Raw genomic sequence first — 576,716 nt, forward strand, 5'->3', positions numbered from 1 at the left:
AGGGAGTATTGCCATCCCAGGGGTGGAATGACATTCAGGACACAGGCCTGCCCCATGCCAACACATCCCAGCTTAGGACCCTAATGGCAGCATAGTCTGTCACTGGGTCAGTGGAAATCCTTCTGCAACACACTGACCATGTCTCCAGTGACATGCCAGACAAAGGGTAGACTGGTTCCCCTGGGCTACTTCCTAAACTTCCACTTGTTCTTACCTATGTGCATGGGCTGCCTTCTGTTTCCTCCATACATATGCTGATTGGTAGTCCCAGCAATCTCTCTGCAACAGAAACATATCTCAGCCCAGGTACCAAGGTGGTCCCTTAGGGTAGTTGAAGTTCTCTGTGGCTTCCAGCTCCTATGACAAGATGAAGACTGGCCACAAGCCTCCAAATCCACAGCAGGCTTCAGCAGTCTCTTAACTCAGGGTCAAAGCAGCTGAGTCCTTCCAGGCTCCTCCACAGTAAGACACCCAGCTTTCCCCTGCTGTCAGTCTCTGAGGGAGGCTATACTCCTTTTCTACGGATCCCTGAAATCAAGACCGTCTAAGAACATTGAAATGCAATATGCAGTTCATCTGTATTACTTGGAAAGAAAAAACTTGTCTGAATAGCAAAAGTTGTGATGAAATGTTCTGAAACCTGCTAAACATTTCACTACACTATAATTTAAAGTGTTTAAGGGCATCACAGCATTAATGACAACAACCAATTTCTATTACACACTCTGGACCTTTGAAAGATGATGGACCTTTGAAAGAACAACATTTATGTCTCTGGATCAATACGACTATGCTTCCATCTCCACTACTGCTTTGAATGCTTAGGGTGTCAGGTTACAGCTAAAATTCACATGAATAGTGGAAATCTGGGTGCCAAAGAAATGCAGTCAGGACATTTTGAAGTAAGAACAGAAAAGTATAGTAGATCATAGATATATTTTTATAATGATAAGTAAAATAAATAGGAAGTAATCAGAGGAAGAGAGGAAAAAACCCAAGAACTGGAAAGCATTATTACATGGCAAAGAAAAAAAACCTTGTAATTTGTAAACATAAAGTTACCTACCAGTGTCTTTATTTTAATCTCAACCCAAAAGCATCTAAATATCACCAGAGCCTGATGGAGCCTCAATGGATACTTTTTCAAAGTCTTCTCCCTGTAATCATGACTACATGAGCAATTACAAAAGAAAAGATGAAAAACGTGAGTTACTTTGCCTCCATCTTCAAGGAAAAAAAAAAACCACAATAGAACAACCAGGCATCCTTGTAAGTCTAATTGCCCAATCTTGTGGCAATGGCACTCTTTATAGACTTCCTTATCAAGCTTTGCCAGAAGCTAGGACTATTAGTATGGCCTCCTTAGTTGCCATATTTCCCAACCTGCCCTACTTTCCTAGTTCTGAGAAACAGATTGGCAGGAAGACATCCAGTCTGGTCTCTTGCTTCTGAGGGAGGAAGAGACCTGGCCAGCCCTGCTTGTAGAAGTCTCACCTTGGTCGTAAAGCCAGGGTTGACAGTATGGGCTTCTTTATAAACTCCAAATTTTATCCACCAAAGTGGCAATATCCCTACTTCTACAGAAATTCTTTCAGGAATGGTCTTACAGGAGCACTCTTTACGTGTGTGTAAATATTTAACAGGTAATATCCCACAGATGGTGCTCAACATTATGGAGTATAGTTCTTGGGTTTTGTAGGACCATAAAACTTCTGTACTGCAAATGACCTCCCCCGGCTGTGCTTCACGTCAGTTTTTAACACTCGGTACCAGGCTTTACTGGCACAGCGGAATTCCTCACATAGGTCTATAAAGTTCTGTGTGCCTCGTTACAAAGTCTCACAGAACAATTTCATTGCCTTTGTCCCCCTGCTCTGCACTCCATGCAGTTGTGTGATGAAGCCAGAAAGGGGTGTACTGGGCACACTGTGCCCCAATTCTCCCCAAATCCTTCAGGAGAGTTGGTAGAGACTTGGTGCAAAGTGTGGATTCCATAAAACTTAACTTTGTCCACAGCACTCAGGTGTTACCTTTTCTACGTCACCCTTGTCATATGGCCTTGAGGGAAAAATTACAGTGAGGAACCAGCCAGACAGAACAAGTGGAGAAGCAGCCAAAACAGGAACCTTTCGACACCAAGATAAGTTTCTACAGTTTTGACTGGAATTTCCCTGCCGTGGGCTGTTTGGCTGTCCGTTGCAATCCTCACACTTCTCCTCCTCTCTCAAACTGCATTCCACAACTCACTCTTACCTTCTCCTCCCCACCTCTATCCCTCTCATGCCTTCCTCTCATTGTCCCCTTTCATTCCATCTTACCTAAACCCAGCCCAAATAAATACATTACATTTGTTACCATTGCATGATTCACTCTGTTGCTATAGCCCTCTCCCCATGCTCCGTTTGTCTTGCCTGTGTAAATGTTAAGCTCTTTGTGGGGCAGGGTCCATCTATTATTCTGTGTTTTACAGTACCTAGTATAATGGGGCCCCATTCTATATTGCTCTTTAGTTACCATCATAAAGATATGATATAATAAAATCCCTTTCATGCATGTGGGCCCTTTTTACAGGTTTTTTTACTTTAATTATTGACTCCTGGAACACTCTCTACTCCTTTGCCATTAACAGTTAATTGTCTTGTCAACAATGTCTTGGAACGTGATCAACACTCTTTACCGATGCTTAGCTTTTGATCATGTGAGTATTCTCAGTGACTTCCATGGGCTACTCACATGCTGAAAATTAAGCATGTGCTTTAGTAATCCCCCTCTTCAATTATTTTCAGGTCCTCCCTCTTTTTTTTTTTTTTTTTTTTTAAGATTGAACTGAAATCCACTGGTGCTTTTAATATTTTAGGCTTTGGTTTTGTTCCCCAGTTCTTCACTATTAACAAAGCAGTGCGTTCATCCACTTCAGGTTCCTCTCTCAGGGTCAATAAATATCCCAAATCACCATGTATAATCAAATAGAACATTCAGCTGTGCTTTCAAATAAGTTAATTTCTATTCAGAGTGAGAGAACAAACTCAATTATCATCCAATTCAGCAAACCATATTCACAGTGAAAAGTACAAACACGACTACTTATGATCACCCAGAAGTTAGTGGCTTGATGCAGGGTTTACTGAGTAAAATTCTACAGCATGTGTGATGCAGGAAGTCAGGCTAGATAACCATAATGGTTCCTTGTGGCCTGAAAAATCTAGGACTGTATGATGAAATCAGACTAATGATCAGGTGTTAATTTAAAAAAATGTAGTCCTATGGGAACTTTGATGCTAAACTAGTTGATCATTTTATATTGTTTACATAAATGTACTCAATACACCACACAATTTCATATTTCTATGCCTATCTATAGTTCCAATTTTAAATGTAGAAAAATAAAGTCATGAACTAGGCATTACAAAAACAAAACAGCAGTCCAATAGCACTTTAAAGACTAACAAAATAATTTATTAGGTGATGAGCTTTCGTGGGACAGACCTACTTCTTCAGATCATAGCTGTAACCAGAACAGACTCAATAGTTAAGGCACAGAGAACCCAAAGTAGTAATCAAGGTAAACAATTTTAATTAATTCAATTTAATTTAATTTTTATTTAATTTCAGAAAAATAATAGTTTTTCTGATTTGTCAACCTTGATTACTATTTTTGGTTCTCTATGCCTTAACTATTGAGTCTGTTCTCTTATGGCTATCAGCTGAAAAAGTGGGCCTGTCCCATGAAAGCTCATCACCCAACAAATTATTTTGTTAGTCTTTAAAGTACTATTGGACTGCTTTTCTGTCCTCATAGTATATAGACTAGCATGGCTCTCTCTCTGTTACTATTCAACAAACTAGGCATTAGTGTGAAAACGGTACCTTATAGTGCCCATCCAATCCCCTCATTATTTCAGGGTGCTTTTCAAGTAAATCATTTCATGTAACTCTTTCTAAGGGGATTTGCTGGTTATTACTTTCCATACACTTCTGAGTGGCTTGGATACTGAAAATAAAAAGTAATGACTCAGAGCTTATCTTTCATGACCCCGGAGCTGAAATAGTAAATATTTAATAAGGAAAGCTCTCCTCTCCTAACTTTTGTTCATTTTTTTGTCTTTAAAGCGTAATGAATTTTTAACCACAGTGTAGTATTGATATCACTCAAGGTTAGTAATTCTTCCACACGGACCGTGTGGGCCCAATCCTCCAAATACACGTGATAAGCTTTACTTGCAGAAGTAAGTCTCATGAAGTCAATGAGCATTTGCCAAGAAGTAAAATTACAAAAGTGCATGTTTGAAAACAAATCATATTCTGTTTAGATATTTGGATTTTTAGCCTTTGAAAAAAGGCACTATAATATTTCAGCATCTACTTGTGAATAAAGTTATAAGAAAAAATATTGAGGTACCTTGGTTTTATCCAATTATGGTAATAGGGATGTTTGCAAAACAAACCATTGCTTTTTATGTTTAGCTAAGCACTTAAGGCATTTTGACACCACCAGACGTTTGAAATTGCAATACATGCATTATGTATGTATCAAACTGTAGTTAGTGCTTCCAGTTTTGGTAGGACAGCCTAGTTTTTCAGAGCAATCTCTTGCTTTTTGATGTCACCAGCACAAACTGAATTTGTGAGGAAAGTTTAATTTATGAGTGCTACCTTCTGGTAGGTGAGATATTTTGTTTAAACAAACAAAACAAAAAATCAGTATTGTTAATCAAAAGGCATGTGTTGTTCTTAGTTCTTTTTGTCAGCAAATATAAGACTGGTAGAGTACTATGTTAATTGTTATCACACCACAGAACATTTCTCTTGTAGACCAAATGATCCAAGGAACTGCAGGAGTTATCTGCATCTTAGGCGTTTTGCATCACAGGGTCAATGCCCAAAGATTCACACCATGTAGGTAGGCTGGGCAGTACACCCACTCTCTTCAACTGTAAGAAGAATCCTAGTGGAAATAGAATTCAGGGTTTACAAAACTATTCAAAATATTTCCAACATCTTCCCTTTTTCACAGAGTAGGTCACTCTGTCTCTATCTAGGCCCCTCACCACTTTCATGAAGGGTGGTTGCCTTGCCATATATATGAACAGACTTGAACAGTAGGCTATGGTATAGCCCAAGGATAACAGGTGTGGTTCATTTTTTTTCCATCTTTCACTTTTCAAATGGCATGACATCTATTGAAACAATTAATTAATTATAGTTCTGTTGGTTTAAGGAGTACAGCTTTTTCTGGGTATAGTTGTGGGATTTTGTTTATTTTTAATTTGGATAATTCTGACACACTACCCGAGAGCAGAAAGAGAGGCCTAGCAGGAAACCAATGAGGCTCTGCATCCACATTGTCTGGCAAACACAGGCAAATAAAGGAAAATGTGCTTCTGAGATAGGAACTGGTTACACTTGCCATCTGTGTGTTGTGTTGAATGCAGAAGTTGCTCCTTGTTGGTTACCCCAGGCATGGATAAGATTATAATTCCACCCACCGCTCCATATCAGCCAGTGGAATGGGCAATTTATAAAACGCGGCATAAACTCCCTTAAAGGTGATGCAGCAACTGTTCCAGTGTGCCTCAGTACAGGTCTGTTGGCACAGTCTGGTACAGAGTTTGAGAATGTTTAGGCCCCCAGCTGTGCTACAAAGATGTTTGCAAGAGAGACCTCAGGGAAGTAGACATCAAGTCAGACAGCTGGGAGGAGTTGGCAGATGATCGCAGCAGATGGAGGCAGGAACTATACAAGGGCCTTCAGAAGGGTGAGTTGAGGATCAGACAGCTAGCAAAGGAGAAGCGAGCCCACAGAAAGCACAGCAAGGACCTGCCAGACACCCATTACATATGCAACAGATGCAGCAAGGACTGTCACTCTTGTGTGGGTCTTTAGTCACAGCTGATGCTGCAAATGAGGATGCCAAATGGAACTACGAAGGGTGCGATCCATAGTCTACATAGACTGAAGGATGCTGATGCTACTACTACTACTACTACTACTACTACTACAGAGATAGGAGAACATAAACATTCTTGATATGGGTTCTCTCAAATTTCTTGGATATTTGGATCCAATGTCTTTTGTCCCCTCCCCCCTACCCAAGCCCTGTTTTTAATCCAGATCTTTTAGTCTGTTCCCAGAAGACTCTGCAGTGTAGTGACACAAATTTCTCCACATGCTTAACTATTTGGAGCTGTGGAAAGGGTTCCCACTGTTAAGCCTCTAGACCTCTGTTTTGCTTGCTTCTCCTGTATTTAGTAATCTGAACCAAACAATTCTGTAACAAATTTATCAACAATTTGATGAAATTCTAAGTTTTATGTGTATGACACTTCCAACAGAGTTTGGGTGGGCAGAGTGGAAGAAAGCTATGATTCTGTACTGCAGACTTCCTCTGACTAGCAATTTTCATTTCACCCTAGATTTTACAAAGAGTACCAACCTATGTCATAGCCTAACATAGTGGGTGTTGTATAAAGCCTCCTCTTAGTCCAGTAAAATGCTGATAAGTTCTGTAACTTAGTCATTGTTGGTTTTTTAAAGTCCTATAACCTTCTGTAAGCAACATGACAGCAGCTTTGTTTTGCAGATATAGCTTTGTTCTAGATGCTTACATTTTGTTTCCTAAGTTTTGCTTTGTAGCAGCTGCTTGGTCTATATTAAGTATTATAAGTGAGTAAGAAATTGTTTAAGTCTTGTATAAGACCCTGGAGGTTCCTTTCATAAAATAAATTTCTCTCGCTGAAGTGAGCTCTCCTTTGTGTGAATCAGTAAAGTGTGAATGTGAGCATGTGTGCAATGGAATCATTCCCTGAAGTCAGTCTGTCTGGACAACCAACTGCCAGGAGCACCTGGATGGCCGGAGATTAACAGCAGCTGAGCCCTGAAAAAGAATCCACCCGAGAGAGGGGAAGAAGGACCATCAAGAGAAGACCGAAGTCCCCTCTTCTGTTAGCTCATGACTCACAGGCTACGTCTACACGTGCACGCTACATCGAAATAGCTTATTTCGATGTAGTGACATCAAAATAGTCTATTTCGATGAATAACGTCTACACGTCCTCCAGGCAACGTCAACGTTCAACTTCAACGTTGGGCAGCACCACATCGAAATAGGAGCTGCCAGGGAACGTCTACATGCCAAAGTAGCACACATCGAAATAAGGATGCCAGGCACAGCTGCAGACAGGGCCACAGGGCAGACTCAACAGCAAGCCGCTCCCTTAAAGGGCCCCTCCCAGACACAGTTGCACTAAACACCACAAGATCCACAGAGCCGACAACTGGTTGCAGACCCTGTGCATGCAGCATGGATCCCCAGCTGCAGCAGCAGCAGCCAGAAGCCCTGGGCTAAGGGCTGCTGCACACGGTGACCATAGAGCCCCGCAGGGGCTGGAGAGAGAGCATCTCTCAACCCCTCAGTTGATGGCCGCCGTGGCGGACCCCGCTATTTCGATGTTGCGGGACACGGATCGGCTACACGTGCCCTACTTCGACATTCAACTTTGAAGTAGGGCGCTATTCCCATCCCCTCATGGGGTTAGCGACTTCGACGTCTCGCCACCTAACATCGATTTCAACTTTGAAATAGCACCCAACACATGTAGCCGTGACGGGCGCTATTTTGAAGTTGGTGCTGCTACTTTGAAGTATCGTGCACGTGTAGACGCGGCCACAGTCATATTGAGTCCTGGGACAGTAGGGCAGGAGCAGAGCTGTTGGACTGAAACATATGAGAGTGATGCAAAGCTAGAGGAACTCCTGATTTTCTTTTCTCTTCTTACCAGCACCATGCTGCAGGAGTTAGTCTCAGCTGGGGGAATGGGGGAACAGGAGACAGTCAGGAGAAAGCCCTGTCCCTCTCACCAAGATGAATGGCATTGGCTACACCTGAGTACTCAAGCAGACAAGTGAGCAAGCTGGCAAGGGGGTCATATGATCACCTCAGGGCCCTGCATTCATAACTGCAGCCAGGCACCCTGGATATACTATGCCTTGTCTTCCTCTGCTGTTTCTGTGCACATCTTCAATTATATGAGTTCACTTGTTTAAGTGTATGAGCGCAGGAGGGTATGAGCGTGTGTGGGTGTGTGCTTGAAAGCTAGTTCCCACTTTCTTTTAATCCAATAGTGACATTTACTAAAATACATATGAGTGTAACCCTGGGTAGTCTTTCCACTGTAAAAAGAAGGTCACATTCAGGTCTTCCCTGGCTAGATATTTTATTTTTTCATTTCACTAATCTCTCCCTACAGGCAGCGATAATGTTAACACAAACCTGTTGATGCATTCGGAACATCACAATTTGTGTTATTACGTTTAGTATTTCTCTGCAAAAATGGGTAGTTTGGGAACTTAGATGCAGGAAGCAAAATGACAGGGATACTCTGAAAGGCACTAATGACTACTTTACTGTGTGTTCAGTACGGACTGCAGGAATTGAACAGAACACGATTTCTTATATTTCCTGATGGCAGACATTCGATATAACTAATCAGCTAGCTTCCATGACCTCAGTTTATACTAAGTCACATAACAACTAACTTACACATTCTACTTTAGGGGACTCATTGATTTTTTTTTTTTTTAAATGGGGCTGAGTATCTACAAAATGCTCATGATCATTGATAAAAGGCTACATTGGGGTCATTGCTCGTATACGTAACACTGCTTAAGCACATTTCATTCATTCTTCACCCCATGCTTTACAACAGAAGCTAAATAACCTTATGCCAAATTTCTTCCATTTGTATGAGAATAGAAAGGTCAAGTGCTTTGGGGAAGGTCACATAGCAAGTCCATTGCAGAGCTAGAAGCAGAAACTAAATTTCTTATTTCACTGCCCAGTTGCCTTATCTATGGGATCAGTTTGCCAACCAGCGTGACCATTGTGTGCACACTGAAATACCACTGTTTGCATTGTTTAGTCAGGAATTCAGTTTTACCACACTTACTACCAACACAAAGGCGTCATGACAATTTGACATGCATTGTGTTGATGTGCGCTATATCTCATTAAGCTCATATTTCCATAGCCAGTGCCATATGCTACTCATCTGCAGCAAAGCTCTTAAACATAATGAAAAAGGTATAATCACAAATGACAAAGAGAATGTCAACAGGCAATACTATGAGTTTTTAAGTTCTATGACATTATCCAAAGCTAAATTACACTCTTAAAACCTCTGAGATCACTCCCCCACACAACACCTTATATGAAGAATTGTTCACAGGTAAGTTAGTTTAAACATGCAGATTGCAAGAGAAAAGGGCTACCTCGTCAAAAATATGAATGCAAGTGTAAGATTATAATCTATTACAAGACTGAAAACCATGTAGGTGTTGGGGAGTGGCTAGTTCAGGGGAGCAGCAGTGAAATGATGACATCTTTCATATCTAGGGTCACTGGTTCAATTCAGTTGCCACGTTATGCTCTCAGGTACATGAGTACAGTTCCCACACAAAGGAATGGGAGTTGGAAATTTATTATCTGAAGGCAGGTTGAGCCTGGGCATGGATCCATTAGAGAAAAAAATTTAGAGCACAGTTGTGAATCATTTTCAGCTCCTCTCCTGGACTTCTCCCTCTTAGCTTTCATCCTAGGAAAGTAAGGTTGCACATTAGTGACCAGCATTTGGTTCATCCTTTGCCCGTCTTAATTAGATAACAAACAGAAGCCTTATCCTGCAAATATTCTGTGTGTGAGGACCTCTACATCCATTCAGAGATTATTGAAAACACAGGGGCCATGCGAAGTTAGAGAGATTCATCCTCAAGCAGCCAACTGCAAAATCCCAGTCTCAACCAGTGAAACACTGAAACCAGGCTCACACAGGTTAGTGACGGGCTTGGAAATTAACATTCATGTGATTTTATTAGTATTAACAGGAGATGTATTCTGAGTCTGGTCCATCTCCAATTAGATCTAAATTAAATATCACCAAGCAGAATTACCAGTGTCTAATTTTTAGGCTTTGAGATAAATCCTGATTTCTGATGCTGACTGAGTATGTACAAGAGACATACATTCAGTAAAAAACAATAATAATTTGAGGTGACTACTCTGGATCTGGTCTAGTCCTGTTTTATTAGTTCACATCTCAGGATGCATACAGTAATAGGTACCTTGGAATAGCCACCCTGATGCTGTTGTAAACATGACACACATGAGCTAGTTATAGAGACATATTGGAAACTAACGTTGCGTATCAAGGTTCTTCATAGGAGAGAGAAAACATCTATCCCAGAACATTGATTTACCTTTTTTTTATTTGATGACAACTTTCTCAAATATAGGTGTCATAGGTTTGGATAATCTCATTTTGAAGTTTTTTTTTTTTGAAAACCTAATACCTCAGACTGCGTGTCTTCCACAACTGACCCACTAAAATCATTTTTCCTCCCTCCCACCCAGTATCGTGTTTTTAATATGTTCCTTTTCTCTGGAAATAAAATTGCACTGAAATAAGTAGGCTTCTGCAGTTGCACACTAGTAAATGCTTAAGTCTTGCTCAAGCACTCTTCTTTTTATTGGATTATTTTTCTCGAGAGCTTCCAGATATGTATTCATTCCTTCTTAAACATGCACAGATTACTTGGTTTAGCTGATTTTTTTTTAAATGTTTATAATCACTTCTGAAGAACATAAGTGAGCCAAAGAAAGTTACTGGCAATTTTTTTTTTTAAAATGACGAAAAGAAGTCTTATGTACAGGTTGCTATTCATTTGTTAAACATTCTGTTCCTTGCAGATATACATGTTACATGAAGAGCAGTCAGTCACTTTGTGAATCAAGTCCTATAATTTATTGGTAGAAGAATAAATATTTTAAGTACCCCATTGATGATCACTGATAAGCCAGAATTGCAGTAAACTGGCTAACTCTGTCCTTATAAAAATGTGAAAATAGTACGATTTTCACATGGCCCAAAATTTCCAAGGGAACCAGTGATTTTGATAGGTTATCTTTTGGCATTCATCATATGAAAATCAGGCCCCGTTTTTTGGTGTGTCAAGTTGGGCGCCCAAAAGACAGACACCCCAAATTTAAGATAGTCAAAATTACTAGTTCTGTTTGGAAGTCATTACCTTGGAAAATAACAGTCCCCAAAACTAGACTCTTACATAAATGTGCAGAGCTGAAGATAATGGCTTGATAGGAGCCCTGAACAAGGACTGTACATGCACAATCAAAGGGCTTGCACTTGTAGAAAGAAGGATGTATGAGGACTTTTCCTCTCCAGCATGCCAAAAAAAGTGGAAAAGAGGCAGCACTATGTTTCTCTTCACTGCATGGGTGCACAAAATTGGCCAAGGCCATAGAAGAGGTAGACTGGATAGTCCTAAAAATACATACTATCCCTCTGTGTTGATCTTCTCTCTCTCATTCTGATCACAGTATAATTGTGGCAGCTACTAGAACTGTTTCCAAGGAAAAGCAGCATGAGAAATCTATTCTGTGCAATTTTAACTTTGTAAAATTGATTAGCATTTTCTTGTCATTGAAAAAATGGTTAATCACGCTGCCTTCTCTTTGCTCTCCTATGCTGAACTATTCTGGTCACACGCATACTGACCTGTGTAAGTCCCCAGTTCTTAGGCATGCTGCCTAGCCACCCAGTCCTCTGCTGTTTTTGGCCCTAGATATTCAATAGCACATGGCTGCTTCAACCTTTTTCTGTTGCACATCACTCTTGTGCTGGTTTCTGGCAGTGTTAGGTTATGTCTACACTAGGCAAAATAGTCAGATACTTGGATTTTTAGCTACACAAGTTGCCATAGCTAGAATTGTGTATCTGCGCTCGGCTAATCAGGCTGTCTATACTGGGGAAGGTGAATGGGACCTCCCTTATTCCTCATATCTTGTGACTGTGACCCCTGAGAGGTTGATTTTGTGTCCCCATACTAGACATATGAAATTGACCTCCAAAAAGATCGACCTTGAGAAGGTTCATCATCAGGGTAGTATAGACATAGCCTTAGCCTCACTGATAGTGATACAGCAGGGAGACAACGCCTCTCCTTATAATAGCTGTGGTCTTCTTTCCAGCTGTTTTTGCTGATATCCCATCTTTTCTTTGCAGAAAGCGTGTAGGCCCTTGTAGAAATGTCTGGAAACAAGGGAAACACCATGTCAAAAGCAAGCTCTCTGGTACCACCAGATCTCACTTCAGAACAGCTGAACTGCAGAACTAAAACATTCCACAACATATGGTACAGAAAACACAGTAAAGTAATACTTATAACATAGTAATACCTAAGAGACCCAACCAGGTTGTTTTATTTGCCTCTTGTGAGAAGGGCAAAGTAATTGCAAATATCATTCATATTGAAGTAAGAAAGCTTTGTCAAAGAACAAGGCAAACAGCATGACAAAAAGAGGTCATGAACTGAACAAACTTTATACAACATGCTGTGCTTAGGCATTTGATGAAACAGTTGGTCCCTGCAATAATAGATATTGATTTCCATACATCGTTTAGCAGCTTCAATCTTTCCCAGCACCCAGCTTAGAACACCTGTTTCTCCACCAAGATAATATTGTCACCTACTCCTTGCTGTCAGGTAGGCTGGAGCTCAAAAGCAGCATTATCTATTAACAGCAACTATTATTGAGCTTCTATGTTGATTTATATAATTAAAAAAGAAGGAAGAGTATCTCTGCTTCTCTTTGTATTGTTGCACAGAACTATTACCCAGAAAGGCTGTTATCCGTGGCAAAGAAGCTAACTGCTTAATTCTACATGTCTTTTATTATTAGTAGTAAATTGATTCTTAAGTAAAGATGCTTACATATGCCTCTTGCTCCAGATGGTGCAATTTAACTGCTTATGTTATTCATCAGTAGTTTCCTGCTTTAAACAAATATTGAACCCAGCAATGGTCTTATCAAGAAATAGCCACTTGCCATTGAAAGCTAAACAGCAGTGTTACTTTAATTCCCGCAGCAGGGAGCTTTCTATCTCACAGGCCAAAAGTAGGGAGTGGAGAAGAGAAAAAAATCTTTTAGAGTTTCCAGCACAATGATTGCTGTTTTAAAACTGCCTGGTGCTCTAATAATTATGCCCACCTGCTACCTGCAAAGACTCAGGCTGCACACACTCAATAGGCAATGGTGGAAGGCAGCAAAGTCTAGAGTCAGAGTGGGCTACAGCAATAGTGGAACAAGGCTGTTTTGCTCCACAGCTTGGCATACCCTGGACATTTGTGCACCAGACTCCACAAGAATCACCTCAGAGCAAGAAAAATGCTTCTTGGACATGGTAATTGGTTTGGTGGATGGGGGAAAATGTGATGGACATAACATGCCAGAAGTTCAGCAAAGTAGTTGGCACTGTCCCATATGACATTCTCACAAGTAAGCTGGACAAAGGCAGGCCCATTACAGCTACCATGAAGGGGATCTCTACTTGGTTGAGCAACCACAAAGAGAGTAACTTTTGATGGAAAGATATCAGATTGGAGAGAAGTTTTAAGTGGAGTTCTGCAGGGATCTGTTCTGGTCCATAGTCATTTAACAATCTGGATACAGGCAGAGAGAACATACTGATCAAGTATGCAGGTGATACAAAGCTGAGGGCTGGGGGTTCCAAAACTTTGGAAAATAGAGCTACAGTTGAAACGGATCTTGAGAAATTGGAGAACTGGGCTATGGAAAACAAAACAAAATCCAAAAAAGACAAATGTGAAGTGCTTCACATAAGGAATTTTTTATAAAAAAAGCACAAATTCAGAATGGGGCAACTGGTTTGGCAGCAGATTTGGGAGCTGTGGTGAATCACAACCTCAATGAGTCAGCAATGCAATGCTGTTGCAGAAGGAGCAAATGCAATTTTAGGTAGCATTAAAGGAGGCACCACATGCAAGTCATGGGAGGTTATAGCTTCACTGTACTTGGCTATGGTTACATGTCAGTTGTAGTACTGTGTCCTATTTTAGTTAGCAATACATGGAAAGATTCTAGAGAAACAGGAAAGGATACAGTTGTGAGTGACAAACAAGATGAAACAGATGGAATGCAAGTCATGTCAACAAAGACTGAAAGAAATGAGTATGTTTAGTCTGGAAAAAAGAGGCAAGTAAGTAGGCATTTGATAACAGCCTTCAAATGCTTGAAAGTTTTCCATAAACAAATGGAAAAAAATTGTCCTCAGTTGTAAGACAAGAGAATGAGTTCAAACCACAGCATAGCGGATTTAGATTAAATCTCAGGAAAAGTTCCTAAGCGTAAGGAGTTATTTTGACTGGAAATTGAATGTTTTTCCCCCCAACAAAAGGGCTAATTCATCTAAACTGATTTTTGTCCCCATGGGAGAGGGGTAGGTTTTAAATGGTTTGACAAAGTCAAACCATCCACATCAACCATGAGCTCAGTGCCTGTGTGTGTCTGATGCCTGCCTCTCTCTCTATTTCCTTCCATCTCTGCCTGCCCAGCATGGAGTGACTTAGTTTCTGTAGACTAGCTCCACACCAATCTACCCATTCTCTGTGGGGTCTGCTTCTCGTACTCAAACTGTCCATTATTTCAGATACCAGTGTCTTGATTTTTCATTCAGGCATATTTGCAGAATGAACAGTGAATAGCTGTAGCTTCTATTGTATACCCTTCTGCAGTAGGTTCTCTTTGACTGTATCTTCCTATATAAAGTCCTGTTTGGTGACCTTCTGCATCCATCCTATTCTCAGGATCTTTCTATAACAACTCCCCTCGAAAGCCAATATTCTTCCCTTCAAATCTTTCATTATCAACCATATCTCACATCCATACAACATGCAGCTGAATACACACATTTTCAAGATGCTCAGCTTCGTTCCTAAGCTAATTGCTTTGCTTTTCCAGATCTTATCACCTTCAAACTCACCCTTGCTTTTGCTATTCTAATTGATATTTCCTTCTTACAGTCTAGATCATGTGTTATGTTGCTCCCCAGGTATGTGAACTTCTCTATATTCTCTAGTTCAATCCCATCTACACTGATCTTCCTTCCTATTTCCTTATCTACAAACACCATTGTTTTTGTTTAAATCAGTGTTCAGAATCAGTCTGTACCACTCCTCTTCCTCAGCTAGCACCTACACCATTCTTGCTAGCTTCTCTTCATCTTACTCGATAACATCATCCATGAACCTCAAGTTAATTCTTTTCATGTGCACAGATATTCCTTCTACCTCTTCCTGGATCTTGTCTATTGCTCTCGAGGTGCACGATAAATATATTCAGCGACATTGGATCGCCTTGTCTGGGACCTCTACTCTTTCTAAACCAAACCTCCCAATTCCCTGCACATTCTCACCACTGCCTCTGCATTGCCACTCATATCCTTCAACAGCCATATGAGTCTGCTATCCACTCCATTCAACTCCACCACCACCCAGCTCACTTTCTGATTTATACTGTCAAATGCTTTCTGGAAAAAAAAAATCAGTGAAGCAAGTATAGATGTTCGTGTTCTTTCATTGAGCTTTCCTGCTATCAGACTTACTGCAAATTTCTGCTGTATGGTACTTCTATCTTTCCTGAACTCTGCTTGCTCATCCACTACATGTTCTTTTATCTGCAATCTTAGTCTCTTCATCAGTATCATCATCATCACCACCTTTCCTAGATGACTCATTAGGGCAATTGTTCTGTAGTTCTTTCACTCCAATGTATGCCCTCTCTTGTGTATTGTTACTAGCCTGGGTCTGCTGAGTGCAAGAATGATGATACAGAGATTCAAAGCAAAACCGTACAACATCTCGGTCATTCAGGTGTATGCATCCATGTCAAACAATACGGAGGAAGAGATTGAGGTATTCTATGAAGACTTGACAAAGATGCTGGAGGAGATACTGAAGAGAGACGTGTTGATCATCGAAGGAGACTGGAACCTGAAGGTTGCAACAGATCAAAGGTTGGGAGAGGGTCATGGGAAGGTTTAGATATGGAGAAAGATACAAATGAGGTGAGAAACCACTAGAGTTTGCCATGGAGCATGAGATGGTGATCTGAAACACAGGATTCCAACCAAAAGCACTGTAGGAAGCGGACATTGTGATTGAATGAAAGGATGTCTAAGAACATGATAGATATGATTTTGATAAGGTAGATAACAGTACAGCAGTGCTCAGCTTTCTAAGGAGCAGATATAGACTTGGACCACATTCTAGTGATCGCATACATCAAGATAAAACTCAAGGGAAAAGTGCAAGACAGTTTAAGAAGAGACAAGACATGGTGAGGCAGAAAAAGGGAGTGTGTACAGAACAGCACTCAGACAAGGTTAGGAACGTGGACACAGAGAAAGACCTAGATAAGAGAGTTTGAAGGGATAGCCACAGTGATAGACGAGGCAATTGAGCAGACTGTTCTTGAAGAAGTGAAGATCAATAAGAAGTGGATTATGCAGGAGACACAAAAGTTGGTTCAAGAGAGTGCTGAAGATCAGAAGGGATATTTCCAGAGGGCAGAACATCAATATAGGGTGAAATGCAATGAGGTAAGGAAAGGGGCCAGAAGGAATAAAGTGAGGGGGTTAGAGGAGCAGTGTGAAGACAGAGAGGTATTACAGTGAATGTAAGACCAGGGAGGTGTACAAGATTATTAGGAATGTTAATGGGACTGGCAGCTGAAGCAGATGGCGATCAAAGATGATAACAAGGAGGTGCTTATGAACAAGGAGAAGATTGTGCAGTGATGGACAAGATATCGCACTGATCTGTACAAAGCACAGTTGGACCTAAGCATCTCAGAAAGACTGAAGAGCTGAAAGATATAGCCACTGAGCATCAAAAGCGAGACTGATATTTCGAGGGAGGAAGTAAAAAGAGCAGTGAAAAGACCAGAGGACAACAAGAGCCCTGGAAATAAGACAACAGGGGAGAAAGGAAGATTTAGGAAGTTCACCGACTACGTAATATAGCATGGAAAGAAGGGAAGGCACTCAAGAAATTGACAAGATTCATACTAGTGACAATACACATGAAAGGAAGTGCATCAGAGTGCAAGAACTCCAGAATGATTGCCCTAACAAGTCATTTAGGCAAGGTACTGATGATACAAACCATACTGTTTCCATATTTTTATAATCAAAACATCACATTCAGCTAGAGTCTCAGTCACTGAAACAAACTTGATGTTCTAAGCCTACGTAATCATCGAAGAGTAAACCTATAGGATGAGAACTTTTTCTTACGTTGTTAAAGCCTATAGGGGACGGCTTTAAATAAACTTGTATCAATGGCAAAAAAAAAATCAATGCATTTTAACAGAGAATTTATCCCTTTTATCACAACAGCAAGTAAAATCTTTTCAGGAGCTTGATGCATATAATAACAAACATCTGAAGCTGCAGCAGAAAATCAAAGTCTTCCAAAACACAACAAGCTAATTGTTCAAATGTAACATGTGGGTGAATAAACTCCTTCCTGACCCCTTAGGTGATAAATTTATGGACAGAGGCATGGGTTTCATTACCCATATAATTATCACAGCTTGCATGCTTCTACTTGTTAATGTTGGTAATTAATTCGTCCAGATTTTCACTGAGAAATTTGCGGTATGAGACTAGCAGTGTATATCTTGATTATGGTGTTTATGCTTTGTAAAATAGTACTCAAACAGTTTGGATGACCATATCTATTGATTATGAGCTTGTACAGATTTAACATCCATTCAGTAAAAGGACATGTCCAAATGAGTATTAGAAACAGAGACCGATCAAGCACACAGCAATTGTGCCTACCAGCCTTCTTAGCTAACCTTGACCATCCTTCGTGCTTCACATAAATGCAGTATGCATTTCAAAAAAGTGATTAAGGGGAAAAACAATTTGGGATATCAAAATTATAATTTCCATGCATTCTTTCCTAATGCATTAATTCCCATTCACCCTGTAATTTGAGCAAGCCCTCCTTTAACCACAAGTGCCATTCTTGCAGATTAAAGCGATGGTACAAGATCCATATTATACAGACTACAGGACATTGTTGGCACAAGAAAAACCAGATTGTCAATCAGCCAGGAACAAAGAGACTAGAAGCTAGAAAGTTTCTTGCCATCACAGAGGTGAGTGCTTGAACAGCCTCCATGTAGGAGCTGTTGGGATAAACAAAATTTAATTCATTTTGAGAGAGAGAGAGAGAGAGAGGGACAAATTTGTTACCATTGTTGTATGACTGGGCTGTTTGAGATGTGGGGGAAAGGCATCTGCTGCCCTTGCATTCCTTCTAGTTTGTGTTGAATTTTCCTACAAATCTCATGCTTCAGGGCTTCAGCTGGTCCCCTGCAGGGGCTCAGGGAGGGATTTCACCCCCAACCCTCCAAAATGTTATTTATTTTTGTCTTTCCTCTGAGTGTCAGAAGTGGGCCCAGTCAGAGGTGGCATAATGGACAGAGTGAGCTAGTGCTCCAGGGTGGCACCAAGCATGCGGTCTCTAGGTCATTTGGCTGGCTCTTATCCCCTGAGCATGGGGACAACTGATCATATGGGTTTGGGGAGGAATTCCACCTCTCCCACCCCCACTCGGGCCACACTGGCAGTGACATTGGAGGTTTTTCCACCTCCAGAGTTCAACATGGGTCACTTGCCAGGGTCATCTGGATATACGGCCTTTAACGTATCCTTTATATCATTCAGGCCTCGGGTATTGTTTGCATTTCAGTCCATCTTCTCTCTCCCAGTGAGACACAATAGTTTAGTCCCCTGAGGGCTGTAATACTACAATTTAACTCCAGTTGTTTGGGTTGGTGCTGGTCTGTAAGAGACAGGAAATCAGAAGTAGTGAATGCTTCAGTGACTAAGTGGAGTCTGAAAACTTCAACACGAGTGCTTCTGTGAAGAAATACGAGACCTGCTTAGACAAAAAAAAAACAAAAAAAAAACCTGTCACATTCTCCCACTGCCTCCACGTAACGGAAGGGCCCTGCCATCTATCCATCTCTTCCTAAGCTTCCCACTATTCTCTACCTGCCTTCCTCCTTTCTGTTAAAAACAAAGAAACAGTTCAATGTAGTCCCAAATTATCTGATTTTGGAGGGGCACCATGGAGGGGACTACTGCACATTCCACAGGTCTCTAGGGATATGTCTGCACTATGCACTTCTTCTGACAGCAGGTGCTGTATTTATGTCCATGCTAGAAAGGCTATGCATGTAAAAGAGAAGTGTAGCCCATGAGGTATGGCTTAGATGAGTAAAGAAAAATAAAGACAACTGAAGGGCGTGGTGATATGTAACAGAACTCTTGCCCAGTACACATTCTTCTTGCCTAATTCATGTTTTCCTATCTACCCTGCTGTTTTAGCAGCATACTATTTCACTGCCTCTCTGTTGCAGTGAAAGATTCCAGCAGCAGGGAAACACTTCGGCAGCAGGGTAAGGCTGCACTTGTTCCTGGTTGCTGGAGCCTTTCCCTGCAGTCAGGGAAGACTGCAGCAGCACAGAAACACTGGTGGGTGTAAGCAGAGGATAAAGGCTCAGTCTCTGCCTACTGCTTCCCTTTTCTCCAGACCCTTTCCAAAAGCTGAGGCAGGAGGGAGCACCCCACTCTCTGCCAGAGCATTTCATCGATTTACATAGCTACACACTGCAGCATAGTTACACCCTGCTTTTCATTACAGCACTTAGCTGCACACACTTTACATGCTATTGCCCGTAGTGTATAACGTAGACAGAGGTCTGTAAGATACTCAGTATGTACTACATCAGCGTTTAAGCTATATTTCACAGAACACTGGTATTCTGTGAACAACTTGCAGCTGGGCCATGAGCTTCTGATACTTTTTGATATCATCCACTGCTGCTATATATCTTCATTAACGATTTAGATATTGACATAGAAAGTACACTTAAGTTTGCAGATGATACCAAGCTGGGAGGGTTTGCAACTTCTTTGGAGGATAGGGTCATAATTCAAAAGGATCTGGATAAACTGGAGAAATGGGCTGAGGTAAACAGGATGAAGTTTAATAAGGACAAATGCAAAGTGCTCCACTTAGGAAGAAACAATCACTGTGTCACACATACAGAATGGGAAAGGACTGCCTAGGAATGAGTACAGCAGAAAGGGATCTAGGGGTTATAGTGGACCACAAGCTAAATATGAGTCAACAGTGTGATGCTGTTGCGAAAAAGGCAAACATGATTCTAGGATGCATTAACAGGTGTGTTGTGAACAAGACACGAGAAGTCATTCTCCTGCTCTACTCTGTGCTGGTTAGGCCTCAGCTGGAGTATTGTGTCCAGTTCTGGGCACCGCAGTTCAGGAAGAAGGTGGAGAAATTGGAGAGGGTCCAGAGGAGAGCAACGAGAATGATCAAAGGTCTAGAGAACATGACCTATGAAGAAAGGCTGAAAGAATTGGGCTTGTTTAGTTTGGAAAAGAGAAGATTGAGGGGGGACATGATAGCAGTTTTCAGGTATTTAAAAAGGGTGTCATAAGGCAGAGGGAGGGAACTTGTTCTTCCTTGCCTCTGAGGATAGAGCAAGAGGCAATGGACTGAAATTGCAGCAGGGGAGGTTCAGGTTGGACATTAGGAAAAAGTTCCTAACTGTCAGGGTGATCAAACACTGGAACGAATTGCCAAGGGAGGTGGTAGAATCTCCATCACTGGAGCTATTTAAGAGGAGGTTCAATAGATGGCTTTCAGGGATGGTCTAGAAAGTGCTTGGTCCTGCCATGAGGGCAGGGGGCTGGACTCAATGGCCTCTCCAGGTCCCTTCTAGTCCTACTCTTCTATGATTCTATTTTCTGTTATTAAAGCCACACACACACTGTCACTTCATTGCTATGATACCTGAACAAGTTTCTTCAGTTTGTGTGTGCTGGATATGTTGCTGTTTGTTTGTTTGTTTTTTTGGGAGGTGGGGGGTGCGGTTTGTCACAATTTTTTGAGAAAAATTTTCATAGGTGTTTTGCATAGAAATATTATTTGGTGCTCCATGGTTTCAAACAGTTTAAGAAACACTGTACCAGGGTTGATCACAGAACGAAATTGGACAGAAAGTGTTCGAAGTTTTGACATTTGTTTTCATTCAGCTGTGGAATGGTAATTAAACCTTTGGAACACTTTTTTTAAAACATATTTGTGTTAGTGTTTAGTTTTTGGTTTGAAGCCTGAAATTTCAGATTTGGGAAGGGAATTTTTCAGACAATGTTCAGCCTGGTATTTAGGGTATGGGCTTGTGATGGTGTGAGGAGACAATGGTACTTAACATTACCTGGACTTGACATAGCTCGAGCCATCTGCTGTATTTAACCACCGTAAGGTGGGAGACTGGACACCATGTAGTCAGGAAAAATATGGCTTGCATAGGCAGATAAAAACAATTGCACAGCTGCAGTGTTAAGGAGGAGAGATAAAACAACAGATTCACGAGAATAGAAGGGAGTATGAATAGCTGACCTTGAGTCCAGGTATCTCTAAGTTTCTTGCTGTGAGTTTCTTTCTTGTAAAGTAGAAAAATGGGTTTTCTTTTTTGTTTTTATTGTTTTAGTGTTGCTAGGAGAACTGTCAGCCTGTTGGAGATTGCATGAGTTATGCACTTTGTTTCAAGTAATCTATAAAATTAGTTAAGGAGCATACTTTAGAGAAGTTTGGATGTTTTATGAACAAGGAGACAGACACTGCTATCCATCTCCCCTCTGGCCAGTAAGAAGGCTGGAAACTGGAGATCTGTTACCACCACTCACTATCACCTCCGACTTTGATTAACTATGTTTGGGTTACTTTAAATGATAACTATTTTCAACGTGTGCTTTGTACTCAGGGAAAAAAAAACAGGGGTTTTGATTAAAAGCATTGGTGTGTGTACCCGTTTCTACTGGACCATTAAGTTGCTAGAGTACTACTAATGGCCTTCATTAGCACATCCGAACAGGTTTATACTTCATATTTCTAACTTCAAATAAAGAAGTGATATATGAACTCAAATAGAATATATACATGCAGCAGACTGCAAGCTTGTCAGTGACAAGTGACATTTCATATTGTGTCAAGCATATTCAAGTTCAACATATTCCTTTCCACAACTATGTTTCCATAAAAAACGTGGAGGTGCAACATCACACCTTCCCTGATGAGCTTTCACTCATTTCAGATGAGATAAACTAGTGAGCGTAACAAACAGCAGGAGGGTAGAAGAGCAAGACTAAAGCACATTATGATGACCCATTGAGCCTTCATTCATGTAAACTGCTGAATAGGTATGGACCCCTGCACCCCCAATGAAGTCAAAGGTGCAGATGTAGCAGCACCTTCTGACCCACCCTTGGTCTAATTACAAGCATCGCTTATTAAATGGGAGGAGCCATGTTCCCATTGCTTCATGTCCAGACACCATTTGGAAAACAGACTCGTCTCTGTAGCCTCAGGTTCAGATAACCCAAACTAACAGATTTGGCAAGACAGTTACTGGAAGTTGGTGGAAATGAAGTGTACAAAAAATTATTGCAATATGGACTAGAGAGCAGGGTCTCAACCCTAATTCCTGTGTCGTAAGCTGCGATTCAGTTTACAGATATATGCAATCACTGGAGCTCAAGGTTCAGACCGATAGTCTAGCAGAGCGAGACTAAACGTCAGAAGGAAAAACTTCAGATAACACCAGGTAACAAAGCACAAAAATTCAAGTCCCTTCTCTTCCAGATTCAGTGTACCACAATGATTAGCGTGGTTTAAGAAGCTACATATAATAAAAAAGTATTTAGACATTAGGAGTTGGCATATAGGAGGCTCCAGGATGAGGAAAAATGCTCTTTAACTATAATTCAAGTGAAACATTTCATCCGAGAATAATTTTCTGCTATACATGCAAGTAGCTCTTCCATCATACTTACACTCATTTCTATCCTGTTAGATATCTGTAGCAGGACCCTGTCCCAGAAACTGCCCCGCTCTAGGCACTGCGTAGCTTTGAAAGCACCCATGCTGTATGTTCTCTTCTGGTTCTTCCAATGACATGTTCACAGTCTAGAAGGCATAAGGTAAGTTCCCCTTCCCAGGTTTCAGTTTAAGTCTTTTGGATATACAGTCTACCTCAGTTCTGGCAACCCCCTCGCCCTTCCTTTTGGGGTTTTTGATGTTGCCCTGCATTCAGGGCTTCACATTCCTTCTTCCCCATCCAGTTACTCTAACATAAAGGCTGTGGCCACACTAGGGAGTGACATCAAAACGGCTTATCCCTATCCATCATTTCAAAATAAGCGCTATGGAAGTGACTACACAGAAAACGCGGATCGATGTTGTGATCCGCTAGATCGAAAAAGAGTCCCAGTCATTTTGAAATGGAGCAGCTACACAGACAGCTTCATTTTGAAATAAGGGGCAGAAAATGGCAAGGGCAAGGTTGAATGGCTGACAAGCCCTTCCTGGAGCATGGGCCAGCTGACCCCTTAACGGACCCCTCCCAAACACATCCCCCATGCACATGCTGAGGGCCCTGGCTGCTTGCAGCACACAACCTCCAGCACAGCACTTGGCAGAGCCTTAGCCAGCCACCACACCAGTGCCTGCCATGGACCTGCAGCACTTCACTGACGGGGATGCCTTGGACATCAGGGCCACCCTGATGGCCAGCATGACATATAGGCTACATGCTGCCTGACACAGGGCCAGCCTCCTGCAAGCTCCCCCCATTGTGCATCCAGAGCACCCACTGTTGCCCCGGCAGTACCTCACCAGCAGGGAATGGTAGGACGACCTTGTCCTCGGAGAGTGGGACAACCAGTGGCTTTGCAACTTCCAGATGACTCAGGCCACCTTTATGGAGCTGTGCCATTGGCTGGCATCAGCACTTCATCACCTGGACACCCGCATGCCATCTGCACTCCTCCTGGAGGAGTGAGTAGCCATTGCTTGGTCAGCCACCAATTCGGGGTGGGGAAACCACCGTCAGTCATCCTTCTGAGGTAAGGTGCCCAGGGCCACACACCCACAGCAGTGTCTTGGGGGGTTCCAAGAAATGGGGCCCACATATGCTACCACACACTCACAGGCACCTGTGCCCTCTATCCCTATAGCTTGTCACCAACATCAACAGGATCCTCCTGCACCCCTGATCTGCCTTGGACACTGCCATGGCTGACTTCCAACAGCCGAGATTCCACAGCTACATCGGTGCATTGGACAGCACCCACATCATCATCATCTGTGCCCCCCACCCCCCACAGCCATGGATATTACATCATCCAAAAGAGCTACCACCCGATCATCCTCCAGGCCCTCGTGCATGCCCAAGGGCATTTCACAGACACCTGTGTAGGCTGGCCGGCAGGGCCCATGATGCCCGTGTCCTGTGGAACTTGTGGCTTGGCTGCAGGATGGCAGAGGGCACCTACATCCCCCGCCCCCACACAGGAGCTGCTGGTGGGGTATGTTACCATGCCCCTGTGCATTTTTGCCAATGCTGCCTACCCACTCCAGGCCTGGCTAATGTGCCCCTACACAGGATGCACTAATGAGAGCCAGGACCTCTCCAATGCCTGCCTCAACCAGGCCTGGAACACCATGGAGCAGGCAGTCAGCTGTCTAAGGGCATGTTTCAGGTGCCTCCTGATGTACCTGGAGGTAGGTCTGCCCACTGTGCACTCCACAACCTCGTGGAGAGCAAGCAGCTCATTGTGGCACTTGGGGCAGCTGAGGCCGTGCTGCACTATGAGCAGCCAGGTGTGCTCTTGTGTTGCCATGTGCACTGGGATGGGGTGTGCATGTGGGAAGCCCTCCAGGAAACCTTTGCCTGGAGGGCCCCGCTCCCATGACCGGGCCCAGCTCACTCCATGCAAGCCCCCCCTCTCCTGTTCTCACCCCTGCCCCACCAGCACCCCCCTTGATATCCCCACCCAAGGCAGGACACATAGAACTGTTAAATAAATTCAACTGCTATTTTTGGAACACAAAGCATGTGTGACTAGTTACAGGGGGGCACGCTGAACTATTCACGTGGTGAGGTGCAGGGGGGGGCCTCAATTCTTTGCTGAGTGGCTGGTCAGGAGCCACGCCAGCCCCTGGAGCCGTGACCAGCAGTCTGGGAAATCTAGGGGCTCAGACTCATGGGGAGGATGGGGGTGGGGGAAGCCACAGATGGGCAGGGCTCACCACGCCACTGCCAGCATGTCAGCTCCCACCACTTGGCTAGGATCATGTCGGCTGGGAGCAGAGCTGCAAAGGGGGGTGGGCGGAAGGGGCATGAGGGGGCTAGGGCGGGGGGGTGCTGTGGGAAGACCATCCATGGAGTGGTTGGCGATTGCCTGGGTCAGGATGTCGAGATACCCAGCCACCCCGTCCCAGGCCGCCCACTCCATGGAGAGCCATTCCTGCAGCAAGCGGTTCTGCAGGGATTGCTGTGCATTGCTCAGCCCCCTGAGGACCCTGCAGTGGAGGGGGCATTGAAGGTCCTGGCTGGGGCTCCTCACCCTGCCCCTCTGGCTCCTTTGTGTCCAGGGTCTCTTTGGGTGGTGCAGCCTCCCTGGGTCCCAGCAGCTGGTGGAGCAGGTGGCTGGTGCTGCCCCTGATTGAGTCCCTGGCTCAGGCATAGCCCTGCCACAACTCCTTCACTTTGGAGCGGACCTGGTCAGGGGTCTGGAGGGGGAGACCCATCATGGTGAGGTTGTTGGCAAGGCAGGCGAAGGCGTCCATGTTTCTCTTCCACCCCTCCATTCTGCACAGGATGTCCTCACGCCTCTGGACAGCCAGCAGGTCCTGGACTTTGGCTTCCAGGCAGAGGGTCCCCCTCCTCTTTGGGGGCTGCCCAGAGCCCCGCCACCCAGACCCCTTGGGTCCACAGGGATCCTGGGGGCCTTGGCTGCTAGCCATCTGTCTGGCCATGGAGGGGTGTTGCTTTCTGGGGGTGCTAGGGAGCATTGTCTGGCCACCTCGTGCTCCTATGTCAGCCAGCACGTTCTTTGCTTCCTGCACAGGGTTTGTGTCCCTGCTGCTTTTAGGCACCTGCAGCTGACAGCCACAGAGCTCCAGTGGCTGGAGGGAGGGGCCACCTCTGTGGAGGACTTAATTTCAAAATGGCAGCCAGGGAGCTGCTACGTACATTTAATTTTGAAATTAACATCAAAAGGAGGCATTGTTCCCAACACGGGAGTGGAAGAATGATTCCAAAATGAACACCTTTTAATTTTGAAATTAATTTCAAAATGAGCAATTACAGTGTAGTCGCTCTCTTGCTCATTTTGAAATAAGCTGCTAGTTTGACCACAGCCAGAGAGCTTGTTTTATCCCACTGTGGCTACTGATCTGTCTGAAGAGTCTTACCTTCACAAGGCTTCTGCCTGACTTCACAAACTCAACTCTAGTTTCTTGTTGTTCAGGGAGTCTAAGATCTGTCGGTGGAATATCTCATCATTCTACTAAGTGAGGCAAAGACATGCCAGGCAGTTCAGAGCTTTCTACTCTTATCTCCACCCTAGAATGTTTGATTTCAGGCACTAACCTTCCTGTCTTATTGCTTTGCTTATTTTTGACTTGGACAGGTGAGCTAAATTTGTCACAGGTAGGACAGGACACCCATCACCTTGTTTTAAGTTCCCCTTTCCTCTACTCTGGCATAAATGATCAACTCTATAAACCTGAGTTTATCGTCATCTTCTGTTCGGTAAAGCAGGCAGACAAGATTCAAGACAGCTTAATTTTACAAATCATTACACTACAATCCTCATCACTGATGCTTAAATATCAGTGCTTATGCTTTGGGGAAGATGTGCAAATGATTAACTCCCACAAGAAACAGAAGATAAATGGAGAGCATCACCAATGAGATTAAACAATGGCTAAATCAATGCTTAAATACTTCTATGAGAGACTGCATAATGCTCTAATATGTTGTTAGACTAATATGATGGGGCAAAAGAGTCCAAGAGGGCTGGATGTATTTCAAAGAAGCCTTAATGAGGGTTCAGGAACAAACCAGCCCAGTGTACAGAAACAGCAGCTTTATAGGGCAGGCAACCAGCTTGTCTTGACAGAGAATCTATGGGGAGCTCAAGCACAGAAAGGAAGCTTACAAGAAGTGGAATCTTGGACAGATGACTTAGGGGCAAGAATAAAAATATTTTTTGAACATGCAGGAGTGTAATTAAGAAGGTCAAAGAGCAAATGGAGTTGCAACTAGCAAGGGATCTGAAGGATAAGTTGTTTTCTACAGGCATATCATCATCATCATCATCAACAACAAGATGGTCATGGAAAGTGTGGGACTTTTAGTGAATGGAGAACACAACCTAGTAATAGATTATGTGGAAAAAGCTGGAGTACTCAATGCTTTTTTGCCTCAGTTTTCACAGACAGTGGAAAAAGAGCGGATATGAGTCAGTGTGCCCCTGTTGCCAAGGAGATTAATGGCCTATTGGGCCACATTAGAAGGAGCACTGCCAGAAGATTGGAGGATTATTCCCTTCTTTTTTGGCACTGGCGAGGCCACATCTAGTTTTGTATCCCACCTTTTTCCATCGTTATATACCCAGTGCCCAATTTTACCCCTCTTACCTGAAATGCGGCTTATGACAGCAAAAATTAACTCAATGTTTACATTTAACTTTGATTCAGATTCACAGAGGTTTCCCATTGTCAATAAATATTTACAGAAGAATTATCTGCTACACCCACGTGATCTTGGGTAAGTGTTTGCATTTCTCCATGCCTCTTTTCCTCATATGTAAAATGGAGGCAATAATAATTCCCTACCCCTGCACAGGAGTTGTGAAAATAAAAGCATTAAAGATTGTGAAGCACTTAACTACTGGAGTAACTGTCATGGAATGTGGGTGATGGAGTGCAGATTTCAGGAGAGATGAGGTTGAGGAAGACTCCAGGAAGCCAGTGTGTGCACACGGCTGGACTCCAAGCAGCAGTTGCACTACCTCTGCAAATAATGCTTTTAAGGAACCAATTTAGTTTTAGAAACTTGGAATCCTCATGTTACCATCTAGAATATAGTGCATGAAACCACCACCACAGAAAGGAGGGCAATATAAGTAATAAATAAATGTGAGATGTCTTACAGCTCCAGAACCCCTAATATTGTTTTCTAGAAGAATTCTACCCCAGAAGACAGGCAGATTAAAGAGGAACATTGTCTTGGACCTGCTTGGATAAAATGTACGAGTGATAACTTTAAAATAGTTGATCATCTGTAAGACAGAATAAATATTCTACAATGCAAATTAAATGAGTACATAAGCATTGGAATAACTGCAATATTCTCATCAGGATTCCATCTCTAAGGTCCAACGTAATTTTCCTGTTCCATAAAGCCAGAAGATTTGACATACTGACAATATCTTGTAAACACTGAACAAACCTTATGAAATTCAGGTAAGGTTGAGCTTAACTCAGTAAAGCTTATTGAATGAGCGTTAATATTTCTAGGGTACACTGTATTAAAAATGCAGTTGTCTCTGTTTTGTTCTGCATCATATGTACCTGCTTAAGTAGAAATGCTAATAAATTGCTTCCATTAGCCTGTAAAGTTACTCCTTTCCCATGGGGAGAAATGTATATACTAGTCCAAGCTGGATTCTTCAGAAGTCAACAAGGAAGACAGAGTGGGATAAAAGCCTGAGGTTTAACCTGATTCAGGGCCTTCTTTCTGATCTAGCCAATAGACATGACCCATGATTCCTGGAGGGCCCAATCCTTAGCGGAGGACTGCAAGAACTGGGGCTACTGAGGCTTCTTAAGACTGTGCACTTTGTTCTCAGCTGAAGCTCTGAATTTGTAACCTCACCACAAGGAATTCTCTTGGAGAGGGTTGAAGGATCTATTCTGCTAGATCCTATCTTACAGCTGAGATGAACCATGGTAAGATTATCAGCAGAGATACAGGTTTTTTATTGTTTTTCCTTGTTTTATTCAGTGTTTTTTACATTAAGAATAAAGTAAGCTTGCTTAGAAAACCATGTGGTAACTTTGTATTTGTAGCAATCTCATTGTTTTAAGTCTCTGAAGAGAAACCAAGCAGTTCTGATTAGACAGACTGTCAGTAATAGTGCAATATAGGCAGGAACCTGTACAACTTGGACATTCTAGAGTCAGAAGAGAGTGAGACATCTCCACACAAGAGAAGCAACCATTGGTGAATTGGAAGCCGAGAACATGGTTTAAGAATGTTCTTGCTGAACCACTGGGAAGAAATTAAGGTGAAGTTTCCCTGAACTGTGACAGTAGGGTCTGAAGTTTCCTAGGTAATCACTATCTACCCATAAATTGGATTGCATTAGCACATAACTCACCTGCAAGCTTATTGCTGGGAGACTAGTGTTCAGGGGATTATTAAGATGCTGACTGTCAGCCAAAGCACCTAAGGGGGTGGATATTATATACGTGCAAAACATTAAGTTTAAGATAAAAATAAAATAACTGATTTTTAAAGCAGTCTATCACAAGCCAAGTTCTCTTCTTGCATACATTCTGACTTCATTGGAGTTACTCCAGCAGAGAATCTGACCCTTGTCACTACCAAGGTATACTACAAGCACAAGGAGATAAAAAACTTAAAACTCTAAATGCCCTCATCTGCATGGAATGGACAAGAGTCTTAAGGCTCTTGAAGATTTGTTCTCTTCCTTCTTAAGAAGGAGGCTGGATAAAAAGCATGTGTGAGGGAGAGGCAGAGAATAGACTTTAAGCACAATCTTCACCTCTTCTGCTAATCATGTTCTTAGATATTCATTAGGAATGATTCTGGACACTACCAAAGGGTAATTGGGGCTACGTGAGAACACTCAGGGTATCTCTACATTAGCATTCTCTTTCAAAACATCCATGCAAATGAGGAAAATCAAAAACACAAATGAGGTACAGCTTTGAATATCTGGCACCTCATTTGCCTATTCTTTAGAAAGAGCTTCTTTCGAAAGAAAAGTAGTGTAGACACAGCTCTTTCAAAAGTAAGCTCCACCTTTGAAAGAACCCTATTTCCTAAAAAGGGAAAAAAGTGAGGGGTGAGGTGCCGGATAGGTAAATCTGCACCTCATTTGCATTTTTGTTTTCCCTTAATTGCATACCTCTTTCAAAAGAGACATGGTAACGTAGAACAGATTACCCTGAATCAAAGAAGACTTATACCACTAAAAATACTTAATTCAGCAGAATTCTATACATTCCTTCGTTCATTTCCTTCACTTTAGTGGTGTCTTATGATGCCCGGAGGCCTAAGCTCAGCAAAATACACACAAGTGCCTTTTTCTTCAGTGGAAGCCAGCATGTGCTTTGTTGAACTGGGGCCTTTTTTTCTTCTTTAGACATTTGGGTTTGTGCCTCCTTTCATACTACCCCTGCATTGGGAATAGCCTCCCATTTCTCTCTCCCCCTTTCTTCAGCTCTTTAGTTGTAATCTACTTCCAACCAAGAATTCTTCTGATATTGATTGCATGCATTAGTGCACCATCTGCTCTGTACAAAACCCTGTATGTAGTTAAGTATTAAATAATGGGTGCACTTTTTAATAAGATTAAACTAAACATTATCTTAACGCTCGTTAAATTTTAGTCACTGCACTGTGGGTGCAGTGGTGAAGTACTGTAAAATTAAGGGGCAAGTTCTCTGTTACACTGAGTAGCGCCTTACTCATCTACAAATTCCACTGAGGTCAGTTGGACAACCCATGGGAGTAAATGACTATTTAGTGTGAGTTAGGAAGTCACAACATAGCTCTGAGTAATTTATTAGTGATAAAGTAATTAAATACTTCTGCCTACTACCATATAGTTAACTAATAAGTATCTAATTGACAACCGCAGAGGAGTAACTAAATATTACTTGCTTAGTTTTCCAACAGGACTAAGCTAAAGCTGATGCAGAGAGTTATGAAATCCAGTATAATTTCATTCCTGCCTGGCGCAGAAATTTTAGCTATCAAACAGAGGTGGAATCAGCTATTTCAGACAGAAAGATGAAAAAACTCCTTTGGGCCACTTTAAAAATGGTGTAAGTATATGAAATAGCAAAGTTGTTAAATGATTACTCTGTCTCTTCAAGGGAAAGGGAGGGGAGAGATTTGCCCAGCATGAAAGATCAAGTTGTTTAGGAATGACAGAAAAGTAGCTGAGTAGTCAGCAGACAGCAGAACTGGTTGGGGAAAGAAAAAGATGCACATGAAGCAAAACAGAACTGAGTTCTGATAGCATATGCCCAGAAAAATCTTCAAAGTTTTAAATGATCATTTGATTCAAAAGAAACTGTTGAGATTTTAAGGGGCAAACAGAGCTCTATTGATTTATTTAAAAATAAGAGCACAATGGCTGCATCTACGCTGCCCCCTCCCCCCTTGTGGAAGGGACAAGGAAATGATTGCAGCGGAAGATGCAAATGAGGAGTAGATTAAAATATCATGCACCTCATTTGCATATTCCTGTGAACTCTCACTTCTGGCAGATCCCCTTCCAGAAGCAAAAGCTACTTCATAGACAGGGTTCCTTAGGAAGGAAGCAAGGGTCCTTCGGAAGGCAATCCCCCTTCCAGAAGGCCATTCTCCTGCAAATGTTCCACAAAACAAGAAGTTTGGTGGCATTTTAAAAGACTAACAGATTTATTTGGACATAAGCTTTCATGAGAAAAAAAAAAAACCACCCACTCTGTCATATACATCTGATGAAATCGGTATTTTCCCCATGAAAGCTTGGATCCAAATAAATCTGTTTGGATATGGCTACACACCAGCCTTATTTTGAAATAAGCTATTTCAGAAGAGCTATTCCAGAATAGTTTATTTTGAAATAGTTACCATTTTGTTTCATTATCTAAATAACCAAAACACACAACCCATATAATCAATTTATCTTCCAAAAAAAAAGCAGCAACCCAGCATGTCTAATATTGGCTAAGCATTCTAGCCAAAAAAGGGGTGACAATGCATTTTCTCTTCTAAAATAACCAATTCTCATAATTAGAGAACTACAAACTTTCTAGCCATACTCATGTGAGCTTGCAGGGGACAGAGGGAAGCAAATAGCTTATAGTAATGAAATATTCACCTTGGCCACCTTTGATTTTCGTAACAGAAAAATCCTTAAAATGATTAAATAAAATGGAAACTAATTGAATGTATATTGAGAATACATAAACCAAATCCCAATTTAAAATTGTTCTCTTCTCACCTATGACCCATCACAATGGGCTAACAAGCTGACCAGATACCTACACATCACAAATCATTGTTAGCATACAAAAACAGCCCCACTCAAATCTAGCATACCATAATCATGTAGCTCATATAAAGCCAGAAATCATACCCCCTGGAGCTCTTGTGCACAAGCCAATTAAAATAGCACAAGACCTATAATTAGTATCTTGTAGAAGCTAGTAAATACAATTTCACTACTGAGTAGAATGTGACCTGGAAAACAATTTAAGGTTTTTTGTGTGTACATGTCAATAGTTCTTTTAATAAGCACAGGTAAATTGGAAAGCAAGCAAATAACATGCTAGAAAACCTCTTCCTCTTGCTTTTCTTATCCTGCCTCCACTGCATACAAAAAATTAGAAAGGTATTTGAGGTAACATAAGCCAATCTATGAAATTTAATGTCCCAGCCTGCTGGAACAAGAACACAATGAGGGAAATAGTTAATTAGAAGATTTATGATCATTAAGTTATTTATATCATAGATATTTGCTGATGTTCTTTGTGAAGCTTTAAATATGTAATCTAAGAATATAATCTTTTTCTGGAAAATGACTTAGATAAGTTGTAGTAAATTAAAATGAATTCCATAGAAACCACCATATATCTGCTAAGCAACATTAAGGCAATCTTGATAGCAGAATTGCATCTAGTATTGTCAGCAGTTGAAAGACACTTTTCTCAAGGGAGCAGCATCTATTTCCTCAACTGCATATTTGGGCTATATTCAGTTACAAATGATGAACTTTCTTTCAAGATGCAGAAAAGATGTTCAGGTGAATAGAGGCTCATTTTATTAAGTGTCAGCTATTTACCTTGAAGGCAATCATAGCAGGTGAACAAAATAGAAAGCCACAGATTTTAAATATATTGTATGGGATTTGGCTGGGGTGATGGTAGTGAAGTGTTATACATCATTGCATACTTTTTTTTTTTTTTTTTTTTTTTTAAAAAAGGCACAGAGGAAGACATGGTCCTTTGCCTTGGAGAATAAAGAGGGAATTACTTGAGTTCCCAAATTAACGCTATTCTTGAGCCTGAAGTCAAAATAAGTTTAAAAGAAAGTAATTTGTCACAGGAGATCTAGTTTTCAGTTACTTGCAGCATCCATTTTACATTCTGCAGCCAGAAAAGCAACACAAGACAGGCTGCACAAAGTTCGTTACCTCAAGTCTGCTGCTTTCTTCCAAAACTGACATTGATTTGCATGAGAATCATTTTTGATGACAAAAATTTGCTCACAAATCACTAGACATTTTTTCCACAAGACTAGATTATACTATTTTGAAGATGGCATAAAAGAGTAAAGAAAAAGTTATTCAAACAATCCATTAAAGAAAAAGCTTATTCCTCCAGAGTTGAGCAAGTCAAAAATTCTCCATCAAGTTGCTCTTAATTGAATAGATTTCTTCATTATGCTTTTATTTAAAATGATTTTGACTAAATGGAAAAAATAGTGGAAGAATATCTGGTTTTGTTGAAAATTCTGGGGTTTCCTCGGGCACTCTGAGGGCCGTAAGTAGTAGAAAACAACCATCTTGCAGCGCACTCTAGCCAGAATTCAAATCTGCCCTACAGAAGGCTAGAAGTAGGGCTAGTACAGCACTAAACCCAGCTCTATACCAACTAGTTAAGTACTCTGAACAGGGCCTACCTCATATGGTGGGAGCTTTAAAGGTCTTGCTACAAAGCAGTATCTGTGTTTGTCTCACTATTTCCTGTTCTAAGTCTAGAAAGATACTTCAGTTGCTAATTGTGATTGGTGCAGGGAACACTGATATTTTGGTAGTACCTACTATACCATATACCAGGTACATTTAGCATGCTCCATGTTACAAGCACCATACATCAGATATCAATTACATCTTGAATGTCCAACTGTCACTTTTTGCTGGAAGTAAGTGGCATATTTTCAGCTTGTTACTTTAAGATGGATGTGGCAATGCCTATTAATGTCATTGATAGTTTCACATGCAAGCCCCTGTGTATTAAGGGAGAAGTGCTATCTGCCCATAAACTTGAATAAAGGTATTTGTACTACCGCTTTTCAACAGAAAACTCAGTTACATAGCTCTAGATATATAGCACGTTGCCGATGTTAGTACTGAAATAAGTAATTTGAACTAAACAATTTCAAGCTGTACATATTATATAGGGACCTGTTTGGCTTAATGTCATTTTTCTAAGGGCACATCTTCACTAAAGGGAAGATCAACACTGCTGGGGGTAGGATCTTCCAGAGGTCAGTTTAGCATGCTGAGTAGGGATGTGCCGATTCAAACTTACAGGGCACCTGCATCAGTGCCAGTACTCCTGCTCCCAATTAGGAGTAAGGGAAGTTGATGGGAAGAATACCCCCCCCCCATCAACCTACTGCTGGGTGCACAGTGGCAAAACACAGTTTTAGATAGGTTGACTCCAGCTATGCAATTGTTATAGCTAGATTTGCATATATAAAATTGATTTTTGCCTCTTAGTGTAGACCTGGCCTAAGGGGGTCTCTTTGACACCCTCTCAACAAAGCCTTAGGAGACAAAGGCTTCCTCCCCTGCACACTTCCTCAGATACTTTCCCTAGTACCTTCTTCTGAAGATCTAGCAAGACTTCTCTCTTGTAGAGCTCACCTTCAGAGACATTTCCACCTTCATAGCCTACTGTCTTTTTCCTTACCCCCAGGGGAAGCCTTTTCAAGTGCTCCACAGGTCTTGATTGGCTGCAAGTGCTTGATTAGCCCCAGGTGTTGGATTGACCTGGTGCTGCAGGCTGATCCTTGCTGGACCTCAGTCCCTGGGGAACATAAAAGCACAAACCCAACTGCCCACTAGGCTCCTATTACCTGCTGTGGGCTGTCACAATACAGATGGTATTAATGGAGATAAATATATACCATGAAATAATATTGAAGCTAATGTGTAACAGTCTTGACTGGTAGTCTCAATAATAAGTTATTAAGGACTATTTAGTGTTGGAAAATATTTGAGTACCCACACATTTCTTAATAAATTGAGTTTTATGGTTACACAAGATATTTTTCCCACAGCTGTCAAGAGCTTGTGGGTTATAAGTTATGTTGAGAAGGACCACCATATGAGGGTGAATGGGTATTCCAATTGATGCAAACTAGTATGAATGATTGGATTAAGGGGAAAATGGATAGAAAGGCACACTATTTTATCAGCAGGCATGATGATGTTGTTCCTTGCTCATCTACAATGGGACTTTTATTTTACTAATGAGTCTACAAGACAGGTTGCTTATGTAGGACCTAATTTTGCTTTCAGTTGCTTCTTTGTGAATGTAGTGACTCTGGATTTGCACAGATTTAAATGAAAGCAGAATTTGGCCCACAGCAGTAATTAGGGTTGAATTAAAAACAAAGTGCTAAAGAATCAAAATTTCCAGTACTCACTTGCAAGTATCTTCTATTTAAGATTTTTTTTCTAGTGAAGTTTGGAAACAGGTTAAAGCAGCACTGATGAACACACATTTTGCCTTCCAGCAAAGTCACAGCCATCACATTTCTAGACTTTGTTCCCTAAATGTAAATAATTTGGAATTTTCCACAATCAAAATTATGGTGCTGTGTCTCCATATTGCATATCAGTTATTCATTTGTTCCTTAGTGGTTAAAATAAATAAATAAATAAATAATTACAGCCATGAAGTTCAAAACTGAAAGATATAGAAACAGGGAAAAAACAAATGCCTATTGCAGAAATTCAAGGGTATTTCTAAAGTTCAAGAAGCTTTTCAAAAAGGTAAAATGAATGTAATCTTTAGGGGAAATGTCAATTTTACTCTGGGCAATGGCAGTCAAAACATGAGGGATTTTAGATGGAGTGGTTAAGAATGTGCACTCAGAAAACTAAAAAAAGTAAATAATAATACAGGAAAAAGGTTAACATCTTGACATTAAATTAGGGCTTTGCAAAAATTCATGGTGTGTGTGTGTGTGTATTATAATTAGGTGCCAATGACTAGTCTGACAGGTACTGAAACAATAAAGAAAAGAGTAGATTTTTTTGGTTTAGTATTGCTCTGCAGGAAATCTGAATGTGCAGCTCATTGAACTGAGTTAAATAGCTGTGTGAAATAAAACCCTATTACCTTTAAGTCACCGTGATAGGAAACATCATATGCAGACCAGCTTCTTTTGCTGCATGGTATTATATAGAAAACTGAAGACCAGGTTTCAAACACTAGCCTCTTTTTGTGCTCAGAGGCACAAATAAACGCATGTACAAAATGGATTAAGTACTGCTTTGGGATCATAATCAAGATTCATGAACCTCTAAGGAGTGGTCTACACACAGATTTTTTGCTGCTATATCAATTTCAATTAGGGTGTGGGGTTTTTTTTCCCCTAAATAATTATAACAGCACAATCCATAGTGCTGGTGACTTATAACCTTATAAGTTATTCTCCTTCTGTACATGAATATTCCTCACTGGAGATTTTTAAGAAGAGGCTTGACCACGATTTCCCAAACTGGGGTGCTCCCCCCGTGGGGGGGGAATGAGGCAACCCAGCTCCCCCCCATGATCCCCCTCACCTTCTGCTTCTGGCTCTCAGCCCCTGCCATTTTACATGGGAGACCCTGCACAGCCACTAAGAAAAGCAGGCAGCCAGCAAATACCCACATGCAAAGGTGAGTGAATGTGGGTTGTGGGGGGGGGCAGGGGGAGAAGGGGAGGATGGAGCTATACAGGGGGCTGGGGGTGCCTGGCTTAGGTAAAGGGGATGGGGTAACAGCAGGGGGCTGGTGGTGCTGGTGGTGTCTGGCTTTGTGGGAGGGGAGGGGCTGGAGCAGGGTGGCTTATGGGGCTCAGGCGGCTGGCCAGTTTGCAGGACTCACGGGACTTGGGTGGCTGGCTCTGGCATCGTAGGGCTCAGGCGGCTCAGGCTGGTGGGCAGGTGGTTGGTCCCAGCAACGTGGGGCTCGGGCAACCTGGGCTGTGTGGGGCTTAGCTGGCCCCAGTGGCGGACAGGTGGGTGGCTGGCCCCGGCGACTTGGGGCTTGGGTGGACGGCTCTAGCAGCGCAGGTCTGAGGCGGCCAGGCAGCTGTCACGGGTAGCTCTGGCAGCTGTCACAGGGCTCAGGTAGATGGCCAACTGGGGCTGCACCAGGAACCCACAAGGAGCCAAGAAAAACTATTTGTGTTTATTTTTAATTTTAAATAACATTTTTATATCACGTTTTTGTGTTTATTTTAAATTACAAACATAAATTTTTGATAAAAGGAGGGTTGGACGATGGTAAAGAAAAGGAGGAGGGCATGAGGGTTTCTCAAAAATCAAAAGGGATGCATGATGCCAGAAAAGTTTGGGAACCACTGGGCTAGACAAACCTCCATCAGGGATGATCTCCATTTATTTGCTCCTGTCTCAGTGAAGAGAGCTGAACTAGATGCCCTCTAAAGGTTCCTTCCAGACCTACATTTATATGGGTCTATGCTATGCAACTTAAGCACTTTTTTAACTGTTAAAACTGTGTCCACATACAGGGCATTGTATTACTTGAGTTCTAGTTAAAACAGTACAACTTGTGTTGGAGATAAAGCTTAAGGACCAGTTTTTCACTGTCAGAAGGCATCTTCAGACAAAACCTCTGACAACAGATCACATTCACACAGCAAAGCGGATCACTCTGTCAAGCGTCTCCATTGACAGAGAATGGCCAGACTCCTCAGCTACTCTCTAGACAGAACAGGCCCAGAACCTTGTCACACAGGGTCACGTGGCTGGCAAGCCCTTCCAGGAACTCTGGCCAGGTATGCCCTTAAAGGACTCTTCCCCAGATGACAGTTCCCTGCCCCTGCTGAGGCTTGCCTACTTCCTCTAGGGACAGCATAGTTACTGCAAGCTCTCATACTTCCAGTGAGAGTTTGCACTTTTCAGATAGCCATGGTGCCAGAGCAGCCCCAGGGTTTGTACTGAACCCACTCCCAGTTGTTTGAGCTGCTGCTCAACCTCCTCTCGGCCATCCTCCACCTCCTCTGGGGGGATGTGCACAACACCCCTGTTGAGGAACATGTGCTTGGTGCCACAGGGGCCCACCTGCGCTCACTCTCTTCTCCAGGTGATCTGGTGGTCTGAAGGCAGAGCACCAATTTAGACTGGTGGGTCCGGCTGGTCATGGGGCAGTAGGATGATGAGCAGCGGCTCCAGAGCTTCCATATGAGAAAGGAGACCTTCCCGGAGCTCCGTGCCTGGCTCACCCCAACCCTCCACAGACAGGACACCTGGCTGCTGCCCACCATCTCCCTTGAGAAGTGGGTGGCCATCACCATATGGAAGCTCACCATCCTGGACAGCTACTGCTCCACTGGGAACTGGTTCAGTGTGGGGAAGTCCACTATCAGGGCCATCCTTAGGTAGGTAAGGCAATCACAGGTTTCTGGCCTTGCACGGAGGGAGTGGGGGCTGTCCAATCCAAGGAGGACCCTTGGGAGGTAGACTCAGGGGCGAGAGAGGTGGAGTGGTGATGGTGGAAAACCCTATCTGCAGGGGACTGCGCCACCTTGTTTTCTCACATACCTGATGCTGGGAAGGTGGACAGAGAGATCCAGGGGCACGGGATAAGAGGAGGCAGAGAAGCCTCCTCCACCCCAGACCCCGTCGAGGTCCAGAGGCCCACTCCATTAGTCCCTGATGTGTGTGTCCGTCTCCCTCCCTTTCCAGGTCATGACAGCCATCGACATGCTCCTGTTCCGGAGGGTCATCCACCCCACAGGCCTGTGAGCGGTTGTGGCCAGCTTTGTCAGCCTGGGGTTCCCCCACTCCTTTGGGGCAATCAACAAGTGTCCCAGATGACAGCATGACCCAGTTCATCAACTGCAAGATATATCACCCCATTGTACTGCAGGCCCTGGTTGACCTACAGGGATGGTTGCTGAACATTTATGTCGGGTGGCTGGGCTGGGCAAAACATTTGGGTGTTCCTCAAGTCCAGTCTATGCTGAAGGATGGAGGTGGGCACCTTCATCCTACTCTGGGAGCTGGCGGTCAGGGACACGAATATGCCACTGTGCATCATGGGGGATGCCACCTACCTACTGGCCACCTGGACCCAGTCAGAAGCTGTTTAACACCTACCTAAACTAGGTATGGAACCAGGTGGAGTTTGCCTTTAGCCACCTCAAGGCACATTTTAGGCTGGATGTGGTGGAGCACAATGTCCCCCAAGTAATGGCTGCATGCTGTGCCCTTCACAACCTTGTGGAGGGAAAGTGAGAGGCCTTCCTCCAGGGATGGGAAGCAGATGCCAGCCATGCCATGGACAGTTGGGTGTAGCTCCAGTCCACAAGGCCCACAGGGATTGGGTGCAGATTCAGGAGGCCTTAAGGGAGAGCTTCTCCTGCAGTGCCCAATGACCATCTCCAAGGCACCTCCAGCAGAGGCCTCAGGCCCACAGCCTCATCCCATCTCCACCACAAACTTTCCCTTTGCCTCCTAGATCTCTCTCTGACCCTCCCCAATAAAAAAGGATGTAGGGGTAGTAATAAATCACCTTTTACTCAAACACAGATAAATGTGTTAAACAGTGACATCAAAAACTATTTACACAGTGCAATGATATTTAACAATATGGCTGGGGGGGGCCTTGAGACAGGGGTGGGAGGCATGCGATGCTGGTGATGCCTGGGACAGGGGGCTTCAGTCCAAGGGTGGGGGGGCATGACCCTGTTGGGCAGTGGGACCCTAAGGGGTATTGGCCGCTGAATCCCCTCCCGCCACAGGTTTGGGATCTCCATTGGGGCTGGGTTGGGGCTTAATCATGTGGCGATAAAGAGGCAGGTGGCCTGTATGGGGGTTGGGCTAGACAGACAGAGCATGTGGGGCCTGGGGAGCAGGGAGGCTGGGCACGTCCAGGAAGAAAAGCCCTGTGTATGTGCACTGCTTATGTAAACTTGTTATTTAAACTACTCAGAAATGATTGTTACATAAATACAGGCTGCTTTTTGAGTGAGGAAAAGATTAACTTAGTTTAGTCAAATGAATTCTTGTCCTTGCTCCATGAAAAGAAATTAAAAGATACAAGTGCCCATTATTTATTTATTTAGTGTGTACTCTGCATTGATTTGGGTGGGTGTCTAATATCAGAGCCCATTGTTTGTAACAACCATTCAGAGGCTGACATTTAAAATATCTTCCCTTGACAACTTTTTTCTTTTCATTTGAGAAAGAAAAGAGGCCACATTCTGTTTTAAATTACACCGTGACACAGCCTTGAAACTTTCTGGATTTACTTATAGCAGTGCAAAATCTGCGACATTTAATTAGTTGTCTTGTATTTCAAATGCATTTGGACAGCAGATTGTTGAATTGGGTTTGCTGAGCTGTTATTAATTGCAGAACTTTATCTATTTTGCAACCATAACTATCTTAAGAAGCACTGTTGATTCTACTGCAGTATTAAGCAGGCTTCAGCAGGCTAAATATTTATCACACAACAGCTGTAGCATATTTTTATTTTTGAAAGTGAAAGATTATACAGCACAAAAATATCTGCCAAAATGTTCATCAGGCTTATGCATTCAATATTTTTCTTCAGCTAAAGGAAAAAAAATAATTAGGGTTAGTCTGCACTGGCAGTAGTTTTTTCCTTCGTTTTACAACTTTATCCAACATCATTCTATAATTTGGACACTAAGTTGAAAGTTATAAAGTTACTTGCTTGTTTTCTGATTACCAAATCTCATTGTGAAGCAAAAATTGTGATGCTCTGCACCCAGGTACACAGTAGTGCTTAGTTAAGCACCTTCAGTGAGAAGGTCATTCACTACCAAGTGTGAACTGCTGTACTCTGTTCTGAGCTGCAGATCTCTCAAGATTTTAGCTAACTGAGCAGCTGATGTACTGGCAAGCAGCTCTTGTGAATACATTACACTCGGATGGTATTCTGCCAACTTCCAGATTGCCAGAGCTGCATGTCTTTAGCTTTGTTGAGGGTCTCTCTCTCAAAAAGAGAGCAGAATTAAATGTTGCAGCCCATCTTGGCCAGATGTATCACTCTGCTGGATTTACTGTGCTATATCTATTTTATGATTATCATGATCATTATTCTGATTCTAAATTGGAAGACACATTAATTACATTTTCAAGACATTTGTATTTTGGAAAATGATGTAATTTCAAACAACATTTCTAATAAAGTGCTGATTCTATTTACATTACACCCAGGTTAGAATTGCCTAATGGCTTTCTTCGTGTATGGGCTTTCACTGGAGCAAACCTTTAGACCATTGCCACCTTACAGAGTAATATATTTTGGAGCATCAGTTTTCATGGGCAAAGATCTGCTTCATCAGATGTCATCTGATGAAGTGGGTCTTTGCCCACAAAAGCTGATGCTCCAAAATATCTGTTAGTTTATAAGGTGCCACATGACTTCTTGTTGTTTTTGAAGATACAGACTAACTTATCTGCATCTCTGATACTTAAGACCATTGTTGCTATTCCACACATCTATGGCTATTGAATACTTTCAGTGACTGTTTTATACAATAGGGCCTCATGCTGTGCATTGTGTACTGGTGTACAGGTGATAGTGCTACTGTTTTTGCTACACTTCTCCATGATCCATACTATTCAAACCATGGGAACATATGGCCCTGTGGAATTTAGCAATTTTTATAAAGGTGCATTTGTTAAAAATATATCACAAAAGCAGAAGTTAAAAGAGGGTGAAATAACAGGGTAAAATCCTGGTCTCCTGGACATAAGGGGAGTATTTCCATTGACTTCAATGGGGCCATGATCTCAGCCAAGGAGGGAAACTTAGCCATAGTCTGAATACAATCCCACATGATCTTTTCACAAACAAACTAGGGAAATATTAACTTAGGTGGAGCTACTATACAGAGCTTGAATAACTGGTTGGATAACCATTCACAGTGAGTAGTTATCAATGGTTCATAATCATGCTGGAAAGGGATAAGGAGCGGGGTTCCACAGGGATCACTTCTGGGTCTGATTCTGTTCAGTAATTCAGTGATTTAGATAATGGCATCGTGAGTACACTTGCAAAGGTTGAGGCCGATACCAGGCTCGGAGGGGTTTCCAGTACTTTGGAGGGTAGGAATATAATTCAGAATGATCTGTGCAAACTGGAGAAATGTTTTGAAGTAAATTGGATGAATAATCAATAAGTACACACTTACCAAGGAACAATCTGTTGCACACCTACAAAATGTGAAATGACTGTCTAGGACAGAGTACTGCCAAAAGGGATCTTGGGGGCATGGTTAAGTTAAGTACTAGCCAGTGTGACACTGTTGCAGAAAAAAACCCCAAACATTATTCTGGGATGTATTTGCAGGAGTCGTGTAAGCAAGACACGAGAAATAATTTAGCTCTTTTCCATGCTGATTAGGCCTCTACTGAATTCCTGTGTTCAGTTCTGGGCACCACATTTCAGGACAGATGTGGACAAACGAAAAAATTTAGAGAAGAACAAAAAAGATTAAAGTTCTAGAAAACATGACCTATAAGCAGTGTTCACTCTTTTTTTTTTCCATCTAGGGGCAGAATATATTTTATGTACAGATGTGCACCACTAATAGAAATACATGCTGCCAGCTATGGGTAGGAGCTCTGGTAGTCAGCTGGGCAACACCTGAATCTCTCCTGGACAGCCGCCCAAGCAATCGGCTTACAGGGAACACTGCCTATGAGAGAAGACTGAAAGAACTGTGTTTGGTTAGTCTGGAAAAGAGAAAATAGAGATGGAAAAGAAAAACTGTTTCCAAGTATCTAAAATGTTGCAAGGAGGGAGAAAAAAAATATTTCCTTCAACCTTTGATAATAGAACAAGAAGCAATGGACTTAAATTGCAGCAAGGGAGGTTTAGGTTGGACATTAGGAAAAAGTTCCTAACTGTCAGCATGGTTAAGCACTAGAATAAGTTATCTGGAAAGGTTGTGGAGATCCATTATTGGAGATTTTGAAGAGCAAATTAGGCAGGCATTTGTTAGGAATGGTCTAAGTGGCACTCTGTCTAGCCATGAATTCATGGAGCTGGCTTTGATAATATCTTGAGGTTCCTTCAGTTCTGTGATTCTACATTTAAGGTGAAGAGGTTATTTTTGTAATCTTTGCATTGTTACTGAGAGAGGGTTACAGTTACACATAATCAAATCTGCACAATAAAAATAAAATATCAAAAGTTTTTAAGCTATGATGTAGATTTTTCCTTTGTATATTTTAATTCTTTGAAGAGAAGAGATTTGGTGTTTTGCAAGCAAAACAATGAACTGGATGTTTTGGGTTGTTTTTAAAATGAGGTGACTTTAAAAACCACTGAATGGATCTGTAGTTACAATGTAGTTCCATAAAAATTTCAGTGAATGACAGACTTTGTCAAATGTCACTCCTGATCAGTTTTCTGCTGATAAATTATAACTTTCCAAATGATGTCTGATAAGGGAAACAGCATAGTAACCTTAATTACAGTGCTACAAAGACAATATTTTAATAAATATTAGTATACAACCTTGATGAAAAAGCATAACAGAAAATTGTAGGCTGCCACAGGGCAAGCTCTGTCACACTGTTTCTAAAGAGAAATGCAGGATCTTCCAATATGGCCCATTAGGGTCACTTAGAAAGTGCGCAAAGTGGTAAGCCAGCCCTAGGCTACTCCCATCCTGCCGTTTTGGCTCAGACTGCAGTTAGCAACACAAATAGACAAGATTTACAAGACCGTTCCACTATTCAACAAAAAGTAAGAGGTTATTGTGTTAAACTACCATATGTAGTGTAGTAACTACCAGGTATAGCTCTGATATGACCTCTGGGATACAGGTGATTTTCATACATACAATCCTGCCAACTCAGCTAGTGCTGTTCTGCATCTTCGCCTTTAACTCAAACAGACAGATGTTTAATATATGAAATAAAAATGTGCATTCTCATATGGTTAAGTTTTTCAAAGTGCTGAGCACATTTGAGAGGCTTAAAGACACTTCTACTTCCTGTGAAGGCAATGAGACTGGAGATCTCAGCTCCTTGCAAGACAGGACCTTTAATTTGTTTTGTGGCAGTTCCCTTAAGGGATTTGAAAAGGTACATGTTTCATTATTGCCAAAATCAGACCACTGACTCTTTCCGCAGGAAATTGTCTCTCCTCTCTCTGTCATAGCTGGATACCACCAACTTCCTTTGTTACTCAGGTCTATAATCTGGCCATTATTTTTCACTGTACCTCTCCTTATACATAAATCTTCATCACAGATACATGTGTCCTTGTCATCAAAAAAGTCTCAAATACTGCAATTGCCTCCTCTTTAACCTTGACAAATGCAAACTTACCCCACCAATGTGTCTTCAAAGTATCACTGCAAACTTAATTTCCTGGCTCATTACATCAGCCACAATTCCTCTCTTTTCTTCTTTCCCATGGCCTGTTCTTCTTTATTGTGTCAAACACAAATGATTTGTGTTCACTTTTAAAACCCTACATAGCCTCTCCTCAGATCTATCAGAGGCTATTATGACACTGACCTTACCTCTGGTCTGCCAACTATACCAGCCTTTGTCATCAACCTGTTATGTATTCAAACAAACATCTTTGTGCTTTCTTTCATGTCACCCCCAAAATGGGAGGAGCTCCCCATAGACATGAACAAAACCAGAGCAGCCTCGTCCTTTTCCCTTCTTAAAATTCTCCTGTCACGATGCCTACAAAAAACTTGTCAACAGTCATCTAGTGTGCTGAGACTATTGCCTATCAAAGTGACAGTACTGTCCCATTATGGCCATGTCTACACTAGCCCAAAACTTCAAAATGGCCATGCAAATGGCCATTTTGAAGTATACTAATGAATTGCTGAAATACATATTCAGCACCTCATTAGAATGCCGGCAGCCGTGGCACTTCGAAATTGATGTGGCTCACCACCGTGTGGCTTGTCCAGATGGAGCTCCTTTTCAAAAGGACCCTGCCAACTTCAAAATCCCTTTATTACTAACAGCAGATAGGAATAAGGGGATTTCAAAGTTGCCGGTGTCCTTTTGAAAAGGAGCGCCGTCTGGACGAGCCACGCCAATTTTGAAGTGCCGTGGCCGCTGGCATTCTAATGAGGCACTGAATATGTATTTCAGTGCTTCGTTAGTAAACTTCGAATTGGCCATTTCGAAGTTTTGGGCTAGGGTAGACATAGCCTGTTTGTGCTTCCCCTGGCTGCTTGATTATATACACTTGTCTTCAACTGTAAACTACTCAGGACAGAAAAAGTCTCTGCACAATGTGTTCTTGTGCAGGGCCTAGCACAGAGGGACTCTGATGTAGGATTTGGGTGACTACTATGGTTGGGTTTACCATATTTGAACTTTCAAAAGAGACGACACCCCTGAGAGGGAATGTATCTGTACAAGTATTTACCAAATTATCATGTATTAATGTGTTATAGCATATATAGCACATTAGTACAACACGAGTTGGTAGATACTGATACAGATACACTCGCTCTCGGGGTGTCCTTTTTTGAAAGCAAATATGGTAACCCTACTACTAGAATACAAATAGTGATAATACTTACAACAATAGATATATTGAGGATTAGAAATAAGATGTACATTTTTAACACTAAGGGTCATTCACCAGGGGAATAATTAACCAAGGCCATACTGCATTCTCCATCATGGCAATTTTTAAATGAAGACTGGATTTAGTTTTTTTTTTTTTCTTAACCACGCACAGTTATGCTCTAGGAGTTATTTTAGGAAATGTCTACAGTCTATGTTATACAGGAACTCAAACTAAATGTTCCCTTCTGGCACTGGACGCTATGAAAACCGAGTAGAACATATGATATGCACTTAAAAAGCCTTCATGAAAAACAAGAGGATGCTGAGCAACAAAATTTCTACAGCTGCCTTTTAAAGTCAATGGGAGATTTATCATTGTCATTTAAGAAAGCAATCTCAGGCCCTGAAGTTGTTACCAAAAAACTAGAAAAAACAAACAAACCAGAAATGTAAGCATAAGGAGTGTCAGCAGGAATTTGCACAGCTCAGGCATAATGTGGCGTTAATGGCTGTGGAGCCAGCAGGAAAAGTTTGCTTTCCTATCAAAGTGTAGTATGTGCAAGCTACGCCATATCATACCTAGGGGTATGCTTCCCGTAGCATACTTATCTCCTCCCCCTCCATCTGGGAAAGTAACAGCAAAAAGTGCTTTTGCACGCTTTTTCACTGGGTATCTTGCAGATACCATTGCAAGGCTGGCATGGAATCTACCTAGTTTTAAACTGTTTTGGCAAGTTTTGTGAGCCCTCATGTATTGTGCTGTGATATGTGCAGAGCCTAAGCAGCCTTCAGAGCGATGAAGACTAAGAGGAGGTCAGGACATACACGAATATGAAACACTGGAGAGGAGGAACAGGGACATGCTGGCTGCACTCAGTGGAGCACTGGTCTGGTGCCACGAAACAAGCTCAGCCTGAAGGAACCACATTGTTCTGCAGGTAGGGGATGATCAGCAGCAGCAGCCACAAAACTTCCGCATCTATAAGGCCACCTTCATGGAACTTTGCAAACTGCTTTCCTCCACCCCAAAGCACGGCAATACCAAAATGTTTCTTCCCGTTTCCTTGAGGTAGTAACGAGAGATACTAACTTGCTTAGAATAACACACACTGGTAAGGAATGGATGCAGACTGAATGTGGACGGAAGGCTAGACAGTATGCTTCACGGCTCTGGGGTGCAATGACTCCAGATTACTTACTACTGGCTTGGCATAAAAAGGTGCCCTATCATGGAGGTCATAATAAGGCAGGTCTCCTTATCTCATGAGAAAGATTAAAGAGCACCTGTCTGAGACTTTTATGGAGGTGTGCGAGGAGGACTGGCGTCCTGTCTGCAGATACGTTAACAACTTGCTCTGAGAGGAGGGGGCAGGCTGCGTAGGTACAGTGCTCACCACAGATCACCCAATTGCCTTAGCCCACTTGTAGCATTATTAAAAGTGAGAACTCACCAGAGGTGCAATCCCTGCCGTAAGGGTCTGAGGGTGAAGCATCCTGAGAGGAGGGGGATAAGATCCAAAGTTAAAAGTTCCCAGGTGTCACTGAGATTCGCTGCTCTGTTCATCTGCTAACCATTGTCATCCTCTTCTTCCTCTGCGTCTTCCCTGCTGTCATCACAGGCTGCCGAGGACTCTCTTGGGAGGTATCCACAGACTCTTTGGGGACAGTGGTTGGATCCCCTCCTCAGAATCCCACGCTGCTGCTCGTAGAAGCAGCACGTTTGCAGCAATGGTCCAGAACGTCCATTGCTTTCTGGTACTTCTGCTTGAGCTCCCTTATTTGCATGTAGCACTGCTGGGAGCCCATTGGCTTCCTTTTTCCGCCATGCCCTGTGAGATCTTGGCATAGGTGCCTGCATTTCTTTTGCTGCTTTGTAGCACTGCCGGCACAGTTTCATCCCTTCTCTCCCCACCTCCCCCCGGCCTCCCCAACAGCAATAAGGTCCTGAATCTCCTTCATGCTCCATGCTGCAGCTTATCTGTAATCCTGAGAATTCACGGCCAGACGTACTGCTATTATATGCTGCCTGCTCTGCTCACCGTGCTGGTCAAATTGGAAATGAAATCCAAACTTTCTGAGGCCCTTTCCTGCACACACAGAGAGCTGAAAGTGGTGGCCAGAGTGGTCATATTGGGGCACTGTGGGACACCTTCAGGAACCCAAGAACGTCGAATTTTACAATGCTCCACTTGCATTACCCTAAAGTCAACCATGCAAGGTCAATTTTGGCTTTGTACTCCTCCTTTTCACAAGGACAAAAGTCAAGCTTAGGAGTCCTTAAAATTATTGGAATAGACCCTATAGGGTGGGCTGATCGCTTAAGCAATTGACCTAAGTCAGGTAAATTCAACCTAATCTCCTATGTAGAGCAGGCCTAGTATTGTCCTTGGCATAGTGCACCTACGTTTCGAATGCTAAAATTTTCAAAGGGCTGTAAGAGACTAAGGCGCTCATCTCCCATTGGAGTCAGTGGGGGGTTGGGTGCTAACTTCCTTATCTCCCTTTGTAAGTGGCATTTGAATTTCTTAGATTTTGTTGGCTTTCATCACAACTGTTAGGTTGTTTAGATGAAGAGATCTGTGCAGAATATTTTTATATTTGGTATCCTGTGATATAATTAATATACTAAATACCTAAAGAACTATATAGCTAGTTCATCCAGCAAACTATATCTAAGTGATTTTCTTTGGCCACCAATTGGTACTGGGGTTGAGCTCTCTCTCCTTTGCATGTTTATTCTACTCTGTTCATCTGTTTGTTTGTGACCGATGAACAGCTGAAGAAAAAAGTTTGAGCAATAAGCATATCCTGAGATCCTGAGAAACAAAGAATACATATCTTATTTTCCATAGAAATGCTATTACCCTGGTTCTTCAGAATACCTTAACTGATTGGTGCATGTTACATATATTCTAAACAGATATCAATATACAATTTATACTGCTAATAATGGAATCATCTGATTCAATACATTGTGTGATTCTGAGTGGCATGGAGAACATCATCATTATTCTTTGTATTCCCTTTTTAGAGCTAAATTAATCATTTCCACTGTTCCAGCATCAATTGTCTATTCATATTTCAAACTCACAGTGTCTGCATTTTAAAAGGTATTGTACTGTATTTGTTTTACAACATCTGCTTGGCATTATCTAAAGAGAAAAAAAATCTGCAAATAATGTAAGACATAAGGGAAGAAACTTTCGGAAACATTTGCTTCAGGCTGAAACTTGACGTAAGGGACCAAACAATTCCCTGATGTGACATTAAACTAGACTTGATAGAAAATTATAGTGGGTATTAAGATGCCCCAGATCTCAACAGAGAAACAGAAGATTTTAAGCTAAGTCTTTCTCGGAATGGAATATAGCAAGTGGGAGAAAAGATGTGGCTCATGTCTTCTGTGTAAGGTACCCTCCTTTGCTAAGGCAGGCCAAAGAAGGATTTGGAGGAGACTGTCCCATAGAATACACACTGCTGATACTCTGAGCAAAAGCAAAATATATTCCTAGCTTCTTGCCTGATAGTTCTGACTGATAAATTCTTGCACATGTGCTACATATATGGACAGAGTTCTTACTCTGTAGATATCCTTTGGGGACATGATGGATGGACAAGTGAATTATCCTGCAACCCTTCTCAGTGTTCTTACCCTTATGAGAAAGGCTGTAGTCTGCCAATTATGTATTTGTGTGTATTTAACTTTTTTGGTATATGGGGCAGAAACTCTCTTCACACCTTTCCTGTGTGCACTGCCACTTCATCACACAGGAGCTATGCTTGAATGTAGTAATGATCAGTTCTTTATGCAGAGGCAGTAGGCTCACGATAATTAAGGGGGCAGCTAAATATGTGCATCCTCTTTAAAATACCCACACACAAATCATATCAGGATGAAAACTCGTAGTTCATGTCTTGGACAAGCATAAACTTGGTGGAGGAAAGTTGAAACCAGTTAATGGAGTGGCTCCCTAAAATGAAGCATCCTAAACAGGAGCTATTTTTCAAAGCTGCCAACAATTTTCAAGTGGATCATCAGACAAAACTTGAGACACGCCTGGCAGAGCCAGGAATACAATCCAGAAGCTTGATAGTGAAGCCCACTCTAAGCTACCTCACCATGCTGCTTCTCTGAAAGAATAGGCCAAATCTTTGCTTTTGTTATGGGCTATTTCCATATACCCACAAAGCACTGACACAGGCAGATCCGTTGCATACATTGGAATATGGTGAGTACCTGTTGGAAAAGAAAGAATGAACCTGTGGGTAAGGGAGTGAATTGGGCTCTGAAAAAACCGTGTTTGTGTTTCTTTTATTACATTATTGTTCCTTTGAAAGATATATGGGACCTTAGGCATATTCAAACAGAACACTTGGTATTTTTTACTTGGCACCACACTTGAAAACAATCAGAAATAGTTCAGATAAAAGCAAAATTTTAATAAAAGTTTTTTAAAAATAAAATATTCTAGCAAGTTAAGAAAATGGAATATGTAAAATATGGCAAGAAGACTGACAGAATATGCGACAGGCTTCTTTAACCATGGAAAGGGAGGCCACAGTGAGGACAAATACCAGTTGCAAAACTGACAGGAGTAAATGGGCTTGAAATGCATAAATGAAAATTTGCATTAGTAAATAGCATATAACAATAAAGAGGATAGGCAATAGACCATGCTGCCAAGATCAAGCTAGATCAGAGAAGAGATTTTCATTGGGTGTAGAGATTAGCAAAGTGCACACTAGCAAAAGCCTGTGCTACTCTCCCACTGCCCTTTGCATTAAGCTTTTAGCAAACCCCTTTCAGTTCACTGTTATTTCCCAGACAAACTCAGACTGCACACTTCTTGCTTCCATATATCCTCAAATGCTTTTAAGCCCTTTACGAAGAGCCAGCTGGAGAGTTTTCATGAATGTGTTAATTTATTATTATTGTAGCTTTTGCTATATGAGAAGCTCTCATTGAGGATTGGGGCCCTATATTGCTATACACTATATATCACATAACAAAAAGACAATCTCCTCCCTCCTAACAAGTTCACAATATTTGCACACCACTAAGTCACAGTTAAAATCCATCCCCTCGATAGGTTGTGACTTGTGCGGTGTATAGTTACTTACCATTTGGTGGTGTATAGTTATTTTATGTGTTGTTACACTCTGTGTTGCTGTACATTTTATGAATTGTGTTATGCTTCGTGTTGGTCTAGTGTGATGTAATAGTATTTTCAAACATTTTTGTTCAAATGGCCATCTTGAATTAATTTATATTTGCTGCATGGGAGCCATTTTAATCTGCCTTTCTTTCTGGGCTTTTGATGTCGTCTGCATGACACTTTTTTCTAGTAAGGCAGGAAAGGACTGATCACAGGGCCCACTAATCAGCCCACATACCCAGAGGGTGTATAAACTCTGTTCACAGATTCTGAGGTGCTGTCCTTCCTGGTGGCAGCCACCAACCATAGATCGTTGAACAGTCTCTGAGAGGCAACACATCAGCCATCTTCTTACCTGAGGAATTCTGATCCTGGGTTAACAGCTGACAGGCCCATTTTCTTCCTGTGTATATCTCCCTCTTTTGGCACTGTAGAAGGTTTGAATCCAGTGTTTTGGAGCTGTGGCTGACAGTGAGGTGAGACAATCCCTTGTGGCTGCCATCTGTCTGTAAAATATAAACATTGTCATGTTAGCCCCTTAATATCTTACAAACCATTGAGTTGTTGTACATTCAGTTTCTCTTGCTTGCTCACTTGTAGTTAAATAGAGCTACCTTTAGTTACCTTTAATTTTGTCCCTTTTATTTTACTGAGACCAGGGATGGGCAATGAGCGGTCTGCAGTCTGGACACTGTTTGCCAGGGTCAGCCCTTGGTGGGCCACCTGCCCTTTAGCTACCTGCGTGTCCACAGGTACGGCTGCTCACAGCTCCCATTGGCTGCAGATTGCTGTCCCCAGCCAGTGGGAGATGCAGGAAATGGGTTCCAGTCCACACTGCTCCCTGCAGTTCCCATTGGCTGGGAATGGTGAGCTGTGGCCATCGAGCTGCAAGGGGCTGCACAAGTGGAAGTGCAGGTAAATAAAGTGCAGATGGCCCTCCAGGGGCTAGCCCTGGTGAATTACATCCAGCCCACAGGCTGCTTGTTGCCCGCCCTATGACAGACCCTAATTTAGGAAAAATTTGTGCTTGCGCCTCTTCAACAGTGACTCTCTAACAGTGCTCCTTTAAAACTTCCTCCTTACAGTAGGTATTAGTTAGCTTGTTGAAATGGATTAGTGGTCTGTGCCCAGCTCCTTTTTAACATGGGTCCCCAACACTACGTCTACCAGCACTACTGATTAGACTATTCACTCATCTCTGAATGATGGTATAGTAATAAAGAAATCAATCCTTTGTTATACAAGAGGACAGGCTGAATGATTCATTGCCATCTGTTCCCCAACAAAAGGGCACTATGGTGTTTTACGGCAAGGGTCCAAAACACTATCATTTACAAGACTGACACTGAAGTGCTGAGCTGCAGTTGAAAATTTTTCCAGCAGAGTATTTATTTCAGCTGAAAGCAAAACTTTCATGGGACATGTCTTTTGAAATAGAACGTAACCGAAAATAATGAAACAAAGCATTCTGACCACATCAGCACATTCTATTTCAACTTTATCAAAGTAGAACATTTCAATATGACCCCTCATTTTGAAATTTATTTCATACTATACTAGATTTGATCCAAATGGAATGCTCTGACTCACCCAAAACAGGTTTTCTGAAAATTTAGTTCCATGGGAAATGGATGTGAAAATTTCATATGGGACAGAAATTCCAAGTTCTGATCACCTATCTTGAAGAGTTTGGGGCTATTACTACAGAAAATGTATTTGCTATTTTATTTAGGGCTTTAAACTAGAATGCCTTCATCATTTAACATGCTTTCAAATGAAAAAGTAAACATTATGTGGGTTCTTCAGGTAATGGACTTATCCCTGGTATTTTTTAAGCACTGGCTTATTAATATTTGCATCTACTATATATTTAAGAGTTTGTCTGTTTGATCAAGAATTCCTCCTAAATGCTAAGAGCTAGGACCACCACATTTGGTATACAACTTAAAGAAAGGTAAGGGGTTAGCTGTGCCAGGAAAATGGGATATGACTGGAATGGGATGGCTTTACTTAAATCCAAACAGAAAAAGGACAGAATCACCAAATCAAATAACGTTCTCCAAACTGACATAACTGAGTGAATGTTGAAAGAGGGTGAACCAAGATGAGCCAGAAAAATATGATGAACCTGGAATAGGATTGCTTCTCAATAAACTTTACAGAAAAGTGATACAATGGAGAAATGTGGATATTAGTCTGTTGTGCCACAGCTACATTAATCCCTAAGATTTGAAACTAGAAGAAAATATTATAGGAAACAAATTGACTATTGCCCTTTGTTTTGTTAAAATGTAGTGAATGTAAAGTGTTTATAGGGATGAAGGAAAGTACACTTGACGGAATTCCCATTTTTAAAAGAGGTACTAAAATTTTTAACAATCCCTTTTTTTAAGAAATCCAAAATAAAACATAACTTCATAAAATAACATTGTATTTTTGAAAAATACAAGCCATTTAAATAAAACATTTGCCTATTTAAAAATAATGAGTCAGGGACCTGAGTAATTCCAGTTAAATCTGCCAATTATAACAACAACATTAGAAAGAACTGCTTTTAAAATTACAATTGCTAGCACTAGCATTTTTAAAGCATGCTGAGTAGAGCATATGGATTATACATTATATTAGTCAACAATTTATCATGAGAACAGGGGTAAGGACATATTCTCATTCAATTTCTTCTCCCTTCTGTGAGCCATTAAAAAGTTAATATGCTGGACGAGTATTTTCATTTTTTATTATGCTAAAAAGTGTACTTGGACCTTATCATCCCAAGAGTTTTCTTTCACAAAATGTTGTGAATGGCCACTAAATCATCATAATCCTTGGGATCTGGTAGATTGTAACAGCTTTTCAGGATTGCTGCAATCTGTCATGTCAACAGTCTTCCGATTAAAAGGTTTTAATCTGATTAGGAGCAGATTAAGGGTGCATTGACATGATAGAATTACAGTCAATCCTACTAAGTAGCTTTGGATTATAGGATTTGTTTGTCTTTTTCAAATAGCGTTAGAGATTAACATGAATATATTATTAAAAAAAAGTTGCTTTTCAAAATAAAGTTGTCTTGCGCTCTATTAAAACACAGCCAGTTACAAACCTCTGAAAAACTCCACTATACTAATGTTATTGTCAAAAGGAAATTATGCTGTCTGAAAAAAAGAAATTCACATAAAACTAGTTTGTTACTTTAAAAATATCCCTGAACATGGATTGATGCATAAACAGAACCACGCTATCAGTCATCCTGGAAGATAGCATGACTCAAAACGTACACTCTGTGTCACAGATCTTTTCTTGCTTCCCTTCCACACTTGAAGCGGGTTGGTGATTTACCATTAGCCTATGCAATATATGTGCAGCAGGTCTGTGCACTGTCCAATGAAAATAATGGGTTGAAGCCAATGCTTTGCCCATGAACCTCTCCCATAGCCCCACTTCCCACACATCTTCTCCACGGAGTAAACGGATACATAGTTCCTGCATCCTCCTATGTGCTATGCAGATATGCAGGGGGATGCTTTCTTGTTATCTCTTACTCCCTTGTGCAGGCACACAGTCCAAGTTACAGACTATTCCATAGAGTCCTGCATGATTCCGACCTTGCCATTTTATGTAGAATTTTGCACTGTGGTCATGTGGGAGGAAAGAGGTGCCCTCCCAAGCAGTAACAATTGAAGGGACTATGCCTGCATCAGGCTTCCATCACAATCAGTGCACTGAAGTCAGAAGACCCATGTTCCCTGGAAGGAGTTATTGAGGGGACACCAGGGAAACAGAGTTAGGCTGGAAGCATTTCAACATGGACAGAGGAGAATACAGGGCTTTAAAGTTACACTAGTAAGACACAGGGCCTAATGTTGGACTGGTTCTGATAATATCAGCGTATCTGGTCATCCTAGTTCTTTGAAGTGCAGCTGCTGGCAACATAAGCCATAGAACTTGGTCTGAAACATCTTGGAGTCCTGGGTTTTGCAGACGCAAACATAACCTATCAATAGGCTCAGTGTGAGGAGGAGTTTGAGCTGGGCTGTTATTTTATCTTATTAGGGAATAAGACAAAGTGGTCTGCAACACTCTGAAACTCACCACTGCCTCAACCCTAACAGCAGTCCTAGAAGCGCCAGGGGTCTAATGCTCCCCAAAGAAGAACAAAATTGGAGCAACACAAGTTTTCCAGTAGAGACGAGTCCAAAGGGAAAAGAGTAGATACTTATGTTACAGCTCCATGCAACAAGCTGTTACATACCATACCGGGGTTTGGGATCACTACTTGTGGGAGCAGCTGGTTCTGGAAGGCAATCTCATGCTAGTCATGGAGCATGTGGAAGCTATCTCAACAGAAAGGATGAAAGCTCTTCCCTCCCAGAATTACATGCAGTGGGTTAATAGGAAAGAGGAGAAAATTGCCAAGGTTCCACACCCATAGTGAGATATGTTTACCTGGAAGACCACTCAAGTGCTGAAGGAGCAGGCCCCCCACCCGAGGACAATGCAACAAGTTGAACCATGTTAGCCACATGGACAAGAGAAGAAGAAAAGCCCAGAAAGAATCAGGTGAATTTGCATAAGAGGGGGACAATACATTAGATAGCCGTGATACCATCGTGACTCTCTCCATGAGTCTGAGAGCATATCAGGTTCAGGTTGTTGGGACCAGACAGCAGCAAGGAACAACAACAACAACTTCCATTCATATAAGAGCATTAAAAAAAGTTTTATGTGATTTCAGCAGGACAGTGGGGCCTCCTGCAATGTGATTCATTGGAAGAATTGGACTTGAACACACCTGTTACAAAGGGCAAACACAAACTAATAATACACAATGAGATCATAATGCAGCTGGTAGGAAAATGTTATCTCATAGTAACTAACCTGAAAAAATAACAGACGATACCAACTGAAGTGTGTGGTGATGGATGGTAAGTACCACAGACCCCTCTTGAGGAATACAGACATACAAGGCATTGAACCCATTAACATGTTACACTATCTCCAAGTCTCAGCAGTGAAGCTGTTGGAAATCAAATAGGCTACAGGAAGGGACATTCAGGTATAGGCTGTCAAGAGAGTAAGATATTAGTAGCATGGCCAGAAGACAAAAAAACAAGTACCCATAGAAGCAAACTCCTATTTCCAAACTAAAGATAAGCTGAGTGTTCGTGAAATCAGTTTTTGAGGCCAGAGAGCTGTCATCTGCACATCATCATGCAAAACTACATGCATCACACTGGGTGCTGATGGCTGCTTTAGATGGACTCAAGATTATACTTACTGACTGGGAATTTATACAACTCTGCTGCTTTACAGAAGGGCATGATGCCTGCGCTTGTGTGATGCAAGCAGAAAGAGATTCTTGCCACATGAAATGCTCACCTATCATGGGAAAAGGTGGACACAAACTTATTTATTTCTAAGTAAAGCAGTGACTATGTCTACACTATGAGAAAAATCTGATTGTTAATACATTCAACTTTTTAACCTTGTTTTTATAAATTCATATTGTGTCCACAGACCTTCTTGAAATTTGACCCACCATTTTTCTGTGTTGAGTTCCACGTCCCCATTGCCCTATGTAAGTTTGACAGCCTGAACAGTGCATTATGGGTACTTATCCCACAGTACCTTAGCCACGGTTGCTTGTGAGTGTTTCATGTTAGAATCCCGGAATGCAAAGCACTGTCCCAGAATTCAGAGTTCCCAGTAACAGAATTCAGACCTTCCCCAAACCCGCCCAGGTTCCCTGTGCTGCATATCCTCTGTGGACATTGGCGTAGCAGTGGGCAGCTGTGCTTTCAGCTCTGTCCACCCACGCCTGATTCCATCAGATTGGCGTCTGCTGTGGACATTGATATAACAGTGGGTAACTGTGCCTTTAGCCCTCCCACAAACCTTCCTGGGTTCCCTGTGCCACTCATCCTCTGCGGACTTTGGTGTAGCGGCAGGCAGTTGTGTTATCATCCCTGTCCACCCCCACCCAGTTCCATCAGCCATATGTCTAGACCTTTATATTTGCAGGCCTGGGTGCTGCAGAATTCAAATTCAATTCTAATTCAATAACAAATGTGCAGGCTTCCTGTGACCTTCTTTCTGTGCATTTAGATGGAGAGGAACAGAAAAGGAAGCAACTATATATGGAGGGTCACTGCTTAGCTTTGTAGGATACACACGGGACTCTTCTGGAGGCTAATAAATTCAAAGTAGAGACATGGCGCTTCCATGCTGGCCTTTATTCAAAATTTTAAATTCAAAATTGATGCCATACCCATCCCATAAAATTGACATTTTGTTATCAGTATTAGGGCTCACTTATTTGAGCTAGTGGTATATACAGTGAAGACAGTGATGTTTTAATATTGAGCTAACTCCTTTACATTCAATTTTATCTGGTAGTGTAGATGCAGCCAGTATTAAACCTAATCTTAATCAGGATGCTACACTCCAGAAGGCCCTGGGTGACATGCCTGTTCTGTCCTACAGACAGCCTCCCAACCTCATGAGGATCCTCACTAACAGCCACAGTCTATACCCCAGGAACACCAGTCCTGGAACCTTTCCCTGCAACAAAGCCCGCTGCCAGCTTTGTCCACATATCTTCTCTGGAAATACCATCACTGGACCTAACCAGGTTACTCACAGAATCACAGGCACTTTCTCATGCTCCTCTACTAACATCATATGTGCCATCATGTGCCAACAATGCCCAGATGCTTTGTAGATTGGACAGACTTCTAACTCCCTTAGACAAAGGGTCAACGGGCACAAAACAGACATCAAAACACTCCGGATCCACAAACCAGTTAGTCAACATTTTAAAGGAATGGGGCATTCTGTCAATGACCTAAAGGTATGTGTGTTACTGAAGAGGAATTATCGCACCGTTTTGGAAAGAGAAGTGGACGAGCTGACTTTTATATTCAAATTCGGCACATTAACACATGGTTTAAATCAGGATGTGAACTTTCTGAGTCACTATAGGGGCTCGTCTGCATACTTGGCTCAATCTAATTCTTGACCTTACCCCCACCCACCCACTCTCTGATTTGCTCACCTTGATTATCTTTTTCTGATTTGTCCTCCTTGCTTACTGTTTTTGGTTCTCTGTACCTTAAATATTGAGTCTATTCTGGTCCGGCTATGGTCTGAAGAAGTGGGTCTGTCCCACGAAAGCTCACCTAATAAACTATTTTGCTCGTCTTTAAAGTGCTACTTGACTGCTTTTTGTTTTGATAGCGTATAGACTAGCACGGCTTACTCTCTGTTACTTTTGAAAAAAAGTGCGTGTAGAAAGCTCTGTGGGCCCTTTTTTTTTTGAAAGAGCAGTCCTTATGGCGCCACAGTTTTTGATCCCTGGCCCACTCTTTTGAAAGCAGGGGGGATGTGTTGATGCTCTCTATCAAAAGAGTGGATTGATTTTTTGATCTGCTTTTTTGTGTGAGGTCGCAATCTTTCGAAAGAAGTTTTTTCCCCTGGGAGAGATCTTCCGGAAGAACTTCTTTCAAATGATCACTGTAGTGTAGATACAGCCATAGAGTCTGAAAAAAAAAACCACACCCAAATCCGCTGAGTCCAATCCAACAGGAAGGGAGGAGACCTCACAGGGAGAATTTGCTAGATTTGGAGACAGATAATTTGTGTGTGATGTAACTGACATAGATCCCTCTCTTGCATATTGAAGTGTCCAGAAACAGGGTTCTTTCTACCTTGTAATTCAAAGAAAATGCCATTTCTGGCTCAGATTTGACAGGAAATTTTGTCTATAAAAATGCTTAGAAAAGTGGGAATTTTCTGAGCCTCAGGTTGTGAATTATTTAGCTCCTATATCTGGCTAAATTCAAAATAGCAGTCAGTGTGTGTCTGAATCTCTATAGTTTTTGGGGCATTTTTGTGGAGAGTTAAAATTAACTCCATTTCCACCCATCTTTTTCTTCATTGCATGTCCCCCCATCCACCAACATACAGGTAAAACAAAGCCTGTCTTTTTTTGTCAGACAACATGAACCACCATCATGATTTAAATTATTCATTTATACCAATATTCAGTGCTATTTTTTTTTTTGTGATGTTACTTGCTGGTACTGAGTGCCGGCATCTTAGCAGTCCCAGCTATGGGATTGGCTGGAAATGGGGTGAATCAGGATGGGGAGCCAGCTGAGTACCAGCCCTCCCATTTTTTTAAACAAAAAAGGCACTGTTAGTGTTTTTGTTCCTCGGGACTCTAGTCAGGGACTCCCGTTATGTTAAGTGGAATAGCAGAACAAAAAGATGGTCTCTTGCCCTAAAGAGTTTGCAAGTCTAATCATAGGTGCTAATTCTATGGGAACTCTGGTGGCTGGAGCCTCCATAGACAAAAACTGGTGGATGCTGAGCACCACTGTCAGCCCCTCATCAGTTGCCTCTCCCGCCCATAGGGCTTCCTGCCCAACAGCAGGTGATACATATCAGCACCTCCTTCTCCTACCCCACACCTCCTTCCTGATGTGATCAGCTGTTTTGCAGCATTCAGGAGGCTTTTGGTGGACGGGGCTGGTCAGGGGACGCAGTGTGCTCTGGAGAGTGGGCAGAACTGGGTGGGCAAAGATAGGGTGAAGGGGAAAAGGCAGGGCTGGGTGGGGTGGGTGTCGAGTACCTCCCCAGCATTTGAAAGTCAGAGCCAATGAGTTAAAGTAGAACATACAATCTAAGTAGTTATGATTCTCCCCCTCCTTCCGGTTCTTACTTGCTACTCTGGCATTGCCAGGGGCTGCAGACTGACTACATCTGACTGAGCATTTCCCTGGCATGGAACTGGTCCAGTTAACATGGAGCCAGCTCATCTACATCCTTGTATGCCTAGGCTGCAAAGTAAGCAGTCTGTGATGGGAGAAATTTAACCAAAACTATACTCGTATGGGACATTATCAATCAATGCTGTTTATAGCAGCTTATAGCTGTTCGCAAAAGGAATGCGGGCTATATTTTCTCGGCTGCTTGAATGTGATCATTGGTGACACTTCAAATCTGTGACCATTCTAGCTTGTCAGTCAGGCTTAAAAATATATGGCTATAGCCCCTTCATAGTAATATTCTAACATGCTATCTCCCAGACCAAGGAGTTCCAACTCACTAGAATTCAACTAATGAAATGCTCAAGCAACTCCTGAAACCACAAAAGGAGTGCCCAGACACACAGGCAAGCACAAAGTGAGCAATGTAGATATCGTTCCGACCTCTGCTCCTTCCAGTCTGATAGCCAGTTTGGTCATTCTTTGCTCCCATATGAGCTCGTCACAGTTAGAAAATGGACATTGATGCATCATCTTTCAGTTGGGCGATACTGCTGGAATGGATTAGACAGATGGCCATCCTTTGCTTCAGTAACCCTAATCCTAAAGGCCAGAAAGATAGCATTGATGTTATGTTGGCCTAAATCAAGGCTTTTAGGTTCTGCTCTCAGATGGAACTATATATGTTCACAGCACTGCTTGAGCCGCACTGGAAGAAGTAAAATTGAAACAATACTTTCCTTTGGTACAGAGATTTGTGTTCTTAGACAAAAAAATAACATTGTCCTCCAATGGCCAATTGCTAGGAAAAAGAGATGTCTGCATTAGTTTTCTGCAAGTGTCAAACGTAACTTTTCTCTCTGCAAAAGAGATAAGGAGCGAACACTTGCAGCACCGCAATCTTCATCTCCATCACAGATTCACTCCCATATCTGGAGCAAACATCCAACATAGGGTGTCAGATCCATGCATTAACAACAAGCCTTCAATAAGAGGGCCTGAGATTATAGCTGCTCAGAAGATTAAACAACAATTACACCAAATTCGTCTGACATTTTATCCCTGGAAAAAGTTCTACCTTTCATCCAAGATTCTGCAAAAACCAAAGAATACAGTTAGGCTCCCAAAGCCATAGGTACCTGTCTCATTTTCAAAACTGAGTGCTGAGCACCCAGCAGTTGCCAGCGAGCTTTTATCCATTAACAGGGTTATTCACTTCTGATATACTGGCATGCCCACTCCATATACTCTGGCTATTTGCATGTGGGAGTGAGTGTTACGAGGAAGAGAGAAGCTATTCATTAGATTTATTTAAATCAAAACAGCCTGAATAGCAATGAGGAGACAGAGAGAGAACAGAGGGTCAGGAGAGGGAATACTGTATTCAAGCACCCGAAAGATCATTGAAATATGCTCCAGCCCAGCTCCCACACTGCCCATATAGTTCTATAATGTGGACACAACAGAAATAGGGTACTGTTCCTAGAAACCCATGCCAGAACCTTGACTCTAACGCAATGAATTTAATGAGACATACAAGGGTAGATGGCCATCATATGCCTTTTTTGAAATGGGACCGAATAGTCATACTCTCTCTTGCTACTCATAAAACATGAATATCATAACAAAGAGTATGGAGGCCAGCAAAGCCATTCTACATACTCAATAAATATATGAAATAACACAGCAGTGCTCTGAAGTCCCTTAGCTAGAGCCTGAGCAGACATGGAAATAAGTGAGCTTGAGAAGGTGGTCCTTAGTCTTTGCAAGCAAGACTGTGGAATCCGTATTTGGAGAATGTGAGTCCCAGTCTTTTTGCAAAGCCGCCTCCATTAATAAATATATTACAGCTACCAGATAAGGTACTTTCTTCTTTGGTTCAAGCAGCAGAGGTCCACAGGTTGCCAAAAAAGCAGCCAGATTCAAAGCTTACCACCAACAGCCCTAGTGGGTTCAATAACAACCACAAACATTCACACTTGGATAATTAAATGGTGTGAATGTGATGACAGAAAGAAGAATTCAAAGTCTTTATGCAGTTGCCAGTAATTCTTTCTCTCTCAATCAGAAAATAATCTATTTTTTAAAGCAGAGGTTGAGGTTTTAAAACATGTAGCCAAATATAATGATCTTCCATGTCCAAAAGAGGACAGGAGAAGATTTAAAATGTCATAAAATCCCCTACAACTTCTTTTCTGCTGATATGTCTCTTTCCATAAAGTGTTCCCTATGCTGTGCCTGAAATATTCATTGCCTTAATGATTTCTTCAGGCATTGCTCCCACACACACAGATTAATTCCTGTTATCAGAGGACAGAAACAATTCCAAGGGAACAGTTTGTGCGAAAGCCCAACAGGGCCCAAATATGTTTTTAAAAAAGTTTTGCTTTTCTTCATCTGTACCTGAGGAGATAAGTTTGACCTTGTCTTTCAGCTATTTTTACCTGTGCCCTTACAACAATAATGAAAACAACTCCAATAAGTAACATTTATCTGGGATTGCCCTACCTTTCAATTTTATCCACCATCTTCCTCCTCCCATGTAGGGGCCATATACATCTGCACCAGTGCTAGGAAGACACAGAGAATCACACCATCACCTACATCCAAGTGCTTTCTCTGTAGCTCCAATGACCATCAGAATCATCACAATTCTGTCGCTTAAATGACCCCATTCCTCTCCCCTCCAACATTTTGCTAGTTCATACCACACAGTAGAAATAATTTAGCTCACTGTAACCTCTGAAATCCTGTAAAGTTTGGCGAGTACTCAGTGGTCAAATTTGCTAAGAGATAAGGTACAGAAGTTCTACTAACGTCATAGACAGCAGCCGTGGAGTGAGTATTCAGAAAGAACAGATCAATTTGAAGGGCAGGCACAGAGCTGGAGTTCAGGAGAGCTAAATTCAACTTCCTGACTTTGCCATAGACTGTCAGTGTGAATTTAGGTAAATTAATCTCCCTGGCTGTGGCCACATTTGGCCAAAATTTCAAAAGGGCCATGCTAATGGCCAAATTGGAGAATACTAATGAGGTGCTGAAATGAATATTCAGTGTCTCAGTGTGCTGCCGGCTGCGGCACTTCGAAAGTGTGGTGTTTCGATTGCGTGCGGCTCGTCTACATGGGTCCCTCTTCTAAAGGGCCCCACAGACTTCAAAATCCCCTTATTCCTCTCAGCTCCTGTGTCTCAGCTTCCAATCTGTAAAATGGGGTCATGATACCGCTTTTCATGTCTATTTGGACTTAAGCTCTTTGGTACAGGAATGTGTGTGCTTAAACAGTGCATAGGACAAAGGGATCACTTACCTCAGCTGGGGCTCTAAACATTATTGTAGAAGAGATTATTAATAATAATTGCTCACATTGGGCATATTTAGAATATTACCATAAACACTAGCATAGTCACTCGTGCTAGCTTGACATCATTTCATTAATGTAGGTACCTTCTACACTATTTTTTGCAAAATGTAGTTATTTTTATGACTTAGATATACAAGCCAAATGATTCACTAGCCTAAACTACAAGCATTCACGTGGGAATCCCAAAGAACCATTAGTGGCTAGAAATTTCTGTCAATGCTGTCCTGGGATAGTTTCATCTGGAAGACTAGAGATGAAAAGCATTATTCCATGTATCTCCAGCTACAGCCACCAAAAACAAACAAATAAATCTAGGAGATAAGGGAGCCAGAACAAAGTCTTGTAGTCGTGTTCAGAAGCACAGCAACAGAATTGTGAAAAGACAGAGGGTTGAGCCGAACCATGAATTTGACAAATATATGAAATAATATTTGTTGTTATGAAAACAAAGCAACTCTCAAAAGCCTGAGGGCCTGGGCATTGGAAGACATAGAATAAAGTGGGTCTGGCAAGGAGGTGGCCTTTCATATATTTGTCAAATTCAAATTCCTGGTGAGAATTTCCAATATTTCTCCATGGTTGTGCCTATACTGTCAGCAATCCTCTGGAGCTCCTGTTCACGGGGGTTGCTGATAGTGTTTGACAAACTCCTTTATTTCTACTAGAGTTTCCCTGAACAAGTAAAAGTACACACTGTAAGTAAAAGCCAAATAAAAACCTCAGGGTTTGCCCCACATACTAATAACACAAAGAACAGAAACTAAAAAAAAGTTCCTGATCATGGCTATGTCGACATCACAGAGATCTTTTGAAATAAACTCTTCTGAAAGATCTCTTTCAAAAGAGCTTCTTTTGAAAGTAAGTGTGTCCACACACGAAAAAGTGGATCAAAAGCATGATCTGATCTTTCAAAAGAGAGCATCCACACAGACCCCACTCTTTTGAAAGAGCAGGCCAGGGATCAAAAATGAGGACTGTTCTTTCAAAAGAAGGCCTTGCGGAGCATCTACATACATATTCTTTAGAAAGAAGCTTTCAAAAAGGAGGGCGCTCTTCTTGAAATGGGGAAAGAAGAGTGATTTTGAAAGGAGCATCACATTCTTTTGATTTACTTTTGAAAGAATGCTTTTTGTGTGTAGATGCTCCACAAGAGCCCTCTTCTTTTGAAAGATTTTTCAAAAGAACTTGCTCGTGTAGACACAGCCCATGAGAAATATTTTGGCCAGAAATAATCAGAAAACATTGTTTTTCAACAAATTGTCAAAATTTTCCTTGAAAGACATTTTCCATTCATATTTTTGTTTAGATGAAACCATGATTTTCACAGAATGTTTTTGCTCATTTTTAAAATCAGATGAAATTGCATTGTCTGGCGAGGGAGGACAGAACAAAAGCTCCCTTTGTCAACACATTTCACAGTTACTGTCTTCCCTCTCACTAAAAAGATATTTTTTAAACGAACATCATCCAACAGTAAAATGTAGTTTTGTTATCTCGTAGATAAAAATGTATAATTTAAAAAATTCTAAAGTCTTAAAAAAACACTAGTCTGAAGCGTTAAGTACTGCTATCTGCTTAGCACTATGGCCACTTACGCCGATCATGTGACACTGGCAGGGTATTTCCAGGCTATTTAATTGTCTGGTAAGCATATTAGTCTTGAGTCTGGTCTCCCACACAAAATTCTTTCACTGCAGAAGGGTCGCTCTCAATTTACTTTAGTGTAAATGACAGGAGAATTTGGCCCACAGTACTTGCATCGTCGAATGTAGCGTTTGAGACTGGGTAGCTTTTTTTTAAAAAACTTAATAAATGAAGAACCATGGAATAATTTGGTTTACAAAGGCCCTTAAGCAGGTGTGGTAGATGAGCCACCATGTAACGTCAACAACTATTTAATAACTATGTAGTTACACAGGGAGGGATTCAGAAAGCAGTTATATTGGTGTAAATATGAAAGAATGCAAGCAAAACTCATGACTGTCTGCTAAAAACTCACACACATGATTTTGGTGCAAACTAACTGGCAGTATCCTATTGAGTAATTGGGGTTGATTTGCTGGGGTTTTGCATGCCAGAAGTAAGTCCCTGGCAAAGATTCACATCACTTGTTGTATAATGACTGACGATATCCTGTAGTATTAAGACGACCTTATTATCATGAATATAACATTCACAATATAGTTCTAAGAAACAAAATTTAACCCACTTCAACTATAACCAGAAAGGAGATGTGTTGGCAATAACCTAAGATGATGTTGTATAAATGATGAGCCAACTCCTTAATAGATATAAATCAGCATGGCTTCAGTGGAGTTGACAGAGTAACTCTGATTTTACACCAGTTAAGAATCTAATCTGATAAGCATTGCTTCCAAATCTGGGGGAAAAAACTTCATAAAAGTGTGGTTAAATATTCAAAAGTTAACTTAATCCATTATCAAAGTAAGTGCATCTCTGAATATCAGAATTCGCCTCCTGCATGGGTACGTCTCGGGTGATATGAGTGTTGCTAAGGTAACACTAATTTCTACTCCAGAGTAAACAGTTACAGGAAGCTTGACAGCTTATTTCATTTTGTAAGTTAGACTTTGGGGCAGGGCATGCATTTTATTTCCTCCAGCCGTGTATTGACCCTAGTTTAGGTTGTGCTCTCCCTTGTCTGCTTAACTCAGAGGTCACCTCTACCATCTGCCAATAAAATTCTGAAGGCAACTGCCAATAAAGCCAATCCCTGAGGTCTGTCAGCTTCACATTCCCTTTGCTTTTTGTTCCATGTCAAGTTTATGAGTTAAATTTCTTGACTCACATAGTGAGGCACAGAACACTTTCTTGGCAAAATCGTGTGGTAGGCTTCAAGTAAAGCCACCTAGCTGCCACTACCTAATTTTCTCCTTTTATACGAATTCCTGCAGGAAGTGAGCCTGTTATTAAATGGTTACCTTTTCACATTTTGGTATTAAATTAGCTGAATCCCCTGTTAAAAATAATTGGCAGCTGTTACTAACTTATGGAAAATGTACATACTGCTTAAATTTTTATTGGAACCCATCTAAAAAAAAAAAATCACATATTCCTGTCATTGTTTGTGGTTAGTGAATGTTCTCAGTCCTCTCTCCTACACCTTCATTTTCTCTTACTGCCAATATGTTACGTTTGCAGAATTCTGTGTTCAACTGTGTCCCTTTGTCCCCTTACAGAGAGACTGTTCTCAGTTTTTTCCATCCATGTGCAGAATAAATATATGTATGTGCACTGAGATATATGAATGTGAACCACCAATAAAAACAGGTAACTCAGCTGTGGGCACTCTGCTATTCAGCTAGGCGGTATTTAAGTTTCTCCTGAGTAGCGGCACAAGCAGACAGCTTGGGAACGCTGACTCTACTGGACATGCCACACTTTACTCTTGCTATTGCTTTTGGGTATAGGAACTAACGGATAGAATGCAATAGGGAAAATTTGTTACTGTTGGACAGCTTCTCCTTCATTGCAAATTAGAGGTGGACTTCCTTCCTTGGATCTGTGTCAATTTACAACAGCAGAAAAATTGGGCTGATGCAAATGCATAATTACATGTATGGTCACTATCTGTATTAAAAATAAATGAACTTAAAACCTTCCCTCAGGGTATCTGGATAAAGGTGAAATGACCACTGTTTACCTCCATCAATTTATAAAATGCCTTCTGCACATGGTTGCTATGTTACTTCTTCTAAAACAGATAAATCTATCACAACATATGTAGGCGTGGGAATAAAGGGAGCAGTCGTACTGCAGCACCCTGCATTTTAGCCAAGTTTCAGCTATTACCCCTGTGCCTGGGGGTCACAGGTGCTGCCCCCCAATCAAGTCTCAATGGCTGTCTGTGGGGCTCTGACCCCAGGTTACAGATGTAAGCGTGATGGTTTTCAGCACCCCTTAATCCCTGTAAAAGTGTTTCCATGCCATTGGTATCACCAAGAAGAAAATAATCTTATCTAAGGATCACCATTATCAAGCTCTACAATTGCTATTTGCAAGTCCTTAGCATCACCACCACATTCTATTGCTAGGTAGAGGAAAATGCAATGACAGTGTTAGCTGGCAGAAGATAAAGTTTTAAAGTGTTTGCAACTAATAAAGATAAGATAATTCTCTAGACATGGAAGTGAAGGCAAAGTCAAGGGAACTGACCAAGTTCTAATGAACGTCACATCAACTTTCTGTGTGTATCGGCACACCTCTGTTATGAAAGATACTAAGGGATGGAGAGGTGTTTATTTTGTGTGCATGAGTATGGTCCATTTAACAAAAAGCAAAAAGTTGGACTACTTATTAAAATATCTCCTCCATATTCCCAGAACTGAGGTAAAGGATTTCACCAGCTGCAGAGAAACTGAGGTTCACCTACTTAGAAAGGCAGCAGCTGAAATGTGTTTTGGTTGGGGGAGCTTTCCATTAGAATCAGAAAATGTTAAGACATAATGGGGTAGGCAAGATAGTGCTCACACTGGTAACATTCTGTCATAAAAGTGACTTATTTTGGGTTTTTTCCATATATTGTATTAGTGCTCAAATGAAACTTCATGGTATTTCTGCAGAAATACCATGCACTCCCTAAAGAAAGCAGATATGAAACACCATTTAATTCATAATAGCTATGTCTGCACTAGAGAGTTTTGTCAACAAACCTCACAGAGCGTTCACACTAAAAGTGCATTCTGTCAACATACTGGGAGAAGGGGAGAGGGTGTTCTGTAATTTCTGTTGACAGACCACTGTAGTGTAGATATAGCCCTAGTGTTCAAGAGAAATGGATGTCTGAACTCCTTGACTGATTCAGACAACAGCTTCAGTAGGCATCTTGGCAGTGCAGGTTTCTTTGCAGTACCTGATGCAGTTATTAGTCCTGCCTGTTACGGTGGGAGTGTAGCCTATTGGCATTCAATCTGAGATGTTTAAACCAAGAGTACTGAAGTTTTTTATAACATGGATACATGTCCCTTATAAATTAGACTGGAATGATCAACTTCATTGACATAAATTTATGAAAAAGCTAGCAGGTGGTAATGGCCTTCCCTTTCCATGCTGGTCTTGGAATATTGAATTGTGGGGTAGAAAGACTAATATTCCACTACCAATTCCCTGAAACATCCAGTACCCTGTAAACCTTTAAAGATAAATTCTTGATCCTGTCATTAACATTCTTCCCTCAAAGACACCTAACATCTGTACAATCAGTCAAACTTATCTGCAGGCATGAGTGACTTTTGCAAAGAAATGTGAGGAATACATTTTCCTCCTTTAGTGCTAGCCATGTTATGATGGTGAACCCAACCCTTTATAAGAAAATCATTTTAGAATTAGCAGCATTTGTCTCTGTAATACGAGTATCGTAAAGATTTTACAAGACAAAAATAAAAGGCCCATTAGCTTCAGGCAGCATTTCCCAAAGTGTGGCACATGCAAGGATTCCAGGGGGCATGTGGCAGAAAAATAAATCAGAAGATAAGCATTGGGATGGCACTGGGAGAGGGGTTATGCCGTTAAGGTCTATGTCCCAAAAGGGGTACATGAGTGATTTAAGTTTGGAAAACACTGGCTGAAGGTGTTTTGGACAATGAACATTTCTCATGTACCCAACCAGACTGGTTCAGTCCATTTTATAACATTCAACAATTTTTACTATGCACTTATATTCCTAAAAAAACATTTTAACCTTCCCCCCATTAAAAAAAAAACTCTAAATGACTTAACTCAGACTTCTGTAGATTATTCAAATAAGCACACAAAACAATTAATGAACACAATAATTCATCTAACACCCCAGTACCAGGGTGCACGTAAGCAGTTAACTATACATAGTCTAACAACTTATTGCACATGTACACATCGATGTACATGCAACAGAGTCATTGATATACTGAAAAAGGAATCCCTGATTCTCATGAATGAATCTGTCTTTATTAAGAATCGTATTAAGATGATCAATTTCATCAGCATCCCAAATCTGCTTGTGCTAATGGCCCAAACTAAGAGACTTTCTAATATCTGACTGTCATAGGGTCGTAGCCCCACATCAGCCCATAAAGAGATTAAACAGACCCATGTGAAGCCTGGGGCTGGAACCCAATCAGAAAACAGATAGCGACAGACAGGCGACAGGGCCAGGAGAGGCGCTCTAAGGCGGCAGTCTATTTTGCTAGTCTTTAAAGTGCTACTTGAATGCTTTTTGTTTTGATAGTGTATAGACTAGCACAGCTTTCTCTCTGTTACTAGATGGGAGGAGTATACACTCTTGTTCCGGCTGTGGAGCAGGGAGGACTTGATTGCCTGGTAACCTAGAGAGGGTACCTGAGAGAGAGCAGTGGTAGCAAAGGGGAGGCAGAGTCAGGAGCGCTGGTCAGGCAAAGCCTCAGGCTGAGGTCTAACTTTCAATGCGCAAGGGGTACTAGGTCTGCACAGAGGCATCCCGGGCAGGAGAAAGAAGCAGAATGAACCCTTGCCAATGATGAACGGCCATTTCAGACTGCAGCTTGATGCTCGGCAGTGGGTCACCGAGGCAAAGTGGGTATAGGTGATTGGAGTTCCCTTGGAGGGGAGGACTCCAGAATGAGGGGTCACTGCTACCAGAAGTACTGCAAGAGAAGGGGCACCATGGGCAGGGAGGGACGCAGAGCCTACTGAGTGGTGGAGGCACTAGCACGATGTGGGTAATGGAACAGACCAGCAGAAGACACTGCAAGGCTGAAGAAAAGCTAATTTCCAGACTGGCCAGAAGGAGGAGCTGTGGCAGTACAACCCACTTCACAGATACTATGCCTTGCTATAGTAACGGAGAGAGCCGTGTTAATTTACATACTATCATAACAAAAAAGCAGTCCAGTAGCACTTTAAAGACTAAAACAATAATTTATTAGGTGGTGAGCTTTCATGGGATAGACCCACTTCTTCAGACCTTGCTATGTATCAGAGAGGTAGCTGTGTTAGTCTATATCTTTGAGAATAACAAGAAGTCCTGTGGCACCTTATAGACTAACAGATATTTTGGAGTATATGCTTTCTCATGCATCTGATAAAAGCACATCTTTGCCCATGAAAGCGTATACTCCAAAATATCTGTTAGTCTATAAGGTGCCACAGGACTTCTTGTTATGCCTTGCTGTGTGCATCGTATGCTTAACTAAGCTATACCAAAAATGGTGAAATCCAGCAATCTATTCAATTATATTCTGCTATTACTCATATGATGGACAGACATTGGGTACAGTCATAACCAAGTACTGCACACAATCACAATCGCCTGAAGATGGGGCTGGGTAACAACACATGGATAAAAGGTACCATGTAATCAAATCCATAACAGCATATCTTTACTGACATTCCTTTATTCCTTAAAGAATAATAGGCTTAAGGATATTCTAGGTTGGAGTCAATGCATTAGAACTTGAATTTTGTTATCAATAAAAACCTTTTTAGCACTCAAGGGTTTTTTTTCTCCCTTTCCTGTTCAAGTCCAACTGAAGATCCAGATTACACTTTGCCCACAAATCGCATAGAGGGAGGAGCCAGAGCTCTGTCCTCAATTATGTTACAATATACAGCTGAGGAACCTATAAAACACGTTTTTATAACCAGAAGTATTTTTAATACCAAACCCTAATTGAGTTTACTTGGAGCACAAGCTGTGTGTGACTATTCCCAGTCTCTGTGAAGTGAAATAAGTGTCAGGGAGGCTCTTTGTTACGCCTTCTGTAACTGTGCACCCATGAAGGGCCAGATACCCTGCAAGGGCTATCATCTGCCCTTGCTGAGTGATGGACCTGATCATCTAATAGACTTTTCCTACCTCTAACCTCTTTAATCTTATAATCCTCTCCTATTATCATTATTTTCTTCAGTGCTGTGAGGATTTCTACAATTGCTGATAAAATATAGCAATTTTGCAACTAATACCTTTTGGATCTCTGAGAGGAGCATTTTGGTTGTAGCTACTATCTGCATAATTACCCTATCTGGGGGAAGGAAGAATAGATGGATTGCTCTAACAAGCATGCTTATTCTTCTGTCTCTGCTATCATAATATATTTGTCATATATTAGTAAGCTTCTTGCCAATATCTGCCGTTCTACTCTTTGTAGCATTTCCAGATGGCCTGTGGACACTTGCAGTTTAGTAAATAAAGCCATCCCTGTTTCACCAGAATGTTTATATAACTGAGTCAAAAACTCAATTTCTCTGCATAAATCATTGTCCTTATAAGTCTTTTTACAAGTGTAGCAGAAAATGCAATACACTGTTTACTTTCAGAGTTTTCTGTCTGTGTGAAGAGGTATGCTAGTGAATGTATAAGAGGGAAAATTTTAATTTCTTGTCCAGTCAGTGCAGTCAGTTCTTGCCTCTTGTGAGGTGGGGAATAACATCTCCATATCATTCAGTCAGTCACCCAGGATCTCTTACTCTTGAAAGTGAGCCAATACTTTATGAGAGCTGTGTTGTTGATTCTCTTGGACACACTATAAAATAAATCAACATAATATATTTAACACTTAAAACTAAATTAAAAGAACATTAAGGTTGCAAAGTCAAGGACTCAGAAGTTAGAAGTGCCAGAATTAAAGTTCCCATATGGCTCCCCTTGTGCTTATGTTTTATTATGCTTTCTGTAATTACATAGTCACCTACTGCTTTTCCCGCAGGACCCCTGCTTTATTCAGTGCACTGGGACAGCACAAGACACATCCTTGACACAAATTTGTCTAATTTGCAGATACTTCTCCAAAAGATGAGGGGGATTTAGAGTATATCATAGAAGAACTTGCCAGAGTTTTTTAATATGATGGAAATAACATTTTTCCGAAGCCTTGGTCTCAAAACAGTCAAACTATCGTGTGAAATGTTTCAAAAAACATGAGCCCAAGGCAGATGACCACCCAGAAAATCTTCAGCCTGAAGGTTAAAATTGGACCAAATTACAAGGAATGTAAAACAGGTTTTTATAATGGGAAATGTTAGGATCCCTTAACAATAGATTGTGTTAGCACCTATAATATATAGACCTATAATACAGAATCATAGAACAATGGGCAGTAAAAACATATCTATACAACTATATGACTAACAACTTACTGTACAAAAACAAGCAGCACTATAGCACCGTAAAGACTAACAAATTTATTAGGTAATGAGCTTTGATGGGTAATACCCACTTCCTCAGATTATTACCCAGGAATGTTCATTACCTAATAAGTTTGTTAGGCTGGGTCGACACTTGCCCCAACTTCAAAGGGGACATGTTAATCAGGGAGATGACTAATGAAGTGCTGTGGGGAATACCCAGCACTTCATTTGGCTAATTCTCCCCTGTGGCAACTTCGAAGAGTTCAACTTCGAGGTGTTGGCATGCATGTAGCTGCAGGCACTTCAAAGTGCCTGTGCTACTTCAAAGTGCCTTTACCTTTCAAAATTCACCACAGTATTTCATTACTAATCTCCCATATCCCTGATTAACATGCCCCCTTCGAAGTTGGGGGCAAGTGTAGACATGCCCTTAGTCTTTAAGGTACTACAGGAGAGCTTATTATTTGTGAAGCTACAGACTAACACAGCTACCCCTCTGAGCCAAGGTACTGTACAACAGACATAAGTTATTCAATTTAAATGCAAATTATCTCATTAAAAGTCTCAAACCTACAATTTGGATGTAATTAGGTCCACCAGATTTGCTCTGTTGCTCTCCCTATTGGCAATTTGATTCACACTTCCTTTTTATTTTGGACAATAATAGTCTTAAAAATTTAGATTGAAATCTTTGCCTCACTAAAGTCAATGGGAGTTTGGGCACTGACTTCACTGGAAACATGATTTTGTCCCTACTCTCATCCTGTTATAGAATTTGACTGTATTCTCTTTAAGGCTTGAACATGACCCTTTCCCTTCTTTGGGAAGTGCCTAGCACATTTTGGGTGTTATTACAATACAGATAATAAAAGTAACTCCCATAACAAATGAACCATCAGTACCATAGGAGTTATACATATTAATGGATAATAGCCCTCCAGCAAACAAATGCCAGGTTCCCGTTATGAAGCAATGCACTCTGGCCGTTCTGATTCTGCCCTCTCCCCTCAACATTCCTTCCTGACCTCTTTTGGATTGGCTAACAACCTCACTCTGCACTCCTGAAACCTTTGAGGGAAGGAAAAAATCACTAGCCTGAAGTCTCCTCCTCAAGACTGCAGGAAAAACGAGGAATTATGCCTCCTCCCAGATTCACTCACACTTTCATGAGGTAAGTATTGGCTAGGTTTCCTTGCTTCCTTTTAATGTTAGTGGGAAAGCCCTTATCCATTCCTACACATGGGACTAGAACAGCTTCAACATGATGGAGTAGTTTGGGCCAACACATTATAGGAGGTTCATGAAAGTCATTTCTATTTAAGGCTGATGGTAGCTAGCGGCCAGACTAAAGTGGCACTGCTAGGAGACCTGATTGTCAAAGATAGATGGGCACCTCCAATTCATTATAGTGAGCAATAACAAATGGGGCAGAATTGTTTCCCACCCTGTTATTAAGAATTGGTTTGCATCTCAAAGACTGTCTAATTGATTTGAGGATGGTCTTTTTTCTGCCCATTGTACCGTAAATGAAAAGGGAAGAGCTGAACAGCTATCCAGGTTCCTGAAAGGGTATGAAGTGCCACTGGGACACCCAAAGACATCAAATATGAGTGAAGATGTTGGAGAGAGGGGAGTGATAGTGGGTTGGAGTCACTTGGAAGAAAAACTTAGAGCAGCAGTCTCATACTCAATTTATCTTAGGGCCAGTGCCAGTCCTCAAATCTTCCGAGTGGGGCCAATGGGCACTCCCCTCTGGAACAGCTCTGGGGAGGGAGGAGGAAAAGGTGTCTCTGTGCACTCCATCCACCCTTGTGTATCTCCCAAGCCAACCTGCTGCCATAGATGATTTAAAGTCCCCCAGGACCCTCTGTCACCACTTGAGAAATAGTTATTTCAAATCACCCATCCCTGGAAATAACAAAAATTCTATAAATTGTTTGTGACCTCCTTTTTAGTGCTCTCCCATGGAAACAGTGGAGGGTTACTGTTTTAGCTTCCTTGCTTTATCAGATATTAAGTATGTTATAGTTATATACATATCCTGAAATGCTGAAAGCTTGAGTTATGAAAGAAGTTGAAAATATGGAAGTAAAGACAATTATGAGTGTTCCTGAAAATGAAAACTAGAAGCATTTTTCCAGTTTCATCAGGCTTAAAAATTATGTAAAATTAATTTTCTAAATTTTTGGGACATTTATCTGCCAAAATCCACGTAGCACTAACATTATAGAGTGGAAATATTGGCTTATTCACAGAAGTTTCTTATTTATAAATTTGATGTGTGTCTGACATTTCCTTTCTGCTCTGAGTTTTGTTATACATCTCAACATAATTCCTCCCTGTTCTGCCTCAGAAGTTCTAGACTGTTAATGTTTTCAGTAGATTTAACATTGCAGATTTCAAGAGATCCTATGAATACAAAAACAGACTGCTTTTCAGAAACATCCCCTCTCCCCTCGATTTTATTTTATATAAGAAAAGCAAAACATAGGATTTTTGACAGCATAATGTCTTTGGACCACAGTTTTTTACAAGTGTATTTGCATTTAGTGTTGCATCTCATTGATTAAAACTAAAGCCTCTGACTCCTTGCCAAAAAAAGTACAAGCCATAAAAATGCAATATAATTACTTGTAACTACACAAAATCATTTCAGGATTGAGCTCTCCTCTAAATTTTCATATGTATATTGCACCTTCTCCTAGAGTTGCACAGATGAATTGTAATGAGTGGAGGAGCTAAACTCAAAACAGCGCTTACATTTACAAAATCAACTTATTAGTATTTAAAAAACTTCACCTCATATGACACTTTAAGTAAGGTGTTGACAAATGTAAATAGACCTTTAAGATATTTTTGCAATTTTGGACATAAATGTCTTTGAGTTCCCAGTCTTCACTAATCTTCCCTTCACATATGCTTCACCCCCATAATTCACGGTCCTCTTTTGCAATCTTTTCTTCACCATTTAAACTACATAACTGATTTTTCTGATGTATTTCTCATGAAATTTAAGAACCCACTTAAGAGTTCTGCTTGCAAAGTTACCTCATCATGCACAAACATCACTATATAAAGTGTGATGACTGGACACTGCTTCTATAAGCCATCACATCACATAAGGAAGCAAGATAACCCATACGTCCTGGATTCACCTCTATGAATAAGAATAGCATAAAGAATGTTCCATTTAGGCACCTTACTGACCCATCCAGCTTGAAGTGTACATAACTGATCTAACCAGGTATAATGCAAATTTAATACACACACTTCAGGGTTAAAATTTGGAACTCAGGTGTTTCCACAGACACCATGCAAGTAACACATGGCTCCAGTTCTAGTGGAGGGTTGGGGGCAAGCTCTTCAAGACCCAAAGACAGACAGACTTTGCATTTGGGAAAGCAAGGCTTCTGCCAATCTGCAAGGCCAATCTGCTGTTAATAGACTAACTAGTTCCTTTCCAGTTTATGGAAAAACTATGCGCCATCCTTTGAGCATGGCACTTGGTGCTTCTAAATATCCACATATCATGCAAAATTTGCACCTTTTTTTTCTTTAAACAGATATACTCAATCTTGACTCAACTCTGGGATCTGGGGACATATTTTTCCAACTCCATGGAAGGCACCAGTTTGTGATATAGATGAACTTTAAAATTGCAGGGACAGTTAGCTTAAGGCTGTACCTTCCTTTACACACTGGTGCTTTACAAACCACTAAGATACAATTGAAATCTAAAGTGTTTGTACTACTTTAGTGTTGGGTCAGTGTCTGCTGTCTCAGGGGCTTTTGTGAATTTCTTCTTTTCCACCCCCTTAAACAGAAAATCTTAGGGTCTTGTTTCTGTAAATCCTGGATGTTCAATAATCTCTTTCGTTCATTTCCAACATAACATGTCCCACTCTAAGGCTGCTGCTAGCATCTGATCACATGCTTCTGGCTTTTCGAGCTCTTCTTGACAATGTATCAGCAGTGCACCCTTATGCAGCTGGCCAGCTGTGTTTGGGGTACTCAGATTCAGCTAGCCATTCAGTGATTTGACTAATTGTCCTCCTTATGATGGAAATTAGGCAACTAAACAGTGATCTACGATATATTCTACACAAAAAAGAGTCATGTCGCACTTTAAAGACTAATAAATTATTTTGTTAATCTTTAAAATGCTACATGACTGCTTTTTTTGTTTTGATAGAATGCAGACTAACACAGCTATCTCTGTCACTATTCTACACAGAAATTGCTTTCAAAGGAAGAGCTATCACAAATACCTCGTGAACATCACAACAGTTAACAGATCTTTCTAAATAGTTAAGTACCCGCATTCAGTTTTGGTAGTGATATTTCTGAAGTTTAAAAAAAAGCAAAATAAAATAAGCAAAACCCCTCAAACTATGCTTTTCTGGTGATATATTTAAAATCACAAAATACTTATAGAAAAAGTATGAACTGGTATTGCTACTGCCAGCTAATGACTGAATAGAGATAAGAGCGTATTACTGAGAGAGGAGACTTCCCTCCAGTAACTCAGCATCTGAATGACATTATAGAAAAACATTGAACACATCATTAACATTCCTTCAGACCAAAACAACACACAGTTGATTATACCCACAGTAGAGCTGAGCAAAAATTCACTGAGCTATTGAATTATTTTGTGAATTTAAGTCAATTTTGCAGAGTGGTTTTCCAAACAAAAAACAAAACAAAAACAAAAAAGAAACAAAAAATGTTTTAACATTTTCAAAACAAAATGTTTGTTTTTTGGATTGAAGTCTTTTTTTGTGTTTCAAGATGTGTTTTAATGTTACTTTGAAATTAAAAAAGACATTTAAAATTAATCAAAATCTAAATTAAATGTTTGCTTTGACTCTTTTTCCATTTACTGAAAATATTTGTTTTTGGTCAAAGCAATTTTTTTCCACTTTTGCAAGTTGTAAAAAAAAATCTGAAAATCCTGGGTTTTTTGGGGTGGGAAGTGGGTATTGCTCTGGTTTTTGTATACTTTCACCCTCTCGTCAAACACTGAACAATCAGTCAAAAGAACTCTTTTTCTTGGTACACACAGGTCAAGGTCCAATCAGTGTAGCAATACCACCTGAACAAATGGAGTATGCAAGAAAACTCTGAACCTTGTTCTCTGATCTCACTTAAGGAATGGCTGCAGTTAACATGCTACAGTGAAGCACTACAGTGGTGTACCTGCAGACACTATGTAGGCTTATGGGAGGGCTTCTCCTGTTGGTGCAGGTAACTCATGTCCCCAAGAGGTGGTAGCTAGGTCAATGGAAGAGTTCTTCCATTGAGAGGTGTAGCTGTACAAAAGTGAATCACTAGGTAGACCAGCTGAGGGTTGTTGCTAAACTAGGTCTGCAAATAATGCTCAGTTTCCTCTCCTCCCTTACCCTCCAGAGCCAGATCTACTGGTTACAAGTTTGTCTAGAGCAGCTGCCAGGGAATTCTTCCAGTCTTACCATATGGCCACTCTCTTGCCTCCCTCCTGGAGTCTCCTTTTTAAGACCTGGCGGCCACTGTTTATACCCATCCCTTCAGAGTCCGTTCTTTGAAGCATCAGCTGTGCTGGGCACTCTTTGCAGTTGCTTATCATGTCCCAACACTTGCCATTCCCTTCCCAACCATCTCACAGGTTCGCCCCTTGACCTGAAGTTCAGACTCAGGCTTTCTGCCCCGAAGTTCCCCATCCTGATCTTGTGTCATCACACAACGCTCCCTATCAACTAAATAACTGGATTTCTTCCCCTTCTCAGATGGCCTGAAGCCTAGTCTTTCCCAGCAAAGCCACTTTATAGTAGTGTTACCCAGGAATGAGCTAGAGTGCTTGTTACATGACTTACACTATTAATAGTAACAGAGAGGTAGTTGTGTTAGTCTGTACTCCAACAGAACAAAGCAGCAGAAATGTAGCACAAAGTGTAGCACTTTGTGCTACATTTCTTCTGCTGTGTTTTAGTCTATTAATGGCATTTGGGTCACTGTGGGAGAAACATTTGTAACATATCTGTTAGTCTATAAGGTGTCACAGGACTTCTTGTTGTTCTCAAAGCTACAGACTAACATGGCAACCTCACTGATACTTATTTCCCAGACAGAAAGTCTCTGCAAGAGATTGACAATCAACTTATACCTATCACGCTACACCAAGATTAACATACACCCTACTCTGCTATTCCATGGCTCTCCAGGAGTGAAGTGGTGATCTGCAACAGATCCTCAACATCTTCAAAAGCTATTAAAAATGCACCCCAGTCAGGTTTCATCCTTGCACATGGCTTGTTCCATTAACATAGGTCAATCAGCCCTCAATATACATTCCTGCATGCCCCAAAAGGACACAGCACGCAATGGCCATGTCTACACTAGCCCCAGACTTTGAAATGGCCATGCAAATGGCCATTTCGAAGTTTACTAATGAAGCGCTGAAATACATATTCAGCGCTTCATTAGCATGCGGGCGGCCACGGCACTTCGAAATTGACGCGCTTCGCCACCGCGCGTCTCGTCCCGATGGGGCTCCTTTTTGAAAGGACCCCACCTACTTCGAAGCCCCCTTATTCCCATCTGCTCATGGGAATAAGGGGACTTTGAAGTAGGCTGGGTCCTGTCGAAAAGGAGCCCCGTCGGGACGAGACGCGCGGTGGCGAAGCGCGTCAATTTCGAAGTGCCGTGGCCGCCCGCATGCTAATGAAGCGCTGAATATGTATTTCAGCGCTTCATTAGTAAACTTTGAAATGGTCATTTGCATGGCCATTTCAAAGTTTGGGGCTAGTGTAGACACAGCCAACAAGTCACCTGCATGCAGCGGACTTAAGTGGCACTCGTAATTTTGGTCCTGCCTCACTCTCTCCTGTCTTGTCTCCCTCAAAAACACATGTGCTTTCAAGCATACCACACACAAACCTGAAAACAGGCTGTGCATTTCTGGTCCAAAGGCCATAATTACTGCCTCTTTCAGTTTCACTCTCCTGTGCTTGAGCATACAAGGTGTCTCACTGTGACCAGCTACCCTAAGAAGCATGTACCGATAAACTCTCCTGTTCCTACCCACCTCTCCCACTGTATGCGTAAAGGAATTTGTGCCTGCACAAGATTTTGAAAACATGGACATTCATTTACATTGCCTCATTGTGATTATATTCTGTACACTTTGCAAAGTTGACAAAAGGAGAAGGAAAGTAATTTTAATTCTGTCGAGACATCTAAATCAAGCAAACTACTTCTGCTGTTAATAGATTTCCAATGCTATCTCAGAAAAGTTTCCACTGACAATTTATACACCAGGAGTATCACCTGCATTGACATGTTTAATGTGATTTTCTCACAGCCATGCAACCTCAAACAGTGGTCTCATCAGATCTCATTGATGTTTGGATGCAAGACTACTAAGGAAGCTTGGATGCCAGAGAAAACTACAGCGTGAGGTGTCTGTGGGGGACAGAAGTTCTTATGCTTAAACTTCAGAAATTTGGATTGAATGCCTAGGTCTGCCACAGATATACTGAATGACCTTGGGTAAGTTACTTGATCTGTCTTTGCTTTGGTTTCTCATCTGTAGAGAATACAGTTTGTTCAGCTGTTAGCACCATGTAGTCCTGGTTTCCCAACTGGAGCACTTACGTGTCACAGGAATACAAATAATGAATGAAAATTATCATCTTCTATTATATATTCATGTTGTGCATTTAGGCTTCATTATGCTGTAAGACAGTCTTTGCTCTACATATGTTTTTATAGTGCCTAGCACAATGGGACTTAGTTCTCTGTGTCAACTGTTAGTCAGAGCTGTTACACAAAAACGACAATGGTAATTGTGATTCATTCCAGCAGGTGGCTCTCTTCCCTATGAGTCAATACCCCAAGTACAGAGATAGGGCACTGCACTACTAAAGCACTCATCCTTGGCTAAGATATCAAATGATATCTGACCTGTGGTCATTAGAAATCCCTTGGCTCTTCTTCACAACACCAGAGATTAACACCAGTATCCTGATCATATTCCAACTTGGGTAATTGCAATCTACCTACTTAATTGCCCTGGTGTGACAATTGAACATTCTTCTTCAGTTCTTGTTCTTTAAACAGTTCTGTAATACTGCTGGTTCTGTGAAGATTATGACTGCAGAACACCCCATTGGTAGAAACACTTTGGCAAGAACACCATGACCTATCCCTATGAATAGAGTGTAATTCCATAAATCACACTGGAGCATGTGAAAGGCACTATATCGAAGACAATCAGAACTGAAAATAGGGGTTATTTTTACAAGAAGGATTTTCAAAATAAATTGGTCAACCATTCTTTCAGCTCATCAACCAGAAAGTCAGGTAATACACCACATACACATTAATATGAGTCAAATGAACAAGTATAAGTTCCTCTAATAACTGGACATGTAGCTATAGATTTCTTAAAAGAGAGGCACAGCATCCTCTAGCAATCCTGCGATTATATCACAAGCTTCAGCTCTAGCATCAGAGTTTCCTTCAGTTAAATTTAAAAAAGAAAATATCAGGGGATGTCTGCAGATTCCTAGAGTTGTTTCTCTGAGTAAACTAGTAAAAAGTAAATATTTCCCTTAGGGGATTTGCTCTAGGGCTAGATTATATGTCCAAAGCTGATCATGTCAGTTCTTATTTGATGAGAAAGAACTTCCTATTAGCCCTGTCTTATTAAGTCTGTGAATAAAAACAAGTTAAAATTAAGACTAGACTTGCACCAGGGCTGTCTATAGTATTATGCAAGAGAACAGATTTCCTACCCTCACAGCTTCTGAGCTAAAGCCTACTGAAAAAATCTGGAGGGGCCTTTTCTACTGAAAACCACTGAGGGCTTTCTCCACTAATTTCATGAGTTCTCACATCTTGGAACAGCATGAACTGGGAGGATTTAGTAGTTCTGTGACCAAAATATGTAGTCACATCATACACACTATGATAATAATCTTTTAACAAAATACACATGGTAGGTATCATTGAAAAACTAACAACATGCTGGGCATCAATATTCTTGTAGCATGCATGTACAAGATGTGTATTAAGAGTTATGAACATTTGATGAACTTATGACTCGCATGTGTTTACCAGACAAGCTTGTGGAGCAGGAAAACTGGTTTCTCAAAGGTAAAGGAAAAACTGATGCCTCTTCCTGGTGTCATCAGTGTTGATGGGCAATCACTTGTCAAGTGGCTATTCTTTGGCACTGATGGGGGGAGGTACAGAATGAAGTGCATTTCAGCAGACAGCTACCTGAATAGGCACCAACTTCCCCTCTAGCTGAGGGGATATTAGACCCAGCTCCAACCTTGGACCTTGTCACCCTTTCACCAAGCCCATTTCCCACTTCTTCCTACCCCGTCCCAGACATCCCTCTCCTTCCAGGAGTTTCCTGACCACCACAAAACAGAAGGCACTGGAAGAAAGGGTCACTGGGACCACTGGTGGATGAGAGGCACTCGGGGGAGGGTGGTGGAGAGAGAGAGATTGGCTGCTGGTGGCTGTTGAGCACTTGCTATTTTTTACCATGGGTGCTCCAGCTCGTAGCATGCATGGAGTCAGCACCTATGAGTACCTGGAATCTCTTTCTCCACAAGACTTCATGTCATCATCCTCACCACTGGAATGAAATTTATCCAGTGGCAATCCTCATAAAAATGCATTTCAGAGGTTGACTAAACTGCACAAATAAGGGGCAAAGCCATAGCTGGTATTTTCTCTTTCTTTTTCACCTACAGTGGGAAAAGAACCAGGTCTTTGACTTTGCAGGAGTTCATGAACCAAGAATTTGGTCAGCCATGTTGCTAGGAAACTATAGTAAAATTTTTTACCTTGAACCAAGTCAAGCTTCCTAAGTTTTGTCTACCAGAAAACATTATCTCTTTATTTCTCTTGTAACCATTTCTGACTTTAATACCTTATACTTCTACTCATTTAAATCTCTCTCTCTACTTCAATAAATTTGTTTTAGTTATATTTCATATAAACTAATCCAGTTCTGTGTTTACAGTGAACTCTTTGGTAATTCTAGTGAAAGCAGCTAACTATTTTATTTTGACCGTTTCCAGGGCCAACAGACTTCTGATATCTGAACTGCCAAGGAGTGGGTGGACAGAGCAGAACACGTGTTTCAGGGAGACTATGGCTACGTCTACACGTGAAGCCAACATCGAAATAGCTTATTTCGATGTAGCAACATCGAAATAGGCTATTTCGATGAATAACGTCTACACGTCCTCCAGGGCTGGCAACGTCGATGTTCAACTTCGACGTTGCGCGGCACCACATCGAAATAGGCGCTGCGAGGGTATGTCTACACGCCAAAGTAGCACACATCGAAATAAGGGTGCCAGGCACAGCTGCAGACAGGGTCACAGGGCGGACTCAACAGCAAGCCGCTCCCTTAAAGGGCCCCTCCCAGACACAGTTGCACTAAACAACACGAGATCCACAGAGCCGACAACTGGTTGCAGACCCTGTGCATGCAGCATGGATCCCCAGCTGCCGCAGCAGCAGCCAGAAGCCCTGGGCTAAGGGCTGCTGCCCACGGTGACCATAGAGCCCCGCAGGGGCTGGAGAGAGAGCATCTCTCAACCCCCCAGCTGATGGCCGCCATGGAGGACCCGGCAATTTCCACGTTGCGGGACGCGGATCGTCTACACGGTCCCTACTTCGACGTTGAACGTCGAAGTAGGGCGCTATTCCGATCCCCTCATGAGGTTAGCGACTTCGACGTCTCGCCGCCTAATGTCGAAGTTAACTTCGAAATAGCGCCCGACGTGTGTAGCCGCGACGGGCGCTATTTCGAAGTTAGTGCCGCTACTTCGAAGCAGCGTGCACGTGTAGACACAGCTTATATGGGTCACTCTGCAAATAGTAAGTGAGGCTGCTGGAAGCCAAAGTGTGACTGGAGTGGCGCTGACAGGCAGTTGGGGACAGAGCTGCTGGATCAGTCAGTCATGAATTTTCCTCAGAACACTCTGCAGCATAGTTGCCCTCCCAGCCTTTTTGACAAAATTGTCATTGATCTCTTTTGCTTTTGCCAAAGCATGTTTGCCAAAGAAAGATCGGATGAGCAAGGATAGGGCTTAAAAAGGAGACTGTTCTATCCAAAATGGGACTTATGGCAACCCTAGAAATTGATATGGGATCGACACACCAGGAAATAAAACAGGATGGTCATCTAGATTCTTGAGTAAACAATGCCATTGGAAAACATAAGGGGAAGGCACAATGAAACCACTCTGTTTCCCTGCTCCTGAAAAAGTAATCAGGCAGTGTGATTACATTCATGAAAAAAAGGATCCCAAATAGTCTTGGCTGGAAACACTTGGCAAGGATAGTCTTGACAAGAAATCTTCAGGTGAGATAAGGCTGTTTTTTGGATAGATGCTTAGACTGTTACAGTTTAGTCTCTAGAAAGCATATATTGATTTTGTTTTATATGTAACATTCCTGTTTCCATTATTCTTGCTCCCCACCTCTTAAATCTTAACCTTTGATAATACATATCTGGTTGTTTTCATTATAAATGTATTTTGGTGCTGCAAATGGAAGCCAACCCTCAGTTGAATGAAAACATGCTGGTAAGTACACAGTCACCCCTGAGGATAGCAAACATGGTACTTCTGCATGCAGCCAGTGACGGAGGCCAAATATCACAGGGGAGTGCTTCAAAAGGGGCTCAGGGACTGCTGTGTACCTATTAACTTGCACCTGCAGTTTGGATAGCTATCGCACAGGTGATGACAGGGAACTGACATCTTGCTGCGGATGGGGGACGAGGCAGTAAAAAGGTGACTCGCAGTCCTGGAAACCCCAACATTTTTCTCTTGGGATCGCTCAGGAAAACCACGTAACATTCATCGTCACAATAGTCCATATTTGCCTAGAACATTTTCAGTATAGCCTTTTGAACATTGAGATCTCACGTCCGTCACATCTCCCCACGAGAAAAATTACATTTAATTCCAGTCCACAATACTACATAAATTTAACACTATTTCTTTCAAGGATATTACAGGAAACAAAGTTTTTTCATAGCTTATTCCCTTCTTACCTATTGCCCACTCACTATCGACTCCCACTTCTGCTCCAGGTATAACATTCATTTGATTGTCCATTTTGAAATTTTCCAACCTGCATCTTGTGGCTTCCTCCAGTGCACCTTGCGCCACATGGAAGAAAGCTCCCCATACAGAAATACAAAGCTACATCATTGTCCTTTAAATTGCTTCATAAAACATTCATCTGTCATGATGGCTACTAAAATGTGGCAACTATTAGGCTGATGTGTTGTGAATGTTCATCATCATACTGTTCATAGCTGTTTCACTGCTGCCATGTTTTCTTTCTGTTTCCACTAGCCATCTTACATATAGATTGGAAGGTCTGCTGGGCAGAAACTACTTTAGATATGTGTGTACACATCATCTATAAAATGAAGTCATGATCCTTTGCTGGGGTTTCTAGGTGTTCTAATCAGAACAAAGAATAATCATTCTTTTAAAGAGTGCGTATCCACTGAGCAACCAACATTTAAATTGGTGAAACAGGTAGTAGAATCTGGCTCACAACATTGATTCCAGATGGGTTGATGTAAGACTGAATCCTATCATATATTTAATTTCCATTGTACCTCAGCGCACCACTGAACCCCGTCAAAGAAGGTTAGTCGTAATGAAAATTCTTTGTGCTTCACTTAACATCCCACTGACTGCTTGAAATGACCAAGGACTAGAAAGTATGGTGGGGAAGCGTTGCTCTGATATTTTAACCAGTCATAACACAAAAGTAAAAAAATTAGTGACAATTAACGATTTATCATCAACCATCCTTGTGATCTTCTTTCTTTCAATAATGTATTACAATCAAACTTTTATACAGATATACTTCAGTGATGCTTGGGACTTTCAGTATTAAGTGATGTATTACGTGATTGCATCAGTAATCTATTTTTTAAAAAGTTGAATACATTTGTGTAAGTGCACTGTCAGACAGCTAATAAGGTATAAAAAAGTCATTAGTCTATCTTCAGAAAGATATCTTAACTAGTGAACTATAAAATTCTGAGCATCACCTAGAGTACGAGGAGACATCTTCCATCTCTCTACTTCAAAAAACTTAAATTGAATATCCTGATATACTTGAATAAGCAAGTAATGACTGCTGCTGATGCAGTTAGCTCATAGATGTGGTCACTGGAAGAGAGGGCAAAAATGAAGATGCATACAAGACTTAAAAAGATATTAATGAGATGCTAAATTCAAAGTGAGACTCCAAAGTTGCCCTATACTTAAAAGAAATTAGAACTGCAGTAACTCTTCTTTTTTATTAAAGGTCATGAAGAACGGAATAGTTTTAGGATTATGTCCAGATCTGTAATCTGATCCGCATGGCTGGACCCTTACACTTACACAGAATTCTGTTGAAGTCAAGGTGGCTCCACACAGACAGCAATATGAGGAGTTGTGTGTTAAATTAATTCAATATTGTGTATATTCCATTCCAGTTTACAGCTGACATCAAAAGCTGGTCTGTTAACCCCAGGCCTCTGTTAAACTTTAAAGTCAGGTACGTTCGCAACTGTTGCAGTTTCCAACAGCAACAAACACGCTTTCATGATAAATGGAATCCAGGGCCAGCCTCACTATACACAAACTACTCAGCTGTGTGGGGTCCTGGGGAATGTGGGGACACTGTGCAGCTGCCGGACTGGAGGGCCAGCATTCCAAGCAGCCTGAGCATCTCGCCCCTCCACAGGAACGAGTGCATGCCAAGCTGGGGCTGCTGCAGAGCGCAGCATGTGTAGGGAGCCCTCGACCGCTCCCTGCAAGCAGATCCCAGCCCCAGACTCCCCCCCCAGCATCAAGCAGCAGCCCCCTCAGATCCAGGTGATTAGGCTGGCTGCCGGCAGAGCAGCTGAATGACTCTCACTTGCACCTCCACAGCCTTCCCAAGCAGTGCACTCCAAACACTAACTTGGAAAGCAGATCCACACCCACCACTGCTCTGCTCCCCCTCAGTAGCTCCCTCACCATCACCAGTCACTGTCACCCTGTTCCTCTGCCCCTGCCTCCACTCCCTGACCTCTTCCTCCCTCCTCTGCCCCTTTCCCATCCCCCAGTTACTTCCTCCCTTGCCCCATAATTTCCCCATCCTCCTACCGGCCCTTCTCCACCCTGTTCTCCTGCTCCACCTCAACATTCCCCCTGTCCCTGGCCCCCTTCACTGCCCCCTTGCTCCCCATTCACTGCATAAGAAGGGAAGAGCAGCTGCAGCCCCCCAAGTCCCATGTCATGCAGCTGTCATGTGGTGCTGTCCAGTGGCACGAGCTGACCTGAGGGTTTCCTGCTGCTTTGGGCGCTCTGCATCCCAAGAAGTGGATTTTGGAGCTGGAGAGCTTTCCATCTATCTTCTCTACTGCAGCCATTGGACCGGCTGGCCAGGGGCATGAGCCAAGCATGAAAGCAGTTTACAGTGTTGCCATTGATCAATTTAGCGCATGAATATGTTCTTAGCAAGGGACCACTGTTATCAGATCAGAGCTGTCTTTTATGCACATTATTTTCTCTTTATATTTTTTCTAACTAGAAAATTTTTGTAGGGTTCACAATGGACCAGCGCTCCTCCTGAGGTCCCCCCCCCAGCCCCCCCACCAGCCGTGTCTTGGTAACATTTTAAATACCTCTACCAAAATCATGTGAGATTGTCATTTGAGATCTTTCTTTGCCAAGAAAAATTCTTGCTCATAATCCTGGAACGAATTTCATTTAAAAAAATTAAAACTTTAGCCAAAAATAAAAATTAAATTTACAGTTATTTATGAGAAGTTTGGTTTGCTGGAGGAAGTGGGGCAGTTTTCATCAGAGAAACCAAAAATATTGACAGGCTTCCCTATAGTCCTGTTAATGGTCAGGAGAGCATGTAGTCCCTCAGAATTATAGTATGCTCAATTTGCTTAAACTGGTTTTAATCAAGTACATGTGGCAAGTTTTCCAATACTGTAAACTTAGGTTTGTTTTGCTAAGAGCAAATCAGGAGCACCCATTTATTAATACCACACAGAGCACCAGAAATCCTAAGGATGGCCTTGATGGAATCACCTATTTTCACCAGGTGGCCTTTATTGAAGAAAATACCTGTATACTACAGACAGTCAAGTTTCCATGAGCCCCACTATCTTCTTTGTTTAAGAGGTACCATACCATGCCTGGGGCTGTAAACCATACATAGAAACCTAATGAGTGATAATATACAGCAAGATTCTAACTTGACTGTTCATAAGATCACCAGGAGATAACAATGGCTGGATATGAAAATCTAGATTAACAACATAGTTTATAATGATTAAATACTAGTCTGGTTGACCAGAATAATTCAAAATGTGTTTGTGAAATAGCATTTTATCCCAGTCTTATCTGTATTAATATTTTGCTCATGAATTTGAATTTATGCAAATTCGAAGCATCTTCCCACACAGCTTCTATTTTAGTACGATATACTTCACATCCTTGTGTGTCATGGAATGTTTCAACCGCTGTTAAGACCTTTCTCCTTCATGTCATCGTCTCTCTCCTTGACTATAACAAGCAGATACCTTTGCCATTCTCTGTCCTCTGTCATCCGTCCTCAGTTCATCATGTGTGGCATGATGCCACCTGTCATCTAATCTGTCCTGCAGAAAGAATCACAAGCACATCACCTCTGTATCCCAGATGATTCTACTCTGTCCTTGTTCTTCTAGGAATCCAGTAGTTTAACTATAGCTATATATATTAGCCTTAATGGAATTACATCAGCTTCTTTGCCATAATTAGGGTCTGGGTCACCACTGCCTTATCTTTTGTGCTTCATCATTTACACTTGCTCAAAGCAGGTATAAAACAGTCAAACCAAAATGGTAGCATTTTACATCCACTTCACAAAGATAAGAGTGAAGAATCAGGAACCAGCACTTATTTTGTGCCAGGGCTTGTCAGGCATTATCAGGGTTGTACTCTGGTACCTCTAGGCTTGGCAGTTGGTAGCCTTGGCAGCACTAGGCTTGATGCATCAGTTATGAAATTAAAAATATTGCTTGGGCCCCTAGCACCTCTTTCATTATGGATTAAGCACTCACAGGAATCATAGCTATGCATCTCTCTGCGCTTCCTGTTTGTCTAGGGCAGCGGCTCTCACCCGCTCCAAACTACTGCACTCCTTCAGAAACCTGATTTGTCTATTTACTCCCAAATTTCATCTCACTTAAAAACTACTTGTTCACAAAAAGCAGACATAAAAACACAAAAGTCATAGCAACTGTTACTTACTTTCTCGTTTTTAACCACAATTACAAAATAAATCAACTGGAATATAAATATTGTACTTATGTTTCAAGGTATAGTATATACACAAAAGCATTGTCTGTATGAAATTTTAATATGGACCAGTGCTTTTTATGTACCCTGTTGTAAAACTAGACTAATATCTGGATGATTTGGTGCACATACTGGAAGATCTCCGAGTACCACTTGACTATACCAAGCAGATATATCCTGAGATCCATATCCATAGCTGAGAACCACTGACATAGTGCTTACATCCTCTCTGCCTGACTTAACAACCTGGCCACTACTGATGTGACAGAAGCATTTCTGCCGCTCTTCTTACCCAGAACGGCATTTCTGAATCACTGCATCCATCATCAAATCTCAGACAAAACCACGGCTTTTCTTCCAGCCACCTACCCGTTTTCTCTTTCCCTGGGCTGTTATTTACCTCTATAAATGAATCATTTGAATCTGTAAAGCTCTTGGGGAGTGAAATGTTATGAAAGGTGATGTGCAGAAGAAAGCTGTATTGTATTGGGGGGGCCAGATCCTCCTTAATTGAATCACTACAAGCTATTGCAAGGAATGAAACCAAGACAATTGAAACAAACAGGAATTTTGATTTAGCAATAAAGGCATGTAAGAAAGCAAAGCTTTGCGATGATTTTTTCCCCCCTTCACAAGAAATGTGCACAGTTGTCTTAAAACTGTCCCATTAACAATTGAAAGGAACTGGAAATTTTGACCGTTATATCCTGAAATTCTATTCATCCCTCCCCCTGCTGTTTTTCATTCACATACTCCCTTTGTATTTTTCTTAAACGAAAATGATTCCTATCATTGTGTTCTGGACAGATTCCTGCAAAATACATATTCCCAAGCATCGATGAGTATAGCTGAGAAGTGTCTGGATGACACAGACAATAAGTAGTTTGACTGTATAGTTTGGGGGTAGCTGGGATGGGCATGAGATAAGCCTAATCTGACACCTCCAAAATGAAGGTGAACACTTTTTTCCAATCAAACAGTAAGAAATGTAGCTGTGCCTCCTACACTGCAGCTCCTCAAATCCCTGTAAGGAAAGTTGCACACTTTATTTCTGAACACCTCCCCTGCACCATCTCCTTCAGCGTTTAAATATCTGAGGATCAATGTACTTAATGCAGTTCTGGTATTTACTATACTTTGCCAAGCAAACATTATCAGTTCAGCTGGAAAAGCTTTTTGCTACAAAATAAGCAAAGCAAGTTTGTGTCCTAATTTATAAACAGAAGTAAATATGCTTTCTGCACCCAGGGACAGCAGCCTGCAAGCAGACACTTCAGCACCATCTCAAGCAAAATTTAAAACCTGTATACTGAAAACAGGACATGATCTGATCTTGCAATATTTCCTTTGACATTTATTTTGAGAGCTGCCTAGCCATGGAAGGGATAAAAAGAGTAAACCATATGCTCAAATGCTTAAAAATCTGATGGACTAAAATTGAGTAATGATGAGTACCATCACCCAACTTCTTCCAGTGCTAATGATCGGGGCAGCGGAGATTCTGATGCATTCATGAGAAGGCTCTGGCCTTCCACCACATGATGCATTATCTGTAGGATTTCTCTGCAGATCTCAGGACATCCAGAATGCACTGTATGAAGAAAGTCAAAGTGCGTGCCTATTTACAGGCTGTCGGCTAGTGTATAAATCCACGGACCCATGCTACACAGAACCCAGAGCACAGTTCCCACTGCCAGCTATGTGAGGTTTGCGCAAGACTTAGGCATAGAATCTGACTTTTATTTAAACATTAAGCTTTTAGAAATGTATAAGTTGTTCAGAGTCTCTCCAATCTTAGTAGTAAAAAAAATATGATCTCACATTTAGGGACAGTTACTTTATCCCTTTCTTGCTCTTCCTTCTCTACCTTCCTTTCTCTATCCCACACCACATTGCCTGTTTGCGTCACTGAATTTCAGAGTCCAAGTGACCAAAAATTGTATAACCAAAACACAATGCAAACCAGGAGGAGAGGTAACTGTGTGACTGGTGTGAGGGAGGAGAAAGTGAATTTTCTGTTACAAAACATGGAGAGCCCAAGAATATATTTCCTTAAATTATCACAATTGAGAGGACATTCCATTAAGATCTAATGAAGGACAACTGTATGTTACAGATGGCAAACACCAAGAGTGAGCTTCATGCTATACTACTACAAGACACTAAACTAGGAATGAATGGCACGTCCTGAGCAGGTATTCTGCATGCTTGACCTACTTTCCTTCCCGCCCCATTTCATGTGCAAAAAATGGGCAGCAATGGAACAGTTAACACCGATACCAAAATGTCATTGTCAGACTTTAGAAGGAACATCTCGGTGATATTAATGGTGTTGTGGGGAGAAGGAGAGGTGACCTTGTTAGAGTGATGGTTTCAGGTTGTCCGCAGAGAACTCTGCAATGTTCTGGTATTGTTTAGCAGATTTTCATAGCAACTATGAGGACTAGAAAATACATTTTATTAAAATGAAAGCAGATGAAGAAAAGAAATGTATCAAGTGGGCTGGATGTTTGACTCTCCTGACCTAAACAGTAGAAAAGCTTCCTGGACCCTCAGAGTATTGTCCAACCATGATCACTCAGGGATTGCCATGGAGGGCAAAAATACAGCAGCTTCAAAATCAGAGAGCTTGCCCACTGAACTCTGAGTTTTTTCCCATGGGCAGGAATGATCCAGCCCTGAAGTAATAACTGCCCACAGGTAAGCAACATTTGTTTAGAGAATACCAAGACCAAATTATCTGGAGGATGTAGCGATAGAGAAACAGGCAAATGTATAAAAGACAATAATATAAAATGTAGCAACAAGATTTTGAAGAAAGTTGCAGGGGAAATATGTGCAGTGTTTTTATTTATTACTAAATATTACTTTTGAATGGAATAAAAAAGCATAGTGTTCTAATGTGTTTTAAAGATCTACTTTATAGGCCTTCACTAAGTGGACTAATATGAACATCAGTCATCATAAAGACCTAGCACTGCATGAGAAATGTGTGCTTTCAACTTTGATTATTATTAGCAGAACTACCTCATGGGGATCTTTCTATTACTATTGCTTTATGTATGGACAGAACTGTCAAGCACATCAGGTCCAAAAGAGTAGATACTTCAGGATCATATCCATTATGTGCCACCCCCCTAAGAATACAGATCTCCCTTACGTGTTTGGAAGTTGTCCTCAACCTTCTTCAGTTCCTGTAAATCATGGAAGTTTGCATCATAGAATTTAGACAAGGCTGATAAACATGATCAAGTGAGAAATGTTGCCATAGAACACCCATTAGGGTATCTTAAAATTTAATTTTTTAAAATAAAATTGAGAGGAATTCTGAAATGAAATGCTTTCCCAAAACAAAATATTTCATTCAGAAATGGAGAAATGAATCCTTGAGACATTTATGACTTTCCCTCTCCTTCTCCCAGCTCCAGTCCCACTTTTATTTTGGCTGAATCAATTTGCAAAAAAGACCTAAAACTTGTGAATTGTTTGGGTCAGCCTTCATTAATTTTGTGCCGAAAAATTTCACATGAAAAATTTCACTTGACTGTGCATATGGCACATTTCCTCTTCTGTGCCTACACTCGGCACTGGGAGAAAGCTCCAGAGCCTCGAAGTGGGGCTTTCTAACAAGTACCCTTCCTTCCCTTTCAGTGGAATTGTCCTAAATGTCCTGTGTGATTGGTCTTTCCTTGGATCAGTCCCTTGCCCTCCCCTCCCCCATGCTCCACATAGTAGCTTTATGGAGGTTGGAGAGAGCTCCCTTTAGGTTTGGAAATGTTTGAGTGTAATTTCTGTACCATGGGGGAAAGGAGAATTGCCTAGTTTGGCTGTGAGATTTAGAGGTTCAGCAGAATATTAGTAGACTCAGTCAATTCTCCAACACAGCCTGAGGCAATTCTACCCACAAATCCACTGTTCCCTTTGTAACACTCTCTCTCTGCCATACTTTAAGACATACTGAAAATCCCTCTCAGCCAAACTCCCCAGGCTTCAGAGCCCCATGTCATCTGCTGAACCACAACAATAGCCCATCTGTCTATGATTATTATATTCCTTTTCTGGCTTTCCAATGCAATTGAAAAATAATCCCAGAACCACCTTTCTTAGTACCAGAAAAAAAAAAAAATCACAGGATCCATGGTGTTTGTAGTACCATCTTAGCCATGGGCAAAAAATTCAAAATATCACTGATTTAGGGATCTCCCCAATTCTGTCTGTCTATATTTCTGGTCAGGGTTGATCTTTTGGAGTTCAATTGCACATCTGGTAAAGATGTGCATAACTGAGCTCTCTGGGGTTGGCAGTTGACCCCTGTACTCCACTCTATCACAAAGAGTAAGGGAGGCTGAAGGGAGAGTACTAAAGGCTAGGTCTACACCAGGGAAGTAAGTCGATTTCTGATACATTGTTTTTAGCTATGCAAATGCCATAGCTAGAATTGAACACATGAAATCAACTTATTTCCCTAATATAGACCTAGCCTCATATACACCCACATGCACCAACCTTGCTCTTCACAACCAAGAATGTACCTATTTTCAGAGATTTTTCTGGCCTCCTCTTCCTATTTGCCCACAGTATCTGCTAAATATCTTCTTAATAGGCTTTTAGCTTTCTAATTTTTCTGTCACTATCTTGCCCTGTTGTATTTCTAAGGCCATGGACTGAGCATGGAGCCATTGGTCCCACTTCATTGAACTGCTGAATCCCTGTAGAAAGGCAGGCATGGTGCCACTGCCCACCAAGTTAGTATGCTGACGTCAGCCCTGGCTTCACACAACATCTAGATGCTCTAATATCAGTAATAAATACTAATAATGAATAAAATCTGCTCTAACATCACTTCCACTAAAAGGAAAGGTTACACAGCTATCACCCCATCCACTAATTTGCTTTATAACTGCATTGCAATAAAGCAGAGACAAAGTTACATTCAGTTAATCATGGAACTATGTAACTTTGCAATTGTAGTTCTCTTCTAGCAGAAAAACAAAATTAAAACTCCCCAGAAACCTGAAAACCAAAAGCTGAAATGAGAAACTCATAAGAAAGTTCCTATGGGCACTTCAAAAGAGAAACAAGCAGCAATTAGAGGTATCTGCATATTAAAGTACCATTTTCAGAACTAACTGTAGGTGGGTTCTAATTAGCAGCTTCTATCTACAGAATAAAATTCTTTAAAATCCCTAAGTTGCATGTCACAAAACACAACATGCTGCTTGAAAGGGATTTGAAATATAGAAATATATTTGAAGGGGTTGAAGTAAAGAGAAAGAAATTGAGAATAACACCCATTAAGCAACAAAATATCCATATTCCTCCAGGAACTGCAGATATTGTTTATATTAAATGCATACCAAGTGTTTGGCTCAATGCAACTACAGAAATAATGACTTGTTTTTTTTCCCACTTTTGCCAAATACCCAACATAAAAACAGATTTTAAAGCATTACATATCATCCTATAGTTAAAAAACCCAAGCCTAAATATCACTAAAAGTAAAGGACAGAGTAATTAAAAAGCAAAGAACTAGTAAGTTGTTTTTTGTCATTCACTCTGTTGTGTTTTGCATATAATTTAGCTTGATTTTTCTGTTAATTGCCACACCACTCAATCACAATGCCTGATTCCAAATGTCAATGCAAACATGCTTCACATTGACAAAAGGTTTATACACAAAGCAGTAGGCAGATGCGGAGTTCTAGTCAGATTTTCCTTGGGATTCCTTGACCCATTCAGTGATGCAGCTCCTTGTGTGTGACAAGTGAGGTTTTCATTTTTCATCTCTTTGTAGTCCAAGTGTTTCCAGGGCACCATAATCTTGAATCTTAATGAGGCAGCATAGGATGGGGGAGGGAAAAGCTTTCCTGCTAGAATTCCTTTCAAGATCCTACAATACACAGGAAAATGCGTTATTTAAAACGAAAACAAGATCCTGACTACGAATTCCTTCCAGCCTGAGAGGGGGAGAGACTTACACATTTATATAAACCTCTACCTCTTTCATGCTCCATGTTACTGCTCCTATACCTGCCCAGAGCATTTGGATATCTAAAAAGAAGATTGTAAGGAAAGTTTTTAAACAGTAGTTAGTTTTGCCTGCAAAAGGTATGGCCATCTTCTCCTATATATCACTGTCCAGTTCATGGGAAATTCCTTTTTTGTGCACAAGGATAGGTCAAGCAACGGGGAAATATCTGAGCCACATCTGAAGCTGAATAGTGGCCACCACTGTCCAAATATAGCAGGGGCAGGAGATAGTGGCCAGCACTGGTATACACAAGCAAGAACAGCTAGGATGACTCTGAACCCAGATGAGTGGGCAGCTGGCTTGTGGGCGAAGCATCCCTTACAGGTTTCCTATGGTGGCTGCTTCAGTAAAGAGATAATTGTGGGAAAACTTGGGCAAGTACAGTCTTAGGCAGGAGAGAACAAAGACTTGTTCTGGGGTTGCAGGAGACTGCCAGAAACAGCTGACTAGCCTTCCTGAGAGCAAAGTATACTCCACAGTATGAAAGATATATGCAGATGGAATAAGTTTAGGGCTCATATTCCTGCTGCTTTGGTGTGTGTGGAGGGAGTTCTTTCAAACTAAAATTTGCTTCTGAATTTGCTATAATGTCCTTGGCTTTTATTTACATTGCAGCTGGGTGGTAGGATTCCCATCCCTTATAAGCAGAATTGAACCAGCTCAGCTTGGGTTAATATACGACAAACAGCAATGTTGATGTTTCAGTCCTGGCAGTAGCTTGGGATAGCTGCTCGATCCTGGCAGCTGGGTGGGCTTGGACTTGGGCTAGCCTCAGTCACCTTTGCCCATGCCACTATATCTGCACTACTATTTTTAGGGTACCAGCACAAACCTGTTTGCACACATTAGGAATCACCCTGCCCACATGCACTGTAGATATACCCCTGGAGGCTTTATGGCTATCTCTACACTTCTGTTTCATAGTTTAAATTCAGGGTGCTACCCAGTTTTGTTGATCTTCTTCATGATACAGTTTAGCCCCTGTGTCTATAGCTGTTGGTGGGCAAGAAACATTCAGAAATGTGGGAGCAGAGAATGAGACCATTTCTTGGCCTCACAAGAATGGCTTAGGTTAGTGATGGTTAGATTTTTAACTTTGTACCCTGTGTTCATCGAGAGGCCAAGGTTTTCACCACTACTTTGGGTTGAGAGAGATAAGTTGGATATGCATGAATGTGGGGTGCTCCGTCCCTGTCTGTTTGTGAGCTTATGGAAAGTGAACCCCAACAAACAACCCAAATCGAAGAGAATTCAAAGATACATCAACAAAGGATCATTATTTGGTTTTTCAGTTTAACACATTGTCTGTCATTTATGTCTTCTAAGAGAGGCATACTACTTTCACACTTCATCTCTTTTCATACCTGATCAGAAATCTTGGCCCCAGTGAAGCTAGTAAAAGTTTTGCCATTGACTTAATATCACAATTTCACCCCAGGAGTGTATGGCCATGTCTACATGGAGCTGCACGCCTGGCAGCTCCACGCTAATGAGCGGTCTCACAGTTGCAAATGGCTGCATAGGTAGTTAGCATAGCTGTGCAAGATTTCACTGTCAGCAGAGGCGGGTGCTGGCTGTAAAGAGGCCGCATGGACTTGCCTCTGCCTACTGAATCCTCCTCTGCTGCCAGTCTCTTATCTCTGGAAAAAATTCACTGAAATCTCAGGTGAGACTGCTCATTAACATGGAGTTGCCAGGAGTACATATTTGTGTAGACATAGCCTCTGTTGGGGAATTTTCTGCTTCTGCTATAGAACTACTAAGGTAAGCAAAAGAAGCATAGCCTTCCTATACTGCTGCTGTCAATCCCCTGCCATCATAGTCCTGATAGTCCTGTCCTGGCCATTAGAATTTTTCCTCAACATGAATGGTTCCTAACAAACAGGACTCATTTCAATATGAATATCTTCTCAATGGGAAGACATTTGTAGACTGTATACCTACAGCATCCCTAATGGTAGCACAAGCAGCTTCAGAGAATGGAAAAGGTTTCATTCTTAAAAAGCAAAGAAAAATAGAGACTGATAAAATGGTCAAACAGGGCTTGATCACAATTTATTTCTGACCTTTTAATGCCTTCAGTTCTCAATGATTTTCTGTCATTTCTGTCTAGCCTGGACTTGAGACTGAGTCCCAGCGGTGCTTAGCTTTTTGTTGCCACTTAACTTTCAACTTCCATTTTCAGAATTGAAAGATAAGTAACTAATTGCCACTGAGGTATCCACAGGTTTATCATTCATCCAAATCTAAGAAGTTGGTATAAGCCATGAACTTGAAAACTTTTCTGTACTCAGTCTGCATAAAATATAGCTTTATGTTACATTTTTGTGTTATGGCCTACTGATGTTATTGTCATTATCTACAGCAATTATGATTAGGTGCCTGCTGCTCTGGTAGCCAGATATAAACTTCAGTTCAAATTTAACCAGATCCTTCTTCACATGAAACATACTAAATTCTTCTCAAGCTCACTGCATCAAAAATTCTGCACTACCACCATTTGGTAAGTCCATTTAGGTGTAATTTACCTTTCAGGGTGCTTATTTTATTTGAATGGATTCACCTGATGTATAATAAAATGTTAGTAAAATGTCTGGATGAAAAAATTGTTTTGCTTGTGTGTAAAATGTGTTGTACATTTAAGGAATTTTGTTTTGCTTTTTATATGTTCATTTAGCATTTGAATGTCTTGGAAGGTACATGCATTATATGCTGGAAGTAAATGCCATGAACTGTTTTAAAAACAGAGCTCTGGATATTTTGCTGTGCTTGTAAACAAGCATTTTAGAGGTACTATTAAAGATATAGCTTGACAAAAACTCCCCATTTCAAAGGGCACACAGACATATCCTCTCTCTGTAATAAGATAAGATTGTGAAAAATGTTTAAACCGTACAGCTATGTTATGGAAGTAGGAAGAAATCCACTGAGTTCTATGATTTGCATGGCTGTCCGAAACAGTTATTGCCCTTGAGTCACATTTCTAGACCTTATTGAAGAACAAGTGATACATTGTTAACGTTTAGATCAATAAACAATTATTGTTCTTTGTGAGATGCTGAAAGGGGATTTGGAGAGTTACAGGTAAGAGGCATAATTTACCAGTGGCTGTCAAACTAACAACTGCGATACATTCTCTATTTTTTATTTGTGCAGACTTCAACAGAGAGCATACCTGCTAGTAGCCACCTCTTTGCCTCATGGTGTGACATGCATAATGGGGCCAGCTGGCTCTGCTAGCTCTTTTCAACAGAAAGCATGGCACTCGCAGATATTTTGAACATTTCCATCCAAGATGCCCCAAAAGCTATTACTCATCTGAAAAATTGCTTGAGCAACTTGCACTGATTTGAGTTTTTAAATAATGTAAAGAGATTGACAGGATAACCTCTCTCCAAATGCATAAGCAGTATGATTACACAGGAAACAGGCTTTTATAACAACTTTTAAAAGTCAAGTAATTAACACTCCCTTCTGAAAGTTTGAAAAACCATGAAATGCTCAGAATCTCTTTTCTCCTATTTTAACTGTCCATGCAATACGTCCATTCCCCTCACACGTACATGACGCACTTGTCCGCTTATATTAGTACCTGTATGGAACTCTCCTGGAGTGGAAAGTTTCAGCCTTCTTTACCAACAGGCTTATTGATCAGCAGGACTTGCTAACTCAAGTGCAAGGTCATTCAGATTCATCCCCCCATTTTCTAATTTTCCTACTCTTCTGAAGAATGTCCCTTCCTCTGGCTTGTTATTGTGTTCATAATGCTTCGCTCAATCAACTATAGCAAGAATAAAATAGACACGAGAGAGGTCAGAACTATAAAAGACATAAGTCTTCCCGAGCTCAATGATAGTTTGCCACACCTGCTACTTACAGATACAGTACCATCACTCATTTGTAAAGCAAAACCAAACAAAAACCTACAAAGAATTGTATTCATTGAGCAGAAGTTGGGGTATCTGTCAACCTACTGGCATACGTTGTCCAAATACAGTTATTTTGACAAGATTGGCAGATGCTGCCTTTGGGTCAGATTCTGCTTTCCCTTGATATAGCTAGATTAACTCCACTAGATAATTAAGTTGGCTTAGTTACATTTCTCAGGGGTGTGAAAAATCCACATCTTTTGAAGGGCAAATCTAAACTAATTTAACGTCCAGCATAGACAGCCCTGGGTTGACAAGAATACTTTCCCTGATCCAGCTACCACATCTTGACAAGGTGGATTACCTTTGCCAAAGGGTAAACCTTCTGTCTGTGCAATTCAAGTGTAGACAAGCCCTCACATTCATCACCCCACAAAAGTGATCCTTCTGGGAATGATACAGAACTTTGCACTTAGTAAGTTTCATCCAAGGATCTCAAAGCACTCTATGAATAGGGGTATTTTCAATAATGTTCAGGTTTTAGGGGTGGGAATTTGGAGTTAGGTGGCCTGTGCATGGTCTCCTAGTGAAACTGTCAGAACAGGTAATAGAACCGACAGATTCAATCCTCAACCCTAAGTACTTAACAATGGTTTCTCCTAAATGGTGTAGTCACTTGATTGAGTCAAAAAGGAAAGCCTTTAGGGCCTGGCAAAGCAACATAAATTGCATGATAAAGAGAAGCGCGTGCCAGGGCCAAGGCAGAAATGCAACATAAAACAAGGACTCTAAGTGATGGACTGAGAAGGCATGAGAACTCCAGCATCTCAAAGAATCAATACAAGAAGTTTCTTCAATGCTACCAAAGCTGTTTATGGACTGAGAAACCATGGAATCAGTCCACTGAGATCAAAAGGATGGTACCCAACTCTTGGAAGACAATGAAGCCATGGCTTCTCACTGGAGGGAGCGCTATAATAGCCCTAGAACTGTCCCTCCACTATGGTTCAAGAATCTCTTGACCAAATCCCTCAACAACTCCCTAGAGATGATCATGCAACACTTCCTACCCGGAGTGAGGTCCAAGCTGCCATCAAAATGATGAAATGCAACAAGACAATGGGACTAGACAGAATTTCCACTGAAAAAGGTGAGCCAGAGCTCCACAAAAAGCCTGATTCTCAAGATCTGGGATGTGGTGCAGGTGCCACAAGATTTCAGAGACACACTGATGATCAGTTTAAGAAGAGTGACAAGTTGGACTGTGGAAACTATCATGGCATCTCCCTCCTAGCAAAAGCAGGGAAAATTTTAGCTTGAATTCTTGCAAATCCACTCCTGCCATTCTCAGAATAAATTCTTCCAGAATCCCAGAGTGGCTTCCAACTATATTGAGGAACAGCGGAGGTGATCTTCACTGCCCGGCAACTTCAAGAAAAATGTTGTGAACACAACCAAACCCTTACATAAGAGTTTCATAGACCTGACCAAAGCATTCAACTCTGTCTCATAGCGCCCTGTGAACCAGCCTCTCAAAGATCAGCTACCCCAAAAAATTCATTCGTATTTTAAGGTTGCTTCATGGCAAGATGACTGCCACGGTATTGAACAATAATGGATCCCAAGACAACCCCTTTGAGGTCAAAACAGGAGTCAAGCAAGTCTGTATTATTGCCCCATCACTGTTCTGTATCTTCCTTGCCATGATCCTTCACCCCATTCATGGCAACCTTCTGGATGGTGTGAAGATTGTCTGCAGAATGAACAGGAAGCTTTTCAACCTCAGGAGACTGAAGGCTAAAAGCAAGACCTCCACAACCTCGCTCATGGATCTCCAGTATGTGGATGACAATATGGTTGTTGCTTTTCCTCCCACTGCCCTTCAGACCATTTTAAGTGCCTTCACTGAAGCACATAATCTCACACAACATCAAGACGACCAAGGTGTTCCACCAACCTTCACCGATGGTGCAATCTCATGCACCTTCTATTAAAGTCAATGGAGAAGTGCTGAAAAATGTGCAGCACTTCCCATACCTTGGAAGTCATCTTTCTGACGAAGGTGACATTGATGTGGAAATTCAGCATCATCTGAGCCGTGTGAACTCTGCTTTTGCCCACCTGAAGCAAATGGCCTTTGAGAACTCGGACATCTATTCCAAGACAAAGCTCCTTGTATACCATGCAGTGGTTGTTTCACTGCTACTATAGGCATGTGAAACCTGGACAACATACAAGCATCACGTGAAGGCTCTTGAACAATATTGTCAATGCTGCCTCAGAAAAATCTTAAATATCTCTTGGGAGGATAGGTGCATGAACACTAGCCCTAGTCGAGTTCAACTCGTCCAGCATTGAAGCCATTACCATTCATCAACAACTTTGTTGGACTGGTCATGTGGTTTTGATGTCTGATCAGCAGCTACCAAAACTGATTCTGTTTCCAAATTATAGGAAGGACAGAGGAGTGCTGGGGGTTTCTCAGCACTGTGGAAGCGATATGAAGGCACACATGAAAAAGTGCAGCATCAGTGTCAACACTTGGGAGAACCTTGTTCAAGACAACACTCAATGGAGAGCAGTAATCTGAGGGGGTAGCACAAATTGAGGGGTCCCACTGCAGTGCAGACAAGAAGAGGTGGAAGAGAAGAAGAGTATCAAAAAACTGCCCCACATCCCTCCAACAGCTACTAACACCTGCCTCTTCTGTGATAAGATCTGTGGCTCCAGACTTGGGCTGATCAGCCATCAACAGACTCACAAATAGGAAGGTAACATGAAAAGATCCTACTTGTTATCGAGTGACCACCAACAGAGGTGGTTGAGGGTAAAATATGGTCATAAAAGATTACCATTCACATTTGATTATGAATTTCACTCATGTCTTCAAAGTGGTTCAGAACTGCACCTGTACTTCCAGGGGATAAACTTTTAAAACAGTAGCAGCAGTTGTAAGTCATCTATCATTTGGTTCTCGTTCAACCAAACAAGAAAACAAGACTTGGGGCCTTGTTTCACTTTTCTCCAGATCATTTCCACTCTGGTTAATTTCTTCTCCCTTTGTTCCTATGATAAATAGGATTAGTAGTGAATGCATGAGGATGCATGTCTGGCATTCTTTTCAGTAGGTAATTCAGAGTCTCAAGCACTTTAGGTGTGTCAAATATGACTAGACACACTAAAACAGCTTGTTTAGAAAAAGAGCAATCAGCCACTTGAAGACATTTTGCTAAACTGTAAAAAATATCTAACAACTCAAAAAAGTTAACGTCACATTTTTCCTTTGAATGATTTTTGGAGATTTAGCCTAAGTTTAAATTATTTATTAAAACAAGCTTAAAAAAGCATGCCTAGGATATTATCCTCCTCCCCTGGCTAGCCTGTCTGCCAATCACATTTAATTCCTGTTCAAACAGCGTTCCTTTGGTGCCGAGTCTTATTTTCAGTTTTAGAAAGATGTTGTTATTTTAGAAACTCAAATCCTTAATTTTGGCTTTGTTGTTACTGTGCTACTTTGTTTAGTGTTAAAGCTCTGGAACTGTTTATAACTATATTTATAGATCTATTACATGTTAAAGTAGTGTGAACAAAATGATTTGCCTGTTATTGTAATATAGCTCAGCTCCTGACTTTTGAATTTAACTCTCTGGCTCTCACTGAGTATCAAATGGACAAATTGCTCACGTTAAAACAAACTTGTCTAAAGGAGAACATTGTCAGTGAAATCCTGGTTTGATGGATTTCAGTGGAACAAATATTTTATTCTGGGATTTGAAAGATACCAGTAAAAACATTTCCACTGATCATGTGTAATCAGAATGTATTTTATACCTGTTATATACACACATTATTAGGATGTAAACACAAAAGCACATTTATCTGAGTATGAATTGCTCTTTAATTATTCCCTATCACAAAGTAGAAAAATGGGAATCAGTTCTCAGGGGAAGTTGTGGAAGATTCAAAATATTTGATTAGAAAGATCGAGAGATTGAGCAAATGACAAACCAAAGATCTTAGTTGCTCCCATTTCTTTCATCACTCAGCTTGTACTTCTGATACAGCTGCAGCTGCTCAGAGAAGCTCAACAGTACTTTAGAACTTGCTAATTCCTGCCCTGGAGGTATGTAAGCCTCCTTGTCATGACATTCCACTGTCTCTGTTGGACTAAGTCAGAAAAACCTCAAGGTCTCTCTCAACACAAACTTGTGCCTCTCCTTCAGCAGCATTTTATCACTTGTCATAATAGGGATGATGACATGTTATGACAGTGGAATGTTTGTGATAAGTCATTGCAATATGAACTGTCCACAGTAATATGTTGTTTGACAGTATGAAATCACAAATAAATATCTGCAGGGAAATGCATGTGATTAAATTATGCAATACCTCATCCTCAGTTTGTTGTGCATATTGCTTAAGCACCACCAATTTGTACAGTTATGCCGGAGAGAGAAATTCCTAATTGCGATCCACAGGATTATACCTTGGGGCTTGTGGGTGAGTTCCTTGTGTATTAATTAATTATTGTTGTTTGGATAAGGTAACTAACATAGGCTGCTGTTTTTGGAAATAGAGTCACAGATCTCTAAGACTGGAGGAGACCATGTGAGGTCATCTAGTTCAGGCCCCTGCACCCAAGGCAGGCCTAAGTGTATCTAGAGCATCCCTGCTCAGTGTGTGTGTAACCTGCTCTGAAAAATCCCCAATGGCAGAGATTACTAGACTCCCCTAAGCAATTTATTCCGGAGTTTATCTACCCTGACAGGAAGATTTTCCTAATGTCCAGCCTCAGTCATCCTTGCTTCGATTTAAGCTTCTTGTCCTGTCCTCATATCTCTACTTACCTATTTATTTTAATTTTCTTGGGCTGTGAATTCCACAGGCTACTCGTATGTTGTTCAGAAAAGAATTTCCTTTTTTTAAAAAACAAAACAAAAAAGAAAACACAAAGTGTCCAATACACCTTCCATTTGCCACATGCGACAAATGGAACACTGTGGTGTGGTGAATGGAGCTCCCTCCACCTGCCCTTTGCTCTGCACACATGCTCCACCACTTTGTGGGAAAAGCACATGGCAACAGCGGGTGGTGTGGCTCCAGCTGTGGGGCCAGCAGTTGGGGGGGCCTGGCATGTGTTTTGAGCTCTGGGGCCTGGCAGGTGGTGGGGTGGGGGGTGTGTTTCTGGCTGTGGGGCCCAGCAGGTGTCTCTGGCCATGGGAACTGGTGAGTCACCAGCAGTTGTAGGTGGGGGCTGGTGTCTGGCTCTGTGGGAGGGGAGTGGGGCTTGTAAGAACATAACAGCCATACTGGCTCAGACCCTAGGTCCATCAAGCCTAGTATCCTGTCTTCTGACAGTGGCCAATGCCAGGTGGGAGGGGAAAGGCAGCTGGTGCCTGGCTCTGTGGGGGGGTCAGGGTTTGCGATCAGGATGAATCCTATTGGACACTCCTGTTTTGAAATGTATAGCTTCATTTTCAGTGAACTCAATCACCTTTGGCTGCTATTGACTGCAGAGGGAGCAGCAGAGGCTCAGTATCTCTGAAAGTCAGTCCATTAATAACTTTCAGTTTAGTGGAACGATGCATTTTCTCATGATATGAGGCTTGGTAAATGTGTTATAGTGAAGAGCGATCAACATTTCTGGGCATAAGTGGGCAATGGGATAAGCTCACTAATGCTCCCAAAGGTTCAGCGTCAGTTCTGATCCTGGCCAATTTGATGAGAACTCTCAACCTCCACAATCTTTTCACCTGAGTACTTGAGTTTAATCACAACAAAGGAAGCTTAAAGACATTTCCCAGAGAATGCATTCATCATCCAAACTGTGCAAGACAGGTAATGAGGGGAGAGCAGAGCAGTCAGACTGTGGGATGGTGACTGCCTCACAACGCCACTAAAAACACTGAATGCTAACCTATGTGAACAAAGAGGTTGGGGTGAGGCTTATTGGACCACACAGTTGATAGAAGCTGAATAGTTCCAGTGGAAATCTCCAAGAATATAACCTGGCTAAAAGTTAAGTCGTCATTCATCTCTCCTTCTCACTATGTGGGAAATGTAGGCTGGGCTTGCAGGTCAGAGTACACCAGAGACAGGGAATGTGGTGGACTAGGGTGGCAATTCCAAATACAAAATTGGTTTTCAGCCAAATTCCTTCATTTTTTTTTTTTGACAAATTCAAAATTTCTTCAGTTTATGACTAGTGCTCATAGTGAGGCTTAATTCCTGATGTACATGCTGAGCACCCAAAAAGTGTCTATCAATGTAGTTTTCCTCACGCATAATCTATAATTCTGGTTTTATGCTGGAATTTTATCAGATACCTTTTGAGTTGCCATTTATAATTCTGGATATTTCACTGCCACAACAAATTGGTCCTTTATAGTAATGACATAAGAATTATGGCGTTGGGGACAAATTTCCTCATGGCAAAAATTCACAGACTTCAATGGATTCACATCCACTGGAAATGTCTAAATGTTTATCTCCAACACCACATGTAAAATTGGGAGGAAATATTAGAACCATATATACAAAATTTGTATCCACATCCACATTCACAATAATGAACTGCAGATGCCTACATCCCTGGATGCTGATACCTGCAGACAAAGTCGATATCAGTAAATTTGTAGGAGTCTAGATACAAAATTTGTATCTACATCCGTATCTGCAAAAAGTGAGCCATGGATACTCACATCCTCAGATGCAGATACCTGTGGATATATACAGATTTACAGGGCCCTAGAGGTGTTTCCTTTAGCATGTAATGAGATCATTTCATACATACAGCTGACAGAGGATCTGCTTCTGCAGCCTTTATGTCAGCTTAGTTCTCGCCAATTTAAATATATTGTCAAGATAGGCTTGGCCATATTCTTTTTTGTTCTGTTTATATAGCATCCAGCACAATGGGGACCTGATTTATGATTGGGATTCTTGCAACCAGTGTAATACAAATAATAAACAAATTTCAATCAGAGTTTTGCTGGTGCTGTTTTAGGTGGAGGCTCCACCCTCCATTTGTTAAACTGTTTCGCCCCAATTTGTAGAGCTGCAATGAGGACTTAAAAACATAAAATGCAATTGTTTGTTTAACATCAGGGCTGAGATTTGGAAGGACAAAGTACCCAAAGACAAAACGTCAATATAGAGATGTTGCATGAAGAAATGCTCAACGACAACAACAATATCCAGGACGAAATATCAGCCACAAGATGTTTACCATGACAAAATGATGGATGACAAGATGTCACTGCCATGAAATGTCAGCTCAGAGCTGTCACATTCATGAAACACATAGGACAAAGTGACCAGATGCCATGGAGTTATTGCACAATAATGCATGTCCTGTTGTGCTTAATTGCTTTTAAACAAAAATAAGTTGGTGCAAAACCTACTGCAGTCCACATTCTCTTTGGCCTTGTGAAATTAAAAAGCAAAAATGGTACCATTGGGAAGCAGAATGTGAAGCCTTCTAGATGGGTATTTCCTATTCAACAGTGAAGTAGGAAGCAGGTGATCGTGACAATTTGCTGACAATAGATGTAGTTAGATTACCATTGCCTGTTTCATTCAGTTGAAATACTATGTCTGTTACATAAAAAAATCTGCTATGAATTATGAGGAGGATGGAAGTTACGTGCAAAAAGCAGCCATTTTGCAGCTGGAATAAAAGGGTTCAAAATGCATTTTAAAAATCTGTGTATTCATAAAACTCTTTAAAAGAGAAACTTTAATGATATCCTAAGTCAAGCTTCTTAATTACTATAATTTGGTTTCTTTTTCATTTCTTTACGCATGAAAAAGATAGTTTTAAGATCTGTTTGTGGCTGAAGACACATTTAGTGCGACAGTCTTCTCATTCCTGAAAGAAAGAAGTCATCCTACTAGAAATAACGGCCAGGTTCACAGCGATACAGTAGAATATGAAAGTATCAACAGAAGTGGAAGCAATATTTCCCCTCTGAGATAACAAGTGCCGCAGGTTTTTCAGACTGACCATTGTATCATAAAACATACTAGCAAACAAGCAAGCAAGCAAACAAAACCCTGAAGAAAGCTGACATGGTGTCTATATGACTCACTTGAATAAAGCCTGGTAGATATGAGTCTCTTTCCACTGACCCCTGATTTTAGATCTGTCCCCACCATCACATAGGTGGGTAATGCCATCCTCTCAAGATGGATGACTGTCAACTGATAAGATGCAATAAACAATCAAGTATCTGGATTGAAATTCTTTCCCCATGCCCCCCCCACTCTTTTTTTTTTTTTTTTTTGGTTAATCACAGATTGATTGACTGATTTGTAAGCCAGGCCAGTTTCTGCCTTTGCTTTGAGTTATCTTCCCGACAACAGGGGCTCAACCATAACAGGAGGCATTCTGGATCTTCTGACCCATATTAAGATTTGAGATTCTTATATTCCTGATTCCCATAATAATGAGCTGGCTAGATACAAACAACATTAATTTTCTGTAGAGATAGATACACTCCACCCTCATTATAAAACTATTTTCAAAAGCCAAAGATATTGAATGTTATAACAGTACTGGCATCTCTCATGATTAAATCATGAGGCACATGAATTTTTCGTTTAAATTTGATGTTCTCCTGATCTCAATATTTTTCATGCAAATCTTGTTATTTCTGCATCCTTTCACACTCCAGCTTAAATTGCTTGTCAATTGCATTGCTCTTCTTGAGTACAGTGCTTCTGAGAATCACCAATATGATGTTATAAATCTATTTATAGCCATTAGCATTTTCTCTCTTAAAGACGACAATGTACATTATCCAAATTTTTCTTTAACTGAACTGAGCAACTGAGGGAAGGGTGAGAAATTCGGAACAGTTTAATAGCCAATATTTAGATTACCCCATAGTAAGGCTGCTCACATTAGAACTGATGACCACAAAAAGTCAACAAAACAGCAAATTAGACAGACAATGAATGGAAAGTTAATAACAATATCATCTCTAAAATATGCCTTGTAAAAAGAACCTTTTTAATCATTAGTATATCTGTGAGAGCAAGTATCTCTGGGGCTTAAATTAGCTGAAGCTGTACTAACTAGATTTCTCCTGCACTTTCTGAAACTTATTTTTGCCTATTGGTACATACTTTCAATTTTTGTAATGCTGAAATGCCACAATGTGCTATTCTGCTTTTACTACTACTACTACTTCTACTTCTTAACCCTTGACCTATGCTCCACACAGAGTACATCTACAAGTCTCCTCAACTTCATTCTGTCGTGGAACTTTTAAGATTCTATATTTCAAATATCATCTGTTATTCTGCATGGCTGTGTCTCCATGTGCTGCTTCTTCTGGAAGTGGCATGCTAATGAGCTATCTGGATGATGCTAATGAAGTATGGATGCAAATTTTCCATGCCTCTAACATATCACAACGTGGTTCAGAGTCTGGAAGAAGCAGACACAGCCCACCTTCTGGAAGTCCCTTCTTCCCCATCCATGTGCCAATATGTTAATGAGGCATGGAAAATTTGCATCTGTGCTTCATTAGCATCTTCCAGATAGCTCATTAGCATGCCACTTCTTCCGGAAGAAGTGGCATGAGGCAACACAGCCCATGTGTAAAGCAGGTAGGGAAAAGGCCAGAAACTGAGTTTTATGTCACCTTAGCCAGTAACACATTGGTCTGGGCTTTTCTTCAAAATACTAGTTCAAACCTTATGATACAGCTTGTCAAGCCTTTAGATCTGGTTAGTAACTGGTAATTTTCTTCCTCAGTGACTAATTATTATGACTCCTGAAACATGATCTCTCACAATTTTACCATTTGTGATAACATCAGACAAAGGTGAGTGATACTAGCATTTAAAAGAGCAGATTATTCAAGCATTGAGAACCTAGAGAAAATATGAAAACCACTAAAGCCTAAAGAGGAACATAAATTAATATGTTTCATTTCATTCTGACGAAGTGATCATTTAACTTCAAAAGTGCCTCAGAAGTTGAAGGACAGCAATTACAAGACATTAAGGAGAATCCTCCTCATAACGGAGCTGTTATAAAATCCAGACTGGTTCTGCCCTACCAGGATATTTGGGATACCCTATTATTTACAGGACAGGAGCAGGAGGAATAATTCACTGTCTTTTTTCAGAGAAAATAGGTCTAAAGTAATTAAACCATACATGAAAAGGTCTGCAAATGTAACCTAAAAAGTAGCGAGTCATGTTTATAATGCATTTATGAACAAGCAGGCAACACACAGAACAGGAAGGTTCAAGCCAAGATTAACAAGAAAAAGAGCAGCATGGTTTCCTATTCACAGGTCCTCTTACTCCCTGTGGAGGAAAAAAAAATTAGAAGCCATTGCAGACATAAGCAAAAAAATCTGCCTTAAGCAGAGAAAGCAAAACATTGTTCAGCAGAAAAAGGACATACATTAAAATGTAGCATGGCTTTCATTCACTGTGTGTCTAAAATATATGCTAAATCAGAGCTGGTTTTATTTCAAACAATATCTTCTCAAAACCAGTACTCAGAATAGCATTTATTAGTAGTATTACCACTGTGCCTAGCAGCTCCAGTCACGGAGAAAAGCCTCATTATGGTAATCTACAAGTGTAACCCTTCTGCCCGAAGCAGTCAGCAACAGCCGCCAAGGCCAGGTTCAATATCTAGGGGTTCCTTTTCATCCATGTCACACAGAAACGGCTTAAGCCCCCACCCAGTAGCCTGGAAAATTCACATACCTCTGGGGCCCTGTGGAGAAGCAATGCTTCCCCGCGCAGAAGCACAGAGCTTGAGTGTAGGAAAAAAAAAAGTCAATGGAAGAGGCTGAGAAGTCACATGTCATTAGCTTGGGAAAATACCACACCCAGAGTTCATAACCAACTGCCAAGTAATTGTTCCAGTTCAAATGGATTGAGCAGAGTTCTTTGATGCTCAGGCTCACCAGTCCTAGACTAGTAACAGAGAGGAAGCCGTGCTAGTCTATACACTATCAAAACAAAAAAAAAGCAGTCAAGTAGCACTTTAAAGACTAGCAAAATAGTTTATTAGGTGAGCTTTCATGGGACAGACCCACTTCTTCAGACCATAGCCAGACCAGAACAGACTCAATATTTAAGGCACAGAGAACCAAAAACAGTAAGCAAGGAGGACAAGTCAGAAAAAGATAATCAAGGTGAGCAAATCAGAGAGTGGAGGGGTGGGGGGGAAGGTCAAGAATTAGACTGAGCCAAGTATGCAGACGAGCCCCTACAGTGACTCAGAAAGTTCCCATCACGATTTAAACCATGTGCTAATGTGCTGAATTTGAATATAAAAGCCAGCTCAGCTGCTTCCCTTTCCAGAACAGTGCGATAATTCTTCTTCGGTAAGACACATACCTTGAGGTCATTGACAGAATGCCCCATTCCATTAAAATGTTGACTAATTGGTTTGTGGATCCGGAGTGTTTTGATGTCTGTTTTGTGCCCGTTGACCCTTTGTCTAAGGGAGTTAGAAGTCTGTCCAATCTACAAAGCATCTGGGCATTGTTGGCACATGATGGCATATATGATGTTAGTAGAGGAGCATGAGAACGTGCCCGTGATTCTGTGAGTAACCTGGTTAGGTCCAGTGATGGTATTTCCAGAGAAGATATGTGGACAAAGCTGGCAGTGGGCTTTGTTGCAGGGAAAGGTTCCAGGACTGGTGTTCCTGGGGTATAGACTGTGGATGTTAGTGAGGATCCTTATGAGGTTGGGAGGTTGTCTGTAGGAGAGAACAGGCATGTCACCCAGAGCCTTCTGGAGTGTAGCATCCTGATTAAGTATCAGAGGGGTAGCCGTGTTAGTCTGGATCTGTAGAGCAACGAAGGGTCCTGTGGCACCTTATAGACTAACAGAAAAGTTTAGAGCATGAGCTTTCGTGAGTTAACTCACTTCTTCAGATGCTTCAGCATCTGAAGAAGTGAGTTAACTCACGAAAGCTCATGCTCTAAACTTTTCTGTTAGTCTATAAGGTGCCACAGGACCCTTCGTTGCTCATCCTGATTAAGGATAGGTTGTAGGTCTTTAATGATTCGTTGCAGTGGTCTGAGTTGGGGGCTGTAAGTGATGACCAGTGGTGTTCTGTTCTTGGCTTTTTTGGGCCGATCTTGGAGTGGCTGGTCTCTGGGTATTCATCTGGCCCTGTTTTTTTTTTTTTTTTTTTTTTTTTTTTACTTCTCCTGGTGGATAATTCAGGTTAATGAATATTTGGTAAAGTTCTTGTAGTTTTTGGTCTCTGTCAGTTGGATCAGAGCAAATGCGATTGTACCTAAGAGCTTGACTGTAAACAATGGATCTAGTTATGTGTGCAAGATGGAAGCTAGAAGGGTGTAGATAAGTATAGCGATCAGTAGGTTTTCAGTACAGTGTGGTACTGATCAGGGCATCCTTGATTACTACTGTAGTGTCCAGGAAATGTATCTCTTGCATGTTGTAATCGAGGCATAAGTTGATGGTGGGGTGTAGATTGTTCAAGTCTCTGTGGAATTCTTCTAGAGCCTCTGTACCATGGGTCCAAATCATAAACATGTCATCAATGTATCTTGAGTAGGGGAGGGGTAATAGGGGATGAGAGCTGAGGAATCATTGTTCCAGGTCAGCCATAAATATATTAGCACATTGTGGAGCCATGCGGGTGCCCATAGCAGTTCCACTAATCTGGAGGTATAAATTGTCCCCAAAAAGGACATGATTGTGTGTGAGAACAAAGTTACAGAGGTCAGACACCAGATTGGCTGTAAGGGTCCCATTCACGTACCCACACTTTTTCCATATCCCACTTCAAATGCCCCACTTACAGCTATGTCCAGTCTGTGCAGGCCCTGACATGTCACCCTGACAACTTTCCTCATTAAGCCTGAGGCAATGCCACCTTTGTGCTGGTCCTGGGGCCTGCTTGCTCCTGCCAGCTGCCCTGCTGGCTGCCTGCTGCTTCTCTTAATGGCCACCCACTGGTTCCTCCTGCCAGCCACCCTGCTGTCTGCCTTCTACCGCTTTGTGGGTTTGGCTCGAGTCAAAACACTGGATTTCAGCTCTCAGTGCCTTCAGCTGCCACACAGAGATTTCATCTTTCAGTGATTTCAGCTCTGAATCTCAGTATCCCCCAGGGTGGATTCTCACACAAAAGGAATAAAAACTCCAGCATCCAACTTTTAGCTCTATCTTTAAACAGTGGTGGGGAATAGTTACTCCAGCCAGGCTTATGACCAAGACAGGTCGGCCTAAGGTTCCCAGCCAGCTGGTTCAATCAGTGACCCCTTCCCCCTGCTGCTTCACAATGCTCAGATGAGAGAAGCCCTGTGTGAGCCATATTACAGAGCAGCGATGACCACTCTATACCCCCACAATAATTTCAATCATAGGTGAGACTCCACAATTCCTACATGGGATGGTAGCATAAAGTGTGACCTTACAACAACGTGTTATTTACAATAGACGAAACCCCATAGCTTCACTTGCTGCCCATTAGGCTTTGTTTGCAAGGCATTACATACGCACAACTTTGCATTGTCATGCAAATGATCACTAAAGGATCCATTCCTCAAATCCTTCAGCAGCATTGAGCTCCTGCTGCCACATTCCTTACGCAAATATAGGTAAGCAGCTCACTGGTCCGGCATAGTTGTGAATGATAAAATTTGTGGGACCAGAGGAGGTCCAAGGTTTTTGCTGCAGGTGGCCCCTGCCTACTTCACCCCTGGGACTCTGGGTTCCCCAGGCTGTCATGGGGTTTCAGACCCTCAGCCCCATGCTGCCACAGGGCTCTGGGCCTATTCCCATGCTGCATTGGGGGTGCCACTTCCCACCCCACATTACAGCAGGGTCCCTGGGGGCTCTGGCCCCAGCTAGGCTATTGGCCATGGTTCTGGCCCCAGCCCCTACACCATGAATGCAGGTCTGTCTCCAGCCCTGGGACTCTCTGGTCCTGCAACATCCATGGTCCTGCCAGACTCTGGATGTTGCCAGATGAGCATACAGGATTTAAGGTTCATCCTGTACCTCTGTTTGCCTATAAATACTCCTTTACAATCCTCTAGAATTCTTCTCTCAAGATACAGGGACCACTACTTAGATACGGACAGCACTTTGCTATTCCTATGTTGCAAGCTCACAAAAGCAGATGTGGGCAGACATTGACAGAAATGACAGAATTACATTAACTGTCACCTTTCTTTTTAATTATCTGGATATCATCCTATGTGATCCAATAGCAGCCAGAGCACAAATTACCACCTATATAGAACAGATTCAGAACTCCAGGCAGATGCTTCCAATTCCACACAGAGCCAGTTAGACAGAACTGCAGGGCCTGATGTATGACAGATAACGGGGTAAAAGAGGGATTTAGATTTATTAGGAACTGGGGAACCTTTCAGGAAAGGGGGAGCCTATACAAAAATGATGGATGCAGATACTGAGAGCTGGTTTGTAAAATTAAATGCCATAGAATAGTTTGGGAAAGCTATAAGGCACAGAGGCTCATCCAGTGCAGACAGTGACTGCTTGGTAATAGTGAGCATAACTGTGGTGGAGTAAGTCTCATTCCTGGGCCCCAGGTCCTCTGTTTAGTCCACTGGCCCCACCATATGAACCACATTACCCTTGTTGGGGCAGGGGGCAGTCTGTGGAGGGAACCCACTCTCCACCCACTCACTCCAGGTTCCAGCCCAGGGACCCTGGACAGCCGCTACCCGTGAGGACTGATTCACTTTGCCCTGGCCCCTGCAGCTTCTCTCCCTGGGCCACTTCCCCCAGATCCTTCTCCCCGGTACCTCCTTTCTTGAGTGGTAGTCGTGGCAGCAAGTCCTCTCCTTAGTTTGGTTCCTTCAGCTGACGTGTTCCTCCAAGTCTCTGGTGAGGCTCGAGGCTCTAGGCCCCCCCCCCGGGTTGCTGAGGCTCCTCTCCTCTTACGTGGCCCCAGGTGTTTCTCTCAGTCTCCTTTCTTCTCCTTGTTCATCTCCCAACCTCTCCTTCACCACCCTCTCCTTACCCTGTGTGGAGAAGAGCTTATAAAGGTAGCCCTCAGTAGGGTCAGCTGGCCCTGCTTGATTTAGGGCAGCCTACTCCTCAGCTGTTCCTACTTTGGTTGCCAGCTCTGTCTCAGCTCTTTTTTTACTCCTGCCTCCCCTCTCCTGGCCCCACCCTGCCACATAATCTAATAAAATGTTAACATTCTCATGGGAGTTGAGGGGCGGGACACCAAACCAGCCCACCACAGTAGCATTTAATTCATGAGAGGGGAACCACACAAGAATGAAAAAGTGTCTTAAACAGAAATGAAAGTGGTACAGTGCCAAAAGTGAAAGCCCCTGCAAGCTGCATGGAAACTTTTAGAGACCCCATAATAGAAGCTCAACTTAAATGTACACCCCAAATAAAAAGCTTTGTAAAAGGATGAAAAAGTTCCATGTCTAAACAACAAACCAAAAGAAGCAGATGGGGAAAAAAAAGCACTCTTTAAAAAAAAAAAACAAAAAAAAAAACAGAAGTTAAATCATCCTGAGGAAAATAGAAAAGTGCATAAATGTTTGCAGGTGAAGTGTAAAAATGTAATTAAGGGCAAAAAATAAAATGAAGAACAACTATCCAAAGACTCAAAGTAACAGCAAAATACGTACATCAAAGGTAGTAAGCCTACAAAACAACCAGTGGTACCAGTGGAAGATGGAGATGCCAAAGAAACACTCAAGGACAATAGACCATTACAGAGAAACTAAACGACTTCTTTGCAATAGTCTTCAGGCTGAAGATATGAGGGAGATTTCCAAACCCGAGTTAGGCATTTTAGGTGACAAATCTGAGGAACCGTCACAGATGGTACTGTTGGAAGAGAAGATTTTGGAAAAACAATACATTAACTAGTTCTAAGTCACCAGGACCACAAAGTATTCACCCAAGTGTTGTGAAGGAAACTGAAATCACTGACCTATTAACTTTAGTATGTATCCTATCATTTAAATCAGCTTCTGTATCAGGTCACTGCAGGACCCCACTAATGTGATGCCTTTTTTTTTAAAAAAAGGCTCCAGAGGCAATCCCAAGAATTAAGGCTGGTGAGTCTAACATCACTACCAGATAAATTAATCAAAAGTGTAGTAAGAAGCAAAATTAAACACATAGATGAACACAATTTATTGAAGAAGAGTCAGCATGTTTTTTTTCCCCAAGGGAAATCATACCTCACAAAGCTACTAGATTCTCTGAGGGCATCAAAAAAACATGTGGACGAGGAAGATTCCATGGATATTGCATACTTAGATTGTCAGAAAGCCTTTGACGAGGTTCTTTTCCAAAGGCTTTCAAACAAAGAAAACTGTAATGGGAAAAGAGGGATGGTCAAGTTAAAAGATAGGACACAAATGAGGGAAATAGTCAGTTTTTTGAATGGAGAGAGAGATGTATAGTGGTGTCACCCATAAGTCAGTTCTGTTCAACATATTTATGAACAACAAGTGTGGCACCTTACAGACTAACAGATATTTTGGAACATAAGCTTTTGTGGGCAAAGACCTGCTTTATCAGATGCATGAGTGGGTGGGCAAGGGGGTTTAGAGGGGCATTTAAAGAGGGGGTTCCCAGTAAGAGGGAGGACCAGAGCTGACAAGGTGTATCCAATTAAGTGGGAAGTGGGTCATTATCAGTATCACCCACACACATGGCTGGAATGGACCTCAGGAGGTCATCTAGTCCAGCCCCCTGCTTCAAGCAAGATCAACCCCCGCAAGTCATCCCAGCCAGGACCTTGTCCAGCCGGGACTTAAAAACCTCAAGGGATGGAGAATCCACCACCTCTCTGGGCAACGCATTCCAGTGCTTCACCACCAGCCTGGTGAAGTAGTTTTTCCTAATATCTAACTTACACCTCTCCCTCTTCAACTGCAGACCATTACATCTTGTTCTGCCATCTGACGCCACTGAAAACAGTTTCTCACCCTCCTTTTTAGAGCTCCCCTTCAGGAAGTTGAAGGCTGCTATTAAATCACCCTAAGTCTTCTCTTCTATAAACTAAACAAGCCCAAATCCCTCAGCCTATCCTCATAGATCTTGTGCTCCAGACCCTTAATCATTTTTGTTGCCCTTTGCTGAACCTGCTCCAGCAAATCCACATCCTTTTTATACTGGGAGGCTCAAAACTGGACACAGTATTCCAGATGTGGCCTTACCAGTGCCAAATAAAGAGGAATAACTATTTCTCTAGATCTCCTCGAAATGCTGCTCCTAATGCACCCTAGTATGCTGTTAGCCTTCTTGGCTACAAGGGTACACTGTTTACTCATATCTAGCCTTTCATCCACCAAAACCCCTAGGTCCCTTTCCATCGTACTGCTGCTGAGCCAGTCGGTCCCCAGCCTGTAACAATGCTTGGGATTCTTCTGCCTCAGGTGCAGGACTCCACACTTCTCCTTATTGAACCCCATGAGATTTCTTTTGGCCCAGTCCTCCAATTTATCCAGGTCCCTCTGGATTCTCTCTCTACCCTCCAATGAATCTACTTCTCCCCCTAGTTTTGGGTGATCCGAAAACTTGCTGAGGGTGCAATCCAGTCCCTCATCCAGGTCCTTAATAAAGATGTTGAATAACACCGGCCCCAGAACCGAGCCTTGCGGCACTCTGCTTGAAACAGACCGCCATCCAGATATTGAGCCATTGACCACTACCTGTTGGGCCTGACCATCAAGCCAGCTTTCTATCCATCTTAAGACGCGTCTACACTAGCCGGCTATTTCGAAATAGCCGGGCCAACTTTGAAATAGCACCCGCCACGTCTACATGTGCTGAGCGCTATTTCAAAGTTGAAATCAACTTAAGGTGGAGAGACATCGAAATCGCTATCCTTATCAGAAGATGGGAATAGTGCCCTACTTTGACGCTGAACATCAAAGTACGGCATGTGTAGACGATCCACATCCCGCAACGTCGAAATAGCGGGGTCCTCCATGGCGGCCATCAGCTGAGGGGTTGAGAGAGATGCTCTGTCCAGCCCCTGAGCCCTCTGGTTGCCGTGTGCAGCAGCCCCTTAAAGCTCCCTGCCCCCTTATTTCCTGTGGCAGGAAGCTGAGAGCGTGCAGGCAGCAGCACAGGCACGTGCACAGCCTGCACGCCCTCCAGACACCCCGATCCACCACCCAGCACCCATGGCAGCCAGCCAGCCCCCCAAGCACCTAGAGGGCACCCCCTCAAGGGGACCCAGGGGTCCCAGCCATCCAGCCATCAGGGGAAGAGGCAGTGGTTCCCCTCCTGGTCAGACACCGAGATCCAGGACCTGCTGGGACGAGGAGGTGGTGCTCCAGGTAATGCAGAGCAAGCAGAATGCAGATGCGTTCGCCCAGCTGGCCAAGGGCCTGGCTGCCTGGAGTCACCCTGTCCGCACTCCTGACCATGTCAGGAGTAAGGTCAAGGAGCTGCGGCAGGGTTACGCCCGGGCCCGGGACATGGCCAGATGGTCTGGGCCCGCCCCCACCGCTTGCCCCTTTTACAGGGAGCTCAGGGAGATCCTGGGCCCCCGGTACACCACCTCCCCCATGGCCACCCTTGACACCTTGGCCAATGAGCCCCAGCAGGCCCCAGAGCTGGAGTGCGGCCCAGAGGCGAGCATTGCACCCCAGGGACCCTCAGAGGAGCCTACCCCTGGGACGGCAAAGGAGGAGGAGGGCTCCAGTGACTGGGGGCTCCTCATCAACCTCCCCTCCCTCAGCTCCAGCAGGGCGTCTGCTCAATGGGTGTCCTCCAGCCATGGGGGCGGACCATCAGGTATGTACCCTGGGTGCACAACCCCAGCTTAAGGGGTAGGGACAAGGGACATGACCAGGGCCCTCCACACACCCAGCCAGACCACAGCCCCATGGACAGCAGTGGCACGTCCCTCAGAGCCCGTCAGCACCTGCCCCCTAGGACAGCGCCATGTCCCATCCCTGGGGATAGCGGGGAGCAGAACCTCAGAAGGGATCCCCCTGCAGGGGGAATACCATACCCTTCATCAGCATCTCTGGGGGACAAGAGATAGGGAACCAGCAACACAGGGGTGGGGGGACATGGGTCAGGGCCCAGACTAATGGCTGTCTCCTCTCTTCCCCCCTCTGTTCCGCAGCTGCACCATCTGAGGGCCTTGACAGCACAGGCACTGTGTCTGTTGTGCTGGACAGCCCACCGGGGCCATCTCATTGGAGCAGCCCAGTGGCAGAGCAAGGACTGGCTCCAGGAGGAGCCCGACACCGCAGGAGCCATCCCTGGGTGTCCACTGACCCCCAGCTCCTTGCCACCCTCCGGCTTCAAGTGGAAGTTTCGGAGAGCTACCTGCATGTAGAGGAGCACCAGCTCCACTTGCAGGAGCGAGCACTGGCCTGGCACCAGGAGGCTTGGGGGTCCTTCATGAGGACATTCGAGCAGGTTGCTGAGCACATGGCACCCCCTGCCACTCCGGCCGCCATCTCTCTGAGCTGCCCTACACCTGCCCTGGAGCCTGCCATGGAGGGGGACTGTGGGCCTCAGGAACCAGCCCGGCCATACCTGCTGGTTCTTCTGGCCCCCACCCAGCCTTGACGGGACCTCCGGCTCAGATGTGGGTCATGCCCCCCCACACCGGGCGCTGGACAGTAGAGGGGAAGGAGGCCAAGGACTGGGCCCTCCAGACCCCCCCTTTGTAAATATTCCCCCCTACTAATTGTACATAGTTGCCTTGTCCCACCCTGCCTTTAGTAGCTGTCCCCCCCAATGTACGTAGTTCCCCATTAATGTGCTCAGTGGTGTGGGCGCGGGGGCAGGTAGTGTTTGTGTGTGTGTGTGGGGGGAGGTGGGTGGCTCACCAGCTGGCCCTGCCAGTGTTCAGCCGCAGCCTGGTCAAAATGGGCCTGCAGGGCCTCCCAGACCGGGGTCCCCTCAGGGTCAACTTGGCTACTGGGGGCGGCAGGTGGCTGGGCGTAGGCCCTGCCAGCCTCCACCGCCCAGCCCTGCACAAATGCCTCCCCCTTGCTCTCCACCAGGTTGTGGAGTGCACAGCATGTGCCCACAATCTGGGGGATGTTGGGGAGCCTTGTGTCCAGGCGGGTGAGGAGACCCCTCCAGCGGTCTTTGAGACAGCCAAAAGTCCTCTCGAGCACCTGGCGTGCATGGTTCAAATGGGTGTTGAACTGCTCCTGGCTGGCACTGAGGTGGCCCATGTAGGGGTGCATAAGCCAGGGCCGGAGGGGGTATGCCGCATCTGCAACGAGGCAGAAGGGCCACGGTGGTGTCCCCCAGAGGGATCTCCTGCTGGGGGATGTACATCCCCGCCTCCAGCTGGTGGCACAGGCCCGAGTTCCTAAACACCTGGGCGTTGTGGGTGCTGCCAGGCCAGCCAACATAAATGTCCAAGCAGCAGCCCCGGCTGTCTACCATGGCCTGGAGAACCACGAAATGGTAGCCCTTCCTATTCAGGAAGTGTCCTCCACTGTGCTCTGGGGCATGGATGGGGATGTGGGTCCCTTCCAGAGCACTGAAGCAATTAGGGAACCCCATGCTGGCAAACCCCGTGATGGCCACATCCAGGTCCCCAAGCTGCATGAGGCTGTGGAGCAGCAGGGTGTTCATTGCGCAGACCACCTGCAGGGGAAGAGCATGAAAGCACCCATGAGGGGTGTTCAGGGTGTCCCTGGACCTCCCCCAACCCCAGGTTCCCCCTGGTCTCTCCCCCTCCTCCTGGTGTCCCCTTACCTCCATGAGGACAGCCCCGACAGTGGCCTTGCCACACCGAACTGCTGTCCTATGGATTGGTAGCTGTCTGGAGTGGCCAGCTTCCAGACAGCAATGCCAGCCCATTTCTCGACACTGAGGGCATGTCGCATGGGGGTGTCCTGGTGCCGCAAGGCAGGGTTGAGCCACTGGCAGAGCCTGCTCATCCAGAAATTCCGGCACCAGCAGTCGTCGTTCCATTCCCCAAGCACCAGATGCTCCCACCAGTCTGTGCTAGTGGGATACCTCCATAGCCAGTGGTGTATCCGGCGGGGGGAGGCTGGGAGGCCTGCATGGTCTGCAGCAGCTTCTTCATCCCCCCCAGGACAGCTCATCTTCTTCTAGTAGAAGATGCTGAGCTGCCTCCTCCATGGCACCGAGCAGGGCAGCCTCTGCTCCAGGGGTGGGTGTGTGGGCCTCTGCCTGCTGCTGCTGGGGGTCCATGCTGCTTGCACAGGGTGTGAGCGCTTGTGGGCTCTGCAGACCTCGTGCTGTGCAGGCCGAGTCTGCCTGGGAGGGGCCTTTTAAGGGAGTGGCTTGCTGTTGCCCCCAAAGTGCTAGTCTACCCTGTGACACGGTCTGCAGCTTTCCTGGCATCCTTATTTTGATTGGGGCTGCTTTTGTGTGTAGACGCTCCCCTGCAGCGCCTATTTCGATGTAGTGCTGTCCTACGTTGACGGCACCAGCTCTGGAGGATGTGTGGATGCTACTCATCGAAATAGCTTTTGATTTCGCTACATCAAAATAAGCTATTTCGATGTAACGTCCCAGTGTAGACATAGCCTTATAGTCCAAGGATCCAATCCATATTTCCTTAACTTATGGACAAGAATGTTGTGAGAGACCATATCAAAAGCCTTGCTGAAGTCAAGGTATATCACATCCACTGACTTCCCCATGTCCACAGAGCTTGTTACCTCTGTGGTAGCTAATCAGATTGGTCAGGCAGGATTTGCCCCTGGTGAATCCATGTTGGCTACTTTTGATCACTTTCCCTTCTTCCAAGTGTTCCAAAATGGATTCCTTGAGGATTCCCCCCATTATTTTCCCAGGGATTGAGGTAAGGCTCACAGGTCTATAGTTCCCTGGATTGTCCTTCTTTCCTTTTTTAAGGACAGGCACTACGTTTGCCTTCTTCCAGTCATTCGGTATCTCCCCTGATCTCCAAGAGTCTTCAAGGATAATGGCCAAAGGTTCAGGAATGACCTCTGCCAATTCCCTCGGTACCCTGGGGTGCATTAAATCCAGACCCATGGACTTGTGCACATCTAGTTTTTCTAGATGGCTCAGAACTTGTTCCTTCCCCACAGATGGCTGCCCTCCACCTTCCCATACTGCATTGTCTAGGACCATCATGGAGAAGTTGAGTTTGTCCGTGAAGACTGAGGCAAAAAAGCATTGAGTACTTCAGCTTTTCCTGCATCATCTGTCACTAGGTTACCTCCCTCATCCAGTAATGGCCCCACACCTTCTCTGATAATCTGTTTATTGTTCACATGCCTGTAGAAACCCTTCTTGTTACTCTTCACATCCCTTGCCAGCTGCAGTTCCAATTGTGCTTTTGCTTTCTTGATTACTGCTTGGCCATATGATTCTCCAGCCATATGTTTATACTCCTCCTTCGTCAACTGTCCACATTTCCATTTCTTGTATGCATCCTTTTTGAATTTAAGCTGACCAAGGATTTCCCTGTTTAGCCAAGCTGGTTGCCTAACCGTGTTTGCATTTTTACTATGCAGTGGGATTGCTTGTTCCTGTGCCTTCAGTAAGGCTTCTTTAAAATACTTCCAGTTCTCTTCAACTCTTTTCCCCTTCATCTTTGTTTCCCAAGGGATCCTGCTCATCCGTTCTCTCAGGGAGAGAAAGTCTGCTCTTCTGAAATCAAGGGTCTGTATGTTACTGCTCACCTTTCTTATTTTTGTCCGGACCATGAAGCCTATGATCTCACGGTCGCTGCAGCCAAGGTTCCCTCCCACTTCTAATTCTTCTACCAGTTCTTCCCTGTTTGTGAGTAGCAGGTCAAGTTGCGCATGGCCCCTGGTCAGTTCCTTCAGCACTTGTACCAAGAAGTTATCCCCAACATTCTCCAAAAACTTCCTGGATTGTCTGTGTGCTGATATATTGGTCTCCCAACAAATGTCCGGATGATTAAGGTCCCACGAAAAGCAGGACCTGTGATTTGGAAGCTTCACTTAGCTGCCTGAAGAAAGCCTCATCTATCTCATCTCCCTGATCTGGTGGTCTATAACAGACACCAACTACAACATCACCTCTGTTACTTCCACCTCTAAGCTTAGTATGTATCAAAAGAGGAAAAACAAGTCAGATCAGACAGGGGGATGTGGCCCATTGTCTAATGTGGAGACGTTAACACCTAGGGCAGAGAAGCTGCTTTTCTAAGGGGCCAGCCACACCCAGTCTGTTTAATCCTTGGTTGATAGAGTCAAATTTGCAAATAAATTGCAGCTCAGAGATTTCTCTCTCCAAATCTCGTACGCCATTTGCATTATCTCTATCGCATTTTTGGAAGAGATTGAAAAAAAATTGAGTACAAGGTCCTTTCGACGCTGCTTTTTTTTCCCTATAAAAACAAACATTCTTTCAAAAAATTTCTTCCCCCGCCCAAAAGAGAGCCCTGTCTACACTAGTTTCTTTCAGAAAAAGTCTTTTCCAAAAACACACTTGGAAAAAATGCAAATGAAGAGTGAGAGTTGTAAATCAGTGTTTTATTTGCATTTTTGATGGGCATTCCTCTTTCTAAAGAGGAATGTAGTGTAGATGCAGCCATACTATCATGAAATCTCTTCTGTGAAAATGCAACCTACATTTGTAGAATTTTCTTCTACATAACTACATCCAAAAATACATTCATATTGAATGTTTTTGTTTTCATTTATATAGTTTAAGCTTACATCTCATGACATATCAAAAATAGTGGCCAATATGACATTCAGCCAATGATGGACCTATCCTGCATCAAATCTCACTCATTTGCATAATTTCTTCCAAGTGCATTTTCAAAAGAGTTTCATTCTGAAAGAAGCTCGTGTAGACAGGGCTTTTTTGGAAAAAAAATTTCAAAACAATTTTTGAAAAAAAAACCCCCAAAAGGTACAGGGTCCTTTCGAAAACAGTTCTTCCCTCCCCCGCCACCCAGTGAAAGAACCCTGTCTACACTTTTTTTTCCAGGAAAAAAATCGTTTCCAAAAAAGGCAAGAGGAAGAGATAATGCAAATGACATAATAGATTTGTAAATCAGCACTTACTCTGCATTTTTGATTTCCCTCATTTGCATTCCTCTTTCAAGAGAGGAATGTAGTGTAGACAGCATACTTGTATGAGATAAAAAAGATAGAAATACTATTATTTTTACAGTGCAAATATCTCCAATGAAAATATAACATGGGCTCTGTACACTTTGTATACTGTGTTACTGAAATCACATTTTAAAATTTAGAAAACACCCAAAATGTCTAAATAAATTATTTTAACAGTGCAATTAAAATTCTGATTAACCATGATTTTTTAATCTTGAGCTTTATCATGGTTATCATCCCTAGCATAGAGTTATTAATATTTTTACAGAGCCTGGAATCATCTGGTGACAGAATGTTTTGAATCATTATTTCTGTTTAGTGGACTCAATTGCTTCTTGAAAGAGTCTCTGCCCAAATTCAAGACTGCATTTAAAACCTCCTGTGCTTTCTGTATCCTAATAGAGTAAATTTTCAACTATTGATTCTTTGGGTGAATATTTGTTTTGTACATTTTCTTATATTTCAAAATAGATCCATTGGCATGTATGTATGGAGTAAATTGTTCTGAATGTAGTATGCAGTTTGGATATCTGATTTCTTAAGAAATGGTTTGGTATGCTATCACAGGAGGGAACAAAAGACAAAACTGAGAAAAATGAAGCTCATTAGTGTTCATATGTTTTTAAAATCACTTTTATATATTGGATGTTTGATTCAATATCTCAGTAGCTATGCAGACTTACTAGAAATATTACTATTATTGTAGCCTAGCAACAGAATAGGAAAAAAGGGCAATATATGATAACATTGCCGTTCTTGTTTGTTAAACTTTGAACCATAGCAAGGTTATAGATCACCGATATTATTTACATTAGTGTAACAATTCTTCCAGCAGGATAACTGGATCACATCCTGAATGCCATGTTAACTCATTCCTTATTTAGACTGTTTCCTATTAATGGGTTTCCTATTAAGTTTCCTATGAAACTTAATTGTTTCCTATTAAGTTAATGGGCAAGTCTGTGGGCTGGTCAATGCTGAATACAAACAGCAGCATTGCTACATCTCTGAGGGGTGTGAACAATCCACACATTAAAGATGTAGCTGTGCCAACCTAACCCTCAATAGAAACAGCAGTAGACACCACCTCTTGGAACGGTAGTTTGACTACAGTGATGGGAGAACCTTTCCTGTCACTGCAGGGACTGTATAGATTAAAGTGCTACCTCTGTCCCCCGAAGCATTTTAATTGTAGGCATAGCCTAAACAGACAATGCAGACTGGATCAGAACTTCAAGTTTTGGACATATGTGCAGAGCTGCTGTGCCCAGGCCCACTGCAGGAGAGGAAAGAGGTCAATTGTCCAGGGCCCCAACAACTTAAAAGGTCCTGGGAGCCTTGGTCTCTGCAGCTCTGCTGAAAATTGTCTCTTGATTGAAAGACACTTTTGATATGGCCCATTCAGGGTCCAGGGTGGGATTATTCAGCCCTGGATGCTGCTTTGGACATAACTGGGGTGACCACATTGCCCCTATGGCAAATACAAGGCACTAGCCTCTGTGGATGGGGGCGGGGGCAGCTGTTCCATGTCAGGGCTCCTCGACCATGAGGGCAGCTTCCCTACATCGAGGCACCGAGGATGGGGGCTCCACAACCTCTCAGCAGCAGGGCACCAGGCAATTAAGAGGCCGCCCTATGGGCAGAGCTCAGAAGCAATGGGGGATGCCTCTGTGGGTGTCAAGGAAGCAGGCAGCTGCCCAGCAGAGGAGTTCCCTGACAGTGGGGGCTGCCACCTCGAGACACCAGGTGCCAGGAGCCCTGCAAAATATGGGACAATTGGCCCATTTTCTTAAATAATTCTTAAAAGAAGCCTGTGATACAGCTTAAATAAGGGATTGTCCCAGGAAAAAATGGGACAAATGGTCACCTTCCATGTATCAGAAACATCTTTCCATCAAGTGGCACTGCTGTCGCTTTGCCCAGGCCAGGCAGGAGGGGGCTGGGGAAGGGAGGCATGGTGTAGCTGCCTGAGGGCCCATCCCAGGAGGTGGGGGCCTGTCTCAGGCTTGCTCTGGTAGAGGTGTGACTGTTTGGGATTCCTCCATGGTGGGAGGCAGGGGGCTTGTGATGCTGGCTGAGGGAGGTGGGAAGAGAGACCACTGATTTCTTCCCTGGGCCCAGAATTTCTGTCAGTGGGCCTGGCTGTGCCCAGATAAATGTTACTACCCACCCGCCCTTGGCCAGGAGTTTATCAATCTGGGGATACTTTTCCTGGAGCACAGGTGGCATCAGTGAACAAAGAAACCTTCCCCCCCACCATCTGCATCTAGTGAGGTAATTAAGCCCCTGTCTTTCAAAAGTGGACTTTACTATTATTATTCATACCTTTGTGATCTCCAGATGATCTGAGACGCTTCATGACCATATTTAAAGACCATTCCAAAAATACAGTAGGTTCACAATAAGGCTATCTGATTATTTGTCAGCATCAGCTGCAGAGAGCATGTTATTGGGTGGAGTTAGCTCATCCATAGTTAATCAGTAAGTGGCCTCCATTTATAATCCACTTAACAGCTGCTACTCATTTTATATGAAGGTGGAGAGAGGAGACAAACACAATGTGGGTAAGATATTGGGAAGATAAATGTGAAGGAAGAATCATGCTTGCAGGTTACAACAGATGGCTGAGGACTTAGCTAGGAATTACAGTAGTTTCTTGTTTGTGTTACTGAAATAGGCAGCTGACCAGCCTCAACTTGTTTCTCACAACATTTTTGCTTGTGGAAAATTCCAAAGTTTTTAAAGGAGGTGGGAAACCTTTTCAGTTTTTGGGGTTCAAATTCAGCAGCATACTTCCTCTGGTGTACCATGGGACTGGGCTTTCCAAAAAGAGAATCTATTTCTCACTCAGCCAGCAATGCTGAGAATAGAACTATGAGAGCCATCATCGAAATTCTCTCCATTATGCCTCTGAGAGCATTCTATTTTTTTGCTTCTTGTTAGTATGCTGATATGGCAAGTGGACAGAGCTATTCTGTGTTGACTTTAAGCCAACTCTTTACTTGTATTATTAATAAAAATCTGTTAATTTTTTTCTTTGTCTTCCTATCCTACCTGCAGGGAATTAGCTATCCTAAACCATAATTTATGGCTGATAATTTACCATCCAAAGAGAGTTTCAGGTCAAATTCTTATGCTAAGTGTTCATTTAAAATGTGTTTGCTAGAAGCAGATCATTTTCCATGTACTTTCCTTTCAAATGGTATTACAGTAGAAATTCTAAAATGATAATTAGTTTATCTTGAACTGGATTCCCAGAATCATACATAAAACATGTATGATTAATTTTTATGATAGCGCCTACCATTCCCCAGCCAAGATCAGGATCCTATTGTTCTAGGAAGTGAACATTGTAGAACGGTCCCTTTCTAGTAAATCTGATGTACAAATAGTGAAGGAAAAGGAGATAGCATCTGACTTATCTACATGATCCCAGTACTCGATGGGTGATTTGTGAAGTGCTTTAATTGCCTTACTGAGACCCATCTGGTCTACTTGATCTTGGTCCCTCATGGGGCATACCAATGGAGGCTATATGGGGGACGGTTATAGTGCAGTACACTAATATGTTTTACAACTCTCATGCTTTGGTTTGTGTTGCGGCACCCTGTCGACAAGCCTGTACTTTGTCCATACACACAGGTGGTGTCTAGACTAGCCCCCAACTTCGAAGCGGGGCATGGTAAGTAGGGTGTTGGGAGATTACAAATGAAATGCTGTGGTGCATATGCAGCACTTCATTAGGCTAAAGCTCCCCCACCGCAACTTTGAAGCATCAAACTTCGAAGTGCTGGCTTGCGTGCAGCTGCGGGTCAGCCACAGGTACTTCCAAGTGCCTGTGCTCCTTTGAAGTCCCTTTACTCCTCAGAATTTCTGAGGAAAATTTGGAGTAAGTTTTTGAGGCGTAAAGGGACTTTGAAGGTGCGCAGGCACTTCGAAGTGCCGGTATGTGTGCAGCTGCAGGTCAGCAGCAGGTACTTCAAAGTTGCCACGGGGGAAATTTAGCCTAATGAGGAGCTGCATATGCACCACAACACATCATTTGTAATCTCTCAACATTCTAAATGACCCTACCCCCTTTGAAGTTTTGGGCTAGTCTAGATAAGGGCAGAGTACTAGATTACACATAAAATTATGGTCAGATTGCCAAAATTCCACTTTACTATGTTCAACCACCATAGATACTAAAAGCCTGGTTCTTTTCTCATTTGCAAGCATTTTGAGATGGATGTTATCTTAATCTGTGACACTGACTCACAAAAATCGTGTGCACACTGCTGTTCCGAGCAGCAATTCCTCCTCACATACTAGATAACTGGGGGACGAGGGTGAGAGAGGAGAAGAAAGCTCATATGTACCTCAGTTTTCAGAGGTGAAAAAAAAAAAAAAAACCTGTCAATCCTATAGAAGCCAACAGGAGCTGCTGGGTGTAAGCCACCTTTGAGAATTACACCTTTACTATAAAAAACCCAGTATGGTTTGATTTACACATGTGCTGAGCACCTGCCAACTGAAGAAAATGAGGAACTAGAGTTGCTCAGAAAAAAAAAAATCAGGCTGTGATAGGCCTAGAACATGCAGCCATTCACACTTTTAAATAGTATAGTACATTCAGGAAATAAGGGACTGTCTTCACAGACTACATCCCCCACTCCCTCAGCATTTACTGTTATGTGAATTAACCTCAGCACTGATTTATTGATCTACAATATAAGCCTATGCACAGTCCCTGTTACACTGCACCACACCTCATAATAATGTAAAGTGTTGGTGAAAATTCTGTTACTGAGGGTATACAAGCATCTGGTAGAGTTCCTTGGAGAAAAACACAAACTTGGCACATTATTTTCCATGCCACAGAGCACAATGTATAAAAAAAAAAGTTGAGTCATGCCTGAAAAGAAGAGAGAGAAATGTTTCATTTACCAGGACATCAATATCAGAAACTACTCCTGTGTTTTGACTCCAGTACCTTCTCTAAAAGTCTCTTACCATTTCCAGTCATTCATCTGTCAAGGAGAATGTCGTCAGAACTCTCTAGCGCCCCTCTACGAGAGAAGACTAAATTACACCAGAAAGATCCTGATACTACAGCTGTTTGCCAATTATTTGAATTATTTCTAGGCACTTTGGCACATCAAGATCAAATGAAACCACTGTACCACTGAGGGATTTATTTCACAGTGCTACTATGTGTAACTTAATGAGAATAAAAGCTTCTCTACTTCGCAGATCTTACAAAAAGGTATCATAAAGCACAGAACAGAATATCCGTTTCTTCCTGAAGGAACCTACTGATTTTACAAAGGCAAGAAGAAAGGTAACATTAGGAAAAGAAAGCTGTTTTTCCTTTTTTTTTTTTTTTTTTTTTTTTTTTAAACTCTAATGGAGTGCAGCAGAGATTTTAGGATTAGAACATACACACATCTGTGGTGAGCCACAGAACCTCTAAGGTGCTTCATTATTGGCATTTAAAGAGAGTTTTATGAAACACCTGGTCTTGAGTAAGCAATGTAATCGGATAGTGTCAGCAGGGTGAACAGGTTTTAAGTGGAAGTGTATTACATATTCAAAAGCCTTTTTCAAGCTAAAAAACAGCAAAATCAACAAAACTGCAACAATAATAAAACATCCCAAAATACAATATTATTCATGCTGATGCATCGATAGACCATTCAACATCCTTTTTAACCAGTTTTTTTCAGAAAGATTTTTTTATCCAAGCTTTATTTTTATAATATTATGTAATGTTAATCCTAGTTTATTCTCTATTTTCTCTTATTTTTATTACTGCCTCTCTACAAGCGCCAGAAGAACAACACTCTGACATCACTAACTGTTGCTCAGAGTTCTCCCCTTTTTAGCATGACTCCATGGACAAAATTCCTTGCCTGAAGCATTAAGTTTTGGAGGGGAGGGAGAAGTCAGAAATCACCGCTCTTTGCTTTGCTTGCAATTCTCATTTGGACTAGTCCTTGCAGAAATTGAACTGAACTTTTTTCCCCCCCGTGTTCCTGCAGCTGCAAGGTAATTGCCCAAAGTTGCAGTAGCCAATAGAGATCGATTTTCCTTTTCGCTTTTTGCAAATGTTACAAAAGAACCTGATAAGTCAGTTATGGCTCATATACTTCTCACTCGGCACAGATGGAACTTGCACTGAGTTCATTAATAACACCTTACTTTTACATGATGACTTTCATCTGAAGATTAAAATGTGCTCGTCAGTGGTGGGCATTAACCCCATTTCACGGGTGGGAAGAATGAAGCACAGAAAGATGAATTGATTTGCCTAAGGTTGCACAGAGAATGAGGAGCAGAGCTGAGTCTAAATAAGCTTCTGTTTTATACTTGCAATTTTGTCAGCATAACTAGTGTCATTTGATGTCTAAATACCTGACAACCAGACTGAAATGACCATTATGCAGCAAGACAGGGGAGTAAGACCTCATACTTACACTTTGTGCATGATGATACCATGGTCCTAGGTAGGCAGAGGCGTGGAATAGGGACTGCACACCCAATAGTTCTTTACAGGGTTGACAGGGAATTGAGCTGCATTTTTCCCCACAGCTCATTTGCTTACTGGAGCAAGATGGGGTTGTGAGAAGCAGGGAAGCAATTGCAACTGCATTGCTTTCAGTTTACTTTTCCACAAACATTAATAAGAGCTCAATTTAACTCACATAAATGTGGATTTGTGCAAACATATAGTGAAGAACAAGCCAGCATAACCCCTGGCAAGTAATCACAGAATCATTTATATGCTTGCTTTGGGTGTGTGGGAATGTTGGTGCTGGAAGCCAGGGGAAGAGCAGGAGCTTTTAGAAACATTGGTACTCTGAAATAAAACCTAGGGCTTGTTTATACTACTTGGAAGGTTGACGCAGTCAGGGTCGATCTTCCGGAGTACTATTTCATGCATCTGGTATGGACATGCAAAATCCGTATGTCCGAGATTGACATTTGACCCTTGTATGCCTTGCTATTGTGAGGAGTAAGGAAGGTCAATGGGAGACTGCTCTGTTGACCTCCCTCAGTGAAGACAGTGTGTATCTGAAGTTTATTTATTCCCCTAGTGTAGGCCTGGTCCAAAAATTAGCATGAGCAGCATTGAGGAGGGAAGGTGAATGCTAGATTACCAGAACAAGTCCTTGCTTGGAGACAATTTGCAAATGTTCTAGTCCCAATAACACCAAGCACAGAGCCTGTGGTACGGCCAAAAACTGAAGGGGGATGTCAGAATACATGGACATTCACTTCTATGGTCTTGTAGCCAGAGGGACATCCACTATGTAACATCAAATGGCTACTGCCAGCAAGAAGGACAATCATCATAATTTTGCCATTACTAGGGAAAAGCAAAGAGCCAATAAGCATGAAAGCCAGTGAAGGAATAAGTGGGGCCACTTACGGAAGCACCCATAAGGTGCATAACATCAGTAACATGGTGTCAGTGGTTGATCATTGCTGTTTTGAGGCCTTTGATTGGAGGTGGACAAGTCATGAATGAGGCTCTCCATTGTTTTTGATTCTTTAGGCAAGTTTAAATAAAAGTCTACTGTACCTTTGTAGCAGACCACCACTCCTTGATGGAGCAGAAGTGCTGGCTTGTAAGGATGAAGCTCCTAGAAGTGCCCATTGTCTTCCACCAAATTCTCTCTTTGACGGTCACCTTTCTGCCTCCATTGAACAATACGTTAACTATCTCCAGAAATAAAAAAAGCAGTCAAGTAGCACTTTAAAGACTAACAAAATAATTTATTCAGTGAGCTTTCATGGGACAGACCCACTTCCTCAGACCATAGCCATACCAGAACATCTTCAGAAAGAATTCACTATTAAAAAAATCTTTACAATAAGGTTATATACGAGAGCAATTGTTCTCAGCCTTTCCTAAACTGTGGTCCTTCATTAAAATAGAAAAAGACATGTGGATCTGCCTCCTACGTACTTATGAAGAAAGAGAGGGTGGTTGTGACCCCCACAATTTGTCTGTCATCCCAAGACTCTCAGAATCTAGATATCAAAGAAAACTCCACTATGATAGACAAACTGTAGAGTAGATTTTTGTCAATTTTTGCTGCACTGACTCAAGCTATTTTCCCACAAACTTATTTTTCCATGCCACCATACCTCTGTCATTAATTTAGTTTAGGAAAGGTGATGAATATTGCACTGGATTTCAGTACTTGGCAAGATGACATGGCATGCTGAGAAATAAACTGTCTTTCCTGTTGGCTAGTCACTCCATCAAGCTATCCAATTTTGAGTCCTCTTCAGGCTTTAGCGTCGTTTCTTCGAATGTTGCAGAACACTCATTTCAGATGGACACCCTTTTTTGTAGATTGCTTTTGTGCCATATTTTTAGCCTTCTTAAACAGCAATTGCACCTCATTATGAATCATTTTAAACATCCATTTGAACCCCATAGGATATGCAGGCATTGCCTCTTGGAGGTGTGAGTCACAGCACAGGTAGACAGACTCATGATAATTTTACTCAAGCAAGGTTGCTAAGAATGGTAATGTGAACCTTATGGCATTGTGCGTGTCTTGGGCGAACTGCCTGACCTTGGACCCAGAAAACCAAGTGAACTTGGACTTGGGAGGGTAGCTTAAGTTGCCACCAATGTTTCATATCGATATTTTAGCACGCTAACTTGAACTGAGCTAGAGTGAGTCTGTCTACCCGTACTGTGAATCACACTTCCCAGGAGAAGTGAAAGCACACCTATAGATAGTGTTGCACTATGTTTTCTGAGCTTGATGCTTAAGGTGAACTCAGAAAATACACATTACTGTTGCGGCACACCTAACAGTTTCCTTTATGCCTGAAATGAGTAATTGTACACATAGGTATCTATTTTGATGCATGTGCATTTGTACTCCAGTCAGAGGCAAGTTTGGGCACCCATCTGAAAATCCGGTCCATTACGTCCAGGTTTCTTGGTGGCTAGTCTTTTCTCCATAAACATTCACTTTTTCTTTACCTAACAGAAATGAGCTGCACTTTTTTTATTCTTGTCATTAGTCTTTGTAAGGGGTCAGTGCTGCCTTGAAAGCCAATGAAGCAATAGTTAGTATAATGATTTGTCAGTGTGTGTTGTGTGTCACTCTGGACTCAGTACACAGAGGATGACGCTCTGTTAACAGCTCCTGAGCCAGAGAATTGTGGTCCTTAGGTCAAGCTCGAGTAACACATGCCATCAGCTTTGTAGATCTCTAGTTCTCTCCCTAGAGAGTCGGCCAAAATGGTGGGGATCACACTAGTGGCCTATTTCTGAGGTATAAGGGAAGACATTTTTCTTTTCTTGAATCTCATTTATACTAAGGCCCCTTTCTATGGCTCTGGTAAAGGCGGCATGAGGTTGGGGCATCAGCTACATGTATATGTCCTTTAGGGTCCTTTTACATTGAAAAAGAACTGCAAAACAGCCTTAGTTCAAATGTGAACCAGACTGGCTCTCCACCAGATTGGCTCTGTTTCACTAAACCATCATCTGGGTGCCCGAGATTAAAAAAATAAAAATATACAAAGGGCCTCCCTCCACCTCCATTGCCACAGTCAAGCAAAACTGCTGCACATACAATGTTTGCTCCGTGTTTTCCTTTCCACAGACCCCTAGTTTGTGACAGCTCATGGCTTGCTTCCTGTGGCCCTCCTTCCTTTCTTCTACCTGGCTGGAACAGGTGCAACAAAACAACTGCAGCATGCCAGTATCACCAGCTGTTTCTTAGAGATAATCTAAATGAACATGATTTCCATAAACCCTGAAGAAGTTCAGCAAATAAAAAAAGGCTGTCTGATCCAACATGTAGGGCACTTGCAAAATATATGTTAATTCCACCATCCTAACTGCCCACCACTTCATTGTCAATTTACTTAATTACCTCCTTTGCTGGAATTTTCTTTGGTACATCTTGATTTAATTTAAACCCTTTACTTGAGTCACACTGCCTGTTTACTGCATTTTGTTTGAAGGGTATTTAGTCACGTTTCCTAGTGATGCTACTTTTCTCTTGTTAATAAAAATCAATATATCTACCATAAGTGACCTTTAGCTAAGTTAAAAATTCTCTATTCTCTTTGTAATTTTGGGTTCCCTTTCTATCTCTTCCTTCCACTCTTTTCCTTTCTAAATAGCACACACCTTTACAATGTTTAACCACTTTGTATGTATCAAATAGGACAATTTGATGCATTAGAATTCTGGACCAGGAGAATCAATACCTTCATGCTTTATTATTAACACACTGTAGCTAGGAATGAAAGCACACAAACTGCAAGAGTCTCACTTGCAGCTCACCTGCGAAACAAGAGAGGTCTTTCGAACATATCATCCCCATGTTCAGATAACTACAATATAGTGTTTGAGGACCTACTTTGGAGCATCATAGCTCTAAATTAATTGGGCCCCAGTTATCTTAATGACCATTTCTGCATGCAGAACAAAGACCTACTATCTCAGCAGACTCATGAGAAGCAAAGCATTAGAAGGGCGGTGCCTGGCCCAGAATTGTAAAACTGGTTTTCTGGGAGCTAAGAATGATCACAAAACTTACTTGTGTTCAAAATGAAATACAAGACTTTCTCCATGCAGCTTTCCCATAACAACAAGTGATGGTGGGAATTACAACTTCAGCCTCTGCCAGTGCTGGGGAAAGAGGGACACCACTTAAGTTCAGGCTACTTGTTGAAGAGCTCTTTTGAAGGTGAAGAGAGAGCACACCAAGGAGGGCAGTACATATTCACGCATGGATAGCTGGATCCCCACTGAACATTGAAGGTTATTCATTCCCTCCCTAGAGACACGCAGAAATAAGAGCTTATAGGCGGGTGTTGGCTCACTTGCCTCCCTCTGAAGTCAGCACAAGGGAAGTGTCTATGAGCAGGTTTGTGAGGGTGAAGTGTGTATTGCTCTTAGTGGTCTGGCATTGGAATGTGAAGAAGGGGAAAGGATTGCCTCAAGCCTTAATTTTGTAGCCTTAGTGCTATATTTTCTTTGTGTGGCCATTTAAAAATGATATTGATTAGTCAGGGGGTAAGGGGTGGGCAGGAATTGTCTGAGCTATTTTGTTGTTTTGTTCTCTTCTTTAGCTAATGTCCTTTTTGGGTATGTGTGCTTTTTGCCTGTGCGACCCTTACTACTATGGAATTTTATACATTGTTTGTGTCCCGTTATGGATAAAACATGCTCCACCCCTCAAACCCATCCAGTGGAGTTCAGAGAATTATTTAATGGTCTGTTATTAAGAGTATATACTATCTCCATCTAGCTGACCTGAGGAATGAGATACGGGTTGGTGTGTCCACCTCTTGGTATATCCTATCCCTTCAGTCTCCGGCATCAGGGCAAAAGCTCTCACATCTATTGGGGATTTGGAAAAAAGAATAAATGCTCGGCTGAACTTGCTAGAGATAGAGGTTTTGACTGAAAAAAAGAAAAATGACTGGAGTCAGAGCTCCATTCAAGCTCACAATACAAAATTGAACACCAGTGGACATGAAGAAATCTGATTGTGCAAAGCCAGAACAGTGATTTTAGCTCTAATAGAGTAAAGACTGAAACCGAGATTGCAGCATTTAATCCTTGAATTGGCCTAGATGGAGTATGGAGCACAGGTTACAAGGGCAGTTTGCCCACCGCGACAGTGGGTAGCAATGTTGCTAAAAAGAGCAACCTGCTTATTCTAGGGATACTTCAGGTAATTGAGGTCATTGAATCCTAATTTCATAAAGGCAAAGGTTTAACTAGCTATCCTGTTCTGCAACCATCTTTTCTGTGACCCTTTTTGCCACTCCCTCTATTTGGTTTTCCACCTAATTAATTCCCTCCTAACAACACCATTGAAAATATGTAAACACAAGTAAAAAAAAAAATGAAAAACCCACAGACAAAAGAAATCTCAGAGCTAACGTATTCAGTCTGCCTGTCTTTTTCATTCCTTCAGACTGTAAGCTTTTCAGTTTAAATATTGTCTCTTATTCTGTTTGGCTAACCTCTAGTGCAAGAGAGTCCCTGTCCCATTTGGTCCCTAACCACTAGGTTAAGAACCATGATAAATGAACAGAGTTATCTACTTCCAGAAAGATTTAGGCAGAATGTCTTAGTTATAAAATCTAAATCTTTAATTCAGTTAAAGGGATCAATGAATAATAATTCTCAAACTTCAGAGATAAATTGGGAATTTGAATTAATGCTTTCAAAATTAGATTAAGCAATTGACTTGTACATCACAGATATTTTATGCAGCTCTGGTGGTGTAAAATAGTCTTAGCGGTATCATTAAATCTGGCTGAAAATTTTAACTTGCCCCAGAACATTTCTTCTCTTTACCTTCATGAGTCAAATGAAAATTTGAATGGGTCTTTGCCCACGAAAGCTGATGCTCCAAAATATGTTAGTCTATAGGTGCCACAGGACTTCTTGTCATTTGATACTTTAAAACTGTTAGTTTGAGAAATTTCTAAGTAAAAAAAATAGCTGAATAGTGTTTCATATAATGACCTTTAATTTGTTGCATCTAATTTAATGCAAGGAGTAGAATTCCTCATGCACTTTGGAACAAAAGGGGTCATGTGTTGATGTTCCTGTATGCGTTGCAGCATACAACTACAGCTGCCTGAAGTTCATGAGCAAAGAGGGGCTTGTATGCAGTCACAGACATGTGTTGGAGATGGGACAATGAGATTCGGTAAAGAGCTATAGTGGGCAGTGTAAGCTTTATAACATTTGGATCCAGGGAAAAGAACAATAAAGATTACAAAAAACCCTCAAAGAAAGACAGCCTAGAAGAGGTTGAAAAGTGTCCATTGAAACAGTGTACCCTCAGAAAATGCAATTTTTATTAAATCAAATGTCTCACAAATTTGAGGAAATTTCCTGTAAAAATTGGATAAAAATCTTTCAGGAAGTGATGGAAGGAGGCTATCTGACATTATCAGAACAGAAAGTTTCAAATTTTCATTTAGACTTCATCTTTCCTGGGGGGGTGGGGGGGAGCCCAACCCTTCCCTCTCTATAAAAAGCTTCAAAAGTACAAAGGGATCAGAACTGAACAGTATGTTTTGAGTGTATTTAAGTATTTTGATTGACAAAAGATATTTTTGTAATTTTGTGCATGAAACATTTTTAAGTTTTGGCTTTTTGTCACTGATTTTTTTTGAAATCTTGAACTTTTTCACAAGATGGAAAAGTCTGTTTTTCAAGGAGTTCTTTGGATTCTGCCCAAGTTAAAGATATCTTACTACAGCTCTATGTTGTTAAATCCTGTAATGGTACAGCATATCACCCCCCCTACCTCATCCATAAATCCATCTAAGAGCTTCTTATAATCACTGTGTTACATAGTATGGTTGCATTTTCACACATTAGAGCTCAACTTTTTAACCCCTTCTCCAAAAGAAGGATCCAGGAGCAACATGTCTACTCAAAGAACTACATTTGTCAAGCTCTCCTACCTTCTATTTCCATTTCTTTCTTGTCTCTGATTCCCCTTCACACTCCTCCTTCTACCCTGAGTACTCCTTCTTCTCTCCTTTTAAGCAACTTCCTTGTTAATGTTAATTGGCCCATTGACTCACTAGTTCCAATTTGTTCTGGTAATCAGACACACCTCTGTGAGTTAGACCTTGACTAGGTGTAACCTAATTAGCACTAATAGTGACCAGCATGCTGGCTCTGGTGCTATCCCTCTGTGCCCTCTGCAATAGACCCATTTTCATTGTGTTCTTACATTCATACACTGCTTACCAGTTCAGCTCAAGTTCAATAGCCCTTAAATGTTTTATTGCATCTTCGATAACTAGGGAAACTGTTTTAGCCAAAAGTCACAAACATTTAAAATGTTTCTTGATCTATATAACTAAAAAGCAGCCTGGGCAAATATTTCTTGAACTTTCCCAAGAGGGAAAAAATATTCCTTTGGCTTGAAACAAACCATGAGTATCTTCAATGACAAAGCAGTTTTACTGCAAAAGTTACAGGGTGGATGGAAATGGATTTATTCTATGAGGATAATAACAACCTTAACTGTGGTGAGGCACCAGTGTGTGTGTGTAATTACACTTACATCTAAGAAGGTGTACCACAGGCAGTAGTACTGTGCATTATTTGTGACCTTTTTTTACCCCATGATCAGGGCCATCTTTTCAAACAAACATAGGAGTATAAGCCTACCACCACCTCCCTTTCTATACTGTTGATTTCCAGAATACCAAATTTTATTACACCTAATATGGTCTAGAGGGATTTAGTATAGGGCTCTAAACCTGGAATCACTTACTCCTTGCTCTGTCATTTATTTGATAAGTGGCGTTGTGAAAGTTACTGGTTAAGGTCTTTTTGTATTTCAGCTCAGTCTGTAAAACAGGACTTTGACTCTAGTTTATAAAGGTCCAATGAGACGTAAGGCCCAAACATTCCATAGCAAACTCTCTGGCTGCGTCTACACTGGCAAGTACATTCAAAATTCAGATCGGAAGACTGAGTTCTTTTGAAAGAAGCTGGGGGACGTCTACACTGATACAGCGCTCTTTCAAAATTAATTTTGAAAAACTCCCCCATTCTTTTGAAGTCTGTTCTCAGTTCCCAGGATGGGAAGACTGCCCTCCTTCAAAAGATTATTTCAAAAGAGAGCAAGTGTAGACGTCTGCAGTGTGCTCTTTCAAAAGAGTGGGTCCTCCATGGTTGCGATCAGACAGCAGGTGGTGGCGCCACTCACAACACAAGCGGAGCTCTATGGCTCCAGCATCCGGCCGCACATAAGGACACAAGCTTCCAGAAACCCTCAGGCAGGAAGCTGAGAGCGTGCAGGCAGCAGGGACCCCACACTGCTTTTTAGCCTGCTGCCAGCTGCAACCCCCCGGGTGAAGCCTCAGCGCCACTGGCACCATGGCCAGCAGCTGGGACTCCCACCCATCCCAGGGGCCATCCAGGGACCGGGGGCAGTCCTCTGACGAGGGGAGCCAGCCCCACAAGTGCTGGGCCCCCTCCTGGACTGACGTCAAGCTGCAGGACCTCCTCGCACTGTGGGAAGACGAGAAGGTCCTGCAGCAAAGGGGGCACCAGTGCCAGAATGCAGCTGCGTTCGTGCACCTGGACAAGGGCCTCACTGTCTGGGGTCACCCCACTTGGACCCTGGACCAGGTGAGGTCGAAGGTCAAGGAGTTCTGGCAGGGATACTGCCAGGCTTGGGACATGGCTTGGCACTCAGGGGCAGCGTTCACCAGCTGCCCCTACTTTCAAGAACTCGACTGCCTCCTTGGGCCCAAGAAGGTGGGACTCCTGGCCATGTACCTGGACACCGCCGACCCCCCAGCCGAGCCAGAGGAGATGGGGACCGAGGGGGAAGACCGGCCCAGATCACAAGCCACCCACAGGTGCCTCCCCCCCAGATCCAGGCCAGCAAAGATGATGAGGGCTCAAGCACAGGGGCCTTTGTCATTGACGCCCTGTCTGGCCTATCCAGCCCTGCACCCTCTGACCACGCCTTGCCCAAGTTTTTGAAGGGACCCACAGGTAGGTACCATACACACAGGCAGCCGCAGGGCCAGGGAGAGGGAGCACACAATTCTGCATGGGGCAGCTGCAGCCCACCCACAGGGACATCAGCCCCAGGACACAGGCAGGCCAGACAGCCCCACCACCCTGGCCCCAGAGGGCTGACACGTGGCACCCAGCACTATGTGGGCCGGACAATACCATGGGCCGCCAGGCTGTGGAGGGTGGCAGAGGAGAGACAGTGCTCCTGCAACCTAGAAGGGGAACCATGGATGTGGTCCATGAAAGGTCCCCAGGAGGTGATAGGAGGAAGAGAGGGATCCCTCACTGGGACTAATGGCCCGTTCCTCTCCCCTTATGTTCCCATAGCTTCAACAGCCAGAAGCCGGACTAGCCCCACAATGTGCCCTTGGGAGCCTGACCACAGAGAATGAGGGGGAGTGGCCCAGGCCTCAGTCTGGGACAGCATGGGGCCGCCACCGGTCCCTCTACCGGCACCACCAGGCCGGGGAAGATGAGGCAGGGGACACAACCTTCACAGCCGTCCTCAGGAAGTTGATCGGTGTCGTGTGGGAGTGGCTGTGGTCAGCCACCTGGCCCCTGCCACTGCTCCATCAGAGGTCATTCCCGCACCCATGCCTCCCATTGCCCTCCCTCCACCATTGCCCATGCCCCTGTTACTTGCACATCCCCTCCCCTCCACCTCGGCGGTTCCCCCCCCACCCCAATCCCCCATCCTCCTGCCTCCCCTACAATGGCCCCCCCAAGAAGGCTGACCTCGAGGCCCTTCTCCTTTCCCACCCCTCCTCGGTCAGGTGTAGAGGCATCTAAAATGCCCCTGGAGGTGGCTGAAAGCCTGCTCAATGGTGTTCTGGGCGCAGTTCAACCGATCATTAAAAAGGTCCTGGCTTGGCTGGGTGGGCGCAGTGTATGGCTGCATCAGCCACTCCTCCCGGGGGTAGGCTGCATCCACCACAATGCAGGGTGGCATTGTAGTGTCCCGGATGGGGAACACCTGCCGAGGGATGAAGGTCCCCTTGGCCATACGACGTCCCAGCCCCGATTTCTGTCAGACCCTCGCTTCATGTGTGTGGCTGGACCAGCCCACATAGATATCCTGGAACCGGCTGTTGGCATCAACTAGGGCCTGCAGGACCACCTAGTGGCAGCCCTTGCGATTGACATAGGTCCCACGATTTTGCACTGGGGGCCGGATAGCGATGTGGGTGCCACCCAGGGCCCTGAAGCAGTTGGGGAAGCCCAGCTGCTGGAATCGCCGGATGGCATCATCTAGGTCCCCGACGCAAACCAGCTGCCTCAGGAGCACCTTGTTGATCACCTGGGTGACCTGTAGGGCATAGGGGAGCAGGCTCGTGAGCGTGGGGTTGGGCACGGCTTGCCTGCCTGTGCCTATCCCCATCTTCTGTCCCTGTTCCTGGGGTGCCCGCCCATGCCCATCCCCATCCCCACACCTGTCCCCAGGGTATCCGCCCTTCTCCTGACGGTGCCTGTAACCAGGGTGCCCCCTGCCCCCTGCATGCGGTCTAGGTGTGAGCTGGGCATGGCTTTCCTTGGTGAGGATGGCTCCAACGGTGGCTTTGCCCACCCCAAACTGGTGGCCGAAGGATCGGTATCTGTCTGGGGTGGCCAGTTTCCCTAGGGTGATGGCCACCCTTTTGTGCAGGGGGTCTATCAAACTACATGTCAGTTAAGTATTGCCGGATTCAAGGTCAACATCTATTTGTAGCATGAACTGAATGGTAATGACAAATCATGAAATCTTCAAAGAGGCTGTGTATGGGGAGAAGAGAACTAGCAGGGGAAAGCAAAATTTAGGACAATGAACCTTTAGGGAAACAACTAAAGGGTACAGTGATACACCCCCATCCTTCATCTAGGCTACGTCTACACGTGCACGCTACATCGAAATAGCTTATTTCGATGTAGCAACATCGAGGAATAACGTCTACAAGTCCTCCAGGGCTGGCAACGTCGACGTTGGGCAGCACCACATCGAAATAGGCGCTGCGAGGGAACGTCTACATGCCAAAGTAGCACACATCGAAATAAGGGTGCCAGGAACAGCTGCAGACAGGGTCACAGGGCGGACTCAACAGCAAGCCGCTCCCTTAAAGGGCCCCTCCCAGACACAGTTGCACTAAACAACACAAGATCCACAGAGCCGACAACTGGTTGCAGACCCTGTGCATGCAGCATGGATCCCCAGCTGCAGCAGCAGCAGCCAGAAGCCCTGGGCTAAGGGCTGCTGCACACGGTGACCATAGAGCCCTGCAGGAGCTGGAAAGAGAGCGTCTCTCAACCCCTCAGCTGATGGCTGCCATGGCGGACCCCGCTATTTCGATGTTGCGGGACGCGGATCGTCTACACGTGCCCTACTTCGACGTTCAACTTCAAAGTAGGGCGCTATTCCCATCCCCTCATGGGGTTAGCGACTTCGACGTCTCGCCGCCTAACGTCGATTTCAACTTCGAAATAGCACCCAACACATGTATCCATGACGGGCGCTATTTCGAAGTTGGCGCCGCTACTTCGAAGTAGCATGCACACGTAGACGCGGCCCTAAGAAGGCAAACTAGTAGGTTTGTTTTGTAGAAGAGCCAGGCTTACTTGATGTAGGGGTTTATTGTGGAAGAACTTTGTATGTGCCAGTGCAGCGGTGGTGAGGCATGCATCTCTCCCCCGCTGGCCATATCTGATCAGCCAGAGAGAGGCCTCTGAAAAGGTACTACACTTATCCCTCAGTATATGAGCACAATCAGTTCCCACATTTCTGCTCGTAGGCAAAAACTCATAAGAGGGACACTAATTTACCATTAAATTCACTTTAAGGTCTCTGGTAGGAGAACTAGGAACCAAACTCAGGGAAATAGTGGCAGCAGGTCATGCTGCTTTTGAAAGGTAATTGAACCTTGGGTTGGGGGGGTGGAGTTGGGGAGGGTTAAAGTCTGGGGGCAGTTTGGGGCCAGGAGCGGGAGGGAGGGTTAAAACCTGGTAGTGGCTCCAGCAGAAAAGGTGTCAGGAACTCATTCCTGTGGGCTATGCCAGTGGTAACTCAGGGGGTGATGTGGCAGGCCGGGGTGAGCTTGGTGGCTGGGCCAGGGTGTGTGTACAGGGAGCTGTGGGCTGGATACAAAGGGAGCTGCAGGCAGGGCTGGGGAGGTGTGCGGGGAGCTCTGGGCCAGGGGAGTGCGGGTGTAGGCTGGGCCAGGGCATGCTGGGGGCTGGGGAATGTTGGGAGTGAGCCAGGCCAGGCAGTCTGGGCTGGAGGGAGCTGCAAGCCAAGGGGGAAGGTGTTGGGAGTTGGCTGGGCCAGAGGAGCTGCAGAGTGTGGCTGGAGGCACCTGACTGCAGGGCTGTGGGCACCCCACTGCGCGGCTGGAGCTGCTTCACAGCAGGCAGCTGCCCTGCCACATTGCGGGAGCTGCTTTGACGTGCGCAGCTGGAGGTACTGGCTGCTCCTCTGGGCTGCACCAGCGGTAAGTCAGTCCTTAACTTATGGTGGGGGGCAGTGGGTTAGGAGACCAGGTGGATGGGTGGTGGGAACAGGCCAGAGAGTGGGGTGGGGGGCTGTGGGCTGGCGGGGGGTTCAGGCTGCAGAGCTGGTGGGGTGAGGTCAGGCTGTGGCAGATTGGGACTGCAGAGCCAATGGGGGGGTCAGGTTGTGGGGGGGAGTTGAGGCTGGAGCCAGTGTGTGTGTGTGTGTGTGTGTGTGTGCGTGCACGGGGGGTGTGGTTTAAGGCTGAAGCAGGTTGGAGCTGGGGAGGAGGGGGTTAGGCTCATGTTAGCAGAGGGGAGTGTTCACTCGTTTAGCGAACAAAGGTAAGTATATGTCCCTCACCTAAGTGAGTACTTATAAGTACTCATTTAACGAGGGAAGAGTGTACCTGCGATAGGCGCTGGGCAAGAGATAAGAGCAAGAGACCATACAATCTTGTATAACCAGGTGTACTGACCACGTAAAGAAAGTCAAAGGACGTGTAATACAATAATCAATAATTAATTGCTAAGCATATGTGTTGATCCATTGTAAGCAGTCTCTGGAAATTTCCAAACTGTGAAGAGAGGTTTAAAAAACAAACAAACAAAAAAAAACCCCTGTATATAAGCTGCACACAAACTATGGCAAAATGGACGTCACCAATGGGCTGTGATACCAGCACCTCAAACCAATGACCCGAACTCCCGCTCGTGCCCAGCTGACTGGGGTCCCCAGCTTCCACAAGGGATGTAAGAGATGCTTTCCTATCATGCTTTTGTTTTTAAGTTAAGGGATGTTTTGGTAAAGTTGGTCAGAACAATGAACTGCTTGTGGTTAACAGCTATCTTGTCACTGTATTTTGTGCTCGGAGAACCCAGTGTTGAACTCGAGAACTTTTGACTGCAACAGTTGAAAATGCTGGAAAGAACTTTGGGTGGGGGAAAAAAATGCTGTAGAGAGACAGGCAACTTGTGAGTCCAGTCTGAGCTCAAGAATTCATGTTATGATACTGTTTTACATATAAACCATTTGTTCTGATCTCTCACACTAGTTTTGATATGCATCTCTATCCTTTCTTAAATTTTCTTTGCTTTTAAAATTGGACTTAAGTCTTGTACATAAAACTGGGGCAGCAATCTAGGTTAAAATGGGCAAACTGTGATACATTGTTCCTAAAGGAACAGAGGAGCTCAGATTTCTGTGGGCCTCTAGCGATCAGGTGGACACCTCAAAGAGTCTCTGGCACTGGATACATCTATTGACAATCTGAGAGGCAAAGTCGTTGCTGGTATAGACCAGAGGAGAATGCCCGAGGTGATAAGATGACTCATAGCCTTGGGTGCCCTGAAAAGTGTCACAGTGGGATCAGGAAAGAACATCACTCTAAAAATTCAGAAATGGAAAGAAAAGAGATGTATAAATGTTGAAAAGGGATTTGCTGACCACCAAGAATAAAAAGACAGACACTGTTTGGTAATTTCTTAGGACAGATGAACTGGTGGTGAGTTCATGATACTTATATTTCCCCAGAAGTTCTGCAAATGGTTTTTGAAAGAAAGAGCTCTTCCAAAATATCAAGTGGAGTGTCTACAAACAAAAAGCACTCTTTAGAAATTAAATGAAAAGAACTTGGCTCTCCTTTCGAAAGCACTTTTACATTCCTGTTTCAGGAAGAGCACCTTCTTTCGAAAGCTTCTTTCAAAATAACATACGTGTAGATGCTCCTCAGGACCTTTTTTTGAAAGAGCAGTCCTCTTGGTGCCTAATTTTTTTAACCCTGGCCCATTCTTTCAAAAGAACAGGGGCTGTGTGGATGCTCTCTTTCAAAAGAGCAGATCACTCATTTGATCTGCTTTTTTGTGTGTGGACACACTCTTCTGAAAGAAATTCTTTTAGAGGAGATCTTTGGGAAGGACTTCTTTCAAAAGATCTCTTTAGTGTAGACATAGCCAAAGTCTGCATTTACACTAGCAAGTTCTTTCAGAAAATCAGGCCCTTTCACAAAAGAACACGCAGACCATCCACACACAAAATGTGCTCCTTTGGTCCAAAAATCGAAAGAATGTGGGTCTTCTTCTGGAAGCTGTCTTCCACTTCTGGATCAGGAAAAACACCTCCTTTCAAAAAATTAAAAAAGCATGTGTAGATACTCCACAGACCCTTTTTTTGAGAGGGCAGTCCTCATGGGACCAGATTTTTCAATCCTGGTCCATTCTTTTGGCAGAGCAGGGGCTGTGTGGATACTCCCTATTGAAAGAGGGGATCGATCTTTCAGTCTGCTTTTCGTGTGCGGATGCGCTCTTTTGAAAGAAATTTTTTTGGAAGAGATCTTCCAGAACAACTCCTTTCAAAAGATCTCTGTAGAGTAGACATAATCAAAATGTATTTCAAAATAGCACTCAGCTATTTTGAGATAGGCACTATGAGTCCAGACATGCTATTTCAAAATAGTGCCACTGTATACCATTGGGGCTTATTTCAAAATACTGCTATTTGGTGTCTTAAAACCACCTATTTCAACCTATTTAAAAAAAGCTTATTTTGAAATAGGCACTATTCTTCCTGCAATGAGGTTTACCAATTTCAAAATAACATACCTGTGATTTCAAGTTTATTTCAAATTCGCTTGTATTCTCATGGCTGTGGCCACACTAGCCCGCCTCCTTTGAGAGAGTTCGGCAGATGTTAGTGAGGCGCTGCTGCTTTTGAAACACACGCCGCCTATGTAGCTGGGGGCCTTTTGAAATGAATCCCTGATTTTGAAAGCTCTTTCTTCCCATTTGGTTTTGCAAAGAAGGGGCTTTCGCAATCGGGGGGGTCATTTCAAAAACCCCGGCTACATGGGCAGCAAGTGTTTTGAAAGCGGCACTTTTGAAGCATGTGCACTACCATTATGCTAATGAGGTCCTGCATATTCATGGCAGCGCCTCATTAGGAGCTGCTGAAATCCCTCATTAACATGCCCACTCCTAAAGGAGGGGCTAATGTGACCATAACCATTATGTATTCTCATTAATTTATTTCAAAATAGCAAGTGCTTCGTGTAGATGCTCACAAAGTTCTCAAAATAATGTTTATTTTGAAATCACTCTGTAGCGTAGTCATAGCTTCATAGTCCTGCCTGGAAAATGACACAGGAGTAGCCTGCTTCTCCACTCCCTTCCATTTGTGCAGCCATTGACACCCACGCAAATTATAAGTAAAAATGCTTACAGATTGTCCAGGCTGATTACAGAGTGCAAAAGAGCAAAGAATTAGACCCAAGAACTATTTTCCCAGAGGCCTACTATTAAAATGTAACATATTCAGTGGTAACAACTGGAGTGTGGGGTAGAGCACGGGATGTACAAAATTAAGAATGTTAAGATTTTATGGTTGATTGTGGTATATTGTGTATTCCCATTAATGTTTGCTTTTAAAGTTATTTGGCTACTAGTTTTCAGACAGTTTACTAGTGCTATAGGGGCTTGGTGAGGTTGACAATAGGGAGCTACTGGGGGTGGGGAATGTGTTTGTGAGAGCAAGAACAGGAGACAGAGGACGGCATGAGAGAGGAATGTGTTATGCAGGAGGGACTGGGAGGACAGCTGATGCTGACCAAAAAGAAAAGGAGGATGTTAGAAAACAATAAACTAAGAACTGGAATGGTAGGGGGGAGGGAGAATGGCAGGCCCACACTTGGCCACATGCCTTATAGGAGTGCACAGCCGGACCCCCTCTCCCGTCTTGCCCTGGGTCTTGGATGTTGACTCCACAGCAGAAAGGATCTAACTATGATAAAAACAGAGATATGAAAACTACAAGCTTTAAAAGTCAGTTGACCTAATGAGGTCATGAGCATCTCCCATCTGCCTTGAGTGTTGTGTGTGTTGGCTGGGGGTGGGGGTGGGAACAGAGGCTTTTATAGGTCACCCTCAGAAGAGACCTGGCAGTGGCTGGAGTGGTACATTGTATAGTATTGGGGAGCCACATTTTCTGAGAGCACATGACACCTCAGCTACAGTATCTGACCTGGGAACAGGCCTAGGGCTTCATTTGAGTAGGCTACAGTCCCTTGGAGAATACCTGTATCACTGCTTCTCAAGGAAAAAAAAAACAACATTGGCTTTGGAATTTTTTTTATGACATACTCTTAGTAGAATATTTAAGCAACCCATAATTAAACTGATAATTCATTTTTTAATTCTGACAGGTTATCATTATTGTTCAATATTCTCATTTACATAACCCACACTGAGTATACCTCTAATACACTGATTAGATTGCACCGCCGATCATCACTATATGTTTTCAAAAGACTTTTTACATGCAGGCAGTTCTTAATATCTCCTTGTCTCACATTCCCAAGTGATCTCTTCTTCATTTTTGGGAAGACCAGGAGGGGAAGGAAGAGCAATAACAAAAACTTTATTTAAGCCTTTACTACATTCCACCCAATGAATCCAATCTCTTCCTTTCTCCTAGTTCTTTTGGTACTTGGTCAAAACTAGTGCACACTATTCCCATTACACAGATAAGGGTTCTGTGTCTTTTTACAATCTTCAGAGTGCCCTTCATTACGACTGCTGCTTCCCAGAGACTCACATTTGCTAGGAACTCATTCAAATCCTCTCCATGTGCTGCTGTTTTCTTTACTAACAAAGGAAGACTCTACAGTGTGTAAGTTTTATTTTTTCCATACACATCTTCAGGTTTCTTTTATTAATAGTTGTTATCCGTAATAGCACCTGAATAGCATGCACATGATCCTTGCCCCTTGAAGCTTCCAGTCTAACGTTAGACTAGAACTGGGTAAAATTCTGGACAAGTTGTATAGTGACTGAAAAATGCAGTTTCAGTTGACCCAAAACTATTTGTACATTTAAGACCAATCACAAATGGCCAGAGAAGGAGATGACGGTGGGGGTATTGCTGCCTCTCACTGCCTTGCTAACCTTTAGGTTACTGGTTGGGGCAGACCAGTTCAAATCCCCATTCTGGAACAGAGCACAAATGGACATTTTTGATTAATTATAAATGAAAAATACCATATTTGGTTCTATATAAACCACTCACTATTTAATAATTGCCACTGAACCAAATATGTAGTTATTTGTCTGGTTCTACATGATCCATCACTAAAAGAAGTGAGCAACTGTACTGTAAGAGTCTAACTACAGTCAGACTGTATATCCACTCCCCCTGCTTATCTCCCTCTGGATCTTAAACTCACTGACTTTGGAAAAAAAAAGTTGGCAGTGTGGGGTGGAGACAGGGTTGGTGTGATCAGGCTGTTCACCTTGAGGTCAGTAATTCATTTTGGATTGTTAGTGACCAAAAACTAGTCAGCATCTGACAGCAGAAATGAATTACTGTCCCTGTGTAAGTCATGGTAGTTCAGATGTTCACAACACCCAAGTCATGACTAGCACTTCAATCTTCAGAAAATAAGAGCAAGAATCTGTAAATAGCTGAGTTTTCTCTTTCACAAGGAGTAAGGGAGGTCAATGAGAGAAATGACCCCTTCTTCCTTCATCAGTGAGGGCAGACCTTACAATCTACTGCAACTACATTGATTCTAGCTACGCAACTGTCATAGCTAGAACTGCATATCTGCAGTTGACTGTAAGGTCTTGTGTAGACCAAGCTGGAGGCATTTGGCAGGATAGTCTGGAAGAAGCTTGTGATTTTTACTGCAACTTGTTCTGTCAACCAAAGGAATTTATTATTCTCTTGTGCTGCTAATGTGTCAGTTGGCATCAGCAGAATTCTTAGTTCACCAAAAATGTGAAGAATAACACTTCAAAATATCTCGGATTAATAGAAGATAGGGATGGTGGATCATATTTTCCTGTATCTCCAAACTCTCGGGCCTCCTGGGCTTAAGACTGTGCACTGTTCTCCAGAGTTTCTAAGCCTGTTTCAGGAGATGCAAACCACTTTCTTTTTTTGTGAACACATTCTTTTTCTTCTGCTTTTAAATGTGAGTTACCAAAGCAAAGCCATTGCCTGAATTTGGGATGTTTCATGTGAAATCTCCTTCCAGCGTCAGTAAGCAGTCTGCTACACTTGGCACTGCTCTGCAGAGAGAGGGATGAAAAGCCAGCCCAGTGGGAGAAGAAAACCACATCCCAAGAAAACAATGACATTTATATTAAAAAGAGACAATAGCGGGAAATATTAGAAGCTCTTCTTGGACTCATTTTGCCATACGGCCAAAAAAACATGTTATAGGCTGCATTTTAGGAGGTCCAAGAGGAGAGAAATACTAAACTTATATACTACAAAGCAAAGTATTTAGGAGAAGGTGCCTACAGCTAGCAGGGAGTAGAGTTGGGGTGGGAGGGTGAAATCCAGTCTTCATATGATTCACTGCTCACATCAGTGAAATATACAAATGTCCAGCACACAGTTCCAGGTATCACTGCTGCCAACTGACATATTTGCTTTATTGATAAGGATCCTGTTATTTATGCCATTAGTGCTTGGAGGTATTGGACGAGTTAGCCCGAGTATGTCACATTGTCCTTCTCTTAGGCAGATAACCCATGCATTCATCCTGTCAGGTGTTGCACAGCTGCCGCCAGGTAACACGTTAGTATTACAGTACCTTCATTATGTTAATACATCTTAATGAACAGGGAAAAAAGAAGAAAACAAGCTGTGCACAGATACTGTTTAGAAAGTAGCACATTCATTTTCACAGACAGCAGCTTTTTCCAAATAATGCATTCGCTCGGTTGACAAGGGTGCGTCCTGTTTGTTCCACTACCGTTGCTGAGTAGGTAGTCACAGACGCCGTCCCTCTTTTAGACAAGGCAGCACACATGCTTTGCCACCTGCTGTCCTGTGCTGCCAACTGCCAAATGATGCACTTTAGCTGGCTGTGAGGGCAGCATTTGCAATGATACTGCCTGTAGAGAGGGTCTTTTCTCAAATGCGTGCTCACTGGTGTCATCCTCAGACAGATGGTACATTTTGGTGGTAATTCCATTGCCCACTATTGTCAATGACATGCAGGAGTACGATGAAGTTGTTGTTGATAGTCAAAATGTGGGGCACAGGGCGTGGAAGGAAAGCAGTAAGCATTATTGTTCATTTATTTATATAATCTAGGTGTGCTCAGATGCCATGATGGGGGCTAGGGCTTCATTGTGCTTTAGGCTGTATAAATACAGAGGCTACATCTACATTAGGACGCTACATCGAAATAGGCTACTTTGACACAAATCATCCACACATCCTCCAGGGCTGGTGCCATCGATGTACAATGTCAAAGTAGCGATGGGGAACATTGAAAGGGGCTGCCCCGGAAGGAAAAGCAGAGCGTCCACGCACACAACCATTCACCTTCAAAATAAGGGACCAAGAAAGCCTGTGGATAGGGGTTGCAGAGCAGACTAGCCTGTCCAGGGCAACAGCAAGCCGTTCCCTTAAAAGGCCCCTCCCAGACACACCCGGCCTGCACTGCATGAACCCTGTGTTGGTGACACAAGCCTCGCAGACCTTAAGGCCACAGACGTGGACATCCAGAAGCAGCTGGAAGCCCTCCAACCCACCTCCCGGGGAGCAGGCGCCCTGCTAGATGCTGCATGGGCAGCTGCCCAGCAGCTCCTGGTATCAGATCCCTCCCCAGGGGCACAAGGGGATGCCCCGGACCATCAGGCCCTCCTGCTTCCCCCCCTGCCAGGTGCCCCGCTGGCTCTGGAGCCACCCCTCCAGCACCGAGTGGTAGGAGCACCTGGTTATGGAGGAATGGGATGATGACCAGTGGCTGCAGAACTTCCGCATGAGCCGGCAGACCTTCATGGAGCTCTGCCAGTGGCTCACCCCAACCTTGAGGCACCAGGACACCCAGATGTGGCGTGCCCTCACCATTGAGAAGAGGGTCGCAATAGCAGTCTGGAAGCTGGCCGCTCCAGACAGCTACCGCTCTCGGGGCCAGCAGTTTGATGTTGGCAAGGCTACAGTCGGAGCTGTCATGATGGAGGTAAGGAGGCCTGCGCCTGAACCCACTGAGGAGGAGGGCCCGGGGAGGGGGGGCGCACTCTGCATACCCTCACAGGCACCCATGTCCCCTCCCTGCAGGTGGTGTGTGTGCTCAATGCCCTGCTGCTGCAGCGGGTCATTCGAGCTGGGGACCTGAATGCGGCAGTTGCAGGATTCACCACCATGGGATTTCCTAACTTCTTTGGGGCCCTCCATGGGACCCATATCCCCTTCTGTGCCCCGGATGACAGTGGTGGGGGTTATATAAACAGGAAGGGCTATCACTCTGTGGTCCTGCAGGCCATGGTGGACAGCCGTGGCTGCTTCCAGGATGCATACGTGGGCTGGCCCGCCTGTACCCATGATGCCCGTGTGTTACACAATGTGGGACTATGCCACTGACTGGAGGCGAGGACCTACATCCCCCACAGGGAGATCCCTCTGGGGGACATCACCGTACCCTTCTGCCTTGTGGCAGATGCAGCCTACCCCCTCCAGCCCTGGCTTATGCGCCCCTACACAGGCCACCTCAATGCCAGCCAGGAGCGCTACAACGCATGACTCAACCATGCTGGCCAATTGGTCGAGTGGGCTTTCGGGTGCCTGAAGGGCCGGTGGTGTTGCCTCCTGTCCCACCTGGACGTGGGCCTCCCAAACATCCCCCAGGTTGTGGGTGCCTGCTGCATGCTTCACAACATGGTGGAAAGCAAGGGGGAGGCCTTCATGCAGGTCTGGGTGCTGGAAGCCGGAACAGGCTACTCCCAGCCAGCCACTGCATCTAGCCACCAGGCCCACCAGGATGGGTTCTGGGTCCAGGAGGCCCTGTGGGAGTACTTTGACCAGGGGGCCTAGTGAGCATGACCAAGGCCATCCCTGGTGAGTCCCCTGCACACTGCCCCAGCACCTGCACCCCACTCTCACCAAAAGCTCACTGGACACGGGATTTTGAAAAATAAAACTGCCTCATTGTTTAAATAACCAAAAACCTCGTCTCTGTGCATATAAAACTAACAAACAGCATCATGGAAAATAGCTATATATGGGGGGGCAACCATAATAACTATATACAGGATGGGGGCAACTATATACACAGGGGAGACATGGGCAGGCCAGACATCAACCCATCATTCTGGGGTGGGCATGGAAGGGCGCAACCCCTGCCGTGTTCGGGTCACCAGTCCTCCCGTCAGCTGGGGTCACTGGTGAGGCTGGCTGGGGGCTGGGAGGATGGGGAGCTATGGTCAAGGTGGGTCCTCGGCCCAGTCATTGGCCCCATTGGGCTCCTGCCCTGAGGAGCTGGTGGGCAGGGTGGCAGGCGGGGCGGCATGGAGGACAGCGGTGGGAGGGGGGGAAGCCAGGCCACCAGCTCCTCGAATGTGGCGGTCACCTGGTTAAAGGTGGCCATAAAGTCCTGCCAGGCCTCCCGGTGCCAGGCGGCCTCCCGCTCCTCAAAGTGGAATCTCCGCTTCATGATATCTGCCTGGCACCGGAAGGCAGTGGCCACCTTGGGGTTGTGTGTGGTGCACCTCTGGCCCCAGTGGGGGTGGGCCCATCCTGGCGCAGGCAGTGACCCCAGGTGGTGGTGGTCCAGAGGTCTCGGGGGGTTGTCTGGGACCACAGATGGTGTGGCTGTGGAAACGGGAGAGGGAGCAGGAAGGGACGCTATGAGTACCCAGCCTTGACCTGTGGCCCACCCCCCATCCCTCCAAGGGCATCTGGTCCCCATCCCCCATTAGTACACGCAGTGACCCTGTGGGTGGCGCCTTCCAGTGGTCCGCCCCTCCCACCTCCACCTCCCACTGTCCATGGATGGAGGTGCTGATGGGCACTGGTGGCTGTAGCACTGTCCCTGGGCCATGGTTTGCCCAGGCCCTGGCAGGCAGGGGTCTTCTGAGGATGTGGGGGGGCCCCCGGTCAAGTGATGTCCCCACCCCATGCCCTGGGGATGTGTGCCCTGTGGGGTACGTACCTGATCATCCGCTGCTATGGTCAGGGGAGACCTGTCTGGCAGATGCCTGGCTGGAGCTGTGGGAAGGGATGTCCAGCACAAGCTCCCTCTCCTCACTGGAGCACTCCGTGACTGGGGTGGAGGGTCCCGGCTCTGGCCCTGGGGGTGCAGGGCTGGTCTCCAGATCCGACCCTGGCTCCAAGGCCTGCTGGGGCTCGTCGGCCATGGTGTCAAGGGTGGCTGGGGGGGAGGAGGTGCCCCGGGGGCTCAGGATAGCCCTGAGCACCCAGTAATAGGGGGCAAGCAGCGGGGGCAGCCCCAGACTGGCTGGCCAAGTGCTGGGCCCGGGCGTAACCCTGCCGCAACTCCTTGACCTTACTCCTGACATGGTCAGGAGTGCAGGCAGGATGACCCTGGGTGGCCAGGCCCTCGGCCAGCTGAACAAATGCCTCTTCATGCCGCCGCTTGCTCCCCATTACATGGAGCACCTCCTCCTCACCCCAGAGCCCCAGCAGGTCATGGAGCTCAGGGTCGGTCCAGGAGGGGCCCCACTTCCTGCCCCTCCAGCTGGAGGCCTGGGAGCCCTGGGATGGCCCGGGGAGGGAGCTCTGGGGGCTGGCTTGCTGCCATGGTCTCCCTCTGGGCTGTCGAGGGGCACCTTGTGGCATAGCTGCTGCCTGCACAGTGTCCGCTTCCTGCTATGGAGTTTCCAGGTCCATGCAGCTTTATGAACTGCTGGATGTAGAGATCATAGAGCCCCGCAGGGGCTGGACAGCACGTCTGCGCCGAACAGCTGATTGCTGCCATGGAGGACCTCACTATTTCAAAGTAGCAGGACATGGAACGTCTACACATTCTACGTTGATGTTAGATGTCGATGTAGGGTGCTATTCCCACCTTCTGATAGGAATAGCAATTTTGACGTCTTGCCATCTAACTTCGATTTCAACTTCAAAGTAGCGTGTGCTGTGTGTAGACACGGCGCATACTATTTCGAAGTTGGGCTTGCTACTTCGATGTTTCATTCTAGTGTAGACACACCTAGAGTGTGGTCACAGAGATCCCCTTGAGGGTATCATGTGACTGGCTGATCACACTGCCTGCTCTCTGTGGTACCATCTCCCCCTGTCCCGCTGAACCAGAACCTCTGGTCTCCCCCAGCAAAGGTGTAACTTCCCCCAGGCAGTCTTGAACGTGGGACCTTAGTACAGATGCCTCTACAGCTTGAGCTAAAGGCCACCTGCCTGTCGGGCTGTAGAGGACACTTACTCTAAGCTTTCTCTGTGAAGAGGTCTAGGTACTACTACATGGGAGTTAACCACACATATGTATGTGGGTTACATAGGCACAGAATTGGGGATCACTGTCCACAGGAGAGCAACACAGATGCTGAGAGCAGCTCAGCTCTAGGAAGGCTTTGTCACAGAGACTTAATACAGCACCCAGGTGCACCAGCCCCAGTGGGGCCAGAACCCCAAATAAATCTCTCTCACTATGCACAAATTTTATGCATCATGAAGTCATAGATTGTTTGCCCCATTTATCAATGAAAGACATGCACAGCTGTTGCACCCCTCTCCCCCACCAGAGAACAATTAATTACACTGAGAAGAAAAAGTAGGATTTAAGTGGTTACAAGTGATGGCAGACAGGTCAAAGCAAGTTACCAAGGAAAATAAAACAATACAAAATAGACTCACTTCTAATTGACTTTACTGTGCATACAGCATGAGATGTGATTGTGTGCTGTTGCTCTGTAAGGGCTGTTTATATACTGTGCCATACAGAAAAAATTCGGTTAGAAAGGAAAGGCCTGGGGCATAAGTCGCCTCTTGTCTTGCTTTCTTAATACTAGGAAAGCCTAAGAGGGATGGACACCTTTATTTGAGGTAGCAAATTAGGAACAAGGGGGTTGCTTCCACAATTAGATATTGCTTTGTACTCTGACCAGCATTGGCCCTTTTACATTTGTTTATTGTTTTGACCTTTTAAAAGTAAACCCTTCTCCTTTTTTCTCTGGCTAGGAAAACATGGGGGTAAGGTCATAAACTTACCTGTTCTGTTCGTTCTCTCTGGAGCATTGGCACCGGCCACTGTCAGAACATAGCTGGACCTATGTTCTAATCCCTTTATGGCCATTCTCATGATCTTATGATCAAAAATTCATTAAAAACAAACCCGAGCATATCATGTTAAGTGTGCTACAATATTAGGTGGCTTAAACAGTTGCTTCAATAAACTGAATTGTCCCCACAGCTCATACTACAAAAGTAAAATTAACGGATACAATAAATCACTTTGTTAAGCCATACAATCAGCTCAGATCTTTCTGTCTCTAATCTATTCCACTGTAATACAAATGAAAACATTATTTATATGGTGCCATATTGCACATTTCAAAAGAGAAGAGAGGTTTACTGGGGAAACATGACTCAGTAAATACAAGCAAGCAAACCAGCACCAGTTCAAAAGTAACAATATCATAGGGTTTCATACTGCTGTCCAACACCACAGTGTATGAGCACCTTCCATGCAAAAAACTGACCGCAAAAGCCAAATTCCTAAGTGGACTTCATGGAGTTTCTGGCTTTTTTGATTTTTCATAAATCAAAGGCTTTTTTTTTTTTTTTTTTGGGAGGAGTTTGGGGAAACAGCAGTGTTATTATTGGGGATGTCATTCTTGTGACAGTAGAAAACCAGACCCTATTGCAGCAACTAATTCTGAGTCGTATAACAATTAACTCTATAAGGCATAAATAATATTTATGCTTTTAACCAGCACTTCCAACAGTGGTAATGTTCTGTGGATCAATCAAAAGTAAAACAAAAATAACTAGAATATCAATTTTCAAGGAAAAAAAACTGACAATCATTTTCCACAGAACAAAATTCCACACAGTTTAAAAAAAAATTCAAAAACTAATAAGTGGACATTTTTGTCATTTTCAGTTTGACATGAACAAAATGGGTCAATTCAAAATGTTGCTATTGCAACCTAAGCCCAAGGGATAGCAGATGAAAAGAGCTGTGCTCGATCACCTGGAAGTGTTCCCAAACCTGCATCTCTCAGTTAATGGGAACTGTGTGGGGTTTGAAAAAAAATCAGACCAGAAGGGAAGGAGAAAACCAAGACCAAAACACCTTTAATTTGTATACTGAAATCAGAGCACAATTCCTTCTTAGCCACATGGGACTTTTCAATGTTTTCTGACTGTGTAAAGCCCTGAAAGCTCTTCTAAGCCATCAGAAAGAAGGCAAAGATCCCTTTGTGACCACATAGGTGACACAGCCTATATCTTCACTCTTTCATTATTTTCAGTTGCTTTCAATTTAGAATTCAACCAGCTTCAGTTAGTTGCTGCTTTTGTACACAGTAGCTAATGTGAAGTGTTTAAAGTGACACAAACAAAATAGGAAGAAGCGTTCTTTCAAAAACAGAGTTTGGGAACCCCAGCTACGTGGTTGTTTTAGTTTCTGGAAAAGCCACGTCCAGAAATGCGATCATTCAAGAATGTGCAAATGAGGTGCAAGATATGTAAATATGTGCTTAATTTGCATTTTTGATCTCACTCACTTGCATTCCACTTCCAAAAGCGGAATGCAGTGGAGATGTATAGAGAAATAGCTATTTCAAAATAGGTGCTATTCCTCATGCAGGGAGGTTTACCTATTTCAAAATAAGCCAACCACTATTTTGAAATCGTTTTAACTTAGTGGTTGCATTGCATAGATGCTAGCAAAGTTATTTTGAAATAACAGCTATTATTTCAAAATAATTTGGCTGTGTAGACCTACCCAAGGAGTTCAGAGGCACTTTAAAAATTAACAAATTTATTGGTGTAAGCTTTCATGAGCTACAACTCACTTTCTCAGATGCTCAAGAGGAAGCAGAAAAGGAAGGAATACAGAGATGGAGTGTGACATCTTTATTGAATATCTGAATGCACATAGCTCATCTTCAACAGAGATGATAAGGTGAGAGAACCTGAATAGGAAATTAACCTATAGATATTACAGGCTGAATCTCTTGGGACATGACCGGTACTAGCTGAGAGAATTTGCTGGACCACAGGACAGCAATATTGTCTAGCACATTACCAACACTTCCACTGCTTACTGGGCTCTTAGAAAACATTTAGGGGTAAATTACAGTTATATAACAGCACAGAACACTGAGAGCCAGGACTGGTGGTTAGAAACAAATTTTATGGGACCACAGGAAACTAGCCAAAGCCCTGGTAAGTGGTCATCCAGCTAGCTAAAATCATGCCAGACTATGGATAAGAGTTCTGAATTAGAGAGCTTCAGCCTGTACCTGTAGCTATATTTTCACATGTGCTGCTGTGTACAAGTGTTTGAAGTGACATACATGTGTCTTTCAAAGGGGTAGCTATGTTTATCTTTTCAGCAAATACAACAAGGAATCTGGTGGCACTTTAAAGTCTAACATCAGTGCTAATAAAATCTGATTTCGCTTCATCTGAGGAAGTGAGTTGTAGCTCATGAAAGCTTATGCCCGAATACCCTAATACACTGACTAGTCTTTTAAGTGCCACCAGAGTCCTTGTTGTATGTTCATGTGTGCACACACTGCCCTGCTCGGTAATTGTGTGTACCCTGGGGCACAGGAACACCTTCCCCCCCACCCCCCCAAAACAACAAGTGCTCTGGAAGGTACAGGACAGATAAGATATTAGGACAACTTCTGTCATTTCTGCTACTATGCATCCAGAGAAACACCACCAATTTCTGGAGAGCTGCTCCTTGTTTATACCTGCTTCACAGGGAATAGGATACAGCCCATTGATTTTCAGTAGGTAGTTGAAGTAGTGATAGGAGAGAGTCAGGCTTCCAAGATTCTGATCGCTCCGATAGTAGAAAGTATCTGCCGCTTGGGACTACTTGGACACCATGTCTTTTAGATACCCTCTGGTGACAGTGCAAGAACGAGGTATTGCTACCACTTGAGAATTGTAACATACTTGGTGAGAATTGTAACATTCTTAATTTTAATTGTGAGATCAAGGTTATGTCTTGGGCAGAGTCTCAGACAGCCACATCTTGCAAGCAATTAGAATCAAAGTATACATTTTTTGATAAGGAGAATAATCGGTAATTACAAGACATAGGCTGATACTGGGAAGAATCAATCATCCTGCGTTATATTTTACAGGCGAGGATGGCTTTCCTTAAAAACTTATTTAACTGTTTCATCACCTCCCAAATCCCTCAAAATTACACTATAATGCGATTCAACAGTTTCTCCAGGAAAGTTGGAAGGAATTTTGACATTTGAAAGATATGCATTTAAGCAGCTTGATAAATGTTGATATACTATAATTCATCACTCCGTGCAATATGTTCCTTGCATGTGCTACATACTCAATATTGCCATCAAATATGGTGCATCTTTAGTAGAAATAAAAGACACATGTATATGTCTTATATCCTCAGATCCATATACACAATGTTCAGAAATCAAAGGCAGTTTATAAAACCAAACAAATGCAAACACTAAAGAAGGGGAGACAGAAGAGACTGGATTGCATCTGCGGCAGGTACTTATACCACATCCCTGACCAACGCATCTCAATGTAGTCTTACAATGGAACACAGAGGCTGTGTCTGCACTAGCCAGAAACTTCGAAATGGCCATGCAAATGGCCATTTCGAAATTTACTAATGAAGCGCTGAAATACATATTCAGTGCCTCATTAGCATGCAGGTGGCCATGGCACTTCGAAATTGATGTGGCTCACTGCCATGAGGCTCGTCCAGATGGGGCTTCTTTTCACAAGGACTCCAGCTACTTCCAAGTCCCTTTATTCCCATCTGCTCATAGAAATAAGGGGAGTTCGAAGTAGCCAGGGTCCTTTTGAAAAGGAGCCCCGTTGGGATGAGCCGCGTGGCGGTGAGCCGCATCAATTTCGAGGTGCCGCGGCCACCCGCTTGCTAATGAGGCACTGAATATGTATTTCAGTGCTTCATTAGTAAACTTCGAAATGGCCATTTGCATGGCAATTTTGAAGTTTTTGTCTACTGTAGACATAGCCAGAGAAAATAATCTTACAAACAACTTCCCAGCATCTAAAGGTACCTGGCAAAATAATTAAGGATGTTTTTATTATTCTACAGTGGCCTTCTGGTCCAAAAGTTAACTAAATAAAATGGTCAGCTTATTCAACAGGCCTGCCTCCTTGTTTGTATGCAACGTAGCTGTGACCACACTCATTCCAGGACATTACAGACATGTGTGGGTGGTGAAGATGGTCCGATGTGTGTGTGTGTGTGTGAGTATTGTGACTAAGTCAGTCCTATTCCTCGGCCTCTGATTTCTATTCAGTCCATTCGGCCCACTTAAAGGCCCAGTTGCCCTTGCTGGGGTGAATGGTCTGGGGCGAACTCAGCCCTTGCCCACTCATGCCAGGGTCCAGCCCAGGGACCTTATATGGCTGCTAGTGGGAGGAGCTGACTCCCTTAGCCTTTGGCACAGCAGCTCTCCTCCCTGGGCCATTTCCCCAGACTATTCCCCCTGGTACCTTCTCCAGGCTGTAGCAGTCACAGATCCTCACTCTTGATCCCCTGAAACCCCTCTCTCTTCCTCTGTGGTCTCTGGTGTTCTTGCTGCTCTCCAACCTGCTTTCTCCCGCTACTCTGGTCTCCTCACTTCTCTCTACTTGCCTCTCACACTCTTTCCCCACCCAGCCCACTGTGAAAGGTTTTTAAAGGTCTCTTATTAGCCCAGCCATAGACTCAGCTGGCCTCAATTAGGCTGAGCCATCTCCCACCCAGCTGCCTGTGATTGTCCTGCAGGCCCTTCTGTTTGTTTGGGGCTCCCTCTGAGGGGGCCCTCCACCCTGGCCCTGCCACAGTATCTATATTTAGTAACAGTGACACAAACACATAAGCATTATTGCATTTTGCACTGGCTAGCCCTGTATAACCAACAAAACTGAATGAATGAATGACTAAATGAATAAATAAATAAAAGGAAGGAGGGAAACAACAACAGAAACATAAAAGGAAAGAATTGTGAAGAGGGGAACAGGAAAGGAATGTAAGGGAAAAGAAGTGGAAAGGAGAGCGCCATCTTTATTTCCATCTACCAGGATTCTGGAAGTTACCTGCACCACACCTGAATCAAAGATTTGTGTATATCCTGGAAATGTAAATGGTGGGAAAATGCTTTATAATAATAAAACTACTCAACTATTGATCTGTGATTGAGGTAGATTCAGTGGAAAATACCTGTTTCACAATGGTCCCCATGTGTGCCTTGCCAAAACAGATTTTGGCTGGATATGTGGGTCTGCTGGAATCACAGTGACTTCAGGGTGTTGGAACTTTTGGCTAGAAGTACATAAGAGAATTAATAGGATGAAGGATAAACCTTTAAAATTTACTTCCGAGAACTCTGTATTGGGATATAGCCTCTCATCTTAATAAACTCTCCAGCTCATGGAAAGCTTGGCTCTTTAAGTAGTGTTTATAGCTAAATGATGCCTATTGTGTAGATGAAAAAACAGACCGACTCCAGGGATAGAAGCTTGACACAGACACTTGGCAGCCAAGGAGTGGCTAACTATTATGACCAAAAAAATTGAGAAGATTTGGCCTGGATTCTATTTCTTCTTGAACATCATCAGTGGAATTATTTACTGAATTCTCTTCATTTTCACGGGTGTGATCACATAAAAAACAATGAGTTTCTGTAAGTATCATCAATGATGTGGCTATGTCTGCACTAGCATTCCTCTTTCGAAAGAGGCATGCGAATGCAGGAAATCAAAAATGCAAAGGAGGTGCAGATTTATATATCTGGCACCTCATTTGCATATTCTTCTCTCTAAAGAAAAAAAGCAGTGTAGATATGGCTCTTTTGAAAGTAATCCCCATCTTCAAAAGAACCCTTCTTCCCATTTTTTTTTAGGATGAAAGGTTCTTTTGAAGCTGAGGTTTACTTTCAAAAGAACCATATCTACACTGCTTTTCTTCTTTCGAAAGAAGCTCTTTCAAAAGAATATTGAAAAGAGATGCCATATATGTAAATGTGTGCCGCATTTGCATTTTGATCTCCTTCATTTGCATGCCTTTTTCAAAAGAGGAATGCTAGTGTGGATGTAGCCTGTAAGCTGAAGACAGTTTCCTGTCAGTGAGACTGGAAATCTATATTAAAATGATGTAAATGTGTAAGAACAAGCAGAGGCCCTAATAGGTCTACCCAACTCACTGAATTTGGTTATCACTCCCTTGTGTCCATTTGTCTGCAGCTATAGCATATAGGACGTGGATGGCATCCTCTTACATAGTTTGTGAGGCCCCCAGCTAGCAAGCATTAGATTTGTTTTATGAGCCACCACATCCCAATCAGAGAAGTTGTATGAATGTGTAGCTAGGTTTTCCATGTTGTGAGTATTCATTAAACATGGTTATGTGGATTGTAGTGTTCACACATGGTTTTGTAATGTAGCTTAAATGTGTAAGGAACATGCTACACAATAGCAGCATCCTTTCTTATGACAAGTTAGTATGACACAGTGCCATTTTTGTCATCCCTCTCCTTTCTTTCACTGTTATGCAGTTTTTCCTCTATGATTTGTGATAAGGCTTATGATTCCTGACCTTTGTATTTGGTATGTTGGAACAGCTTGTCCAAGAAAGCGCACAGTCTGCTCTGACTTTCTTTTTCTTTTTTTTTCCCCTCCCTTTTACAGTTCGGCACTCCTGTAAGTTCAATGGCAATCCAGTGGCTCTGGCAGGGAACACCTCTCAATACAAGTGAGATGTCTATAGTGGTTACTCTAGAGTTCTCTGCTTTTGACATAAATATATTTTTCTTCTCTCCCATAGAATGGTAAACGTGCGTAAATATTATCATGGTACTCATAGAATCATAGACATATGGAGTTGGAAGGGATCTTGAGAAGTCATTATGTCCAGCCCCCTGCACTGTGGGAAAGACTACGTGTTGGGTCACAATACCTTAGAGAGCTCAAATGTCAGTTGGGGCGTTCACTTCCCTGTGCTCTTTTGCATGTTTGATTCCTCCCAGCCCTCTCTTACTTTCAGTAATCCTAAAGTTGTTCTGTATGATTTCTGTTCCACTCATGCTTCCACCCTACCTCTTACAACATACCACTCTGCTATTCTGTTTAACTTAACTTTAACTTGCTTTAACAGGAACATTAGGTATTTAGATCTCTGAAAAATCTCTCCATGGGTGTTTATAGGGTCACCCCCCCGTGGAATAGCTCACTTTTTCCTTGCCCCTCATCAGTCTTAGATCTAACTGTCAGACTTCCACTATCATTAAATTATCTCTTCCGCACATGTTGTCATTATTTGGCTCATTGAGATCCTCTGGGAAAAATGTAGCTTCCTTATCCTCATCAGTTACTTGATGAGACTTAGCAGGAACTTCACCACTGTCAATATTAGTCTCACCCTCTCCGTTATGATTGTGATAAATTTGTCAGGGATGGCAGAGTTGTTCTCTGAATTGGTGGGTGCATAGTATTTTTTGGACATGGAATACTGTGCAATCCCTGTGTTAATGTTTCCATGTTTTCTCCATTTGTGGAATCAGTCAATGCATAAAGGGCAGTGTAATAACAGACATAATTATCACTTATATTAGTACCAGAGATGTCCCAAATCCCACCCCCTTTGGGAGTCACTTTACATTTTCTTTTTGCTGCCTAACATCTTTGAGTGCACCCATGCTGTGCTCTTTCCCTCTGATGCTGCTGGGTGCACCCTGTGCAGCTTTGGAAGTACAACCTCTAGCACCCACAGTTGCAGAACTTCTTCCCCTTTTCTATAGCAACTCCTATGGCCTTCAAGCAGTTTTGTTGGTGCCCTTTTCTCAGACTTGATATAGGTTAGCTTCCATCTGTCACTTGTAACCTTTCAAGGACTTGTCCTCCTGGCCTTCTCTCTCCTGGTTTTCATCTCCGTTTGACAATGTTGTTCTGATGTTGTATATTAAATCAATATGTGTGCAGTTTTTCTGGCCCAATAACTGTTCTACCCTGGATAAATATTTTAAGAGTCCTTAGTCTGAGACAGATGGAGATGGACTCTTTTGGTCCGGTGGTTAGGACACCTACCTGGGAGGCAGGAGACCCAGGGGCCAGCGGTACAATTATTTTGTCATTATTTATACAGAGTGGAATGAGTTCAAATGAAGAGGCAGAGTAAGCCCTATATGAGAATATCCCATAGGTCAAGGGTTAGAGCACTCTCCTGAGAGGTGGGAACCCCACCAGCTCAAATCCTTTCTTTCCCTGCAACAGAGGGCAGACCTGAACCTAGACATCCCACATCATTTGTGAGTTTTTTTTCTGACCACTGTTCTAAAAGCGGTAAGATGAGCCTCACCTTCTCCTTCAGCTGGAGAATGACCCCATGTGGCAGGTGATCTCTGGGCACAACCATTGGATTGGGCCCTGCTTGCAACTCAGATGGAAGAGTGTCTATCTTTCGCCCTGGGCCTCAGGCAGGAGATGGTGTTTGGATGCCTGCAGTGGAGCAGCAGTGCACACACTCAGAGGCAGAGGCATAAGTATGTAAAAAACTTTTACCCAGAAAATCTAGGTATGTACAAGGATCAGTGAGAGTTTTGTGACTCACAAGCCATGTCTACACATGCCCCAAACTTCGAAATGGCCACGCAAATGGCCATTTTGAAGTTTACTAATGAAGTGCTGAAATGCATATTCAGCTCTTCAGTAGCATGCGGGCGGCCGCGGCACTTCGAAATTGACGCGCCTCGCCGCCGCACGTCTTGTCCAGACGGGGCTACTTTTCGAAAGGACCCCACCTACTTCGAAGTCCCCTTATTCCCATGAAGCTCAGCGCTTCATTAGTAAACTTCGAAATGGCCATTTGCGTGGCCATTTCGAAGTTTGGGGAACGTGTAGATGTAGCCACAGTGGAGCAACACTAAGGCTGCTGATACACTGCCATTGTTCCATCAGAGGTGCCATGCTAATGAGACAATTCAAAGCAGGCTAATGAGGCACTAATGTATATATTCAGCACCTTATTAGCATAATGGTGGCTGTACCAACAGACTTTGAATTGTAGATTGACAGTGAAGAAGGGGGCAGCTTCGAAATAAGTGCCCCACTTTGACATTCCCTTACTCCCCCAGAACTAAATCAGAGTAAGGGAATGTTGAAGCTGGGCGCTTATCTCGAAGCTGCCCCCATTTTCACTATCAATCTGCAATTTGAAGTCTGTTTGCATGGCTGCCATTATACTAATGAGATGCTGAATATGCACATTAGCGCCTCATTAGCCTGCTTTGAATTGCCTCATTACCATGGCACCTCCAACAAGAGAATGGTAGCATAGCAGAAGCCCGAGACTACCTTTGTGCATTTGGGCCATACCTAAGCCAGTGGCCTCGAGGAGGCCCCTCTGAATTCATTCTCTACAGTTGGGTTTAATTTCTTCAGAATTTCCAGAAGATTAAAAAAAAGGGCCACCTACTCTGACACTCAACAGGAGACACAGCCCATCCTTACTTGCCACAGTTGCTGGCAGTTTCTTCATCAAAGCAGCAATAAGAATCAGAAGATTCAAGCACAAAAGACTTATTCATGGAAAACGGAAGGGCAATACAGATGATGGGGGTGATTAGGGGCTTGTCTACACCAATGGGAAATCTGACACTGTCACAGTCGATCTTCCAGGGCTCGATATAGCGCGCCTCATAGGAGCATGCTAAATCAAACCCTAATGGCACCCCCACCTCCACTCCCCCATTGACTAGGGTACTCCTGGCCATTGCAAGGAATAAGACAAGTTGTCAGGGGCTGTGCTAGAAATTGCATGTCTTAGGTTGAATTTCTTTTCTAGTATAGACCTGCTCTAATATTCACAAAGTTTTTATTTCCTGCCAAGGAAATAGACTACAAAATTAAAAAAAAGAGCAAATCAAGCATTCACTCTCTCTCTTTCACTGTCACAGAAGAAATGCACAAAGCAAATGCACTTGTATCAAAAACACACAAAAATGCAGTTTGCTATTGTTCCTGTGTTTCTGTGGATTTGGGTATTTTTAGGAGGACTAGGATAAACTGATTTTTGTTGCTGTTTTTGCTACCATAAAAACTGAAAAACTATCCCAGAAGAAAAGGGCTGACAGTTCTCTAGCACTGTCCAATTAAAAATATAAGAATATATTTTATAAACAAAGTGAATATGGTAAAACTCCATTTTTTGTGAAAGTCAATAATGTAACCCAAAGTATCCTCAGATGCACAAGTCAAATGTGAGAGCTAACAGTGTGAAAAAATATATTAAAATGTTTACCCAGATGTATCTTCTAGGAAAAGGAAAGCAAGTGTTTTTGGCATCTGGAGCTGGGCTCAATCTGCAAAAATTAGATTTGCATTTTGAAATCCCACCCTTCAGAGTCATTCACGTCTAGTATTTAAGTCCTGATCCTGCAATGAGTTCCCTGCAAGCAGACACCTACATCAGATCAGAGCTAATATTTAGAATAGATGCTGTAAGTCCCAATTGTGCAAAAATGTACACTCTTGCTTAATTTTATGTACTGGAAGTATCTCAGTGAAAGTACTTTCTGTGCATGTAACATTAAGCATGTGTCTGCATGATCAGAACCTGAGTTTATCCCATTATACAGGTTTTTTTCCAAATTTACTTCTTTAATTAGATTTAGAACCACAAAAAAAAAGAAAGAAATTAAAATGTGCATGATTTAGATTCTATTTAAGATGCAAGACTAAATTTTGAGGTGTTAATAGTGGAAATTCACAACTGGGTTTTTGTCCTAAGCTATCTCAAAGTGAAAAGATGTGTGTGTGTTTAAGCTGCAGCAAGGAACTTTTAGGTTAGCTCTTAGAAAAAAAAAGCTTGTAACTATAAGAATAGTTAAGAATTTGCTCAGAAAGGCAGCCGTGTTAGTCTGTGTCTTCTGAAGAAGTGAGTCTTCCCCCCTGAAAGCTCATCACCTGATAAATTATTTTGTTAGTCTTTAAAGAGCTACATGATTGCTTTTCTGTTTAGTTAAGAACTGGAATAGATTAACAAGGGAGGGTGTGGACTCCCCATCATTGGTGGTTTTTATACACGGAGTGTATCTTGTTAGCCTAAATTTAGCTGGTCCTACCTCAGCAGGGTGAGATAGAAGGCAGGTAGTATAGAGTAGGGAATATCTCAAAGTACATTCCATTCCACATTTCTACAGTTCCATGACTATATTACTGCAATCATTTAATGTGAAGACAGCAAGAAAAAACTGCCAAATAATGTGTAACTGACTCACCAGCCCCACAGCCCATGCAATATGTTGCTCGCACTGAAACACCAGGGGGGCAAATGAATAACATTCATGTGAGAACTGTTAAGCTTATCTTTGTAACCAATGGTATCATTGCAGTTAAGCACCCATCTAACTCTTCCTGGAACACGTACAATGCAAACTAGATGCTGAAAAAACAATTAACAGAATTGACTACAGGCTTGAAATGAAACAGGTTTCCCAGATTATGATTCAATAAGGGAGAAACACTCAAAGCCTTCTTGAGGGCTTACTGATGTGTTTCTGTTGTCGGGTTCCAACCAAAAAAAGTAACATAACTGCCTCCATTTCTATTTTACTTCTTTTTAAGAGCTAACTAAATTTAAAAAGTCTCTAAGGTCCTTTTTTGTTAATTTCCTCAATTCAAGTCTACCATTCTAGGGAACTGGTAGGTGGCACTGCATCCATAACTAAAGTGACCATCCGTCCCATTTTTGACAGGAGAGTCCTGTACTTCAGGCACCAAGAAGGTGTCCCAATTTATTTTTGAAAATGGGGCTAATTGCCCCATATTTGTGGGGGTAGCGGCTGCCACCTGGTTTCTGCTGTGCATTGGCACAGCTGCCACCTGGTTCCCAGCTCCCTGATACTTGCAGGAGCCAGACCCGCATGGCTGCTGCAGAGTTCCCAGCTCCCCACATGTTGGTGGAGCAGGGAGGAGCCACCCGCTCCCTGCTATATCTCCCTGTCCTATATTTGGGATAGAGAGACATGGTCACCCTACCCATAAGCCCACCTTACCAGCTCTCCTGCAGTCAAAGAGCTTTCTGAAGCAACCTCCAGTGTGAGGAGACAGTTCAGCAAAGCACTTACGGACATAGTTAAATTGATGGCACTTCAAGCTGAGTTTGTGCATGAACATGCTCACACTGTGTTGAATTGAGGTTCAAGGAAACAAAAGTATTTAGTTGCAGCTGTTCAGCATTTCACCTGTTACAGCTACCTACTAGCACCTTCTTAAGCCTCCTCATTATTAGCCCTGGCATCTGGGGTAAGAGTAGACAGTGTTGTTTTGGCCACTGTCCTTCCATGAATAATACATTCACAGCCCTTGCAGGGTGAGAAGGATAGGCACTGTATTGCCCCTGCACCAGGGGCCCAATGTAATCTCACATGAAGATATCAGGAAAAAAGTAACGCTCAAACAAGTATCTATCTGCAGAACCTTGTCTTTTGCCACTTATGCTCATAGTGTTGGTCAAAAGATTTCAATTTCACGACTAGAACACCCTGTTTCAAAAAGAAAACGTAAAAGTCAAATGTGAATAGAGCATTCATTTTCTATACCTTACTGACCAGATTTGCTGAATTGCTATGGTTCTTCCAGTAACTCTACTAGCTGGACTTCACTCATTGATATGGATGGGTGCCTACTGCCCTCTGACTTGGCTGGAGGCCTGGAGCTTGGCGCTGCTCAGCCAGTTATCAGACTGATTCTGCTCTGCAGCTGTTTGTCCTGAGTGCCAAAGTCTGCTAGGGAACAATGAGTGACTGGCCACCTGGCCTGAGCCATTGCACCAGCTGTCACTTCTGGTCATAGCCTATCACACAAAAACACTGTGAGGTTTCAACCTACCTGCCTGTGCCAGTAGCATTCTTAACTGGTTCTCACCGCTCCAAACTCCTGTAGCCTTTAACCAAGCCAAGCTTTACCCTTGCTTCAGTCTGCCTTTGGGTCCTCCCTCGAGGCTGCTATGCAAGCAGTGGTTGTGGTTCTACTATGAGGCAGTGAATTGTGAATGGCAGCATAGCAGCTCTGGTCTTTCCCCCTTCACTTAGGTCACCCAATTGTTGGGAATTCCAGCCAGCATCCTGTTGTACTTTTACAGCAGATTCTACATAGTTGACCTCACAATGAATTTTTACGTTCCATTTTGGATCGTTGTTGTGAGTGCTCTCGTAAGGCTCACAGGGCACCATTCTCAACTTTTTTCATTAGAGATATGGCTGTTTTTCCCCCACAGATGTTTGCCTTCACCTGCAGTAGGAACAGGGATTTGCCCTGTTCACAGCTGTACTCAGTTTTCTGCCTATTTCCTTCTTTGCTGGTGCTGCCGATCAGTAGTGGTTTAGGAGATTCACACATACAGATTGCAACTGAAGTGCTCTGGCAATTTCAAAAATATAAAGGGAAGAATCTGTCAAGCCCACAAAAATTTGTGAATTAAGGCTTATAGAATTGTTAATTCTATCTATAAGCATATCACTTTCCAAAGTTTCTACATTTTACAGGGATTTCTAAACAACTTCATAATAAGAAGAATGAACTAGGAGTAAGAAATACAATGTAACCTGTTCTAAACGGTCACTCACAGGACCAACACAATGAGCTTCAAGCAGGTATTCAGGATGCGCAAAACATGGTGGCTCCTTGATTTCTGCTGCATTTGGGAATTCAGCACTCTTTTGGAGATCCTTGCAACTTCAGCTCTCTGAGACTCTGTGCTCCATTGTGGATGTAGGAGTCAGGATTTACCATTCAGAGTCAGTCAGGTGCTTAATGTTATATGAATGGGGAAGGGCGGGTAGAGCAGAGGCTTGGGTTTAAAGCAGAATTGATTTGTCTAAAGAGGATCAGAGTTGTCAGGATCACTAACGAGCTGAAGAGTGAACTAGATAGTTTCAAAATGAAAAGTTGAGACAGGATAAAGAGGTGTAGGAATGAAGCAGGAAATCAGATAAAACAGACAAGAAGGGGTAGGGATGCTGGCCTTGAATAGTCTTTTTTCTGTTTCTATGAATTCTCATGGTCTTGCATACTAAGCCATGATCAATAGAGATTAATCAGTTGTACAGAAACCATGGTGAACTCATTGCAGGCTTTTAAACTTTAAATTTGTTTATTGAGTACAATTTGGTTAGCATCAGGTGCTGAAGTTATATACACCAGCATGAGCATAGAAATTACTTTATTAAGCTCCCAGTTGTAAGTTTCTATAGCAACTGGGCCCTATAGCAGTAAGCTGAGGTTTCTGGCATATGAATACTGCTGCTGCTAGGCATTGGTAATACAGTATTTTAGGGCACTCCACTGCTGTTTAGTTCTTTTTAAGCGGTCCTCCCCCTCCCCACCACCACATCCCCCGGGGTCTTTCTTCAGTGTGACTGTGCCTGCTTAGTCATACCTTTAGGTACAGTTTATGAATGGAACCATTCTCCTTTTGGATGCAGTACAGAGTATCTCTTCGGTCATGGTTCAATTTTCTTTAAATGGTTGGCACAACAGTGTGCGCTGCACATGCGGAAGCTTTAAATATCATGTAAGCTGTGGGGAGTGGTTATAACACTGATGCTGGGGAATGCTTGAAATAATGAGGCCCACCTAAGATCTGGTGCTCTGATCACAGCAGATGTTGTGAGAGGAAGTGGTTAAAGCCAGGCCAGCACATGGACAGACATCTCTAAGGAACCCCCATGCATGTATTGATGATTCAATGAGTGCTCCAGCTGCATGAGCCAGAATTTAATCAATGCTCCCAAATGGTATAAGGGGGCATAGCACTGCTGATAATGTTATCTTTTAGCTAAGATGTAAAACAGACCACTTGACCTCCTTAAAAAAAATCTCATGGTACTTCCTAGTTGACAAGAAGATATGAATTGGAGACTTCTGACCACAGTCCAGCCCCCACTAATTTACACTGCACCTAGATATTCTCCCTCACATGCTTCCAACTGAATGAGTTTTTATTTTCTCTAGTCCTATTCCTAAATTACTGAGCTCTTTTAGAAAGCTACTGTATTCCACATTAGTGAGCAGAAGGGTCTAACACTCTTATTTTACCTTTCACTGAGAGCTTTCTCTATTGTGATTTCTTTTAAATGCATTAATCTATTATCTTTTTCCATCATTTGCTTCTTTTGCTCTCCTTTGAAGTGCTCTCAGATGTTTTGGCTGAAGTGTTGCATAGCTGTGCAAAGCATGGTTATGACAATAGACATACAAACATGAATGTGTTTTTGGTGGCTTGAGAGTAATAGGTAAGTTCTTTAAGACTGTGGTTTCTTTTCACCATCCTAAGAGGAGAATCCAATGATTGCTCTCCAAAATAAAATGTGTCTCTTTTGTACATTTTCATTTGCAGGCAGGCTAGACAATTGATTGACCCAGATGATTTTTACACTTGAGTTAGCTAAGATGAGGACAGTACAGTGCAAAACTCTTTCTGTCCTGGTTTGATTCCTTTCAACACAAAGGAAGAAGTTACTCAACTCACCACCTCAAAATAGGATATCTCCTCTGCTATCCTGGAGTAAACTTCCCCTGGGAGAGTGCCTGTGTTGTTTTGATCAAGCCACAGACAACAAACGTATCAGTACAGAAGGTCAACATGTGTTTTACCATGACTTGGTCTGCAACACCAGACACCAGGTGGTGTGAATAACCTATCCCTTACATACCCACAAGTAGGTGGGTCCAGGGGAAAAAAAAATCTAAGGGATGCTAGAGGGGCACGATGGAAGAGCTGGGATGTTGAACAGGTCTGTGAAGGTCAGGTGTGCAACCTACCTTCACGTCAAGGGTGTCACTTCTAGACATCTTTTTCTACCCCGTCAGGCCTGGTAAGGATGTATAGGCCTTGGGAATGCCTCAGACTGAGAAAGTCACTCATCTGGGGTGGTGTGGAGCTTATCCCGTTCTTACGGTAGAATCCTCCCTCTCAGGTTTTTGATTACTGCTGAGGGGTTGCTAGCTTTATCTTGCAGGGGACTGCTCTCAGCTGAAATAGATTGTCCCTTAACTCTCTAAGAATGGGAGTTACTGACAGGGTGTGCCTTTAAATGGGAAGCACAGCTACAAATCGTATCATGACAGCATACACCACAGAAGAGACAGCCCAACTGATGAGAAGGTTGGGAGACTCGTACAAGGAAATCATTTGTTGGACCGGCTGTGAGTCTGTCAGCAGCAACATGCAGCCACAGCAGGGCCTGGTGCCACTCTCACCAAGCAGAGGACTATGTTCCAGCATCTTCTTGCAAAGCACTGCTGCAAGAAACATGGAAGCTTTGCAATTTCTTTTGTCTTGCCCTCTCAGGCTTCTGGTTTCTCTGTATGGATGCTACAAAAGGGCTTTTAAAAATGGCAGCTGGAGACAGCTGCAAAGGTCACTTTGTTGCTTCCATATTGCTGAGAACAGGAGAAAAGGTCTGAGACCCCTTCTTTGGAGCATGAAAACCCTGTAACTTGACTAAACAACAAAGAGTCCTGTGGCACATTAAAGATTAAAAGATATATTTGGGCATAAGCTTTCCGATAGTCTTTCAGATGCACTGGGATTCCTAGCTGTTTTTGCAGATATAGACTAACACAGCTCCTGCTCCAAGACTTTTAACTTAACTAGTCATCCCTCAGCATGAACTAAACAGTCGAGAATGGAAATACATGGTCTATGTGCTAGCATACAGCAACCACAGAATGAGTGAGTAAGAGAGAACATGTGTGTATTTTCACTTTGAGATAATGCATGAATCTCATTATAGGTTTCCTGAATGATCCACTGCTACTGGAATTATACTTTAACTTAATATACCAGCTAGCTGAGTATAAAAGATTGTCCCAAAAGAGAAGAGGTCATTATATCATTTCTAGGCTTTGCTTTCATGCAGAGACATTTCATTTTCTTTCATGAATCTATGCTGATTATGTTTTGCTTAATTCTGTCCATAACTCCATTTTCATCAGAAACAGAAGTGTTACCAGACAGAATATTGAACTTAATTACTACATAATTTTTAATTGTTCGGCATGTCTCCCACTAAATTGCTTCTCTCATGAATCACAAGCAGGCCGGGTGTATTATTCAGTTAACTGGCATTTCTTGTTTTGTTTTAGCTCATAGGAAAATGATCAGTGAAACAGTGAAAGGCAGGGCTTTTTCATGTGCCTCTGAGAACAGCTTCCATTTTGTGTTTTCATTTATTACTAACTCAATGCCTAACGGATTTTTAATGGAAGAGACAACCTTTGTAAAAGGCAACTTGCAGGAGATCGGTAAGGTATGATCCCATGATCCAAATAGAAAAATCTCATTTAGTTCTGGTTTTCTGTACTTCATTTCCTTGGATTATTTTGCCCTGCTTCTTTATGAACTTTCCCTCTGCACGCAAAGCCAGCCTGTGAGAGAAAGCACAAAACAGCCTGACTGCATGCTAAGGTGTATTATCTCCACAATACAACAACTTGGCTGATTAGACAAATTAAATTCTTATTTAGTGTAACAAGAATTAAAGTGCTAGAATAGTTTAAACTGTAATAAAATTCATTTGAGTAAGCTTTATATACCTCTAATGATGCTCAGTATCTGAAGGACCTTAAAATTTATAAGCACTTTACTTTGAGCCTCTACCTGAAAGCAGATGATCTTGTGACTTTATCACAAGGCTCCTTCCAATGATATCTGAAAATACTTGTTGTTACTCAAGTTTTACAGTTAGTCCAAATATTCTTTACAGCAATACTATGTTTAAAAGCAAACAGTGAGATTTTTGTTTTTGAAAATATGTTCATAACTGATCAAAAGGAAAATAACCTAATGTTGGAGGGGATTTCACATGGGAAATCCCCCGAAGTTTATCTCCAATTGACTAGCTGGAATCCAGTTTCAGCAAGTAAAGCAGCTAGGGAAAAGTTGTGAACAGCATACTATTGTACATCTTTCATCTATGGATCCCAAAGCTGTGTACAAAACTGTGCACAGAGCTATGCATATTTTACAGAGTGGGAAATTAAGTCATGTTTATATATATTAACTGTAATTCATAAAATAAGGTTATATTGCTGCTTAGCTGCATGGCTATTTAAAAACACAATAAGTCTAAATAAAATGTACACAGCGTGAGCGTATCAAAATTAAGGCATCCCCTTATGCACAGGAAGTCACGGTGCTTCCCTACATCTGGGAGCTGGCCCTCTGCAGACTCCTCCAAGTCCTGGCCTAGGGGCAGCCTCTGCGAGGTCCTGCTGGCCACATGCACTTTGCTGGCCCCCTGAGATTCTGCTGCCCACTAGCCACATGGCCTTTGCCAGCCCACTGGGCTTTGCTGGTCCTAACAGATTCCTGAAGTCCTGCTGGCCCTCTAGGTCCCACTTGCTGCTGACTCTGTGGTGCAGGCTCCACAGCCCACTGGCCCTGTGGCCTTGCCTCCAACCCAGGGCTCTGCAGCTGCTCCCAGCTGCACCTCCACCCAGGGGTGGTGAGGGTTGCCAACTTTTCTGGACTAGATGGTGTGGACTCCCTTTGCAGCAAAGGAGTCTAGTCTGTCCAGTCTGAATGAGTTGTATTGACACAAACAGTCAGGTAGGCTGTACATATTTGGGGCAGGAATCTGGGCAAAGCCAAGCAAAAACAACTAAGGTGCCTGTATACAGATGCAAGGAGAAAAATGCTAACAAAATGGAGGAAGTAGAATTACTTCTGCAGGAAGTGAAACCAGATATTGTAGGGATAGAAGAAACATAGTTTAACAGTAGTCTTCTCTGAAGTATAGATATTGCAGGGCAGGTGCTGTTCAGGAAAGACAGCAATAACAGCAAAGGTGGTGAACTGTTATTGGATAGTAATGATGTGGTAGATTGCACAGAAAATTGGAAGTGATGAAATAGATCAACCGGTTTGGGGGGTCAAAATCACTTTGTGAAAGGAAGATAACAAGGTAACCAAGGTAACAGAACCATCCTCTAAGAGACTGTCCCCTACCCGCCCCCCCAGTCCTGTCTGGATATGAATACAGGTCTTTTCAGTATTTTTAATGTAATAAACAGTACTGTGTGGTTATGGGAGAGTTTAATTTCCCAGATACAGATCAGAGGAAAAGTGCTGCTAAGCATGGTAGGGCCCACGTATCCCTGGACATGACAGCAGACAGATTTCTTCCCCAAATAGCCAGTGTACTAACAAAAAGTGTTGCCAACTTAGATTTAGTATTGGTAAATAGCAAGATATCTTAAAAGAGCTGGAAGGTGGTCATTAGTGGAGTTCTTCAAAGAACTGTCTCAGGACCTGTCAGGATTGATCCCCTCTCTGATGCTCCAAATGCAGACGATGTGGGCTCACAGGACGCCTTAAAAATACCTTGCCTCTATAGACTCCACTTAAAAAGCTTCCCAAGGTCACATTCCCTGGCCCTGGGAGGTGGTTGCCACCACCCAAGTGAGAAATTTCCCACCTTTAACACCCAGCAAGACACACTTGGGATGTCTCCCTGTGAGGTGACCCCAAGATTTTAATCATCCCTTTGGAGATAGCTTGAAAACAAAAGGAAGAAATTCAGCTGTAATTTGATAGCTGACCTTTTAGTTTTAGGCAAGGATATACATGGACACTCCTCTTGGACCCCAGAATCAAATCATTGTTTTAAAAAAGTAATTTATTAACAAAACGAGAGAAAGTATACCAAGAAAGTGATAAAGCACAGAGAATTACTTCCCTGGGATTCAGTTTGGAAGTTACTGTGTACAAAAGGGGAATTCCTCAGCCAGCCTAGGTAGTTCTGCATCAAACCCAACATAAAAAAAACAAAAACAATCACATCTTAGTAAACATTTCCTTTCTACTTACATATCTGTATGCCAAGAATGTGTTGTGGTATGAACATTTACTGGATTCATTAAACCTGCTCAGGATTAAAACACCTTGCTCTTTTTGCTCTGGCCAGACAAAAGAAAGATCTCCCTCAGCGGGCAACTGCTTCAGTTCAAAAGATCCCTCTCTCTTTCCATTAACTCATCTGACTAATTGCTAACAGACACCTCATTCTGGCTGGGTTTAACCCTTTACAGGCATTCATTCATGACAGGCCCTAAAATCTGAGAGTCTAGGAAAGTTTGGGTGCATCTGCACTACAGCTCTGTTTCGAAAGAACGTCGTTTGAAAGAGAACACTGAAAGATGCTCTTTCGAATTGAAGCATCCACACACGCCAGCGGGGACTGAAGGTTCGGTCCATCCTTTCGAAAGGCTCCCAGTGCAATTTTGAAAGAGAGCATCCACACATACCAGGGCACTCTTTTGAAAGAGCAGGAAGGGCCACAGGCAGGGTCGCATGGCGGACGAGCCCTTCTGGGGCTGCTGCCTGCCGTCACCTTAAAGGGCCACCCCCCCACAGGCCTGTCACCAGGCAGAGAAGAGGGAGACTGAGAGAGAGGGAGAGAGAGCGGGGAGCAGGCATCCCGGGCCCCCATGGATCCTGAGCAGCAGCACCCCAGCATTGAGGCCATGGCCAGTGCACTGGCCGCGGTCCTGGCCGCTGTGCTCCAGTGGCTCCAGTTGGCCACTCTGCTAGTCGCCCTCCCAAAGGCTGTCCTCAGGGTGTGATGTCACCAGCTGGTCCCCTGGGTCACCTGCTGCTTGTGGAGCTTCCTCACAAGCAGTGACAAGTGGGACCGGCTGGTGCTGGAGGACTGGGGTGATGACCGGCGTCTGCAGAACTTCCAGATGACCAAGGGCACATTCCTGGAACTGTGCCATTGGCTTGCCCCAGTCCTCCAACACTGGGACACCCATATGACGCCAGCACTTCCCCTACAGAAAAGGGTGGCTATCGCCCTTTGGAAGCTGGCCACCCCAGACAGTTATCGATCCATCGGCCACCAGTTCGGGGTGGGCAAGGCCACCGTTGGGGCCGTCCTCATTGAGGTAAGTCATGGCTGGGTCACATCCACACTGCATGAGGGGAGCAGGGAGCAGGGGGCATCTCCCGCTGGGGATAGGGGTGGGGAGTGGTGAGGGGTGGGTGTGCAGGTTGCAGCACAGGTCACACTCATGAGTGCGCCCCCTCTCTGCCCCGCAGGTCGTCCATGCCATCAACAAGGTGCTCCTGCGACAGCTGATCTGCGCTGGGGACCTGGGTGATGCCATGTGGGGCTTCCAGGAGCTGGGCTTCCCCAACTGCTTCAGGGCCCTGGATGGCACCCACATCGCCATCAGGGCGCTGGAGCTCAGTCGCAGGGTCTATGTGAATCAGAAGACATACCACTCCATGGTTCTGCAGGCATTCGTCCATACCAATGACCGGTTTCAGGACATCTGTGTGGGCTGGTCTGGCTGTGTCCATGATGCCGGGGTTTTCAGGAACTCAGGACTGGGACGCAGCATGGATGAGGGGACCTTCCTCTTCCAGTGGGAGCTTCAGGTGCGTTCACATGAGGCTGGAGGTGGGCCTGGCCAATGTCCCGGCAGCGGTCAGGGCCTGCTGCACCCTGTATAATCTTGTTGAGGCCAAGAATAAGCCCTACAAGCAGGGGTGGGCCACCCAGCCGGGGCATGGGTACGAGCAGCCCCCTGCTGCCCCATGCTGCCTGGCCCAACAGGATGGGGTGCGGATCCGGGAGGCCCTGTGCCAGGCCTTTGAGCAGGAGGCATGGTGAGCCCCTCCCACCCTGCACACACACACCACCATCCTGCATGAGCACGCGCGCGCGCACACACACACACACACCCCACCACACTGCATACTCCACCCCCACCACCACCACACATACACAGAGGACATGGGGTAGAACATAGAAATAAACATTTCAATAAAAATAACAAAGTCGAGTCTTTTTAGACAACTACGTACAGGGTGGCTGAATGGATCATGGGGGCGGGGGTAACTATTTACAGGGGTGGAGCAGCCCTGAGTGGGCTTCCAGGGAGGGGGGCAGCATTAGTCCTTCTGGATGATTGACAGGCATGATCCCCATAGCCCACACCCTGCCCATCTCCCCCATGTCTGGGGGACCCCATTGGGGCCGGGCCAGGGCTGGTGCCATGGGCAGGTAGGGGTGCACCTGGGGTGAGGCCTCTGTGGGCCGTGCAGGGTTGGCACAAGGGGAGTGGTGGGCGGGAGCCGCGGCCTCCCCCTGGCCGGCCCTCACCAGCAGCACGTGAGCCAGCTGAATGAGGTTGGCCGGGAGCACGTGGGTCGGGACCAGAGCAGCGAGGTTGGGCATTTGCGGGGGGGGGGTTCACTGGAGGTGGTGTGGTCAGAGGACGGATCGGGGAGTCAGGGGAGGTCAGAGGGGGAGGTGGGGAGATGGGCGGGTAATGGGCTGACAGGGGATGGTGGGGTGGGGGCAGGAGGGGCAGCTGCAGGAGAGGGTGGCAAGGGGGTGGCGGTCAGGGCCCAGTGTCTGGCCACAGCCTGAGTCAGGGTCTCAGGCCTGCCGCTCCATGTCCACCCACTCCCACAGCACACTGGAAAGGTCCCACAGTGCTGCGGTGTGTGCAGCCTCCCGTGTCCTCCTCCCCACCCAGGTGGTGCCAGCGGACAGCTCGGTGGCAGTCCCATGCAGGGACAGTGCGGCATCCGGGTTGCTTCCCCTTGGTGGCCTTGGTGGTGGGGCTGGTCTGGCTGCTGGATACAGGAGCTGTGGAGACAAAAGGGGAGAGTAGGGGGTTGTCATGAGTCCCAAGCACTGAACCTTGTGCCCCCCCCCCCAGCCGGGTGCCCTGTGATGGCCATGTCCCGAGATTCCCCTGTGTGGGTGCCAAGGGAACGGGCTGCCCCACACTGCCCCCCTCCGGTCCCTTCACATCCAGCTGGTCTGTGGTGCTGTCCTGCCCACATGGTGCTGAGCGCCGTTTTTCAGCCCCCTGTCTGGGTCTGGGAAATGCAGCTGTCTGGAGTCCACAGGCCCAGGGGTGGTGGGCATGTGGAGGCCTGCAGCAACCCTGGGTGTGGCTGGTGTGCAGACCACCTACCTGTGGGTCCCTCCAGAATGTTGGGGGTGGTATGGGTGGATGGGGCCTGGCTGGATGGCCCAGATGGGATGTTGATGATGAGGGCCCTCTCTCTTGAGTCCTTATCATCGCTGGTGGTGTTCAGCCTCCGTGGGCGCCTGGTGCCAGGCGCAGGTCCAGGACAGTCCTCCCCTTCTTGGGATCCTGCCCTGACACTAGTATGGTTGTGTCCATCTGCTGCATTCCTGCACCGGACCCTCGTCTGGTGCAGGACCTCCTCGTCTGCCCAGAAGGCAAGGAGGTCCTGCACCTCAGTGTCCATACAGGAGGAGTCCCGGCGCTTGGGGGGCTGGCTGTCCTCCTGGGAGGGCTCCCCATTTTCTTTGGGGGGCCCTTGGGGTAGGCAGGGGTCAGAGGCGCTGGCCATGGTGCCGAGGAGGGCACTCAGCTGGCCGGAGCATCATCACTGGGAGACAGCTGTGCGGCAGCATGGGGTCCCTGCTGCCTGCATGCTCTCAGCTTCTTGCCTGAGAATTTCCGGGAGCCTGCGTCCTGAAACGCAGCTGGACGTTGGAGCCATAGAGCTCTACTTGTGCTGGGAGTGGCGCCACCACCTGATAGCGACCATGGAGGACTGCCTCTTTCAAAAGAGCAGGCCACTGAGTGTCTACACTTTCTCTCTTTTGAAGGAGGGCGCTCTTCCGATCCCAGGGAGGGAGGACCAACTTCAAAAGAATGGGGGAGTTCTTTCAAAGTTAATTTCAAAAGAGTGCCGTGTGTGCAGACGCTCCTCAGGTTCTTTCAAAAGAGCTCAGTCTTCTGATCTGAATTTCGAATATACTTGCTAGTGTAGATGCATCCTTTGAGTTCAGTGCCACCCATTGAGAATGCCTGCACGCCAGCTCCCAGACATTTTAAATTGAAGGCGAATGGCAAGAGCAGTTCAACTGACTGCAGACACCATGAAAGGACATCAGCAGAGAGTTAGTTTCTAAAGAAAGCAGGACTGAAACTAGACATAAGGATTAGATGCAAGACCAACAGCATTAAAACTAAATTGAAAATCAATAAAGATTATGGATCCTTGGTGCAAGGAACCATTAGCAATCAAAATATGTGAGGGCTGCTACATTCTGCAGGAGCTAAAACTATTATTTAGTTATTGTTTATTAGTAGTATTTTGGAATTATTAGTTAGCTAAGTGTTACGGCACAGGCCATTTCAGACAAATTCAGTACCAGAGTTTTTGACCAACTGAAAATAAATTGCTTCAGACTTTGCACTTGTGATTACTCCACTCCTCCCTGCCTGCCAACATACTTTTCTTGTTTCTCCATTAGCAACTATTCATCTTTTACGGTTTCCTTTAGCAAATCATTTCAGCAACAGGAACACTTATAAGCCGTGTCTACACATGCACGCTACTTCGAATTAGCGGCACTAACTTCGAAACAGCGCCCGTCACGGCTACACGCGTCAGGCGCTATTTTGAAGTTAACTTCGACGTAAGGCGGAGAGACGTCAAAGTCGCTAACCCCATGAGGGGATAGGAATAGCGCCCTACTTCGACGTTCAACGTCGAAGTAGGGACTGTGTAGTCGTTGCGCGTCCCACAACGTTGAAATTTCGGGGTCCTCCATGGCGGCCATCAGCTGAGGGGTTGAGAGATGCTCTCTGCAGCCCCTCAGCTTAATGGTGGCCGCGTGGAGTGGCCCCTTAAAGGTCCCCTCCCCCTCCCTTCCTGTGCAGGAAGCTAAGGGAACGTGCAGGCGGCAGCCCAGACACGCGGCCAGCCTGCACGTTCCTCAGCCACCCAGAACAGGGCCAGCACCTGCGATGGCTGCCCGGCAGCCCCCCCAGCGCCCCCGGGGACCCCCCGCAAGGGGAGCCAGGGCAGCCAGCCCAGCCAGGCGGGCAGCCAGGCTGGCAAGCGGCAGTGGGGCCCCTCCTGGATGGAGGCCGAGCTGCGGGACCTGCTGGGGCTCTGGAGTGAGGAGGAGGTGCTCCAGGTAATGGGGAGCAAGAGGCGGAAAGCGGATGCATTCACTCGGCTGGCCAACGGCCTGGCTGCCCTGTGTCACCCTGCCCGCACTCCTGATCACGTCAGGAGTAAGGTGAAGGAGCTGCGGCAGAGTTACTCCCGGGCCTGGGATGCAGCCGGCCGATCTGGGGCCGCCCCCGTCACTTGCCCCTTTTACAGGGAGCTCAGGGACATCCTGGGCCCCCGGCACACCTCCTCCCCTCCGGCCACCCTTGATACTTTGGCCAACGAGCCCCAGCAGGCCCTTCAGCTGGAGTCCGCCCCAGAGGTAAGCCCCACACCCCGGGGCCCCCCCCTGGAGGCCACTCCCGGGACATCGCGGCAGGAGGAGGAGGAGGAGGAGGAGGAGGGGGGCTCTCCTCTGCAGAATCCAGGCTGCAGATCCTCCTTCTGCCATCCCGGAGCAGCAGCCGGGCCTCCGCCCCCCGGGGATCTCTGGACCGTGGGAGTGGACAGACAGGTATGTACCCCCCTCTGGTGTACACACCTGGGCTTGAGGGGCGGGGGGTAATAGATATGTGTCCAGGGCCCCCCACATGCTCACATGGCCATGGCCCCAAGGACAGCAGGGCCATGTCCCTCACAGCAGTGCATCAGCCCCTGCCCCCGCCACCCCGCACGACAGTGCCATGCCCCATCCCCTCCTATTGCCTATCAGCAGCAGCAGCATGTGATGGAGTGGGGGGAGTGCAAAAGGGAGACTCAGGCTAGGTATGAGCAAAAAGAGCCAAATAGCTCCCAGGGGCAAAGGATGAGCGTGGGGCTACAGCTGGCAGGTGACACCTCTGCCCTGAACAAAGAGGAGGGAGGAGCCGAGCTGGCTTTGAATCGGGGAGGGGCAGGGGCCACAGGTAGAGGCTAGGGGAAGGGAGAGCTGGAAGGCAGCCAGCCTGAGGAGGGGGAAAGCTGCATCCCAGAGGGGCACCCCTTGGGGTCTTCTCCCCAGGACGGGTTGGAAGGACTGTCTCTTCTGACAGCTGGTGCTGTCACTCCTGGGAGAAACTGGGCATCTGTGGCCTAAGAAACCTCTCCTGTCAGACCCTGTGGAGTGAAGTGAGAGTCGCTTCCACCAGGGGACGGGGTGCAGTGCAGGGGGACCCCTGAACCCCATCCATCACAGCAGCATCTCCTGGGGACGGGGATGGGGAACCTGCAGCACAGGGCTGGGGGGACAAAGGCCACGGCTCGGGGCCCACACTAACGCCTGTCTCCATTCTTCTTCCCCGCCTCCTCTCCCGTGTCCCGCACCTGCACCATCAGAAGGACCGGAATAGAGCGCCGGTGAGGCATCAGTGGTCCCGGAGACCCCTCTGGGGCCATCGCTCCAGGCAATCCCCTCGGCCGAGGACTGACCGGCCCCACAGCGGGCTAGACGGCGGACCCCGCGCCACCACCAGCCGACGGCGACGGACCCCCCAGCTGCTGGCCATCCACCGTCGGCAGCTGGAGGTCGTGGAGCAGCACCTGCAGCTGCAGGAGCGGGCGCTGGCCTGGCGCGAAGAGGCATGCGGGGCCTACATGGAGACTTTCAACCGCCTGGTGGACTACCTGGCCTCCCCATGCCGCGCCAGCCGCTGCAGCGCCCGACGTGCCTGATCCACCTGCCGCACCACCAGCTGCTCCGCACGTCGCCGTCCCGTCCGCCGTCGCCCCGCCACCCACCGCCGAGGGCTGGAGCGCCAAGGGACCCCTGGAGCCAGCTGAGACTCGCCGGGCATATCTTCCGGTCCGGCCCGCCCCCAGCCAGCCCTGGACAGGGCTGCGGCCGCGGCGGGGCTCCCGGCCGCCCACGCCCAGTGCTGGACTTTAGGGGCGAGGGGCCCGGGATGTGGCCCCCCCCCTTGTATATAGTTGGCTGCGTCTACACGTGCACGCTACTTCGAAGTAGCGGCACCAACTTCGAAATAGCGCCCGTCATGTCTACACGCGTCGGGCGCTATTTCGAAGTTAACTTCGACGTTAGGCGGTGAGACGTCGAAGTCGCTAACCTCATGAGGAGATAGGAATAGCGCCCTATTTCGACGTTCAACGTCGAAGTAGGGACCATGTAGACGATCCGTGTCCCGCAACGTCGAAATTGCTGGGTCCTCCATGGCGGCCATCAGCTGGGGGGTTGAGAGACGCTGTCTCTCCAGCCCGTGCGGGGCTCTATGGTCACCGTGTGCAGCAGCCCTTAGCCCAGGGCTTCTGGCTGCTGCTGCTGCAGCGGGGGATTCATGCTGCATGCTTAGGGTCTGCAACTCATTGTCGGCTCTGTGGATCTTGTGCTGTTTAATGCAAGTGTGTCTGGGAGGGGCCCTTTAAGGGAGCGGCTTGCTGTTGAGTCCACCCTGTGACCCTGTCTGCAGCTGTGCCTGGCACCCTTATTTCGATGTGTGCTACTGAGGCGTGTAGACGTTCCCTCGTAGCGCCTATTTCGATGTGGTGCTGCGCAACGTCAATGTTGAACATCGACGTTGCCAGCCCTGGAGGATGTGTAGACGTTATTCATCGAAATAGCCTATTTCGATGTCGCCACATCGAAATAGGCTACTTCGATGTAGGCTTCACGTGTAGACGTAGCCATTGGGACTTATTATTTTGTGCCCCCCGTTTGCCCCGTCCCCCCCATGTAAATAGTTCTCCCCTTTATCATCCCTGGTTTTCTTTTTATTACTGAACACACTTTTTTATTACTATTGTTTTATTTGTACATATTACTTTGGTTCCACACATGTTGCATCTAGTTTGTTCTTGTTTTATATTTATAGTTAAAAAAAAAAGTTCTAAAAGAAAAAGCAGTTTAAGTTCAGCCACAAGTGAGTGCTGTCATTTGTCCAGGAAAAGTGGGAGGGGTGTGCGGTTGGGTGCTCCATGGTGTGGGCGTTGGGGCAGGGAGTGTGGTGGAGGAAGGGGTGGGCAGTGGGGGGCCTGGCAGAGGTCACCCCGCGGCCTCATCATCGAAGTGGGCCCACAGGGCCTCCCGGACCTGGGTCCCTTCGGGGTCCACCTGCTGACTGGGGGCAGCGGGTGGCTGCACGTCGGCCCTGCCGGCCTCCACAGCCCAGCCCTGGAAAAAGGCCTCCCCCTTGCTCTCCACCAAATTGTGCAGGGCGGAGCAGGCACCCACAATCTGGGGGATGTTGTTGGGGCCCGCATCCAGGCGGGTCAGGAGACATCTCCAGCATCCCTTCAGGTGGCCAAATGAGCGCTCCACCACCTGGCGCGCGTGGTTCAGGTGCTGGTTGAAGCACTCCTGTCTAGCGGAGAGATGGCCCGTGTACGGGTGCATGAGCCAGGGCTGGAGGGGGTATGCCGCATCTGCGATGACGCAGAGGGGCATGGTGGTGTCCCCCAGAGGGATCTCCTGCTGGGGGATGTAGGTCCCCACCTCCAGCCGGCGGCACAGGCCTGAGTTCCGGAAAACCCGGGCGTCGTGGGTGCTGCCAGGCCAGCCCACATAAATGTCCTGGAAACGGCCCCGGCTGTCCACCAAGGCCTGGAGGACCACAGAATGGTAGCCCTTGCGATTCATGTAGCATCCTCCACTGTGATGCGGGGCGCAGATGGGGATGTGAGTCCCATCCAGAGCCCCGAAGCAATTGGGGAAGCCCAGGGTGGCAAAGGCCGCAATGGTGGCATCTGGGTCCCCCAGCCTCACGAGCCTGTGCAGGAGCATGGCATTGATGGCACGCACAGCCTGCAGGGAAAGCACATGGGACAGCACCAATGAGGGGTGAGCAGGGTGTGCGTGGCCCTCCCCTGCCCTGTCCTGCCCTCCTCTGCCCTGCCCTGCCCTCCCCTCCCCTCCCCTGCCCGGCCCTCCTCTGCCCGGGCCCCCCTCCCCTGCCCTGCCCTCCCCCCGTGGGTTCTCTTACCTCCATGAGGACAGCCCCGACGGTGGCCTTGCCGAAACCAAACTGCTGCCCCACGGATCGGTAGCTGTCTGGAGTGGCCAGCTTCCAGACAGCGATGCTGACCCGTTTCTGCACTGTGAGAGCACGCCGCATGGCGGTGTCCTGGTGCCTGAGTGTGGGGGTGAGCCACTGGCACAGCTCCATTAATGTCTGCCGGCTCATCCTGAAGTTCCTGAGCCAGCGGTTGTCGTCCCACTCCTCAAGCACCAGCCGCTCCCACCAGTCGGTGCTGGTGGGGTAGCTCCACAGCCGCCGGCGTGTGAGGGGGGGAGGGGCGGGGTGCTGCAGGGTTGGGGGTTGAGCCCTGCTGCCCTGGGGGCAGCTCCTCCTTCCTTGTAGCAAGGAGGTGCTCAGCTGCCTCCCGCATGGCATGGATCAGGGCAAGCCCTGCTCCTGCCGGGAGGGCTTGGTGGACCTCTGGCTGCTGCTGCTGGGGGTCCATGCCTGTGTCGCCCGGGGTCTGTGTGCCTATGGCTCCTCAGACCGCGTGCTGTGCAGACTGAGTGTGTCTGGGAGGGGCCCTTTAAGGGAGCGGCTAGTTGTTGCCCCGGAAGCGCTAGTCCGCCCTGTGACCCTGTCTGCAGCTGTGCCTGGCATACCTATTTCGATGTGTGCTACTCTGGCGTGTAGACGTTCCCTCGCTGCGCCTATTTCGATGTTGTGCTGCGCAACGTCGAAGTTGAACATCGACGTTGCCAGCCCTGGAGGACGTGTAGACGTTATTCATCGAAATAGCCTATTTCGATGTCGCTACATCGAAATAAGCTATTTCGATGTAGGCTTCACGTGTAGACTTAGCCATAGAGAATCAGAATGGAAGATCTTTTACTTTTCTGGATCTAAAAAAAAATTAACTCCCCCCCTGAAATGCACAAAAAGACCATTGAATATGATGCAATGAAAGAGAGAGAGAGAGAGAGAGAGAAAGGGGCTGGATTCCAAAAATATTTGATGGCTGAAGTAATAATGGGAGTGAATGAGACTGCATAAATGATTCATGGGTCTCATTTTTTTTCATCCTACTGTTACTAAAAAGAAGCTTATTATTATTAGAAGAAATGCTGGGCTGGTGATGTAATTGAAATCAGTATTTGCTATCAATGACTTTCGTTAACACAACCATTTACGCACAGATTTAGGAACATATTTCAAAACAATATAGTTTTGTAATTTCATCCCTACAGTACTCTGAGCCTTCTGAGGCCCACAGATATCTTTAATACCTGCACTTTGGCTGTTAATAAGAAGTCTTGAGGGTGCAGTAAGAGCTAAAAATACAATAGTAAATGATTCTTGTATTAACATTTCAGAGGCCACAATGGGTAGCAAAGAGATCACAAGAATGTAAAATAAACATATTGCTCTAAAGCACCAACAGGCTGTGGTTTCAGGATGATCACTCTGAGGAGATGCACGTGCTTTAAGAGCATTTTCTTAGATTGAAGGCTGTTAGAAATGTCTGAACATATGTTCTGAGGCAACGAAGTTTCAGCGGGATGTTTTTCATTTTAAAGCCCAACCCTTAAAAGACTGACTTGAAACATGAGACAGAAACAGGCGTCTGTCAAGAAAAGACTGCATATTTAGCAGGGAGATGTAGTGAATAAACGGAGCTAAACTTGGTCTTTTTGATTTTTTTTTAAACTATGTGCCATTAGAAACCAATGAAGATGATAAAAATGGGATTATCATCCATCCATCTGAGAGATTTAAATCTACATTTAAATAGTTCTGGAGGAGTTAATGTAAAACAGGGTGCTCTCTCAAATAAGCAATCAAAATAATCCATTAAAGCTGTAATCACCAGTATGCTTGAATATTGTTGTATTTTAGAATAAACTGATTGTGTAAATAATGTTGAAGTGGCATCTCAGGTAGTTACCTTTATACTTCAGAAATATGTGCATTTCCTAAAAAAATGCTGTATGTTGTTTGCTGTCATTCTCAACTAACATGCAGCTCAGGCCATAAATATGTATAGAGATTACAAGTGAGACCATGTGTACCAACTTGGAACACAAGACTATACAGTTATTAAAAGTATATCTAACTGTTATTCTGGTTTAGAGATTTACCACACGTATACAGTAACTTGCCTGTTCTTTCCTACAGACAGCCACCCAAGCTCAAGAAAATACTCACTAGCAGCCACATACCCTACCCCAGAAATACCAAACCTGGAACCTTTCCTTGCAACAAACCCTGTTGCCAGCTCTGTCCACATACCTGTACAAGAGACGCCTTCATGGGACCTAACTGTGTCATTCACACCATCAGCGGCTCATACGCTTGCACATCTGCTAATGTGATATATGCCATCCCGTGCCAACAATGCCCCTCTGCCAAGCACGTTGGACAGACTGGGCAGTCCCTATGCCAAAGGATGAATGGACACAAATCAGACATCAGGAATTTGAATATGCGTAAACCTGTAGGTGAGCACTTTAAGCTCACAGGACACACTATGGTGGATGCTAGGATAAGTGTATTACAAACAGATTTTAACGCCAGATTACAAAGGGAGACATCTGAACTGGAATTCACTTGCAAGTTTGATACATTTACCTGTGACTCTACAAGGATCTCAATTTCCCCACCTTTAGCATACGCAGGAATAGCAGACATCCTACTTAACTTAATTTACTCTTCCCAGAGACCCACTTAATGATAATTGACTCATCCCTCCTCCTCCATTTTCTTTTTCTGCTTTGTTTTCTCCCCATCCTTCTCCTTTCCCTTCCTTACTCCTTGCTTTATATTTCACCCATTTCTCAGATCTGCTCCATACTCTCAAGTGGATCTTACCCACAAAAGCTCATTACCTAATAAATAAAATTGTTAGTCTTTATGGTGCTATAGGACTTCTTGCTTTGTTTTGCAAAGATACAGGTTACCACGGCTACCCCTCGAAAAATAACTTGCCATGTTATTCCCCGATATTAATGTCCATTTCCCCCTAACATTAGAGAGAGAAAAATATATAGCCAGTTTTATAACCATAAAAGGATTATAAAACATTACTGATGAGACTGAATATTTCTGTTTAAAACAATAAACTAGGATAGCCAATGCTTTAAGAAAAAACAAAAAAGGCAAAGGAACGTGAGAAATTTCAGTGGTGCCCAGAAAAAAAAAACAAAGATGTAAAAGCCCTAGATTAATCAGATGCTTATAGAGGAAAACACCCGCAGGCAGACAGACTTCAGTGGGTAAAGCTTTACCCAAATATTTTGTCAAACGTTTGTGCATAGCTCTGTCATGACCAATTTCATGGCTCAACAACAAGTCAAGCACCAGTTGTGCAGATTTTCTGTGACATTTAGTAAGGAGGAAAAATTTAGAATACACTGAAAATGAGTAAGTTCTGCAGGTTTCACATTCATTTTTCATTTTATTTATTTATTTATTTTATCACTCAGTGAGGAATGGATTCTACTTGCTGACTTTCGGAGACAAATTTATAGGGAAAGGGGCACAGTCATGAGAAAATGAGAAATCTATGTTGTGATAAGATCAAATATGTCTGATGGCGGGATAAGTGAGACTTAATTAAACACCACTGAAATGTAGGATAGACTGCATTGCTCTCCATGGGCCGACTTCATACTATAGTCACTACAGTACATTAACACTGAAAGCATCTAATTAAGATGGAACCCATGACCACAGCTTGAGCGGGATGCCCTCTGCCAGGCGAAAGCCCATCTGCAAGTGCATTCTGGGAGAAGGAAGGGCTGGCATCTTTCGCTAAGAAAGCAATGGGTCCAGGCTCTGTCTCAAAACGTCACCTCTTTGTTTGCTCCGTTGACCTGACCTACAGCCGAGCTGTAGGGACTCCTTGTACAGATTCTCTCCTACCACAGTCTCCTGAGAGTGGAATGTGGCAGAACGGGGACTACTTAGCAGATTGATCCTTCACCTCAGAAGTGGCTCCAATCAGAAGGCTGCCACATTTTTGATGAGCACAGGCAGGCAGATTATATATCATGACAAATCATAGTTAAAGGCTCAGAGCTCGTCTGACAAGATGGGGGTCCATTTGTAGATTCTCACATTTTCCACTTTGCGTATTTAGGCTTGGATGGATAACTTACATCTAAGATCTTCTCTTGTGCTAGAAAACTCCTACGGGTAGGGATCATCTTTTTGTTCTGTGCTTGTACAGTGGAGTACTGATCCATGACTCCATGACTAGGGCTTCTAGGGACAAGGGCAAGGATTTTCTAGCTATGCCCCTTGGAGCCTCTGCTCTGTGGAGGCAGAATTGACCCCCTTGACACATCAGAAAGAACTGGCAAAAGACTTAAAGGAATTTTATGACCCCTGCTACATTAAAGTTATCGTCCGAGGGTTGTGGTAATATAAATAGCCATTACCTTCTGTGATTGGAATGTAGGGAGTGCATAGATTAAGATAGAGGGTGACATTTTAAAAGTGTGTACAAAAGGAAGGCGTATGATGAGTAACAGGTGTTAAAGAACATGATGTTTTGATAGTATTTATAGATAAGTTCACATATTTTCTATTCAGTTTGGGCCATGGATTCTGCAAGACCTAATGTATTAATTATTAATTTGCATTATACTCACTATGTGCCACTTACAAGGGATGCTCATTGATCCAAGGAGCGCTCAGCCTACACTTTCACCTGTTTCTAATTTTCTTCCTGACTATGAAATCTATTTGTATTAGAATTTTTTCAGCAAAGAGGGTGAAAGAAGCTTGGAAGCTTTTCACACATCTCAGAGCACACAGACTGGAGGGGATCACATGTCTGAATGCTCCAACCAAATAAATGGCAATTTCAAGCACAAAAATACCTTGAAAATAATCAGAAAAATATGTTGATAATTCCTCTTATCAGTATCATTGTACCGTGAGTTAATAAAAGATGCATCCAACTGATAACCATGCAACTCATTTGGAAAAATTGGAAGAGAAGCTCACTTCAGTTTAACAGATTTTGCATCAGGCTTTGGCTTTATGGGACAAGATGACACTTCAAGCAGAGAAAGAAATTATTTATGGACTAATTGATCTCAGAAAAAAATTATACACGTGTCAGTTGTTTGATCGTTGTCATGATAAGAATCATGCTCTGACTTAGATTGTGACGTCTTTTCTGACTTTAAATGGTATCTTACCTCATGAGTACCATTAAAATTAGTGGAAGACTTGGAGTACGGACTACTGATTTTGAGTAATACAGTAATAACTCAAAATGCACAATTTTGAGTTGCACTTAAGTCACATTAACGTGAGTTAAGTGCAGCTCAAAATCTCGCTCCCTCGGCCCCAGTTCAAACATACCCTCCCCCTGCATGTGGCTCTGGATCACCTCCTGCCCCGTGTGCACTGCTCTGACTCACGTCCCCCATGTGGCCCCAGTTTACCTCCCCCCACACACAGCTCCAGCTCACCACCCCTTCACCCCGCCCCCTCAGCCCTAACCCACCTCAGGCTTAACCCCCTGCCTGCCTCCCACATCTTCAACCCACTGCTAGGCTTAACCCTCCCCAGCTGCTCCCACCATCCCAGGACGTACCTTTCAAAAGGAGCTCCAATGCTCCTGCTACTTTCCTAGTTGCAGAACCTGCATTTCACCAGGAAAAAAGCCACCCCTCCCAACTTATGTAAAATCTGAGTTTTGTGAGGGTCCGTGGGAACACAACCTTTGCATAACTCGAGGGACTACTCTACTATCACAATCAGACCTTCTGTGAAAAATCCCATTAATTTCAATGGAATTACTTGAAAAGTAAGTTACTTATCATGAGGAAGGGCAGCAAAACATAGCTTTGCATAAAGCAAACAAAGGAAAATGTGGGGACTCGAGATTGAACTCCTAAAGTGTTGGTGCTGTTCTGATTACAGTATAAACTCGGTCCATGTAAAAATGCAGTAACCCGCGAACATAGCAAAAATGCCAACTATCACTCTTGACTCTAAAAGGAACATATTTAACATCTCGAGAAAAAACACAGACCTCTAAGATATTCAGGAAAGATCTCTTGTTGTGGCTGATGGACGGTATTCTCATTGCTATTTATGCTGTATAAAAACAACAAAAAGATGAGATTTACTGTTTTGTCAGAAACCATTGTAAGTTCAGCTACAATAAGAGAGAACTTGGTGGTGGCCTGATGAAGATGACATACAAACTTGCCTGAACCCAGCCCAAAATATTCAGATGTTCAGAAGAAGACTCTTCTTTTATCTTTAATATGTACTTCTGTTACATTTCTGAGAAGAGGAAAACCTAAAGTGTTCAGTTTGTGAAAGTACTGGAACTCTCCTGAGAAACTCTATTCTTATGAGACTTCCAGACCAAAGAAAATCAGATGGCAGTCCAGATTTGTGAATATTTTAACTAGACCAGCCTCTGAACTTTTATGTCTCACCCATCAATGTTGGCGACGCCTGTCATCTTCTGCATTACCATGAAATAACATGACACTATTGTTGGGGTAATGTGGAAGTTATTGCTTCCAAATACAATTGTTTCCATCTGAGAGCTGACAGGGCACACTGTAGGAAATTGCATCCCATATTGCACAGGCTGGAATCAATACTGTAATTAAAGGATTTGAGTTCTGAAGAGGATTGATCAAACACATCCGAACACATTTTTCACCATTGTGAAAAAGCAGAAAGAAAATGAAAGATAAACTGATTTAAAAATTGAGGAACTGACAGCACAAAGAAACTATTTCCCAAAGGGGAGAATGTACATTCAGGAAGTTACTTAAAAGGTGAGTTCTAGGCAGAAAGAGATGGGTTGTTAATAGAGAAGACATAAGGAAAGCAAAAAAGTAATAGCTACAGTGTGCGCTGAGTCTACTTTGGTTGTTTTTCAGATGTTTTCTTTCAATTTGTACAGTAAACTTTGTAGTTCTGATTAGAATTCATTTTGCACACGGCTGTTGAAATATTAATAGACAAGGACAATAAAAAGGTAAGGGACCTATTTAACAGTCCCCTTACCCAAGTCTTATACCATACTAGTTGCCACCAGCAGAAGGCCCTGAAATTCATCCTTCCCAATATGAAAGGAAGGGAGCTGCTGAGGGAGGGTTTTTGATATACCCCATTTGCCATGCTATTTCCAAGAGGGGGTGAAATACCCACTCTTGGGTTATTTTCCACACCTGCTGGAAAGGCCTGTGAAGCTTCAGTGAGCATTGCCAGAGGGATAAGGCTTCTTGGGATGAGGTTTCTGTTTGGTGGAAAACTGTTGAGGGTATAAATCATGTTGGTGATATGACACGATTAACTGGGTTGTTACAGAGCTCGAAAAAAAGAAGTGGCACTATTTGGATGATACACAGTTTGCAGCTGTTAGGAACTTATGTTTTTAAATGTGGGCCAAAGCTTGGATGGGTGCCATTCCACATAGTTGCAACTAAATAGATAGGGTATGGTTAAAAAAGACGCACACAAATGATTTAGAACAATCCATTGTGTCAAGCCACTTCTAATATTTTGGAGGGAGTTTTGATTAAATTGTGCTAATTCAAAACTACAAACCTTTGGAAGAGATGTCTTATTTGGACTCTTGAAGAAGTAATGTAGCAACAGACTCTGGGTTGCCATTCTTGACTTGTACAGAGATGAAAGGAGGAACAAGACTTCCCACACCACAGGTGTAGCCCTCCCCAAGCCTCCTGTATCTGCAAGCACAGGACGAAAACAAGAACTGAACACTTAATACCTCTAAGGTGTGAGCCTGTGTGCACAGAATTCACAGAGAGGACTACATTTTCTGAATGAAATATTTGTACTTCCTGCTTGTCACACCAATATTTTTCATTATTTCATATGGTAAAATATGAAAGCTAAATTGTTCCCAGGCTCCTAGCCTTGTCTAAGGTGCGACACAATCCTGTGTCATTCCAGCAGAAGTAGAGAAGCTTGAGGAAGGAACTGTACGTTAGGCTATGTCAACACTAGAAGATAAATTTGAATTTATTAAAATTGATTTTATAATGATGGTGTTTCTAAATTTGATTTTGAGTATCCTCACTTCCCACAGGCTCCCAACAAATTTGATGCATTGCTTCCACACTGAAGTCACCAAACATCAACTGTTGCAGTAGTGAATTGTGGGAACCTATCCCACAGTTCCCTCAATTTTGTAATCGAGCTTAGTGCTCCCTAAATCAAGCTAATGGTATTTTCAGTGGAGACAATCACCTAGTAATATCAAGCTAATGCCTTAAATTCAAATTTCTCTCATAGTGTAGACGCAGCCTTAGAGAGGCACAACTCTTTCTCCTCTCCCACCTTGCTCATGGTGGGGGTAATCATCTATTATAAAGGGCATCAAAAGTGTTACTATGCTAGAGGCAGCTCCACTGATGCTCATGGCTGCATAGAACCCCCAGACCTTCTTCCATGACTACCTCCACTGTGTCTCATGCCAGCCCAACCACCAGAGCAACCCAGAACAGGGAAGATGCCACAGTAGCCTACAGAGATCTTAGCTTTCTCTCATCCCAAGCTACAAACTCTGCTGTCTCTCTCACAGGTATAAATGGAGTGAGAGAGTCTAAATCTGCTTTCACCCACCATCGGGAAAAGTTAAATTTAAAATTCCAATGTGAAACAATCACAGTTCCAGCTGTGAAAATACCCAGTGAACTAAACAGGTGACTCTTTTAATTCTTACACTGAACTAAAGGATTCCAATCATATAATGTGAGGACAGCAAGTTCAAAGAGATAAACAGTTAAACAAAACCTCTAAAATGAAGCAGCAAGGTATTTTCTTCATGCTCTTTGAGCATTGGCCTGCTCAACCCAGGGTTGTGAGTTCAGTCTCCGAGGAGGCCATTTAGGGGTCTGGGGCAAATAGATTAAACAAATAAACAAATCTGTCAGGGATGGTGCTTGGTCCTGCCAAGAGCGCAGGGGACTGGACTCAGTGACCTCCTGAGGTCCCTTCCAGTTCTATGAAATGGATATCCCCACATATTATTATTATTGTTCAGCACTCTAACATGAAATGACGGTGTTAGCTTCCATCTAAATAATAAAGAAATACTTGTCAGGAGACCAAAAGTTACTTGTACCTTATAGCAATATTTTTCTAATCAAGTCCTTTTTCCCTACCCTCACCCCTGCTTTGTATCAAAGAATACTCTAGCATAATTTCAGCCATCATGTACTGGATATTCAGCTTTTGCCTAATAAAGAATAAGAGCAACTCTTTAATTTTTTTTAGAGTTGCTGCTTGATTTCTGCCAAGAGTCCAAAGGAGATTTGTCATGCATTTTGTAAAGATATTTCTGACTCAAAACTCTTGGGTATTCTGATTCGCCCTCTGTTGCTGATTATGGCATCATTGCAGGGAAATTTACTCTGTTGAGCAAGTGTTTAGTCCTTCTAATTATTACCCTGGGTAGAGCTGCCTGAAAGCATTTGCACTGCTGGGAAGAGGAAAAAGAAATGCAATTTGCGGTTTTGTGGGTGAAAAAATAATCCAATATATTTTAGTTTTTGAATATTTTGTTTTAAATAAAAGACTATTTTATGAAGGCAGAAAAATAGCAAAAACAAACAAAAAATGATAAAGTTTGGAGATAATAAATATTTAAAGCTTTTCAAGAAGTTTGTTATTGTAGCTCAAAAAGCCATGTGAACAGGTGTCAATAAGTTCCATCCTAAGACAGGTTCACATTTTTTTTTAAAACTCAAAACTCTTGAGTAGCTTAATTCTCTGCTGTTTGTGAAATTACCAGTTGAACAGTAGTCCAGACCAATGGAAATAGCTACCTTTGTTAAATTCAAGAATTAAGTCAAGGTGAAGCAGGGATGAGATAACTTCCCTTTGTCTGCTAAAAGCCGGTGAGCTCCCTGTTCAGTCCACAGATCCTCACCTTTCCTGGGTGGTTCCATGTGAGTTCTCTCTTCTGTTTCAAATCACTTCATCCACATCTTGAACCTTATTCAGAATCAGGAACCAATTGGAAGGCTCGAAAGACAATGTGGCTATGAAAAGCGCCAGCCCTTACTAAGCACCATATGTCCCTTCTCCTTCCCGATACAATCCCACATTTTGCCATGTATTTAAGTTGCAACATTTTGGAAGTTTTCAGCCAGCTAGAGTCCCTTGTGAATGACTGGTTCTAAACTCCACTGAGGCCAAGGAAACACTCCCATTGACATTAACAAGCTTCAAAACCAGGCCTGAAATCCTCTGATGCTTCTCAAGACACCTTTATGCTGGGGGTAATGGGAGGGTCTATGGCAAGAGCCATCTTGCATTTCTTGGTTGTTACCTGAGGTTTGCTAGTAATAGCAAAACAAAACAAAAATAACCCACCCTTTCCACAGCTATCCAGGTGCCCTGTTTTCAAGTTGATAACATTAACAGAATTTGGTCAATCAAATCACAACCCTGTCCCATGATGTGGGATGGGATATTACTATCATGCCTGAGGTTTTTGTGTCTGGGAAATGTGATCACACTGGACAGAGTATTACAAATTAGTTTCTGATGCTAAATAAGTACAATCTTTTTGTATAAACTATAGTTCTCCTTAACTATTTACATTTGTTACGCACTTATAAAGGCAAGAGCCAGAAACAAGCAGCAAGCATCCAAATCAGAACTAAGTTTGAAGCACTTGTCTTCTTGTGAGAGTTTCAATAAGAAAAACTGTGAAGGAAAGAAAAATGGTTTACCTAATTTCTACGAGTTTCTCTGCAGCATTACAGGATGCCATCTGAAACAGCTTACACTCAGGAGCAGGAGGGAAAAGCAGCTGATAGCCTCTTCAGTATCCAACACGCCTGGCATGATGGAAAATAAGACACAATAAACATCAATAGTTATTCAAGCTATTTTTTATTAAAATAGAAAATATGTGACTACCTCAGTTTATCTCTGTGATAAGAAAATAACTCAAATTGAATTTTAGTAGAGTGCATTTAAAACAATAAAAACCCAGATCAGCTATATTCTCTAGTTTGTTTTTTTTTAATTGTAATGTTCCAGTGAATAAAAGCCAAGAGCTGGAATAACACAGAAGCAGAACTTTCACAAGAACTGTATTGCAATGGTTAGTAATATTTCACACTTCCAGTTGGGTTTTAAAACTTGTAAATTCTCTGTGCTCTTCTGGGGCAGGTGCCAGTTATTTGGCCACCTACGCAGACTGGAACTGAGGAAAGGGGTTGCATTAAAAACAAGGCTTCCAAACACATACAGATTTTCACCGATATCACGTTCGCACAGAGAGAAACTTGCCCTGAAAGTGTGACCCACAATCAACCAAACAAGATCATCATCTCAGACATCCAGGTTCTTCCCCCACAATTACATGATATTACCAATTGCAAAGTGAATATCCTATTTTGTGAAGCTCAACACACATTTGTTTTGAGCAGCCAATCCAGTGCGATGCACTGGGCTGGATCGCAGAGGTGACCCATCGCATGCCCCTCCCCTTTCCCAGAACAGAGGAATAACACCACAATGATAATTACGGTTAGAGGAGACCGGGCAAAGAAGGGTGACAAAATGATGTCTCCAAGGGCAGAAATTATGGAAACCTATTGGGACCTACCCTATGCAAAATGGCCTGAGTTAAAATTTGATATATTTGTTTGGTGGCTGTTGTAGCTTCCATAGCTATGTTGCAATAGCGTGAACATCTGTCACATTTTGTGTATTGCTTTAATTGGTCTGTGCATGCCCCTTAGGCAAACAATGACAGGTGGAAAACATGCTGGTCATTTCGCTCAACATCTGTGGTCAGTTTAGCCAGTCCTTTATCACCTGGCACAGATGGGGAAGAAATGTGGATGCAAATCAGCTTCTTGCAACAGCTCGGTCAGGAGGTGGAATCTCACTTGCTACTTGCTCGATCAACTCTCTGAGCAAAACAAAGCCAGGAAGGACACAGCAAAATGTTAAAGAAAGCTGATGGAGAGTTACTGTGCAACAGCTGCTCACTGAGGTTTTCGAGCAACCCTTTGGAACAACTGAGACCTGGAACAGAGGTCACACAGTAGAAAGTGGTTATGATGCTGGCCTCAACTAGATTCTCATTGTTTATAAATGATAAAGAAAAATAATAATGGATGGTGCCCAATTCTTATTTTAATTATGCCATATAAATCTGAAGTAACTGCAATGAAGTTAATAGAGATATGCTGGTGTAAATATTGCAGCTGTGAAAAGAATAAGACTTGCAATAGTGTCTGTTTCAGTAAAGTGATCTGAGTGATGAGCCTGCTCTGATCCATTTGGTGGACAGCATATGAGTCACAACTGACGATGGTTCTGAAGAACTCCTTCTCACAATCCAGCATTGAAAGATTCATCTGTCCGCCTCATCCCTCTGCTGATGTGCAATCCAACACAGACAGACTTTCATGCATAAAGGTAAATCTGCTTTCTTTGTCTCAGAGATGAAGATAGCCTTCTCTGTTGGTTTTTAGGATAGGAGAAAGTATGTACCCAAGGCAGAGAAAAAAATATTAAACTATTAATTAGAGAAGGACAGTTTCTTTTCTCCACTGAACAACCAAATCCTTTTAATAAACTGCAGCCATATATTTCATTTCAGACAAGTGATTGAAACTTTTTGATTAGGGAGGTTCAACCTGGACATTGATTCCAGCTACACAATTGCTGTAGCTGAAATTGCGTATCTAGGATTGACTTTCAGTTCTAGTGTAGAACTGCCATCAGTGTAGTCAATGTCTAACTTCTGGTAACAGCAGATTTTTATGCTCATTTTAAACCTATTTTAGCTGGTCAAGATAATCTAAATTTACCCTAGCCAATTAATATTCATTAAAACTACAAATGCCATGGCTTCCCTAGGATAAGTTCATTTTCAGCACTATTTCCAGATCTGAAGAAGTGGGTCTGCCCCACAAAAGCTTATCTACCTAATTAATTATTCTGTTATTTTTTAAAGTGCTTCAGGACTGCTTTTTTCTTTCTTGAAAATACAGACTAACACGGCTACCTTTCTGTAACTAGGATGTTATGTGTGCTACAATAAATTAATTTAACATGCGTCCAAAGATGCACCTTTCTCCCCCTTGCGACACAACCAATTTAACACCTATAGCTAAATTTTAGCAGCTCAAGCAATGGCATAGATCAAGATGTCCATTGAAATAACAGGGTTTCCTCCATTTCAAACTCATATACTGGAGTCTGGGCCAAAATTTCAGCATGAACAATCACCAGGAGAACCTATGTGTTGCTGGAAGTGCATGCAGGTTTCTAGAGAGAAATAGATGCAGGGAGTTGTTTGTTGGAATAGGGCAAAAGTGCCTTCCTTGCCGCTCTGGGGAAAAATAGGAGAAATTGAATGTGGCTTTATTTTTGCTGCTATCCAGGGAAAAGATGATGCGAGTATATTTTGCAACTATATCTATACTAAGGTTTAGTTTACGCTTAAAACTTATATGTAGTTATAGAGCTTCAGGTTATGAAAAATCCACACCCATGGGCCTAGCTGTATCAATTAAACCTCTTTGTAAAAACAGCTAGATCATGGCTTTCCACACTGGGGGTGTGCCTCACCTGTGGGCGTGAAGAAATTCTTGGGGGGGGGGGCATGAGGCAACCCAGCCCCCCTCCCCCCATTCATTCCTCCCACCTCAAGAAAGACCCGGCCCTTGCTTCTGGCTTTCAACCCATGCCATTTCACATGGGTGACCCGGCACAGCCACTATAAAAATGCTAGCTGCCTCCTGCAAAGGTGAGAGTGTGGGTTGGTGGGGGCAGTGGGAGGAAGAGGATATGTTAAGATGAGGGGCTATCACTGCATTGCTTTGGTGCTCAGGCAGGCGGCTGACAGGTGGCTGGGGTGTCTGGCCCAGGGTAAAAAAAAAAAAAGAGGTGGGGGGGGGCACGAGAGGTTCTAAAAATCAAAAGGGGGATGTGATGCTGAAAAGCTTGAGAAGCACTGAGCTAGATTAAAGGAGGAATGCTTCTATTGACCTGCATCACCTCCCCAAGAGAGTTGGACATCCTCCAGTGACGGTAAACCAACTTGTGTCTTGTAGTGTTTGGCATCTATACTCCAGGCTTACCACAGCACAGGTACAGCAGACTAGCTACAGCGTTTTAATATCAGTCGTGTACACAGCTTCAAAAATAGCCTCCCTTTGTGTCATCAGTTCTGAGTCCAAACAGAAATCACCCTTCACCTACAGATTCCTGAACTGTGGGTACTGCTTGGTCAAAGGAGTGATAGAGCAAATCTGTACCAAATCATAGAGGCTGAAGCCAAAAATGTTCACCCTACTCCATCAAACAGTCACATGGCATCAACAGTCTGTTACATCAGCTACAGGTCAGAAGACTGCAAAATTGGGAAAAAATAGTTTTAATATAAAGCTTTTTTATATTTCAGATTATGCCACTAAAATACTGATTTAAGGCAGTGTGTGATTTGGGGTTATCAAAGCTTTCCATAATATTTAGACATTTTAGTGCATGCTTACCTTTTTGATCGTTTTTTTTTCAGGCTGTGCCAAAATGAACATAAATTTTCAGTTTGAAAATAAATCTCTGTGTAAAATTGCTGCTTGTAAAACCAAAATGTTACTTAAGGTAGATTAGTTAACAAGCTACATTAGAGACCACATATTTGGGTCTCTAAGATGATTTGCTGTGATTTGTAAGACCTTCCACCCAACTAACAAATTCAGCATTAAATGTTTCAGCCAATAAAAATCCCTCCTTAGTGCTGGAACTCTGATATCTCTGCCCATTTCCATCTATGTCAGACACAGACTAAGAAGGGCCATATCAGAAAGGAGAACTTCATAATTTCTAATGTGCAGCACAAATGTGTCCATTATTAATAATTTACGTTATGCTAGTACATAACTGCCTCCAAGAGAGTCAGATGTTTGGGAAGGGTCCTGGACACTGTGCAAACATCAAAGATATTAGGAACAGATCTAAATGTCACAGCCTCGATTGCAGAGAGGGAGGGCGAGGGGGAGCTGATTGGGGTCTGTGAGAGCCCAGGGTGCCTCCCCAACTTGCTCCTCCTCTGCTTGCCTGCGTACAGCTAGCCAGCCCTCAGCGTGTACAGACTGTGGCTCTGGTGGGGCGGGGGAGGGAAGGAGAGCTTTAAAGGGGAAGCTGGTGACTGCCCCAGAAGGGCTTGGCTGCCATGTGACCCTGCCTGCAGCATTTCCTGGCCCTGTACTTTTGAAAGAGTGCCCTGGGACATGTGGATGCTCTCTTTCAAAACTGCGGTGGGGGCCTTTCGAAAGGGCGGGTTGGACCTTCACACCCTGTTTGCCAGTGTGGATGCTCTATTTTGAAAAGCCATCTTTCAACATTTATGTTTGAAAGCCACCCTTTTGAAAGGGAACTGTCATGTAGTTGCAGCCTTGGTGAAATAGCTTTTCCTAATATCCAACCAACACCTCCCCCACTGTAACTTCAGACCATTGCTCCTTGTTCTGCCTTCTATCACCATTGAGAACAGTCCCTCTTCATCCTCTTTAGAGCCCCCCCTTAGGAAGTTGAAGGCTGCTATCAAATCGCCCCTCAGTCTTCTCTTCTGCAAAGCAAATAAGCCCACATACCTCAGCCCCTCCTCATAGGTCATTTCTCAAGCACCCTAATAATTTTTGTTGCCCTCCACCGGGGGCACTCCACTCCACCGGACCCACTCCAACAACTCCCCATCCTTTCTATACTGGAGGCCCCAGAACTGGATGCAATATGCCAGATGAGGCCTCACCAGTGTTGAATAGAGGGGAACAATAGCTTCTCTAGATCTCCTGGAAATGCTTCTCTTAATACACCCCAACATTCCATTAGCTTTCTTGGCTACCGGGGCACACTGTTGACTCATATCCAGCCTCTCATACACCATAAGCCCCAGATCCTTTTCTGCTGCACTGCTACTTAGCCAGTTGGCACAATGCTTAATTCACAGAGGTTATACTCTAAAACAAAAGGTTTTAAAGGTTACACTCTAAAACAAAACACTCTACCTTCAAAATCATGGTTTAAAGTCTGCAAGCTTTAAATTAAATGAAATTAGCAGTGACTTTAATAGAAGTAGAAAAGCAAGGCTACAGTTGTGGGCTGGCCATTGCAGAATCCATTGTCTAACTGCCTATGTGCATGTGAATGTGCTCCTCAGTTTGGGTCTAATTATGTGGTTTTTTTTTTATTAAATACATAATTCACAAAGTACTTATTAATTATTCTACTGACAACAGATGGCTTACTCATGTGTTATGATAATATACACCAAAACAGGTCAAAATAATTAACAAAATGTAAATTATTAATCACTTAAATAAATTGTTAACATTCCCCACTCATACTTTATTCTTGTGATGAAACACTTGACAGCTAAATAATATAATTGGTACAACAAACTACTGCATACCAATTGTCCAAATTAAGCTGGATATTCTTATTTTGAGATTTGAAAAATATTGTCTTTTGAATGTTTTTCAGTATTACCTGAACGTACAGCTGGAATTACAATTACTGTGACCTGCTTTTGGTGTGTATTAATGTATATACAATAATACAGGGTAACAATTAGATTATGATCCAATGGCTAGCATTCCAGAATAAGAAGCAGAAATGTCTTGTGTATTTCCTGACTGACCCTAATTGTGATCTCAGACAAAGTAGTTCACCTTCTTATGCCCGAGTTTCATCATCATCAACAATAACCATGGGCTCAGCGTCTGTTGGTGTTCGATGCCTCTCTCACTATTTTCTTCCATCTTTCCCGGTCCAGTGTGGAGTAGCTTCGTTTCTGTAAACTAGCTCTGCACCAATCTACTACATCATCTACCCTTTGTCTGTGGGGATCTGCCTCTCCTATACGAACCATCCATTATGCCGAATACCAGGGTCTTGATTTTTCGTTTGTCATTCATTCTGCAAATATGCCCAAATAGTTGTAGCTTCCATTTTATAACCTTCTGCAGCAGGTTCTCTTTCGGCTGTATTTTCCTATATAATTCGTCATTGGTGACCTTCTGCATCCATCCTATTTTCAGAATCTTTCTATAACAACTCCTTTCGAATGCCAATATTCTTCTTTTCTAATCTTTCGTTATCACCCATGTCTCACATCTGTACAACATGCTGCTGAATACACATGTTTTCAAGATGCTCAGCTTCATTCTTAAGCTAATCACTTTGCTTTTCCAGATCTTATTCATCACCTTCAAACTCACTCTTGCTTTTACTGTTATAGTCTCTATTTCCTTCTTACAGTCTAGATCACGGGTGTCCAACCTTTTGGCTTTCCTGGGCCGCATTGAGTGAAGAGGAATTGTCTTGGGCCGCATATAAAATATATAATATAGTTAATGTATATAAATCACATAATAATGTTAAAAGTTTACGATCTTGTGGGGGCCGCATTACTAGCTGTCCAGGGCCGCATGCGGACTGCGGGCTGCCGGTTGGGCATGCCTGGTCTAGATCATATATTTTGTTGCTCCCCAGATATGTGAACGTCTTTACATTTCCTAGTTCAATACCATCAACAATGAGCTTCCTTCCTATTTCCTGATCTCCAAATACCATTGTTTTTGTTTTATCGATGCTCATAATCAGTCCGTACCGCTTCCCTTCTTCATTTAACACCTGCACCGTTTTCACTAGCTTACTCATCTGTAAAATGGACAGAATAAATACTTCTAATAGGAGTACAGGTGAATATTGGAACAGATATTTTAATAAATATTCATAGCATAAGCTGCTTTTGCTAAATATACCTTCTTGGACTGAGACGTTGATCAATGGATCTCATCTTCTATAACACTGTTGGTTAAGTAAACTAATATACCTAACATACTTCTCAGAAGTGCAATAGTGCTGAGAGAATTTGATAATTAATAAATGCAGCTATGACATGGACTGACCAGATATCAGCTACTGTCGAGGCTTTGGACCACAATGAAGAACTGACAAATTCATTGTTGAAAACCAGTCTGTTTCACCTGTGTGTCAGTAAGGTTAAAATGGATATCTGTGGGTCATCAGACTAGTCTGCTTATGTATATCTTATATATTAATTTTGCTGTGTCAGTCCAGCTGTCTGTCTAGGCAAGGTTCTACCATGTTCACCCCCACACCGTGCCAGACCCAATCCCTCCCCTGGCCAGTGCAGGGCCTGGCACCTAAACTTTGGATGTGTACTACAGCACATTTTTGTCTACAGCTTTCTTCCAGCCCATCTTCTGCTTGCAAGCAGAGCTGCAGTGGGTTCTCTAGCTTTTATGAATTTGATTATGTCATTATAAAAGATTTGAAGACCCGTACTGTAATGTTTTGGCTATAACTCAAGGGAACTACATGATATATCCTTTATGTTGCACTAAAGCAAATTAACATGCACACATTTCAGACCTTTTCATAGATAAGTCATAATGAGTTAAAGTCAGTCAGAAATTTGGCATAGACACTTGGCTTCCTAAGTCCAGGCCATCTTCAAACTAAACAGGGTACATCACACAAAATGCTGAAATAACTGATTAGGCAAGAAAAACAGATGTGAAAATGAGAATGATCATTAGCATACATGAACATGCCAACTTGCAGCATAAGCGTATATTTTGTCGATGAGAACATTAAGCTTGGACGTGGAAGGTGGCCACATAGGCTTCATAAGAGGGAGAAACCACCATGTCACTTAGTTTTAGTTAGGTTTTAAGTTCACTTCTGTAGTCTTTCTATAGGTTTTGGGCTGTCTAGCTTCTCCTACATTCTATGCCTCCCAGAATCACCAACCTGCATCTTAAGCTGGCTGGAAGACGAGAGCAATTCTTGATGCCTGGGAACAGGGCAGAAGGACATAAAACTGCTGGAGGAAGAACCAATGTGATGTCTGACTCAGCACCCAAAAATGAGGGGTTTTAAAAGGCCAGCCTGTGCTGAGACTGCCCTTCTGATTCTTGGAGCAGTGTTGGCAGCATCTGGATGGCAAATAGATGAAGCTATTAGTTACATCTGCTGTGGGCATGATGCAAACTGTCCTGTTGAAGAAGGCTGGGATGGAATTTTTCCCTTCCCACCATATTGGCCCAGGTTTTTTTCACCTTTCTCAGAGCAGATTCTAGTGGGCCCTGTTCATCCAGAGCACTAAAGGTTGTAGGTCATATGTGGCAACTCGTTATTTAAGTGTAGAGTGGCTGTTCAGGGCAGGTACTCCATAGAAGAAGGCATACAGTAATCCTTGAGAACAGGATTTAAGGACAGGTGCTTGGTAACTGAGCAAGCTGGGGGTAGTTGCAGAATCCTGTAGCTGGTATGGCATGGAGTCAACCACATCATCATATCAGTTGCACTGAAACTATTTTTATGGTAGGTTTGCTGAGCTGTGCTCCCCATCCCCACATTTCTACTAACACTCAACTACTGCCCGAAGCCAGGGTCACACCTAGGATTGCCAATACTCCCAGACTGGATGAACCAGATGCCATTTGTGGCAATGGCCTCAGGTCCAGGGGAACTGGCAGCCAAGCTGCAGCTGGGGGTGGTTTTGGAGCCTGGGGCTGAGGCCAGGAGTGGACCCTATGGCTGGCAGGATGCAGAGTCTGTGGGTCGGGGGGTGGGTGGTGGGGGTGGGAAGTGGCAAAGCCAGCAAGACCTCAGAGGGGCTGCCGGAAGGTTGGGATGTGGGGCTGGCAGAGCTGTCAGTGTATCAGCAGAGGGGCCAGCCCCTAGATGCAGGGAGTCCAGTTGCAAAACCTGAGGGTGTTGCAGCATCTCCACACCTGAGGGACTAGAGTGGAAAGGTGGGGAGCTATCAAAATCCTCCCCCCCCCAGTTTATTATGGGAAAAAACAAGGGAGGATTACTTGCACTATACATGTTGTTAACTGCCAGGTAGTCCCAGACACCTAATAATAAAGCTGTACCCTGATTATATGCATATCAAATGTCTCCTCTCCTTCTTCCAGGATAGCCAGACAAATGAGCAACCTGGATGATCAGATTCTTTTGGCATGTCTGAGGCAAAGTGATCCTTTTTCTCCTACCAGCAGGCTATCAAGGAAGAGCATATTACTCTAGAAAGGTAATACCACACATGCCTCTAGAACAATATTATCGTCTTTGTAAATCTGATTGATGCCTTTTCCATTTGATTATTATTCCCAATTATTTTACTGAAAGTCTTTAAAGACTGTTTTATTCTCAGAATGTGCGTGCTGGTCATACATCCCAAGGGGCCTTGCAAAAAATCTAATTCTGGGACAAGAACCTTATGATCTTCAGATCAGATTAATTGGTCAATTTATAACCCATATTACAAACAACAATATTAATTCCCTAGAATCAGGCAACACATTGCACTTGTAATAATGTGGCTAGACTTTAAGAAATGCTTGTAAGTTGCTGCATGCATTCACCTCACTTATTTATTTATTAAATTTTATAAAATAATGTTTACATTTTTGCCATGTAATTATAAAAGTGCTTGCTCTGAAACTGTGAACCCAGTCAGGAGGATCCACTCCTGCCCACCAAGAAGGCATATCCAAACTAATGGGCTATTCTGGGACATCACAACACAAAGATTTTTTGATTCACTCTTAATCACATGAAGAGGGTAAGCATAAAAGGGCTTATCCTATCTTGTATTCTCAAAAAAGAACGTAAAAATAGCTCAAAAGAAAAGGTTTAATTGCTTTTGCTCTTTTGGATTCTCAGAGATATGGAACAGAAGCAGAGATTCCTGAGTCTGGCTGGGTAAGCCCCAAAAGACACTCACAGCTGACTGATACTACAATCATGTCATCTTTTAAAACTAGTGTGATGTTACATTCCATATTCTTTATGAAAATTTTGTGATGTGGATATGACGTAACAGATACATTTTATGCAAGATGGCTCACGTAAGATATTATTGAAAAGGTTATGACTTACCAAATGTGATTATCCAGGTTGTATGCTTGTACCATTTCTGTATATGAAATTAGGAATATTGAACATGCATGTGTATTTCAAATATGCTACTTTGGGTGGCACCAACAACTAGCTCTTCAGGTACAGCAGTGAAAAAAGTGAGACAGGGCTCATGGTACTTTAGCACAGACAATGAACTGAGAAAGCGCCTAGCAGCATGAGAGTTAAGCTGCTACAGCCCTGCATAGAACAGGGAACTGAGTCACCAGATACTGGATATCAATCCTCCCGTTTTGGAAACCCAGTGTTTTCCCACTCAATGACAAAGGATTCCCACCTTACCCAAGAGCATATAAGGCACGGAAGTGACAATCAAGGTTGGAAGCAAAAACTAAACAGGGTGTATGTGAAAGTAGATGGCCCCAAGCTGGAATGCCACCCAGCCTGTGAGCAATAGTACTTGAAGTTTTAAGCAGCAGGCCAGGGCAACTTCCTTAGAGGACTTTCTGTAACCTTTCTGTAATGATATCTAGGGTAACGAATTACTATTTGTCACCAATTTCTTGAATGAATTAAGCTTAATTTGTTATACTTTGTTTCCTTTTTTTTTTTAGAACCTGCTGTGTTCTGCTTGCTACCTCTTTGACCACTCAAAATCCACCTTTGGTAGCTAATAAACTCATTTCTGTTTCATAATATAACCCTGTTTGTACAATTTAGAATTGGGAAGGATAAGAGGCTGTGCACATATAATTGCTGAGAGGAAGACACAAATATAGGATCTCTGGAGCTTAGCGCATGAGCCTCTGCAGCTTAAGCTAAAGCCCAGCTGGTGCTCAGCTAAATCTGTAGAGGAGACCCATTCTTTTCTTATTTGTGTGTGTGTGTGTGTGTGTGTATCTATATTTAACACAAACACACGTGCCTGCTTTAACTTTATAATGACTCATTTTTCTTGGTTAATAAATCCTTAGCTGGTTTACCATAGGATTGGCTGCAAACATTGTTTCTGGTGTGAGATTAAGGTATAAATTAACCTGTAGTAAGTGATGGGTCTCTTAGGATTGGGAACACCTGCATATTTTGTGATATTTGGAATACAGCAACCCTCTATTACTAAATACTACCTTGCCTGGGTGGCAAGGTAGACAGTTTCCTTGGTCATTCAGTCTAAGACTCCATGATAAGAGTGTTGCTTTAGGAATTTATATAGGCATTTGGTTGGTAAAATTAGGTATAGAATTTACAATCTGTCTCAGTCTCTGCCCTGCTTCTTCATAGTTTGCCCTGAGGTTGGCATACATGGTTGTGAGCCGCTGCAGACAGCAACCTCTAAACATGTTGCTGTGCTGGACATCCTCTGGTATATCTGCAAATGCACTTTTAAAAGGTCAGCATGCAGCCTTACTGGATGGAGAGGAAAACCAGTTACATTTCTTTGTACTGTCTGTAATCATGCAAAATATACCAGTCCTTGGGCAGATATGAATAACCAAGTTCCAGATCACTGATTTTGTTTCCACTGGGAAAAATGACCTGCATGTTTCCAAGATCTGCTACTGCTTGGTAGAGAGATGACCAAGTAATGCCCTTAAATGGAAGGAGAGGGCTTGTTACAAACACAGCTCTGAGAATTGAGACCGCACACAAAAGGGGTCTAACCACCTAGCTCTCAGCCGCGGTTATTCTTTTCCTAAGTCAGCAGTGTTCAAATACTGGCCCATGGGATGAATCCAGTTCACTAGGTTTAGCCCCTGGCAGGACAATGCCCCTGTATTTACCTGCATCTCCATAGATATGAGCATCTGCAGATCACCATTCCCAGACAATGGGAGCTGCAGGAAGCAGTGGTCTGGTTCTCGCTGCTTCATGCAGCTCCCATTGGCTAGGTACAGGAATCTGTGGCCAGCAGGAGCTGCAAGCACTCATATCTGAACAGGCTTTGGTAAATATAGTGGCAGCAGCCCACCACGGGCTAACCCTGGTGAGCCACCATCATCTAACCACCCCTTGACTTTGGTAGCTTGATAATTAAACAGATTTTATATATATATATATATATATATATATATATATATATATATGCTCACATGCCTTTCTCTGCTTTGGTTTTCTCATGATTTTAGAGAAGTGATTGGAGTTAGGGCAGAATTCTCCAAGGAGTCCAGGTTTGTCCTCCTAAAAGTGGCTTCTCTTCAGGATCAGAGACACGCCTCTTATGCTCCAAAGTAGCTTTGCCCCTCTTGTAGTTCAACCAATTCCCATCTGTTCCTATCCCTCTCGTGCCTAAAGCTTACTCTGCGTGTGTGTGTGGGGGTGGGTGTTACTAACCACTGGTTTCTTTGCTTTGCTGCTGTTACTCCCCATCTCTGCAGATAGTTGGAGGAATTAGCTTCTCTTAGTTCAGCCCTCTCATTAGTCCAAGATATTTCCACTTGGATAAACACGTATTGAAATCTAACCACTGATTGCTGTGCCTGCTTCAGCAGAGCTATGGTACAACCCCTCTCAGCATTGATGTAAAGGCAATCCACAATACACAATTTCAGATATTTCCATAATATCAACCCCAACTGATAAACCACAAATAGATTCCTCACATCGTCACAGGGCTCAGACAGAATTTCTTTTTCTGCTGTAAGCACTGACATTTTGGCCATAAAAATCAACTCTTGATCAGATGGAGGACATTGTGTAACAGAAGGGCACAATGACTCATGGACCTTTAAAACAATGATAGCAACTGTTCACACCAAGAAGGGAATTAACTCTCTGTGGTTCCACTACATACAACAATAATGCTTTGCAAGATTCCAGGCATGAAAATTATGGCACGGACACAGGTGGTGTGTTTTGTTATCACTGTGCTGTTCTATTAGTCTCATTCAAACAAAGATGAAACTTTCGTTTGGCCTCTGAGCAGCTGTGCCATACACTGTTGCACAGCTGCTGATACTTGTACATAACATCAGTCAGGTTCTTTCACAAGCAAAGAACAAACACATGCCACTCAGAGAAATCCGTAGCGTGCAGGAGAACAAATATCAAAGGACTAAATTGATTTCTAGTTACGACTATTGAGCCGTGTCTACACGTGCATGCTACTTCGAAGTAGCGGCACTAACTTCGAAATAGCACCCGTCACGGCTACACGTGTTGGGCGCTATTTCGATGTTAACATCGACGTTGGGCGGCGAGATGTCGAAGCCGCTAACCCCATGAGGGGATGGGAATAGCGCCCTACTTCGACGTTCGACGTTCAACGTTCAACGTCGAAGTAGGGACCGTGTAGTCGTTGCGCGTCCTGCAACATCAAAATTGCACGGTCCTCCATGGCGGCCATCAGCTGGGGGGTTGAGAGACGCTCTCTCCAGCCCCTCAGCTCAATGGTGGCCGTGTGGAGTGGCCCCTTAAAGGTCCCCTCTCCCTCCCTTTCTGTGCAGGAAGCTGAGAGAGCATGCAGGCGGCAGCCCAGACACGCGGCCAGCCTGCACGCTCTTGAGCAGCCCCAACAACCCCCAACCAACCTCATGGCCGCACAGCAGCCCCCCCAGCACCCCCAGGGGACCCCCCCAAGGGGAGCCAGGGCAGCAAGCGGCAGCGGGGTCCCTCCTGGACGGAGGCCGAGCTGCGGGACCTGCTGGGGCTCTGGAGCGAGGAGGAGGTGCTCCAGGTAATGGGGAGCAAGAGGCAGAACGCGGATGCGTTCGCTCGGCTGGCTGAGGGCCTCGCCGCCCAGGGTCACTCTGCCCGCACTCTGGACCATGTCCGGAGTAAAGTGAAAGAGCTGCGGCAGGGTTACGCCTGGGCCCGGGATGCGGCCGGCTGATCTGGGGCCGCCCCCGTCACTTGCCCTTTTTACAGGGAGCTCAGGGACAGCCTGGGCCCCCGGCACACCTCCTCCCCTCCGGCCACTCTTGACACCTCGGCTGAGGAGCCCCAGCAGGCCCCGGAGCCGGAGTCCGCCCCGGAGGTAAGCCCCGCACCCCGGGGTCCCCCCCTGGAGCCCACCCCTGGGGCATCGCAGCAGCAGGAGGAGGAGGGGGACTCCTCCTCCGCTGAGACGGGGCTGCACATCATCCTCCCCTCCCGGAGCAGCAGCCGGGCATCCGCCCCCCGGGTGTCCCCGAACCATGGGATTGGACCTACAGGTATGTACCCCCCCCCGGTGTAGAGGGGCGGGGGTAATACATATGTGGCCAGGGCCGTCCACATGCCCAGATGGCCATGGCCACAAAGACAGCAGTGCAATGTCCCTCACAGGAGGGCATCAGCCCCTTCCCCCCGCCCAGCATGACAGTGCCATGCCCCATCCCCGGGGCAGGGGGGAACGGAATCTCTAGGGTCCCCCGGGAGGAGGGGGTGGGACACCCCGCAGCAGCAGCAGCAGCAGCAGCAGCAGCAGCATGTGATGGAGTCGGGGGGTGCAAATGCGAGACTCAGGCTAGATATGAGCAGCAAGCTGAATAGTTCCCAGGGGCAAAGGATGATCCTGGGGCTACAATTGGCAGGTGACACCCCTGCCCTGAACAAAGACAGGGGAGGAGCCAAGCTGGCTTTGAATCAGGGGGGGCCGCAGGTAGAGGCTAGGGGAAGGGAGAGCTGGAAGGCAGCCAGCCTGAGGAGGGGGAAAGCTACACCCCAGAGGGGCACCCCTTGGGGTCTTCTCCCCAGGACGGGTTGGAAGGACTGTCTCTGACTGCTGTACTGTCACTCCTGGGAGAAACTGGGCATCTGTGGCCTAAGAAACCTCTCCTGTCAGACCCTGCTGAGTGAAGTGAGAGTCACTCCCGCCAGGGGACAGGGTGCAGTGCAGGGGGACCCGTGGACCCCATCACAGCAGCATCTCCCAGGGACAGGGATGGGGAACCTGCAGCACAGGGCTGGGGGGACAAGGGCCACGGCTCAGGGCCCACACTAACGCCTGTCTCCACTCTTCTTCCCCTCCTCCTGTGTTCCGCAGCTGCACCATCGGAAGGACCAGAGAGCACCGGCGAGGCTTCAGTGGTCCCAGAATCCCCTCCGGGGCCATCGCTCCAGGCCAGCCCCTCGGTGGAGGACCAACCGGCCCCACGGCGGGCTAGACGGTGGACCCTGCAACACCACACGGCGGCGACGGACCCCCAGCTGCTGGCCATCCATCGTCGGCAGCTGGAGGTCGCGGAGCAGCGTCTGCGGGCGGAGCAACGCCGCCTCCACCTGCAGAAGCGGGTGCTGGCCTGGCGCCAAGAGGCATGGGGGGCCTACATGGAGACATTCAACCGTCTCGTGGACTACCTGGCCCCCCCGTGCCGCGCCGGCCGCCGCAGTGCCCGCCCTGCCCACTCCACCCACCGCGCCACCCGCTGCTCCGCTCGTCGCTGCGCCGTCCGCCGTCACCCTGCCACCTGCCACCGAGGGCCGGACCGCCAAGGGACACCTGGGGCCAGCTGAAACTTGCTGGACGTATCTTCCGGCCTGCCCGGCCCCCAGCCAGCCCCAGACAGGGCTGCGGCCGAGGCAGGGCTCCCGGCCGCCCACCCCCAGTGCCAGACTATAGGGGCTTGGGGCCCAGGACATGGCCCCCCCCCTTGTATATAGTTGGACTTATGTTTTTGTGCCCTCCGTTTGCCCAGTCCCCCCCGCCCCATGTAAATAGTTCTCCCCGTCCTTGCAATCCCTGGTTTTCTGTTTTTTGTTACATGTAAATATATGGAAACTTTTTTATTATTCACTTATGTTATGCTTTAGTTAGTAGCTCTTGTACATAGTTTTGTCGTTATTAGTTCAAAAACCAGTTGAAAAAAGAAAACCAGTTTCATTTTACCAACGAGTGCGTGCTTTTATTTGTCCAGGAGAAGTGGGGTGAGGGGGGTGTGCTGTTGGGTGCTCCATGGTGTGGACGTAGGGGCAGGGAGTGTTGTGGAGGAAGGGGGGGGGCGCAGTGGGGGGGCCCTCGAAGAGTTCACCCCACGGCCTCCTTGAAGTGGGCCCGCAGGGCCCCCCGGCCTCGGGTCCCTTCGGGGGGTCCACCTGGCAACTGGGGGCAGCGGGTGGCTGCACGTTGCCCCTGCCGGCTTCCACAGCCCAGCCCTGAAAAAAGGCCTCCCCCTTGCTCTCCACCAAATTGTGTAGGGCGCAGCAGGCACCCACAATCTGGGGGATGTTGTTGGGGCCCGCATCTAGGTGGGTCAGGAGACATCTCCAGCGCCCTTTGAGGCAGCCAAATGAGCTCTCCACCACCTGGCGCGCGTGGTTCAGGCGCTGGTTGAAGCGCTCCTGGCTGGCAGAGAGATGGCCCGTGTACGGGTGCATGAGCCAGGGCCAGAGGGTGTATGCCGCATCTGCGACGACACAGAGGGGCATGGTGGTGTCCCCCACAGGGCTCTCCCGCTGGGGGATGTAGGTCCCCGCCTCCAGCCGGCGGCACAGGCCCGAGTTCCGGAAAACCCGGGCGTTGTGGGTGCTGCCAGGCCAGCCCACGTAAAACGTCCTGGAAACGGCCCTGGCTGTCCACCAAGGCCTGGAGGACCACTGAGTGGTAGCCCTTGTGGTTGATGTACCGTCCTCCACTGTGTTGCGGGGCGCGGATGGGGATGTGAGTCCCATCCAGAGCCCCAAAGCAATTGGGGAAGCCCAGCATGGCAAAGCCCGAGATGGTGGCATCTGGGTCCCCCAGCCTCACGAGCCTATGGAGGAGCATGGCGTTGATGGCACGCACGACCTGAGGGAAAGCACATGGGAGAGCACCAATGAGGGGTATGCAGGGTGTGCGTGGCCCTGCCCTCCCCTGCCCTGCCAGGGCCCACCTGCTCCCCCACGTGGGTTCTCTTACCTCCATAAGGACAGCCCTGACGGAGGCCTTGCCGACACCAAACTGCTGTCCCACGGATCGGTAGCTGTCTGGAGTGGCCAGCTTCCAGACAGCGATGCTGACCCGTTTCTCCACTGGGAGGGCACGCCACATGGCAGTGTCCTGGTGCCTGAGTGCGGGGGTGAGCCACTGGCACAGCTCCATTAATGTCTGCCGGCTCATCCTGGAGTTCCTGAGCCAGCGGTTGTCGTCCCACTCCTCAAGCACCAGCCGCTCCCACCAGTCGGTGCTGGTGGGGTAGCTCCACAGGTGGCGGCATGTGAGGCGGGGGGGGTGGTCGGGGTGCTGATGGGTTGGGGGTTGAGCCCTGCTGCCCTGGGGGCCGCTCCTCCTCCGGTGGGGCAAGGAGGTGCTCAGCTGCCTCCTGCATGGCATGGATCAGGGCGAGTACTGCTCCTGCAGGGAGGGCTGGGTGGACCTCTGGCTGCTTCTGCTGCTGCTGCTGCTGCTGGGGGTCCATGACTGCGTCACCTGAGGTGTGTGTGCCTATGGCTCCTCAGACCGCGTGCTGTGCAGACTGAGTGTGTCTGGGAGGGGCCCTTTAAGGGAGCGGCTAGTTGTTTCCCCGGAAGCGCTAGTCTGCCCTGTGACCCTGTCTGCAGCTGTGCCTGGCATCCCTATTTTGATGTGTGCTACTTTGGCGTGTAGATATTCCCTCGCAGCGCCTATTTCAATGTGGTGCTGTGCAACGTCGATGTTGAACATCGACGTTGCCAGCCCTGGAGGACGTGTAGGCGTTATTCATCGAAATAGCCTATTTCGATGTCGCCACATCGAAATAGGCTACTTCGAAGTAGGCTTCACGTGTAGACGTAGCTTTGGTGTGTAGAGCCTCTTTCGCTATCCATACTTAGTAGGTTTGCTAAATGGCTTCTGAGCCATTGGCCCAAATAACTGCCAGATGACAGTAGTATTCTCAGATGGCTATAATTTACACCATCTATGATGCCTATACATATGTATTTTACAGCTGTGCTACAGCCTGGTCTGTTCATGCTGTTCTTTCCACTGTACAGTAGATTGTTTAAAATGCTTTCCACACAAAGACTAACTTTGGGCTATTAGTTTATTCTTTAACAATGAAAATACCTTTTCAGAGTAACTGTTATGCACCCCCATGTGTTCACAACTGCAGCATATTTAGGAAAGTGCAGAGTCTGCAGCTGCTACTCTGGAATGCGATCAGTAGCTGTTGTTCCAATGTCATCCGAAAGGCCTTTTGGGATTGTTCAGCTTCATGTCACTCAGTTGGTTTCCACTTTCTTCCCCTTCCACATAGTAGAGCTGCTGAGCTTTTAAAAGTGCACGTACAGTAGCCTTGGGGTGTTCAGGGCCGCAGCATATCTAGGGGGTTGCAGTCATTAATTATCAGACTCTTCCGTTGTGCACAGTTGCACTGCTGAGAATTAGGGATTATGCAGGCTAGGTAGGTCTCGCAAAAGCGGCTTTATGCTATGCATATTTAAGCACATTCTGCCAACATCCTGGTCAACAGATCTTAGGGACTATTCAAATTCAGAAGTAGAGAAAAGCTGCAGATGCTCAGAAGGTCTTGGCAATCAAATTCAGTACGTATCTCCAGGGGATGGCTTTAGCTTGAGTAACTACTGTCAAATGCCTGAATTCTTGAAGCCTCTGTGTAAAGCTTAGAGCAATATAAAGAGAGGGTATGCTTCATAGAATCATAGAATTTGGAGCTAGGAAAAGACCTATTAAGTCATTCTGTCCTTCCCTCTGTTGCTGCAGGGACTTTTATCTATTGAGTACTTGAGTGCTCTGTGAAGTTTTCTTTTAATGACTCCAGGGATAGGGCAGCTACCACTCCCTAAAGAAGAACATCCCTCAGTCTAATAAACCTTGTTGTTTCAAATTTTTCTTGATATTCAGCTTTAATTGCCCTTTATTCAATTTCACATCATTCCAATTATACCCCTTTGGCTCGCTCCCAACGGTTCATATCCTTCAGTATTTATAACCTTCAGATACTTGTACTTGGGTACCACATGTCTCTCCTAATAAGTACAGCCCTCCATCTCTTACAGAGTCAGTGATTTCCTTCCAAATCATTGCCAAGTCTCTGGTATATATGAAGTACTCCAGTCTGGTCTCACTAGTTCCATGAAGTGAGAATAGCTGCTCTGTCCTTGGACTGTGAGACACAATGCCTTGGGATATCAAAATGACACTGGCTTTTTGACAACCTCCCAAACACAGAATACTCCCTGCCCACAGCCTTAATGACAGATGCTTTTTCTTACTTTAGTTATGACCCTCAGTGTTTGACCAGCACGTTTGCCAAAAGCTTGTCCACCCCACAAATTAGTGTGTGGCAAGGCAGGGTGTGAGTCTAGAACATGCTGACTTGCCACGCACTGACTCCCCCTGCAGACTCTGCTACAGCATGCTCTGTCACAGCACACCCAGCAACCAGTGTTCCCTCTCGTTGCCTTTCCATCCATGGGTGGAATAAATTTTGTCATGTGCACCGAGGCATGCCTGGATGTGTGCCACCACTAGAAACACATGCTGCCAGCTGTGGGTGCTCTGCTAATCAGAGAGGCAGTGCCTGCATCTCTCCTGGGCAGCTGCTCAAACACTCACCTTCCAGGGAACACTGCTTGCAACTTGTATGACACTGTAGCAGGATCAATGCAGCTAATTAGTATGAGACAATCTGGTATACCATAAATTCAGATCCTGGATTGCCATTTACTAACTTGCTGTGTGAACAAGCCCCAGGATTGGCCACTCCCATTCTGGTTCAAATAAGCATGAACCCAACACAGATACAAGGTCATAATTTCTCGAAACGCTTTTCAAGTGATATCACCAAAAATGCTCAATATCTACTTGCTGAATTCCCACTCAAATGTAGCTCTCTTACAGTGCTGTTCTACCTCTGTTACTTCTTCCTTTCACTAGCCTCTCTGGAAGCTTCAGGTTTTACCCACAAGAATGACTATTTGCAAATAAGCAAAAAAGAAAAAAAAAACCAGGTGTTGGACTGGAGCGATATAGGGCTGAATTCAGAGTTTGCACACAGAACAAAGCTCTGTCATCTAATTTACTTGTTCACTGGCAGCTCCTGCAAATGGTATTTGTTTTTGCTCAATATTCTGAATTCATCAGGATCTCTGCTGAAGAAAACCATGAATCATACAGAGCACTTCCTGTCTTAAGAAAAATATCTTTATTCTGCAGCAGTTAGATTTTAAATTTTTCAGTAGGAGCTCAGATTTCTCAAAACAGAAACAACTAGAGCAGGGCACTAGCTAAGGTGTCTTTAACGGATAACTTGCAAATCCAGTCAAACCACTAAAGGGTATTGCACTGTCAGATCTTCAGACTGCAAATCCCTGGCCCTGCCGTTTGCTGTCTTTTAAAGGAGGATGCAAACTGTTTTGCTTTCCCAAGCCCTCCTCCTCCATCTGCCTACTGACCCATGCAGCTGCCTGAGCAGCCGCTCCACTGAAAGTTTCATGCCTGCCTTGATTCAAGAAAGTAAAGTGCTGCAATGACAGCTGCTTCACTGGGACTGAGGACAGAATGATGGGCAAGACTGAAAGCTGCAAATCTGTTTGGAAAGCTGAAAATGAGACAAGGAAAACTCTGTGAAATGCTGGGCACTGCGCTTGTCAGCAATGTTATCCTAAGAGGGAAGAGAAGAAAAAATAGTAAGACCTAAGAACAATGTTGCAGTCTGTTTTACCATTAGAAAGGGGGACAATTGAATTCAGGGCTATGTACTCAGAGTCTAGGCTAGAGTGAAATCGTAATGGGGTTCACTTGACCAAGTGTGTGGTGAATTCCACCGATTCTGGCTGGTAATACCATGAATCCTCAGCTCTCCAGTCGACGTTTGGTTCATCCCTGCAGCCAGTGAAAACCCACTGTGGAAGGGAGTGGAATACGCTTTTCTTGGCTCCTCGGTGCACATGAGAGCAGATTGCAAATGACCACTTTTACTCACATTATTTACAGCAGCTTCAGTGTCCTGTATCCCTGTATTATGGTTTACCCGAAATGTTCATTCAGGTAATTTCCTAAAGAGACATCTGCTGAGTTGGTGAGACTCAGCAAGGTTTCCTAAAACAGGAAAGTCAGCCAGAAATAATAAGCAAAACAAAGTGGAAACCAAACGACTTTATACTTCAACTTAATTCACAAGAGTGAAATCAGCATAATGTCCTCTCTTTAAAAGAGAGAAAAAAAGAAATCACACACACGCTAAACCAACACCTATCCCTGGTGATTCAGTGTTTCAGGAATTTGAGGATATTCTCAGATGCATTGTTTTTCTGAATTAACAAAGCATGTTTCCTACAACAGCCTTATGTGGGTTGTAACTCTTGTACCTCTTTAAAGTAAAATAGTTCTATTTTGCATCTCTGTGAGCAATTCCAGCAATCTTTCAGACATCAGATTTTGGGAGGCAAGGTGCTTGAATCCCTGAGTGTGTTGAGAAAATGGGTAGGGTCTTTATAAGCAGTACCAAGTACAGGTTGAACCTCTCTAGTCCAGCACACTCTTATCTGGCAACATCTGTAATTCAGCATAATTTTATTTAGCTGGATGACCGCTTATCATGGGTGTGGCCAAGTTCATTTTGGTCCCTTGACGTTTGTTTATGGCACCAGTTCTGGCTGTCAGTGTTCTGTGCTGTTATTTATCTGTAGTTCACCCATAAATGTCTTCTAAGAGCCCAGTAAGGAGTGGCAGTGTTGGCAATGCTGCTAGACAATATTGACCTCAAATGCTCAAGCAAATTCTCTCATTTGGTAACAGTCATGTCCCAAGGGTGCTGGACTAGAGAAGCTCAACCTGCAGTTCTATCCAAACCAGAATCCCAGCCACCGTAAATCCTGGATTCCTTCCTATTTGGCAATATATAAATTTATAAATTTAGCAATAAATAAATATATAACCAAACTATGGCTGTGTCTACACTAGCTCCAAACTTCGAAATGGCTGCATAAATGGCCATTTTGAAGTTTACTAATGAAGCACTGAAATGCACATTCAGCGCTTCATTAGCATGCGGGCGGCCATGGCATTTCAAAATTGATGTGCCTCGCCGCTGCGCAGCTGGTCCCGATGGGGCTCCTTTTCGAAAGGACCCCTCCTACTTCGAAGTCCCCTTATTTCCATCAGCTCATGGGAATAAGGGGACTTCGAAGTAGGCGGGGTCCTTTCGAAAAGGAGCCCTGTCGGGATGAGCCGCACGGCTGCGAGGCGCGTCAATTTCGAAGTGCCGCGGCTGCCCGCATGCTAATGAAGCGCAGAATATGCATTTCAGCGCTTCATTAGTAAACTTCGAAATGGCCATTTGCACGGCCATTTCGAAGTTTGGGGCTAGTGTAGACGTAGCCTATGAGAGACACGTTGTCCTCCATTTTTGTATTACAAGGATAGTTTCTTTCACTTCAGTTCTCAAATGGTACTATGGAAAGGAACTGGGCAAAATAGATCAAGGATTCTTCATCATATTTTTGGGAAACTCAAAAGTTTAAGGCAGCTTAGTATTTTGTTCAATATAATAATAATCCTCCTCCTCATCTCTGTAATCACAGACAGCTCAATAGTACAATATTTACTTTTAGTGCTTCAGAACAATTTGAAGACAATTCTAACTGTAGCAAAATCTGAGTGGTCCTTATGTGTGGATTCATTGCACTATAGCAATAATTAAAAATCTGTGACCAAAGAAATTATACAAGCTATCAACAAGAGGCTTAGAACTGCACCATAAAATGTTTTGCTGGATAGAAACTTATCACAGAAGGTCTCAATACAGGATATACGGATGTATTTGTGTCTGTCAGCATACACCCATACCCCTCATCTCTCTGAAAACAGACTAATCCATCCCACCCTACCCTGCACCCAAAAACCCCCTCAGTCAATCAAGCAAAAAAACCAAAAAACAACCCTCCCTACCATGAGACACAGTATGGTCTAATGGGTAGGTTAGTTGTATGGAGAGTTTTTTCTACCTGTCTTTATCTGTAATCCATTATATGATCCTGGGCCAAGGTATTTCATCTATGTTTCTCCTCCTGTCTGTCTTCACTAAGTAGACTACAAGTCTACTTTTGGCAGAGACTGTCCCTTTCTCTGTATTGGTACACTGACTGATATCAGCCAGGGCCCTGAAGCCCTACTACAGTGGAAATAATAGCAAGTAAATATTTCAAATTATTTCAAATTGAGAGACTCCATCCTTCCCTCTTCAACCATCCCATTAAGATTACAATAATGGATTTTGCTACATGAACATTACTTCATTCACATAGAATCATGGGGATGGAAGGGACCTCAGGAGGTCATCTAGTCCAGCCCCCTGCTTCAAGCAGGATCAACCCCAACTATGCCATCCCAGCCAGGATCTTGTCAAGCCAGGACTTAAAAACCTCTAGGTATGGAGAATCCACCACTTCTCTAGGCAGGATGTTCCAGTGCTTCACCACCCTCCTGGTGAAGTAGTTTTTCCTAATATCCAATCTACTCCTTTCTTTCTGTAACTTCAGACTATTGTTCCTTTTTCTGCCATCTGTCACCACTGAGGACTGTTTCTCTCCATCCTCTTTAGAGCTCACATCTACCGCCCTCCATGTTCATACCTTGCCCCTTCACCTCTACACAAATACTAAAACCTATAACACTGCAATTTGATAAGAAAATCCTAAAATCCAGACAATTCCCTGGAAAACATTCAAAACTACCCGGGTTGAACAGGGTGAATTACTGTCTTTTTTTTTGTTTCCGCAAGCAAATCAAAATACTTGACTAGAAGGGACCTTAGCAGGTCATCTAGTGAGTGCATGGGACTAGACTAAGTATTATCTAAATCATCACTGATAAGTGTTTGTCTGATCCAGAGTTTGGCAACCAAAATAGAAAGAAGAACCATTTTTTTCTGATTCGGTAAAAAAAATCAACAATTCAAGAGTTGCAATGTGTGTGAATACAAGATGGTCCTTAATAAATAACATCAAACCATACTTTTTGTAACCCCAGTTTTAAGAACAGTACACACACAACTATTTGTAGTGCAGTGCACGTTTACCACAGGACATTTTACATATTCTATATCCTCACACTTCACATGTGTGTTTGTACCACTATTTGCTTGACTTTCACTCCCGAATCCTCTCTCTCTCTCTCTGGAGGACTCTAAATTCTGAACAATTTCATTTTTGTTTTTGAAATCACTGTACAGCTGCTCTGATACTTTGATAAAGCACTCATATATTTGTCATCCGTGAACAGCTTTTCTCATTTCATGATCTCTTGAGTTGCTACAAAGCTAGCCACAGTTGTGCTATTTGGTTATTTCACCCATTTACTGTGCTCTGTTTTGCGAAGCAGCTCCTCCGTGGCATTTTTTCTGACATCTCCAGCTGGATAGTGTTTGGCAAAAGTAGTGTGTTTTTTGAGAAAATTTCTCTTGAGATTGTATTTTTTGTTGTTGGCAAATTTCTCACTGCAAATGATACAAAGGGAGCCCAGCCCAAGTCAACATAAATGAGAAGGATTGGGTCCATTCAGCTGGACATTTTCTATTTTCATCTTCAAATTTCCTCTTTTTGGAAGCCATTCCAACCCCACTTTAATTATGTCAGCATTACTACACCTTTAATTTCAGTTTTATTTCTTAAAAGGCATGTTGTCCTTTACAGTAGGAATGCCACAAGCTTCCTTTGCCTTTTCAAAAATCAAGATTTTATTAGCAACACAATCAAAATACAGATGCAGTATCATATTCCACAGTGCACTGCACATATTAATGGGGGAGTTAGCCAGCCTTCCCAGATCACGTACCATTTGCTACTTAGTTGTGTGTTGTTCATTATTGGGCTTTTAGATGTTCACCATTTATCAAAAATAATCAGAAGTGTTTTTTTTTTAAACTTTGCAATTATAACATAGGGAGCATCAGTCTTCTCTACACTAAACAATGTCATAGACTCACAGAATACTAGAACAGTAAGGAACCTTGAGAGGTCATCAGATCTAGTCCCTTGCATTCATGGCAGGACCATGCACCATCTAAGTCTGGCCCTAACATTCTCTTAAAAACGTCTAGTCACGGAAATTCCACAAAGTCCTTAGGTTATTTATTGCAGTGGTTAACCACTTTGGCAGGTACAAAGTTTTTCCTAATGTCCAACCTAAACCTCCCTTGCTGCAATTTAACCCCATTTTTTCTTTGTCCAGTCATCAGCTGTTAAACAGAATATTTTTTCTTTCTTCTCCTTGTAACAACCTTTTCAGTATTTGAAAGCTGTTATATCCCCTCTCCATCTTCTCTTTTCCAGACTAAACAAACACAGTCCTTTCAATCTTCCCTAGTAGGTCATGTTTTCTAGACCTTTAATCATCGTTTGTTCTTTTTCTCTGAACTTTTTCTAATTTGTTCACATCTTTCCGTAACTATGCACCCAGAAGACAACACAATCTTCTGTCTGACTCATATTGAGCTTATGGTCAATGGTGACCCCCAGATACATTTGGGCAATACTCTTTACTAGGCAGTTATTTCCCATTTTGTATGTGTGAAACTGACTGTTCCTTCCTACATGAATTACATTGCACTTGTCCTTACTGCACGTCACCCTATTTACTTCAGACCACTTCTCCAGATGATTTTGAATTTTAGTCTTAACCATCAAAGCACGCACAACTGCTCTAAGTTTGGCATCATCCACAAATTTTACAAATGTACTCTTTATGCTATTATTTAAAAAAATCATGCTTGCCTTGATTTCTAAAAATCTCTAATGAAGATAATGAAGAGAACTGGACACAGCACTGGTCCCTGCCATGATCCCACTAAATATGCCATTCCAGCTTGACTATGAACACTGAAAACTACTCTCTGTGAACATTTTTCTAATCAACTTGTAGTAATTCCATCTAGGCTGTGTTTTTCTAGTTTTCTTATGAGAAGGTCATGCAAGGCAATATCAAAAGTCTTAACTGAATAAAGATACAACTCATCTACCAGTTCCCCCAAATGCAAGACTTGTTATCCTGTCAAAGCAAACTATTAAGCCCGTTTTATATGATTTCTTCTGAACAAATCTATGCTGTAAGTTATCACCTCATCTTCTATTATCAGAACTTTCTGTTTAATTCTGAGAATGTTTAAAATGCCAGCAAAAGTCCAGTCAGCTTCAGAAAGCTACATGGTCAAATCTCTCCCCCATACAACTTTTAGCTCAGGGGTTAGGATGTGCTTGGGGTCTGAGAAGCCCACATCTGAATCCTCATTCTGGAGCAAGGCCTTAGACTCTGGATTCCAGTCTTCTAGATGAGCAGCCTAACCACCACACTCCAAGTTATTGAGGAAAGAGCATGGGATAATTGCTTTAAAAAGTCTCCTTTTGAAGATGCTTCTTTTGTATAACTATTAGCTATTCTTTGGGCCAAAGACAGTGAGAATGACCTTTTAGATGCACAAGATATTGATTCAGATATTTGCTGTCCCTGATTCGCATGAGGAATTTGAATGTGAGGGAACCCTGTGTTATTCAACAACAGGGAAATCCCTGTAGGACAGGTGGGATTTCAGAACCATTTAATAGGCTTTTGCCCATATGACTTGTGATATTGTACCCGAATAACTTATATTGCTGATAAATTGCATAAATTTTTGTGAAACTGCAGGACATACACCCATTAATGTTATTTTAATACAGTGTTTGTTGGGAGGATAATCTAACCTGTCTAAAGAAACTGTTGGACCAATGTTGAAGTAAATTATTGATGAGTGCCTGAGGAAAAGAAGCTTCCAGCCAAAGCAGAAATATTATGAGACTAGACTTGTCCATAACATACTGCACTTCTTTTTTCAAAGCCAGCCAGAATAGAATAAGATGAATAGAATTTATTGAATGTTTTTGAAACTCAAAAATGAGTCAAAATGTTTGGGGAAAGATGTCTGAGACAAATTATTGATTTATGCTTTAGCTAAAGTGATTCATCCACCCATCAGTTTAAGCTATTGACTTTTAAGGACCTTGCTGTACAACGGAAAAACTAAAGGTTGGAGTTTCTTATTTCTTTTTAGTTTCTTTTAATTGTACCTGTTTTTCATCTGCATATGCACATGCGTACATGCACACAAAACCAAAGCTACTTTTTCTTCTTCCTGGGTGCGAAAGTTAGAGATTATTATCTTTCCATTTATATCATAATACCGTCTCTTTTCTCATTCAGCTAAGATTCCAGATAAAATGGCACCATCTATCAGAAAACAAATAATTGTGAAATATCCGTATAAGATCAGACTGAATATCCTCAGCCTCCACTTCAGACTTAAAGTCAGCTGCCAATCCAGATAAAAATCCCCATAGAACTAACAAAGTATAGGAAGAAGGATAAAAGAAGATGAAGGATTCTGACCGAATGAATTATTGGAGAGTAATTTTCATTGATTTCATTGATTCAGTGATTTCCAGTGTGGTGTACTTACTCCCTCCCATCCCAAGAGTTACTTTTCACCTGTGGATTATAGCTCTTCTATTCACAAATCAAGCTAACATATTTGGCTCATCATGCAGAAGATCAATGGGGCAAACGTAGAAATGGTGATGAGCTTACTCACCAGTTCAGAAAATTTTTTGAGATAAAAACAGAGAGGGAGCCATGCTAGTCTATACACTATCAAAACAAAAAGCAGTCAAGTAGCACTTTAAAGACCAGCAAAATAATTTATTAGGTGAGCTTTCGTGTGGGTCTGTCCCACGAAAGCTCACCTAATACATTGTTTTGCTAGTATTTAAAGTGCTACTTGACTGCTTTTTGAGATAAGTTTCACTCCCACTCCTCTGGACTGTTAGCAGCATCTTGATAAAGTTAGAGGCAAGAGCCAGATTTCCAGTGTGATGAACTCACTCCCTCCCATCTCAGGAGTTACTTTTCACCTGTGGATTGTAGCTCTTCTATTCACAAAGCAAGCTAACATATTGCTGTAGCCATTAACTGCTTGCTGCCAGGTAAACGGTACTGTAACACTGATTGCCTATTCCTGAAGAAAAATTCAGTCAAGATGGGGGCGGATAACAAATACTTGTCTAGATAAAATAGTGAGATTTTGTTTCATTCTTGTTTTTTGAGCAGTATTTTGGTGTTTATTTTATTTGGTTACATGAGAAAAATCTATTTCAGCCCAAACACAAGGCATGTTCCTGTTGTTAGAGGGGTCTTCTTATATGTGTGTTCTACATTTCATGTATTAGATGATTCCAAAGAGCATGGAATTTATTAAAGACTAGGGGCTTGTGTACACTTGCCCCTAGCTTCTAAGGGGGCATGGTAATCAGGGTGATAGGAGATTACTAATGAAGTGGGGAGCAAAGGCACTTTGAAGTGCCAGAAGCTACACGCATGCCAGCACTTTGACACTTTGAAGCTGCTGTGTGGGAGAATTAGCCTAATGAAGTGCTGCATGTTCACCGCAGCACTTCATTAGTAATCTCCCATCGCCCTGATTACCATGCCCCCTTCAAAGTTGGGGGCAACTGTAGACATTGCCTAGAAGACTTACCAGGTGTTGCTCAGGTACAGCCACCCCTACCAACACTTCCCTGTCCCAGTTTGGGGGGCAGAAGTTGAGCAAGAGCAGGAGCAGGAGCTCGACACAGGTCAACACTCCCCACTCCCAGTCCAGTCGAGGAGGGGCCTGCTGTCTTCCTCCTCCCTCTCCGCCCAGTCCCAGCTGGCCACTCTCTTGGTGTTGTGGCTGCCCCCCAGTGGTCACCCTGCTGTATCACTGTCCCTCTGATCGGTCCCCTCCCTTTCTAGATTATAGAAAACAAATCTAAATTCCAGGCAGATTCCATTTTTCTGGCACAACCAACCCTTGACTTTGCTTTAAGGATATGAGGAAGATGCATACCAAACTTGGTGGTCCTAACTCTTACCATTTAGGAGGCATTCTTGAATGGACTCTGAGACAGATGGCCAGACAGATGCACATTTCTAAAATACATAGACAGAAGGGTCAGTCTGTTGGAGTTATGAAAATCTGCAGCTTAAAAAAGAAAGCCCTACATTCTTTGAATGCAGCCAAGTGACGATTCAGGTCATAGATCTCTGGGACCAGAAAGCGTGAAGAAAACTGCAAACATTCACAAAGCAATGAAATGTCAGAGCAGAGCTATGGACCACAAGGTGAGGGGGTATTTCATTTTCTTGTGCTAATTAAAGCTTACAGTGTACAGCCTTTTAAATCACACGTTTGGGCACAAATAGTACAATGGAGGCCAGCATGACTCAAGGGAGTTAAGAGCCCCAAATTTGTTTGTAAAACCTGTCTAAGATTTCAAGCACAGAATAGAAAAGGAGGAGAAAGGCAGCAATCTCTGGCTGCTGAGAATTCAGGAAGCCAGCAAACAAACATGGACTTCTCACGACGTGGCACAAGTGGCTGCTAGATATATTTCTCTGCTTAAGTGGTGTTTGTGTGTTGCTCGTTATTTGTGTGTGAAGGACCCTAAATGAGAAGGCTCGATACAACTGATGCTGAAGAGTGATGCTAGTGGTTTACATGGTCAACATATTTTTTTCTGCACAGAGCAACAGCCCCCCACCCCAAAGTTTAAATTCAGTTGTCACTAGAGTGACCAGACAGCACATGTGAAAATCAGGCTGGGGGCATGGGGTAATAGGTGCCTATATCCAATAACACCCCCAATATTTGGACTCTGCCTATAAAATTCGGACATCTTGTTACCTTAGTTGTCACTGGTCTCTCAGAAACAGAGGGAGGGCTTTGGGGAAGTTGCATGTTAACTTCTTGCTCTGGGATGGGTGCCAAGAATTTTGTAACTGGTCAGACATAAATTGAATTTTAGCCATCAAATACACACATTCAGATCTCCAGAGAAAGCTGGCTCCTTTGTGTAGGTGAGGTGGAAAGAGGCAGCTGTTGAAATGGAATCCATTGCATCAAACAACCTGTGAGCTGATTTAATTCAAATTGGACTTTCTTATCCCTTGATTTTTGCTTCAGAGTGGAGTGAGGGGGATGCAGGTGGTTGATAAAAATATATCACTCAATCATAAGGTTAAAGAAAAGTCCAGACCAACAGGAATTTAGTCTTTCAGGGAGAAAATTAACAATGGAACATAGTATCAGACTCTCAGCAGGTATAAATCTGAATAGTTCCATGCAAGTCAAAGTAGCTATGCCAATTTATATCAGCTGAAGTCCACAACATTTTATCAGATTTAGGGTCAGAGTTTGCATTTACTTAAACCTGTGCAAATTAAAGAATACTACTATTAACTTCAGATGTATTTAAATTAAAGTAGAGTCCATCATGAATATCAGAAATATATCACAGTCATCAAATATATATCCTATAAACATCCCATAATATGCAAGATAAATGTAATATTTAAAAAAATTATATCCAAAAGCTACATGAGAAAAAGACATGAAGGTTGCAAAGTGAGAAGTTTAGAAAAGCCAGAATTAATGGTTGCCTCTGCCCACCTTAATTTGGTCCCCTTTTGTCTGAGCAGTACGGCACAGTCTTTAATTACATGAGCAAGTACATCTATTCTTGCACCTGCCTCCGGTCCCTGCTCTCCCCGGTCAGACTTTCTGTCCCTAGCCCAAGATTCCTGCCTTATTCATTGCAGAGGCTCAGCTGGCATAACACTAGTAGGGCTTCTTTCAATGTTATTTGGGCTACACTACTTATCCCCAGTTGAGGATCTCTCCCAAGATATTTATTGAACCCAAATCAGGAAATAAGTACTCTGTTGCTTGCTTCTCGAGCATCTATCCTGTCTCCAGAAATTTCTTCAGTGTCAACTTGTAGTTCAGTTTCTTTTATCTGCTTCTAGATGCTCAGTCTGTAGGAGAGGGAGCCTGTGACGTTGTGCAACAACTTTAGCTTCCTGTTTAACATGTACATTAAAAAGTAAGGATAAAAGGAACAGTGAAGATAAGGGAAACATTTTGTTTCAAACCTCCAGGAGAAACAAAATATTTGAGGTGCTTTCTAAGTTTAATGACAGATGTTGCAATGCTGACAAGTTAACAATTTCTCAGCCCATGTCTGTGTTGAAACAGAAGCTGTAGTTTTAAAATGTGATTCTCTTCTCAGAAAAGTCTGTAAGAAAAGCACCATAAAGGCTCCATGTTTGTGTTTCAGAGATTTCCAGATCAAATAGGCAAAGTTCACAGATTAAAAAATATCTTTTAGAAACACTCACTCTTGAATGCTCAGATTGATATGCAAGATGGGTTTTTTCTTAGTGTCTGAGTTATATCATTCTCATAAGGTCAAACCAGCAACCCCCATGGTCTCGAAAATATTTCCCTGTTGTCACCTGAGCAAGCCAATTGATACTAGTGGTTTTGCAAATGCGTAACTAATTGGAATTCAATAATTCTTGTTCAGAATGCACAAGAAAAATAATTCCAGTTGACTTTGCCAGGCTGTGCAAGGCTGATGAAAACAATAAAAAAATCTTAAAGTTTCTTCATGTTACTGGAATAAGCAAGAATGTTAAACAGAGACAGTGAGCAGAGCTGAGTAAGCAGATATTAATTTTTTTTTATGCTCGCTACTGGAAAGCCTCACTTCAAACTAACATAACAAACAGCATTTTCCTATTGAACGGTTGACAAATCCCTCTTTTGAAGTCATTGCATCAAGATGCAGACTTTGGCTGAAATTCTCATTTTCCTCAACTCAATGGCTATGGTTTTGCTTGTGAGTTTTACAGACAAAGCCTCAGTTTTGTTGGCAAAACTGGTGGAACATCCACACACAAAATGCGTTTTGTTAAGTTTGTTGACAAAACTCAGCACTTTTGCCATCAGAGTTCTGCCTCTCAGCCATGAGACATAACACTGCTGTCCACACATTCTGCTGGCAAAAAAGCTGTGTGGATGCTCTGGAGGGCCTTCTGATCTGCAGACAGGGCATTCAGAACAAGGGGCAGCCTTGTCTGCTGTGCTTTCAGGTGCTTGTTTTGCCAAGATAGCAGCTGGACAGTCCATCCATCCTACCCACAGATGGGGCGCTCTTCTGATTGGCTGTTGTGTGTGGCTGCACTCTGCCGACAGAAGTTTTGTTGGGAAATCGCTTCTGACAGTGACTTCTGTTGACAGATTGCTGAAGCGTAACTGCAGCCAATGAGGCCATGATGACAAATGGCTCATACATCTACGAGCTGGGTTTGTCAGTGAGCCAATACCTTTAAATCAGTGGAGCTACCAGTGCATTTATTATTAGTATTATCAGTTGTCTCCCAGAATTAGGTAAAGACATTAACTAGGATCACAGGCCTGTTGTGCTAGGTGCTGTTCACACATACCAATATAAATAGGAATCACAACTAAAGCTCATTGAAATTTTTATGGAAAAAAATAGAATGGACACATTTGCAAAACAAAAAATTCCCTTCCCTAAGCCCCTTTTTCAATTTTTTTGTTGCAAATTAAACAGACATTTGTTTTTTTGAAGCACAGGACAATTCAAGGATATTTTCAAAAGGTTGTGTTTCATTTAGAAAAAAAAGAATTTGGAAAATAGCCACTACTTTTGACTTGCCCTACTTTTAGTCTAAAAAGACAAGACTGATGAACCAAAAGATGGAGACAACGTGGAAGTACTTCTCTGAGGTTTCATTAGGAAGTTACACACAGCCCTAAATATGTCATGACCCAGCAGGACACTGGGTGTGGGCGGGGTGGGGAAGACAGAAAACTCCTATGTTGAATGCTTTGCCTCTCCACTCCAGTTTTAAAAAAAGTTTGAGATAATATAAATAAAGGACACCTGAGCTATTTCCATAAAAGGCTAAAGGAGCCTAAATCCAAAATCTGGATCCTCAGCCCCCCATTTCAGCTTTCATCTAGCCATGTAGGAACGTGAATTCCTTAGGCACCGGAGTTTCTGTTGGAGTTCCCCGGGCATCTAACTTTCTGGTGCTAGTCATCCACACATAAGTTCTGATGCCTATGCATCCATCTAATGCCTTAGCCCCAATGGATATCCAAGCTATGCACTACTCTGATTATCTCATCTACAGGGCCTGAAATGGTAGCACATCCAGATTACAAAAATTGAACAGTGTCGGGGGCCACCTCCACCATTTCATAATTTTTAGCTCACTGATTAGAGCATTCACCTTTCATCACAGATCACTATGTTCAAATCCCTGTTCCACATCAAATGAACCGAAGTGTAAAGGCAGCAGAACCCACCTCTCAACAGTAGCCCATTTTTTGTTGGGTGCAAACCTGCCTCTCTTTCAATTCTTACAATAGAGACACACACACCTCTCAGGAATGCCTTCCCCTCCCATCAGATAGTTGTTTGGCATATCTTTATTAACTCAGCCAGGCACCCTGGTCTCCCACTTCGAGCTCTGGAAGCAACTGCTGCTGCTGCTTCCTTCCATATGGACCTTCTGATCCCTGACTGGCTGCTCTGAAGCCCTTCTGATTAGCAGCTCCCTAGCAGAAACTCCAGGCTGCCTGGAGGACTTCTCCTCCACTCTTTTCTCAGTTAGGATAAGGTAGTGTCAGGGCCCTCCAGACCTAGTCCTCTTCATCATGGGTGAATGTGCTAACTATTGGTCTAAAGGTTTTCAGGGAAGGGGTGTAGAAGAATTAACACCCTCCCTCCCTTTTGTTGCAGTTGAGGGCTTAGGCACCTAACTCCAGCAAATGGTTCATGACCATGAACCCCACCAAGCAGAGGGAGGTGCCTCCCTCCTCCTTAGATGTAGGTATCTAGCTTTTTTCAGAGCCTAAGAACATTCCTTTCCTCAACATTTCCTATGTGGTAGCTTAGGCAGCCCCCTACCCTGACCTCTATAGCTTACATTCTTGGGTCTCTAATGTGAGGCATGCTACTGGGTGGAAGGGCAACTAAAAGGCGGTGCAAAGTGGTGTTTGTGGATCTAGCCTTTCATTCATTCACCGTTAGGGGTTTAGCATTCCTATTGCCAAAAAATATATACCCAAGCTGGTAGTAGAGCATATCAGAAAGCTTAAATGTTAACAATTTTATGTCAGACAATGCAGCTCTGTCTAAAATACTAAGATATCATTTAGCAGTGAAATTTTGGGGACTGGGGATTGAAATATTCTATCATCATTTCAACATTTTTTTTTGACTTGGCTGTTCATTTTAAAAATCACATGTTATAACATTAAATAAGAAGTTAACATCCAGAACAAAACTTGTTTTTAATCAGCCTGAAATGACTTTTTGATTTTTTTTTGCAGAGATTTCTGGTATTTACAAGTGTCATTCCTAGTGCTCCCCACCAGCTCTATTAAGAATGCATGCTTTTTGAAAACTAAGGAACAACAACAGTAATCAAAACAATTCCTCCCTGAGCTACACCCTGGGAAGGAAATGAAGATAGAGTGAGAGCTCTGGCCCATCTTGCTTCACTAGCACCATCGTTCTGTAAAGTGTCATAGATTGCTTGGCTTCACATCACCAAACAAAGAAAAACAGCAGACGGAAATGTCTTTGTTTTAATTATGTCTCTTTGGTCTGCTGCTGTCAGACCAGAAAACTGAGCAGTTTCACAAATGTAAGACACCGCCCCCACCAAACCCAAATCAAAACAAAAAAACAACTTAAAAGCTATGCTAGGAAACAAAACTTCCTCTGTCCCTGCTCAGCACTTGCCAGGGGCAGTTCTCTGTGACAGATATTGGACTGGGGCTATGTCTGGATTACAGCGTTCTACCAACAGAAGTTGTTGTTGGAAGATATCTTTCGACAGATCACGGTGAGACTACCCAGCTGCCCTCTGAACAGAACAGCCCCCTGAACATCGTCAGACAGGGTTGCATGGCTGCCGGTCCCTTCTGGGGGCCTTAGCAAGATGTTGCCTTAAACCTTCCCCGACACCCTTCCCTGCCCATGTTGAGGCGTGCCTACCTCCACGAGGGACAGCACAGCTGCTAGAGCAGGGCTTCAGTGCTTCCTCAGAGAGACAGCTCTTTCCAGTGAGCTATGGTGCCACAGGTCCTGGTGTAGCTTCTCCTTGCCCCACAGATTCAGGAGGGACTGTACCTTGGGCTCCTGGGACCCCCTCACTGCCACCTTGAGGGCCCGGGGAGTCTCTGAGTGGGGCCATGAACTCCAAAGGAAGCAGGATCCTGAGTGGTGGTGGCCTCAGATACCCTCCCACAGTGTGTTTGGGGCCCCTGTTGGGGCTGGGACCAGGGGGAAGCATGGAGGCAGTGGCACTGCGGATGGATCTGGGTAGGCAGGAGGCACAGGGGGAACCAGGGGAGAATGGGTGGCTGGCATGGCCCTCAGCCATTGCAAGAGGTTTAGGATACCCTGCAGGGGTAGCTACCACAGGTGGCTGGGTCATCATGTCCCACCAGATGCTGGTGGTGGCGTCTACGTGGTACATCAGTTGGTCCTAGGCCTACGATCACCACTCTGTCTTCCCACAGCTGCCAGCCCAGGAGGTTGTTCATCCTCCAGAGAGCAGCATTGTGGACCCTCTGGATGTCCTCCTGGATGCAGCAGTGGCCTCTCCAGCTGTGGGCCCACCCTGGCAGTGAGGTGGGGCTGGCCCAGCCCTTGTATGATGGGGGCCCAGCTCTAAGGGAGATGGTGGGGAAAGGTGGTGGCTCATTCACACAACTCAACCCCTATGGCCCTGCCCCGCCACTGTGAGCAGCAACCGACACCCCCGGGCCAAGTGATTGAAATGTCCTAGTAGCAAAGTCTTGTGTGGCCTGCACAATGGGCCATGCTGCACAGGGACTCTGCAGTGCCTCAAGGACCATGCTGACCACTTCGTACCACCCCCCCGGAACAGGCTAATGGCCAAGGGAGGGGTGTGCAGCCACCCAGGGGGGTCCCCCCATAGGTGGTGCATGAGCCGGTAGCAGCCTGGGCCTCCCCAGGACCCACTCCCAGCTACGGTTTGCAGTGTTGTCTGTGGGAATGGGTGCTACCTTGCACCTGTGGGCATGCCTGTGTGCCAGGAGCCACACTTCTTGGCACGTCAGGGAGTCAGGATGGTGCCTTTGTGGTCAGCCCACTTCCAGCCAGGGCAGGTGCTGGTAGGCCCTCCCTGCCCAGGACCTGGGACTCATCCAGCTGCCTGTGAGGCTAGCAGCAGGCTGGCACCCATGGTTGGGGGCTGTCTGATGGGTCTGGTTAGTGCACACTACTTCGTACATGGTTCCACATGCTGAGACCACAGCACAAGGTCCCGCCCAAGCTGGCTGGGCAATGCTCGCAACACACCCCATCTGTGACTACCTCCCATGCCCTGTGTTGTGTGATGCATGGGGTACTCACCACGGGGACCCTTGCCCAGCTCCGAAGATGCCCAGGATGTGGTGGGGACTGGCTCCAGGCTTACGACCAGGGTGCTGCCACTGGCCTCTGAGGCTGTGTTTGTCTCCATCCAGCTGGTGATCCTCCTCCTCCAGCTGCAGGAGGCCTCTAGCACTGTGTCAATGGTGCAGGTTACAGACAATATGTCTCCCCACCCAGGATGTCGTACAGCTCCTTGTAATAGGGGCAGGTGGTTGATTGGTTGGTCAGTCAGTGTAGGTCAGCATTCCAGGCCCAGATGTAGGCCTTCCAGAGCTCCTTCGCCTTCTCCTGGACCTGCTCCATGCTGCAGGGGAGGTGGCCCTGTTCTGCCAGGGTTGTGGCCATACAGACGTAGGCGGGGGCATTACAGCACTTCACCTCGGGGTCCTGGAGTAGCTCTTCCTTGCCCCACAGATTCAGGAGGGACTGCCTCTTGGGCTTCTGGGACCCCTCTCACTGCTCTCTTGAGGGCCCAGGGGAGTCTCGGAGTGGCTGTCTGCATGCTACCTGCGAAGGCTCTTGTGGATGGAGTAGCTGTAAGGATGCAGGGGAGTACTGCTGGTGTTTCTGCTGCTTCTACATGCTCAGCTTCCTGCCACAGGGTTTCCTCAGCTCCTTGTAGCTTTAAGAATGGCCAGAGGCAGGCACCATAGAGTGCTCATTGCTGTGGACAGGGCGTCCCCCAGGGCACTTGTGCAGTACCCTGGAGACCATTTCTGTTGACAGAAGCCTCCTGCTTCTCCTCCCACCCTGAAACAGCCACACTGGCTTTCTGTCGACAGATGTCCTGTGGCACAGTCTCAGCTTCCTGCCTGGGGTTGCCAGGGAGTTGCTTCGTTTAAGGTAACCTGCAGGGACCACAGAGCCCTGCCTTGCTGGCCAGACTGTCTCCGTCCTCCACCCTCGGTGAACCCCTTACTTCAAAGTAGTAAGTGCAGAACATGTACACGCACTCTATTTTGAAGTTAAACTTCGAAGTAGGGTACTATTCCACTCCTGGGAATGGAGTAGCGACTTTGAAGTTAGCCTCGACTTTGAAGTAAGGAAATTGTGTGTAGACACTCTGCTGGCTACTTCAAAGTAGCCCATTACTTGGAAGTTATCTTCAAAATAAGTTTGTAGCGTACACACAGCCAATGTGTTTTTTAAGCTGAAGGGTTTCTTTTCTTCCATGCCAATCAATTTATATTAGAACACAAGACAAGTTGTGGAAGAAAGCCAGGAAGACCACCCCCATTGTAACAATGTTTCTGAGTTAGCAGTTGCACCCTCCAAAACTTTCCCCTCCTCCAGGTGGCTAAACTAAGCTTTCAAGTGCTTGTGTAAACTACTATTCCTTCAAATGCCTTCATGGTAGTTTAAATTGTTTCAGTCTAGGAAGATGCAAAGTCCTGAATTACCAATGTGCAAGGTGACTGTTTCCATAACAAAAGAGAAATGGACAGGAAAAAAAGCCCAAAAACAACAAAAAAAACCACTGTTCATAAAATATACGGATATAATTTGCAAATCTTAACAATGCAACTAGATAGCAGCTGGAAGGAAGAAAAAAAGTGTCCTCTAGTCTCCTAAGCAATAGAATTATCAAATTCAGTATATTTTGAATTATAGGTATATAGCAATTTGTTACCTTATGATAAAGTGAATATTTTATCAGAAAATCCATAAAGGTCATAGTGAAGTCTTGTCGCACCTCTTTGAGGATGAAAGTTTAATTAGGAAGTATAAGGTTCTGTATGTATGTTCCTCATGTGTTTTGAAGACCAGGCCTAAATATGAACATTTGTAAAGCACATCCATATCACTGTATTCCTTTAGTTATCTAGTCTTATTATCTTACAATATTAGGGTTTTTTTCCCCCAAATTCTAAATAGGTCATTTTCTACATTGTAATGTCTCCATTGTTAATTTTATGTACCATGACAAAGAGCAAATGAATGTATTTTTGAGGTTTCTGCTTAAAACAGGATTTGCAATAGAACGACCAGTAGAGATATAGTGTTGTGAATTAAAATGGCTAAATTGCTGTATTACAACAGTAAGTTACTGTAGCACAATTTTCTTTTATTCTGATGTGTTTTTATTAGCACTTTAATAGAAGGCAATTATCCAAAGAGAGCATTACAAACAGGATTGGAACTCTGTCTATATTTTGTATTATTCATTCAATAGCATGATTTCCACCTCAAAGCACTATCATACTGTCATATATTAAAGGGCAAATAATGTATACTTGCCCAGCACCACTTAGAAAGCTTAATTTAGTTAGTTTGTATTGGAGTTTAGTTATGAAGCAACCTATATCAGTGTAATGATTCATTTATTACCATGCTAAAATCAGAACCAGTGAATAATAATGCATATATCGCCCCTTCCATCAAACCATCTCAGTGTACTTTGCAAACATTTACAGAAATTTTGTGAGCTCAATTAAAGTACATCAGTAAGATCCAAGTTTTACACATGGAGAAGCTGAAGCATGGGATTTAATCAGTTTGCTTACATTTATTCAATAATTCTTTGGTGGACATATGATAGATCCAAGTTTCCACAGCCTCCGTCATGAGCTTCCACCACAAGATGTATTTTTCACGTCAGCAAAAGCAACGAGGCTTTTTTTAAACAGCTAACAAAATCATCCAGGGCTCAGAATTTGGTGGTGATGGGGGACTTCAACTATCCAGGTATATGTTGGGAAACTAATACAGCAGGGGACAGACTGTCCAATAAATTCTTGGATTGCATTGCAGACAACTTTTTATTCCAAAAGGTTGAAAAAGCTACTGGGGGGAAGCTGTTCTACATTTAATTTTAACAAATAGGGAGGAAATTATTGAGAACTTGAAAGTGGAAGGTTGCTTGGGTGAAAGTGATCATGAAATCATAGAGTTCACAATTCTAAGGAAGGGTAGAAGGGAAAACAGTACAATAGAGATAATGGATTTCAGGAAGGCAGATTCTGGTAAACTCAGACAGCTGGTAGGTAAGGTCCCCTGGGAAGCTAAACTGAGGGGAAAAATGGCTGAGGAGAGTTGGCAGTTTTGCAAAGGGACATTATTAAGGGCCCAAAAGCAAGCTATCCCTCTCCATAGGAAAGATAGAAAACATGGCAAAAGACTGCCTTGGCTTAACCAGGAGATCTTGCATGATCTCAAAATAAAAAAGGAATCGTATAAGCAATGGAAACTAGGACAAATTACAAAGGACGAATATAGGCAAACAACACCAGCATGCAGGAGCAAGATTAGAAACGCTAAGGCACAAAATGAGCTCAAACTAGCTACAAGCATAAAGGGAAACAAGGCTTTTTACAAATACATTGGCAACAAGAGGAATACCAAGAAGAGGGTAGGGCCGTTGGTCAGTGAGGAGGGAGAAACAGTAACAGGGAATTTGGAAATGGCAGAGATGTTTAATGATTTCTTTGTTTTTGTCTTCACTGAGAAATCTGAAGGAATGCCTGACATAAAGAATGCTAGTGAAAAAGGGGTAGGTTTAGATGTTGAAATAAGAAAAGAACAAATTAAAATTTACTTAGAAAAATTAGATGTCTGCAAATCACCAGGACCTGATGAAATGCATCCTAGAATCCTCAAGGAACTGATAGAAGAGGTATCTGAGCCTTTAGCAATCATTTTTGGAAAATCGTGGGAGACGGGAAAGATTCCAGAAAAATGGAAAAGGGCAAATATAGTACCCATTTATAAAAAGGGGAACAAGAATAACCTGGGAAACTACAGGCCAGTCAGCTTAACTTCTGTGCCAGGAAAGATAATGGAGCAGGTAATTAAAGAAATCATCTGCAAGCATTTGGAAGGTGGTAAGGTGATAGGGAACAGCCAGCATGGTTTTGTTAAAAACAGATCATGTCAAACCAATCTAACAGCTTTCTTTGATAGAATAATGAGCCTTGTGGATAAGGGAGAAGTGGTGGATGTGCTATACCTAGATTTCAGTAAAGCATTTGACATGGTCTCACATAATATACTTATCAATAAACTACGCAAATACATCTTGGATGGGGCTACTATAACGTGGGTGAACAACTGGCTGGATAACCATACCCAGAGAGTAGTTATTAATGGTTTTCAATCCTGCTGGAAAAGAATAACTAGTGGGGTTCCGCAGGGGTCTGTTTCAGGACCTGTTCTGTTCAATATCTTCATTAATGATTTAGATATTGACATAGAAAGTACACTTGTTAAGTTTGCAGATGATACCCAGCTGGGAGGGGTTGCAACTTCTTTGGAGGATAGGGTCATAATTCAAAAGGATCTGGATAAACTGGAGAAATGGGCTGAGGCAAACAGGATGAAGTTTAATAAGGACAAATGCAAAGTGCTCCACTTAGGAAGGAACAATCAGTGTCACACATACAGAATGGGAAAGGACTGCCTAGGAATGAGTACAGCAGAAAGGGATCTAGGGGTTATAGTGGACCACAAGCTAAATATGAGTCAACAGTGTGATGCTGTTACGAAAAAGGCAAACATGATTCTAGGATGCATTAACAGGTGTGTTGTGAACAAGACACGAGAAGTCATTCTCCCGCTCTACTCTGCGCTGGTTAGGCCTCAGCTGGAGTATTGTGTCCAGTTCTGGGCACCGCAGTACAGGAAGGATGTGGAGAAATTGGAGAGGGTCCAGAGGAGAGCAACGAGAATGATCAAAGGTCTAGAGAACATGACCTATGAAGAAAGGCTGAAAGAATTGGGCTTGTTTAGTTTGGAAAAGAGAAGATTGAGGGGGGACATGATAGCAGTTTTCAGGTATCTAAAAGGGTGTCATAAGGCAGAGGGAGGGAACTTGTTCTTCCTTGCCTCTGAGGATAGAACAAGAGGCAATGGACTGAAATTGCAGCAGGAGAGGTTCAGGTTGGACATTAGGAAAAAGTTCCTAACTGTCAGGGTGATCAAACACTGGAATGAATTGCCAAGGGAGGTGGTAGAATCTCCATCACTGGAGCTATTTAAGAAGAGGTTAGATAGATGGCTTTCAGGGATGGTCTAGAAAGTGTTTGGTCCTGCCATGACGGCAGGGGGCTGGACTCGATGGCCTCTCGAGGTCCCTTCCAGTCCTACTCTTCTATGATTTTATGATTCTATGAATTTTAAAATGTTTAGTAGTATAAAAAGGTTTTCTGAAAAATCACTGTTTTCCTGACACAATTCAATATCTTTTAGAATTTTTGTCGGTGCATTGGCATCTTATACTAATTGAAATTCTAGCTTAGGAGATGTACAATACCTAGATGAAGGACAAAATGTCCTTTTGGGTTTTGAGCAATTGAGGAAGGAATGACACAAAACAGTGAGTTTAAGACAGTACCTGTTTACACCCAACTACTAACTGCTTCATACTGCTTTTGCCAGTCCTACTATATATTGTCTCACATTCAGCAGCTACAATAACAATTTAAAAGCTGACTGCAATTGTCTTTTCTGAAAGTGCTCCAGTTTGGTGTCCAGACAACATTCTTTTAATTCCAGAACAAATGTGGACATTTAAAAAATTATTAGTGTTTTGGAGTACTGCATCTTTTGTCTCCCCAACTTGATGCACTTAGAAATGGATTTGATTTTTAAAAAGTACTGAGTATCACTCTCTGAAAATCAGCCACCTTAGATAACAAGTAAGCTGGGCACTCAAAAAATGGAGACATCCAAAATTAATCTGAGAAGTCTTGGCCTTAGAATTTGGTCCATTTTTCTCTATCTTCAGGTTAATCCATCCAATCTCACTGAATCCATGGGCTCATGTTGGTATGAAAAGTCAACATTTGGCCTATGGAATGTAACACATTTATGGGTATTCATTTATATATTAGACTCACCTTGTGCACAGACACGCCATATGCCATTTAAATTAACACACACACACAAAGCAACCAGTGAACATTCAAAACATGTTTTGACCCAGTATAATATCACATGACTTCTGGCAACTTAGGCTATTTATATAAAGTGCTACATAACACAAATCTGTTTGAAATCCTATTGTGGAACCGAACAAGTAGATTGAAAAATACTTCAACTAGTTATGCTCATACAATTCCAGGGGCTTAATATTAAATTACTTGTAACAAGCAGTTTAATTTTTTTACTAGTTATATAACAGCAGCAAATGTAAAGAGATAATGTGTTTCCCCAGACATTCCTCAAAAAATTAATGGGCCAACAAGAACCATGGGAAACAGGTAATCACTTGTTAATTGATCTGCTATCAGTACTGCATGAGACATGGAGAATTACATCTGCTGCAGTCTTTAAAAATGTACTTCTAAGTTAAACCGTAACTTGGGGTAAGCTGCTAAGATGAGCATCCAAATATTTATTGCAAGAACAGAGAGTGTTGACAGCTCATTAGTGAGATAAATACAGCTCCGCTGTGAACACAGAGATACCTGTGTACACTTCAAGATCTGTGAATATGACAAAGACCCTACAACGTAACCTTCCATATTGCCTGCTGCGAAAAGCTTTGCTCTTGAAAAGAGAAAAACAATGCAAAGTGTGAACTATAATTTTCTTTATCTGAACAATATCATGGATGAAAACTGTCAGAACTTTGCTGTAAGACTGCATATCACAAGCTTGAGAAGGTTGGTTGACAAGCGTATTTGGCCTCTTATTACTTCTCCATTTCTTGTCTTAAAATTATTACAAGTCATTAAAATCCATTTTTAAAGAAGCACTCAGAGTATTTCCCAAGGTTTAAATTCCCTTGACAATTATGAAATAGTAGCAAAGTGTAAAGAGCATTCTGGATATTGACATACAAATGAGTATGCCAAATATTTGCATAGCAACACCTGCAATGCTCTTATGATTCACTGCTTTCTCAAAGAAATAGTGTAAGATCTGAGAATGGGGCAACAAGAAACAGTGGGGGAAAAAAACCCCACTGAATGGTTGGGTATGTGCTCTAGGAATTTTTTGTTCTGTGCCTTGAACCAAGAATTGAAAATCTTTACTAAGTGACTATCCAGAAATGATTTTGGATATGTTGTTCCGGGACAGTAATCTGAACAAACAAAAGATATTACTTATTAGACAACTTAACATTTCCAATATGCTAAAAAATTTAACAACAAACAGCAGACATGACCTAACTGATTCAGACATTCTACCCTCCCTCAACATACTGAACAAGAATAGGTTAATTAGCTAGTGAAGAACTACAGATTAAAGCCTGACTGAGACCTTGGCCAGAACTAATAACTGCAGAGGAATTTGTCTTTATGGGCTAATTTAGACATAGCAAAAGATTTGGGCAGCCAAAGAAGCATATATAGAAATGGACAGCCACAATAATATATACAATTAGTTGCCTGATCAGCAGCTTCACTTTCCTGAGGTGCTTCCTTGCCAAACATTGACAGTCCAAAATGAAAATCAATATAAGACAACAAAAATCTGATTCTGATCTGATGTGAAATATAAAATTAAAATGCAGCCACAATGCAGGATGAGTATCAGTAACAAGCAAAACATGAAAACTAAATTTCACATTAGCCTGGATATGAATTTCAGTCAGTTAAGAATAGACTGAATAAGGGAAGAACAACAGATCAATATGGAAGTGACTGTGATGTCACAAGATGGAGTGTGTGCTCGTTAAATTCTGTTCCAAGTTACCCCAGTGGAAATTCAGAGTAGTTCTTAGTGGTATAAATGAAAAAAAAATCTCTTCCACAGCTATTGCGTCACTAAATAGATCCTCTCCCCCGGCCCACCACCAAAAAAAGAAAAAAAAAGGCAGGCTGCTTTCAATGAGACACAGTATTTACACACAAATATAGCTAAAACAATGCCAAGAAAAATTAGAGGTAAATACATAATAGGTAAATATTAAATATACCATAGTATGTTTGCTGAAACATTGCACTGCTTCTTTAAAGGAAAAAAATATTTGGAATGACATTACTGATGAAACTGCTCATAGAGCAGATAGATTGTAGCATATCCACAATGTATTATTATGGAGTGGGTTTTCCCGTAGTGTGCTCCTTGATTAGTAACAGATGGAAGTTATTCACTCCTCATCTAAGTATGTGGTAAAGAAACAGCTATTTAATCTTACAACATTTATTGTTGTTGTTTGCGTTTGTTTTTGGAAGTAAGAGACATTTTATCTTTGCTAAGGCCCTGGTTTGGGGCATTCAGAATATGCTGAAATCTCAGCAAACCTATTGGAGATAAGTGTGGGATTAGTTACTAAGAATGGCCAATAGGACTTAGACATGTGCTTAACTGCTTTCCTGACTCAGAATTTAGCTTCTGAGATCCCACTGACTAAGGCTATGGCTACATTAGCAAGCTTACAGAGGGGCTGCTGTAAGCTCTCTAGTAGAGCCATTATAAACCAACAGGAAAGAGCTCTCCAACAGACATAATTAATCCAATCCCAATGAGTGGCAACAGTTATGCTGCTGGTGCTTAAATTGTTGTAACTTTTATGTTCCAGAGGGCATAGGGGGATAATTCACATTCAAGCCACATAGCTTGTGTCATCTTGAGCTGTAGTGTAGCCATAGGATGAGATTAATTTTCCTTTCCTCTGACAACTGACTTTGTGCCCATGTACCATGTACTCCTTCTTCCAATAATACTGGCAAGTAAGCTACAGAGTTGCCATTTACAGCTACCTCTGCCTCATCTGCTGCTGCAGGTTGTTCTTCAATTTTTCTTTTCTCTATCTCATATGCCTTTGGTCCTTTTCCATTATGTTGAGTAATGTGTGGACCAGGAGGATATGTGTGGTGCGAGGAGACCAGTACTGTCTGTCTGTTGTGCTTTATTAATGCTTTATTTTATTATATAAGGCTTTTTCTCCACTTCACAGACGCCTCCACTAAAAGTTTTTTTTTTTTGTTTTTGTTTTTTTTTTTAAATAGCCTGCTGCTGTGACTACTAATTCTTGGTTAATTGCAGTGATACCAAAAGCAAAATCTATACGTGCTCTGAGTATTTGCATTTTGTTGGTGGGTGAACGTGTATATATAACACACACACGCCCCTTACTGTGCAATTTATAGAAACAAATTAAAAGCAGATGATCTCAAATAATAGGTACAATCAGATAGTTACGACAGCGTATTGTCCATGTGGCGCTGACAGCTTCAGTAACTATTTTATTCAGTGTAACTTTAAATTTCAAGTCTATTTTTAATACATGCATTAAACAAAACAAAACAAAAATCTATATATACAGTGATAGGTGATCAACACCCTCCCATCCAACTCCTGGAAAAAAATTAGGAGTTGTTTTTCCAATAGCTGTGGTCTGTGAAGGAGGACGAAAAGATTTTTCAGCCTCACATATTTGTGTTTTTTCCTCCTTCAAAGAAAAACTGTATTTAGACATACAGTGAAAAGCAAGTTTTAAAATCATCCCAAAATTGTGCCAAAGGGAAATGTAAACTACTCTGACTGTAACAGTTTGGGGACTTGCTCATGCCAGAAGGTAATAATCAGTACCTCAACCACATTTTGAACATAATGCTTGCTGTTTATGCCCCCTTATCAAAGGTATTAGGCATACAGAACAAGGGTGAAAGGACATCTGGGAATGGTCTAAGTGCAGTTCTCTCTTTACATTCTATTTCTAAAACCACATGATTATTGAGGTTGTGGGTGTGAGCATAAAGAGAGAGGGTTAAAATATCAAACCTCAGTTTTCTTCTTATGCAGCAATCTGAAGTGGATAAGGAAGGAAGGGGACAGCATGGGTTGAAACTTTCAGTGTTCTTCTTTAATGTGTGTCCCCTGTCAGCCCCCTGTAGGTCCCTGCGCTCCCTGGCAGGTTCTTGTTGTACCTCAGAGACTCACGGTGGCCCCTTAGCTGCCCAGGTCTTTCCAGAGGCGGGGGTCTCCACTTAGCGAGCCTCTCTCATCATGGGCAAGTCCAGAACGGGGATAAAGCAGGCCCCCTTGCAGGCCTTTGCCTTCTCCAGCATGGTAGACATCTGGGGAATGGTGGGGGGAGTCCAGACTCATCGTCTATCCTGGCTTCTGGCCCAGGGTCCCTGGCAGGGCTCTTGCCCCTGCCCCAGTGTAGCTACCTCATCCTGGGCCACTTTGCCCACCACTTCCCCATGGTACCTTTTTGCACTGCACAACTCCCCTGTGCACCTTCCAACTCCTTCCGCTGCTAGCGGGGGGGTGGGGGAGGAGTTTTTTTTATAGGAAGTCCAGGGGCCTTAGTGGCCAGGGGTGCTGATCAGACTCAGCTGTGGCTGACTCCTAACAAGGCCCTGGCTGCCTGCCCTAATTGGGCTTACTCAGGGAACAGAAAAGCATTATCCCAATAGGATCTGGAATATCTGCCTTCAATCAAGTCCCCGCAGCCTACTGGCAGCAATCTGCCACAAATGGTTGATATTTTACACATAACTTTTAATATTAATGGATGAAAAAGGGGAAAAATGTTCAAAATTCAATTTCTTTGCATACAAACACGCACACACAAAACAAACACATGCCAAGGCATATTTAAGTCCTCCCTTATCTGTCTAGAAATTAACTATATGACTGTAACTGCCATCAAACACTTTTTACAAGCATTCTGTCAAAAGCAAGTGTGGCATTATGCTTTTTTTGTTTTTGTTTATTATTCCCCCAGGGGATATAATTTTGCTATATCATATTTGTAACTCCCACAACACAATGGCAGCTGCAAAACCAGATGTGATGTAAACTTAGTTTGCATTCGCTGTGTCCAGGGAAAGGATACTTCATTTCATGCTGCAGTGATGGCTTCCTGAGATAATTCCGGAACATCACAGAAATTTGTCACATGGTGTGACATTAACACAAAGTTTAAATGATTGATTGTGGGTGGGGAAATTTTTACAGATGAAAACCACAAAAGACAACAGAGGGAGAAACGTATGACAATTAGGGAATGGGATATTCCAAGTAAAGAGACCTGGCTGCCTTCATCAACGCTGCCAATGACCCAGTTTGTGATTCAATTTCCTCCCTTTTCCCAGTGGCTTGAGTACATTCTTTCAGAAACTGTACAACAAAGGAGACAAACTACACATAAATTACTATATAGTGCTGTGCAGGTGCTGAACCCTTTCAGCTCCAAAATATACGCCATCTTGCCTGAAAAGGGAAGGCAGCAATGCAGAGAGCTGGGAAGGGACACCCAGCCTGCTCAGAGAAGAGTGGAGCTGACCCAGTCCCTGCAGGACACAGCTTGTGCATAGGTGACCAGTCACCTAACGGGGAGACAGACGTTTCTCTTTCATTGGATCCTGTGTACTGCTCCACTTTTCCTTAATCTGGTCCTGATCACACACCTCCCCCTCTACAACTGTGCACATACTACTAAAGTGCAAATATTGTATTGTTAGTAGCAAATGGGCATAGACGACAGGGCAATGAAATGAATCAATTCAAAGAAAACACATGATACACTGCTGTACATGGAACAGGAGACAAGGTGAACCACCAAAACAGGGACTGTATCTCTGGTTACAGTCTGGGAACTATTGCCATTAAAACGTATGAAGTATGTATCTCTGCCATTTGAAGCTGGGACTAAGCAAAATGAAAGTCCAGAACCCTTACACAGAAACCATTATGTCATATGCAGATCTGACCATAATTTCTGAAGTTGGAACCCTGAATACACATGCCAAACGAGGCCATTGTGTGTGGCTACAGTTACACAAACAAATTCTGCGGGCAAAATCCCAGTTTTGTCAACACCACTTGTGGAGCGTGCACACACAAAATGGGATTTGTTGACAGTATCTCAACAAAACAGAGCACTTGCTGGCAGCGTTCTGCCTCAAACCTTTGAGGCATAATTCTGCTGCTGACGGACAGGTCATCCACAACAATGGGCAGCCCTGTCTGCTGGGCTTCGGAGTTCCTGTTTTGTTGAGAGAGCAGGCAAGCAGTTTGCCTGCTCTGTCGACAGAGCTGCATGCTTTTCCAATTGGCTTTTCTGTGTGGCCGCACTCTGTCAACAGAAGTTTTGTCAGGAAATCTCTCCTAACAGTGAGTTCTGTCGACAGAGAGCTGTAGTGTAACTGTAGCTTGTGAACGCAACATGAGAAAAGCTAATGTTTAATCTGATCTCACTCTACTATACTGCACCAGCCTAATTTTTTTTCCTATTACAGATACACAGGTTCCATGTCCCTTGCCATGGCCCCCAAACTTCCACCTTCCCACCACTGGGCTGCTTCCTTACCTTCTGCTGTGGCCTGGGGCCTAGCCTGTGACTGCTGCCCCCAACTACTGGCTCGTGCCCATGGCTGCCAGGGGAAGCTAGCTCCAGCCCACACTGGGGATGCAGCTCCAACCCTACGCCGCTGCTCCGACCCTGCAGACATGCTGGAGGAATCCATCACAGGTTCTGGCCCCATTGGCACTGCTGGAGGAAGCTGGACCCCGCTCCGGGGTGCGGGGGTGGTGGAGGGGGAAAGTTCCCCAGCCCTGAGGGGCTGCCATGGGATGCCAGCCCCACCTCTGCACACCTGCCCTTCCCCACCCCCATTGGCATTGCTGGGGGAACATGGGCTCCACTGTTCCAATGTTGCCAGAACAGAAAATGCCGGATTTAGGAGTTCCAACCTGCATCAGAAAAGACTGGACTCAGATAGGCCAAAAAGGAAATCGAATAGTCTTAAAATTCCAACCTGACTTCTCTTAGCTTCACACTACTTCCAAAGAATGACAAAGATACAGTGTTTTGAGCACATCTTCTTCCACTTTTCTACAGGTACATTCCCCTCCTTGCAACAGAAATACCACCAACAGAACAGCGATTAAAATAAATAGCAAATATGCACAACATATAGTTTGTGGACAACCCGTACGTTTGTGCACATAAATCCCTTGAATAATCAAAAATAATGAACTTTTTTCTTCCAAAAAGCAGGGCCTAGTCAAGAACAATTCAAACACAAAAGGTGGCAAAATTCCCTGCATAGTTAAATCAGCTCTGCCGATTATACCAATGGTGGGCAACCTTGTCTAGTGAGGGGGTGCATGAGTGATCCTCCATCTCAATAGGCTGGAAGATCGTTGTAATGAGGATGGTAGTTTCACTAACTAAGCTTGAGTACCTAGAATTTGTGGGGTGTTCTGATTGAACCATAGCAGCACTTTAATTACAGGCAGAGAAAGTGCACATCTATCACAGTCAATGTTGTGTGCAATCAGTATGCACCTCACTTCATGTGCCCTTGCTGTACATGCATGTCACTTAGTCATACCAGTAGGGAAAAAGCTATGTGGTCAGAAACCAGCAGAATCTGGCAATCCTAAATTTGGGTAATGCTAAACTAACTGACTCCTGGGCCACAGATAAAACCCCAATGGGCCACCTGTTGGCTTCAGGTTGTCCATCACTAGATTAGATACATTCCACAGAGTAAACTCCTTGGGTGAACAAACAAAGTAATAGAGAAAGCATGGAATTTCATCAGTCCTTCCTTTCCCACAGCACAGTATGGCTCACATTTGCCTTTCTCTGAAGCAACAGGTTGAGAAAACCTCCCATTTAAGCACACTGGCATAGATGGTCTGTTCCACAATTACAATTTCTATGATCTTTTGTCAATAGTAGACCAGATGTCTGATGTTTTGTTAGGAATTAACTCTGTAATTGTTTAAAAATATAATAAGCAGACGAAGGCCACAAATGTGACACAGGTGCACTTCAACAGCTCTGTGTTAGCATCTGTAATTAATGACTACAATTCTGGATGTTCACTCATTTTTTGCTGAAGACTGCCCACTCCATTACAGTGTAAAAAGGAGCTGTGATTGCTGAAACATCAGAGATACACTGTACATGCCAGAATCTCAAGTGTTCATTAACGGGAAACAGATTTGGAGAAATGAGTGTAGAACTGTACATATAAAGTAAAAGTGGCAAATCTTAGACAGGTGGCCAGATTAACAATAGGAAAAAAATAAATTTAAACTCCAGACAGAATCAGTTCCTTTGACAACCTGAGACTCCAAAACAATGGTGAGATCTATAATTATTGTTTATTTGCATGAACTCAGGGTGCTTAGCACATCGAAAGAGGAATGCAGAATTTGTAGCATCGCTTATTTGGCAACATATGTAGCAAAACAGGAGGGACAGAAATGAGAAAAATAGAAGGGAAGAAGAGAAAGTTGACACTGAAATTCAGAATGATACCTCAGCTGGTTTACATGCAAATATGAAACAACTTTGTTTAAAGCAGGAACAGGGAAGTATTTTCCTCTTCGTCGTATGCTTACACACAGGCACAGGAGAGAGGACACTCCTGCCCACAGCATAGTGCATAAGGTGGGGAACAGCCCCTGCCATGATGCTATGCATCAAGTCCGAAAGAGAGAAGGCAGCCAACTGATAGAGCTACTTCTTTCTGTGAGTGGTAGGGGGGAGGGTAATCACACACTGGACAATTCTCTTACAAGGCAATGGTGTTGCTCCATCTACTAATAAGGAGACCATAACCTTCCAAAGTGGTAACTTATTACTCCCCCTTCACATTCTCCTGACTGTTGCATCCTTATTACATTAGTCAGTGAAGAGGCTGTAAACTGAGCTAAGGAATATAGGAAGAATTGTGTTTTTCCAAGCCTAAGACGGTGAACTCCCTTGCTTTTAGTGTATTGGGGGAGTCATACTTCTTAATGCTCCTCTTTGCTATAATAGTATCTCCAGTCTTGACGAATAAGAGTTAGACTCACAAGAGTGCTAGCGTAGACATAGCCTAAGTTAACCCCATGCCTCAGGGATTTTTTCCATTGCTTTCTGCTTCGCTGGTCCATAAAATGTTCTGGGCAGGGTATTTAATTTGGGTATCATTACAGTGCATTGTCTGAACTAAATTAATGAATAAATTAGAGTGGATGTTAAGGGGTCTGTCCATTTACACCAGGGGAAGATATCTATATCTTCTGTACTGGATGCATTTGTTTCTTCAGTAGAAAATGAACATTTTAAAGTAATAACAAAAGGAAATCTAAAAGTGAAATGTGAAATGTGAAATGAAAGAACCATACAAAAGCAATGGACTCTTGAGCTAAGCTCAATATCATCACCATTAATCCGTCTCCTTTTGACTAGTTAGTGCTCACGAATCCTTGGAAAATTATTTGCTTCTAATACATATTTTCACATAATGAATGCATTTTTTGTAGCAAGCCTGATCAACTGCTATATTTATTATGATGCAATTAGGCTCATGTCTGACATTTTTATTACTAAACTAATCATGTGGTGGTAAAATCAAGAATGATATGGAACAACACACAGTACGGTTCTTTTAAGCTTACAGAAATGCAGCTCAAAAGGATAGCATTTGTAACACCCTGGAAGTTCTCCTTTTGCAGCATACTCTCTTATTATATAGTCAGTCTGAATAAAGAAGACCGAAAATTGTGGCTGCCATGATAACCTGTAGACAGAAGTATTCTGCCTTTAATTTGACTTCCTCCTTCAGCCACGAAGCCTACTGGGATCTTACTCCAGAGATCCTTTATGACAGAAACCTTAGGGGAACATTTTCTGGCAGGGGCTCATTGTGAAAGGGAATTATTCGTAGTATCATCCATATCTAAAATGGTTTGGCAGTGACGGTATCCAACTGTGCTTCTAGAGAGGATAATTTTGACTAGGGGTGGGGAAGAAAATGGAAGTGGAGGGATGAGACAGTTCTAGAGAGTGAATTAGAGAACCCAATTACTCTGCAAAAATGTCCCTCAAATGAGCATACACTAACACTGAAAACACAAAGGGCTTGTCTACACTAGCCTCCTCCTTTGAAGGAAGCATGGTAATCAGCCTGGGTGGGGATTATCAATGAGGTGCTGTGCTGCATATGCAGCACCTCATTTGCAGCGCAGCACCTCATTTAAGCTAACCTTTGCTGCACAAACTTCAACATTGATAACTTCGAAGCACGAGCAAGCAGCGCAGCCCTGGGTGCTTTGAAGTACCCGTGCAACTGTGAAGTGCCCTTGCTCCCAAAAAGTGCCTCCTTTGTCACCATAGGGATGAGAATCACACCACTTTTCTCTGCCAAGAAAACTTGAACTGACCAATTTCCAAAAACAAATGCAAAGACGGAAACAAAAATCAACACAGAGATTGTTTTTTGTCCCCTCCGTATATGTAAATTAATAGAAGTTAGGAGATCAACTACTTTTGTGTTCTGGGCCCCATCATCTCTTCACACACTACCCCCAGCCAGCAATCTTCAATACCTTAACACCTACCAATGCCTCCACCCAAAAATGATGAGTGGTGTAAAATGGCAAGCTCCACAGATCACCAGCTCAATATATGTTATCAACAAATGTACCTGCACTTTAAAAAATAGTTTGATCCTTGCATACTGCTGAATGGATTCCTTATGATTATCACACAGTGCAACTTTTGAATTAAAGCCACTGATCTCCAAACATGATTACCCTGGAAAGTGATAAAAGATAGCAAATATAAAGACATCAAATCAAAAAGACTTCTGAATCATAGATATCATAAGAAACTCTCAGGCTATGGCAACAGCTACACTAGTGATTTTTTCTGACAAAACTGGAGATTTGTCGACAAAACTCACCGCACGTCCATACACAAAATGCATTTGTCGACTGTCTGTCAACAAAACTTGGCACTTCTGCTGACAGCCTTCTGCTTCTCCCAACTGAGGAAGAGTGCCTCTGTCAATAGATTCTGTTGACAAAAAAGCTGTGTGGATTTTCTGGGGGGCCTTCTGTCAACAGACAGGGCTTCCAGGACTCTGGGAAGCCCTGTCTGCTGTGCTTCTGGTTGGCTGTTTTGTTGAGAGAGCAGCCAGGCAGTCCAGTCACTCTGTTGACAGAGTGGAGAGCTCTTTCTATCCACTTTAGTGTATGGCCGCATTCTGCAGACAGACATTTTGTTGGGAGATCTCTTATGACAAATGTCTGTCGACAGATTCTTCTAGTGTGGTTGTAGCCTCAGAGAGAGTCTACTCCACAGTGAGAAGCCACCATTTCTACTGAAGTCAATGGAAAAGGACACAAAAAAGTAAGTGTGTTAATTTTATTAAATGGAAGCAAAATTAAGGTTTTATTGCAAAGCCTGAGTAAGTAGGATTTGTGCAGGGAATTTATAAAGGGCCTAAAAAATTAGACCTATCTCGCCAGTTTAGAGTCCTACTGCACTGCAGTCAATAGAAAACTTACAGGCTGCAATAGCAGGTCTGGCTCACTGCTGCAATAGCTCTGTACTGTGCTGCACTATTTCCATCCTCCCCATCTGGCTTCAATCCATATGTTGGTGTTCAGCAGGGAAAGCCCCTCCAGAGCTTGCTCCATACCGTGCAAGTTGGTTCCGTTTCATCCACTTCATAGGGGAAAATTCAGCTTTTCTGCTGCCTTTTGCACCTTGATGATCTGCAGGAACCGGATAGCCATGGTCTGTACATTAGTACATCCTGGGAAGAATAAATACCATGAAAGGCTGAAATGAAGATTTGACAAGGCTAGATATTTCTATCAGAATAAAAATTGGATAAAGAGATTACAGGAGCATACTTTTCTACTGAATAGTAATATATTTAGTTAGCTAAATATTGGCTACTTCTTCACAATTGTTAGACTGTGGAACTCATTGCCACAGGAAGATATGGGGGCCAATAAAACAGCAAGATTTAGAAAGTAAGCACTGGCATGGTTAGCAAGAGTATCTCCACCTGTTAATGCCAAGGAACAAATTGGAAAGGCTATTAATCCTCAGGCATCAGTTTAAGACAGTTTGTAACCATGGCAGTTGGAGAGAAAGAGAGGGGAAGTGTGAGTGAGTGAAAGAGATTATTGCATAGTTAGCTGAATTTAAGGTTTCTTGCATCTTTCGCAAAAACTGGCTAATGTCAGAGACAGAGTACTAGACTAGACAAATGGCTAGATCCCAGACAGTAATTTTGATATTCCATTAAGGAGAGGATAGCTATAGAGGAGAAGATAATGGGGCTTGGGTCTATATAACCTTTTAGTAGAATATTTGCTGTGCACTGGTGACAGGGGAAGATGTTAGGGCACATTATAGTCCCACTCACATGTATAGAGCCTCTTGATCAGTAAATTTTGATCCATGTGGACTGAAACAGCAGTGCAGTGTATGTGTGTGACAGTGAGAGAGAGAACATTTGCACTAGAAAGGGGGCAGAGGAGGGAGAGAAGGAGAACAATTAAAGCTCATCTGCCTGCTTGCTTACCTACCTTACAAAGCAGTACATTTCCCCATGTTTTCGGCAGAGGTATCTGGCATATAATAATATAAATCACATACTTGTTACTGGCTTGTTGCTTGATGCAGGTTTTACACAGAATGAAGTTAAAAAATCTCACTAGGGAGAAATTGTTTCTGTGCCTTGGGTTGGCAAAATATTCCAAATTCAGGAGTTGCATGAAGAAAATGTGTGTGTGTGTTTTCTGCAGGTCCTTCTTTACTGTGGCTATCATTAGCAGAGATCCTTTGTGTATAACAGTGAAATAGAATGATGAATGTTTTCTTATTAAAAAAATGGTGAAATTTTATTATTACAACAGCCCATTCATACAATGGTTGGCAAGAATATCTCAGGTCTTTATTACTCATTATTTTCAGGGATTTTAATTTCGGGGGTGCACAAAAAGCGCTTGTGATTCAACAATTTAGACTAAAAGTTCTTAATCTAAGGAAATATTTGTTTTAATGTGCATAGTGGGTTAACAAGAAACCGGATAGAATTCTAATTTTTTGCACACATCTAAATAATTATTAATCTCAAAGTCTGTAGCAGAAATGCCATGTTCACTGAATAGCCACATCAAGGGTCAGATTTTCATTTACTGGTCTTGATTTTGAGGTGTGATATTAATTGGTGCAACAGACTGTGGGTGCAATTTTGCACTTGTATACCTACATCCCAGATGTGTGGGCACATACAGGGACATAGATGTTTCAACTGCTTCAAACTGCAGGTTTGAAATTCAAAGAGATGATTAATTGCCGCATTAATTTTGTGCCTGCACAAATAGTTACAGTTCTGGTGTAGGCTGAAAACAAAGAGATTATGCAGTATAGCATTCAATTCATAGCATTCTAAGGCCAGGTCAAACTGCAGACCTATAGCGAAGTAACTACATTGCCCAGGTGGATGAAAAATCCATGACCTTCCCCCCGACATACATAGTGTTAGGTAGGTGGAAGAAAAATCACCCATCAACAAAGTTACTACCTCTTGCGGAAGTGGATTAATCATATGGATGGCAGAAGCTCTCCTATCAATGTATTAGCATCTTCACTAAAGTGCTACAGAGGATAAGCCCAAAAAATCTAAACCAGCTAGATTCTCCAGCCTTTTAAATTCATCTTAACTAATTAGGTCAATAGCTATGTGCCACATTGTGGGGACCTAAATATATGATCTCAAGTCCACTTAAATCATTTGGGACACACCCAATTGCAGTTGAAGGCAATGGATAGGGCAGAGATACCTTAAGTCACTGATAACATATATTAAATAACTTAATCCACTTCAGGTCCTTAAGGCCAATTAGTGTCAACTGTTATGCACAAAAATTGGTCTGATTCCAATCACACTGTGCCTATCTAAAAGTAAGGTGATTTCACAGACTTCAAGATGATTTACGTGAGTGAAAGTGAGATCCGAACCAATGTTAATATTGGCAAACTTAAAATGCGTGCTTTTGAAGTATATATATGCAACTTTCTACATGTCCACAATGCCACAAGATCTTTGTTGTATGCACTTTACAATACTTGGTCTGGAGTCATTCCTACTTTTCATTCAAATCACCACCTCTGCAGGCAGTCACACTTCAGAAGAAGGTAATAATTGTGAAATAATAGTTTTAACTGTGGTGAAAATAAGCATGTATGTACACTTTACCAACTAATTAAGCAATTTGTAACATGGTCATTAGTACTTGTAATTTTTGATGTAATTTAGTTAAATCCAGCCACAGTTACTCTGTATTTTAAAAATAAGTAGAACAAGAAAATGGACAGAGGAAGAGGAAGAGAAGAGGTGTTAAAGACAACCTGATCTTGGAATAGCAGAAGAAAAGGGACTGATCAAGCAGACCACAAGATATCTAAATTAGATTTTAATAATAGGGCCATTTAATTGGAAAACTCTAACAATAAATGTTATAATTCAGTATAGGCCTTATTGTTTTAAAAAATACAGAAAGCAACATGGAGGAACTATGATCTTGTGCTTTAAGCACTGGACTCAGAAGTTCTGATTTTAATCCCAGTTTAGCCACAGACATCTTATTTGGTCTCTCTGTATCTCATTTTCCAGTCTGTAGAGTGGGGGTAATATAGACATATAAGAACAGACATACTGGGTCAGACCAAAGGTTCATCTAAACAAGTAACGTGTTTTCCTCTGGAGCATCTGACATTGCTTACTGTTGGTAGTGAACTGAAAAGGTCATCATCAAGTGATCCCTCTCCTGTCATCCATTTCTAGCCTCTGAAAAATAGAGGCTAGGGACACCATTACCGTTTATCATGGCTAATAGCCATTGACATACCTAACCTTCATGAATTTACCTAGCTGTTTTTTTGAACCCTGTTAAAAGTCCTGGTCTTCAGGACATATTCTGGCAAGGAGTTTACCAGGCCTTCCATGCATTACGTGAATCACAGAATCATAGAATGATAGGACTGGAAGGGACCTTGAGAGGTCATTGAGTCCAGCCGCTTTCCCTCATGGCAGGACCAAGTACTGTCTAGACCACCCCAGTAGACATTTATCTAACCTGTTCTTAAATATCACCAGAGATGGAGATTCCACATCCTCCCTAGGCAATTTATTCCAGTGTTTGACCTCCCTGACAGTTAGGAAGTTTTTCCTAATGTCCAACCTAAACCTCCCTTGCTGCAGTTTAAGCCCATTGCTTCTTGTTCTAGCCTCAGAGGCCACGAAGAACAAGTTTTCTTCCTCCTCCTTATGACACCCTTTTAGATACCTGAAAATCACAATCATGCCCCCCCCCCGGCCCCAATCTTCTTTTTTGCAAACTAAACAAGCCTAATTTTTTCAGCCTTTCTTCATAAGTCATGTTCTCTAGACCTTTGATCATTCTTATTGCTCTTTTCTGGACCCTTTCCAATTTCTCTACATCTTTCTTGAAATGTGGTGTCCAGAACTGGACACAATACTCCAACTGAGGCCTAACCAATGCAGTGTAGAGCAGAAGAATGACTTCTCATGTCTTGTTTACAACATACCTGTTAATGCATCCCAGAATCATGTTTGCTTTTTTTGCAACAGCATCACACTGTTGACTCATATTTAACTTGTGGTCCACTATAACCCCAGATGCCTTTCTACTATACTGCTTCCTAGATGGTTGCTTCCCATTCTGTATGTGTGAAACTGATTGTTCCTTCCTAAGTGGAGCACTTTGCATTTGTCTTTATTAAACTTCATCCTGTATACCTCAGATAACTTCTCCAATTTGTTCAGAGGAAAAACTTCCTTTTATATCTATTGTACTTGTTATCAATTAATTTAATTTGGTGATTCCTAGTTCTTATATTATGGGAATAACAACTTTTCCTTATTCACTTTTTTCACATCAGCCATGATTTTATAGGCCCCCATGACACCTCCCCACCTTAATGACCTCTTTTCTAAGATGAGAAGTCCCAGTCTTTTTAAATCTCTATTCATATGGCACCCATTTCAACCCCCCTACATAATTTTTGGTGGCCATTGTCTGAATCTTTTCCAATGCCAATGTATCTTTTTTGAGATGTGATGACTACATCTGCACACAGTATTCAAGATGTGGGCATATCATGGATTTAGATAGAGGCAATAAGATAGTCTCTGTCTTACTCTGTATTCCTTTTTAATGATTCCTAACATTCTGTTTGCTTTTTTGACTGCTTCCGCACATTGAGTGGATGTTTTCAGAGGACAATCACAATGACTCCAAGATCTCTCTCTTGAGTACTTATAGTTAAATTAGCCCCCATCATTACATGTAGTTGGGATTATTTCTTCCAACGTGCATTACCTAACATTTATCAACATCACCAGGTTTTGTAAGATCCTTTTGAAGGTCTTCACAGTCTGCTCTGTTCTTTATTATCTTGAGCAGTTTAACATTATTTGCAAATTTTGCCACCTCACGGTTTATACCATTCACTAGATCATTTATAAATAGGTTGAAAAAAACTGGTCCCAGTTTGGTCCCTTGGGGAACGCTCCTCATTTCCACTTTCTATTCTGAAAACTTACAATTTGTTCTAACCCTTTGCTTCCAGTTATCAGTCCATGAGAGGACCTTCCCTCTTATCCCATGACAACTTACTTTACTTAAAAGCCTTTGGTAGGGTTTCTCGCTTTCCAAAAATCTAAGTACACTATATCCATTGGATCTCCCTTGTTCACATGCTTTTTGACCTCCTTTAAGAACACCAGTAGATTAGTAAGACATGATTTCCTTTTACAGAAAGAATGTTGACTTTTCTGCAACAAATTAAGTTCATCTGTATGTCTCATAATTTTATTTTTTACTTGGTTTCAACTAATTTGCCCTACACTGACATTAGACTTACTGGACTGTAATTGTCAGAAGCACCTCTAGAGCCCTTTTTAAATATTGGCATAACATTAGCTACCTTCCAGTGATTAGGTACAGAAGCTGATTTAAAGGATCAGATAAAAACACAGTTAATAGTTCCACAATTTTACATTTGAGTTCTTTCAGAACTCTTGGGTAAATGCCATCCAATGCTGGTGACGTGTTACTACTAAGTTTATCAATTTGTTCCAAAACCTCCTCTCACAACACCTCACTCTGGAACAATTCCTCAGATTTGCCACCTAAAAAGAATAGCTCAAGTTTGGGAATCTCCCCAACATCCTCAGCCATGAAGACAGAAGCAAAGACTGAATTTAATTTCTCTGAAATGCCTTTATCATCTTTGAGTACTCCCTTACTGCCGTGATCATTCAGTGGCCCTACTGGTTGTTTTGCAGGTTTCCTGCTTCTGATGTACTTTAAAATATTATACAAAAAAGTACATATTATAAATAAACACTAATTCCTCCCCATCTCTCAGCAGTGTTGTCCAGAGTTATCAGGAAAGTGTTTAGTAAACACAGAGATGCTGGCAATGTAAATAACTCACTAGACTTTAGCTATCCTGAATCGGAAAATCAAAGAGGAAATGGTGAGAAGATCTAAAAATCAAGATGCCTTCACAGAGAGAAGGTAGATACAGATAGAGAGATTTAATATTTGCAACACTGTAATCCTAAGGCTAAAAATGCCAGTATAGCTCATAATTTCTGTACTAGAAAGATTAAAACAACAAAAAAGTGAATGATAAGAGAGCTGTTAAAATACTGGAACACCAGAAAGAATTGTATAAGAAACACAAAAAGAATGGAAGACTGATATCTAGCTTTAATTATTTCTTTCAAAGAACAAACACTTAGAAGGGAAAAAATATAATATAGAGTAGTTAAATGACATGACGGAGACTACAAATAATTTGTCCTCTTTTCTGTCAATGCAAGGGGGCAGATATGCAAATGGACAAGTTTTGAGTAACTATTTATTCTTTTTATTGAAAAATGAGCAAAAAGAAACAAATTAGAGGACCTCAGGCAGGAACAAAAGAAACAATTAGGCCACATCTACACAGAGTGCTGTTGCTGGCAGGGTCATGAAAATGAGGGCACTTGACAATGCAAATGAGGTGCTCATTTACAAATCACACACCTGATTTGCATACTCTCACGTGATTGCTGTCCTGGCAGACGCTTCTGTCGCCATAAAACAAGCCATGTAGGTGGGGTTCTGTTGACCAAGCCCCTCCTTTCCCTCTTGTTGACAGCTCCTTATCCCTGACAAAATGAGAGATTGGCGTGCTCAGGATCTGGAGATCTTGTTGCTGAGTCAGCCCAGTTTGCAAGATAAGACCCACCTCAGAGGAACTGAGTGATGCCAATATATAAGGCAACAGGAAGTTGGTTGCAGGAAGGAGATACAGTTGAAAGAATAGCTGTGTACTGCTGGAAGCAGGAGACACCCCTTGGTGATCTGGGAAAGCACAAGAAACAGAGGGATGTGTGGAGTTGGGGGCTGGTGGAAGGAACAGCAAAGAAAAAAAATTGTCTCCTGCAGAGCTCTGGCCAGGTATAGCTTGTGAGTGGAAGTTAAAGATGGGAAGATGAGCTGAAAATTGTGTTTGTTTTGGACTTTTGAGTTCTCTTTCATAATGAACTCTATTGACAGCTGGAACAGAACTAGGGAAGAGTAGATTAGAGGATTTGAACTTAGAAGGTCAGTGGGGATTGAGTTCTAACAGGGACTCAAGAAAAGGGAAAATAAAGGCAGCCTGGCCATAAAAGGCAACTCAAGCCATGAGGGGGCACTTAGCAGGTAGTAAGCAGTCAAACATGTTACATGGCCCCATAAGGCCAAATTCTGCTATTGACCATACCAATGTTAGAAAAGAAAAGAATAAATCTGTTTAAATTTACACAATTATAAAAGGAACACTTAAAAAAAATTCCTCACGATGTGGGGGCGGGGAGGATGCTGAGGGTGTGGGGGCAGAGGAGAGAACAGACTTAAAATAAAAGAATATAAAAAAAGAGTTGAAAAGAAAGTGTTTAGCCCAGATAAAAGCAGGATGGGTGGGGGGGGGTATTTATCAAAAGACAGGGTAAATATACTTGTAATGCTGACAGACCCGGGTTGCCAGCTCCAGGGGTAGAACCTACAAGCATAGGGTCTAAAGCCATGTGGTAGAGTGCAGGGCTTTAGACCCTATGCTTGCAGGTTCTATCCATGGTGCCAGCAACCTGGGTCTGTCAGTGTTACATACTCATGGTATTCCAAAAAGTGTTCAGGCAGTCGCTCTAGACCTTCAGAAGTTGTGAAGTAATTTGTTGCTTGATAATAAAGAAAATGTTTGAAGACTTTTTTAAAATAACCCAAAATTAAATCAAGTTGCCCTAGCTGTGACCAATGAAACACACTCATCATGGTTCATGGGCAGAACCCAAAGAAGAAATGGAAGGTCCCTGGAAGAAAAAGGTGGAAAACTATCCTTTGGGACTATTCATGGGTTGGACAAGAAAAGACTGGACTGGACACACTAGTTTTGATCAGTGTGGGATGCTGTGCCAGATGAGGGTGAGATTATATTTGAACAAAGGGTAAGAATTTAAAAGATTGCCCCAAATCAGACTCAGCTGGAATGACAGGGTACCTGACTCTTTTCAAAAAATTATCTCAATTCTCTTGGTGCTCAACTATGTTCATGGTGCCTTAGCTCTAGGTACTCATAATTTAAAATTGTGGCTAGACTGCACTACAGCCTTAAGTTGCAATGTTTAATGTTATTGTGTATTTCCAGGCATCTAACCAGTAAGTCTCTGGTGACAGTGTTTGAATTCTTTCAAGTGTTGAGGTTTTGTATAGGGACCATTTAGTATGTTTGTACTGAAGTTGACACACATAATTGATGGGGATGGTAAAAAAAAACCCTGTGAGTTCCGCTATTGTCACTTTGTTACCTAACTCAGAAAAGCGGGGCAGAAGGAGTCAAGCAACTCCTCTGTCTAACCCAATCCCCCCCATTATGATCTTAAACCAGAAAGAAGATAAGAGGATTAGAACTCCCAGTGACCTTGACAAATTGGAAAATTGATCTCAATTTAACATGATGAAATTCAATAGACAAGCACAAAGTACCTCACTTAGGAAGCAAAAATCAAACACACAATTACAAAATGGAGACTAATGGACCAGGTAACAGTACTGCTAATCTTGGCGTTATAATCATTCACACATTGAACATGAGACAACATTGTGATGCAGCTGCAAAAAAGAGCTAACATCATTACAGAGTGCTGTGCTGATTGGCTGAGCTGTAAGCAGAGGGAGGAGCTCTCAGGGAGGCTGAGCACTTAAAGCCCGCTAGTAAGCGACCAGGGAGTTTTGCGACCGGGTGCTTGCGAACAGCGTGAGTGCTAACAGGAGGGAGTTTTGAGAGGGGAGTTTAGAGGGGGAGCTTGGAGGGAGCCAGTGACTTCTATTGCCCTTAAACTTAAATCCTTTATAACAACCTCTATCTGAAACATTTAATTAAACCCTCATATATAATTAGAGTAGGAAATGGAGGCAGAAGCCCAGCAGCAGAGTGGGAGCTATCCTGTTTATTGTGTCGAGTGCAGTATGTATGACTACCTACCCTGTGGGCGGGTGGCGTATGTGTGCGCTCGATGCAAGGAGCTCCTGGCCCTCAGAGACCGAGTGCATGCTTTGGAGGCTAGGGTGTCTGAACTGGAGGAGCTAAGGAAGGCAGAGGTGTTTGTTGATGAGACTTTCTGGGACATAGTAGGGCTGTCCCACCTCCAGTCTGACAGTCCTGATGCTGTTAAGGAGGAAGAAAGGCTCAGGGAAGGACAGCAGTCAATGGGAGCACAGGGAAACCATCCCATAGTTGGGACCCTCCTTCCAGAGGGTGCTATGGTATCCTCTCGCACCGAGGATACTTCTCCTGGGGAGGGAGCACCAGCTGTTAGGAAGAAGCAGGTTTTAGTAGTGGGGGATTTGATCATTAGAAATATAGATAGTTGGGTTTGTGATGACTGGGAGAAGCGTACGGTGACTTGCCTGCCTGGTGCGAAGATTGTGGATCTCTCGAGGCATCTAGACAGACTTATGGGCAGTGCTGGGGAGGAGCCGGTGGTCGTGGTACATGTCGGTACCAATGACATAGGGAAGGGGAGAAGAGATGTTCTGGAGGCCAAATTTAGGTTACTAGGAAAGAGACTGAAATCCAGAACATCTATGGTGGCATTCTCTGAAATGCTTCCAGTTCCACGCGCAGGGCCAGATAGACAGGCAGAACTTCAGAGTCTCAATGCGTGGATGAGACGATGGTGTAGGGAAGAGGGGTTTAGATTTATTAGGAACTGGGGACACTTTTGGGGTGGGGGAGCCTATACAGGAATGATGGGCTCCACCTAAATCAAGGTGGATCCAGACTGCTGGCATTAAACATTAAAAAGGTCGTAGAGCAGTTTTTAAACTAAGAGGTGGGGGGAAGCCGATTGGTGCGGGCGAGCACGTGGATCGGACAGAGACTTCTCTTACACAAGGCTCCATAGATAGGGATGCCCTAGAAGTTAGTCAGATAGGGAACGTGGGAAATAATATATGGGCAAGATCAGATGTGAAACAATCGCATATAAAAAAATCCAAGGCGTCTGTGAAAGGCGGACATATAAATAGTGGTAGTTTTTTAAAGTGCTTTTACACAAATGCTAGGAGTCTGTCTAATAAGATGGGTGAACTGGAGTACTTCATATCAATGGAGGAAGTTGACATAATAGGCATCACAGAAACATGGTGGAATGAGGACAATCAGTGGGACACTATCATACCGGGATATAAACTATATCGGAAAGACAGACCAGGTCGTGAGGGTGGCGGAGTGGTACTATATGTGAAGGATAATATAGAATCAAATGAAACAAAAATCCTAAAGGAATCAAAATGTTCCGTAGAATCATTATGGATAACAATTCATTCCTCTAATATGAATATGGCATTAGGAATATATTACCGACCACCTCACCAGGACAGTGATAGTGATGCTGAAATGTTAAGGGAGATTAAAGAGGCTATCACAATAAAAAACACAGTAATAATAGGAGATTTCAATTATCCCCATATTGATTGGGTACATGTCACCTCAGGACGGGATTCAGAGATTAAATTTCTTGATGCCTTAAATGACTGCTTCTTGGAGCAGCTAGTACAGGAACCCACAAGGGGAGAGTCAATTCTCGATCTCGTCCTAACTGGAATGCAGGATCTGGTCCAAGAGGTAACTCCTACTGGACCGCTTGGAAATAGTGACCACAATATAATAACTTTTAATATTCCTGTGTTGGGAAGAACACCGCAGCGGTCAAACACTCTGGCATTTAATTTCAAAAAGGGGAATTACACTAAAATGAGGAAGCTAGTTAAACAGAAACTAAAAGGTAGAGTAACTAAACTAAAATCCCTGGAAGCTGCATGGAAACTGTTTAAAGACACCATACTAGAGGCCCAACTTAAATGTATACCCCAAATAAAAAAACACAGTAAGAGACCTAACAAAGAACCACCATGGCTTAACAGCCATGTTAAAAAGGCAGTGAGAGAGAAAAGGGCAGCTTTTAAAAAGTGGAAGTCAAATCCTAGTGAGGAAAACAGGAAGGAACATAAACACTCCCCAATTAAGTGTCATAACGTAGTAAGAAAAGCCAAAAAAGATTTTGAGGAACAGCTAGCCAAAAATTCAAAAAATGATAGTAAAATGTTTTTTAAATACATTAGAAGCAGGAAGCCCGCCAAAGAAGCAGTGGGGCCCTTGGACGATAAAGATATAAAAGGAGCGATCAAGGAAGACAGTGCCATTGCGGAGCGATTAAATGATTTCTTTGCTTCAGTCTTCACGGCTGAGGATGTTACAGAGGTTCCTAAATCTGAGCCAGCCTTTTTAGGTGACAAATCTGAGGCATTCTCCCAGATTGAAGTGACATAGAGGAGGTTTGGGAGTTAATTGATAAGCTGAATAGTAACAAGTCTCCAGGACCAGACGGTATTAACCCAAGGGTTCTGAAAGAACTCAAATGTGAAATTGCTGAGTTATTAACAGTGGTTTGTAACCTATCCTTTAAATCCGCTTCAGTACCCAATGACTGGAAGACGGCCGATATAACACCAATATTTAAAAAAGGGTCCAGAGGAGACCCTGGCAATTATAGACCATTAAGTCTAACATCAGTACCAGGCAAATTAGTAGAAACAATAGTAAAGAATAAAATTGCAAGGCACGTAGAAGAGCACGAATTGTTGGGCAAAAGTCAGCATGGTTTCTGCAGAGGGAAGTCGTGTCTAACTAATCTATTAGAGTTCTTTGAAGGGGTTAATAAACGTACGGACAAGGGGCACCCAGTGGACATAATGTACCTAGATTTCCAGAAAGCCTTTGACACGGTCCCACGCCAAAGGCTTTTATGTAAATTAGGCAGTCATGGGATAGGAGGAAAGATCCTTTCATGGATCGGGAATTGGTTAAAAAGACAGAAAACAAAGGGTTGGAATAAATGGTAAATTTTCACAATGGAGGGGGTAACTAGTGGTGTTCCCCAGGGGTCAGTCCTGGGACCGATCCTGTTCAACTTGTTCATGAATGATCTAGAAAATGAGGTAAGCAGTGAGGTGGCAAAGTTTGCAGATGACACCAAGTTGTTCAGGACAGTCAAAACCAAAAGGGATTGTGAAGAACTACAAAAAGATCTCAGCAAACTGAGCGATTGGGCAGCAAAATGGCAAATGAAATTTAATGTGGGTAAGTGTAAGGTAATGCACATTGGAAAAAATAACCCAAATTACACGTACAACATGATGGGGTCAAATTTAGCTATGACAGATCAGGAAAGGGATCTTGGAGTTATAGTGGATAGTTCTCTGAAGACATCCACGCAGTGTGCAGCGGCAGTTAGTAAAGCAAATAGGATGTTAGGAATTATTAAAAAAGGGATAGATAATAAGACAAAAGATATCATACTTCCCCTATATAAAACTATGGCACGCCCACATCTTGAGTACTGTGTGCAGATGTGGTCTCCTCACCTCAAAAAAGATATATTGGCATTAGAAAAGGTACAGAAAAGGGTGACTAAGACGATTAGTGGTTTTGAACGGGTCCCATATGGGGAGAAGCTAGAGAGACTGGGACTTTTCAGTCTGGAAAAGAGGCGATTGAGGGGTGATATGATAGAGGTATATAAAATCATGAATGGTGTGGAGAAAGTGAACATAGAAAAATTATTTACCTTTTCCCATAATACAAGAACTAGGGGACACCAAATGAAATTGATGGGTAGTAGGTTCAAAACTAATAAAAGGAAATTTTTCTTCACACAGCGCACAGTCAACCTGTGGAACTCCTTGCTGGAGGAGGCTGTGAAGGCCAGGACTCTGTTAGGGTTTAAAAAAGAGCTTGATACATTTTTGCAGGTTAGGTCCATAAATGGCTATTAGCTAGGGGTAAAGTATGGTGCCCTAGCCTTCAGTACAAGGGCAGGAGATGGATGGCAGGAGATAAATCACTTGATCATTGTCTTCTGTTCTCCTTCTCTGGGGCACCTGGCATTGGCCACTGTCGGCAGATGGGATACTGGGCTGGATGGACCTTTGGTCTGACCCAGTATGGCCATTCTTATGTTCTTATGTTCTTAGGTTCTTACAGTAATGGGAGTGTTATTATGTAAGATATGGGAGGTAAATATCTATTTCTACCTGGCAATGGTAAGGCCTCAACTAGACTCTTGTGTTCCATTCTAGGCACCATGCTTTAGGAAAGATGTGGACAAGTTAGAGAGAGAGTCCAGAGGATAGTAATAAAGATGATAAAAGGTTTAGAAAACCTGACCTTTGAGAAAAGGTTAAAAAAATGTGGCACATTTAGTCTTGAGAAGAGACGACTGAGGGAGAAGGGACTTGAAAACAATCTTCAGATATTTTAAGGGATGTTTTAAAGACGACAATGGACAGTTTTTCTCCACCTCCACTAAAGGTGGTAGTAGTAGTAGTAGCAGGCTTAATTTACAGCAAGGGAGATTTAGCATAGATGCTTGGAAAATCTTTCTTACATGAAGGGAAGTGAAGCTCTGAAATAGGCTTTCAAGGGAGATTGTGGTGTCCCAGTAACGGAGTCAGTCCCACCACAGAGGCACCACCCCCTGGTTCTTCTTGGAATTAGCACTTTCAGCAGTGTGCCTTCACTAGTGGCATCTCATTTGTTTTTACTTCTGCTGCCTCCACCCTCTTCATCATCTGGCCCTATGGTGCTCTCAGACCACAGTGTTCTCTTTGGGGTACTGCCTGCCCCTGGCTGTACCACAGGCTGAGGTCTCCCCCATACTTTTGGGTGACAGGTGGTTGGTTCTCAATCCCACCATTTGACTCAGTGGCGAACTCCAATTTCTAGTCTAGCCCCTGGCTTCAGGGGCAATCTGCAGTCTGGATTTAGGCCACCCTTTTCATTGGCAAGTAAGGGGCAAAGGGAAGGTGAGACCTAGCCAGCCCATGATTCTGAGTCCCAGCAAAAGGACCCTATATCTGGCATCTTCTTGCTGCCCCTCCTGCTATTCTCATTACATACTTTCCATGGGCCACTTCCTCAATAGGCCTAGCAGCTGCCCTGCCCATGTCTCAGTCTGGCTACAATCAACCACAAGTCCCTTTTTGCTCTGCTACCCTGCACAGCAGTATTTTAGGAGCTTCTTGGCAGCCAGTCTTTCCCCTTCCCTTCTGGAGAGAAATTTACAGCCTCTCTGCTGACCAGCCCTCCAGCAAGCCTTCTTTTGATTGGCTCTCCTAATAATCCCTTTTCTAATTGGCCGGGGTTCTGTACAGGCTCCCCAAAGAGGGTTTCAACCCTGTTACCAATGTGGGGCAATCACCTCACCATAATTCCCATCAGAGCAAGTTTTCAAATACAGGTTGGACCAACACTTGTCAGAGATGATGTAAGTTTACTTGGTCAAGCCATATCTCACTGGGCTGAACTTGGTGTCTCAAGGTCAGTTCCAGCCCCATTAGATTCTATGGAAAGGAACCAGAGACAGGGCAGGAAGAAGAAAACCCTGAGAAAGAGGAAGAAACTAGGGAAAGAGACAGACTAATAGAGAAGGAAATGAACAAAATGAGACAGAGCTAGGAGTCAGGCAGAGAGAGCAAAGAGTAACTGTTGGCAAAATGCAGAATATACTGCACCACCCACATTGGGTCAAATGGCCCTCTATCAGTGGTCCATTGAAAGGTATAGGACGACCTATGCTATCATAAGGGATATCTTTCACTGAAGTAGACATGTCTGTACATTTGGAACTGAAGAGCAGAGTTCAAAACCCAGTTCCCAAGGGTTGTCTACACATTTTATCCAGCAATTTTGTTCTGTTTGCAGCGATTGAATCTATCTAACAGCGAGGCCAGCCAACGGACTGGGGAAGGCTGAGGGAGGCCAGTATAGCGTGTTCCTCTTCTGCCTGAGATCCTGCCCCTTCCAGCAATGCAGAGTTTCCACCACCCTAACTTTCCCAGGGGACCAGCAAGTCTGTCAGTCCCCCGCTAACAGCTTAAGCCATAACCCACTGAACAAGTAACTGGGAAGTCTCCAAATTACGTTAATAAGCTTTCATATCAGGGTTATAAAAGGGTAGGTGAATTAAAATAGAGGACAATAGATATGGTGCTTTATAAAACATCTCAAAAAGGAGTACCATGGTTTGCAGCTGGGCAAACATCTATCACCTTCTTCCCTTCCAGAGCTAATAAAAAACTAATTTGAAAACAAAATGGTTAAAAATCAGTTCCTTCATTACTTCCCTATGTGACAGGCTGAAATGTCTGGTTCCCGAATAAGACATAATGAAATTGTTAACTCCTAAAGCTGTCATGCTTCCCAGGTGTACTCAGGGTTGAGGCACCACATTATCACCTGCCCTGAGCCTGAAAAAACCTCTTCTATGCATGCCATGGGTCAGCTGACTCTTCTGCCACATGCAACCCGAGTATAGCCTTCTGAGCCCATGTGAGGTCTTCTGCCTGCATGCAGGTGAATGATCCGAGGACTCAGGAGGGTTGGAGTTGGCCTAACATCCTGCTGTTGTGTCCAGTTCCTCATCCACTGGATGCTCACAGAATTATCCGGTCCTCTATTTTTGAGGGGTGGGGAGGTGCACCCAGATCACTAGCTATATTAGGGGTGTCCAACTTTTTTTCATCGGGGTGCCACCCGACAATTTTTTGTGTGTTCTGGGGGCCAAACACAAAATTGCTCCAAACTATGCCCCCACAGCTTAAAGCCATCACAGCATCAAACCACCGCCCACCCTCAGGCTGCCCCCCGCCACTGCAGCCCCAAACTGTCCCCTGCCTGGCTTAATCTCCATTGCAGCCCCAAACTGCTCTGGTGCCAGCCTCACACCCCAGCTGGGGCTCTAGCCCCAGGCCTAGCAGTGGCCCTGTGCCCCAGCAGCTATTCCTGCTGTGGCAGCCGGTCCTGCGGAAGCTGGTGCTGCCACAGCAGTGGGCCCTGTGGGGTGGATAAAAAGGCTTTGCGGGCTGGGTTCTGTCCCACTGGCCACCTGTTGGAGACCCTGAGCTATACTGTAGAACACAAATCTGCTTAACCCATGCAGTACTAGCTTTGTTTATAAAGAAAGCTAGTACAAGGCTATTAAATAAAAGACCAGAGATTCAAATACAGCAAATACCCGAAACATACAAAACAAAATTGATGCCACTGTACTAAAAGTAAATACTGCAAAAGACTAAAACAGAGCTGAAACTGAACTAACAAAACACCAACTTGTCTGATAAAGTACTGTTAGCCCAAAGTGCTTCCCACATTGTTTTCTGCCAGAATGCTGGAGACCCTCCTTTCATAAGACAAAGCCTGATGGCAACTTTTGTCCCTGCAATGAAGAAGGCTAAAGCATCTTTCTGCACCTTAAACACTTTATTCTTCACCTGTAAAACAAGCTCCTGCCTTATGCAAGATACTTCTTCCTGTTAAAAATACTAACATCCCTATACCACTTCTTCATTGGCATTTGACTAGGCCTCCTAACAGACATCTATTGAAAGACATATAACGGTCAGCCATGGAAATCAATGTCTCCCACTTCATGTCTGGTGGAGACCATCTTCTGGAAACAACTGAAGGATGACTTGCCTTTAACTATAAGACCCTAAGAACATCATTTTCAGCAAAATCCTTACCCTTTCTCTTCAGAGAACTAGAATATAAATACCTGACCCAGGGAATCTCTGTAATCCTTCTTTGTACTAACTAGACTAGAAGAAAGTTCAAAGGCACAGAAGGCATTGAGTCACAAAAGCATAAGTGCCACGAATCCAGCTCTCAGCAGTTTTGCAGTGCCAACAGCCAATCGCTGAAATATCTTAAGTTATGAGTGAATTTATGTGTTATTTATGTCCCTTCATTTAGGTGTGCTGTTGAACAGCTTACTAAGGTTATGCATAATAGGAGGAAATACTTAAAAAAAAAAAGTTACAATTTAACAAGCTTGCTGATGGTCTCTCACTGAATATTCAGAGTGTGAGTGTGTGTGTGAGATAGAGAGAGTGAGAGAGAAATATTATATTTAATATATGGTCAAAAAGATTGAGCAGCAGAGCCATAACCATAACCAATTCCTTACATTTACTAATTCTGAGTGCTACATTCCATTAAGTTTCAAACTACAAATACACTTTTCTTTAATGGACCTAACTAACTACAGCTTATATTTTTCACGATAGTAAACCTGAAGATCACACTGAGCCTCAAGTGACACAAAGGCATATAGACTTCATCCACTTATGCTGCTCTAAAAGCAAGAGGTACTGGTCTAGAAAATCTGAAAAATCTCATTTTTGCTTCCTTTCGGTCATCCTTTGGAATTAAATATGCAGCATAGACAAGGGCTCAGGTAGACTCATTACAGAAATCACAAGGTAAAGCAGCACTTCACAGGATTCTGAAAAAAATAAACATAAAATATGGATTATTTTAGCTAATGTATGTGGTACTCTGGTTGAGTTGGACGAGCACTGCCATTACATGTGTAGAGGGCATTATGTCACAGGATCAAAGCAGGAAACGTTATCTTAACAGAGTAAGAAATATGTTGGGATCCCCGATTTCATGTTAGTTTCTCATAGAAGACACATTAAAAAAAAAGAACAATATAATTGAAAGTCTTTTTGTTGTACAGATAAAAATGTTTATTCTGCTTGTGTATTTGCGTACATCCCACTTGCTTGATAAAATTTTTATAGACAATAAATTATAAATCATGTTTATGTATAATTTAATCTTTTAAATACATATTTCATTTTTCAGCCTTTTCAATGAGAAACTGCTTTAAGTTTTCTATTTTAAAGGATTCAATAGTTTGTCATGAATAAAGCATTCCTCAAGCTGGATTTGAATTTTTATAGTGTCTGTTGTATAACAGTGTATACTTTGTTTTCTCACTATACATTTCAAGCTAACATGATTCCCTTAAGAATAAACCAGAAGATACAAAATAAAATTACTTGGGCCTTATAAAAATACTTTTCATTATCTCCCAACAAACTTGACACTTTAGTAATATATTTGTTCATTAGCTCCGTATTGGAAAGTTATGATGTTTTGTTGTTACATATACTCAGACACACAGATGTTGCAGAATATGATTTTCTCTACATTTATTTCGTATTACAGTCATGCAAAACATAGCTGTTTTGGTTCAGAGAAGTTGAGTCACAACACACCAGGGAACAGTCAGTGGGACAGATATCGTTTAGATGTCCCTAGTGCTCTTTTGGTGCCAGTACTTGCTGGTACTGAGTACCGGCACCTCCACAGCCCCAACCATGGGATTAGCTGGGGGTTGGAGGTTGGGAGCCAGCTGAATACCAGCACCTCTTTTTTTTTTTAAAAGGCACTGGATGCCTAATAATTTAAACTTCACTTCTAGGTTTTAAGGTCCAAATTCTGTTTTCATTATGTTGGTCTAAACTGAGGTTTCATCATGGTTGCTCTGGATTCACACAGATACATTTGAAATCAGAATCTCTCCTGCTGACTTTGTGAATCTTTCCCTCTTCAAGACCACATCACCTGTATTTTCATTTGAAATAAACAAATGCAACAGGACTTTTCAAGGTCTGCCTTGTTTGAGGCAAAAGCCATTTCACACATCTGAGATTCATGAGAGTTTCTACTCAAAATAAAAATCAAATAAAATCAGGAAGCTGACATGTTTCCCTCTGTATCCTTGGTGGTCTGGTGCAAAACCAGTGATGCATCTCTGCTGCATTTCCCCCTAATGCTGTTTAAGTAAGTGCAATGAGACTTTTTTTTATATAGTGAACAGTTCCTATTCAGGAATATACATTATTTAACCACATGCCAAACATGGTACGTAGGGAAAACCATCACCCCAGCATACCTTGGTCCAAGTCATGCTTAGTCTGCCTGTCCCATGTGTGTCACACACCTTTGGAGTTACTAGTGAAACCCCCTTGATCTGGTACTCTTCCCCTTGTGGAGTCAGGTCTCTTGCCACCACCAAGGGAAGGGTTTCTTCTCTGGGCCCAAGGTTCCTGGTGAACTCAAATCATTACGACTTTTCTCTGGCCTGGTGCATAGCTCGTCTGTGATCTGGTGCTGCCTCACTTGTCTGTTGAAGCCCTTACCCTGGGAGCAGGTCTCCCCAGGGCATGATTCTCATAGCACTTCCTCTTCTGAAATTCTTCCCTTTTTCAGAGCAACCTTCTGTGTCCCTAAGAGTACCCCAGTGCTAGAGATCAGGAGGCTCATTGGGATCAGCTGATGAGTTTCAGTTCTGCATACCTCCACTCATTCTGGGTAAAATCTGTACCTAAAAACTGGCCTCCAAGATGTAATTGATCACTGATCGTTGATATCTGTGCATGACATATGTATGCAATTATGTAGACGTGTTGAAGAGGAATAAAGCTGATTAAAACAGGCATGCCTGGGCGAGGAGCTGGCTAACCGTGCCACTCTACCAAAAGTCAGGCATTAGCTTCTTTGAACAACGTGGTCATCAGGCAGAGACAATGAGGTTCTATTTACATATGTTGTAAACAAAGCTATCAAGCTAGCCAAGTGAAGGAGGGGGCAGACTATCATCTATGCTGCAGAAAGAGAAGCTTGGTCTCTTTTATTTTTCAAAAAAATATTGACAAATTTTACTGGCCTATAAAGACTGGAGGGCCAACCCTCCAGTGATAAGCAATTGCATCAACTGAGGATAATCAATACTGTATTATAAACGTTTATTGTGCCAGGTGTTTCAAAAAAGCCTATGACAGGCTGGTGATTAATATCATCCTGTCTCTGGAAGCAAGGTAATTGAATTTGGGAGGACATAAGCAAGGGCAGAAGACATCTTTGGCATCCATCAGCAGACAAAAGAACTCTTGTAAGCTGAGAAAGAGGGGTCCTTCAACCACAGGAGGACTAGGTAGAGTTGTGGGAGGTGGCATGGGTCGAAGTTTCTTGGAACTGAATATAGGCAAAAATCTTTTACTTGGGAAGAAAAAAATCATAAAAATAACCATTCTGGCTCAGGCCATTCCATTGGCCCAATCTGCCCAGCACAGGCATTTGCAACTGTAGCTCCGGAGTGACATACAGCTCTTTAAGCTTTTGTTTGTGGTTTCTAATGCTGTAATTGCAAAGTTCAAAAAACAAACAAACAAACCTCCTGATTATTTTCAATAAATGGTGAATTTCCTGCAGTAACCATGCATCACGTTACAAATCATTGTGTGAGCTGTTTTGAAAATAGGGATTATGAAATATATGGTTTGATGTTATTTATTAAGGACCATTTTGTATGCACGCTCATTGCAGCTCTTGAATTACTGAGATTTTTTTTTTGACTGAATTGCCCAATATAACTTACCTCAGACGGAGTGAACAGAACAGGTCAGTTAATCATGGGATCCATCCTGTGTCATCCAGTGCCACGATCAGGCAATCAGAGGATTAGGGAAACTTGGAGCGTGGGGTTACCTTCCTGACCACACTGGTTAATAGCCATTGATGAACTTATCTCCCATGAGCTTCTCTCATTCTGTTTGAAACCAGCATCTTAGACTTCTGTGGGAAGTCTCAAACAAAGCCCGTGCCTTGCCAGATTACTTTTCACAGGCCTGCTTTCACTTTTATTTGGCATCACTTAACCTATTTCCTATTGTTACTAAATTTGTTTTATTTTACTATAAACCAACACCATGCTGAGTTTGAAGGGAAGGATCTATTTATCTCAAACAAGTTAATAAGATACAATTAGCTTTTGCCTTTTTAATGGAATGACCAAACTGTTTCCAGGAGAGGGCTGGATGTTGCAGGACACATGGTTTTGGGAAATCTGGTGTTGGAAATGTGTTGGGGTTCCCTTGCTGGCTGTAACTAAGCCTGAGGGAAGCCAGAGTGGGGCTGCTGACAGGATGCCGAGGTAAAAACTGTTGAACCAGAGCACAACCACACGTAGAGTCAGAACTGTATGCTTGTAGGCTAGCTATGATCATCCCACGCTGAGTGCTACAGCTGTAAAGCACTGTGGGGAACCCACACTGGATTGCACCCTAAACACCATGACCCTTTCCGAAGCTCCCTTTCCCAGTAAGCTCCCAACCAGATCCCGTGAAAGCCCTTAGCAGCTTTCTGTCTGCTAAAACTTCCTGACTGATCCCTCATTTTTATTAGACCCAGCTGTTCCACAGCTAGTCAGCTGCCACCCTGTCCCCCAAACAATTAACTAATTTCAGGTAAATCTGGGTAGGTTCATTCTCATTAGCAGAAGCTGTCACAGGTAAGATGGTGCCAAACCACTCACAGGGCCTCTTACTATGCTGTAGTTGGCTTGAAATTCAGTCCAAGTTCATTCAAAATACAGGCTGAGTTCACTCAAAGTATAGCCTTGGTTTGACCCTAGGTGAGAAACTTTAGGTGAAGCTGCTCTGACTCTTTGGTTTGTAATAATGCTAGACAGATGCTTTTCTGTTTCACTTGGAATATTTTGCACAAGGAAAAAAAAACAAAAAAGAAACATATTCTATAAGTAATCACAAATTAGGATAAAACTCAGCTATTAATACGGAGACACAGCCAAACAAAAATAAAATCATTTACCACCACTAAAAAAGGCATTCTTTGCAGTTTATTTCATGCTTTGAGGAAATTATTCTGCTTCAGTGAATTGCACACCATATGGTGCACTGACAGAAAGGATCGTAAAGGATCTATAGGGCCATAATGAAAGTATGGAACATATTCTTGGGGATATTCCAAATCCCTAATGCCCACAAAGAGTCCCTCTGAAGTAATTATAGAGCTCTACAGACGTGGCAGTGTCTGCTTTATAGGAAATTCATTGCTGACTAGGGAGGTCTCTATTTCTTGTACGAGAGAAAGGAGGGGTCAGTTTTGGGAAATAAAAATATAGTTTAAAAATCCACTGTTTCTGATAGGAAAAAGCATACTCATTCCTTTAACCAGAGTTAAAATAACCCATGTTCTCTCATATTTATTAGCTGAAGCATCAAATGACTAACACAATCCATTGTGATGAGTCACTGCACAATGTGCAAACTGGTGAATATGAAAATATTCTCAGAATTAACAATACAATTTACAGTCACTGGAGCAAGTGTTTTGCAGCTAATTAATACGGTGGGTATCAAAAGCTACTCACCAGACTCCTTGCAGTCCACAGAAATGGTACCTGCATCTTTTAAATACCCCCATATCTGCCAAAATTATTTGGCACATATTTATTGTAGGCAGACATAGGGGCTGGGTCTACACTCGAGAGTTTTGTCGACACAGGGGCCCTTCTGTTGACATAACTCAGGGAGTGTCTGCACTTGTAAAGCATTCTGTTGACAAAGTCTTGACAGAAGTCTGCATTTTCCTCAACAGTATTATGCCTCAAAAATTTGAGGCGTAACAGTCTCTAGACAGAGTATTGTCAACAAAAGTGCAATATAGACACTTCTGTCGACAGAGAGGACGAGAGCTTCTGCTTGCCTGGTAGCCCTCTTTGTGCAGAGCTGCCATTCCGCTTTCTGGCACCAGAGGGCAGTGCAGCCAGGCAGTTCTCTGTCGACAGAAAAAATTATGTGTAGATACAATCTGGTAACAAAGTACTGCTGAGATTTCCCTGTTGACAGATGCTTCTAGTGTAGACGTAGCCTGGAAGAATTCAAATGAGCTTTGAGTGAGATCACATAGATGACTTGGAGCGCTCATGTGCCATGAAATCCCTTATATACTGCCACTGACTTGGTAGGTAAAGCTACGTTTGTCTGTCACTACAAGGAGCAGCATAGGGAAAATATCTCTCACCACTTTTCAGGCTCCTAGTTGGACAGAAATAATGAGAAGTTGTTTATTGGAGCATAAGCTTTCGTGAGCATGCATCTGATGAAACAGTTCTTTGCCCGCAAAAGCTTGTGCTCCAAGAAATCTGTTAGTCTGCAGGGTGCCACAAGACTTCTTGTTGTTTTTGCAGATAAATACTAACACAGCTACCCCCTGAGACTTAGAGTTCTTGGTTCTAGATCCTAACCAACTTGCTTAGTACCAATTCCCTCCCCCAGTTGTGGTTCAGAAGTCTCTCATCTCCTTTACATCCTACTACTGTACCATGTTCTGATTTTACTTGCTGTACATTTCTATTCCAGGGTTTCTTTCAATACTAAGGATATTCTTTCTGGGAAACACAGCTCTGAGGAACAGCACCTGTATCCTCCAACTCACTATTCTCAGCTAACCTCTAGTAAAGTCACTTGGAAGTGCCTGTGGCTACATGCATGGCAGCCCTTCAAAGTTCGACACTTCTAAATTGCCATGGGGGAGACTTAGGCTAATGAAGTGCTGCATATTCCGTGCAACACTTCCTTAGTAATCTACCATCACCCTGATTACCATGCCCCCTTGAAGTTGGGGGCAAGTGTATACAAGCCCAAGAGGTCATCTCACCTGTGCAAACAACGCAGCATGCACATCAAGCAATTAGGGCAGCCCTAGAAGTTCCCTTTTCAAACTTGTCATCTGGAAGAGAAAATGACTCCCTTTATTTTGCAGAACAGACAGGAGGCAAACAGCACGCACCATTGCTGACTGAACTGCAAAATCAAAATTGACAAATCCTGGAGGAGGAAGTTACTATTATAAAGCCAGGCACGGCTGTTAAGGCTACCTTAATTTCCCCAGATCCTTCCTGCTGCTCCTGCTCAACAGCCCCTGAAGTCTAAGTGACTTTACTCTGGATTCTCAGACAAACCAAGAAAGAGAATGATGATTTTGTCATGAAAACATAAAAATAGCTGACACAAAAGACCAGCATCCATTGGAGCTTGGGCTGTGATGGAGAAGCAGAGAAAGCATAACATGTTAAAGCTCAGCATGACACATGAGAAAAGCAGCAACTGCAGCGTTTCTCACTACAATGAGATTTAAGAAAGAGATAGAGTGTACCTCGGAGAAAAATAAAACTAAGGCTAAATAATAAGCTAAATATAGAAGTAGGTCTTACTGATTATTTTAATCACCATATTAAATTATATTACCAAATTAAAATTTCTTATGGGAAGAACTGATATGTCTCCATGTATACATGGACATTAATCCTTCATTCTCATTGAATGTGGCACTGACAGACAATGTATTTTGGGAAGCATCTGCAACAGAAGTCTAACATCGTATTTATTCTGAAGCTTTACGTGGCTAGATTTAAAACTAAAACTCCAAGCTGACCTTGTAATCATAACTTACCCTATATCACTGTGAAAGAAAAATAAGAAAGGCTTATCAGTAAGAGTTAAGGATGGCATGTCAGACTTCTTTTAGCTCTTTAGGTTTCAAGGCAGACCTTCAGCATTAATATTCAGGGTGTATGAGCACTGCAGAGTTCACTTTGCAATGAGTTCAGAAACTTAACCCTGCAAATTCAGGGCCGAATGCCGATCTAATTTAGGGTAGGCTCTATTGACTTTGATAGACCTGTGCTAGTTTACATCTCAACCTCAATTTGCAGGGGTTCAAACTCAATTAACTTTCAGATATACTAATTTAGATGTTCAGATTTTACAAATCTTGAAGAATCTTAATATTTTTCAATTGCTGTATCAGATACAAATCAGAAAAAGGAAGATGCCTATTAGATATGAATTTATACCCAATTTAGCAAAACATTTTAACATGTAACTTTAAGCAAATATGTCAAGCCCACTCATTTCAATGAGACAGAAGCACGTGCTCAGGTGTATAGCTCAACAGGCATGTAATTACTCACATGCTTGCATTCTTTGATGAATAAGGCCCACACAACTGCTATTTTTGCAGTGCAAAGACTGTTTCCCAAAAATATGTTCCCCGAATTTTATCTAGACTGTTTCGAAATTATGAAAGCATTGAGGCTCCTTTTTGCCTGAGAGAACATTTTGAAATCTAATTGACTTCAGTGGTTGGAACCATTTCTTGATTTCCAGCTTACATTTTCATTTTCTCAATGTGTTGGCATACTTCATGCTTATTTCTGTAATTAAAATGGCTCAGATGAAACAGAAACCCATCTGTACATACTAAGGCCCTGTGGAGTGTCATCCCCTCCCCAACCACAACAAAAACACTGCAATATTTACTTGCATCTCTCAAAATCTTTTCCTTTTTTGCTCATCTCCATACAATTTTATAGTTTTTCCTGGATTGAAATTAAAAAGTTCATACTTCCTATTATTCCATACTCCTTATTAAATGAAGTCCTAAGAGCCCATACCATTCCTTCTTCTCTCCTTCCCCCGCCTCAGATCTACCATTCTAAGACACGGTTCTCTGAATAGTTGTCAAGCCAAAGACAGGGGATGGTTGTATATACATACACATGTATCCCTTTCTGGTGTAGCTGATCTATTCATAGGCTTTTGGTTCCAAGGCTTATAAATTAAGAGGATTAATCTGTTAGTGGAATATTTTTTCCGATTGGCCAAATCTTGAAATCTTACTTAGTGGGAGTTTTGCCTTGGTGGGACTTCAAGGGTTCATGCAGGATATGTTAAAATTTAAAAGTTTTTATTTAAAACAAATAAATAAAATGTAAGTAATTGCACTGGACCATGGAAATCTAGTTTGCCATTTTTCCTGGCTAGCAATGTGATCATAGATCCACATGCATGCAAAGCAGTCATGTGTGAAAACTACACCTTTGATATTGTGAGAGTAAGCATCATGCAATAAGAAAGCTTACCCAAACTCTTTGTAGCTTCCTTCCCAAGTCTCCTCAAAGTAGATTCCTCTTTTCGCCAACATTCCACCATTTCTTGGCTCTCTCTAGCCTCCCCCAATTAACACATCCTACCGTCTTGTGATCAAATTACTCCTCACTTGAGGACACAACTGCCTATTATTTCTCCAACCCTGGGCTTCTTTTGGGGGTGAACCTGAAGTCCTCATTCTGTCATCAATTCTAATCTGGAAAAGGGAAGCCAGTCCTCTCTCTCTCCATCTACTAGTTCAAGCTCTTTTTCAGAGGGAAGCTGGACTGTTTTTCCTGCTGCAGCTGGCCTCAGTACCTTCGCTGTCAAATTAAAATTGTACATGCACTAGAAGTGCAAGATATTAATGAAGCAACTATCAGCATCTTGGAGGGTAATGCACGTAGTGTAGGGATGAAGAATCAGTAATCACATTGAAATTACTTCTCCTTTTTACAAAATACGACAATTTTATTAAAGAAAAGAATGAAGGGTGAGAGAGTTTGGATGCCAACTTCAGTTGTAGTTTGAATGTGAAGTTGTGGTAAAATTTGAATGCCAGATCCACAAATAAAATGGAATAAAGTTGACATATCCACTGATTCCCTTAATATTGTTGTGAAAACAGGGGAATGAATAGGTGTCATTTCTATTAGTTTATTTACCAAGAGGCTACTATTTCAGAAGGGTACTGCATGTTAATATTTTCCAGAATATTTTATTACTTTTATATTAATTAAAACAATTTATTTTCTGCTTTTTGCACTTGATGATCACAAAGCTACTTGAAAGTCTTATTATATTAAAAAAACTCTCACAAAACTTAACAGGAAAGCTCCTGGTAATCATAATTAAACATTTTAATTTCCTTCTGAATTCCCTGAATGTGCCTTTGATGACCAGTAATACCAGGTTTTTCATGTTCATTTACTGTAAACGAGTCCAATATTTTCTTTGACGTAATGGTAGTTGTTCCCACTAGGAACAATTGATTGCTTAAATATGTTTAAATGAAACTATTAAAGGAAAATAACAATGCTTTCTTCTAAAAAAGCAAATCAACACCGTTTTCATACAGTGGCATATTAACATTCATGGCAACTCTGCACTGAGAAACCAACAAGCACATATATTGAAGGAAAAAGAAATAATGAATTCTGTCCTGTATTTCTACAACATTTCTAATTCCTTTGATCTTGATATAACAAAAACCTGAGAACTTAAAACAATACTGAATGTGATTTTCCCTTGTCTACACCAACCATACAGCTGTGTTCAGCATAGTGGCTTTTCACAGCTGCTGAAATTGAAAACAAGCCCCAGGGAGGAGGGACAAGGGAGATGAACAACAGTTCCAAATGCAGCAGAGAAGCCTATTACACTAAGGATGGATGTTATTCCCTCATAAAATAATAGGAAGAAGTAACTAAGAGGGAAACATGTTTTGTGACTGCACCAGGCTCGAGACTGGAGCTTGAGGAAGATACAGGATGCTGGCAGTTGACAGATGAAACTAAAGAGAGTACTGGTGATTTGCTAGCTTTGTAATTATAAACCAACACACTTTCATCACCTGGCAGAGGTATCAGTGTGTTGTGTCACTGACCTTTCGTATCTGGAATTCATCGAGAACAAAAGAGGAAAGTGAAAGATTTAAACTCACATTTTTTACCAAATCATACGTCCATATTGTCCCATCAACAATTTTTTCTGAAGATTTTTCCATGCGAACTTAATGCTCCTGAAAGGGGCCAAAATGACAGACAAGGAGACTTTCTGTCTGCAACACAGATGCAACATTGCTAGCATGGCTCAAAACTCCCCGGGAACAGAGGCGCCAACAGCTGCTGCAGGACGGGTGTCAAGGTTGGAGCAGGGCCTAGCTCCCTACCCCTGGAAGGGGTGGGGGCAAGGGTGGAAGGGACAGGGCTCGGTGCAGTTGGCCCTCCCCATGCTTCCTCTGAGCCACAGCACAGTTCTCTGAACTGTTTCAAGGGAGCCAGGGCCCAAAGCAACTACCCCATTTGTCTCCCTTCTCCCACCATTGGCGGGCCTGCTTGGGAAGCACAACACTACCAATAGATAAGAGGGATGCAGATCAAGGATAATTCATTCCCCATGCTTAAGCAAGCTGCTGATGTGGGGCAGATAATGAGAATGCTAGTTTACGGTGGCACTTTTGAGAGCCAAAATCATAAAGGCTGGAGGCACCATTGTGATCATCTAGTTGGATTTCCTATTTAACAAACCATAGAATTTCAGTCAGTAGTTCCTGCAAGGGAGGGTATTATTCTTTGCTGGCACATAATGGAATACTATCAAGCAGTTTGGTAGTAAGTTGTGAGTGACTGTTCTGAAACTTTTTCTATTGGAAGTTGGGATCACAGCACATTAGAGGTTTACAGCTACTAAATGAAAGTCTATGCTTTAGAAAGATATTCAATCTCAATTTAAAAAGGCTCAAAGTGATGGAGCATTTTCCATATGCCCTAGTAATCTGTTCCAGTGGTTAATTACCCTCACTGGTAAGACGTTACATCTCGCTTCCAATTTGAATTTTTCTAACGTCAGTTTCTAGCCCGGGGATCTTGTTATGCCTCTGTTTGATCAATGAAGAGGCCCCTAATGTCAAATATGTGAACTTGTATCCTCAGAGAATACCAGTAAAGTCTTCCAAACCTTTTTTTATACATTGTACCACTCTTTTAGTGGTTTAACCATTTCTGATCATTACCAGCACAGTCTGTATTTGAAACAATTTGATGGAGTTGAAAAAGCTGCGTAAGGGAATCTAACTCATGAGCCATCCCATGATATTTTACATATTTAAATTTATCTTAGTTTTCAGTACAAGTAAAGAGAAGCAAATATGACATAAATTTATTTCATGTACTTTTTAGTTCCTTTTTTCCCCATGATACATGTGTGTTTTGGAGCAAACAGAGTTTGATCTTGTATTGATCAAACTGAAAGGTACCACCATTTTGAAAGATGCTACCAGCTTTATAGGTTATTATACCTAACGAGGGGAATACTTGTAGAACTAGTAACATTTCTCAACGCAGAAGCCAATTTTAAATGCATTCATGGCATGGTATTTGCATCCCCCAACAATCATGGCTGAATGTCCTTAGGGATCTGTCTTCCAGCTGCAAAGGAGCTGTGTATTAATCTAAGTTTAGAACCTAAACGTTTACCTATACTGTGGGAAACAAAAATGTGCCACTGAATCTCAGAGCCCAAGTCAACTGGCATGATTGTGTGGGGCTCAGCAAGGGCTATAAAATTACAGTGTCAAAATTTGGGCTTGTTCAGGAACCCAGACCCCAATGTCAACACTGATTTTATTACCTGCTGATCTGATCCAACTGCAGCTATGCCACTGTTCTTTTATTGCACTATAGGCATGCTCTTGAATGCAATCTTACATTCACTTCTGCAGGGGAAGAAGGGAGGTTGCTTGATAACTCAATACCTAGAAGCTCAAATCCAAAGCCCACTGAAATCAGCGAGCGTTTTTCCATTGAATGTAAGGTTGTGTTTACACAGCAACTAAACATCAAGGCGGACCTGTGTCAGACGACTTAGGCTTGGAGGGATCCATTTATGGGGCTGCCTGAGTTCTGTGTAGATTTCTGGGTTTGTCCTGGAACCTGGCTTTAGGTCCATGAGAGGTGGGAAGGTCGCAGGACTCTGGCTCCAGCCTGAGCCCAGTAACGCACACAGCAGTGGAACAGTCCCACAGTCCAAGCCTGAGCTGGCTGCCAGGGCCAGTTACTGGTGTCTAATTTATGTATAAACATACCCAACTGGCTATAGATTAGGCCCAAGACCCTTAGTATGGAAGTGGTGTGATTGGAGGATGGGATGAATCAAATATTTAAACAGAGGGCAAAAAAGATGCTATAAATGGCTCTCTATCTTCTCAAATGGTTGGGATGGGAAGGATCGGAAGGAAAAATCAGCACTGTGATGACTAGGTTTGAGAATATAAAAGAGAAATGGAGGGGAGGAATTGGATTTTATTACAAACCACGTGAGGAAGTGTGCAGTTGTGCAGTGAATCACACCACAAACTAACAAGTGAAACACAAAATGTGAATAACTGCACACAGGACATGCTGCTAGACGAATTATGGTTTCCTTTGTAGATTACATCAATTTCATGCACAATGTGTTAGTGCTGTCATAAATGGCCTGTTCTCAGACAGAATGTAGGTGAATTGTTCACCCAGAGCAGCACCAATAAAAAGGAATGACAATGGCAAACTGGATTTGTCTGATGGAACACAAAGTGGGAAGGGGACAGCATTAGTAGTTTGCAACCTGCTGATTAGCTAACTGCAAATAAAAAAAACTGATCGTCATTTCCAAACACCTGTTAAACTAGCTAAATCTGAAAATGTGTAACTTATCAAGCTTCATCTTCAACACAATCATCCATCACATTCAGGATACCTCTAACATGCAGTTGTACCAAATTTATTTTATTCTACTATATATGAGGTGCAGAAAAAAATCTACGTCTTCATAAAGTAAGTTTCAAAAAACGTATGCAACTGAGACACGTCTTCAAGTCACCTTAAAGCACAAAAGAAATAGTTGGTTGTACAACTACTTAATTGCACTGGAAAGACTCATTTCTCTGAAGATTACCCGCGGCACTGGGTTTAAATCTGGTTTGCGTCGCAGGTAAAACAAATTTTGTTGGCAACACTCCAGTCACGTGTGAATATTTATCTATATCACAGTCCCCATCCTGTCCCAGAATTAGGCACGATTGGCAGTCTTGCTACTCCAGAAGGGCCTGGTAATGACACAGTGGGGATACTGTAGTGCTTGTCAACACAGAAATATATTGGCACAGATGTTAGTGTAAATTTTAAAGGAACTGCTATACTCGCAACCATATGCTGTAAAATATATTTATTAAAGTTATACCAATATTTTAGAGAGGTAAGAGGTATGGAAAAATGTAAAAGTCTGGTTCAAAGCCCATTGAAATCAATGAAGAAGGTTCCTGCTCTCCTTTTTTGACCTCAGCAGCTAGTCAAGTCTCAGAGCCCTGAGGATATTTCCAGCTGGAAGCAGAAATTGAAAGTGTCTGGTATTTCCTTGATCCAATCTTGCTTACGTACAAGGAACATACTAAGTCATAATCCTCTGACTACTGAAGAAACCAAGAAGAAGAAGAGCAGTTTCTAGCTTAGAGCTCCCACACACTAGCTAAGAGATCAAAGTCTCTCTCTCTCTAGCTGCTGCCAAGTCATACAGGGCTCACAAGCAAATGCTTGGATTCATTGCTTTTCGACTGTTTTTGTGTTGTTATCCTTCTGTTCCCTATCCCTCCAAAGTACTCAGCCAAAAGCTCCTAGATGGGTTCACACACTCCTTTTTTCCTTTGATGAGAACCTATGTTTACTGTTGCTCTAATTAAATGACAAGGTAACTTGTTTGGCAGATTACAGGAATGCAGCAGACATAATATGCCTGAGGTTTAGCAAGGCTTTTGAGACATTCTCACTTGATATTCTCCTAAGTAAACTGGAGAAGCACCTGGCTGGTGGAACTACTACTGAATAGACAATTAGGTTAAAAAATTGTGAGGAGTAACTATAAATGGAATGATGTCTGATTGAAAAGAGGTCCCAGTTATGGTCTGCAAAGATCTGTTCTGAGTCTGGTGTTAGTTAACTACCTTTTAATAACCTGGAGGCAGGACTATAGACCATAGAGATCAAATTTACAAGTGACACAAAACCAGGGTAGGGGACATTCAAACACTTTGGAAGACACAACCAACATTCAAAGAGATCTTAACAAATTGCAGAACTGGGATATTGTCAACAGAATTAAACTCAAGAAAGAGAAGTGCAAGGTGCTGCACATAGAAAAGGGGAAAATAACAAATACACCTCATTTTTTAAAAATCATTATTTTCTCTCTATTACAATCATTCACTAAATGAACAGGGATCCATTCGTAATTCATATCCACACACACTTTAGCAGCTGAGATTGCTCCCAACACCCTTAGTGTCAAAACAGGTTTCAGTCATCTTTTCCTGGCAGGAAAACTACCACATCAATTAATCATTATAATGCCTACTATCATATCCCTGAAGAGAAGTTTCTCACTGGAAACTAAATCTACAAACTATTTGTCTCACTTGGCCCACGTCTTTCATTAGAATTTCCAGAGACTGCATTTGTAGTATACCTTGCCTGGTCCCAATATCATCATATTAGCCATAATGAAAACTAGCCAGTCATCACTTCATCTATAACTGTAGCCACCACCAAGTTTTATTCAAATTATACAAGTTCAATCCTGAAAACCAGTTTTCCCTATTTTTTGTATGGGTGCCCTTTCCATAGTCACAGTCTTTATTAAGGAATCCAAAACTGAATCCATTTGATAGGCTGTACCTGTTAATTGGACAGTTGAGCCTAAGTCAATCACCGCGGTGTTTTTTACACCCTGAATAGTCCAACTTGTATTATGGATGTACAATGCCCAAGATATAAATAAGAAATGTGGGTCTTATCCTTGTACTCCCACCAAGCTTCAGCCCCTAAGCTTAGTGGTAACTGCAAAAGGACTTTTACTACACATTTGGAACAGCCTGACTTGCACTGCCTTGAATCCTTTTTGTGGCCAGCTTTTTCATAGGACTAGCATTTAACTGAACTGTTTACTTTACTATTTTACATTATTAATAATCTCCCTTCTTTTAGGGCCCAAAAGCATAAGCATTTTTTCCCCCAGTCATTCGATATGGTAATGATCCAAAACAAATACCTGTATTCCATCATTCATATGGGCTACAGAGCTTTACTTACAGGGCTCATGGCAAATAGCTTCCATCTGCCTCACTAGCAGCTGCTTCCTCATGGGTCATGAAGCTACAAACTGGCCAACTGGACAGCACCCTCAATGGGTGCAGACTGACAGTTAAGTGTACCTTTGGTAGATAGAAGGCATGCTGGCAGGGTTTGCTCAGAAGATTGGATTTCAGTGAGAAAAAAATCCCAGTGGTTATAATTGCTTACTTTGTTCTGATTAATACCTGTGAAGCAAAGAGGAAAAGTTGCTTCTGGAGTGGAGTGGCTGTCCCCTGAGTTTGAGCAACTAGACAAGAGCTGTCAGAAAAGCTCAAGATGGAGCTGTGAGACTCAAGAAGGCTGTGAAAGAGAATGGTAATAGCGAAGTAATGAGCTGTATTGTACTGTGCTCTACCTGCTCATGTGTTTTCAGGGTCTGATAGGAACAGTGCAGTGCTTGGTATGCACCAAGGAATATAATACAGACAGCGCACCTTGTGATGTGCTGTATAAACCCAGTCCTGGACTGAAACAGTTTATGAACATCTCTGAGCCCCGTGAGGCTCTACCCAGCAACACCTGAAGAGAGTTTGATCCACCTGCATATGGAGCTTAAAAGGAAGGCAGGCAGCTCAGCATGGCAGTTAAATCCCAGGTTGAAGAAACTAACCTCCAGCCTGGCTTTCTGTCCAAAGCCCCACCCTGACCTCCCTAAGCCCCTCCCACCAGATCCTGGCACACTGGGTGAGGCCCTGGCCTCAGGCTGACTCCCATTAGCCATGGCCACAAGGGAAAAGACACCCACAGTTGAGCACCAGAAAGGAGGAGAGGGTCTGGGGACCAACCATGAGTGGGGCCATTCAGGGCTCTGGGGTGGTTCAGCCTGCCCCAGCCTTTGATACCCACCACACATGCAGCTTATAGGTTGCCCGACCATGCAGGAAGACCTACCCTACAAGCTTCTGGGGAAGGGTGCTGCTGGAAAGCAAGAACCAGAATGCTGACCACAGAGGGGCTAAAAGTTGAATTACCATCTTTTCCTTTATTATTAAGGCAAACTATGAGACTCTATCAAGACTGGGGAGGGATATCATGGGAACTGATACCTCTTACAAGGCACTGGGCCAGAGATCAGTGGAGTCCAGGTTCCTCTACCAACCTCCATCCCACTCTTCCCCCACATTAAGACAGGAATGAAAATCCTTGATTCTGGTCACAAAAACCTTTGGAAATGTCTGGTTGGGATTGGACACCCACGGGGTCAATAGCTGGAACCTGTTCATAGAAAGGAGAGGAAAGACTGATTGGAAACCTGATTTGAGAGCGGGACAACCCCCTCAAAGGGCAGAGCATCACAGGGTGTGGTGATGGCCCAAGAGAAAGATTGAAATGATTAAAAACAGGGGCCCACCACTGTAAACACTGTGCAACATGGTCTGTGATGCACCTATAGGTTTTGTGGTACTTGTTGTACATTAACTACCACCACGCTGATCCTATGACTTTTATTACAGTGTAAAACAAGTAGTAAAAAGATGCTTTCATTCCCACCAGGCAATCTGCAGCATATGCTGGGAGCTAATAAAGATGAACTATTTTCCAAACCGGAGGGTTGCATTGCGTAACAAGAACACTTTAAAATGATTCTCTGCAAGTTGAAAAGGCAAATACATTAAAACTTGAATAGATTTATGGCTCAGAGCTTAAAGGAGGGGAAGGAACTCTGAGGTACATTTAGCTAACCTGTGAGAGCCACAGTTCATGTGAACTTCTGTCCCTAATGTTTCTTGGTATGAAGTAGTACGGGTGCAGCCCCTGATGGGATGCCGAAAGGTGGTGGATGGGGAGGATGTGTGTAGAAATGTGCTGTAATGGAGTTCTCCATGGACTGTGAAGGGAGGCAAGCCTGTGTTTACTGAACAACAAGCATCTGCAACATCTGTTTGTGCTGCCGGTGAAGCCCCATTATGTCTTGATACATCTCCCTCACTTTTTCTTGATGGGCCTCCTGGGCCTCTCTCCAATCTGCTCTTTCTTTTTCCAAGTTACCTGCAATGTTCACCGCCCCCCAGGCTCTCTATTCACAGCCTGATGCAGCACGGAATGTTAGGATGTTTCTGAACATGCCATTCTAAGCCCTCTTGCTCCTCTCTATCTGGCTCGTATCTTCTGGGAGCAGGGAGGGGAACCCATCAAAGCCTCAATGCGAGCAGCAACAAATAATTATTAGGCACCATTATCAACACAGTCACAACAGCAAGCCAAAGTTAAGACACAGAACTCCCTTCCCTTGCTGTGTAAATAGGACATCCCTTCCATTGCGTTATAAACTTACTCTTCTGCTCTGGAGTACTTGTGCAACGCACAACTCACAGAACAGCCCTGGTGAGGGAAATAAAAAGGGCACGAGTGGGTGGCTTTTAACAGGGAGTATAGGACAATGGTCCTGAATGGTATCATCATTTCTCACAATCATTTGTGATTAAATTCCTGAGGATAACATGCACAACTGCTGCTGGCACTCTGGGCCAGTTTACTGCTCTGGTTCCTGCTGAAAGGATCACTGACTTGTGAAGGAAAGCGTCCTACCTCAAAGAAAGAAATAAGATTGCCATCTTCTGGGACCTTTGGGAGAAGACTGCAGGGTACTTCTCTGAAAGTTTCATTGCGGTCTCTCAAAGACTAAGGGGACATCATACATGTGCTGCTCCACATGGCTGTCTACATAACTCAGAAGGAAATGAAAAAGCAGGTAACTATCTTTGTTGTACTAGTGCCTCTCCCACTGTAATACATTAATTCAAAGTCAACAACTATATCCTGCTGTTTTGGGGGCACCATCACTGTAAAGGGAAAACAATTTACACACTTTCACAATGTTCCTTCCCCTGCATCTGGCTCACCCTTGCTTGACTTCCCAGACTGTGATGGTGTCTCAAACAGGCCACAGCTTACGACAAAGCTGCATTCCCCTGTTACCTATCTCCCATCCTCCTAGCTGTTCATAGCAGGGTTCTGACTGGGGCTTGTCAGAGGCAGCCATGGTGAGGTATGGAGTAATAGTAGGGTCTCCTCCATGTATGGCATGCAGCTCTTGATAAGAGAGTGACCGGTCTGTAGGTCAGCATAAGATCAAATTTGGCTACCTGATATGCCTGTCCATTTCCTTTGCTTTCACATAGCACTGCTGCTGATCCTTCTGGCACCCCATCCTCTGTGCATATACCCACATTTCTAGAGCAGGTCTGTATCTGTGCTTGCACAGCCTCTTTTCCCCACAGGCTCAGGGAATTCAGCATCGTTTGTTTGCTTCAGCCCAGAGCACATCTCAAAACATTGCTGGCATAGTCAGTTGCGGGGGGACAGTTTCACACAACTGGAGAGTTGCTGGGTTTGTTCACCAAGATAGGCAGTCAGGAAAAGGCATTCAAAATTTCATGGGGGCTTTACAAGTGGGACCTCTGCTCTTTGTAACCCCAGTGATCAATGAGCATTTGGACAGCAGCAGAAGGGTGATTGTTAGGTCAACACAAGTAACACAGTATCTATAGATCCATTGAGTGGCATCAAGTCACTGTCCAAATGGTGTTACTACGTCAATATGATGAAGAGAAATTTAAGAGCACAATTACATTGACACAAGGTGGCTTACAGTTGACCGAAGGCTTGTGTTTAGACCAGGCATCAGATAATTAAAGGAAAGCAGGAGAAATCTACATGGAAGTGTGCACTGAACAGTTTCTGGAGTCTCCACCTGCTAATCAACTACTAATTTAACTCTTCCAATTTGGCATTCTCTTTATGCTAACTTTGCATCATGGCAAGACCCTGAATCCTGCAGTGAGCTCTAACAAGACAGATCTTTATGAAGACATGGAGTCACCTGTAGCCATGCCAAGTCCCACTGACACTAAAGGGGTGTGCTTGCACAAACCTCATTACAGGATCAGGAGGTAAATGACTAATCAAGGTGCAGGACTGAATGTGGCCCCAAACCTCAGAGGGGAAAGTTTCCTGACTTTCTCTCATGTGTGGGAAAAACAAAACATTGCCAACTCTCAAGGTTTAACCACAAGCCTTGTGATATTTGTACTTCAATACTTCCATGGTTTTCAAGAAGGATACTGATAAATGGCAGAAGTTTCAAAGGAGAACCAAAAATGGAATTAAAGTTGGACCTGAGGAGCTTACTTTATTTAGCTTAACAAAGAGAATATTAAGGTGGTGATTACATCTTGTTCTAAAAATGCTCACATAAGGAATAAGTATTTGATCATGAGCTTTTTTAATCCAGTAGATAAGTGTATAACAAGACCCAATGGCTTGAAATTGAAGATAAACAAATTCAGGGTAGAAATAAGATGTAATTTCCTCCCCTCTCATCCTCTAGTGAGGGTAATTAACAGTGGGGCTATTTTAGAGAAGCTCATACTGGATCACTGGTGATTTTTAAGACAAGTTTGCATTAAAAGATATGCTCTAATTATATTAAAAAAACATTATTTTGGGGAAGTCTATGGTGCATACTACACAATTTAAGTGACCACAATGGCCCCTTCTGATAAAGAAATCTGTGAATTAAAGTCTTAGCTGCTGGAGATAAGTGCTTACACGAGAATCATAGCTTGCTAAAAAATATAATTGTAAGCCTCATGGTGGCAGAGGGACCATAAAATAATTCAAATGAATCCCCCACAGCTCAAGAACCACAAGGCTGAAAGAAACCTCAGAGATGACTGTTGGAGAAAAATCTCACAGTTTGCAAGTAAATCTCATATTTTGGAGTGACCTGTGTTTTGAGTATATGAGCTTGCAAATACTGAACACATCTCACTCTTCCTGTGTCTACTGAACTCTGCAGGATCCTAAGTACTTTCCTGTTTGGCATTGACTTGGAAAAGTGACAGCATCCAACCAAACAAGGCCAACCTTTATTCATGCATACTACCTCACCTCCTGCACTTTCCATACTCTTTTATCATTGATTTACTGTGCGCTAGGTTATTTTTAAAACCCTTTTGTCTTTGCAGGCTCAGGACCTTAGAAGTTAAGTAGTTTCACTTTTTTTACACTTCAGAAGTAAAAAGGGAATCAGAGCTAGTAATTAGTAAATTGATTCAAGTAATATAATCTACTTACTAGTTTTTCCAATCTTTTATTTTTTCCTTAAGGCTTGGCTCACCTTTCTCTGATATATTTGCATATTTACACATTCCCAGGTGCAGGGGTGGGCTAGGAAGCAGACCTATGAGTGCACCATAAGGAAAAAAATCTTCCCACTGCTTCAGGTTCAAGTCTGAATTCACAGTTTCTTCTGGGACAATTTGCAGACTCAGAGGATTTGGATTAACATCCCAGTCTGTACTTTTTCAGGCTGAAAAGAAACTCTCTTCTGAGAGTCTCCCACTGCTAGAAAGGTGAACCACATCAGTATGTTGCAAGGAAGAGCCTAACAAATAAAATGTACACTTTATTCAAGGAGCTAAAACAGAAGGTAGTGAAATGTAAACAAATAAAATTATGGTGGAATCACCTTGTTAAATTCCAGTGCACCTAATGGTAAAATATCAGAAACTGAACTGCAAAGAAGAATATTTGTTGACAGAACTCTGTTAGAATCCAAAAATCCTTTTTTCAAGAAATAGGCATGGCATAGGGGAATCACTTGCCTGTTTAAAGAGCCTCTGCTATACCTTACACAATGATAAGAGTTATAGAATGGCTGGACAGTGGAGACAAACGTAGAGGTGCAATCAACAGCAGCCTTGCATATAGAAGAACAGTGTAGAATTCTGAAACAAGCAAGCCATTCAGACATTGCGTTTTTCTATCTCTAAAGTGCTTACAACAAAGAAAAAAATAATTGATTCCCTCTTAGGCAAATTAGTAGCAACTATCCAAGAGTCTCCCTTTCTTTTCCCCTCCCTGCAGCATCTTCCATCTGAGAAACTGAGTTTCCCATTTTTCACTGATCTGCAAATATTTTTGGTCTATATAGCAAGTGTAAATTCAGGAGAGAGCATAGGAAGTTAAGCAGATATTCACCTCCCTTCACAAGCCTGAGTTCATATGTAGAACACACAGCTGTATTTTATCATAAAAAGAGCTGGGAAAACCCCCGTGGTACACAGGTGTCTTTTTTTTTTATTTCATTTAATTAAGCTAACCTAGTTCCTACTTCTTTGGGAATGTGCTTAGGTGAAATTTGAGTCAATGAGATGTTAGAAGGTTGCATCCAAATGTTTTAAAAGCTTGTTACAGCTTTAGACAATGAGTTCTGGAGAAGACAGAGGAGTGCAGTGCTAGTTAAGCTAGCTGTGTAAAATGGGCAATATCAGGGAAATTACAATAAGATAAATTTAGCAGGGGCAGAGACTCAGGCACTTTACCTACACATTACTGTTTGGGTCTCTCTCTTGCTTCAGTGAAGTCAGTTGCACCACCGATACCAAGGTCATCACTGAAAAATCAGGATAATTTCTAAGTAGCAGCCTGGATCCTGACTTCGACAGGAACAAGACTAGCCCCTACATTATCAAAAATATCTTCTCTGAATATTATTCTTACAGTCCCTGCTGTTAATTCTTAGTCTTTCTGTGGTCATTTTTTCTTCTATTATGACCAGTAGTAAATAAATGAGGGGTGACAACAGAAACTAGCAAGTCCTTAGGAATCTTAAATTGGGTCTGATACATACTTTTTGTTTTTTCAGCTGAAGACTCATACATGTTCCTGTAGGACACGATAGAAACGTGAATGCTGACTAGCCTCCTTAATTTTTTTTCCTTTTTCGCTATTACAACAACTAATATGCATTATTAGTAGAAGTAGGCATCCTTCAGTCTGCATAGACTATGGATCGCGCCCTTTATCGTTTCAATTGAGGGCTTCATTTACAGCGTCTACTGTGACTATGAAGACCCACATGAGAGTGACAGTCCTTGCTGCATCTCTTGCAGATGGGTGGCTGTCTGGCAAGTCCTTAGTGTGCTTTCTGCGCACTCGCTTCTCCTCTGCTAGCTGTCTGATCCTCATCTCGCCCTTCTGAAGACCCTTGTGTAACCCCTGCCTCCATCTGCTGAGGTCATCTGCTAGTTCTTTCCAGTTGTCCAGCTCGATGTCTACGTCTCTGAGGTCTCTCTTGCAGACATCTTTGTAGTGCAACTGGGGGCGTACGGGAGGTCTTTTGCCAGAGGCTAGCTCACCATACAGGATGTCTTTTGGAATCCTTCCATCATTCATCCTGTGGACGTGGCCAAGCCAGCGGAGCCGATGCTGCCTGAGGAGGGTGTGCATAGCTGGGATTCCAGCTTGCTCGAGGATGGCGGTGTTGGTCACTCTGTCCTTCCATGATATTCCAAGGATACTCCTGAGGCAGTGCAAGTGGAAGACGTTCAGCCTCTTTTCCTGGCAGGCATACAGGGTCCAAGTCTCGCTGCCATAAAGGAGGGTGCTGAGGATGCAGGCTCTGTAGACTTGCATTTTGGTGTGAGTGTACAGCTTGTTGTTATTCCACACTCTCTTGCTGAGTCTGGACAGAGTTGTGGCCACTTTTCTGATCCTCCTATTTAGTTCAGTGTCCAACGACAGGGTGTCAGTGATGGTGGACCTGAGGTAAACGAACTCATGGACGACCTCCAACGTATAGTTGTCAATGCTGATTGATGGGGATTCAGCAACATCCCGACTGAGTACATTTGTCTTCTTTAAGTTGATGGTAAGCCCAAAGTCCTTGTATGCTTTGGAGAACTGATCCAGCAGTTTTTGAAGCTGGTCTTCTGTGTGAGACACTACAGCAGCATCGTCTGCGAATAGCATGTCTCTGATGAGGACTTCCTGCACCTTAGACTTAGCTTTCAGCCTTGCAAGATTAAACAGTTTCCCATCAGATCTTGTGTGCAGCATTATTAGAGGTGCCTTAAAATGTATTGGAAAGTTATAAGACAGAAAATGAGAAAGTAAAATGAAGTGGAAAGGTGAGGATGAACATGTGCAAGCACCTGAACAAAAAGTATGAAACCCTTTTAAAGGAGAAAATGCCTGATAAACACACACTCTGCAAGAGTCTAAAAGTCCTGATCACACAATGAATTTTAATCACCTGATAAGTAGGATTCATTCGACAATTTTTAAAGTAAACAGACTTTCCTTTTACATGCTGGTTATCTGGGTGGCCATCACTGCCAACGACATTCTTGAATTTTAATGAGGTCACTACTTACATATTTCTCCTAAGTAGAGTCATTTTGGGAGTACCATTATATTCTTCAATTAATGGAACCCTCAACTCTTGTGTTACTGCTGGTCAATGCCCATCACCAGTTATACCCTCTGCTGCAGTCCCACCTAGATCTAGGATGTGTGCAGAATGTCACTGGTCAGCTTTCTGATATAAAATGAGGCAAAACCACTTGACTCCACCCTCAGGCAGTTCTACTAGTTTCCCATTACAAGATATAGGTAAAGAGTGCCCTTTTGGTTTTCAAAGCCCTTCATTAGCTTTCTTCAGGGCTATTCTCATGCTTCAGTCAGTCTCTTTCTACTTTCCTCCTCACTCACAATGGCTCTCACACAAGCCACGGTCCAAAGCCCAGTAAAGTAACTTATGTTCCAGTGCATGGGTATCTCTCCCTCTTTTTCATATAAGCTCACCCGTGCCTGTATGTCAGCCTTCTCATCTCTAGTTATCACTGTTTCAAACAGCCCTCTACATCTCTACACTAGTTTCCATCTTATTTTAAATTTTCACCACAAATATCTCTTTTCATTTACTTATACCTAGTCCTTTACCAATCATTCCTTTGTTATTAAGCTCATTCCCTGAGAAATACTCTGCCAAATAAAGTTGTAGTGTATTACGTTAAAAGAAAAAAAGACAAAGATGATCATACTCTGCAGACTGTCTCTCACTTTTTAATGATTTTTGTGAGTTAGAAGTCTATTAGGACAAACATTTGACTGGTTATAGATTTGATTTTACATTCACGATAATCCTTCTGTTGTTCTTGACCTGATGTGGGTTCATTATCCAGACATATTTTCGAAGTTATGCCTGGCTTTTTAGACAGTCATCTCATTATAAGGAGAGTCATAGCTCCCAGAAATATAGCAGTCAGAGCATGCCTTTTGGCTTTATAGTCTCATCTGGAACAGATATTAAAAAAGCCTCATTACTTCCAGTACCAGGTGATGCATCAGCACCTCCTTCTGGATGAAGTTTGTCAAACTTCTGTCATCGCTGAAGTCTCGCCACATTTTATATCCTTACTGATTTGTTAATAACAGCTTTTCTAGCTCTCCTGAAAAAGCATTGTGAAAACACAAATGGGGAAATGAGGTGTGCTGAAATGCTTGACAGCTGTTATAGTCAAGGCAAGCCATATTTTTTCCCCGACAGAAAGAAACCAGACCATCAGGGAATCTTCCCCTCCTGTTAGTGTCTTTAGGCCATTTAAATAGGCTGTTATCACACAAGAAAGCTGACATTTTTAGAGCCATAGACTCTTTATGCTGTTTTATTTTTTACTTTGACAACACCTATTGTGTTCTTTTCAGAACCAAGCTGCACTTCAGGGAAAGATCTGCTGAAGGCAGTTGGGGGAGGGGGGAAAGCTTACCGATGACTGTAGGCTCCCCCCCATTCTCTATCCCCTGCCACCTGCTCCTCTCCTCCACTACTAGTTTAGCATTTTTTTCCTATTTACATTATTTTTCTTTTCCACCTTAAATGAAAAAAAAAACATATCAATCACTATATTGTGGGTATTGAATGCTGCTGTTGTCTTGTATCTGCTAAGGAAGGAGATCACATTAAAAAAATAAACCATGGCCAAACATCCTATGGAGAGAGATCTTCTTTAGATTTCCCAAAGTTACCTTATAGAATGCAAAAGCATAAGCCGACTGTCTAATTCTGTCTGCTGATTTAAAACCTCTAGCAAATTAAATTCTGTATATTTCCTAGTAAGTTACAAAAGAATATTGTTGGGGGGGGTAAATTTTCAAAATGCCTAATGATTTATGAGCCCAAGGTCCAGTTTTGAGAGTGATTTAGGCACCTCAAGCCAGATTCACGAAAGGTTCTTCACCACCAACACCTAACCACTAGTGTCCTAGCATCGAGCAAAATCTTCAGCTCCGAGTTGGACACAGAGTGTCCCCACATGGTGCATGGGGAGAAGTGGCACCTAAGGAAGAGATTCTCAGAAATCAGCAAGTGAAGCCACATAAGCTAACCAGGAGCAAAACACGCAGGAAAGAGAGGAGGTTCAGGTGCCAAATACTCACTGATCAGCTGCCAAAGGCATAGAGTGAGAGGCATCACCATGTAGGATTCATAGCTGCAAATCTTCTCCCGTAGTTAGGCCCTAAGTGACATCATCCCTTTCTCAAATAGAAGAAAGCAAGACCCTAGAACAGTCCATTAGTTAGAGCACTCCGAGTATTAAGCTCTACCTGATTTGGGGCAGGGACTTGAACTCATCTCCCAGCTGAGGAGAACCTAACCTAACCTCTGCTGAGAATGAGAAGACCCTGCTAAATGCTCTGACTCTATGGTGCTATGTTACAAAGGTCATTTCTGGAATAACATGAACTCTTCCAAACACTGGACCATGGTATGAGTGAAGGGAGAAAGTGGTGAAAGCCAGACATAGAGAAAAGCTCTTGCTTCAAGTACCTATGTTTATAGTTTCAAGGAATGCTGATGAACTGAGGCAAACAATTGGCACTCCCCAGTGCACAATCCACATTGGACCTCATTCTGATTCCCACCTGCACCAGTTCTCAGCCATCCTCCGGTATGGGAAGCAGACAGAGGTGGTGAAAGAAGGTGAAAACCATTTTCTCTAATACAAGCATAAGGCTGATGGACCCAGGCTGTTGGCAGGAGGGAATGAACCTGCAACCTTAGCGGTTAAAGCTCTGTGCTCTACCACATGGCTGAGAGCCAGTTGGCTTTTAGACTGAGGCTGTAGAGGAAAATCACTGCTCATCAGTGGTCTCAGTGCCTCTGGGGTTACATACTTCCCTCAGCTGAGGAAGTGCATTCTGAGCTCTTCCAGCAGTTCATCCCAGACAAGCCCCCACTTGTAACACTGAAGGACCCAAGTAATTGGCAGCACAGATTGAATTTGCAACTTTAGTGGCTGAAGCTAAAGGCCAGCTTGCATTTTGCTTTGATTCAGGCTAACAAGCCTCATATTTTTCATTGTGAATACAGGCTAAGACATACATACTGATACTTTTCCCATGTCTTCCTAAATTCCTCCCGCTCATGTCTCAAGAAGGGCAAGCAAGTTCTCCGACAATTCATGAGGAAAGAATCACAGTGGTTCAGTATTCTGCAGCACTAACAATCCTGGGCTATGACCGAAGTCCTAGCACCCCAACCTCATGTATAGCTATCCAGTGCAGCTTCTTACAACCAAGCTAGGCTAATCTGGATGCTCAGAACCGAGAGTCATCTAGCTCAGTGTCCTGTCCCCTGACACTGGCCAGTGCCAGGTATCCCAGGAGGAGTGAACAGCACAGGTAATCATCAAGTGAGCCCTCTTGGGTCATCCATTTCCAGCCTCTGACAAACAGAGGCTAAGGACACCCCTCAAACCCATCCTGGCGAATAGTTAACTCTGCAGTGAAGATATGGAGACACACACTTTGTATCTGATGTAGTGGTAAGAAGGAGCGAGTAGATGGATGTAATAGCAGAAACAATAAGCCAGAAAAGTGATCCGGTGGGGGTGAAAACAAACTGATTTTAAGGGTCCTAATAAGAAAAAGCTATTTTATGAATGTGGTGGATTGACCTGTTTACTCTTGTGGTTTGGGTTGCTCAGCACATTACTTTTTCCATCATCAAATTTAAGAGAGGAAATTAAATCATTGCTAAAAAACAATTTGTCAAAATGAGGTAGAACATATATCACAATCAGTGTGGCAATGCCATTGCTTTATGATACATAAAGCAAAGCTTTCCATGAGCTAGAGCCTTGGTGATTGATCATCAAGGAAAAATCAATTCCTTTCTTCTAGATTTTTTTAAAATGAAGGTCTTATTCTGTGCAACTTCAAGTGGATGCATTTGTTGTCCATTTATTTGAAACCCTGAACTAGCTGAATTTAGCTACACTCTTACTGCAGTTTCCTAGCTCAGGAGAGTATCTATGAAGGCTTTTTCCAGGCTCTTCTGGAATCAGTCCTCTTTCTCTTGGTCAAGAACTAGCCAAGAGGGAGGTGGAAGAGAGAAGCAGGAGAAAAATATAAATAGTTTACTTTCACTGTCTCCTGCTAGCTAAAGAAAACATGTATGTGGAATGATGTTTGGTAAGCTGCCCCTGGAATGATTGTAGCAGTAGCTGAGACTGAGATTTGGTTAATTCACAAAGGAGAGAAAAACTGATGGAGGAGATGAAAGAATAGGGAGGAAGCTTGGCATTATGTAGTTGATGTAAATTGTCTCCTAATATTTCTATATAGAAGGTAAGTATTGTACTTCTGTTAATGAGGACATTTTAGTGGCATACTTTACTTAAAAAAATCAAAACCCCCAGAGTCTCACTATGCACAAGTATTTTATTTCACTAGGCACATGATTACTCACTGGAGGAGGTAGAATCTCCACCCCTAGAGGTTTTTTAAGTCCTGGCCAGGATGATTTATTTGGGATTGGTTTTTCTTTCAGCAGTGAGGTGGCTCAATGGCCTCCAAGTCTCTTCCAATTCTATGATTCAAAGGGAAGCAACCTGGACCTGAAGAGAACTGTGCTGATTTTAACTGGGCGAGAATCTGTCATAGTAAGCTGCACTACTCCCCTTAGGTAATCAACTTTTCAGATAGTGAATAAACAGCCCTTCCCCTGATTCATCTTAGGGCTACATTTGTCCCTAAACCCATATCTGGTTCAGATCACATCTCTTAAATCCAGTATTCTCTCATCCAGCAACAACCATGGTCCGGCAGAACCACAGATGTTCCAGTTTCAGAGTGTCTTGGGGCTGATGCAGGGTAGGTCTCCATGGATCTGTGGGGCTAGGGCCAGAGTGGTGGCCAGCAGACTCAGAGCCCCTGCCTGCCCTCCAGCAGCTAGGGGAGCCTGGGCCCAGAGCCCCTCCCTGCTCCAAGGCAGCACAAGGCTGGAGCCCTGTGACAGTCCCAGGGAGTGTGGGTGAAGCTTAAATCCTGGAGGTGGGCCAGGCTGGGGCCAGCTAAGGCAGAAGCCCTGGACCTCTCCAGTCCAACAAATTCTCTTGTTCAGGACTTGTCAGGTCCAGACCAGGAAGGCACAACTGGTAATTGACTGTTGGAGAAATAAGATGGTTAAAGTGATAGCAACACAGCAATTTTTTTCAGGGTGCAGCTTCCTTTCATGTCAATTGAGAGAGGAATGCCTCAATTGCAAATTCAATTTAAAAAGCCCCATCACATCCCCTTTTCCAGCTCTCCTATCAAACAGAAAAAGGCTTATGGTGTCATGCTGTTGGCAGACACCTGATACCGTACTGTTTGTTGGATTGTCTGCTACTGGGGAAAAAATCACTGGTTGCCAATTTCCAAATCTTCTGTGATAATTTACTTTCTTCCTCATAATTATGGCACATTGATCCTAAAATCTTATATCAGATTTGTGTCCATTCTTCCTTTGATACAGAGACAGTCTTGTTTGTCCAATGTAAATGGCAGAGAGTGAGGGATCCTGTTGCAGCATAGGTTGTAGATTCTCTCTTACAGGTCTTGTTTAACCAGCCACCAAACCTCAATTCTAGGAGCCACACACCATTCTGTAAACACACTAATGCAGGAACCTATCCCTGCCAAAAATCCCATTACCATCTCTGTCCACATATCTATACTAGTGACACCATCAATGGACCTAACCACATCAGCGACATCATCAGAGGCTCATACACATCCACACACTCACTAATGTGGTACATACCATCCTGTGTCAGCAGTGCCCTTCTGCCATGTCCAGTAGACTAGAGAGTCTCTGAGATAAAGGATGAATGGACATAAATAGAGTATCAGGAATTGGAATACATAGAAATCTGTAGGGAAACACTTTAACCTCCCTGGACATTGAATAAAGGATTTAAAAGTAGTCGTTCTGCTACAAAAGGATTTTGACACAAGATTATAGAGGGAGACATCAGAATTGGAATTCGTTTGCAAGTTTGACACATTTAACCTCAAGCTTAAAAGAGATCTCAATCTTGCATACTACAAGGGCAATTTTCCCACCTTTCATATTCCCAGGAATGGCACACATCCCACTTATTTTTCTTCTTTCACTTGTCCTATGAGCATGTAAGTTTAGTTGCTCCCCAGCCCCGCTCATGACCCCTATTAACTCATTCAGGGATAATGAGGGCTGGATACCCCATCTCAAGATTCAATTATGGGAGTAAATATGCTCTGGACTTATACAAAAAATACATTCCGCATATAGGTTACCAGACTCAGTTTAAACTGAAATATTACCATACCAACCAATATGAAGCTGTCTTGTCCTTTAGCTCCACTTTCAGATTGCATTCAAGACCACGTACGCTAATTCCATATGCACATTCAGCTTGACACAAGCTGGGCTGTTAACCAAGACTGTCACGTGATAATGGTTTGTGTGGATGCTCCCCAAGTCAGCACTCAGCTGCTCCTCCAGGCTCCTGTGCATCCCAACACACCTTCACTCCCTGATAGCATACAATAGCTAGTTCTCACAGACATAGAGACAAAGGAAGAAAGTTCAGCTTCAAGGGCTATGGGACTTCACCCCTGAAGGAACAAGTTGTGCACTTCACAACCTTCGGTCTCTTTAATCACTTGACAGTGCCTTCCCCGAAACAGCAGTAGAAATAGCAGGCAGGATTTTGCTGACAATCCCAGACACAATAGCTTCAGGGGAGCAAAAAGTTTCCAAATTAAAAATGATTAAGAATGATTCAAAGCCAACTGTGTCTCAAGAGGCTGGATGGCCTTGACTTTCTGTCCTTGAGAGGGAAATAGCATCAAACCTGGATTACCATGATCTGGCAGCATTTGCTGCAAGGAATTCCATGAAGGAAGTTTTCACAATGCAAGTGGTGTGACACTCATCACAGTCAGGGAGGTTCCCCCCACCCCAATTATATGAATTTCATTATAATTATAAAAGAAAGCTACAATTTCGTTATTATGCAGTTGGGAGTTATCACTATTTAACCTGCAGCCAGCAGCTGCCTTGAAAATCACTAACCAGATTTTACCTGTATAAAAATTGCTAAGTGGGGGGTGTCATACAGGTGACCTGCCCTGGGCCTCACATCCCTCAGGCAAGACCCCGAGAGAAGATATGATTCTGTAAGAGTAATAGCGACAGAATCTAGCCCTGAAATACAGTGGAAGGCTATAGTTAACAGAATCAATGACAGCTAAAAAGGAACTGAGAGAAGACAAAACCACCTAGACAGCACAAAGCAATAGGTCAGTACAAATCTTCATAGCTATGGCCATATGTAAAACACCTGTCTGAAATCTATTCAGAAGGTTACTTACTCAACACAGGATGGTCCTACTTAATTGCATCACTGCAGCTTTGGAAAGAAAAAGGAAGATTTACGAACAGGCTGGGTAAATTGAAAGGTTGTTGCTTGGGATTGAAGTCTGCTTACGTGTTTAGAGGCAGCAGTGTTTTAGGAAAGGAGGTATAAGACCAGAGAGATCAACTTCAATCGTTAGTGTATTAGTGAAGTTTCAAGTCATCATCTGGTTTTATATTCATACCATATCAGTATTGTATATGTTTGCATTTATGAAAAACAAAGCCATTAAAACAAATTACTTCTGTTTAGCTTCTTTGATTTGTACACTACCTTTCAGTATTTCAGATGTGCTATATACTTTGTGTAGCATTTTCTGCTATCCTGTTAACCTGGAAGGTCATGGAATTCTAGTGGTAGCAACAAAGATCTTCAGGATATAGAATAGCAATATACATATACATTTAGGATGTTCATTATAGAGGGTTATTGTAGAAAACTACGGAATGCCTGTTTGGATTGCCTGGGAAAGTTGGTGTGCTTTGATAAAAGGATTCCACTTGAGGTAAGCTCCTTTTATATAGATATCAGAAAAAAGGGCTGAAATGGCTTTAATTACACCAATCCCTTTCCTTTACAATACCTCATGAATAAAAATGAATTGATTTTTTGTCTCCATGGCAACTGTCCCCCTTACGAGTTTCTAAAGAGTTTGTTACTTGCTCAGAGATTCATTAAATGGAAATAATCTCAACACTTGCACTCCAGCCAGAGACCTAGTTCTCACAGTCAAGAAGGGGTTTTAGGGGATGCATATTTGACAAAATAAATCCCAAAAGACACACATACACTACGTGCCTTTTGAGATTGAAACTCTGCGTTTCTGATGCAAAATTCTTTAAAGACCACATTTGTTCCATAAAAGTGATAATTAAACCAACTAGAAGAGCCATTCTGCAAGTGATAATTAATTGGAGATACTTAGCTAAACCCCATTATAAAACTAAGAGAAATGCTTAAATCAGAGTATTTTAAAAGAAGTGTCAAAAGTAGCTACTACATGTATCCATCAACTTTTAACCCACCTTCTGGCTTAACCTTCTTGTTTGACAAATGCTTTGCTTTGATGGTGTACTCAACTCAGGAGTACAAAGTGTTGTATTTTGCTCATGACTTGGAGAACTGGGCATTTACTTTTTCAGAGGACTAATTAAGTTCACATAGTGAACAAGGGAGGAAAAAGAGTGGGGAAAAACATAGTTTTACTTTGTTTGCTTTGCAATAATTTCATTGTGCAAGGTACACTGGGGTTGTCTATGCATCTCTCATGTAAGCCTTCTCACAACCACCACCCCAGTCTGTGCCTAGAACATTACCCTTTTCTATGGGCTCAAGTATCCATATTGCTCACAAACCACTATTGCTTCCTCTGGGTTTTCCATCTAGAAAGATCACTAGATTATTGTGGTATTCTAGTCATTACATCTGAAGCATCTGTCATTGGTTACTGTCAAAAGAGACAAGGCAAAGTTAGATGGACCATTGGTCTGACCCAAGATTCATTTAATGTGAACCAACCCGGTTTAAGTGAAGTAGTTTGGGGTGCTCCTAGACACATTCAAGTGCAACAGAACATTGCCTTTTAGAGACTGTCTTCTCAGTGGCCACTACTCAGATAGTTTTGATGGTGAACATCTTTATTAAGATGAGTAGAACTCACCATCTAATTTTCAACTGTGTGGAAGCAAACAGTGACTAGCAACTAAGAACTGTTCAGCATGGCCCACACTAGAACTGTTATAATAGCTAAGTTACAACCCCTCTTCAGAAAAGAAATTTTGAATGAGTATCAATGCTCATTTCTACAAACCAGTGACAGATTTAAGAATTTTAAGCAGCGGCTATTTCAATTCCAGCTCTATAAGTAACACGCCAATGGTGATTTTGTATCATGTTCCTTGTAACAGGTTTTTTTTATAAAAGAAAAACATATTTTTGTTTTCAAATGTTGGCATTATAAATTAGAAAAAAATGTTTGAGCAGCAGTCATGCTTATCTCTATTCTATATTGATCAGCCCTTCTGCCACTCTCCCCCACATATGCCTCCTTCTCATCTGAGATCGCAACTCTTCCACTTCCTTAACATCCATTCTCACTTTTCCTCTCCCCATTGATGCAGCCCCAAAGCTCTCTCCCCTAAAATGCCTCCCTCCTCCCAAACGGCATTCACATAGCTGTGTTTTAGTTTTTTAAACAAAACCAAACCCCACCTTGCTCTGAGGTACTTTCCTCCATAATGGTACCTGCCCCCTTGGATAGAGCAGATTGGAGCAATATGACAGTCAACCTTTGCCAAATTTGTAATCAACATGAGGCTCAAAGTTATGACTACCTGAGTCAGTTTCAATGATCCCCTTGAGCTATCCATCCTATATTACACATTGAAAGCTTGCAGTCCCGTTAATATCTTTCTTCCCTCATGCTCAGTACTATCCGTTAGGTGCACAAATAGGTTCCTATGTAATAGGAGAAGCAAAGTTTCTCTCCAAATATGTTTTAATTTTATTTCCTCCAGACTAGGGAGTATAATGCAAGCTGCCAAGGTGACTCTCAAGGGTCAGGGACTCAATTGCAATAAACAAGTTTGATCTCTACCTGTGTGCACAATAGATTGCTACAACCTGGTACCTTTAAGAAAACCTGTGGTTTTAGCTTGCACATTAGCAGATATGTCTTGGGAGACCTTCATCAAATGGCTTCACATTTGGGATCACCAGCAAAGAGAAACCTGAATCTCACAAGGGACGCCAAATTTCAATCTAATTCAAGCAAACACATAGACACCAGAATATTTAGAATATTAGAGCTTTAATCTGAAATCTTAAATTAAATAGGAAAATAAAAAGGGGGGATAGACAGGGTCATGTTTTTTCACCAGATATTTTTAATTTGTATAGTGAAAGGATTATGCAAAAAATAGTGTGTCTTCCTGGATTAAATATTGGTGGGTACATCAAATAATCTTCGATGCACTGATGTTACAGTTTTAATTGCAGAAAACAAAAGGGATCTTCAAGAATTAGTGAACATAGTTAACAGGGAAAGTGAGTTGAAGGGACTTAAGTTAAACCTTGCAAAAATGGAATAAATGGTAATAACTAAAAGCAAAGTTATGCCTATGTGCGACATGAGGGCTACGTCTACACGTGCACCCAACTTTGAAATAGCTTATTTCGATGTTGCGACATCGAAATAGACTATTTCGATGAATAACATCTACACGTCCTCCAGGGCTGGCAACGTCGATGTTCAACTTCGACGTTGCTCAGCCCAACATCGAAATAGGCACAGCGAGGGAACGTCTACACGGCAAAGTAGCACACATCGAAATAAGGGAGCCAGGCACAGCTGCAGACAGGGTCACGGGGCGGACTCAACAGCAAGTCGCTCCCTTAAAGGGCCCCTCCCAGACACACTTTCATTAAACAGTGCAAGATACACAGAGCCAACAACTAGTTGCAGACCCTGTATATGCAGCACGGACCCCCAGCTGCAGCAGCAGCAGCCAGAAGCCCTGGGCTAAGGGCTGCTGCCCACGGTGACCACAGAGCCCCGCAAGGGCTGGAGAGAGAGTATCTCTCAACCCCCCAGCTGATGGCCGCCATGGAGGACCCCGCTATTTCGATGTTGCGGGACGCGGATCGTCTACACGTCCCTACTTCGATGTTGAACGTCGAAGTAGGGCGCTATTCCCATCCTCTCATGGGGTTAGCGACTTCGACGTCTCGCCACCTAACGTCGATTTCAACTTCGAAATAGCGCCCAACACGTGTAGACGTGACGGGCGCTATTTCGAAGTTACTGCCGCTACTTCGAAGTAGCGTGCACGTGTAGACGCAGCCAAGGGCGAAGGGGATAGTTATACATCAGGTGACTAAATTTAAATACTTGGGGTATTATATCACATCAAATGGTAGGTGTACAATGGAATCCAAATGCAGAATCACATAAGCAAAGTCTGCATTCCAGAGAATAAGGAGTATCCTCGCTAACAAGTCGGTATCATTAGAAGTTAGGATAAGAGTTTTGTGATGTTATATTGAGCCAATATTATTATATGGGTCTGAAGCATGGACAATCAGCAAGCAAGTTGAGAAGTCCATTGAAGACACAGAAATGTGATTTTTAAGGAAGAATGTTGCATATTCCATGGACGGCTAAGAGGATGAATGAGTCTGTTTTGATTGAAGCACAGTGCCGGAGATCGTTGCTAGTGAGAACAAGGACAAGACAAGCAAAATCTATAGGACATATAGTGAAGAAATTAGGACTTGAACACCTAGTAACAATGGGGAAAATAGATGGTAAACAGGGTATGGGTAGGCATCTAGAGAAATTATGGGATAGTGTTACTTCCTGGTTACGGTGCGGAAGCAAGGTAAAAATGCTCGAAAGCGCTCAGAATAGACAGGGATGCAGGATCATGATCACCTATGCCAGTTGGTATAGCACTTCAGGAAGGAAGGAATCTGAAAGCTGGAATTATTTATAGCACATACAAATGCAAATGTTGAGTCTAGCATGTTTGACAATATACTTTACTCAGACTGTGTAGAAGATACAGCAATTGAAAATATAGTCGATGACTTTTTGGTTGAGGCAACGAACTGGAATAAGCATCATGGAGGTTGAATTTTTAATTCTATCAAAAACCTTTGACCTTGAGTATGTCACTTACATTGTCTTTGCCTCAGTTCCCCATCTATAAAATGGGAATAAAAAGCCTGTGTCTTTTCCACCTCTTTAGAATCACCTTCAGGACACAGTTTGTCTCAAGTCTGCAATGCACTGTGACCTACCCTAATGAAGTCCTGATTTTGGACACTGAACACTACTGCAATACAAATAATTCCTTATTCAGTCAAAAAATAAGGCATGAATTGAAGGAAAACAGCATTCATTTGAGTAGCTGGTCTATTTTCTACTATTTTAATAGTATCAGCACACAATCATTTCTTTTTATCCTAACCACAGCTGCAATGCTTATTAGGCAGGCAAGCTGTAATCAACCACTTAAAGTTGTCAGTGATTTACAGTTGTACCCAATTTGTCTGTTTAAATTCATTTCTGGATGTGTTGACCTCTTTTTTTTTCCTCCAGTGATGCTTGAAATGTCCTACAACTGAGACACACTGATCCCATTGATAAGACCTCCATATACATAGTCCTGGCTTGCGTATTAATAGTTGCCATCTCATTGCACTTTTTCTTTTAAAATGGGACCTTAATATTCGTAGGCTCATCATCTAAAAATAACCATCCTGTCCCATGCCTCCATTTAGAACATGGCTAATTACTTGGTCCATGAAGCATATTTATGTGACATGTACGGACTATTGAGAGTCTAACCCTCATGGATACAAAAAAAAGCCTTCCAATGTAAACCAAGCACAGCTAATGTAGCATTGTCTGCTTTAGTCTTTGGGTAGCCTGAAATGATAATTATTAGAGACATACAACCAGTCGCCTCCAATTTCAGCACCAGAGTGCTAGCACTACAGGAATGGGAAAAGAAATGCAAAATGTAGAAACAATAGTGATCCTAGATGGAAGCAGATTTCCTCATCAGGTAATGCTAACAGGGACAAAGAGGGAGTGAAAAATAAAAAAAAAATAAAAAATAAAAATCAGTGACCTGTAAATTTAGTTCATATAAACATAAAAAGGTAAGCGTCTACTCTTGATCTTTGTGCACTGATAGTTCAGTGGCCCATCTATAGCAGATTGAGAGTAGTATGGAATTCTAATTGTACATGCAGCTCACCCATAATTACACCTTGGTATGTAACCTTTTTTTCCCCAATTTTAACCTTTAAGAGAGGGATGTCAAGATCCCCATTTCCTCAGCCCACTTTTTTGATAACTATACTTATTTAAATGAGAACTCAGGGATCAGCAGTGCATTTTAGTCAACATCTTGTAGGACTTAGATTTTACACACTTAAGTCAACATCCTGCAGTGAGACTTTCAAGTCTATATCCCACCACCTATGAGGATCTTCACTGACTTTAACTGTTCATAGACAAGAGCATGGACCAGTGACATCTATTGGAAAGGACAATGAATAGTAATTATATTTAGCCAAGCATCCTCACTGAGAAGTCTTCTTATCTCCCATTTTGTAACTAGTTCTTTTTGTAAACATTTGTGAACCTTTGGTAAACTAGTTTTCCAATGGTAGCACTCCTCAAAGCTTCTGAAACAGCTTTGTATAATTGACATTTTTACCCATTTCCATTGCTTTTTCCCATTTCCCACCAGAAAAAAAAGATTAGGGGTTGGGAACAGGTGCCATATGGAGAAAGATTAAAAAGCTTTCAATGGTCTATTGCGAAGCCATTTCTTAGGAGAAGAAAAGGTACATGACTGCAGTGTGAAATCAATATTTTCAGTAGTAAAATTAGTGAGCACTGAATTTTAAGAGAAGGAATGGTACTTAGCTCAAATGCTCAATTATAGATGAGAAAATGAAGGTATTTCAGGGCTTATTTGCATAAAGTGTTAATTTACAGTAATAATTGACAAAGTCAAAGCTTAATAATTTCATATTGGACTGCTTATACTGAAAGAATAACTTAGGTCATCAATAGATTTCTATGTATCTGAGAATATTGAAAGTGTTTTGTGAGAAATATGAAGAACTGATTATTGTTATTGATATAACTTCATACAGGGGGAAAAAAAAGGAAATGCTATTAAAAGTATAAGTAAAAAGTAAACTGATGGAAAGAAAGGAAACTAACTTGAGGCTAAATTTTTTTGAAATCATGTACCTGGATGTGATGTTTTGGGGAAATCCCCCGACTAGTGAAGGATCTTGTCACTGTCTTGCCTGCAACCTTATGGTTCTTAGCCTGCTGCTATGGCTCAAATCCCTGGTACCAGTAGCTGGCCCACAAGTCTCACCCAGCTTCCACTAGCCCAGAAACTCTTTGCAGGATAGTACCAACAGCCCTTCTAGTTCTGAGTCCCCCCAAATCTGTCCTTCCTGAGATCTTTACTACTGATAGACACACAGATTTTTCCCTCTGGTTCCTAAGTGTCTAGATGAAAATTTCAGTTTAAAGTCTTCTTATAGAAAGAAGGATTGCCTCCCTTTATCTGATGTTGACCAAGGTTATTCAGAGCAGGGGATATATCTGCTCATCTCTACGTCATCCTGTTAGTTCTACTGGTGTACCAATGTCTTCTCCTGGACTGGACAATGGATGGGTATTTGATGCTAGTTAAATGAAAACAACTGGCTTGGGAGGGGAGCTTCCCTCTCAGTCATTCCCTGTTCTGTTGTAAGATGGAGCCAAAGTTTTCAGAGCACACTTTTCTGTATACACAAATACATTCTCTCTTCCTTTCTTGGTCTCTCTTAGGCTATGTCTATACTAGCCGAACAGTCAGTTGCAGATAAGCAATTCTAGCTACTCCAACTGCATAGCTAAAAATTGTTGTATCTGCATGTGGCTAACTTGTCTGACTATTCAGGGGAAGGTCAACGGAAGAGTTTCTCCTTTTGACCTTTTTTATTCGTCACATCTTGCGAGAAAAAGAAGGGTCAGCTGTGACCCCCCTCAGACCTAAATTTCATGTGTCCATACTACATGTGTAAATCAAACCCCAGGAGATCAACCCTGACTGGGTTGATCTTCATGGTAGTGTAGATGTAGCCTACATACAGGTGTACACACACATGCTTACCTATCATAACGATTACATTTACAACATTAGCAACTTTTGGTAGAGGATACTTTACCTTGACATGCATTTATGGCACATTAACAATCAACTGATTCAAGTGCTTATTCTTCCTGGTTCAAAAATGCTATTGTCCCTCGGAGTATCTCTTACCTGATTGCCTCACTACCATTAGGCATACCGTTATAGCCATTATAGTGGCATAAGACAACTACTTGCCTACCTTTGAGTACTCGTCTTTGGATTTTTTTTTTTGTTTAAATCTGTAGACAGAAATATGGTCGTACACTATTGACACAAACCAGTTCCATTTGAGCAGTGACTGGAAGATATACCTGTAGCAACTTGAAACTCTTATGTGGAAGTTATTGCTTTTCATCCTGAAAAGTCTCTGTTCGAGTGCTAGCAATAAAGAAGTGTAGAGGAGATACTCAAGATGCCAACCATCAGACAGGCGTTTTGGAAAGCATGTTAAATCAATTAAATCAACACACCAGTCAGTTGACCTAGTGTGAGCAGAACAAAAAATCTTGCTTGTGGACATAGAAACAAAAATTGCAACTGAAGAAAACCACAGTGGTAAAACTTTTCAGGAAACTGCTCTCTCATCTACAGAAATGGGTCCCAGAAAAGATATTACCTCAGTCACCTGGTCTCTTTCTAGTTATGGCATCTTAGGAGAGGGAGGTGTGTGTGTGTGGGGGGGGGCGGAATCTAAACTTAATAACTGTTTCCAATTTGCTATTTAATGGCCTAATTCAACTCCCACTGAAGCCTATGTCATTCTTTCCAATATTATAAACAAAGTTTAACAAGATTCTAGTTTGGGAAATCCCATCACCCAATGGAACGTGATTAAGAGCACTGGCTGTATTTTTATTGTAGAGATGGGTAAAGATTTTCAATAGAAACATTTTTGACCACTGAATGAAAAAATGTAGATTCAGGTTAACCAAATATAGGCTGAGTTTGCTGAATTGTTTCAGCCAAAAAAGGAGAAAAAAAGTATTCTGTTTTGATAACTTTAAACAAAGTATTTAATTGCAAATTACTTTTGATTTTTAATTTTTCTTTCTAGTTTTTAAAAGGTAAAATCCTCAAACAAAGCAAAAAAAATTAGGTTGAATGAAATGCTGTTTGACTGAAAATGATTTTTCTCTTTTTTTCATCAAAACATGAAATGTTGTTTAATGTCAATGGAAACTTTTCTATTCAACCATTACAAAGTTATTTGCACCACTCCACGGTAATTTTTGCATTGTATGTAATGGCTGATATTTTTTGTGCATGTTATCAGATTCTGTTCCTATCAAGAGGATATTAAGTCACTTTCACTGTAAAACCATGTGAGTTCCACCAGTTTCTGCACTGGTGGAAGTAATTCAAATAATTTAAGACATTAAATGTCTGTATAGTGGATAAATGGTAAATATGTTTCTGTTACAGAATTTCATGTAGTAGTGGAGCTTAGAAAATGTATTACTCATAGGTAAATTGCACTTCACGGGGATGAGAAAGAATTTTTAAGGTCACTTGTCCTTTGGGAAATGTACAACATGAAGAGAGTTGAGAGAATGAGAGTGCATATTTTGGAAAGGTGAGAGATTCAATATTTTGTTTACTTAATTCCGAGAATAATTTTTCATTTTGCAATTAAAGCATGGCAAACAATTTCAACATTAATTAATATTAATTGGAGCTACATGAATAAGAGGAAACCTTTTCCCAAGATGACCACATTTTTTGGTGGGAGGGCACTGTTTCTACAAGTGGATTTGTTTAGAAGTCCAATGTATTTTTCCTTTCTCACACACACAGCTACCCATGTGTTTTTATCCTTGAGATAAACATGAAACATCTTGTAAATTCATACCACTCTTTTTGTAAATTACACTAATCACACCAATTTTTTTGTAAATGGGGAAGACCACTTCTAAAAGGAATGCATTTTATTTATTTGGTTGGAACCCCTCTAGTATTCACTTGAAGTCATTGTTGGAACAGAAATCTTTAAATACATTCTCTTATTTTGTTTTTCTAAGGAAAGCTGGCAGAAAAGAAACCATACAAAGCAAGAGCTTCACTTCTCAGAGTGTGAAATTCACCAGAACAGAAAGAAACGAAAGAAGCCCCGACAGCATATTTACCAAGGAGAGAGTAGCTCTGCCTTCCATCCAAAAATCTTCCTTTTCATTCTCTCCATGCAGGGGAGAGAGAGGAAAGGCCATGTGAAGCCTCTACTGTTGAATCTGGTTCCCTTACTCCCACTGCCAGGGCCAGCCATGGCACCACTACTCACCCTGCAGCACCTGATCACAAAGGAAGGAATGGAGTGATGATACCAATGGTGGTGATGAGATGGAAGGAGGTACTTCAGGCACCTGAACCTACAACTGTTCAGTCAGAACACGGAGAGATGCTGGATTCTCTCCTGCCTCCAATCTGAGCTCCTAGGAGGGTGGGGACAGCAGTGGGCCCTGCTCTCCCTGTGATTTAGAGAAAGGCATCCAGGAGTATGGTGGGGCTGGTAACTGTGGCTTTGGAGTTATAGGTGGGGTTAATGCCATTGGGGGAAGGAGGGAATCATGACAGGAGTCCTATGGAGGCAGTTTTGCCTCCCATGCTCTGAAGGGCTTCACTACAGCCCTCATGGCTAGGACTCTGTGAAATGACAAAAACATGAGAATGTAAATGGCCAACTGTAGAATTTCATGGTGTTCACATGGAATGAATATTACAACAAATTTGAGTCAGGTTTACAGTAAAAATTCATTTCACCACGTAATTCAAAGTTTGGGGAAATGTTCTCAATTTCCATGAGCTCCATGAAATCACAATTTACAATGGGGCATTAACAATTTCCAAGATCAGAGGCTTAATTTATACAGTTCCCTTAGGGAATCATGAGCCCAGGATCTCCAGCCCATGTACTTGTGTGTTGTGGGAGGTAGAGTGTCTCATTTTCAGCAGGACTTCAGACAAGAAACAAAGGTTCCTCAGGGACTATTCAACTTGTGGCTAGTGGTAAGTTAGAGGGAACACCCTTTCCAGGTGGGACCCAACTTTCTTCTACATGGAGCACACAGATCATACTTATGTTCCAGTTGTGGAAAAACTGAAATTCCCAGCTTCAGTCTGAATTGGATGATGACAAGGTGAGAGTGTCCCTAGCCCTTCCCATCTCCCTTCTAGCCAGCCAGTCACCCTCTTGAGGCCCCTGAATTTCAGGGCTGGAGTTTACCAGCAGCCCATAGTAGGGAAAAGAGCTATCTGCAGATCTTAGTTCATTGTGTTAAGGGCATCAGCATCGCAATGAGGAACTTGGTGCTTTGGGAAGTTTTTGACAAATTTAGTACCAAGTTGGAGTGGGTGATAGACAGAGACCCCGAACAATTTAGTATACTGACTTAATAACACCCTATTTGCAAGAAAAAAAATCTATATATAGTTGAGCGACTGTGCCTTACTACTGAGGACACTCACAGATTTGTCTGAGTGCCTCAGGGTCTCCCTCACCTCTAGGAAAGCTGAAGACCTAGTGGAAAAAAGTCTGTCACACTTCAGAATCCAGCTGTATGCCGTTTGTGGTATTTCCTGCAGAGAAGCTAGATAGTGTTAAAGTACAATAAAAACATGCAAGGATACTTAAAGCAGAAAAAGAACACCTCCCCCTACCACATAAACAGTTACAGTGATCATGGGACATCACCACATTGTATTGTGGATGCCACCTTCAGAATTCACAGACATCATTTTGGCAGAGTGACCAGTACAATGAAGGACGATTTAAAGGTATGAGAGACATTTCTTGAGCAATTTAAATCAGGTTTCAATTGGGCATTTAGGCTAGATACTAGGGACAGAGCTTCAAATGCAGTCTGATGCCTCAGAGGATAAATTTTCACTCAGAAGTTGCCAGTCTGTGGCTCAACAAATTACAAAATGCATTATCTTTGAGTCCAGTCCCATCCCCCTCCCCACCCGCAAAAAGAGTGGTGGCAGTCACAATTTTGGGAGGAAAGTGAAGGAATGGGGAAAACAGTTTCTGGTGTGAAAACCAGGCCACAAGTCATGCAGCAGTAAATGGGCAAGCAGTTACGTAACAGGAGATTTTGCCTTACCACACTCTGAAAGCTCTGACAGCACAAAAAATACCACACATATTCACGTCTCCCAACTAATATAATTAAAATGGTGATATGATCAGACCCATTTGCAGTCCATAAACAGCCATTACTTATAAGATTAAAGCTTTAGATAAGTAGAAAACAAAAACAGTTGAAATTTAGAAAATCCAATATGATGGGCAAGAACGGCAGATGTAGGTGTGATGCAATGGGAAAATCTATTATCACAGGATAAGCCTCTGTGTGCAATTCCATTTCTGGAGAGAGGACCAATTCTCTGCTATAGAATAGTTTCAGATGGAGGAGCACTCCTGTGAACAATGAGGAATAATACATTAATGAGTAGGAGGAATGCCTTGGCAGAAATGCTAATTACAGGAAGCTGATTGGCTGAACAGGTCTAACAAATTATTATAATGAGCAGACAAAAGTTGTGTTTGACAGAAGCCTGCAGTCTCGATATAGCCTAAGTGTAACTAACCCTGTCTGTTTCTAATTTCAGTGTATGCCCAAAGCATAGCAGATGTTTGGATATGTGGAGATACCATAGTGCATTGGGTCCGTAAGAAGGTAGCCAGGTCAGCTGGCAGATTGCCTCTGGGGTTTCAGGACAAAGACATACACATTCAGTGGTTCAGCAGGAGAGGCTTATTGAGGGCTCCTAGCTCTTCTGCACTCACTGTCACCCACCACGCGCGCATCAAGTCACCTAAGTAAAAGTGATTGTGGTGCCTTCAGTAATGTAAGGATTAGAATAAGCAGGGAAATGGAATTGATTGCACAGTTTTGGTTCACCCTCCTTTGGTTTGATCAGAGAAGCTCAAAGCATGCATTTGACACAGGGACCATTGGGTCAGCTCGCATTAACAGGGTAAGAGAAAAGTTTCAATGGTCAGGTAGCCAACATAGTTTTGAGGTTGGGGTGGGTGAGAAGTGGGTGATAATACTCAGATACATTTACCAAACAGCTGTTTCAGGTGGATGAAGTTCATCTGTCAGATGCTCGTGTTATTTGGCTCTTTGATCTTGGGGTTTAAATCACACAAAAGATTGGTACCAGGCATGGTGCTCACTGGGGCCTGGTTATAAGAGCCAACCACGAGAGGTAAACAAAGGCCAGGATTTCACAGTGGATCTTGCATTCATGAGCAGAAGGCTCTCAATGTTGATGTGTTCCTCCTTACCAAGTCTTGCGGCCTTTGTCACTTCCACTTATATGAGGGTAGGAGGAAGGCAGTCAGCTGGGGTCTACTGGGATTTATTTGATTCTAATCATACCTCTGTAACTAACACTGGAACCAATTAAATGCCTGGAGTGAAAGAACTGGGAGATGGGCGACAGTCAGTGTAGTGCTCCTTGCCAAGCTCAAATACATAAAGTTGCAGCCTGCCCCTTAAGTCTATCCCCCATGCCAATCCATCAGTCACTGCTTGTCCAGCTCACTGACCATTTTCACATTCTAGAGTCCACCAGATAAAATTAAAACCTTTTGCAAGGCCTATTCCGTGAGCAGGTTGCACCTAGAGTACAATTTTCACTATACCGCTACATTCACTGAAATGCATGATTCCTTACCTGTGCATGTAACAATTCTAGAATTTGCTCTTACAAACATTTAAGCACATGAATAACTTTACTTATGTTTATTCTTATGGAAATGAATGTACGTGATCATGGTAGAAGTTGCACATCCCAGGTTTAAATGAGAAAGCCCAATCAACAAGAAACTTTCAGCCTGATGTAAGAGCAAGTAATTCTTTCTGCAACATGCCAAATGCATATCATGATATGCCTTGCTGATAGTATACACAGGTTATGCCTTATTATTCTGTCCATTTGCACCATATTGGAAATGCTATTCCGTTAGAAGAAGACAGACATTTATCTCAATGCTTCTGTTAACAAATTTAATTAAGTCATTTTTGATCTTGTGAATAATAGAATTTGTCTGGGATAAAAATGAGAGAATGTTTGAACTGTAACACACTGCTGGAGTAGTTAATTCTAATCTTCAGCAACATTCACTTCTGCTGAGATAGGGACTGTGTCATAGCTCCCTGCCGCACCAGTTTGTCTTCCTCAAACTCCTCAAGGCTATTCCAGATCAAATCTCATCTAGCAGGTAACAATCAGGGAACTCCAGCCCCTAAGCACCTCGGAGATGTTTCTCTGAAATATGTAGCCTCTACCCTGTTTGTTCACATGAGATATTAATTTCACGGTTCTGTTAGACTGTGATGTACTGACTCATCAGTTTAACTGAGGTAAATAACCGATCTAAGACAGCACTGAAATTGGCCTATATTAAAGGTAAAACTAATCATATATTATTTAGATACACACACTGACATGGATTAAGTGATACCAAATAGAGATGGTAACAAGCAAATCAAATGAAAGCACACACCTGAAAATGTAACACTCCTTCCACTAAGGCACAGTTTTTGTTCAAGGTGGATCCTCACACCCCCAGTCTTCCTTCTAGTCTTTCAATGGCTGGCCTGGACAGGACTTGTTACAGAAATCAAGTCACAGGGTTTCTTTGTCTCTTACAGTGAAGGATAAAGTAGTATGTCCAGATGTGAAAAAGTGTGTCTGTCCCACAAAAGCTCATCAACTAATAAACATTTTTTGTTAGTCTTTAAAGTGCCACAGGACTGTTTTTTGCTTTGTGAAGATACAGACTGACACAGCAACCTCTCTGTGACAAAGCGGTAATCTGAAGTTACAGAGGGAGAGGAGTAGGTTAGATATTAGGGGAAAAAAACAACTATTTCACCAGGAAGATAGTGAAACACAGGAATGCATTACCTAGACAGCTGCTGGAATCTCCATCCCAAGGGGTTTTTAAGTCCTGGCTTGACATAGTCATGGATGGGATGATTTAGTTGGGCCTGATCCTGCTTTAGGCAGGGGGCTGGACTTGACAAACTCCTGAGGTCCCTTCTATGATAGCATCTTTCTGTTCCTTATATTCCCACAATGTTTGTATTCCAGGTCAGAAAGAACCTCCAGCCCCTCAACAGGGATTCAGCCCCCATCTCTCTTCAGGGTACGTGAACCATGTGAATTCTCTGACTTCCAAGCACAGTCTTAGAATAACCCCTAATGGTTTAAATCAATAGCTTTGTTTACTGCTAATATGTGAACTGAAGTAAATTCAAGAACAACAGGAAGTCTTGTGTCACCTTATAGACTAACAGATATTTTGGAACATAAGCTTTCGTGGGCAAAGACCTGCTTCATCAGATGCATGAGTGGGGGCGTGGTTTTAGAGGGGTCTTTAAACAGTGGGGTCCCAGTGAGAGGGAGGGCCACAGCTGACAAGGTCTATTCAGCAAGGTGGAAACGGCCCAGTCTGAAGAAGTGGGTCTGTCCCACGAAAGCTCACCTAATAAACTATTTTGCTAGTCTTTAAAGTGCTACTTGACTGCTTTTTGTTTTGATAGTGTATAGACTAGCACGGCTTCCTCTCTGTCACCACTTATCAAAAGAGGAAAAAACAAGTCAGATCAGACAGAGGGATGTGAGCCATTGTCAGAGCCTGATGGAGAGATATTAGGCAGTTTAGCTGCTCTGGGTACTAATATCTCCCCATTAAACTCTGACACTGGCTCACATCCCCCTGTCTGATCTGACTTGTTTTTAACTCTTTTGATAAGTGCTGTTGATACTGGGCCATTTCCACCTTGCTGAATAGACTGTGTCAGCTGTGGCCCTCCCTCTTACTGGGACCCCACTGTTTAAAGACCCCTCTAAAACCACCCCCCCCACTCATGCATCTGATGAAGCAGGTCTTTGCCCACGAAAGCTTATGTTCCAAAATATCTGGTAGTCTATAAGGTGCCACAAGACTTCTTGTTGTTCTCAAAGCTACAGACTAACACAGATACCTCTCTGATACTTGAAGTAAATTCACAGTGTTTTGTCTTGGACAGACCTGTTTATGACCTGTAACTAGGCTAGGCTGTGTGGTATTAAACATCATACAGAGAGAAATCCTTGCTTCACATAGCATTTCTGTTATATAATGGTATGTTATGTTATGCCTCACAAGACACAGCACAGTTAGACACGAGTGTCTCAGAGAGACTACGTGAAGAATTGAAAGAGAGATCTCTCCCGAGCATCGCCAGCAAGACCGATATTTCAAAGGAGGAAGTAGAAAAAGCAGTAAAATGACTAAAGAACAACAAGAGCCCTGGAAATGATAAGATCATGGGAGAGATGATCAAATATGGTGGAGAAAGCACGATTCAGGAAATACACCAACTATGTAATATAGCATAGAATGAAGGAAAGGAGCCTAAGGAATGGACAAGATCTGTGCTAGTGACAATACCCAAGAAAGGAAGTACATTGGAGTGCAAGAACTACAGAACAATTGCCCTAACAAGTCATCTAGATAAGGTGCTGATGATGATACTGGCAGAGATTAAGATCACAGATAGAAGAACATATAGCAGATGAGCAAGTGAAGTTCAGAAAAGATAGAAGTACCATACAGCAGATACGGGCACTAAGACTGATAGCAGAGAAAGCTCGACGAAAGAACAAAAACATGTACACTTGCTTCGTTGATTTTCAAAAGACATTTGACAGTATAGATCAGAAAGTGACTTGGGTGGTTTTGGAGTCATACGGAGTGGATAGCAGACTAATACGGTTGTTGAAGGATGTCAATGATAATGCGGAGGAAGTGGTGAGAACGTGCGGGGAGTTGAGAAGTTGGTTTAAAACAAGTAGAGGTATGAGACAAGGAGATCCAATATCGCCAAGTATCTTCATTGCACACCTGGAGAGAGCAATGGACAAGATCAAGGAAGAGGTAGAAGGGATATCTGTGCACGTGAAAACAATTAACAACTTGAGGGCTGTGGATGATATAGTTGTCATTGAGGAAGATGAAGAGAAGCTAGCGAAAAAATGGTGCGGGTGTTAAAGAAGGGAAGTGGTACAGACTGATTATGAACATCGATAAAACAAAATCTATAGTATTTGGAGATAAGGAAGTAGGAAGGAAAATCAGTGTGGATAGTATTGAACTAGAAAATGTAGAGAAGTTCACTTATCTGGGAAGCAACATAACGTATGATCTAGACTGTAAGAAGTAAATAACGACAAGAATAGCGAAAGCAAGAGTGAGTTTGAAGGCAATGGATAAGATCTGGAAAAGCAAAGCAATTAGCTTAAGAACGAAGCTGGGCATCTTGAAAATGTGTGTATTCAGCAGCATGTTGTATGGATGTAAGACATGGGTGATAATGAAAGATTCGAAAAGAAGAATATTGGCATTCGAAAGGAGTTGTTATAGAAAGATTCTGAGAATAGGATGGATGCAGAAGGTCATCAGTGAGGAATAATATAGGAAGATACAGCCGAAAGAGAACCTGCTGCAGAAGGTTATAAAATGGAAGCTACAACTATTTGGATATATTTGCAGAATGAACAATGAACGAAAAATCAAGACCCTAGTAGTCGGCATAATGGATGATTCGAATAGGAGAGGCAGACCCCACAGAGAATGGATAGATGATGTAGTAGACTGGTGCAGAGCTAGTCCACAGAAACTAAGCCACTCTGCACTGGATAGGGAAAGATGGAAGGAAATAGTGAGAGAGGCATCAGACACCAATGGGCGCTGAGCCCATGGTTATTGATGATGATCATGGTAATGATGATAAATATTATTGCAGTGGAGTATGAATATAAGAATGCCTAAAGTCACATTTTAAAACAATCACCTTCATGTTTGCCTCAAAACTGAACTAATTTTGAATGAAAAATTTGTGATTTTTGAAAAAAAATATGGTTGTTCTCCCTCCTCCCCAAAACTAAGTATTTCTGTGTCACTGGATTTCTCTCCAACCTGACTCCACAAAAACATGATATTTGTAGTTAAACAATAACCCTCTCCTGGTTATTTGCAGCCCAACTGGAATAATGAAATATCTTAAATCCAATTTATTTTGTCCACAAGTTTTCCAGATAGAATTAGAAAACAAATATGGTCATCCAGTTTATGAGCTGAGGGAGAGGTGAGAGAGAAGACCTCGTTGGAGGAGGGGCTGCTAGGTGGTACTTAGTGACTGCCATTTTTACCCCCTTGGCTGCTCCAGCCCCAGAGCACCCAGAGTGGGTGCCTGGCTTATCAAAGCACCTCTCCCCAAAGGACAGGGCCCTCTGTAGTTATCCCAATTTTTCATACCCAGGAGATGGCTCTGGGCTGAGCAAATAATTTTTTAATTCCCACCTGTAATCAGGTATTTTAGTAAATGAGAATATAAAATATCTTAAGCAGCCTGAATAAAAATCAGTGGCTTTTTCAAATCATCCAGTGCCTTTTAGGGTTACAAGACCAGATCTCAGTTATTATTTTTCTAGTTGTCAGTTTTTCCTGAAAAGTAAGTTTTATCAATTTTCAGAATTTCTCATGCTAAATAAAAGCAGTGAGACCCAACTTAAGATCTTGTTCATCGTAAAGCAACAACAAAGGTGACAATCCCATTTTCCTTCGCATGTTTTAAGTGTCAGAAGCTTCTCGTAGCTGCACTTTCTGAAGTTTACTGTCATTTTGGTTTGCAACGTGCCAAAAACAACTAATGCCTCATTTTCTTTTCTGGTACATTAGCTGGTATGATAATTGTGCATACCAGTAAAACAGACGTATGATGTTCATCTCTTTCTGGATTAATATTTATTTTACCTTTGAATTTTTTTTTATTAAGTAAAAATGAAAAAAATACAAAACAGCTTACAAAGTATTCAGAAGTAATAAAGTTACTTTATACAATAAACCCCTTGATTTAATGGACCCTGATATAACGGACTTTGGAAATAACGGTCGCTGCCTGCCAGCTACCTTCCCTGCCCAAATAAGTGCCAGACACTCACCAGAGCCACTGCCAGGGCTGGAGGAGCTGTCAGAACGGCTGTGGTCACTGGGGCCGGAGGAGCTGGCGGGTGCAAGAGCTCTCTTCCCCCAGCCCTGTGTGTGTGGAGCCTGATAGGTGCCCAGCTGCTGCTATCTGCAATGGCACTGAGCAGCAGCTATGGTGTCGTAGGCTGCTGCCTGCTGGCAATCTGGGGGTGGCCACGCTCTTCCTTCCCAAGAATGGCTTGGAGCTACAGGCTGGAGGAGATGCAGCACTGAGAGCTGTAGGAGGTGGAAGGAGCCATGCCAGCATACGGAGTGAGTGATGGGCCAGGAAGGTCAGTGCACCACCATACAGAATAACCGTTCAGATATAAATGCACTTTCAGCAATAATGGACATCCCTTCCCCCATTAGTCCATTAAATTGAAGATTTCCTATATTTAACAATGAAAGCAGGCAGATCTACCTAGCCTTCTTCCACTGAGATTGAATAATTAAGTTTAAAAAATATCGGTAACTTTCACCTACTTTTTAAAAACAGACCACAGACAGGGAGAAGAAAAAATCCCCTTTAACAACAGGAAGTTTCTATTAAACGTAATGCCTCACTATGGGAATATGATGAACAATGGATCCCAAAAGATCACTGTGTCTCAAAGATATCTCACCAATTAAGGTTCCAAAGCAATATTAGAAAGCAAAGTCAGCTAGAGACTGCTGAAGCAAAACTCATGTCTGTTAGAAGCAAAGCAAGTAGCTGCCACTATAGCTGAGAGTCTGAACACCCAAGGAGGAGATGGGTGCAGAACATCTATAAGGTCATAGCTGTGTGATTGCTGTAAATTACATAAGGTTGAATACCAGTGATGCAAGACAAATAGGTTAGAAACGGCTAACATAAGGCTAAAAATAAAAAAAAAAAAAAAACCCCAACCCTAATAGCTCGAAGGCTGACCTAATAAAGGACAGACTACTACTGTAAACCAAAGAAGTCTGGAAATGGTTCTAACCCATGAAAGTGCATTTCCCAATACATTTGTTAGACTTTAAGGTGCCACAAGACTGCTTGTTATTAGACATGGGTAGTGTTAATGAAAAAATGCAGCCTAAATCATAGTGAAAAACACACACACAAGTGGCTTTGGCTTATTATATTAACTTTGTCATTTACATCAATTCAAAACAGGAATGGCATCTGAAATGACGTCAACAGATACTAATCCAGGACAAAAATCTTCAAGTATGGTCTATAGCGCAGGTGCTGGAACTAGGTGTGCATTTATGCCACCTGGTTTAAACGGTGTCTACTATATAAGGGGCTTACAGATTGGCTTACTTGTTCTCAACACCTCAAATATACAAATTGTTCCACCACTCCTAGCCTGCAGAAAATGTAGGTCAGACATATTGCCTTGGGGGGGAAAATGAATGTGGTTCCTTCAATAAGGAAAATAATTCTACGTTGTTTTTTCCATAGCTTCAAAGACTAATTGTAGTGGTTTAAAAACAGTACCCGAGAAATAGTAAACGCATTTGAGCAGCACCTGCGAAATCAGCCCACTGCTTTATAATGTTCACTAGGCATGACCACTACTTTCTAGCAGTGTGTTTTCCCAGAAGAGCTCAAGAGTGGGAGACCAAAGATGCATGCAGGATGAGGCTATCTTAGCTGGGCACATTGGTAAGAAATGCGGAGAGATTAGAGCAGGGAACAGGGTATTCAGGCCCTGGATTCTGTGTTGTGGACTCACTAGTGTATGCTTCACTGGACCTGGCTTAATATTGTATAGTTTGAGAACTTTATCATTCTATAGTTTACTGGAAGAAATAAGTAGATAAATTAAAAGCAACCGGTGGAAAAAGGACAACCATGCTGTAAAGCAATTCAGGTTTCTTGCATGATATAGCTGACTATTAGCTCCCTGATCACTTTAACCACAGTTAAGATCAAATAATGTAGCCTCAGAGAATAATAGCATGTGTTACATGAGTAGATGATGATCTGAAGCTCTCCTGCTTGCAGGATAAAAGTCCTATGATAGACATTCAGAATTATTCCTGGCTTACAGTGTACATCTTCCCACAGATACTCATTAATTACATACACCAAAACTGAAGGGAACTTTATAGGATAATAGAGAGCAGATTGATAGGCATATATCTTTGGGTTTTCTCCCTCTCTCTCTCCTTTTCAGGAGTGATTATCTAACATGGCCTTTCTCTTGTTTCCTGTTACTTTAAATATACCTAGATGTATAATATGGATGCACAGAGGCAGTGTTAACTAGTGGATGGTGCACTGGACTAGATGCAGGGGACCCGCATTCTGTTCCAGTCTCTGCCACTGACCTAATGGGTAAGGTTGGGCACATCGCTTCTCCCTGTATATTAGCAACAGCCTTCTCAAAGTACTTTGAAGTCTGTTGACAAGATGATCTAGGTTCCATCTTTTTCTACTTTTGTGTACATTTAAGTAATTTGAATGTCATTGCATTAATTCTCCTCTGTGTAGGGCTGGAGCACAGCAGTCGTGTGGCGTGTGTTATCCCCCTGGTTACACAGTGAGTCATTAAATAGATAGTTTTGACAGCATTCAGTCTAGATCTGGCAGTCCCTTAAGGTCCTTAACAATCCTGAGTATCTGAGTAGGAAGGATTTAAGACATGGTCCTTCCTATTGGCACAAAATAATTTCTGGGCTTTGAAGATAGTATGCTCATGGAACAGGTAGGCTTTTTTTCTGGGGTGGGGGGGAGGGCAGGAGAGTTGAATGCCATGGCGCACCACTTGCATGGCATTAGTGCAAGCCACTAGGCCCAAGCCTTATTGAACAGTGTCATATTTTAGAATTCCTGTCTGATGTTCTGCTGCAGGCTGAGCATTGCTGCATAGGCCACTTGACTTCTAATGCATGACCACCAATCGGTGGTGGACTGCATGGAGACCACCTCCTCCCATAGCAGTTTGCTTACACCTACAGGTTCAACCTTCCAGCATCCTCATGACCTGAGCTGTCCCAGATGAGGGATTTTTCTGGAGCAGCAGTGGTCAATTCTGCTTCTGCCCCTGCCCTGCCATCCCCCTTTCCCACAGACTCTTAGGCCCCAGCCATCCCTCCCCAGACTGCAGCTCCCTGCCTAGCCCTGGGGATGAGCTGCTGCTCTCCAGCCAGGGGCTTTGTGTGCAGCCCCTGCATTGAGCTGCCATGAGCCTGCTCTTCAAACTTACCAGCCCAGACCACCACTCCTTGCTCCTACTCTCCTACACTTGTCCCCAGACCAGCCGGTAGATGCCCTGCCCTTGGCTCCTGCAGCTGGTATAGCTAGCTCCTCTTTGTCCCAGCCCCAGGACTCTCTGGTCCTGCAAGACTGATAGTCCTGGTGGCTGATGCCAGATGAGAAAATGCCACATTTGGGTGTTTTAACCTGTATTTGCATCATAACTAGCTTGCAGAGACTAGGCCCTTAGGGGAGATCATACAATTATGAAAATAGTTTGCTGGCTGTAACCTCAAACTAGTCTACCTGCAAGTTCCTTTACTTCCAGTTCCTTATGCTCTGTTTACAACCAGCTGACCTCTTAAATGTCCCATTCATGCACATTTACCTCTTTCACCTCCCAAAAAGTAGCAATAGGTAGGGCGATGTGCGCTTGTGAAATCTCTCAAGATTTGGTCCTTAAGTTTTCAGTTCTGGCTTGCCCTTCTGCAGTAAGCATAGTGACAACTTACCTATGTCACATTGTTATTGTGAACCTTGATGATTGAAAAGTGTTTATATCCTCTGGTCACTACGTAGTTCAAATCCATTATACACTACAGAAAACCATGTTGCCAGTATGAAAATCCAGGCATGGGCCAGATTCCCCGTACTGCTCTGGTCACAGAGAACAGCTGTAAGCACATTTTAGCTGAAGTTGTTTTGTGCTTCCTGAGCACACAAAACAGCTGGAAGTTACTGACAAATCTGGTCCTATTTTTATTTATTCTGGTGGTGTGGGAGTAATTTACAGACCATATGCAATTGCTTACTTGAGGGGTGGTGGAGTGTTTTCTTCTTTCCCCTTAGATTTTATGCAGCATAACATTTTAAGATGGTACTAGCAGAAAGTGATTCAAATCAGGCACATGCAGCGATCTAAGCCAAACACTTTCCTTTTTTAATTTAAAAGTTCTTCATAGAATAAATAATATTTTTATCCTTGAAGAGTTTTTTCTTTCTTTCATTTGTGGGAAGACCAGATGGGTCTCACAGGTCATTCACAGTTATGAAAGACTCACAGAAAAACAGGACCCTCTTCAGAGGTGAGATATCCTTTATTCTTCACTAGAAAACACATTATTTGCTTGAATGGAAACCTTTTGTATTCTGGTGTAATTGCTGATATCTGTGGGGTGTCTGGGAAAATGAGATGCTCTGTCTCAAGGAGTTGCAACTTACGTGGTGCATAAAATCTAAATAAATAAAATGGAGCCAGCTTCACGGTATCATGCAGAGAAGAGATACGAGGAATACAGCTGAGAAATCAGGAAAAAACTCAAGTGATAACAAGTGGACAAGATAAAGTTATTTCACAGTGGGATTAGGTTATCTGGTTATGTTAAGTTTTATTTTAGACATTTTTCCCCTGCCTATTATTTTTGTGTAACGTTTCTTAGGAATAGTTGCTACCGTTGCTGCAGGAACACCTGCTACTGGGAAAGCTGATCAAAGAGATCTGCCCCTCTATCCCTATGCAATGACAACATTTTTCATAATTAGTTTTATAAAGTCAACTGAACTTTTACTCTGTTACTTTTCTCTGACTGAAATTCATTCTTGGGCAGAGGGCAAGGCCTAGGTACCAGTTAAAGTTCTTTACAGTCCTTTTCTGAGAGTACAGGCTTTGTGTTAGCTCTGGGCAGAGGGTAGGATTTCCACCCTAAATATACAGGAATCAGTCAAGGGGTCAGAGAAACAAGATTTATTTAAAATGATACCAAACATGAGAGGAATGTGATTCAGTTATGGATCCTATCAGTTAAGCAACATACCAAATTGTAAGATCCAATCCCCGCAGTTACTCTTTACACAGCAAAGAGTCCCATTAGGCAGCCTGTGAAAGAGCATGGGACCAAGGGAAATTTTAGCTACGACAGATCAGGAAAGGGATCTTGGAGTTATAGTGGATAGTTCTCTGAAGACATCCACGCAGTGTGCAGCGGCAGTTAGTAAGGCAAATAGGATGTTAGGAATTATTAAAAAAGGGATCGATAATAAGACAAAAGATATCATACTTCCCCTATATAAAACTATGGTATGCCCACATCTTGAGTACTGCGTGCAGATGTGGTCTCCTCACCTCAAAAAAGATATATTGGCATTAGAAAAGGTTCAGAAAAGGGCGACTAAGATGATCAGGGTCTTGGAACGGGTCCCATATGGGGAGAGGCTAGAGAGACTGGGACTTTTCAGTTTGGAAAAGAGGCGATTGAGGGGCGATATGATAGAGGTATATAAAATCATGAATGGTGTGGAGAAAGTGAATATAGAAAAATTATTTACCTTTTCCCATAATACAAGAACTAGGGGACACCAAATGAAATTGATGGGTAGTAGGTTCAAAACTAATAAAAGGAAATTTTTCTTCACACAGTGCACCAGTCAACCTGTGGAACTCCTTGCCCGAGGAGGCTGTGAAGGCCAGGACTCTATAGCTGCGTCTACACGTGCACACTACTTCGAAATAGCGGCACCAACTTCGAAATAGCGCCCGTCGCGCCTACACGCGTCGGGCGCTATTTCGAAGTTAACTTCGACGTTAGGCAGCGAGACGTCGAAGTCGCTAACCTCATGAGGAGATAGGAATAGCGCCCTACTTCGACGTTCAACGTCGAAGTAGGGACCGTGTAGACGATCCGCGTCCCGCAACGTCGAAATTGCTGGGTCCTCCATGGCGGCCATCAGCTGGGGGGTTGAGAGATGCTCTCTCTCCAGCCCCTGCGGGGCTCTATGGTCACCGTGGGCAGCAGCCCTTAGCCCAGGGCTTCTGGCTGCTTCTGTGGCAGCTGGGGATCTATGCTTCAGGCACAGGGTCTGCAACCAGTTGTCAGCTCTGTGTATCTTGTGTTGTTTAGTGCAACTGTGTCTGTGAGGGGCCCTTTAAGGAAGTGGCTTGCTGTTGAGTCCGCCCTGTGACCCTGTCTGCAGCTGTGCCTGGCATCCCTGTTTCGATGTGTGCTACTTTGACGTGTAGACGTTCCCTCGCTGCGCCTATTTCGATGTTGGGCTGAGCAATGTCGAAGTTGAACATCGACGTTGCCAGCCCTGGAGGACGTGTAGACGTTATTCATCGAAATAGACTATTTCGATGTCGCAACATCGAAATAAGCTATTTCGATGTTGGCTGCACGTGTAGACGTAGCCTATTAGGGTTTAAAAAAGAGCTTGATAAATTTTTGCAGGTTAGGTCCATAAATGGCTATTAGCCAGGGGTAAAGTATGGTGCCCTAGCCTTCAGTACAAGGGCAGGAGATGGATGGCAGGAGATAAATCACTTGATCATTGTCTTCTGTTCTCCTTCTCTGAGGCACCTGGCATTGGCCACCGTCGGCAGATGGGATGCTGGGCTGGATGGACCTTTGGTCTGACCCAGTATGGCCATTCTTATGTTCTTATCAAAACCCCAGAATATTGCAAGGCAACGTATGGTCCCCAGCTTACCATGGTGGAAAGCTACCCCTTTCCTATCAGTCACCAATCCTTTTGGAATTACTTTACCATTGTCCTCAGTCCCTATGCAGGTATAAATTCCCTGCGTTTCAGAGACGTTCAAAGTACAGTGGTAGGACAACAGCACTTGTGCATTCAGGGGGCTGTAATGAAGAGTGTCATTTCTTCCCAGATTTGCTATTTGCCTATGCACACCATAGCTGCTGTGCTCTGACCAGGCCCTGATCAGACAGCACAGCTTCTGTTGTCATTAGAACCATGAAGAGCATTTTATATTTAGAAGCATCTGTCCATCTCTTTTTACCTGTCCATCACTCTGGACGTTTTGTTGCATTATAATAAAAGAATTTTGGTTGTGATACTATTTCTACAAAGCTTTTCACTCACATTTATTTCAACATTTTCATAAAGACACAAGCAGGCTGAGGGTACCGTCCACAGCCCAATGAAGACTTACCATAAGCTGCAGTCAACTTTGGACCATGCAACCTGTGCATGGAATGAACTTAAAATACACAATAGCAAGAGTAATTTGGAAGCACTATTAATATATTTTAGGCCAGAAACAACTACTGAAAATGTCTGACTTTCTGATGTAGAACTGTACCCTGTAATTCTGACACCAAGCTCAGTGGTTACACCAGAGGATATATTTTTTTTTTAAAAGAAATCCAATTTTGACTCAAAGATGTGATGTGATAGAAAGCCCACCACATGAACTGGTAAATTATTCTTACTGCTAAAAAAATTGCACTTCTTTTCTAGCTCTGAATTTGTCTAGCTTCAACTTTGAACCTCTAGAACTTGCTCATTCTTAGTTTGTGTGATTAGAAAGTGTCCTCTACGGTCTCTTTTCTGTAGGTACTTACAAAGCATGGCTGAGTCACCTTCTTGTACAACAAAGAACAAGAGGCTCTTTTCCCATAAATATATTCCATCAGAACTGCTGGAGGAAGTCTTATTGTCTTATCCTGCCATTAAAAAAAACACACAGCACTCAAACTTCTCTGAATGAGCCTGGAATCTTGTGCATGCAGACATAAAAGAATTCAGAAAAGCATTTTTGTTTAATTTGAGATTCAATCAGACTATGTGCCACAAGAAACTATTTCTGTTTTAACACTTGATGGTTCAGTACATTGACAACATTTTTATATAAATCCATGGTCTGGTGATGTTCATAAGATCAATTTGCGGTACAAGCTGGGCAGCCTGCAAACCAGATGCACTTAGGCAGGGCTTGCCCCGGTGAGCCATCAGTCAGGGGTGCTTTATTTGCCTACACATCCACAGATATGACTGCTCACCACTCCTGTTGGCTGTGGCTTGTGATTCCCAGCCAATTAGAGCTGCAGGAAACAGCATGGTCCTGGACACTGCTTCCTGTGGCTCCCACTGGCCACACACAGCTAATTGTGGTCAACGGGAGCTGCAAGTGGCTTTACCTGTGGATGCCCAGGCAAATAAAGCATTTGACTGCCCATCAGGAGCTATCCCTGGTGAATTGTCTCGCTGACAAGCCACTTATTACCCACCTCTGGAATAGCAGATGGATCATCATCATAAGACGACTTAGCCTTTGAGTAGGAAAAACATTCTCAGTCATGAATTTGCTTTCAATTTCCTTCAACATATTTTGTGTTAAGCATTTCTTAGGTACATAACAAGTCACACAGAAGTAGCGGTGTAGCTAGAGCAGACAGTCCCAGAGTTTTTCATTCAGCTGGAAAAAACACATTCAAAATTTAGGCATATAGTCACTTAGGATATTTAAATGCCATGGTAATTAAAACAGCAGTTAATGCATCATATCACAAGGAAGAAAAACTGTTTAGTTGAAGAACTGTCTGACTGTTGTTTAGCTTCAAATCTTAAATATGAAGAAAGCTTTTCCAGCCGAGAGAATTTTTTTTTTTACTGTAATGTTTTACCTTCTTAAAAAGAACAGTTCTGAAGAGAATGTATTCCAAGATGTATATTATCGGACTCAGGTTAATACCATTATTTGTTATTTTATTTTTTGCATTGCACAAAATTGATGCCAATTAGCCTTATTTTAAATGCCAGTTACAGATTTGCAAAGTGGCAGCTATTGTGCTAATATTTTTAATGCAACAATCATATTTATTCAGAACCAAGAAGTGCTTCCATAAATGTTGTTTAACCACATATAAGTACGATCTGTATTTCAAAAGAAAACCAACCATTTAATTGTAAAACAGCTAACAGGGGGGTTTGGAACATTAGGCAAGATTTGTGATAACATAATTTACCCAAGTGATTTATGAAGGTGGTGTAGAATTTCCCCCAGTAGTCATTATGAGGGCTAGGAAAGATGAGTCTACAGCTGAATATTAGGCAGAAAAATCCTTCAAGGCTTTTTTTTTTGGTTTGTTTCTGGTGAGCGAGTACTCTGCTTACAGTTATAGTATGTGAAATAAATATGAAATTTGAAAATACCAAACCCGCCCCCCCCCCACACCCCCTGAGGTTTCCACTATTCTGTTTATCCAGTTTTTCAAGTAAACAGAAGGAAAAGTGTTCCAGGAGCAGCAATGGACACTTGATTGGAAGTGAGATGACCTATGGAAGTCCACCTGAATGATGCTTTACAATTAGACTTTGGAAAGTGTGTAGGGCTCTCTTACTAGAAAGGTTGGTAAAAGACAGATAAATTGCCACAGAACTTTGCTGTTGCATTTTCCAGTCTAGATTGGAGAGTACCCTTGCCCTCAGTGCTTGGAAGAATGTGTGCATACCAGCGCCACACTCTACAAGGCAGGAGAGCTGGCTAGGATTAATGCAGGTGGTGGTGGGGGAGCCATGGAGGAAGACTTGGAAACAAATCAGAATTGGCTCAGGGATACTAAGCATTTCCTTTGAGTAAAAGGCATTGGCTAAATACCAGGTCTGAATGTGCGAGCATCTTCATCTGCTGTTTGCATTAGCCTGATGCACTTCAGTAATGACTTATTCCCCAACTTCTCAGACAGATAAAACTGGGGACCAATTTAGCCAGGTAATACAAATGTTCACTTACTCATCACAGCACTTGAGTTGTCTCCTTTTATCCAAAATTCACATTTCTTTTTGTAGCATATCAGTTCTCAAACCATAAGCTAAGAGCCCCAGGGTGAGCCATAAAGCTGCTTTACCACATTTCCACTTTGTTAAAACAGAATAAAAATGTTCACTTTTGAGTCAGCTTGATATTCAGCTGCTTCTGCTTATGGCACCACAAGCTTCCTGACTGGACTACATCTCTCACATGGCTCAGTGTGAGGGGAAAATGTAATGTATTATTCCAGTCAAGGGCTACAGCTACACTAGAGAGTTTTGTATGACAAAACTGGGGTTTTGTCAACAAAACTCACAGAGCATCTACACACAAAATGCATTTGGTGGACAGAAACTGACAAAAAAGCCGCGTTGATGCTCTGAGGGCCCTATTGTTGACAGAGTGGGTCAAAAGATTGATATGCTTTTGTGTCTAGATAGCTGCGTCTACACGTGCACGCTACTTCGAAGTAGCGGCAGTAACTTCGAAATAGCGCCCGTCACGTCTACACGTGTTGGGCGCTATTTCGAAGTTGAAATCGACGTTAGGCGGCGAGACGTCGAAGTCGCTAACCCCATGAGGGGATGGGAATAGCGCCCTACTTCGACGTTCAACATCGAAGTAGGGACGTGTAGACGATCCGCGTCCCGCAACATCGAAATAGTGGGGTCCTCCATGGCGGCCATCAGCTGGGGGGTTGAGAGATACTCTCTCTCCAGCCCTTGCGGGGCTCTGTGGTCACCGTGGGCAGCAGCCCTTAGCCCAGGGCTTCTGGCTGCTGCTGCTGCAGCTGCGGGTCCGTGCTGCATATACAGGGTCTGCAACTAGTTGTTGGCTCTGTGTATCTTGCACTGTTTAATGAAAGTGTGTCTGGGAGGGGCCCTTTAAGGGAGCGACTTGCTGTTGAGTCCGCCCCGTGACCCTGTCTGCAGCTGTGCCTGGCTCCCTTATTTTGATGTGTGCTACTTTGGCGTGTAGACGTTCCCTCGCTATGCCTATTTCGATGTTGGGCTGAGCAACGTCGAAGTTGAACATCGACGTTGCCAGCCCTGGAGGACGTGTAGACGTTATTCATCGAAATAGCCTATTTCGATGTCGCAACATCGAAATAAGCTATTTCGAAGTTGGGTGCACGTGTAGACGTAGCCGATGTGATCTGTCAACAGAAGTTTTGTAGACAGATGCTTCTACTATTGACATAGCCAAGGAGTACAGGCCTTGGAGAAGAATAGGGGCATAGGACTTCATCGAACTGCGTCCCTATTGAGTTTCCCTGGAACCATGGGCAGATGCAGTTTAATGTTGAATTAAGTCAGAACAAAACATTTTCCCTCCATTCAATGGACTACCATATTTTGAACTGACTTACATCAACCTTTAAAAAAAAATCAAATCATTTGTTTCCCCTCTTCAGATGGCAAAAAGGTGAAAGAAATTGCGGGACTTTATTACTATTTACCCACAATGTGACCCCATAAACTTTGCCTGTTGAAAATTTCTACTTTGCAGAAACGGCCATATCTGTCAAAAAATCATTTTGATGGAAAAGACCTCGCCAGTTATACTAGTCACTAAAATAAAAATAAAAAAAAAGTTTATGTTCCTGCCAAAAATAATTTACCATGAGTCAAAAGCAGACAAGAAGGGTTTATGAAGAGAAGAGATGAGCACACACACATTTCTTCCCGCATTTGGATTTTCTACAGTTATCAGTATATACTCAAGTTACAGTAACAATCACTTCTACATTTTGTTATTACTATTGACTCCTCTGTTGAGAGTCTCTAGTGAACAATTGATATAAACTAAAGGATATTCAGTTGATTTGCATTAATTAAGTCACTCAATGTTCTTTCAAAATCATTCCCTAGGAACACAAGAAAATGTTAAAATGTTAAATGTTGCATGAACCAAATATAGAGATCACATGCTAATGTGTGCTATAAGCCCATGGAGCTTGAATACATCATAGGCATGCTCCCTGCTTTGGGAACTCAGTACATTCTTTGTCTACAGCTCCTCTCTCTAGCATCATCTGCTGAGACCATGTGGCCCAGCTGTCTTGAGCTGGAAACCATTGCCAACTCCCAAGGCTCCCCCAGATTAAATACATGAGACTCCCACCAAGCTTGATTACTTTGACTTTTGCCAGTTGGTCTTCTTCATTTCAAGCCCCAAGTTTCCTGTGTATCTGCATGGGTAGTCACTGGTTTATACATCCCTCTTCTAATATATGGCTGCTTTGTTGTGTCTTTGGTAGCTTTTCGCTTCTCCAAACCCAACTTCTCTGAAGATCAGTTTTGCTGAACTGGTTTTCCAGTTTGGGCACCCTCCTTGGTTCTCTTTTTGAGTGGTCAGAGCACAGTCTTTAAGGGTTGTAACTATATTGTTCATGGTCTGGGGAAGACTCGACAGAGCCCCTCTAAGGTTATGGAGCAGTTCACAGGGGAATTCCCCAATAAGAAAACTGCTGTATTAACAGCTTCATAATATGAAATCTGGTTGTTGAGGCACACGTACAATTTCCCCCTCCCCACACAAAGAAAATCACATGATATTTGTTTTGAAAATACCAAGAACTATTTTAGAAAAGAGCACATAAGATCATGTCTTTAAAATTTCTCTTAACATCTCACTTCCTCATATCCTGAGGGACTGCCTTCAAAACACAGAAGTGCCTTTGATAGGTATCATTCATGATTATAGCAAGAAAGAAGTAGAAAGAAAAAGAAAAAGCAGGAAGAAAGTCTTGTTCACTGAGAAACAAAAAAGAGAGGAAGTGAAATGGAACAGAGAGATGCATTCCACACAAGCAGTACTATTTGATAGCAGGTGTCAAAGAGCCTTTTGAGATGAAATTTAAAATATCTCGATATGGAAAAAGTAGTAATTACTAAAGATGTACTAGGCACAAAGCACCTGCCATTTGAATCTTTCAGGAACAAACTTGTAATGAAGAGGTGATCAGCCTTCTCTCTTTGTGAAAGGAAAACAGAAGCTTTCTGTTTTAAGGTTCTAATATGTGTCAGACATTATTTAGCTTTACAAATATTCATTAGTTTTAGATGTAGAAACATAGGGATTGAATCAGAGGTCCAACAAGTCCAGCTTCCTGTCTGGGGACTACGGCTAATACAAGAAATTGCAATAGGAAAATGTGAAGTAATTTCCTGCCACTCCCACAAAACATCTCATCCTACTCTGTGCTGCAGGGGTGGGGAACATTTTTTGGGTCAGGGATCACTGACCAGTAGACCGGTGCTCAGCAACCATTATCACCTTGTGGCACACTTCAGCACTTGTTATAATTTCATGGCACACCCCCCCCCATAACCCAATCTCCTCCCCCAGAGCCAGGTATCCCCAGACCCTCCTTCTTCTAACTCAATGTTTACAACTCACGAGAGCCACTGCCACGGCACACTTCCTGCACCAAGCTGAGGCACGCTACACCAGTTGTGGGGCACTCTGATAGACAAATCAGTTGGGGGGCCCTAAGAAGTGAAAAATGAAAACACCTCACAGATGTGGTTCCTGATTGCATGGGGGCCAGGGCTATGAGGTCTGGATGCGAGGGCGGGTGAAGGAGAAGGCTGAGAATGGGGTGGTCTGTGCAGGAGGAAGGGGCAGGAGTTGGAAGTCTGGACTGGAGTAGGAAGCAGGAATGGGGTATCTGGGCAAGAAGGGGTGTGGGTTTAGGTCAGGGGAAGGATGTTTTGGGGTGGGGATGAGAGGTCTGGGTGGGAGAGGACAGAAGCAGGTGCAGGTGGGGAGTCTCGGTGGGAGGGGTTGGAGTGTCACAGGAGCTGTCTGGGGTCACTTACCTTTGCAGCACCCTTGGATGCACATGGGTCTGTGCCTCCTTCCTCTGCCACTGTACTGATTGGTCAGAATTCCGGTGAGCAGTGGTAGGAAGCCTCCTGGCAGGCTGGCCTGCTGGCTAGGATGAATGCTGCAACTGGTAGCAGAGACCAGAGCCGCTTCCTTCTTCCTAGCCCTCAGCCCCCAGCAGAGCCCATGGTCTGCACCCAGACCATGGCTTAGATGATTCAGCCTATAGGCACCGCATGCTCCACCATGCTGCAGGAGCCTTGTGCCACGGAAGGGAGTTCTGAGCCTTGGGGTCTGGATCCAGACTAACCACAGGCTGGATCTAGACTGGGGATTCCCCACCCCTGCAACAGAAGAAAGTAACTGGATGGTGTTTATGCTCCAGCTCTTCAAGAGCTGATGCACACACAGCAAATGATGGTTAGTAGAATGTTAGAGTTTGTAACAGTCCCCTTGGAACCCAAGTAAACTGACACGCAAAATAAAATAAAAAGAATACATAAAAAAAAAAGATCTTGGTCACGAAAAGTCTCTAATTTTGAATAAAATATCCAGATTCACCACAGCAGTATCCTCTGGCAAAGAGCAAAATTATTTATGAAAATAGCAAATTTCCAGCATGAACAGATTTGCACAAGTGGTCATAATTTTGATGAGGGTCACCATTTCCCAGCCCCATTTACTCCCTTGAGAAGATTTAGTTTACTAGGAAGGTCCTTTGATCAAGTTTCTGAAAACATTTTTGAATTCCTTTGAAAAGTTTGGACTCATTTTCTCACTGGACATTGAATCCTTCCAGTAGATATCAGAAATTAACATTTTTATTATAGCAACTTAAGGGTCTTTTTTATACTGTATCTGAAGCTGTAATAGAGCAATTGATTTAATAATAATGCATGGGTTCATATTGTACAGTAGATGATGTTACAAATAGACCTGTGGATGTATGCCACATGTTGATTTGCTGGAATTCTTTCAACAAAACAAAAACAAACAAAAAGAAAAACAGAAGAGTTGTGTCAGGTTGGATAAGATTTTTTTGATATCTTAAGTATTTTTATTTTTGTGAACATAAATCTGCAGAACCTTAGAAGCAAGTAGTTCTTTTCAATAAAATTTAAGATTCTCCCCCTCTGAAAATGTTAAATGAGAACCTGAAACTGTAAAAAACAGGTCAGTAAAAGCAAAATGAATTTGCAGACTGATTTAACAGCCAGCCTTTTTTTTTTTTAAAAATTTTTTGCACCCAGAGGTAGTTATGCAGCAGTTATATTGTGGACAGAGGTGTGAGAACTAGAACAGATACTGAAAGAAAAAAAAAGGATAAATAACCTGTCAAAGGTAAGTTCGTGTCAGATTTGGGAACAGAATCCTGTTTGTCAGGTCTCCCATTTCCTTGTTTTAAACACATGCTGCCTTTTCAAGTAAGAGTTTTGAAGGCTAACATATTTCTGAACAGACTCCTCTATAATTTCAATAACAGTTAATAGATCAACTATGTAGGTAAACAAAAATTCAAGAATTATTAATTGTTGTATTACCACAATTGTCTTAATTAAAGTTACATTGAAGGAAAAGAAAAAAAAAAAAAGATTCTCTGCCTTGAAGAGTTCACAACCTAAATCACCAAAAAAGTTTTTTTGTCCCTATTTTACATTGAACCTAGAACTCCAAAGGGCCAGTCACGTGGCATAATGACTGGAACCAGAATTCTACAAGATTACAAGTCATTAGAATAATAAATATTTGTAGTTCAGTTGTCCTGGAACTGGATATCAATTGTTGGCTAATCATTTTGAGCTTGTCAGTAACACCAAATATAGTACATCTATTTCTACATCTAGAGGTGAATAATCTTAGAAGTTTTGCAGGTCAGAGCGTTAGACCAGGTAGACAATGTCCTAGTTATTATCTTTTCTCTGGAAACAGTAAGACTTTGTTTATGTAAAACAATCTTCCTGTTAGAGTCCTTGGGAATTCAGATAAGCAAATCAAGAGCAATCAGTCGTGATCTAATATTTAGAGTTTCTGGAATTACATGTGAATATCACTTGACTTACTTGCATTTTCCCAAAATGAAGTTACTTTTTAAAGAGAGAAATTTTAATGGCTAGTGCATTGTAAAATGCAAAACCTAAATGGAGTAGAATTGCATTCACAGGCTTATCTGACAAACTATTAACACCTCTTATGGCAACACATATCAACATTTAGTGTATGAAAAGAGAAAAATAAATATAAACTTAAGTAAGGTTAAGTTATCCTTTTGTATATTGTATTTACAGTTTGGATATAGATAATCTCCATAATCGTATCATAAACATTAGCCTTAGAAGTGTCACCAGGGACATTTTAATAATAATATTGGCTAGAAGCTATGTTGAAAACAAACATATTAGGATTCTTAGCTATGAGAAAAGGCTTACCAGGCAAATCCATTGCAGGCCCAGCTTGAGTAAGTTTTGTCTGACAGCAGAGAAACAGTGATCTCTTCGAATCAGGAAGAGGGTCCGAAAAGCATGTTCTCTTCAAATCCACTCTAAAACATCTTCCTTTCAAGACAACATTAGATTAAACATTTTAACATCACCTCTCCAGTGCTCATCTCTGATCTTGAAGCTGCAAAGAGTAAACAGCTATCTTGTACATTTCCTTCTGCAGCAGCACCACCATTTTCTTTAAAGATTATCTCAGTTCCCTTATCCTCATGAATCTGTGAGGTTGTGGAACAAATCTGGGAACGTTTGCTGGAGATGATGCAATTTGGCATTCTAAGATACAAAAACAAGTGTTGGGAACACATTTTTAAAATAAGATTTCTCTAAAGCTAACAAACCATATATATTCCAAATAATTTCAATGGAACAAAGCAGCAGAAACGTAGCACTTTAAAGATTAACAAAATGATTTATTCGGCGATGAGTTTTTGTGGGACAGACCCACGAATCTGATGAAATGGGCCTGTCCCACAAAAGATCATCACTAAATAAATAATTTTGTTAATTTATTCAGTGATGATCTTTTGTGGGACAGACCCATTTCGTCAAATTCGTGGGTCTGTCCCACAAAAGCTCATCACCAAATAAATCATTTTGTTAGTCTTTAAAGTGCTACATTTCTGCTGCTTTGTTTTGTTGGAGTACAGAGTAACATGGCTATGTCTCTGTTACTAATTTCAATGGAGTTTATGCTTCATCACTTTAACCTGCTTGAGGAAATTCTCCATCTGCGTATGATGTTCCTACTGCAAACATTAGTCCAAACTTCCATCCTGATGCCTAAGGGTTGTGGGACAATGGCATTTAAGATTCTAGTTCAAGTATGTAAAATGGCTTCTATTGCCCTACTGTTTGTGTTGCTAGAATGGAGTATTTCCCTGCACCCAGTCTATCAACACAAACAGTAGGGTAATAGAATCTGTCATGTTACCATGGCATGTATTGGTGTTGTAACTGGCACATATTTAAATAGCTAAACATCTCATTGTATTGTTGTATTTGGGGTGCTCAGGGAAGCTCTCATCTCATTAACTGTGCTTGTATTTGATTGCGTGGAGGTGGCACATGGTGCTTGTTCTGAGGAGGGACTTCAGTAGATGTTTTACTCAGCTTGGAGTCTGTTCAATTAGTCAGTATTCAAATGCCTACACTCAGGGACAACTGGAAAGAAGTTAGTAAAAGGAAAACAAACAGAACAAGTGAGTAAGAATGAATGCAGTTCATATCCCAAGGGGGCAGATCCTCAGTAAGCTTATTTGGTCCCTAAAATACTTAAATCCTCACAGAGCCATTGATTTTACATCTGAGAAACTGGTGTTGAATCTGGCTGAGGATCTGGCATTGAAATCGTTGGGTGTCCCCTGCCCTCACTCTGCAAAGCCTAGACTGCAGGATGGTTATTAGGGCTGTCAAGCAACCAAATATCTTAATCAAGATTAATTGCACTGTGAAATAATATATTATTTATGTACATACTTTGGATATTTTCTATTTCTTCAAATATATCAACTTCAGTTACCGAGATAAGGTGTGTAGTGTTCATTTGATGTTTATTTTTAAACAAATATTTGACCTACAAAAGCAAAAGAAAAAGTATTTTAACTCCTCAATTGCAAGTACCCTGAGCAAGTGGTTGTGCTGTGGAAGCTGAGCTCATAAATGTAGACCTATGTACAAAAAATAAACTGACAGCCACTTAGTCTTACTTCTTGTTCAGGTAATTGCTTAGAATAGCTGGTTTTTCCAACTGTAGCAACCCAGGGACCCACATTTTGATTTTAATCTTTCTGGGGGCTTTAAGCCCCCCTCTGCCCCAGGCCCTACCTCCACTCACTTCTTCCCACTCCATCACCTCCCCCAAGCCTGCATCATACCTGCTCCCCCTCTCTTTCCTTCCTAGCACCTTCTGCATATTATGGAACAGAACAGAAGTTCCCCAGCTTCCAATAGGCCTGGGAAGGGTGGGATAGGAGCTGATCAGAAGACTGGCAGAAATGCTGGAGTACCCAGAGTTCACTGACCCCAGTGTGAGAAATAATGATTTAGCTTAAAAACTTGTTTCTCTTTTACAGGAGATAATGCTGCTTGCCTCTTATTTACAATGCCATCTGAAAGTGAGAACAGGTGCTTGCGATGCTCTTTTGCAGCCAACAGTACAAGTTATTTATGTGCCAGATATGGTAAGCATTCAAATGCCCCTGCATGCTTTCACCACCATTCTAGAGGACATGCCTCCATGCTGATGATTGTCATTAAAAATAAGGCATTAACTAAATTTGTGACTCAACTCCTTGGGGGAGCATTGTACGTTTCCTGCTCTTTTATCTGTATTCAGCCCTGTATTTCATGTTCCAGTTGTCTTGGGTGATGATCCAGCATGCATTGTTCATTTTGAGGACACTTTCCACAGCAGATTTCACAAAAACATAAAAGAAGGTAGTAATGGGACATTTCTATAGATAGATCCAAGTTTAAGCATCTAAAACACCTTCCAAAATCTGAGAGGCCGGAGGTGTGGAGCATGCTTTCAGAATTTTTCAAAGAGCAACATTCTGATGCAGAATCAACAGAACATGAACCACAACTAGAAGAGAAAATTAACCTTCGGCGGGCGGCATATGATTCAGGTAAAGAAAAAGGACCTTGTATTGGTTCCCACTGCTTTAGACTATTATCTGGCAAAACCTGTCATCAGCATGGATGCCTGACCTTTAGAATGTTGGTTGAAGCATGAAGGGACATATGAATCCTTAGGTCATCTGGCATGTAAATATTTTGTGAAGCCAGTTACTACACAGTGTCATATATATGCCTGTTCTCATTTTCTCACATTGTAAACAAACAGTGGGCAATATTATCCCTTGTAATTGTAACCAAACTTGTTTGTCTGAGCAATTGGCTGAACCAGAAGTAGAACCGAGTCCACTTGTAGGCTCTAAAGTTTTACAATGTAACACACACACACACGTTGCACTTTTGCAATAAAGAGGTTGCATTACAGTACTTGAGATGAACTGAAAAATACTCTTTATTTTAGTGCAAATGTGTAATAAAATTAGAAAGCAAACACTATACATAGTACTGTATTGTAATTGAAATAAATATACATATGAAATGTAGAAAAACTTTCATAATGTTTAATAAATTTCAATAGTTAATACAATGATTAAAACTGTTATGACTAGTTTTTAATCCAAATTCATCTGAGTTGATTGCATGAGTCACGTGCAATTAATTCACAGCTCAAAGAAAATGCTGTTTATGGGGCTAGTGTATTCGAAGGCAGAATTGTGGCTTTAAGGAAGATTAGCCTAATTTCAAAACTACTGAAACTCCTGAGTTGAATGGTCAACAACGCAAACATCACTTTCCAGGTATGGGGAAAATGGACAGTTATTTCCCAGCTCTCCTGCTAGATGCCTGCTTAGATGCGGGGAGACACCACACGCCAGAGCACTGCGACACATTTTTGGCTGTACACTTCCTGAGTAGGTACTCTAATCCTGGCCGAGCCCATAGTCGAACTGTAGCTGAGGCCTTCTCTGGCCACAGAGGAGAGGACAGTACTTTCGCCAGAGGATGACAATGTCCTGTCATTTGGCCAGCTCTAAAAATTTTCACCAAGACTATTCATTGTTTTAGGAAGATCTGAAAATAGCTCATTGCCTCCATGTGGGGATATGATAAGCAAGAGGTATCAGTCAGCTAAGGTCCCAAAGGGAATGAAAATATATTGACAGAGTAGTGGTAATAAAATTTTAATCAAATTAAAATGATGGTTCAGGAGCTACTCTACTTATCTTTACTTCTAAATACATTGTTTCCGTGCTCAAACCCTCAGTGTGGAAAAATAAATCTAAAGTCATTTCAGGCCTGCTTCTTTCACTTATCCTTTTTAGCACAGGAAGTTTCTGTTCCAAGCCATAGCATCTGGAAGGAACCGTTGCCTATTTGTTTTCTGCATGCTAACATATGAAGCCTTTAGAAGTCCTGTTTTATAGCAAAGAAACAAGTTACAGGTAAACCTTTAAAATGCATTCTGTATACTCTCTCTCTGCAAAACAAAACACATACCACACACAACAGACAGCCTCTGGCCCCACTCCCCAAGATGATGTAATAGGATTTTAAAATCAAGAAGCTATTTACCTTTAAGTAAGTTGTTTTCCCAACACTGAAGTTCTGAGAGATGAACCCATCAAATATTCACTTATTTAAAAAAAAAGCTAACCATATAAGTTTAAGCAAAATGTGCTATTAATTTATTTGTAATTTTCATAATTGAATTAATAACCATGGAATGATCAAATCAAGGTTACAATGAACTAAATAAGTCAGTGGCTCAGTTGAACAAAAGGGAGTATTTGAATCAGTTTAGAAGATTAAGCAGATTTACAGGAATGTTCAGAAAGAAAGCATTTTTAAAGTGAGTGACCAAAGAATCTAGAGTTAGTGAAAAGCAAACTCTTGCCTTTATTTTAAGAAGCAACTTCAGAAGGCTCTGTCCATGATGTCTTATTTTAGGGTTCCACTAAAGTTTCTCTAAACATACAAATGGTTATACTATGTATTAATGTGGAAAGAAGTATAAGCACAGTACAGTACCAATTTAAGTCTTCCCAATGGTTTATTAAATTGCATACTTACTTGCTTTGGAATAACATGCTTTTAACCCAAGCTATTGTTTGATCAATCAAATAAGGACGTGAGGTTTTAACATCTGCTTGGGGAAAAGGTTATATATGCACACACACTCTTTAAGGTGGCAGACTCCGACATTTCCTGACCCTGAAGTATGTACAAAAGCACTAACATTTTCTTCTTCGACTGAAGTTTTAGAGAGAAAGCAGGGATACCAAGCTACATCATCACACCCCTGAGAAATATAGCTAAGCTAAACTAAACTCTAATGTAGATGTCTCTACATCTATAGAAGAATGCTTCCATCAACCTAGTTACAGCCTCTTAAGCGGATTGTTGTAGTGAATCCATCTCATCTCTGGACCAAGTATCTAGACTACAGTAGTGGAACTGCAGCTACTGATATGGTACTTATAATCTAGAAACTCTACCTCATCTGACTTTAAGTACTACTTATGAAGTTCCAAATAATCTGAACTCATTTTGCACATGGGAGGTGATTATTTCTCAGGCTTTTCAGAGTCTTCCAAGTCTTTGGATGGTTGGGTCTGTAGAGGGAAATAGCATACAATTACTCTCTCACAAAGAGAAAGAGAGTAAACATGCAGAAAGGAAGCTTGGACAGAGTTTTTTGTAGGGTTCAGAGTCTGCTTACTCTTCCTTGAGGAGCACTTTTCCAATTATCAATTCCAGAATGTCGCTTATGGCTTATTATAGACTAGTGATTTTGTATCTCACCCTGAAGTCACTGCGGGATTTCAGTTTGATGTGGACATATTTGAAAAATTGTTGGTGTCTACAACCAATGTCCTTTTTGTTACCAGGACATCCTAGATGCTCTTGTAAAGAGTTGGTAAAAAATTTCCACTTGGGTCTGCTATAGGTACCTTAATTTTTTAATATAATTAATGGTCAGTCAGCATTATATTTTTGCTTATTTCTTAGTGCCTATGAGAGGTTTTACTCAAATAACTTTCTGCTTACATACCAAGGAAGCATTATTAAAAAATGCTTGAAGCAGCTAACAAGCATTTGGCCAACTAGGCTATGTCTGAAACTACACAAATGAGAAATCAAAAATGCAAATGAAGACCTGAGTTACAAATCTGGTAGTTTATTTGCATTTTTCTTTTTTTGGAAAAAAAGTAGTGTGGACAAGGTTCTTTTGACAACACCCCCTGTTTTGAATGAACTCTGTAATTCCTGAAAAAAGATGTTTACAGGGTTCTGTCAGAAAAGAAAAAGAAAACAAAAACAACAACAAAAATCTACATTGCTTTTTTTTTTAAAAAAATCCACCTTCCAAAAAACCGATTGGATGAGATTATGCAAATGAGGTATGAAATTTATAAATCAGCACTTCATTTGCATTTTTGATTTCCCTCATTTGCATTCCTCTTTCGAAAGAGGAATGTAGTTTAGATGTAGCCTTAAAATCATTCAGTCTTAAACTCAGCTATGGTCTGGGTTGTGTGTAACAGAGGTCCTTGAGTATTTATGCCCTACCCAAGATGTATTAAAGTAGAATAAATAATTGTTAAAAATTGAGTTAAAGCTGTGTAAAAGAATTTTCCTGGTCCTGCTGGAAGCTAGGGTGGCTGTAGAGGAAAGCATGCCATTTGAGTCGAGCAGCAAGTCAGTCCACAAGAAGTAGCTTAAAACAAAACACAAAGAATTGTGCATCTCTATCTTAGGCCGCGTCTACACGTGCACGCTACTTCGAAGTAGCGGCGCCAACTTCGAAATAGCGCCCGTCACGGCTACACGTGTTGGGCGCTATTTCGAAGTTGAAATCGACGTTAGGCGGTGAGACATCAAAGTCGCTAACCCCGTGAGGAGATGGAAATAGCACCCTACTTCGAAGTTGAACATTGAAGTAGGGCACGTGTAGATGATCTGCGTCCTGCAACATCGAAATAGCGGGGTCCGCCATGGTGGCCATCAGCTGAAGGGTTGAGAGACGCTCTCTCTCCAGCCCCTGTGAGGCTCTATGGTCACCATGTGCAGCAGCCCTTAGCCCAAGGCTTCTGGCTGCTGCTGCTGCAGCTGGGGATCCATGCTGCATGCACAGGGTCTGCAACCAGTTGTCAGCTCTGTGGATCTTGTGTTGTTTAGTGCAACTGTGTCTGGGAGGGGCCCTTTAAGGGAGCAGCTTGCTGTTGAGTCCGCCCTGTGACCCTGTCTGCAGCTGTTCCTGGCACCCTTATTTCGATGTGTTTGGCGTGTAGACGTTCCCTCACAGCGCCTATTTTGATGTGGTGCTGCCCAACGTCAAAGTTGAACGTCGACGTTGCCAGCCCTGGAGGACGTGTAGACGTTATTCATCGAAATAGACTATTTCGATGTCGCTACATCGAAATAAGCTATTTCGATGTAGCGTGCATGTGTAGACATAGCCTTAGGGAGCAGCTCTTCCAGTTTTTGGTTCTTATATCGATAAGTGCATGAACTGTAAGCAATAAAGTGCAACTTTCCATGAAGATCAGAACCATAAAGATACTCTAATTTCTTCATTTATATGCCACGAGCATAACATCCCCCTACAGCTTTTCACAGAAGTCATGTATTAGAATGTGGAGGGCATATCTTAAATATGGAATTTCCTGTGGATTTACAGTAATGTGGGCAAAGCAGTCAGTGGTGAATGCTCATCCTTACCATCTTTATTCTTAAACTTCTACAAGTAGGAAGTGATGAGAATAGTGGGTATATGCTGGTGTTCTAGGACAACAAAAAGGCACCATTACCCTGTCAGCCTGGGACAGACACATAAAAGTAGACACTACCATTGTTACAAATAGATTATTCACTCTGCCTTAGGAATTCAAAGAATTTCTACTATTTCATAGGGATAGGATCCAAATTAGGGAAGTTTATTGAAAATATTTTCCTGCTGTGATTGGAGAAATTTAATTGGAAGTTCTCTGTAATGACATGACACACACAAGTGAGAGTGAAGAGAGATCTTTTATTGGACTAATTGAAAGAAGTTGCTCTAATAAAAGATACTAGTTCATCCACTTTCTCTCTCTAATATTCTGGGATTGAAATAGCTACAAACAATCAAAAACACTGTAATAGCATGGTTAAAACTGGGGTTTTCCAAATAATAGTAATCAAGTAGGATAAGTTGACTTGCATTTTCAGAAACAGCTTTTTTTTTTAAATTGGTATTGAAAGCTAGCAGAGCTTATTAGCACCGAAAATGCTACTGCATTAATAGCCCTCAGACAATGATACGCTTTGCATATATGCTTAGCTAATTTAATGCTCACACACCAATGATGTCTTCAGGACTGCAGCTGGCATGGTGTGCTGCTGAGGCTGTAGCACAGAATTTGAAGAGGCTTCTAAACTGTAGGCTTTTTTTGGGGGAGGGGGTGAAAAACAGGAGAATAAACTAACTTCCTCCTTGCTCACCATACCAATGGAAATATTAAGTCTCAGAGCACATTTTCATAAATGATGCAATGCTTAGATCAATCTCTCATCTGATTCCTCCTTGCTTGTTTTGTTCCATAATAACAGAAGTAGCTATTGATCGCATATTTACTACGATGCAGTATAAATTATTATCGTTAATTTGTGCATCGTCTAGCAGCCCTCTTCACCAAGTAGAAAAACATCATGTGAAACACTGTTCGACAGAAGAAAATGACAGTTTCTTTCTCAGAGATCTAATTCAGTATTAGAAATATAACTACTGACCCCTAATCATTGGACTCACTGGTGACCATTATTTGTGGTCACGCTCACAAAGCAGCCTGGAAGTCAACTTTAACCAACCACATTGAAGTTAAAGAAAAGTGATGACAACACTTCAATTCCTTTTACATACGTGTAGAAACAATAATATTTTTCCCTAGGCTGTAGGCACTAAGGGGAAAAGATTACTGATGATAGAGAGAGGCATGACACCTACTACATGATGACATTTAATGATTACTGTACAGTGAACGAGTTTCTGACACAACATGCCTAAAAATCGAAGGACATAAGTCATAAGATGGGTAGATCTAATGAAAACAGCTACTTCTAAAATCAAATGTAACATTGGGAAACATAGGTAAGTAGTGAGATAGCAAATTGTTATTTTTCCTCACACATTGCAGAAGCTTTGACTCCTTGAGTTAGCCCCTTTAAGCATATTTTCCATCATATCTTTTCTTCAAATCAACTCCGATTTATGGGCATCCTTTTTGAGCTCCTTGGGTCTATCAAGTCAGTTTATGTAGCTTAACAAAAAGAAGCTTAATGTGTGACTTGACTACAGTCCCTATGTAGTAGAAACAAACATTTAATAATAGGCTCCTTGATCTTATGAAGAAAGGTACAGCATGTCTCTGCAACTGGAAGTTAAAGTTAGAATAATATAGATGGGAAAGTAAGGTAGTTTTAATTACACTTTAAACATTGGAACAATTACAAGTTGTGCTGGATTCTTCATCATTATGCTTAAAAATCAGGATAAGATTTTCTTCTAAAAATATATGATCCAAGAATTATTTTTGGGGAAGTTCTATGGACTGTGTTATACAGGTGGTCGGCCCAAGTTACCATGATGGTCTCATCTGGTCTCAGAATTTATGAATTACTTCAGACAGCAAAATCTAGATCAGCATTATCTGAAATTGATTTGGGATTGGTGCTTTCCACAAGAGAGTGAGAAAGAGCATTTCATAGTTGTTGATTAAAGGACAGCTTTTAGCTCTGCCCAATTAGCTCACATGGCTTGCATATTTAATAATGTGGAATAATAAACATTGAGAATTCAATTCTTGGTTACCAGACCACCAAAAAAAAAGTTCCTACTGCATATTGTTCTTAGAACACAGAATTACTATCCATAGAGACAATTCTATGGCACATTTCAATTTAAGATTTTTACTTCATTTGATTCTACATTTTCTTTCACATACATAGTGCCACTTCCCCACAAACATCACCTGTTCAGTCCTTCTGATATATTTTGTATCCTAGTATGACTGTGTCCCATTGACTATCCTCATTCCACCATGTTTCTGTGATGCCTATTATATCAATATTGTCCTTCAATCCAAGGCACTCTAGTTCACCCATCTTATTTGGATTTCTAGTGTTTGTGTACAAGCATTTAAAAATGTGTCACTATAACTGCCTGCCATTTCCTGCTGTTTTAGACTCTTTCCTTTGATTGATCTGATCTTAACAACATTTTATGCTCTCATCTTTACTAGAACATAGAGAATTGCTATTAATAGAACCTCCCCTAAGCAAGGTCTCTGTCCAGTCCATGTGCTCCTTTGCATCCATCCACTTTCCTCCAGGCATTAGTTATAAAACTGTTCTACAATCTTTTTGATTATTAAGTTCCAGCAATATGGTCCCATTTTGGTTTAGGTGGAGCCATCCTGCCTGTATAGGCTCCACCTTTTCCAATGCTTCTAATGCATCTAAACCCCTTCTCCCTACACTGTCTTATCCATGCATTGAAACTCTGAAGTTCTTACTGCCTATCTGGCCCTGCATATTGTACTGGAAGCATTTTAGAGAATGCCACCATTGAAATACAGGTCCTCTGTGTCTAGCTTCCTAAATTTGGCCTCCAGATCCTCTCTTTCCTACCTTTCCCTAGATCATTGGTACCCACATGTACCATGCACACTGAGGCTTCCCCAGAACTACACATAAATCTGGCTAGATGTCTTGAGAGATCTGCAACATTCCAATCAGGAAGGCAAGTCACCATGCAGTTCTCCTGGTCATCACAAACCCATGTGTCTATGTTTCTAATGAACAAATCCACCGTTACCAACACCTGCCTTTTCCTAAGGACTGGAGTTCCCTCCCCCTCAGGGGTATCCTCAGTGCATCATCATCAGGAAGGAGGGTCCCAACTCTGGGATGGTTTCCCTTTGCTACAAAAAAGTGTTCTCCTTCCCTGAGTCTTTCACCCTCCTCCACAGCACAGGGGCTGTCTGAACGGAGGTGGGAGAGGTTCCCAGAAAGCTTTATCAACTTACTTCTCTACTTCCCTTAGCTCTTCTAATTCAGCCACCCTGGCCTCCAAAGGTCATAGCTGGTCTCTGAGGGCCAGGAGCTCCTTGCATCAAATGCACACATATACCTCCCTATCCATAGTGCAGGTAATCATACATGCTACATTGGGTACAATAAACAGATTAACCCTCACTCTGCTGCTGGGCTTCTGCCTGCATTCTCACCTACAGATAATTGGTTTCTTGGTAGGGTTTTTATTTAAATCAGGTAGTTTTGAAATTAGTGTAGTTTAAAATGCCAAGTTCAGCCTTCAAACTCCCCCTCTAACCTCCCACACAAAACTTCTTGTTAGCTCCTCCTGTTCACTAAGATTAATAGATTCCAGGAACAGAAATATCCCTTAAATTTTCTTTCCTTTTTCTTGGTCACCTCAAATGGATGAAAGCATGATTATATTTAAATGGGCCTTATGCTTCCACATTATTTTTTGTTTTACTATAATGAATAAAGTTTCTTAGTGGAAACATTTGAGCTAGTCAGAAATTTTAAATATTTCAGATTTTGGCTGAAAGTCATTTATTTTATTGATTTATTTTAAAAATCAATGTTTTTAGTAACCAACTTTCCTGCCCACCGCCCCATTTACACTGAACATTTGGAAGAAGTAGTGAGAAAAGTTAGTGGGAAAAAATCAGGATAAGCTGTAGAGTATGGAATGACTTACCTAGTGGGTGGAGCAGGACTTGGGTGGTTTCACTAGCAGTTTGGAGTAATGAGCAACATAGATTCAGGAGTCGTGTGTTGGGATTATTATGAAAGCAGAATAAGGAGTGAGGAGCTGAAGTTAAGCATTAGAGACAGGATTCAGAGCAGGGCATACAAAAGCTGGACTGGACAGGGGTCAAGACTTGAACAGAGACTAGAATCAGGAATAGAGCAAGTGCAGCTGTTTCAGTATAAGGAGCAGGTTGCATTCTCCCCTGCTCAGTCAGGAAACACAGCTGCTCATTGTGCTCAGCTGAGCTTGCTGGGTAACCTAGCAACACAGGCTGGGAGCCAGGTGTCCTCCTCAATCAGGTTTTTTTGCGGGGGGGCAGGGGAAGAGGGAGAGGAAGGAAATGCTCCTGAAAAAGGAGACAACAAAAAGTAAAATGGAAAAAAAAAAGGTGGGGGATAGGAAAGGGTGGGAATGGATAAAAAAGCCTGGAGAATGTAAAGATTTTCATGAAAAAATTGGACTAAATTTTTTCTCTCAATTTATGTTGCTAAGTCTCTTTACCAGTGTGATTGGTTAAAAAATATTTTATGTTTAATATAACTTGTGTGTATTTCACCTTCAGCTCCAGTTAGAGTTCAGGTTCCACTTTGGCAGACACCATATTACCTTTATAATAGACACTTCAGGAGCAAACCTCTACCTTCTGAACACCAGGCAAGTTGAGAGACAGAAGTACTACTTAGCAGTGAGATGGCTAAGTAATGGTTATTTTCAGTCGTTTTAAACTGTTCTTTTCCCCCTGAAGGCTACTCCTAAAAAAAAAATACCAGAAGACCACCAAACAAAAACTTCTGTCTATTTGAAGACTGAAGGCAAAACAAAAAAAGTTATTTTCATTAACAAAAAAAAAAATTCTTTCACAATGTTTTCCCTTCCTCCACCTTTGTTGAGGAAGATATTTAAGTAAAGGGTAATCCCCCCCACCTCCACTCAGTGCAGAGTAAGGGAGAAGAGTGATTGCCATTCCCCAAAATAATGAAAAATTCCATCAGAAAAAGGGCAGGGGTTCTAAGTCAAACCTTTATAAACAAGACAAATGTTCACTTCAAAAATTTAAAGGTTCAAATTTTTCAAACAGCTCTATTGATTGTATCTAGGTTCTCCATTTCCGGATAGTTCTTTTTTAATTGAATTCAAACACATACCTGTGTCCAAACACTTTCAAGATTAGCAATCCACAAGTATATGTATTAAATTTGCACAGATCAATGGAAGATTGTTAGCTGGGCCATGTAATATCTCTCCAGAAGTAGCTTTCTTCCCCCCCGCCCCACCAAATGTTTTAAGGGCCTGGTTTTAGAAATATTGGAGTGCTGGACCAGCGTGACTGTCCAAAATAAATAAAACATAAAAACCGAACAAAATGAAAGGATTTGTGGCAGTATTGGGATGTGTAAGCTATTCCCAGGTTTGTGTAATTTCATATCAATGTGCCTGGGAGTCCAAAATAATGTATGACTTGGTTTCTGTAGGTGCTTTCATGGATTGATTGCAAAAGTAACCAGCGAGAAGACATTCTGCATCCCCAGTCCTATCTGATAACAGCAGGGAAACGTGTCTTTTCATATGGCTCCCAAGTTGCTAGTGTTTCAAGTTCTTTCAGCCAATTGTGACAGTATTGTACTGTGATGTATTGTCTACTGCCTATTTGCTCCTACCACTGCTTCAAGATTTAGAGAATGGAGATGGTTAGGTCGTCATCTTTTTCCAATGAACTTGGGAGTGGGAGAAATGCATGCCAGGAGCATAACTGAAGAACTGATGAACTGCCTGTCACTCCCATGAAAGTGTTCCTGTTAGCTTGTGATAAACCTGAGCCTTAGGGTTGCAAGAGTTTGCAGAGGAGAAGGGCAAGACACTGGGGAATCTGCTAGTTTTCCCATTTATATAAAAATGCTTTATTCTAACCATTACCAGGGAAGCCAGCAATATCACTGGACAATCAAGCTTTACTGAGTGCAATCTGTAGTAAGTGTTTATACTTTATTCCTGAAAAGCACACTGTGTACACTGTTCTGTGTGTGTAATTTGAAATAAGGGGAACAAATGAACGTTTACTTGGTGCAGTTACAGGCAGGATCCATACAGGGCTTTGTATGTGCAAAGTGCACTACACAATGAAGTAACATTTCTTTGGGAGTGATTGAGCATCTATTTGGATTCAGGACATTTCCCCCCTAGGAAAACTTGTAACTTATGATAAATAGCAACTTACATATTTCCAGAATCCTAAGTAGCTATCACATCAGCACATATATTTACATTCTACACATTTGATCTTCAAGAACTACTGTGAGATACCAAATCATTAACGTAGTGAATTCTTGTCAAACAAACAGTCCCAATCTCAACATTCCTCCAAAACCTTAGCTGAAGAATTCACTTAAATATTAACAAGGGTCAGTCAGTGAAGTCTAGAAAAGGCACGTGGATGGAAAAAGGCCATCTGCTTACTTACATATAGAAATGGTCTAAGCTGCAGTGACCAAACACCATCTGTTTTATTCCTTGGGAAACAAACTGTTGTTCTTAACTCGATCTCTTGAAACCAAACCACTGCAGTTACACAAATGTAAGCATTCTCTGTGCCTTAAATATTGAGTTTGTTTTGGTATGGCTATGATCTGAAGAAATGGGCCTGTCCCACAAAAGCTCATCACCTAATAAATTATTCCGTTAGGCTGTTTCTACACAGGCAAGATCTTCTGGAAGAAAGGTGCCTTCTTTTGGAAGATTTGAGGAGCATCTACACATACAAGAGGCTCTTTCAGATTTCTTCCAGAAGAATGTGCCCTTCTTCCAGATTCTGTATTGCTTTTCAGAATCAGGAAGAGGACCTTCTTCCGGAAGAAGGCATGTGCAGATGTTCCCAGACTGCTTCTTCTGAAAGAAGCAGTCCTCCATGGTGGCAGCCTGCTGGTGAGCGGGGCCACTCGAGACACCCCCAGCAAGCCTCTGTGGTCCCCAGGTCCTTGCAGACTTTAAAGCTGCAAGGACCTGGAGAATCTGTGGCAGGAAGCTGAGAATGTGAGACAGGCAGCACATGCAGGGCTGCCTGCCACACTCCCCTGAGGCCCCGCAGTGCCCAGCGAGTCCCGACCCACAGGGATGGCCAGCCAGCCACCACCCCACACTGCTCAGGGAAGCCCCAGGCATGAGGGCAGCCAAGACCCCAACCAGGCTTCAAAATGGAGGGCCCCCTCCTGGACTGAGCTAGAGCTCCAGAACCTCCTGGGGATTTGGCACAATGAGGAGGTCCTCCGGGACACCAGTGGGCACCAGAGGAATGCCCCAGACTTCACCCACCTCGCCCAGGGCCTGGCTGCCTGTGGCCACCCCTTCCAGACACCGGAGCAGGTCAGGTGCAAGGTAAAGGAGCTGCGGCAGGGGTACAAGTGGGCCTGGGATAGCACCTGCTGATCTGGCCATGCCCCTGCCAGCTGCTCCTTCTTCTGGGAGCTTCAGGACCTCCTGGCTGCAGACGACGCCTCCCCACCCCACCTCACTGTGGAGACAGCCGCACCTGAGCCCCCTGCCGCGCTGGAGGAGGAGGATGAGAGACCTGCCACTGTGGATGTCCCATCTGACGGGGAGTTCACAGATGAGTCCATCGTCATTGCGGTGCCCTCCACCGCCAGCAGCCAGGCCTCTTCCAGTCAGGCATCACCCAACATATATGAGGCCACCTTGGGTAAGTGCGGACAGTGGGGGGAGGGGAACACTTGGGCCCCGAAGCCCTAAAACCCATCCCTGGTCAGGGCCCAGGGCGCACCCATGACCACGAACAGCACATGGCTCCCTCTCCCATGGAGCACCCTCTGAGAGTGCTGAGCCCCCCACCCCCGGGGCAGCAGAGCTGCATCCGGAACCCCCCACAGCTGAGCCCTTCCCCCCACCAGCCCACAAGCCCGTTGCCAGGGTGGGCCACCGTGGATAGCACCCTGGCTCCGGCATCATGCCCCAGTGGCTGCCATGGTGAGTGCATGCAAGCCCACACGGCAGCCTCCCCTGGTGGTACGTGCTTTTCCCGTGGGTCTGTGGAGGAAGTAACTAGCTGGGGGGACTGGGGCCATACCACCCAGATCCCAGATGCAGCACTGACTTCCCCCTCTACCACTACCCTCTCTCTCTTAACAGCAGTACCATCCGAGGGCTGGGGCAGCTGGACGAGGAGCCTGGGGCCCGTCAGCCCCATCCAGCCAGAGGAGCCAACAGCCCACCAGCTGGGCCCGCACCAGCCCCCGCTGCGTGGCAGCCATGGGTGTGCTGGACTCGACACAGCTGCTGTGAGGAGGAGGTCGAGGGCCTGCATGGTGGCCCTCTGCCAGCAGAACACCCTTGCCTTAAGATGTCTGGCCCTCAAAGAAGCCGAGCTGCAGTGGAGACGGGACACATGGGGGGAGGTGGTGGGGACATGTGGGGGGAGGTGGTGGGCAGCCTCCCCCAGCTGCCCCACCACAGTACCCCGGAGGTCCCCCCGAGCCTCCCTCTGCCGTCCCTCCTGCAGTCCCCCCTGAGACCCCTGCTACTGCCCCTCCAAACCCCCCCTAATCCCCCCCCAGCCGTCCCCCCTGCATTCCCTCCCCCACTGGCCCCTCAGCTGCTCCCTTGCCCCCAGCCCATGACCCTGAGGCCCTGGCCGCTCTACTGCCCCCAGCCCTGCCTGATGCTGTGCTGAGGGACCTCACAGCATGGCTTGTGGCCATGGTGGGCCCCAAGGAGGGTCGCCCAGGCCACAACCCACCCCCCTCCAGCCCCTCCACTGAGGATGGGCAGGATGCTCACTGGCCTTACCTGCCGGTGCTTACAGCCCCATCAACGCCCCACAGGGGACCACGCACCCGGGGTGGGAGGGGTGCCCATGGGCACCAGGGCTCATGGCCTTCCACCCTGTCCCTTGATTAGGGCCCCCCAACATTTCTGCCTCAGTCCCCATCCAGGTTTAGGTGCCCCTGTCCCCTTACCCCCATGTATATAGTTCACTCCCTATCAGGTTTTGGTTATTTTTATTATTCACCATTTACTATTAACATTTTTCATGACATTCCCGATTGCATGCGCCCACTGGGGCATGAATGTCCCGGCCTCCATCCTGCAGAACAGGGTGGAATTCCATAGGATCTGCGTGTCATGTGCCCTGCCCGGCCAGCCGACATAAATGTCTGTGAACTTCCCACAGGCATCCACCATCGCCTGGAGCACGATGGACTGGTACCCCTTGCAGCTGACATATTGGCCTCCACTGTGGTCCAGGGACCTGAGGGGGATATGTGTCCTGTTGATTGCCCCAAAGCACTGGGGGAACCCAAGCATGGTGAAGCCCTCAACAGCTGTGTCCAGGTCCCTAATTCTCACCAGCCGCCACACCACCACATGGCTGATGGCCCTCACGACCTGCAGAGGAATGGGCGCACTCATGGGCATACTCAGAGGGTCCCTGCCCCCCTCCCTTTCCACCTCCTCCCTCCCTACTGGGCCCCCCCCAGTGAGGGACCCCTCCAGCAGTGGCCATGTGGTATCCCTTCTGGGCTAGGCCTGCCCACCCCCCTGGCCCTGCTCCCTCCCAATCTGTGCCTGGGGTCCCCTGAGACCACTGGCCCCCTCCCTCCCACCAGTGGGGCAGGGTCTGGGGCAGGGCTTACCTGGTGGACGACAGCCCGATGGTGGATGTGCCCACCCCAAACTGCTACGAAGGATTGGTAGCTGTCCAGGGTGGCCAATTTCCAGATGGAAATGACTATTTGCTTCTCTGGGGAGAGGGCTGGCCTCATCCAAGTATCCTGGTGTCATAGCATGGGGGCAAGCCAGCTGCAGATCTCAAGGACGGTCTCTTTTTTCATCCACAGGTTCTGCAGCCAGCGGTCATTGTCCCACTCCCCCATGATGACCCTGTCCTACCAGTCCATGCTAGTGGCATGGGTCCAGACATGGACCGGACAGAGGGGGCCTGGCAGGGTTGATGGGGGTGCAGGACCCACTCGCCTGGGCCTCTCTCTCCACAAGAGGCTGAGGACGGTTGCCAAGAGGATGTCTAGCATGTGGGTGAGGGCAAGCCTGCTGTCCTGAGGCTGTTGGGGGTCCATGCCTGCTGGTCAGCAGACACTGGACATGGATCTGGGTCTGGCTTACTGTGCACAGATGTGGCTGGCCCCGGCAGCATTTGCAGGGAGAGGCTGTTTGAGTGGGGCCCTTTAAGAGGCCGTGTGGCCAGCAGCCCCAGAAGGTCTCCCTGGCTGTGCAAGCCTGTCCGTGTTGTTTCCTGTCCTGTTCTTCCAGAAGTGTGACAGTGCATGTGTAGATGTGCTCTTCCAGAAGAAGGCGTGGCTCTTTTGAGGTCCTGTTTGATGTGTAGATGCACTCTTCTGGAAGATCTTCTTTTGGAAAAAGTTTCATGTGTAGAAACGGCCTTAGTCTTTAAAGTACTATTGGACTACTTTTTCTGTTTTAAATGTAAGCATAAACTTTCATGGGCAAAGACCTGCTTCATTAGTTGCATCTGATGAAGTGGGTCTTTAGCCACGAAAGCTTGTGCTCCAAAATATCTGTTAGTCTATAAGGTCCAACAGGACTGTTGTTGTTTTTGAAGATACAGACTAACTCAGCACCCCTCTGATAAATGTAAGTAAACATGTCTTTTGATGTCTATTATACAAGGGACAAAGTGTGGGTAAGACATTCATGGAAAGCACAGCAAGTTGTGGGAAACACAGTTGAGTCCATTATTGTACACAGAAATAGTTTAAGATCTGACATAGACCAATTGCATGTGGCAATGCCTGTCTACCTTAAATCAACTTCATACAATTTCTTTATTCTCGCCAAATACCATTACCTGTTGGCTGTGGCCACACTAGTCCCCTCTTTTTGGAAGGGGCATGGTAATGATGGATTTCGGAAGATGCTAATGAGGCCCTGACATGAATATGCAGCACATCATTAGCATAATGGCAGCCATGTGCTTTGAAAGTGCTGATTTCGAAATGCACACTGCCCATGTAGCTGGGGACCTTTCAAAAAGATCCCATGAATTTGAAAACCCGTTCTTCAAAAGGCCCTGGCTACAACGGCAGTGTGAGTTTCAAAAGCCGCACTTGCAAACCATGCGTGGCTGCCATTACGCTAAAGAGGTGCTGCATATTCATGTCAGAGCCTCATTAGCATCTTCTGAAATCCCTCATTAATGTACCCCTTCCAAAAGGGAGGGTAGTGTAGACACGGCCATTGAGTTACAACCAAGAAGCATAGTGATTTCCACTAGTTCTCTTGTGTACAGGAAAAGGAAACGTCTCAAGCTGGGTTTCACCCTGGCTCACATAGAAATTCACTCACCAAACTAGGAAACAAATCAGACCAAATTATTTTCTCTGAGGGTTAATTTTGCTACAATAAATAAATAATAAAAGCTCAGATCCCTCTTTTACAGAATAAAAGCTGAAAAAAAAAAGCAGGGTGAAGATGGAGAACAAATCCAGAATTATTTTCTTTTCAAAGTATAAACTAGTCCTGCCAGTCTTCTGTCTTTGATGTTACCACATTAGTTTCACCTTTCCTTGATTTAGTGTGTTGTAAGAGCAATCAGCATGGTAGCAATATTACACCAATACACAGAGAGAGAGAGGAATCATGTGCTGTGAGCACAACAGTCTGCTTCTACGATCCAGACATGGAGATAAGTAGGGTGGATAAAATTTGACACAATTCGTAGGGGAAAAATATGGGTAAGGGGAATGTATATACTATTATGTTGTTTTATTCTTTTGCTCTGTATGCTTTGTAGTTTTGGGAAAAGAATAATGCTATGTTTCGAAGTTACTCCAGGTCACTAATCAGCCGTTATCACAGGCTTGTGGAGGAAAAAATTTACAGGCGTCAAATGCAGTTGAGCCTGCTGATTACATGGTGGGTAAATGAGGGGGCTGCAACCTAAAGATCCAGCCCAAAAGTAGCTGGATTTGGTGGTTCCAGCCAGGCAGAGATGCAGGAAACTTGTCCACTGATGGGTGCATGAAGGGGACCAAGAGGGCATCAAAAACATGGCTTTATCTGTAACCATTACTTTACACTTTCATGCTTTAAAGGTTTCTTAACAGTCTACCAAACACTTTTGGCACATTCACTGCCAAGCATATTTTGGAAAACAGACTGCATTTAAGATTTGTAATTATGAGAATTTTCATTGGAAGCCAGACACTAAGGAGATATATTTGTGCAGTTAGGGAAAGTAACATACTCTGGGACCTCTATTTCCATTTAAAATAAGCTCAGAGTGAATTACAAATATTGGTTTTATGAAACATTACATGGAACAATCCACAAGTTAAAATACAGTCACAATCATTTGTCAAATCATTTTCGATCAACAAGTTCCTATAAGGCAGCCACCAAAGTAATTTCCAGAAAGAAAATACCAGGTGGTGGTGGGGGAAGCCAACATAGCTTTATATTCTTCTAAATACATTACTCATCATGCATTAAACACTCAGCTTTAGTGATGACAGTTTGCTATATGTTTGCTGTTAATATGAGAGATAACATGTTCTAATGCAAGCTTTTGAAAGTAAGGAGGGAAGACTTTATAAGTTTAGCTTACTGAGTACTGAGTGAAGGAGACAGATAACTGAAGCCTTTTTAAGGAATGCTGGACAGTTAAGTTTGTTTACCATGGCTGCCTCTTAGAAAGCTAGCACTGATACCTGATTAAAAGAACAGGTGGGGTTTCCTACCTAGATGCAATTTTTGAGCTGATAGTGCTTCTCTTAGGAAACAAGCTTCCCCAACAGAGAGAGCCACAGAAAACATAACTTAAAACGTAGTTCTGTTCCACTCTCTTTTTACTACATATATGCCCTATATTCTTAGTGAACCTTATCCATAAGAAAAAGGAAAAACAAAAGTCCCTTTCACATACAAGTAAAGACTACTCAGTTCTTGAGGGCGTGTCAGGGCCAACTACTAGGCTAAAGGAAAAAACACAGAATCTCTCTAGAAAGTATTCTCTTACTGCTCACAAATTCAACAGCACAGCCAACAGCTACTATAAAAAAAAACAGCATTTTTCCTCTTCTTGCTTTCCCTTTCACCCCCTTCTATATGGCTTAGACTATCCCAACACTAAATTGCTAATAGTTAATAATTAATCTAATTTCTATCAGTTAGATTTTCACCTTTTCCATTTGCAACTCCCTGGCATTTCTATCTTGTTCAATTAACAAGTTCTGATCTATCTTCTACCAGCAGAGTAGCTTCCCTTCTTCCTCTATAGAATAAGCCTTACAGCTGACAGTTTCTCTGGTTTTGCCTCAACTTGTGAGAACCTCAACCTTGCCCCCTCCAAAAAAGAACTTAAAATAAACAGGCATAATGAGTGTGGTATTTCTTTGCTGTGACAGCTAATTTCAGACATGGGACATACACATTATATTTAGTGTCCCCTTAGAAAAATCGATTTTTATTGTTTATTCCTATAAAATAATATCCTATAATATTTTAAAATAATATCCTATGATATTCTTATAAAGTAATATGTTCACATTAGTCTTATAATTTCACACTAAGTTTGCGGAGACTAGGACTATTCCTTTAGATGGTAATTGTGTTATCCCATTGTTAAAGATGGTCAAGGACACCTAAATTACTTATTATGCTAAGTCACTTGGACACTTGGGACTATTTTAGTCTTGCTCTCCCTGATTTGAGTAATATTTAAAATGTAGTGAAGATTTTAGGAGTTTAATGAGTTTTGCTTATTTCATATTTCAGACATAAAAAAGTAACATCTACATTGATTTAACACAAGCTGAATTATATAAAATAAGGCAACAAGTAGGAGTTCAGCTGCTCAAATTGCTTCTACATTATATACTGCATCTATATATTTTTATTTGAGTAGTGAACTCTGGGTTTTCTGGTAAAGCTTTCTAGGAGGAGCACTGTCAGCCTGAAGATTGCATCCAGCTGGGAAACACCATCTGCTCTTTAATCAGGTACTAGAACTAGCTTTCTAAGAGGCATCCAGCTGTTTGCAGTACATCTGTATCTCCTGTTTCAGTAGTGAAGACAACTCCTCCAAATACAGGCAAGTTGCAAAGAAAAAGGGGCTAATGTTCTAATCTTTAGAACTGGGTAGGTAATGGTTTTCCAGGCTTGTGAAATTAAGGTTCTACAGCTTGATCTAATGCAGGGACTTCAACCCACACAAGCACCCTAACCACTAGGATTTAAAGTCCATCTCTATATCCCTTTCTCAGTGAAGCTCTTCTCTTAGAACTGTTCTGCTTTGCATAAATATTCATCGGAGTAAAACTGAAAAGAGAATCTGTAACCCAGTGATCAGAGCACTCATATTAGAGGGAGCATACCAGGTGGAAATATCTATTCCAATATTTTTATGTCAATGGAACAGTTCTCTGAGAACAAATTGAGGGAACCACCTCAGAATGGCTGACAGGCTGGGTGGGTCAGGCATTTAACTAGAGTATGGGAGCCTCGATTCCGTCTCTGTGCCAAAGGAAGGTAAATGGACTAATCACCAGGCAATACAGGGTAGAGCTTGCATCTTCTTCTTTGTACCCCCTTCCTCTCCCTAAAATCCATCCTGGATCTTTCTTGGCAAAGCTCATAAACACACACCAAAAAACCAAAACCAAAAATCTTTCCCTGAGAAATTATCTTTGACAAAGCGGAATTTTTTATTTACAAAGAAAATCATCCAAAAAATTGATAATCAGCTCTACTATTCTAACAATGCCTTGCTCTACTTGTTGCCAGTGTGTGACTCTTTCAAATGCAGCATGTCCTCTTACAAAAATAGTGAGTCTCCCTCCTAAAACAAGGAGGAGAGTTGTCAGAGAAGCACGTAGGTGAGGAGAGGACAAAAGAAGAGGAGATCAGTGTGAGGGGAGTTTGGTGCTGTGTGGTGAAATGGGTCTGGATGTGTGGGAGGCAGCTCAGTTTCAAGAATGAAACTGCAGAAGCTGTGAAAAGAATGAATTGTTCTCTCAGTTGTCCTAAACAACCAGATATTCTACTTTGGTAGCAGGGCTGGATGCTTGTACTTCATTACATGCACAGAGACTTAACATAACAGATTAGCTCTGCTACAGTTTTAGAAAGAGGTAAGGGACGAGATGTCCTATGAATTAGGAACAGTTTGGTGAGTAAAACAAGGTCAGTTGAGCATATTGCCCTGGAATTCACAACAGTCATTGAGCCATCGTATAGACCAGTGATCAACTCTAGGACACAATTAAATCACTGTCTGGTGACTATTATAACCAGTCAGGGGATGAAGTTGCTAATAGTATGTTTCAGCAAAAAACAGAACATTCTGGTGTGTCTGTCCCTAGGCATGCCATCACATAGGGCTGTATTTTTTTTTAAACACAGACAGAGTGTAGGAAGATTCACTGTAATGCCTTAGCTGAAAACTACTAATAAAATTCAGCCTTCCCAAGACTGTGATTAAAATGGAATCCGTGTTTCCAAGAAACACGTTACCCTGAGCTCATCTTTTACAGCTTGATCTATCAGCCACTGATGTCATAGGAATGATTCCCATTGACTTCAGTGGGCATTGGATTTCACAGGGCTTTAAAGAAAGTAAAGAGGTTACCATTAAAATTAACCAGATAATATAAGGGGAAAGGCGTGTTTTTTTTCTTAATCTCCCAGTGTTTTGGGGGTGGGGAAAAGCAGTTTTATTACATGATTCACATCCTAGTAATTCCCTCATTTTAAATTTCTGTTTCACACTGAATGCATAGGTTTGTATTGTTGATTTACCACCACTATAAGAATCTGCCAAGTACAACCACTAGATTATTTGACTTTTATTATGTTCTTTTATAACTACACTGATAAGCAATTGAACCCAGTGAAGCTGTCAGAGGAATGAAAGTCTTAAAGGCATACATTTTCTGTGTAGTGAACTGTAAAATACACAAAAATTAAACAGGACTCCTCATCATAGAATATTACAAATAAATATTCTGTGCACTGGAAGGTAAGAAAAAACACAACAGAACAGCTTTGAAATATAATATCAATACAGCTTCTGGAGGGGAAAAAACCAAACCCACTGTTAATACCAGGCTGGGGGAAAAATATAAAATGAGGTAATGAAACTCTTAAACAAATAACTAATAAAAGCTGTTACAAGAATAAATCTCACATGCACTCTGGGACCACATTTTACAGTTTTTCATTGCATTGTAGTGCTGTGTTAACACAATATTTCTGATAGGTCATCCCATGGACAGAAACATCATAAAATATATGCAATTTGCCAAGCAGAGTACAACAGAATGGCTGGCAATAAAATGCTAAAACCCAATTAGAAACAACATCTTTCAGAGAAAAGTTGAGGGGAGGCAGCAGGAGGAAAAGCAGAATATATAAATAAGAAAACCCTCTTCTAGCAGAAATCCTTGAGCTATTCTGCTCGGTAATAGCTTCCAGAAAGTACAAGCAGTGACATCCACTGTAGAGATTTACTTCAACATTACTTTTATATGAAGCTGAAGCTTTAAAAAAATCAAATTTGAATTCCATGTACAGCAAGTCTCTGTTAAGGACAGAATTTAATGTGTTACAAGTAGCCATAGTTTTAAGCACCTCTGACCCTTTTTGATTTCAAGTATCTTTTACTATCATCTATTATATCACCTGGGTTGGAAAATGTTCTCACGTAGGAGGTAGGCAGAATGAAGATGATGTAATTCATGATCATGTAGAAGGAGGTTATAATTGCTAACTTTTAAAAATAGCACCTGCTAATTCCATCATGACCTCTTACAGCCAGCAGAAGCTGCTGAAGAAGATTTAGAGCTCCAAGTTTTTACTGTATTCATAGTTAGGGTAATTAAGAAGCCACAGGACTTCAATCCTCAGGAGGGCTATTTTAATTTATTTTGCTTTATTTATATGGCAAGTTTTAATGCAACTAATCATTCCTGTCTTTTGTATAGTGTGATGGAATAGCTATGAAAGGGTTGCCATCCAGACAGTGGAAAGGCAAAACAAAGCAGTGTGAAACAGAAAGCAAAAACCTCTTGGGGACAGTGAGACTTGTCAGTGTCGGTCATTAGTCAGCACTAGAGGGTGTAAATTTTAGCATACCCTACCAGTCTCCCGTGGATCCCCTTGGTGTGCATTAAAAATTCTCTAGCGTGTGTAGAGGCAGCCTAGTTTCAAATGGTTCTATGTTGACATGCATTGGGGAAACTTGTAGTGCATAGCAACAGGATCCATCAGCATCACACACCGGGGCACATTGACATTTATGCCCCTCTCATGTGGACTCTCACACCATGCACATAAGCCCTAAATCTTTTGCTGTCATGGCCTGGGTAAAGGGTTTCAGCAAGTTATAGCATCAAAATGCTCATAAAAAGCTATGCCACTGGCCGTGTCTACACGTGCCCCAAACTTCGAAATTCCCATGAGCTGATGGGAATAAGGGGACTTCGAAGTAGGCGGGGTCCTTTCGAAAAGGAGCCCTGTCTGGACGAGACGTGTGGCAGCAAGCCGCGTCAATTTCGAAGCGCCGCTGCCTCCCGTATGCTAATGAAGTGCTGAATATGCATTTCAGCGTTTCATTAGTAAACTTCGAAATGGCCATTTGCGTGGCCATTTCGAAGTTTGGGGCACGTGTAGACGTAGCCACTGTGTCCAAGATATTTAATTCGCTCAATAAAGCACGTCAGAGGAAAAAAAAGAAAAAAAAATCCAACAAACTACCATGCAAAGAAAACAATAACGTTGACAGGAGTGAAAGTGTAATTGCAGAAAAAATTGCACCATATGACTTCTATGGTGCTAGGATATGTCTCCTACATCTTTATAGACACATTTTGTGATGTGGTTGTTCTTCTGTTATTGCAGTTCATGTCACAGCATTTGTGTTTCTTAGTGGAGCTGTCACTTATAGACAGATCAGCAGGAATTTGAGGGTTATCCAGGCACTACAGGTAAGTTTAGATCTCAGTAAAAGCCATTGGTCAAATTCATCCCTCATGTAACATCACTGGAGTAAGTCAACTTGTGTGATTTTCTGCCTTTAAAAACTTCTGCATCCTACCCTCTAGGAATGCATTTCATTAAAAGTATATTTTCAGTTGTCACTTCTTAAGATACCATATGAGATTATATCAGATTTATACCTGTCACACAACATTGTTAATAAAAAATTGTTAATGCAGCCCAAGAAGAAATCTAAAATTTTGGATGGAGTAAATACCGTGCTATTATTTGAAATGTGTGCAGCTCTGAGAAGCGTCACTCAGGGTCCCATGGATCCCTGAAAACACAAGTACAGTGACTTCATGCTTTTTGATGCCACTACACCCAGGAGTACAACATTATTTTCAGAAACGAGAAAGAAATCATCAACTGGTAGAACTACATAGAAGTCAATGGAATTTGCCAATATACACCACCTAATGTTCTGGCCTTTTATGTTTAGCCACTAGCAATGGAGAACAAAGTATGGTCCCTGCAGCATATATTACAATTCAGGCAACAAATGGTACAGTGCAGAAGCATCTAATGCAGCAGCATCTAAACAGCAGGCTACTTTTGCTTATTATTGATCATGCTCTTGGCAGTGTCTGAGGATATAGAAGGCCCCAGGGCAGGAGGAAGCGCTGTTTGCTTCTGTTATATTGGATAATTCATGCACAATACCCCTTTTTGCATTTGATCTGCTACATCAGAGAAAGCAACCACTTAAAGCTGACAGTCAGTGTCGCTGATGGTGGACAAAAGAAAACTGAAAAGATTTTGTGATGCTGTCAGAATGTGCATTCTGATAGCTGGAAATGTGGGCATGTGATTGGATTTTCTAAGAGAGCCTTAAGGGTCAGCCATGTCTGGACAGCCCAGTTTCCAAATGTGGACTCCAAATGTGACCAACTGATGCCACAAGGATGGGCTGATTTGTCTGCAAGAACAAGCTCCAGCATGCCAATCCAAAAATGCACATCAGCTGTGAACTCAGCTTTAGTGGCTAGCTGAAGCATGCTTATGACTATTTTCTGTCATCCATATAGCACAAAGCAGTCAAAGCACACCAGTGAACCTGCCCACAGGTTTTAGTGGGAGATTTTCAATGTCACTAATGGCAGTGAGGCACACAGAACTGTCATTCAAAGTGGATGCTAAGTACTGAATGCAAGGTTGAAATTTTCACAGGCATGAATGGCTGACACTAACGCCATAGAAAACTAGGTACCCAACTGGTATTTCTGCCTTTGAAAGCCTCCCTGTCACTCGGTATGTAAGTGCATACAGGCATTGACTGTACATGTTACGTGCCTGTCTGAGGGGCAAGATGAGGGATATGGATATTTGGTTTAGTCATCCAGATTTGAAAATAGGCCTCTTTCCAGAAAGATTGTCTTTTACATTCCCCCATGGATATGAAATTACTCAAAGTCATATAAAATGTTCATTTAATTTCCATTTACTTCCCTAGCATAGTGTATGATGGATCAGAAGAGAAAATACTGATGTAGAAAACTTATTGCTCACTGCTCTAAGACAGATGCACAACAATGGTGGGATAATGTAAGAAGCTTTTAAAACACGGCCCAGGTTGCATGCAGACCTAGATAAAGGGAGGACTTGATGACTGTCAAACCAGCATAATTCGCTAGAAGGCGAGGGCATCATTCACTGGAAGATGAGAGGAAAGGAAAAATGTGTTGTTTACATTTCTAATTAATCAGGATGATGATACGGATGAGATCTCCAGAGATATGTCCTACATTATACCACCTTCCCCTGTCAATTTCACCATGATATCACACTCTTCCCCAAAAGAGGAATTTTGAAAATACAGCACTGGGAGATTGCTAGTCTTCTCAGAACTTCACTGAGTTCTCTTTCCGCTCCACAGCTGCCTCTAAACACCACAGGGCAAAAATGATAGCCCATGATATTCTCAACCCCACAACACTTTATACTGGTGAGCTTTCCTACGTTTGACCAATCTCAGATCTTTTCCTCGGCATTGAAACCACTCAAACCATGGAAACAGACACCAGCAGCACCTGGATTCTGCAGAAATCCTGACTGCTTCTTAATCTTGCTCTATCAAACATGTGGAAACTATGTGGATGGACGGCCTTCTCCTGGTGAAGCAACAATACAGAGGTGAGCTAACAACTACAATACTATTTGACTGGTTGGTCCTATTACCCACTGTTAAATGTGAAATTCTTCTGACATACTATTGTGCTCCGACTGGCTTTAGTCTTTCTTTTCCATGCAGCATCTCCTAGCCACACCAGAAAAAAAAAAAAAAGGGCTAATGCTCCCACACCCCAACTCCTACCCCTTCACCAAAAAGCTCTGACATATGAGCTGTGTCTACACAATCAGGTTCTTTCAAAAGATTTTTCAAAAGAAAGGGGCTCTTTCAAAAGATCCTGCAGAGCATCTACACACAAAAAACATTCTTTCAAAAATTAATCGAAAGAATGGGGTGCTCCTTTCAAAATCGCTCTTCCTTACCCATTTCAGAAAGAGCACGCTATTTCAAAAGCTTCTTTTGAAAGAAAATGCATGTAGATGCTGTGCAGGTCCCCCCCCCACCTTTTTTTTGTTTGAAAAAGCAGTCCACATGAAGCCTGATTCTTTGTTCCTTGGCCCATTCTTTCAAAAAGTGGGGGCTGTGTGAACGCTATCTTTCAAAGAGCAAATCACTCTCTTAATCTGCTTTTTTTTTGTGTGTGAATGCACTCTTTTGAAAGAAGCTCTTTAGGAAGAAATATTCTGGAAAGGCTTCTTTCAAAAGATTTGTGTAGCATAGCTATGGACTCCCTCATTGTTCAATCCTGTCATTATTCCTACTGAAGATGTGAATTTAGAATTTATGGAGGTAAACCAAGATGGCATGGGCAACAATATAGTTCTGTGTATTTGTTAGATCTGCTGCTGACACCACTGGGAAGAGTTTTGAGGGGATACAAGAGATCTTTGGCCGATCTCTTCTGTGTAGAAGTTTGCCACCAGAAGCTCAGTCTAGCATTCTCAGCCCTCAAAATGCTGTCCACCACTGAAAGGGATGACCTATCACCATTAGCAGAAGGAGGGAGAGGTTAAGATTTGGGCTTGTTTGAATTAGTAAAAGTTGGAGAGGTAACAGTGAAAAATAATGTTAAAGTACCTACAAGCCTATAGTTTGTTTGATAATTATAATTAAAGTAGGGCTGGGCAATATTTTTAATGGAGGGACCACAACAAGCATTTGGTAAGTAGTTATGTGTCACGTGCGGGGTCCAGGATGGAGGTTAGATACAAAAGGGAGCTTGGGGTAGGCACCGGGATGCAGGAGAGTGTGCAGGGTCTAGGAGAGGTTTGGGTGCAGAAGAGATTCTGACCTGTGGCAGAGGTGTAGGAGGGAGGCAGAGTGTTTGGGTACAGGAGAGGGTTGTGACCTGGGGCAGGGATATAGGGTATGAGAGATGGTGAGGTGTCAGGTCCAGGCTCCGGCTGGGAGGTGCTTACTGTTGGGGGTTCCTGGTGAACTCTTGGAAAATCTTCTTGACTGATGTGGAGCCATCCACTGCTCAAAGCAAGTGGCTGCTGGGGAAATGTGTGTGTTTTGGCATGGAGCCCCCTTGTGGGGAGGTGGCAAAGGGTCTTTGTGTGCTGCACACACCCATGAACACTGACCCTGAAATTCCAGTTGAGAGCTGCAAGGACTGTGCTGTGTGTGTGGTGGGGGGTAATGTCTGGAGACCCCTTTCCATCGCAAGGGGCTAAGAGACATATACTGGACTCAGCAGTTGGCTGTTTTGAGTGGCATGTGGGGCCACGGCAACCAGGAAGCCTGCCTGAGGGTCCTGCGAGCCACAGTGGGTTGGATCCAAATGTTTGGTGGGTCAGATCCAGCCTGAAGGCCTGATTTAAGTAGTTTATCAGAATGGTTTTCAGCAGTTTTGGCTGGGGAAAAAAATGGTGCCCACAGGAATTCAAATACGGGAAGACCAAAATGGGAAATTTAGAATGATCTGGACAAGGGCAAGCACGCAGCTTATGGTGAAATAAAGGTCACTCCACAAACCTGAGGAGTGTGGTTAATCTAATAAAATACAGGTCTTCAATCAGGTCAAGCTCTAATGCTGCAGGTTTTCAATCAGGTCCAGCTTTCATTGAGAGGTAAAGGTCTTAAAGGTGATTGGCAGTTTCTTTTTCCAATCCCTATCATTATCAGCTAATTATGATAGAGTGTAAGATGGATAGAAAGCTGGCTTGACAGACAGGCACAATGGGTAGTGAACAGCGGCTTTATGTCTGGCTGGCAGTCAGTTTCAAGTGGAGAGCCCCAAAGATCGATCCTAGGGCCAGTACTGTTCAGCATCTTTATTAATGACCTGAATGAGGGATGGATTGCACCTCCAGCAAATCTGAAGATGACAATAAGTTAGGAGGTCAGATACATTGGAGGGTAGGAACAGGGTCCTGAGTGACCTAGATGAATTGGAAGATTGGACCAAAATAAATTTGATGAGGTTCAAAAAGGTCCTGCACTTGGGACAAAAGAATCCCAATCACTGTTACAGGCTGAGGACCAATTCGCTAAGTAACAGTGCAGCAGAAAAGGACCTGGGGATTATCGTGGATGAGAGGCTGGGTATGAGTCAACAGTGTGCCCTTTTAGACAAAAAGGCTAACAAAATATTAGGGTGCACTGGTGAGGCCTCATCTGGAGTATTGTGTCCAGTTCTGGGCTCCCCAGTATAGAAAGGATGTGGATGCATTGGAGCGGGTTCAGCAGAGGGCAACAAAAATGATTAAGGGGCTGGAGCACGTGGTCTATGAGGAGATGGTGAGAGATTTGGGCTTATTTAGTTTGCTGAAGAGAAGACTGAGGGGTGATGGAGAGAGACTGTTCTCAGTGGTGACAGATGGCAGAACAAGGAGCAATGGCCTGAAGTTACAAAGGGAGAGGTGTAGGTTGGATATTATGAAAAATTATTTCACCAGGATGGTGGTAGAGCACTGAATTGTGTTACCAAGAGAGTTGTTGGACTCTCCATCCCTAGAGGTTTTTAAGTCCCGGCTTGACATAGTCATGGCTGGGGTAATTTAGTCGGCGTTGATCCTGCTTTAGGAAGGGTGCTGGACTAGATGACTTCCTGAGGTCCCTTCCAGCCCTAGAATTCTATGATTCTATGATTAAAAGAATGTATAAGACAGAGGGCTGATAGACTTTAGTTAGTTCCCTAGAGTGTCTGGGCAGAAGGTACTGGGTGCACATCAGGGCAGAATTGATCAAGATGACAGCAATTAAAAGAGTGGAATGAAATCATTGAAAAAAGACATCATACAGGAGGCAGCAGCCTAAACAGAGCACAAGCTCATCTCAGAAGGATACAGAAAGATATTGAGAGAAGTAAACACAGTGATTTCAGTAGTAAGAATCAAAAACTAAATGGAATGATTCTGTATCTAGAGCTGAATGATTGCATTTTTTTGTGGGAAGAAGGGTTTTCGAAGATGGAGTTTACTTTTGAAAGAACCACATCTACATTGCTTTTCTCTTTTCGAAAGAAGCTCTTTTGAAGGAATATGCAAATGAGACACCAGCTATGTAAATCTACATCTCCTTTGCCTTTTCTTTCTCCATCATTTGCATGCCTCTTTTGAAAGAGGAATGCAAGTGTAGAGACAGCCACGTTCCCTGTAAGTAACAATAATAGGCAGTCTTTATTCAGCCCTGAAGAGAATGCAGTAGGCATAGCAGCTACATTGTTCCAACTCTCGCCAGCAAAAGGGCTCCCCCTATGCTCATGTTAAGGAATGACATTCAAACATGTCACTTCTTCACCCCCAGGTTGCTATAGGAGTTCTCTCGTCCTTAGCTTTGGTAAGAAATTCCCAAACTAAGAGCAGCTGGTGCACCGTTCAGTGGCTGTCTCATAAGTAGTGCTGACAAGGAAATGGTTGGCTTATTTCAGTTGCTTTGGTTTAGGGAAGTTTGTAACAGGCCCATCTGTGGTATCTGAATTTTTCATGAAATTTAGTCAAAGTGTTCATTTACTCAAAACAATTTGTTGTCAGGATTTCCATTTCTGAGAAAAAGCCAATTCTTCATAAAACCCTTTTTATTCTCAGAGCAGATGACTACATCTACAGTCTTAAGTAGAAGACAGCATACAACAAGCTGGTACTCTACAACCTATACTGGTTTCTACTGTCCTTTTATAAGGAGGTTGGCAGCCATGTCAAATCAGGGAAAAAAAGCCTCTCTAAATTATCAGATACACCATGTCCAATCATCCAAATATAGGTTTAAGGAAGCTTCTCAAAAAGACATCAAAAATTCTGAAGTGCCATCCTCAAGCATGTCCTGAAGAGTCCTGCATCTTTAGGTCATGCTGTGAAAGATAGGTCTTCATGACAGCATTTACTAAAGAACCAGAACAAGAGAAAATGCAACATTACTCTCAAAGGAGCAGTCCAGGATCAAAAGTAGAGCAGAACAGAAAACTGATATCATGCTACCAGCATGGGTCCTAATCACATCAAAAGAAGGATGAAAAGCTAGCTGTTCCCTGGCTGATCTGACTATATTTCTAATCCTTGTGCAGTGCCATCTACTTGAGTAATAACTGTCTTATAAATAACATATGTGCAACTGATAACACAACCAGAGTCAAAATGATAGCTCATGAAAATCACACTCTTCCTCTTCCTATGTCCATTTCCAACTAAAATATTCTTATAGGTAATCTGTACCTGTCAACATCAGTTAAAAACATGATACAGAGAAGACCCTTTGAAGTAAACAGGCTACCCTTGTTCACTCATGGTTTAACATTGTAGTGTGTTGTTTCTCTTCTACCCTGCTGGAGCTGTCAAAGTGTCCTAAGATCCATTCTCCACCTATGGGTTCAAAGTGAAAAAAGAGGCTTTCATTGTAATAAGTCCATTCAAGGAAAAATAATACAAAAAATAAAATAAAAAAAAAAAACCTCCCTGTGATTCTTACAACTGTCGTAAGCTAGCAGCTGAGAGAGACAAGGAGTGACAGATATAGAGATCAGATCTAACACCACCACCACTGTCAGTTATGGACATACCTTAGCACAAGTGTGCAGAAAGATCCAGCTTTCCTTTAAATATCAATGAGAAAAGGGGAGAGTCAACGTTTTGCTAATATGGGTGAATATGGAGTTGTAAATTGTCTCCTACTGCCTTATGTTTTTTGGTTTTTTTTCCCCTTGACACAACACCATCATATTGCTTCAGAACTGTAGATAAAGTGAGACAGATGTGTTGAATGTGCAATTACCCGGGGAATTCTTTCCCAAGAAACGGTGGCCAGGTTTAGCTTTCAGGACTTTCACCTTCATTTATTGTATGGAGAGATCTGCTAATAATTTGCATAATAAGGACAGGGGAAAAATCTTACACAGACTACCATTCTGATCCAATCACATTTGAGAGAGGACATGAGAGAGAAAATAGATACATTATTTGTGAATCAGCTGCTCTGTTCTTTACCATAAACAATAAACAATACTTCCAGGGAGTAAAACACCTTTCTGTGCTGTACTCAGAAAGAAATGAATTCTTATAAGTGGTAAAGAGGGCCATCTGCTTTTTCTATTATTTTTCATGATTCATCTGCAAAGTCTTGACTTTGTTTTTAAACAAGAAAATGCCAAATCTTATGAATAAAATATTTTTTATTAAAGAACATCTTTTCCCCACTTATTTACATTCCAAAAGCTGTCTCTGCTGCCCTTGTTTTGTGTACACAAGAAGTATGAGCAAATTGTTTTTATACCATTATGATCAAATATGTGGTCATTATTAATTGGGTGATGAATGGGGAGGAATGGATTACTATGTTCTTAATCAGTTCAGGGGTCCAGATAACATCATTACCTACAAAAGCCAAGATCAAGTGATTTTGTAATATAATCTGAACCCTGGTATTGATTTGCAATGTGGTCATCTCTCTATAGCTTTGATCACAGGGCAAAATGATGGCTTTTTTTAGGAAAGTTTTTGAAGATTAAAACATGACTTAGAGCAAACATTCTTTTCTTCTGAGCATCATAAAAATTGATAGTACTGTTACTTTGTGCTGACATTGTTACTACAACCTTGACTTTCTTTAATTACGACACAGCAGTGTTGTTATATGCAACTGATTATCAGAGTGATTTTTGAATGTGAATTCTATTGGTTTAATACTTCTCTTTTTGTACTGTGTTGTAGGAAGAATGCCATGTGTTTTGAGAACCTGGATTTTAATGTAGACTCATAATATGACCTCCAGCATAGTCACTTACCTCTTGATGCTTTCCTTACTCATAAGAATAGAAAGCCAGTCTTCAAAGAAGTATATCTGACCTGTGAATGTGGCACAAAAAATGGCTTCTCAGATTTCTTCAGAGAATGGACCATACCTTAGAAAGATTGTATTGTGAACAAAAAAAACATCTCTTGACATTCATTATCATAGAAGGCTTTCCCTCATATTCATGACGGCATGACATCTCTGAGGCAACTAGAGCAATTGCTTAAGATATTACTATTAGAGAATTACTCATTCCAGTATTCTTTAATGTACAGTAAGTGGAAACAAACAAGAACCAGGGAACTAATCCTCTCTCTGAATGTCCTCTGTGGACCAGCGCTTGAGAACTGCTGTGTTACATAATAAATTATTCACTGAGAGTTCCAAAGTATGATGGGCAAATAAACAGTTGTGATCTCTGCCCCAAAGACCCTACATGTAAACTATAAACCGAGCATGAAGAGAGAGTGCAGAGAAGCAATAAGCAGGCATTCAGGGAAAGAGACAGCAACAGTTACAAAAAGAGGGCTCTGCAACAGCACAGGTATGTGACCCATACCGAATGTCCAAAGTGTGTGTGTATGTGCCTAAACAGACTCTTAAGATAAATAGTTATATGCATGATTTATAGGCTAAGAATAATTTAAAAAAAGGTGTGTTTGGTGAAAATGGAACAATGAAGACAAAGAAAGAGCAGTAGACAATGAAGAGAAGAGCTGGGGAAGTGAAGTTAAGAGGCATTAATGGAATGGGAATGGTGCATGGAAAGAAAGGTGAAGGGGTATTGGGTAAGGACCAATATGAAGACATATCATGAGAGTATTATTTAAACTTGATGGAAGTGAGCCAATAATAAAGTCACATCTGTGAAATCTGGTAGTCTCCGAAGTCAGCTGCGTGTCACCAGGGATTTTTACTAGGCAAGAGAAATCTTCATCTATCCCTTTACAACAATTTTTTGCCTTAACAGTATAATAAAGTGACTTCAGTTTTTCTACCTTGCAGAGTCTTGTCCATCTTCAGCACCAAAACCATCCCTTTCTCTTAAAAATGAAGAGTGGAAGTACTAGTGTAATACAACATCTGGAAGCTTTTACCTACAATGTAATGTAATACTGATCAGAACAAGTCCCCACGCAATGGTAGCAAGACTGCCATCATCTGGTCTACATTTCTTTGGTTAACAAATGTGGAACATTTGTTCAGGGGAAAAAAAATTGTGTGGAAATATCAGCAGACATAGCAAATTGCTGAAAAGATTCTCCCCAACATGGGCATCGTATTTCCTGGCATGAATTTTTTTTAAAAAAAATCAAAGCTCACCACCAAGGAGTTCTAATATAATTCAAATGTAAATGTTACTGTAAGAAGCAAGTAACACACTTTGGATGATGTATCTTGAAGGTCTCTGAATCCTGGAAGCCAACTGTATCTTAAGAAGGTATGTTCCATGTAAAAAATAGCCATTAATAGTGTTAAGGACAGCTACAATGGATTACACCTGGTCCTACTGTCATATTAGTTTGTGTTTGAAGAGAATCAAAGCTGTTTGAAATTTTTCTAACAAAATTTTTCCATGCCAGGCTACGCCATTTTGATTAAATTGAACAGGTATGGTAGAAATATGTTGACTGTGATCAACTTTTGCTTTGAAAATAATTAAAATTAGTCAATTTGACTAATAGCAACATTTCATTTGAGATATCTTTTTTCTAAAAGTCAAAAATGAACCAGACATTTCAGTTTTGTCAAAATGTAATGTTTAAGTTCAACTGAGAAGAAAAAGAGATCATTTGGAGGGAAATCTGCCCATTTGGACCAAAAACAAATTTCCAATCAAACAATTTCCCATTAAATGTAAGTCTAAACATGTGGTTGAATAATAGGTAAGTAGTTCTACAAGAAATCTACCCAGTTTGCTCCAAAAATGTGACAAAAAACATAATCCCTCACTGAGTGCTCTGTACCCTTCTCTAGTTCATGAGCCAGAAGCTCAGCTGGTATAAGTCAGCAAAGCTCCATTCTGCCCCTTTATTTATTGAGAGAGCAGTGGATACAAGCTGTTTTATGTGACCGGTGGATGTGCATGAATTTTAGGTTCTTCAGTTGCATCTCAAGGTTGGGAAGGACATTTTTGTGCATTTTATAAATAAACCATTAATTCAACAAAATTACTATTACCACTGCCTGGTAAGAGGCTTTGTCTGAGAATCAGTTACATTGACTTTGTGCCAGGATATGTTAGAACAGGGATTCCCAACTTATGGGTCAGGACCCAAACATGGGTCGTGATTAGATTTGTTAAGGGTCGCCAGGAGCTTGGTGCTGCATGTGGCTCTTAAAGAAGCCATTTGCAGCTCCTTAACACTGCCACATCCAGCACTTTTCTCTGTCAATAAAGAAGTAATTATGCATTACAAAGACAGCTTCTCCACCTTAGATATTCATAGCTTTCCCAGGCAAGCCACTTCTAGATTCTTGCAGTAAGTAATTCTCATCTCCCATCCTCTTTCCACCTTTTGCCTCCCCTTCTTTCCTATGTCACTGTTTTGTCAGTTTTCATTTTTTTTGTTTGTATCTCTTCCTATGCCTCTGAGCTCATCCAGCCCCTCCAACTTCTGAGTGTGACCCTTCTGGCCCCCCATCCCCTAAGTGTGAATCCCCAAGCTGCTGAGTGATGTATCATGCATCTGGTGAAGCAGGTCTTTGGCCACAAAAGCTTATTCTCCAAAATATCTTAGTCTGTAAGGTGCCACAGGAATTCTTGTTGTTCTTGAAGATACAGGCTAACACGGCTACCTCTCTGATACAAGGTGCTGAGTGTGACCCTCAGTCCCTGGATATGAATCACTCAGCCTCCCCAATACTCCCAGCCCCCAAGTGTGACCCACACCTGAGTGTGGCTCCCAGCCCTTGAATGTGGCACCCCCACCCCCTCTATCCCCTCAGCCCCTCAGGGTGACCCCCCTCAGGTCCTCCAATGCCTCAGCCCTTGAATGTGACTCACCCAGTCCTTGAGTGTGACTCCCATCCCTTGAATGTGATTACCTCAACCCTTGCATGTGACCCTCCAGTCCCTCCAGCCTCTGAGTATACACTTTAAGCTGGGAAGCCGGGGGGGGGCGCAGTTTGGGGATGAGGGTCTTTCCCCTACCACAACTCAGATCAACTATAATAATAAAATACTAATTAACTATAATAAACATAGTATTATTATTTTAACAACACATTTTCCCCCTTTTGTATGAAATAACTACTATGAATATATAAACATGAGGGGGTGCAATTTTATATTCTTGTCTCAGGCACAAAATTAACTAATTATGGCACTGCTCTCCCCACCCCACCCCTGTTTTGAATTACCTTGGGTCACCAAGTCTTCCTGCATTGTCAGAATGGGTCCCCATCTGGAAAAGACTGGGAACCATTGTGTTAAAAGATAAAATTGCAGAATTGTACCTGCAACTTTAAAGGAGGAAAAAAAAAGTGATCCCAGTAAAGCCCAAGGTTCTTGCTTCTAGTACATGAGCAGGCTCGATCACCGTGACCTCATCTGGCCTTAGAATCTATTAATTATTTCAGAATTTTGAAACAATGACAGCTGTAGAGTTAGGTCAAGCAAACCCTTAGGCAGTACTTTAGCCCCTTTCATATGTCGCAGGGGCATCTCCTTTCAGACTCCAATCAGCAGAGTTGCTGGGCCTGTCACTGGTTGATAATGCAAAGTGGGTCAATCTGAAGTACAGTGCATATTTCTGGGTAAGGCTACTAAAAAAAGAAGAAAAAAACAGTTACTTAAAGAGCCATACAGAATGATCTTTGTCCCTTCAAATCAACATCCAAGAGAAACAAAGGATTTTCTTTTAATTAAGGCTCTATACTCAGAAAATCTGGGTTCAGTTCCCAGCTCAGCCCCAGGTTTCCTGTATGACCTTGCACACATCATTTCATCCTCTTAGGCCTGAGCTCCCTAACAGTAAAACAGGCATTATACTTTCTTTATCCTGCCATTTGTCATTTTAGGTCCTGATCCTGCCTCACGTGGCATGTGGATAGACTGTATGGAGGCCATAGAAGGCCATAGGACTGAATATGGGGACAAGTGGCATCCCACAGACTATGTATTATTGTTAAGATCAGGGTTTCTTTCATTGTGTGTGTGTGTGTGTGCGCGTGTGGAGCCTAGTATAATGGATACCCAATCTTGGCTGGAGTCTCTACAGGTTTCTTTAACACAAATAAAGATGAAGAATTACAGTTCCTACATCCATCAGTTTCCAGGTGCATTGCAGTTCTTGTACTCTGACAGTATACTTCCCAGTAGATTACTACTCCATAACTCTTCCTCTCAGAATTTAGAATGTTCTGTAACTTTGTGTTCTTCCCCCCTCTGCTTCTAATAGCTTTTGGGCAACGGGAAGGAAGTATCTCCTCCTGCCTCTGGAATGAACTGACCATATTGTGAAGGGGATAGCCCTCAATCTTGATTGAGAGGTGTGAGAGAAGACACCATACATAACTCAATAGCTCAGAAATTTGAGCTGACAGTGTTCCTGTCTAGCCACAACTTAGCAGTACAGGTCCACAAAATGGAAATCTTCCAAGATATATATGTTCAGAGAAAAAGTATTATAGGTAAGCATTTTTCTTATAGAAGAGTGGGCCACACTACTCTGGGTTCTGTTGACATCCATGAATTTACGAGTGCACACCATCTCTGGAAATCATGCCACAAAACTGCACCACTGAGAGAGAGGTAAAAAACTCTTAATTTATTAGCTTGCATGGAATAGCCCATTTGTGTAATGATTTTAATCTGCTAAAAGTAATATGTATTATGAGTAGCATACTGGAATTTTATACTGCTTCTGGTACTAATACCCATGATTAAATGTAAGCTGCAGTTGTTGCCTACACCAGGTTCTGGAGAATAACTGTGGATTAGGTATAGATCAGAATATGATGCTGTTAGCTGAAACTTGTGGCAAATGGATGCCAGTTGTTGGAATTCACAACATGGGGTCTGTAAAGTGCTCAGCGAGAGAGCCTCTACAATAGTGACATTCATTAACACAAATTACTTTGTGATAGATCACAAGATTCTGTAGCAGCATGCCATCTAATAATTGTATAGTATATCACATTAGAGGTTTCACGATATCTCACAGGGTTCTGCCAACTGCACAGTGGAGAGCTAACACTTTGTATGTGACAGCAGTGCATGAGGCCTATTAGGGAGCTAGGCTCTTCAGTATGCCTTCAACAGTCAAGAGGAAAAAAAAAGTGTCACCATTAGCCACTACACAAATGTTGGACATTTTTCTTTGTTTCTCAGTTTATTATCCCAAACCACAGAAGTTTCTCGGTGTGTGTGTATAAATATATATTGACTCCGTGACAGAAGTTTGGGGCTCCAATAAACACTTTCTTTTCAACAATCCTTGAGAAGAAAAGATAATTTTATTGGGGTTACCATATGAAAAAGAAGACACCCCAAGGCAGAGTGTATCTGCATCTGTTTCTGCCTACTCATGTTGCATTAATGTATATGGTACATTAATATAGCTTGAGTTGGTAGATACTGATACAGGTACACTCCCTGTCATCTGTTTTGAAAAGTCAAATAGGATAGCCCTAATTTTATGGATAGAGATTTAAGTGTAATTGTGAAAATAAACTTGAAAATGAGCTTCTGATGAGTGTTTTCAAGACACTGCATTGCGCAGTTCCACATTAGGGACTTATTCTCCTATTGATAAACTTGTACACATCAAACATAAAATGTGGTGAACTATATAGTCACAGCCCACATCACTATAGAGCTTTGAGCCCTCATCTTGAGTTTCTTGAACTCAGTTTGAAATCTCAGTCCAATGAGGCCTATGGCTCTACAGATAACAGTGAGGCAAGATCACATAGTTAGATATAAACTGGGGTAATATTTATAAAAGTAGAAATACTCATTAAAGAACATAAAATGCAAGCCACATTATAGGCACTCTATCAAGAATCATTTTCCCCCATATCTTAACCATAAAACACTGACTATTAATTAAACAAAATCATATTCTGCACACATACAGAACCACACAGATAAGCATTTGGAGTCCCACCGTACATACTTGCTGACAGCACAGACTAGTGTTTTAGAAGAAAAATCACCTGAGCAAAATAAAGAGCAAAACTCTCTGTATTTGCCTGATAACTCTGTCTTAATGCTGCTGGTAAAGTTTCAGCACACTCACCTGGGCTATTCTGATTACAGAAGAGCGGAGACTAAAACTCACAACTCAGCTGGGTAACACCAATAAAATACTCATAAAAAAACTGAAAACAAGAACCACAAAAAAACGTAAGTGAGCAGTCCACCCACATCTTAGCTGAAAGAGTTACCTGGCTGTACCTGCTGCCTAGGCTCAGACCAAGATACATTTCATCATGATTCAGCCACTGTGCCTTGGCTTTGACAAGAACAGCATCTACTCAGTGTCATGAGGAAAGGAAATGAAGAAGAAGATTTTGTTTCTTAACTAACTCAAAGAGAAATCTCTTTTCTACCCTGCAGCTCTCTGTTTACAAGATGATTCTTGCAGTGCATTAGGACAGTGGATCTCAAACTTTCCAGACTACTGTACCCCTTTTAGGAGTCTGATTTGTCTTGAATACCCCAACGTTCACCTTACTTAAAAACATCTTGCTTACAAAATCAGACATAAAAATACCAAAGTGTCAAAGCCGCTATTACTGAACAAGTGCTTATTTTTACCAAGTTATCAATACAGTAGGGTATCAACATTTGTGAGGGTTCCATGTTGGGAACCCTCGCGAATGCTGAATTTCATGAATATGGCAGCCGCTCTGCCTGGAGCTCAGCTTCCAGGTCTGCTGCCTGGGGCTCTGGAGGAAGTGGCAGCTGCTGGCGCTCTTGCTCAGAGCCCTGGGGAAGGAGAAGCTGCAAGGGCTCCTGCCCAGGGTCTCCAGGGAAGCAGCAGCTACCCGTGCTCTTCCACGGAGCCCTGAGGAAGGGGTGGCTGCCAGTGCTCCCTGTCTGGGGTCCTGGGGAAACGGTGGATGCTGGTGCTCCTTGCCAGGTGCCCCGGGGGCTGCTGGAGATCCATGTCCCAGAGCCCCGGGGAAGCGGCCGCTCATGAATAATTGAATTCAGCAACTGTAAGTTCACAAATGTTGAGACCCTACTATATAAAATTTGAATTTGTACTGTCTTCACTTGTGATTTTTATATTGCTAGATGTAAAACTAAGCAAATACGTATATCAGTTGATGTACCCTCTGGAAGACTACTCCCTGCTCTTGCAAATTAATCTGGCAGAATAAAAAATGAGGTTGGGAAGAGTTAGATCTGCAAAATTACATACTCTCAGCCTATCTTTCATCTTGTATAGTCACTTATATCCTTGCAAAAAAGTAACCAACTTAGCAAATTAGAATACTTTAGTCACATACAGTTGCAATGGTGGCAACATTTCATTCTCACGGTGTATTGGGGTAAATGTCCACTGACAGTATGGGTCAGGGGAGAATCTTTTTACCCTTATGGTAATACTGGGATCTTAGAAAGGGGAATGAAACTTCTGGGTATTTTTCCATGAACTTTTTCCATTAACTAATTTCCATGAATTATTCCATGGGAATATTGTAATTTTTCTTCCCACAGAATAAAAAAATCTAATACTAAATCACTGCCTGTACTTTAGTCTACTAAATCACACACTGACACCCAGAGCCATCCTTAGTTGAATCATTTACCACTGATCAATGTAACTATGGCACCACTTTGAAAACATATAACTTTTCATATTGGTAAATCAAACAGTAGGATTTTTGACTAATGAATGTATGAAAGACTAACCCCCATGAACACTACAGCATAAGGAGCATCTCTTAAGAAAAGTGTTCAAGTTTGTTTGATACTGATAATAATTCAGGAGGTTTTTTTTTATACTGATAAAGAAAAACCTTTCTCCAACAACTGCACTTGACAATAATATAGAAGGAAACTTGGAGATAGAAAGTCTATGCAGAGTCTACACTGTATGTATAAGCACTGATTAACTGATTGAGGGCAGGACAACACTACTTTTCTTCAAAGATAAAAAAAAGTTAAAAATAAATGCACCGTTAATACAAGAGCAACAAAGGATGAAGTCAAGTAGAACAGTCAATGTTATAGAAGTGAGATAGCAGTAATCATAACAAAGAAAGTTTAAAAATAGGAAAAGAAATAGGAAAAGCACTTTTCTTTTTTAAAATGTGTTAGATTTCAAGTACTTATGAAGGAGATAATCTTTAAATATGAGCTGGAATTTGTACAGACTTTCCCACTCACCTTCCACAACACACAGCAACTCATTTCTAACCTACAGTAAAGGAGCATCTACAAGGCCCTGCCCTTTCGGAAGGGGAATGCAAATATGGCCAATTTAAAATGCAAATGAGGCACTAATGTTCATATCATCTGCCTCATTTGCATAATAGTGGCCACTCCCTGCTCCTGAAGTGCTGTTTTCAGAAAAAAAATTCCTTGTAGATGGGGTTCTTTCAGAATCAAACCCTGTGTTTCAAAATATCCCTTCTTCCTGTTTTGTTTTGGAGAGAAGGTATCTTTGGAAAATGAGATTTGTTTTTGAAGGAACCTGTCTACACAGCAGTTTTTTCCCCAAAAATAGAACTTCTGGAAACATGATCATATGAGAATATGCAAATGAGACATGAGATTTGTAAAACTGCACTTCTTTTGCATTTTCATTCAGCTGTATTTGCATGCCCCTTCCAAAAGGGAGGGGGCCATGTAGACACAGCTTAAGTGAAAGGCTCTCCTTGAACAGATGGTACATTTTATGGCACAGACCAATCAGCACTCTATGGTAACCCAGCTGAGGCCATCAAACTCTTCATTGGTGACCAACATAAGCTCTAAAAATAAAGTGAAGCATGTCTTAAAATGTGGACATTCTGTGCTTGTGTATGAAAGACAGAAAACAAGGTGAAGAGAGAAAAGGAGAACATGTGCACTTCTAATCCAAACCACTTTGGGAATTTTGTATTTCAGAGTGCTAAACATGCAATCATTTAAATTAAGGGTTTCTATTTACACTGTGCTAGCAGCTGGCACAATAAGCAAAAGTATTGCAGCGCACTTAACGTTAAATAAAATAGCAGTACAAAAAGGTTAGTAAAAATTTAAATCATTGGGAATCTGTCTGTGAGAAAAAATATTCTGCTGAGTTAAGTTTGAAGGAACCGGCCTTTTATACAATCTCAAAAACCTGGGTCCAGAGCAATAAAACGAGCTAGACCTGAGGTGGATCTTCCCAACTGAGAAGTCCCCTAGCATGTGTTTACAGCTGGTTCTGCCACCATCACCAGCCAAACCTCAGCGTACAGGGGTGTTAGCCGATGGTCAGGTGAGATGCCACTATGCCCTTGTATTAATAAGAGATTTTAACTGCCAGAGCAGAGCCCACCAGTGACCAGCAGCTAGATTCTTTGTTTTTGTGTTCAGCTGGGCACAGTAACAGGAGGAGTCAGGTTACCACTTAATCAATTACTTTATTTATCTAACAAGTTAAGCTCTTACTGTTACAATGTTGCTTTATTTGTTACCTAGCGAGTTAAGCTCTTGTGGTTACAATTGTTACAAGGTTTATACTTTGATTACAAATAGCTAGCATACACTCTAGTTCATAGATCTATACTTGTCAAATGCACGCAAAAGAAATAAAAAGTAAAATACCTAGCAGGTCTTATCCTTACCCCTGCATTAGCAAGGTGGCTTGGCCCGTTTCCTCTCAATCCCCTGGGAAGAAGTTCTTTGTCCTTTTTTTCTGGGAGTCGAGTGTCCTCGGGGACCTGGGGAGACCCCCACTCTCCTGTCTGGCAGGAAAGATGATTGGAGCTCAAATAGAGGGTCTGCTGGACCCCTCTTTATACCCATTGGGTCAAGTAGGCTTTTTCCTTGGTTTAATTTAATTAAACTGTCTGATACTGGTTCTCACAGGAAGTTCAAGGATGTAGTTCACACCCGTGAGGTAGAGACAATTGAGGGCATTTGTGTCTTAATGGGCTGGAGATGTTTCCTCCTCATGTCTGGGACTAGTGTCCTGGTGAATCAACTAATGGTAATTAGCCAAGGGCAGTCTGAGGCCTGGCTGTTAATTAGCCCATCGTTCTTAGCTTTGCTCCCGAGCTTCAAAGGCCATGGCTAAGATAAGCCCATCTGTGCTCTCGGGCACTCCAGGGCTGGGCTATTCATTTAACCCTTTCATGTTCTGAAGCACCTAGGGAAGGCAAGATGGAGTAGAGCAAAAGTGGGGGCTCTGTCTGGCTACAAGGGGCTAGCCAGAATACTACTGCATGCTGACATTTCTCAAATTGCAGGGAGAATGTAGGACGTTCTTTTTTTTTAAGGTGTGTTAGATTTAAGTCTCTAACACTCAGTTTCCATTCTTTTGTAGATGTGGAAAAGTGACCATCCTCCATACTCAGATTGAAGATCTGAACCCAGTTCTGGAGCCAGATTTTGTCATTGGCTCCCTTTTATTATAACTGTCCAAGAGAACACTTTTCAGGATGTTTCTAGGTCTGGGTTATCGAGTCCAGTGTAGGTTCTATTCTTTGCTATTCATTGTGGATAGTTGCTAGATTAGATTAAATTAGATTCTGGCTCAACTTTGCTATGTATTCGTTATACAAAAGTGAAAGATTCCCGTACTACCCTTCCACCCTGCTTTCCACTTTGTCCACCTCCATTTAATTTTTACTTTCTAGAACTGAATATAACACTTGACAGATTCAAGGTAAAGTACCTCAGTGACACTCTTGATCCTTTCTCTCCAAGTCTTCTATGCTTATGATAAAGAATAAAAAAGACAAAAAGAGCTGTGTTAGTCTCCTGAGTAAGGGACAGCAAGCTCAATTTCCCTGTGTTGGGGCACAATATGATCCCTAACTATAACCAGAAAGAATACCCACACACACAAATATGCAGACACAAACCTGCAGTAGTATTGTGTAGTCTAGTATGAGCTGCAGAGAAAACACTTATTACTTTTGTTTCCCCAACATCCGCTATAAGTTCCTGCTTGAAATAGTTCACCAGGGCCCCAATTCAGCAGTCCATCCATACTCATCAAAACATTGAAGTAGGTGCTTGACTTCAATGGGACTTAAACACATGCTTAAAATGTTGATGAATAAGGATGAATTTAATGACTGTGCTTTGATAATTTGAGGCCCAGTTTAGACATTAGGAACAAAATTGCTTGAGTTAGATTAGCAGGATTTATCCCTAGCCCTGTCTGTTCCACTATGGAAACAGTTTGTCTAGCCATAAGACAGAGAGAAACAGAATCACATAACACTATCTGCTAATGAATAAGTGGTATGTGTTTGGTGAAGATTAATCAAACTGTCTTTTCTTGTGTATAACTCAAATCTAAAAAAATGTCCAATTTGATATGTAATCAAGATCCACTTTAAGTAGTGAGACCTCTGAATCAGCATGTTTTTGTACAGATAACTTATTCCTCACTTAAAATAAAACACATAAAACTGAATAAAACTAACTCCTAATTAAATACCTTGCAGTATTTATTTAGTTGCCCTGCATATACCTGGGTGTAACAAAATAAATTACCTTTATATTTCAGGTTATAGACTGTTAAAAGATTCTACATCCTATTTTTACAGCATACTTGTCATGGTTGTTATAGACTCTTTTACATCTTGGCAAAAGGCAATTTTTAGATAGCAGAGCATCATTTTCCTGCAGCATTATCAACATTTTTTCCTTTCATAGAACTGTGCTAATCCTTCCTGTCTGTTTATCCAAGCTGCTTCTTCTGACAGATCTAATGAATGTCATATCTTGTAGCATGTCAACTGGGTAGAATATTTAAAAAAAAAACAAGAGCAAGATTGACTAAGGTCAGTACAAATAAATAGCTTATCTATGCTGTGCATCACTCTTTTCCTCATATATTTTCCTTTTCAAAGATATCAGTAATGTTCCATTTTCTGAGTCACCATTTAGAATGGTTAAGGATTTAAATGTCATACTTCATTACTGTTGAATATGATAAAGGTTTCATGCCATGGACCATCTTAGTAATGACAACTATTTATCCAATTCTTTTTAGGAAATGCATTAATTTTGTTTCTAAAACCAGTTCTTTATCAGAAGGATTTTTTATTTTCCACTAGATATGCTATTAGGTAGATTGAACCAGTGTTAAGTAAATCTAGAAATGTATTTTATGCATTTTGTAAAATATCTTTTACATGTTTCACATTTAAATTCTACTAGGTAAAGGCTCAATAGCTTTTCCCAATAAGGGAGATGGAAGTTAGGTGACACAGTGAATTAACTTTAAAACATTTACAGCCTTATTTTCCTACAGTGTGCATGCCATAGAGCATGGGAAATCATTACAAAAACCTTGCTCCCCACACACAACCTTCCTCTAAGTTTAATGCACAAGTTATATCGTGCCAGGCCAGAAAACAACCTACATGTTCCAAAACATGGATTTTAAATTCCCAACTTCACAAGCTTTAAAGGACTTGATTTTCTTATGATCAGAGTTTAGCACTTTCTAAGAATCAGACCTCTGTCTGGTATCTTAATTTGACAACCCAAAATGAAGGAATGCAAGATCACTAGCTATTTTTAAACATGTAGGCAGCTATCATGCTGTTGACCCATTCCAAAGAAAAAAAAAAAGAAAGAAAAGAAAAAAATGCAGAGAGAGAAGCAGCAGAGGAAGAATCAGAACCAAACCAGAATCCTGTGCACTTGATTCTTTTCCAGTTTATACTGGTGTAAATCCAGAATATTTTCAATGAAACCAACTGACTAAGACTGTTGTAAGCAATAGAAATCCCATATACTTTCCCCCTTTATAAATGAAGGTACATGAATTGTACATACTTGCAGAAAACTGACAGGAATTTAATATCACTGTAATTAACTTGATAGCGGCAAATGTTTGCACCTTACATCTGCAGAATGTAAGTATTTAAGTGGACACTGATAAGAAGCAGGTCAATACTGTGGATGTATCAGTTTTGTTATGGATTGCAAGTGAGTAGAAAAAGTGGCCACATATGTTGACCAACCATGGTTCATTACTACAACACTCATATCATACAGTGTCCCACATACTCTACATGTGTTTCAGGTTCTAGTCATGTCTCCACACCTTCACTGTCTTCTGCATCTCATTTCTCCTTCCCCCCACCCACCGCCTTGCTAGTCAATCATTTTGTCCCAACCAACTCTTCACCTAATCAGAACAGAGAGGTGCTACTTAACTGGGAGGAGGCAGTCACAATAAACAATTCCCCACCATGGTCCATGTTGGAATTATACTCTTACCTCTAAATTGGTTTTAAACATGATTCTGTTACAAGACTATCACTGCACATAAACACTGAAACAGAAAATGTAGCTTCCTTATTACCCAATCTTACACTTGCAATATTGTTTCCATTAACTTTGGCATAATTTACATATGTAGGGTCCAACCCTACATAATTTCCAGGTTCAATAGTCCTATTGATATGGACAGGAGTTATCAATATTCAAGGAATAAGGATAAAACCCATACTAAAATCATCCTTTTGACCGTATAAATGCAACACAGAATCACCAAATTTCTCAAAGCCATTTCTAATAGCTTTTTTCCAGGTTACTTGAGAGCAGTAGTTCTCAACCAGTGGCCCACAGGCCATTTTCCCCCTAGAAGCCACTTGCTACCCAGTCAGCACATGTGACATTTCAGGACCACAAACTTTAGCTACCTCTACACGACAGTGATCTGTTGACAGAAATTATCGTTGGAAGGGGTCTTCCACCAAAACTTCTGTCTGCAGAGCAGTCCTGTCTACACTTGCCCCCAACTTTGAAGGGAGCATGTTAATCAGGGCGATGAGCGATTACTCATGAAGTGCTGCGGTGAATATGCAGCACTTCATTAGGCTAATTCTCCCCCGCAGCAACTTCAAAGCATCAATATTCCAAGTGTGAAGCAGACAGGGGGCTGCAGATGGGAGTTTAAGAGGGAGAGCAAGCAATCCTGCTGCTAAAGAGGCTACCAGGTGAGAGTACTAGCTTCTGGGGTGAGTGAGTGTGCTTGACTGTTTGAATTTTGAATTGCAATTCTGATTTCAGGTGGATGATTTCAGTTTCCGTTTCTGTGGCAGTTGGGACTGAGTTCCAGACCTTTATTCCCTTGACGGCCTTTGATCAGCCTCAGGATCAGCCTTCCACTGTGTGACTAATGAGAGGTTAGGCCTGACCTAGGTCAGCAGGCTTTCAAAAGCCAAAGGCAGAGTGACCTACGATGTTCAGGAAGACCCTCAATACCTGTGCCAGCACTATTTCTGTCTCCTCTGCTTGTGCCTGTAGCCAGACAGATCCTGGTGTGGTTTTGCAAGGACTGTGGCTTGCAATTCCCACTTACTGATATCCTGGCTGGGGGGACCATCCAACGTGAGAGGTGCCTGCTGGTGGAATCTCTCAGGCAGCAGGTGGGAGAGCTACAGGAGGAGGTGGCTAGGTTGAGGAGTATCCAAATCCATGAACAATTCCTGGAGAGAATTCATGTGGAGGCAGCTGAGGTAGCCATCCCAGTACACAGGACTGCTGACACACCACTAGTGTAGGAGGAGGTGGCTAAGGGTGGGCACTGGGAGCTGGTTACTTCTGGCAGCAGGCAGTGCTCCACCCCTGGTCCGAATGTCCCACCATGTACTAGGAAACCATTATGCTCCACTTGATACAGGAGACAAGGAATCACTCCGTACAGGATAGGAGAAGCCTCGTACCCCCAAGGCTGGGAGGTCAGCTGCCACCAGTGTGAGGAGGAAATGTAGAGTGGTGGTGGTCTGCGATTCTCCTCTGACGGGGACAGAGGTGCCCATCTGTCACCCTGACATTTCATCTCGGGAGGTATGCTGCCTGTGGGGGGCCCTTATCTGAGATATTATGGAGGTGTTGTCAAGTGTTATCTAGCCCTCTGACTACTACCCCATCTACTAATCCACGTGGGCATTAATGATACTGTGAGGTGTGACACTGAGTGGATCAAGAGTGATGACAGGGCTCTGAAAGTATGGGTGAGGGAGTTTGGGGCGCAGATGGTATTCTCTTCAATCCTTCCTGTCAAAGGTAGGGGCCCAGGCAGAGACAGGTGCATCCTGGAGGTGAATTCCTGGCTGTGAAAATGGTGTCATCAGGAGGGCTTTGGCTTTCTCGACCACGGGATGCTATTCCAGGAAGGACTGCGAGGCAGAGATGGTGTTCATCTTTCAAGGAGAGGAGAGAACCTATTTGGACACAGACTGGCTAATCTAGTGAGAAGGGCTTTAAACTGGGTTCAACAGGGACAGGGAGCAAAGCCCATGGGTAAGTAGAGAAGATGAAGACCTGGGAGATAGGTCGGAAAGGGGAAGGAGCACAGGCTATAATGGCAGAGAAAAAGGAGGGTCAGGGCAAAACTGGGAGGCAAGATCAGATCAATATCTTAGATGCCTATATAAAAATGCAAGAAGTATGGGTAATAAGCAGGAAGAACTGGAAGTGCAACTAAATAAATACAACTATGACATTGTTGGCATCACGGAAGCTTGGTGGGATAATACACAAAATTGGAATGTTGGTGTGGAAGGGTACAGCTTGCTCAGGAAGGATAGAGAGGGGAAAAAGGGAAGAGGTGTTGCCTTATATATTAAAAATGTACACACTTGGACTGAGGTGGAGATGGTCATAGGAAACAGATGTGTTGACAGTCTGTGGGTTAAGCTAAAAGTGGTAAAAAAACAAGGGTGACGTCCTGCTAGGAGTCTAACACAGGCCACCTACCCAGATGGAAGCCTGGGCAGGTGGAAGAGGTGCACGAGGCGTTTTTAAAACAACTAACAAAATCATCCAGGGCCCAGGATTTGGTGGTGATGGGGGACTTCAACTGTCCAGATACAATGGCTTTCAGGAAGGTGGTGTTTGGTAAACTGAGAGAGCTAGTAGATAGGGTCCCATGAAAAGCAGGACTGGGGAAAAACAACTGAGGAGATTTGGCAGTTTTTCAAAGGGACATTATTAAGGGCCCAAAAGCAAGCTATTCTGCTGCGTAGAAAAGATAGAAAATATGGCAAAAGACCACTTGGCTTTACCAGGAGATCTTACATGATCTCAGAATAAAAAAGGAATCATATAAAAAAGTGGAAATAGGACAAATTACGAAGGATGAATATAGGCAAACAACACAGCAATGCAGGGGAAAGATTAGAAAGACAAAGGCACAAAATGAGCTCAAAATAGCTACAGGCATAAAGGGAAACAAAAAGGCTTTTTATAAATACATTAGAAGCAAGAGGAAGACCAAAGATAGGGTAGGACCATTGGTCAGTGAGGAGGGAGAAATAGTAATGGGAAACTTGGAAATGTCAGAGATGCTTAATGATTACTTTTTTCGGTCTTCACTATGAAGTCTGAAGAAGGAATGCTTGACATGGTGAATGTTAGTGGGAAAGGGGTAGGTTTAGAAGATAAAATAAAAAAGAAGAAGTTAAACATCACTTAGAAAAGTTAGATGTCTGCAAGTCACCAGGGCCTGATGGAATGCATCCTAGAATACCCAAGGAGCTGATAGATGAGGTATCTGGCCATTAGCTATCATCTTTGGAAAATCATGGGAGACAGGAGAGATTCCAGAAGTCTGGAAAAAGGCAAATATACAGCCTAGCTATAGAAAAGGGAATAAGAACAGTGCAGGAAACTACAGACCAGTCAGTTTAACTTCTGTGCCAGGAAAGATAACAGGTAATTAAGGAAATCATCTGCAAGCACTTGGAAGGTGGTAAGGTGATAGAGAACAGCCAGCATGGATTTGTAAAGAACAAATCATGTCAAACCAGTCTGATAGCTTTATTTGATAGGATAACAAGCCTTATGGGTAAGGGAGAAGCTGTTGATGTGGTATACCTAGACTTTAGTAAGGCATTTGATATGGTTTCACATGATATTCTTATCAATAAACTAGGCAAATACAACTTAGATAGGGCTACTGTAAGGTGGGTGCAAAACTGTCTGGATAACCCTGCTCAGAGAGTAGTTATTACTGGTTCTCAATCCTGCTGGAAATGCAAAGTGCTCCACTTAGGAAGGAACAATCAGTTTCACACATACAGAATGGGAAGGGACTGTCTAGAAAGGAGTGTGGCAGAAAGGGATATAGGGGTTCTAATGGACCACATGTTAAATGAGTCAACAGTGTGGTGGTGCTGTTGCAAAAAAGCAAACATGATTCTGGGGTGTGTTAACAGGAATGTTGTGAACAAGACATGAGAAGTCATTCTTCTGATATACTCTGCATTGGTTAGGCCTCAGCTGGAGTATTGTGACCAGTTCTGGGCACCACATTTCAAGAAAGATGTGGAGAAATTGGAAAGGGTCCAGAAAAGAGCAACAAGAATAACCAAAGGTCTAGAGAACATGATCTATGAAGAAAGGCTGAAAGAACTGGGCTTGTTTAGTTTGGAAAAAAGAAGACTGAGGTGGGGACATGATAGTGGTTTTCAGGTATCTCATAAGGAGGAGGGAGAAAACTTGTTCTTTTTGGCCTCTGAGGATAGAACAAGAAGCAATGGGCTTAAACTGCAGCAAGGGAGGTTTAGTTTGGATATTTGGAAAAAGTTCCTGACTGTCAGGGTGGTCAAACACTGGAATAAATTGCCCAGGGAGGATGTGGAATCTCCATCTCTGGAAATAGATAAGAACAGGTTAGATAAATGTCTATCAGGGATGGTCTAGACAGTACTTGTTCCTGCCATGAGGGCAGGGGCCCGGCCTCGATGACCTCTCAAGGTCCCTTCCAGTCCTAGCATTCTATGATTCTATACTTCTAAGTGCCGGCATGCATGTGGCATGAAGAGAAGGAGAAGAGACGGTGTGTGAGTCCCACAACACAGGCCCTGAGGCCCTGCCCAGCTCCCACTCTGAGCAGCAGCCACCACCCCTGGGCTGAGGGATGGGGATAACCAGAGAGCACAGGCATCTGTGCTATCCAGGGCAGGCCGTGACGCACGGGCACCCCACAGTGCTGTGGGGACTGGGATGACTGTGGCACCTCCCCTGCCTGCCCCTCTCCACATGACAGCCTAGCATCCAAGGGGGGGTGTCTGGCCATAGAAGGGTCCCTGCATGGGTGGCGGGTGAGCTAGGTGTAGCCTGGCCCACCCCAGGCCCCCACACACATGTAGATCACAGCATTGTCTACTGGGGTGGGTGCTGCCTCCCAGCTGCAGGCATGCCCACAAGCTGGGAGCTGCACTCTTTAGCCGTGTGTCTGAGGGCTGGGACATCACCCAGTTGGCTGGCCCACTTCCAGCTGTAGCAGGGGCAGATGGCTCCCGCCCCCTAGGACTTGGGGTTCATGCAACCGCCTGTGGAGCTGGCAGCGGGTTGGTGCCCATGCCAAGGGGCTGTCTGCTGAGTCTGGGTGGGACATGCTGTCTTGCACATGGTTGTAGGTTCTGGGACTGCAGCATGAGGTCCTGCCTGAGTCAGCTTGTGAGCCTTCCCACATGCCTCATCTGCACCTGTCCCCCATGCCCTATGGTGTATAATGCATGGGGTACTTACCAAAGTGTCCCTCAAAGAGGTCCAGGGATGCCCTGGGTGTGGCCTCTCTGGATGGACCTGAGTCCAGGGTGATCACCAATGTGCCCTCACTTGAGCCAGCATCTGAGTCTAACTCTGGCTCCAGCTCCAGCTCCAGCTCCAGCTCCAGCTCCAGCAGGGTCCTGGGCTGCTCCCTCTCAGGCTGCCGTGGCAGTGGGGGTGCCTTCTTATGTCCACAGCAGCAGCTGGCAGGGCCCCATCCTTGTCCCCCAGGAGCTGGTGGAGCTCCTTGAAGTAGGGGCAATGGCCGGTCTTGTCCCTGACTTCTGGTGTGTGTCCCAGGCACAGGTGTACCCCTGCTGGAGCTCCTTCACCTTCACCCAGAGTTGCTCCATCATCCAGGTGGGGTGGCCCTGCTCCGTCAGGGTGGTGGCCAGCCAGGTGTACACAGGAACATTCCTCCTCTTGCCTGAGGGGTCCAGGAGGATCAGCTCTTATGCTGGAGGCTCAGGAGGTCCTGTCGCTTGGTCTGACTCCAGGACTGGACCCTGTCTTTTATGCCCCTGTGGGCTCATGGGGACCCCACCTGTGGCTCCCTGGAGGGCCCCCAGGGGGTTGTGGTATGGCTGACTTGATGCCATGTCACTCATCTTGAGCAAAAGGAGTGGCCACAGAGTGTGGGGAAAGCAATGTGAGGCTGTACTGCTACCATGTTTCCCACTTTCTGCCATGGGGTTTCCAGGACTCCCTGCACCTTTAAGAATGGCTGGCAGCAGGGAGCATAGATCTGTGATTGCTGTGGACAGGGCATCCCCCATGGCCAGGTGGTAAGCACCATGGAGGACTGTTCTGTTGACAAAAAGCACTCTGCCCTCTAGAGCATCCACACTTGTTTTTTGTCAACAGAATCTATTGACAAGGTATTCTGCCTTCTGGGGGAGAGGCAGAAAGCTGTCAACAAAAGTGCCTTGTTGTGTCAATTTTTTGTCAACAGAACACATATTTAGTGTGGCTGCCCTGCTCTTTTTTGTCAACAAAAGTCGGGTTTTGTTGACAAAACTCTCTAGTGTAGATGTAGCTTTTGTGTGTATATTTAGTGGATCTGATCCATATAAAACAAATAGGCTACATCTACACTACACCTCAGTTTCAAAAGGACCTCTTTCCAAATGCACTTTTCAAAAGAACATCCTTTGAAATGGAGTGTCCACATGCACAAAGCCATGATCTCCTACTTCGAAAGATTGGCCACAGCCGTTATTTTGAAATAATGGGCCAGGAAATGCCATGGACAGGTCGCATGGGTGCCAAGCTCTCCTGCGGCCCGCAGCCAGCTGCTCCCTTAAAGGGCCCCTCCCAGAACTCACACCCTGCACATGCTCCAGGCTGCAAGGCCTGCCACAGCACTGCAGAACCTGTGCAGGAACCTGAGCCATACCAGGGACACCATGCTTCCCCAGAAGCTCCCTGATGGGGGAGTTCATCTGGGCCATGGTCAGCCTGCTGGCCATGCTGCTTGAGGCTCTCCTCCAGTAGCACCAGAGGGCCAGTGACACGGTCACCCTCCTGTGGGCCATCTGTCAGGGGCTACTTCAGCACTCCACTGATTCGTTGATGCTGGCTGTACCCCACCAGCACCAAGTGGTGAGACCACTTCATGCTGGGGGAATGGGGCACCAACAAGTGGTTGCAAAACTTTAGAATGACCAGGTAGACCTTTGAGGAGCTGTGCCCGTGGCTCACCCCAGCCCTCCAGCACCACAACTCCAGGATGCTGCCCACATTCCCTTTGCAGAAGAGGGAAGTGATTACAGTACGGAAGGTGGTCACCCCAGACAGCCACCGATCTGTCAGCCATCAGTTTTGGGTAGGCAAAGCCACCATCAGGGCAGTCCTGTTTGAGGTAAGACTGGCTTGGGCCACACACCCACCATGGGGAGGGGGCCATAGGGCAAGTGGTTGGGGGTGGCGGCCATGCAGGGGACCAGGAAAGAAGACGTCTGGGCAAGGATCCGGGGAGCACACAGCCACACATGCACGGACTTGTCTTTCTTGCACCCTGTGCAGCCCTGTCTGGGCTGGGACAGGGATGGGACCAAGGGGAGGTAAGGCAAAGGGTGTGTGTGCTGTGGCCTCAGCCTTACCAGGATGTGTGGGGGATGCTGGGGGCTGCACTGGCCACCAGCTACTGCACCAGTTCCAAGCACTTGGCTGGGGAGAGGTCTGGCGGAATCAAGGCAGCACTAGGGGGAGCACTGGGGCCAGGCTGTGGGGGGGTACAACTGCAGGGGAACCTGTGGAGTGGGCTGGCGAGGGAGGGTGAGGTTGGCTGAGGTGGGTGGACACAGCCTGCATGAGAGTTTCTAGGCAATCTGCCTTCTGCACTCTCACCTCTGGCTTTGTTGCCAGGCAGTCCTCAGGCATGGCCATCATGTCCAGCATGATGGATCGATTCGCTGCCGCCTCCTCTTCCCCCTTGGATAGCATCTGGCCTGGTGGTGACTCTGCACAGCCTTGGGATGCAGTGGGGTGCCAGCCTCCTGTCCCTCAGCTGCTGAGGGCGGTGGACCTCTGGAGACAGAAGGGGACAGAGGAACAGCCCATAAGCCCTGGAGGTTAGGGCCCCTGTTCCAATGGCCCCCCATTGCCCCCCCGACTCCCTAATATCTGGTGGGCCCTGTGGGATACTGGATGTGGATGGGGCCTGGTAAGGTCGGGCTTCCCTTTGGGTAGGCCAACCACCCCTTCCCTCCCCAGCCATGCAGAATGTGAGGCTGTGCAGGGGGACGGACTGAGTGTCCTAGAATGCTAGGGCTGGAAGGGACCTCAGGAGGTCATTTAGTCCAGCCCCCTGCCCAAAGCAGGATTAATCCCAACTACATCATCCCAGCCAGGACCACGTCAAGCCATGACTTAAAAACCTCTCAGGATGGAGATTCCACCACCTCTCTCCGTAATTCATTCCAGTACTTCACCATCTTCCTGGTGAAATAGTTTTTCCTAATATCCAACCTACACCTCTCCTGCTGTAACTTCATACCATTGTTCCTTGTTCTGCCATCTGTCACCACTGTAAACTGTATCTCTTTGTTCTCTTTAGAGCTCCCTTTCAGGAAGTTGAAGGCTGCTATCAAATCACCTCTCAGTCTTCTTTTCTTCAAACTAAATAAGCCCAAATCCCTCAGCCTCGCCTCATAAGTCATGTGCTCCAGCCCTTTAACCATTTTCGTAGCCTTCCGCTGAACCCGTTCCAATGTGTCAACATCCTTTCTATACTGGGGGTTGGGGTGCAAAACTGGATGCAATACTCCAGATGAGGCCTCACCATTGCCGAATAGAGGGGCATAATAATTTCTGTAGATCTGCTGGAAATGCTTCTCCTAATGCACCCATTATTCTGTTAGCCTTCTTGGCTACAATAATACACTGTTGACTCATACCCAGCCTCTCATCTACTGTAATCCCCAAGTCCTGTTCTGCTTCAGGTGAGTGGCTGCCTGCCAGCTGTGGCAGGGATGGCCTCCTTCCCCATCTCCTGAGGCATCCCAAAGGCCTGTTACCTACCTGCTGCTCCCACCATGAAGGCTGAAGGGGGTCCTGACTGGATGGTGCAGATGGGATTGCAATGACAAAGGTCCCATTGCTGGAACCCTTTTCATTGCTGGAACCCTTGTCATTGCTTTCAGCCTCTGGTTCTGGTCCCTCACGTGGGGGACTTGTGACACCCAAAGGTCATGGCTCCTCCTCCTCCATGGCTGCTTTGCTGTCGGTGTAGGGGGGGACGACCATATCCAGGAAGTGCTCAATGGGTGGCATCTGCGTGGGCTCCCAGAAGGTGGTCCAGATCTTCATAGTGCGGGCACCAGGTGGGAGGCACCCCCAAGCAGCTGGTGGTGTTTTGGCTGTGGTATTACACCTGCCTCAGCTCTTTGACTTTTAACCATACCTGGTGCCTGGTGCCTGGTATGGCTGGGGTGCCCCCTGGCACTCAGCCCCCTGGAGAGGTAGTCAAAGGCATCTACGTTGTGGTGACACAACCTGGTCTGGAGGAGGACTTCGTCTACCCTCCAGGGGCTGAGAAAGTCCTTGAGACCCTCCTTGGATCAAGAGGGGCCCCTTCTGGTTCTCTATTGGCTCAGCTCTGGAGCCCTGGGAGGACTCCCCAGGCGAGCCCTGGAGGACATGGGGCTCCTGGCTGCTTGCCATTGGTGTGTGCGGGAGTGGCGATCTCTGCCCTGGTGTTGATGAGAGGGTGTGCAGCTGAGAGTTGTGCTCTCCCTGGTGCTCGCACACTCTCATTTTCCTGCCATGGGTTGCTGGGTATGTATTTCCTTAAATGTGGCAGGCAGTGACCATAGAGGCCTGCCTGGGGTGGCTAGAGCATCTCTGTGAAGCATTTACACGTGTCCAATTTTGAAGTTACACTTTGAAATAGGGCCCTATTCCCAATACGGGAATGGAAGAACAACTTCAAAATGCAAAGCCATTATTTCAATCCCAGTTTTGATGGGGCTTTTTCAAAAGGGAACCTTATTTCAAAATCATTTTCAAAATAGATTGCTAGTGTAGACACGGCCGTAGGGTTGCATATACTGTCCACAGTGACAAATAGTTTGATAACCACTGCATCGGAGTGTTATTTACAGAGAGGTTCTTCCCTCTATATTTATTTGTTCTCTCTGAGTGTAAATTTGAAATATTTATTCAATAATGAAATCAGGATTTGGTCTTATTGTTTGCTTTCATGTTCATAAGCCACAGTGGAATGACACTGTAGCTCTTACTCTCTATGCTTCACAGGTTTAATTATGACTAATTTAACTCCACTTTTTCTTACCAACTTAACTTTTGAATTTATATATATATGGATATATATAATTCCATTTTTAAGTTGTGAGAACTATTAATATATGCAGGAAATTAAAAGGTAGCGAATTGCAGTGTTTGCATAGTGTTGAAAGCAAAATGTATATATATATTTGGTTAGGAAGGTAAATTGATAAGAAAAATGGAGTGTGTGTGTGTATGTATGTGTGTATATATTTTTTCCAGTTCTTTATGAAAGTCTACGGTAATAAAATTCTTACCCGTGGACCTTCATTTTTAGAATGTTTTTGATGTTTTACAGAGCTTTTTTGATTAAATTGGCTCCTCTGGCTTATCCTCTCCTGACCAGTATTCCTAGACCTTGAGATATCTGTTCTCCCTTAGAATTCCCCAGTGTCTGACCTGATACATTTTGGGTTTTTTTGACTATTCTGTGTAATCCATTTTGAACTCTTCAGAATATGATTACAGCTGAAGCAGCATTTTGCTTTCAACAATATGCAAATACTGTAATTTGCTACCTTTTAATTTCCTGCATATATTTATAGGTCTCACAACTTAAAAAGGGAATAATTTCTTTGATTTTTTGTATTAATAAGTGAGGACATTTACATATGTATTCTAGTAAATTCCTCCTGTAAAACTGTTGACAGTTTGTGTTAATTGCCCTTTGTATTATGCTTTCTTTGTTTACAGGAGATTAGAGAGAGCTTCCAACAGTGGTCCTTCCCAGCTCTCAGCATTGTTTATGATAGCTTCTAAGCAGTATTATTAGCCTTATGAAGTCTTCTATTTCTACACTTCGCTTTCTATGAAATTTTCATAATTAGGTGTGTGTAATTAAGATTTTCATTAGATTCCCTTAATTCCCCTTCTCCCAGTAAAAATGACAGACAAATACCTTGAGACTTTCTAATGCCTTAATTGTTCCCCAAGAGTTGGATTACAGTGCTAGGCCCTGATTCATACAAATTTTATGCACCATTTCTCCAGTAATCTTTTTTTAACATGTTATTCAGAAATTAGATTTTGCTGAGGAAAGTATAAATACTTCTGATTTACATTAATCCCTTGAGATGAGTTACCATTTCGCTGCTCTGCACCTCATTATGCATTGTATGAACTCCAAAGAAGAGGAAAGAATCATCTAATAATAGCACATGCTCTGGCCCAAGTAATCAGATCTATACAAGATTTGTTGTTATTTATTTTAATTTTTAGACTACATTCTGTGATTTACAACAATGCATATCTGCCATATTGCAATGAAGGTTATTCTGATTCATGGCAGTGTAACTGAGACCAGATTTTGGTTTTGAATTATAAAAAATATACAGCTATGGCAAGCAACGATCAAACATCTTCAGACACAGATTGGTCAACAAAGAGAGGTGGGCTTTAAACTAGGCTGCAAGGAAAAAAATAACTGGATATTCTTGATGTACAATGAACAATGAAACACTTGCTCCCTCAATTGCCTGTCTGTCCTTCCTTAATAAGTTGTACTCTTCTTCAATAATATTCCACCTAAGAAATGTATCCTACTTTTTTATACTTACTTGTACTCTTTATATATGTGACAGGTGCTGGACAAGAGAATTTGCCGGATGACGGAAGGTCAATATTTTCTAGCACAGTACCAACACTTCCACTGCTTTCTTGACTCTTAGAAGATATTTAGAAGTAAATTACAGCTAAACAGCACATAACACTGAAGCAGGATTGGTGGCTGTAAAAAAACTTTATGCGATTGTGGGAAACTTGGCCACACCCATGATGAGTGGTCCTCTGGCTAACTAAAATCCTGCCAGATTATGGAGTATAGTGGACAGGAGAGTTTCGGATTAGAGTGGTTCAATCTGTATTTCAATTTTGATTACTTTGGCAATGGACTGAAGAGTATACTTATAAAATATGCAAGGAGTATCAAGTGTGGAGGATTCCTACAGCTCTGTAGGACTGAATTAGAATTCCAAATGACCTTGATAAATTGGGGAAGTGGTCTGAAAGCAACAATATGAAATTCAATAAAGTGAAAAGTATTCCCCTTAAAAGGAAAAATCTAATGAACTAATACAAAATGAGGAACAACTGACTAGATTGCCGTAGTATAAAAAAGGAATTGGGGGGGAGTCATAATGAATCATAATTTGAATATGACTCAAAGGCTATGTGTACACTTGGGCAAAACTTCAAAATGGCCATGCTAATGCCAAATTGGAGAATGCTAATGAAGTACTGAAATGATTGTTCAGTGCTTCTTTAGCATGCCACCGGCTGCGGAACTTCAAAAATGCTGCATTTTGCTCATTCATGGTTCATCTACACTGGGGTGCTTTTTGAAAGGACCTGCTGTAGCCAGACAGAGCCCCCCCTTTTGCTCTACTCCATCTTGCCTTCCCTAGGTGCTTCAGAGAACGAAAGGGTTAAAAAGGAATAGCCCTGCCCTGGAATGCCCAAGAGCACAGATGGGCTTATCTTAGCCACAGCCTTTGAAGCGATGGAGCAAGGCAAAGAACAATGGGATAATTAACAGCCGGGCCTCAGACTGCCCTTGGCTAATTACCATTAGTTGATTCACCCAAAGGGTCCCAGACATGAGGAGGAAAAATCTCCAGCCCATTAAAACACAAATACCCCTAATTGTCTCTACCTCACAAGTGTGAACTACACCCTTGAACTCCCTGTGAGAGCCAGCATCAGACAGTTTAATTAAATTAAACCAAGGAAGAAGCCTGCGTGACCCAATGGGTATAAAGAGGGGTCCAGCAGACCCCCTATTTGAGCTCCAATCATCTTTCCTGCCAGACAGGAGAGTGGGGGTCTCCCCGGGACCCCGAGGAAGCTCGACTCCTAGAAAAAAGGGACAAAAAGGAACTTCTTCCCAAGGGATTGAGAGGAAACTGGCCAAGCCACGTTTGTAATGCAGGGGTGAGGATAAGACGTGCTAGGTATTTTACTTTTCATTTCTTTTGCGTGCATGTAACAAGTATAGAGCTATGAATTAGAGTGTATGCTAGCTATTTGTAATCAAAGTATAAACCTTGTAACAATTGTAACCACAAGAGCTTAACTCGCTAGGTAACAAATAAAGCAACATTGTAACAGTGAGAGATTAACTTGTTAGATAAATAAACAAAGTAATTGATTAAGTGGTAACCTGACTCCTCCTGTTACTGTGCCCGAACACAAAACAAAAGAACCTAGCTGCTTTTCAGCAGCTCTTAGACTGGTCACTGGTGAGCTCTGCTCTGGCAGTTAATATCTCATATTAATACAAGGCCATAGTGGCATCTCACCTGACCATCGGCTAACACACGCAAACATCAAAATCCCCTTATTCCTATCAGCTGGTAGGGATTTCAATGTTTGTAGGATCCTTCCTTAAAGGACCCTTTTGTAGACGAGCCACGTGAGAGTGAAACACAGCACTTTTGTAGTTCCGTGGCCGGCGGTATGCTCATGAGGTACTGAATATTCATTTCAGTACCTCATTAATATTCTCCAATTTGGCCATTAGCATGGCCACTTTGAAGTTTTGCCCAAGTGTAGACACAGCCAAGAGCATGATGAAGTTGTGAAAAAGGTCAATATCATTTGTCGTGCATGAACAGTAGTATTGTATGTAAGGTCTGGGACTTGGGAGATAGTTGTTGTATTCTGTTTGGCACAGACAAGGCCTCAGCTGGACAATCACCCTCACCTTGACAATTACCCTCACTCTTATCAGGTGCTATTATTGAAGAAAGATGTGGATACATTGGAAAGAGTCCAGAGGACAGCAATAAAAATTATAAAAGTTTTGAAGAACTTGACTTTAGAGAAAAATTTGAAAATTGGGCATACTTAATCTTGTGAAAAGAAGATTGAGAAGGACCTGATTAGTCTTCAACTATGTTAAAGGATGTTTTAAAACCAATGGTGACCAATTGTTCTTTATGTTTGTCGAGGTTAGGAGAAGCAGTAATTTGTTTAATCTCAAGCAAGGATGAATTAGTCTAGATATCTGTAAAAAAGCATCCCTAATTACAAGGATAATGAAGTATTGAAAAATGTTACCCAAGGCAGTTAGGCCTACACCTTTCACAGATAACCTAGGTTATTTCATCCAAATTCCGCAAGAGATGATGAACTAGACTAATGGTTCTAAACCAGAAATACGTATACCCCTGGGCATGCACAAAGGTCTTTCAGGGAGTATGTCAGCTCATCACGGGCTCTTTGCCTTGTTTTACTAGAGACTATTCAACCCCCTGTCTGCCCACCCATACAACCTAAATCTTCATACAGACAATGATTTGTTTACACTGCTTTGTATCATTGTTTCTCAACTGCTATGTTGTGACCCTGAGTATGGTTGCAGGTGCATGGCTGGCATTAGGGGGTGGACAGGATGGCAAGTGCCTGAGATGCCATACCACAGGGTGTCCATGAAGATAAGTTACACACTTCCACCCCACTGCCTACATTTCACTATGTAGCTCTCACCTTTTATATCTGAAGGGAACTGTCATTCACATCCTTGCCCTTGGATATTCTTTGATTTCATATATTATTGCAGTAAATTCAAGTTTCTCGGGCCATAGGCTAAATAAAGCTCTTTCATGCAGCAGGTAACTCCAAAAGTGGCTTTGCTAACAGCTGTGTCTGGGCTTTCACTATGCCCATGCAACCCATTGAATTTCTTGTGTTTATCCAGACTTTTCAGAAGAAATGGACTCCCTGCTACCTACTCCTCTAAGAATCTCTTTAGCATTTTTTGCTGTATTCTCACTGATTGAAATAGCAGAGGGAGAAAAAGTATAAGATGCCTCTAGTAGTGGTGTTCAGTAGGCTGGTATTTAGTATTTGAAGGAATCTACCAGGTTCTCTTTCAGTCAGACGCATATTCAGAAGCAAACTTCTTGATACATATATTGTTAGAACTCTTGCCAAAGCATTCAGAACATTACTAGCACATGTCTTTCACACCATTGCTCCTTATGTAGCCTTCTCTACTAGTAAAAATGGAAACAAAGTCACAGTAATATTACCTGAGGACAGTTTCAAGTATCTGTCACAAGACAGGAGGCGATCTGAGTCTCTCAGCCACAAGGACTCATTGCAAAACCAGGATGTAAGATATCCCCATAATACAGCAAAGTCTTCTGTATGGGAATACCTTGGAATCCACACAGGGTATGTATATCTACACTAGACCATAGCCTTAGGACTAAAAGCACTTCCCTCTGCTCCCAAAGCATGCTAACCCAGGGCAGGATCCCAAGACCACATGGATGTTTGGAGTCTGAGATTGAGCGAAGCAGGGATCCAGGGTTTAAACCTTTTTGCTTAATGGTATAGATGCAGCCGCACTGGAGCAGAGCTCCAAGAGTTCACCAAAAGTAACTCACAATCCAAGAAGGCTGACTTCTCTTCTCCTCTGAACAGGCAAAAGTATGTTGAATGGTTAAGTTTTCTCACATAGCATCATAAATAAAAGGCCATACTTTGGGAGAAACCAAGGAAATCCTAGATATGGGTACTTGGCACTTGAGCATGCACGACACAGTGTAGAACCTGGAGCTGACAGGTTCAACAATTCCTAATCTTGATTTACAAATAAGTGTACATGTTCAGGCCCAAGATAAACAAATCCAGAGTCTCCTAATTTGAGTTCTATAAGCTGAACCTCTCTCATCTGGCACCTCAGGACCAGACCTATGCAGGATGAGAGAATTTGCCAGATCAGAGGAGGTTAACATTGTCAGGTAGCATTACCAACACTTCCACTACTTACTGGGCTCTTAGAAGATATTTAGGGGTAAATTAGAGCTAAATAACAGCACAGAACACTGACAGCCAGGATTGGTGACTAAACAAATTTTATAGAACCACAGGAAATTTGGCCACAACCATGCTAAATTGAATCATGTAGCCAGATAAACAATGTAATAATTTTATCCTTTGCTTGAATGCCATGTAATTTTGGCTCATTGCTAAAACATTCATTTTTATGAGTGACTGCTTCTCTGTCTCACAGACATACTCCTGCAGCAAAGATTACCTTGGATCCCTTGACTGGGACAACACACCTACATAGAACAAGTGAACAATCAGTGTATGTTATTAGATCTTGAGGGCTCAGGCCGTGTCCATTGCCAATGGTGCATTCCTCCTCCTATGTCCTGCAAGCTGAAGACAACTTTATCTCTTGGATGTAGATTGTGCTTCAGGAAAACATGACAGCATCACATAGAGAATCAATTAACAGTACTGTGCTTCACATTGGGCTACATATTGAGCCCCCGTAGAAACAAACTAGTGCAGTGTATGACAGCCAGTTTATCTCATGCTAGCAGCAAACTGCACTAGTCCTCCTAAATCCGTACTGACTGGTATTTTTCTGGATGGAATTTGAGGTAGCTGGTTTTAACCTACAAGTCCTTTAGTACTCAGTTTCCTGAGAGATCACTTTTTGCCCTGAGTCTTGCAGTCTCAGCAGCTATTGGCAGAGGTATTTGGTCTGGTACCTTGTTATGATGAATTGCTTGGTGTATCATTCTGAATAATAGATAGCAAAGGTTCAGCTTTGAAATTCATTTGTTTATTCTGGGTCCCCCAAAGCCTAGGTTTCTTTACCTTCTGGGCATGCTGTAAGGCCCAACTATTTCCCTAGGTATCTGAAGAAGTGGTAGGTATTAGAGCTGTATGTGTGGTGGAGAAATTATCTTATTTTCTCGGGCCTGGTGTATACGTAGGCTTCACAGATTTGAAGGTGTTAATTTCAATTATTAATGCCAATGTAATTTTTAAGATTGTTTCCCATTTTTAGCTATTTTAATTTCTACAGTTGTAGAAAATTAAGGGGTGCTGGTTTGTGGTTATACCTAGAGACATGCTGACAAGAGGGCTGCAAGGGGATTCTAGTATGGCCTTAGGGCTAGTAAAACTCAATCTCTGTAGGCTCAGGATATTCGGTAGGTTATAGTCCAGGTCAGGCAGAGTAGAGAACCCTGACCAAGGCCACACAGATTAGGTTGTAGAATGGTAGACTCCACCCACTTGGGAGGCTGTCCTGCTGCTGGATATCTTCTGACTTGGAGTGGTCCCCCATACTCCCAACCGTGAATTAATAAGCGAGGCTGTGATTGTGGGGCTGCAGAGGGCTCTCTGTGTAACTGTGGGCTATTGACAAAAGATCACTGAAGCTCTAGGCGTGAGGGGAAAGTGAGACCTGCTGACTATTAACAACAGATATAGAAATGGAGAGATATACAGCCTGGACTAAACTAGGATAAGGTAAATGCATCACTGGCTAGAAAAGCATACTCAGAGAATGGTCATCAAAGATTCACAATTGAGGTGAAAGGCCATAGTCAGTGGGGCCCTTGGGATTCAGTTCAGAGTCTGGTTCTATACAATAGCTTCATCAATTATTTGGATAATGGCATGTAGGATACACTTATAAAATCTGTGAATCATATCAGCTGGGAAAAAGTTGTGAGTGCTTTGGAGCATAGGTTTAGAATTCAAAATGATCTGGACAAATGGTCTGACATAAACGTGACGAATTGAATATGAGCAAATGCAAAGTACTGCATTTAGGATGAAATAATCAACTGCACAAATACAAAATGTGAATGACTGCCTAGGAAGGAGTACTGCACAGAAGGATCTGGGGGGATAATGGACCACAAACCGAATATGAGTCAATAGTCTAATGCTGTTGCAAAAAGGAAAAACATCATTCTAGGATATATTAGCAGGAGTGTTGTAAACAAGACATGAGAATTAATTCTTTCACTCTGCTCAGCAGGTGAACAGTGTTTTGTTCTGGGTGCCACACTTTGGGAAAGATGGCAAGAGAATATCCATAAGAGCACAACAAAAATAATTAAAAGTCTAGAAAACATGGCATACAAGGAAAGGCTGAAAATATTGCACACTTTTTTTTTTAATCTTGAAGGAGAGGGGGCACGATAGTTATCTTATAAGTAAATAGTTATTATAAAAGGGAAAGTGATTAATTGTTCTTATTAACCATCCAGATCTGGACAAGAACTAATTGCAGCAAGGGAGATTTAGGATAGACATAGGACAACTTAGTTATGAAAGTCATACAGCAGTGGGAAAAATTGCCGAGATAGGCTGTGGAATTTCCATCACGGGAGATTTTAAAGAACAGACCACACATGCACCTGTCAGTGATGGTCTAGATCAGGCTTGTCCAACCCACGGCCCGCAGGCTGCACGTGGCCCTGGACAGCTAGTAATGCGGTCCCACAAGATCGTAAACTTTTAACATTATGTGATTTATATACATTAACTATATGATATATTTTATACGCGGCCCAAGACAATTCCTCTTCACTCATTGTGGCCCAGGCAAGCCAAAAGGTTGGACACCCACGGTCTAGATGAAACTTAGTTCTGACTCCGTTCAGGATATTAAACTAGATAACCTATCCAAATCCATTCCACTCTTACATTCATATGATTCTCTGATTTTTTTTAATCACTTTTCATATCAGGTTAAATTGACATTTCCCAACAACTAAGAATGCATCTAGAATTCTGCCAAGCCTATGGATATCCATTTGTTGGAGTAGAAGGAGCGGTCTATTTGGGCATTGTTGTGGAGCTTAATTATAAAAGAGCAACAAAACATGAGATGGGTGTGACTCTATGTTTTATACATCTATATGACTACAAACCACTTCCTGTTATACCAGATAATTAAATTTTAGCTCAGCCACCTGACCAGAATATCTCAGTGTGATCATATTTATAGGAGTTCAGTTTTAAATTTCCAAAGCACCTTTCCATATGCAACCTCTGACTCCAGAGATGCTACACAATAGCATTCTAGGGAACAGTTACAGAAATAAATTCTTACCTGATTAACAACGTCATCAAAAATTAATTTTGCAAGAGATTCTTCAGAGTTCATATTTAACTAGAGATTATTTAGATGACTTTCCTTTCTTCAAGTAGGTGTTCTAAAATGTTTGGATTTCTTTCATTGTTGAATGAATTTACAATTTATTTTTTCCTCTACCTTTAAATTAAAAAGGGCTATTAATTCAAAGCACACTTACTGGCAAACTATGTTTTCCTCTTTTAGGGCCTCATTGTGAATAATCTTTACCATCCAACTATTTCCATCATATTGCTTAATGCAACTTAGATACGAAACACAGTTAGGTGTGCAAACCAGTCCCAGCGACGGGAGAGAGGAGGAAAAAGGGTAGCTGTCCCAGGGTCTTGTGCTTCAAAAGGGTATGGGGCTCCAGCCACTGCCACAGCAACAGTGGCAATGAACAGAGTTCTGGACCCCTGAAATCATGGCTGGAGTGCCATGTTGCATGCTCCAGGCAGCACTAAGGGCTGGTGGCAGAGCAGCGTGGTGTAATCTGGGCAGGGCTGAGGGCTGGCTGTGCTTAGCCCCACCCCTTCCAGGAGCACAGAACTGCCCCCCCGCATACTTGCCCAGGAGTCTGCGGAGGCTGTCAGCTCCCCTGGTGTTCGTATGTAATTTGTGCTATGGGGAAACCTTTCATCAATCAGATTACATCTATTTAACAGAATAAAGAGCGTGTTCATGTTACAGCATGCTTTGGTATGCTAAATACCAACAAATTGAAGAACTTGAAAAATTCCTTTTTTTTTCCTCCCTCAAAAATCAGACCCTCTGCTAGTTACCAGTTTTGCAGCATAGCATTCTTCCAAAGCATTCACAAAAGCAGGACAGAATGAATGGTACAGAAGGGGAACATCCTCTGTCTAAGGGAAAAAAAATTCTCCCTGTGGTGGCTTCCTGTGTCTTTTCTCGGAACTATCTGGCTGGTTGATGGGTCAGACTGGAAAGCTGGTAGAGGGAGGGAATTGGGAGTAATTGTCCCAGAAAATGTCTTCTCATTTCTCCTCTCTTCCAATAGCAATCCTACCTTATCTAGCACTGGCACTTGAATTCTTCTCCTGACATGCGTTTTCTGGGAAGAATTAGTTGGAAAACAAATAAGACTGAAAGTCATTCTGGGCTTCAAAGCACTTAGCCTGCTGTTAATAGCAAGGTGGTAGCTGCAGAGCTCCAGTGTATGCTGAAACAGCAGTACTTCTTGGCAGGAAAAGTAGTTTCTACCCAAGGATGCTGTAACGTGGATAACGTGGTCTGTCACTGAAATATTCTTCTTCAGAATAGCTCCTTCTCTTTCTCACCTCCTTTCTACTTGTTTATCTGCCTGGTCCTGTCAGGTAGACTGTTTTTTCTTCACTGTTCACATTTTTCACTATTCCAAGCTGCCACAAAATTTATTTTCCAAAGTCTATTAACAGTATTTTAGGATCCTCTTCCCGATTCCCCAAATTTAAAATGATTTATTCCTAAGAAAGTGTTTTAGAAGGGACTTTATAACCATTATCAGGAGTAATTATATGTATTTTAGGGTTCTTGAAATACAGAACTTTTATGGTCACTAGAATATAAGGGCCCAGATACTTTCCTGTCAATCACGTTTCTTCTCTTCTGCGGTGTGTCTTCCACTCCCCAGTAAGCCTCAAAGCATCTTCAACAAATTGAATCAAGTTATTAGAAAGAGGAGTATGTGTGGGGGAAAATAGTGTCTCTTGACTATTCCCCGGATATTATCACCACTCCCATTGCCTATCCTCAGTGCATTTCTCAGCAGCATTTTCATCATGTACTGATGGGTCCAATTACATTTTACCTCCATGCTGGAACTTTCTCTCATTTGAAATGTCAACAGTATTCAGTATGATTTAGGTGCCTATGGGGATTAAGCTTTTGTGAAACAGACCTGTCATATAATGAATTATCAGGTGTAACGCAAGCACTTCTGTTGGCAAGTCACTGGGACAGACTCCTGAAAGAGATAATGGATAGATATATTTCATTTTGGTGTTTTAATGAATGGATGCCATTCCCACTTGTTAACATTTGAAAGTAGCTATTAATAAATAGCTGTAGTGAAAATTAGCAAATTACTATGTTTATAGAAAAATGGGTCATCAAGAATAACAAATTGTGCTATTACCTTTGCATTGTATTTGGCGTTTAAATTACATTTATTTAGATTAATGAAAATGGCACCTTACGTATTTTTAGGTGCTTTTGACATAACATACATCAGAATTGCAGCAATTTACAGTAACCCAGCACACCCTCTCGCCCCTGGCAAAAAAACAAACAAAAAAAACCAAAACAAAAAAACCACCCTACCTCTTCCTTTCCTTACCCATTTTTAAATGCCTGAGAGAAAAGATTAATCCTGCAATGAATTTATTGGCATTTTCCCACAATACAGACTTATTACCACCACTTATTGTAGTTTTGTAGACATTTTATTTTTAAATCTGGTGGGCAGATGCTGGTCCCTGCTCTAGAAATGCAAAAGCAGCCCACAAAGCCATTGAATCCTGAGGAATCCCTATAGGCAGCAGAAACCTTGTGTGCAGGTATCAGTACTAGTTATTTAGTAGTAGTATATACTTGAAGTACCAGCATGATGGTTCACTTTTTGACCTCTGTCGCCTGAATGCAAAGACTAAGACAGTGCAGAAACTCCTTTCTGAGGCACTCTTTGCCGACGACTGTGCCCTTATGGCTCACACTGAAAACGATCTTCAGCACATTGACAACAAGTTTGCTGAGGCCTCGCAACTTTTCAGACTAACTATCAGCCTCGGAAAGACAGAAGTTCTCCATCAACCTGCACCTGGATCAAATGCTCCTGTCCCGAGTATCTCCATTGACGGCACTCGGCTTAAAGTAGTGGAGAACTTTAAATACCTGGGTAGCATCATATCCAGTGATGGATCACTGGATAATGAGATCAACGCGCAAATATCCAAAGCGAGCCAGGCACTTGACTGTCTGCGTGTCAAAGTTCTAAACCACCATAACATCCAGATGTCAACAAAACTGCTTGTGTACAGAGCTGTTGTTCTCTTGTCTCTTTTGTACAGGTGCAAAACATGGACACTATATAGACGTCACATCAAGCAGCTCGAAGAATTCCATGTGTGCTGCCTCTGTAACATCATGAAGATCCACTGGCAAGACAAAGTGCCCAATCTTGAGGTCCTCGAGAGATCCCAGATGACAAGCATCGAAATGATGATTATGAAGTCACAACTACGTTGGACCAGTCATATCAGCCACATGGATGCCAACAGAATCCTTCGCCAGCTTCTGTATGGTGAACTCTCCCAGGGCATCCGGCATGTAGGTTGTCCACGGAAATGCTACAAGGATACTATCAAAGCCAATCTGAAGTACAGCAGTATCAAACCTAGGGACCTTGAAGACGCCGCCAGTGACAGAACACAGTGGCGTGCAACAGTCAGAAATACCTGCATTACCTTTGAGGAAGACCGCTGCCAGCATCTACAAGAGGCACATGAATGACATCACAGAGCATCAGCAATGCACAACCCACAGATTGCAAATTTCCCGTGCACCACCTGTGGCAAAATGTGCACCTCTAGAATTGGCTTATACAGTTACCAGAGGGCACACCATGATACCAATAACAGATGATCTGCACAGATTTGTCATCATCGGATTGATGGACTACCATTATTTAGTAGTAGTATAGAATGACTGCTGGCAGAATTTGGCCCATTCAAACTGAGTGCATTTTAACTCAGCCACATGTAGGTCTGTGGAGACTTTCCGGGCCTCTGGACAAGGTGGAAATGGGCCCAGCTCCATGACCCAGGAAGGGATATAGCCTTAGGGGCTGCGTCTACACTACAGCTCCCTTTCAAAAGGACAGCTTTCGAAATGGAATGTCCACACAGGCAAACGGGGACCAAAGGTTCAATCCATCCTTTCGAAAGACCCCCAGTGCACTTTCAAAAGAGAGCATCCACACATCTCAGGGTGCTGTTTCGAAAGTATAGGGGCAGGAAGAGCCACAGGTAGGGTCACATAATGGATGAGCCCTTCCAGGGCTGCTGATTTTCATCCCTTTACAGGCCCCCCTGGCATCGCAAGCCTTGGTCTGCATACGCTGAGGGCCAGCTACCTGTCCCCAGGCATGCAGACCAATGGAGAGCAGAGAAGGCAACTCAGGCACCCATGGACCCCACACAGCTCTCCCTCCTGCTCGAGGCTGTGGCTGGCGCACTGGCCACAGTCCTGGCCGCTATGCACTAGCAGCTCTGGGTGGCCACCCTACTAGCCACCCTCCTGGAGGCCATAATCAGGATATGACATCCGCAAATCATTTGCTGCTTGTGGGGCAGCGACTGGTGGGACTGGCTGGCTGGTGCTGGAGGACTGGGGTGACAATCAGGGGCTACAGAACTTCAGGATGACCAAGGTGCCATTCCTGGAGTTGTGCCACTGGCTCGCCCCAGCCCTCCAGCACCACAACACCCGCATGAGGCCAGTCCTTCTGCTCCAGGAAAGGGTGACCATCTCCCTCTGGAAACTAGCCATGCTGGACAGTCACTGATACATCTGCCACCAGTTCGGGGTGGACAGAGCCACCATTGGGCCCATCTCAATAAGGCAAGCCATGCCCATGTCAAGCCCCACCCCTCGCACGCAGGGGACAGGGGGCAGGAGGGCAGCGGGCTGCCCCCACCAGGGAGCGAATGGGGCCCCCAGGGTGGCCTACACTGCAGGGGCCAGGGGTGTGGCCAGGCACATGCGAGCACACTGCTCTCCACCCCACACTCACGAATGTGCCCCCCGACCCTGCAGGTCATCCGGGCCATCAACAGGGTCCTCCTGGAGCAGCTGATCTGCATCGGAGACTTGGATGACACCACCCAGGGGTTCAATGAGTTGGGCTTCCCAAACTGATTTGGGACCTGGATGGCACGCATATCATCATCTGGACCGCAGAGCATAATGGCGGGGCCTATGTAAACCACAAGGTCTACTACTCCATGGTCCTGCAGATGCTCATTGATGCCAACAGTCACTTCCAGGACATGTACATGGGCTGGTCCAGCCATGCACATGATGCCAGGGTGTTCCAGAACTCAGGGCTCGGCCGCTGCATGGCTGAGGGGACCTTTATCGCCTGCCGGGAGCTCCTTGTTGGGGACACCACAATGCCGCCCTGCATCGTGGTGGATGCGACTTACCCCCTGAAGTCCTGGCTGATGAGAAGAGACTTGTGAGGGGGCAGTGGACAGGTCCAGGTGGCCCACCACGGCCTGGGTCAGGGTGTCCAGATTTGTTGCAACCCAGTCGCAGACCTATCACTCCATGGCAAGCCACTCCCGCAGCACACCTGTTGGGTCCTGAGGTCAGCAGTGTGGGCAGCATCCCCAGCTTCCTTCTCCCCACCCTGGTGGCACTGACAGATGGCCCAGCGGCGGCCCCATGCAGTCGCCACCTGGGGTCTGGGCTGCTCCCCCTCACGCTTGGTGGTGGGGCTGGTACGGCTGCTAGCTGTAGGAGCACTGGAGACAGAATGGGAGAAGGGAATAGGCCATTAGTTCCAGACACAGGACCCCGTGTTCCTGCCATCTTGGGTGCCCAGTGATGCCCATGTCCCAGGGGGCCCCGCATGGATGCCAAGGGCACAGGCTCCCCGCCCCCTGCCACAGTCGACCAGTCCCTCCATAGTTGGCCAGCCCATAGTGCTGTCCCGGCCGCAGGGTGCTGAGTGCCATGCACCAGGTCTGGTGGCCTTGTGGGGAGCCTGCACGCACCCTGGGTGGGACCCAACACCCCTCCCTAGGCCCTGGGACATCTAGCGTGCACACCACATACCTCTGGGTCCTTCTGGGAAGTCAGATGAGGCAGAGGTGGATGGGGCCTGGCTGGATGGCCTGGACGGGATGTTGATGATGAGGGCCTCCCTCGCCTGAGCCCTTGTTCTCTCTGGTGAGGTCTAGTCAGCGTGCTGTCCATGGGTATCTGGTGCTGGTTTCTGGTCTCAGGTGCTCCTCGCCCTCCATCGCCATCTCTGGCTCGGAGTTGGTGTTGGCTGTATCCAGCACAACGACCAGGGGTGTGGCCTCCTTTGGCCCCAGGAGGTGATGGAGCTCCTTATAGTAGGGGCAGCTTGAGGGTGCTGCCCCCAACTGCCCGGCCACATCCTGAACCTTGCAATAGCTCTGCCGGAGCTCCTTCACCTTCGATCGGACCTAGTCTGCGGTGCAGATGCGGTGGCCCCAGCCAGTCAGGCTCTTTGACAGCCACTTGAATGTTGCAGCACCAGACCCCTGTTTGGTGGAGGACCTCCTCATCCTCCCATGGGGAGAGAAGATCCTGAAACTCGGCCGCCATCCATAAGGGGGGCTGGTGCTTCCGGGCCTGGCTTGCCTCCTGGGCGGCCTCCCTGCTGTCCTTGGGCAGCCCCTGGGGAAGGCGGGGGTCTGGGTGGCTGGCCATGAGGCTGGAAAAGGTGAGGAGCTGGCTGGATGTCACAGGGGCCAGTGAGCTAGAGAGCAGCATGGGCTCCCTGCTGCCTACATACTCCCAGTTTCCTGCCTGAGGCTTGTGAGAGCCTGTGTCTTTAAAAGCAGCTGGCCGCTGGGGCCATAGAGCTTCACTTATGCTGAGAGTGGCGCCGCTGCCTGCCAGCTGATCACTACCATGGCGGACTCACTCTTTTGAAATCACCATCTGTGGAGCGTCCACACTTGCCCTTTTCCAAAATAATCTTTCGAGGTGGGCTGCTCTTCCCACCATGGGAACAGAAGGCCAACATCGACGGAACTTGCCTGTTCTTTCCATGTTACTTTCGAAAGAGCACGGGGGGGGGAGTGTAGACATTCTGTGGGTTATTTTGAAAGAAGGCCATCTTCCGACCTCAATTTTGAATGTACTTGCTAGTGTAGACACAGCCAGGCAGAAGTGGGGTCGAGGAGCTAGCATGCCTCAGCCAGCCCCGCTGTGCCACCTGGACTGTGCTGCCTGGGGCTCCAGTGGTGATTTAAATACCCCAAGGCTCCAAATGTGGCCATTGCTGTGGTAGCAGCAGTGGCAGCCAGGAGCCCTAAGCTTCTTTAAATCACCAAACCCCGGAGCAGCTGCCTACTTTACCCTACTCCCAACCCCTGATGCAAAGTTCTATATCCAGGACCATGTAATGCATGCTTGCAAAACAATGGATCCTAGTAATAGTACAGGAATGGCCATGCACACCAACAAATACAAGCGAAACTGGCAGCTTTGTAGCATGACCAATATTTGGAAGCAATCAAGCAATTTAACATGGAGCACAGGAAACCAATGCATCTGCACTCCATCTTGTCACCATTGTGTTGTTCTTATGAGTAGTTTGCTTGGGTGGTTGGGAATGGCTCCCGGCTCAAAGCCAGTGATGAATGATGACCAAGTCATCTAGCTGGACACTGGTGACTGCAGATTGCAGTGTGAAGATTGATGGAACGTGCCAGCAGGTGCACAGTGTGGCCAAAGAAGTGACTCTGTTTCTGAAACTGATCCTACAAGGGGCTCTGCAGCAGGAGCACATCTTGGGATCACACTCAGAAGAGCTCTTCGATTACCCCCAATGAGAAGCAGTCTGCTGCGAAGCCTGCAGTGGACATAGATGCGACAGAAGCCACCCAAGAGTCTGCTTAGTGTTTTGGAGTTACTATAATCTTTAATAGGGAAATTCTTCCTATTCCTATTTTACAAACCAATGCAAAAGTTGTTAGAAGCCCAGCTAGCATCTACTATTTGTAGATTGTATCCCCATAGCATGGCTCCCTGCCCCTCCCCAACCTGACCATGTGAAGTAACAGGGCCAATGTGAACAGTAAAAGCCCCTCAACACTGAATTTTCACAAGAAAGGTGCAGATTTCTGCTAGGGCATTCTTGTTTCCTCATATTATAATAAATAAATAAATACTTTAAAACAATAATGATAAAACAGTCTTACCTCACCTCAACTGAACGTACACCACTCTGGAATCACTTCATGATGCAACTAGCTGCCTGGAAACTATGTTGTGTGGTGGGGGAAATGAAAATATGTTCCCTCTAGTTAACAATAGTCCAAGTCATTTGTTCAAATTCATTGGGGTTTGAAAAAGCACTCAGAAGCGTCCAAGGGTGGGAGAGGAATATCTGAAATACGATCGTGGAGTTATGCATTTGTATACAGCTCTGGCCAGGCTCAGCTATACATAAGCTAAAGCATTATCTTATTGATTTCCTCATAAATTTTCACCCAATGCCAGGAGCCAATAGATGTAAACTTTTCCTGGCTCAGGAATAGCAGATAGGTAATCACATTTCAAAACTGGGCATATTTTCCAGACCCACCTTGGTAGCTGACCAGGCCACTCCACTCACAGGTGTTCAGTATGTTTGAGTAGTTTGGATGCATAAGCTGCAGGTTTCCCACCATCACCTTGGAATAACATCACCCTTTGTCGACTGGACATCACAAGCGCTGTTAGATGAAATGACAGAAAAAGCTTTTGTAGCACTGCTACAAATGTGGGGCAGGATGGTCCCGTATTTGAGATGCCAAGAAAGGAACTAACTGTCCTGTATTTGGGCCCTTCCCCGATGACCTTTTCTGCCAGCAGCTGCGTGGATGCAGCTGCTGGCTGGAGAGCAGGTAAGTCACTTCCCTGAGCCTTGGGGAGCATGGGCAGCTGCCACATCCCTGCTACTTCCCTGGAGTACGGGGGGAGAGCTGGGAGCTGATGCTTCCCCAGGGCTTGGGGAGGGCCGTGGGCCTGCCACTTCCTTCTTGGCTCCCTGGGGCTTGATGGAGCTGGGAGAAGCCATCCCTCCCCTTCAACCTTCCTGTCCCATATTTGGGACAGGGAGATATGGTCATCCTACACAAATCATAGAACACTGGGACTGGAAGGGACCTCGAGAGGGCATCGAGTCCAGCCCCCTGTCCCAATGGCAGGACCAAGTACTGTCTAAACCATCCGTGATAGACATCTATCTAACCTGTTCTTAAATATCTCCAGCGATGGAGGTTCCACAACCTCCCTTGGCAATTTATTCCACTGTTTGACCACCCTGACAGTTAAGAACTTTTTCCTAATGTCCAGCCTAAACCTCCCTTGCTGCAGTTTAAGCCCATTGCTTCTTGTTCTAGCCTCAGAGGCCAAGAAGAACAAGTTTTCTCCCTCCGCCTTATGACACCCTTTTAGACACCTGAAAACCGCTATCATGTCTCCCCTCAATCTTCTCTTCTCCAAACTAAACAAGCCCAGTTCTTTCAGCCTTTCTTCATACGTCACATTCTCTGGATCTTTCATCATTCTTGTCGCTATTTTCTGGACCCTCTCTAATTTCTCCACATCTTTCTTGAACTGCGGTGCCCAGAACTGGACACAATACTCCAGCTGAGGCCTAACCAGCGCAGAGTAGAGCGGAAGAATGACTTCTCATGTCTTGTTCACAACACACCTGTTAATGCATCCCAGAATCATGTTTGCTTTTTTTTGCAACAGCATCACACTGTTGACTCATATTTAGCTTGTGGTCCACTATAACCCCTAGATCCCTCTCTGCTGAAGTCATTCCTAGACAGTCTCTCCCCATTCTGTATGTGTGAAACTGATTGTTCCTTCCCAAGTGGAGCACTTTGCATTTGTCCTTATTAAACTTCATCCTGTTTACCTCAGACCATTTCTCCAATTTATCCAGAACATTTGAATTACGACCCTATCCTCCAAAGCAGTTGCAACCCCTCCCAGCTTGGTATCATCCGCAAGCTTAATAAGCGTACTTTCTATGCCGATATCTAAATCATTGATGAAGATATTGAACAGAACCGGTCCTAACACAGACCCCTGAGGAACCCAACTTGTTGTACTTTTCCAGCAGGATTGAGAAGCATTAAGAACTACTCTCTGGGTACGGTTATCCAGCCAGTTATGCACCCACCTTGTAGTAGCCTCATCTAAATTGTATTTGCCTAGTTTTTTGAGAAGAATATCATGCGAGACCATATCAAATGCTTTCTAAAGTCTAGGTATACCACATCTACTGCTTCTCCCCTGTCCACAAGGCTCGTTATCCTATCCAAGAAATTTATCAGATTAGTTTGACATGATTTGTTCTTTATAAATCCATGCTGGCTGTTCCCTATCAACTTACCACCTTCCAAGTGCTTGCAGATGATTTCTTTAATTACCTGCTCCATTATCTTTCCTGACAATGAAGTTAAGCTAACTGGCCTGTAGTTTCCTGGCCATGACACGTCCTGCCCAAAAACCACTGTTCTACAATTTTTAGAAAAAAAATAAGCAGCTTTGTTTTTGTTCTTGTCATGTTTTTGTTTGGTTTTTGCTTGCCATTGTTTTTTTATTTCTTTTCCTGTGATTAATCAGGCTGTGTCCAGGGGGCTTCTGGTGTCTGAAGAATCCCTCTCACCATATATCCAACTTCAGTTTGGAAAAAACAACATTTTATATCCCTAACATCACACAAGATTTTTTTTCTGTGCTCCTGCTCTGAGCTATTTGAGAAAATAACCTTCTCTGTGTCTTATTCTATTCTTGTTTCCTCAGTTCCACTAGCTGCATCACTTCCACAGCTTGCCTGCACTGCAGTAGAAACCTGACACAATATACCTCAAAGGCTGTTCCAACAGGGAATGTTTGCACAGTGAACTTATGGTTGAAGTTCTGGCCAAGGCCAACAAGCAGATCCTGCACCAATGACAGAGGGAGTTAAAGTGAGAGGAAAGGTCTGGGTAGAGGCAAGAAAAAAGAGGGAGGCTGGCTGCACAGCTTGAGAATAGGGGAGGGTTTCAGCACGGAAGCAGGTATTTGCTTCAAAGGAATAGGAGCAGGCAGAAGAATAGAGCTCAGCAGAAAGAACTGTTCGAGCATCTGCTATAAATAACGACCACAAAAGTACTGGCTCCTACTCCATCATGCACACCATGGTGTTAGTCTTCTGGTCTGGGATTCTGTGATGTAGTCCAGAAACAGCTTGCAAAACTCTATGTAATTGGGTACCATGTGCAGCTGGGCAGGGCTGTATGTTTGGGGATGACAGGGCAACTTTGCCCAGTGCGGCCTTCCATACTCACCCCGCCATAGAAGGTGCATCTACCCCTTCCTCCCTGGTTTGAAGTGTGTGGGAAATGAGGAAGGAGGAAAAAGAGAATAGGGTCAGGGGACAGGCAGCGATAGGAGGCACCCTGGTTTTCCTATTTCACTTTCATGTTTCTTGAAAGAAAAGGTGCTTTTAGTGATGTTTGGATGTAGTAAAGTCGGCTGGCCTGCCTGGCCATGGGTGTGTAATGAGCTGCACTCACCTCTCATGTATATCCCTGGGGCCTACTATGTATGTGGCTGCACCCTCTCTGTGCAGAGTCTTCAGTGATGCAGTCCTCTGGGCAATTCTCACACAATTTATGAAATAAAACCAAAGCAAATCTGTTTCGGGGTACAGGTTCAAGACTGGCCTCACTCACTGCCTTCTGTAATGTTGCTCTCAAATTATCTCTGCTCCAGAATAGAGCAGAACCCCAGGGCCCTTTCCCTGGAGACAACGTCTTCACTTTCTCAAGGACTTTCTGACTGCAGATTTTCAGCCAGGCCTGTACTGTTCAATTCTATTTCTGGAGTTCTTCAAAGCCCAGGACGCTTTTCCCAATGCAAATAAGGGGTGGGTTGGACCTAAGTCCTCCCATTAGTGCAGTTCCCAGTCCAAGGTAGACAGGATCCATCTCCTGTGTTGCTTTATCTTAGCTGCACCACATTTCTAGTTCCCCAGGCCATTTCCCTACAGCCCTGCTGCCTTCATCTTTATTGTCCCCATGGAAGTTCCAGCAACCTGCCCAGAAATAGTTCTCACCCTCCCTAATTTCTGGTAGCACCGTGCTGTCCACGGTTCTATGGCTCCCTTATCCACCTATACATGCTTCTCCGGCTCTAGCAAGGAACTGAACTCACTCTGGCTGCTCAGCTCTTCTTATCCTGGCTTCCTGGGATCTTTAGGGCTGTGACCCTGCAGCCTCTTCGTGACTGGCTATGTCCCACATTACCAATCTGCATAGCTTGAATGGCTTTCTCCACTCCTCTTTCCTGTGGCCATGTGTGGCAGACTCATGAGGCCTCCAGCAGGAGCCTCCAAACTGCAGGTCACTGTATCACAGGGTGAATATTATATTCTTCTAATATATGTTTATAAATAAAGATTTTTATTTCAATCAATAAATAGTATGGTTATCACATCATACAATGTCCATTTCAAACATTAAGGGCAAATACGTGAGCTACATTTACACCAGAGCGATCTGTCAACAGAAGTTTCTGTTGGAAGAGATCTTCTGACACAAAGTCTGTCAACAGATCATGCTCGTGCACAAAAGTGGATCGAAAAAAGTGATCTGCTCTGTCAACAGAAAACATCCAGACTCCCTGGTTACTCTCTTGACAGAACACGCCCTGGACCCCAGCAGACAGGGCCATGTGGCCAGCAAGCCCTTGCAGGAGATCCAGCCAGGGGTGCCATTAAAGGGACTCCCTACAGCCACCTTGCTTGCCAATTCAGAGGCTTGCCTAACTCATTGAGAAAGAGCAAAGTTACCCCAGGGCTCACACACTTTCTGTGAGAGAGTTCCTTCTTTCCAGTCAGCCATGGTGCCAGAGCAGCCCCTGGGCTCGCCTGAATCCACGCCCTGCTGCTTGAGCTGCTTCTCAAGCTGCTGACAGCTATACTGACATCAGGACTGAGGAGCATGACCTCTGTCCCTGAATGCCCCACCTGTGCTCACTCCTTCATCATGTGGACCTGGAGGTACACCACTTCTGCATGAACTTCTGCATGCAGAAGGAGACCTTCCTGGAGCACCATGCCCTGCTTGCTCTGCCTTCCACAGACACAACACTCAGATGCAGCCCACCATCCCCTGGTAGATGTGGGTTGCCATCACCCTGTGGAAGCTTGCCACTCCTGACAACTACTGCTCCATTGGGAACCAGTTCAGCATAGGGAAGTCCACCATTGAAGCCCTCCTCATGGAGGTAACACACTCTCAGGATGCAAACCCTGAATGGGGAAACAGGAGGAGGGGGATCCTGCCCAAAGTGGAACCTTGGGAAGGGAGAGTGGGGGTGTAAGAGGGGATGGGTGTGGGAGAAGCCCCATCCCCAGGGGACTGTGCCTATTGACCTTCATGCAGACCCACTGATGAGGGTGGTGGCCTCTCAGGGAGGGCACTCGGTGAACTTGGGGGAAGTATACAGGAGGGGGCAGAGGACCCTTCCTGGCCCAGGGACTCCCTGCCTTAGTCCCTCACACATGTTTGGTCTCCTCCCCTTGCAGGTAGTGATGACCATCAACACAGTCCTCATCTGGAGGGTCGTCTGCATTGCAGACCTGGATGCAGTAGTGGCCAGCTTCACCACCCTGGGGTTCCTGAACTGCTTTGAGGTGATCAACAGGACCCATATCCTCATCTGTGCCCCAGATCACAACATGGCATGGTACATCAACTGCAAGGGAAACCACTCAATTGTGCTGCAGGCCCTGATGAACCACTGAGGACATTTATGTTTGGTGGTCGGGCCAGGCACATGATGCAGAGGTGTTCTGCTCTCTGGCTTATGCCACTGGGAGCTGGCAGTTGGGGATGTGGACATGCTGTTGCATGGTGGGGGACATGGCCTACCACTCATGCCCTGGTTCATGAAGCCATACTCCAGCTACCTGGCCCAACCCAGGACTTGTTTAATGCTCACCTCAACCAGGCAATAAAACAGGTGGAGTGTGCCTTCATCTTCCTGACGGTATATTTTTGGTGTCTCCTGACCTGGCTGGAGATGAGGGGGTGCACAACATCCCCTAAGTCATGGCTGCCTGTTGTGCCCTCCATAACCTTGTGGATGGGAAGGGGGAGGCCTTCCTCCCAGGGTAGTGGGGTAGATGCCAGTCATAGCTGTGAACAACCAGGTGCAGCAATCTGTCAGGCCCACATGGATGGGGTGTGGATGTGGGAGGCCCTATGGGACATCTTCACCTGTGGTCCCCAATGACACTCCCCAGGGAACCCCTGGTGGGGGCTTGGTCCCTCACTGCTATCCCATTCCCACCATGACTCCACCCTTCACCTCCTCCCTCTTCCCTGACCTCCTCCCCAATAATATGGGACAAGCCCATTGCAGGCCCACCCCTGTGGTAGTAAAATGTTGGTTGGTGCAGCTCCCGGTCCTGGACTGCCTGGATCCCATTGAGGGATAGGGCCGGCTGGCCCTGGCATAAAAATGGGGCAGGCCCAGCACTCCAATGGTGTGGCTGTAGGAGGAAAGACTGAGAGTCAGGCCCGTAACACAGGCCTTGAGACCCCGCTCCCTGGGCAGTGTGGGCAGCTGCTCCCATTCCCAGGCTGAGGGACGGGGATGTCCCAGAAGAACTGGCATATGTGCCCTGCATGGCAGGCCCTCTGCAGTGCCTTGGGGACAGGGTTGACCATTAAGGATCCCCCCTGCTTAATGGGCTAGCGGCCAAGAAGTGGGGGTCCAGGCACGGGGTCCACGCATGGGTGGCAGGTGATCTGGGTGCATCCTGAACTTGTCTGGCACCCCACCCCACATGCATGCAGCTCGTGGCACTGTCTGCAGGAGCGGGTGCTGACTGTCACCTATGGGGCATGCCTGTGAGCTGTGAGCTGTAGCCTTCTGTGTTGTGTCACTGGCCCTGGAGCATGAGACATGAGTTACCTACCGGAAGAGGCCTCAAGTAGGTCCAGGGATGCCCTGGATGTGGCGTGGTGGAGGATGCCAACTCTAAGGCAATCATGAGGGTCCCATCTCTGGAGCTGTGGTCTAAGGCTGGCTACAGCAGGGTCTCAGGCTATCCTCCTCCAGCTTTGGCTCCAGCTGAAGTGTGTATAGAGGGGTCCCCCCTGCTATAGCCACAGCAGTGGTGGTTGGAGAGATGTCATCACCCCTCAGGAGGCTGTGCAGTTCCTTGAGTAGGAGCAGGTGTTGGGTCCGGCCCCGGAACTCCTGGCTGTGTCCAAGGCCCAGGGGTACCCCAGCCTCCACTCTTTTACCTTCACCTAGACTGGTTCCATTGCCCAGGCGGGGTGGACACCAGGGCAGTTGTGAGCTGGGTGTAGGCAGGATCATTCCTCCTCTTTGTGGTGGGGGTTGAAGAGAAGGGCTTCCTCTGCTCAGAGGCCCCATACATCCCACAGCTTGGGCTTAGTCCACAATGGGACCTTTCTTTTTGTACACTAGGGAGCTTCTGGATCCAATTTGGCAGCTCCCTGGAGGCACTGAGGTGGGAGGAGTCACATAGATACTAGCCTTTGGCCATCCGTTTGTTCTCTGCTCAGGAAGGTAAGTGTGAGGGTGTGGGTATCATCAGACAGTCTCTGTTTCTGCCACACTCTCAGCTGCCTGCCACGGGGTTTCTGGGGACCCCTGCACCTTTAAGTGGCTGGAGGCACAAAACATAGAGCTGTGGTTGTGGTGGGCAGGGCATCTCCCAGGCCCACGGTACCATGGAGGATGTCTCTGTCAACAAAAGGGCCCCCTGGAGCATCCACATGGCTTTTGTGTCAACAGAATCTGTCCACAAAGGCATTCTGCCTCATGGGAGAGAGTCTGAAGGCTGTCGACAAAAGTGTTGCATTCTGTCAACCTACAATCAACAAAACACATTTTGTGTATGGATGCTTTGGGAGTTTTGTTCATATAGGCATGGTGAGGGACAATTCAAAATGTATATAAAAACAATATTCCCTCAATGCAGTTGTTTACATCAGTCCATACTTCATTTACTTATATCAGTCCATACTATGAATCACCCCTCCCCTCAGTTGATGAGTGGTTTTATCATCCATAAGCCGCAATCAAGCTATTTCCCCCAAGCAATGAATCCCCTGCTTCCCAAATTAATGAGCCACTTGGTCCCACCACCATAAGCATATTCATATTCTCCCTCTTCCATTGAGCCATGCAAGCCAGTCACACTGACACAAAGCATCTTTGGCTTCAGTTGCCTCGTGCATCCAGCTCCAACTTTCGTAGGTATTGTTTGTGGCTAAGGAGGCTGTTGCTCTCACAGGTCCATTCAGAGGGAAATGGCTCACTTCTGGCTTCACAAAGGTTATGAGGAGCACAGTTAGCCACTGACTCACCTCTGTCCTGTTCATGTAACTCTAGATTTTATTTTTCCAGTTCCCACATTTGCTGTCCTATTTGAAGTGATTGTATAGAGCAAGACAGAAACAAGAAATGAAACATCTACGGCAGGATTACATAACATCTGAATAATGATTTTTATGTATCAGAGCCTTTCAAAAATTACATATTAACCTAGCTGAAGTTAAGAAATATGTTCCTATCACCTCAAGGGAACATGTCTCCATATGTCTTTTGTCCTTTAGGATCTCATGTAGAGATTTATTACTTTCACAACTGTTAAGGATATTTTACAAACAGGAATGCATCTATACCAGGGGTGGCCAACCAGTTAGAAACAAAGAGCCAGAATAGCAGTGGATAGAGTGAAAAGAGCCACATATTATTTTTTGTATCTCTATATAGAGACATATAAAATATAGATCATATATATATCGATAACATAAATAAATAAATATAGACAATATATATAAATAAAATATAAATTACTTAGCTCAGTGCCCTCCTTCTCCCCTAGAACCAGCCCCCACCCCCATTCTAATTCCATCCCAGCAACTCATCGGAGCTGCTGGAGCCACCTCTGGGGTTGCCATCGCCACTCTGCCGCATGCTTCTCCCACCAAGAGGTGGGGCACGTGTGTGAAGCATGTGGGGGGCATTTCTGGTGTGGCTCTAAGGAGCTGCATTGAAAAGGCTCAAAGAGCCACATGTGGCTCGAGAGCTGCGGGTTGGCCACCCCTGATTTAGGCTGCCAAATGTGTAACCAAAGTAAGAAGCAGGAAGAATCCTAGTCTGCAGAAATATGGAATCATCATATAGACTTCATATTGTAGATTAGAGCTGTGAAGTGTGTGTCACTGCTGCACCAGAAATTGTCTTGGGAGTGTGTTAAATAGATTACATAGAAAAGCTTTCCTAATAAATCCATCGCACGCTGCATCAGTTTGCTGTGGCGTATGCTCATAATCTCCATACATGATCAAAGTCGGCTTTGCAATGATTTTAGATCAGGGAATGGGGGCATTCTGCTCTACATCTGCATTATAACTAATTATAAATCCTCCTGAGTTACTCTGCTAGTAGGTTAATGGTGTAAAGGATTACTGATCACAATTAGAATCACTTCTTTTCTTTCTTGAGAAGAATGAAATTAAAAAAACAAGACCTCTATGTGCTTTCATTCAATATTTTCTTTTCGCTACAAGTATAATTCTTGAATAAGTGTTAAATCTATCTTCAGCTATTTAACTTACTGATGATTTTATCTTTTTCCTGGAAAGTATAGTATTTATTCATGTAACATGACATGCCACAATATTATAATGATTATCCAGTTGCTTTATCTATGGTCATAATACCATCTGGTATAAAGCTAGCCTTCTCATTGCATGCGTACCATCTGGAACACCATCAATCTACATTCTAATGATTGTACAGATGAGATTTTTGTTTCTACACAAACACCATATTGGCTGTATCCTTCACTGATTGCTTAATTTAAAAAAAATACAATGTAAAATAATGTAAAACAGAAACTTGGCACCTAAAATTAGATTAAGCTGCCACATTTCCCATGTTTTTTTTCCTAAGGAATTATGCCGAAGAATTCTAATATAAAGCATTTACAAGTATTTTACCACACACTGGAAGGGGATCACTATCATATCCTTTAAATAGGGTAACATTTTTTAGGTGTAGTATGCTGTCACTCCACTGTACTATATTAGAGCTTCTGCATAAACATACTGGACCAAATTATGTTTGATCACACAAAATAAATCTACAATAACTCTATTCACTCCTATTAACTCCCCTTGGTTTTACAGCACTGTACCTTTAGAAAACAATTTCATACTCTCATTGTGCTGTTGTAAAGACAAATCCATGGAACTATGGACAAATTTGGTCATTCTTCATATTTGGACCAAAAAATGAATGCATATTAGAGCCTCAGTATGGGCAAAGCCTTGTATATGAATAATTTTGCACACCCTGAATAGTCCTGTTTAGTTCAGTGGGACTGCCCAGGCATGCAAAGTTAATCACAGCAAGCTTTGTGAACCTCCAGGTGTGGCCTTCGTTTTCTATAATACCTCTGCACCGTTTTTGCCAATTAGTGTAAAATATGGTGGCGAGTTGGAAGTGGGAGCTGGTATTTAGAAAACCAAACCAAACCAAACAAAAAAACCCAAAACCAAAAACCCTTTTTCACATAGGGATCGCCAACTGCCAATTAGTTGAAATCAAGTTGGACTCCATTCTGAGCCAGATTAGTTACCTACAAATAAAAGAGTTGATAGTGCATGCTGGGCACAAGGATCCTTGGATTATATTCCTGGTTTTGGGTGCAGAATATAATCTCTGTATTCACACAGTGGATATATAATGGAGCCAATTGTTTGGAAAAGCAGTGACAAAATAAATAAACTACTTTGTGTTACATTAGAAACTTGGTTCTACTTCCAACCTATCAGCTGGGATGACAAAGATATGAGACACCATGATTAAGAAGCATTGTGAAATGTACAGAGCTACATATTATAAGAGCTAGTAGCAGAACTCATGTTTTTCTAACTCCAAGACCATGTCACCTTTCCCTAGATACACTGCATGTTGTGGGAGGAAGGACCTTTCTCGATTAATGACGTTTTGCTAGTGATTGGGGCAGCAAAGGTATATTGCTCAAATGTGCAAAGGTCATGTGTGATGCACACTATTGGGGAAGCTGGTCTTACTGATAGCTCTAGAATGTCTTTTATGGCTTTGTTTAGAGCAGACAAGTAGTGGTCTGCCACAAGAGACTGGCAAAAATGGAGAAGAATGTTGGCGTATGCTGCTGTCCCCACCAGTGATGAATTTTCAGGCACGAGCAGATCTCTGCAGCAATGACACAGGACTTAGTCCTAACTGCTATACCAGCACTGATACCTCAAATTAGCAATCACCTATGGAAGATTCTTCTCTTCTTCAGAAACATTATTCTGGTTGTGAATTCACAGCAAAGTTATAGAAAGACCCCTAAAAAACACTTGGTTTTTAATCCACTGGATGAACTAATGTGCCTAGACCAGCCCTCCCTGGAAAGGTAAAGGTCCTTGAAGGCTACAAAAAGGAAAACAGACACTCCTAAAACTGGTGAGTAACACTGAGGTTAAGCTCCCCAACTAGTCACAAACTGCTTCTGATCCCTCAGGCGGGTTGTCAAGGAGCAAAAAACACAGCACCTTTTATTGTATTCCTTCCGGCTCTCAGTCAGCATGCAGGTCCAATATCATGAGAAGTTATTTAAAAAATAACCTCTGCTCATATATATAAAATATTGTCGGACCCTAAAGGATCAGCTACACTATCAAGTCAGTATAGCTTTGGATGCGATTTAAGTTACAATGCTGCCAGTCAATCCTTTAGTTTCTAAAATGAAAGGTTTATTATAAAGAAAAGAGCACAAGAAGAGAAGTTAAATGGTAAAGCTGTCACTTACGTACAGATGCAAAGTCCAGGTATCTGGCTCTTAGCAGTACTAGTGAACTTGCTGGCTTGAAAGTTGCTCCAGAATACACCCACCATGTGGATAGATCATTCAGTTCTCTGTCCAGAGCTTCATTTTGCCTTGGAATAAACTTTGATCTTGAAGAATAATACCATGAACTGATGGTCTAGTGTCTTACATTTTGAGCATGCACCTCTGACTGCAAAGCATTCAACAAAATAACATTTGCAGCACCACAACAAAACATATAGCTAATTGGGGATGATATTCAACCATCCACCAGCCCTTTATCCCAATTTAGGTAAAATTAGAACATGGATAGAAAATGATAAATAACACATTAGTAGAAGTTGATAAAACTGTTAATTTCAGAAGCTTAAACAAGCTGGAATTGCCCCTGGTGTGATGCTGCTTGCTTGTAAATGACTCCCCTTTGGCAAGAAATCAATAAAATACAAAATTCTCTTAATTAGTGGAAATTTCATACTAAGTGCCCTTTCTTTTTAGATATCAAATTATTAAAGTGGAATAAAGCCTAGAGAAACTAATTCAGCAGAAAGTGTGATAGCAGATCGTATGATGTTATGTAACTCTTAATTAATTTGCAGCCTTTTTGCACCAGTAAAAATCTTTGCCACAGACAAAGCATTCTCCCCAGATTGGAATATGCAAAGAGATCACAATAAACCCAGTTTTCACATTTCTTCGCAAATGAAACCCTAACTCTTTCAGCTTTATATGGGCAAAGAACAGAGCTCTGGGAATAAGCAAGCAAAAACTTAGCTCTATGAATACATTTAAAGAAATGTCTACAAAGTGCTATGCCACAATTCTTGAATAAGGGCTCCACCAATTCCACTAGGTCAATGTACAGAAAATACCTTTCATTAATCAATTTTTCCAGTCCCGTATTTTTTTTTAAATCCACTTGTACTTGTAGCTTGCAAGCTTTCTTATTTGCTAAACTGTATCCCAAGCAAACAATTCCTTAACATGGCTAGTGCTTTTTTGTTCTTTTTCTTTTCTCTTTTCAAATAATGACAAATATGATATTCACCTTCTCTAGCTCCTCAACAAGATCCACTAACCACACACACACAGTATCCTTTCCTGACCATGAAAATTATGGCATTAAGCCTGAACCCCCTCATGACGCTTATGGGAGGAATGAGGGTGGGGACGAGCCAAAGCCCAAACATCAGTACACAGAATTTAAAGAGAGTTTCATAGCCAGCATTCGCTTATCATAAAGGTAACCGTAAAAAAAAAAAAGCGGACATGAAGGTTGTTTTTTCAGTAAGGTTAAGGGGAAAGCATGGGAGCAATGGGTAAACATTTCAAAAGTGCATACAAACCAGAGTTATAAAGATATTTAGGCACTGCTACAGAGTGGTGCTTAGTGGGAATTTCCAGAGTGCTTAGGTGATTAGCTCCCACTGATAATAGTAAGACACAGGATCCTAAATGCCCATGCACCATTTAAAAATTGGACTTGAATTCCTGAATCACATTCATGGTTTTCCTATTATACCCCATGTTGAATTGGAGTGATGAGCCAGTACTTTCCATTGGGTTGGTGTAGAGGAAGGATGGATAAGGAGGAAGGAAAAAAACCCACTAGAGACAATGTACACCCTGACATCCTTACACAGGGCAATAAATTAAATCCAGCAGACAAAGTGTCATTAGAAACAGAGCCAAATATGAGCAAGGCAAACACAGACATTAGGGCTACATCTACTCTTGCGTTCCTTTCAAAAAAGGAATGCAAATGAGGGAAATTGAATATGCAAATGAGAAAGATTTACATATCATACTTCATTTGCATAATCTCTTTTTGGAAGAGATTCTTTTGAAAGAAAAAAAGCAGTGTTGATGGGGCTCTTTTGAAAATAAACGCCATCTTCGAAAGAACTTTCCTTTCCGAAACAAAATAGAAAGAACCCTTTTTTCAAAGATGGGGTTAATTTTTGAAAAAGCCCCATCTACACTGCTTTTTTTTTTCTTTCAGAAGAATCTTCTCCAAAAAGAGATTATGCAAATGAAGAACAGGATTTGCATTTTTCATATCCCTCATTTGCATTCCTCTTTTAAAAAAGGAATGCAAATGTAGACACAGCTTAGTAGTGTAAATCTTGATTTATCTGAAGCTCTAATCCTAGACCCTGTATTCATCTGTAAAATCTGAGTGTGCATGGAGTCAAAGAAATCAAAAAAATAACCTGCAGTTTACAGTGATGTTGGAGTAAGACGAATTCTCCAGTGGTGACCAGAGCATAATGACATTGTTAAAATTACTAATCAACACTAAAGGCTGGTTTTCATTCTACAGGGTGGGACAGAGAAGAGGAAAGGATTTTTGGAATCCAGTTTCTTTGCAGAGAAGAATGGGAAAGCAAAGATCTCTTTACATGTGAACCTCAGACTGATGAACACCTCTGGAATGCAGGTTATTCATATTTCTGAACTGTTTGTAACTCCAAACAAAATGTTATGGTGGGTCTTTCAGAAGTTTATAACTGAATATTGACTTAATACAGACTTCAGTCTTTCATAGGCAGAATGAAAAATGGTCCTTTTAATTATCTTAATGTAATCAAAACACGCACAGAAATAGAAATGGGGTGGGGCAGCTGCAGGGACATGCGGGGGCAGCTGTAGCGGGAGCAGCCAAGTGGGCCAGTGGGAGGCTGGGACAGCCAGCTAGCCACTGCATGGGTCAGTGTTCTCAGGGAACTGGTTAGTTTGCTCCACACTTCCTGCCACCAGGCCACCTTCAAGTGCTCCAGGTTGAGCCAGTCTTTGATAACAGAAGTGATCTCCATGGCACAGTAGACCCCTGAGTTACACAGAAGTTGAATTCCTCACAACCCCCACGTAACTCAAATTTTGTGCAAGTTGGGGGAGATGGGAACTAGGTGGCAGCCTGGGTCCCTGATCACCTGGGCTTGCAGAAGCCAGGAAACTGACCAGCCAACCAGGATTGGTCATTTTTCTGGCTCCCAGACTGGTGGGGAGTGGGAACCAGGCGACAGCCTGGTTTCCATTTCTCCGCCGCTTGTGGGACCCAGGAAACTGACCGGCACATGGCTGGTCAGTTTCCCAGGTCCCAACAGTGCAGGGGAGCCAGGAACTAGACTGCCACCTGGTTCCCATCTCCCCACCACTAGGAGGACCTGGGTAACTGACCGGACATGTAGCCTGACTTCCAGCTCCCCACCTCTGGTGGGAGCGATGCTCAGCTTCTCCCTGGCTCTCCCGGCTGGAGGAAGATGAAGAGAAGCAGTGCCACTGCAGCTGTCTGCCCCCGCCATCTTCCCCAGTTGTGGAGAGCTGGGCGAGCAGACAGAGGCAGTGGCATGACCGCACCACAGCAGCTGTCTGTCCACTGGGTTCCCCCAGCTAGGGGAGTCCCAAGGGTAATGCAGTTTCTCCCCAGCTGGGGGAAACAGCTGAGAAGCACTCCTGCAGCAGCTGTATGCCTGCTGGGGTCCCTCAGCTGGGGGAGCCTGGTGGGGAGACAACCACTGCAGCAGGGTTTCTCCCCTGCTTCTACCAGCTGGGGGCTGGAGCTCTTTTAATTTGCACTTAACTCACATTAATGTGAGTTAAGCACACATTGAAATTGAGCATACCGGGGTATTACTGTATGCTGACAGAGGGCAGATGCAAAAGAGGCTGCCTCATCCTGGTGCTCTTGCCATCTGTGTCTGCGGCTATGTGCCTAGCCTGGCAACAGTGCAGGGTGCTGCCTGGCTTCCTCTCCTGTGGCTGCTGGAGTCCCTGGGTCCATGAAGGGGCTCACCTGTGCCTCAGATTGTGCAGCTGTAGAGATGGAATGGGTGACAGGGGAGGAGAGAAAGAGACAACCCATTATTAAATGCAGCCCAGCACCAAGGGCCATGCCCCAGACCCCACACGTGGGCAAAACCACCTTGCCCCTGTGTGAGTGTGCCAATGACTGTGGGGTGTCCCAATCTGTGAAGTGTGCACATATGGGTGCTGTACACACTGGCACTGTCTGCCACCCACCCCCACCTTCCCAGCCACACAGCCCTGGCCGCTCTGTTGAAAGAACCAGTCAGGAAATACCCCAGATGGGTTCGCGTGTCTGCCAAGCCCTTCCTGGAGCCGTGGCCAGCCATTCCCTTAATGGGCTCACCCCACACAGCACGGCAGAGGCTGGGCATGGTCCTGAGGTTTACAGCCAAGAGCCACAGACCAACAGCACCTCCTGATCTGCATGTTTACTCTGGCTGGGCTGCTGGCCACTACCATTGCAGCCACCCTTCACACCCTGCAGTGGCAGATACCCGGCTCCGGAGTTCCCAACACCCGCCCCCCACACCTCTCACCCCAGCCCCCTCCCACTCCTCTTGCCCATCCACCCCTCACCTGATCCCCATCACAGTAATGAGGGACACTGGGGTGTTGAATGAAGGAACTATTTTCTAACAGAAACCAAAACCTTTCAAACATGAAAAATAACCTGACAACCACTTGTAAAGGGGGGAAACTATACACAAGGGGCAGGCTTGGAAAAGTGTGCGAGGGGCCTCAGACCTCTGAGCAGGTGGGTGAGCCTTGAGCCACGGCAGCTGGGGGAGCTCCATCAGGACTGGGATGGGGCAGGGACCATGGGGAGGTAGGGGCATTGGGGGCCAGTGGGCTTGGCCTGAGTGGAGGGGACAGGGAAGTGCCATGGGCCATTCAGCCAAGCCCCACATTGTGGGGGGAGGGGAGGGGAGGTCAGGTGGGAGTGGAGCATCATGGGCAGGTGAGGGGACATCACAGGGTGCAGATGGGGGCAGGTTGGGAGGCCAGCTGGTCCCTGAAGCTCCTGCAGATGTGGCACAGGGCAAGAGCCACCTCTTCCTATGCCTCCTGCTGCCACACCAGGTCAGTGCAGTCCAGGGCCAGCTGCTCCTGGAGCAGCTGGTTCAGCTCCTGGAAGGCAGCCGTGCTAGCCACAGCCTTGTCGGTCCAGCCACAGTGACGCTCCCTCTGGGTGTGGCGCTGCCCGGGGCTGGTGGTTGTAGTAGTCCAGCCCTCTTGCCTGTTGACAGTGGGTTCTCCAGCCCCATCGGGGTGGACAGGGCTATCCCAGCTCTCTGATGCCATACCTGTAGGGATGGAAGGGGAAAGAGAGGGGTCCACCCCACAGTTAATCCCAGAGTGCCATGCCCCCCAGCCCCCCGTGGACAGAAGCCTCCAGCCCCAGGCTGAGGTATGGGGATGTCCCAGGAGCAGTGGCATGTGTGCCCTGCACAGCGGGCCCTGTCACACATGGCTGACCCATGGAGGGCTGCTCTTTTGAAAGAGGAGCCTGTAGAGCATCTACACACATTTTCTTTCAGAAGAAGGCACTCTTCCTGACACAGAAGTAGAAGAGTTTTTTCAAAGGGAGTGCTGCATTCTTTCAATTTGCTTTCCAAAGAATGCATTGTGTGTAGACGCTCTGCGGGATCTTTCAAAAGAGCCCCTTCTTTTGAAAACAATGTTCAAAAGAACTTGCTAGTGTAAGATGTGGCCTATATGTAGAATACAACCTATTATTAATATTTTGATTCTTACAGATAACATTTCATCTTGTTTCCTATCCATATCTCCAAAGACATCAGTGGCCAGTTTTACCCTTTCTCAATTTGCTATGAGTATAATTATCTTGTTTGGTTCAATCACTTTCTGACTCTTTTTCACTTGCTACAAAATTACGTCTTGTCCTTCCTGTTTTCAAAAACTTAGTTCTAATTTCTCAACTGGCCGTTACTTGATTCTCTAATTTTTCCTCTTATTAGCATGGCGTCTTCCTTTGCCTTTAAAAAGCTAATACCCACTATATTTCTAATTTCAAAACTAATTTTATTGTTTTAAAAAGAGTATATACAATAATTGCAACCGGTGTGCTATGGTTCTCAGTGCATTCTATGGTTTTTTGTATTTAAAAAGAAAAGTTTTTATATCCTGTTAGTACCACTGATGTGAAGTCACATGGAAAAGGGATAGAATATGTCATAATGAAATTGTGGGGCTTTTTAACAATTCCTTTCCTCCCCCCCCCCCGCCAAAAAAAAAACATACTGACTTACAATTGTGGTTTAAACTCATAAAAATAGCCATCTGTTATTGCCCATGTTTCCAGAAAAGATGCCCTTAATTTTTAAATGTATCAATTTCTCACGATTTGTTTGGAAGATATAGTTCTTATAAAATTACAATCATGACCAGTTATTTTCTGGTAATAGATGCAGTGTAAAAATTGCAATGTGAACTCACTATTGCTGACAGAAAAACTGTACAAATTACCTAAGTATAGGTGGCTAAAAACTCTGATGATGACCTTGGGTCAAAGTCTGCCTTCACACTGATGAAAACTGCTGTTATCCCCATTACATTCAGTGTCATTATGTCTATATCATCATAGTCACTGACAACGGAATTTTTCCCTCTCTCTCAAGCAGAATAAATAAACCCACCAACACAGAAAATCACATCATAGCAATTTATCACCAGGAAAAGCTGCTAAAGCCTAAAAGACACATGAAAGATAAATGCAAACAGATAAAACTACCTTAAAACTATATTAAATAAAAAAATTAGTTTAATATTAAAACCACAAAGTCACAATAAATGAGAAATGAGAAAGGTATGCGCTCCATCCATGTGATAATCTATCCATACTACATATTTTGCATGTTTTATGACTTTTTTGTAAAATAATAACTTAAGCTACACATGTAATGGAAAATGGAATACATTAGACGTCTGGGATATAGCCAAGTTGCACATATTATTGAAAAGTTTATTTTTGCAGGGTCTGACTTCTGGTTATTTCCAGTGCGTGACCTGAACTGTGCATTAAGAAAGAGTCAACTTATTACAAAGAAATAGGAAAGAAGAAAATACTCATGTCTCACAGTGTTAGTATCTGAAGTACAGCAACTCATTTAGCTAACTGATTCAATTTCACATTTTATCACATTGAGTTTCCTGTTTATTTTATGTGTACTTAAAAAACTTTTATACATAAATTAACCAGACTTACAATTTACTCATACAGACCAGATCTGTTTCTGCGTGTCCTACTTCTGCTGATACACTTCATTTCATGATCTTCATGGACGATTAATTGAAAGAGATGCTGCTTGGTATGATTAAGAGTGACTAAACTGGGATTTTTTAAGTTATTCATCATCCCAGAATGTGTCCAGTAGGTTGAGGTTGAATACGTTAAATATATAAATGGCCTGTGCATGTGTATGTATATCTATATGGAGCCATTTTCCTATTTACCGCTAATAGAGATATTTTAGTATTTGTATTTTATCCATGGAAAATATAATAAATGGTTTATTAAACCATGGCATAACTGGAACTAGGTTAAGTGGTTTCCATGCAGAAGCTAAGACTATTCAGTTGAGGTAAACTGTTGCAAAAGAGGGTGAAACAGATCAGAGTCTATGTTATCATCTCACTTCAATAGAACAAGCCCTAAAGTGCATCTAATCTGCTTACAAAGAAAATTAGAGCAATAAAATTACATTGGTTCCCCAAAACGACTGTGTCTGGGGTATTTCCACTATATCTGATCAGGATCATCACTTTCAGCAAAGCCCCCTTAGGCTGAAATTTGTTCTCTCAACATATCCAACAATTTCAAACAGTAAAACTGATTTTTCAAAGTTGACATCTGACAACTGACAAATCTAAAACAAAGACAAAGGTTAAAGCTGCTGACATACAGATTCCAATGGTCCAACTCTTGATACATCACACACCCTTACTCTTTAATAGGTGACGAGGGGCCCTATTTTACTGGGACAGTCTTAGTATTTGCAGCTGTCTAATATAGTAACCTATCACTCCTCACCTCCAGTCCTGATTACAGCAGATGGAACCATAAGAAACTTTAAAAGACACTACTTCAAAAATAGGCACCAAGCAGAACTCACAACTTTGTGACTATGGGCACAAGTGACTAAATTACCAGTTTGCAGATACAGATATAATTATTATGTATTTACTTAGTTATCTGGGTAAATATGTATATGTAATCTAATTAATTTTAGGAAAAGGCAGCTCTTAATGAGAGTTCTTGGTAATAGTCAAGTGCCTGGATTTTTCTTCTGGACATATTTAATCAAAAGTCCCTGCATTTGCCTCCTAGACTTGTAGTAGTAGCTTGTATGTTTCTATAGAGGGAAACTTTATAGCAATGAAACCTACAAGAACCAGATTATTTTTATAGTTACAGTCATGCTCCCCCACTGCCTAAGTTTGAGCTTGAGTGAAAAGAGCAGAATTTTCACACACAAGCTGAGAGAATAGATAGAACCTCAGAGAATAGGCAACATCTTTGGCATGCGAGATATGACTGCATAACAAAGCCCTCTATTGCACAAACTCCAAGCTAAAACGCTATAAACCATGCATTAATATTATTCTGTTAATATTGTGAAAATAATTATGATTGTGAGCTGTCAGAAAGATTCAATGCACCAATTATTTTAATAACCAACTGACAACCTACCTAGGCAAATCTTCTTTTAAAAAATGCAAGCCACCTACAACACTGATGACCTATTAAAGAACAAAATATATAGCTCCCATGAGTAGCAGGCACAGCATCATAGCTTAACATTTCTATAAGCAGTAAATCTTTATATGTGCCTATTGGCAGTAATATGCCACAAATGTCAGAATGAAATTTTGTTTTCCAGCTTCATCAGTAATACTCCATTATGTCTAGAATGTGCAACTAAATCTACTATACACTTGTTGCATAAAGACTGAGATTTCATTTCTAGGAGGAATGAGGATAGAGGGTCACATTACTGTTAAGAGTTAGGAGTCCCCTCCCCCAGCAGAGATTTCAGTAGTGTCTCCACAAAGACCTTCTCTCTGTTTTCTGCAAAATATTTTTTTTTCAAAATGCAAAGCTGACCGTGAAAGAGTGCCACAATCTCTGTCATATTGTGTGTTGCAACATAGCCATTTGTCACAATGTCATATCCACTGCAGGATCTCATTGAAGTGCCATGCCCTAAAAGCCCACTCCTTCTTCTAAGAATGAGACACAATAAAACAGGAATCTGTGCCACTGAAGAAAAATTGTTTTGTTTGTCAAGAATGGTGAGAATTTCAATTTCACTCAAAAGAGCACTCTCACCCATATTATCTTACCCACAGACATACCTGAAACAGAGCTTTTGGGATCAATATTCATATAGCATTTCAAAATAATTTCTGTTACCATATTGCTTCCATGTCTTCATAATACCTGAGACACACTGTAGCTAATGGCCCTCATGAACCAGAGATCTACATAAATATCACATGGTAACCAACATGCAAGCTGATGCCATAGGACAAAACTAATGGCAAGTGAATTCTATTAACTAGATACATAGGACAGAAGGGGCTGGAGTGAGCATAGTGTAGAGAGGAGGAAGTGAATTAATAACTAAGTGTCCTGCCTGAGATCACTATGAATGTCAAATATCAGAGAGGTATCTGAGTTAATCTGTATCTTCAAAAACAACAAGAAGTCTTGTGGCATCTTATAGAATAACATAATTTGGAGCATAAACTTTTGTGAGCAAAGACCCACTCATGCATGCGACGAAGTGGGTCTTTGCCCATGAAAGTTTATGCTCCAAATTATCTGTTAGTCTATAAGGTGCCACAGGACTGCTTATTGTTTACAAATATCAAAGATAGGGAAGCTGTCTTTGTAATATGTGAGGTAATTGCTATCTCAATTAACCCATAGCCTCAGCATATCAAATTTGATATTCATAGCGATCTCAGGCAGGACAATTAGTAATTCCCTCCCTTTTTGCCCCCTCCCCCCTTTCTGTCCTATGTTTCCGATTTGTCAGTTTTTATTTCAATTTTTTTTTTTGTTTTGACACTGTGTGTTTTAAAACCATCATGCCATTTCCTGTACAGCACCATCTCCAGATCTGAAGAAGTGGGTCTGCCCCACAAAATCTCATCACCAAATGAATTATTTTGTTAGCCTTTGAAGTGCTGCAGCACTGCTGTTTTCGTTTGTTCGATTGTGACAGTTCCTTGTCCCACATAACAGTTTTTCTCAGTGGGAGTCAGTTTACATGACTAATATGTATCGTGATGGAGCTAGTTACTAGGCCCTGCATTTTATGAAACTACAGCCCAAATGCTAAGTTCAAGGCATCTGCTTCACAAAGGTTGGGAGGAGTCCAGATGCACAAGAAATGAGAGCAGAAGTAAAGACTTTCTTTGGTTGACAGAAGACAGACTGTACTTTGTTGACTAGACAAAATGAACCTTTTATTGAAGGAGTGCCGTTATTGGTGCTACTAGTTGGGAGAATCTTTTAAAAGAAATATTGATCAAAACAGGAAATCCAAGAAAAAGCAGAATCTTCTTGTAGTGGAGTTGTCACTCCATTCTAGTGAAAGAAAGGTTAAACTCAGCCCTGGGAGGACACTGAGACCTCGGGCCAATCAGGTGAGGCACATGGCATCCAATTAGGGCCTGGCTGATGTGGTAAAGACAGGGCCTGCTAAGCTCAGGAGGGAACTCTTGCTCCAGCCGTGGAGCAGGAAGGAACTGGTAAGCTAGAGAGGGTGCCAGAGACAGAGAATTGCTGGGAAAAGGCAAGCAAAGCTGGGGAACTCTGGTCAGGCAAACTCCCAGGCAGAGGCCTTGCATCCAGGGCAGGAAAAGGCAACAGGTCCATATGCCCTGGCCAATATAAAACTATGTAAAACTATAAAACTATATAAAACTATGGTACGCCCACATCTCGAGTACTGCGTGCAGATGTGGTCTCCTCACCTCAAAAAAGATATATTGGCATTAGAAAAGGTTCAGAAAAGGGCGACTAAGATGATTAGGGGCTTGGAAAGGGTCCCATATGGGGAGAGGCTAGAGAGACTGGGACTTTTCAGTTTGGAAAAAAGGCGATTGAGGGGCGATATGATAGAGGTATATAAAATCATGAATGGTGTGGAAAAAGTGAATATAGAAAAATTATTTACCTTTTCCCATAATACAAGAACTAGGGGACACCAAATGAAATTGATGGGTAGTAGGTTCAAAACTAATAAAAGGAAATTTTTCTTCACACAGCGCACAGTCAACCTGTGGAACTCCTTGCCCGAGGAGGCTGTGAAGGCCAGGACTCTATTAGGGTTTAAAAAAGAGCTTGATAAATTTTTGCAGGTCAGGTCCATAAATGGCTATTAGCCAGGGATAAAGTATGGTGCCCTAGCCTTCATAACAAGGGCAGGAGATGGATGGCAGGAGATAAATCACTTGTCTTCTGTTCTCCTTCTCTGGGGCACCTGGCATTGGCCACCATCGGCAGATGGGATGCTGGGCTTGATGGACCTTTGGTCTGACCCAGTATGGCCATTCTTATGTTCTTATGTTCTTATGTAATGATGAATGGTCATTACAGACTGCAGGTTGTGCCTGAGGCAGCGGCTAGATGATGAGTGGCGGAGGCCACTGAGGAGAGGTAGGTATAGGAGGTTGAGGTTCTCTGGGAGTGTGGAGACATTGCCATAGGACAGTACCATAATGAAAGAGGTATTGTGAGCTAGGACAGGCATTGGGACCTGAAGTGCTGGTGAAGACAGGGTGAGATACTGGCCAACAGGGAGCTCTGCAGGGCTGGAAGAGCTAATTCTCAGACAGACCAGCAGGAGGAACTGCACCAGTGAATGATCAGCCTGTTACACTCCTCTACATCTTGTGGTGGGAGATGCTTTTCAGGAATCCACACTTAGTTCCTTAGGGAAAATGAATTTGCATTTCTCTATTTTGGCATAAAGGTGAATCTGCTAAAGTCTGTTAAGGAGATGGTGAACGTGTTGCTCAGGCATTTGGTGGTTTTCAATAATAATAATAATAATACAATTTAAGTGAACAACAACAAAGCTGTCTGGCATGTCCCAAAAAATATCATTCACACACTGTTGCAACACAGCTGGAAGGTTACACAACTAAAATGGCATAAGTAGACTTTTAAATGCCTGTGCTAAGTGCAAAACATCAACTTCCACTCATTGCTTTCACTGGCACAAACCCCATGTAGTCAGAGTAGGTCCAATTTAGGGGAAAAGATGGCTAAACTTCAGAAAAGTTGACTAGCGAGGGACAAAATAAAGTGCATTGTCACAGTATTCAAAACCAAGTAATCAACACAAGGCTGCAAGAAGCCATGATATTTTTTTGTCATGAAAATTACTGGAGCCCCTGCCAATGAGGTTGAAAAATGGATAAACACCTTCTCTAAATTCCACTGAAGCTTTCAGAGGAAATATGGCCAAAGAGAACGTCAGCCCTAGCCTGCAGGTCACCAGGGCATTCCTGATAGTTATGCAACAGCAAGTCATCTACCCTCCTGTGATGGGATAGACTAGTCCTAAAGCCCCTTTTCAAGGCTTGCAGCCTTGCCACACTCCATCCCAGGAAAAGAGCCATAGAAAAGTATTTCAAGTTTCTTGGAGTAGTGGTATGAGAGGCAGCCAATCAGGGCCCAGCAAGCCAGAATAAAGAGATCTGTTGGGACAGAACCAGGCGGGTCTTCTTTGGGCCTTGAGGAGTGAAAACTAGGTAACTGGCTGAGAGAGCATTGGTTCCACGGACAGCTCACTGCAGAGTCCTTATTGCAGACCAACCTGAGGTCCACAGTTGACTACTGAAGACCTGAACTTGACTACTGGGAAGAACTGAAGAACTCTGGATAAGGTGAGACGGGGTTTTATTGAGAAAAAGCCTTGAGGTAAAGGCAAAAAGGAAATCATCCAGGGAGTGATAACAGCAGAAGAACTTTAAGGAATGGAACACAACAGATAACTTCTATTTACAGGCTTCCTGGCCTGGGACGCAGAATAGTGGGGTGCTTGGGTTCTCTCTCCCCCCTCCACCCACCACACATAGTAACTACTTAGGGTGGGGAAAGCCTATTCCTAAGGCAACCCTGAGGAGGGAACTCTGGGACCCCACCCCATCCTAAAGCTGGAAGTAGCATCAAGAACATGTAGGCAAATGCCCCCAGCCAAAAGATGACACTCAAAAGAAGAGGCTGAACAAATTACATCCCTTTTGATAAATTTTTAAACAATCTTTTTGTAAGCTCCTACAGGATGATAGGAAGTACCCAGCATTCATTTGTCAAGAACACATAATGGCAAATCAATCCAGTTACCTTCAATGACAAGTTAACTGGGCTAGTGGATGAGTGGACACAGTAGATGTGATAGATCTCTATTTCAGAAATCCTCCTGACAATGTTCCACATGTCCTAAAGAAACAATAAGACCACTAAGTCAGATACACATGCATCTGACAAAGGGGAGATATTTGCCCATGAAAGCTTCTGCTCCAAAAATCAGTCAGTTTATGAGGTTCCACAGGACTTCTTGTTGTTTTTGCAGATACAAACCAACATGGCTACTCCTCCGATACTTATCGCCACTAGGTCTGGCTTCTGTTCTGACCCCTAGTTCATATCACTTATAGTCTGATGTAGGACTACATTTGGGATTTGTGGAAGAGGTTAAATGAAAAAAAAAAGGTGAAATTTGTCAAAAAGAAAACATTTAGCCAAAATTGTCCTGCAAAAAGTGCAATTTTCCATTAAAAACAATTTTAATAGATTCTTTAAACTAAAAATGTGTAAAACTCATAAAAATATGTTTAGTTCAGAAAGTTACAAGTTCTTTTTATTTACAGCGAGAAAATCGAAAAAGTAAATCCTTTGGCATAATAAAATTACTTTAGGTTTCCATCACTGAAACTTAAAACTTAATAGCTGTGTCTACACTAGCCCTTCCTTTTGGAAGGGGCATGGTAATGAGCGAGGTCAGAAGATGCAAATGGGGCACTCTATGAATATGTAGTGCCTCATTAGCATAATGGCAACCACAGCGACTTGAAAGTGCAATGTTAGGAAGAAGGGGCTTTCGAAGACTGGGGGGGTCCTTTTGAAAGTCCCCTGTCTCCACAGGCAGCATGCAATTCAAAAGTGGCACTTTTAAATTGCTCCGGCCGCCATTATACTAGTGAGGGGGGTGCATATTCATGGCAGCTCCTCATTAGCATATTCTGACCTCGCTTATTACCATGCCCCTTCCAAAAGGAAGGGGCTAATGTAGACACAGCTTAAATGTCTATAAATAACTCTGTGAACACATCAGCATACTTGGAAATTAGTAGCCTACATTCTATCTTTTACTTAAAACCAAGACTCTGCAGGCTGAGAGAACGAGTCTCAGTTTGAAATCCCTCTCCTAAGAGACAAAAGGCCTAATTCTCTCTAGATATAATCACATAAAACCCTAAATTACTCTAATGGAAATTGCACAGGTGTAGCTGAGGTCAAAATGACCCCTAAACTTCAGAATAAGCATTTTTAACTTACATATTTTCTAAGAAATCTTTTGAGATTCTCTCAGCTTTTCAGTATGTTCTTCATGTCATGTAAATACATGACAAATGACTTTCTGAATCCCAGAAATGTGTATACTCGTGGAAAACAAATTCTTCACTCCAGATGCTCAAAGAACGATATGTTGTGGTGATGTTCTGAGGAATTGTTAGTAGAAATAAGTGATTCATTTTTGCAGTCATGCACCTTTTGGCTGCAACCGACCAGAGGTTCTCATTAGAATATGCAACTGGTAAAATTAGAGTCCAGTTTGAAGTGTATTTTTAAATGTTATTTAGTTACTTAAACTGTTCATTATTTTTAATTGGTGCTTTATGCAGTTAGTAATGGTACCTCATTGATTGCACATCTGATCCCATTTTATATCACATTTGATGAGTTATTGATTGCCTACTGCTTTCAGAACACTGAGGACCTTCCTAGTGAAACATACAAAAGGATAAATACCCTAACCCTGCCACAACAATAACTTGTAGTAGTCAGACTGTTGCAGACTTCCATATAAAAGATTCCTACCATTAAAATCCATCGATCTAGTAGTGTGCGCTGCATTGCAATGTTGTAAACCGCTCCTATATTTTTAAGCCCAGGTCTAGGCTTTGAAAGAAGAAAACAAAACATTCCTAGAAGTGTCTACTTTTCTTTGGGCATGTAAACTTAGAAATTTGCTACCATTGTGGCTATCTTTACAGATTTTCAATAGTACAAATCAAAAGTCAGCTTTTCAAAAGTAGAAGAATTTGCCACAAGAAAACTAAATACACTCATCCCTCATTAAACGAGTACTTTACTTATAAGTACTCGCTAAAACGAGGGATACACATACCTACCTTTGTTCACTAGACAAGTGAACTCTCACCCGCTAACACGAGCCTTACCCCCATCTTCACGGCTCCAAACTGCCTCAGCCTGAAACCCCGCCAGCCCCAGAGACCCAATCCACTGCAGCCTGTCCCCACCCCACTCCCCCAGCAAGCAGACCCAATGTGCTGCAGCATCAGCCTCCCTGCCTGTCCCATGGCCCCACACCACTGCAGCCTGAAACCCTGCTGATCTCACAGACCCAACCTGCTGCAGCCTTAATCCCCCCACTCATGCCACGGATGCAACCTGCAGGAGCATGAACCCCTCCACCCACCCCATAAACCCAACCCGCTGCAGCCTTAACACCCTGCCCTCCCCATGGATCCAACCCACCACTAGGTTTTAACCCTCCCTCCCAGTCATGGCTCCAAACTGCCCAGCCTTTAACCCTCTCTCCAACCACGCCCCCCACAACCCAAGGTTCACTTACCTTTCACAAGCAGCACCACATGATGCCGCTCCTTCCCCGAACTAGGAGCACTTGGAACAGATCAGAGACTTTTATATGTATTTCAATGGGAATTTAGTGTCCCTCTTACGAGTTTTCACCAGCCAGCAGAAACTTGGGAGCCAATTATGCTTGTATGGTGAGGGATGAGTATAGCAGCCTTTAAATACTCTTACTGAGCTATTGTGTTTTAGAACAACAGGCAGCTTGAAGGCCTTTTTAAACTACAATTTTCTTTACAATAATTATGTTTCTTGCAAATCATTTCAGTTTTCCCAAATGAAGGTCAGCATTCCCTTACAGAGAGTGCTGCGAGGAATTAGATTAAGACATTTATATTGGTTAAACAAGTGAAAGAAAATTCTCTGAAACTGATCTATGCTGAGGATACTTAATCAAGCAGAATTGATGTTTGTTATAAAAATCAGTGAACTCTTTAATATCAGCATGAAGTAGTTGTGAAAATAAAATGGCTCTAAGGGGGCTCAAACTCTCACCATAGCAATCCTCCTGCTTCTTACTCCAGGAATTAGCTCTGACCTTCCACAGGGTATCGTGTCTCACCCATTCTCACTCTGCTTTCTACCCTCTAGTTCTGGACCTGTGTCACTCCCAAGACTACAGTGTCATCCTCAGAACACTGTCCTCCTGGTCTCTCACCCCCTTCCAAGGGTATCAGCAGTCTTCAGTCTTACAACTGCCACGGTGGTCAACTGCAGCTAAGGTCTAACAGCTAACCCCAGGGGCAAGCTTCAGTCTGTATAGGTGATGCTCCCCTTGTGGTCAGTTGTGGTGCAAGGAAGAAAGGGGCAGATCAAGGCAGTTCTACTACTTTAGGTCTTGGCCCAAGGACCCTTTGGTGGCTGCTTTATCCTGCCCACCTTCACTCTCCTCTACAACCTCCTGTTCCCTGAACCATTTCCTTGTGACCCCTTACACCTTCTTGGTCCCAGTATCAAGACCACAGCCTGGCCAGAGTCAGGCCACAGCCTCTAGCTCTTCTGGACCTGAACTCCCTCTGGTCAGGACTCAACTTCCCACTTTTCTCCTGAGCAGCTCCTTATAACAGGGCTGCTCCAGAAAGCTGCCTTCCGATTGGCTTCATAGGAGATTTTTCTCATTGGCTGGAGCACCACAAAGGCCCCCTCCAACCTACTTTAACCCTTCCTGGATAGAGTGAGACAGCCACCTCACTATGTGCTCCATAGCATTCCCTGCTCCCCCCCGCTTATTTTACAGTCACTATGAGAAAGAAATGAGGGTAAGCATGAAGATTTTGTGCAGGGCTAGGGAGGACGGGACTGTAAAGAGGGCAGCTGCCCTGGGTGATTTAAAAGGGACCAGTGCTTTGAGCATCCAGTTGCCCTAGTCCTGCCCTTTAAACCTGAGAATCGGCCCCTTCCAGTGGCAGACCCGAGCCCCCCACCCCCTTTTCACATTGCCCAGGACTTGCCAAAGTCTATCTCCATCTCTATTCTGTGCTATTCTCCAGTCTCTTATCACTGTTTGATTCTCCTGAAAAAGAGAAACACCTCTGGATGTTTATGCCAGACAGAGAACGGCTCTTTCACCCGTTGCCATCCCTACCTCTGAATCCAAATGTGCCAGAAGAGGGAAAGCGTATCTGAGTATCTGAGCGGTGGCAAAGTTCTGCTCCATTTTTTGCTCATCCCCCATCAATATAAAGTCCCTGAGACCAGGCTGGCGTAGAATTAGACTCGCTGAGGCTCTGTGCCTTCGCGCTGGAGCTGAGATACAGAAGACAGAATCAAGCCCTGAGTCTTTATTTTGTGTTTATGGAGCTGCTGCAGATTAAAGGGGAGTATACCTCTCACACGTTGCTTTCACCTAACCTCAGATGTTAAATATTTAAATCAAGCTGCAGCTATGGAGTATTCAGCGAATATTCAGGGACTATCCTCATTTGATTTATTTGTACCCATTTTCAATTGTATTTCCATTTCTACAGTTTTCTTTAAGAGCTGGGGCCTGATGTTTATTATGAGGCACGTTTCCTATGAGACGCAGCTCTCCTTGATACTGTACAGTGAATGAATGATGATGTTTGCTGTTCAGCTATTACTGAGTGGACAAAAATGGAATGAGGCTTATTTAGCTTGCAGAAAACAGGTTTATAATCATCTTGTAATAAACTGACAATTGGGCACTGAGATGACGGGAGATCCCACCCCACCGTCTGGTCATATGCTCCCTGGGGGAGAAGGCAGTACACATTGCAGTTGCAAGAGCACTGGGTAGCTGGCTGCTGCTGCAGGTACCCAGCCAGCAGAAAATCAGCTCCAGCTTGGGGCATGCTCAGGGAGCATCCTAACCATGTGTTTCTGTGAGCTTGTCACACTAGATGTAAGAATCAGCCAGAACCCAAAGGAGAAGGACATGCCTCTTATCTGTGCCTGATAGCACTGGGATTGTCTTGCTACTCAAGGTGACTGTTGCTAATAAAGCTGAGTATATGTTACTCTTAAGAGTGTTTGGGTAATTTCTGGGTGAACTCCTTTCTCCCCAAAGGCAGTAGCAGTGGGAGTTTGGAATTCACTAACTAGAAAAAGGGTAATTCCACCTCATTACCTACTCAGCAATTCCTCAATCTATATTTGTGTATGTAAAAGGAAATCCAGAATCAATGGAAGTATTCAGATTACCTCTGCTGAGAGTTGTTATGACAGTCTATCTATGTGAGTAGTTAATAGGTAAGATGACAGTAGATGTCACTCAAGAATACGTAGCAAAGCTCCTAAGGTTTGCAGGACCAATAAAACTGGTTTTCATTAAAAATAGCTACGTTTTTGCTACTGTTAACAAGCTGGATCAAGCCCTTGATGTTGTACATTGCTTTTGGTTTTAGTGAAGAATTCTCTTGGACAGAAATACCAAAAAAGATTAAAGATCAACTAATAAGTTGTTGGAGAGAAAAACATAAGCAGCTCTAGTTTAGACTGAAGGACTATTTCTTCAAGATGACGAGCATCTTCAACTCCCATGAACTCACTTCATGCCAAAAGTGCAGTATACCTTTACCTTCTCACTGGCTGGTAATGTGAGGGGGGAAAAAAAGTCCAGATAGTAGATAAACGGTATTTGTCTGATCTAAGACACCTGTTTCTATTGTTCCACGAGGTGACTTTATGATTATGCCCAATAGCCCCAGCCAGAGAATCCTGTCATGCTATGGTCAACCACAAATCTCTGATCTAAGGTCCTGATACTACAAATTATCTTCAACTGTCAAGAGCAATGATTTGTTAATATGTCTCTAAACTGAATGCAGCATGGTTTTTCAGCATACAGTGTACTTACTTTTTTCCTGGCACTCCTTTTTCTCCTGCTTAGTCATTATGGGTTACATACCTGTGGCCATGTGGTTACACAGCTACCCTGATTTGAAGAAAAAAAAATTATCTAATGTACCAGCAACTTTGGTGGAGACAAACACATGTTCTTTAGTGGAAGAATAAATATTTTTAGTGACTGGATTGGATTTTTCTATCATCGCTTTACAACAGTGTTTCCCCAAATGGTGTTCTGTGGAACCCCAGGGTTCCGCAAAGTGAAAATAAGGGTTGTAGGAGAAAATGATGAGGGGTCAGCAACTTGCGGCTGCAGAGCCACATGCAGCAATAAGGAGTTATTTGCAGTTCGAGACACTTCCACTGCTGACTCCTCTGCAGCTCACTGCCCTGATTCTGCTGAAACAGTAGAACTAAATTTAATTGGTTTAAACTGGACATTAAACCAATTGAATTAAGTTCCATTATTTCAGCAGCAGCAGGGCAGGGAACCACAGAGAGCCACTCTCTCACAAAGTAGCTGGCGCATGCACAATGGGGAAGAACAAAGGGTGCCAATGGCTATCTGGAAGAGGAGCTAAATGGGATCAGCAGTTCTTGCATCATCCTTGCCTTTCATTGGCGGCAGCTGGCCTCCCACATTGCCATAGGGCAGCCAATGAAATCAGGCCCTTAGGATTAGAGCTAGAGAAGTAGTGGTGGCTAAGGCAGTTTCAACCACCATGTTGGGTGAGATAATGGGAGGGGCTAACTCAGGCAGAGTTTGTTCAGAGGGGTTAGGGTGGAGACCTCTTTGAGTGGATGGATTAATCCTGGGGCTGGTTTGGGGCTGAGGCGGGTTAATCCTGGGGATGAGAGGGTGGGTTTAGCACTGAGAAGGGTTAAGCCATATATAAGATTGTTATTAGGGGTCCCACAACAGTCTTTGGAGTTTAAAAGGGTCCTGTGGCCAAATAAAATTCAGAAACATTGCTTTTAACTACGTCACTGAACTTCTTCCTCACAAACAAGAAATTTACCTTGGCATAATCTTTCCTTCAGCATAACACTAGGCTACTCACTTTCATCTCCCCATGCTCTCTTTCTATTCATATTTTGTGCTGTTGTACAAGTGCTTCATCTTATTGCGGAACACTTCATTTCTGTGGGACCTAAGTGCTGAAGGTTCCTTGTGCATGCAGATATCATCTGTCTGCACAGAAGGAGCAAGGAATACTATTTTTGTGACTGTCACAGCACCCTAGCATGGGATGTATGAATACCACAGAAAATTGCTATGCTGCTTAAATGAGCAATAACAATTTATTTATCACAAAGTTTAGTGTTGATTTTATTGTAGTGTGCTTAGATAGGTACATGAAATGTATTAAAATCAATGTTGTTAATTTTATATTATATATGATATTATAAAGTTTCCCTTGTAAATACCTCATGACTAATATAAACCATAGAGAAGGCAAACCAGGTGCAAGAAGTTAAAAGAAGAGTGCCACACTTGAGACCTTTGCCAGAAGCACTATTGCCTTGTCTAAGTTTGTGCAAGTTACAGCAGATCTTTTATGTTATCATTGCCAGTAAATTGAATAGTAACAGAGAGATAGCTGTGTTAGTCTACATATTATCAAAACAAAAAAGCAGCCCAGTAGCACTTTAAAGAATAACAAAATAATTTATTAGGTGAGATGTACAAAAGGTTTATTTCCACAGTGATGATGAGAATTTTCCACTGCATTATCTCCTTTAGGGTTATCATGCCCTGCATTACTTTTACCCCTGTGAGGGAGGGAAGAAAGGCAGATTTTTGGTCCCATCGCCACAACACAGTATGAAAAAAAAAAGGTTGATATTTCATGTTCATATTTGATCCAGTAGATAGCAAGAATTTAACAGTCCCCTGCCCAGCTTGAAGTCTAAATAGACAAACTAGAAAGACAAACAGACATGAAGTCACTTGATCCAAGCTTGGTCTGCATCTACACTATGAGATAAACTAATATTTATTTATATTGATTTTCTAATTCTGGAATTTATAAGTTTGATTTTGACCATCCTCACTTCCACCGTGCTCCCCACAAAGTTGAGTCCTTGCTGCCACACAAAAAATTGGCTAACATTGACCGTTCCAGTTGTGCATTGCGGGAAGCTATCCCACAGTTCCCTCACCCCCATACCATTCTTGGTATGCTCGCTGGTTTTGACGTCATCTTCCCCATTGCATTTTCCTCATTCTCCTCCCAATCCGTGAAAATATGTCAATCCCTGGAAATAATGCAGATACGCTCAAAATTGGAAGACAATGTTTGGTTTCTCCCCACATTATATTACCAACATGGGTGCAGTAACTGTATTATTAACTGGCCATCCACTTGTTCCATTTTCCACCATTGCGTGCATGTGACCCCTGAAATGAATGCAGGGGCCCAGACTGTTTTTTAAAGTGAGAGGGAAGAGGACAGGGAAGTGCAGGAAAAAAGAATTTTTGGTTTCACCCTTCACTATGTTGGATTGTGGAGAGTCTTTGGCTTTCCTGTGCAGTATAAGGCTTCTGTGCAATGACTGTGCTCTCAACGGGCCATTCACTGAGCGTCCCGCCTCCCAACATTGCATGCGATCCTGGAAAATAATGCGGGGGTCTGGACTGTTTTGTGAAGGGAGAAGAAAGAGGATAGAAAAGTGAAGGAAAAAAAATTTTGGTTTCTCCATCGGTGGCAGCAAGCCCCAGGATGGGTGAAGAGGGGTGAAGTGGTCCTTCCCCAGTGGCCGGAAGCCCTTTAACCACAAGGGTAGACTTTTCCTCAATGGCAGCGAACCCTGCTATAGGCCAGGGGAGGGGTGGGGGTGGTTTAGTGGAAGATCATTTGAGGTGGTCCTTCCCCTGCAGCAGCAAGCCCTGGTATGGGCCAAGGGGGTGGGTCAGTAGTTGCAGAGGCCAGTTGACGTGGTCCTTCCCCACAGCAGCAGCAAAGAATCATATTTCTTAGCTGCTAGGGCAGACTTTTTCCCAGTGGCAGCAAGGCCTGGTATGAGTGAAGTGGGATGGTTCAGTAGAGGTGGTCCTTCCCCATGGTATCAACAAAGCCCCCAGTACCTTAAGTGCTGGGGGTGACTTCCCCAGAGTGGCAGCAAAGCCCAGGGTATCTTTTCCACTCTTGGAGCCCTAAATGCACAACTAGCAGCACGGTCAGCACTGAAAGGGAAGCACATCCTTTTAGTGGGTTGCGTTGGGGGCTACCCATGTGATGTGGCTGAGTGTGGGAAAGACCCAGGCTGCATGGCACCTGTAGGGGGAAGGATGCGGGTTCGCACAGAAATGTAAACCACTCAGAAGAAGTTTCTCAGAATGTCATGCAAGCATGACCCCAAGCATAGCCTTCTTGACATGTGGTAAGTCGGGGCAGGGGCTGGCGCCAGGCAGCGCAGAAAAGAATAGCAAGTGTACAGACAGCTGCAAACTCCCTGCAGGGGCTATTTGAATGGGTAGATGCACTCACAGCACTAACAGAAAGCCATTTCTCAGGCTGTCATACTAACATGAGCCCACAGCAAACGGCTCATGGAAATTCAAGGCCAGTGACAGAAATTCAAGGCCAGTGACAGAACAGAAGCCAGCTCTCCTGACTCCGTGTCTGATGCCCTCTCCACTGACCCATGCTGACTTTATCAAACCTTTATCTTTTAAATTATTTTGAAAGATCAGTAAGGAGTAGCGCTGAGACCTGTGGCTGTTAGGCCACACTACCCTGTGGAAAATGGGTATTGCTATTGACTCTGACCACTAGGCATCCTTACCCTGAGGGAAGGAAGGGTGTGGTTACAGACTAAATAATGTGTTATTGATTTGGGTCACCTGATCATACAGCTTGGGATGGGCATCCTTTAACTGTTGGCAGAGGTGGCCTGGACAAGTTACTGGGATAATCAGGAGGGGAACATGACCCTCCTCCTCCAAACTGCTACGCATGCAGAGTTATGTGTGATGAATGGCTATTAAACTAAAGTTCATAGGCCAGGAAACACCAGTCATACGAACTGAGAAATTAAACTGAAAAATAAATATGGAAGAAATCTATTTTAATGTTCTGGGGAGAGGCTAGGGGAATCTTGAGTTTCATTTGAGATGGTGTTCTAGTGAATATAACAGCACAGCAGTGATTTCACAGAATTGTTTGCATTCGCTGTGTGCATTGTGTATGGATTTTTTATTTCATATAAAATTTACAGCTTGCTGAGGTGAATCCACAGAGCTAATGCATATCTTTAACACAAATAAAAGAAAAAACACTAGTTAAAAGGAAAACTATTTCCCCTGTAGAAAGTTCCCACAGATATGCACACCCTTTCTAGTTAGCTAGCATTCATTTTCACAATGCAAATCTTTGCCATGGGGGATGTTGGGAGAGGAGGGGACAAAACTTATTGTATATTATTACATATTCTCCTTTTAAATTTCGTGGTTGAAAGTATGGGTCTGTAGAGGCATAATAGGTTTCATTTCTACTTCACCATGCTACTAACGTATTTGGTAAGAAATAAATTCTTAATGTGCAGTGGACACAAAATTAGAAACTTGTGTATAAGCAATATCGTTTAGAATATATATGTCATCTGATTACCATTAAGGATGTGTCACAGGGTTAGTATGCCTCTCCCTCTCAGGAGGTGTGTGTCAAGCCCGAGGCCCCTTGAATGGTACTCAGCTCTGCATGCATAGAAGCTTGGAGGAGTAGGGTTATGCTTCCCTCCTGATTGTCACAGTAACTTGTCCAGGCCACCTCTGTCCACAGCCCAACCATGCTTATCACAGGCTGTATGATCTGGTGGTGCAAATCCACAACACATGCTTTAGTCTCAGAAAAGTAGCTGTGTTAGTCTGTATCCACAAAAACAACATGAAGTGCTGGGGTGTATCTGATGAAGTGAGTCTTTGCCCATGAGAACTTATGCTCCAAAAAATCTGTTACTCTGCAGTCTGTACCCATGCCCTTCCTTCCCTCAGGGTAAGGAGGTCTAGTGGCCAGATTTAATAGCAAAGCCCTTTTTCCATGGGGCAGCCGCAGCCCATAGTAACAGGGTGTAGCTCACCACTTGGGGTTGAGGAGCATGAGGTCGGGGAACCTAGTCCCATCCTCTTCTCCAGGTCTCGATCAAAGACCCTGGGGCAGCGGGTTTATATACCACTGGCTCAGCAGGGATCCCACCAAAACATACTGAGCACCTGGCGTAGCACTCACTTCTCTGTGCTACTTTCTATCCATCTCTCTTACGCCGTCTTCTTCATCTCTCCCCTCTAGGCTGGCGGCTTCTGCTGAAGTTCCACATTGACTGGCACTGGCATCTTGGTATAGCTGTGTTTACACTTCAGTTGCTCCTGTGGCACTTCCTTCCTTCCTTGAAGTCAGCCCTGATTGAACTCTCCAGAGGCCTTTATACCAGGCCTCCAGCTGGATCATGTCCATGTGGAATGTGTACGTGTGGGTGGGGGGAGGTGGGGCATGCCTAGCTAAATGGATATAGCTAACCTCACAGCCCCAGCGTGGAGTTTGTTACATCCCATCATGGGATGCTTCAGTGAAAGGCTGCCTGTCCATTATCAATCAATAATCACTTTGGAGGCAAGGAAGTGTTTGTTCTCTTTAAATGTATGGGGAAGTGAGACAAAGAGGAGGAAAGATATCGCTGAGGTGGTTCCCTAGCCTAGAGACATGGGCTCATGCCATTACTCTACTACAGGCTACATATGACACCTTGGTCTAGGCATTTAGGCTATGTCTACACGAGCTGCAGAACTTCGAAAGAGGTATGATCATGAACCTAATTGAAAGATGTTAATGAGGCACTGCCACGAATATACAGCACCTCCTTAGCATAATGGTGGCCCACAGAACTTTAGACGAGCCATGCACAATCGAAAGCGGCACTTTCAAAGTGCCGCAGCCACCATTATGCTAATAAGGAGCTGCATGTTCATGGCAGCACCTCATTAGCATATTTCAATTAGGTTCATGATCATGCTCCTTTCGAAGTCCTGGGGCTAGTGTAGACATAGCCTTAGGGATTTTCATTTTTAAGCAGTGAAGTGCCTAACTCTAACTGATTTTCAAGGCAACCAGATGCCTAACTCAGGTGACATTAAAACTCCACCATTCGAATTTCTGTGTCTGAATCCCCCATCTCTGAAAGGGGAATAATAGAATTTTCCTATCACATAGGGAATGATAAGCTGCAAATTGGACGCAAGTCTTTGCAGTCTGAATCCAGTAACTCATCCACTAGATCCACCATCCTTAGACTAGGTTTTAAGTCCCTTACATATACAATAGAACTCTACTCTATGACTTAGTTCCTCTGAAGTCAGTGTGATTGAAGGCACTTAAATAGCCAGTGGTACATTCCTATACAGGCCTGTCATATCTTTAGACAAGATACCATCATAGCCTTTTTATGACAGCATTTAACATTCTTTTTTGTTAGAGTGAGACCTCAGGGAAGCATTAATTTCCCAGCCTACTTATAAAAGCTGAAAGTCTATAACAATGCTCAGTCTCAAAAAATGCTAAAGACAAGGAAAAGATAAAACAAGAGGAGAAGTGACCAGTGATTCCCATAAGGGTTATACATATATTTTTCTGCTTCTTCTAGCTCAGCAACCTATGTGAGAAGGGCATGTTACTTCCACCACAGTGTTACTTCTCTCTCCAAAGACACCATGGGAAAAAAATAATACTTCAAGGACAACAATGTAGTATGGGCTGCAAGCCCAAGGAAAGCAGTTAAAATACGGCACACAGTTCAAAGGCTGGAGCAGGAACAGGAAAGTCAGATTTTAAGCTCTGCCTAGTGGAAGACAGAAAAATATTGGTTTGCTGATTCTGAAAGTTCTCTGCTCAGGAGAAACCTATTAGCAGCAAAACAAGCAGAAAGAACAAAAGCAGATAAGACTCATTCTAAAGTGACTCCTAAAGGATTATGCTAGGTAGGCAATGTCTCTCTAAGAGGCTTTGAACTACATGATGTGCAAAGCCAAAGATAGCAGCAGGCAGGCAGGGATGAGCCTGTGAATTATATGCAAGGACCATTTTCACCATCTGCCACCAAAGTGTCAAATTAAAAAAAAACCAAAAACTAGCAATGGCACCATGGTCTTTTACTGTAGAAACATCAAGAATAGAATCACTGATTCAATTTCTTTTATGTTGTAAAAAGTGGAAATGGGATAGCTGAGCCCACCTGCAGGAAGTAGGGACGCATTATATCTTTGAAACGTTCAGGTTAACTCCCTAAACAACAAGAAGTCCTGTGGCACTTTCAAGACTTACAGATATTTTGGAGCTAAGCTTTCATGGGCAAAGATCCACTGAGTCAGATGCATGACTGGGTCCAGGGGAGGGTCTAAATATATAGGCTCATGAAAAGGAGGGCATCCCAGTTAAGCAGAGAGCCAGAGTTGACAAGGTCAGCTCAATCACAGTGGATGTGGCCCATTATCAGTAGCTAATGTGGAGGTGTGAACATCAAGAGAGGATGAATTGCTTGTGTAATTGGTAAACCACTCCAAGGCTGTGTTTACACTTGGCCAAAATTTCAAATGGGCCATGCTAATGGCCAAATCAGAAAATACTAATGAGGTGCTGAAATGAATATTCAGCACCTTATTAGCATGCTGTTGGCTACAGCACCTCAAAAGAGTTGTGTTTTGATCTCGTGTGGCTCGTTTACATGGGGCCTCTTACAAAAGGACCCTGCAAACATTGAAATCCCCTTATTCCACTTTCAAAGTGCTGCAAGTGATGGTGTCAGATTTCCAAATTGCAGCTCTGAAGTTTCTCTTTGGAGTCTGTTTTGGGACGATTTTTTGTTGCAGGATGGCTACTTTTAAATCATTACTGAGTGTCCAGGGAGATCAAAGTGTTCTCCTACAGGTCTTTGTATGTTACCATTCCTGATATCTGATTTGTGTCCATTTATTCTTTTATGTAGAGACACTCCAGTTTGACACCATCAACCAAGGACTGAACAGAGACTGGGAGTGGCTGGTCAATTACCAAAGCAGTTTCTCCTCTCTTGGGCTGTGTCTAAACGGGCACAAACCTTTGAAATAGCCATATTTCAAGGATTACTAATGAGGAGCTGAACTGAATATTCAGCACCTTGTTAGCATTAGGACACTTCTGGCTGTGGTACTTCAAAGCGCTGCTTTCGAAAGTGCGTGGCTTGGCACAGCTACACGGGGGTCCTTTTCGAAAGGCCTCCACACCTTTCGAAATCCCCTTAGTCTGATCAGTGATCAGGATAAGGGGATTTTGAAAGGTGCGGGGGCCTTTCAAAAAGGACCCCCGTGTAGCCGCACTGAGCTACGTGCTTTCGAAAGCGATGCTTTTGAAGCACCGTGCCTGGAAGCGCCCTAATGCTAATGAGGCGCTGAATATTCAATTCAGCACCTCATTAGTAATCTTCGAAATAGTCATTAGCATGGTTATTTCGAAGATTTGTGCCTATGTAGACACATCCTTGATGTTCACACCTCCATATTAACTATTGATAATGGGCCACATCCTCCCTGACTGAATTGATCTGGTTTCTCCTCTCTTGATGTTCACAAGTCCACACTAGCTGCTGATCATGGGCCACATTCTCTGTGACTGAACTGACCTTCTCAACTGTGGCCCTCCTCTTGACTAGGACTCCCTCCTTTTCATGAACCTATATATTTAGGCCTTCTTCTGGACCCACACATGCATCTGATGAAGCGGCCCTTTGCCCACGAAAGCTTATGCTCCAAAATATCTGTTTGTCTATAAGGTGCCACAGGACTTCTTGTTGCTTTTGAAGATGCAGACTAACTTGGCTACCTCTCTGATATAGGTTAACTCCCTATCAGTTATCTTTGTAATTTATTAGGCATCCATCATGTGGAAATAGTGCCAATACACAGGAACAGAAAGGAAATCGTGAGACTGGCAAACACAAAAGTAGAGTGCATGTTGATAGTTTCATCTGGAGGGGAAAAGATACTGGTTCTGAGCACTAAATCAGAGAGTATAGACAACAGCTTTGTGGTCAAAGTTAAATAATTTGTCATCACATACAGGAGCCTTATAGAGCTACTAATAGGAAACACAGAAATCACAAGCCATTGTAGTAAAAAGTGTGCCTACCATTAGATTTAAGAGAATAGTCATGCCCCCATTCATTCATCAGGGTACTTTACCTTGCTTATCTACTTCAGCTACAGGATACCTTGCTCAGAATGTCTCAGCTTTTATCCAGCATCTCAGCTCAGACGTGCACTGGGGAAGACAGAAGGAAACACTGTGAGATGAAGCATAGAACTGAGTGTCAAACACACTATAATTCAAGTGAAAGTGACTCAATTTACCCAATAAGGTTTAATAGAATATAGAATTCATTCAGGGAAAACTACATGCTAATGGTAAAATTTTCAAATACCTCCCAAACTGCACATCTACATTTTACATACATAAAATGCAGGTGTCTGAGAGCACACACTGTTTTGTGTGTAGAGTTCACGGGAGCTATTCTGGAGCACTTTGGAAAATGTTTCTATAAGCCTTCAAAGAGCAGGTTTCAGTTCTGTTCTCTGACCCTCTGCTACCTACCTCTGACGTACTCTGAGCATCTGGAGATTTGTTCTTGTTTGTATCTCCACTCGAACACAACCGCTCTCCATCCAGCCCTGTTCACTCATTGGTTTAGGGCAGGCAGCAGCTGGTGCAGGCTATGACTACATTTGCTCTTCCAGCTCCCTGATATTTAGCACTAGATTATACAAGGTGATTCTCAGCCAGCCATCACCAGCTACAATTTAGCCACTTATACCACCTGAACACCACGTACACCAATGACAACAAAGCTTGACACCCTTCATGTGAAAGGAGATCTGAACACAGCTAAGGGAGACTAGAGGTAAAGATGCCACAGAAAAGAAAAGGAAATATACTTAATGCTCACAAGCCAAGGAAACGAGAGCTAATAGGAAATAAAGCACTAAAGTGTTTGGGGAAGTTAGAAGTAGAACTCCAATAAAATGCTGATGAGAGAAGCAACAAACACAGAGGAATACAGCAAGTTAAAACACACCAGAAAGAGAGCAGTTATTGCAATGATGCATCTGAGAGTACAGCAAATAAAATAAACAAAAAAGTTAGGCTTTTTTTTTTAAATTGTCAGGGTGGAACACTTGATCCCTAAAATCACTCAACTTCCCTTTAAATTTGAGCTGATTTGGTCTATTATATAAAACCCTTCAGTGCCTTTTCAGTAACTCTTTTCCAGCCTGGTAAGCTTTTTAATTTGTTTAATTAATTAGTTAGCATGCATGCTCTGTGACATGCAGAAGAGAGTGAGGTTATGCTTTCCCAATGGTCGAGGCAAAATCTAAGCCTGCCCATTTAGTGGGAGCATAGACTCTTCCCAGCCCCTGGAACTCCAGCTGTGAAGTATTGCAACGGGATCCTCCAACTTAAAATCACAAATATCTTCTTTCTTCTATTTTGATGCTTCAGGAAGTTTCCAGTAATTTCCAAGGGAGCAGAGGAAATGGAACAAAAGTATTTAAACATAATGCATGCTTGGTAGACAAAATATTTTCTACTTTTCTTTGGAAAGGAAGTTGCAAAAATTACTTCAAACTTTATTCTTCCTGCAGAAAAAGTCATTCAGCAGGTATTATGCAATCTGAATCCAACAGAAAATCTGCACCAAAATCCTTTAAATGTCAAATGACTGTTAAAATGTTCTGTGACTAAGATTTTAATTTTCTTAATGTCAAAGTTCTTCTGTAGGAGAGGTTTAGATATAGTTATTTGATATCTACCACAGATATTAGAAATATGGTCCTTCATGGAAAAAATGGAGCTCAGACAAAACTAATCTACAATTCAGGATGAAAGTCACTCCATCTAATGGGGAAGAGGAAGAATTGTTCATGTGTAAAGTCATGACGTATTAGTCGGGTAGGTTTATTTTTTAAAAATACTCTGTGTTTGACATTGAGTTGTTTTTTCAATAAAATATAAATTCCAATTAAAGTATAACACTCTTGTCAGCCCTGTGTAAATGGATATATGCTAAAGGAGAACCTTTAGGAATTATTTTGGAGCAATTCTGTGGGTGTGCTATCCTGGAGATCAGACTAGATGATCAAGGTGGTTCCTTTTTGCCTTGGATTCTGTGAAAATATGGGTGAAAACTGTTTACAATCCAGGAAGATGGAACACATTTTGATTTTGTTTGTTTGAGATCATTAACTGTCCTCCTAGCATGAGATTCCTCAGTCTCACTGGTGTTACAGTCAATGGGTTCACACCATGCTATGCCATCAGAGGACGTGGATCTCTTTTTTAATATTCAATATCTCTGTGTGGCTCAGCCCCTAAAAAAGAGGAAAGGGGGCCACCCAAGAAAATTGTCCTGGCCCAGTTCACCTAACAATTAAAATAGGCATCTTTTCAGAATGTTTGTTCTTGACATATATACAGGGATTATGTATACAGACCTCACAGCACCAAAAGTTCCTGCCAGGCTGCGAGACCAGAAGGATCTATGATAACGTTAATCTGGGTTAATGGATGGAGATGCCAGTGCAATGCTGGATAGAGAAAGGTGGAAAATTGGCATATGCCACATGAGCTAGAAAGTTGTTCTTTATGGACCAAAAATACAGATGCAGTAAACTCTTTCATATCTAGCAGTCCCGGGAGTAGGAAGATGATGGATAATCAAATATTCTGTGTGATAGAGAGGTATACCTAACTATGCATAACTCTAAAGAAAAACAAGATTAGATATTAATTAACAAACAAAAATGGATGCAGAGTACTTTATTTACCAACAACAGCAGTATTGTGAACTGTAAACTTGTACTATATTTATTTGTATTTACTTTCACTGTACTGTATTTATGGAAAACATAATTAAAGTTTACTTATGGGTAGAATGCTGGTTATTCGATAATCGAATGCGGGATATGATTGAATTTATTGTTCCAATATTATGAAGGTGAGATGGCCAAGAAAGAAGAACTGCAGGAAAGACGATTAAATGAAAAAAAAAAAGAGTGAACAGACTAGAAGTGCTGCTGTAATAGAGGGTCAAAAATGAGAGTAGATTACGTTAGGTTAATTCAACCAAAACCAGACCTGTGTGCAGCAACAGGAGGCTATACCAAGGAGGAGAACATCCTCTAGATAGTTTGATGGCAGGCCCTACATGTGGCCTATCTTTCTGAAAATGCAGATATGGAGGTGGCATTAAATCTACTTACCGGAATCTCAGTGCCACATTTTGTTCCAAGTGTAATAAATCCTGATAGTAAACACAATCATGAGCCAATGGTTACTTTTTGAAATATTGGCTGTGTTCATTCTCTCTTAAGGGTACACTCCCATTCCAAAGTTCCTTGGGGAGTGTCAGAAAGAAAGTGTTCTAGAGCAGAAAGCAATCAGCTGTGTATATATATATATGTATCTGTATCTATGTATCTATCTATCTATCTAGACAGTTGGATTAGAGTAATTAAAGGATACTTCTACATTCATATTTATGCAGATTCCATAAAGATCTTCTAATCTTACGTTACTGTCTCTTCTTCTCAATTTTCCCTCCAGGTCAACTCTAGAAGTATTTGCCAGCTGCAGGAACCAGCAAGTTGTGATTTACAGAGCAAAAATACACACACAGAGTAAACTCTTTCATATCCAGCAGTCCCAGGAGGGGAGACGAGTGAAACAGCAGCAGTAACATGAGCAATAATGGCATCAGTGGCAGCTGCTATATACAGTGTGGACTTGAACCAGTTTTGAGGGCATTGCAGCGTGTGCGTAGCATGGGCTTTTGGTCACCAGCTCAGATCAGAGCATAACCTGCCTGGTAAGCTAATCTACCTCTGTTAGGACAAGAGAAGACTTTTACATAAGGGAAATGTCCATCGGCTCCTGTGACAAAGTCAGTTCTATTCTTGGGCCTCTGGCCTCTATTCAGTTCACTGGGCCCACTTAAGGGCCCAGTTGCCCTCACTGAGGTGAGGGGGTGGTCTGGGGGGAACCCGGCTCCGTCTACTCATGCTGGGTTCTGGCCCAGGGACCCTATGAGGCTGCTAGTGGGAGGAGCTGACTCCCTTAGCCCTTGGCACAGAAGATCTTCTCCCTGGGCCACTTCCCCGGACGATTCCCCCGGTATCTTCTCCAGGCTGTAGCAGTCATGAGTCCAAACTCTTGATCCTCTGAAACCCCTCACTCTTCCTCTGTGATCCCTGGTGTCCTTGCATCTCCCTGCTCACCTCACACACTCTCCCCACACTTCCCACTGTGAAGGGTTTTTAAGGCCTCTTATTAGCCCAGTCATGGAGTCAGCTGGCCCCAATTAGGCTGAGCCATCTTCCACCCACCTGCCTGTGATTGTCCTGCAGGACCTTCTGTTTGTTTGATTCCCGCTGAGGGGGCCCTCCACCCTGGCCCTGCCACACATCCCCAGATTCAGAAACTCTCCTTAGCAGAAATCAATCAATCAATCCATTGCACATCTCAGCTTCCCTTCCTTCATGTGTACTGCGTTGCTGTATAGTCAGCATGGTGCAGTGCTGTTGTTAACATTCCTTCAGAAAGATGGTCCCTGCTCAGTGCACCCTGTGTGGACTGTCATTTCTGTCAGGTACAGTCTGCAAAATGTCACAGAAACATCTCAGAAAATAGGTTGAACAGGAAAGAGAGAGAGCTGAATATGCAACCAGACAGCAAAGATGTATTACCTCTTCTCTTTCCTTGTGAAATGCTGAAAGTATTAGTTTTTCCACCACCATATAGGGAGAAAAATACTGCCCGCACTTTTATGTAATAGAAGGTTGAACCAATACGCTACAACATTCTAAGTTGGTCCAATAAAAGATATTGCCTCACCCAACTTGTCTCTCCACAGCACTCGGCAGAGCCTATGAGTGCCACTGCAGAATTATTCCCCGTTGGTCAACATAAAATCCTAAGTGGGTAAATCTTGAAAGGGACAGGTAGTGATTAATCTTGCTCCCATTAAATTGAGCAGAATTTCTACAACAAATTTAAACAAGAGCGTGGTTAAATACTAAAAACCAAAGACTTTATTCCTCTAGGAACTGCAGTCCTAACTCTCTGCCATATGCTTTGTATTTTCTTTCCAACCAGGCAGTGATTCTAGCAATGAGTAGTGATTAAATACAAGTTGGTGTAAATCCTGGTAATCCCTGAGAGCAACTTCTTTACCTTCTGAACACACCAACTTTCTCTTCAACTCAGGCTACCTTATTAACTGCAACTGTTTTAATGTCAGTCACTGGAGCCCTGCTAGGGCTGATGTTTCAGTACCTGTAAGTTTCTAGCTAATAATACCTGCTGGCAAGTTTTAATTTCATTAGAGATACCATTGTAACACACTACTAAATAAGCTCCATCAAAAAGTAGCAGAAGAGTGCAAGAAGTCATTAAATTATTACTCTCAAAGTCTCATGATGATTATTGTTAATAGGGCAATCAAATCCTGCTGTATTGTGCTCTAACTACGTGTTTGCTTAGTGGGTGGCATACATTTTCATTAAATAAAGATGTATGGCTAGAAGAAGAATGTAATCAACATTAATGACCTGAAAAGTAATTGAAAATACTGTTTTAGTCAGCACCCCACCCAACTATTAAAAAGACAATCACTCACAAAAATTTCAAACTAATTCCATTTTGTCTGTCTAAATGTTTGTAGACTATCAGTTTTCTCTACACAGTTATCTCCCATATGGGGGTAAATGAAATTGAATTAAAATACAATTCATTGTATTTGAAAATAAAGTTTCAGAACTGACTACAGTAGGTGACAAGTGTTGAATACAAAAAAAGTGTTATGCATTCAAACCCATAAAAACTGAATTTGTGGGCACTAAATCACTTTTGGTGAAGTTGACTCAACCACACAGTGAAAGTAATTACAGCATTCCCTCCCTCCATCCTGCCAGAGTTCCTACTATTTTCATAAATCAGGCCTACAATATGTTGCAGTTTTATGTTTAAATGAGATGCTCAAGTACAGAACCAACTCCAGTTCTCTTGTACTTGTAATATACAATGTTCCTTGGTGGGATTGCATGGACTATAACGTTTAAAAAAATTTATGAGAATTCAATATAATTAAATTGTCTTTAGACTGCCATAAAAAAGACACAGCTGTCATATTTTAATATAACCATGAGTCAGTTGACCAGAGCTTTACATACTTCTCCCAGGTACAGTATCAACAATTTGAAAGATCAATATTTTAAAGTATTTCTAGCTCGAGGGATGAGGTCAAAAACCAGGGATTAAAACATCTGAACATTTCTATATAAAAATAATATCTTAGAAATAGTATCTGTTCACAAACCAAATTTAGGCTTTTCATATTATTTAGATACAGAAAAACATATTTTCAGGGAGTAGCTGCAACAGAGTTTTTCCTTCCTCTTATCTGTAAGAAGGCAGATGTTCCAGAATTAATATGTGAATCATTGGCAATTTATTCTTCAGTATAAAATGAAATACGTTTTGTGGTCTTAAGCAACATATTAAATGCAACCTGTAATGTAATTGATGGACTTTTGTGAAACATGGATAGGAAAAGGGACAGCAATTATTTCTGTAATTACGTACTTGTCATCACTTTGTTTTTATACAAATGTCAGTAGCGTCAGTTCTTTAACTCCTTGATCTTTTGCTTTTAATCTACAAGTAATTCAAGAAAGAAATAAAGATAAGAATGAAACAGAGGGCAGCAAAAATAGCCCTGTATGTACAAGCAATTAACAAACTATCCCACTAATGACCTTGTATAATCTAAGGTACCATGCCTACCCTGAAGCACTTAGGGTTTGAGCCTCCATTCATTGGCAAAAATCACACTGATTTCAGTGATGAAAGATCAAACCCTAAATTCAAAAAGTAAGTGAGGACAAAGTACTGTGTGGGAAATGAAAAATAGCGCAGTTTCATTTTCTCCAGGTGCCTCCTACATGTTAAGCACTCAGATTTTGGAAGAACTCCTACTTCATATATCATTGCTTGGCTGTGGCCACACTTGGCCAAAACTTCGAAATGGCCATTTCGAAGATTACTAATGAGGTGCTGAACTGTATATTCAGCTCCTCATTAGCATTTTGAAGTTTCCGGCCATGGCACTTTGAAAGCGTCACTTTCAAAAGCGCACAGCTGGGCGCAGCTACATGGGGATCCTTTCGAAAGGACCCTGCTTCTTTCGAATCCCATTATTCCTCTCAGCGGAGGGGAATAAGGGGATTTCAAAAGGAGCGGGGTCCTTTCGAAAAGGACCCCTGCGTAGCCGCACCAAGCTGCACGCTTTCAAAAGCAGCGCTTTCAAAGTGCCACGACCAGAAGCATCCTAATGCTAATGAGGCACTGAATATTCAATTCAGCACCTCATTAGTAATCTTTGAAATGGCCATTTGCATGGCCATTTCGAAGTTTTGGCCTAGTGTGGCCACAGCCCTTCTGTCCTGTGACCTGTATATAATTCCTTACATTCATTACCCTAACCTTATGTAGTCACATACACCTGTGCAAATGGTGTAAAATGCTATCAACTCAGATTTCCTATTCAAGGTAGCAGATAAACCTACTACATCAGGTTTAAAAGATTACACAAGGAAACACAAAAGCAAACAAAACAAAAAAATGGAGACTCGAGCATGTTGTCCTAAGCTACCAAAGAGTGCTTCTGAAACTCCCATATGGCATGTGATACAATTAAAAAGCAACACAATAATTCTTTAGAAGTGATGATATAATTAAAAAAGCACATATTTCTTTTAATATGAATGCCCTGAATACATGCAAATTTAGAAGTGGCAGCTGACTGCGGGGAATCTGTGGCCTTGGAAGTTTTAAAGTAAAGCTTGTGTATAGGCAAGGTGTTTTAAAGATTCTGCAGGACCCCCACTTTCTGCACTCGAAATGTGGAGTGGGGAGGATCTCTGACACCATAAGATAATTTTCACTTAATTTTTTTTTTTTAAAAAGCAACCATAGTATGAGTTCCACTTTTTGGTCATCTTCTTTTTTTTGCAAGCACTCTACATAATCGATTCTCACAAGTGTTGCTAAGACCAAATTCATTGTTCTCCTGTGGTTTCATAACTTGAACAATTACAAGTATAACTGAGCATGTGAGGAAGAAGATGTAGAGATGTTCAGGAACAATAACTGGTTCCTGAAGCACACAGCGAGAAAAAAATGCCAGACTGCTTTTACTATCCATGAGCCAAAACAAAGCAAGCAGTCCTGTAGCACCTTAAAAGACACAATACATGAACTTGAGTGTTACAGGACTGCTTGCTTTGTTTTGTGAAGCTGTAAACTTACATGGCTACCCCTCTGAGACTACTTCCACACAGTAGATAGCTGCCTCCAAGCCCAGGAAACAACTTCTAATTAGTGAGATTGAATTATAATGCAGTTTGGGGATAATTAGCAGTGACCAAAGAACTTTCAGATGAGAAAGGCCACATTCTTGGTTTGTACACCAGATTCACCCCAAACTTTCAGTCCAGGGACACCAGAAAATGTGAGTTGGATTGAAAATGAAGAAGCATGTGAAAAACCTGCTCTGAAAGTTTGCAGTACTACTGGTCATGAGGTGTTAGTCAGGAGTTAGAAAATCCACAGTGGTGGTCATTGACATCTAAAATGGAAGTCCATTCTGGATATACACAAGATTGTGACTCACAGTAATGTGTAGGAAACAATATATGGCTTTGCTGAACTATGGTGGTGATAGAGGGCTCCCATACCCCTTTTCTGGTCTCACTCATGGAATACATTATCAGAAAACTCACTCACGGAATACGTCATCAGAAGAGAATATTTTTCCACGGTTATGCAAGAATTTGTGCGCTGTCTGGATGCTTCACTTACATCAGTGGTGGCTGGCCAGGGAAGGTCTAACTTTGAGCTACTATCAGGAGACATTCATTCCCAAATGACACCCTAACATTATCAATATTAAAATGCCAAGAGTGATTTTGGGAGTCTCATCCTACTCTTTGCAGCTCTAGGTCATGAAGCCAAGGAAAAGCTTAGCAGGTGCAGCCTGCCTGTTTAACAGGATAGTTTGGGCAAATTGGGGAGTTGCTGATGATGGATCGTGACAGCAGATTGGATTGCAGCAAGACAACCAACCTCATAATTATTGCCATATGTTGTGTACTACACAATATCTGTGAGGTGAAGAGTAAAAAACTACCACCAGAGTAAAAGAATGAGGTGTTCTGGCTGCCTGCTGAATTTAAACAACCAGACACAATGGCTACTGGTAGAGCTCAAGCTGGTGCTATATGACTGATGGAGACCTTGAAAGTCCGTCTTAACAACCAAGTACATTGGTATTGTCTGAAGAGCACTTTACTAAGCAGTGTTCAAGAGTGGGCTACTGTGTCCTGCTGTGAAATCTGTAATACGTTGTATAAACTATTTAATATTGTGATGGTTATTGTCTGTCATTATGAATTATGTAATGTTTGGTGTTTTACTACTTAACTCAAGGGGTGACAGAGCATTATTGTCTCCTGCTGTCATTACTGTAAAACTTGGTGTAATCTTTTAACCATGGGCTGTTTATTGCCTGCAACTATGAATTCTATAATATTTGCTATAGTAATAAAGTTACCAGTTTCCAAAATTAGATCTTGTTCAAAGAAACAGTCAACGAAAGTAGAAACCAAAAAGAAAAATAACAAAACCCTCCAATAGAGCACCATCCAAAAGAGGTGGTTAAAAAAAAAGCCAGTCTTATAGCAGTGTGACGGGGTGAGCCATGTTTTGAACACCACCACAATCCAAAACAGAATGAAATAAAAGTATTGTCAAAAGCACTGGATTGTTCACTTTGTTCATAAGTGTTGTTCTTTTTGATTCCCTCCAGCATGAGGTGTTATTGGTACTGGTGCAAATCATGATGCCACCTGTTGTATTTTGAGGAGTGCAGGCACCACTAACCATGATGTTTGCTAATGATTGAAATGGTCTTTAAGCACCAAGATTAACAATGTGCTATAAAAATGTGTTTCTTTCCTGAGCAGACCCATTTTCCCACGTATCTCAGTCTTTTCCCCTCTTCTGCAGCATTTGATCCCTCCATTCTTAGTCCTTCTCTATCATATTTGTTATAGTGGCCTGTCCACCCCGTGTTCACCTTCTGAGGCAACCAGGGATTGGTGGAACTCACTGAACATATCCTCCCTTATCTTCACTTTTCTCCTCTGGATCAGGGTCAGATATTTAGCAAGTGTGGAATGGGAACCTTCTCAGTCATCACACCAGAGACCACTGATTAAAACAGATACAGCTTTAGATTTACAGAGCCAACGGAATGGGAAAGAGAAGTCTGGAACCATTTTACAGTAGTCACATAAATACCTTTGTGATGTTTATTGCTATCTTAGCTTAAGACTTTATTACACCCCCACACACACAGCTTACACCATGCTGAGTTCAGCCCATCCTTCTGAGGGAGGTTGTGTTCTGTTGCATGGAAGCTTTTCATAGCTGGCTCTGGGAATAAGTGCAGAGAATACTGGGAATATTTGCACAGGTGATGATGATCTTGGCTGATATCTCACTTTGGAGGCTGACAAAGGCACGGAGAACAGAGCTGCAACTGGTGTCCCAAAAATCACCCAGACCATATGCTGCTGGCTTATTTACGGCGATGGTCCCAGCTGAACTCATCTGGGAGAGGCTTGGCAAAGTCTCCTAGAAATAAAGGCTGAAAGAAAGAAATAAGGTTGTCATTTCTGGAAATGTGTGGGAGAGGATTACAGAGTATTTTCATGATCATTTAATAAATCTCTCTGAAGAGGACAGAAGGGACATCTGTATTCAGACAAAGCACTCCACATGGCTCTGACTGCTTAGCCCACAAAACAAAACATTGAAATAAGTGGCAGAGGGGGGAATGAGAGAGACCAGGTTTTGGACAAGAAAAACAGGAGAAAATTACTATTAAAATAATTCCTTTACAAATGTATCCAAGCTCCCTTTCCTGTATCTATGGTCTCATATGAATCTGCTTGGCAGGACTGATTTGGTTCTGGTGGAGTTCCAAACGGTTCCTAGAATGATTTCACTGACATGTCGTCCTTCCTGCTGCCACAAAATACATCCATATATCCTACTCGTCCTTAGGGTATCTGTGCTGGGGTCCTGCAAAGCACCCATAGTCATATACATGGTCTGATTGTATCCCTGCTCAGTGTGGCACTCTTGTTTTGTAGTAATAGTGCAAATGTAAGAAGAACAATATACAATCACAAATATTTAAATTTGCTAACATTTCTGTGGACAGTTTTTCCCAATACTTTAAACCATTTTACTATGCATTAATGAAAATAATGCACATGCATCAATAGGAGAGATGCCTGGCCTGGATGGCCTTTAAAAGCTATTTGTTGTTTTTTTAACTATGCCCTCAAATCTCTTTCATAAACCTCTATTTCTATCCTTCTGTTTCCAGTTTAATGTCCTTGATTTTTCTCATTTGTAAAGCCAATCAAGAGTGCTGATAGCAATTAAAAGGAGATCTAGAAGAGATTAAAATGAGAATTGTATTTCTCTGTGAGACATAAAAATATAAGGAAGAGAAAGAAAAGATCCTTCTGGGTATCTGACACAGCAGAATAACTTTTATTATAGTTTAAACTGTTTAGCCTCTAAATACAAGACGTGTTTTATTGTTTATACATCTCTTCCAACAGATTCTTTTCTCATGAGTGAAGATAGATCTAGACTTTTAAGAGAAAAATCTAGTTTAATTCTTTCTTAGTAAAGTAAATGTTCACTTAAACAAAATTACAATATGAGAAAATGGGAGCAACTGGGTAAGAAGATCAAAGCACAGAACTGAAAAGTATTGCAAGAGATGTGCCAATAAAGCTAAAGTGCATCAAAGGAGATTTAAAGGGGACATGACAGAAGATAAGTTATATCAGGTGGAAAAGTAGTCATTTTGGTTTACTGCTATTCTGACATTAATTATAAATGGCAGGGCAGCTGTCAGCCAAGCAACATACTTTCCTAGAGAATGAAAGCATGTTACCCTTCATCTAGCATCCTGATCTGAATTTTGCTCGGGAAGATCCCCACCTAAAATAGGAATGGGTAAGATTAATACAGAAGATGGGGAAAACCTTCTTCTAAAATGCCAGCCAGGCAAAACCTGAAGCTTTTTGAGGCCTAGAATTTTTAATGGGTTTAAAAAAAGGTTTTTTTTGGCCAGAGTCACAAGTGAGCATTCATTTCCCAGTCAGCAACATGTTGTGCCAGCATTATAGCTGAGCAAAATATTTTCACTGAACCTTGATCTTACTCAAATGCCACAACCTATGTTCAAGGCCTGATGTATTGGCAAACGAGTTAAGGATATTTGTATGACAACAAAATGTGGCACCTTCTCTCAGAACTTCATAGAATATCTGCTGGCTCTGCTATAGAAACTTGGGAGGGACCACCTGGCACCAGGAAAATGGAGCCAAGGACTGAGCCTCTCAAAGTAATATAAAGTATATCAAGGGCCTCAAAACTTGCGGAGGGTAAGGGAGTAGATGGCAAAGGTAAGGAAGAGACAAATGATGAAGATCTTTTGGGGTTACCCTTGAAGAATGAAATGTTTTTTACTGCTATTTTTTTACTTCTAGGCTATGACTAAACTGCAAGCTTCTTTCTGCAACTCTGGGAGCATTCTGCAGAAATCCCAGTCATCCTTGTTCCATGAGGAAGAAGGGATGTCTCAGCAGAAGGGGATTCCTGACATCTGGCCCCATGTGGACAGGCCAAATGTCAGGAAAGGCTTTCACAACAGAACTATCATCAGGAGATACACAAATAATTTGCGTATCTTTTGCTGTCAGTTCTTGGCAATCTCAGCATAGCCCTAGTGACCACAGTGGGACTGAAATGCCAGGTTCATTTCTTGAAAAGATCAAAATGTTACCCTGTGGAGTTCCTACCTCTTCAGTTATCTTATTGTGAAGTCTAACATGGAGAATGTGACTGCTCCGATGAAAAGTACAAAGAGGCATACACTTGGCAAAACTAATTATTCTGTGCACATACACACAGAAACACACAACTCCTGTCAGCAAAGCTTAAGTGGAAAATAGGAGTGCAGGTCACTAGCGTTCAGAAGTGGCATTTCAAACCTGATTCTAAAGCAGTGTACTGTGCAGTATCTATTACAATTATATTTTGCTTAAGGCACAAGGAGAGAAAAAAAGAAAACTAATTTTTTCTTACCATAAGGTTGTGGGATTCCACTTCCCCCCCCACCCCTCCACTTTTTTCAAGGGGCTAGAAACTATTGTTTGTGGATGTTTTAAATACACTATTCCAAACCTGCCATGCTGGAAAGACTCCATATGACTCAAGGTCTCACATATATGCAAATTCCCATTGAAGAAAGAAGAAGCAGAAGACACTGGGGGAAGATTTCAATTAAGGACAGATATTTACATGGGAGAGGATGAAAATATGCTCACCCCAAAGAGGCAGATGTTGCCCAGTTAAAAATAAGTACTCAACAGTCCTGTAAATGCTCCTAGTATAACTCTGAGCACCAGTGATATACATTTATGCATTATAAGTCTCCTTTTCAGTTCTTTGGAGGGACTATCAGACTAATAGGTATGTCCTGGGAAGATTTTTTTCTGTAGAAACTATGCTGTGGGTAATGCTCTCTTTCTTCATATTGATATTAAAAACATTTTAATTATGACTTTTCAATAATTTTGTCTCTCAACATGATTTACTGATACTGGCTGTTTTATAGGCAGGGATTTGGAGGCTTAGCTTTTTAAACATTCTCTGTCTGACTCATCCAGCTGGAATAGTCATTCCAGCAGTTCATTGAAGAAAATTCTGCCTAAGTATGGAAAGACTATTGATTTTCCCTAGGCTTTGTATCAAGTTCTAGGTGACAGATTTTAAAAGCTATTTAAGTGCCCAAAGGTGCAGATAGGCACTTTTGCAAATTCCACTAGGCACCTGAGAATGTTAGGTGCCTAATTCCTATTCAAAGCAATAGGAATAAAGTACTTAAAATCTCCATGGACATCACTCTTCATTTTAGGAGCCTACATGCTAGGTAATGAAGCACCAAGAACACCCTTTGAACTTTGTAAACTTAATCTGAAATGAAACAAAAAGTAGTGTTGGGCTCATTTCCATCTGTCATTGCAAGTACTACTGGTGCTAGCCACCTTAAATTGACATGTAGTCATGGAATTACTGCCTGCTCCATGTGTGGAGTAATTAAGAAACTGATTTGGAATACATGGAACTTTCATGTTAACTTCTAAGAAAAGAACTCGCAAGCCAAAAACAGTGACATAAAAGCATACATTTTGTATGAGTGTGTTCTACATTTTAAAACTGTAGTTAATTAACAGTACTGAAAAAAAACAAGAATCACCATAATTTTTCTTCTTTCCCACTGCAAAATGGCCTTTCACAAAAGTGAAATTAGTATAACACACATATCATTAGCATTTAAATTATGTAAACAGGTCATAGCATAGATAATAGCTTTATAAAAAAGCATAGACTGTATTGTTCCCTGGAGTAAAAAAAAAGATCCTGCACAGTGTACAACAAAATTTCTAAATTTCAGATCATAGAGTTTCCTTCTGTTCTGTCTAATTGGATGAGAATCTACAGCTCTCCAACTATTCATAAAGTACTTACACATGGACTATGTCTACACTAGCGCCTTCCTTTCAGAAGGGGCATGGTAATGCACAGGTTGGGAAGATGCTAACGAGGCACTTCCATGAATATGCAATGCCTCATTAGCATAATAGCCACCACACATTATTCAAAAGCACTGCTCATGTAGATGAGGACTTTTGAAAGGACCCCCTGGACTTCGAATGCCCCTTTTCCCTATTTGGTTTTAGGAAGAAGGGGCTTTCAAATCCAGGAGGTCCTTCCAAAAGGCCCCTGTCTACATGGCCGGCGCATGATTCAAAAGCGTTGCTTTCAAATCGTGCGCTGCTGCTAGTATGGTAATGAGGCACTGCATATTCATGTCAGTGCCTCATTAGCATCTTCCCAACTCGCTTATTACCATGCCCCTTCCAAAAGGAAGGGGCTAGGGTAGATGCAGCCATGATGTGGTACCTTCTCATGAAGCGATACTCCTACTCAGCAGTCCAAACCACTCAGTGCAGCATAGCTGCCTAAATAGTACTTCTTTGCTGTTGTGGGTTCTCCTTGTAGTTGTAAGACATGGAAATATTGAAGGAAAAAGGATGAGTGAAATTGTATTATTATTTTATGCTGCATTATATCTGTGGGACTGCAATAGGGTGGCATTAAGCCTAGCCAGGTACTTTGCCTTTGCTTCCTTCCAATGGCATTGTTCCTTCCTAACTCAGGAAGGGACAACACACCAAAGCCACAGGACAAGATTGTAAAGGAGTCAGATGGGCTTAGCTATAACCATATTGTTACATGTTTGAATATACTAATGGCTATGTCTAGATTAGAGCGATTTGGTGACAGAAGTTTTTGCCAGAAGATGTCTCCTAACAAACCTTCTGTCGACAGATTGTGGCCAAACTGCCAAACGAATCGCAAGAGCGATCAGCTCTGTCAACAGAGAGCAGCTGGACTGCCCAGACACTCTACCAGCAAAATGACCAACTGGAAAGCACAGCGGATAGGGCTGCCTGGTGTCCCAGAAGCTCTGCGTGTCAACAAAGAACCATGCAGAACATCCACACCAGCTTTCTGTTGACAGATCTCTGTCGCCAGTGGCATTATGCCTCGTGGAGAGTGGGTTATGGCTGTCAACAAGAGTGCCGCATTCTGTCAATTTACTGTTGACAAAACACCTTGGGCGTCCGGATGCTCCCTGGGTTTTTGTCAAAAAAATGCCAATTTTGTCAACAAAACCCTCTAGTGTAAACATAGCCTATGAGGTATCAGATAATTGGCTTTACTGGAATTATTTCATCAGAAATTATTGGACAAGGATTAACACGAGACTATACAGAACACAGACAGGAAAATATGCCAGTGTGGAGAGCGGCTAGCAGCATGGGATTACTCCAGTTATTTCACAGAATTGCATCTCTTATATGCTGGTGTAGGTTAAAAAGAATTCCTTTGAGGGCAGGAGAAAACTATTTTCATATAGCTCATCTTTGTGTGTGTTGTGTTCTCAATATCTGAATTTACCTCATTACTTTACGGAATTTCTGTTACAGTATCTCAGTTTACACTACTGATAAACTAAAGGGATTTCTATTCCAGTTATTATTTTTACTCACAGCTGTGGTAAGCAGCATTTCTTAATAATTTCAATACTTTTAATGGCTTGTTATTTCATAAATAACAGAAAACATCTGCAATATCAATATATTATTGTGGAAAATGATTGGAATAAGTATATGGTACCCCTTATCAGTTACCCCACCTTGTTCACGATAAACTTTTGTAGTAACAGGTAGCCTCTGTTACTGCTAGGAGTATCTTTTGGACAACTAGACTACGTAAAACGGATTAAAAGATTACACATTTAATTACTGAATCCATGCTTTCTTCATTTTGTCATTTACTAAGGTTCCACATAAGTACAAAGAACTTTTCAATTTAATATGCCTGGAGCATTATTTTGATAGATATGCAGCATACAAATGATTGTGGTTAACTTATACAAGAATTTTAGGGATTTAAGTATCTAAAAACATTATGGTATAAACATAACATTAATGATTTTGTTTGCAAGCAATTATTTAGACATTTTATATCTATCTATATCTATCTATCTATCTATCTATATCTATATATATAGATATAGATATATGATATGTCCAAAATGATGACCTACTGGATCAGTTGCTGATGGGACTGGGAAGAAAGGCAGCTAGGTTCAATTCCCAGTCCAGCCACAGATTTCCTGTATCATCTTGGGCAAATCAGGGGCACATTTACAAAACTACTCCGGTACCTACCGAGATTTTCAACAGAACCTGAACAGATGTCCCATTCATGTAAATAAACTTTAGACAACAAGGCAAGTGTTTGTATATAAAGGTACCTAAATACCTTTGCAACTCTTTTGTTTAATCTGTGCTGTGTTCTCTACCTGTAATATGTGAACATTTCTTTGGAGAAGGATCATGAAGACAAAATCAGTGATTGTGACAAATTCAGATACTACGGTGATTCACCTTCAGAGAACTAAAAGAACCCCCCAAACTGATCAGAAATTAACCTTGAACAACAAAAAACCCCCTATTTTCATTGCCCAAACTCAATTTTATATTATAGTGACCCATTTCTAAATTCAGAAGTGTGTCTATGAACAGCACATGTACAAGCTACAACATCTCACACATCAGCAAACAACTCAGCTTGAAATAATCTTATTTTTGGTAATATGCACAGTACATGATTCATTAGCTCTAAGGTGTTACTATGGTATAAACATAGCAGTTTATAATACAGTCGAAGCAAAAAATGTCTTAGCTAGCCTGCCCCTTAATTTTAATGTATTGAAAACATTGCTCGTAAGGGAAGCAAAGAGAGTCTTTTCTCCTGTGCACATTTCTGTGTCAACCCTTCAATTTCTTACCATGTATTTAGTTGCTTTGTCTGTTATTTCCTGTTATCTCAACAGCACTGAGAGCCAAGCTCATGCTACAAATATCCAGGTCTGTACTAATTCTGTAATTAGAATATAATCTTATTGATCAATTTGCTTCATGTATAGAGGTGGGCTTTCCTGTCGTAACACCTGAGATTGAATTTGAAAAAGAATGATTTGTGGCTGGATGTACATCCAAGATCCAATTTCATGCTACCATTATTGATGCTAGCTCAGCTGTCATGAGAACGACATCATCAAATATTTTTCTACATGCAGTAGTTCACAAATTTAGTACAATAGGCCATCCTATTCTATTCTCTCATTCTTTTATCTGTATATATTTGATAAAGCTAACTGTTTTTCCTCTATATACTGATAAACTTCATTTTTAATAATTGTGGTCTCTTATTTTATCCTTTAAATTCATAAAATAAAGTAACAGCAACGAAGGGTCCTGCGGCACCTTATAGACTAACAGAAAAGTTTTGAGCATGAGCTTTCGTGAGCACAGACTCACTTCATCAGATGCACCTGATGAAGTGAGTCTGTGCTCACGAAAGCTCATGCTCAAAACTTTTCTGTTAGTCTATAAGGTGCCACAGGACCCTTCGTCGCTGTTACAGATCCAGACTAACACGGCTACCCCTCCGATACTTAAAGTAGAAATCCATTTTGGACATGAAATTTTCCATCCATAACTAGCTTTCCCATGACTTTGTTCAGATTTCCCTTCTCTTTCAACTCCTGCATCCACACTCAAACTCAAATGGCATCTGGAGTTAGAACATAGGTGAATTGTAGCACACTATCAAATTCCAAGCAACTCTCACCTATTTGCTGGGTAGTCTCATGATTGTGATTCCCATTAATTTTGGCCCAGAAAGTTAGGTCAAGAAGTTTCATTCATTCAAGTTTCATAACTGCTAGTAAATTGTCAGCTGCACTATGGCTGTGTCTACACTACAAAATAACTTAGAAGATGCTTACTTCAAAGTTATACTTCAAAGTGAGCAACTTTCAAGTAGAACATCTACACACAAAATGCACCTTCCCTTACTTCAAAGTAGGCTTTCCCCTACTTTGAAGTTAAATGTCTATTCACAATTAGTCCCTACTTTGCAGTAAGGGGCCAGGAAATAAGGCAGGCATGGGGCCATGTGGCCGACAAGCCCTTCTGGACCTGTAGACAGCTGACCCCTTAAAGGGCCCCTCCCAACACCCCCACCCTGCATATGCTCAAGGCTGACAGGCTGCAGACAGCAGCAGAGCACGTGCTGGGGAGAAAACTGGAGAACATGCCCGCTCACACCCTCCCTGAGGACAAGGTCCTCTCTACCGTGGCCAGCCTGCTGGCCATGCTGGTCACCCTGCTTTTTCAGTGGCATGGTCAGGTCACCTGCATGGGACCCAACCTGCAGGCTCTGGTCCTGGCCCTGCTGCCCGTTCCCTGGGACCCCCCAATCCGGCATCTGTGGGCCTTGACCACCAGCACCAAGTGGTGGGACCACCTGGTGCTGGAGGACTGCAACAATGAGCGGTGGCTGAAGAACTTTCAGATGACCCGCCAGACATTTGAGGACCTCTGCCACTGGCTCGCCCCAGTCCTCAAGCACCAGGACACACAGATGCGGCCAGCACTCCCGGTGCAGAAGAGGGTGGCTATTGCACTGTGGAGGCTGGCCACCCCCAACAGCCTCTGGTCTGTCAGCCACCAATTTGGCATCAGCAAGGCCACCCTTGGAGCAGTGGCAACAGAGGTAAGTCTGGACCCCACCACGGATCCACACTGGAGAGAGGACTGGGGCCCCTGGTGGGGAGGGGGCAGGGTGCCTCCTGGTCAGGCATTCATGGACACATCCTCCTCTCTCTGCCTCCCCCACAGGTCATATGAGCCATCAACAGGGTGCTCCTGTGATGCACCATGACCATGGAGGACGTGGACACTGCCCTTGCCAAGTTAGCGGACCTGGGGTTCCTCAATTGTTTTAGAGCCCTGGACAGGATGCACATGGTGATCCAGGCTCTGGACCACAGTGGGGGTGACTACATTAATAGGAAGGGGTACCACTCGGTGGTACTCCAGGACCTGGTGGATGAGAAGGACCATTTCCTGGATGTGTGGGCCCTTTCCTGCCACCTGAAGCATAATGCCTGGGTGTTCCAGAAATTGTGGCTGGGATGCCGGATGTGGGAGGCCATGTACGTCCCTCTGTGGGAGCTCCTGCTCAGGGACACCACAATGCCCCCCCCTGCATCGTGGCCGATGCTGCATACCCGCTGCAACTGTGGATCATGCAGCCCTATACTAGATGCATCACGCCAGCCCAGGACACCTTTAACAGTTGCCTCAACCATGCTGGGGCACAGTTGAGCGAGCGTTTGGGAGACTGAAGGCGAAGTTTTTGCAGCCTCCTCATCAGGCAGAATATCAGCCTCCCAAATGTCCCCTCAGTCATTGCCTCCTGCTGTGCCCTCTGCAACTTTGTGTAGGGCCAGTGAGAGCCCTTTATCTAGGGCTGGGCCTCAGAGCCAGGGGCCGGCTATGAACAGCCACCCACTGCTGGGTACTACAAGGCACAGCTGGATGGGTTCAGGGTCTGGGAGGCCTTGGGCCAGGCCTTCACCCAGGGCCTGCTCTGACACTCTCAGACACACTCCTCACCACAGGATCCCCCCATTCCCCACCACTCAATCTCTTCTCCTCACCACTCTCCCACCAAGCACCAGGGACATGGGGTGGGGGTGGCACTGAACTTTACTATTGGGGGAATAAACATATTTGACAAAACAAAAGAGAATGCATGAAATTATTTACAGTGCACGAAGGGAATGGTCCACAGGAGGGAGTCAGGGGCCTAAGTGAGGGGTCTGAACAGGAGAGGGGCTGGGATGGGGGAAGGCTTATTTGCCTGGAGACATGGGGCCCAGGAGCTGTGATGGCCATGGCTGCCCCTACCTACCTGGATCTGGGGCCCCCTATGGGGCTGAGATGTGTCCAGGACCATGGAAGGTAGGGCTAGGATGGGAGTGCATGGGCTCGGCCTCTGCTGGGTGTGCGGGGGGCGGCGCAATGGAGCTGGGCCAGGTGCACCCACATTGGCCAGCAGCCACCAAGCCAGCTTTGCATGGGTGACTTGTGACAGTCTGCCTTACCTTGGGCAGCTGAAGGCCGGGAGGTTGGGTTAGGTGGGCAGCCAAGGCCTGGGCTATGGCGTTTAGGCTGCGGGCCAGTGGTACCCATACATCCTGCTCCATCTCCAGCCAGTTCCGGATCATCCCAGTCATCTCCTGCATGACTGTGCAGTTCACAGACACATCCTTATCCCTCCAGCATTGTCTCTGGGAGGCCCTGGTGCAGCAGCAGGGGGATGCAGGCTGGGAATGGGGGGACCTCCTGGCTCCCTGTGGCCGTGGCCTACTCCTGTGGGCTGCGGTGGCTACCCAAAGATGGACCTGTGGAGACAAAAGAGATCGGGGGACAGCCTGTGAGTGCTGTCCCCCAACCCTGAGGGGACTGGGGCCCCTGCTCAGCAGGCTCCCACCCCACACCTCTGCAGTCCGATGGCCTGTGAGCCCTGTGGGATCCTGGCTGCTCAGAAGTTCCCACCTGGTGAGGGTTGACCTGTGTTCCCCCCTCCTCCCCTGTCCCCAGACATGTGGGCTGCAGGGCTGTTCTGGGACCCCTGTCCCCATCTCTTGGAACACCTCACTTGCCCCGTACATACCAGCTGTGACCTCCCAGAGCTCAGGCAAGGCTTGGCTGGAAGAGGCTCTGCTTGGTGTCCCAGAGGGGACAGCAATGGTGAGGGTCCCACCGCTGGAGCCCTCATTATCGCCCTCTGTCTCTGTGGGCCGCTCCCCAGAAAGACCTGCCTCTTGTCACTGTTAGCAGGGGTGGACCAGCTGTGTTAACCAGGTGCTCTAGGGTGGCCACCTCCCTTGGCTCCAGGAGCCTGTGCAGTTCCCTATAGTGGAGGCAGAGCATGGGCTGTGGCCCCAACCAGCTGGCAGCACGGTGGGCTCTGAAGTATGCCTGTCTCAGTTCTTTCACTTTTATCCTGATGCTGTTGCCAGTCCAGTCAGGGTGGCCTTGGGCAGCAAGGCCATTGTCCAGCTGGTCAAATGCCTCGGACTTCCTCTAATGGGTGCTGATTTGGCAAAGGACCTCCTCCTCCCCCTACAGAGCAAGGAGGTCCTTCACCTCCTCCTCGGCCCAGGAGGATTCCCTCCTGGCAAGGCCCTTGCCTAGACTCTGAAAGCCCTTGGATTCCTTATCCAGGGCCCACTGGGGAGCAGGGGGTTCTGGCGTGCTGCCACGGTCGTCAATGGAGTGGAGGCTGGGTGCTGAGTCAATCAGGGCCAGTTTGAGGGCAAGCTTGTGCTGCTTGTGGCACAGTCTCAGCTTCCTGCCAGGAGTTTTCAGGGAGCTGGTTCCTTTAAGGTGGCCGGCAGGGACCATAGGGCTGGCCAGACTGTCTCCATCATCCAGTGAGGTCGCCTCCTTGGTAGATCCCTTACTTTAAGTAAGGAGTGAAGAAAGTCTCCACACACTTTACTTCCAAGTTAAACTTTGAAATAAGCCACTACTCCATTCCCGGGAATGGAGTACTGACTTTGAAGATGACCTCCCTCACTTAGAAATTAACTTCAAAGTAAAAAAAAGTATATGTAGATTCTCTGCATGCTACTTCAAAGTAAGTTTGTAGTGTAGACACAGCCTATGTGTAATGGACATATAGGTGTGGGACTAAGTATGCCACATTAAGTTCAGAGTGCCTGGGCATGTATGAAATCAAAATATCCATGTTCTTATTTTGATGTCTAACCAAATGTTTGGTGGCCAGAACTGATCTGATAAAACTCAGTATACTATCAACAGTGCTTTGTTTTATTTTTAAAACTTTGCTCCCAAATAATCCAATCCAGGCTACTACACTGGTTAATCCTTCTGGTGGATTTACATAAAACATAGTTTAGAACATATGGCTCTTCAAGCTAGGCCAGACAAATGGTGCATCCAGTCTATGATCCTGTCTTCTAACAGTAGTTAGTGAGAGATGCTTCAGGAGTATGAACAGAACAGGACAATAAACAAGTGACGGATCCCCTGTCATTAAGTCCCAGTATCTGGCAGACAGAGGCCTAGGGAAACCCAGACCATTGCGTTGCTTCCCTGACAACCAATACCTAATAGTCACTGATGAAGTTATGTAGAAATTGATAAAATTCTTTTTGTAATTCCATTGTAATTTGCCCTTCACAACATCCCCAGCAGCGAGTTTCATAGGCTGGTTTGGGATTGTGTGAAGAAATATTTCTTTTTGTTTGTTTTAAGCTGTTGTTTCTGAGATTTCTATGGATGATGTCTTGTTCTTGTAATGGGGTAAATAACATTTCCCTATTCACTTTTTCCACACCATTGTTCTATGTCGATCATATCCCCCTTAGTTGTCTCTTTTCCAAGGTGAGTAGCCCTAGTCACTTTAATTTCTCCTCATCTGGAAGCTATTCTATACACTTATTTTTGTTGCCCATTTCCAATATATCTTTTTTGAGGTGGGAAGACCAGCAGTGTATGTACTATTCCAGATATGGATGTGCTATAGATCAATGTAGGGGCATTATGGGCGTTTTGCCATATTATTTATTACTTTCCTAATGGTGCCTAACATTCCATTAGCTATTTTAAGAGTTATTACACCCTGAGCAGATACTTTTTACAGAGCTATCTACAACGATCCCATGATCTCTTTCTTGAGAGGTAACTGCTCATTTAGTTGTACCATTTTGTATTTGTAGTTTGAATTAAGTTTTCCAATGTTCATTGCTTGCACGCATCAACTTTGAACTTCATCTGCATTTTGTTGTCCAGTCACCCAGTTTTGTAAGATCTCTTTGTAATGCTTCATAGTCTGCTTTGACTTATCTGTCTTTAGCCATTTTGTATCTTCTGCAGATATTGTCACCTCCCTGTTTCTAGATTATTTATGAATATGTTAAATAGCACTGCCAAGAGGTTCACATTTTACTTCTCTCTGTTCTGAGACGAGTCCATTCATTCATACCCTTCATTTCCTGCTTTTAACCAAGTAATGATCAATGAAACTATCTTTCCTTTTATCCCATGATGGCTTACTTTGAGAGTCTTTGATAATGAACCTCGTCAAACTCTTTTTGAAAAAAGCAAGTACACTATAGCCACTGGAACAGCCTTGTCTACCTATTTGTCGATTTCCTCAAAAAACTCTAATAGGATCACGAGGCTTGATCTCCCTTTACAAAAGCATGTTGATTGCTCCACAACAAGTCATGTGCTCCTATGTATTTAATAATTTTGTTCCATAAGATTAGCTGACACTATTTGCCTGATACTGTAGTTGAGCTGACTGGCTGGTAACTACCGGGATTGATTCTGTATTTTTTTTTCAAAGTTCGGCGTCACATTAGCTACCCTTCAGTCATCTGGTACAAACCTCCCATCCACCGACTTAAGAGCTAGATTACAGTTACAGTGGTGGGGAAAGTACCAAAAAGTTACTTGAGTAAAAGCACAGCTGCTTTCACCTCTGGATACTTGAGTACAATAAAGATGTGTGGTGTGTGTGCATACTTTTACTCAAGCAGTTTTCCAGAAGGACACCAATGACTTATATTTAGGAACCCACCCCCGCACCCCCGTAATGCAGTTGCACTTTTACTCAAGTAACTTTCTGGGTATTTTTCCCACCTCTGCACAGTTAGTAGTTTTGCAATACCACATTTGAATTACTTCAGAATTCTTGGGTGAATACCATCTGTTCCTAGTGATTTATCAGTCTTTATCTATTTGAAAAAATAGATCTATTGACTCCTCAGATTAGGACACTTCCTCAGATTTAACAAGTAAAGAGAATATGTCAGCTGTGGAAATCTCATTGGCTTCCACTGCAATGAAGAAAGATGAAAACAATTAATTTAGGTTTTTTATGGCCTTGTCTTCCCTAGTACTCCTTTAAACCTTCAGTTATCCATTGATCTCACAGATTATTTGGAAGGCCTATTGCTTCTGATGCACATAACATTTTTGGTGTTCACTTCTGATTCCTTAGCTAGTTGCTTTTCAAATACTTTTTGGCTACCTGTACTTTTGTGCTTGACTTCCCCTGGTTTATGCTCCTAGTTTCCTCAGTAGGACTTATATGATCTTTCCAAAGTAATGTGCAATATTACTCTAATTTAAACCTTTGAATTACATGTATATATTCTCTGTACGAAACAGTTTCCAGTCCATTGCAATTGTCTCTTATTTAAATATCAGGCTTTTGGTTATAGCAATGGAGAACTTGAAGTCCCATGCATTTTGCCAGGAAGAGGACTCTCATAATGCTTTTCTGAGTCTTTTTTCTGCCAACTTAATATTCCTGTTCCTAATCCAGAGCAAAATTGTGCACGACTATAGTCACACCTAAGCTGCGTCTACACGTGCACGCTACTTCGAAGTAGCGGCACCAACTTCGACGTTAGGCGGCGAGACGTCGAAGTCGCTAACCTCATGAGGAGATAGGAATAGCGCCCTACTTCGACGTTCAACGTCGAAGTAGGGACCGTGTAGACGATCCGTGTCCCGCAACGTCGAAATTGCTGGGTCCTCCATGGCGGCCATCAGCTGGGGGGTTGAGAGATGCTCTCTCTCCAGCCCCTGCGGGGCTCTATGGTCACCCGGGCTGCTTCTGCGGCAGCTGGGGATCTATGCTGCAGGCACAGGGTCTGCAACCAGTTGTCAGCTCTGTGTATCTTGTGTTGTTTAGTGCAACTGTGTCTGGGAGGGGCCCTTTAAGGGAGCGGCTGGCTGTTGAGTCCGCCCTGTGACCCTGTCTGCTGCTGTGCCTGGCATCCCTATTTCGATGTGTGCTACTTTGACGTGTAGACGTTCCCTCGCTGCGCCTATTTCGATGTTGGGCCGAGCAACGTCGAAGTTGAACATCGACGTTGCCGGCCCTGGAGGACGTGTAGACGTTATTCATCGAAATAGACTATTTCGATGTCGCAACATCGAAATAAGCTATTTCGATGTTGGCTGCACGTGTAGACGTAGCCCTACTCTGGCACTTGTTTCGGGAGATCATAATTTTAAACAAGGTTGGGCTGATAACAATTCTTTATAGCACACCATTTTTAATAGTCTGTAGTAAACATAACTTTGCCAACTCTGACCAGCATGGCCCTTTTACTCAATAAGTTCCTAATTCACCCATATATTCTCTTATTCCCAATACACTGACAGTGCATATTACACCTTCCCGTTAAAAGCTGTCATTTTCATTTTCACAATCTAGAAAAAGAACTACGATGAAGCCCTTGCACCTCATACTTTTTTTATATTTCGTTGTGATCAATGATGCATCTTCTAAGCATTACTCTTCATTTTATCTTTAATGCCATTGTTTTTCAAGCAGGCAACTATTCTAACACTACTACTAATGTTACATACATGAAAAGAAAGGGCATTTGGTCTGTAGACATGCATTTTTGTGGCTAATTTGCCTGGGATTTGTATTGGAATTACTACTGCATATTTCCATCCTCCTGGTATCACTCCTTTTCCTCATATAATGTTAAATAATATGATGATATAATAATTATAATAATATAATAATGCGAAATAAATGCCAAACTGCTGTCACAGAAATATTTAAATGATTATATTACATGTTATGTTTACCTGGGGATATATTCTTGGTGATATCAATAGGTTTTTCAAGTTTTCACATGTAAAAATCATTCATCCAGTATACTAACTAATTCTTTACCCCTAACTTCCTAACATATCATGCCTCTCTTCAATGAATTGTCTTTTAATGTGAAGAAAAGCTGCATGTTGATTTTCATCATTACTCACCACTTGGAAAGTTTCTGCAAAAACTTTTGCTTTCTCATTATCAGAATTTCTAACAATGTCATCAGTTCCAAGAGGACTTGTCTTGTGCTTGTTCTCAGTCTGAATTCCATTAATTCTTTGAATTTGCCTGTGTATTTTTGATATATTGGTTTCTTTGTTTATCCATCATCACTACTTTAACTCTTTATTTGATTTTTATAAAAAATGATTTTGTGCTATTGCATTACTTCTTTTACACTTCTTGAGCTCTTCAGTATTCACTATAATTTTTCTCTCTCTTTTTGTAGTCTTTGTTCTTTTCTTTACCTGCCATTTCCCACTCTTTATCTCACCATGGGAGTGAGTTTTTAGTTTTGGGATACTGCTTTATCCTAGGTATAGCTACAATAGGGGCTATTATTAATCCCTTTATTACATTATTATTGAAATTCTCTATGCCATCACTCACATAATAATGATTATTCACAAATTCAGTACATTTACCTGTAAGTTGCTTTCTTAAAATTCCAGGGGGTGTGGAGGTGGGGAGGGTGAGTGGTAATTTTCCATTACCTTCAACCCTTATCTTGCACTTGGAAAGTAATAACTATAGGAAAATGATCACTCCTCCTTTTTCACCTATGTATTTTCCAGCTGCATTTACTTTGAATATCTGCTTTTATAAATCCCAGGTTTAAATAGGAAAAGCTACACTCTACTGCAGCATTTGGTTAGTTGCAGTGCCATTATTTAAAACCACTAGATTGTTTTCAATGAACTTTCTAAACACACACTATTTTTTATCAGCTTTCTGACTTGTCCCCAATTAATTACCACCATCTAGAAAACTGCTTATGGCATAAAATCTTTTGGAATTCTTCACTATTTTTAGTAGATCCAAACTGTTTAATTTCCCTCATGTGTTATAGCTATTATAAAACCTTAAAGAAATATTCTCCTACGTTTGGATTACAAGAATATTATATTCTGGGCTTACTTTTCCCCCTCATTCTCTGCTGCTATGTAGTTTAATCTTTCCCTTATGAAAAAACAAAAATTCTCCTCTCCTTACTACTTTTCAGTCTTGTCAATATAAAATGAAATTTTAAAAGCAGGATTTTTCACCTATCATGCTTCTTGGCTAAATATGATAGCTGGTTCAGTTCTAATGTCCAAAATATTTTCTTTAGTTCTTGACCCTCCAGTCAGAGTGTGTGCATTTCACCAAAAGATTAAGATCCTCATGCAACTCATTTCATCACTGGCATCATTCAAAATTGTATATGATCATCTTGCCATTTTTCAACTGTCTTTGCTATAATTGTTACATTTTCTGATATTTTTCCAATTTGTGACATACAATTTGTCACTATCATAAATTCAATAAAAATACCTGTAGCTCAACCAAATAAAAATAGGATATTATTGCCTACTCCTTTCACAACATTCAGCATTACCTTTATAGAATGAGACTGTTATTGCATTTGTCCCAGTCCCATGCTGATTATATTTCCTCTCCACTTAAAGCTTTGAGATTCTTATAGCTTCCACATAAGATACCTTATTCACAAATTTTGCATTTGTATCTCAATAGCTTCAAAACACCCTCTATATGATGGACTGTGATTGTCATCATAGTTATTACATCTGGTCTCTACCGCTTCTATACAATTTTCATTGGAACATTCTATCTACAGTGAATGTTTTCCTTTTTAAACCTCTGCTACATGCCCATACTGTTTGTACTTGCCCTTAGGAGAAGAGGGACTATGTGGCTTGGCTTTGAGTATCCAAGATCCTAGTATCAGAGAGGTAGCTGTGTTAGTCTGTAGCTTCGAGAACAACAAGAAGTCTTGTGGCACCTTAGAGACTAACAGATATTTTGGAGCATAAGCTTTCATGGGCAAAGACCTGCTTCATCAGACGCATGAGTCAGGGGCGGGGGGTGTTCAGTCCTCACCAGCAACTACAAATCACAAACCAGTGACTCTAGGCCTGGAACCAGCCCCTGCAACAGTCCGCACTGCCAACTCTGCTCACATATCTATGCCAGTGACATCATCACAGGACCTAACACCAACTATACCAGCAGGGGCTCTTTTACCTGCATATCTACTAATATAATATATGCCATCATGTGCCAGCCATGCCCCACTGCAATTTACTTTGGCCAAATTGGACAGTCTCTCCGTAAAAGAATAAATGGACGTAAATCAGACATCAGGAACAGTACTGTACAGAAGCCTGTGGGGGAACACTTCAATCTCCCTGGACACTCAGCGGCAGATTTAAGGGTGACAGTTTTGAACCAAAAAAATTTTAAAAATGAAATGGAGAGAGAGAAATCTCTGAGCTGCAATTTATTTGCAAATTTGACTCCATTAACCATGGATTAAACAGAGAATGGGAGTGGCTCACAGCTTACAAAAGCACTTTCTCTGCTCTGGGTGCTAATAGCTCCCCATTAGACTCTGACAAAGGCTCATATCCCCCCGTCTTATCTGACTTGTTCTTTCCTCTTTTGATAAGTACTGTTGATACTGGGCCATTTCCACCTTGTTGAATAGACCTCGTCAGCTCTGGCCCTCCCTCTAACTGGGACCCCGCTCTTTAAATACCCCTCTGAAACCACTCCCCCACTTATGAATCTGATGAAGTGGGTCTTTGCCCATGAAAGTTTATGCTCCAAAATATCTGTTAGTCTATAAGGTGCCACAAGACGTCTTGTTGTTCTCAAGATCCTAGTGTTACTTTATCAGGTGAAGCTCCTCCTTTAAATGTAATCACTACAGAGAAAACAAAGCAGTAAAGTAGCACTTTAAAGACTAACAAAATAATGTATTAGGTGAGCTTTCATGGGACAGACTCACTTCTTTAGACCATAGCCATACCAGAACAGACTCAATATTTAAGGCATAGAGAACCAAAAACAAATCAGAAAAAAAAATTACCAAGGTGAGCAAATCAGAGAACAAAGGGGCGGGGTGGCAGGGATTCAAGAATTAGTTAAATCAAGTATGCAAAAGAGCCCCTATAGTGTCCCAGAAAATTTGCATCCCAGTTCAAACCACATGTTAATGTGTCGAATTTGAATATGAAAGAGAGTTCAGCAGTTTCTCTTTCCAAAGCAGAGTGAAAATTCTTCTTCAATAAGATGCAAACTCTTAAGTCATTAACAGAATGGCCCACTCCATTAAAATGTAGACTAACTGGTTTGTGGATCAGGACTGTTTTGATGTCTGTTTTGTGCCCATTAACTCTTTGTCTGAGAGAGTTTGAAGTCTGTACAATATACAAAGCATCTGGGCATTGTTGGTACGTGATGGCATATATGATGTTAGTTGAGGAATGAGAGAACGTGCCCATGATTCTGTGACTAACCTGGTTAGGCCCAGTGATGGCATCTCCAGAATAGATATGTGGACAAAGCTGGCAGCGGACTTTGTTGCAAGGAAAAGTCCCAGGACTGGTGTTCCTGTGGTATAAATGGTGCCTGTGGGTGAGAATCCTCAAAAGGTTGGGAGGTTGTCTGTAGGAGAGAACAGGCCTGCCACCTAGAGCCTTCTGGAGTGTGGTGTCCTGATTAAGGATAGGTTGTAGGACTTTAATAATGCATTGCAGTAGTTTGAGTTGGGGGCTGTAGGTGATGATCAGTGGTGTTCTGTTCTTGGCTTTGTTGGGCCTATCTTGGAGTGGCTGGTCTCTGGGTATTCGTCTGGCTCTCTCAATTTGTTTTTTTATTTCTCCTGGAGAGTGCTGGCTTGCTTTCCCTTCCTTATTTATTAATTGGTCACTTAGGTTGTTTCCACACTTGTGCCTTCTTCCAGAAGTGGCAAACTAACGCGCTATCTGGAAGATGCTAATGAGGTGTGGATGCAAATTTTCCATGCCTCATTAGCATATCGGAACATGGTTCAGAGTCTGGAAGAAGCTTTTCCAGACTCCAAAGTACACGTTCAGATGCATGGCCCACAGCAATCTTTCGGAAGGAAATCCGCCTCCTGAAGCCCCTTCTTCCTCAAAATTCTAGAAGATCCCCACAGGCCATGCGTCTGTACATGTACTTCAGAGTCCAGAAGAGCTTCTTTAGGACTCTGAACCACATGCCGATATGCTAATGAGGCATGGAAAATTTGCATCCACACCTCATTAGCGTCTTCCGGATAGCTCATTAGCGTGCCACTCCCGGAAGCAGCAGCACTTGGAGACACAGCCCTAGACATTAACATTTTATCTTCCTGCAAGCCCCTAGTTCTTACAATTCCTCCTATTAAAAAATCCCATCAATTACTTACATGGGTTTAACATCACTTAATCTCATCTCTTTGGCTATGGCTCTTACAGGTATACTATTTTGGTCTACTTTTCATCCTTGCTGATGATATCTGATTCTGACCCTGCTCTTCCCCATCCTCCAACTTTGTATCCATTCTCCCTTTCTAATAGCCTCTTCTTCAGTTTCCAGATTAACTTTGAGGCCAGAAAATCCTTTATCTCTCATGCCAAGCACCATCCTTCTCCCTCTCCATTACCAGATTCCTAGCTTTATGGTAGCCTGTTCCTTCACAGCTGGGAGACTTTACTGATCTCAGATTACTCAGGCCACTTAGTTCCCCTCAGATTTGGCCTACCCACTCAACTGCATCCGCCCCCACCTCCTTAATCCTATTCAGACTCCTGTGGGGATGAACACACTATCACAGTATCCAATAGATCGCATCAGCCAAGGCTCCCGCAAGCAGTCTCATGGCTCGTCCTGAATGCTGGACATACTATGAAGGAGGGTTGATATATAGCCAAGATAGCTCTCTCAATGCTTTCTGGAATTTTCAGGTCAGTGGACTCCTCAACTACCTGGTCCAGTGAGGTTTGGGACCTACTTTTTGCACTGTAGTAATGTAAAGGGATCATACTGAGAGCTGGAATCTAGCCTTTAAGGTGCACTTCCCCATGTGGTTTACAGAAAGCAGTTAATTTGCTGTCTCTGTGCACCCCAGTTACGGTATCAGTAATCTGACCTTCCATTTTTGCCTTGTTTTATTTTGTTTACACACAACCTTATAAACTAGCTGGGTATTTTTCTATTAAATACCATCTTTTAAAAAGCTTTAGTGCATAATATAGGCATCATAGAAAAAATTTATATTTTTGCAAAAAACATAGCTACCAGTAGATTTGATTATTATACAGGTGCAGTGCTTTATTACAGCACCGTTTTCTTTTTTACACTGAGGAATATGTTCCACCTACGCTCTTGCAGCCACATAGAACTGCACATTTTGCATTTTAATATAATATATGGAACTTAATATTGTTGTGCAAAACGTGTTCTTAAAGTGCCATGCTTTTGATTCTACACTGGGAGATCAAAATGCACTAAATTTGCATAACATTTAACTTAAGAGTAGCTATGCATACTGCAGGTAGATATCTATATGGAAAAATTGAGCTCCACGTTTAAATTTAAACATGATGAAGTCACAAAGCAGTTGTTGGAATTTTCTGAGAAGTCCTCCTGCACAGCTCTGCATAGCTATCTGTGATTGGATATGGGAGCTGTTGGAACAGAAATCTCCAACTGAGATTATATCCACTACACTGTGGACATTGTACAGTGAGACTAATTAATTAACTGGTAGATATAATTCCAAAAGCTATCAATAAAGATGCAAGAGGCTACAAAGGAAAGAAAGTGACTTTCTTTCACTTCTGAGCTGCATCAAGTCTAAAATTGTTGAACTCACTTATCTAGTGGGCCTGCTTAATTTTGATATTCGCAGTTTCAATGACCTTGTCTCTTATGAGTCTTCACTACCTCTCTGCTCAGCTAGCCTTGCCAGCCTTGATGCCACGCTTTCCTACTTTGTCCACCCTTTCCCATGGTGCCTGTAATTAGCAATTGTTAGGGCACTGGCCAGATTCAGATGCTGCACTCAAGAGCTGCGTCTACACGTGCACGCTACTTCGAAGTAGCGGCAGTAACTTCGAAATAGCGCCCGTCACGTCTACACGTGTTGGGCGCTATTTCGAAGTTGAAATCGACGTTAGGCGGCGAGACGTCGAAGTCGCTAACCCCATGAGGGGATGGGAATAGCGCCCTACTTCGACGTTCAACATCGAAGTAGGGACGTGTAGACGATCCGCGTCCCGCAACATCGAAATAGCGGGGTCCTCCATGGCGGCCATCAGCTGGGGGGTTGAGAGATACTCTCTCTCCAGCCCTTGCGGGGCTCTGTGGTCACCGTGGGCAGCAGCCCTTAGCCCAGGGCTTCTGGCTGCTGCTGCTGCAGCTGGGGGTCCGTGCTGCATATACAGGGTCTGCAACTAGTTGTTGGCTCTGTGTATCTTGCACTGTTTAATGAAAGTGTGTCTGGGAGGGGCCCTTTAAGGGAGCGACTTGCTGTTGAGTCCGCCCCGTGACCCTGTCTGCAGCTGTGCCTGGCTCCCTTATTTCGATGTGTGCTACTTTGGCGTGTAGACGTTCCCTCGCTGCGCCTATTTCGATGTTGGGCTGAGCAACGTCGAAGTTGAACATCGACGTTGCCGGCCCTGGAGGACGTGTAGACGTTATTCATCGAAATAGCCTATTTCGATGTCGCAACATCGAAATAAGCTATTTCGAAGTTGGGTGCACGTATAGACGTAGCCAAGGTGTTTTTGGCTAGTCCTTGTACACAAGAAGATAAGGGATCAGGAGTAGGTGGAAAGGGATAAGGTTTGAGAATTGTCTGTATCATAGGGGGAGGCTAAAATTTCTCCCTCTACATTTTGAATACAGTTCTTTTTTACTTTTGAGAACAGCACACCTATCAAAGGCTGCATCTACACTAGCAAGTTTTTCAGAAAAGCCAGGCCTTTTTCAGGGGAAAAAAAAAGAAAAAAACCTGCAGAGGGTCTACACACAAAATGCACTGTTTTGATCTGAAATCAAAAGAATGCAGCCCTTCTTCTTGGTAGCCCTCTTCCTCGAGCAGATGAGGATGAGTGCCTTTTTCTGGAAGATTCTTTTGAAAAAATAAGCATGTGTAAATGCTCTGCAGGCCCTTCTTTTGAAAGAGCAGTCCTCACAGTGCTGGATTTTTCAGTCCCTGGACCATTGTTTTGAAAGAGAGGGGTCAGTCTTTCCATCTGCTTTTTTGTGTGTGGCTGTGATCTTTCTTTCTTCCTTTTTTTTTTTTTTTTCAGAAAATCTCTTACAGAAACATGTCTTTCGAAGGATTGTTGTAGTGTCAACACAGCAATGTGTACTCTGTGTGTGTGTGTGTGTGTGTGTGTGTGTGTGTGTGTGTGTAATCAGTTATTTATACCCACCTGAAGGAGGAAAAGTGCAATTCAGGTCAGAGAAAAACATAATCCCTATATCGCAACCAAAACAAACTTTTCGAAAGGACCTAATCACCATCACCTTCATGGAATGCAAAGACCTACCAATATAGCTAGACTTAAGAAGGTAAAAAAGTCAATGGTTGAATCTCAGCAAACCTGTGGGGTTTCCTCAAGGTCAAAATTATGCAATGTACTCTGAAATAAGGAATCCTTGGCACACATGTGAAGATAGCAGATGTTGCAGTGAGCTCTATTATGATAATAATGAACCTAATACAACTCTGAATCAGCAGAGGGTCTGCTTGAGAAAAACAGAGCTTTCAACCTGAATGAGGAAATGAGATGAATAGGTAATAAGAATAAATAAAAGGTGTGTGCGGGGGGTCTATTAGGAGACATTACAGTTGCTGTGTCCAAAATGAAGAATTGACCACATGCTCTTTTTGGCAAGAAAGGAAAGAGGACCAAAATATGGAACTGTTAGAAGTGAGAAACATACAATTAGGTGGGGAGGGTACAGAAATTCAAGGGTCTTTTCCGTTGTCTTGAATTTTGTGTAGTAATTTACACCCATGGAAAGTTTAATCACTTTCCGCGATTGTGATTTATATCCATTTTGCCTGGTGCCCTTGCACCAGTGGAATGTCAGATCTAACGAAAAGAAAAGGAGGAGTGGTAAGAAGACCTCAATCAAAACAAGTACATTTGAATGCACTTCAGACTGCAGCCCCCAGAGTAGCCTCCCTGCAGTAGTCCGTCTTTAGCTGAGATTTCCTCCTACCTTTTTGGAATACATATGCATTTATGTATTTGCACCGTGTAACAGATTTTATGTTTTGTTTTTAAGGCGTATCTGAAATAGCGGTTGCTGTCTGATTAAATGATGGGGATTCCCACATCTATGATACATCATGAGAACACATTACAGCCAAACATGTTAGACCACATCTGGCAAAAACTAGTCTAGTCATACACAGCAGGTGCTCCAATAAAAACAACCTTGTGGTATTCTTCCACCATGGTTTCCAATGCACCTGCAACTTTTAATTGTGGCAAAGCAAAAACATATTTTGCTTTGATAAACATGCATTACAACAGTATCCTGAAATAGCTCTGCTGTGTAGACATAGTAGGCATCCTTCAGTCTGCACAGACTATGGATTGCGCCCTTTAAAGTTTCAATTTAAGACTTCATTTACAGCGTCTATTGTGACTATAAAGACCCACACGAGAGTGGCAGTCCTTGCTGCATCTCTTGCAGACGTAGTGGGTGTCTGGCAAGTCCTTATTGTGCTTTCTGTGCGCTCGCTTCTCCTCTGCTAGCTGTCTGATCTTCAACTCGCCCTTCTGAAGGCCCTTGTGTAACCCCTGCCTCCATCTGTGGCGGTCATCTGCTAGTTCTTCCCAGTTGTCCAGCTCGATGTCTACCTCTCTGAGGTCTCTCTTGCAGACATCTTTGTAGTGCAACTGGAGGCGTCCGGGAGGTCTTTTGCCAGAGGCTAGCTCACCATACATGATGTCTTTTGGAATCCTTCCATCGTTCATCCTGTGGACGTGGCCAAGCCAGCGGAGTCGACGCTGCCTGAGGAGGGTGTGCATGGTTGGGATTCCAGCTTGCTTGAGGACGGCGGTGTTGGTAACTCTGTCCTTCCATGATATTCCAAGGATGCGCCTGAGGCAGCGCAAGTGGAAGATGTTCAGCCTCTTTTCCTGGCGGGCATACAGGGTCCAAGTCTCGCTGCCATAAAGGAGGGTGCTGAGGATGCAGGCTCTGTAGACTTGCATTTTGGTGTGAGTGTACAGCTTGTTGTTATTCCACACTCTCTTGCTGAGTCTGGACAGAGTTGTGGCCGCTTTTCCGATCCTCCTATTTAGCTCAGTGTCCAACGACAGGGTGCCAGTGATGGTGGACCCGAGGTAAATGAACTCGTGGACAACCTCTAACGTATAGTTGTCAATGCTGATTGATGGGGATTCAGCAACATCTTGACCAAGTACATTTGTCTTCTTTAGGCTGATGGTAAGCCCAAAGTCCTTGCACGCTTTGGAGAACCGATCCAGCAGTTTTTGAAGCTGGTCTTCTGTGTGAGACACTACAGCTGCATCGTCTGCGAACAGCAAGTCTCTGATGAGGACTTCTCGCACCTTAGTCTTAGCTCTCAGCCTTGCAAGGTTAAACAGTTTCCCATCAGATCTTGTGTGCAGCAAGATGCCCTCTGTTGAAGATCCAAAGGCATGCTTCAGGAGGAGAGCAAAGAAGATCCCGAACAATGTCGGAGCAAGCACGCATCCTTGTTTGACGCAGCTCCTGATTCTGAAAGCATCCGATAATGCGCCGTCATATTGGATGGTTCCTCTCATGTTTTCGTGGAACGACTGGATCATCTTGAGTAACCGTGGAGGACAGCCTATCTTGTGGAGCAGTTTGAACAGACCATCCCTGCTGACCAAGTCAAAAGCCTTGGTCAAGTCGATGAAGGCTATATAGAGTGGCTTTCTCTGCTCCCTGCACTTTTCCTGCAGCTGCCTTAGAGAGAAGACCATGTCAACGGTAGACCTCTCTGCATAGAATCCGCACTGCGATTCGGGGTACACCCTCTCAGCAATCTTCTGGAGTCTGCCAAGGATGACGCAAGCGAACAGTTTACCAGTGACGCTTAGGAGGGAGATTCCACGGTAGTTATTGCAGTCGCTTCTGTCTCCTTTGTTCTTATACAACGTTACAATGTTAGCATCATGCTTATCCTGTGGAACCTCACCCTCTTTCCAGCACAGGCACAGCAGCTCATGCAGGGGTTCCAGGAGTGTGTCCACGGCACATTTGATTACCTCTGGTGGTATAACATCCTGACCAGGGGCCTTTCCTGCTGCAATGCTGTCGATGGCTGCCTTCAGTTCATCCACAGTCGGTTCTTGATCCAGTTCGTCCATTACTGGTAGGAGCTCGACGGCATCGAGGGCTGCGTCAACCACAACGTTCTCGCGTGAGTACAGCTCGGAGTAGTGCTCGACCCAGCGCTCCATCTGTTTGGCTTTGTCAGCGATGACTTCACAGGATTTGGATTTCAGAGGTGCCATCTTGTTCTGGGTGGGTCCTAATGCCTTCTTCATACCCTCGTAAATTCCTCTGAGATTACCAAAGTCGGCACAGGTCTGGATGCTGCTGCATAACTGGAGCCAGTGGTTGTTGGCACAGTGCCTGGCTGTCTGCTGTACTGTTCTTCTGGCCTCTCTAAGCGCTTGCTGGGTACTCTGGCTCGGTGAGCGTTTGTACTCCAGGAGTGCAGCGCGCTTCTTTTCAATGACTGGAATCATCTCATCAGAGTTAGCTTTGAACCAGTCGTTCATATTTCTAGCTCTTTTTCCAAACACCGACAAGGCCGTGTTGTAAACTGTATCCCTCAGATGTTGCCATTTGGATGTCGCATCGACGCCCCCATGGCCGCTGCGCAGATTTTCCTGGAGGGTCTCTCTAAACTTTTCAGCTTTCTCCGAGTTTGCCGTCTTTCTGGCGTCAATGCGGGGCCTTCCAGCAGGTTTAGAGCGGTACAGCTTCTTGGGTCTCAGCTTGAGCTTGGAGCAAACTAGCGAGTGATCTGTATCACAGTCAGCACTATGATAGCTGCGTGTCAGAAGGACGTTTTTGAGGTTGTTACGCCTAGTGATGACCACATCTAGTTGATGCCAGTGCTTCCAGCGTGGGTGTCTCCACGACACTCTGTGCTGTGGCTTCGTTCGGAAGAATGTGTTTGTGATGCACAGATTGTGGTACTTGCACAGTTCAAGGAGACGCTGAATGAAAATGTGTAGACATAGCCTAATGTATACATTGTTTAACTAAACTGAGGCCTATTTTTTCTTCTTTTTTGTTTACTATATTCTTACAAACCTTAGACTGACCAGAGATGAGCTGCATGCAATGCAGACTTTTTCTCCAACTCAATTAGTAGTCTTAGCAAACAGGTCCAGTAAATTGGTCATTCTTTGGCTAGGCCGATAGCACTAGCCTGGTTTATTTGTCTCCATACAACCAGTACCAGTGTGTCCTTATCTTGAACCTCACTCTTACTGGTGCAGCAGAGGTGGCTTCTGTTTTGTCTGCTTCCCTCCCTGGGATGGAGTGACATGACCCCTAGCTTTTGCTGCTGCAGGACATAAAGCAAACATTTGTCTGTGCTGGGTCTGTGTTTCTTGATCAGCAATCACTGGTCTATGCCATTATCTTTTTTTATACATATCTCATAGAACTGGAAGGGACCTTGAGAGGTCATCCAATTCAGTCCCCTGTCCTCATGGCAGGACCAAGCCCCACCCTAGCAGATATTTTTTAATCTAACCTGCACCATAGTCTTGAAAGGCCCCCTCAAAGATTGAACTGCCACCCCTAGATTTAGGAGGCCAATGCTCTAACCACTGATGAATCCCTCCCCCCATTGCTTTGGACCCTCTCACTTTCCTGCAGTGTCCAGATGTGCTGAGCAAGAATATGGGAGGGATTTAACATCTGTTGTCTCCACTTTAGCTGATAGCGTCTTAGTCCCTGACATTAGTGCTCCATGGAATGGAAACACTGGGAAGAGAAAGATTGACTAAAGATCCCTATGCTACATTTGTAATTAAATCTAAAGTACACCAGGTTTGGCCATCTTTGTGATCAATTGATCTTGTGTGTGAGGGTCCAACTTGCTATAGATCAGTTTACATTGTTGTAATCCTCTTGTCTCTTCTGAATATCCATATTACTTCAAAGATTCCTGCCATAAGTTTTTTGCATTAAATTTACAGTTGGTAATAGTGTTCACAAATTGTTCTGTGAATAAGTTTGCATTCCCTCAAAACTGCTCCTCTGAGTGTAAAATTTCTTTTGAATTGGTACCGTAAGTATGATAAATATCTGTTAGGGATTGTCTAGGAGTACTTGCCCTAGCTTCAGTACGGGGGGCTGTACCACATGACCTCTTGACATCCCTTCCAGCTTCCCATTTCTATAACAATATTTCAAAAGCTGTAGGATATCAGAGCACGCCATACAATCTGAGATGCAAGTTGCAGGGAAGATTCAGACTGCAGCTACATTTAGACAAAAATGTTTCCCCAGGGCCCCACAGGAGAAAAGGAACTGAATTGTAATACCAACTGTAAAGTGACTATAATACATGTGAAGTGGTCAGAGTTACAAGGCCTCATAGGGAAGAACGAAACTATCAGCCTGTTCTCACTGGCTATATCTACACTAAAGAGTTTTGTTGACAAAATCTAGTTTTGTCAACAAAACCTGCAGAGTGTCCACACTAAAATCACATTCTTTTTTCAGTAACTTGACAGAATGCATCACTTTTGTCAATGACTTCTGCCTCTTCCCCATGAGATAAAAAATGCCATGGGGATACTCTGGGGACCCTTTGTCAAGAGACAGAGCTTCTGGGTCACAGGGCAGCCCTGTCTGCTGTGGTTTGGGTTGGCTATTCTGCCGAGAGAGCACCTGGTTAGTCCGTCCACTCTCTGTTGAAAGAGCAGATTGCTTTTTCAATCCACTTTGCTGTCTGGCTGCCATCTGTGAACAGAAGTTTTGTCAGAAAATATCATCCAACAGTAACTTCTGTTGACAGATCACTATAGTGTAGACATAGCCACTGGGAATAAGTTTTAAAGAGAAACTTTAGGAGTGAAAAAACTTCAGCTCATCAAAGGATGAAAATGTTGTGGCTGTTTCTTCTTTTGCCCCAACTGTTCTCTCTTACTAAAATGAAGACATGAAGCTCTGCTGAAGATTTCATTATGAGGGAAAAATAAGGCAAAATTAAGTTTCAGTTTTAAATATGGAATGTATCACTTTCCATCTTCCCCTCTTCCCTAATAAATATTTCATGCAGATTTCTATTGTGAACACTCTGGCCATATGTCTGCAAAAATATCCAATGAGATACAAGTTCATAAGAGGCTATTAAATCAAAGTCCACTTTTGCAAAGGCCCCAGATTTGAATTTTCATTCTTTATCTCCTTATTATTTGTAATGTGCAATGTCATTTATTATGCAATTTGGCATGTCTCCACTTCTTATTTGTTCAAGTTTTGCACCTGCTGCATGGAGTTTTTCTAAATCAACATTAATAAAAGGCAGAAAAAAGAAAGTTTAAGGCAGCAGTAATAGTGTCCCTGGGAAAAGCAGAGACTTTTAAAAATGGTATGAAATTCAGTTTAGCAATTACGGAATGTTCCTTTTAAAACTCATGGAAGAGAAAAGGAAATTTATACCAGAATAAATTTTGAACAGAATGTCAGATGAGGCTTCTTCTATCATGGGTCATGCATTGCATCTTCTGTAACAGTCAGCCTGAACCAATGGGATATTGCTAACCCTAATGCTCTTTCTTGCTTATACTTGCTATTAAAGCTGTGTCAAGAGTCTCCATGGGATGGTTTTATAACAGCTTACAACTTGTATGTCTGTAGAAAATACTCACTCATTGTCACAAACCTTTAAAATTCAATGACCCAAGAGAAGACCACAGTTATGCTGTTTTATATTCCCACATGTTAAAAAATGCAAATATTTCCAGCCCGAGTTAATCAGAGGTTAAAAACAAAAGACTTTTCCATGAAAAAAATCAAATTTGTGAAGGGGCACAATTGAAAAAGCTGAAAAAAAAGTGGATGATGAATGAAAGTGTGACTAATTCCTCTGTAAAGAGCGGCGAAAAAAGAAAGTAGAAGGGGAAGACTTAAAGACTAAAAGGGTGAATGATGAAAAGGAAAGCTGTATAACTTCTAAAACTTAGTAGATTAAATATGCACATAGGACATTCTAATTTGGAAAGAGAGACATGACTGTTTTCTCAGGGGACATGGACGAGAGAGTGAATTAACCGTTCCCTAAACCCCACACACTCACTCCGAAGTCCATAGAGAATCAAAATTTCCTTCTCTTTCTCTCCACCAGTTAGATACAGTAGTTCATACCTTAAAACCTAACTTCAAATGAGTAGATTCAGATGGTGGGACACCTTTAATGGAGAGTTGAAATGAAATAGTAGTGCAATTTCAGTCCAGTTTTGATATATCCTGTTAAGGGAATAGTCAATAGGGAGACAGAACTATGGAAAGCTTTAAGTAGTGAGATCTCTTTTTAAATATGCTTTTTTTTTAATCCACCATTCACTTCAATATCTGTTCATGTTTAGGGATTTTCAACCAGATACTCTTATCTTCCATTTTAAAAGTAATGAAAGAAAAGTACTGTCCCAAGCAATGACCGTGAATTCTCAAAGCTGACCTCTATTTGTACTTTATGCAAGCTGTCTTTTAGACTTCCTCTACCAGACACTCATCTGGTTTTTACTTTGGCATGGAAGTACTAATACGTTAACTTTGTGTAGAAAACAGTATAATGGAAAAATGAACTTGCTAAATTAATGCATGATTACTGCACTGCTTTTACTGTGATTGGGAAGCATTGCAATTTTAATTCTACTACACTACAGATGAGCATTAATAATACACCTGTGTAATTGGATGTGTTTCCTTAATCAGAGTTGAGAAAATGGATAGTTCAGGAAATCAGTTTTGTTTTGAGATCTTTTAGAATTGCATATTACTACTTATTATTACAGAACTCACTTGACTCAATTGAAGTTAAAAACATAAAAGGAAAAATGCATTATTTAAAACGTGAGTCACCGTATGCCAGATTTTGATACCCTTACTCCCCACATGAGATGCTACTTAGCACAAGGAACTCTATCAGAATCAGTCTCAGGACTGATTCAGATAACTCCCCTGAGAGTTTTTCAAAAACTAAATATAGATTTTAGAATTGGGCCCTTTGGATTAAGTGACAGATTCAGAACCAGACAAAAGTCAGTAGAAAGACTCCTGTTAACTTTTTACTAAGGGTTGTATGAAGGACATATGTGCAAACTGCATTGGAGTTAAGTATTTTGTTGCTCAGTTCTTTTAAAGTGGAAGAGATCGTTCTAATACACTGTTGGGAGACCCACTATGTATTAATATTAATACCAGTGGGCCACAAAATGAGCCTGACCTGTCAAAAAATTAGATCCATTAGGTATAACCCAGTAAATGAGAGTAAATTAGGTGACACTTGACATGGCTTTACCTTATTTCAGGGCTCATTGCAAGGCCGAAGATCCAAGAGTATAAAGTCAGCTTAAGACTGCTTCACCACCATCTGATCTTGCGTAAAGCTTAGTTTGTCTGGAGTACATGATCTGAGTCAGTGTTTTTACAAGGCAGTTATAAATAATAAAGATATGAATGATATTTTCGGAATCACAGATTCACTGCTTTTTTGGAATGTCTGCTGGTCTATTGACAAATGACTTTTTTCCACCATTGATTTTGACACTTGCAACAAACCTCTGGCCATGCACCAGGGATCCTGTGCTTCTAGACAATTAGGGTATGCCTCAGAGGCTCACAGTGACACTACACACTTCCTCCTACCTTTTTCTAGAAGCCAGGATTACAGTTTACTGAGTCATCCTCATCATTGCCACAGTCAGCAGAGGGGGACAATATCCCTTTGTAATCCTGACCCCCTTTCCAAAAGCGGCCTTTTTGTGGTATGGAGAAGTGTGTGCAGGGGGACCCAGGCCCACCCACTACTCCAGAATTTCCAGCGTAGGGACCCTAGGTATTGGCAACTGATGAGATTTTCTCTCTAGCCCCCATACAGCAGTAGTTTTCCCTGGGCCACTTCCCCAAATGCTCCCCTAGTACCTTCTCCCTGGTGCCCGAGCAAATCTTCCTTCCTTCTGCATCAGAACTCTTTTCTCAGCTCTCCAGCAGAGCATTTCTTCTTTTCAGTCCCTCACTCAACTCCTTCTTCCCTCCTTACTTGAGGAGAAACCTTGTAAAGTATCCCAGAAGGTCTTCATTGATTACAGGTGCCTAATTAGCCTGCTGCTTCTGAGTCGTTCTTAAGTTAGCCTCAGATGCTTGAATGCCTTGATTACATGTCAGCAATCTCTGTCAGTTTATTCAGGGAACAGAAGACCATTCACCCACTTCCCGATATGTCATTCCTCCCCCAAACTATTGTAACCAGCTGCCTTGGGTTTGCCACATGCTCCAAAACAGTTGTTCACAGACATCTGTACTGTGATTACCTAAGGCCAGTTGTGGAGAAGTCTGTGAATGCTTTGTTGTTCTTGAACAAACAGAACTCATGCTCCCCTGCTGCTCTGGAAACTGTTGAAGCACAAAGGTCAGTTTTGCAGTCTTGGCCATATTCTTAAATACTCTGTCCCATCAACCAAAATCAATTCTGAGCAGTGGACAGCAAGTGACATACAGTCCTACACATCCATTTTCCTATTCCTACTAAACTCCTTCTTATTCGTTGTCAAGAAATTCATCAGCCTTGTGAAACTGATAAAGGCCATGCTCTACATAAAGCTCTTCTGAATCACTAGGCTTTACTGCAGGAATACTCTGAGTACTAAGTGTGCAGTAAAAGTATGTCCAGAGATACAGCAGCCTATATCTATGCAACATACCCATTACCCTGAAACAGTTTTCAAGATAATGGACATGCTATTCCAGCACCTCTGTGCACCTCATCAAATGAGGAGTACAGCGATGCCTCGACATAGGGCTTTATTTTGGCATGTGGTCCGATTTAGACAGTGCCACATGCTGAAATAGCCAATTTCTAGCTGATCTGGTTTTAAACCAGCATGAGCAATGTTGACCTTCTTGCTGTCTTTGTACTTCTTGAGAGGCCTACCTTGATTCCTTTTGCCCTGGGAGAGTTCACCGTAGAGGAGTTGCTTAGGGATTCTGGACTCTTCCATTCGTATGACATGCCCTGTCCAGCAAAACTGGGCTTTCAGAATAACGGCTTCGATGCTTGTGGTTCCTGCTCTTTCCAGGACTTCCAGGTTCATAACTCTGTCCTGTCAACAAATGTGCAGTATTGGCCTCAGGCTATGTGTGTGGAAGCACTCAGTGACTGCAGTTATAAATGGTCACCAGCCAAACCAATGTCAGTTGATCCCCAAAAAGATTTGTGTGTGTTTGTTCATTGTTAGCACACATGGGACAGCTCTCTTCCATCAAAAACAGCTTCAGGTGTCTAATATCCCAGCTGGGATACCCCAATGTTATTTGTGAGCTATGCGCGTTCCTAGAAATCCATTAAGAGAGCGGTGTTCTAGAAGGTGAGAAAGCACAAACACCAGCACTGACTACCTCTGCACAGAGCTACAGAATGACCTTTTACACTGGCTTTATTAGTTTTCCGTCACACAAGACACATCTGGCCTTCTTGAGGAAATGGAGGACTGGGAATTTATTTATCTTAACTAACCTCCACAAAGGATAGTCATGGGGTATGACTAGGAAAATTTCACAAAACATAATTTTGCTCCTCTCATTTTTGTTCTGAAGTGAAGATTACAGGAGAGTTCTTAAATATAACCAGGTCTGGCTACCTAATAGAACTCTTGGGGCTTGTTTTGGGAGTAAGAGAACTTTGAAGTTGTGCGGGTACTTCAAAGTGCCTGCGACTCCACTGCTTGCTGCCACTTTGAAGTTCGCGCAGCAAGAATTATGCTAATGAGGTGCTGCATATGCAGCACAGCACTTCATTGCTATTCACCAATCGGGCTCATTTACATGTCACCTTCAAAGAAGGGGGCTTATGGAGAGGAGCCCTTGCTGTCTGTTCCACTGTGTGTTGGGGTCCGTAGCACTGTGGTGTGGGTTCCACAGCTGGCTAGCTCACTACCCTGTTAAGCTATCATTTGTGAAGTAATCAGCATTTCTCCAAGTCCAAAAAATTGTTCACGTGTGCAAGTAAACTTGCAAGAAATTACTCTTGTAGGTTACATTTCAACTGAATGTTAAGAACACAGTTATTGATAATAACACACAATATGCAATATATAGATTGTGAAGTTATCAGGCCTCAAAATATGTTCCTAATTACCAGTTAGTATTGAATGAGCACAGAATAGATTTATGTATAGTCTCCATTTTAATGCGTTTTGCATTTAAATATACAGAAGATGCATTTTATACCCTTCCTTTCTGTCACTTAAAGTTACAAGAGAAATAAAATGAAATTAAATTATGTCTTTGTCCTTTTCAATGGACATCCAGCTTTCAGTTTTTGAGATGCAGGACAATTTTATTGAGAGTGCAGCACTTTGCAGTAGGTACTCTTAAAATACATTTTAAAAAGGTGAATGTGCTTTATCTATTGGTAGCTTCTCCATCCACTCCCTCAGTGGTTTGCTAACTGTAGCTTGGAAATTAAGTAATTATCTACTGTGTTTGGGAGTGAATTTAGGACATCATGGTTCACTTGCTGCCTGAATTACTACAGCTCAGTATGTCTCCCATTACAGAATTTCCATGTAAAGTACTTTGTTTCATTTCAGTGTTTGTTTTAACAAGATTCAGGTTGGTTACCATAACACTTCTTAGGTATTATTGATCTGGAATCCTGCAGAACTCTGGAACTGATGGTTTTCACAGGCATTACTGAGCTGTAAAGTGATTGCACTTTACCCTGAGAATGTGTGTCATTTTTGTGCCAACTTGCACTACACCAGCAGTCCATCTGCTTAGCAACACAATTTGTCAAGAACACTTAGTCCCAATACTCTGCTCCCAAAACTCACTCTCTACTTAAAACAGAGTGCAGTTCCCGGTCTCTGAGCTGATATTTAAAAGCCTAATAGGATCTGCTGGTGTCTCCTTGTTTTTAAAAACAGGTAATTTATTTTAGCCTCAGCTGAGTTTGGTAGTCAAGCATAAGCATAACTTTAATTAAAGTCCACTCACATACATAAATTTCCATACACACTTCAATACCTTGCACAATGGGACTACCCATGCATTTAAGGACTGTGTTATTTTAGGCACTGTGAAGGACCCCTCGACCATCCCTTAAGGGTTCTGCGCTTCCCGGCAGCTCCTCGTGTGCCTCAGAGAAGCTCCTTTCGTTGCCCTGGGACTTCCCGAAGGCAAGGGTCTCCCTTTACCGAGCCATGTTCATCACTGGCCAGTCTGAATTTGGGGTGGAGCAGGTCCTCTCTGACAGGCTTGAGTTGCTCTGGCTCTGCCCTAGCTGGCCAGCCCTACCAGAGGACGTGGTGGGGGTAGTCCAGTGCCACCCACTGCCCTGGACTTTGACCATGGACCTTAGGGAAGGAGGGAGCTAGTGGGGCTTTTTGTCCATGCCCCATGGCAGTGACTTTCCCTGGGCTCTTCACCCACCACTACCCTCTGGGGTCTTTCCCCTCATACCACGTTGCTCGGGTACCTGGCTGTGCTATGCTGTGCTGTGCTAAGGTTGGGTCGGGTCGGGTCAGGCCTTCTCTGCTCCATTCTCCACACCTCCAGCCTCCTCCTCTGTGGGCACCATGCCCCTCCCTTCCTGCTGCCTGGGGAAAGCCTTTTATAGGGAACCTGGAGCCCTTTACTGGTCACAGGTGCTTTTATTATGGCCCGACGCTGGCTGACTCCTACTGAGCCCCAGCTGCCAGACTGCACCCTCTGTGAACTTACAGGGGGAATAACAAGGAGTTCCTCCAGCACCCAAAATGTTCCCCCGCCCTCAGGCACCTGTCTGCTGCAGTACCCATTTTTAAAATGTCTTTGCCTGATAGTCCAAGACACACTCTTTTCAACTGCTTTGCCACTTTGACATGCTTAAAACAAAAACTGAGCATTCCAATATGCCTCTTAGCCTTCTGAGTGGAAATTTCAGCACAGGTTGAACCCCTGTAGTTTGGCACCCTCAGAACATGATGCTGAAAGAGAGAATTTGACAAACCACGTGAGTTCAATATTGCCTAGCAGCAGTCCCAACAGTTCCACTTCTTACTGGGCTCTTTTACACAGACCAAGGAATGGTGGCTATAAACAAACTTTATGGGACCGTGGAAAACTTGGCAACACTCATGATTAGTGGACATCCAGCTAAATAAAATCATACCGGAGCACAGATGTTGCTAGACCACAGAGGGCCAGGCTAAAGAGGTTCGACCTGTATTTTATAAACCTTATTAGCAAATGAAGTGATTAGAGAAAGCTACTTCAGCTCTCGAGTTCAAAAATCTTCTATTAATCCACTGAATATACTCGTATTCATCCTTTCCTCCGTTTGTCAGATATAGACAATGAAACCCTGGGTCCAACTCTCCTCACACCAGTGAAATTCCATTTATTTCAGTGGAACTATCTATTATTTACATAAAGGTGAGGGAAAAATAATCAGGCCTACCGGCTATGATTTCAAGTGTCCTTTTCTACTTTCCTGCAGGGCATCCCTGATGTCTTACAGAGTGGGAAATGAGTATGGACTGTCTATAACTATGATTTTTCTTCTTTTTTTTTCCTCTGTTATTGGTCCATGATCACCAGGTCTACAGTTACATTGCAGCAATCTGTGGATAGAAGTCACTGTATATTGTAGAACTCACTAGTGTGACTGTAGCCCAGCAGCATAACAAAGACAGTACAAAGCAATTCAGTTTTAAATCTGGGGTTGAAGCACATTTTCTAAACAGTGTGGGGGAAATGCATTATCACTAAGAGCATTAAATGTTTGTCATTAGTGCAAAAACGGTGTATTCTTAACTCAGGTTAACTAACCTTAGTTAGCTATTCAGCCCAAATATAGGTGGAAGACAGAGCCACTTGTTTTTTAATTCAAGTTAAAGCCTACTGGGAAGTCTGATGTTGAAGTCAAGCTGCTAACCCATGTTAACATCTGAACTGCGATGTCTTCACTACGATTTTAACCCTTTAGCTAGAGTTTAGCTCATTTTACCAAGCCTGGCTCAAGAATTCAGTTTTGAGTGAAGCCAATCAATGAAGACTTGTTTTATGTATGTTGTGCCAGTGTGGGGGTGAAACAGGATTTGTGCACTATTTATCAAGCACCTTGTACTCATCACTAAATTCTCTTTTTAAAGTTTGTCTAAAAACTCAAGTACAGTACAAAGTATTCAATTTTGAAAAAGCCACCACACTACCTCTTGATGGTTTCTGTGTCACTAATAGAACTAATGGAAATATTACGTAAAGAGCAGCTGCATCATATGGGTAGAACTAGCACTGCATACATTCATGAGAGAGAAAACACACACACACAAAATCTGTTTATGTGGCATATGTTTTATCAGTATGGAAAAATGCAGTTTTCAAATATAAACAGCAGCATGTGCTAGCCTTCTGAGAGTGTTTAGAAGAGCAGAACACTTATGATTGTGTGTTACCTTACTAGAAATGTTATATGATTGGCACAAAACTAGGGATGGCTCTCAGGTTCTTCTTACTGATGTAAGATAGCATTACTGAAATGTTTTTAGGTAAGGAAGGAAAATGCCAGCTGCTTAGACATGGTTATGTGTTTGGCCTAAGAAAGGAATGAAGGAGATATTATAAAAATTCTAGCGGCCTTTGTCCTTCTTAATTTAGGATCAGGTATCTTGGAACAATTAACTCATAGACACTATAAGCCTGTCTCTGGGGTCATAGCTCCTGGAGTCATGCACCAGAGCAGAATCTCAAAAAGGCAAAGAATCGCCAAAAAGGCAAAGTTCCTAGTTCATATGGTTGAGAAGAAAATCTTGCAAATGTAGCCAAGCTGTGACTACTGCAGTGATGCCTGCCTGAATCTGCAGAAAGCCTGAAGCAACTGCTCTGAAAAAGGGAAAGTGCTGCTTTCATATCAAAGCAAAAATAACTTCCAAATGTCCTATTCTGGAGGATTGAGACAGCACCACTACAACGAGGGAAGGGAAGAATAAGAAGAGGGATGAGGAGCTGGTCCATACACTGAAGCCATTACACACTACTTACTGGAGTAAATAGTAGGGGAGCCCCTCCACTGCTGGCCAAGGCTGCCAGGAAGGATTGGAGGAACCACTGTTGCTCCTAAGGGAGGAGAGAGGGCCCTGATTCTATTTGACTGAACCTGTTGGTAATTTCTCAGCTATGCCTGACATAAAAGCAAATGAAAATGCATTTGCAATTTAAGGAGTAAAACCTCCATACTTTTACTCTATAGATGACACTTTCTATAGTTCTGTTTCCCCTATGGTGCTCAAAATAGGAATGGAATACCTCACAAAAATGAATTTAACTTTACATACTCCTGTGAGCATGGAAGTATTTATCACTAAGTAACAAACTGGGGAAATGGAGAGAAATGTAGGGCAAGAGACTTTCCCATCCCACAGGAAGGATTCAGACCTTATGAATTGTCATCTAGTACAGTTATAAAGGCTATTTTTTCATAATGTATTGCAAGGGTCAAATGTGTCTCACTTTCAGCTGCCAATTGTCCCAACCGGACGGACCAGAGGCCATGCTCAGTAACGGCATCCAGTCTATCCAGTCAGGTGAATTTTCACTTCTTCAGGTAACTGTACCTCTGGTTCCCCTGTGGGTCATTCAGGTTGCAGACCTCCACAGTGATGCTGAGGCTTTTTTATTTTTTGTTTTTTAACAATATGGGTGCTGAAGGTGGAGCTTATGAATGTGGGTTGTTATTACTATTCCAAACAAGAAGAAGCATCAGCACTTCCAACACCTCAGTCCTAGAACCTACATCTAGCTACCATCTTTTTGAGCATGGAGACTCACATTCTCTCCTGCCAGATGGGGGAAAATTAGGTTGCAATTGTCTCTTGCCTTTTGATCTGATCATCTTAGCATGTCTGAATCTAGTTCTGCATTTGCAGTCCTGCTATCTTTTAGGGGCTATGACAGGGCTAACCAGAGCCCAGGCTACCTTCTAAAGGATTTAAAACAGAACGTGATGCAGAGAAAACAGCTCTTGAAAATAATATGTTTATATGCATATATGTTTATTTCATACAAGCATGTCTGCCTTATCAGGTGTCACTCCTGTTCCATATGGAGCCCCTGATAAGTTGCAAAATCCTTCAAATGCTTTCTGCAGGTCTGTCCATTATACAAATTCTTAGTTCCTTATTTGCTGGGTCTCTTGAACCTTGTTGTAACTTAGTGCTTTTCCAGACTTAGAATAATAGAAATGTAAGGGTGGCAAGGAACTTTAGGAGATCTTCTAATCCACATCCCTGAGCCAAGGCAGGAAATATTTACCTATGTAGGGATTTTCCACCAGTTACCCTCCAGATATGTTAGCTTCTAATAGCTTACTCATGCTTAGGTGACTTCTCCTTGATCACTGCATTGCTCATTTTGATTCAAGTAAGGAATTAATCCTCTCCCCTCCATTGGATTACAATTCATGGGGTCTATGTCTACAGTAGCGAGCTTTGTAGACAAAATTGGGGGTTTTGTCGTGGAGTGTCTACAAACAAAATGCTTTTTGTCAACAGATAATGTCAATAAAAAGCAGTGTATATGCTCCAGGGGCTCTTATGTTGACAGAGCAGATCGAAAGATTGAACTGCTTTTATGTGTAGATGTGATCTGTCAACAAAAGTTTTGTCAGAACATCTCTTCTGACAGTAACTTCTGTAGACGGCTGCTTCTAGTGTAGATGTACCCCCTGGGTGTAGTGGCTACTCGAAGCATCTGTCTACAGAAGTTATTGCCAAAAGAGATATTCTGACAAAACTTCTGCCTCTAGTGTAGACATGAGGGGGAAACTCAGTCACGTACTTTATCTATAGAAATATATCAGAAGTTTCTCTGTTCTTTCGAAAAGAGATTTAAAATTACAGCACTAATTTCCCTCTTTGGGGATCTTACCAAAAGAAATAGATAATTCAAAATCAACTCAAAAGTTAAAAAAATGGGGTACTACTCTGTGACACAACACATTTAATATCCTGAACATAGAATAAGCAAATGGAAGGAAGGCATGAAAAATTTGCCTCTAAGGAGAAAAGAAATTAAAGTCCTGGATTCAAGAGGATTGAGTAGAAAAACAGGCACCCACTCAAAAGTATCAACTTTCACTGAAAAGCAATTAGAAATTTACTGACAAAAATATATAAAGTTAAGTATTATTTTTAAGATAAATTCATTAAAATCATTTCCCCAACCTACTCCATCATAATAGGTGCTTGTTTAAGTGGGTTAAAGAAACAGTTACTGGAAAAGCAGAACTAACTAACTCTAGGTCTCAGGATGGTTTATGATTTCATAGAATCATAGGACTGGAAGGGACCTTGAGAGTTCATCAGGTCCCATATGTTTCTTTCGTAAACTTGTCCCACATGGACATGTCATGCACCTTCATTTTTCTGTAGCACAGCCAAACAGTTAAGTTATTGCTCAGAGCAAACACCTATGAAGTCAATACCTGCTGTTGTAACCAGGACAAGGGCAGTCTACACAGCTTGCACAAGAGTTGATTGTTAAAAACTGATTGGTTACAATGACCACAACTATTAGTACAAAGACTAAAATTTAATGGCCAGCACTTTTAAATTTTGGTTAGGCTTCCAGACACCTATTTAGGGTCCTCTATTAAAAACAGCTTGATTTTCAGAGTTTCTAAATACCAACAGCTTCAGGAGGAACCCTGGTTCGAGTTTGAGTGAAATGCATCTAGTGCACTCCAAACTGAGTCCAAAATAGCAAATGTTTTTTAGCTGTGTTCCTTTCATGCAGTTCTGCCAGCAGTAAACCTTATTCTGCATGGGGTAACCCCTCTGTTTCTCTGGAACTTGCTATTTTATCTTTTGGTGCGTACAGCTCTCTGCACTTCCCTATTAGAAATTAAAAGGCCCCTCTTAGAAGTGGAAAGCAGCAGAGCTGCCAAATTTTACTCTGAGCCAAGTGTTATATTTTATACCTATTACTTGATCTAATTTGCATATATATATAAGTTCCAGGCCAACACACTTATGATCAACACAACCTGTCCTCCTCTGTAATAGGAGTGGGCCAGGGAACAACAGAATACTTGGCAGATCTAACTAGCATAGAAGTGTGGGTGTCTGAGTGTGTTGATACTGTTGGGGGTTGGTGGCTGCAAACAGACAAGGGCTAGAGATAATGACTGGTGGAATTGTGAGGCAATTGGAAGCAGAGGGGAGCTTGTAGGCTGGGATGAGCCCTTAACTGCAGACTGCTGTCCCCAGTGCATCTTCCTTCAGGAAATGGTCCTCCTGGCCATGACCTGTATGTGGGAGTAGGGCTCAGGGACTGAATCAGTCCTTAGGGGACAAAAGGCACAAGTGTGGGTAAAAAGCTGCAGTTTTTCTGCAGTTCAGCCAGGTTGGTGAGAATCCAGCTGAGCTACAGGAATGTGTGACAAGATGACCAGATGTGTCACTGTTATGGGAGATGCCTGATGCTTGGAGACATTGGAGCCTGCAAGGCTCAGACATACATAATTAAGTTCCAGGTGTGACTGTATGGCTAAAGTGCCTCTGAAGCTGGCTGGGAATTCACTGCCTAAGAGCCTAGAACCTCCCCCTTAGATCTATCAATGGAACACCTGGTGTGTCAAAGTCAGTCTTATTTCTGGGCCTCTGGCCTCTATTAAGCCCACTGGACCCACTTTAGGGCCCAGTTGCCCTCACTGGGGTGAGGGTGGTGTGGGGGGAACCCGGCCCTCATCCACTCATGCCAGCTTCCAGCCCAAGGACCCTATGCAACTGCTAGTGGGAGGAGCTGGCTCCCTTAGCCCTTGGTGCAGCAGCTCTTCTCCCTGGGCCACTTGCCCAGACAATTCCTCCTTGTACTTTCTCGAGGCTGCAGCTGTATCGAGTCCCCCTCTCAGTCTCCTGAAGTGCCTCACTCTACCTCTGTGGTTTCTGGTGTTCCTGTTCCTTTCTTCTGCTCCTTTCCAACCTGCTTTCTCTCATTACTCTGGTCTCCTCACCTCTCTCCCCACCCTTCCCGCTGTGAAGGGCTCTTATGAGGCCCACCTTGTACTCAGCTGGCCCCAATTAGTCTGAGCCATCTCCTGCCCAGCAGCCTATGATTGCCCTGCTGGTGCTCTGCAGGCCCTTCTGCTTGTTTGGGCTCCCTCTAAGGGGGCCTTCCGCCCTGGCCCTGCCACACTGGTTACAGCTTTCAGGATCCTGCCCCTGGAGGCAGTGTACCACCTATGAATATCATGTGAAACACTTTCAAAGGACTTTGCAGGGGTATAATGAGGATTTAATTATACTTTGTAAAATTGGTATGTACAGCTTATCATAGGAAATCCACATAATAGAGGTTAAATATTTTGTCCATAGTCATCAGATGCATCTGACAAAGTAGGTTTTACCTAGGAATGCTTATGCCCAAATAACTTTGTCAGTCTTTAAGGTGTTACAGGACACCTCATTGTTCTTCCAGTCCTGGTAACTGTTAATATTTTATTGGGTAACAGGTTGGCACACACGGGCTCTTAAGAGGCTTCTAGAGATCAAGAGTTCGAGATCAATATTTCCTGACAATAAAAAACCACTCATATCCAGATAGCTTACTTGTACTAACTATTAATTCAACTAACCAGCAGTAAAATTTGTAACGCAGGTTCTGCCACCTGTTTATCAGCATCATAGCTCCCCCGCTGCCCCCTACATCAAACACATACATGGCCATGCTACATTCCCATTTCAGAGGAGGAATGCAAATGAAGAACATTGAAAATACAAATTAAGTGCTAATTTACAAATCTCGTGCTTCACTTGCATATGCTCATGCAATCAGATTTCCAGAAGAGACTTTTCCAAAAACCAAACCAGCAGTATAGATGGGGTTCTTTTGAAAAAGACCCAGTTTGCTGAAGAACCCTGTACGCCTCATTTTTTCACAAATAAGGTTCTTTCCAAAATGGGATTTTTTTTCTGAAGGAAACCCCAACTACACAGCTGTTTTTGTTTTCAGAAAAGTCTCTTCTGGAAACATGATCACACGAGAATATGCAAACGAAGCATGAGATTTGTAAATCAGCATTTCATTTGTATTTTTAATCTCCCTCATGTGCTTTCCTTCTCTGAAAGGGGAATGTAGTGTAGATGCAGCCACAGAGTACTGTGTTTAGATAGCATGGGGTGTTACCGGGTGAACCATCAATTAATATATCTCTTGTTAAAAATTTACAAGAAAACTTTAGATGCCGTGCCTTCTGCCAAATCCACTGAGTAGTGACTCCTACACAAATCAGTGATTACTGTACAAGTTTTTTATTTCAAAAGCTTTAAAAAACCGTGAATTCTGCAATAAATTAGTAATTCCACACAATTAAATAAAGGCCATATCCTGCAGATGTATACATTAGGTAGACCTTTGTGTTAGGTGGTGGTGAAGCTAGGATCAAACATGTCAGAGAATCAAGGGGCTTCCAACCTGAATTAAATATTCTATTAAGAAATGGGAAGTGACTGGTAGTCAGCAGAGTGGGTTGGAAACATTCTGATGAATTATATTTTCATTAGAACTTGCCATTCTGGCAAAATTCAAACAATTGGCAGAGACAGTTCAGTGTCAGCAAAGTTCCAGATGAATCCTGCTTGCAGGGAACCTCAGCTCAGTTCACAGCTCCTCAGTTATCTGGGTTCCCATGGCTCGTAGGTTCCCCATCCCTGTAGCAACCAGCCATGCATACTGATCTGTGAGATGAAGAATGCAGGGCTTCGTGGGTCTACACATTTAGTGTAGCACTCCTGCTGGACTGACAGAGCTACTACTCCATTCCCCTTCATGGAAGGGTTCAACAAGTTTGTGGTTTGTTCCCAACTGGACCAAAAAAAAAAAATCAGTTTCAATGTACCAACATTTTCCTTGAGATGACACTGCTTTTCTCCATTCAGATCTATTTGCCAGTACTGCTTCTGTACTTCTTTAACTGTTTTACTGCCTTAGGGTGCAGCTTGGACATTCAGAGACTCCCTGATATCAATGGAGCTACTTGCCACCAAAGGATCTGAGATTCTAGCTTTATGCCCAAAGTTTGACTTCCCTTAACATGCTTATTCTGCTGACCAAATTTGAAATTGTAAACCTTTGTTTAAATTTACTGTCCCATTAACATGAATTGACAATAATGTTCTCGCATTCTTTTCTGGTGCCATGCTAACACAGTCAAATGGCAAACATTCTTCCTAGACCTGAGGTGACATTATCAGTGACACTAGTGCATGCACAAGAAAATTAAGAGAAAGTTTTAAAATAAAATGGGATTAGAAACACAAGATATTTGTGTCTGGCAGGAAGAATAAACTGATTTATTGAAAAGACAATAATTAAGGGGGAAGGAAGTGTTATTTCCCAAGCTCCGAAGTGAATATTACAAACAACGGAAACTAAGAATAACTATGTAAAGAGTTTGAGAGTATCCTTTCAAAAATTTAAAATCTCATGTACCAGGCTGGAACTGAGTCTTTCACTCACCTGGTGATTGGGGAGATAAGTTAATATGATCTCCAGTCTTTAAAAAACTCTAGAGGCATTTCTCTCAATTAAAAGCCAGTAAATATAACTTCAGTACAGCCAACTGAAACTGTAGTAGAGTAGAGAATTATCAGACATCTTGAAGAACATGAGTTTGTGAGGGAAGAATCAACACAGACATGATCCATGAGATATAGTACCTTTGAACATTCAGAAAGCTTTTGACAAGGTCCTAACCCAAATGCTCCTTAGAAAAGAATGTTATCATGGGGCAAGGGAGAAGGACCTCTCATGGACAAGTAACTGCCTAAAAGTGTTCTTCTTTGGAGCTTGTTTCTTCCTCCCTAAGTTCCTTTCTTTATACTGCCAAAATACCAGAAAGGGCCTTTGTGCAGTTGTGAATGGTTCTCTCTCAGATTTTGTCAATGTGCCTTATATTTAGTACTAGTGAGTGTTAGCTGAGTATATAAGATGAATTTCTTCTGAAAAAGTGGCTGGAAGAAGTCCAACCAAACTTTTATTTTTTTTTGTGTTGGAATTTGCAGACTTGGCAAAATCAAACTTTTCATTTTCCTGAAACTCTAATGGAACTTGTTTCTCATTAGCTGTTCTACCCATCTCCTCCGCAATCTACCAGAGGGATTGCCTCTGGGCTGGTGACCTTAAGGCTTCCAACGTCCACTGCTGCAGGGCACCATGCCAGGCAGAATACCCTGGAGACAGACCTCCGTTCCCTTTCACAAAGAAGTTAGAAATTGTTGGTTTTCATTCCAAATCCAAACAAAATCAATATTCATAATATCAGAATCTTCTATAAAACAGAATTACTCTCTCTGCCTTCCTCTACTACTTCTCCATCCTTTTTCTCCCTTATTAACAATTACATAGAATAACTGAGAGATTTAAAAAATCTGATTTTCATTTTTAGTACAGAAACAATTCTTTAGGTGTTTAATTGCTTTTATAGCTGATGGGTCCCTACAGTTTTCTCCTCTGAGAATGTTTAAGTCAGAAAAGTCTGAAAAGCTAAAATAATAGTACTATTTACACATGCCACTGTATGCAAACAGAAACATCAGCCTTTCCTCTAATGGATTCAGCCATCAGCATTCACCTGCTGATAGACACTCCCTTAGGATTTGGGTAATACAATGTACAACATGGATGACTGAGTTTGTCGACACCAGTCATTTCTCTGTGAAGCTTATCATCATGCAATGAAATATCTTGAAAGGCAGGAACCAAGGTGAGCAGGGAAGTTCCCTCCAGATATATGGTGGGAATATGTTACACAGTAAATCACTAAGAAGGAGGTAAACAGAAGATATATGTTTATTGGGAAATTACATTCTAGCAAGTGACATTCTATCAATTTTCAAGTCAGGATGTTATACTCAAGAGCCACATATTTTCCCTGTGCATATTGTAACTTGAATCATTTTTTGAATTATTAGAAGAGGACACTGCAATACCCAGGTGCATGCAGATATCTCCAAACTACGCTCTTTTCAACTGTATGCCATTTTCTTGTAGGCACTATTGATCCCGAGACATCAGAGAGAGACAAGGTGGGTGAGACAATAGCTATCTTTCATTGGACCAATTTATGTTGGTGAGAGAGAGAGAGAAGCTATCTCTGTGTAAGCGCAAAATGTTGTCTCACCAACAGAACTTGATCCAATAAAGACATATATGACCTCGCCCACCTCGTCTCCCTTACTCTCTGACATTCTAAAATGAACAGAGCTGTATCGGAAGGATGAGAAAGGAAATGTCTGCAAGTTCAGAATGTTGTTAGCTTGTCCCATTGGATAAGGTGTTAGACTGAGAATCAGTACATATTGGTTCTGCCCCCACACATTGACAGTGACCTGCTGTGTGACCTTGACTAAGAACTTAACTTTAGGCAGGAGTGGGCAGAAGTTCTCTCATCTGTAAAATGGAGACATTAATAAAGTTACTCAGCTTACACTAATCCTAACCCTTTGAGATCTGCAATTGGAAAGTGATATCCAAGTGTTAAGCATTAATATTAAATATTTCTCTTACAGTGGGTCCAAGATGTCAACATCAGTCCTGTAGTGCTGAAAGTTGTACAGACACAGAGATAGAAAATAATCCATTCCCCAAAGAACCTGTTCAGCTCATAGTAAGTTTGTTCAGGTATTGATACTTTTTATACTTATCTCTATGTATGTACAACCACACCATTACCACCAAAGTGTGGGCAGGATCAAGTCCTGAATGTAGCACAGTTAATTGACACTGAACTCGAGCAAGACAGAGGTGATGATGATGGGCAAAGGGAATCATTTTAGTAACTTTGCCGCTACAGTGCAGTCTCCTTTGGTGGAATGCACATATGGACAGTTCAGTCCATAAATTAGGAGTGTCCTGGGATTTCTCACTGACCTGTCACATAGCAGCATATGGGAATGATGATTTCTACTATTTCTGATTGGATAGGAGACTTGCATCTTGGCCTTAGCCAATTCTCAATGTTATCACTTCTCAGATGGATTCCTTCTGGGCATAAATATCCACAGAGCATAGGATGTTTTTATGAAAGCTATCTTAATTTAAAAATGGTTAGCAATGGAGAATCTACCACAATCCTTAGGAAATTTATGCTGATGGTTAAAAACGTATACCTCATTTTCAGTCTGAATTTCTATAGCATCCACTTCCATTCAGTGGATCATGTTATATTTTTCCCTGGTAGATGGAGGAACTCTCTATTAAATATTTGTTCCTGACGCAAGTACTACTAGATTGTGATCAGGTCACAACATAACCTTTCTTCCTCATGTTAAGCTAAACAAATAAAGCTCCTTTTGTATTACTATAAAGCAGGTTTTCTATCCTGTAATCATCCGCACGGCTCTTCTCTGAATCCTTCGCAGATCCCGGGAGTGCAAGGGCTAGGGGGAGAGCCCGGAGGCAGAAGCCAGACTCCAGCCATCCCCACAGCAGCTGTGTGAGCAGCCCAGTAGGAGGAGGGAGCTGGGGCAAGGTGCCTGCTGTGGGCTTGGGTGTCAGGGGCAGAGGATCTCTTCTGGTCTGTCAAATTCTCTTCTTTGGGATCAGTCAGGTCCTGACCATGCCAGACCAAGGAGATGCATCTTGTACTTAAAACAATCTACATACTGTCACAGGGTACTGCCCCCACCCCACAAGTCTTGTCAAGGACTTGTGCCTCTCCCTCTGGCTGGGGTGTTTAGGCTGCACCCACCTCTGTCTGGGCTAGTTGAGCAGCTCTTCTTCCTTAAGCATGGCCTTGGGTTTCAGTCTCCTCTTGGGAGGGGAGTCCAGGCACTCCTTCTTGGAGCTACTCCCTTCCCCTGCTGTCATTTCCAAACTCTGACACTCTCCTTGTCTGTATTGTTGCCTCCTCTCACCTCTCTTTCAACTGCTACCCTGCCTCTTCCATCTCCTCTCTCACTCCTGCTCCTTCCGTCATGGGGATGATGTTCAAAAGCCCTGTTAGGACAGGGAAGGGCATAGGGGCATGAGAACAGCTGTCCTTCATTAATTAATTGCAGTCCTTCCCTGCTGCTTTCACCTGGCTACATGATCACATTTTTCCTTTCTTCCCCTAGCCAGGACTTTGTCTTGAGCTATCCTCTTCCTAACATGGTCTTCTGGCCTGACCCTGTTATAATGCACACTAGTAAGCTTACCAGACATCATCCTGTCTCTGGACTCTAGCAGGAGACTTCTTTCAACGTTTCATCCAAGGGGTTTCCTTATGGTTCTAAGATCATCGTAGCTTCAGATCAGAACTTATTTAGTTCACCCTTTGCACCATTCAAGGGTCTTTGATCTGGAGTTTACAAGAGCACGTAATTAGTTGACAATAGATTTTCCTTCACAGGGCAGAGCTTCAAAAAAGGGTGGATTCTAAGTAGGTGATTTACCTTCTCCCTGCCTTTACATACTTCCTAAGAAATTCATGGGAATTCCTCCAAAAAGTTCTTTGATGTTCCTAATACCCTGCAGATATTACATTAGTCATTATCCTAGAGAAGCAACTTACAAATATACATTCAGTAGTGCACACAAAAACTTCTATAATACAGTGGACTCTTACTAATTATATTAAAATTAATTCAATATTTTTTCACAAATCAATTAAATTCATTCAGGTTATTGTTGGAAATTTTCAGTCTGTCAAACATATAAGTAGAACCATACTGAAATGCATATAGTTTGTGCCAAATGATCCCAAACTCTGTATTAGTGACCTGTCCTCTTCATTATTTGCTACTCCCTCAAGTTTGCGTCATCTGCTGATTTCATGTTTTGTTCCTGGTCATTGATAAAAATGTGAAATAGCACAGGATCCAAACCAGTTCTCCATGGGACAAAATGCTTACCCATCAACTCATGCTACCTCCAAGCACAGAAGACGCAGTGTCACCTTCTGAAACTCCTGTTAGTTGCCTCTGTTTGCTTCTATGATAGGTGTTAGTGAAGACTTTATAACAGATTATTTGTGTGATAATTGTAATCTCTTTTTTTCTGAGTTACCCACCTTTGAAAGTGCACCCTTAGTGTTGCTGATAGTAAGGTTTCTATAGAACAAAAGCATGTTTACTTCAAAGCAGATGGAAAGATTAATCTTGGCAGCTTTCCCAAGTACACATCTGACCCTTTTTTGTCTTATATCTCAGACCTGGGAGGCAATGAGGGCTAACTGCTACATGTAGTTATATTGGGGCTATAATCTGTTTCTGGGAAACATGTAACAAATCCATTAAAAGAGTACAAACTTGTAATCCTGAGGCATTTATGCTCAGCCGTACTATGTGTTATTGATGATTCCTCACTCAGGCAAACTTCTGGTCATTATGACCTCAGGTGGCATAGAAATGGACCCAAATGACCACAGGAATGCACAATACAAAGGGGAAGCAGTTCCGACAAGAGCCGTTGAACTCTAGCCAGGTAAACGTAGCCGCAGGTTATTGAACAGGAAATTTCTTTGGCTGCCAAACACCAAGTCCTCACATTTTTTATTTTCAGAAATATAATCTTCCCTCAGTCCTAGTGAGGAGGTAGCGGATACCAGCAGCAAGTTTATTGCTGATGTTTTCACTAACTTGGACATTTCCCCTTAAGGAGAGACATGTTGGGTAGGGGTTAAAAACAGCCATATGTTTGTGTACTAGGCAAGGTGTGGTGTGGTGAGAGGTGGAATCTAAAAACACAGTATTTATGAAATAAGAGAAAAAAACACTTTGTTAGGTAGGCACAAATATTACCATATTGATTTCTAATTAATGTCTGTGAGGTCATTAGTTTAGCACCTTTTATTTTCTGAGTAGATGTGAAGGCAAACCTTCACCTGACCTGAATGAATCATTCACCCTTCCCAGCTTGCTAACATAATACCAAAGCCTCAGCACCTCTCACTTACTAGGATGATTTCATACAAAGAGAATCTCTGAGGTCAATACCACTAACTTACCTGAGTGATCCAAATATACATTTCTGCTGCACAGAGGCCTGAATTTTAGGTTGCCCAATGTATCAAAAGTCCAGCTCAAACAAACTGCAAAAGGATTGACTGACTGGATTAGTTCAATGATCAATGTTCCTGCTAAACTAGCCTCTCCATGTGCGAATTTTTTTCTGTCCATTTGTGGGATAAATTTTGATGTGCCCCACGGCATGAGCAAAAGTGCTCCACCAGAAGAAACAAAAAACCTAGCTGTGTTTGCTGTGTTCATCAGCTGGGCAGCCTCTCTCCTGAGGGGCTGCACAAGCATACAGCTTACAGAGAATACTGCTACTGATATCATCCAAGGATTGTGTTGACCTCATAACTGGTAAACCAGAAGAGAATCAAACCAGAACTTATGGGCCAAAATCAGTCTCTACAATTAGGCTTAGTTAGCAGACAAAGCAATATAAGGACAGGCTTTTCAACCCTTCTCCCACTTGGGAAGCCTTAAAATAGAAGACCACCATGGGGTGGGATTCTCAAAGTACCAAGGACAGCTTGACTGAAAGAAACAAGCCTCATCATTATGGCTGCCATCTTCTGGCATCTGGGGATCCATGATGACATCATCAGGCTTTTATCATTCTGATCCTGAGTGATGTCCCAAACAGACTGGGCCAGAGAGAAAAAAACTGGACATTGCCCCCATCCAGCATCTTTAGCTACAGGTGGTATGAACTCTGGATTGTTGCTATCATACCCCTACCTCCAGGTAACCTCTGCCACCTCATTTGAATTTACACTCTTCTCTTTTTTATCTTGTTTAATAAGAGCCTGGGTTTACTGGCCAAGCTCTGATCTTTTACAATGCTGCTGTGAGCCTATGCCCTAAACTGCTCCTTCCCAGCCCAAGTTTGCCACATCTTGCAGTGGCTGACACTGTGCCTGTGTCTCTTCAAGCAGTCACTTTGCAATTGAGAGTATCAGAGGCAGAGCTGCCTTTTTATCTTTGTTGTTCTTCTTTCCTCTTTCGTGTGTCTCTAACTTCAAAGAAATGAGATTAGACTTCAGCAATAACAGCTTCAACCATCACAACTAAGTTTTCCTCTTTCCCCTATACAGGATAGTTACAATCTAAAAGACTATTGAATAGGCTTGTTGTTCGTTTTCTTATTTGAAAACTCCACTTAACTGGAAGAGGAATAAGGGATGTTGTTAAAATGAATACCTTACTTAATACATGACATTTTCAGTGTTTAAACTGTTTCCCCACCACCACCACACACACACACACTTTTACTGTGCCTTTAATAAAAGGTCACAAAGACTTTTAATTATGTGTGTTGCTGCTGATCTAAGTAGGCTCAGGTCAGTGCACTCAGCTCCAACAATACCACATATAACTGTTTAGCATTGTAGAGAGATTGGGTCTTGTTAACAACTCTGACCCTCAGGAAGCATTTCTCCCCCTGAAGCTTGCTTACCCAAGCAGTCTCTGTGAGTTTACTGCCTAAACAACTTGAACTTGCTTACCACATGTCAAGCTCTCATGATCTCCCTGACTCAGGTCTCTAATGTACAAATTCAGTGCTCAATCACTGGTTTCAGAAGATTCATAGGACTGCTTCTTTAGCTGGTTTGGCTTTTGTCAAAACCTCAGCCACTTTAAAATGTCCTTCTTTGTATTCACTTGCCCTGAAATGTTAAGAAAAAATGAAGGAATTGTTGAATATTGGAGAAAGATGACATCACTTCTGTGATTAAGAACATCATTCTTTCAAAAGTGAGGCAAGGGGTTAGAGCTACTTTGCATAATGCAGTCTGTTAATTTGTTCTGAGCAGTGTTTTTTCGAATGAGGCACCTGAGAAAATGTAAACAAAAAACAAAAATGCAAGAGGACAGGAGATCAGGGTTCCGTGGCTGGAGTGAGGTGACAGTTCAGAGTCTTAGCTGCCCTCATATTAATGTGTATCAGTGTGCCCTGGACAAGGAGATGAAGTGTTAATACTGGGGACCATGCATATAAGAGGAAAACGTAACAACCACTATATTGCTGAAAGCCATCTGATAATATCTAATATAAGATCTGAGCACCGTTAAAGCTGAAAGATCATTGTTATCCCTTGCCCTTCCTTGGAGCCCATGCCTCCTTTGTTCCTCTTAAAAAGAAAACAAAATGGGGGAGTAAAAAGCATTGTGTGTGGTAATAAAGCTTATACTGTGGACCAAAGGATCAAGCCCTTTTTGTCAATCTTCCTATTGATGTTTCTCAATGCATCTTTAAATCAAGCACTAGAGAAGAGGCTGTTATCAGCTGTCTTCTTTTATTTGATAGTTATGCCTGGAAACATGTATGGTTGTTTCCTCACAATCTACTCAGAAGGAGGAGGATTTTCTTCTGGTTGGCCCAAAGTCAAATGCAAAACCTTTCCATGATAACTCATGTACTATCTAGAAATTAAGATTCCCAGGCTTCATTTACGTATTGAATTGGTCTGAACTGTCAATATTGAACAGAGTTTACAATTTCATGCTACAGTTTCCCAGATAACTAGAACTTTGCTCATGCAAGTAAGAAGCATCCTTTCTTTACTGAACAAGAACAACAAAAGAATAGGGATCTGCCAGAACTCAATATTGATGATATAATGACTTACTTGTTGATCTAGTACTCTTTCTACCAAAGAGTATTGGCAGTGGTGAGAGAAGTTTTGGTTGTCTCTTCCATGTTTAATTATTTTCCTTGACTTACCATTCTCACAGATCTTGTTTTCAGCAGAAATAAAAAGAAAAGAGGGAGACAAATAGGAAACAAAAAAGGTCCTCGGTAAAATTTCAAGCTACTGGAGCAGTTGCCATGGTGACAGCCTCTGTGAGGCCAGCACCTCTAGCTTGCAGGACTGATGCCAAGCATCAGGCCTCCATAAATTACTGGCTCAACACCTTTTGCTTTCCCAGATGATTTCAAGAACACATCCTTCATCTTGATTTTCCTGGCCCTATGTTAAGATAGGTGCCTCTGTAACGCCACTGGCAAATCTCCCTGATTTACAGGGCCCAAGACACAGATCTGTGAAGGCTTTGAGACCTTCCACTTCTAGCTTGCTATGATGTCAAAGCACAAGCCTTTTATGGTTTTGTTCAACTTGTCTAGCTTGCTGGGCTTATGTCAAGGCAGAGGTTATAGTTCATAACTACATACGCACATTTAACCTGCTGATGCCAAAACACCCCAGCAAGAATTAGTAGGGCACTCTACATCTTGAAGTTTCTTCTCACCACCCTGCATCAGAATTTGACAACATCTGAATCTGTATTGGAATACAGAATCAGTGGTCTTAATTATTTGATAGTTTGAATCTTGACAATCTATCACACAAACTTAAAGCAAGATGAATAGTAGAAAAACTGCATTGTGAGTATTTTCATGAATGCAAGGACTGAATTCAGTTCTTATACACCTTTATACTACTATATTCTTATATATGGAATATTCTGGATATTCATGAAAAATGTTTGCAAATTCCTGACTGTTTCACTAAGTGTAGTATGAACGATTATCTGGTAAGTCATACCTGAAATGCATCAATCTTCTCCATTCTAAATGTTTTGGAGAGCTCGGTCATACAACTTGGATAATGTCTCGTGAATAATCAGATAATTCACAAAACTACTCATAACTTGGAAAACGTTAATCCAGAACTGGTGAATTCTTGAAAATAACAAATACAATGCATGACAACTAGAGTCTATTTTTCTAACCAAATGAGGCTTCTATTTGTACTTAGTGCTGTTTGTAACAGTTGGATTAACATTAGCTGTAAGTAATACAGTTGGTAGGCCTGACGTGGGGCTGTAATGCCCATTTCAGGCAGATGCACTTCAGAATTTTGGTGTTGGAGCTCCTACTGGCCTGTGGCAATAACAACTAAAAGAAACAAGGAGCAGGGCAAAATGAAAGTGGCAAAATGGAGAATTATGTGGGAGCTGCAGAGTTTGCACCATTGTGGCAGGGTATGCTGGAGCATTAAAACTTCAGCCTCCTGCTCTAGGAAGAGGAGTGCTGGCACACTCTGACATTTTCCCCTAGCTCTCCCCTTCATCTCAAACATTCAGACACTGACTGAGTGAATATTAAAGGATGTGGCATAAAGTTGCCACCCCCCCGACCCAGGACCATTGTGATAAAAAAGTGTTATTTCCTAACCTGACGCTCATGGATTTCTGAGGACCTGAAACATTCTTCATTTGCTTTATTTTCCAGATTCTGAGCTGTTGGGCATATCACAATGTGACAATGGCCATGTCTACACTAGCCAAAAAGGTCGAAATGGCCATGCAAATGGCCATTTCAAAGTTTACTAATGAAGCGCTGAAATACATATTCAGTGCTTCATTAACATGTAGGCAGCTGCGGCACTTTGAAATTGACGCAGCTTGCCACCACGCGGCTCATCCGGACGGGGCGCCTTTTCGAAAGGACCCTGCCTACTTTGAAGTCCCCTTATTCCTATGAGCAGATGGGAATAAGGGGACTTCGAAGTAGCCAGGGTCCTTTCGAAAAGGTGCCCAGTCTGGACGAGCCATGAGGCGGCGAGCTGCGTCAATTTCGAAGTGCCGCGGCCGCCCGCATGCTAATGAAGTGCTGAATATCTATTTCAGTGTTTCATTAGTAAACTTCGAAATGGCCATTTGCATGGCCATTTCGAAGTTTTTGGCTAGTGTAGACGTAGCCAATGTGATGTTATCTGATTGACATATTAGATAGCTGATTAAAATGTGGCACATGGCTAGGAAAGGTCCAACTCAGGGTCAACCTTTAATGACTTGTTAGGAAGATATTTAAGTGATAGTTAATTGCATTAGGGTAGACTAGGACTCTGGAATGTAACCTTGCTTAGTTACAGCAGTGGAATTGCAGGTGTTTGCTCAGCTCTAATGATGTGAACAAACAATCCTAGTTTGTTACTATATCTTTTATTCAAGATCAGAGGAGAATATTGACATTTATGATGAAACTTAAATTAAGGAGTTTATATGTCTCTTGGAAGTCTCTGGTAAACTATGTGCTAATTGCCATGATGTGTTGGGGACAGAAGGTTATCTTGAAAAGCCTAGTGTGCTATCCCAGGCCAACTGGTAGCTGAAAAGGTACAATCCTTTTGATCTTATATCAGCCTTCATGCTCATGGGGAAAACTGCAAGAAATAAGATTCCAGGATATCCAGGTGCCCCTTTAATAAATATTATCTTCAGGTGTCAGATCTGCTTGAGGTTTCCTTCAGGGGAAACCTAAGCCACAAGAACTCAGAAGTCTCAGACATTGGTTGGAGTCATCCTGGATATGGATATTATCCTATAACTATGGACTAAATTCTACAAGAAATTCTTTTGCAACTGTAGGATCACAATCTCTATTATGTAACTGAACCTAGCTATTCCAGTTAAAAAGAATTGGCTATAAGCTGGTTTAAGTTCTGAAATATTTATTGAGCTGAAAGATCATGTGTCTCATCCTTTGGGACTAGCAAAGTTTTTTCTGGTTTGTCTGGGGGATGGGGGAGGAGGTGGTCTGAGACTGGGTACTGTAAGACTGGGCCTGGTTTGGACTCTGATTGACAAATGTGCAATACACAAGCTGTTTTTTGCTGGCTTGCTAAACGTAAACATTGGTATAGCCTCTGGATTTGGGAATTGGACATGTCATTTCTTTCAATGAACCTTAACTGAGTGGCCTCAACTAGGTCTGTGGGCACCACTTATCACAGACACATTCATCCAGGCTGTGGCCGCAGTTGGCCAAACCTTCGAAATGACCAGGCAAATGGACAAATTGAAGAATGCTAATAAGGTGCTGAACTGAATATTAAGTGCCTCATTAGCATTCACATGCTTCCAGCCACGGTGCTTCGAAAACACCACTTTCGAAATCGTGGCTTGGCACGGCTACATGGGGGTCCTTTTCGAAAGGACCCTGCACATTTTGAGATCCCCTTATTCCCCTCACCTGAGAGAAACAAGGGGATTTCAGAATGCACAGAGCTGCATGCGTTTGAAAGTGGCACTTTCGAAGCGCCGCAGCCAGAAGCATGCAAATGATAATGAGGCGCTGAATATTCAGTTCAGCACCTCATTAGTATTCTTCAATTTGGCCATTTGCATGACCATTTTGAAGGTTTGGCCAAGTGTTGCCACAGCCCCAGAGTGGAGATGTAGAAGAGCCATGAAGACAGCTTGCCAACCTGGCCATTAGGGCAGCTTCAGGGCACTAACAGGTCCATAATCAGTAGTGTTTTATATGAAACAAAGACTTGGGAAGGTTGGGGCCTGTAAGCAAAAATCTAGAGACTTTACAGGCAGTAAACGGCATAAAACACCAAGACTGTGTCTACACTAGAAGCATCTGTCGACAGAGTTGTGCTGGGGGCAAAAAACCCTCTGTTGACAGAGTGCATCCGCACAGAAAAGCAGATTGCTCTGTCAACAGAGAGCAACCAGACTGCCCTGCCCTCTCTTGACTGAACAGCTGACCAGAAGTTCTGTAAACAGGACTGCATGGTGAACTAGAAGTCCTCTCTGTTGACAGAAGTGTCTATTTTGCACTTCTTTGACAGAACTCTGTTGACAGAATCATTAACCCTTATATTTTCAAGAGATAACACTGTCAAGACAAATGTAGAATTCTGTTGGGACTCTGTCAACACCACGCTTTGTGTGTATAGATGCTCCCTGAGTTGTGTTAACAGAAGGCTCCCTCTGTCAACAAAATTCTCTAGTGTAGACACAGCCCAAATGTAAAGTTACCCAATCTTCGACATTCCTTGCTTGCAAACAGGCCTGGGAACGGAGGATGAAATGTTAGTAGCTGCAGTTATCTATTCACTGCTACTTTTTGGAAAGCATATAGTGTACTTACAGAGGGGGTGGGACAAGATATTAATATCTAATAGGACATTTCCATCTCCCTGACTTTATGATCCTTAAGCCCACAGCAGACAGGAACTTGACTTAGATTCCCAGAATATTTAGATTGCTGTATTTCTTCTTGTTATGAATGGACCTAAGGAGTTGTTTAGAGAGCTATGAGGATTGAAATTGATTTTGTATTCTCTCTTCCTCAGGCCCTTGGGGATTGAATGATCAACAAAGAAAAGACTGAGAGTCTTGATGTTTGGAGGGAGAGTAAATAATTAAAAACTGTTCCGTGTACAAGAGGAGTTCTCAAGGTTGCTGTTTCACTGATAACAAAAGCTTGTAATTCATGGAGTGGTATTGTTTTCAGCTTATTTGTAAATATGGCTTGTTTGTGGTATTTAAAACATTTAGTTATTCCATTTTTAAACATAAGGTGACAAAGAATAATCACCTATCCCAAAGAATTTTGGATGGGGTTAACAGAAGGATTTGGGTAGAAAAAATATGAGTGTTAATGATTAGAGGAAAAATAAAAAACTGAACAAGCCACAGCGGAGTAGAACCTCGAAAAAAACAGAATCACAGAATAAACTGGAAGGGACCTCAAAACGTCATCAACTCCAGTCCACTGTCCTCATGACAGGACTAAGCACTATCTATATCATCCGTTAGATATTTATCCTTTTTTTTTCTTAAACATCTCCAATGATGGAGATTCTACAACCACCCTAGGCAATTTATTCCAGTACATTATGTCCAACCTTGCTGCAGTTTGAGCCAGTTGCTTCTTGTGCTATCAGAGGCTCAGGAGAATAATTTTTCTCCCCCTCCTTTCAACACCCTTTTAGGTACTTGAAAGCTGCTATCATGTCCCCTGTCAGCCTTCTCCTTTCCAAACAAAACAAACCCAATTCTTTTAATCTCTGAGCTCATTCATGCTCTCTAGACCTTTAATCATCCCAGAATCTTGTTTGCTTTTTTTAGCAACAGTGTCATACTGCTGACTCATACGTAGCTTGTGGTCCACTCTGATCGCTACATCCCTTTCTGCAGGACTCCATCCAAGGGAGTCACTTCTCATTTTGTATGTGTGAAACTGATTGCTTCTCCCTACATGGAGTACTTTGCATTTGTCCTTAATTAACTTTATTTTATTTTCCTCAGACCATTTTTCCAGTTTGTCTGGAGCATTTTGAATTCTGACCTTATCCTTCAAAGCAATTGCAACTTCTTCCAGCTTGGCCTCTTCTGCAAATGTCACAAGCATACTCCCTAAGCCAGGGGTCAGCAACCTTTCCAAGGTGGAGTGCCAAAATTTAACCTCTATGTACGTTCTGAATGCTGGTGATACTTTTAAAAGTCACTAATAGCCCTACTTAAAACAGCTTCATTAATAAATAAATAAAGATGAAGAGCTTTACTGTTTAGTTGGTGGATGGTAGCATTAGCTGGCCTTTTATTAATCCACAGGGAGCAAAGCTTTGAGCAAGCTCCTAGCTGCATGGGGGAGGAGGGGCGGGGCTGCGCTCCCACTCCACTTGTCAATGAAAATTAGCTCACATGCCACTCTTTGCATGCATGCCACTGGTTGCTGACCCCCTGCTCTAAGCCAGCATCCAAATCACTGATGGAGATATTAAACAGAACTGGCCCCAAACCTGACTCTTGTAGAATCCCACGTGTTATTCCCTTCCAGCATAACTGCGAAACCTCTGTGAACAGTTATCCTATCAATAATGCACCCACCTGATAATAGCCACATCTAGGTTGCATTTCCATAGTTAACCGATAAGAAGGTCACACAGTACTGTATCAAATGCCTCACTCAAGTCCAGTTATAGCATGTCCACCACCTCTTCTTTATCCACAAAGCCTTTTATCTGATTGGGTTGGTTTGACATCATTTGTTCTTGATAGAGCCTTGCTGACTGTTACCTATATTCTATAGAACAATGAGGGGAATAAGCAACGCTTGAAAAGTTTTCACTGTAAACATAAAATACCTTTGTTAGAAAAGGAAAAATATGGCAACCACAGCAACATCTGCTTCTCCAGCTCTATCATCTCATTCCTCTGGGCTACGTTTTACTTCTTGTAAATAAGTGATCTTAATCCCTTCCACTGACTTAGTCCTAATGCCACATAGGAAAGGTCAATGCTAAAGAAGAGCAGCAGAATAGCAGTTAATGATGGTAACTCCATGTTACGCAGAAAATTACACCCGTGTGCCTGTCCCAGTGACCAGATGTCCCATTTTTAAAGGGACAGTTCCATATTTAATCCTTCCTTCAGGTGCCCCAGTCTTTTTTTAAAACCAGGCCCTTTATTTTCTGTGGCTTCCACACTGCTCCTCAGTATTGTTGGATTCCGCCATTGACCATATTCCAGCTTGCCAGCTGCCAGACCACCAAAAAGAGTCCCACTACACAGTATTTATTTTTAATGGAGACTGTCAACCTGATGTTAATTTGAACCTTTATACCACGTAGTTCTGATTGATTACTGCTGAGTTTGCTGGAATACACATAATTTTTACCAGTTGTCCCACAGGCAGCAGAGGGAAATACTGTCATCCTCTCCAGGGTGGAGAGAGTGTTCCGCATGGGAGATGTGTCATTGTAACCGACGCTTCCTCAGTGGAGTCTCATCGTGGAGAGTCCACATACTTTCTTGGAGGATTCCTCAGTGCCCCTCACCATTTCATTTTATAATTTCTTTCACAAACACAGTGATGACTACAGTATGCAATCACTTTAACCAGCGCACCAGCAATCCTGCACGCAGTTAGTGAAGTGATGCAGCAACAATATGGCACAGAATTGTGCATTGAGATTTTCAGCCTAAGACCTTAAAAAAATTAAACCCTTATAAAACATATTCTCTCCTTAGTTCATAAGTTATATAAATCTGTCATAACTTCCCTCTCATACATTTTATCTTCTGGACTGCGAGTGCATATTAAGAGCCCCACTCACACAAAAGGGGTCAGAGTTATATCTTTGGCTTTTCTTGGGGCTTTAGAAGGGTCCAAATGAGTAGTGACATGCAACAATATAGAGCTAACCAATGGTAGGGGAGGGAAATGTGCCTTCTGCTTAGAAAACTGATTTTGGAGTGAACTTCATGCACAGCATGTTAAACACAATGAAAGCAGATAGTTGTGCACAATACTTTAAGAGGTCGAAGGAGCAAGTCTTCACCTATGTGTTAGATCCAAATTCAGAAAGAGCTGACATCTGCTCCTCTCCCATTGACTTTAGTTAACACAGAACACTATGGAAAACCTCATAGTTGCAAACTACACATCAGGGAAGCTAGCAGGGAAGAAAAAAAGAAACCTGAGGTGAAGGTAGTAAAGATTATGAAAACATCCTTATTTAATTGTGGAGGAGGATGATCTCTGGTAGTATTGCTGTAACCACTGATTTTTCTTCACAGTAATTCATCTGCAATGCCTGAAAAGTCACTCTGGGAACAGCTGCCAGATGTTGTTTGGATGAAGGTGACAGAAAATGTTATAAAGCTAGATGAATCTGGCATATGTGCATCACATACAATAAAGTTCTACCTGCACGAGCAATGCTAATTTATGTAAAATAGCAAATCTCTATTCTAGTATCAGGCCAACAGGAGAGGTTATAGCCAGCATTAAATAAACAGCAAGCAATGCTGCATCTCACTGACTGTTCAATCTGAGCATATTTACAATATACCAGAGATATTTGCAGGCAATAGAAAAGTATGCATGCTGGAAAATAAAAAAAAAAAATTGCTAACCTATGTCTATGCTTATGTCTCTTTTTTAGCCAATCTAATTTGGTGATGTAAACAGAAAAAGTCAAGATTTAGGGTTACCTGGTGGAGCTAGAAAAAAAAAGTTGGCGCAGGAAAGAGAGATCAAAGATCTTTTATTTAGTTAATATGTTTTAATGTTAGGTTTTTTCCTTTTATTCCACACCTTTCCAAAAGGACTTCTTTTCTTCATTTACTCAAAGTTGTACTGTCACAGGGCATTTCTTCAGCTGCCCAACAAACACCACTGCCTTGCCTATTTTCTTGGTCTCCCAAATCACAAACTGTCTTCTTCCTTTTCCAGCACATACACCTTTGTCTTCTTCCCTCTCCCCCCACGCCACCCGCAGGACAGGACATTGTACAGGTGTGTGGCAGGAAGGGAATCTTTCACACAGCTCCCCTTTTCTCACTCAGTTTAGAGCCTTCCACTTAGCTTTACTTCCTTCCAATTATAAATACACATACACAAGTCTGTATGAGCCAAGCATCTCATTAGTATAGCTACCCAGTCACTGTAAGCCTGGCTACAAACTGCTTGATTGATTCCAATTAAGCCTGCAGCCTTCTCTGTGCTGCAACAACATCAGTGACTAGGCTGCTACAACTCACACTCTGTCACATTTAGGGCACACATTTTTATCAGCATTTTGTGTTTTTTATTATTTTCTTATTTTCCATGTCCTCCTTTTCCCCTCTTGCTCTTGTTTCTTTTTATCTAGCTCTAGCATTGATACTGAAAAAGAGGAGAAGGTGAAGGGAACATAAGCTGAAGAACAGAAAACACATGAAAGGAACCCTACATTTCATTTTTTTAACAAAGTCTGAAAATGAAAAAAAAAGTGCCAAAAGGCAAATGTATTTGAAAAGGACAAAAAAAACCACTTTTGAACTTATATTTTCCATACATAGCGTCCATCACTCCTTTATTTCTGAGGCAGAGGCTAATGAAAAATATGTTATTTTGCCCATGTTACAGATTTCTAGTAATTTTTTATTTGAGAAACTCTTGCTCTCTCTTGTTTCTCCTATGCTCTCAGAACACCTCCCCATCTCCCTATTAGTGCTTGCAAGACGCTATCTGATTTAAAAGTACAGAGGAAAAGAACCACGCCTGTGGATGAGGAATAAACTGGAATGGGGAGTTCTGGATGAAGAAAACTGAGACTGACGGTTGAAGAGAGAGGAGACAGACTTTCTGGACAACAAAACCTGAACCTGAAAGTAAAGGTGGGCAGAGGAGCTCTAGGTGCGTGCATGCACACACGTACACAGAAGAACTCGGGTGAACTTGAGTTAAGGAACGGAAGGCAGATATGAAGGAAAGTAAGATAAGATGCAAAGAAGAGAGGGGATAAGTAGCTGTGAGGATGAAAGGTCTAGTCAGAATATCTGGCAAATGGACACTGAGACCAGGAGCAAATGGAGGAGATTGGGAGAAAGGAAGACAGGTATGGAGAGTCAGGAAGAATAACCTATGACTGGGTGGGCTAGGACTGGGAAGGAAAACCTGAAGAATGAAGACTCAGACTGACTAGGTGTTGGAAACGTGATTGGGATCAAGAGGCAAAGGTAAAGATTTGACAGAGAAAAGTTTGGGGGAGCCTAGGAGGCAGGGTTCTTGCTTGGCTGACAACAGGAAGAAGAATGTGTCACTAGAGAACATGCCCTTTCAAAGTCAAGAATGGAGCCCACAATTTCTTAGTCTCACTGTACTCAGCAACTATCTGTTCCCCTAACTCATCCCACTGTCTAAAGTCTGATCCCCTCCAGTGGTGGTCCATACAGACCATGACAACCTACTTCTGCATTCAATTACTGCATTAGAGCAAGAAGCTGAGATCTAAGGAAAGGATGTCAAGATCAAAACACTACTGATGGCCTATGTGGGTGCCTAATACAGTGCCACATGAAAGAATTATTTTTCTTTCAGATTTCTTTATTAAAAGATCCTGGAAATGACCAATTCCTCCTTCCCTCCCTACCCCCTTCAACCCTACCCCCAAGCTGTATTTAAAGAACATAATTAAAGTTGCAAAGTTAAGCATGCAAAAGATAACTTTAATTCTGGCATTTCTTATTTGACACAGATTTTTTTTCTGACTTTGGACCAACAACCAACACTCTTTCAAGGAGTATGAATTAGCACTTGGGTGTCTAACACTGGCATTTTCAAAGATGGTTTCCTAAAATTAAATACCTAAATCCAAATTTACCCACTTAAAATCACAGGAGGTTCACGTGCTTATTTTCCATATATCTATCTAGGTAAAATCCCTTATTAGCACAGTAACTGAGCATCTTCCAATGGCTAAGTGCGCCTAACTTTATGCATTTGATTTTAAAAATGTTGGTTTAAATACCCTATTTTTCTAGGAGTCTGAAAAGCCATGCAAACACTTTAAAAACTCAAGTTTGTCAACAGAGTCCACACAAAGACAGAATATGCTGCCTTACCATATTTACCTGCTCTTATCTTTTGAGCACATCTTCCATTTTTCCCCTGTTGAACAACAGGTTCCACTTCCCTGGTCTGGCACCCTCAGGAACTGAGCAGTCTCAGACCAGGGATTTTTCCAGACCAGAGGAAGTCAATCCTTGTCTGGCCTCCAGACCGGCTCCCAGGCTGCTCTCCTGGCTGCCAGCCACTTTCTGGTCCTTGTCTCTTCTCCCCAGCTCTGCTCTAGGGCCACTACTCTCCAGCCCTGTTTGCAGTTCACCGTGGTCTGTGGCTTCCTGACTATGGGACACCTCTCACTGGTCAGTGACAAATGCCTTGAGGCAGAACTAAAGGGTTGACATGGTTAGGACAGCTATGTTGACCTGTAGGACAAGAATTTCCAGAACTAATTAATTAATTGCAAATACTTCAGTTTTTGTAGGTTCAACTTTAGTTACCTTAAGAGTGCTTAGTTTTCATTGGGTAGATGCTCAGCACTTCCCCCAAAAGAGTCCCATTTAAAATATTTTAAGTTTGGCACTCAATAATGAGGTGCCCACTAGTCACTAGTAACCTCTTAGCATCTTCACAGCTGGGAGTGTTCATTTTTCTGGTTATTCTTACACAGTCATTAGAGATCATTTTGTGGGAATTCAGAGGTAATGATCCATTCTGAAGCCAGTACAGCCACCCACAGATTTTTTCTGGAATAAATCCAAACACAATCTTTAAAAAATTAATTGATTAAACCAGCAGCACAGAAGAGCTGTAACTTCCCCTGGCATGGCTCCCAAGCTTTTCACAGGCACAAAAATAAATTAAATATTAAATAGAGAAATGTGTTACCAACCTTGCTAGATGCAGATTCTCAGGGGATATGGAGAGAAAGCAGGCACTGATAATTGAAAAGAAGGTCTGAAGTTCTCTTTTAATTGAAAAATAAAAGCATATCTACTGATATATTCAATATGATAAATACTCTGAAAAATAAGAAGGTAAAATACAACTGATAACATAATAGAATAAAAGCAACACTGATAGATAAAGTTTTTCTGCAGCTATGAACACTATCATCACAGTTACATTAAAATTATCAATAAATGTAATCCAATTAACTGCATGCCCATTTCATTACATGCCAATCATTGTTAGTAAGCATTCTTTATTTCAGCAGCTATTTCATTACTAGAGTGCCAAGGAGTCTTATTACAGACAGAGGTCTGTCAGGGTTACACAATAAATCCTTTTATGGAAGAGAGGTTTTGGGGATTGTTTGGCTGTTTGTTTTTTAAAGTGAGTTTACTTCCACTGTAGCTGGCAACATCATTTTTTGCTTCAACTTTCAGCTCTATTACCGCTGCAGAACTAATAAAAATAAAAAGAAGGAAAAATTATTGGTTGACACTTAAGTCAGCAGATATGACTCAGAATTCACACAGCGAACAATTCTGATGATTAAGAAGTTATAATATTTATTTAGCCACTTTTCAAAGTAGGAAAAAAAAACAAACCTGGTTCACCTACCATAAAGTGGAGTCCTACCCAGTGCTGATAACAAAACCCACAGCTGTTTTATGAACGTGAAAGCCTTCCACACATATAGTGTTTCAGCTTTTCTCAATTTTTTTGCAATAATTCATATTTGACAGAGTTTTATATCCAAACGAGTCATACTAATCTAGGTCTGCTCAGCTTCTGACCTGAAGGAGAGGTTTGTCTATTTGATTCACTTCTGAATCATCAAACCCTAAAGGGAGCTCAGACTCCTGTTCAGTAGGTTTAGAACTCTTCTCACTGTAGCTCCCTCCATTAAGATGCAGTGTGGGTATTAATACTAGCATTAAATAGTATTTTAACTTGGGTAGAAATAGCTGAAGACACCACTTGTGAGGGGGGGCACATTTTTGTTTGTTTGTTTGTTTTTCCTGTACTGAATACCTTTGCAAATTTCAACTGTGTTGGATGTCAGCATAGGTAGTTAGTCGTTCATTTTTGACAAAGATGCCAACCTTGTTGTAGTTCTCATTTACAGGTCTACACGACTCCAAAGTCCAAATTCTAATGCACAGAGTTGATTGCACTTAGGGAATGGGCAGTCTACATCTATGTTTGATGATGCAACTCTGTGGCATCTTTCACATGCAGACTGGAGATAAATTAATCTATTCTGCTCCAACCTATTGCATGCTAGTCCTCTGTGAGATTGCTACTGAATCCTGTTCTTAGCCATTTGCTCAAATTGAGATTAAGACCAGCCCACTGGAGGGTGCTCATCAAGTTACAAGCACTTTGAAGATACAGACAATACCATTCTTTGCTCTGATTCAGCTCCCCATACAAGATCAGTTTGGAAAGACAGTGGTCTTCCATTCTGAAGCATGTCCAGTCCACCTAAGATGTGCTTTCTGCAGCATGTCCTCAAAGTTTGTTGGTTTGATTTCTCAAGTATTTTAATATGTGTCAACCTGTCATGTTAATGGATGCTGTATGTTGTGATATCTATAAAGAATCTACATCACAGAGTTATACATGTGAAATGTTAGAACCACTGCACTATAGCTCTTCAATTTGGTGGAGAGACACAAAGTTGTGTTGGTTAAGGACTTTCATTCAGAAATGGCGCAGAGCCCAGCTGGCTTTACTAATTCTGAAGACAATTTCCTTATCCAGGGATCTTTCACTTGAGATGGTGCTGCCTAAGAAATTGAACCGATTCACCTTTTTCAGAGGTGTGCCTGGGGATCAAGATTGTTGGTGCTGGGACCCTGGAAAGATGTGCTGGTTAAAACAAGACATCTGTCTTCCTGAGACAGATGGTGAGACCAAAACTCTGGAACGCTTCAGGAAATCTAAAAATGATGGCCTCTCTTTTTTCCCTGTGAGATCATAAAGCTTTCATGTTTATATATTCAGTGGCCTTTCTGTGAAAATAAATTATTTTGTTATGAGATGGGTCCTTTTACGCTTGGTGTGGCAAAATCCCTCAGAATATCAGAGTCTTTCCCATAATACACATAATACTAAAGATACTTGATGGTGATAAAAAGAGAACTAATGATTATGTAATTTAGGTTTATATACCATGTGGTAGATCTTAAGAGACTTGTAAGAGATTGCAAGTTGGAGCTTTGTGGCAGAAATCCCTCTTGACCTGTCTATGCCAAAGAAGGTCAATGATTGTTGTTTGCCTGTATCTCTCTTATTAATTGATTTAAGGTTTAATAGTACTTGTAATTGTAAGGCATGCTTTCGGTCCAAATAAAGATTAGAATTAATAAACGACTGTCTCAGACCTGAGAGTATGGCATTCTCACCCAAAAATATAAATAATCTGCCAGTTTAAAATACAAAAATCATCCAATAAGTACAGTGTTCTGCTATCAGCATAGTATACTTATTTTTAAGATGTGCACCTGGGAGTTATTAGTGGTAGCCAATACATAATGTTAAAAGTAGCATATACCTTATTCACAGCTATTATGCACATGGTGTATGTATGTATATAAAATGTTGGGGAGCTATGTTATCTAATATACTATGCTCTCCTAACAATTCTGTTCACTCATACTATCTATCGCACAATACTTTGGAAAGCTTTGGCATTAGAAAGTAAGATACATAGTGAAGACAAGCTATATGAATGGTGTGTCCTAGCACTGTTTGGGATGTTCATCTAAAAGCAACAGATATGAAATGTAGAATCTGAAGAGAGATAAGCAAAGTGCACAACAAAACTAAAAGTTAAAGAACCAGTGGGTTGAATTTTAGGAACATGTAAAGAGTTGTGTAACTTGTAAGCTCCAACTATAAATACAACTATCTGACATGCATATCTTGAAACACACCTTGCGTAAGGTGAACGTACCGAAAGATAAGAATTATCTCCTGGAATGATGGAGTGCATGTCTCCATTTCATATTGAATTGTTTTGTCTTTGGACAACATATTTGGCTAAGTTCAATTATTTTAGGTCTTAAACATATTTAAGAATGAATTGCAAGTGAAATCAAACAATTGACAATTTATTTTAATCAGTACAGAATAGGAGTTAGTTTTGACCTATGAAGGGCCAGCACCTGTATAGTTGAAGATTGCTTTTAACCCCTGTGCAACTCTAACATAGTTGTGATCAGTGCATACACTTGGACTGAAGGGTCTTTGGTGTGAGAGGGAACTGACGTCACACATTTTTCCTTAAGCCTATTTTGGCTTTTAAACTTTTTCTACACTTTGGTACAAAATAGCTCAAATACGTGGACATCCTGGACGATTTTAGGTGGGTTGGGGATGCTTTAGGGAAATAGAATTTGTTCTTCAAAAATAGGCCTCCCAACTTTTCCTCATTTTTGTTTAACTAAATGGTTTGACTGGCTGCTCTTGTATATGGTGGAGATTGCTGTTAGTTTTCTATGTTTTGGCACATTTTTAAACAATGTGCATTCCTGCCTGGAACTTAGCTCAGGTTAACGCTGGTTTGCTAACAATTTAAATAAATGCCAACCTAAATACAACTGATTCATGGGATGCTTGAGACGAGGAAATGAAAATAATTTGTGAATGGCATTTTAAAAGTGACCAGCTTGGCATTGCCAAACAGAAAAACCATCTGCCAGAATAAACTAATTGCATCTGGTAAGAATTTGTTTCCCCAAAGATTAGGAGCTTTATTGTGTCTGCACCTGGTGAGAGATACAAACTAAATGGCACAGTAGTGAAGGATGGGAGGGAAAGTTGACTTTTTAAAAATCACTTTGTGCTGTATGGAGGTGGTTAGAAACAAAAGGCATTTTTTTAAAAAAATGGGAAGTCTAATATTGCTTAGAAGCAAAGAAAGCATCAGAAGCTGTGGCAAGTCAAGTGTAAAAGTGTAATTAGTCAGGCAACTAACAAATGATATCAAATAATATTTTATTAAGTTCATCTGAAGCAGGAATCCCACAAGCAATCAGTGGAGTAACTGGAGGCTAAAGGTGGTAAAGGAGCACTCAAGGAAGACAACGTCATTATGAATAAGCCAAATGATTTTACAACATTTGTTTGCACTAAATAGTACACGAGGGAGAGTCCCACACCTGAGATATTCTTTTGAAATGACTAATCAAATAACTGCCCCAGACTGAGTTGTCACAAGAGGAGGTTTTGAAACAAAAGTTATAAATGTAACAGTAATAAGTCATCAGGAGCACATAATATTTACCCAAAAGATCTGATGGCTTCAAAATCTGAAATTGCAGAACTCTTAACTGTGGTATGTAACCCATTGCATGAATCAGTCTCTAACTGGTGATTGATGGATTGCTCATGAAACATAAATTTTTAAAATATCCTCCTGAGGTGACCCTGGCAATCACGTATAAGTCTAATATCAGAATCCAGGCAAATTGGTTGAAATGATATAAAAAAGCAGAATTATCAGACACCTACGTGAACATGATATTTTGGAGAGGGTTCACCGGGTTAGCAGAATTCATTGAGGAAGGAGGAATCAAACAAACATATGGACAAGTGTGATCCAGTGGATACAGTTCACATGGTCTTTCAGAAAGCCTTTGATGAAGTCCCTCATCAAAGACTCTTAAGCAAATGTGGCAGTCATGGGATAAGAAGGAAAGCCCTCTCATGGATCAGTAACTAAGTTATAAGGTAGGAGACAAAGGGTAGGGAAAATGTGGGGTATCTTAAGGACCTGAACTAGGATCACTGCTGTTCAGCATATTCATAAATGATCTGGAAAAAAGTGTGTAGATAGTGAAGCAGTGAAGTTTGCAGAAGAAGTAAAATTACGTCAGTGAAGTCCAAAGCAGCCTGTGGAGAGTTACATAGGGATCTCACAAAACCAGATAATGTGGTAGCAAAAGGACAGATGAAATACAATGTTAGTAAATACAAAGTCGTACATACTGGAAAACATAATTTCAATTATAGGTGCAAAATGATAGGGTCTGAATTACCTATTGTCACTCAAAAATATTTTGGAGTCGTTGTTAGTTCTCCTAAAACTGCTGATTAATGTTCAGTGGAAGTCAAAAAGTGAACAGAATGTTATGAACCATTAGCAAAAGGGATCAATAATAAGTCAGAAAATATCATAGGCTATGTCTACAGTAGCACAAATCTTCAAAATGGCCATGCAAATCGCCATTTTGAAGGTTACTAATGAGGTGCTGAAATGCATATTCAGCGCCTCATTAGCATGCCATTGGCCACGGCTCTTCGAAATTTCTGCTTTTCACCGCTGCTCGGCTCACCCAGACAGGGGGTCCTTTTCGAAAGGACCCCCCAACTTCAAATCCCCTTATTCAGCTGATAGGAATACAGGCATTTTTGAAGTTGGCGGGGTTCTTTCAAAAAGGACCCCCATCTGGGTGAGCCGTGTAGCAGCTTAAAGCATCAATTTCAAAGAGCCGCGGCTGGAGGCAAGCTAATGAGGCGCTGAATATGCATTTCAGTGCCCCGTTAGTAATCTTCAAAATGGCCATTTGCATGGCCATTGTAAAGATTTGTGCTAGTGTAGACATGGCCATAATGCCGTATATGCCATATGCCACTCCTACACTGTGGTGCCTTTATGGTCCACATATACCACCACAGCCTAACCTTTCACCACAGTGTAACGGGTATGTCATTCCCACATTACTGCCTCACTGAGTCTCTTTAGGTCAATGTAGGTATTGGCATGCCAATTTCTTTTCATAACATGCCACTCTGCTGTTCAGCTACATGCTCTTCAACATCCTGCTCTCTCTTCTTGTACAGTTCTTTCTTCATTGGGGAAGCAAAGAGCTTACCACTCTTCAGGTCATTCTGAGTATATAGGCTTTCACTTTCACTAAAATCCACACAGTCACTCCTTAAAGCCAGCCTTTTATTTATTTTATCTTATGTTTTATTTCAAAGACCATTTCTGCTTCCTCTGTGTCTTTTCAGGTCCTATCCAATATCAACTGAAGTCAATGAAAAGACAGGCCAAAATCAATGGCTGTGGTTTAGTTTCAGAGGTTACTTGACAAGAACCTATTATTGACAGAAGTATTAAGCACTTACTCCTGGTTTCTGAAGCGGGTATGGGTCTTCAATTGATCCAGGTAAACTATCTGAATTGATTTAAAATTTAACAAAAGTGTTGAAACATCCTGAGATTAACAGACCATGAGTAGTCACAAGTGTTGCCTTTGATACAGATTCCAGGTGATAGCCATATCTTCAGTTTGACTGGGCTACATTCTGAATCCTTTACTGCAATGGAGGCATTACAAGACACAGATCCTCATATCCCACTCTGGCCCCTATGTATACCCAATAACAGACAGGACAGCATAGGAGGGCTCTAAAGGCATTGGTTCATGCCAGGGTAGAATTACCATATAAACATTCCCAAGAGTAAAGCAAAAAGTTTTATTAGAACACAATATGTACATATATTTTTAAAGTTACTTAGACTCTCACTGCACTTCGCTAGAATACGTTCCAGCCAAATTTCCAACTCTACCTTTCAAATATCATTCCGTATAGTCTCTAGATTCACCATTGCAATTACCAAAGAAACTGGACTAAAGAAAATTCAGCATTGCAAAGCATATAAACTTAGATTGACTCACTTAAGACAGAGGCTGGACAGAGAATTAACTGTTATGATGGATTGTTGTCAATATTTTCATAGCCCATTATCCAGTTATTTCAATTATAGGTACTTCAGAAATGTTTCTAATGGAATAATGCACCATGGGTCCAAATGCAAACTAATCTGCCTGTTGCCCTTAGCAGTGTCATGTCAACTTTTCTTTTCTGTCTCTGAGTTTGCTCATGCTAAACCCGATATTGTTAGTTTAGCCTCATATGAAAAATATGCCATATGAAACACCATAACCAGGGTTAAGCTCAAAACAATAAATACAAAGTAACTCACAGAAGTTATGATGGTTCACTTACTTGTTAACTGATTTATAGACCACCTTTCTGACCTGTTCTGCCAGCCATCATAAGAGCCATAAGGGGTTTTTGGACAACTAGGAGTAGAATATTGCACTGACTATAAGTAGAGTGTTGTATTTTCAAAGTTATAAGTCTATATCTATATCTGTCTGTATGACTTGATCATCTTTGACCTTTGCATGGGTGTTTTGAGATGGAAGAATGAGCACGGAGTATTTCTTTCCTGTGAATAAGACACAGAGAAGTGGGCTGCAGGATGGGTTATGGCTGTACCTCTTCAGAGCTACCTAATTTGAAGGGGGAGACCAAGTCGCACTACTAAAGGAATGGTGCAGCTTACATGCTTCTTCTGTCTGTCAGTGAGCTGAGAGGGGGAATGTACTTCTCTCAAGCACAAGCCTTTCTGAAGCTCCCACTCAACCTGTCTGCTGGATTGGAAAACACACAGTCTGGCCTGAAGAGTTTGCAGCATTTATGTTAAAGAAGATTTTTAGGAGGTATAGAGTTATTCAAAGGTTGTGGGTTCAAGTCCCACCAGAGTTGCATTTTAGGAGTTTTGTGAGTGCTTCTCCAAGAACCTTTGAAAGGACCCACAAACAAATTTGATTAAGTACATTTAGTACAGCCTTTCTCTCTAGAATTCTTACCAAGCTGTCAAATGAAGAACCCTTTCCTTGGTGATCCCTCCATGGAGTGGTAATTCTTTTACTTTGGCAGAGACTGGTTAACTCTCTTGCACAAAATGAAGTCAAGCTGGAACTCTGGTATTTTTCTCATGTCCAAAACTGGCAGCTCCACCTTGAGACAAAAGGGTTATGGCTCTGCCTCCTCTGGTCAACCAAGCATCAGCTGGGTTGTGCTGAAACCCATTCTTCTCCCCTCTTACACTGATTGCTTTCAAGATCTTAAAAAATAGGCACATAAAAGTTGTACATTTACCAAAATAATATAATTTGCTAACATAATAACATAATAAAATAGACTTTTTAATAAATGTTGAAAAATGTTGAAAAACCTTCATCTGAATGTGCATCCTGTTCCCTTCTACCTCTCATGCTGTATGCTAATTGCAAAAAAGACATTCTCTACTGAAATGTATATTGGAAACACACTCCTGCTGCTGCAGTGCTTGATCTGGCTAAAACCCCAGACTTCAGGTTGCAGCTTGAGTTTCTTTTATCACCAGCATGCTGAATAAAGAATTTGTTTTTATTACCATAAAGTGACAGTATGACTTTTGCTGCTGCGCTGCTGCTTCAGTGTGCATTCTGTTAGCTATTTCAGGATTTCTTCCATTCTCCTCCTAGGTGCAGGGAGTGCCTGGAAATCCCAATTTTGGTCACGAGAATAGGATAAGTCCCTATTTAGCTCATGATGGAGCATAGATACCCTGGATTAATGTCCAAACATACCCCTCAACCTGTGGTCTGGCTTCATTGGTTAGTTAAAACCACCCATCCCAAACACCAACACGCTACAAACCTCAGGTGAAGAATTTTCTCCAACCTGGACTATGCCAGCTGTGATGCAACCAGCTTTTGTTGGCAAAAGATACAAGGTTTTGAACTTACATGGAGTTCCTCGCTAGATCTGGAAAAGATATTTAGCTCTGACACTATGAATACAAGGTAGAGCAGATTGTTAAACATAATGGCTGGGGCTACACTGCAGAGTTTTGTCAACAGAAGGTGCATTCTGTCGATATAACTCAGGGAGCATCCACACACTTAAAGCATTCTGTCAACAAAACTCTCAACAGAACTCTGCATTTTGCTCGACAGTATTATCCCTCAAAAAATTGAGGCATAACAATCTCTGGACATAGTACTGTTGACAACAGTGCGGTGTACACATGTCTGTCGACATAGAGGGCTTCTGGTTGCCTGGCAGCCCTCTTTGCAGAGCTGCCATTCCGCTTTCTGGCACCAGAGGGCGGTGCAGTCTGGCAGTTCTCTGTCAACAGAGCAAGTTGTGTGTGGATGTACAGGTTCTGTCGAAATTACCCTGTCAACAACTATGCCCACACTAGAAGCATCTGTCTACAGCATAAGCTCAACAGAACCTCTGTGGATAGATTGCATCTTCACACAACTTGCTCTGTTGACAGAGAACTGCCAGCCTGTACTGCGCTCTGGTGCAAAAAAGAGTAAAGGCAGCTCTGCAAAGATGGCTGCCTGGTAACCGGAAGCCCTCTCTGTCAACAGAAGCAACCACACTGCACTTTTGTTGATAGTACTCTATCCAAAGATTGTTATGCCTCAAATTTTTGAGGGATAATACTGTTGAATAAAATGCAGAGTTCGGTTGAGACTTTGCTGACAGAATGCTTTAAGTGTGTGGACGTTCCCTGACTTATGTGGACAGAAGACTGTATCTGTCGACAAACATCTCTAGTGTAGACCCACCCAAGAAGTAAAGACACCTTGCAACAGATGCATTCGAGATGAAGTTGGCAATTCGCTTAAAATAACAGGAATGCTTAAAGTTAAGTAACAGAGGGGTAGCTGTGTTAGTCTGGATCTGTAGCCTTGCAGATTTCCAGGACCAGCATCTGAAGAAGTGAGTTAACTCACGAAAGCTCATGCTCTAAACTTTTCTGTTAGTCTATAAGGTGCCACAGGACCCTTCGTTGCTGCTAAAGTTAAGTAAGTTTCCCAGGAAATCTCTATTGAGAGGGGTGTGTAAACATAACCCCTCTGAGTAAGCAAAATTCAGCCTTTTGAAGCTTTGACTTGAGGGAAAACTCATTTTCAACCAATTATCTTTTCTGAGATCAAAGATTCAAACTATGTAAAGGAATGACTCATAGATTCACAGAGGTGTGTAAGTGCTGAGTCAATGTGATTCTGAACTTATAACTGCAGAATAACCATTCTGTGATGTTTGAAGGACTTTCTAGCTGCAGACAACTTGTTGGAGCTGTAAGATAATTTCTGATAGTTTCATTAGAATGCATGTGTAGTAGAGAGAAAGGAATGAAACACAGGCCTGGTGCAAGGCTTGAGGCCTGAACCAAAGTCAGCAACAGTTATATTATGAGTAACAGGCAGGCCCTGTTGAAAGATGTTTTTCCTGCAAGTCAGTGTCTGGAACATGAACTTTACTAAGTATTGCTAGAACATCTAAAACACATGAAACATGGAAATACTCTCCAGAAGGACAATGCAAGGATACCCCAACCTAGCAGACAATAAAACAGTTTGCAAAAAGGTGATGAATAATGTTTTGTTTGAAACATTAGGGCTACGTCCACACTAGCACACTACGTCAAAGTAGTCTATTTTGACGTAAGAACATCGAAATAGGCTACTTCGATGCATATCGTCTACACGTCCTCCGAGGCTGGTGCCGTTGATGTTCAAGATCGAAGTAGCGATGGAGAACATCGAAAGGAGCCGCCCCAGAAGAAAATGAGGAGCATCCGCACACACAAGTGCTCCCTGTCAAAATAAAGGGCCAGCAAAGCCCCAAGCCGCTCCCTTAAAGGGCCCCTCCCAGACACACATGGCCTGCACAGCACGAGATCCACAGAGCTGGCAGCTGGTTGCAGACCCTGTGCACACAGCATGGACCCCCAGCTGCAGCAGAAGCAGCCAGAAACTCTGGGCGAAGGGCTGCTCCACAGGGTAACCATAGAGCCCCACAGGGGTTGGACAGAGCATCTCTCAACCCCTCAGCTGATGGCTGCCATGGAGGACCCCGCTATTTCAATGTAGTGGGACGCGGATTGTCTACACAGGCCCTACTTCAATGTTGAACGTCGAAGTTGGACACTATTCCCATCTTCGGATGGGAATAGCGATTTCAATGTCTCGCTGCCTAAAGTCGATTTCAGCCTTGAAATAGCACACAGCGCGGGTAGACGCGACGCGTGCTATTTCGATGTTGTGCTGGCTACTTTGAAGTAGCCGGCTAGTGTAGCTGCACCCTAGGAGTGAAAGTACAAGAGGAAGTAAAAAACATGTCATAAAATTTGTAAGATGATATGTAAGGTGTGTGTTTATCCTCCACCCCATGCCCTACCCCTTCCCCCCACATTTACTGCATGTGGATTGCAGCTCTGCCATGGATGCCAGGTATACACTGTAGAAGTAGATTCTAGTGCTTATGCTGAGGGAGGAAGGCAAAGCAGGCCTTCTTAGCAATCTAACTTGCTGCATAAATTCTCTGTAGGCAGGGAACTGTGTAGCTTAGAAATTCTCCCTCCTTGCCAGGGTAAGATGCACGTCTCCACCTAAGAGCAGTCATGGCTTGGAACCAAGAGCTTGAGAAAGTGCACACTTGCTAGACTATGTAGGGTGAATACAGATACAGTTGCCCTAGACTGGGACACCATTGTCTCTCTCCAGGACCTACAGAGACACTCCCATGGTAGTATATCATAGTTTCAGGTCTATGTAAAATTAAAAAAAAAAGACACCCAAAATGATTATTTAAAATAAAGATAGGATGGAAAATGCCCAATGATTACTTTATCTGAGGCTTGTAAATGCTATTAATCAACAATGAATAAGAATATTATTTCTTTTCAGGAATAACATTTTTACTTTGGCTGTTCAATCAAATAATTATCTGTAATAACTTTTTTTTCCACCCACCTACTACTTCTTTGTCTTATAGTAGTTCAGAAGTTTGTATCTTTACATAAAGATCTAATCCACAGTATCTTGGTGAACCAGAAAAACTGTGGGGTTTGTTTGTTTGTTCTGTTATTCTCTCACACTGTGCTATTTAAAGGGCAAGTCAAATGAGAGCTCCAAGAAGAAGAGCTTAACTCAGACAACTGACAGAAGTAACATTCCCATTTATGGTGGCCAAAAATAGTCTTATCTAGCTACTTCAGTGTATTTATGTGCCAATTATAAATTCCATCCCAAGCTCTCCAGCATAAGTGAAGGAGAAACAGGCCAAGAAGAATCCTCCTGATGTAAGAACAAACACCTGAGTAGAACAGTACTTCCAGATCAGGTTTATGCCAGCTCTCACCCAGCATAGGTGGCGTGACTGGAGGGCAGAGCACTCCAGCTAATCTCAAATGGCAGACTGTACCAAGGAAGTCACTGCAGCCTAGGGGCTGCTGAGAGGTTTAGACAGAACCCTACCATAACCAAGAATTAAAGAAGTCAGTGTGGTTCCCCTTCTATGCCAGGAATAGAAGAGCAGAGATTTATGAGTCTCAGAATTTTAATTGCTGATCTTCACAGGATTGTCAATACCATCATATAATGATAGTCTTAATTATGAAGGGGTTTTCTTTTACCTGGTCAATGTATAATTTTTTATTTACTGCTCTGCAGTTCAGCTACACTGGCAATGTTTTTTCCCTGTTCCTGCTGCCAACATTGATGAAGTAGCAAATATTTCCTGGACTCCCCCAGAACTTTGTTTGTTTCCCTCCAGGTTTATGTAGGCTAAATTAAGTATCTGCAAGGACTAGTTCAAAATGACATTCACCTTCCCTATTCCCGTACATCTCTGAGGCCTATATTTTTATAAGTCAAGCCCTTCTTGCTTCACTTGTGAAAGTCCTCAGAGTTACTGCAGTGGAAGTTTTGTATGTCTATGACAAGCCCAGTCGAGGTCTACAAGAGAATGAGGTAAGGAAGACAATGCAATAGACAGCTGAAGAAAGTCAATAACACCACTAAGGTTCTGAATCAGCAAAGTAGTTATCCATATTTTTTAATTTTTATGTGTGCGTAAATGCTTTCTGAATGATGGCCCAAATACAACAAACTATACCTAAACAGGCAGTCTCTAACTGGTAATGACAACTTTCATGAAATAAGCAATAAAATATTCAAGATAACACTGAATCACCTAAAAAAGAGAAAAAAAAAGAAAAAAGGAAACAAACGATTTAATTTATTGCCTAGAAGAAATGGAGAATTTTTTAGTGAGCAAAAAACAAAATTGTGCCCAGGCTGACCGGCACTTCCACTCACTGGCTGTTTCTACGCAGGCCACTCTCTAAAGAAGTGGCATACTAATACATGGAGTGAAAGATGCTAATGAGGCACGGATGCAAATTCCCTGTGCCTCTTTAGCATAATGTCACGTGATTTGGAGTCTGGAAGACCTTTCTTCCGGACTCCAAAATGCCATGTAGAAGCATGGCCCTGGGGGGGCTTCCGGAAGAAAGTCCTTCTTCTGGTGGCCCCTTCTTCTCAAAAATCCCCGGGGGTCATGCTTCTACATGGTGCTTTGGAGTCCGGAAGAATGCTCCTCCGGATTCCAAATCATGTGATGTTATGCTAATGAGGTGCATGGAATTTGCATCTTTCGCTCCGTGTATTAGCGTGCAACTTCCGAAGGAAGTGGCCTGTCTAGAAACGGCTACTGTGTTAACAACATCCAGTTTTAGTGCTAAGAATAATATGAATGTCTAAAAAACTAATTCAGGAAATCATATGATAGTCAATTCTACAATTAACTGCAGCAGCAGCAGAACGTATACAAGATAGCAATGTTATTTCTTAAGTCAAGCAAACTTTGATCAGTAACATGCAAATGGGGAGAAAAAACAAACAAGCTATGAAAATGTAAGCATGTTGCTCATACCACAACTTAAATCATTCTGAACAAACCGAAAGTACATAGTAGAAGGACAATAAGTATATAGGAGGAAAAAAGAGGCAAAGAGTAAGAATAAAACCATAACCCTTAAGAAATTTGAAATAATACAGGTAGAAACCAGCAGAAACCAGATAATCAGTTATTCCTGATTAAAACTGTACCATTTGCAATATAAACATAACCCTAACTAAACCCAAAAATAATGTCACATGGTATAAATGACATGTGACAATGACATTCAACAGGAGATGGTGGCTGTAATAAACATGGGACAGATAGAAGTACTGATAAAAACTGGTCTTCATTTTCTAGCCCCCAACCATCAGATGTGGCTCAGGACTACAAAAGGTCATAGGACAGGTGTAAGTCTCCATTAACTCCCACAACTATTGTACCAGTAACATCTGGGGTTCAATCAGTCAAGAAGCACTAGTACGTCAGAGTTAAAACTGTTAAGTGACAGCAGAAAGGTCAAAACTCGTAAGGAATAAGGAGAGAGGATTTTTATATCTAGCAATCAGAAATCCCAGTCTACTTAGCTAAGGATTAAGGTAATAACCTGAAACATCTAGGGAAAATTTCTATCAAGCATAACACAAGTATGGAAAGGGCATGTATCATTTCATATATCTACTGAATTTATAATTACCCAAAAGAAATCATTTGTGTTTTAATCTGGTGATCCTGATTCATTGCTGATACATTTTTTTAGACTGGAATCCTGTTGCGTACCATGTGGAATACATATTAACTTGGAAAAGCCAGGGCTAGTGTTGCTGCATGCACTGCATTGCAAAGTCAAATAGGGCAAGTTCATTCAAAGGAGAATGGTGAGAATGTATTTTACTAGCTTCTTACCTTGCCTTGTATGCTGTCAGCACACTTAGACTTTGGACTAAAGTCAACCATGCAGTCTCATACTGGGTTAAAAAGGGCTCAAGGAGGCTGACAGACTTGCTAACCCTGGGCAAGGTGGCAGGAGTGGGGGAGCTCTGCACTCCCAGAAGGGACAAGGGGGCAGCCAGCTCTCGGCATCACCTGAAGTGAGCCATGCCTTCCCCACCCAGCCCTCAGGGGCACCCAGTGGTGATTTAAAGGACCTGGGGCTCTAGTCACCTATGTTCCTGTGGTAGCGACGGCAGCATCTGGGAGTCCTAAGGCAACTACTCCCTTTCTCCCTTCCCATTGGTGGGCCTGGATGTCCATGTTTACTGGTGATGGGAAGAGAGGAAGGACTGGTCAGAAGAGAAGGAATCAGAACTATAAAGGGAAAATGGTCTAAATAGTGTATGGTAGATACGAACACCAAGTACGAAATCTCAGCCACTATGAAATCAATGGACATTTTGCCATTGACTTCAAGGGCGATTCAGGATTTCACCCCACTTTAGATAGGCTGTGGCCACACTAGCCTCTCCTTGTGGAGGGGCCATGGTAATGAAGCACTTCAGTAGATGCTAATGAGGGACTGCCATGAATATGCAAAGTAAGGAATACTATATCAAAAGAATTAGAGTGGGTCTGATGCTCACTCAGACTGAACTATTCAACAGGAATTTACACGTTAGCACAATGGCCGCTGTGCATGCTTCAAAAGTGTCACTTTTGAAATACACGCTGCTTCTGTAGCCGGGGGCCTTTCGAAATGACCCCACTTTCAAAGGAGGAGTTAGTGTGGCCAAAGCCATAGTGTTGTGAAATAAAAATAGATTCCAGAATCAGAAACACATTCAATTAATCTAAATAATGGGGGAATCATAGAACCATAGAACACTAGAAATGTGAAAGACCTCAAGAGGTCACCAAGTCCAGTTCCCTGCTCCCTTGGTAGGACCAAACATCATCTAGACTATCCCCGATTGGTGTCTGTCTATCCTGCTCTTAAATATCTCCAGCAACGGAGATTCCACAACCTCCCTAGGTAAATTATTCCAGTGTTTAACCAGCCTGACAGTTAGAAAGGTTTTCCTAATGTCTAAACCAAACCTCCCTCGCTGCAGTTTAAGCCCTGTCCCTTCTTGTCCTATCCTCAGAGACCAAGGAGAAAAATTCTTCTACCTCCTCCTTATAACCCTCTTTGAGGTTCTTGAAAACTACTATCATGTCCCCTCCCCCAAGTTTTCTCTTTTCTAAACTAAAAAAGCCTATTTCTTTCACTCTTCCCTCATAGCTCATGTTCTATAGCCCTTTCATCATTCTTGTTGCTCTTCTCTGGACTTTCTCCAATTTCTCCACATCTTTTTTGAAATGTGGTACCCAGAACTGGACCACTGAGGCCTAATCAGTGCTGAGTAGAGTGGAAGAATGACTTCTCATGTCTTGCTCGCAACACTCCTGTTAATGCATCTTAGAATCATGTTTGCTTCTTTGCAACACACTGTTGACTCAAATTTAGCTTGTGGTCCACTATGACCCCTAAAATCCCTTTCTGCAGTACTCCTTCCTAAACAGTCGTTTCCCATTCTATATCTATGAAGCTGATTGTTTCTTCCTAAGCAGAGTATTTTGCATTTGTCCTTATTAAACTTCATCCTGTTTACCTTGGACCATCTCTCCAGTTTTTCCAGATCATTTTGAATTATGAGCCTATCCTTCAAAGCAGTTGCAACCCCTCCCAGCTTGGTATCATCTGCAAAAGGGAGTATAAAGCAGCTAACATCTTGATAGGTGACACAGTGCACAATATGTGGTTAACATTACAAACTCTTTAGCAAAGCAAAACAATTCAAAAGAACATATGTAAATTCCTGTTAAATAATTCAGTCTGAGTGAGCATCAGACCCACTCAGCCTGACTAATTCCTTTGATATAGTACTCTGGCTAGAAACCAAGATAGCCCTATACTCCAGTGTCTGGCCCCATCAGAATCGTACACCTGATTTTCACTACTTATTTATTGAAGGGGACTTGAGCTAATAGCTAGTTAGGAATTGTAGTACACATGCTCTTCAGGTTTTCCTCTGCAATATTTAATTTGGCTTACGAAAGCAATTTGGTGGTTATTTCCCCCTTTTTTTAAAAAGAGAAAAAGAGGGCTACATTGTGACTTGAACTATATACCCATGCAAAGATGATTGGGGGAGTAAGAACCACATTTACACTCCTGCATGACAGGTATCAGAGAGGTAACCATGTTAGTATGTAGCTTTGAGAACAACAAGAAGTCTTGTGGCACCTTATAGTCTAACAGATATTTTGGAGCATAAGCTTTCGTGGACAAAGACCCGCTTCATCAGATGCAACTGATGAAGTGGGTCTTTGCCCACGAAAGCTTATGCTCCAAAATATCTGTTAGTCTATAAGGTGCCACAAGACTTCTTGTTACTCCTACATAAGTTACTTGTCCTTCAGCTCAAGCATGCACCAATAAGCAGATCCATATTATTCCAAATCCTCCCACAGAGAATATGCAAAAAGAGAGGTGGAGGACTGCTAGAGCCAGGCCTCAGCTCTCTCTCAAAAGCCTAGATGGCCAAACTGAGGTGGTTTGTAGGCATCATAGTTTGCAAGAGGTCTATTATAGAAATGTATTACTAGCCATCAAGCCCTGGGAGCATAAGAAGAAGGTGGTGAGGAATTGTGCTTCAGGGACAGTGTCATACTACATCCTGGGAATACATTCTTGGGTCCTAGGGTTGACATGGCTGTTGTAATCAAGGGCACATGTATGAGCATGAGCAGAACATGGGCCAGTATTTTTATGATACTAGTTAACATGGCTGGGTATGATTTCAAGCTAATTTCAATATTTTTCTTTTTTGTATGAAGTAGTGAATTCAATTAGCCTTAATAAAGAACATGTAGTCAGCATCTCAAGGAAACACCACAACAAATGGGATTCCAAAAAATATGGCTGCCACCTGTCTTTAGCTTCTATATGGCATTTCTTCCCAAACATGCTGCAGCTGTGAATTGTGATGTTTCTGTACACAAAATCAGTGCAACACTTTCCTATTACTACACGTTTATGTAAAGTATTTGTGGTTCTTCTGACTTTTTAAAGCATTCATTTGAATATACGTAGACTTGGCAGAGCCCAATTGATTAGAATGTTTTCACTTTTTCCAATTAGCTTTCCGCATTTGCCATATGTACTAATGTCTTCTATATTTAGGGAGGACGTTCCTTCACACTCCACTCATCTGAAGTGGAACTCACTTACCCGATCATAGCTGCCAAGTTCCGTGGTGCAAAAACAGCCTAAAAATGGATTGAATTCTTGCTAGTGAATAATGGATTATGGTAAAGTGTGCCATGAACTTTGATGTTTGCCTGAGGGGCATTATGCACGTGAAAGAGGGAGATTGTAGCAAAACTATTTCTGGGTAATCATTCAGAATTCACAGCAATGAAGGGTCCTGTGGCACCTTATAGACTAACAGAAAAGTTTTGAGCATGAGCTTTCGTGAGCACAGACTCACTTCATCCGATGCTGGTCTTGGAAATCTGCAGGGTCAGGTATAAATAAGCCAGAGCAAGGGTGGGGATAACAAGGTTAGCTCAGTCAGAAAGGGTGAGGCTTACCCTTGCAGGTGGTGGATCTGTGGAGGCAGGAGGGGAAAGGGGGCAACCCACCAGTCCCATGACCTTGCTCCATGGACTGTGCCCCCCAACCCCTGTGGCCAGTCCCCACTCCAATAGCCTAGGGGCCCTGAGGGATCCTGGACACCTGAGGGTCCCCACACGGGTGGACCATGCACATGGTGCAGTCCATCACCCCTTGTCCCTCATCCCAGGCTTGTGGGTTGTGGTGCTGTCAGTGGGATGGGGTGGTGAGGACTACAGCTGCCAGAGATGCATCGGGATGGGATGGGGACAGACAGCCATGTGGCCAGCCTGCTGCTGGCTGTGCCTAGACAGCACGATCCCTGACCCTCGGTGTCCAAATCATCAGTTACTTACCTGAGGGTCCCTCAAGAACTTTGGGGGTGGTCTGGGTGGAGAGGCCTGGCTTGAGGAGCAGGAGGGGATCACTGTCACCAGGGACCCTTCCTTATCCAAGTACATCTCTGGTTTCTGGTCACAGGTCATGACCATGGCTCCCAACTGGTCATCGGACACCAGTTGGGGCTCCACCTTGAGCACCATGATGTCCATCACTGCTTCTGGCTCATCTGCGTCCTTCATCCCCAGGAGCCAATTGAGTTATTTGTAGTGTGGTCAGCTGACCACATCCTGGGACCAGGTGTATGCCCACCACAGCTCCCTTACACTAGACCTTACTTGGTCAGTTGGGTGGGGAGGAGGAAGGTGACCCTGACTGGTCAATCCCACTGACAGATGGATGAAAGTTACAGGATTTTGGCACTGGCTGCTGGTATGGAGGAGTGCCTCCTCATCACCACCATAGTCCTAGTGAATCTTTTATCTCTCCTTCGCTCCAGGAGGGGACTCTTCTTTTTTGCCTCTGGCTGATCTCCTGAGATCCCTCTCATAAATCAGTGGGAGGCCACTGGGGGCATGGAAGTCCTAAGTGCTGGCCATGGGGCTGGTGGGGCGCCTTGCTGTGCTCTGGCATTGCTGAGCAAGCATGCTGCTGGATGCTCTCGGGGTTCCTGCCACCAGCATGCTCTCAGCTTCCTGCCACGGAGTCTTTGGTCCCTGCACCTTTAAAGATAGTCGGACAAGCTGTGTTTGTGCTGGCAGGGGCTTCTCTGCACACCAGCTGGCTGGCACCATGCTCTGGTGCCATGTCCGACTGCTCTGTCGAAAGAGTGGCCTGCAGAGCATCTACACACAATTTCTTTTGGAAGAAGCTTTTGACAGAAGGTGCTGTTCCTGACATTGGAATGGACGAGCGATTTTGAAAAGCAGGCCACTTTCTTTTGAAAGTACATAAGAAAGAATGCGTTTTATGTGCAGACTCTCTGAGGGATCTTCAGAAAGGGCCCTTCCTTTTGAAAAATCATTTGAAAGAACATATAAGAAAAGGAGGCAAGAAATGTGCTGGTTTTTAATGCTTGCCACCCTTGCAGGTTTGTCTACACTATGTATTTTAGCTATGTTTTAACATGCTAATTGGCATATGATAGCTAAAAAATGATGTACAATCTTTGTTCCAGGACACGTTTCCTTGGTTAATCACAACAATCATGTTTGTTCCTGTCAAAGCTCTAGTTGAGCTCCCTCTACTGGATGCTTATCAGGTTGTTCTATTTGCGTTCCCTGCCCTGCATTCATGTGCTTTTAAGGTTCCATTTCTTTAGATAGGCTCCACTTCCCTGACTCTTTCTTTGGCCTCTCTGGCACAGGTCCTAGGAACACACGATCTGTCTGTTACCTCTCCACAGAAATAGAACCTCACAGTCCAGCTACCATAAGCCTCCAGGGCAAGTGCTGATGGTCCCAACCCTCTTAATTTCCACCCCCCCCACACACACACTATTTCAGTCCTTAAATTAAACACAGCCATTTCAGAGCTCCAGCCCTTGTGAACACTGTTTGCAGCTCACCTCTTCACAGGGTCATGTGACAGTGGAAGCACATAGCACTCAAATCAGCAATTCCGAATTAAATATTGTTTACTATACACAGCACAAGAGAGCACAGATCCAGACAAAACAGTTGAACACCTGCACACGCTTCCCTGCCTCTCTGTTCCTAGGGTTACCAAAGTTTTGATTGAACAAAACTGAAAGCTTTTGCCTCACCCCTTCTCCAAGGCCCTGTCCTGCTGATTCCATCACCCCTTCCCTCCATTGCTCATTCTCCCTCACCTTCATTAATGCATTTTAACCAGGCTGGGAAAGGGTTAGGACAATCCTTTTATAGATGGCTGCTTGGTCGGACACTGGACACCCAGCAACCCTTCTTTCCTCCCTACCGTGCGCCATTCTTTGAGCTCAGATTAGCATCCTCCCTCTTCTTCTTCTTCACAGCCTTTCCCTCTGCTTCTGCTCACCTTCCCCTTTCTTCAAATGATTGGTAAAAGAGTCTTTCTTTTCAAAGCTATAGCTTCCTCTCCCATATATTCTGCAGTCAGCCTGATCAGGTGCTCAACTTCCCCACTTCCGCCCCAACTAGCTGTTCTGTTGTCCAATTTCTACTTCACCTGTCAGAATCAGTTTTCTTGGTTTAGCCAGTTTCTTCATCTAAGGGTGGTTCCCTTTGAATCAAGTCTTAGTGACCAAAACTTGTTAGCCAGGTATCACTCCTCCTCACCAGAGTTAAAAACACAACACAAAAAGCAGACTAGCTTTATAGTCAAGATGTAGTTTGATAAAAAATATAGAGAGAGTTCATTATCTCAAACAAAATTCTTAAATTGTGCGTAAGAAAGATTATCTGAATCCTCACATTGCCCTATGCACAACAGAATTTGAGCATTTGGGTAAATCTTGTTAATTAGGAAATGTAATCTGACTTTTCATTCCAAATCAGAGTAAAAAGAAATTTTGAAATATCAAAACTTCCCACAGAACAGTTATTCTATTTTCTAATAACCTTTAATTATAGTACAACTATTGATGTCTATGGAATAGAACTTTTAAGAAGAGTAAGCCAGCCAAGAGCAGTTGGGGATTAGCTACCTACCCGGCTATGAATATTTTATTTAAAGGCAGAAAATCATACTTAAGATGCTTCCAAAATGCTTTGAGCTCTGTGAAAGACAAATGGTATATGACTACTTCCGCTCTTGGACATGTGTTTAATGTTAAGCAGGTGATGGTATCATTGATTTTAGTGAGGCTATTTAGAAGCTTAAAGTTATGCAAATGGAAAAGCGCAGTAATAATAATAAATTTGGACCCATTAAAGTATTATTGTTAATAATAATTTTGTATTGACAAGCAATTAGCCATAGCTGACTGAAACAGGAACTTCTGCTTAATGGACACAAATAAAAACTACTCTGTGCCGGACATGTATTCTCATATACCACGTGGCACTGTAAAATTCTTCTGCCTCTTTCTCCATCTGTGATATCATTCCCTTTTCTGGAAATTTCATATATATTAGTCATGTACTCTACTCAGTCACCTTAGCAACAAGAATGATTCCTTATGGAACGCATTTTATTTTAAAATTTCGTATAATAATAATGTGCAGCTATTATTATCTGGAAACAGAAAGGGAAGCAGAAGTTGATTTGTGTTGGAGATTTTCATGTTGCATGGCAGATCAAAATTTGTAATGATGATAGTGAGTTAACTTACATTTATATGGCTCTTTTCAGCCAGAAACATATCAAGACACTTTACAAACAGATTTGCAAAGCATAGTACACATCTGCATCTTTGCAGATATGCCTTGGGTGGAATAAAATCTATTTAACTGTGGATATGAACATTAAACAACAGTTGAGACAAGGAAATCAGTAATATTTTGTATAATGCAAATGACAGGTGGACTTTAGGAGAAAGAATATAATTATATTAATTAGAATTTAGCTAAAGTAGTAGGTTTCATTGCAATTACACCAATGAAGAACACCAGAGTCTTAAATGACCTCAGGGCTACGTCTACACGTGCACCCAACTTCGAAATAGCTTATTTCGATGTTGCGACATCGAAATAGGCTATTTCGATGACTAACGTCTACACGTCCTCCAGGGTTGGCAACGTCGATGTTCAACTTCGACGTTGCTCAGCCCAACATCGAAATAGGCACAACGAGGGAACGTCTACACGGCAAAGTAGCACACATCGAAATAAGGGAGCCAGGCACAGCTGCAGACAGGGTCACGGGGCGGACTCAACAGCAAGCCGCTCCCTTAAAGGGCCCCTCCCAGACACACTTTCATTAAACAGTGAAAGATACACAGAGCCAACAACTAGTTGCAGACCCTGTATATGCAGCACGGACCCCCAGCTGCAGCAGCAGCAGCCAGAAGCCCTGGGCTAAGGGCTGCTGCCCACGGTGACCACAGAGCCCCGCAAGGGCTGGAGAGAGAGTATCTCTCAACCCCCCAGCTGATGGCCGCCATGGAGGACCCCGCTATTTCGATGTTGCGGGACGCGGATCGTCTACACGTCCCTACTTCGATGTTGAACGTCGAAGTAGGGCGCTATTCCCATACGCTCGTGGGGTTAGCGACTTCGACGTCTCGCCGCCTAACGTCGATTTCAACTTCGAAATAGCGCCCAACACGTGTAGACGTGACGGGCGCTATTTCGAAGTTACTGCCGCTACTTCGAAGTAGCGTGCACGTGTAGACGCAGCCCAGGTGACCATGCACTCAGTCTTTGGTCTCATTCAAAACATAGACATGATATTTATATCCTCTGTGACAGGAATTACAGCATTGCCTGTCAGTTATGCAAGCACAATTGCTAATGTTTTATGAGATAAAATAGGTTTCAGGAGAGGCTGGAGAATCCAAACCTCTGGTTGAGTGCCAAAGGATGCCACTTCTAATGAGACTGGATTACATAGGGTGGGAACTGAAAGATAAGAAGATAAAAACAAAGATGTGGAAAACAAACAAAATAAACAAGGCATGACCAAGAAAGTGGAGTAGATGATAGCCTGTGCCCCTCCTCTTCCTTTCTTCTCTTTGTCAAATTGTTCATTTACATCAGGAATACATTTTCTATTTAATGGGCAATGTTATTAATAAAAATGAGCTCCGCTATACAAAAACAAATGAAAATAAAACAAAAGAAAATAAAATTTTAAATGCATTTAAAATTGATTTAATGACCTACGTAACAAGACTGTGGAGATTATAAGTCTACTTCATTTTATTCATATTACTGAACCACCACATATAATTTGGCAATTTCAGCTGTCTTTGATCATCAGAGGATGAAGATTTATCTATCGTACAGGCTAATTACTGTTATCGTCTACCATACATGATGGTCTCTATAGGCCTTGCTTGTACTTTTGATGGAAAGAAGAGGGCCAGTCTTTGATGGTATTAAACCTGCCTCATCAAAGAATCAGTGGGGCACTATACTTACTGCTTTCACTTCTAAAGACACACTAGAAACACAGCCATCTGCTTCACACCAGTAAAATCTATAAGAATGGTTTCTTAAAATGAAGACATTTCCTCTTTCATTAGGACTGTGGGCATTGACTTCTGAACATTTCATAAAAAATAAATAGGAGCAGATTAGGCAAAGGGAGTTACAAATATTGCTTTTGTGCCCTTATAGGAGAATCTGTTCTGTCCAAGTCTTCTGATATTTGCATGCTGTAATGAGAGCAGTATTTTCAGTTTGGAAGCATAGTTTTATAAGCATGTTTTTATATATACAGTGACTTTGTCTGCAAAAACTGAAAAAAGCAATTTTTCTCATGAAATATAGAAATGAATGTGTATCATTGATTGGATTTAAATTTTGCAGATGAAAAGAAATTAGTGAACAAACACCACAAACCAAACTGTTACAAAACAAAACTTTCAAATATTCCCAAAAGTAGTTTCTGAAATCTAAATTACCTCTAATTCCTAAATAAATTAAATAACTCATTTAATCTTGTTTGTGTTATTTAATTATCTGATAGAAATTTAAAAAAGCAGAGATCCAGACTGAATCAGAGAAAAGAAAGATTGGCTTTTTGTGTCACAGTGAGACATTCAGCTTAGCTGTTAACAATAAAATGCTATAAGCCATATGCTTTGTGTGGTTTTCTTTTAAGCTTGAAATTAGAATGTGCTAATTAGAGTGTAGGCCACATATAAAAATATAGCACTCCATTGCAATTGTGCCTGTATGAGGACTACATTGTTGATGACTAGAAGAATGGTGCTATAATTATCTTACAATCCAAGAAGTAATTCACCTTAGTAATTTTTGAATATGTCAAGAGTCTGGTTCACAAATCACTTAATCACTTTTTATGCACTCTTTGTGCTGCAATTTACTGTATATGAGAAAAGTGACTTGCGTACCAATATCATATAATTTGCTTCAAATTCACTAACACTCCAACTCGCAGCATGGTAACAAACTGTATTTAATTTCAGCTCCATTTCTCAGGGTTCTAAAGGCCCACACAGAGATGTGAAGCTGTCAATGTTTCCAGCTGCAGGCAAGTTACATGTATTCATAAAGGGAGTTACATAAAATGTCCAAGAATTCAAGCTTGAACAACATTCCACAAAATTGCACATTTCTTCAGTTTTTTATCAGAGCATAACCTCTGTTTTCCCAGCAGGAAAATTGCAAAAAAGCTAGGAAGTTTACTGAATGAAGATGGCCGATTTTACTAAATTGTATAGTGGTTTTATGATGTGTTCTTTTCTAAGTTCCTTAGACATACAGCATCAGAATCAAGACCTACAACACACTAAAACCACTTACTTCCTTTGTATTAGCTATATTGGTCAATATGTCTGGTTGGGAATTTTCTGCTCAAATGTTTTGTCACAGAAAATGTGATTTATACAAAATCAACATTTTTCTTGAAGTAAATGTTTATTTTCTAGACATGAAATATTGTTTTGGATCAACCCAAATTGAAAAGTCTTGTTTTGGTTTTGTTTGAAATTAAAGCCTATTCTGTTTAGTGTCAGCTGGATTGTTGCATTTTGTGATTTGTTTATGAAAGGGCTCCTTGGGAGATTTCTTTCTAATGGAATTGCCCCATCTCAGCATAGTGCCAAATCAACCAGCAAGAGATCATGTTTTTGGGGCTCATGAAGACACTTCTAAAGACTGAATAAATGGAACCAGGAAGCACTGGAATTCCGTTCTCTCTTTTTAAATTATTTTGGTAAAAGACTCTGCCTTCCTACATGTAGAAACTGTCAAACATCATTTCAAATTGCATAAGCTGAATGCTGTGCTTCACATTCAATATAATCAATATAATTTCAGCTACAATATAGATTTTCTGCAAAATGCAGTTTAAATAAGCTTGTTTTCTAATTGGTCTTGTCTGATTTGTGGGTTATGAGAAAGTTTTTTTTTTGTTTTGTTTTTGATAAAATGGGTTTAAAAAAAAAAGTTCCCTAACAACTCCTCATCTCTTTTCTCTGAAAACCATCACACAGTTTATTGCAGACTAAGGGGTTACAGTTTTTCCTCCAAATTCTGTGTTAAAACGCTGACAACTCGTCACCCCCCCTGAATCTGATTTAATCACCAAATCCAAGACCTAATCAGAAATCCCTTGAACTCAATGCAAAAGTTCCCATTCACTTTATTAGTTGTTCGTGTGATGGGCTTCCTAGTGTGTAGACTGGAATGGGTGTGTTGCTGGGTCATCTGTTTCATGGGCCCAGACTCCCTCATTCACTGTGATACTGGGGAAAACTGAAGACCTCTTCCAGTCCTGCTCTTAGACAAACATTTACAGGCAGAGACGCACCCTGCACAGTTGCATAAATGCTTTTGCCAGCTACTCCTGAACCAACAATAGAAAGGCTCCAGCCAATTCCCAACAACTCACAAGCCTTGTACCCCAGTACCGAACTGTCTTGCTCTTTAGAAGCCTGATCAGTGTAAGTTGATTACCCAGGCTGCCTCTCTCTCAGTGTGGACAGGAGAGTGCACCAGCCATGACTAGATTTCCCTTTACACTGCAAACTTCATACTGTTTTAGGTAAAAATGTAACAGATTTATTAACTACGAAAAGATAGTTTATAAGTGGTTATAAGTGATAAGCTTATAGACCAAAGTAGACTGCCTAAGAAATAAAATAAAACCCCAACCCATGGTCTATTAATGGGACAGGATTTGAATCAAGCAGTGCCTTACCTTGATGGTGCAAATGGTACACCAACCTTCCATACAAAGAATGAGATTCCTTCTTTCCACTTGGGACCATCTCCCCTCTTCAGTCCTGGTTTCTGAGGTGTTTCCAGATGTGAAGTTGTGGGGGGGGGAATAAAGCTAAGTGATAATGTAATTACCCTCTTTTATAGAATTGACCATGTGGAGGGAATTACAGAGTTCCAAGCAAAGTCCCTAGCATGGTTTGCAAAAAAATACATGCACAAGATAAGAGTCCAGTATCACATGCCTTTGTCACATGCCCATGTATATAGTGGCTGAAGCATCTCCAGGAAAGCCCAATACGTTTTTTCTACAGTCTATTTTGTTTCTTAATCGGCTGCTATCTTGAATGTTTCAGCCAAAATATGCTGGGTAGACTGAATATAAACTATCTTTTAGGTATTACCCAGGAGCAAACATATTGAAATACTAGCAAATAGTCAATTTTCATAGCTTTAGATGCAAAGTCATATACGCTCAGACAAAATGACACTCATATTCAGCAAATCATAACTGTTCCATTGACTTCTTACATGACGTACTTCGTATGATACATATCCTAATCCTACCACCATGGTAATTATAAGGGTGGTAGGCTGTTGCTTTGGGGTACAGAACATCATTGTTGGTTTAAGCCTTCAATTGATACAGCACAGCCATCAGATGATAACTCTCAGTCACTATCTGTATCTGGTCTGGTTTTGAATTGTCAGTCTTCAGTCCCAGTGGCCCATTACCAACCTCAAAAGATGGAAGTTTTCTTCCATGCATTGGCCATACAAACATGTTGATTTGTGAAGATGATGAAGATGGCAATGAAACACTCATAACAATTATTACATTTCAGTTTGTAAATAAAAATGATAGGTGACTATTTGACACTTTGAGTACACTTAGAAGTTGAGATAGGGTATTTGAGTTAATATAGCAAAAGAAAATACACATAGTAATCATGCAAATATTTGAAAATAATTATTAATAACTATATATCAAAATGGAAGTCAGATGAATTCCCCATTTTATCTATGTATCTCCCTTCAATTGCTTCAGCAGAAAAATCTCAAAATATTATGCAGCCTACCCTATTATTTTACAGATTAAGGCTATTTCATCTTGAGATACTATATCAGGACTAGAGAGTTCTGAAGACAATTCCTGGTTCTCACACAGACTCCTTGTCTAAGTCTCCATGGACAAGTCACTTAACCTATCTGTGCCTCAGTTCCATGTCATTAACATAGCAATAAAAATTTCCTTCCTGACTCAGGGTGTTATGAAGATAACATTCTTAAGTTTTATAAGGTGCATAGATGGAGGCCATCCATCTAAGATGATAAATGGTAATAAATTAAAAGTTATGTGGAAAGCAATATTTATGATGGAACAAAGGAGCCCTCATAGCTGTGACTACACTAGAGAGTTTTGTTGAGAAAACTCCAGCTTTGTTGACAAAACTGGTGTCGCATCCACATACAAAATATATTTTGTCTTTTGCTGACAGCCTTCTGCCTCTCCCAGATGAGGAAGAGTGCATTTATTGACAGATTCTGTCAACAAAAAAGCTGTTTGGACACTCTGGAGGGCATTCTGTTGAGAGAAGGCTGGGAAGTCCAGCCACTCTCTGTTGACAGAGCAAATCACTCTTTCACATCTGGTTTAGTTCATGGACACACTCTGTTGACAGATGTTTTGTCAGAAAATCTCTTGCAACAGAAATGTCTGTTGACAGATGCTTCTAGTGTAACCATAGCCTCAGTGAATCACCTCTATCAGCAGCGTTGTCCCATTGATATTGATTAGGGCCTAATCCCAAAAACTTCAGACATCAAAAACTACAACATGGCACAAAAGAGAGAATCTGCTCAAGGATATGTCTACATGCTGCACCACATGTGTGCCACTGGAGAGTAATTTCTAAAGTACTCTAACAAGTTGTGTACTGTATGGTCCAAGTAGACCTTGGGGATGAGTACTAAAATCTCCCTACTGTGGGTTATCATTGTAGGACATTAAATAACAGTTGGGAAATTACAATGTATACCAGCTGGGTCTACATGGACAAAACAGCATGCAATGCAGTGCACTTTAGAGATCATACCTCTGTATCAATTTTACAGAGTGTTTGCCATTGAGCAATTGTTTTTGTGCATACATCTCATCCATTCACTGAAATAAAGTAATTCACCAATGCATTCTGTATTATCTTTGCTTGTAGGCTGTCTGTATTTATTTATTTATTGATTCATTTTACTTAGCTTCCTTGTACCCATTTTTACCCATAGATACATTTAATGAGAAAGTTATCTGGGACTTGTAGATTATGATGAAAGCAGGTCCATGGCTTAGCTTCATATTACAAAGAGATAAGCAGGAATATATTATACAATATTATCTCTGCATAAAAGCTATTAGCACATTGCTTCTATACAGTTTTGTAGGAAGCCACATGAAGCATTAGCTTTTTCTACACAAAGCTTAATATCTTCACCTACTAATGTGTTTTTACTAAAAATGCCAATGGAGGTGAATTTTGTTATTGTGTACATATTATTGATTTTGATGTTTGTTTCAACATAATGTCCCTGTTTGTTTGATGCTGGTTGATACATAACCTTGTACTTTGAAATGCTAATTGTTAAGACAAAGTTTGCTGTGGCGGCTGTATAATGATTTATAATTATTTCCAGGTCTTCCTATGAGGAAGCCACAAGTGCACAGCCATCCAGAAAGAGTAATTTTCTAATAAGGTTTCTGACAGCATTGCTGAAGCATGCAAATGAGCTAGATTAAAAACTTTGCCTTCATGGAATCTATTCTTTACTCGCTGTGGTTGATTATCAGTTACCGCATCTTCTTTTGCTCTGGAAGCAAATCCAAACAGCAGTGTGAAACCGACATAACCCTTAACAGCATTTCTAACTCTAGAAGGATCAGATATCATTTCATGCCAGACAGAATCTATTCCACTTATATCATGGGTTTGACGCATGATGCTGACCATCTTCTGTATCTTTATTTTCTCAGAAACAGCCAAAGTCCAGGAATGTTGTATGTAACAAAAATTTTTGTCAGGCTGGTAATAAGATTATGTGGCAATGGTCCCCAGTCATTCTCTTTCATGTCAATAGTTCTGTGTTGTAATCAAAACTCAGCTGTGTCTCTAGGAGTCTGGGATCTGTTACATTGTCCCGTAGTCCGTTGAGAACACCTGTCAATATTTTGCCTGCAATTGGCAGAGAAGGGATATTTCTTTAATTGTAACAGTCAGGTGCTTTGAGTCATTTTGCTTGTAACACTGACAACATAGAAATCTTGTAACTTATGTGATATTATTTCTTACTCCCCGATATCCCAAAGAAATGAGGTTATATTGTCCTGTCAGTGTTTCACATCTTTATATAAAGATCTTGAAAGGTATTCCACTGAGCCAGAGTGTGTTACCATTTTTCCCCAGTGCTCCTAAGTCTTTGTAAACATCTTAGCAAGGAAAAGTTATATTGAAGTCATAATTCAATACATGCCAGTGCTTTCTCTGTATTGAAATTTATGATCCAAGTAAGCTATTGTCCACGGTGTTCATGATAGGTGCTTCCTTGCTAAGCAATTCTGTGCATTATGTTATAGGCAGTATTGGAATTCAGTATTATTCTTGTATAGAAGACATAGGCTACATCTACACTTGGCCAAAATTTCAAAATAGCCTTGCTAATGGCCAAATTGGAGAATACTAATGAGGGGCTGAAATGAATATTCAGCACCTCATTAGCATGCTGCTGGCCACGGCACTTCGAAAGTGCAACATTTCAACTGCAAGCGGCTCGTCTACATGGGGCCCTTTTCGAAAGGACCCCGCCTATGTCAAAATCCCCTTATTCCTATCAGCTAATAGGAATTTGATGTCTGTTGGGTCCTTTTGAAAAGGGTCCCATGTAGACGAGCCTTGCACAGTCAAAACACAGCATTTTCAAAGTGCCGTGGCTGGCAGCATGCTAATGAGGTGCTGAATATTCATCTCAGCGCCTCATTAGTATTCTCCAATTTGGCCATTAGCATAGCCCTTTCGAAATTTTGGCTAAGTACAAACATGGCCATAGTGTGCTTCCTCACCCACATTATCAGACATAAAATCAGAATTCAGTCATAATGTTTCTTCAAAATAATCTATTCAGACAATCTACTTCTAATATGGAGATTGTCAGTCAATTGTAGAATTATTGTATTTTTGTGACCCATATCAACCTCTAATAGCTAAGTCATTTTTATGGGTGAAATCTTGGGAGTTTTGACATTGACCTCAATGGAGTTTGGACTTCACCCTGTATAAGCAGTCTTGATTTTGTTTATTCTTCACATCAAGTGTCTCATCTATTACCAACGTCACTTGTTCAAACAGCCTATTTTTTTAAAAACATCTTTTGGAGCACTGCTAGTCAAATCTTATTTGGGTCTCAGTGAACACACAAAAATGTGATTGTAATTCAGGACTGAAGGTATATCCATGTTGCTCTTTACACGTAGAATTCTCAAAGTCATTATTCCTAACAATTGACAGCATGAATATTTCCTGCTGTATGAATATCTGAAGCTGTCTCTGGTTTGGAGCTTGAGAACAACACTTAAATAAAAAAGGGAAAATATTTTGACTGTGGGCTTATCAAGTTTATACCTGATAAAATTTGATAAACATATAAACAGTATATAACTAACTAACTACCTATAACTAAACTATGTACAACATATTTTGAAATTATTAATTAATTAATTAATTTCAAATTAATCAGAAAGCACTGCATCCAGTTCCCCAAATCCAATGAACATATATTTGTACACAGTGGAAGAGCTTCAACAAGAGAATTTGAAAGATACCTGCCTCAAAAAAAACCCTAAACCAGTAATTAGTCTACTCTCATGGGTCAGGGAGACCTGGGTTCAAGTCGTTGCTAAACAAAAGGCAGAGATAGCACTTGAACAGGGTCTCTCATATCCTGGGTGAATACCCTAATTTCTGTGTTGGAAGTTATAAATGTACAGGCTTCTAGGCATGAGTTAAGAAGCTAGTTGATAAGTGGTGTCAGGACTCATGCAGCTGTATGGCTGCCCAGACACTGAAATGTAGGCACCTACAGGACTTTGAGAGCAGGAACTTAGGAGCTGGCATGTTTAGGCAGCAGCTGAGGAAGGGTTTATGAGTACCAGTATGGTGCCTAACTGTTGCTCTTGCTCATCAAGAGTGGCAGTTATATGCCTAAGACCTTTTGTGAATCAGGACCTTAGTAGACATTCACACCCCTTGCAAAGTGTACTACTGTACCAGTGTTTCACACTCACTTTCCACAGACATAAATCACTACACAAAGGCCACGTCTACACATGCACGCTACTTTGAAGTAGCGGCACCAACTTCGAAATAGCGCCCGTCACAGCTACACGCGTTGGGCGCTATTTCGAAGTTGAAATCGATGTTAGGTGGAGAGACGTCGAACTAGCTAACCCCATGAGGGGATGGGAATAGCTCCCTACTTCGAAGTTGAACATCGAAGTAGAGCACGTGTAGACGATCTGCGTCCCGCAACATCGAAATAGCGGGGTCTGCCATGGCGGCCATCAGCTGAGGGGTTGAGAGACACTCTCTCTCCAGCCCCTGTGGGGCTCTATGGTCATTGTGTGCAGCAGCCCTTAGCCCAGGGCTTCTGGCTGCTGCTGCTGCAGCTGGGGATCCATGCTGCATGCACAGGGTCTGCAACCAGTTGTCGGCTCTGTGGATCTTGTGTTGTTTAGTGCAACTGTGTCTGGGAGGGGCCCTTTAAGGGAGTGGCTTGCTGTTGAGTCCGCCCTGTGACCCTGTCTGCAGCTGTTCCTGGCACCCTTATTTCGATGTGTGCTACTTTGGCGTGTAGACATTCCCTCGCAGTGCCTATTTCGATGTGGTGCTGCCCAACGTCGAAGTTGAACGTCGACGTCACCAGCCCTGGAGGACGTGTATACATTATTCATCGAAATAGACTATTTCAATGTCGCTACATAGAAATAAGCTATTTCGATGTAGCGTGCACGTGTAGACGTAGCCAAAGTCATAGGAATCAGAATCTGTCTCTTTAGCTCATCTCTAAGATGGTGACAACCCTCCAACATTTGACTTCATTTATCAGTATTCCATACCAGCTATTTTCAACTTTCCTCTGATATTTTCATTTGTGAATTTTGCCCACTAAACAGCTAGTGCTCCTTATTAAAAAACTGAAAACTACAAATAAAAAAGTGTCAACTTGGGTTCTGACAGGATCAAACGTGGAGTGAAATGTGACAAAATCAAATAAGACACATGGAATACTCTCCTTTGAGGCAATTTCTACTAGTGTATTTTTTAATATGCAGTCAAATGAAGAGCAAATCAATTACGATGTTAACTGCCCATTTGGCACACAAGATGACTTCCTGGAGATGTGTATCTCTTCAGTGATTGATATCAAACAAATATTATTCTGTCAAGGATTTAGCATGTCATTTGTTGGAAAACCATGCATTGACATTGATCCTAATTTGTTCCCATCAAATGCCATATATCTTCTCAACAGAAGAATGAGTTATGTCCACTGCCAATCATAAGCATCCAAAATATTGAGAAAAGCATTGTTACATGTTAGAGGTAAAAATGAAAGGAAATATATGAGATGAGCAGGTGTAGCCAGACAAAATCTCCCCACTACAGATGAGCTTTTGCCTCCCCTCTAAGGTGCCTCAGAGCACACAGGGCACTGAACAGCAGTTAAACAGCACAGTCTTATGCCTTCCTAAAGGGGCCCAGATGTGCTGGCTCATCGTGACCCTGAGGAACTGAAAACACAGATAGAGGGCTAGCAGGCTGACCGTTAACGGGGGGGGACGGACCTCAGCAAATTACCCCAGCTGGCATTGATGGATTTGATGTGCCCACACAGCCATCCCAGAAGAGAAATCTCCGCCCATGTAAAAGAATGTCCTGTACTCCCAAAATTGCTTATCTCCTGCCTTACAAGTGCAAATTAAGTAAGAATTGCCCTTGTAAAAACTGGCCTCACAAAAGACAGACGAGTACGATCTGGCACCATAGATAAGAAAGAGAATACGTGACCCAAGGGGTATAAAGATGGACCCAGCAGCACTCTGACTCTGAGTGCATTCCCACCAACTACCTGCTGGTCAGGTCAGGTGATTGCCTCCCGAGGTCCGCAACTGGGGACGCCCAACCTTGTATTCGTCTTTCCGCGGAATTGAGTGACCGATCCTCACTTGGCTACGCTGGTATCAAGAGACGCAAGGAGGGTAAGATATACCCATATTAAAGAGGGTAAGATGTACCCACATTAAGGTCTCCTTTTGGTGCACACAGTTAAAGAATTAGAGCTCTATAGATAGATGTTGTTGCATTAAGACGTTGTGGTATTGAATTGTAATGTAACCTGTTAACACCTGTACTCTGCTAGCACATAAGAAGTAGACAATAGCCTTTTGTAACTGCACACTTATAACTGTAGCTTAATCAACTTGTAACCAGTTAAGATCTAAGCCTGACTGCTGTTACTCTCTGTCACTACAACACAGCCGGCACAATAGAAAGAAGTTTAACCATTTGGTTACCACAGCCTGGCCACAGGTGAGAGTGCTAGGAGCTCCCTGCTCTAGCAGTAAAAGACTCGGGTGTTTAGGACCCTGGGGCATCCGTCAGCCTGGCCCAGGCTGCCCGCTGCGAAGGAGCCTTGTGCTCTAGCAGTTAAAGACTCGGATGGTAACAAGGGCATAGTTGGTACCTCACCCCACATTACCCAGACACTGGCTAACAGGCACCCAGGCACCACTATAGATATAAGATCAATCAATTCAACATGAAGCAAATATGATACACAGGACTGAGCAAGAAAAATTAAAAAAAAAAAATTTTGTTTTGCAAGGTAAAAAACTCATTTTCCCATGTCCCATGGTGCTAAATGTAGCAGATTCTTCTGGTTTGAAAATAAGGACACTAAAGGGTTGGGAATAGTAAATAGTAAATTTAAATCCGTGGTCAGAGCAAACTCATTTGCAAAAAAACCAAAAAGTTCTACCATTTAATTCTAGAATTATACATCTGAATATTATCCTCAGCATCAGTTCTTACTCAAAAGTCTTTACCACTGCACATCCACCTTTAGGATGATGTCACATGGACGGCGCCAAAAGCAAATCCTGTGATTAGCAACTGATAATGAGCAAGATTAGTCCTCAGTACTTTTGGTGTGTCATCACCAGTTCCATCCTAAAGAAAATCCTATGCTGTGGAGCTACTGCACAAAAACAACCCTTCCAACAGATGTGACTTAACACTATCACTCCTTATTAACTACACGGTAGATGCCTTTCCAGATTTCTGTAATCTCTTCCACTTAGGTAGCAGTCACTACAGCAACTGCACTGTCATATAACTCAAGGTCCTAAAGAGCAGCCTGGAGGTCTCAGAGGGCAAGAGTGGAAACTTCCTTTCCTGGACAACCAAGTTCCTGTCCCCATGTAAACTCATTGTATATTGCATGTGACGAAGCAAGTCTTTGCCCACAAAAGTTTATTCTCCAAAATATCTGTTAGTCATTCAGGTGCCACAGGACTTCTCATTGTTTTTGCGAATACAGATTAACACAGCTACCCCTCTAATACTTGTCACCGCACAAGACACTGTATTTAGCTGATGGATTTCCACTTCATACAACCTCATGAAAAAGCTTGCACAGACACTATCTTCCTCCCCAAGTGCAAACTGAAGAACATCATACTAAAGGGACTGAAGATGAAAAATCCACGGCAATCAACATACTACACACACTATGGTGAGAGTGTGTGCCATACACTCTCCAAGAAACTGAGGAACCACATGATCAGCATCCTGTACAGCAAACAGGAAAACGTCAAAAAAGAGCTCTTAAATCTGGATACTCATAAAAAAACCAACCTTCCACACAAATTTCTACATGGCTGGACATGACAGAAGACAGAAGATTAACACAAGACAGAAGATTTACAATGCACACTTCACTTCTCTACAGAGGAAAAAGGACTGTAAACAATGTAAACTCCTACTTGCCACATGGGGCCACAATAGTGGCACCCTTAACTCATCCAGTAATATTGTCAATCTATTCAACTGCTCACTAAGGCTACGTCTACACGTGAACGCTACATCGAAGTAGCTTATTTCGATGTAGTGACATCGAAATAGGCTATTTCGATGAATAACGTGTACACGTCCTCCAGGGCTGGCAACGTCGACGTTCAACTTTGACGTTGCGCAGCACCACATCGAAATAGGCTCTGCGAGGGAATGTCTACATGCCAAAGTAGCACACATCGAAATAGGGATGCCAGGCACAGCTGCAGACAGGGTCACAGGGCGGACTAGCGCTTCAGGGGCAACAGCTAGCCGCTCCCTTAAAGGGCCCCTCCCAGACACACTCAGCCTGCACAACATGCGGTCTGAGGAGCCATAGGCACACAGACCCCAGGCGACACAGGCATGGACCCCCAGCAGCAGCAGCAGCAGCAGCAGCAGCAGCAGCCAGAGGTCCATCCAGCCCTCCCGGCAGGAGAAGGGCTTGCCCTGATCCATGCCATGCGGGAGGCAGCTGAGCACCTCCTTGCTACACCGGAGGAGGAGCTGCCCCCAGGGCAGCAGGGCTCAACCCCCAACCCTGCAGCACCCCGCCCCCCCCCCGCCTCACACGTCGCCGCCTGTGGAGCTACCCCACCAGCACCGACTGGTGGGTGCAGCTGGTGCTTGAGGAGTGTGACGATGACCGCTGGCTCAGGAACTTCAGGATGAGCCGGCAGACATTTATGGAGCTATGCCAGTGGCTCACCCCCGCACTCAGGCACCAGGACACTGCCATGCGGCGTGCCCTCCCTGTGGAGAAATGGGTCGGCATCGCTGTCTGGAAGCTGGACACTCCAGACAGCTACCGATCCGTGGGACAGCAGTTTGGTGTCGGCAAGGCCACCGTCGGGGCGGTCCTCATGGAGGTAAGAGAACCCACAGGGGGAGGGCAGGGCAGGGGAGGGGGGCCCGGGCAGAGGAGGGCAGGGCAGGGCCACGAACACCCTGCTCACCCCTCATTGGTGCTCTCCCATGTGCTTTCCCTGCAGGTTGTGCGTGTCATCAACGCCATGCTCCTGCACAGGCTCGTGAGGCTGGGGGACCCAGATGCCACCATCGCGGACTTTGCCACACTGGGCTTCCCCAATTGCTTCGGGGCTCTGGATGGGACTCACATCCCCAGCCGCGCCCCGCATCACAGTGGAGGACGCTACATCAATCGCAAGGGCTACCATTCTGTGGTCCTCCAGGCCTTGGTGGACAGCCGGGGCCATTTCCAGGACATTTATGTGGGCTGGCCTGGCAGCACCCACGACGCCCGGGTTTTCCGCAACTCGGGCCTGTGCCGCCGGCTGGAGGCGGGGACCTACATACCCCAGCGGGAGATCCCGCTGGGGGATACCACCATGCCCCTCTGCATCATCGCATATGCGGCGTACCCACTCTGGCCCTGGCTCATGCACCTGTACACGGGCCATCTGTCTGCCAGCCAGGAGCGCTTCAACCAGCGCCTGAACCACGCGCGCCAGGTGGTGGAGCGCTCATTTGGCTGCCTCAAAGGACACTGGAGATGTCTCCTCACCCGCCTGGATGTGGGCCCCAACAACATCCCCCAGATTGTGGGTGCCTGCTGCGCCCTGCACAATTTGGTGGAGAGCAAGGGGGAGACCTTTTATCAGGGCTGGGCTGTGGAGGCCGGCAGGGCCGTCCTGCAGCCATCCGCTGCCCCCAGTCGGCAGGTGGACCCCGAAGGGACCTGGGTCCGGGAGGCCCTGTGGGCCCACTTCGATGATGAGGCCACGGGGTGAATTCTGCCAGGCCCCCCACTGCCCACCCCTTCCTCCACAACACTCTCTGGCTCTACGCCCACACCACGGAACACCCAACCGCCCCCCCCGCCACACACTTTTCCTGGACAAATGACAGCACGTACGTGTGGCTGAACTTAAACTGGTTTTTCTTTTAGAACTTTTTTTTTAACTATAATTAAAAAAAGAACAAACTATATACAAGACCTCTTCTAACAAAAGTATTCTGTACAAATAAAACAATAATAAAAAAGATTGCATAGAATGGATATGTTCTTCAATAAAAAAAAACAGGGACTATAAAGAAGGGGAGAACTATTTACATGGTGGGAGGACGGGGCGAAGGGGGGGCACAAATAAATGTCGCAACAGTCTTATAAACTATATACAAGGGGGGGCCACATCCCGGGCCCCACACCCCTATAGTCCGGCACTGGGAGTGGGCGGCCGGGAGCCCCGCCTCGGCCGCAGCCCTGTCCCGGGCTGGCTGGGGGCCGGGCGGACCGGAAGATATGACCGGTGAGTCTCAGCTGGCCCCAGGTGTCCCTTGGCGGTCCGGCCCTCGGTGGTGGGTGGTGGGGCGACGGCGGATGGGACAGCGACGTGCGGACCAGCAGGTGGTGCGGCGGGTGGAGCAGGCAGGGCGGGCACTGCGGCAGCCGGTGCGGCATGGGGGGCCAGGTAGTCCACAAGAAGGTTGAATGTCTCCAGGTAGGCCCCCCATGCCTCTTGGCGCCAGGCCAGCGCCCGCTCCTGCAGGTCCAGGCGGCGTTGCTCCACCCGCAGGCACTGCTCCGTGACCTCCAGCTGCCGACGATGGATGGCCAGCAGCTGGGGGTCCGTCGCCGTTGGGTGCTGTTGCGGGGTCCGCCGTCTAGCCCGACATGGGGCCGGTCGGTCCTCCGCCAAGGGGCTTGCCTGGAGCGATGGCCCCAGAGGGGATTCCGGGACCACTGATGCCTCGCTGGCGCTGTCTTCCGGTCCTTCCGATGGTGCAGCTGCGGAACACAGGAGGATGGGGGAAAGAAGAATGGAGACAGGCGTTAGCGTGGGCCCCGAGCCGTGACCCTTGTCCCCCCACCCCTGTGCTGCAGTTTCCCCATCCCCGTCCCTGGGAGGTGCTACTGGGATGGATGGGGTTCAGGGGTCCCCCTGCACTGCAACCCATCCCCTGGCGGGAGTGACTCCCACTTCACTCAGCAGGGTCTGACAGGAGAGGTTTCTTAGGCCACAGATGCCCGGTTTCTCTCGGGAGTGACCGCACAGCAGTCAGAGACAGTCCTTCCAACCCGTCCTGGGGAGAAGACCCCAAGGGGTGCCCCTCTGGGGTGTGGCTTTCCCCCTCCTCAGGCTGGCTGCCTTCCAGCTCTCCCTTCCCCTAGCCTCTACCTGCGGCCCCCGCCCCGATTCAAAGCCAGCTTGGCTCCACGCGGCCACCATTGAGCTGAGGGACTGGAGAAAGCGTCTCTCAACCCCTCAGCTGATGGCCGCCATGGAGAACCCCGCAATTTCGACGTTGCGGGACGCGCAACGACTACACGGTCCCTACTTCGACATTGAACGTCGAAGTAGGGTGCTATTCCTATCTCCTGATGAGGATAGCGGCTTCGACGTCTCGCCGCCTAACGTCAAAGTTAACTTCAAAATAGCGCCCGACACGTGTAGCCGTGACGGGCGCTATTTCGAAGTTAGTGCCGCTACTTCAAAGTAGCGTGCACGTGTAGATACAGCTTAAGCCCAGCAGAAGAGTAAGCCCTACCCTGGGAACTCTCTTTTTGCCCCAACACCTGCTTAAACTTGATACAGCTCTGCAGAGATCTGGAAGCCTACATGTGCTGTCTCTGACTCAAGGAATACTTGAACATGATGCTGAACAGTGCCCTTATCCACAGATACCCTCCCTCCAACAATACAAGAAAAAGAGTTCTGCTTGGAATCCCCCAACAGTCAAAATGGCAGACTGGATCTACATGTAGAGTGTTTCTGCCAATGTGCATCGGCAGAAATTATGGAAAAGCAGCATCACTTGCCCCATAACCTCAGACATGCAGAACACAATGCCATCAACAATCTCAGAAACAACTCTGACATTACAATCCAAAAAGCTGACAAAGGAGATCCTGTTGTCATCATGAGTAGGATCGACTACCAAACGGAGGCAGCCAGGAAGCTGTTAAATACCAAATTCTACAAGCCACTGTCCTCTGATACCACTGAGCAGTTCACTAAGAAACTACACCATCGGCTCAAGACCCTCCATAGAAAAGCACAGGAACAAATCTACTCAGATACACAACTAGAGTCCTTGACAGGTTTACTCTATCTACTACCCAAAAACCATAAACCTGGAAATCCTGGACACACCATCATTTCAGGCATTGTCACTCTCACTACAGGATTGTCTGGCTATATGGACTCAGACACTCCACCACCAGCACTCCCAGCTATTTTTGAGACACCAGTGACTTCCTGAGGAAACTAGAATACATTGGTGACATTCCTGAAAACACCATCCTGGCCACCAAGGCTACGTCTACACGTGCACCCAACTTCGAAATAGCTTATTTCGATGTTGCGACATCGAAATAGGCTATTTCGATGAATAACGTCTACACGTCCTCCAGGGCTGGCAACGTCGATGTTCAACTTCAACGTTGCTCAGCCCAACATCGAAATAGGCACAGCGAGGGAACGTCTACATGGCAAAGTAGCACACATCGAAATAAGGGAGCCAGGCACAGCTGCAGACAGGGTCACGGGGCGGACTCAACAGCAAGTCGCTCCCTTAAAGGGCCCCTCCCAGACACACTTTCATTAAACAGTGCAAGATACACAGAGCCAACAACTAGTTGCAGACCCTGTATATGCAGCACGGACCCCCAGCTGCAGCAGCAGCAGCCAGAAGCCCTGGGCTAAGGGCTGCTGCCCACGGTGACCACAGAGCCCTGCAAGGGCTGGAGAGAGAGTATCTCTCAACCCCCCAGCTGATGGCCGCCATGGAGGACCCCGCTATTTCGATGTTGCGGGACACGGATCGTCTACACGTCCCTACTTCGATGTTGAACGTCGAAGTAGGGCGCTATTCCCATCCCCTCATGGGGTTAGCGACTTCGACGTCTCGCCGCCTAACGTCGATTTCAACTTCGAAATAGCGCCCAACACGTGTAGACGTGACGGGCGCTATTTCGAAGTTACTGCCGCTACTTCGAAGTAGCGTGCACGTGTAGACGCAGCCCAAAGATGCAGAGGCCCTTTAGACCAGTATCCTACACAAAGATGGATTTCAAGCTGTTAGGAACATTATCCCTGATGAGGCCAAGGAACAACTGGTGGTAAAGCTTTGTGTTTTTGTCCTCACCCACAACTATTTCAGATTTGAGGCCAATTTATATCTTCAAATCAGTGGCACCACTATGGGCACCCAAATGTACCCCCAGGATGCCAACACTGTTATGGCTGACCTGGAACCACACTTCCTCAGCTCTCATCCCTTAGTGCCCCTCCTCTACTTGCACTACATTGACGACATCATCATAATCTGAGCCCATGGGAAGGAGGCTCTGGAAGAGTTCCACCTTGATTTCAACAGTTTCTACCCCACTATCAATCTCAGCCTGAACCAGTCCATGCAAGAGGTCCACTTCTTGGGCACTGCAGTGCTCATAAGTGATGGTCACATAAACAGCACTCTATATCAGAAACACATGGACTGCTATGCCTACTTACATGTCACTGTCTTCCATCCAGGGCACACCATACGATCCATTGTACGTAGCCAAGCATTGAGGTGCAACCTCATTTACTCCAGTCCCTCAGACAAACATCAACAAGATCTTTACCAAGCTTTCCTAAAACTACAAAATCCACGTAAGGAAGGAAAAAAACAGATTGACAGAGCCAGATGTGCACCCAGAAGCCACCTGCTAAAAGACTGCTGGAAGTGAGTCAAATCCTCGCTGACTGAACTGACCTCATCAACTACTCCTTCATTATGATTGGGACTCCCTACTTTTCTTGAGCCTGTATAATTAGACCTGTCTCTGGAACCTCCACTACATTGCATCTAATGAAGTGGGTCTTTGCTCACAGAAGCTTATGCTCCAAAATATCTGTTAGTTTCTAAGGTGCCACAGCACTTCTCGTCATTTTTGCAGATACAGACTAATGTAATACTTGATACTGGTCATCCCGACATTACAGCCTGTTACAGCATTAAACCCCACAAACATAAATACCAGAGATCCATATCAGCCCTGACACCTGCGTTTCAGTTGGGAACCAGCAGACAGGGTTATCTTGGTTTCAGCCTCATTAGAATGCTAAAAGTGGCATTGAGCCAGTAAGCGTGTACCCAGTAAACAGCTAAGGGATAAAAACTTGGGAAAGCCCAGCCCTAGCTAAGACTCACTGTGGACTGTCAGCCTCATAGATGCCAGCTCGCTCAGCTGGAGCCATGTCTGCCATATCCCTGATGTGAAGCATTTTGGGACAAGGACTACCCATAGCAGAAGGGACATAGCCTTCCAAAGCACTTCTTATCTGGTTGAATACGTTGTCCTGTTCTGCTTTTTGCTTGCTAATATGTATCTTGTGAAACTAGTATCATGGAGTAGTTAAGCTTAATGAAGTACCTTATCTTAATTGGCTATGAGTTGAAGCGACTCTCATAATCCTGTCTGTCCTTGCTCTTGTGAGTTCACCTACCCCTTTACTTTTATAGTTGATGAAATTAAGAGAAGATGGTTTCTATCTTATCCAGAAGGTTTAATTAAAAAATAGTAAAAAAAAAACTGTTTTGGGAAACTTACAATCATTTTATGGAAGGGTAATTTCCCCTGCAGAAATATACGCCGGAATGGAGAAGAGCAGAGCAGAGATCAATAATGTCATTCTGCAGAGGATTTCAAGATTGCACAAATCGGTTTCACTCAAACTTGGAACCTCCCTCTCCCAAATTTTGAATTCTCCCTAAAACAATACTGGTCTGTGTGCAACTCCCCTGGGCATTCTGGCACTGGGACAATCTGCCTTAAGGGACCATGAAAGACTTGAGAATCCTGTAAGGCAGTTTACAAGTGGATCTTGGAAGCCCATCAGTTCAGATTGCATACTGAGTAATCTAACAATTCTCAGATGAATTAATTAGCCATATCCAGCCTTATATGAACACCACATAAATCCCATCACCCAGGACAGCCAATAATATTATTTTCTATTAGCCAGAGGGTTAACACATTTCCTGACAATTTGGCAATGGGGCAGTAGTAGTATCCTACAGGATAGTATTAAAATCTCAATGTCTGTGTCTACATTACCACCTTCCTTCAAAGGGAGGATAATAATGAGGCTGTTTGGTGTTTTGAGCCATAATGGGACTTCGAAGATGCCCCGGCACTTCGAAGTACCGGTGAGTGCGCCGCAGCTAGACGTATGCTGGTACTTCGACGTTTAAAGCTTCGGAGTTGCTGCTGGGAGGGGGGTAGGAGGGGGAATTAAATTTGCTTAATGAAGTGCTGCCTGTGCACTGCAGCACTTCATTAGTAAACTCCAAACAGCCTCATTACCATCCTTCCTTTGAAGGAAGGCGGCAATGTAGACACAGCCAATGTGAAATTTTGGCTCCATTCAGTTTCATGAGACTGTTGCTACTTGCTAAAACAGAGTTAGGAATTCACCCTAATCTTCAGTATACCCTATATTAGAATAGGAATACCATAATAACTGCAGTAAAATTCCATGCTATCAAAGGCAAGTATTAAGATAATAAGGCAATATGTATAAGTAAAATCAACTGTCATTGAATTAACACACACATTCATATTAAAGTATGTGCATGTACTATAAATTCATTTGAATCTTTCAATATATTTTAAGCCTATTAAATTTGAATGTTCAGTCAATCACAACTGTTTACTTCCCACCCACTCAAACAATCATATGGAAATTGAATTTGAAAAACAATGCTTATAAATATTATGAATAAGAAACTGAACACCTGAAAATTAAGAAAATTCAAAAAAATTCCCTAGCAACAATATTTTAGTTGGTTTGCAATCATCAAGTATAAAGCTGAACAAGAAAAAGAACAACGTATTAAAATACCACATGTATGAAAAACATTGTTATATTATTCTGTGGAACATAATTTTCTCAACCTTTTAAAATTCATATGCATAATATTCTATTAATGCAGATTTTTTGCACTGAATTGTAGATTAGTTTATAATAAGTAAATGACTCTTATTCCCACTTGTGACATATTGTTTGTTTAGGGTGAGAGAATGGATTGGTAGGTGGATAGGATAGATCAGCAGGTCCCTACCTTTTCCAGGTGGGGACTCATTTTGACAATTCAGGAAGACTTGGTGACCCAAGGCAATTCAAATACAGGGCCAGAGGGAGAGAGCAGAGCCATAACTAGCTAATTTTGCACCTGAGGCAAGAGTATAAAATTGTGCCCCCTCATGTTTATATATTCATAAGTTATTTCATAGAAAAGGGGTAATATATTAATATAATAATAACACTCATTTACTATAGTTAGTCAGAGCTGTTGTGGTGGAAAGATGCTCATCCCCAAACTGCTCCCCCCACATCTGGCTTAAACCCCACAATCAGGGGCTTGAGGAGAATTCACACTCAGGGGCTAGAGAGGGCTAAGGGAGTCACACTCAGCAGCTGCAGGGGGCTAAGGGAGTCACACTCATTGGCTGGAGGGGTCTACAGGGGGCTAGGGGAGTCACAGTTAGGGGTCAGGGGTCACTCACAGGCTGGAGCTAGCTAGGGGAGGCACAGGGACCCTCATGGCTGGAAGCCAGCTAGGGTGTGGAGCTCCGTCCGGCTGCACCAGTAGCCCAGGTGTTGGGGGAACCCTGACGCCTGCAGCTAGAAGCCGACTGGGGCAGAGCACTGGCTGGCAGCGTCAGCTGCAGAAACTGTGCTGGGGTCTGTGGAGTCCCCATCCTCTGCAGAGGCTGGAGGCCAGGAAGCTGATTAGCTCTGTCCTCCCTCTCTCCCAGCTTCAGACTCAGGCCTCCACCTTACCACAGCTGGGTGCTGCTCCTCAGGTATGCAGTTCTCCGCCCTGCAGCTGAAATGCTTCTCAGTGTAATTGATTGGCTTAACTGCTTGGTGGTGGTTAATCCAAATAAGAAGTTGAGAACCACTTCAGCAGTGTGCATGGCTTCTTAATAGCCAACCGTGGAGCTGCCCAGCCCAGCCGGTGACCCTTTTGAAATGTAATTGTGACCCACGTTAGGGTCCCAACCCATCGGCTGGGAAACCCTGGGATAAATAGAATAGATATCACTTTCCAATATTGTTATTTTACTTTACAACTAATTGGGCTGATTTTTTTAAAAAAATAATAACTTTGAGTTGCCAAGTTATCATTTCTATGAGATAGAGTCAAATTTACCCCATACAGATGATTAGCACAAAGCAAATTTAGAATTTAGCCCCTATTCTGAGGGCTTACATGAGATTCAAGACAGGGCATAACTCTTGGCCTACTTGTAGGCATAAGGGTGAGTTTTAAGCAGTGGAGATGATAACACACACTTAAACATAATTACTCAGCTGAACAATAATGACGGATTTGGTTTTTTTTCAGGTTGAAACCACATACCGGTGGGTAGGAAAAATCCTGTATTTTTCTCCTCACTTCACTGTAAGAGATAGATCATGTGTGGTCAGTGTAGAGAACAGAGCCAGAGATCAGCAACCAAAGTAATGGACTGATTCATGAGTGGAGATCAGAGTCAAGTGTTCAGGGGGGTCTGTCTGTCTATCAAGGCCTATGTCCAGAATCAGCAGTTAGAAGCAGGAGACAAAGTCAAGCCAGGACCCAAGTAACAGAAGCAGAATGAGAAAGAATTTAGCTGCACAGGAAAACAAACAAAAAAAAAACAAACCTTCTTGTCTTGTTCCCAGGTTTAAGCAGTGTGTCCAGACCAATCCACTACTGGGAATAGCTTGCCAATCAGGACTTTTATTGGAAACAGGTCCCATGGTGCAAGGGAGTCCCTTCTGCCTATGATCTTGTTTCTATTATTAGCACTTGCTCTCTAATGTTTTGGTGATTGCTGCCTGGGGCATCTATAAACCTAGGTTATAGGCCTGCTGCTCCTTGCAGTCAAACAGCTTTTTTAAAAAAAGAGAAGGTGTCCTCTTTGTGCAGATGGAAAGCTAAACAATATTCCAATATCCTTACTCTTTTCCATTCCATGTGCCCATTCTACGTGACCTAGGTTTTCGTTTGACAAGAACTGGGTGAAACTCATCCCCCCAAAAGCCCGTCCAAGGCCAAGGCACCATTTATGTCCTACTTACATACATGAAATGAAGTGGTTGGACAAAGACAGATAATAGCTGTCATTGCATCAGGGGACATGTTTCAGTTTCTTAACATGTGTTTATTTTAGATTTGACCATCTTAGATGCTTTACATGGCTACATTTTGACTCTTTGTTGTGCTATAGTTCAAGCTAGAATCAGTAACCATAGCACATGGAAATGTTATAATATGCATTTTTATGGTGAGTGAGTATGCAAGCCCTGGGGCTGCAGTGGATTGAAAACAATTGAACTCTTTGTTCAGTTAAACTGCTTTTCCATCTTTTTATATTGTATTAAACAAAGGTGAGAGCAGGCAGTATTCTTACCGATAAATGTTGGAAAACTCAGGCTCTCTCAGTTCTCAAGATTTCTGGAGAAGTCATTCACACCACTGTTGCAAAGTTAGGGCATATACTTACACCCATTTACTTCAGTGACCATAGGATAAGGTTCTGAATAAATGATTGTTTTATAAAGTCATAAATATGGCAAACTGAAATGACAATGCAGAATCGGCTGAGTGTTATTAGAAATGTGATTGCAGCATGCGTGCATACCACTATGGCAGGTTGCTGAGATACACTCAGCCTCTTTCACTGACTTCACTACAAAGCAAGTCACTAATTTTTGCACCTAAATCTGGATTTAGAAACCTAATTTTGAACAACTCTTTGGCAAACAAAAATTCACTCACCTCTTTAGTTAGGTGTTTTTTTGCTTTTGGTTTTCTCTGCATGAACATACTTTCAATACACAGCAAAACTGCATAGCTCCTCCAAGGCATCAAACTTCTTTGAAGCAATAGGACATGCTAGAAGGCAATGAAGCAGCAAATAATTGGCTAAGTAAAATACATCACATTATCTTGTGGAAAATGAATAGCACCACACACACACAACTCCCTGCCTCTCACAAGAACTTAAGGGTGCATCTACATTTGCATTCCTCTTTCGAAAGAGGCATGCAAATGAGGTAAATAAAACGCAAATGAGGTATAAATCTGTATATTTGGCACCTCATTTGCATATTCTAATTTCAAAAGACCTTCTTTTAAAAGAATAAAGCCAGTGTACATGCTGCTCATTTGAAAGTAAACCCCATCTTTGAAATAATCCTTCTTCCCATTAAAAAAAGTCTATGCTGGCCTTCTTCTTTCAGAAGAAGCTCTTTCGAAATCAGAATATTCAAATGAGGTGTAAAATATGCAAATTCATACATCATTTGCATTTTTGATGCACCTCATTTGCATACCTCTTTCGAAAGAGGAGTCCAAACGTAGACTCACTCTTAGTATTACACTGTAAAGTTTATGTTGAAGAGAATCTGTACTGATGATATTCCCTTATGTAAAATAAACACTAGGGTACGTCTACACTAGCTCACAGCTTCGAAGTAGCTGGCACAACATCGAAATAGTACACCTTGCATCTACATTCATCATGCACTATTTCACCGTTGAAATCGACTTTAGGTGGTGAGATGTCGAAATCACTATTCCTATCTGAAGATGGGAATAGTGCCCTACTTTGACATTCAACATTGAATTAGGGCGTGTGTAGATGATCTGCATCTTGCTACGTCGAAATAGTGGGGTCCTCCTTGGAGGCCATCAGCTGAGGAGTTGAGAGACACTCTGTCCAGCCCTACGGGGCTCTATGGTCATCATGTGCAGCAGCCCTTACCCCAGGGCTTCTGGCTGCTGCTGCTGCTGCTGCAGCTGGGGGTCCATGCTGTGTGCACAGGGTCTGCAACCAGTTGTCAGCTCTGTGGATCTCATGCTGTGCAGGCCGAGTGTGTCTGGGAGGGGACCTTTAAGGGAGTGGCTTGGGACTTTGCCGGCCCCTTATTTCGATGGGGAGCGCTTGGGTGTGTGGATGCTCTGCATTTCCTTCCAGGGCGGCTCCTTTCGACTTTCTCTGTCACTACTTTGATGGTGAATGTCGATGGCACCAGCCCTGGAGGACGTGTAGACAATATGTGTTGAAGTAGCCTATTTCGATGTTCTTACGTCGAAATAGACTACTTTGACGGAGTGTGCTAGTGTAGACATAGCCTATATTTCAAATCTCACTGATTTTTGTTATTGACACTACGGTCATGAACACTACAGTGGGTGGTCTCTTCTGTATCAAAGAACTTAATTTAAATCAAATGCAGAGAGCCATATTTTAATTTGACAATTGTCAGTTTTACCTTTGTCATGTTCTCTTGTCCCAGTTTTAACATGTGTTGAAAATATGTAAACAACTTATCTATTGCACTCTTGACCCACAACAGGTTGAATTGCTACCACACTTTTATGTCACTGTCAATATTCTTTAATTTTGCTATTTCTGTAATCATACTTGAAAAAAATTATCCAGTTTTGATAACCATTAAATTATATTGAATAGAAATCTGAAGATTTATCAGTAATTATAACAGATTCCATTTGATAATGGTTTAGAATAGCAATTTCCATAGCTACACATAATACATTTTCTATTAGATGTATAAAATATGTTCATAGCTTTGTACAATACATTTGAGCAAAGGGTAATTTCTCTAATAGGATCTACAATACTGTATGTCAAATTTAGCTCTAATTATTCTGTTGAAGTTTCAGTCACATATTTTTGTGAATTGTCACTGGACAGGCTGATACCTTATAGGATATAATTCTATTGCCTCTATTTCAGGAAAAAAATCCTGATTCAGGATGGTAATTTTTTCTTAAGTAAGTACTCCGTGTTCATTAATGGGCCAGTGTTAACAGAAATGTTATTTTATGATTGATGCTGTCAGGGTCTATGAATCAAAGTACATTTTGAGCAACAGAAACTTTACCAGAAGTACACACACAGGAAAACAGGCTTTAAGACAGTTTGAATTCCAACTTTGTCTTTTTTGTTTACCAAAAAACAGGCCCATATCTGGTATTCTATACACTCCACAGTGACATCTAAGGGATGAATAATATACTACAAGTAAAACAAAAAAAGCAGTCATGGAGCACTTTAAAGCTCAATAAATAATTTATTAGTCAATGAGCTTTCGTGGGGCAGACCCACTTCTCCATATCTCTCGATAGCTCTGTACTGGAAACGGTACTGACAGTGAATTGACATGACAATCATATAATAGACAGAGATAAAAAATGACAAACGAGATACATAGGACAGAAGTGGGGGCGAAGGGTGAAGAGGAGGGTGTAGAGAAAATTACTAGAAATGTAAATTAAGTGACTTGCCTGAGACCACTATGAATGTCAAAGATGGGGAAGATGTCTCTGTGATGCATAACATAGTTGCTATCTCTGTTGAGACCAAGTCACAAAATATCGAATTGGAGTATAAATTCTAGTTTACATGTTTCCCTTTGTAATCTGGTGTTAAAGTCTCTTTGTTTTAACATGCATACTCTCAGGTCTTTAGCAGCATGGCCCACTCCACCGAAATGCTCACTGACCAGTTTATGTGTATTCAGATTTCTAGCGTCTGCTTTGTGTTCTTTCATTTTTTGGCAAAGTGATTGTCAAGTCTGTGCAATATACATGACAGAGAGGCATTGCTGGCAGGTGATGGCAGCATATATAATATTGGCTGAGGTCCAGGAGTATGAGCCCATGGTACTGTAACTGACATGGTTAGGTCCAGTGAGGGTGTCTCCAGAATAAAAATGTGGACGAATTTGGCAACAGTGTTTGTTGCAAGGGAAAGTTCAAGGATTAGTATTACTGTGGTGTGACCTGTGGTTGCTAGTGAGAATTTTCATGAGGTTACATGGTTTTAGGAGAGAACAGGCCTCTTGCCCAGAGTCTCTCGTAGTGTGGCACCATGTTCCAGTATAGGCTGTTGATAATGCATGCAAGGGTTTGAGCAGATGAATACCCAGAAACCAACTACTTCAAGATAGGCCAAAGAAGGTCAGTAATGGCCCACCACTCATCATTACTTCTAACACACAGCTCAAAGCCTTGCAGCGCATTACCAACAACAGACATCCTATATTGAAACATGATGGCTACGTCTACACGTGCACCCTACATCAAAGTAGCTTATTTCGATGTTGCGACATCGAAATAGGCTATTTCGATGAATAACGTCTACACGTCCTCCAGGGCCGGCAACGTCGATGTTCAACTTCGACGTTGCGCAGCCCGACATCGAAATAGGCGCAGCGAGGGAACGTCTACACGTCAAAGTAGCACACATCAAAATAGGGATGCCAGGCACAGCTGCAGACAGGGTCAACGGGCAGACTAGTGCTTCCGGGGCAACAGCTAGCCGCTCCCTTAAAGGGCCCCTCCAACATACACTCAGCCTGCACAGCACGCGGTCTGACGAGCCATATAGGCACACAGACCCCGGGCGCCGCAGTCATGGACCCCCAGCAGCAGCAGCAGCAGCAGCAGCAGCTAGAGGTCCACCCAGCCCTCCCGGCAGGAACAGGGCTTGCCCTGGCTCTTGTCATGTTGGGGGCAGCTGAGCACCTTCTTGCCCCAGGGGAGGACATGCCCCCAGGGCAGCAGGGCTCAGCCCCTACCCTTGCAGCACCCCGCTCCACCCCCCGCCTCACACACCGGCGGCTGTGGAGCTACCCCACCAACACCGACTGGTGGGAGCGGCTGGTGCTTGGGGAGTGGGACGACGACCACTGGGTCCGCCACTTCAGGATGACCCGACAGACATTCCTGGAGCTGTGCCAGTGGCTCAGCCCTGCACTCAGGCACCGGGACACTGCCATGCTGCGTGCCCTCCCTGTGGAGAAACGGGTCGGCATCGCTGTCTGGAAGCTGGCCACTCCGGACAGCTACCGATCCGTGGGGCAGCAGTTTGGCGTCGGAAAGGCCACCGTCGGGGCTGTCTTCATGGAGGTAAGAGAACCCACAGGGGGAGGCCAGGGCAGGCCAGGGGGGCCAGGGCAGAGCAGGGGGGCCAGGGCAGGGGAGCCAGGGCAGGGCAGGCCAGGGGGGCCAGGGCAGGGCAGGGCAGGGCAGGGCAGGGGAGCCAGGGCAGGGCAGGGCAGGGGGGCCAGGGCAGGGCAGGGCAGGGCAGGGCAGAGCAGGGCAGGGGGGCCAGGGCAGGGGAGCCAGGGGAGGGCAGGGCAGGGCAGAGCAGGGCAGGGCAGGGGAGCCAGGGCAGGGCAGGGCAGGGGGGCCAGGGCAGGGCAGGGCAGGGCAGAGCAGGGCAGGGGGGCCAGGGTAGGGGAGCCAGGGCAGGGGGGCCAGGGCAGGGCAGGGCAGGGGGGCCAGGGCAGGGCAGAGCAGGGCAGGGGGGCCAGGGCAGGGCAGGGGAGGGTAGGGGAGCCAGGGCAGGGCAGGGCAGGGCAGAGCAGGCCAGGGGGGCCAGGGCAGAGCAGGGCAGGGGGGCCAGGGCAGGGCAGGGCAGGGCCATGCACACCCTGCTCACCCCTCATTGGGGCTGTCCCATGTGCTTTCTCTGCAGGTCGTGCATGCCATCAACTCCATGCTCCTGCACAGGCTCGTGAGGCTGGGGGACCCACGTGCCACTGTCGCCGCCTTTGCCACCCTGGTCTTCCCCAACTGCTTTGGGGCTCTGGATGGGACTCACATCCCCAGCCGCGCCCCGGACCACAGTGGAGGCCAATACCTCAATCGGAAGGGCTACCATTCAGTTGTCCTGCAGGCCTTGGTGGACAGCCGGGGACGGTTCCAGGACATTTACGTGTGCTGGCCTGGCAGCACCCATGACGCCCGGGTGTTCCGTAACTCGGGCCTGTGCCGCCGGCTGGAGGCGGGGACCTACATCCCCCAGCGGGAGATCCCTCTGGGGGACACCACCATGCCCTTCTGCATCATCGCGGATGCGGCCTACCCCCTCCGGCCGTGGCTCATGCGCCCCTACACGGGCCACCTCTCCGCCAGCCAGGAGCGCTTCAACGAGTGCCTGAACCGTGCGCGCCAGGTGGTGGAGCGCTCATTTGGCCGCCTCAAGGGACGATGGCGATGTCTCCTCACCCGCCTGGATGCCAGCCCCAACAACATCCCCCAGATTGTGGGTGCCTGCTGCGCCCTGCACAACCTCGTGGAGAGGAAGGGGGAGAGCTTTCTTCAGGGCTGGGCCGCCGAGGCCGGCAGGGCACACCTAGAGCCACCTGCTGCCCCCAGTCGGCAGGTGGACCCAGAGGGGACCCGGGTCCGGGAGGCCCTGTGGGCCCACTTTGACGACCAGGCCGCGGGGTGAACTCTGCCCAGGCCCCCTACTGCCCGCCCCTTCTTCCTCCACACTCCTGCCCCAACGCCCACACCATGGAGCACCCCACCGCCCCCCCCACTTGTCCAGGAGAAATGACAGCACGAACTTGTGGGTGAACGTAAATGTTTTTTTTGTCCTCACGAATTTTTTTTTTTTTTAAATAAAAAAATATATATATGTGAGACAGAAACCAAAAAGGAGGGACAAACATTCAACAAAACCAAGATGGGCACAAATAAAACTATGTACAACAATAAAAATGAAAGCAATGTGCGCCATCAAAAGAAAAACAAAAAGCAGGGAGGAGAACGGGGAGAACTATGTACAGGGGGGGACGGGGCAAACAGGGGAAACACCCACACCACCCACCCAGTCCCCAAAGTCTGTCCAACAAGGGGGGGGGGCCATGTCCCGGGCCCCTCGCCCCTACAGCCCAGCAGTGGGCGTGCCCGGCCGGGAGCTCCGCCGGGTCGGCAGTCTGGTGCGCGACTGGGTGGGAGCGGGCTCCACCGGAAGGTAGAGGCGCCGGCGAGTCACGGGTGGCTCCAGGGGTCCCTCGGCGTGGTGGCCCTCGCGGGGAGGTGGTGGGGCGATGGCGGACGGCCCAGCGACGGCTGGAGCAGCCGGTGGTGGGGCTGCAGGAGCGGGCATGGCAGGCGGTGGCGCGGCCAGCGCGGCATGGGGGGCCAGGGAATCAATCAGCCGATTGATGGTATCCAGAAAGGCCCCCCATGCCTCTCTGCGCCAGGCCAGCGCCTGCTCCTGCAGCCGGAGGTGCTGCTCCGAGACCTCCAGCTGCCGGCGGTGGATGGCCAGCAGCTGGGGGTCTGTGGCCGCCGCCGGTAGCAGGCGTGGGGTCTGCCGTCTGGCCCTCCGCGGGGCCGGTGGTTCCTCAGCCGAGGGGCTGCCCTGGAGCGAGGGTCCCGGAGGGGTCTCCGGGACGACCGATGCCTCGCCGGCGCTCTCTTCCGGTCCTTCGGATGGTGCAGGTGCAGGTGCAGGACACAGGAGAGGAGTGGGGAAAGAAGAATGGAGACAGGTGTTAGTGTGGGCCCCGAGCCGTGGCCTTTGTCCCCCCCGCCCTGTGCTGCAGGTTCCCCATCCCCATCCCCGGGAGATGCTGCTGTGATGGATGGGGTTCAGGGGTCCCCCTGCCCTGCACCCCGTCCCCTGGTGGGAGCGACTCTCACTTCACCCCGCAGGGTCTGAGAGCAGGAGAGGTTTCTTAGGCCACAGATGGCCAGTTTCTGGCAGGAGTGACAGCACCAGCTGTTGGAAGAGACAGTCCTTCCAACCCGTCGTGGGGAGAAGACCCCAAGGGGGGCCCCTCTGGGATGCAGCTTTCCCCCTCCTCTGGCTGGCTGCCTACCAGCTCTCCCTTCCCCTAGCCTCTACCTGTGGCCCCCGCCCTCGCCCCCCAATTCCAAGCCAGCTCGGCTCCTCCCTCCTGTTTGTTCAGGGCAGAGGTGTCACCTGCCAGCTGTAGTGCCAGGATCCTCCTTTGGCCCTGGGAGCTCCTCGGCTCGGGTGGCTCATATGTAGCCTGAGTCTCCCTTTGGCACTCCCCCCCCTCCATCGCATGCTGCTGCTGCGGGGTGTCCCACCCCCTCCGCCCAGGGGCCCCTCGAGGTTCCACTCCCCCCTGGCCCAGGGATGGGGCATGGCACTGTCATGCAGGGTGGCGGGGGGCAGGGGCTGATGGCTGCAGTGCTGTGAGGGCCATGGCCCTGGTGTCCTTGGGGCCATGGCCATGTGAGCGTGTGGGGGGCCCTGGACACATCTCTGTTTCCCCCGCCCCTCAAGCCCCGGGGTGTCCACCAGAGAGGGGTACCTACCTGTGGGTCCGCTCCCACGGTCCGGAGATCCCCGGGGGTCGGAGGCCCTGCTGCTGCTCCGGGATGGCAGGAGGAGGATCTGCAGGCTGGAATCGGTGGAGGAGGAGCCCCCCTCCTCCTCCTCCTCCTCCTCCTGCTGCGATGTCCCAGGGATGGCCTCCGGGGGGGGCCCCCGGGGTGCGGGGCTTACCTCCGGGGTGGAGCCCGGCTGCAGGGCCTGCTCGGGCTCGTCAGCCGAGGTGTCAAGGGTGGCCGGAGGGGAGGAGGTGTGCCGGGAGCCCAGGATGTCCCTGAGCTCCCTGTAAAAGGGGCAAGTGACGGGGGCGGCCCCAGATCGCCTGGCCGCTTCCCGGGCCCGGGCATAACCCTGCCGCAGCTCCTTCACCTTACTCCGGACATGGTCCGGAGTGCGGGCAGGGTGACCCCGGGCAGCCAGGCCATCGGCCAGCTGAGCGAACGCATCCGCGTTCCGCCTCTTGCTCCCCATTACCTGGAGCACCTCCTCCTCGCTCCAGAGCCCCAGCAGGTCCCGCATCTCGGCCTCCGTCCAAGAGGGGCCCCGCTGCCGCTTCCCAGACTGCGTGGCCCTCTGGCTGCCCTGGCTGCTGTGGCTCCTCTTGAGGGGGGTCCCCTGGGGGCGCTGGGGGGGCTGCTGGGCAGCCATGGCTGCTGTCAGGGGCTGAGGGCTGTGCAGGCTCGTCGCCGCGTGTGCAGGCAGGAGCCTGCACGTTGCCTCAGCCTCCTGCAGTCAGGGCGGGGGAGGGGACCTTTAAGGGGCCGCTCCACGCGGCCACCAGTGAGCTGCGGGGCTGGAGAGAGCATCTCTCAACCCCCCAGCTGATGGCCGCCATGGAGGACCCTTCAATTTCGACGTTGCGGGACGCGGATCGTCTACACTGTCCCTACTTCGACGTTGAACGTCGAAGTAGGGCGCTATTCCTATCTCCTCATGAGGTTAGCGACTTCGACGTCTCGCCGCCTAACGTCGAAGTTAACTTCGAAATAGCGCCCGACGCGTGTAGACGTGACAGGCGCTATTTCGAAGTTAGTGCCGCTACTTCGAAGTAGCGTGCACGTGTAGACGCAGCTGATGCTGCACTACAAGAGGCTGTGTAAGTAAATAAGTAATTTTCTCTCCCCCTCTGTGACTTGTTGACTTTTGCTTTTCTTATTTCTGCTCCTGTGAACGATTGTATTCAAAATCCCTGATAGACTATGCTTTTAGCACCTAATCTTAGTCCTTTAGATATGTAGGGACACAAGAGATAACATGAAATCTACATTAAAAAGTTCACAAACATGCTTGTTGATTTCTTTTGATCTCTATACAAAAATCCCTCATAAACAATACCTTATTGGATTTAGGTTGTGATCTGAGAAACTCAGGTAATTGTCTCACCACTGATAAGCTGCTTTTCTTGTTCACCTTCATTGTACATTGTGGGAGGGGAAAGGTGGTAAGAATATTCTCTTATACTTTCAAAACATCAAAAAAGTTGGAATCAAGACCCTTCGAGAGAAAACAATGAGAAATCCAATGTATAGTTTACTTTGGATGTCATACTATTTGTAATGGCTGTTTACATTTTTTTCCTCTAGAAAATTGATCATTAGGAAGTATCAAAGTTCCACCTCTTAATCATGATTTTAACAGGGAAAATGCTATTAGATTAATCAGGATTGTTTTTTAAGAAACAAAAAAGAAGCAAAATTTCAATGAAAAATGGGAAAATATTTTCTGATTCCCCCCACTTATATGCACCTCTCCTTACCATAACATTTCCTCTAGTTGCTAATTTGGATTAATTATGGGTGGCACAGCCAGAATTTACTATAGTTAGACGAATTTCTCCAGTAGTTAGTCATGAGTAAATGTGAGCAAGGATATTCGAATTTATCCCTTTATTACAGGATTTTAAGAAGCCCTCTCAATGACTGTAGTTATAACAATGTAAAATGAATCAATTCCAGGTCTAGACAATTCAAGTACTATACAATACTCGTATATTCTAATACCCTTACTAAATAGTACCTTACTCTCTAAGTAGTCCCCATTAAAATCAATGAGACTACTTTTAGAGTAATACACTAATCATTGAGAGGGAGGCAAGGATTTATCCTATAATATATGTTCTTGCAGACAATTGAGCCACAAATAAAAGCAGTATGAAAAAGCAATACTCCAGAGAGGAAATCTATACTTAATGAAAATGGGGCAGGAAAATGATTGGTGCTATATAACTAATCAAGCCACAAATAACATTTTAAACAGCATAGAAAGTGAACATCTGAAGGTATTCTATGCAACCATTGAAAGCCATGTAGAAAATATAAGAAACAAATGTAAGAAATGTAAACTCTGCCTTAAGGGAGACAAAAATGTGTTGTTACAAGGGAAACCACTCAAGTTACCTGAATTCCCAAACAATATATCCTTACCGAAAAAAAGAAACAAAGCAAATCAACATCCTCAATAAAATACCATCATATGATGTAACACGAAGGCACAAACATCTTATTCCACAAATCTCCTGTGTAAATATATGCTGAAAAATATTAAGTCAACCATAACAACTACTTATATTAATATAGTGTACAAAACTACAGTCCAGTATACATGGGCATTCTGTAGTTGCATCTTCATCTTGATTATTGTATTTGGGAGAGAATTAAATATTTATGGACATTGCCAAATGTTGTTTTATTTGTTTTCCAATCCATTCAAAGCATGCCTATATGCACTGGTGCTCAGGGGAGCTATACAGTTGTAAATCATACATGAATATCAACAAATATTCTTTTTCCTCAGAAAACACGTTACCAACCTGACTAGGCAGAGGTTCTTCTGTGAACTAAAGTAACAACAGACATTTTCTTTTTGACATTCCTATTCCAGCACTGAAAATAGCAAGACTGTTTGTTTCCAGATTGCTTACACTTTATCTGAAAATAGATAATGATTTGATTCACAATGCAATTGTGTCCTATAACTACTTGTTATTTGCACTGCTATTGTTTACTCTGAAAAGTTATATACCAAATTTATCCCTGTTGCAATTGCAGAATATTAAAAGGACTTATGCATGGGATGAATTCAAAAAGATGAACCTCCCCTTGCAATTTAGTATGTTGCATTTCCTTACTAGATCACCAAGTTGTATGAAACTAACTTCAGGGGATGACTAAGCTAGGAAATACCTAAGTGGGAGAGAATTGTCTATAATGACTTCATTATAGTTAAGTAATGTTAGAATGAATCTGTTTTCATCTAGTTTTCTTTTTTTATCTGATTAGAAAAAGATGCTTCGAAACCAAAACAAAAGTAAGTAACTTATTGACAAACTCTTGTACTCTGAGTGGAGGATAGGTCATCTACCAGTCTCCTCCACTTTGCTCTGTCTTGGGACAAAACTTCTAGCTGACTCCAGGAGTACCACAGTTGTCCTTCAATCTCAGTAGGTATTCTCCAGGTCATCCAAGGTTTACCTCTTTTCTGTATTCCTTGCAGATTCAATTTGAGAGCTTGACAGACTATGCTGGATGATGGTTTCCTGGGAGCGTGGCCTAGCCATCCCTACTATCTTCTCTTGATTTCAATGTCAAGTGGTTTGTGTCCTGCTCTGTTCCAAAGCTCCTCATTTGTGATGAAGTCTTGAAATTTGATGTGAAGGAGCAAAGATGTAGCCCATGAAACTGATTAGCCCATGAAAGTGATTATTTTGGGGTGGGAGTGGTTAGAGAAGGTTTTAGACATCCAAACTTCCTGTCTCTGCACCCCTCCCCCTGCCATGTATGGCTGCCTGTCCTCTGTCTTCTTGTGGGCGGGGGGCGGCATGTCCAACTTTTCATCATTCAAAGGGTATGATTAGAGGTGGAGCTGGACAGCCTTTGTAATGCTTCTGATTTTAAAATTATCAGAGAGGTAGCCATGTTAGTCTGTATTTTCAAGAAGAAGAAGAAGTCCCATGGCACCTTATAGACTAACATAGTCACGCATCCGATGAAGCGGGTCTTTGCCCACTAAAGCTTATGCTCCAAAATCTCTGTTAGTCTATAAGGTGTCACAGGACTTCTTGTTGATTTTAAAATTGTATATAGTTGCTTAAATATTTGAAGAAATGACAATAATCAGTGAGCAAAATTGATACGTTAGTTGTCCTGTGACCTAGAGGAGAAGAAGCATGTTCATTCCTGAGAGAGGCTGAGAGCCTCTGAATGGATAATAAATCAATGTGAGCTAAGAGAGCTCAGCACCACACTAGAATCACTCTTGCAATCTATAGTTTTAGGGCCTCAGTGCCCACACTAGAAGAGCTCTGGCTGGTTTTCTAATTCTGTGATTTGGTGCCTCATGACATTTGACTATTGTGAGGAGGGTCCTCTGTGATTTTGTTTGTTTGTTTTTGTGCTTGTTACAAAAAGGTCAGGGCTAATACACCTCTATTCTCACTCTAGACTCCTAGCTCCTGAGCCACCACTTCTTGGGTGGACATCTTCTGAGATACCTCTCTGAGGCTGCGTCTACACGTGCACGCTACTTCGAAGTAGCGGCACCAACTTCGAAATAGCGCCCGTCACGTCTACACGCGTCGGGCGCTATTTCGAAGTTAACTTCGACGTTAGGCGGCGAGACGTCGAAGCCGCTAACCTCATGAGGAGATAGGAATAGCGCCCTACTTCGACGTTCAACGTCGAAGTAGGGACCGTGTAGACAATCCGCGTCCCGCAACGTCGAAATTGCTGGGTCCTCCATGGCGGCCATCAGCTGGGGGGTTGAGAGATGCTCTCTCTCCAGCCCCTGCGGGGCTCTATGGTCACCATGGGCAGCAGCCCTTAGCCCAGGGCTTCTGGCTGCTTCTGCGGCAGCTGGGGATCTATGCTGCAGGCACAGGGTCTGCAACCAGTTGTCAGCTCTGTGTATCTTGTGTTGTTTAGTGCAACTGTGTCTGGGAGGGGCCCTTTAAGGGAGCGGCTTGCTGTTGAGTCCGCCCTGTGACCCTGTCTGCAGCTGTGCCTGGCATCCCTATTTCGATGTGTGCTACTTTGACGTGTAGACGTTCCCTCGCTGCGCCTATTTTGATGTTGGGCTGAGCAACGTCGAAGTTGAACATCGACGTTGCCTGCCCTGGAGGACGTGTAGACGTTATTCATCGAAATAGCCTATTTCGATGTCGCAACATCGAAATAAGCTATTTCGATGTTGGCTGCACGTGTAGACGTAGCCTGAGAGTGAGACTTACTATATATTACACACACACAGTTTCTAGAAAGGGGGAGTGTTCTGACTAGGTATATGTTCCCTATCATTGCGAGCCTCTGTCATTCAAGCAGGCTCCTTCTGGCTAGGC

At 43.1% G+C, this 576,716-nt stretch overlaps 1 long non-coding RNA gene across 2 annotated transcripts; it reads right to left on the minus strand.

Annotated features, from left to right (window-relative positions):
- Positions 1-223: 223 nt before the first annotated feature.
- On the minus strand, positions 224-246,622 carry LOC142006966 (uncharacterized). 2 transcript variants are annotated; one of them, XR_012643869.1, is made up of 5 exons: positions 246,579-246,622; positions 192,861-192,968; positions 51,140-51,290; positions 1,067-1,169; positions 224-279 (listed from the first exon to the last, which is right to left on the minus strand). It is a non-coding gene; the product is annotated as an uncharacterized LOC142006966 (long non-coding RNA). The 2 variants fall into 2 exon arrangements; XR_012643870.1 differs by lacking the exons at positions 224-279; positions 1,067-1,169 and adding an exon at positions 11,600-12,101.
- Positions 246,623-576,716: the final 330,094 nt, after the last annotated feature.

This window comes from Carettochelys insculpta, chromosome 1 (genome assembly GCF_033958435.1).
Source record: "Carettochelys insculpta isolate YL-2023 chromosome 1, ASM3395843v1, whole genome shotgun sequence".
NCBI lineage: Eukaryota > Metazoa > Chordata > Testudines > Carettochelyidae > Carettochelys > Carettochelys insculpta.